The sequence below is a fragment of the Rhynchophorus ferrugineus genome, unplaced genomic scaffold (genome assembly GCF_030347505.1).
Source record: "Rhynchophorus ferrugineus isolate W39M unplaced genomic scaffold, kcgeb_rfMv2 rfM6, whole genome shotgun sequence".
NCBI lineage: Eukaryota > Metazoa > Arthropoda > Insecta > Coleoptera > Curculionidae > Rhynchophorus > Rhynchophorus ferrugineus.
This window is the reverse complement of record NW_027472585.1, coordinates 39,964,067-40,540,782: the sequence shown is the minus strand read 5'-3', so window position 1 is coordinate 40,540,782 and position 576,716 is coordinate 39,964,067. Positions and strand designations below refer to the sequence as shown.

The 576,716-nt window shown below is 33.9% G+C and overlaps 5 protein-coding genes and 1 long non-coding RNA gene across 7 annotated transcripts in view; 2 read left to right on the top strand and 4 right to left on the bottom strand.

The window, feature by feature from the left end:
- Positions 1 to 110,033: 110,033 nt before the first annotated feature.
- On the bottom strand, positions 110,034 to 349,226 carry LOC143198359 (uncharacterized). 2 transcript variants are annotated; one of them, XM_076407525.1, is made up of 8 exons: positions 348,960 to 349,226; positions 296,689 to 296,718; positions 202,164 to 202,569; positions 185,955 to 186,172; positions 168,335 to 168,470; positions 116,392 to 116,525; positions 114,772 to 115,000; positions 110,034 to 110,552 (listed from the first exon to the last, which is right to left on the bottom strand). In XM_076407525.1, exons 3-8 carry the CDS (start codon positions 202,219 to 202,221, stop codon positions 110,473 to 110,475), a joined length of 855 nt encoding a protein of 284 aa, XP_076263640.1. In that variant the 5' UTR covers positions 202,222 to 202,569; positions 296,689 to 296,718; positions 348,960 to 349,226; the 3' UTR covers positions 110,034 to 110,472. The 2 variants fall into 2 exon arrangements, with proteins under 2 accessions (XP_076263640.1, XP_076263639.1); XM_076407524.1 differs by having other exon boundaries at positions 110,336 to 110,552; positions 114,730 to 115,000.
- An 11,674-nt stretch (positions 349,227 to 360,900) lies between these two features.
- LOC143198708 (uncharacterized) lies at positions 360,901 to 474,046 on the bottom strand. Its single transcript, XM_076408069.1, has 26 exons — positions 473,947 to 474,046; positions 473,608 to 473,819; positions 472,348 to 473,481; positions 466,492 to 466,626; positions 466,041 to 466,122; positions 453,457 to 458,243; positions 451,255 to 453,330; positions 448,291 to 449,172; positions 447,223 to 448,164; positions 437,833 to 438,630; positions 425,485 to 436,446; positions 424,855 to 424,980; positions 422,446 to 424,728; positions 421,315 to 422,379; positions 417,157 to 417,348; positions 416,710 to 416,970; positions 412,717 to 416,214; positions 410,875 to 412,590; positions 404,667 to 410,187; positions 401,603 to 401,677; positions 379,366 to 397,209; positions 378,491 to 379,126; positions 367,057 to 367,110; positions 364,877 to 364,981; positions 363,029 to 363,074; positions 360,901 to 362,021 (listed from the first exon to the last, which is right to left on the bottom strand). Coding segments are annotated over exons 1-26 (55,512 nt in total). The 5' UTR covers positions 473,948 to 474,046; the 3' UTR covers positions 360,901 to 361,942.
- LOC143198707 (uncharacterized) lies at positions 474,045 to 488,337 on the bottom strand. Its single transcript, XM_076408068.1, has 7 exons — positions 484,444 to 488,337; positions 483,310 to 484,065; positions 481,672 to 483,183; positions 479,092 to 480,537; positions 474,994 to 478,773; positions 474,104 to 474,615; positions 474,045 to 474,060 (listed from the first exon to the last, which is right to left on the bottom strand). The coding sequence occupies exons 1-7, from the start codon at positions 486,856 to 486,858 to the stop codon at positions 474,045 to 474,047; spliced, it is 10,437 nt and encodes a 3,478-aa protein (XP_076264183.1). The 5' UTR covers positions 486,859 to 488,337.
- A 28,701-nt stretch (positions 488,338 to 517,038) lies between these two features.
- The window catches only part of LOC143198352 (uncharacterized), an 80,126-nt gene continuing 20,448 nt past the window's right edge, over positions 517,039 to 576,716 (bottom strand). The window contains exons 3-19 of the mRNA XM_076407514.1: positions 560,433 to 560,534; positions 560,075 to 560,371; positions 559,861 to 560,016; positions 558,175 to 558,340; positions 557,949 to 558,109; positions 557,722 to 557,891; positions 557,553 to 557,659; positions 557,334 to 557,494; positions 555,324 to 555,527; positions 554,497 to 554,740; positions 554,236 to 554,438; positions 553,884 to 554,180; positions 553,638 to 553,824; positions 520,948 to 521,218; positions 517,774 to 517,998; positions 517,555 to 517,715; positions 517,039 to 517,494 (exon numbers count right to left, since the gene is read on the bottom strand). Coding sequence (XP_076263629.1) covers positions 517,181 to 517,494; positions 517,555 to 517,715; positions 517,774 to 517,998; positions 520,948 to 521,218; positions 553,638 to 553,824; positions 553,884 to 554,180; positions 554,236 to 554,438; positions 554,497 to 554,740; positions 555,324 to 555,527; positions 557,334 to 557,494; positions 557,553 to 557,659; positions 557,722 to 557,891; positions 557,949 to 558,109; positions 558,175 to 558,340; positions 559,861 to 560,016; positions 560,075 to 560,371; positions 560,433 to 560,534 — 3,426 coding nt within the window. The 3' untranslated portion in view covers positions 517,039 to 517,180. The remainder of the gene's footprint in view (positions 517,495 to 517,554; positions 517,716 to 517,773; positions 517,999 to 520,947; positions 521,219 to 553,637; positions 553,825 to 553,883; positions 554,181 to 554,235; positions 554,439 to 554,496; positions 554,741 to 555,323; positions 555,528 to 557,333; positions 557,495 to 557,552; positions 557,660 to 557,721; positions 557,892 to 557,948; positions 558,110 to 558,174; positions 558,341 to 559,860; positions 560,017 to 560,074; positions 560,372 to 560,432; positions 560,535 to 576,716) is intronic.
- On the top strand, positions 529,281 to 529,642 carry LOC143198357 (uncharacterized). Its single transcript, XR_013006200.1, has 2 exons — positions 529,281 to 529,419; positions 529,479 to 529,642. It is a non-coding gene; the product is annotated as an uncharacterized LOC143198357 (long non-coding RNA).
- Positions 561,921 to 576,716, top strand: part of LOC143198354 (lysosomal alpha-mannosidase) — a 134,733-nt gene continuing 119,937 nt past the window's right edge. The window contains exon 1 of the mRNA XM_076407519.1: positions 561,921 to 561,931. The gene's annotated coding sequence lies outside the window, so the exon portion shown is untranslated. The remainder of the gene's footprint in view (positions 561,932 to 576,716) is intronic.

Here is a 576,716-nt window from a genome sequence, read left to right as displayed (position 1 = left end):
TTGATTATACATAAGATATAGATTAGACTTTTGTTATATTGCAGAGCCAATATGTACTAAAACTCAGAGTCGCTGCGGCAACATTGCGACGCTTTGGGAGGTCACGTGTGTCACTACTGTTTTAAATAGACTACATATACCTGTCTATCACATTTTACCGGTAAGGACCCACCTCATTATGTCATTCCTGATCGAAGTAACTGATTGGAGATCTGTCTGATTGATTTTGACTATTTATTGACTTCAGAATTTTAAATAAAATATACGGTCTGGTTTTAAAATGAATTTATAAACTGAAATACGCAATATATCCGTCGTCGTGATGTCGTTATGAAATTAATTTTGAAAGACTATATATAGAAGCAATATAATGATAGAAGAAAGAAATAAAAAATATTCTCCTTTTCCAAAAACTGCGCTTATTTATTTTATAAATAATGTCTCTTGATTATTATCACTTGAATAATGAGAACGCGTGCACGACACATTGAAAACAAAGAATGGTGTCACCGCCCCGAACATTAAAAACTCTATAATTTAATAATAAAATTTTTTTAAAACGCTTTAATTAAGTTCTGAGGCTCGTGTCGGAACACTGTCCTAATGCCACGGGCGTTCAACTGTCGCGCATACGCCACAATCACTTTTATATCACATGCAACCGCCATTATTGGCCAATTAAGGTAGGAGGAAGAAATATATTCGGCGGCCGTAAACTTACGAGCGGTCGTCGTATTTTCCTGTATATTTTTTCCTCCCATGTGAGAGTGTGTGTGTGTAGGTACTTGGTAGCGAAAAAATAAAAGTTTGACGGGCACGGAAGTTGTAACGCCAACGAGTTTAGTGCCTCTGTACGATTACTATTGTAAAATGCAAACGTAAAAAGGTAATTTTACAGCTTTATCGTGGATCTCCATAAAGCCGTGTACACATCTGAAATGGCGGGGGTTAAATAATGCCCGACGGTAATTGAGATTACAAAAAATATATGTTTTAAAGTAACGTCGTTGTTTTTTTTCTGTTCGTTGTAAAAGGAAGGTCAATATGGTCTACGTATGGGGTTTATGCCGATTTTATCGTCACTGTATACACCATACATTATATAGCGTAGAACAGCCAGCAGTTCTATTATATACAGTATAATATTTTGTACAAATTTAACGTAACACTGAGTAAGATATTAATGAGGGTGATATATTAAAAGACATCAGTCTTAAATCTAATACTGATTTTGATGGTTTGAAGCAAAAATAACTCCAGTTTATTTGGAGTTTATCAAGGCTGATTTATTTACATTAGCGATAGAAATTTGTCCACATTTTATTTAGTTAGCAAATAAAAAATAATATAATTTTTTACGTTTTCGATCCCAAACACTGGCTAGCCCCAATATTGCTTTAACTTGGTAATTACTTTACATACACATGCTTTTTAATATTATTTTTCTACAACACAGGTGTTTATTTATTTATTATGTTTAAATATTTTAAGTCTCCTTTTATTAACGAGGGTTTGTCTGGACTGGACCTAGAGTTTAACGCGGGGTCCGAACCACGATCCAGGTTTAATACCTACCGACTGGCGAGTGACCAACTTAGAAATCATCCCAGAAGACATCCGATCTTACCCAGCCTGGTTACTGGCGTGAGTGGGTTCATTTTCCTTGTCGGATTTTGCACTCTTACCTAGGACAATCACAAATAATAAACAATCATAAACATAAATATACGACCATTCCTCAGCAGGATTCCAAACCGCGACTACCGCAACAGTAGATGGACCGTCCTGTCGCCTTTACCATTGCGCCAACCAAGCCGGAGTGTTTTTTATAAAATATTATTCTTCCATTCATGGATATAAGGTTACTTATACATGAAATCCACATGGTTAACAAAATATCGATATGCTAACAAAACATAACATTAAATATTATGACATGAGTATTATAATTAAGATTAATTTTTGAAATTAATCAATAAAACTAAATCATAACTTCAGAGTACTAAATATAATAAGTAGGTATCATAAATATTTTTTTTCTTTTTTTTGGTCTACCCATTGTAAAATTAAATAAAACAAGTGCGTAATTTATTGAGTAAATATAATAAAAAGATCAATAATACTAAAAAGTTAAAAATAAAACATATTTAACAGAAAAATTGAACCAACAAATCGTTCTTTTATTTTAAGACATTTTTTCTATGTTAAAAATCAAAGTATGATTATTTCCTAATTTTTGGTGTATTCCTTATTTAGTTTTTTATTACAAATATTTTATACGAAACAAGTTACTAACAGAGTAACATGTAAGAATTTGTAAAAGCACTTTTTGTTTCATATTTACCTTTTCTACACATTCTTGTTACCTGTAGTACACAGAAAATAATCAAATCTGATATAATTAATATACCAAATTCAGTACAGAACTCCATCTATTATGAAAGTGGAATAATCGTTAACGTACTCACACTGGGTCGAAGTAGCACTTGTCCGACACAAAGTCGAAAGGTTTCTTTTTTGTACGAAATAAAAATTATAGCGTAGCGTCAAAGTTTACTGCGAGTCAGACCCTACACCCTAATCATACACACGCAACTAGTCAACTGTCGTTTATATCTTATTGCGTGTGGTCGACTACAGGCCACGAGAACACGTTTCTTGTCACCCTCCTTTAGTAATCTTTAGAAGGAAACTTTCTTAATTAAGGGCAAAATAAAAATTAAGGGAAAACGTAATATTTCCCGACAACCATTGTTTTATTCATTCAATTCGCCTCCATTGTTTTTTTCTTCTTCTTACCGCGTCCTATACAACATCCTCTCTCAGATATGGCCGATTAAAAACGATTTAGGAAAAGCAATTTCTTAGTGGAGAATTTAATTTTGAATAAAAATATAATCGCATTTTTATAGCTTATTTTTACGGCTTCGCTTGTTGTTTGTTGGTACAAAAATAACTGCAAGAAATAACGGAAATTACTTTCTTTCTTATTTAATTAATTTTTGATAAATATATTCTTAATTTACAAGTATTAATATTTATAAAGGTAATGCATAATTTGGGGGGGGTGGATATTATTATTATTACTAGTAATTGCCTGCTGTTGAAATTCGACCACAATAAATTTAATCGTGTTTCTCTCCTAGGAAAACTTAAAAATTATATATTTATATTACTAAATTTTCTTTGATAATGTTTTCAACTTAAGATCAGAATTATATTTGATATATAACATTAGTTAGAGTAACATATCAAATAGTATATCAAAATAAAGGGATTTAATTAAATATAATATCTATTAAGTTCTAATAATTTATAAAGTATTAATAGTATCACGAGTGAGATTATTTTCAGAACTTCAGAGCAAGAAATATAGGTATACCTGACCCTTCTTAACATATATTTTATGTGTATAAGTATAGAATAATAACTAAAGTAATACATATTTGTATATTACAACAAACAATAACGAACACAATTACTTTATTTTTTATAATATAGAAATTATCGAATAGATTATCTATTGCTTTTGTTTAAAGATAATTAAAGAGAAATGAGATATTTCTGTCACAATAATTAATATCTAAGTACCATATATTAATACCGTAAATATTTAAGAATGAAACTGGAAACAAAACCACGCTGCTGCTCACGTAAGGAAAAAGAAACAAGAACTGAAATGTAAATTTAAAATAATTTGTTAACAATAAGGTAGTTTGTCTATTAGAGGAGTTATACCTAGTCAATTTAAAATAAAGTGTTGTTGTATAATAAAACCCGTAAGCTCATATGGATATATATCGCTCAGACGTACAACAATAATATTAAGTAGCCAACGATCCTCCTACTGTTACGATAGCCGTGGGTTCAAATCCTGCTGGGGCATGGTCCTAAATTTATGTTTGTGATTGTTTAAAATTTGTTATTGTGCTAGGCCAGAGTGTAAAATCCGACAAGGAAAATGAGATCCCAGTCACGCCACTAACCAGGCTGGGTAAAACCGGATGTCTTGAGGACCGTGGTTTGGAGCCCACGTTAAACTGTAGATTCAGTCCAGATAAACCCATAGTTGGTAAAAGGAGACTTTACCTCCTAAAATATATTTAAAAAAAATATTATGTGCAATAATGCATTTACTAAATTGGCCTTAGTAAGAATATTGTAGATTGGCGAGTGCAGTGTCACTGCTGTGGAAACGCTAAGCATATCCATCAAATACGAATGAAAAGATTGATGAGATTAAGTTGCCAAGCCGGGTAATTATTTAATTAATTTGGTACAAAATTATTTTGGAGGCGTGAATTTGAATAAACATTAACAGGAGCCGAAACAGAATTGTGTCGCTCGAATGAAGAGAGCCGGGCTAAAGCCCCGTCATTACGTCCCGCTGATTCATAAAAAGCGCCATTTCTGTTATCTGTCACCGGTACAAAAAAGCTTATAATTAAGAACGCCCCACTTTTACAGACCGAAACGTAATTCGTCACAAAACAATAACCAAATGGCTGCGAGGAATTAAATTTTCCTTTTCGCTAAAGTCCGGCAAAGTCAACGTTACCCTTTAATCTATTTTAATAATAATAATTCCCTCTATGCCAGATTAGCTTTGAACCAAAAGCAATTTCGACTAAGTGACTGAGTGTATTGTAAGCGAAGCCTACCTGAAATTTAATTAATATCTTGCGCTTCTTGCAAATTCTGCCGGGCATGCTTCCCTGTAATGAGAATATTAATATTTTCTTTCTCCGATTCCCCGCCGAGTTATAAATAGAGACCGGAATTGTTTTATTGCACTTTCGTGCAGGCCCTCTTTTTGTTCTGCTGCTGCTGCGGGATGAAGGAGAAATGGTAAAAATTTTATTTACGATGCGATGCAAATTATTAATGGTTTCGACTCAAGAATCAAAATACGATTCTTAATTAATTGTTTCTTGTTATATTTGAACCATGACACCTCTATTAATATCCGGTTTCTGAACAGCGATTATAGACAATCTAAATATCTCAACCTTTTAAATCATAATAATAATATTATTATTTGTTATATTTTAGACATTCCTTTATACCCACAAGGGTTTATCTGGACTGGACCCATTGTTTAACGTGGGCTCCGAACTACAGTCCTCGGCATGAAGCCTACCGATTGGTCAGTGATCAATCTTAGGGACCATCCCAGAAAATTTCCGGTCTCACCCAGCCTAGTTACTGGTGTGACTGAGATGGTTGTTTCTTGTCGTATTTTTCACTCTTGCCGATAAATACAATTATAATTATGGACATAAACATAAAGTACACCGGTGCCCCAACTGGACCGGATCCCGCCACTATCGCAAGAGTAGGTATTAATATTTTTAATACTTGTGTATAGACAGAAGACTTTGTACTGCCTCATAAAGGGAACATTAACTTATGCCAGACATTTAGAAGTATCAAATTGTAAACTAAGATTATATCAAGCAGGTCAACAGCAGGTTATCAACAGACTGGACCTTCTATTTTTCTAGGTTTCTTTATGTAATATTGTTACGTGTTCGTTCGTTGCGATATAGAGTAGTCAAATCAGTATAAAAGCGACCTACCGGAGAAGAGATGTGCCTTAAGGAAAGACAATTGATGGGAGGATAGGAATAGGGCAGTGCTGCCATATTACCTACGTATTACAGTAGTAGTGAAGACCCTGTGATATACAGTTTTTACTCACTGGTCAGATATTTTCTTCTTACCATTATTATATATAATGATATTATTCCAACTTAGTTTACATTAGTTAACCTAAAGTTAATGTAATTTAATTTTTTTTAATTCGAAATAAGATGTATAAACAAACACACCTGTTGATTGTTTCTTAGTTTTCCGTTGTTTGCTTTTTATTAAAAACAAGTGTATGAATGATACCTATTAGTTGAATTTAAACTTACTATAATAACTGTGAACCCTCAAAATTACCACTCAAAAGGTAAACTATTGATTTTCATTGTTTTGTCGCTTAATGAAGTTATTACTTCTACTAGTATTTACCTAAAATTCTGAAGCCGGTAATAGAATACAATTAAATATTTTCAGCGCAAAAATTTGGATTCAAAGATAAATATATGACTAAACCAAATTAATACAATTACAAGGGAATGAGCAAAAATTATGAGCCTATTCGGAAATAAAATAAATGAAAGTGTTTAATCTGCAAGAGTCAGTAAACAATTTTTACAATTAGATCAATAAATAGAGAGTAAATATGTGCAAGGATGAGACTAAACATGTCCAAGACAATTTTACAAATAAGAGAAACCAAAGCATCCCTGTTAGAATAATTAATATCCTGGTGTTAGATGATAATGCAGCACAACATTTGCGACTGGCACTGAGCACGATGCAATACGAAAACGTTCATGTAAAGAAGAAGTAAGAGCAATATATTAAAATTTAAAGAAATAAAATACTGCTGTGCAAATAAATTCATAAACTTATATAGAGATATAGCACCCAAATAAGATTATGTGCGAGGAAGACCAATCTGGAAATAATTGACAGTTTGAGTAAAGTGGTACTGAGTTTTGTTAATGCTCCTTTGTATTTCAGAAATAGCGATCTCCCCAAACCATCATTAGCAGGGCATTATTAGCAAAGTCAACTAAAATCTTGCCATGAGGACAAGCAGTTCTTTACCATCTCAATGTCTATTCATTTATGAATAAAATATATCAAAACTATGTCAAACTCAATTCAACTTAAATGGAGTAAAATATAAATAAAGAGATATCTTCAAGAAACAGGAAATAAAATTAAACTTCTGATACTAAATTATTTAATGTCATTTATATAACAAATCAATTGAAAAGTCCCCGGCCTGACACATAGATGGTGCCGGTAGAATTAAATCCATATGTTTTTTAGTTAGGCCTAACCTTCAAAAGATGCATGTTAAAATTATTGATAGCTGTCGGATCATTAGTTTGTGAGTTATAGCATTTTGAGTAAAGCAACTTTTGTTATTGTGAAAAAAGTGGATAAAAGGAATTTCGCGTGTTGATAAAATATTGCTTTTTGAAGGGAAACAATACAGTTGAAGCAAAAACTTGGCTTGATGCCGAGTTTCAACCATCAAGGATTGGTATGCTAAGTTTAGACGTGGTGAAATGAGCACCGAAATCGGTGAACGCAGTGGACGCCCAAAAGAGGTTATTACCGACGGAAGCATTTAAAAAACAGCAATCAAAAAATGATTTTGAATGACCGTAAATTGAAATTGAATGAAATATCAAACACTACAAAGATATCTACTGAACATGTACATCATTCACGAATATTTGGGTATCAGAACGCTCTATGCAAAGTGGGTGCCGGGCAAGCTCACTTTTGATCAAAATCAACGACGAGTTGATGATTCGGAGCAGTGTTTTAAGATGATCAACGTAATAAAACCGAGTTTTTGCGTCGATATGTGACGATGGATCAAACATGGCTCCATTGTATTACTCTGAAGTCCAATCGACAGTCATCCGAGTAGAATGCACACGATGAACCAACTCCAAAGCGTGGAAAAACACAACAGTCGGCTGGCAAGTTTATGACGCTTGTATTTTGAAATGCGCATGGAATAATTTTAAAGCATTGATAATTATTAAGGTGTTTAATGATTAATGCAACGGCATGAGACTATACGAGTTTTTATTTCTTGAACCATGTAACAATTATTAGGATTTTTGGATGATGCTCTGAAGTTCTTCAGCTCTGAAAATAATTTTACTTATAATATTTTGTTATAATGTTCAGTGGTGTAATAATTTACATTTATTTATACTTTGTTGATATTTGATAGCTAATGGAAATTAGATGTAACTAAATGCAATTTAAAAAATGTTCATTTGGTTCAGTTCCTGAGATAGTGTGTATATATTTTAATATGTTTTAATATAAAGATTAATTTAAGTTGTGTCAAATACATATCTGATCATATCTTGAAAATACTGTGAAAACAAATTTTAGTAACATATCATTTTTACATTAGTCATTCTCTTTTATTATTGGTGGAACATTATTAAATTAATATATTGTGGCCGAAGTTCGACCACACAGCGATCACTTTGTAATACTACACTATTGCTTAAGTAAGATTAATTATGTACGAACCAAGGAACCAATTAAAGAAATCAATTTTGATAAGCGCAAGTTACACACAAGACAAACGACTTAATCCCGATACAAATCGTCCGGCCGAAAATATCCAATCCTTTTTCTTTATTTTAATCAAATCCGGACAAATCTAATCCAAACACGCGGTTCTCCCGGCACTTCCTCTCCTTTTTTTTTCTCGTTTCTGGAATAGGAAAACACCTTATCAGGTAATCTCGGGAATGGCCGATTAGGCAATTTGTCAAGCGGGACGCAATCTGGTGACAATTAATGGAATAAGCCGGAGGGGAAAACATTGCAGAAGAACAGGGTGTCACGTAGCAGATCAAGGCGCGTCGCGTTATTCGATCTGACGAAAGAGTTACGCATTTAATTTTGTGTAAAATTACAGCGCCTCGGCCGGTATCCGATGGCCTTTTTTTGATGGAAACGGTATTGGGATTATAACGGACATCCGTGATGTTATTTTCGGAACAAGAACCGTAAATTTTTTATAGTATTTTCGTTGAATTAATCGCCAGGTCTCTCTTCGTTTTGCTCATTCTTAAGTACTTTCATAAATGTAGTATAAAACATATCAAATGTATTTGTGTGTTATATATGCAAATATAATATATATAATATGTCACACAAATGATCTATATTTTTGTCATAGAGTAGTAAAGAGTGTTAATTTAATACATATAATTTTAGAATTGTTCATATAGTTTTAGCAGGCTGGCGCTAACAATTGTGCTGCGTTGCGAGGACTTCATACGCAGCATGTGACTAATGCCTGACTTCATATTCTACCGACCAATAAAGAAATAAAACCCAAATGTATATACATAAAATATATAAAATATTATTAAAATATAAATAAAATAATGCATTTAAATATAAATTAAATTTAAGTTATTCGCACCTTTTCCTTTTCTCATATTTCTTTAGTGTTATCAATTTAAATACTGGTAAAATGTGTGAAATTTCCTTTAAAATCTTATTGTTCTCTCATACTGAAAGCAGACTAAGTCTGTATCTGTTAACATTTATTATTAACATTTATATATTTATAAGTGAATATTACGAAACATATAGTACAAAACATATCTAAAAGTAATACTTTAGAAAACAAAAAAATAAAATGTATGATATATATCAAAATTGTGTGTTCTTATTATGGTAAAATCGAGGAGATAGAGAGACAGCTTAAAGATCTATTAACGATATAATAAAACAATCATGATAAATCAGTTTCAATTTGTTGGTCTACGAATTGTATCATTTTGTTTTGTATTAATGTATTTTTAACATACTTGAAGTATTCATTTTTGTGACTCAATGAGTAGTTCCAAAAAAAGCCTGTCTTGGTTAAGTGGACTTAAGTCAAAATATTAACTATAAATATCTTAATATACCTAATATATTTATACATTTGTTTGAGTAAATGAACTCCTTTAAAACAATCAAGTTTTTTTTAGGTCAACAAGATTTGGTTCTATATATATGAATGGCTTTGCATTAACATTTTTATCGTCCCATTTGGACACATATTTGGTTTAAACAGTGGATGCAATTTTGATGACTTCTTCTGTTGTACATATCTAAAAAAATTATATAAATATACAATACAATATAGAAGTATTTCTCAAATTCTGAAAAAGTTGAAAAACCTGTTTTCTTTCTTATAATAACCAAAGCTTTCGGTCAGGTGGTATGACCTTTAAATTTCTGCAATCAGTATTTCCTCCAGACCTAAGTAATCTAATTAAATTAAAGAAACCAATTAATATAAAACGGGCAATAATGAAAGTCAAAAACTACAGAATAAAGACTACTAGATGGTGTCCTATTGTCCTAGTTCTATTAAATATTTTCTTCATTTTGACATTTGATGCTGACTTCTGGCGTGAGAAAGACAATCAATGAATTATAATGGTTTTTGCTATACTCTTTAGTTTATAATTAATTATGGATAGATATTCAAATTGTCTTCAGATATTGAAGTCAGGACCTATTACTTAACATGGACTCTGAACCATGGTCCTCGGTAATAAGCTTACCAGCTAAATTATTTTGTCTTTAACAGTGCAGTCATTTTATATAACCACAAATACAATTTTAATAAATATGAACGAATTAAGAACGATGTACCTCTAGTGATATCATAACTGTTAGCAATTTTAATTTTAATATTATCATGCAATAGAATTAGTCCTAAAATATTAAGGAGAAAACAAAGTTTTAATAATACTTTAACTACCCCATAATATTTAGGATATTATGTACAACGTTTTCATCCGCGAAAACTCCGTGAAAGTGACATTTAAATAACGGCGATAACCTTAGAATTTCCAAGGGAGACTCGTTAAAGTCCGATCCTGCCCACCAAGGAGCTAGATAAGAATAGAAAGCCTGGTAACCTCAAATGGTGTGATAGCGTGGAAACTAAAACTAATTCGCAATTAAATGTTAATCAGGGCATAAATTGACACGATAAGTGTTAGGTGATAGCAATACCGACGGGGCTTGCCATCGAGCTCTTGCATTTACAAGTTAATTACAACAGAAAAACTTAATTACTTGCTAAAGTTGGATTACAGAGCGACCGTTATGTATTCTATATTTTTATTGTACTCTACAAAAAGAATATGATTTGTTATGTTTGTTGTATATTTGAATATGTCTTGTTAACCTAATGAATCATTCTAATTATTTTTATATATTTACTCTAGCGATATATGTGTAATCATAACAAATTTTTATATTAAGATTTTTTTACTGGCCTAATTTCAAGTTGATTCATATGATATTGATAACTAATAATTGTCTATGAGGTATGTGAGAAAGTCAACCTATTTATTGCTGATCTCAAAAATTAACAAGGCTGGGTATGAACAGATGTTTTCTGGGATGATCTTTAAGTTGGCCACTCGCCAGTCGGCAGGCTTAATGTTGAGGATCGTGGTTCGGAGCCCACCTAAAACTGTAGATCCTGTCCAGATAATGTATGTCCAGAATGTATTTCATTCAAAGTATTGTGCATCGATAGTCGCTACTTTTGCCATCTTTCAGGCCATTTGCGAATACTATCTCAAAGGAACTTTGTATCTTTTAATCCATGAATCGTCCCATTTTTAGGTATCTTTATAAGTGAAGCTCTACTCAGACAAGTCACGACTCATATAATGGAACAAGTAATAAGCAAAAAGAGCAAGGTCTGGAGAATATGACACTACCCATTGCAGGGTTTCCAAGTATGTCTTCACTGACCTTGGAACAGGTGGTCATTGTAAGTCTGAAGAATAGCATTGTTATGTCTTTGCTCATATTCCGGCCATTTTTCTTGTTGTGTTTGGGCTAAGAGCATCAACTGCAGTCGATCAATATAGCCAATAACAGATTTATCGAACAATGCCTTCAAATCCTTGTTCTCAATTTTCTTTGAGTGCCTAGAATGCTCTTGGTATTGAAGACTGAAATAATTAAAACTTCCCACAATGTTCCTTACTAATTGAGGCATTTTCAATGCACTTTTTCTACACATCACGAAATGACACGTACTAAAGAGTCTTAGTGAGGCTTCAATCTTGCAAAGTGGGATGCAAATGTACCCGGTGAAATTTAATACATTTTAAAAATTAATTTATAGCTGATTTATTATACTAAAATTGTAGTTTGCTTTTGTTCAAAAATAATTAAAATATCTCAAAATATATATTAAGAAAATAGTTTCAAAATGCATACACTGAAGTAAACTAAGGTAACAAACAACGGATCCGAATAAATCAAACCGAGACAAAATAATAGCCTTCAGAAATACCTTAACAATATATATTGCAAAAATAAATCTCAAACTTTGCCGAAGAAATCTCCAGCTTCATTGTGGAAATAAAAGTGGAGGACTTTAACTAAAGCTCGAACTAATGCGAAAGTTTCGCGGGTGCAAATAAATTTCCCGATACAAATAAATTCACTTGTTCCGTTCGGTGATAATCACAGGTAGGATCGTCCGGAAAACAAATTTCGAACTTATCACCGATAGGACAAACAAGGAAAACAACTGGCGTTAGAGATTCGTGCTCGAACTGGAAAGTTTCCGATAAACCACGCCAGAAGAAATAAATTTGATACTGCACGCGAAATAACAATATAATATTATTATAACACTATAGAGACGTCTGGTTGTCAGAGGGCTGTTTTACATAAATTAACTTTAGAGATATTCAATCCGCCACGAGTTTTTCCACGTTTATGTGACGCGACAGAAACTTTCGGGCGAATGACGGATCGGTTGAACAGGTGCGAAAACAATATTCACCACTAAACTTTTCGACTTAACCATGTTTGATAATACGCGATTATGTTATTAGTTAGGATAAGTTTTTTTCTTGCGGAATTTCTTTCCTGGAATTATTTTTAGTGCTTAAAAAAGTTTTCTTATATCATTAATAACTTTTAGCTGGGCGGCAATGCTATTCTGAATAAAGTCTTTAAATGAGTTAAGTATTTAGCTTTAAGTATAGTTGAATCATTTCCAAAGAGAATTACTTTGTAGGCAAAGCAACATATTTGTAAAAATATAGCATAAATATTTTCCAATTTGTCGATTTTACAATTTTTGGTAACAGTAATATAAAGAAGGTAATATTGCATTTTATACTTGTCACTATAACATCTTGTGTCGTCTATCACCTTTCAAAAGTCAATCACAAAAGCAAGTATCTTCAATTCGCACTGCATGTGTATTGATAACACATGGAAAAGTGATGGCAACGTTTCCTTGTATTTATTATTTTTCTCTTCTCACATCTCTTCCCATTCCAACGTAATATATTTTGCTGATCGAACGTGTTTTAACTTATAACTCTCAAGCAAGCATAACTTCTTAGCATCGAATTTTTTACATAATACTAGTATTATTTTTCAGTAAGTCCTCTCTATTGGCATGTAATTATTCAAGCAGAAGGAATTTAAAATAAACAAAAAAATTAATGCTTTTACTTTAAAATACATTCACTTTGAAGGTAAAGTAAGCTTTTTGTTGTTGTCTTTTCTAAACCTCTTGACAAAATTTTTTATCAATTATATACTGCGAAGGCCGGTTTGGATATTGCTGAATATTTCCACAGATACTGATTTGCAACAGCAAGGCATATAAAAAGAAAACCCTAACTAATTAGTTAACATTTTAAAAAGATCATAAGCCTTTCTTTTTTTCGTAGGTCGATACCAATTTATTTTGAACAGGCATAATTAATCAATATTTACCATATTTTAATATACCTAAACTGCAAGTAATAGAATAAGTTTAGAAAATGTGACAATGAGAGAATTAGAAGAAAATCATCGATATAACAAAAACTTTACCTTCTTTATTGAGGAAGACGATATACAGATAAATACACTGTAGGCTTAAAAGGTTTATGTAACTACAAATATACAAATTCCAATAAAACATCCAAACTTATACGTTAAAAGTCGCTGTGATGTAAAATATTCTTCTAAAAACGATATTAAAACTGAAAGTAAATGAGTTGAAATATTATTGGACGACTTTATTTAATTTTAAGTAGTGATTTCATAGATTTTGTTTCATCTTTGGTTATACCCGTATTATTAGAACCAGCGAAGAATCACGGTAAGTTCCGATAAAAAATCATTAGGAATAATTTGATAATATAAAGTTACATTTTTAATTTTTTGTTGGGAATATACATTAATATGTCCGCTGTATCGGAATACATGAAAGAAAAAGCTGCTTCAGCTGTAAAAGAAAAACTCGACATATGCGAACATTTAATCCTAATATAAAGGGAATAATTGTCTTTCTGCTTTGTTTACAAGATAACTAGATTTTCGCAAGCAGCTTTTTCAAATACATAACATATACATTAATAAACCAATTTTGAATTTTAATAATTTCAACCAATTCGATGTCTGATAAACACAAAAGGCTTTATGGTAATTGATATTGTTCTAGATACTTAATATATCATTGTACTAGACGTTGTTGTAAAATTATTAAGAGTTGTCCGTAAATTTTATAACTTTACAACAAAGGCATCGACCGAGTATTGCAGGTAATAAATACACTAATTTGTGCATCTAACTGTTGATGATTCTTCAATGATTTAAGTGAATGTTGTAAATCACATTTTAGATAATGTTAAAGAGAATATATCAACCACCTGAGAAACTCAAGTGAAAAAACACCTAAGAACTTGGTACTAAAATATGAAAAAGTTCAGAACGAACATACAACGTAGCTAGTTTGAGCCAACGTCGGTAAGGTGGTAAGGATTTAAGACTTTTCTCCCCATCAGCAGTGGTTTCCCTAATCCCCAACTAATCTCCGAAAAACTCCACGTTCATATAAATGATACAAGAGGTATATTTTTTAAAAGCAGAGTCTATTTTTAACAATACCAGCCTCGCTCCCGAGAAGAAAAACACACACAACGTGCCCGTACATCTCGCCGGTCGCTGCAATATTTATCTTAAAATTGTGCCGGGCTTCAGGAAACGGACAAAAACGGCCGCGATATATTTCTAGAACGTTCAGAAGTCTATGTGCATAATGAATTATGGATGGGACACCCACCTGTTGAGAATACGTTCTCGCAGAATCGGTCACAATAGAAAACCCCGGCGCATTTAGCATGTAAAGAACGCAAACAGTTTCTTTACATGCGAGGACGTGACTAACATCCAGACATACATCAAAAATATTTATCAAATTGCCACATGAACTATACATGGGACCTAAGATTTAAATGTTCCTCTTTTTAAAATTTTTTCCGCTTTAGTTTTCAGAAAGCTCGATGGAATGTAAGTAAACACATATTTCTCCATATTTATGGGTTTGGTGTTTAATGTTAAATATTATTTCCAGTATAAATAAAGCTTATATAGGCCTATTAATTAGTTTTGAAGGATTTTTTTTCAATATGAAGTTTTTTGTGAAATATCGACTATATATATATATATATATATATATATATATATATATATATTATTCATATATATTATTCTGAGTATTATCTATCATCTGAGGCTATCCACGAATGGATAGATCTTTAGGTATCTTCATAAGAAGTGAAGCCCTACTGAGACATGTCGCGATTGACATGTCGGAAGAAATAGAAATCAGAAGAAGCGAAATTGGGAAAATACATGGGTAGTACCTCCTATTTTAATGTTTACAAGTATATTTTCACCGGTTTTGCATCATGTAGTCTAGCGTTGTCATGCTGAGGAATAAAATTGTTGTCTATTTGCTCATATTCAAACCATTTTGAGCGCAGTACTTTGTTTAAACACATCAATTGTAGGTGATAGTGATTCCGATCGACGGTTTCATCGAGTAGTGCCTTTAAATCCTCATCTGCAATAATTTATGGCTTCCCAGATTTTGTCATACACATGTTCCGATGTTGAAAAGAATTGAGTATGATTGCCTTAAGCTCCACACATCATTCTGCCGCCTTTTTCTTCAACAAACCAATTAAGACATCTTCAAAGTATTGAAAAATGGTTTTCTTTACACTTTGACGAAATGGCACGTGTGTGAAGTAATATGAGAAGCCTCTCAGAGAATCTTCAGCATGAGGTTAGTTACATACTATTACATACACAGTAACATCATGTATTCCAAATCCTTAAAAATTAATTTATGCATCTAATTTGAATTTGAGTTGTAATAATATAATTTGTTGAAACCGCTGTTCAGACTTAAATGGCATCAACTGATAAACTAGCTTTAAATAAAGCGACTGACGTATATGAACTAATACATGTTAGAAAAAGATAATAGTGAATTTGAAAGGCCACAAAAGAACTAAAAGCCCAGTTCTACACAACCTTCCAATTGGTAACACGAATCGATGGTGAATCGGTTATCTGGCTCCCAAATAATTCACAAAAGGCACATAGGTCTGCAGAAAGCCTAGGAAATATTTTTAAGACTACTAAATCTAGAGTGAAAAACAAACAAGCATATATTTTCAACAAACCTTATTTCAATAAGTAACAATCCGAAAAAACCCTTCTTACCTGTTATTTCGGAATAAAAACGAAAATACTTCACAAGGGATTAAAACTATTAGTAGAAGAAAAAATATGAATCCCCTACCGTCAGTTTTATTTAGAGAACAACTCTCCACCATCGATCAAGTCCATAGGATTTCAAATGTTATTAAAAGATCTCAAGGAGAAATAAAGGTCTACTCCACTGTGTTGCTAGATCTTGCTCAGGCTGTCAATAAATTGTCGGGCGAAGGTTTATTAACTGAATATGATTATTTTATGATCTCATATCATTTTAGAATTAAGCAAGAATGGTAATGCCGAAAGAGAGGCATCCTTAGGGATTCTCAAATAGAAAGTGTTGACCAAATCATCGCCAACTCTGCCGCTAACCGCGGGTTTTGCTACATGTTAAAGTTGGTGTGATTAAGTTACTGGAATACAGGGACAACTAATAAGTAAAGATCTTAGTTTAAGTATAACGTATTTAATAAAGCTGAAACAAAATTGCCCATTAATAAATAACAATGAATAAAAAAATATCTCACTACAATCTCCATGCCTGTTTTGAGTAGCATGTCTATGATGACAATAAAAATTGAGATCCATTCTTTGATACATTTTTCGTCTTCCTTATGAGATAGAGACTACTGTCTACGTCATAATAATAGGTATATTATATACGTTCAAACAATTTTATTTAAATAAACGAATGAAGAAAGCAGCATGCATCAGATCATAATTAATAAAAAGCTTTCTTATATTACTTAGCAAACATTAGTACGAGAAAATATAACACATGTGTAAAATACTCATCTAGGGTTGAGAATCACGGAATCATAATACTATATAACCGGACTAATTACCATAACTTTATTATTAACAATCTGCATATCTTACATGTGTGTTTTGTGTTAAATATTTATCCAGTCATTCGTATCGAAAAGGGACAACCTAATAATTAAGAACTATTATGTAAATGAGGGATATTCCAATTAACAGATATCGATAATAAATTAAACTGTTATCTGACAAATCCGATCTCGATTCAAAAAACTCATTTAGTAATAACCGATTTCAAACACGTTTACGAACAAGTTTGTTATCGAAAGATAAGGGCAAACTTGAAACCTAAACTGTGTGCCAAAAGTGCCGGCACCAGATAAGGCCGTTCCTGCGCCAGAAATCATACATTCCGGCAGATTGCCAAACGATTTTTAATCGGTGAGCTGTATTTCCTGCGTAGTACACAACACTATATAGTTTTAATTAAAAATTATTTTAAAAAATGCAACGAAAAAATATTATTTTCTGACAGTGGTATGTTTTAGATGCTATAGTTGTTTCAGTAGTGTAGTTGTTAGTGTAATAACTAATTGCAAGTTTTTATGTAATGATGTGACGTTGCGTCATTAAATAGATTAGTTAAAGTTTGATATATCATGAAATATGTTTTATTAAGGAAAATGTGAATCAAGATATATAATTTATAATTCTACGTTGAAGAGTTGGTTCAGTCTAAATAATGGAAATGCGTAGTAGCAACCTTAAATAAACAAATATTGGCTTGGTAGTTCAGAGGAGGGCTAGTTTTCACCTTTATTTTAGATTCCCTTTGTTCTTTATGATTTTATTCAATCTCTCTTTATCTAGTTCCTCCAGATTTTATTCTTTTAGATGTTGTTTTCATATATATCATATTTATTTTGTTCATTGTTATTTTTTCACTCCTCTTTGTTTGTTTTACTAATTATATGTGTACAGTATACCAATAAAGTTTAATTTTTTTAATGCATTCGCGTTAGTGTATTGATGTCTATATCATCTAAAGATAATTATTAAAATAAAAATATCTCCTTACATTTCTATAGAATTTATTTCCTGTGGCTTCAAATCATCTAACATATATTAAAAGTAAAATTCATAATTTGACTGCATTTACTCATTAGTTTCTATATACCCAATATTAACAAATATATAAATAAAAATTATCTTATAAAAGCAATTATCGTGGTAGTTCCATATTCTATCCAATAATTCAATTTCCTCTTATTCCTACGTGCTAGTTGTAACTATTTTTGGCAATATCATCTGTTACACTTTTTTTTATTACACTACATGTTGGTTCATAAATATTCTAATGGTGTATACTATGCTTTTTTTATTTTTCTTCGAACTGTCTTCTTGGTTCTTTATAGCATTTATTTCCTGTCATCTAGACAACTCAACTTCTAGACAACAAAATCAACACATCAACTTCTAGACATCCATAATTTATTAAAATGATACTCTTTATATGACCATTTATGATACACTTTTTCTCGTTATTATTTCAATATCTTGAATATTATTAACCCTATAAGAAATTAATAATAAGTCAATTATACTACGTCATCAGGACGACGAATATATTGCCAGTTCCAGTTTGTAAATGCCTTTTAGAATCAGCATTTTTCCTTGTGATTTCATTCTAGTTAACCTTATTGTGGCGATTTGCGTGGTTGTTTAAAATAAAATTAATATTGTCTTTTCTTTGCATAAATTGATGCAAAAAGAAGAGAGCTTATTTAAATGAATAATGAAAGAATATAAATTGATACGTAATGGTGACAATAATTATGAATTGAATGGGATTGAACTTCTGTCTGTTCTTGTTCTCAATCCTCATTCTGGTTAAATCATGTAGTTTACTGTGGATGCATCGTATTTTATTGCGGAAGCTCCTTCCTCAGGTTCTTGGTGGTGGCTGATATGGTTCTTTCAAGAAACCCTCTCCTGCATCCCGAATCCTTTAAATTATCGGGGCGGGGAAACTGTTTCAGCTAAATCTTCTCACGTAGATGGAACTTGTGCGCTAGGGACACTTAAGAAGTGCTCGGGTGATCACGAACACGGACCTCTTGCAATTTTATGATTATATGTATAGTAAGCGACTATAATTATTTTACCATGTCACAAATATTACGAAAAATAGTTAAATGGTCTAAAAATTACATTATATTTTTTTAAATTAAACATTACAAAATTTTCTTAAATATAGATAAATGTAATTACGTCACAACAATAACTTTTAGGAATTTGGGAGTATTCAGCTGCATGAAAGCATTTGTGATGTCGTCATAAATTTGTATACTTTTCTTTACGACTGTTGACACGAATATACAAACTTTATTAATGAGTAGTAATTATTATTTCCAAGGTAAGTTGAATTCTGTTAGAGCTACCTTTTTATATAACTGTCGATGATAAACTCTCCGTTTTATTAAAAAAGAAAACGAATATTTATCAAATAGAACTGTGAAGTACCCGCGATACAAACTTTATCCATTGAAGTCCCGTTTAAATTATAAATTATATGAGTGAGAATTAGCCCGAATAAGTTAGATATCTAAAGTTCCGTCTCTAACTTCTTTATCCTCGAGGGACGTCAGGAGCAAAAACTTTCCGAACCTTGGAACTGAAATTATATTAATTAAATACGTTTGCACGACACTTAGGCGTACTTGGGCTTAATGGTTAGTTTTAAATGTCTGATTTAGTTTTAGGGTTAGGCGATAGTCCGCGGCCAAAGGAAGATTCATTTAGTAAATATACCATAACCTGAAAAAATATAGTGTTCGTGATTCAAGATTGACTTTTGAAGTATCGAGGACACATTCCGCGATAGTACTCTCCTGTTATTTAATATTCCTCTTAATGTTTAAGCATTTATTGTAGCACCATTAATATTCATTATTGTAGTTAATATTTTGTTCATATTCATTTTGTTACAATTATTTTAATATAAGTTTTCCAAATATCAATTTCAAAATTATTTTATTCATATATTCATTGCTTTAGTATACCAACATGTATTACTTCACTGCTCTATACTTATGTGTTTATCGTAAAAGTAAATAAACATGATGTATACTCATATTTGAACCCCGAGGTTGTTACATTTCTAAAAATAATCTCATACGACACCTTTTTATAATGTTCAGTAGCGTAAAAATGTTCATTTATTAATACATTGTTGCAATTAGCAGCAACTAACTGCTACAAATGTAGTTTAAACAATGTTAGTGTTATTTCTGGAAATAGTTTGAATATATTTTAATATTTTTTACATTTATAATTTAAATTAATGTTATATATCCAACAAATTTCTGATCTTATATGAAAATATTGTGAGAAAAAGTTTCAGTATAGTAACATTTTGAAATTAGTCCTTTCATCCTATGATGAGAGCAGCATGATTAATTTAATACATTGTGGTCGAATTTCGATTACAGGGTGATTACTACTACATATTAATTGCCAAAATGTATGTAGGTGCATAACATCAGAATTACAAATTAGATATGCAACAAATTAGATATTTTCTGTTGCCTTTTTTATTGTCAGGTCAAGCTATGTACGAGAAAAATATGAAAAGTTTATGAAAAAGTGTTTACATTTACATGTCATGACATGAAGAGGGTGCCATAAGAATGAAGAGAGTTGAGAAAACGTTGATAAATGGTTTTTAATTAGTTTATCAATAGTAACAATTAGTCCATTGTTTCAAAGTAAAGTGTCACTTTGAAATGGACAGCAAAAAAGTAGCTTCGAACTAACAAAAACATTAATTGAAAACTATATTATACCCAGCAGAACTGGTAAAATATTCGTAGTTCCTCCTTATTTTGTCTACGAGCATAAAATCTAATAGCCCTGACATTAGCATCACCTGGTTTAGCTGCTACATTGTTAAAAGGCGTGCGTAGTACTCATTCTGTAAGCAAACTGCCACTCTATTTTCAAAAAATAGATGAACCAACATGTAATCCAATATTTATTTTCTCTCTAGATGGAAAAACTAAAAATATTCTACACTGTAAGGTATTACCACTTCATATGATGAACCTTTCGTATTTTATCTTTAACATTCTATTAAATAATATCTCTTTCTTTTACTTAGTATGCCAAAATCTACATGAAAAAGTTAATTTTCTTATGTCTTTTGCATAGGCAACTCCGGCTCTGACGTGCGTATGAAATAATATAAACCAAAGTAAATAAGTCAGCTTGGCTACAATTAACGCTTCATAATAAAAATAATAAAGCTAATAAGGTACAACACCATAAATATTTTCTAAGGCAGTACGAAGCTTCCGTTTTTAGCTGTTACGTATACAAAAAAACCAATTTGAATATTAAAATATTGAAAAATATATAAAAACTACATCAATGTCTCTCTATAAATAATATTTTAATTCTAACGCATAAATCAACAAATAGCAACAAAAAGCTTTTTCTTCGGCTGGACATATTAAAATTTAATTTCGTATTAAATGGAAACCTTACTGATTCTCATTATTAATTAAAACTAAACCTGTACAAACTGCGATTGAAAAACTTTTTATTCTACGTATATATGTCATATACGTTTTTAGAGGGGACTATTTTCAAACTGATATTAAAGCACAAAATTAAAATATTCTTATATTTTAAAACGGGATATTTAGCAATTATAGTAACTAAAATGTAATATACTTTATTGAAACATATTGAAACTTTTCCCATTAATATTTTTTTTACGTACATATTAAATAATTTTCACCAAGAGAAACAATAAAAGGTAGTTCCATATTTAATAGGCCTTTACGCCGGCTTGGTGACGCAGTGGTAAAGGCGATGGGACGGTTCTCCTACTGTTGCAATAGACGAGGGTCCTAATATTGCTGGGATATGGTCGTCAATTTATGTTTTTGATGGTTTAAAATTTGTGAATATTCTAGGCAAGAGCGTAAAATCTGAAAAGGAAAATGATCCCAGTTGCGCCAGTAACTAGGCTGGCTAAAACCGGATGTCTTCTGGAATGATTTATCTAAAGTTGGTTACTCGTCAGTTGGTAGGCTTTATGCTAAGGACCGTGGTTAGGAGCCCACGTTAAATTTTAGGCCCAGTCCAGGTAAACCCATAGTTGGTAAAAGGAGACATATATAAATAGACATATATATATAAATATATATATATATATATATATATATATATATATATATATATCTATATATATATATATGTCTATTTATATATATATATATATATATATATATATATATATATATATATATATATATATATATATATGTCGACTACTTTGTCCTACTGTAGAGATATGATGAAAACAAAAGTGTGAAAATGCAAAACTGTGCATATATCAAGGAACAATTAACTTAGGCAAAAATAATAATGAAAGCGAAGGTTATCATTTATATGTGTTAGAATTAAAAGCACAGATGTAACTAAAATTCTTATACTATTACTAATTATAAATCTTCAAATCTAGATATTATTTTAACAGTAAAAAACTGCTGAAACTATAAAAAGGGATGTTTTTTTTTTGGGAAAAGGGATTTTGATGAGAAAGCATTAAACTCTTCTCGCTGAATTGGAATTGAAATTTTGTTTTAGACAAATTCATATATGAACGACCAATAAATAAATGTGAATTTTTTTTAGGAGGCTTCGAGCGATTATGGGAACAATAAAACATAAAACGTCAATAAAGGTCGCCGGTTTTGAAATATATATTTTATTTATTATTTTTAAAATAATTTATTTAGCGCCATAAAATATGTAATTGAACAAAATAGAATTGATTAAATATATGTCGCGTTTCAATATATTTCAGTGTACGTTTTAGATTTCTCTAATTGCTTTTATTCCATGCATATTTTATTATCAAATAAATCGATATAATACTAGACTTAACTACTCCTAGAGGGTAATAGTCAGGAGGATTTATTTTAGACTGTGGTTTGAAGTCAATAAATTTAAAGGTGGTAATACATAAAATTACTTATCACACGTAAAACATTTCCATGTAAATATCAAATTAAGCTTTAGATCTATATCAAAAATCATCAATAAATTATGGGTAATGTCATTGGATTTTTTTTCCTTTTGTAAATCGCATATTCATCCTTATCTTTCATTATATTTGTCCAAGACATTATAATATTAAATCTGAATTTGAAATTTTAGAAAAAGATTTTAAAAAAATTAAAATAATTCTTGAATGATGGTTTGGTGGTTGTCAGCTTTTGTCTTGCTGAGGAAACCATTTGTACATTGGTATATATTTGTAAACGCCACCCAAGTTCTTTTTTCTGCCCCGTTTGGCTTAAAAATAACATGTGTCATGAGTTCTCGGATTTGCAGAGCAACAAAAATTAATTCTTTTCATGTCGTGTCACTAATAAAAGGAAATTTTATTTTATAGTATTGAAAGCCTGTACCCTCCTTGTTTATAGCTTACACAAAGTTTTTCCATGCTTTATATAAAGTGGCGACAGAAAAATGTTGACAGATGGCTTTAAAGCTTTTTGGGATAAATTTTGTATTCCAGGTGTTAAGCTTGCTTTTTTTTTGACCAATTTCTTATTACATAGTTCTTGTAATTCAGTAAGTATAGCTAGGACTTTCAGATCAGAGGAAGATATTGAGAATATTTTATTTTTTCAAGTAATATTTCCATAATCCCATTAGAGTCAGTCCACCAAAAAAGCAGCAAAAACAGACTGCATAACCTTTACAAATGTGTGGCGTTATATAACCTATAATAAAATAAGATTTGTTATAAATCAATTTTGAAATTTCAATTATTAATATTTTAGATCTATTTAAAAATGTATGATCTCCTAACGAAATACTTAAAATAACACATGCACACAAATAACACAAAAATATGCGTAAAACTCAAACTATACAGTTTGAAGTTTCTTTTAAGTGACTTCTGATCGTTATATTTATGATAATTTTGTCCATATGAGTTAAAATTTCTTTATATCCTAGTATCCAATAACGGTCAATAAATAACAAAAATCATTAATATTTTGTGGACTATACCACTACATCTCTCTAGTGTATGATATCACATTAGTGATAAATACATATTATAGATAATAAAGGAAAGTCTTAACGGAAATCCAATGATGTACAAAAATTGTGAGGGTGAAATTTCGGAAATAATTAAAAATTATAGACTGCTTATCGTAACCATAAGAATTATGAAACATAAATTATTTACCTGTATATTTTAGGTATTTTTATATCGTGTATCCCCTATATCATATTTTGTGTAAAACTCAATATGTGTGGATGAATTAATATTTTTCTTCGATGCATCGTTAACCGGACAACAGTTTTTCATTAAAAACATGACCGAATCCCACCGATTGTATTATTCAATGCCTTCAAATTATCAGGCTAATGCTTTTTCTCCCTGGGCCCGATTCAACGAATCAATTTATTTTCATTTGTTATTAGATTTATGATCAGTTGGTCATTTCTTAACATTAAATAATTATCAGTGTCTTACTAGGGCCATCGATCTTCGTGCGAAAATAGGCGGATAAAAAATGAACCGACGAAAGAATTTTGATTGTCGGCCTAATGAGATTTGATGCCCCGATTTGTATCAGATCGTTCCGGATTATATAATTGATTCATTTTGAAGTTATGGATAAAAACGTTATGTAATATAATTAAAATTTATAACGTTATATAACTTTAATATTTACGTTATAATTATATGTTTCCTTTTTTACTTACATTTGATACTTACATTAAAAGGGCCAATGCTCGTTACCAAAATTTATAACTTTTGGTTTATTTTTCTTTGGCGCATAACAACATATTAAAGTAAATAAGATAATGAAACAAAATTATGTTGTCAAATATAATTTAGTTGAACTAGGGTTAATTATATGGCAATGGTAGTTTCTAGTGTATGGTTGTTTTATTATTAGAATTATATTAATTTACTTTAAAATTTTATTTTATTTAACGGAAAGAAGAGGCTACTAGATGAACGGCGATACGAAGCGATATTGAGTGTAAAAACAGACCAACACGCCCGAACCGATTACACTTCAGGTAGCCAAAAAGAGATGGCTGGATAGTCTGGGCCTATTGTATATTACCACCTATTAAATAAACTTATAGGTTTGTTTTTTTCATGCAGTTGTATTTTATTTTCATTAGAGACCATCCGCCTTGCTTGTATATTAATGCAAATACAACAGAACAGTAGTAATACATTAATTTGTGAGATTGTACTAAATATATCGAATATAAGATGTAATTAATAAAAAAATTAGAGACCATATTAATTTTTTACGATTAGTTCTTGTTTCCTGTTCTTTGATTGTGCGTTTCTTCATCTTCTATATGAATTGATATTATATTGAAAATTGATATTGAAAAATATGAAAATTAATATATTTTTTTGGGAGTGTGAAGGTCAAGTACGACTTTTTACAATCTTTTTTAATTTGCATGCAAAAAATTTGTAAAAATAAAAAAATTTCTTAGGTTCTAGTTTACAGAGAAAATATGGAAATAAAGAAGATACGTTTAAAATTTCGTAACGATTACACTCTAAGAGCTAGAATTACAACATATTTTCGAGGAAAACGCGTTTGAAAGAGTAGCAGTAGAGGTAAGTTTATGGCAGTAATTATACTAATTAATGAGCTATCCCAGCATCATACTGCAGTCTTTCGTCACATACATACGTGTCATTTTCGGCTTGTTTGTTAAAGATTCTGTTACAAAGGGAACATTAAGCTTATTCAGGCTTTAAGATACTAGAAGGCTCTTCATTGAATAAGCACGTAGTGAAATGTGCCGATACCTCAAGGATTTTTAAGTCAGAATGGAAATGTTTTTGTGCCGATCCCCAAACTATTTAATTGAAGGGTTCATTTACATTTTGAGGATGGCCACCTAAGCATCTCTCCAGTAAATCATCTCTCGATCAATCTACATTTTCTTCATTTTATCTTTCTTGACTTTCATTTTTTCTTCTACTTCTTTCACTTTCTCTTAATGTTTTTCATTTTCACTAGTTATATGACATTTTACGAGGTCTACCACTACGGCTTGAACCACCATGCTCGCTTCTTGCATGCGAAGACATTTTTTGTATAAATGAAACTCACGCTATGAAACTTGACTTAGAATTGACTTTAAAATATAAGTATCCTTGCTGAGTCAATAATACTTCCGTGCATCTATGAGAGAAGGTGAGGAGAGAGAGAAAGAGAGAGAGAGAGAGAGAGAGAGAGAGAAAGAGAGAGAGTGAGTGTGTAAGAGAGAGAGAGAGAGAGAGAGAGAGAGAGAAAAAGAGAGAGGGTGTGTGAGGAAGAGAGAGAGAGGGGGAGAAAGAGAGAAAGAGAGAGAGAGTAGGGGGGAGGGAGACAGAGAGAGAGAAAGAAAGAAAGAGAGAAAGAGAGGGAGGGTGTGTGAGTAAGAGAATGAGAGAGGGGGCGGGGAGAAAGAGAGAGAGAGAGAGAGTAAGTAACACTAAATAATTTGAAAAGAGCTAAATTATATCCATGATACCCAAGAAAAACTAATTTAAAGCGTCAAGTTAATTAAAGCACTGCAGAGTATAAAATAATTGAATACATTTTTTGCAATGAATCAGTCAGGTACAAAAGCGACACCCGCCAAAATGACCCCGAAAGGCAACAAATAATAAACCGACCGCAATCAGGTCGGCGGCGGCGGCAGCGGACCATTTCAAATTTTGATGTTTTAAATTTCCGGATTTAAAATGCGATGAAATTTATGCAATTTATTTCGAACAGCTTGAAATAGGGGACGGGACAGGATGATCGAGGTCAGGTGGAATTGAGAAAGGTTTATGTTTTTGTCGCGGTTAATATTCTATTATATTTACGGTTTTGAACATATATGTATATATTTCGACTATTCTAAATTTATTAAAACAGGGTTAATCATTTTTCATTTAATAACTTAGATATACTTGAATTTCAATTATGTTTGTAATAATTATATGTTTATTGATTGATTTGGCTGACTTGACTGATGAATAAATTAACGAGCTGATTCAAAACATAATTAAATATATATTAATATGCTTTATATGTTGTTATTTTGTAACTAAATCAATAGAATTATTAATTATTAAATTTATACTAATGTAGGAATGTTCGTCTGGTCGGTCGGTCAAAATGTGTGGCTGTCGATGAGATTGTTTATCCGAACCTTACTACTATCTGTGGAAGGAATTTGCACGAGAACTAAGAACACTGGTTGAAGAAATACTTGTTTATATCGTTATTGAATGATACATGTGGTCGACGGGAGAATTGTCAGGATATTAGTTTAGGTAAGTAAGGTAGCGCTGTGGAAATGGTATTGTTACAAGGGGGTGGAGAAAAGAAAAGAGAAGGGAGCGAGACATCGTCGTGATGGACTTTTATAACCTGGAACTGCATGGTACCAATCCACCGGAGTTGCCAACCTTTGAACCTGTTATAGGTGAATGCGTGGTGGCCTAAAGGATCGTGGCGGTAGCCATACTAATACATGATTGGTTATTTCTATTCTTTTATCTTTTATATAAAAGATTTGTGGAAACAAATGGACACATATTTATCTTATAGAGTTTAGCTATGCAGGAAGTCTACATAGTTTGAAAGAGAACACTTAATAGTTAATGAGCTTCTAATTTCGGTCAGTTGTGTCTTGTCCAGAGGGAAACATAGTCTAATAACAATCATCAGTTAACTCACATCGTCAAAATGCATGACGTCAAATGTCGCAATGTTGCCGCATCAACTTTGACTTTTAGTTCAATTTGGTTTTAATATATAACAAAATCCTAATGTCCGTAGAATAATGAAACACAAATATTATTATCAAATGTAATTTATTTTAAATTTATGCTCAATATGGATAATTTTGAGATATGCATTATGGATTTAGACTACAGTTAATTATACAGCCACTATAGCTTTTAGGTTGGAGTTGCTTTACTATATTTACATTAAAGTCTTTTTAACGCCACCTATTAGTTTAGTAGAGTTCTAGGCGAGTTTTCTATGTGGTGGTTTTACGTAAAGGTCTTGTTCATGTTTGCTGCGTATTTCCCTGTAATGTTTCTTGTTCATCAATTTAATATTTGTTTTAATTTTAATTCTTAGTTTCTCCTGTCCTCAGATAAAAATTAGATTTAATCACTACCCTAATTCATTTACCATATCTGCAACAGTTAGTACTCATTATCTCCCCTTTCTATCCAAATACTCATGTATATTGGAATAGTTATCTAATATTAACTATATATTCGCCTTCAGTTGCTTCCACTCTTATTATCTTGTCTTGATAATTGTTAGGATTAGCTTCAATTAAATAACTAAACTGTTAATTTTCACGCTAAAGATGTTAGTGCAGATCATATTATCCTCCGTATATCCAAACAGTTTTTGCTTGTATATTCTTCTCGACCTGCATATCCATTGTAGTCGTTTTTGCCACACCCCATATCAACTTTATTGGGTTAAATATGTAATGATAAGAGCGAACACGTAATATTCTGTTGTCATGTTGTTCAGCCATCTGATTTAAATTGTATATCTTTTCGTAAGTAATAGTTTAAATGCTTAACATTCTAACATAAAAGCCTCAAAATTAATTTATGTTTTGCAGGCCATTCCTTAATTACAGCTTTTGTCGATTCGCTTGTTGGGATCTTTTCTACCGGTATGCTATGGCACGGTAGATTTTCTATAACAATAACGATCGTTTGTGCGATTTTCAATTTATAAAGATTAGCTAAACTAAAAAATAAACTTTTCCGGTTTATAATCTCTAGATATTAGTACTAATATTTTAAGGAATTTCGCAGGTAATTAGGCTATCAGCCCAATACTCAGACTTAGAGAACATATTAATAAATGGTGATACTATTACTTCATAAAATTACATTCCATTACTTCATAGCAGTCAGCAGGGGGTTTAAATTATTTATATTACGTTGTTACAAGAAGTAACAGTAATATTCGAAGATTGATATAATACTTAAGAGAGGGCGCCATTCTGTAAACTGAAGAAGAAAAAAGAAACAATATAACAAAGAATAATAGAAACATGAAATATGGCATTATTCATCTCGAAAATACTCCGAGAGCTGGAGCACTCTCACCAACGACAAATAGCATAGATATAATATATTATCCATGAACAGAGGAGAGAGAGAGTATCAGTTTGTAGGCATATAAGATCGCGACATGTCGAAAACGTTCTGTCACCGACAGGCGGTGCTTTTTACCAGTTCCGGCTTCAATACGTGACAAATGAGTTGATGTAACATTTCGTGTAAACACCGTTTGTGGAAAAAGAAATGCGCAAAGAAGTCAATGGATGACAGAAGACAAAAAGGTAGAAAGCGGGGTGAAAGAGAAAAGATGTTTTATAATATATGTCTGTGCCGTCACTTTTTCATAAAATAAAATTTTATTTACGCCTACATTTTTGGAATGTATAAGGGCTTTTATTTATACAGGACGGGCTTTAAGTTATTTCTTTATTACATAAAGTCAAACTATACTTGTGTCTGTCCATAAAACCTTCATTGGTTCCCGAAATCGTCGATCCATCCAGAAATATTGTTCTAAATTTTTAGCAATGTAAAAATTAGAAGATTTAAATTTATAATTTTAGCATGTTAAAAATAATAGAGCAGAATATCATATGAAACTCAAAGTAATGTGGTGGACGATAGTGAAATTACGGTTTTCAACTGTAGAGTTGCACAAATAATATTCAATATCAATATGATCAGATTTATCAGTATCAAAATCAAATGTTCTCTTATGTAAAAATTCTTTCTATTCCTTTGCTGAAGACCCAATTTTGATAAACTTCCTCATATTGAAGATAAAATCTTATACTTGTTGGAAACCTAACATCTTTTATATCTAATGATCCACACTTATCTGTGCTATATTAGTTTAGACGTTAAAGTGGGAAAGCACATTTAATCTTATTAAATTAAATAACTGTTGCATTATAAACCTGCATGCTTGCATTTACCGCACAGGTATCTTTCGATTATTTAATCCAGATATATGAAAGGAATCTATCAGGTTACAATGTTAAATACGGACAACAAACTTGGACCACAGATCGAGAAAATTACTTGACCAAAGAGCTTCAATTTGGTGAAAAGAAACATTGGTACCTCCACATAAAATTCTTTTAACATCGCCGCACATAAAGTTGGGATTGATGAAATAATTTGTAAAATTACTTTTCAAAAATGGAGACTGTTTGAATCACATAATTTCAAAGTTTTCAGTCCCCTCAGAAGAAAATGTGAAGAACTAGAATATATATTAGAGGGCAAGTGACTGACCAACATTTCGTTATGACCATGACTCAAAAGGAAGGGTGAGTTGTTTTTAATCAGAAATCATATAAACTACACACCATATCATCAAAATAATGGTAAAAGAATTTCAGGCTTTAGGTCGGAAGCCTACCTACCGAAAGCTTTGGGAGATGTAAGTGAAGAGCAGGGAGGACGATTTCACTAGTTCATTAAATGCACTGAAGAGAGGTGCCAAGAAAAATGGATAGTCTCAATCATATCAGACTACTATTGAACATTTCACAGATATTTCAGCCATAAACAGCAATGTTCAGAGAGCAATCTCACTGGGGAAAGTGAAGTAATAAGTATGTGCTAGTGAACATATATCACGTAAAAAATATGCATTGTAAAGTTTTAAAGTCTACTGCCTTTAATTTTAATGCATTAACTGGCTTGACATAGTTATCTAGATTGTCAAGAAACGTGCCATCTTGTGACAGGAATAAAGTGATTTCAAGGCTCAGCTCACCCAAAAACATAAAGATTACATCAAAAATCCTAAAGAGCTCAGTTGATAGTTTTGATTTAAATATTTTTGCATAATAAAGTTTTGAAAGCTGAAAATCAAGGATACTTAGCACTCCTAATAATAAAACAAGTTATATAATGAAGTTAGGAACGAAACTATGAGCTAACTCATTAGTCATCTAGTTAAAAACCATTCTCAGTTTATTTCCAATTTAGAACGTTATATATTTCCGATGCTCTAACAGTCTATACCGACAAGAACAACTAGTACAACCTCTTAGTTTCGAGTAGCAAAGTTAAAAATAGTTTTAAGTTATTTAAAGCAAACTGCGAATCGACAAACGAGCGACTACTTCCAGGAAGGAACTTACATTGGCTCTGTCCATTAATTTATTACAGAGTACAAAGCGCGGCTCCAAAACTCTGTTATTGCAGTTAAATTACTTCTCGCTAAGAAATTGTCTACATCAGAAAATTTATTTTAAACGGTATTCCGTTCCTGTCGTGTCTCACTACTTACATTGTGATTTTATCTTTTCGTTTGAGAACATCTCATCTTGATGGGTGTTAAAGTATGAATGAGAAAACGCCGCCAAATGTCTCCATCAAAATTTTGAATCTTAAGAGTTAGGAAAGCTACATATAAGTTATTTATTTATATTAATATTATTTAATATAGGATAAATACATCGTTGTTTCAATCAGTTTTTTCTGTCTGTTTTACACTGGATCAAACATAAATTCCTATAATTCCTTCAAAATAAATCATAATGTATATCATAGTTAATAACAACACTACTAAATACAAAAGTCCTTTGCAGCTAGTTGAAATGACTTTGTAGAATTGCGATTCACTACATAGTATAAAACAAAGTCGCCTTTTCTGTCCCTATATCCCTATGTGCGCTTAAATCTTTAAAACTATGCAACGGATTTTGATGCGGTTTTTTCAATAGATAGAGTGATTCAAAAGGAAGGTTCATATGTATAATACATGCATAATATACTAAGGCAACATTGCTAATTTTAGAGGTTTCTAACGTGATGTCGTAAATTAACCTATTTTTTTAGGCTTATTTAGTAATTAGCAAAAACGCTGACTAACCCTACGAGTTAGATCAAATTAATGTACTACAGTATTGTACACCATAAAAAGGTCTACAAAAAAGTCCGCGATGGTATATGTTTAACATTTAGAGATAACCCACATTAACCATTTTTATTGTTTACTTTTTGCGTGAGAAAATGGCTTTTTTACGAAGCTATATTAAGCAATACGGCATTAATCCTTATCGAATTAAGTACCTTAAATACAGTGTGCAATTAATATAGATCAATATGGTTCCTTACAGCATGTAAATTAAACAAATATTTTCGGAGATATTACAAATTTAAAATTTGCGTTTAAAAATGTGTAATGTAATAAAAATTGTATGAATTTAGATATTCCAAAGATAGCAGGAAATCTTCATAGTATGTATAGGGGAAGAGGAATTGTTTTACTCCAAATTTAATGCGTGCAGGCCAAGGCCAGTAATGAATGAACCAAAAATACTGGATCGATTTTAATCATGTTTTCATTGAGTGACATAGGCATATATATTTTATGCACGTGCAAAGTCGGAGCGGGCCGCTATGTTTTTATATACAACGTTCATATTTTTTCTGTAGTGTATTTAATTTAGTATCAGCATTGCACCCGTGCGAAGCCGGGGCGGGTCGCTAGTATATTATATTCCAATGTTTAAGTTTCTCTGTGAATGCATATATCGTGAACAGTCGCATAACATTTAGAATTGGCTATTCTACATTACTATGATATGAAAGAAGCGCATTCTTCTAGTTAACGTGTTCTAGTTAACGCATTTAATCACTTCAAAGAAGGACAAATTTTTATTTGAACTACACGTAGAATTAGTGAGTTCTAGAGTTTTATAGATTTTATTCTCTTACGATAATGTAATATTTTTTTCTTTTAGCAGGTCCTTTAAGCCTGTCAAAATTTTAGAGGATTTTAGAGTTTGATAAGTTACAAAATGTTGTATAGAAATCGGTTCCAAGGTGTGTATATATAGAATTTGTGTTGTTGACAATTTAAGCCAATTCTTTATGCTATCCATCTATATTGCTATCTTTCTGCTAGCTCGTTTCTTTATTTAAGTTTCTCCTTCTAAGGTGATTCGTAAGAACTCACAATGTCTCTAGTTTCTGGGTATCTGGTACAAACACTTTTTCACTAATTGCTTTCAGTAGCTCTTAATTATGAGAATGTCCTTGAAGACTTTGTTATTGATGATATATGATATGATATGATATGATATGATTATTGATACTTTGTCAAAAGCTATGATAGCAGATATTTACTTATATAGTATTTGTCTATTCAATAGTTATAAGTAAATGATTGGAATTGATTTATGCATTTGATTTGGAAGGGACTCGTCAAGTGCACGTTAATTGTTCCTATAAGAGAGATCACCAGATCCCTATAATAAAACAGAATAATCAAGTATTATGTCCTTATACATCAAAATATTTACGCTAAAAGTATCATGTAAAGAAATAGAAAAAAAACCTTTTTCATGTTATTACTCATTGTTCAGATTGACATTTGTAGTAATATCACTGAGATAAATAAAAAATATTAAACAGACTAAAGGAAACACAAATCAACTAGAGCACAAGAAGAAATAATTTTAATATTAACAACAAAAATAAATTAGATAGTTAATCACAAAGATAAGTTCGAAAAATCTATTATATTTCATATGTACATTATTTAATAAATGTTAAATGCCGCAATTATTGAATTTGTTCCTTAAAGAAAATGACAAAAATGATTAAAAGGGTTCGCGTTCGCCATCATTGATGTGTGTGCAATGTTTCATTTAGAAATGTTTAGTACCGAAAAAATATAATTGCGTTAAAAGTTGAGTCAAACGTAAATAAACATGTTTGACGAAAATCAAGATTTATAATTCCAATTAGAAATATAAAAGCTAAATAGAAGTTTTGTCAAAAGCAAAAACAATAAATATGAATCATAATATCACTCAGTAAGTTTCCGGTCTGTCTATACACGTACTGTACTATAGGTTTACTATTTATCGTGACAACATATATTGGCCTATATAGTATTTGTTATTCAATAGAAATATCTAAGTGATTTGGAGTGTTGTATTTTGAACGACACTAAATCTGTCGATATTACTTTTTTATATAAAGAAATAATCAACACATTCCTATCATAAATCATAATATCTAAATATCATATTCTAATACAGTATAGTATTTAGGAGTTATATTGGACCCGCAGCTGCACTAGAAGGAACATATAAAGAAAAATAAGAACAAATTGATGTTGAGTTGTTTGTGTATGTAATATAGTATGAACTGGACGTAAGCTTTGAAGAATATATTGTCTATTTAGCTGAAACTCTACGCTGTGAACTTACAGTAAATTACTGATAGGTTAGCAAACCCTCAAGCCGATATGAACGTATGTCATCCAGATATGGGCAAAGAAAGAAGAGCTGAGCACAGATGAGTACGACAGTAGGAATGTTCAGCGGTTATTGGTAATTTTTGAGTGTATATTATTACTGAGTGTTCATATTCTAATTATTAGTAATATTGCTCATATAAAAAAGTCTTAAGGAAAGACAAGTCAATTTATGCACGAAGAAAAATCATTTTAATTTGAACATCGAATATAAATTTTAACTAATCACAAAGATAAGTTCAGAAAATCTATTACATTTCGAATGTACATTTCTGAGTTCCTTCGCAGTTATTGAATTTATTCCAGCAACGAGACGGAATCGTTTTCAATAATCTGATAAACCCAACCGGAGAACGTCCCTAAAAGAAACGATAAAAAAAATAATTAAAACGATTCCCGCTCGCCACCACTGATCCCGCGGCAACTTTTCATTTAAAAATGTTGGAATCTGTTAAGTACCCTCTTAACAAACCCCGTGCTAAATTTCGTGGAAGGAATAAGATTAATGCTGCCACTGCAAACTTATAAAAAGCGCTCCTGCCACGCGGATTCGGTTTTTTAGTGGTAAACGTAAAACGTAACTGTTGAATATATTTCTTATGAGGCGACATTAAGAGATGGTCTAAGAGGATGCCGGCTCGAAATTGAATTATTTGCAATCTGCGAGTTTGATCTTGAATTATAGTTTCCAACAGGGGCGGGTCGCCCTTCCTCGGCGACTCTTTAAAATTTTCAATATCGGATACCGGAAGGCGGGACGTGCCTTGAGCTTATCAATCGAGTTCGTGTACCGCTCGATTAAGCTTTTATTAGGAATCTATTTCTTTTTCTCGGGTTTTCGTCCAGTGAGATACGACATTTTCATTTCATAGCGTTGATTGATTAGGTGTCAGTATTACGATCACAGTTAATAATTCCTTTATCAAAATGTTAGGCCTATAAGTATATATATATCGCCTATATATGTTAGGCCTATAGTATATATCGATAGCTTGTACTTTTTCCCAACTTTCAATTCCATCTTGAATCGTTGTTTGTAGGTAATGAACTACCTACAAATCGACCTATGTTTTAGTATCTACATAAGAAGCGAAGTGAACTCATATACTCGTAAGACTCATACGATGCAACAAGTAGTAATAAGAAGGAGCAGTATTTGGAGAATACAGCGAATAGGGTAACCCTTCCCATGTTAAAATATTTAGTGGTGCCTTCAACATGAAGTTGGTTACAAATGCACTCGATGCGATTTAATATACAGTAACACTATCTGTTGTAAATCCTTTAAAATTAATGTATTGGCCTGATAGTAAAAGCAAATAAAAATATAATTAAAAAGTAGCAAGGTGCAATAATGGTGATACTGTTCCTTATGTGGTCCATCAATGGGCAAAATTGTCAACAAATAACTTTTCTAAGATTGGGTAGGTGCTTGGACGTGGTGAATTATTTATTCACCTTAAAAAGAATATCTTAAGGCAAAGGGGCACTATATTGATTAATAGAAATATTTGGCATAACTTCTTACAACCATTTCCCATATATCTGACGACATGGAGATAAACCGTCAAAAGAACGATATTTTTGTTGACAGCGAACCAATCGTTAATCCGTTTTCGCACTTCTTTAACATCTCGAAGCCGTATGCCACTCAAGCTATGCTGCATCGGTTTGCACAAATAGTAACTCAAAGTTACTATATCTGGTAAATACGCGGAATTATACGCAGTTTTTCCATTCGAGCTGCAACAATGTATCCTTCACACCTCTTGCAACGCGTGGCCAAACATTTTCATATATTCGTTTCTCACTATTGATCGCTTTCGCACACTATATGGTTTTTTTAAATTGACAAGAGTCATCACATGCACAGTTAGACTTCATACAGCCGTAAATTTTGCTTCAGTACCATTATAGAAAGCTATTCTCCTCTAACGCATGTTCCTGTGCACTTGGCATTGTCGCGGTAGGTCACAATACTCAAAAACTAGTCTCCGGCATCACCAATATTCAAAAGCACTGACTTTTTGTTTGTATACCGTTATGATGAAAGGGTTCGAAATTAAATTTTCAGCTAATTCGCGTGGTAGCTATTTTCCGTTCCTTGTGGGTACTTTCAATCTCATATGCATACCTAGAAATAATTGGTTTATGAACTAAAAACCCGCAAAGTTTTTTTGAAAGCTCAATCTTTGGATTCATCCAGTAACACTTGCAGTTCATTGTCTCTGAATTTTTTGGAATTTCAGGTAGTACTCTGCCATTTACATTAATATCCCAAAAACTTAAATATATCGAAAGGAAAACTAACAACTGTGACATGACAGAACAACATCACCATAAATTTATGAAAGGGGTAAGGAGGGTTTCAGCAGCTATCTTCAAATCAAATACCTAATAAATAAATTGTGATATAAAAAACCAAATATTTTGCATCCCAAATGAATGCCTTGACACAAATGCCAATGATTAATATATATAACAACCTAACCTAACTTTTAATAGCATGAGTTGCAATCACTACCGATCTCTCAAGATTATTTTCTGGAGCATAGATCTATATTCCATCATCTTCGAATTTTTCTGTTTACTAGAGAATTCGTAAATTTTATTTTGAATTACCACTTCTAAAACATTTAAAAAGAGAGGGTTTTCACGCTGAATTTAAAGTTTTTTTTTAATTAAATTGAAAAAGTAAATTGACTAATAATTCATTAAAATCATGGCTTAAAAAATTTTGGTATTCTGACAGAATATCAAAAAAATTAGAAATAAAGATTTATCTTTATTTCTGATGATGAAGCTGTAGCTTTAGCATAAATGCATTTACAATAGTATGGCCACGTGACATGGGTTAAGCAATACACCATTAAAATTAATTCGCAGAACTATTACATTAAACACTTAAAAAAATCGATCTCTAGGATGATTTTATGTACGATAGTAATATGTAGGTTACACACTGGTGTTTCCTATTATATTTTCACTTCTTCACATGAGAATGTTTCCATGTGTATTTCTTTTTTATTGGTGAAAGTAACTAGGCTATAAAGATGCTAGAATTTACTCTAATTGTCTAATGAATTTGGAATATTTCAAGCTATATAAATAATTATTTCTAAAAACAGTTATATGGCAACTTTTCTTATTGAATTCATATCATTATTACCAAATACAGATCTATGTCCTTCAGTTCAATAGACTTAAAATTTAAATAACAGCTGGAAACCTTATCCCTGTTAAGCAATACTATATTTAGGTTTGTAGTCAGCGCGTGTAAAATGTACACTACAAACTTTTGCTCTTATTGAAGACCTAACAAGAAATTCCCATCAGTTTTGCATTATTTATTGCTGGAAGCCATTTCTGATATAGAGTAGGAGCCCTAGGAAAGCTGTGCATTCTATTTGAAATGGTACTAAATCCTCGCAACACCTGAGATGTCTTCAGATTTAAACAAATAATTTCATGTAACAAAGTACTATGAAAACACAGTTAAGGAAGTTTATAGGTTTTTTAAGTTTGCTTTGTCAGCCATGTTGAAAAATTCATCCAGTTCACTTTCATCCAGAGGCGCTTTCAACAAAAGGTAAAAAAATTAAAGTAAAATAATTTTTATATAAATCAAATTGTTTCTATAAGAAATATATAATTATCAAAAAAGTTCAAAATATAAACACACGTACTCTACTATTTCTAATCTTCTAGAATAGTCTTCTGAAAGCTGATATGTCAAATTTAGCTTATCTGTCATGTTTAAACTTCAAGCCACCTAGTCGCAAATGAACAAATTAAAATACTGTTTCGCATGCACTCATATAAGAAACCCTTGTTTTTTATATTTTATGATTAAACCCTACCTACCAAAGTTAAATTGTTTTTTACACCAATTGTTTAAATTCTCATTTCATCGAAGAAACTTTCTCTATTTACCAAGAACAATTGCTATTGAAGATAATTCTCAAACTTATAGGTATCCGAATGATATGTTATTGTATATGTCACAGCTAATGCAGTAAAAATAGTTTAATTTAAACTTTATATGAAACCTGTTTGAATTTCGAAAAAAAAACCTTCTTTTAATCATACAGTGCTTATGTTGTTTAATAAATAATATACTTTTTACCTGTACCTTCATAATGGGCTCCATGTAATATAATAGAAAATGGATAGAACATAATAGATAGTAAAAAGCTTTCAATACCCTATTATTTTTAATGGAAAAGGCGGAATATCAAGCCACAAAGAATGAACGACATTACCTACACTCTATTGAATAATTTATTTTAAACTTAAATAAATCAATAGTTCATAGAAATTATTCATCGGCATAGGATCAATATTATTTAAAAACAGATAGTTGAGCTTCTTAATTCGTAAAAAAACTTATTCTGCCACTAAAGTAAATACATTTTCTAACGGTAGCATTGGTTATTATTTCAAATGATTTAATTAATAATAAGTGAAAGTTTGAAGTTATGCAAAAAAACTAGAACAATAGCATAAAGAGTAAGAATGTTATAGTCACTATCACATTAAAAACATCATCTGTTATTACCACATAATGTCTATTTTTGTTAATATATGTAAAGGCTAGTTATACTGCTGTAGCTGTCGTGTGAAGAAGGAAATAATACGGTGAAAGACTTACAGGCCCTCGAGTGTAATATTAAACACTTCACAATTTATAAACACGTAATTCGTATACTTTTATTGCACATGTACATGGTATCTTTCGCTATATTACAATATTTTTGTTTTCGTAAATTTCATTTTATGTGCATATAACTAAATTAATAGATTTCCAATTTTTAAAAACTAATCTACCAAAATAAAAACCCACATTATGTAAAAATATATTTATATTTTTCAAGTAAATCAGTTTTAGCTGTACGCTACTGATGCGGACAAATTTACATTAGTTATCGAACGGAATGAATCTTCTAGCTTATAACGTTGTGCATTTTTACGAAGGTAAGTTTTACTGCAAGTTAAAGGGAGAAAAGAAACGTTTTTTCAGCAATCTATAATGATAAGAACCCAACAATTTATGCTCAGGACATTTTTGATGGTAAAATAATATCAGCATACCCTCGGGCTTTCACAGAAATCGAAATATACTGAACTAGCGACCTGCCCCGGCTTCGCACGGGTGCAATGCTGATACTAAATTAAATACACTACAGAAAAAATATGAACGTTGTATATAAAAACATAGCGGCCCGCTCCGACTTTGCACGTGCATAAAATATATATGCCTATGTCACTCAATGAAAACATGATTAAAATCGATCCAGTATTTTTGGTTCATTCATTACTGGCCTTGGCCTGCACGCATTAAATTTGGAGTAAAACAATTCCTCTTCCCCTATACATACTATGAAGATTTCCTGCTATCTTTGGAATATCTAAATTCATACAATTTTTATTACATTACACATTTTTAAACGCAAATTTTAAATTTGTAATATCTCCGAAAATATTTGTTTAATTTACATGCTGTAAGGAACCATATTGATCTATATTAATTGCACACTGTATTTAAGGTACTTAATTCGATAAGGATTAATGCCGTATTGCTTAAAATAGCTTCGTAAATAAGCCATTTTCTCACGTAAAAAGTAAACAATAAAAATGGTTAATGTGGGTTATCCCTAAAAGATAAACATATACCATCGCAGACTTTTTTGTAGACCTTTTTATGGTGTACAATACTGTAGTACATTAATTTGATCTTACTCGTAGGGTTAGGCAGCGTTTTTGCTAATTGCTAAATAAGCCTAAAAAATAGGTTAATTTACGACATCACGTTAGAAACCTCTAAAATTAGCAATGTTGCCTTAGTATGTTATGCATGTATTATACATATAAACCTTCCTCTTGAATCACTCTATCTATTGAAAGAAACCGCATCAAAATCCGTTACGTAGTTTTAAAGATTTAAGCGCACATAGGGACATAGGGACAGAAAAGGCGACTTTGTTTTATACTATATAGTGATTAAGGTTTGGTGCATTTACGTACTTAAAGATAATAAATTGGGTATTAATATTTTTATGTCTGTTGGAATGATTAATTTGGGAAATGAATATAGTTTGAAATAATTATAATATAATTAAACTAAACGCTATTGAAATATTAGACTCTATGGGTGAGTGAATAATAAAACAAAACACACTAAAATCTATTGGAATTTTTAACGATTTTAGTGTCGAAAGCTCGCATTGATTACTATTTTATTTTCCGGTAAAAACCGGTATTTTTGGTAGGGTTTTTCACGCTAATTGCTTTAGTTATTTCGCCGATTTAATACACCACGCTACTAGTTTTATTATTGGGTCATATTAGATTTAATGCTATTTTCGTATGTCAGCGTTAAAAAATATCTATTGGTTTTCAATTTGCGTCGAAATGCCATGGAAAATAACAATGTTTTTAATTTTCTTTATAGACAATTCAATTGAAAATTGGATGTTTTGGAAGCAAGGCGGCTTTATATCAGCGCGACTAGGTTATTAGAAAAACCGGTAAATGAAATAAAATTAGAATTTACCCATCAAAAAATCAAAGTTTACGTTTCTCATTGTTTTCGAATATATTGATGTTTTGACTAATTAGATGAGTGTTTTTTATATGACACATGGTATATATGCTTAGTACAGTGTAAATTAGAAATTAATTGACTTATATGAAGAAACTTTAGCTCACCATATATTTTCCATTAGAACATTTAATAAAAATATATTTGCGGCTTTTAGATTCTACGATTGAGAATGGTTGTGATTTAGTTATACCTTCCGCGTGAGACCACCAGAACGATATGGCAATACTAAAGCACATATATAGTGTACTCTTTTCTAATACACGATTAATAGGTATTGTGTTTTGTTTTGTAAATGGAATACGTATTTCAAGACATAGTATGAAAGATATTAATGATCAATATCTAAAAAATAATATTTCAATAAATCTGGGAGGTTGGCCAAAGGTCATCAGTGACAAAGATATACAAGAATTTCTGCGAGTTTGTTATATATATATATATATATATATATATATATATATATATATGAATAATATATAATATATATAAATATATTCCCTTTAATAGTACAATTTGAAAGCAAAAATTATTTTTTCAGGATAATGAAACATGTTAAATGTGATGAAGTACTGTCCTTGGGGTATTACTACCTTTTTAGGAATTCGAGGTTTGGTAAAAGTCATCTGGATTTTTCTAAATATATGGCATTAACGTCAGTCCAGATATTAGTAGTACTTAGTGTATCTTCTCCATGTAATCTTTAAATCTGTCAGTCGAAAAACATAATAATATAAATTGAAATCTTAAATTGGCGCATCCATAAGCATGCGTTACTTGAGGCGTCTGCGTTAGTAGAGAGCACTAGAAAAGCTGGGGTATAAAAGCAAGAGCAAGTAATAGATTTCTTATATTTCAATTTTTATGACATGTTAGGTTTTTTTGTGTATTATTTTAGGGAAATTTGTTAAATATAAAAATAATTTTTTTAAATACATAAAACAGAACAAAACTCTTATTTTCGAGCTCTTGTATAAGTGTAGGTAAAATTCTTCTTTTCATGTCATGTTAGATGTGAAAAATTGCTAAAACGTAAACGAAATTCCAAATATAATATTAATTTAAATAGTATAACTTTCATTAAAATCTGCATTGATGCTAGATTCTTAAAAAATAATATGAAATATGTTCAAAGATAATATTTGTTCAAAGAAAATGAATTGTTAGGTTTGAGAACTGAAGATTATAACGATAGTGCGTTTCTCCGCAGATAATTTCAATATAGATGAATATATGCCTTTAACTATATTCTGATGGAAACTAATGGAGATAAAACATTAAAAATAATAAGAACTAAGTGTATATGTGGTAATATGAGTTTGTGTTATGTTATATTAAAGTTATTTAACGGGACAAGGAATCAATTTTAATTCGTTTGCGTATGAAGCCATGTTTAGATTTGTTTATTGCTTAATGTATCTAAAAATCCAAACACCATATCGAAGTATCCAAAATGATTTATCAAAAATTAGATCATCAGATGGCAATATTTGATAAAACGATTATTTTCATACATGTATTTACCCTCAGGTAACCCAGAAGCACAAGAATTTATTACAACTTTATACGTGGGAAACCGCATTCTATTTCTCTTTATTTTGTGTTGCCAATTAATACAATACTTATATGACCACAAATAGACCAAAATAACTTTGAATCTCAATAGACAAATATAATATTACTACATTTAATGTAAACATGTATATTACAGTTAGTTGTAGATTCAATCCCGTTCTTTATTTCTCCATTACGACAAAAAGGTCTAAAATCAAATGAAAAGCACTCAAGTCTCAGGTAATGTAACCCATTGAACTCAATAAATGTTATACAGTATGACACTATAACCAATTAATAAATTCCACGAAAATGTTGATGAAACAAATTATGTCACAGCTCAACACTAAAACGTGCGTCACATTGAACAGTGTCTAACAACAAATTCAAAACTTACAAATTGGCTACGAGGTTAATTGTTAAGAAATATGAATTATTTATATTTTATTCTGTGACCAATAGCCAAGTATACGGCTGGTAAAATACATATATAACAAACAAATAATTTTGATTATATATCGATAAATTCTGCACCACATGTTTTTGTTGCAATTAATTTTATAAAACAATGTTACAGCAATAGTCAATAAAATGAGCATTTCCCTAGACCAGTCGAACGCAATTCCGTTTATATGCGTTTTTTACCGATAAATAAATCACCGAAATTTAATTTAAATTTAATTGTCTATTATTAATTAGTATTTTGTATTTACGATTTAAATAGGATTACAAAAGTTTTATAAATTCAATTAATTTGTTTAAATAAACTTTTGGGATGCCCACATAAAATAATAATTATTGCTATTAATAAAGGCGAATGGAGTTAATGAAAATTAATCAGTATGAATCAAGCATTGTACATTTAGTTATTTTATGAAATATATATATATATATATATATATATATATATATATATATATATATTAAATTTGCCAAATTTTCCTTATTCAACATAATTCCCTTCAAGGGTGATTCACTGATTATAACCACCTTCCAACATTTCAATACCATTTTTGTAGTACGATTTTTCCTTTTCTTCAAAATAGGCCTGAGTTTCGGTGACCACCTGTTCATTCTACGAAAATTTCTTCCCAACGAGAATTTTTTGAAATCTGAGAACAGCTATATAGCAACAGCTAAATAGTCGCAAATCTAGAGAATACGATGGATAAAGAAGCAATTCGAAGCCCAATTCATGGATTTTTGACATCGCTTTTACTGATTTGTGACACGGTGTATTATCTTGGCGAAGCAGCACTTTCTCTTTCTTCAAATGCGGCCATTCTTCGGAAATTTCGTCCTTCAAACAGCCCAATAACGCTACGTAATAGTCGCTGTTGGTGGTCCTTCCGTTTTCAAGGTAGTCAAGTAGGATGACTATCGATTGGACTTCGGAGTGAAACGATGGAGACAATTGTTACATATCGATGCAAAAACTCGGGTTTATTACGCTTGATCATCTTCAAATACTACTCCGAATCATCAACTCGTCGTTGCTTTTGGTCAAAAGTGCGCTCACGTGGCACTCACTTTGCACGGACTTTTCTCATACCCAAATATTCGTGAACGATATGACGTACACGTTTAGTTGACATCTTTAGAGTGTCTGCTATTTCATTCAATTTCAATTTACGGTCATTCAATATCATTTTGTGGATTTTTTAAATATTTTCGTCGGTAACAACCTCATTTGGGCGTCCACTGCCTTCACCGCCTTCGGTGCTCCTTTTACCACGTCTAAACTTAGCATACAAATTCTTGATGGTTGATTTTCCTTGGGCAGTGTCTGGAAACTCGGCATCAAGCTAAGTTTTTGCTTCAACAATATTTTTTCCCTTCAAAAGCGATATTTTATAAACGCGCGTAATTCCTTTCTGTCCATTTTCTTTTATTATAACAAAAGTTGCAGTCAAGATGCTATAGTTCGCAAACTGATGATCCGACAGCTGTCAAATTTATACACGCATCTTTTGAGGCTTAGGGCTAACATATGGATTTAATTCTAGTAGCGCCATCTCTATGTCAGGCGGTGAACTTTTCAATTGATCTGTTATTATAATACTACTGACTAGAATATTTAAATAGCATTATAAATGAAAGTATCGTTTTTTTAAAGAATATTTTAATCAGAAATAAATCGTGTTTCACAATTGTCATGCTTTAATTTTTTCTGTTAACATGTAAGAAAAATCAGGCCATCAGAACTATCTACTTGCCAATCAAGACAATATTATTATTTATACCTGGTTAATTTAACCCTTTATCTTGATATCCTTGATTGGATTCTTATTTTACCTGCGAAATCATCGAAAAGCCACACCACAAACAACCTATTAATAGTTTCAGGATTGTCCGGTTTTAACTGCGGACAACTAGAGATTAAATTGAGCTGCAAGCAATTGAGAGAACGCCTTCGCTGAACTATTAAATGCATTATCTCTTTTGTGGCATTATATCTGAGGATCGTGCTAATGTTAGCTGAGTTTCCCCATTAACTATCACATGTGAAACATGGATAGAAAGTTATGTTACAGTTTTTGGTGAAAAACGATTAGTTCTTACTTTTGAAATATAATTTAAGTTAAAATTCCTAATTTATAAACGTTACAATACCTGTGAAAATATAATATTTTTTATAGGCTGGTATGTAATTTAGCTCCTGTAATAGCAGGTTAATGATTATTTTTTATCTACCCATTTTTACCATTTACCAGCTGACCCGACAGACGTTATCCTCTCTGAGCTATGGAGGTTTAATTCGAACTGGAACAAATTATTTTTAAAAAATATTATAATAAATATTATATATTCGTGAATTTTTTTTTATTACTCTTCGTGATTCCACAATCTGCCCTATTGCCAATAAGTATTTCTTATGTCTATATATATATATATATATATATATATATATATATATATATATATATATATACATGGCATGAAGAAAATCACTTCATTAAGCAATCTTGTGTATAAAATATTATCTTAATTAATTAGTCTTATTCTAAAGCTTATTGTAAAGTCTACATATGTCCAGTAATCAGATCAGGTGGTGTTAAACGTTTTAGTCTACGCACTTCACTATCACGTCGCATATTTAGATGAGTAGCGAGTACATTGGGATGCACCGACACTCTTTCGAAGTACTTCACACAAACATGTTGAATTACATTCGTTACATCTAGAGGAATATCGCGTTGCGTCACTTTATTTGAAATATAGTACGGAGCATCAACAATGGCACGCAACACCTTATTTTGGAACCGTTGAATGATGGATATATTAGATTTGCTAGCGGTACTTCATAGTTGGACTCCATATGAACAAATGGGCTTGAGTATAGACTACAGCAATATCTTGTTATCTAATGATAATTTGGATTTGCGCCCGATGAGCCAATACATTTGATATAATTTAAGTCCAAGTTGATTTCGTTTAGAGAGTATGTGCTACTTCCAGGTTAGGCGTCGATCTAAGTGCATACCAAGATATTTAACATGCTCTGCTTGGGGGAGTTGATGATGATTAATATTCACCGGTGAATTTATTTACTAAATTTATTGAACGATAATTCACAGCCTGGCACCTGAACAAATTAAAATCACATATTAAACAATGCCTTCTTTCGTTTATTAACATACATTATCATCAAAAATATTCCAAATTTGGTTATTATATATTTACAATATTTACAAACTGATAACATGAGAGATATAAATGTATCCTTTCCATAGAACAAAACTAAACAATAATAAAGTCATTCCGGTAACAATGTCGAGGCGACAGTTCGAGTGTTATCTTGACGAAATAAATTTCCTTCTCGGAAGTGATCGATAAGCAGAAAATTCTCGTCGCTGAAATTGCTTCGTTGTCAATCTCGGCAAGCAAATTTAATAGCCCCTTAAGCCGTAGATTTCCTTAACGTACCTGGTTTACCTTAATCACTTACCGTAGAATGTGGAGCCACGCTAAATAAAGCTAATTGGAATTTACTCTTTGGTTTTTCACAATAAAAATCAAAATCAAGTTATAAATGGGTACAAATATTGATTATAATTCTTCATTGTTAACGTTGTATGTAATATTTTATTCTTATCTCAACAGTGTTTCAAGAGTGTTCGAATAAATGTTCTTGGCGACACAAAACTGCATTATTTTCCGTGTCTTGCGGACACAAATATACGGAAACTGGATTTTTATATGTAAAAATGATGCAGACGGATGTCATATAATTTTTTTAACCGACTTCAAAAAAGGAGGAGGTTCTATATTTAACTGTATACTTTTTATGTATGTTCAGCGATTCCTCGGTCAATTAAAGACCGATATTCAAAATTATTTTTTTATTCGGAAACTGAACTTCCGAGGTGGTCCCTCTGGAACCAAGTCAAGATATGATGGTGAAATACGGGGAAATCGAGCGAAACCTCAAATTTCAAAGGCATAGAAAGTTTTCACATATTTTTTTTGTCTAGAATAATCAGATAATTGGGTATAATGTTATTGTTGCATTGACGTGACGGAAGACCGGAAGTCGTCCAGTGCAAATGTCGTTCAGTTTGCTGTTTAAGTACTACTCATATCATATGACAAGTCGTAGAAGTGTTGCATGCAATTACCTCTATGGTGTATTTGTTAGAGCGTTCAGCTCACACGCGAAGATCCCGGGTTCGATTCTAGGCAGAGGCTACGACTTTTTGTTATTTTTCTAGTTGGGTTAGACCATTTGTCAAATCACCTAGGCTAGGTAGCAGACCCCGGTGCCTGAACCGTTCCTTATTTTCAATCATTAGTTCTTTTTTTCGTATTTTCCCGCATATCAAGTAAGGGTGCAGACCACCCTTACTTGATATGTAATAAAATAACTACGTAATTTATTATTGTAAATATCTGTCTGTTGTAAAAATTTAACTTAATTCAAAATATAAATAAGGAAATAACTAAAAAGTAAAAAATAATTAAAGTTAGATTTTTAACACAAAAGAACACGTTTTAAAATAATGTGTACATAATAATCGTTGTAATAACTAAGTAATAAGAAACAAAAATCTTACTTAACCTATCTACTACATGTGTTTTATATTCTACTATATACGCCTAAAACTACCTAAACCTATTTATCTATTTACAATATTTATTTTATTTACTACCAACTAATCAATTTGAAGTCGGTGTCGAGCCCAGACAATACAAAAATAATAATATCATTTTGTGGCATATACACAAAATTGAATTGAGAAGAAAACAAATCTAATTTGTTGCTCGTAATAATAAATTAATATTGTAAATAGATCAATAGATTTAGGTAGGTATTAAGCTAAATTCTGTGTATATAGTAGAATATAAAATACGTATAGTAAATGGGTCAAATAATGTTTTTGTTTTGTTTTATTTAATTGTTACAACGATTATTATGTACAATTTTTTACACTTTTTTTTGAGTTTAAAATCTAAATTTGATTATCTTTTACTCTTTAATGAGTTCCTTATTTATTTTTTGAAGTTGGTTCAATTTAAAAATGACTAAAAGAAATAAACGAGAAATAAATGTACACTGTTCGGTAAATTTATAACCGCGTCAACGATCCGAAAACAAGCTAATCCACCAATTTATAAAAATTAAACCGTTCTTGATCGTTTAATCTTCTGGTAGTCAGTCGAACGAGTCCTCGCGTTCGGTTTCGGACGGTCATTAGTTCAATCATTTATTCTTCGGCGTGCCACCGTCCCCATCGTGGCCGACTGTAAATAATGAGATTTATGTATATTCCAATAAACACAATTATCTGTACGGGAGAAAGGGACCGGATTGACAATATCGTTCTAATGGAAGCGCCGCTCTAAACGCCATATGTTTTAATAACTGTCCGAAATTTGCGATGATCCAAACTAAGGGATGCTGTAAATCAAATTCAATATCCGTAACATCGCCTAATGGTAATCAAGTTGCCTCATGTTCTGCTGCTATTAGTACATAAATTAGTCCAATGACGTTATAAACAAAGATACCGCGTCGGTCTTTCCCCGCGGAGCTTCACGTGAATTTATTCGCTCCCAGATGGGCGATGACAGCCAGCCAAATTGATTTATCAGCAATTGATTGGTTGCACTCCATAATCAAATACATCATTGAATATATATATCGTCTATTTTAACAACACTCGGTCCAGATATGTTTATTCTTGTTATAGAAATACATAAATAAATATTCAATCTGAAAATGTTTCTTCAATGAGTTATATTATTAATATTCTTGCAATAAAATCTCCAAACTTTTTTTTATTCTGCTCTAGAACTACGCGGTGGAATGCATGACGCATACCTGGTCGTGAAGACTTACCCTGGAGCGACAAGTTGGGCCGGGTTATGAGGGACTGCCTCTGGGCTTACCAATACACTAAACCCAAACCGCCTCACAGTTTACCGGGCAGTCATTATTGGGCTCGAGGAACCGGCAGAAAAACATATAGTGAAACTAGCTGTAGATTCGGGAACTTGAGTTAACACATGACCGGATGCTATCGCATGCGGGCAAAAGTTATGACTGCAGGGACGGATGAGGCCCCTTCAGTATGGAAAAGGAGGAGGTTAGCGGTGATGCGGTTATAAGCTCCCAGCATTTCCACCAGCTCCCGAACAAGCGCGTTTTCAGAAAGCTGAGTTGGTGTTTGTGGAAGGATTGCGATATGAAGTGCTTAATTTCTGGAGTGTTAGTTTCTCTATGAATTTGATTATTTCTGACAAACCATGGAGCGTTTAAGATTCGCTTGAGGAGCTTATTGTGGGGAAATTGAAGCCGTTTCACCTGGTTGGGTGTATTTCCTAAATTTCGTTTACACTAATATTATCATGTGCACTAACGAGTATAAGTGCCACGAGGCATTAACAGCACTTCTTCATATTATGTTTTGAAACCATCGAATTATGCTCAGATTGCTTATTTTGGCACAACCACATATCTGGATGTCATATGTCCATATAGGTTTATTATTGTATTGGAACAGGGCAGAATATCCTCCAAATGTCGTATAAATTTCGTCTCAGTTCTTTGTCGTTTTCATTGCCATTCCTATATATTTTTATGTGTTCATATGGCACTTGGATATTATTTATTCTCATACCGATGTGTTTATTTCTCTTACATATAAAATTGACGTAGATATATTTAAACTCATTATATAGGTTACTGATGTTTACAATTTATTTACTGCTTTTTTGTCGTTTTTAACTACAGCAATTACGAGATGGATAAGGCTCAACAGACTACACTGCACTTGTACGTTTGTTTTTTTTGCATTTCCCAAGAGACATCCTCATGCCTAACCTTGACTTTATCCGACAATATAAGTTTTCAGCAATTCTACAAAATTGTTCGTGCACTACATCTACAAAAACGATATAAGAACCTTTTCCTTCTTTATATGGTCTATCAATTATATCCGTAATGTTCTTTATGTTTTGTGTATGACTAAGTTGTTACTTTTATTAGTATAATTAGAGGTTTTCGAATAATTTTGAAATTAGCTACAATAACGACGTTTTCCTTTTAAATCAGACTTCATTGCCCTACTGAATTGACTAAAGGAAAACAAATAATTCTGTAGAAAAAAAATTAAAACCTGCAACAGTAAATATAGTCGACCAAGAGGTTATGACTGGGCGTGTGTTGACTGAAATGTTTGAGAAAAGACTTTATGCTGCTTATAAATGATGGTTACTAACGAGAATCTAGCGCTCTGATATAGATTAATTTTTCCAGTTTATTTCAAATGGTATACTTATTCATAAAAACAAATAATCCCAGCTTGGTTGGCGCAGTGGTAAAGGTGACAGGACGGTCCACCTACTGTTGAGATAGCCGCGGGTTCGGATCCTACTGCGGCATGTTCGTAAATTTATGTTTGTGATTGTTCTAGGTAAGAGTGTAAAATCCCACAAGTCACATCAACATCTTGGATTTTTTAGTGACTGGATCTACAATTTAACGTGGACTCCGAACCACGGTCCTCGGCATTAAACGTACAGACTTGTGAGTGACCAACTTTAGAAATCATAATAGAAAACATCCGGTCTTACACAGCCTGGTTGCTGACGTGACTGGGATCATTTCCCTTGCCAGATTTTACACTTTTGCCTAGAACAATCACAAATATTAAACAATCACAAATATAAATATACGACCATGTCCCAGCAGGATTCGAACTTGCGGTTTCTGGACAAACTAATATAATTTTATGAATCCAGTAATGCAATTGCGTTAAATAAATATATTACTGTCATGTATATCTTAGTTGGTTCAAAATGTTCTTCGATAACCCGTGTTTGAGAAAACTGACATTAACTATTTCGTGAGCGATTTATAAAAACGAATTCGCTTCTTAGCTGAAGAGCTGGTGTTGCACCAATTGTCATATTAATTCAATATAATAGTGATGAGTCCGGATCTCATCTACAGCGATAAAACGAATTCCGAAATTATTTTATGTTTTTTTAGAAATAAAATGAGAATTAAATCACGGTACTTTATTGCTCTATAAGTATTTTTATGATATTATTATTAGGGTGATTATGAGCCATTTAGAAGCCGAATAACAAATTTATTAACTCGACGTTCACCCTTATAAATCACGTCCTTATTTTTGTTATTGCTTCGTATTAAACTTAATGGTATTCTTCGGCTACGTAGTAGAGAGAAAAAACCGGGCGTTTATTGCTTTTAAATTTGTTTCCGAACGGTACAAAACAAAACATCATTTTTCATGTTGTCGGCCGGCGAATCGAACTGAACAAACACACGACTCCGAAACAATATCATTCGGGGAAGTCTATAGAAGGAACCGGTGGCGCCCCCGTTCGATACGCGGTTCGAAAAATAGATTTATGGTCTGCGGATGGTCGATTATGACGGCCACAGTTTTTACTCTACCCCATTTCAATCTCTTTCCATCTCTTTATTGTCAATTAGGAGGTTTAAAAGCCCGGTACTTTTTTCGATTCGGTAGAATCTCGTTCATTGTTTTTTTTTTGAATTTTATTAATCGATTAAATATTTAGTTTTAATCCTTTATGTATCTACTACTTAAAATAATAAACGTGATTTTTGTGTAGAACTTTACTATTCTGTATGATTCTTAAACCAGATTGCAGTTTTTTCTTTATTTTACGTTTAAATATATTACTACAAAATAATGACCAAAACATACACATTGTATTTAAGAAATTGCAAAATACCATATCAATTGGCGTAGAAAATTAATTATACATCACAAAAGTGTGGACAAAAGCTGAGTCTTGTTAAACTCTAGGTTAACATACGTTAATTGCTGTAAAATATATACATATTTTGGATTCATTTTACTCTTACTAATATATTCTTAGTAAGAACCAAAAACTAAATGGGACAGTATTTTAGAAATAGGAAAACACTTGAATCTACTATACACTCTTGTGGTCTACTCTAGAGCATAGTGTTGAATATATAAAAAGGATAAGACCTCCTCTAATGCTAATTGATTGAAACCATAGATCAGATGTCGACATAATTAGACCGAATTATAAAAATACTGAGAAATTAATAAATAATTCATTATGAATGCAATTTTGTATTGTTAGAAAGTGGTTTCACAAAAAGTTAACTGAAAATTATGAAATATATAAGAAATTATACAATTTGGAAGGAGGATGGAAATAAAGAGTGTAGGAATGTTCGTCGGGTCGGTCAGTCGGTCGAAATGTGTGGCTGCCGCTACGATTATTTGTCAGAACACTCACTACTATTTTTGGAAGGAATTTGCACGGGAACTAAAAAACACTGGTTGAATCAAAGTTGTATATTTTCACTTACGATTGATACATGTGGTCGATGGGAGAATTGACAGGATATTAGGTTAAGTAGAGGAAGTACGGTAGCGCTGTGGAAGTGGTACTGTTACAAGGGGACGGTGAAAAGAAAAGAGAGCGAGACGTCGTCGTGATGGTCTTTTATACCCTGGAACTGCATGGTACCAATCCACCGGCGTTGCCAACCTTTGTAGTTGTTGATGGTGAATTAGTGGTGGCCTAAAGGGTCGTGACGGTCGCCACAAGAGTGAAGAAAACTAGAAGCATTTTAGAAAATGTTAAAATCTTGCATAAAAAAATGAATTTTAGATCTATAAAATATAATAAAACAGACAATAATAATAATAATCGACATACGATAAAATACAAGGAGCATTATAAACGGAAAGCAAAGGAGATAAAAATTGAGAAAACACGAGACAATACTTGTAGACAATGTAAGAACAATGTAAAATCAGTAATGAATAAGATACTAATAGAATCATAGAGCGGATCCCAAAATGGAAGGAATATGTAGAACCACAGTTCAGTCTAAGGCTTAAAAAGTCTCCCTAAAAAAATATACCTAGCATTCATACAATTGGCAAATATCTTTGGTTGCAAATAGTGAGAAAAGTAGCACAAATGTCTGAGAAGGAGGATAGAAAATAACAGTATGCCAACAATCGGCTGGAAAGGTTATAGCCTCGGTATTTTGGGATATGTGTGATGTAGTATTCATCGACTGTCTTGAGAGGGGAAATTCCATCAACAGTGAATATTATATAGCGTTACTGAAGCGTTTGAATGCCGAAATTGTAAAGAAATGACCGCATATGGCAAAGAGAGATATTTTGTTTCATCAAGACAACGCACCATGTCACAAGTCTATCAAAACAATGGCGAAACTACATCAATTATACTTAGAATTGCTTCCACATCCACCGTCTTCGCCAGATTTGGCTCCCCAAGACTACTAGCTATTTGCAGACCTAAAAAAATACTCAACGTTAAGATATTTCGCTCGAATGAAGAGGTTATCGCTGATACTAAGCCTATTTTGAGGTAAATCATACAAAAATTTGTATTGGAATGTTAGATCATCGTTGAAATAAAGGAATAAAGTAAATTATGAAGAAAAAAAACACGTTTTCTTTGTTACGCCCGGAACTTTTCAGTCCATGTGTTATAATGGTATATTCACACATTCATTTCACAGACCGATTACTGCAAAATCGATATCATTTTAGATTCGGTAATTGGTAGAAGTACAACTGACAGTGAATATGGTGATATATTAATATATCCGATTATAGAAGGAAATTTGTCCATCAGTTTCCATTCGAAATTCGTTACAATCAATCCGACCCATCTTTCAGCTATTTTAAATCGATTCCTGACACTTTACGTGCAACCGTATAACGTTTGTTTACGTAACAATATACGGGATATCGATTAAAACGAATTAAAATTAAAAACTTTTCAAAAACGACACCCGCAAAATGAATATTAATGATATATTCCTGGGCCGGGCGCATCGTACATTACTTTTACGCTGCGAGGAGCGACCGAACAAAAAGCTCTTATTAAATTTAAATCCGTTTTCGAACGCCGCAGAATAAAACATCATATTTCATGTACGTTGACCGTGAACCCCACCGACCAAACACACGATTCAGAAACAATAACATCATTCGGAAGTCTATAGAGCAACCACGCCGTTCTATACAACACCCGAAAAAATAGATTTATGGTTTTCGGATGGTTGATTTTGATCGACACGATTTTTTTCTGTCCCTTTCTACTCGCTCTCTGTCTCTGTCCATCACTCTCTCTCTCTCTCTCGCTCTCGCACTTTTCGCCAACGAATCGTTCAATTATAAATCAGAAAATTTATATGGCGCGTTCTATTTACACGCTATGCTCCATAATTAATTAGATACGGGATATGCGAAAAGAAAAATGATATCTGATTGAATGAAAAATCGATTTGTTTTTACTAAATGGATGGCAGGATTGATATATGTTCAGGGTGAGTAAGTAGGGTATTATTTACGAAGTACATGTTATATAGGGCTGAGAAAAACTAAATTTGGTTATCTTATTTCTGTCACATATCTTATTCATAAAATAATAAGTAATAAATGTTGTAGAGCCTAGAATATGGAGATTCCGGAGGGTTAGAGGGTCTTTTAATAACGTACTTTCAAAAAAAGGAGAAATACTGCGCAGACCAATTCAAAATTGGGTGATATTTATGATGCATTGTCAGGTTTGGTTTAACTTCGATGTATCTGGCTTTGACAAGTCAATCGCTGAACTGGAGCTGCCATAAAATTGTCATGTAGTACCATTTACATAAGACTGAATAGAATACAAACTCGATATTGGAGTTACATTTAAACAAACAGTGAAAAATGGAAAGGACTAAGTTCATATTGGTGAGTTACTAGTGAAGCTAAACTAAATCGGTCCATTTTTGAATCGAATTATTACGATAGATACCAAATTATTAATTCCACTTTCCACTGTCTATAACTATTGCAAATGAAGCAAGTGCTTAAAATAGCAAGAATTAATATCAGGATAGTGATAGATCACATATATCTTTGGTGACTTGGTAAAGTGACAAAATGTTAAAACTGTGCATGTATTATTGAAACATAAATTCATTTTGGTAAATTTCCATCTCCATTTTTTTAACTTTCTACAGTCTATAACTATTGCAAATGAAGCAGGTGCTTAAAATGACAAGAATTAATATCAGGATAGTGCTAGATCACATATAACTTTGGTGACTTGGTAAAGTGACAAAATGTTAAAACTGTACATGTAATATTGATACATACATTCATTTTGGGAACATAAAAAAAACAAAATTACTTTTTCTCAATAAATTATATAACAAAAAATTTATAAAGACGTCAGGAACTTTTAACAAGGATCTATAACACTAATTGTAATGCCATATCTTAACAGTAAAACGCGAAAAGATAACTATATACAAGTACTGAGAAGAAATGACGATGATGATGAAATAATATGACACGAAGAAAAATGCCTACTCAATAGAGAAACGTCCTGATATGCTATCTTTCGCTCAAAAGAGATGGAAAAACTACGGATATTGCATGAGAGATTTTATTACTTAACCTACGACTGAAAATGCTAACAAGAATCATCAGAAAATGATTGAAATACTCTCATAATATGAAAATTGAAAGAGAGAGAAGAAACCAGAAGAAGAAAGAAAGGAAAGAAAGAAAGGTCGCAATTATGGACAAGATTTAGATCTCCATATCTGGTTTTTAACTTTTTGAAAACTTATGATTCAATAAAAAAACAGACTGCGTTGACCCAAGGAAAAGATAATAATTCGGGGAAAGTCGACCAAAATAATAAAAATAAATTACAAACATACAGAGGAAATATATACATATATATATATATATATATATATATATATATATATATATATATATATATATATATATATATATATATATATATATATATATATAGGAAAGGCACCGCATATAGAAAACACATGGCTAGCAAAAATCATATGGCATCCACTCGTTGTCAAGTGTTCGGTATAACATAAGCGTGTAAAAAGTTAGACCTGGTAGAGGAACCCCTATCGTGGCTATAGTCATAAATCTCAAAAAAAGCGCGAAGCCGTTGATTATCCGACAATTTTTTTTCAGAATCCGTAACGCACGTGTCCCATCTGCGTGAGAAATTTCTAGCTGCAAGACTATTTTCCTCCCCGAAATTTTGAAGGAATAGGGATGCAGAAAAGGGTTTCTTGAACCAACCTTCCTAGCCACTACCCAGAACCCGAGGGAGGAAGCTTCATCGATAAAACACGATATATCCACAGTGTAAATCAGTGTGAAAAACAGAATAAGAATGAACTAACATCAGAACAGTCAGAATATAAACAGCAGAAAAGAACATAAGCAGCGGTACTGGGAAATAAAAAAAAGTTAAGAAGGAAGAAAATATTAGCAACAATAATCAAAAACAGAAACAGAGTAGGTAATTGTCAAGAAATACTTCAATCAGGAGTTTACATGAAAAAGAACACTAGAGTCATAATTCTCTTCAACATACGTTCATCAATTTAATACAATTTTAATTCTCCATTTCGGTTCTTTGTTATATGTATCAGTTATGTTCTTTTAAATAAATTAACTCGCCTTTGATCATTAATTTAAAAAATGGGTTGAAATTTATTTACAACATTGTTCTTTCTTCTTAAGACTCAACACTATACTAATTAGGAAATAAAAACAGCAAGAATCTGTCAAAATAGAAAAATCAAAAGGCCTCAAATTTATATTTCTGTGGTCGTTTGAATCACACGGGGCTGTCCTACAGACAAGCCGCGTTCAATTGTTTCGGAATCGTACGTTTGTTCGGTAGTGCTCGCGAAACGGCGACATGAAATATGATGTTTTGTTCTGTACCGTTCGGAAACAAATTTAAAAGCAATAAATGACGCGTTTTTTCGCTCTCTCTCTCTCTCGTCCTGACTCCCTATGGCGCCGCCAACGGTTTATACCATTAACTGTAATACGGGCCAATAATAAAAGCGCGCCTCGTGATTTATAGAGTTCAGCGTGATGTTAATAAATCTGTTGAATATCTGGAGCGATTAACGAGAACAAAAATAACGATCCCGAAAATATATTTTCAATGGAGAATGGGAGATGGAATGCTTTATCGGAAAAATGCCATTGAACGCCAGATTTTTAAATTCAGGATGAGAAACATTCCGGAGGCTTCAAATATTGAATTCTAGGTCTGAAAATATGCCCTTTGATGATTTTTATTAAACAATTAATCGGCTAAAGCAAAATTTTATTTTTTTCCTTTTTGAAGATAACGGGCTCACCTGGAGGCGTGAAATTTCGCACGGCTAAAGCTCATATCGAGGAAGAAGAAGAAAAATGCCCAAAGAGTTTAGGTCGTCGACAATAATGTTCTATGATCGAATCTCGCTGGCGATAAGGTTCTTTTAAAAAGTTTATAAAATAAAATAAACTATGGTGTTCGTTAGAATTAAGTGAATATTTGTTTTTTACATTTAAAACGATATTAAAATGCAAAATGTGTGATTAAAACATTATTAAAAGAAGTTATTTAATTTCCAGTAGTGTTTAGTGTTACTCCCGTATTGTTGGAATTATTAAAGAGTTATAGAAAGTTCAGATAAAAACGTTTAAGAATAATATGGACGCACAAAGTTATACACCACCTTTCTTGCAGATAAGACAAAATAATATAGGCGCTTTATCGGAAGGTATATACAGCTGTAAAAGAAAAACCCGACATATGTGAATGTCACCAACATAGATTAACAAAATTCGAAATTAAAAAGAATCGTCATTTTTCTTTACATACAAGATATTCTATACCTGGTGAAGAGATAGAATTAAAGAAAATGTTTTCTTGTTTAAGGTCTGATGTTAACTGATATGGTTCTGTAGACATAGTATATTATTTTACTAAAGATAATCCTAAAGAATATCAAGATTTGTCTCTAAATTTTAGTATAGACTTCTGATTAATGTCACGTTTCATTAGTAAATACATTTATTAACAAAACTCTAACCGAATATTTCAGGTAATAAATACGTTAATTGGTGCATCAAGAGTTAAAATCAATATTGCATAGAATATTAACAGTTATAAAATAGTTTTGTAGAATTTAAATTGGGACATATGCGATAAAAGACGATAGATAAATGAAAGCCATAGATGATAAACTAAAGATGAGCTATCTGCAAGGGTGAGACCAAAGAGTGAAATAAATAACAAGGAACAATGCAATTTTATTCAAAGATTTAGTTAGAGAAATTATTATTTTAATAAGCCTGGTGTATTTATTGTTTTGTAATATATATTTTAGGTGAAAAAAATGGATAAAAGATAAGGACTATATGAATACATAAATAAAGTAATGAGAATATGCAGGATTTAAAATGAACCTAACTACATAATTTGAAAAGATGGAACAGATAGGACAAATAGAAGAAATTACGAATTATTAACAGTGTATTTGTAAACATTTTAAAGCTTTGATAAATATTAAGTTGCTTAATGATTAATACAAAAAATATAAATATATGACTATATGACCTTTTATTATTCGAATCTTGTATCAATTGTTTTGATTGCTTATTTTATAGATGTAAGTTTTGAAAAATCATTAGGTAATTTGATGATTGTAAATACGTGCCTTTAATATATATTTCAATAAAAAGTCAAAATCAACTTCAAAATGTTTAGTGGCATAGTAATTTACACTTCATTATTATATTATTGATTACTGAAAAATAATGAAAATTTAAGGCTGTTAAATGGGACGAGGTTTCGTATAGGGTCTTGTTAGAATGACAGAAAAAAGACAGAACTTAATGACATTAATAGAAACTGATCTATCTGATTGTTTCGACAACTATGTTTATCTCAGTGATTTGCTCAAACCATTTAACTGTAATTAAGATGAATGAATGATGATATTACAGAAATTCCCGACGCGATGTAACGTAAGTTATTAATGTAACTAGCAGTTACTCAGACGCTAGATGCAAATCAATATGATAAAAAACATATTTTCAGCACTTTACAAGACGAAGATAATACTTACATAATCATAAGGACAATCAACACATTAAGTTCTAAAATGTGCATTCACAGAGACAACATCGCACAAAACTAACTCACAATATTAAGGGAATGACGCATCCCTTAAGGAGAATGTCTAATAAATAACCAGAGGTCACCGCAATCGCCATAATACTTACAACCAACCATATAGTAAACGTAATATATGGCGGAGATAAATTACACAGTCTCGATGAAATCTCGGTGGCGCAATAATTATTATTAGTGCATGCAGAGGCGAATAATGGCATCTAGAGTAAACCCCAGACTTCGTAATTAACGCTACAGGGTTCGGCAGCTGTTGAAGAGATGCGAGGGGTGGGGGGGTGTTAAGAGGCACCCAGAGTGGGTGTAACGCAGGCCAGCGTGGGGTAGAACCGAGGAAGTTATTAATTTTAAATGGGGATCTTGCAACCGAAATCTGTCGTGTGTAAGTTTTACTCGAGTTTATGTAATTAGTCTTAATATTTCTGCGGAGAGGGTGAGGAGGTAAAATCTCCAAAGCTGCTTATTTATCGGGATCTTCAGCAGGTAGGCGTAGCGCTTGTATGGAAGAATTTTAGCCGCAAGATACCCTATAATGTTATAAGTCATTAATAATTTCATGTCAATAATTTGGTGATAATTTTTTATTTAATATGTTTGTTTGTATGGGCCTTTATAGTAATATAAGGCAGTTTAAGATTATTGTTGATTTGTTAAGAAGAAAAACAATGTTGGAAATGAAATACAATTTCTATTCTCTCTTCTTTGCATAAATTAATGCACAAGGACGAGATTGATTATTTAAATTAATAATATACAAATATTATGAAGCTGAAGATGTTAAATCGATACGTAATAGTGAAAGAATTATAAACTGGATGGAAATAACTTACTAAATCGTCTATCTGGTTTAGGATAATTTTTAATTTTAATAACTGATTTCGCCATCGGACCCAACTGATGATTATATACATTACAAATAATTCTACTGTTCTTGACCCTTGACACTCTTTCTTTCTTCTTAATTTTGATTAAATCTTGAATCTCTTGACTGTTTCTTTTGTTCTTAATTCTGTCTAACTCTGATGACAGATTCTCGTGTTATTCTTGGTTCTGATTCTGGTAATTTTTTGGCTAATTCAATTCTAATTCTCGTTGCCGATGCATCGTGTTTTAGAGCTCCGTTGGGTTCTTGGTGATGGTTGAGAAGGCTGGTTCAAGAAATCCTTTCCTATATTCGGATTTGTTCAGAATTTTGAAATAGGAAAGACTCTACATCTAGAAACTTCTCAAGTCGATAGAACATGTGCGCTATAGGAGACATTCCAAAAATCTACGATCTCGAGCCTTCTTCAAATTTATGATTATAGCTACCAAACGGAGTTCTCTATCTGGTTTAACTTCTAACACTATTTGTCTAGCCGTGGTACCTGAACCCATATTATCCGAAACACTCGACAACGAGCCGATGAGACGTTCTTAAAATAAAAACGCTTCAGGTGACATTTGTTTATTGAGAGTTTTACTAAAACTATATTTAGGCGAGTCTTTCCCTCTTCAGAAGTGTTACCAAATCTGTTAGTACAGAAAGCTGTTAGATCCTACTTTTTGAACCACCGCCAAGAACTTGGCATGGTATGGTCATGAATATTCTACATCAGTGGCGATGTGTATGTCTCTCTAGCAATAACCCATAATTTTGTGCACTTGGGAATGCATTACCAAACTGTCGGAAAGTTCTTTAAGAGTTTGATCCAGATTTTGGTCCAATATATCAATATACAATTCATATCTTGGAACTTTTTTGGTTCTTCAGGCTCTTCTTTGCCATTGATATCAAAATCATCACTTAAAACTAAAACCGTCAATTAGAATGTAACAAAGCAGCACCACAGTCCTATCCTATTAAATAAATGATAAGCTTAGACTTTGTTATAAATAAATAAATAATTAATACAACTCTATAATCTCCTGAAATAATGTAAAATAATGTATAAATCTTTTGCAGAAAAACCACAATATATAATTACTAAATACACAAATAACCAGAATTATTTAAAATTATTTCCTAATTACATCAAATACACGTAATAAAAATTAAAAATTGTTTGTAAACCTATCAGACCAGAATAAATCAACTACATTAATGCTGTAATATTATTTATCTCCCTGAAAATATATCCAGCCAGTGGCAAATTTTATGCTCCAATAACTCTGTCAGTACCCGATATTATATATTAACTGTTTGTGCTTTATATACATTATTTATTTGTTTAAGTATACAAATTGTCGGAGAAACCTTAATGTGTAATAAGCTAGGCAATTTATTAGCGAAACTTATCTCTCTAAGTTCTCTAACTAATAATACTCGTACAACAAATTCTCAAGATTTTGTAAACTGACAATCCTGCTCAACATTGTTTAGACTGGTAAATTAATACGGCAAGATACATGGGTTAATATTGATAACCAAAATTAGTCGTAAATGTATAATTAAAGCATATTTTCGCTTAGTATATATCTGTATACAATAGTTAAATATTGTTATATTTTGTTATATATAGATATATTAAGTAATTTTGAAAATACTAGAAATCACTATCTATCAAATATATATATATATATATATATATACATATATATATATATATATATATATATATATATATATATATATATTTATATATTTGCGATTAGGTACTCGTAGTTTATATTTTTGGATGTTTGTGTTTTTGATATATACAAACTGCGAAATGTTTCTCAATGCCATTCCAATACACTATGTTGTTCGTGGAAATGTAAAAAAAATTGGTCAGCTTTGGAATACTTACTTCATAAATAGTATAATATTTTATGATAAACAAATTGTTCTACCTGCGTAGTGGTTTTGTGAAAGGCCTGCAAGATACTACTGCGAGATCTATTACACAGGGAGATAAATCTGGAGAATAAACTGGAGCTGTAGAATTACAAATTGAATTAGTAGTTTAATTAAATTATTTTAGACATAGTTTTTTATCCTGTATACGCAGGTATATTTTAAGTTTAGTTTTTAAATATATTTTTATAAACAATATTTTTGCTTGTTCAACTTTTATTAATTAATTACATCTTACATTGCATATGCTTAGTATAATCTTAACTTACAAATTAATTTACTACTATCTGTCTGTTGTACTTTCATTAATATACGAGCAAGGCATGTATGGGATTAATACATCAGTATATATTTCACAAATTAAAATAAAATTAAACTACTTGAGATAAACTTACGAATACACTTGTACACTAATACAATCTACAATCTACAAGATTTCTTGCGTGTTTTCCTGTAGCTGTTTCTTTTTTTTTTTCACTTGACTGTTTGATTTTAAGTCAGCCTTTTCAAAATTGATATTTTCCTCTAAAATTAGTTAAATAATTATTAGTTAATAACCTTATACTTTTTGAATGACGATTTTACTTAATTTATTTTTTCAAATATTTCCAAAAAATTAAAGATTGTTTAAGTTATATAATTTTGATTGATAATTATTAGATATTAATAATATTTTTTATATAATATTCATGACATAAATTTTATTTTTTTTTGAAAAGTCCTTATATAATAATAGATTTACGGCTTAACAGTTTTTTTGTTATTCTAGTCAACACATCTTGACATGAAGAAGGAGAAACAGTTTTAGAGATAAACTTCTCGTTTTTATGAGACGCAGCAGAAAGTAATCAAGTAGATTAAGATCTTTTTGAGCAGTATGAGATATAAAGGGCCCTCGTCGTTCACTTTTACATTTACTTAGCACACCTCCTCTGAAATGGTTTCATAATAACTTGCATGTCATGGGATGCAACAAAAACTAAGGGACATGTTAAATACAAAATGTTCCAAATTAATTTTAAATAATTATATGTTCTGAATGTATAAACTTTAAAATTTAGAGAGGTTTCGTAATTTGAATAATATCATTACAAGATTTATGTAGTTACGTGATTAATAAATAGTAAGTTTTATGAAATAAAGCGTAGCTTTCTGGCCATTATATCAAAATTTATGGGAACGTTTTATTTTCAGTTTGATTAGTAGCTGAATTTGATCTCCGAAATTCTTGTGAATGCTGTTTTTCGAAGATTCTACTTTCTAGCGCTTAAATTAACTTAATAATGGTTAGGTAGCTAACAGTCAGACATCCTAGACAGCTAAATCAATCGAAGAAAATGATGGTGAACAATTATATAGTTTATTTGTAATACACTAAATATGGTGAGAGATTAAAACTGAGAGATTATTTATATTCAAGGCTAGAATAGGTTAATAATTGTATTATCAGTGACATGGTCACAACAGCATGACGGTATCTCTCGCTAATTTAACCTCATAATAGACGCAGTGGGGCAAATATTTCCCAGTGTGATTTCAAAAAGCGCGCATTGCGTGACTACTCCAGATCTTAGACCCATATCCTCCCAGTAGTTTTGATGATGATTTCAATAGTGATCTAAAATCAAATTAAAACAACACATTCATCAAGAAATGCCAGTGACATTCATAGTGAGTAGCTAAATTTGTTCGTTGATTAGTCATAGAGGTACTATTGCTAAAATAAATATGATTGCTGTTAATAGTTGATGTTTACTTATTTCTTTACTTTAGGCACTCCAGGGTTATCATATGGAGATCACCTTGAGAGCTCATATTCGTATTTATTTAGTAGAATTATTATTGTACTATTTAGTTACTGATAAAATTAAGTAGACGAAGGTATGTATATCATTCTGAGCGATTAGTTTTATTGAGATTAAAGATTAATGATTTCTAAACATGTGCTTGTTTTAAATTAATAAACAGTCTAAATTTCAGATTTCATATTGTCATTTCTAAGCCAAATATGTACGACATCCAGCGAGCCTACATTGCAAAAGCATCAAACATTTCGTTTTCCAGTATATCACCCCCGCATATTTCTGGGAGCAGTAAAACCGAAATCTTTCATCTGAATATTCCGCCATACTCCGAAGGCTAAAATACGATATTGCGCCAATTTTTTGCGATACGAGGCCGGAAAATTGAGTCGTATTATAAGGAAATTGAACAGGAGTTATTATTGTGCGCCCCCCAATACGCAAAACTTGAAAATTAGGGAGCTTATTCAGAATCACTCGATACTGAAAAATGTTTTTCCAACTTCGTGTGTGACAGCGGTGAAATATCTGAATTTTTTACTTATAGATTCGTATATGAAAAAACGAATTTGTGAAATCTGCTGTTTTTCCGCATTTTTTACCGACATTTTTAACAGGAATATATACTGAAACTTATAAATCAGGGAGTCATGTTATATATGGAGTTATTAGCTTCGTAGAATTTTACGATATATACATTCCACAAACGTCTTATATAAATAGAAAAATATTTTATATAAATAATGATATGAGTTATACAATAACCATATGATTTTAAAAAAATGAGATATTTTTTACCCCTATTATGTAAGTTGCTTCTTCAATTTTATCATTGAGTCGTAATTTATATTACAAATGGGTATATTTTTTTATCTACTTGAAGGAGTAGAGGCAAAATGGTTAGTTTCATCACATAGGTCTGTGAATAGTATAGCTCAATAGATACCACTTTGCTTAACAGTAGATGCCACTATCTTCTGATATATGTGATTCCATGTACTTGAATTTCTTTGATATTTACAATACTAGGCCTTAGAGCAGTTGTCAGTACATTAAATTATAATGTAAGATTGATCTGAGAGGTATGGATAAGTTATATACGGTAGTGGTAAATGAGATCATTGTTTCAATCATCAATTCATCAATGAGATTTTTGTTTCTATTTAATGAAAAAAATAATAGCCTTATAAATGTTTTAATGTAAATTAAATGATATATAGTTTAATGTATATTTCTATTTATGTGGAAAGGTTTTGATAATCCAAAAAATTGTTTTATAGCCGACCGTCTAAGTTTCGTTCAAATATACGGCTGCTTTACCATTGAATAATATACAAACAAAAATAATTAAATTATACTAACTATAGTTTGCATTTTATATATGCTATATAACTGGAGCTTTTGCTGATGATGTACATCATGGGGCAAAAGTCCCGGTACCATCTTGATCTCCTACAACTTTGCTCAAAAAAAAGATAAGCATGTTTGGTTTTCACGAAAAGGTTACTTGTTTGGGATTTATTCAGATAAACTTTTGATTTCAAAAACCCCGTGAAAAAAATGTCTGATACTGTTAAATCTGGAGATCTGGTTAGCCATGTAAAATCGCCACATTGCGAAATTAATCTTCGTAGAATAACGTCATGTAATATTTGAATTGTTGAACAAGCTATATGTGCTGTTAAGCTATATACCACATCTTCTAGTCCTTGTTCTTCCATTTCAGGCACAAGAGAATTTCGAATCATGTCTTGGTAGTAGGAACCAATGATGTTTCCAGCATGAATACTACACCATACAGTTGCTTTTAGTGGATGCAATGATGTTTCATGAATGAATTGTGGATTATGTGTTTCCAAAACCGACTGTTCTTTTTATTGAGGTGGCCACTAAGAAGAAAATGGGCTTCATCGCTCATTTCATTTATTAATTTAGACGAAAAATCTTCAATTTCACCAGACAGCCTTAGGATTGCATTAATGTACTTAACTCGTCGATCAGGATCTCTCGGTAGCAATTTTTGGACTAATTGAATTTTTTACAGGAATATTTTCAAATCAATTTTCAAAATACGCCCTAAACTTCGTGCAGAAATATGTAACTAGGAACCACGCCTGCGAATTGATGTTTCTGGAGACTATCGCACACCAGAGCCATATTTTCAGCGTCACTAGACGTCCATTGTCTTCCAGAATGAAGTCTGTCTGCTGTCGTACCATACTACCGAAAATTCTCATGTAAACGATAAATTGTGGTCTTGTGAGGCCCTGGACGATTAGGATATTTTTGACGCAATTTTCGCTGAATGCCAACAATGTAATGATTATTTTCAATAAATGTTGTCATTATTTCTGCTCGTTCTTGATACGTATATTTATCCACAATATAAATTGGACGTCTACACAACACAATGGTTAAAGCCAATCTGAGCTAAACGTCACATAACCAAGAAGCAAGCAAAAGGGTAGCGGGAAGTTTGCCCCGCCTATTCCTTATAGCAAGTGGAATCAGAACGAAGTAAAGAACATCTGGGATGCACTAAATTATCATGGAATGATACAGGAAAAAAAAAGCAAAATTGATGTTATGGTGATGAGAGAACTATGGATATATACGATGGTATGGGAATGATTTAAAACAATAAAACTGCTTATTTTACTTCGAAAACTATTTACATTTCATAAAAAATGACGATTTATTGAGAGCCGATGCAAAACCAGACAGAGTGTTTAAATCTAAAAATTAATTTAAATTAGCCATTGTTTAATTTGTACCAGTGGTGTGTTTTAAATTTTAGGATTTGGACGGAAGTATTAATACATCATTCCAAATATTAAGGAATAAATTGTTGAAATATCCAATTGAGATACCCAAAATCTGAAGTTGTGGTGGTGAGAGAACTATAGATATACATGATGGTATGGGAGTGGTTTAAAACAACAAAAATATTTATTTTACTTCAAAAACTATTTCAAATCCAGAAAAAATGGCGACTTGTTGAAAGCTGATACAAAACGATACAGAGGCTTTAAATCTGTTCTAATATGATCCAAACCCCTATCTCATGTTAACAGTACATGTTATGAATGTTATACATACACCCCTATTTTGTGAAATACATCTTGATTGCTTTTGCAGACCTTCTGAATACCTCTGGTCCGACCCAAATTTCTATGGTGTACCGTTTGTGGAAAGGTTTCCGAAGTTTTGTAGACTCTGAGACTCTACACTCTGAACTGTGATACTTCTGCCGGGAATTCACGGACTGATTTTGGCTAAGTCTTTGAGCACCTTCAATTTGTCTTATGTGACGATACAGCACCTAACTACAACAAGAAGTGCTTCGCACAACTGCGGAATGATTTCTAGTCCAAAGCCAACCAATTTTCCTTTTTTTGTACTTAATTTTATTTCGGATAATTAAATGAATTCTAAAGAGAACATTTTTATCTCCAGATTGTATATACATATATATATATATATATATATATATATATATATCATATATAAATTTTAAACTATAGTTAGTATAACTTCATTATTTTTGTTTGTATATTATTCATAATATATTCATAATATATTCCACATAAATAGATAGAGAATAGAAAGCTACATATTATTTAATTTACATTAAAACATTTATAAGGCTATTATTTTTTTCATTAAATAGAAACAAAAATTCCATCTCATTTACCACATAGCGTATATAACTTATCCATACCTTTCAGATCAATCTTACATTATAATTTAATGTATTAACAACTGCCCTAAGGCCTAGTATTGTAAATATTAAAGAAATTCAAGTACATGGAATCACATATAGCAGAAGATAGTGGCATCTACTGTTAAGCAGAGTGGTATTTACTGAGCTATAATATTTACAGACCTCTGTGATGAAATTAACCTTTTTTTGTCTACTCCTTCAAGTAGATAAAATAATATAACCATTTGTAACATAAATTACGACTCAATCATAAAAGTGAAGAAGCAACTTACATAATAGGGGTAAAAAATATCTCATTTTATTAAAATCATACGGTTATTATATAACTCATGTCATTATTTATATAAAACATTTTTCTATTTATATAAGAGGTTTGAGGAATGTATATATCGTAAAATTCTACGAAGCTGATAACTCCATATATAACATGACTCCCTGATTTATAAGTTTCAGTATATATTCCAGTTAAAAATGTCGGTAAAAAATGCGGAAAAACAGCAGATTTCACAAATTCGTTTTTTCCTATACATATCTATAAGTAAAAAATTATATATATAGTATATATAGTATATATATATATATATATATATATATATATATATATATATATATATATATATATATATATAATCCTAACGTACATTAAAAAACCGCTAAAAACATTAATTGCGAGTATTGTTCGAAGTGTAAATTTTATTAGGAATACGAAATGTGTACATTTAATATATCTTTTAATTTATATGATATTATTTCCAAATATTATTAATTACCGAAGAGCAATCGCACTATTATCATAGCAAATCCGACGTGCAAACAAACGTGCTGTAAAAAGCGTATGCATTGCTTCCGAACTGAAGGCAGTTTTATTTGCTAATACCGAAAGCAAGGATCGAAATGGAAACGGTGTGTTCGCAGAGAAGGGTGCATGTGCAATTCGCCGATGATGAAATTGTCCCGGAAGCGACCGGTATATGCCCCAGGGAAACCGAAATAGATTAATTATGATATTGGACCATTATACATTCAATAGCTGTAAAACAGGTCGGCTTATTTACCTTGATGCGGTTCTGTATACAGCGCTAACTTGCTGCAGGATTACTGATATTGATACTAGACGGGGTCCAGGTAGAAATACCGTCAACTTTGATCCTGTATGGTTTATAGAGCAAATTTTAACGTCCACTGAACATATTCAGCTACGGGCAGGTTAGTTCCGCAAACATTTAATTTTAGAAGTTAGTTTTATCATGATTTAAATAGTGAATTTAAATTTAATATAGATGGATGTATCAATTTGACACAGTGATCCATGATCTATGTTATCATACTTTTAAACCATTTCTTAATTTGCACCAGTGGTGTTTTTTAAATTTCGGGATTTGGAAGGAAGTATTAACACATCATTTCAAATATAAGGAAATTAACCGTTGGAATATACAATACCCAAATACCCAAATTATGAGGGAGTATATGTTTTTTGTATATGGTATAAAGTAGTTCTTATTATTAAAATCAAAAGTTTCAATATTTCAACAAAAAACAAATGTTTATCTCCACTAATTTTAAATGGTCCCAATAAAACTAAATAGACATGTTTTTTAAATCTTTTACCACGAAGATTAGCACACTTTTAAACATAATATTTAACCTTGATGACCAGGGTCGTGAGATTTGCCACTATTATTTTTTTTAAACACTATTTTTTTCTACGACAATAACGAGGTATTTTGTCACATTTTTATTTTTTTTGTAGAAAATCTCGAGAAGTTAGTTAAAAGAAAAGAAAAATTATCGTCTAATATGTATTTTTGGTATTTACAAGTTTTTGCTGTCTGTCTTGAAATGTTTCTAGCTTCATGTATAGACTTGAGCTGCATTGAAAAAAATGTTTGTAAACACTTTGACTAAGTGTTATATATTGAAAAGTAAAGTATGTGAGTAACGTTTCAACATTTAGTGGATTTCAAATGTACCCGATGCGATTTAATACACAGTAATACATCTGTTTTACAATTATTATGAAATGTTAACCGCCTATAAATAACCATCAATCGATATTGTATTTAAAGAAAGTTATTAAAGCCATTCAGAAAAAGTTAATCGTCATGAAAAATTAATATATTCTTGATTCCTTCGGAAATTTCCTGCATAAAGCGGCAGAAATAAAACAAAGCCATAAATAAACAAACTAATAAAATTAATTCGAAAGCCGTGCCGACATCCAAACTTTGATGAAGAATAAATCTCATTTCCTTTTTTAAAAGATATTAATGACATCGGAATACTTTCGGAGATTGTCTTCCAATTTACAAAGTGAAAGGGCTTTGTTTTTGCACAAAAGATTTCTGCCTTTCGAGTCAATTCTTTCGGTTTCGCAACTTTGTAAAGGAAATAAAATACAAACATTTTTTATGTCAGTTTTTTGATGGATGGTAGGAAGTTGCGAGCCATTGACAAAAGAAATAAATTTATTTTAAATTTCGGTATCATATTTTTTGTCTTTGGTAATTAATGTTTAGCAAAATATATAAAATTCTATAAAACCATTTGTAATATAACCACTCATGAAGTAATTTTTCATTTTAAGATGGTATTTATTGATTGTAATTGATATAATATATATTCATAAAAATATTTTCATCTTTTTCTAAAAACTTCTTCCTCTTAGCTCAGTAACAACACCATTTTCGCATTTCAGTATTTGCTTTAGTTTGGTTTGGAGTTAAAATATTAATCCATATCCTTATTATCCATTCAAAATTAATATATATATATATATATATATATATATATATATATATATATATATATATATACATATATATGCATATACATATATAAACACGAGTGCTCTATATAAATAATTGTATACACATCAGATAAAAACAATGCTAAGCTAGTGCAAAGTGACAGCTAGACCTCTATATAATAGTGTATGGCGTCAACATGAAATTGGTTATAAATGAACCCGATACGATTTATTTGACATCAACGCCATCTGTTAAAAAATTTTTAAAATTACTTTATAAGCCTGATAAAATTTTCTCAATTTATTATATAAAGCAATTGATTTAATATCGTCTCCACTAAAACACATGCCACTCAATCTTAAATATAAGCAGCCAATTTATTATAAGAAAAAATTTCTAACAGTACATTAACAATAGCATTGCAGAATTCTCACTAATAATTCTATTATAGATACACCTCTAGTTAAAACTCTATGTCGTTAACATGAAGTTAGTTACAAATGCATCCCATGCGATTTAATACAAAGTAATACCATCTATTGAAAATCCTTTAAATTTAATTTGTTAGCCTGATACTATTTGCTGAATTTATTATATAAAGCTGTAGACTCAATGTTGTCTCCAGTAGTAAAAGAGATGAAGCTCGACCTCAGAAATAAGCAGCCAATTTATTTTAGTAACATATTTCGAGCACAACTAGAACATTCATCATGACGATCATTATATGTTCTTCTACGTAATGAGACAAAAAAATCTTTAAAACCATCAATAGAGTGTAACGATAAAGTGGTTGCCATTAAAATTGAATTAGGGCAAAACTCATGGAAACATTTACGCAATTCGCAGCAAACATCAAAGAAATAAAAACACCGGAACGTTCAAATTAATGAGGTATCCGAAAAAAAACCCGCTCTATTCGCACTGATAAGAATTTTCAGGCCGAAATAAATTGACAAGCGGCAAAGCAATATTTTACTAAAAGAAGGGCGACAGTACAAACGGAAAATGTAAATCATTTAGAATAATCATGCGAGCTGGCACGCCACAAAAGGAAATGAAAATAACCTCAATATATCAGGGAACTGAAATTAAGGAATTTTTGGACCTATAATAAATATTATCCCGGTGATGAGTGTATGCTTCAGACGTATAAAAAGGGAATGTTTGGTGATTTAGGAGGAATAATATTTTGAGCTTGTTTTATGCGACAGTAATTCTCTGTTTTTCGAATGTTTCCAAAAGCGAAAATGACAATTTTTATGAGAGCTGATATTAATCAAAATACTTGTTATGTTGTTGAAGTTGGGGTATGTATAGAATTTAAATTCCTGAATTCCTTGGTTTTTAGAGTCTCACATCCGAACAATGTTTCTCAAAGAACGATTTTAATCACCTTAGATTGGTAAAAATGGTTGGTACAGCTTGAGATATTTAAATAAAAAGATCCTCCAAATGAACACTAGGAGCAAATTCTTACCTATTAGAAAAAGGAAAACAGTAGAGAGGACCAAAAATGTATACATAATAGCACTCACATATGATTAAGCAACATCCGACTGCATTGGAAATAACAAACTATGGAGATATTCCTAAAAAAACCTGCCTTATTTTATGTTTTCATCTGGATCAAAATGACACATCAAAGTCCAAAACTTCTCGAGACACGCCCTCATTTCTATACCTAGGTTTAAACTATTGTAAATGTAAACTGTAGGTTAGTCAGTAATGACTAGTAACACTGACTAGAAGTCTCACTCTTATCATTCGCTAACATCCCCAATAGTGAGTCATTCCAATTTATATTCATAATTTTACTAAAAATGATTGTGTCTGTACGGTAAAGTAATAATCCAGAAGCCAAATTGTATGTTCAAAAGAAGGGGCTCTAGATACTTATTTTACTATAGATAGAAAAGAATATGGAGCAGGACAGACTAGAAAAAGCTCTATAAAAAGTTAAAAAAACTACTCATAACAAGCAATTAACGGTCCTATGATTGAAGTAGTGGGTTTAAATAGTCACTTCAGTGTTGATATATTTATCTGTTTAGTTTGGGTGCATATATATAGTGCAAATATAGATTATTTTGAACAAATATTGTCATCATATCTACAATACAAATATGTTGGTTTCAAACATCTGTATATTAAATGATTTTGCTATATTTTACGGTGCGTAATTTGAAAATAATTTGATTGTTCAAAATATGGATTTCACTTTTTATTTACACATACTTTTTTTACCTCAATATCTTCTGGATGATACCATCTAGAGTCCTCTACATCTAATTAAAAACAAACAATAAAGTATCCCAAAGGATATATTTCAATACAGCAATAAGATACCTAGTTTTTAAGTTAATATAAAAATAAACTGAAAATAGCCGGCAACAATAATAGTTTTTTATTAATATTATATCAATAATATAATATTAATAAAAAAGAATCAATGGTATAAACACAATTCATATCATTCATCATATTATGTTCAATAATTATGTTTTTTTAAATAGGTTTAGTAAATAGTTTGTAATTAGTTAATAAACAACAAAATTATACGTGAAAACGTATGAAAGGTGATTGGAGAATCTGTATTTAACATCATTATCGATTAGTACAAATCGTCATTTATTATTTACTCTATTTTGTTTTTGTTCCTAATGTCTATAAATATAAATTGATATACATATAACAGGATGGTAAATTCATTGGAATATAGTATCCAATTTGCCAATGTCTACGTTATATCTTTTTATGACCCATTGTCGTTAATCTATTTAAATATGAACTTAAATTCATTAATATTGTGGTTAAAGAAGATATACTCACATACGGAGGAAGAAGAAATATTTAATAATTTAATTTTTTTTTAATTGAAATGATTTCTGGATAGTAATTTATTATATGAATAATAATTAGAATCTTTGAACCAATAGAAACAAATTATGGAACCAATTAAATTTTCAGATTATAACACAGCAGTACACATGAAGAATTTTATAAAATTCATGAATTAATTCCCTACTAAGCGTATATTTTAAACATAATTTGCAACATTCAAAACAAATTAGAAGAAGTTTACTAAATTGTAGTAGAACTGCTACTGATGTGAAGTAAACACAATCTTAGAAAACGATGTACTCTAATAATCGATATTACACTCATCAAGAACTTTCAACTTTCTTTTTCCCATTTTAAATTACGATACCAAATACAAGGGAACCGATTTCCTATATTAACAATTTTTTCATTGAAATGATCAATAACTTTTCTGCCGGCTTGGTTGGTGCAGTGGTAAAGGCGACAGCCCTCCTACTGTTGTAATAGTTGTGGGTTCAAATCCTGCTGGGGAGTGGTTGTAGATTTATGTTTGCTATTGTTTAGCATTTCTAATATCTATATCTATCAATTTTTATTTTCTAATATTTTGCCTACATACTTCCATATAGGGTATGTCTTCCATTAGCTTCTCCATGTTCTTTATTCAGTATGACTTAGATAATCACCTAAACTGGCAAAAAGATACGGAACAAAAAGATAGAAACTTTAATACATCTTATTTGAATTGATAGCAATAAAGAAATATGAGTTAGCTTTTCTATGTTCACATTACTTATAGCTAATTATTATTTATTTATAAATATACATTATATATATTTTATATTATATTATTTATTATATTCATATTTATGAATATTGTTCATAAGAATCTTGTTTAATAAATTTTTTGGAGAAATCACATTTGGATTTTATTTCACATTTATTTGTCCAGTAGAATGTAGCATCAGGAGTTAATCACGTGATATATACGAAATCTTAAACTAATAAAATGCCTTCCCAATAAAATATATTCCTTTAGGGTGCCTGTAATGGCAACTTAAACTAGCAAATGAAACGCAACGAAATGACGTTCTTATCGTCTTAACACTCTGTATAATACTCTGCGGCGTGAACCAATCTAAAAATGACAATGTATCAATGTCTTGTCTAACTATATTTTCCTTTTTTTGATACAAACCTTGTCCAGGCCATAACAAGCAAAAGAAATAAATATTTTATTTAGCTCAAGAGCTGTTGGTAGGAAAGCACGGGAAGCAAAGATGTACATCAATTGTTTTATGTTTAAAACAACAGTTACCGCAATTGTAATAAACCACGAAGTTACGTTAAGTTATCCGTTCAATATCCACGAACTACCAACCCGAAACAAAAACAACGCAAAGCTATATATCCCGTTCTTACTTATCGAAGGGATTATTTCCGGTCGCCGACCAAGCTATAGTTAGATCGCACCTTGGCGCCTTCAAAACGGTGATAAATGGCTTAATTTGCGGCCGCTCGAAATGCAATCGAATGAATAAATTGTTAAAATGGGACGTAAATGAACCTGCGTCAAGTTAATGAGTGTCTCGGAAGCACGCAAACCATCTTGTTATCTCAATCGAGCCGGCTGGGGTTTCGTTTCAGGTCTCGGCTTGTCGGTTTCGTGGCCGCAACGACAGAAAAACCGACACAGACGGAACGCTCGGCTTACGGTAGCGTCCCAGGAAATGCATTAGTTGAACGGTTCCAGGCGGCTGGGGATGTCCGATCAGACATACGCTAATTGTCCGAATGAGATTGGAGTATCGGTATCGACGACCGTGTAAAATGGTCATCAGTTAATATATTTTTCACCGTTCATTTTGTTTCAGTATGCAATTCCTTTACCTTGTTTTGTTTTGTGTAAAATGCATTTCTTACCTTGTTACAAATTGTAATGTTTACATAATTGAAGTTCGGTTTAAATATTCAGAGAGTCAAGATGTGTTTTGCCCTTCTCTTTAACAACTTTCTACAAATATTACAAAAAATACAAATGTATTTTATTTTAGTCAACACTTAATTATAGCACAATTATAGCAGCAACACTAATAGAGCAGAGATAAAAGGGGTAGCCACTAACTAATTACAGTTCAAAGCGCTGTCAAATAATGTTATCTCATTCGGATGAGACAAAATAAAGAAATTACGGATAATACATTCAGTAAACTTGAATTTCAAACATATAAATTAAAAGTTATAAGTGGTGCAGAGTCATAAATAGAGTATTACTGTCAACATCAATTATATTAAAAGCACACTAGAATCTCAGCTTAAAGTTTTGCGTTGAATCGAAATGACAAGAACCCAATTATATCAATTCACGGATTCCTCAAGCAGAATCAGCTAAATACGTCGGCGTATATCTAAGACTAAATATCATAGGCTAAATTATAAAGATATTATTGGACAAAAGCAGAGCAGATTAGACTCAAATTCAAGCAACTGTACTGGTTAGTCGGAAGATACTCAACTGACCTTCGATCAAAGAGATTGGTTTATCAATTTATCATACATTAAACATCAAACCAACTAGTAATCGCACACACACCAAAGTTCTATATATTAATTACTGTGTATATCTAAGTGATCCAAGGTTTTGCCTTAAAACGTAAAATAACTAACTACCTTAGAACGTAAAAAAGGTTGCAAAACCACAGAGACTTGTAAGTAATATAGATACTGAACAAGATGCAGTGATATTGGGGAAATTTGATTTAATAAAAAAAATATATACTTCAAAATTACAAATAATATGGAATAAAGTAATATCGTCAAAATAGCTGGTACAAGCTGAAAAAATTATGTGATAATTCATACATTATTTATACCTCTCCTATAAATGCTTTATGAAAAATGAAATCAACAAACACAACGACACAAGATATAGTTACAATATTTTCATTTCGCAATTGTATCTTCTTCTTCTTTTCTTAGACTGTGAAAGCTTAATAAGGTTACGAGGAGCTAAATCTATAGAACAGGATGGATATTCGTGATATAATCTCGATGTTGATGATTTGTTCTCTTCTGAAACATTTATTTTGTGCTATTAATCAACAATCTCAACAATATTATAATTACCTAATTAAACTCTATTAATGGATTTATAAAAGAGCACTTATTTTCATATTTACGTCGATATTAATGGTTTATTTATTAAAATATAAGCTGAAAGTTGAACACTACTCAGAAAAAAATTCTTATGTTATTATTTGTAATGTACATATGTTCTAAAAATCAAATTGTTGAAAACTTCGTTTTTGATACCTACATTCAGAAGTTGATATAGGTATAATTTTATTATTTCTATATATATGTCCATATTTTAGTAAACCTAGGATGAAAACAAAAAAAATATCATATGTTTCGACAATTTAGACAATTTATGACTTATTTGAGGATTTGGTTATTTCATCTGCATATATAAAGAACTAAGCAGCTCCTATATATACTTTTAAATTATTAATTAATGCTCATTTTTCATGGCTTCTCCTGAAGGTCTTTATTTCTTGTAGAAATGATATATTTTTAAGGAATAGTAAGTAAATTAGAATATTTTATAATAATTTCTCAAAAATACTTTTTACCAATCACAAATCTAAGAAGATAAAAAAAGTCCAGCTATATTCTCAGTTGTAGCACAAGTCTTCGATAAGATATGGAATGGCTGCCTTGTTAACCTACCGAAAATGTTACCGAAATAACACATTGAGCTTACAATACGGCCAGAATGAACAGTGTAGTATATTGACGTGCATTCAATAGATAAGTGAAGTGTAAGTAAAGCAAAATAAATGTGTTATTATGGTACGACAGCAGCCAGGCCTTGTTCTGCAAGACAACGGACATCTGGTAACACTAAAAATATGGCTTTGGTTCGCAATAGTGTTGCAGAGTCTCCAGAAACATCTATTCGGAGATGTTGTTCCCAGTTGCACATTTTTGCACGCAATTTATGACGAATTTTGAAAACTGATTTGAAAATGTTCCCGTACAAAATTCAGTTGGACCAGAAATTGCTACCGACCGAGAGAATCTAATCAACCAGTTGAGTACAGTTATGAAATCCTAAGGCTGTTTGGTGAAATCGAAAATTTTTCGTCTAAATTGATAATGAGCGATGAAGCCCATTTTCTTCTCAGAGGCCACGTCAATAAACAGAACAGTCGGTTTTGAGGAACACAGAAACTTCTATTAATTCACCTTTCCTTGCGTTCTTCCATCCTTGCATCCACTAAAAACAACTGTATGGTGTGGTATTTATGCGGTTTGTTTATTAATTCTATATATGTCGTTATTTTTTCAATAAACCTAGGAAGAAAACAAAAAAATGTCATATGTTTCGACAATTTAGACAATTTATGACTTTTATGATGGTTTGGTTATTTCATCTGCAAATATACAGGACTTCGCAGCTCTTATAAATACTTTTAAATTATTGATTAATGCTCAATATAAAATATGTTGATGGATTTAGATCCAATTTCATGGTTTCTCTCTTGAATGCCTTTATTTCTTGTATAAATTATGTATTTTTAAGGAATAGTAAGTAAATTAGAACATTTTATAATAATTTCTCAAAGCTAATCATCTTTCTGAACTCTCTATTTTGTATGTTATCAACTTTCCGTTCGATATATGTGCAAATTATACTCAAACAGTGCAAAATACTTTATAAATATTGAGTCGGCCAGTAAAGGGGCCATCGTCTTGTATCCAGGAAAGAGATATCATATCAATTCTCATAATAGCTCATAAATTATTGGTTTTATTTTTATATTACGATATTAATAAAAACGGTTATATTAAAAACAAATTAAAATAAATCCATTCGGGATTTAATATATAATATATTTATATCTATAGTACGAAAAATGTTAGTTTGTGGTAGTTCCATATCGTGCCGAATCTATGATTTCAATTAAAACGAACCGACGAGAATTTAACAGAAGTGATTAAAACCGGTTTATTGTTTGCAGCATCGATTATATTTTCATTAAAATGCAGTCAGGACCGGGGTCCAAATAACGGCACGGTAACGATTTGAACTGTCACATTGGCAGAATTAACAATGCTAAAATTCAATGGGAACCAACACGTGCGCTTTAAAATAGATACGCGTTTTCAGTAGTTTGTTTTCACATCGAAATACGTAAATAACGGCTTTCGTCGGAGCGATAGCGTATCGACGCTCAAAGGTATTAAACAAGTGCTTGAGGGGCTTACTTTTTCCAAACATAAAAGAACAGAAAATCGTGGACCATTCTTTTCATTCTTGAGTATTATTACGACTGTAGATATAATTTATTTTTACTTAGTTTGGCTCTATTCTGTATATATTTATATCAGAGCATACCATATAACATATATATATACCATAATAATGTTTAGGGTATGTTTATATGGCTCGCTGAGTGGAGGTACAGCGAAGTAAAACAGGGGTTGTTTTCATGGTGTGACAGTTATTTTATTGAAGTTATAAAAATATGGAAATAACAATAGATGAAACAGATGGCAGCGGTGTTACCCGGAGACGAGGCTAGGGGAGCCGATAATGGCACGTCTGCACTGAACGATAGTCAGACACTGAATGAATCAAACTACCCTTCAATAACCTTCCAGATAAACGTCTCGGAATTGCCACCTATTCGTTCTCGTGTCATAGTCGTCATTGCTGGTACCCCACCAATGTTCAGCATGTGGGATTATATTTCTGGGTAATTTGTAGACTGTTATTCCACTATGTAAAAATCAACATGCCCCAAGATTGCTACAAGTACACTCACGTTATTTGAACTGATGATGTCAAAAAGTCGCAATATTGCCCCGTCAACTCTGAGTATTAGTTCATTTCGGCTTTTACCTATAACAAAATGCTAATCTAAGTAAAATAACTAGTCAAAAATACTTTTAATAAAATTAAGTTGTTTTGACATTATCGTATATCTAATGTATATATTATAGAAGGTCTCAAAACTACAGTTATAATAGTTTGTAGGATCGTGTTCTGTTTCATTATATTTACATTGAACTCTTTTTCACGCCACCTATGAGTTATAGTTATAGGCGCGTTTTTTATGTAGAGGTGTCCCTTGGAGGCCTAATCCACGTACTATATTTTACTTTCATTAGTGACCATATTAACATTTTACGCTTATTTTTTGTGTCCTTTGGTACAGTGTTTCCTTGTAAAGTCATTATGGTATTACTATATTTCTATTTAGTTTGTTCTGTTACTATTTGTATACATCTTTCTTAATAAAACTACATTTAATCACTGAAACACATTTAATCACCCCTCGTACATTTTCAGCAAATGGTAATGTGTATTCTGAACAAGTACATGCATATCTGCGCTCATAAGTCTTTCACACTCTACAATAGAATTTCCTACATTTATATTAATTATATAATCATTTTTAATTTTTCGAATCATAATTCCATATTCGGAAAGTTTCATTCAAGTCAATAACTAAGCTGTTGATTTCCTATTTATCTAACAAGTGTTCACAATTCCATTTGTCAGTTAGTTTTTTGGACAAAAGCTATATCCTGTTCTATTTTTTCCACTCAATAATTCTCTTAATTACAAAAGCTAATATATATAATAAAATATGTAGCATTAAGTTTACTAAATTAACGATAAAAATATGTAAATGAATATTTTGTTAAATAAAGAAATGCCAATTGATTTAATCGATATTGGACAAAATATTTAAAAAAAAACTATAATAACAATACTCTAGTTATAAGCTTGCAACCAGGTTGGAACCATTTGTCAGATAAAGATATGTAACTTTTGCTTGGCATATGCAAATGATTTTGAATTTGATTAGGTTTTGGAGGCAAGATTTCTTCTGATATATGATTTTGTCAGGTCTTTTCGAAGTTTTCCATCTGTTCTCGAACCAATGTATAATTTGAAATAGAAATATAGGAGAAGACCAAAAGAAGCCTACAGTCTAACATGAGAGAAGTTCTGTTATCATTTGTGTAGTATTCAGATAATCCTCTCATATATGTCACTGACTAAAATACTGCGAAATACAACATATTTAATAATAAAATTGTCTATGACTAATACATTGCTCCCAAATACTGCCATATTCTAAGATCATAACGCGCCTATACACATAGCCAAAAAGGTTCATTTTTTGTTTGAGGAATATAAGAATATCATGAAACTTCTTCCCTGGTCAGCATTATCATCAGAATATAATTAAATCGTTATGGTAAGTTTAAAGTGTGAGCAATCTCGGGTCTTACAAGAATGGGATGGGGACCATTTCGTTGGTAATTATTCAGTCACTTTACTTTTAAATATTTTAAGAGAAAATTGCTGCTCCAACATTACTAAAACATAGATAATGTGTATATGTCAGGTGTTTATATTATCTGTTTAACCCTTGTAATGGTAGCGCAGTAAAATGTACAACTCTTGAGCTTATTTTAGCTCAAAAATCGAACGACAAAAATCCTCGATTAATTCGGTCTAATTAATTTGATTTTAACTATTTAAAAATGCTCTATATTTCAACTAATCCATTTAGAAATCCCATCTAATGTAAAACCAGTAAACCGTTCGCTCTATTCAAAAGGCTTTATATAATTTACCAGTAATATAATAGAAAAGAACATAAGGTAGTCATAAAAATCTACTTGCTGAGAAAATTATAGCACTAAGGAGATTCAGTTAACCAGGTGTATAATTCCAACGAACGGCAAACTCTAATTTACAATGGTGCTTAGTTAAATAGGCTTAAAGGAGCGTTAACACAAATTATATTAGTGTTTTATAAGTGCTTCGCTTAGCTACAATTTTCCACCGAACGAAGTTAATAACATTCGAAAATGGTGGAGATTCTTAGTGGTAGTTAAGGTTTAGAAGAATGTCGCTAAATTAATAAGTTCTTTTGAGGAATTTAATTGAAATAATCCAATATTGTTCGACATCTTTATGGAGTCGCAACTATTTACAATAATTAAAAGAGTGCTTTCTTTACACTTATTAGTTTCAATGGAGTGACAATATTATATTATAGGATGATAATTAAGTATATATTTGAATTAGATTTTAATGCTTCGCGATCTCTTAATTAGCGATACCTATTCATAAAAAGGTGAAGTATCTATGTAAACACCTATGAAAAATTGCTTTCCATTAAGTATTATTGAGTATATCTTTTTGACGTTCACTACTTCTTTGTTTGCTTTGAAGAAATCTGCCACTGAAACCCATCAAATTCTTTTATAAAATGTAAATGAGGTGAATGATGAATTTTGATAGCAGTGGCTAAGAGCTGACTTTAGATCAAACAAAGTCCGAAGACAAGAGTTATTGAACGGCAACAATGCTGAAAAGAGCTTTCAGACAATTTGTTGTTCATGCACTCTCCTTTTTCAGCAAACGCCTAACATGTTGATTTATTGTTTAAAGGCAAGAAAAGTTTTTTTTGACGTATTTACAGATAATAAGAACTTGATCCCAACTGCAAAATGTTTTGGGCTAGTACGGAAGAGCCATTGACATACGATGGAATCAGCAAAAATGTCAGATGGCATCGATTGAATGACGTACTGTTACAAAAAAGTTGCCAATAGCGACAACAGACGCAACATGATTCCCATGCATGAAAACACTTGGTGTGCTCACAAACCCAATGTTGTCAATAAGTACACCTTTAAATGTAATAATGATTAGGAGACATGAAAATATATAAAATTTTAACAACGACACATTTAACATTCCAGAACCAAGCATATAATGAAAGAAAGCTTTCAGATAATTAGACCATCGAAGTTATTCACAAAAACTGATCAATTTATAAAAATGTCTATATCTTCTCTACAACAATGAGCTTATTTGACGTTGAGCAACCATTATTTTCATGCGTTTTTTCTGTCACTTTTCTATTAATCTTTGAATTGTGACGGAAACAGAGAGCATTTACCTACGTTAGATGCTTTTAAAATAGTTAAAGTAAATACTCATATAAATAATTTAAGAATATAGTTTTACCAGTGCCTTGTTAGACCAATTTATAAGGCTCTTTAGGGTCTGCATAACTTGCTCAGGAACTTAAATATGTTGGGTCATTATCTGACCCAAGACAGAATTCGAGTTCTCGATAAGAAATTGGCAGAAATGTTACAGGTTTTAAAGAATACTGAAATATACATCATTAACTTGATGCACTATACGATTGGTCAAAAATACAACTGGTAACCTAGTATTTCTGTTATCCTTAACAAATACTGTGGAAATCGATTTTCCTTTATTTATTCTATACGTTCCGTCTACGCATATAATTTCTGGGTGTTTTATTAAGTTTTTTTCCATGAGACCCACAACAAAATACGTTTTACCAATCACAAATTGGCTATGAAGATATAAAAAAAGTTCAGCTATATTCTCAGTTGTAACACAAGTCTTCAATAAGATATTGAATGGCTGCCTTGTTAACCTATCGAAAATGTTACCGAAATAACACATTGAGCTCTTCAAATCTTACAAACGAGAGGAAGCCTATTCCACCATAAAAGAATCTGGAGCCAGTATAACACAAGGACGTGTATTAGGGCCAATTCTTCACGTACTCTATACATGTGAACCAAAAATGAAAAAATCCGGATGGCAACATTTGCTGCGATTCTTACTGTCGAGGGCAATAGCTGCAAAGCCACACAAACATTACAACAGGAAAGTGACAATATAAATAATTAGACCCAAACTTGGAAAATCAGGAGTGTTAATCTGTGCATGACCAAGAATACTAATAAATAGTAATATTATTCTTGAATGAATCTTGATGCAAATTTTGGCTGCAAAGAATTAAAAAAAAGAAATAACTGGAGTTCAAATGTTGGAAAATATATTGGTTAATTTAAAAAAATCACAATTATTAGTACATAATAAATTGCTGTTACTTAATCAAGTATTGCAACCTACATGGATATTTTCCAGAACAACTCCTGTTTCCAGACTGATTATTTACTTCGAGACCTAGATAAACCGACTATCTCTCATGTAATCAATAGAATCACGAGGAGATATGAGGGGAGACTATACTCTCATGTCTCTTGGTTAACACAAGAACAGGACACTATTTTTTTCAAAAATGACCAAGGAGTTGTAGTGACAGTTACTTCTGAACGCTACCAAGACATGATTCGAAGTTTTCTTGTGCCTGAAATTGAAGAGCAAGGACTAAAAGACATGTGGTTTCATCAAGATGTTGTAACGTGTTTACATGAAGACCAATTTCGCGAAGTGACGATTTAGCATTACCAGCCAGATCTTCGGATTTAACAGCACCAGACTTTTTCTTATGCGGTTTTTTTTAAATCAAAAGTTTATGTGAATAAGAATGAAACGATTCAACGTATCAAAAATGTCAGGATGTCACGAGAAATGCCTTAAAAGGAGCCGAGAGTTGCATAGCAAATCTCGATCGCGATTTAGCCGATATAATTCTTCAATTATTAAGGAAGGAAATAGTAGGGACTAAATAAACTTTTTACGAAAAAAAAATTACTTATATTTTCCTTGAGCAACGCTATAGGCAATCAAAATGGTAGCGGGACTTCTGCACCACGTTGTATTGCGATATTACCTGCTATTACCATACAAATACTGAAATATTAAAATAAATTATTCTTTGTTATCTGCCTTCCAAACATTCTAAAATGCAAAAAATTAAATATATGATTCGTTACAGTCACTATATTAACATAACCATAACGACAGTCATAACTGTTAATTGTTGAGGCATATTAAATAAAATTCATATTCTACAATATGAAATCTGATTACTGGAAAACGATCGGATAAATTCAATGATGCCATCCGTCACGTCCGTTTTATAAATTACAAATTGACACCCAATATTTACACCCGAAATTTACCGAAAAAGCGCCGATAAACCCCCCGCAACCGTATAATGAGATTCCGCATTACTTAATTAATTAACTAATTAATATAAAGCCGATCGGTTTTTCGGGCCGCTCACGGCGCGAGGGCGCCAGATCGATTTGATTTCCCGCAGATGATGGTCCGCGTAATTGATTTTAAGCAGATGTCAAATTCCCATGTGTACGGCGCGACGCTTTTGAATGGTTCTGGTTTCGCGAAACGTACCTCCTAATTATTACCAGGCGGTGAATTATAGAGCGAACGGCATAAAATGAACGGAAAGGTCTGCTCGCGAGAATGGCATTATTGTTCCTCCTACCGAGTCAAAAGGGAATAAATTTAATATGGAGTGAGTGCGACGGGTACTAAGATATGAAATTAATATTAGTGCTGGATGTTATTTGTTCTTAAACCTTCTTGTTGAAATTATTAATGATGGCGCGTCGTACGATCCTGGGGGTGAATCGTAAGATATTAGGCAAAAATAAACACGAAACTAGAGACGAGACGGATCTAACTCTTGCTCTTTGTGTTTTCAACGTTTCAACAATAAACACTGAAGGGCAACGGTTTTAATATATAATAGTATAATTTTGACGCATTGTTTTTAATTCAGAATAATTCTCTTTAAAATATGCGTGAAGACGTGTTTATTTAATATGGTTAATATAAAATAAATAAGGTTCGCTGAACAACTGTTCCATAGTAGAATAAATACTTAAATGTTGCTAAATGCACCTGGCCTATACACAATATTAATTTTGAATAAGGCTTTAAGCGACTGTTTACTTTTAAAGCCGTTGCAACTCTTCGCGGAATGGATACGTAATAATAGCCATTCGAAATAGTTTCCAACTGAATGCAGTCCCATTATTCTATCAAAACATCCGCCAACTGGTTCTATAATATTGCAGATGGAAATTTACTCATCACCCAAAATTGAGCAATTAGTTTAAGATCTGGCGATTATGCTGAACGGGTAATATATTCTGAAATATGAAAGTCATAGTAAGAACATATTATTGAGGAAGTCGAAGATAAGCATATGAATGATAGTACCAACAGAATATCTAGATGTGGACGCCCAAATCATAACAGAAACTCCGTCATTATTTTTTAAGATTTCTTCATACATTCTCCCAACCATCTACAGTCAATGATATATATTTGCACCACTTCGTTCGCAGTTTAGAATTAGTTGACATTGGTAGCTTCAATCGTTGAAAATAATTCGAAATCAAATGATCAACACTTGTTGTACGAAAACTTTTATTTAGCAATAGTTGGCTCATCGATTACAATATCGAGGGTGAATCGTAAGATATTAGGCAAAAATAAACACGAAACTAGTGAGGAGACGGATCTAACTCTTGCTCTTTGTGTTTTCAACGTTTCAACAATAAACACTGAAGGGCAACGGTTTTAATATATAATAGTATAATTTTGACGCATTGTTTTTATTTCAGAATAATTCCTTTTAAAATATGCGTGAAGATGTGTTTATTTAATATGGTTAATATAAAATAAATAAGGTTCGCTGAACAACTGTTCCATCGTAGAATAAATACTTAAATGTTGCTAAATGCACCTGGCCTATACACAATGTTAATTTATGAATAAGGCTTTAAGCGACTGTTTACTTTTAAAGCCGTTGCAACTCTTCGCGGAATGGATTCGTAATAATAACCATTCGAAATAGTTTCCAACTGAATGCAGTCCCATTATTTTATCAAAACATCAGCTAACTGGTTCTATATTACTGCAGATGCAAATCTACTCATCACCCAAAATTGAGCAATTAGTTTAAGATCTGGCGATTATGCTGAACGGGTAATATATTCTGAAGTATGAAAGTCATAGTAAGAACATATTATTGAGGATGTCGAAGATAAGCATATGAATGATAGTACCGACAGAATATCTAGATGTTGACGCCCAAATCATAACAGAACCTCCGTCATTATTCTTTAAGTGTTCTTCATACATTCTCCCAACCACCTACAGTCAATGATATATATTTGCACCACTTCATTTGCAGTTTAGAATTAGTTGATATTGGTGATTTCAATCGTTGAAAACAATTAGAAAGCCAATGATCAACACTTGTTGTACGAAAACTGTAATTTCGCAATAGTTGGCTTATCGATTACAATCTCGAGGGTGAACTGTAAGATATTAGGCAAAAATAAACACGAAACTAGAGACGAAACGGATCTAACTCTTGCTCTTTGTGTTTTCAACGTTTCAACAATAAACACTTAAGGGCAATGGGTTTAAAATATAATAGTATAATTTTGACGCATTGCTTTTACTTGGAAATAATTCTGTTTAAAATATGCGTGAAGATAGTTTTATTTAATCACGTTTCATATAGCACTATAAATATATAATTGGTTATCTACAATATATTAAATAAAATATTAAACTTACTACAATATATTTTTACCAATTCGTATATTACTATTAGTCTTTAGGTATTTTGTTCCTATCCTTTCTCTTTATATAGAAGCGGTAAATTCCTCTAAGGTTTGAAATAAAAATAAATAAAAATATGCTTAATAAGATGCAATGGCTGAGCGAAAGGCCAGATGGCAAGCGAAATTAATATTATCAAAATACCATTCGTTTCAAGACAGTAACAAGACACAGTAACCTATTGTAAGTTCCTCCGACATATCTGAAGGAATCTAATAAAGAAACATTACAGACTATAGTACTCAGTAATACTATAGTATTACTATTACCATGGTAATACTATACCATAGTAAAACAAATTTTTTGTTAAAAAAATTTTTTTATTCATCATAGTTCCCTCTAAGGGTGATACACTGATTACAGTGACCCTCCATCTTTTCGATACCATTTTTGTAGTACTATTTGTCCTTTGCTTCAAAATAGGCCTCAGTTTCATCGATCACGTCCTCATTCGACAAATATTTCTTCCCAGCGAGCATTCTTTTGAGATCTGAGAACAGAAAATAGTCGCTGGGGGCCAGATTTGGAGTATACGGTGGATGGGGAAGCAATTTGAAGCCCAATTCATGGCTTTTTGCCATCGTTTTCACTGATTGCACATGGTGCATAGTTTTGGTGAAGCAGCACCTTGTTTTTCTTCAAATCCGGCCGTTTCTCGACGATTTCATCCTTCAAAAGGTCCAATAACGCTATGTAATAATCATTGTTGATGGTCCTTCCATTTTCAAGGTAGTTAATGAATATTATTCCATGCACATCCCAAATTACAGACGCCATAACCTTGCCAATCGACTATTGCGCTTCCCACGCTTTGGAACGGTTTCATCGTGTGCAGTTCACTCGGATGACTGTGGATTAGACTTCGGAGTGAAATGATGGAGCCATGTTTCATGCATTGTCATATATCGATGCAAAAACTCGGATTTACTACGCTTGATCATTTTCAAATACTGCTCCGAATTATCAACTTGTCGTTGTTTTTGATCAAAAGTGAGCTCGCGGGGCACCTACGTTGCACAGACTTTTCTCATACCCAAATATTCGAGAATAATATGATGTACACGTTCAGTTAATATCTTTATAGTGTCTGCTATTTTATTCAATTTCAATTTACGGTCATTCAAAATCATTTTGTGGATTTTTTAAATGTTTTCTTCGGTAACAAACTTTTGGGCGTACACTGCGTTCACCGTCTTCGGTGCTCATTTCACCACATTTAAACTTAGCATACCGATCCCTGATGGTTGATTTTCCTGGGGCAGTGTCCGGAAACTCGGCATCAAGCCAATTTTTTGCCTTCAAAAAGAAATATTTTATCAACACGAAATTCCCTTTTATCAATTTTTTCACAATAACAGAAGTTGCTTCAGTCAAAATGTTATAATTCACAGCTAATGCTAATGACCCGACCGCTGTCAAATTTATAAAGCATGGGTTAGGGCTAACTAAAAAACATATGAATTTATTTCTAGTAGCGCCATCTATGTGTTAGCTGTTAACGTTAAGAATACTTATCGTCTGCTTGACACCAAAATTAGACCCGAATTTGTAAACTTGTTTAATTATAATATTAATATAAAATAATATAAAACCCAGTAAAAAGTTTTCTTCTAATTCAAATCCTTTTTCTACATGTATGTCACTTCGTCACTCCACATTGCACACTCCCTCAACGTTTCCCTTGTCATATCCTCACACCGTAATTAATTTTTCCGTGGCTGACCAATCTTTAACGATAAGATTAGCATGTCTACGCGCGCCGAATAAATCATTTTAAGGCCACTCCGTCGCGATATTCATTAGCTCAAAACGAAATTAAAAGCCTGTGACATTGTAATAGAATGAGTGAAGAACTTCATTATTTGCGTCGGATATTCCCGGGCGGGAGGGCCCTTTGTCGTCCGCACAATACGTACCAAAAAATGCCAAGCTCCATTAGCCGGATACGAAGAATGGTAAAACAAAGAGAGGAATCGGCATTGAATCGGTTTTATTAATAAGGTAACACTATTGTCTGTGTTTGGTGAGGATTCCCATAATAAAAGCCTAATAGTTTCTATTATGTTTGGTTGATAATAAATGATGACGAACAATGGATATATATTAGGATCGTTATGTACCTTTTCAAGAATACGAATCGTAATTATATCTCTTTATGTCGGTTAATTAATATATAATCGATGTTATGGAAGCAGTTTTGTTTGGAATATTTAGTATAAAATTATCCAAATTTATATAGTGGGTTAAGTAGTTAAGTTAGTAGGTTACCAACTAAAAACAATAAAAAACATCTTTTGAAATGTTATATTTAGAAAGGGGAACAGACCTAGAAAAATGATCCGAATTCTATTAAGGGAGCATTCTAGTCTAGACATTAGAGAAATCGTTTTCTTTTCATATTTTCAGAGCTTTTAAATTCTTCAAGAGAATACCCGTATGAGCATATTTTATATTTAATAATATACAGAGTTATAGCATTTTAAGTGACGCGGAATCTAAAAATCAAACTTTAAATTTTTTTTCTAGGAAATATATTTTCGATATGATTAAGCTGCGTACAGACTTGACCAACGAACGGCGTTGGATCCCGAACATTCGTTGGCCTTCGATGAAACGTACATATTGCATTTTTGTTAACAGCAAGCGTTCGTTGGGCGTAAATCCGTATTTTTCGACGCCGACGGCGATTATAGTATATATACCTACCATCCACGCCGCATCTGTCGATTCCATTCATTCCTTTTGATGTTGCCGACAGTCTACAAACTTGTCTTGGTCATCGTCAAACCACCCAAACAGAATTAGAAATATCTCAACAAACCCATTCGGTGGCTTTAATTGGCCCGGTCTGTAAGCAGCATAACATGATACCCGAAGTTCTACTGAAGCGATTTACATGAAATTTTATGTAAACTTTCTCTATTTACTGTTCTGTTGCATAAAATTGAATTTACATTTTTTTTTAAATTTATTTAATAACAAAAATGCAATTTTTATATTTTTATAATTCTACGGTATAGCTAGTATGAGAGAATAATATACAGAGAAGGACAACGCCAAATTTCAACTAACTTGATTCAGTAGAACTGAAGCTACCTTGTCAAATTGCACTTTTAGATTCGACGTCAGAAAAACATGTCCCATCATCCGCGAAAATAAAATGAATTTTGATATATAGCCATAATAGTTTATAGATGAGTGTTATAACTTTTATTACTATTGCTTTCAAGAATTTTGCATAGATCTTAGCAGCTTATGGTGATTCTGTTATATCATATCCCATTATTAGTTTTGATTTCGATGACTTAAAGGTGGCGATATTGATTTCAGTGGCAAAGAACGGATATGATTACCAAAATATTTCGAAGATAATGAACAGCAAGATTAACACGGCAAAAACCTACCTAAAGCTATTAATACGTTCGCTGCTGATCTGGGATCAAATACTTACCCTAGAAGCCGACTACGTTTTTTCCGATTACAACAAGAAAATATTTCTAATAACGTTTTTTCACGTGTGTCCAGTTTAGATTTTAATATTTTTTTGACAAAAATGTATTTTCTTTTCTGTCACGCGCCGGAGTGTGATCGGCACTGAGGTCAAATATTATTGCCGGTTGTCGGATAACGCCCGAGCGCTTGGCGATTTAAAATAGATAGAATAGGGAAATAGATTGTTGACTGGAAGATAGAATTCAATATATCATAACAAAATTATATGTATTACTGTTGATGAATCAACTACTAAAATAAGATAAAAAAATATTCAGCAGAAAAATGAGAAAAAAAAACTAAGTAAATGTTACAACAAACAAACAAAATATTCATTGAAGTAAACTGAGAAGTCAATGAACGACCTTTAGTTAATACAATTTTTTACTAAAACTAACAAAATAAACAAAAAAGGCCTATTTAGATAAATCATAAGAGCTCACTCATGACTCTTTGCGCAGTCTATACAGTAACCAGGATATCCAAGACATATAGTGTATATATAAATAGTGTCTTTTCTTTTTTTGTAAATAGCAATTTTTACATTGCTTTCTCATTGCGTTTCCAGCTTTCTTCTCCTCTCGTATTTGTAAAACATGTTCGCTGATAACCCCTCTGGAAGTAGGTTTGGACGGATACTTTAGTTACCTTTTTATGACAGATAAACGAATTTCGTAAATTGGAATAAGATTGCGTAAATCTTTATTGTAAAGTTGGGACACGTTTCCTATCTATTTTTCCACTTGTAGGACGAGAGGGCGTTGACATATATATTTATTTCCCGATATTTTTCCCGTCATAATTCTGTAGTACATATGAATCAAAAAGGAAAACTCGAAACCAAGCACGTAGATGATTCAACAATAGTCTTCAGATAATGCCGATATAACTCTACTGGCACACTTCTAGTGCCCAGCTAAATATAAGGGCCAGAAGGACCATTGCACATGTAAAGCGCTGGAGCGTTATTGGCAGCGAATGTGTTAGAGAAATTTCAATCAACTTTGGAGTTGATGAATAAATTATTTCCAGACTTCTACATGCGAGGAAGGAGATTAAAATGTGGGAAAATATCTGTCACACAAATTGATTGAAAGTCCTATTTTGAAACGTTTATTATCGTGGTTTCCAATACAAACAAAGATTAGTTTTCTGTGGTGTTTAAGATCAGTAAGATTGTATTACGAGCTACTACTACTGAATGAATATGTTACTGCCGATATATACCAATGTCAGTCGAACAATTTGACATATTGTTGTAAAACTGTACTGTTTTGAAAAGTTGTGGAGAATGGAAAATGTTTTAATGAAATTATCTTTAAATTGAAAATAACCATCGAGGTACATTCTTTTTTCATAAATTACCTGCATTCTTACAATATAATATTTTATAGATACATATTTATATAATCAGAATCTTAAACGGTTAACTATATTACAACATACTTTAAGAATAACTTAGGAAATTTTAACATATATGAATCAAATATATTGTCCTTACAAAATAACAATGAACGCACATCATTGCGGCTTCGAATTCATCGCCAATCGCAGTTTATAATTACCAACAACAATTCCAAATTTTTCTTATAATCACACCGAATTTTTTGTTCTCATTTCATTCTTGGTAATGAGAGGTAAAATGTTGTCTGATACGTCCGACCATTGAATCCAATTCCAAATTTTCAAATTGCTGCTTAGTATTTGCTATTAATATGATAGAAAATACCAAAGCCATAGTTTGAAATATAAATTAAGACAAATTTTTTAGTGTCTCGAGTTCACTGTAATTTTGAACGGGCTGTAGCTGGTAGCACATTATAGCGTACATAGTTTAGTTTGTGTTATATAACTTTATGGTAATGAAAAATGAACGAGGAAAGTTGATGATGTATAACGGAAAATTTCTCCATCTACATTTTCCATATTTAACAAGGCAGTTAGAAACATAATAATAGATATGTTTATCAAAAGTTCACGGAAGATGGAAACTCGAGACGCTCGAAGGCTATTTTCCGCATTATCAACGGAATTTCGAACTTTTCGGCGATAATTAAAAGGAAAAAACGGAAGTGCAGATAGTAGGTAGCGGCGCATTTCTTAAAAGGACGCCTAAAAATTTAATATAAAGATAAGATGCTTTATGGTTCTCTTTGCCACTGCTTTTAAAGATTTATGGGGCTTTAGCAAAAATTGTCTTTTGCTCTCGGATATTATTATAAAAAGTTAAAAGGACGCATTTATATGGCTTAAGGAATGACTTAAAACGAAGAGAGTGAGGTGGGTTCCCACTGACGTTACCCGTAATGGCTGGAAATAATAAAATGTTTCATGCATTTGTTGGGTAAGTCTCCATAATTGTGGGAGTATAACGCTTTTCTTGTAAATGTAACCTGACAACTTGCATGCAAATTTACTTTCTATTAAGTCCCTCTTCGGGATTTATATTTTGTCGTATATATAACCAAACGTATTATAAAACTAAAAATACTGCTACGAATTACTCTTATTTGCATTCTTTTAATATATTTTATGCTCCAATATAAAGTGCGGCAAAATTGATCAATTCCAGAATGGTTTTTCTTAAAATAATTTTTCTAAATTAATTGTATCTTACCTTAGACATGCTTAGTACAATCTTAATTTACATATTAATTTATTGCCACTGTTCTGTTATACGGGTACGGGATTAATACATGTTTATATATTTCTTAAATTAAAATAAAGCTAAACTACTTTAGTTAAAGTTACGAATACCCTTAAACACGAATACCCTATATTAGTTCGTGTGTATTGGTTCTCTTCAATCTTTTAATTTCTTGCGTTTAGTTTAGTAGCTGTATTACTTCCACGTTAATGCGATTTTGTAACTTTATTTCTTCTTTTAAAATCGAAATCTTGGATCCCTTCGGATATCCATTTAATTTAAAGGTCAACGTGTAGCTTTTCTCTCGTTACGCAGCTATAATCATTGGTAATTAATCTTAAAACTATCGAAACTTAGAATTTTTAGATCTAGGTATTTAGTTGATTCTGCTTGAGGAATCGGGCATCCCTCAACTAATATAAAGAAGATTTACGTCATTTTACCGCAACTCGAGATTGAGTGAACATAGGCAGATCCGATTCTATTAAGTTGCATTTTCTAGTCCGTAGTTCGGTTGTAGATCGTGTAGTAGTCATACTTACACTTTTTCATTCTTAGGCGAAGATAGATGTTTCGTCATGATAAATGTGTCGTCGGAAATTGTCCAACGTGCTTTTTATTTTGTTTATTTTTGTTGGGATATAAACAATATAGAGCAGATACAGGAGTGATCTAAAGACACAGGATTTGTATCTATTGTAGATTCTATAGCATTCGGTTGGAATACGTTAGCTAAATATTTTGCGAATATTTCAACTTTTTGTTGTTGAGCCGAACCCATTCATTTCTACCCTTTTTAATAGAATTGCCTATAATCTGATAATTGGTCTTTTAAATTCAGGGATGGCTTTATATAATGTCTAATCTTTGTCTGCCTCAGGGCTTAATATATAATAGGCACTTACATATTATTCGAAGCAATAATTTTATATCCCTTAATTTTTTGGTTTTTCAGATTACTAAATCTATTAAATATTGTTTTGTCTGCAACATTTCTGGTTCTGTGCCGTACTTTTCTACTTATTCGTCTTTCTTTCATCAATTTTATAATTTTAAGGGTGTAATTTTCCTTATATTCTGATTTGCCTCTTGTAGTTGGGATGGCTTCTTTTGCAGCAAATCATATTTTCAACTATATTTAGGATTTGCCGCTTAAGATTTTCTGTGCTTTTGAGTCTTAGGTTTAAACTAATTTGTTCCTGCATTCTAAGCCAAAACGTGTCCCAGTGAGTTAATTTGTTGGTTAGGTCAGGCTTCTTTCTAAAACAGCGGAAATGCCTTAATAAGTTTTCTGCGTTTTAAATGAATCTTCTTATTCACTATAGACGGTAATCCTCTAATAGAGACTTTGTACCATTTGTCACTTCTTAATTGATATGTGCGGAATTCAAGTTGAATAAAAGGACTATCCGTGATCACTTTATTTGGTTTCATCTGAATGAGATTTTTCTAGATATATCTATAATCTTTTTCGTTTATAACAGTAACTTTAATGTGATTAGTTGACAGGGCTTTGAACTGTACTTGGTTAGTGGCAATAATTTTTATTTGTGTTCTGAATAGAGTGACATTAGCAATATTATGTACCCTAATCCTGGATGGCAGAGAAAATCTGTTTTCTAGCTTCTTTTTTTATGATGTTCCGTCCATAAAATGATTCGTTAATGATTACTTACTAAGAGATAATGTGGCATCACGGAGTCCTTCCTCTATTTAGCCTTCTTATTCTTTGCTGGTAACAATTCGGGCTGTTCACCTACCTTTAGTTCTACTTCGTCCTAGTCTATAAAGTACTTTAGTATTAAGTTTTCTCATTTTGTTGGCGTCTCCTCGATGATTTATAACTCACCCCGGAAATGCAATCGTATAGCAAATTCATCAGTTAGTTCCAACATTATTTGGTTAGTTATTATACACTCATTGTTTTGTTGACATTGCTTTGTATGACATGTCTATGGTATTTTTGCAAGAACTCTTGTTTTTACTGTTCGGTAATAATTTGGGCAAAAGTTGGTTTAGCGGCACATATTCACTTCGGTTTAGGTTAACCATGTCACCGTACCTGCGAACTCTTGGAAACATTTAACTAAATGTTTAGCGTAAGAAAATACAGATGTATTTATGCAACATTTGTAGAGTTGTTTTCGAGAAGGAAACAACAAGTCTTGGCTCTATCTAGCTTGAGATCGAAAGGTTTTCTTAAATTATATGAGTATAAAAAGTAATTTAAAAAAATTTTATATCGATTTTTTTTTCTGTAGCAGTGGTCAAGACGACAGGAAGATTCTATTACTATTACAATAATCACTGATTCGTGATTCGAATCCTGCTGGGGAATTATCGTAAATGTATGTTTGAGACTGTCCCAGTCACGCCAGTAACCAGGCTGGTCAAAACTGAGTATATTCTAGGATAATTTCCAAGTTGGTCACTCGCCATTTTATTTGCTTAATTTCAAGTGTCATGATTCGAATATTGTATTCAAATATACTTTCATAGAAATACACCGATTTTCATAATTGACATCTTCAAACTGCTATTCTTTGAGATTCAACACCCTCGTTGCGAAATAAAAACGAATCAAAAGAAAGGTGCTTGTTAGTAGTGATAAATATCGGGCGCCATCCAGTTTTAGGTCAATCAATCTCATCGCCGGCGTCCTATTTGCATTTTAGTGCAGTTATTTTCCACTTTGTTGGAAAGCGCAAAAATAATGAGAATCCGGGCACTATACCGTTATATTGGATTCTAAATTTAGTTTCCACTTTTCATCTGTATATCTCACTTCAAATTGGTATGTTGTTTATGGCAATTTGAAAAATGTTTGATCGGATTTTATATCAGGATGTTTATTTCATGTTTTTAATATTTTAACAAAAATAGATTGAAGTACATTGAGTAATTTGGTAAATAAATTAATTAGTGTCAGGTACCTAGACTGTCGTTTTATTAATAGGTAGCCGAAAAAACAATTGACATAATGATTTCAAAAATAAACTGTTCCTTGACTCAGAATGGTTTGGTATTAAAGTGATTATTTATTATAAATAAAAAGTGCTTAGAATGAGACTCAAATTTCTACATTCATCACTTATTGAGCTTTCAAATAAAATAGGTTTTGTCTAGATTTACGTTTTTTTGACGTGGTATTTACATGCTGAATTCGAAAATCACTTCTTTTTGTCACTATTTGAAATATTAGATGAGTTATGGCATTAAAATAAAAGAGAATATATTTAAAAAACATAATTTTACTAACAAACCATTAACGATACATATTTTTATTCACTAACACACATAAAAACCTGATTTTCCCTAGTGACGCTCTTCTTTATACATTTTCGCTGTAGAAAGAATCTGGAAGATACTTCAGAAGCGTTTAATAATAGTTTGATATCATTGAAAATGATTGACATCTTTTCCCCATTTCTTTAAGGCTTTGGTGAAATCGTCCCAGTTACTCTCCACTCATATCTCTCTCATTTTCCGGAAAGTAGTCACGGTGGGAATGAAGAAAATGTTTGACACATTATTATGAAAAGACAATTTAGGGTCTCGCATGGAGGGGTATTCCTAACACTTAAACCTAATTCTGCTAGAGTGCCACAAGGTAGTGTCTGGGACTATTTTTAAATCTGCTCTATACTGCTGATATCCCAACAACATTTGCTGACGACACAGTTATAATGGCAAAAGATGTTGTCAACAAAATCTACAAATCGATTAAAGGCTGAAAAATACAGCTTAACAGCTCCAAGTATTTCCATGTTAAATTAGCGTTGCCTCCGAATAGGTTAAACTCGATGGTAGGTTAAAGTGGAAACATCATAACAGCAGCAGAGCCGGAAAATAATCTCAGCTTGACCTAAAATAAAAGAACTTGCTTTATCAGTCAATCATAAAGTCTATTTGGACCTATGGGGTGCAAATATGGGGTTACACTAAAACATCAAAACTTATAGTGATTCAATGTATCCAAAACAGAGTTCTACAATTAATTACCAATGGTTATCACTACTTAACCAACGAAGAGCTGCACCGTGACCTCGAAATCAAATGGATATACGAATAAATCCGAACTAAAATATGAAATAAGGTGGCTAAATAGCAGCAACGTGGAAGCAATATAGATACTGGACAACAGGCAGGAAATTAAAAGATTGAAGCGAACGAAACGCTTGAACTAGTTTAGTATATATAAGTGTATTTCTAAGTTTAGCTTAAGTAGATTAAATTACTTTAATTTGGGAACTACATATTGATGTATTGATCCCGTAAAAGTTTTGCTTGTATATTATTGAGTAAGTGTAGACAACAGAATAATAGTAACAGATTAATTTATAAATTAAGATTGTAAATTGTAGATATCGAATGTAAAATGTAATTAATAAAAAAAATGTTATGGTCTAGTAACTAGTAATTTTAGGTATTTGGTAATTAAGTTTAATGAGATAATATTCTTCCTCTATTTATAATTTTCTAAGCATAAACTAAAATCAACATTGGTACTCAGGTAATTTATTAGGCTGTTCTATTGCTATTCGTATAATTAATAATGACAGTTAAAAGCAAATGGTAAAGTAAATCTCCCTTAAATAATGTAAGCACGGAATAGTTGGAATCTATTTGTAAAAAACTATGCTAAATTATCATTAAAATAACATATATGCTAAAAGGGCAACGCTTAAATAATTAATCCAATATTAAAACTATTCTCCTAGCCGAACAATCAATTTTTAAATTAGTTGGAATGCAATTGATTGAAGTAAAAGGAAATTTCAGTTCCCTCAAAGATAAGCTATAGTTCTGTAGTTCCTTTTGAGCTCTTTTCACTGGCATACTATGCCACAAGTTCGCTTTCATTTAGGTCCCTCTTTTGATTGTAGGAAATCCTAAGCATCAATTGATAACTTCATTGCTGGATTCGATATACTAAGCAGGATTCATAACATTACGTAGCACCTTGTTCTGAGATATTTTAAAAGCTAAACATATTTATAAACGCATATTAGTATGATATTTAGTTAAATCTGTAAACACGAATCAAACAATGGACAATTTTTGGAATAAGATGCAATGAATATTTTAAATGCAACATTGTAAAACCTTGACAAAAGGTACCTGAACAGGCAATTTTAATATTAATTTTATTGCATCATTTATTTAATATTCAGTTAATTCTAAGACAAAAATACTTTTAAATCAATTGATTATTAAGTACAAAGACCGAGTAATGTCACTTAGTGGATATTAGTCTCTGAAACTACTTTACCTACTTATGAGATCGAATTATATTGAAATTAGGTCGACTACTTTTCAGCTAGTTTAATTTATGGATAAAGAATTGTTTTATATTATGGAATAAAACTGATCGAAATACTATTAACCGCGTTTAAATGCATGGCTTTACAACGCGTGTTATATGCCGGATAAAGGTTCTTAAATCTTTAATTAGTTCGCAGCAAATTTTGTTGACAAATTACCACTATCACGATGTTTAATTTATATTTTTGACCACGGCCCGCTCTGAATTTCAAGTGCGTAGCGACACCTACGCTGCAATTACGCTCTTGTTTAATTATTGTATTTTGCAAACTCAATTTTCCAGGTATAAACACAAACGTATTGTCACCGCTAGTCATATGGCCTATCTGAAATTTAATGACGGTAATATTACATCGCGGCCGGAACCTGCCGCCTGTTCGGCTGCTGTTTTCGAATAATTGCCTCTGCTGGTTCTGATTCCGGTATTTTTAATTAATTTTAGTTGCGGCTCTGTGCAATAGAATAATTAGAATTCTTAAATCTTTTGTTGGAACTGTAAATTGTTCATTGTAACTAGTTCCATCAAAAATCTCATCTATTGAGTTTTAATTTTATGTATGCTGTTATAATATCACTAATTATAAATTCATACTCACTCACCTTGACTAAACAGTATACATTAGTATTTATATAGTCTATTCAAGTATTTTTAGTAATGCATCATGGATATTTGTGACGTCGATATATTGTAATGTTGCCGAATTAACTCTGAGTTTTAGTTCAGTTTCGCTTTGACATAAAAAAAACTCTATTCTAAATAAAATAATTGAACAAAAATATTTATTAGCTAAAATTTATTCGCTGTGTACAGACGCTAATCAGGTACCACCCAAAATAGCATTTTCGACATTCATTTGGGAGTAGCATCCACATCTAAGCTTAAGTTCGGTCACATGTCACTAAAAAAATGTAGGAGTGACAAAGTTGTAGAAAATTGGGGGAGACATTGAGGAGTGAACTTCTTAATTATTTTTTGAAGTCGGTTCAATTTTTTTGCTAGAAATATTTTATATTTCTCTTTTTAGTGTTCTATATGTGTTCAATAATTTACGTAGTTATTTTATTTAATATTGCAATGGGTAGGCCAAGTAATGATCCAGCCCGTATGAGAAGAAATCGGAGTAAAGAAACACTGATTGATAATGAGGAACGCTTCAGGTCTCAGGGTCCTTTATCTGGCCTAGGTGATTTGACGAATGTTCTACATGTACGAATGTTCGAATATTCTATTCAGTACAATATTTCTACGAGGTGTTATATTCTAAAGTTAGTGCTTAAAAAGCAAACTGAATGGATTTTTCACTAAACGACTTCAGATTTTCGACAGCATCAACTTAACATTATACCCAAATATCCGATTATTTTAGATAAAAAATTTATGAAAACTTTATACCTACCTTTGAAATTTGAGTATTTCTCTCGATTTTTCCCCTTCCCCCCAAGAACTCCTTAATTGGTTACAATGGGACCACCTCGAAAGACTACTATTTCCCATATAAGAAGAATATTAAATATCGTCCCACAATTTACGGAGAAATGGGCGAACATACATACACAAAACTATATACAGTCATATATAGAACCTCCTCCTTTTTCGAAGTCGGTTAACAAATAAAGGAAACCTTTCCAAATTAACTTTATAGCATTTTAATTATATTATCTACACCAGTATATAGCGTAGTTTAATATAGTTAATAGGTAACCAGTTAGTAGTTCATTGGTAATGTAGGACCTAATAAAATAAAACAATATCGATATAGTGATAATCTTAGCAAGAATCTCCCTATTATAATATAAACAATTAATATTATCTTAGGCCTCGATAAGGACTATTAGGCAAATTGAATTTGTCAGATAATAATCAGCTAATATCAGGAATATACAGTACGGCGGCTCTAATAAGAAGATGGCGGTTCGTATATATATATAATAGCTTGCCTTAATAATAATTAGTTGCATATTCACATAATGTTATGACACGTTATATATACAATTTAAATACGTATATCGCGTAGCCTTAATATTAAATATCAAGGATTCTTTGATACAATGATACCTTTAGTATAAGCAAGCCACTCTTATACTTATTAGAATTTTTAGGATCAGTCATTAGAAAAAACTGCGTTAATAAATGGATATTTGATTCAATTAGTAATCATAATAGAAGATTTAGTATTAAAGGGTCTAGATCCTGATTAACATTACTATTTTATATAATATAAATTAAGGTTTATCATCGCGGTTATCATCAAAACGGCAAGCTAACTACTGTGATCAAAACAAATTTATTCAATTTTAGACAAAAACTCTAGGCGAGCTGAATTAGGCTAATAGGGTGGTTGTGGAAAAGTATAAGTTAATCTTAAATGTAGAAATCCAAATCCAAATCAAGTAGGTGTACCGTGAATAAGGTAAAAGTGATTGAAAAGTTGAGAAAAAAGAAAAAGGAAGAGAAATACTGATAATACTCGAAGAAAGGAAATAAGGGATGGAAATTACAGAGAAATGATATTAAACAAGTTTATAGACATTGTTTTGTTTCACACTACAATTAATGGTAGATATGGTAAAGAACGAAACAGATATATTAAAAAGAATGCTAAACGCCAACAGAAACGAAAGATAAAATATTGTCTAGAAATAGAATGGATGTGCAAGAAGAATTTTAAGGGAGCTCAAATTCTATCCCAACGAAAAAAGGACTCAAACAAAAATAGGAATATCAAAATTAACTAAAACCACACTTATATCAAACAATGATTATAAATGATTCGGTACCAAGTTTAAAATCATTATTATTAAGTTATTACAACGATTATTAGGTTCCTTATTTATTTTTTGAAACCCCCTTCAATAACATCCCAGATAAATGTCTCGGGGTTGCCAGCTATTCGTTATCGGGTTCTAGTTGGCGCTGCTGGCACCCCGCCCGTGTTCAGCATCTGGGATTATATTTCTGCTTATTTTATAGACCGTTATTCCACTACCTAAAATTAGACATACCTCAAGGTCGCTACAATACTCTCGTGCCAGAATTTTACATACAATTAGTTTAAGCAAATAAAAATACAAAAATGTAGGAAAAAAAATCTAATACAAAATACCGATATACTAAATAAAATGTGCCGCATGAAAAGGGCTTTGAAACATATGATAAATCGAAACAGTCGTGGTTGGTACGGTTGCGATCTAGTACGGCTGTTGATATCTTCCGGCCCTACAGATACCGTTGCTTCATCGTTGCTTTGGCACTTGAATGTGGTCCATCGACGACGTTGAGAACAAGCTATTTTTCGGACAGGGCTCCCGTAATCGACGCTGTGGGAGGATCGATTGTTCGACGATGTGGTAGCTTATTTTCCTCGACGACGAGACGTTGGCAATTCTGGTACCTCGGTGAAGACATGACGAGTCTACGGTGAATGCAATCGGTACCTAGCTTCTGGAGCTGCTCTATGGCTAATCCATAGTCGCATACGTTACGGCAATTCAGAAAAAAACAAATCACGACGGTATCGGATCGAAGCTGCCCAAAGCCTTTCAAATCAAAATGTCTGCCATTATGACGGAGACGGCGAGCGAAGGAAGACATTATGACTTAAACATAGCGCCGCAATAAATGTTTAGCCGAGACGCTGATGATTAAACAGTGATGTAAAAATCTCTAATTGTGAAAGAAATAAAATTTGGAGACAAAATTTTTAAAAAAATGATATGGAAATAACGAAATGAAATTTAAGGTTCATTGTTCCACTATTAAAATAAAATTTAATGAGGAACATATGTTTGAGTGAATGTAATGCCGAACGAATAAAAGTAAAATTGAAGAAGAATAGTTTCAAAAATATCGAAAATGTTAAAATATAACGGCCACACAAAATACACTATGTTCCGAGTCCAAACATTCACGAGTCCAAACCCAATTTTACACAAGATCACGTCGGGGTCACCACTTAAGGGTAAATTAAATTGCTCGTTGAATGGAGATTAAACGAAATAAAACAGTGGTGTTTACATTATGTGACCGCTGTTGACGAGGCTTGGGCAGTCGATGGTGGCACGTCTAAACCAAACGATGGTTGGTAACTGAATGAATGGAAATCCCCTTCAATAACATCCCAGATAAACGTCTCCGGGTTGCCAGCTACTCGTTATCTGGTTCCAGTTGGCGCTGCTGGAACCCCGCCCGTGTTCAACATCTGGTACTATAATTCTGAGTATTTTGTAGACCGTCATTCCAGTATGTAAAATTCGACATGCCCCAAGGTCGCTACAGTATTAAATAAAATTAGTTATATATGAATGTATGGTTAAGTCAGCGCTATAAATAAACGTGTTTCTGCCATAAATCCATCCGAAAGGAAAGAACAAATAATTAGAGGGAAAACACAATTAGTACACGGATGGTCGGTACGGCAGGAAAGCACTCGAAGCGCGAGGCGTACACGGCAGAAAATATAAATTAAATATCCGGATATTAGTAATGTGTCAACGATGTTAAAGCGTACAAACTCGGTTTGTAATTCAAGAACTTTTGTCCTCGCCCGAAACCGTGTTCCTTTTAATAATATATGTCGCTTTGTGCGCGCTTTTGATGTGCCAAATTAATTAAAACTGTCCCGCTTTTTATGAATCGATTTTAATTTTGTTCCGGGAACGTCGCAGTGCCATATTAATGCGAACCGACCCGACGATGTTCCGGACACTTTTGTTTCGGTTTATTCACTACTGGACGTAAACACTGCATTAATATACACTTTTATGTCTTTACTTTTATACGGTCATCGCAAAAACTTAATTTTCTACTTGCTATTGTCACGGATAAATGGAACCTCTATGAAGTAAGTATTATTTTAATAATCACCAGAGTTATCAGAGCTTTAACATACATTTATTTTAAATCATTCAAGCAGATGGTTTTACTGCGTCTCAATCACATCGAGCTTTCTTCGTGTTCAAGCCTCATTGACATGCTTCACTTTCTAGTATATATCATTTTACTGAAGTGTGAAGCACAGAACATTATATAGTCGTTTAAATTAAATAGGCTGAAACCGAGGAAATGTTCTGCGTAGTCAGACCAATGCAACCAGTAAGACCATTGTTTTTATTGGTTCGGTTGACTTGCCTTACAAAGGCATTTGATTTTCTCATTTCTATAACGCGACTGTTTGTTTCGGTTTATTTACGAAGCCATTTTTGTAAGCTTTATATAGAGTACGTTCAGTACAAAAGGTCAATTGAAAAATCCCCGGCCTACCATAGTAAAACACATTTTTTGGCAACATTAGTTTTTCTATTCAACATAATTCCCTTCAAGGGCGTACACTGTGTATCTTCATTCGATGAAAATGTCTTCCCAGCGAGAATTCTTTTGAGATCTGAGAACAGGAATTAGTCACTGGGACCCAGATCTCACTTTGCACACAGCTTCCTGATACCCAAATATTCGTGAATGATATGATGTACACTTTTAGTTAATGTCTTTAGAGTGTCTGCTATTTCATTCAATTTCAATTTACGGTCATTCAAAATCATTTTGTGGATTTTTTAAATGTTTTCGTTGGTAACAACCTCTTTTGGTCGTCCACTGCCTTCACCGTCTTTGGTGCTCATTTCATGATCTCTAAACTTAGCATACCAATCCTTGGTTGTTGACTTTCCTGAAGTAGTGTCCGGAAACTCGACATCAAGCGTCAAGTTTTTGCTCCAACTGTATGTTTTCCCTTCAAAAAACTATATTTTATCAACACGCAAATTTCCTTTCTATCCATGTTTTTCACAATAACAAAACTTTCTTCTCTCAAAATGCTATAATTCACAAACTATTGATCCGACAACTGTCAAATTTATACACTCTTCTTTTGAGGTTTAGGGCTAACGAAAAAATATATGGACTTGATTCTAGTAGCGCCGTCTATGTGTGAGGCCGGGGACTTTTCAATTGACCTGTTATTTGTGACTCAATTATAATCACTGTTATTTGATTTTAATGTGACCTTAGTCTCATAAGTGTTGTGTATCTTAGTACAACATTTATTTTTTATTCAATTAATATTTTGGCTTAAGACTATTTAAAAAATATAGGTGCTTTTTAGGTTTAAGCATGTAGACGGACAAATTAATTTTTAAACTTGTATGCTTAAAAATACATTAATACACTTTACAATTATCACACTAATACAATTTGTAGACCAACAAGCTCAAACTAAATATACCGACAAGATAATACAGTACTTTTGATACATAATTAGTGTAACAACATTGTAGAAATAACTTATATAAATACATTTTTGTGTTGAATATTGACAGATACTGGCTTAGTCTGCTTGCAGTATGAATTAACAAAAATATAGGAAATTTTTTGATTATATTTGCCAGAAGATATATTTTGTTCTTAATTAAGATGAAATTTTTTTTTATAGTTATACATATTTAACTATTTTTATTTACATAATATCCCATTTTTTATTTGTTTGTTTATATTTCATTATTCTTTATTTATATAAATTATATATTCTTATATTTTAGCAAATCAATATTTTATAATTTTTGTATTAATGTAGAAATCTGATTTAATATATATATTTTTTAAACTAAAATATGGCTTTATTTCAAATTTAATTGGTCATTAGAATGTGATTTCAGAATTTAGTCACGGGGTCCATACGAAATCCTCACCCAAGGAAATACTTTCCTGATAAAACATTACCTTTACAGCTTTTTGTAATAACAATGTACTACAACAACTAACCATTTAAATGCGGCGAAATGGCCTTCCTGCTAAGACGATGCAAAACAATTCTGAAATTATATATGTGTTAAGTGAACACTCTGTATACTACTATATGATCTTATGATGTAATTAAAATTTTAATAGTCACCAATCAGAGTTATCAGAGGTATAAACCTATAAACACTACAATATAGACAACGAGCACAACTACAACAACTATAAACAGAGTATATGGGTATGACGAAGTAAGTACTTTAATTAATTACTCATTGTAGTGTTTAAGTTAAAGTCCATGCGGCTGCTACAGTCTGCGCACCTTAAAAGAGGACTTCAGGGAAGAGACTTGGGCCTTGGACGTGATTCCTTAAGTTGATAAATATTTGAAACAAACAGTTCTAATAAAATCGTATAACAATAATAACAGATTCTCATTTAATATTCTATATATATATATATATATATATATATATATATATATATATATATATATAAACCATATATATATATATATATATATATATATATATATATATATATATGGTTTATATTAAATGGTAGGACTGTACCTTTAATGTTCACCATTTAACGTGGACTTCGAACCACGATCCTCTCCACACAGCCTTCCGACTGGCCAGTGACTAAATTAGGAATCATTCCAGAAAGACATCCGGTCTTACCCAGCCTGGGTTTTGGCGTCACTGGGATGATCATTTTCCTTGACGGATTTTACAATCTTGTCTAAGGTCAGTCACAAATATTAAACAATCACAAACATAAATGTACGACCATGCCCCAGCAGGAATCAAACCCGCGACTATCGAAACAGTAGAAGGACCGTCCTGTCGTCTTTACCGCACCACCAACTGAACCAGCAATCATTATTATTGTTGTTCCGTTCTAAATATCTAAATTCCTTTATGTGAAATTGGTTCCGGTTTTTCACCGTTTCCAAAAATAAACATAAACTAATATTATTCCATAATGGTTTATTCACTTGATATAAGAATATGGCGCGGATTTCTGGCTATTTACTGAATTTAGTAGTTATAGCAGATTAGATAGTTCAAGGGAAAATAGATTAAATAGATTAAAGAAGAATTTAAAGACTGTCGATATAGATAGATTGTTTTATAGGGGGGATGTATTTTGAAGCCCACGACATATTTTGTTTCAAAATATTACCTTGTGATTTTAACAGATGTCGAAAATTATTACATTACCTTTAGGATCTAACTCATTTCATAGCTACTTACCATTAAAATCATCTCTGAGGAACGGCGGAAGCAAAGCTGTATAATTATCGATTAATATAACCAATATGTTCAACTTGATTTTACATTTTTTAATAGCATAATATAAGTTAAATATATCGGTAAAATTAAAACTAATCTAATCTACCACTGAACAACAAAACAAATTCTTAAACCAACCTGTAATATTTCAAAAATTCAATCATACGAGTTCTTGATAATAAAGGTTTTTTAAAAACACTAGGAAAGGGCTTATAATTTGGGAAGAAAAGTCCTATAGCCGGACACGAAAATTTATATTTTACTGCGCTTTGTATACCTTAAAAGTTTCGAAATATTTTTTGTACAATCAATTTAATTTCCGCTTGTCTCAGAATTCCATTTTCATTAAACCAGACACATTCATTATAAATTTATTGCAATAGAGATACTGCATCAAAATTAAATTTTAATATGAAAATAGTTTTACGATAAAGTTAAATTTTTAGCATTTATGTTTTATGGAAGAGATAAAATTGCACGAGCTTTCACATAGTTTACTGTTTATTGTTTGCCAGGAAATTTGCACGCGTTATTATACAGGGTGGTCATGATATATTTGAATAGGAAAGTCTTGGTTTCACGAAAAATTCTTCCAATTCATAATAATATATTAAGATGGGTCTGAAAATGCGAAGAAATTCTATATATATTAACTTGGAACTTTTTTAGACATTATAGTTCAAACGAATAGTGTTTATACATATTTATTATTTTAAAATTCCAACTAAAATGTAATAGAGTTCTTGCTTGAACCTCCAACACTCATGAAAGACAAGTATTTAAAAGTGGTCGCCTTTAACTAATAAGTCATAAAAAACACAGACATGGGATAATTAAAATAAAACAATTTATCATTACACATATCACACTTTATTTTAAAATAAACCTTAAACTAATCGATATAATAATAATGTTGAAACAATATCTAAATTTGTCTTAGCTAAAAACGTATTTTGACATTTTGACTAGAGAATTTTATTTACAAATTTTGTTAAAGCGTAGGAAGCGTCTTGATACATTAGTATCCAGTACAGATACGACGATTTTTTTTATATATATATATAATATATTTTTGGAAAATTTAAGATGATTGCCAACACATAGAAAAACATGTGGAACAATGAGGTCTGTGGGAAATGCTATACAATCTTAACATCTGCAGTATAAATTATAAGAACTTTACATGCACATGTATAGTGAGGATTTCTATAAATTACAATAACTTTAAAGAGTTGTGTTCACAATTCAATATTGATGAATTTTAAAATTAAAAGATAATTAATTATCAATTTTAACTGCTGTGTGTTCGTTGTTTCGAATTTCGTTGCTTTTATTCGCATAATAAAATAATTATATAAATATTATATGAAACAGGTTATTCGGATTTTCAGATTTTTTATTTAAAAAGTTTTTGTATAAACGCATTTTAATACATATTCATTCAGTTTCATTATCTTTCACGTAACATAATTGGCATTACTACAAATAATTTAACGTAACTTAAATAATATACGGTAACATTTGAATTTTTCGTATCAACAACGATAAAGGTTAATAATCGATGTAACTATTAAACTTTTCTAGTACCTAATATAATACAGTGAAATATATTTTTATATATGAAATAAATTTTTACTGTTTTTATGTTTCTGAATCTACATGACCAAAATACATACTTCTCTAAAAGAGCTTTTTTAATTATTTAAAAATAATCTGAAACTGTATTAACAAAGATAAAATAAATGTTTTAGTTTAGTTATGTTTTAGATTTAGGTACTCTAATAAGCAAATATTTTAATAAATATGTTGCTATTTTGTTGTCCAATGTCTGCTAAGAAAAAAAATTATTGAAGCATCTAGTAATTAGAGTTATTAATTATGTAACAATTAATTTCTTAAAATTAGCAATAAAATAAATACTGTAATATGTTCACAATAGCATCCAATGAATGATGTTTTCCACAATTTGATCAAAATCAGTTCAACCGTTTAGGAATGACACAGTTATATATAAATATACAATATATATATATATATATATATATATATATATATATATATATATATATATATATGATAGTCACTTGATTTATTGTAGAAATATAAACAATATTATAATTTTAAATAAAATTAATGAAATAATCAAATGAGATGTAACATCTAAAAATTGGAAGATATATTAAAAAAGTTTTATGGTATATTTCAGAAAATATATTTTATTTTAAAATAACCCATCTCATAAATGAATATTAATATAATGTCTCATATGGCTTTTATATATTCTGCAAAGAAATAACAATAATGTGTATTAGTTAATTAAAAACAACGCCTTATAGTCAACAAATGGTCCACTAATGACATTTTACAGTAGTCAAACAATTATAAATCGATTACATGCGCATGTAAATGTATAAAGCATTTACAATTATATTTATTGATTCTTCATAATAGCCGCATTATTGTGAAGCAGAGAATTTTCATATTAAGTGTAAAATAAATAATTCTTAATAAAAGCTATCACATATTAACACATTGGACCGTGTTAAGGATTATGTAGTTACTCCAGTGCTTATATACAATTAAAGCTAACGAAAACAAAACCTTAATTAATAATACATTTGCTAAAACTTAACGGCGCTCGAATTTTTAATTATTTACACATATTGCGTTTAATTAATTAGTAAATTTAATTATCAAAATATCTTTGACCTGTGTCCAAGTTCACCATTCACTCAGAGATCTAAAAGTACCTGTGTCTCGTTTTCATAATTTAGTATTACTATAAAAGTTCAGTTAGACTGTCAACTTGTCCTAGATTGTCGGTAATAATAATATAAATAATTACATTTTACATGCTAGAGATTTTGTCAGATTGTGTTTGATATAATTTAGAATTGATAGAATATTTTTACAATTTTTATTGAGAAAATACGATTCGACTATTTGGGAGGATGCGTTCATTATATTGTTTTAAAATATCTATTTTTATCAATATTAAAGGGATAGGTTGTATCAGTTTTATGATTTAGATATCATACATTTTTTGAATGTTAAATTGTTATATTATCAGATATTTGACTATAAACTAGTTTATCTTGAAAAATAGATCATATTTAATATAACATGCTGTTAATCATGATACAAAACATAAATAGAAGCAAATTATATAAATTGTTGGCATACGAGAAATGTATTAATCGCAGAGATGATATTCAGTATGCTAATATTAAATTTTTTGTTATTCTGCGTTGCCATAGACAATATAAACGTAGACTGCAAAACATACTCTTTGGCTTCATAATATCACTCGCATTACTATGATGAATCAACATATTTTATATTAAAATGATGCGGTAAGACAAGAACTGAAGTAAAATTCTGGATTTTGATGTCTGCAGAACCATTGATTTTTTACACTATATTAAGACAGTAATATATTCCTGCTAATATTTCTACATTCTGCAATCATTATACATAATATTGGAAATAATAAAATAAATTATGTTGATAATAATACATAAAGGTAATATGCAATCCCTCATCTCATCATAATCTAAACTGAAGGAAATGATTTTCAAGTTGCACTGCGAAACCCCGATGATTAAAACGGAAAAAAGTTTGGATATAGCTTAACGAAGTTGCGACTAACATTTTTGAATAAAAAGAAAGCCCATTCATAAGATCTTCGTTGTCTGAAAAGCCTTTAAGTCCACTTCTTACAGAAACATCTTTGCTTATATTCTGAAAATGTATGTGATGTCAGTGAATAGGGATTTCATCAGGGCATAAAAGCGATGAAGAAAACCTAGCAGAGACAATGACATACCATGGTGATGATGGATTATATCCCAGAGAAAATTGTACAAGATACTGCGCTGGGAAAATGAGAAAGAAAGGTAAACAAAACAAGTACCTAACATTCATATTTTAAAATTTTTAAATTAAAAGAAGGAACTATATATTTTTATTTCTTATATACTTTTATATTTTTTGTGATAAATAAACGAAATCATTTTGTGAGAACATTTTGTGAGTTCTTTTGTGTGGGATAAATTGTACAAATCTAGAATGGTACTTTCTATCCGGAATAATATAGTTTCAAGACAATTTTTCACAAATTTTTCTTTAATATAAGAATTGTAATATTAAAATAACGTTGAAAAGAGTTGGTAGTCATGTTTTAATAACAGGCTGAGTGACTGAGTAAGAATTCATTCCAGAAGCTATCCGGTCTTATCCAGTCAAAGTTCTGATATGAATGGTATGATATTTCTTGTCATATTTTGTACATTTTCCTTATTGACAATTACAGTTATTAAACAATCATATATATACATTTACAACCATTTCCCAGCAGGTTTATTTATTTATTCATAAAAGTCCTACAACTTGAAATCTGATACAAATATCGTATAATGAACGCATCCTTGACAATATAACTAATAACTAAAACTAAGAAAAGTTCCTTTTTATATTACACACTCTCTTATCTCATGGAACATCACCTATACTAATTACTCGCCCGAAACATATTATTTGATATATAAAAGTCTTATTTAGGGGAAGTTGATCACAAAAGAGTTACATGTTGAATAGTCGGCCATCGAACATCTCCAACTTATAATATGAAAAAAATCACTATACTCGAAAACAAATAATAGAGTCCAAAAGCGTCGAGTTGGCTCGATGAGCTCTTCACTGAAACAAAAGAAATCTCTGTCAAAAGTCCGTAAAACTGCCACGATTTCCGAGTTAAACTTCCATTAATTTTTATCCGCCGCTAACTTTTCCCCCGTTAAAGAGATATTTCTTCTAAATGCAATTATTTAGATATTTAGACTGTTTCGTACCGACGAGCCAAGTACGGCTGAAATTATCTCAAATACTTAGTGGTAAAATTAAAGTTTCCCCAACTACGTTAACTTTTCCCCGAACCCGTTACGCTTCTTTTCATTCTAACTTTAAAAGTTATCGAGTTATTTTTAGAATGACTCTGTAAATTTAGTGTGAAAGTCGCTTTTTCGTCCTCCTCAATCATTTTATCCGATCATTTCGAAACTTCTGAGCTATTCAGATGCAGATATATTCAGCGCCATCTGCCGTAATATACTTGGAGAATTACAAGCCTGCTACCTCTTTTATGTAACCTGTAATACCCTTTATAATTTAGTAAACTAATTAAATTGAATAAAACGAGGAAAACCTAAAGTTATTTTAGATAATTTTCGGTGAAAATTATGAAATTTAATTTCGAGCTGCTATGAAAAGTTTGGTATAAAAAATTAGAGGAAAAAACATTTCAACGTTTTAGTACCTTTAGAATGATCAAGCAGACATTCCTGGCCATCCAGCAATATGATTATAAATGTAGGTAACTACTTTCTGATTTCAAATATGTATGGCATTTAATTTTAAAGAACCCCTTATCATATTAGGTTATGAATGCATTTTATTTTTATTAGACATATTGGTGAAAATTCAGTATTAATGGAAATAACTATTAAACGACCTCCTAACTTTCCATATAGAATTATTGCGCTACTTAATGTATTCAGAGGCTAATGATGGAAATAGTGATGGCGAAAAAATATGGATATATCGATATATCGATATTTTCGCAAGCTCATATTTATCGATATTTTCTTCAGAAAAATTAAATACATTTCTTAAATATTATAATTTTCTCGGTGACCCACACCCCTACATGGAAGCCTCAAAATTGCATTACTGCCATCCATTACTTTTGATGTTTTATTTTAAGAAATCTACTGCTACATCCAACTAAACAGTATTAAAATCCTGTGGTGAAGCTGCTCCATCTTATTTCTGTTGTCGATTTTGATTTTAACGATTTAGCTTTTAGATTTAGATTTAACGGAAGACCAATTAAGTTCGCAGATAACGAACTTCAAGACTTCTTGATCGAAAACCCACAAAACCTTCAAGTAACTTAGCATTTGATATGTCAACTCTCTCCAGAAGTTACATGCAATAGGAAAGATCCAAAAAGAGAGAAAATTGACTGAAAAAGTGTTGAAGAACTTTTGAAGACCTATCTTCCTTCCTAATGAACTAGGTTCTGGTGCTTGCTCAGACAAGAAAAGCGACTAATGGAGATGAATCATGAATATATTTTTTTGTGTATTATCCAAATGGTATCCAATTCTCCATTCAAAGCAGTGGCATTATTTTCTAGTCATTTTTAGGAGACTATCGTTTCATTGAAAACTTCGCAAACCGTCAACTATACTTGAATATCTTTTTCTGAGAGGTGGTTTAGTATACATTTTCCTTGAAATTTCAGTTTAAGAGTTGGACATTTATATATAGCTATATAGTCAATTCAATAAGTTATAAATATGGAAGAATGCGAGTCCTTCATTATTAAGTGCCATACCAAATATTTTGGAGTTTATTTTTATTAACATCATAGTGTTTAATTGTTTTTGAAGAGAACAATAGTAAAGTAATGAACTATAGTAAATTCGAAAAATTTTGGTTCCTGGAAAGATATATAGTCTATTCAAAGTTTTTTTAGTAATGCGTGGATATTTGTGACGACGAAACATTACAATGTTGCCGCATCAAATCTCGAGTTTTAATTGTTTGGATTTGGCACACAAAAAATTTGTAATCTAAATAAAATAATTGAACAAAAATGTGGCCAAATATAATTTATTTTAACGTTATATTAGATCTAAGAACTACAGTTAATTATACAGCCACAATAATTTATAGGTAAGAGTTAAAACTTCTTATCGCTATTGCTTTCAAGAATTTTGCATAGGTCTGTCAGCTGGTCGCCGTCCGGTTGTCAGATGTATGCTAAATTATTCAAAATATTAGTTATAATTATTACAGGTTATAAACCGGGAAACATTTTAGCCCTTTATTTTGATAAATTTTAAGGCCTTCCGTAATATATCATACTACTTTATTTAAAAATTCCGAAAACAATAGATATTCAGGGTTACAAATTGATTGGGACTTTAATAGGTTATTTCAAAAAGGAACGAGATAACGAGGCCCCCCTTTGCCGGTAAATTCCGTTAGAGAGGTAATTATTGATGATATCAAATAATATAAGTCCATACAATTTTATTGAAAATGTTTTTGGCGGGTTGCTGCCATGCTAAATATTACCATGGGTACTGTGAATAACATAGTTTACTCAATTAAGAATAATACGTTAGATTCACCCAAGAAATCCCGTCTAAATACAAATGTATTAGAACAGTAAGTACACAAACTATTTTATCGATATAAGCATAATTTAATAAAACTATTTTAGAGGAAATTGTCTTCTGGAAAGTATTCATAAAAGAATTAGGGACATGCAGATTTTTGAGGGATGTAAGACATCAAATAGTGTGAAGGTAAAGACATTGCCTTAAAACGAATTCAATTAAAGATAGAAAAAAGGCTAAAAGTTACAATAGCATTAAATTGGGTTTTGTTGGTCATTATATTTACTAATAGCTAATTGCAGATATATACTAGTTGAGAAGTATATTTCATCAAAAACTGTTTGGATATATGGAAGGAAACACTGTCAACCATAACACCTTCTGTTTGGATGAACTCGATAAGACATACAAAGGAAGTAATTGATAAATGGTGGAATTGTGAACATATTTTGGATAGATTAGAAATTAACAGTTTAATGATTGAATTGGACAGTGTAAGTGTGTAGTCGTAAAGTGAAAGAGACTGAAGGACATTTTCAGGATAGGTGATAATGTTGTGCAATGCTGGAAATTCCTGAGACAGAGTGATGAGAGTGGAAACAAATAAAGGTATACACATAATTAATTGAATATAACTGTAAGACATCGTATTGAAGGGCGTGAAAGATTGATGTGCGCAGATATGATTATAATTGTTCAAAATTAAACATAAGCAGTAGGTTAGAATGTATGAGGAGAAAATGAACACTAACTATTTCGTAGATAAGGTAAATGCATTAGACAGCATTCACTGATTACTTTTATCAAGAATGGTGTACACAGGTAGTAGTAGAAGAAATAAAAATACAGTGATAGCAAGATGACTTACCAAGTAAACATACCATCGAAGGAAACAAAAACTAAATATAAAAAGTAAATATGCTCTCGAATGAAAGTAAAATACGTTTTTCAGATATACAATTGTTAATTAGGTGAACTAGGCCTCTAGGGAGATAACACTACATAAAAAACGTGCCTAGAAACTCTAACTCCTGGATGGAGTGGAAAAGAGTTCAATGTAAACAAAACAAATCTAACCTACAAACTACTATACCTGTGTTCTTAATTGTAGTTTTAGGTCCTTCGATAATATATGTATTAGATTTATTATAATATTAAAATAAACTATATCTGAAAACAATTTTGTTCAATTGTATATTCTTTAGATTAGAATTTTCTTTTATGTTAAAGCCAAACTGAACTAAAACTCAGAGTTGATGTAGCAACATTCTAATGTTTCGATGTCACAAATATCCATGACGCATTACTAAAAAAACGTTTGAATTGACTATAATATTGGAGTGCAGAAAAATTATTTAAAGTATTTTCTTGGTAATAGGATTTAAGCAACAATTCCCAATTGTCAGAGTTTAATATATTAGCTAATATAGGTATTTTATTATTTAATTAATATAGATAAAGAAAACTTAAACCTGTACTTAAGCATGTAAATTAAAGAGTCACTGAATTTACGGTATATTTCTATATATTTAGGTTTAACAGCGCCCTCTAATACAATAAATTTAAAACTAGAACATTTCAATCGGAAACTAATAATATCATTACACGAACAAAAATATCTAGTCTAATATCATTTGACAAATTTTGTTAGAAAACCAATTTAAACTGAAATTAATAACAATGCCTACCCTGAATATGTGTCACGTGTGAAGAAGCAATGGACCACTCACCCAATAAAAGGGCTTCCCTCATATCCCTCATGACCGGCAAACTCTGTACAACAGTTTCCCTGTCTTCACTGAATAGCACAGGAGCTATCGAAGCCACACACTTCACCCTCATGGAGCCTCCAAGGAAGTGTCGGTTACTCAGGATGAATCTGAGGCCCAGCGTTGTGGTAACCAAGCCTTTGGGGTGATGCTCGATGGGATATTTGATTAGGGCCTCATCTTTTTGTATCTAGAAGAGATTGTGTGATAATAAACTCATAATAAACAATCTTCATAATTTTGATATCGTTTGGTCACATATTTCACAAAAATTAGTCCGGACTTTTATTGTAAGACAATTTTCATGTTATAGGAGCGTGTGACCAAAATACTATCAAATAATCAACAAAAATCAATCAGTAGACAAGACAATCAATCAGTAGTTTTCTAATTGATTTTTAGGAGAAAATATAAAATAGTCCGTAACAGAAGTTCCCCTTGAAAATCAAAACACAAAAGATACATTTCGGTCCTCTTTACTTTAAAAGCGTATTTCTAATTTAGAATTTTAAAATTATTATATAAACTTATAAGGCAATACACAAAGCTGAAGTGTATTTTGTAATACATTCATCAATTAAACAATCTCTATTGTATTTTAAAGAGAATCCCTATCCCGAGTGGTTTAATAATATAATATATTGATTGGCTCTATATGAACTAACACTAATAAATTTACAACATAAAATTTAGTAATTTCTTCATCCACACGCTACTTCTTCAAATATGTCTTTAAATATTCCCCTGTCCCCCCAGTTATTATCCTTTTTGTCACGTTTTTACATATATCAAGAAAATTAGTATTTTGCAAAATAGTTTAATAATAAGTAAAAGAATTTTAATCGATTCTTTTTGTGCTTATATATATTTTTTATACAATTCATAGTTTTATGTCTTCATATTTCAAGAATTATGTCTAAATCTCAACATAAAAATATATTTTTTCTCACTACTAAAATATTAAAATTTGTTGTGACAGATATGGGAAGTTTTTGTTTTATTCATAATATAAGGTACGTTCGTGTATTGTGATCGTTTTTCACATTTAAAAGGAATTTACTGAGAAACATTATCAAATTCTCATAATTTTCTACATTTTTATGGTCACATGGCTATATGGTGTTGAAAGATTATTTATTGCCGTTGGATGGTTGCATTTAACTAGACAATCAGAGTTAATCAGAGGGATTTATGTATGGTGGGTACGCTGAGTGTGACCGGGTTCCCCATTTGAATTGCAACTGAGTACCCTTCACGAAATCACGTATCTTTCCGAAAATAATAAAAATTTTAAAAGACCTTCTTAAGAGTATATTCCTAAAAGGTTAGGCTTTAAAAATATGAAGGAAAAAATCGATATTTTCAAATTTCTAAACTGAAATATCCGATTAAATGCAGAAAAGACGGGAGAAAATAATAGGATTGATATACGAATCCGCAAAACCAATACGTATTACCGCTTACAAGTTCAGTGAACGCTGAAATAAAGAAAAGTCGCCATAGATAGGACGATTAAACCTTAAACGATATTAAATTGCATCCTGTCTAGAGGCGATAAATATCAATTTGCTAAAAACCTACCTGTTGTTCGTTTATGTACCAATGAAGAATTGATGCCGGTCGACTTCTGCCAGAAGTGCAATTCAGGTTTATCTCGTCTCCTATCTGATATTGTTCCTCCACGCCGGAAATTACGGGATCCTCATCCGGAAGAGCTGGAAAAAATGAGAAGGATCCCATTAGACGTGTCGTTTATGTATCGAGAGAAAATGAACAAATTTTTTTCTGCTTCAGGAAATTATTAAGAGAAAGAGAGAGAGAGAGAGACGGAGAAATAATTCGAAACGTGTATTTTTACTTTGACGATTCTTGTTGTATTTGCGTCATTATATTGGCTTTGAAGTCGATTTTGTTGTTACAAGCTTTTATTGGATACCAAATACCCTAATAAGTTGCGCGTACTTTGGCTTTGGATTATTTCGGTCCGATAACGAACATTCCATTGTGTTTTAGGTTATTTTTGTTGATATTGACTGACATTTTTAGCTCGTTATACATGATAAGAATTGACTTATTACGTAAATATGCAGGTAGTCCGAAAACTACCGCATATTTACGGTAAAATTATTCTTATGAAGTAAATTTAACCTACTTTAGTTAATTTAAAAATATCTTAGTTAATATTTCGAATGCAGGTCGTCAAAATTAATTGAAGATACGAGGGAAGTTTGGGAAGTTAGTGACTTTAAACGCATCACTGCTGCCCTTAGCTAACATCTGTTAATATATTACCGTGAAGTTTCATAGACCTGATCAATTCAAAAGAGTAATGACACACGTGACCAACATGTGTCTGTCAAAAGTTGTAAATTCATTTTACAGTCAGACAGCAAGAGAGATGAGAAGGAATATATTCCTAATAATAGTGAAATAGGTGATGAATCAAGATCAGCTTGATGCAGCAGAGACCAAATATACGAAACGTATAAGAACAGAAAATAGTTCTTTCAATCGAAACATAATTTAATACAAATATTTAAACCAAAAGATATACAGCTGTTTGAGGGATGTAGAACAACCCTTCATACACTGTTGGTTAATATAGGATTTAAGTGGCGTAAAGATAACCCACGAAGAGGTTTAATGGAACTTCCAGAGATTTCTTTTAAAATAACACAATTTTTAAAAACATATAACAAAATCAAGGAAGAATTATTATATCAATTTATATATTTAAGAGAAGTAAGAAAAAAAAACGTAAATCGTCTGTATGAAAAGTGTCGCTAAATAAAGGAAACTCTTTAATCTCTTTTACTTTTTTTTCTTTCGAGATAGGAGAGATTATAAAGAAAATGTGTAATAAAAGATAATGTTAGGCAACCAATTGTAGAAGATTGTCCCTGTTTCTTTTTCTGACCATTTAAATTAGCCCAACACAAATTGGAGGTCTCAAGGAATAGACCTTTTGGAAAGTCCTCTTATGGGTTTGTATATTTTTACGCTGTTGTAATGGGAAATTTAATAATGCTGTTACGGAATTTTTATAACAGGAAAATATGAAACAGGGCAGCTTAATAATATCTGTCGCGACATGTAATCATTGTGGTTACATAAATCTAAGCACCTGAACAGAAATAAACCTAATGTTTAGTTTATTGTGCTACATCATTTAATTGCTACAAAGTAGTACTTCATTTAATAAACACTGCAACAGAAAAAATCTGAAAAAGAAAACCGCGAACGAGCTGGCAAGAAACAAGAACAGAAGAAAACAAGGAAAAAATGCAACAAGGCAACAAAATCATTATAAAGAATAGAAAGTCCCAACAACATTAGGACGAACTCTACAATTTCGTATTATAGTCGTAATGATTTTTAGTTGATATTTACTGACAACCAGCAATATAAACCTATTTGCGACTATGAGCCGATACGGAAGCCTGGGAGAATAGGATGAAGATTAAAAGTTTTATTTTATTAATAACAGTATCACAATACACTTGTTCGAACAACCGGACGTAAAAATAGAGAGTTAAAATATTTTTATACAAATAATTTAGCGAAAAACTATAGCAGCTATCATACTAACAAATAAACACTGATTAACAATAAACTAAATTTTATTGGGTATCAAAATTAAAGAAAAACGTTGTTTATTTAACTATTCTAATTTATTCTTGTTAAGATAAGTAGACTTTAATGAACCCAATAGATTAAAATGTAATTTACCCCTGAATATAACGCCATTCAAAATCATCTTAATTTAATAAACAACCCTGTAATTTCTCAAGTTTATTTCAAGTAGAGTACAATTTAATTGGGGCATATATTATCATTAGTAAAACTAGACAATCGTTCATTAGCGAGGGTAAAACTATGGGTCCCCTAATAAGTTAGTTCCCAGACATTTTTGCATACAAATTGCTACTAAATTTCAATTGCATGAAATTATAGTTATTTCTAAAATTACTGCTTATTCTTACGTGAATAACAGTAATTTGGAGAGTGCTCATTAATTTGGCCATGCTAGAAATCATATAAAATAAATCTGCAGAATTACGTCCATAGATTTTTGCTGGCTTTAGGACGACAATCGTTGAACTAATTATATATTTTCTTCTAATTAATTAGCTGTCTCATTATTAATTTATTTAAATGTCTCGTAATTATAATTTATCGACCTATGACCAAGAAAGTATGTATAAAATTATGTTTCGTTATAACATAATATAAACAAACCATGTCACACAAACAATATCAATATGTGTTCAACATGTCTCTGGAAACGTGTGTTAAAGCTGTCCAATTTGTTTAAATTATTTTATTTTTTAGCATTTCAAAACCTTTCCAATGGGCAATAAATATTTAATGGATCCCACTGGTTATGGCGCTGAGTTTGTTACTAAGATTATATGGGGCGTCAATAAATGTCTAACATATATTAGATTTGCTAGAAGTGCACCCAATATAGTCATGTTGTTGGGACTTTTTATTTTTTATAATAATTTTGTTGCCTTGTTGCGTTTTTTCTTTCCTTCCTGTTCTTGTTTCTTGCCTGCTTGTTCGCAGTTTTATTTTTTCTGCGATTTTCTGTTGAAGTGTTTAACGTGTTTACATTGTTTATTAAATGAAGTACTACTTTGTAGCAATTAAATATTTTAGCACAATAAGATAAAAAAATAGATTTATTTATGTTCATTTAGTTAGTTTCATGTAACCACAATGATCATATGTCGCGATAGATATCGTTAAGCTGCATTGAACAAATATACAGCTATATTCTCTAATGGTTTCATGTTATAGAAATTCCGTAACAGCATTATTAAATTTCCCATTACAACAGCGTAAAAATATACAAACCCATAAAAGGACTTTCCAAAAGGTCTCTTCCTTGAGACCTCCAATTTATATTGGGCTAATTTAAATGGGCAGAAAAAGAAACAGGGACAAACTTCTAAAATTGGTTCCCTAACATTAGCTTTTATTACACATTTTCTTTATAATCTCTCCTTTCTCGAGAGAAAAAAAAGCAAAAGAGATAAAAGAGGTTCCTTTATTTAGCGACACGTTTCATACAGACGATTTACGTTTTTTTTTTCTCACTTTTCTTGCTGTGTAATCCTTACCGCCACGAGAAATATGACCGTAAATACCTGGAATTATTCCCCGTCGGTATTATACACGCACCAATCAGGATGTTTGTTCGCCAAAGAAAATATATTATGTGAGTGAAATTCGGCTTCGAATTCGAGAGGTTTTTTTACCATTTTTCGATCGAATGATTCAAGTTAAATAGATCTCCGTTAGATTGTCAAGCTATATATAGACGGGGATGGTCGATATTCGCCGCTATCTAACTGTCTCTAAATACGGAAATATTTCCACGGAATCACTGAGTACGTATGTCGAGGATAATGAAGGTTGTGGTAAGTAAACTTTATATGTTTGATTTATATTAGGTTCGATATGAACGAAAGCGTACCGTTTAATATTTGTCAAGCAGTCGATGAATTTTTCCTATATCATCGAAATTTGAGAGCCGTTTCTGATTTGACTTAATACTGGGGCTCAGATCATGATTTGAGTCTGTGGTTAGTGTTGTCATCACCTAGCTAATGTAAAGTTTGATATTCTTAATAATATACGTATTTAAATTTTTATTAGATTTAGAAATTCATTGTCATCGTTCTGCTCTTGGAAAAAAACATTTGCAAAATATATATTAATAAAAATTAATCGCTTAATTAAATTAATTAATCGTTTAATTATTACTTATTACTCTAAGTAGCTCCACAGATTACCCAGTGGGCAATAATCATTGCTTATGTTTATATTATATATATGTCATATAGGAAAGCACTTCATTAAGTGATGTCCTGTATAAAATACTATTTTAATTAATTAAATAGCTTTTATGTTTATTCTAAAGTCTATATATGTCTAATAATCAGATCGACTGGTAACAGGCTTGTGGGATGATATGAGGGTAAGAAGATTTGGATCACTTTCTAAGAGCTAGAGAAATAGTTTAAGCGTAACACAGCATTATATATAAATTCCATTAATTTGAAGCACTTTTTTGAGAGTTCTTGAAAGACTTTTCCGGTTATTAAATCAAATCCCTTTCCTTTAACATACTTTACTTCTTTATTATTAATGTTACTTCCGTGACAGTAAATTTTCATGGTACGAGATCCACTTGAAATGGAGTTCTAAATAATTTTCATACTTTGCAGATCGTTATATCGAATTAGATCGTTATTGGTTCTAGAGGAATATAGCGTTGTATCCCTTCATTTGAGTACGGAGTACGGAGCACCGATAATGGCACGAAACACTGTATTTTGGAACCATTGTATGATGGATATTTTAGATTCTTTAGCGGTTCGCCATAGTTGGATTACATGTAACCAAACATGCTTGAGTATAGATTTAGGCAATAGTATGTTGTTACCTAATGATAACTTGAATTTGCGCCCGATAAATCAAAACATTTGGTAGAGTTTGGCGAGTGTATGGTTCTTTTAATTTTGTCAATCTAAATGCATACCAATATATTTAGCATCTTCTGTTTGCGGGAGTTAATAATTATTGATAGAGCTGGTGGACATGTTGTTCTACGCAGCGAAAAAATTATATGACTGGACTTTGTTTCGTTGGTTTTATACGCCATCTTTTCAGTCATAGCTGCTATAGCTTGATCTTCATATCTTTTTTATTGAGTTCGTTGTTTCAACGCCAGGCCAAAATATGTTCAAAAATATACTTAAAAACTCACGGCTACTATATTGCATACAAAATCTCATAATGTAGAGAGTGACGCAAAATACAGTTAACAAAATCTTGATGTTGAAAGCGAGACGTGAAAACACTTGAAAAGACACAGAAGACTGTCGACAAAACATTGATACATTGAGTTTTTTGGGATCGAAATCAAGTGGATCTAGAAGTTACTCAGAATATTGCCTAAAAGCATCAAGGAAAATTATTAAATCGCAGAAATTTGCAACAACAGAAAGCCATATTAACTTGGGTCGATATTGGTCAAATATTTTTCTGCTTGTTTATGCAAATTCGAGTATGGTATAGAAAGATTCACGTTCTAACTTTGTATGTAGAGATGCCATAATATTCCAAGATTTCTTTGATCTTTTACCTATCGTTTTATAATAAGAACATATTAAAACAAATCACTAACTGATTTGAATTTTATTTGTATCAAACAAAAGCCTATGTTCGACCAGGAAGATTTGCTTGGTCTGCTAGTATTGGTAACACATTTCTTGTAACTCTTTCCCTTATTTTGGATATATTATTAATAATAATGACAATATATACTTTTCAATATGATGGTAAAATCTACTTGACCAATCCGATGTTGACGATTGCTGATTATAGCGCTATATCAGTTCATATAGAAGTTAAAGCTTCTACCATCCCTGATAAATGCATGAATGAGTGGATTTCGTACTGCAAAGCCATATTATTTGAGAATTGATGAAGAAATGACCAAAGCATTGACAACTAATGGATTTCCTGCTATTGTGAATCTCAATGGGGCCTAGTTAAAACAAGTAGAGCAATTAAAGGACTTGGGACGAAGTGGTGGGTCGAATAGACAAAACTGCAGGAGTTTTTGCTTCTCTGAAATAGTACGAGTGAAACTACGAGAGCTTTAAACCAACTATAAGGGCTTAAAGTAAAAACTGCATGTTTCTCTCCGTGAGGATTCAAGAAATTAAGTAATTCATTTAATTAGGATGACAAAATCAGTGCACAATTGAGGACCAAGCAGATTACAACCGTTGAACATCTTTATGATAAATGAATGAATTGCTTACCGATTTCTGTTGCGAAATCGATCTTTTGGATGAAAGAAGCACCTACGGCAGAATATTAGGAACTAGGCACACTATACAATAGTCAGCTACAGATTGGGGTTTGCATTAGAATAATATTGAACAATTCGCTACTTCTTTCCCAAAAAATTAAATAGTTTCAGAGTAAATTAAAAGTATTTGTTTCCTTACCTACACTTTTTGTAACTTATATTGTTCTTCAAAAATATTTTCTCTACACTTAGTCATATAGCGAATCGTAGTTACTATAATTACTATATATAAGGCATCTACATAAATTATGTAGCAAATAAAGCTAACAAACACAAACTTCTATATTTGTCTTTTATTGCTGCTATAACAGTTTCCAATAGGCAGTGAATGTATTGTTCTAATTTTAACCATAATAAAAACTGTGTTCAAACAAGAGTCCTAAAATGGTTATCTCACATAAAACATTATTTAGTCTTTGTAATTTTCGAATGACTAATTTAGTAGAATACAATTTCATAATTTATAAGAACACGATTGTTATTTCATAAATATTGGGTGGTGCAAACTGAACCTTATATTTAAACACACAATAACCTATGAAGTTTTCTTTAGATAAATCTTTAAACAAATCCAATATATAAAGTTTACATAGCCCCCCCCCCAGTATTAACTTCGCTGTAGACTTTCTGAAATATTTCTTTGTATATTTAGAGATGGTCCGGAGACATATCGAAAATTTGGTCTATATATACTCCATTCGATCTGTTTCACATGAATCAGTCGATCGAGAAATGATAAAAAGTCCCGTTTCACGGATTTTACCCCGGACATTTCTTCAGAGGACTTTCGAATTTATCTACTGGAAAACTACTCGAAAACGATCCAAATCAGTTGCCGTAGTTTATGTAGATCAAACATAAAAGAGCTAGAAAATAAACAGCTATACGATAAGACTGAAACGACTGTGTTGCAATCGTATTGCTATTTTTCATAATACAGAATTACTTTGTAAATTATTACATTCAAAATTTATAAAAAATATTTCAGGAACTATTATTATTGTATTTCAACCAAATGTCCGACAAAAAATATCTTCCTTGTTGTTTCAACACCTTTACTAACATTTCATTTCTTTCACTGTAGTTTATCTGGTTGCTTTTACAGTTTATTTATGGTGGTGTTTTCTGATTCTCCAGTATGTTGTCGGTTGTTTGTAATGTTTGATCGTATTTTGTTGCCGCTGCCTGGCCTCAGGTTTATTGGGGTTATAGAATGATCTATATAATAATCATTGGCTAGAAGATAAGGTGAATGGCAAATGCAGTAAACTTCCGTATTGCGAAGGCGTGACATACATGCTTCCTTAAGTAAGTCGAACCGAGGTGTCCTAAACCTCTTTCTTTTTTTCATTCCTTTCACTCAATCAGAATATGCAATAATTCCTGTGGTGATAGTCAAGAAGTTTAGATATAAAGACTCACATGAAAAATCGCCTTTGTTTACTTAAATTGTAATTAGTGCAAATAAATTGTATGTAAAGTGAAAGTGTTTCATTAACTCACAAGTATGTTTAGCTTAAATCGTAATCTGTGAGTAACCAGGGCGCAAAATGAATTAGCAAAAATAAACAAACAAAGGAGCTCCAACGGCAGTTTTCTACAGGAGGTATCGAAGAAGAGAGACATAGTTAATTATTTACTTTAGTTTAGTTTAGTTTTTTTAGTTAACATTGTCGGCTCATCTGATTTGATTTTATCAAGATACTAAAAATTATTTTGATATCTGACATGATAAAAGCATCTACTAATTGAAATGAAAATGAAAGTGAATATCAATGATTAAAATCGGTCGTTTTGTCATCAACAATCTTAAATGAAATTGCGATAGTTGGAATTTATTATTATAAAATATTATCAATTAAAAAAGTTTAAAAATTCGGGATGGGAACATTTCTTGACATTATTCAATAACCTGAACTCAGATATTCAATCCATGTATCAGTATTGGTTCTACTTCTCGAGTTCGTGCATGGTGGCAGCCCTGCTTTCTAATCTAACTTCTTTTTGTGCTATAATTGTGCTTCGTAACCTCTGAAAATGCAGAGAAAACGCTGTAAAGTGTTTACACATAGTGTTTAGTTACATTTGAAGATGATATATGCTGGGTAAACGTGACAAAATCATGACAAATGCACTGAAATGATGCGTATTTGTAATACTATGATTTTGCTTAGATAAACGCTGTCAAACCATAGATATCGAAATTAAATTATAACGTGTACAGAAAAAGTGGCTTTTTGGTGAAAATGTACTGGTGGAATGAACTTTTCATTTTCCATGCTAACGTTATGGAGAGAGGAACAAAATGATGTAGATGATTGCTAGTTTTCCTCGATGAATATCGTCGATATAAATGCAAAATATAGTACAGTGTAAATGTCCTGAGCTATCATCAGTTTCGAAGCCATTTCCACATACGGAGAGTGATCCATTGCCAATTTTTCCTCGTACAAGTGCAAAAAATACATTCAAATCAAAGAAAGAATATTGGTCTGGCATGATATTCGAAAACTAATGGCTGATACAAAGTTTACACAATGTTTAATTCATGATGGACCAGCAGCATGGGCATCGTTTCAAAACGTTGTTCACAACTTTCTCGATTATCACAAATCACCGAATTACAGGCATGTAATTAACAATTTGTTGTAAAATTAACACAAGATTGGATCCGGTCCTTGAATGTCCTTGAAAATACATTTTCTGCATTCATATCTTGATTTATCCCCATAAAAATTGGACGACGCGAGCGACGAGCGCAGAGAGTGGCAACACCAAGGTATAGGGAATACGAAGAATTTTGGGACGAAGACATGATGATTAACTACTATAGGACCTTGATGCGTGAAACAGATCCCAAACACAGTAAAAAACTCAATTCAATGTCTGATGATTTCTAATTTATACTGCTTAATTCAATAATTAAAAAAAAATTTATTGAATATTTCGAAAACTAAAACCAATTATAAAAATCCGGCTACTAATTTGGACTCAAAATTTATCTTATAAATAAATTTTGGAGACTCAGGTCATTTTACATACTTGTTTTGTTTTACCAACTGTCAAATAAAGATCTCAAATATAACTATGTACCAACTAAATAGTGCTTCCAGACATCGCAGATTTACCCAGTTAATTGCAGTAATTATTATCGAAGTGAACTTTCCAATTTATTAATGCTTGTTGAATAGTTGTAGACAGGAGGAAATGTATATTTGGTGTTTTATTAGTTTCACACGGAGGAGGATACATAAAGACAGAAAAATAGGTTTTACACCTGATGAGAAAACTTTGTTTGAGCTGTATTTAAAGTTGGCTTTCGGCCTCCTGATGGAAAAAGGAAAAGTTCCGAGGATATTTACGGAAATTGGTTCAATTTATTTTAGAGGAATTTGTATAACGACACCGGGTCCGCCAAACTCCGCGAGAGCTGTTCTGTTAAATTTAGTGATCTGCTGGTACGATCTTATACGCCATAATATGTATTGTTCAGTAAATTGTGTCGTTCACGGAGTTAAATTTTTATATAGTGTAAAATATATAATATTAATTATATATTTTTAAAAAGGTCAAAATATGTTTAAATATCATTCCATTACGTCTCCGTTTCATGAACATCTAGGGAAAAATGTCCGCGTATAATATTAAGCGCCTGTTTGACCTGGGAGTCGATCGACCAGCTTCACCAGGTGATTTTTTTGCGCTGGATTTTTTAAAATAGCATTTTAGAGACGCTTTTTCGATTTTTCATTTGCCCGCTATTCAGTTGACATACCCATATTCCCATCTTATGGCTTTTCCCCATTGCTCGTAATTGGTCTTTAGTCCTTTCATGGGCCACATTTAACACTTCTGCCAATTGTTTTTGAGTTTTGGTAGACAAACTTTTTAGTCTACCAGAATGTTTTTTGTCTTGCACATCGAAATCACCACTTTTGAATTTTTGAAACCACGTCTCACATGTTTTTAAGGTTAGAGTATGTACACCGTAAGTTTCTATCAACAAACAATGAGTTTCAACGGCTTTTTGCTGTTACTTTTGCAAAATATGTCATGTAGATCATAGACAAAAGGGAGATTTAAGTTCAAATGCAATTTCGGAGAAACGTTTTCTGAAATTATGTCTCCAATATCTTGGTGTCATTATTTTTAACTTATTACCTGTTTTATCGCTATGGTGCTGTTTAAGTCGTTCGTTTCCATGGTGCGATAATTGTTTATGTATTTATTTGGGACACCATTTTCAGTTTCCCTTACGTATCTTATCTTATACATTTTTCTTTGTAAAATAAGTTGTTTTAATGTAAATTTCATGGGCCACAGGAAAAAGCTTATATACAAATTTTTGTCGTATGGGCATTTGTGCTAATCTAGCTTGATAGTTTTCACGCCTTGTTGTTTATCAGACTTGTGGTTTGAAGTCATTTTTGGGTTAATTTCGTATTTATATTTTGTTGAGGTAATATAATTATTTCGTAGGGGAATTTAGCGGCAGATAATGCCAAACTTTGTATATAACGTATGAAGTATTAGTAAAATATTATCATTTATAACGTCAACTTTGTAGATTCTTATGGAACAAAGTGTATGTATGTTGAATAATAAAATAATATAGAAGCAGAATTTATTTGAAGATTATAGCAAAGATAAGAATGAAAAATGGTCATGTTTGTATACGTTTACTTTCTATTTGTTATTATACTTATATATTTGTGATATTACATATATTTTAAAAGACGAAAAAAGCTAAATGATAATGCAAAGTGTCGTAAATTTTCAGTATAATGTAAATATAAGGTGTACTTAATAGAAACTGGTTGGAATGTATTGATAACGTAGGATTTGAAGCTTTGTGATATATTATTTCTTTTGGTTTATATAACTCCTCAGAGCAGATACATAATGTAGAAATATTATATAATTTAACAAATTTTATTGCAATAAATGGAATAAGATAAAAAGAGAAAATGTAATCTAAGCAATATACCTTTAGAGACTTACACACAAACCATAAAAATAACATATTAAAATAAAGATTCGAATGAAAATACTTTATCTTACATCTTCCTTTCGAATTGCTTTTTTTGTTAAATTATCTTAACCATTTCGATTCGAAATTCTTGATTGAATGATTTTGAATCTGTTGATATATTGTCTATATGTATATATTATAAATGCCATTTTCCTTATTAGAGTTCTAGCCGGTCAACACTTTATGTTATGTATAGACTTTCCACTGTCGTCTAAATTTAATTGGTCGATGAACATTGGTCGAGGGGACATTAGAGTTACTACAATTAATTACAATAAAGTTACTTGAATGGGTGATTATAATCCCATCTAGCTGACGGATGTCGCGAAAAATTTCTCCGAAGAACCCTTTTAAATTTTCTCTCTATTATTCTGTGGTGTTACATTTGAAGCTACATGTCAGTAAAATAAAGTGGAATTTGTGTCAAATTATAATATTGCATACTTAAGTTTAGGTACATCTGTTAGAAAAATCGGTAACGACTTAAAACTTTCCTTTAAACTATATTGGAAAATACACTGGGAAATAATTCATTGTAACTTAGGGCTATAAATAGCGACGGTATTTGGGCTTCATGATATTTATCATTAGTAATGACAAATAGAACGACGTCCCCCGATAGGGCATATGCATAAAGCAGATGCAAATTTTTCGCATTATTTACAAAGCCATGTTCTCTGGACTCGTAAATTTGCCCGAGCCTAAAAATTCTAATAATAAATTCGGGTAATAATCTTGTCCGTTCGTGTGCGCGGCTAAGCACCGCTTTCCAGACTGGTAATAAAACAGCTTGCTTTATTGTGGTCATTTGATAAGTGCGATAACTATGACAGTCACGCGAACTTTTAAAATATACATCTTGGCCGTTTTCCTCCGCTTTCTCTTTCTCTCTCTATCTCTCTCTTCCTCTCTCTCTCTCCCTCCTTCTCCCTCACCGTCTCTCTCCTACTACTTTTTTACTTATTGTCGCGCGCAAAATGAATTTTCTTTGAGCCAGCCAGAGAAAATGCTTTAAGAAAGAATGTAACTAAAAGATGTTCTTTCATAAAATGCATTTTGTTTGATTTAAAAATAATAAGAGAGACAATGTAAAATTTAAAAACTTTAAAAGTGTGACGAAGCATATGTCGAATAAATATCACCTTGACAGATGAAATATATGAAATGTATAACAACAGTGAGTATTTTTGTCAATAAAATCATAAATTAATACAATATTTTAAAGGAAACTGTTAGTTTGGAATCTATAAGTGCAAAATTAACTCACGAAGAGGTCTGACCGAATTTCTAGACCCTGCGTTTGAAAGAATACTATTTCCAAAAGCATATAATAAAATCAAGGTAGGCTTATTATATCAATCTGTGTATATAAATGAGGCATGGCTGTATCACAGTGGATCAATATACACAGTCAATTAGGACACTCATGACAAGAAGATAATAAAAAATGTGTTAAGACTGCAAAAGTTTATGTAAAAAGATAAACGCTGAAATAAGAGTTAGGTAGGTTTTATTAGTCATAATATTTAATTATAATTTATTGCAGATATATTGTTCTTTATGCTGGAAACAGGAATGGTTAATAACACGTTCGTTTTAATGATAATATTTCCAAATTGTAAAAAATAAATTGTCTAAATTATATTCGTTAATCTATTAATATACAAGCTAGAGTTAAATATAAGTTTCAAAATTGATGTATTCTTATATTATCTCTTTTAATATACAAACATGTACTACTTCATTTCTTAGTCCATACTGATATCTATAACATAAAAGTAAAGGAAACCAATATTTGGTGCTCTGAAATTGTTATAGTCCTGAAAATTCTTTAACTTATAATACTATGTTATAATGTTCAGTAGATTAATAAATTATACTTGTTAATATTTTGAAAATTATTGAAAATTAATGGAAATTTTAAGTAAATGCCATTTATAAAATCATACTAGCAGTTTGCTCTTGAGACAGTTTGCATATATTTTAATATGTTTTAATATAGAGACATTTATTATTTTAAGTAATGTTATTTATCAAATATCCACAAAATGATTTTGAATAACCGTAAATTGAAATTAAATGAAATAGCAGACGCTCCAAATATATTAACTGAACGTGTACATCATATCATTCACGAATAAATGGATATGAGAACGCTCTGTGCAAAGTGAGTGCCGCGCGAGCTCACTTTTGACTAAAACAACGACGAGTTGATAATTCGGAGCAATGTTTGAAGATGACCAAGCATAATAAACCTGAATTTTTTTCCCTCCGAAGTCCAATCGACAGTCATCTGAGTGGACCGCACACAATGAACAAGCTCCAAAGCGTGAGAAAACGCAAGAGTCGACTGGCAAGTTTATGATGTCTGCAATTTGTTATGCGCATGGAATAATTTTCATTGACTACCTTGAAAAAGGAGGGACCATCAACAGCGATTATTATATAGCGTTATTGGCAAACGGTCCAAATCAAAAAACAAAAAACGAAATCGCCTAAAACGGCTGCATTTGAAGGAAAAGAAAATGATGCTTCACCAAGACAATGCACCCTGTCATAAGTCAGTGAAAATGATGGCAAAAATCCATGAATTGGGCTTCGAGTTGCTTCCTCCTTCGAGGGACTATTTCCTATTCCCAGATCTCAAAATAATGCTCGCTGGGAAGAAATTTTCTTCGAAGGAAGAGGTGATCGCCAAAACTTAGGCCTATTTTGAAGCAAAGGACAAATCGTATTACAAAGAGGTATCGAAATGTTGGAGGGTCTCTATAATCAGTGTATCACCCTTGAATTATATCGAATAAAAAAAACTAACTTTTCCATTTTAACTTTTCAATTGACCTGTTATCATTTTTAACTGATGCCCTATAATATATTACTTTTACTCTATTATGAGGGAAAAATGATTAAGTTTTTGATACCGAAAAGTTATAAATAGACACATGATAAACAATTTATTTATTGCGGTGGAATTTAGAATTTTAATTTTTTCAGTAAAATAGATTTTTAATAACAGTTATAACATAATTATCTATTTAGTTGTAACGGAATATAGGTAAGAAGGAATTAAAACCATACGCAGAATCTCCAATTTTAATTAAAACTATTGTAGATATCTCTAAAACCTCCAAAAAATTAAACAACCAGAAGAAAGTTTTACCCCATTAATATTTTTTTAATTCCCGACAACATACCGACAAACAACGAACCTATTATAGCCGCGGAGATCAACTTGTTGATATCATTTTTATAAATCGGTTGTATAAATCCCAATCCGACACTCTTAACATCAAACCGCCAAAGCTGAACGATAACGACATTTGTACTCGAGCCACCCCTATTATTAAAATTTTCCCGAAAATAATGGCGGCACATTTTCTTCCGCACCACCGTACACCGCTTATTTTGATGAGGGTCCTGACTTCCAGCGAGGCCAATTTTTTGTCGGTTAACACATTTATTTACACCGTTTGTGTTATGCCGCACTTCTGCCAAAGGAAATATTTTGATATAATCTAATATAAAATGAAGTACGGGAATGGGGCCCGCAAAAAGGTTAATTTCGTTTCAGGAACAAAAGTGGGAAATACGGTCGAAGCGTACCGGATAGGAAACCTCTCGCACCTTCTCCTCGGCCGCCCCTCCCGCCGTTAGCTCCTTGTTTTTGCTTAATATTTTCGAGGAGGAAAAGCCTAATACTGTCCCGGGTTTTTCACGTTTATTTGTTTTCGTTTTTTTTTTCTCTCTGCTCCTTCCCCTCTGGTTTCCGTGGACGTCATCGTGTATTTACGCCCTAAAACAACGGAAATATGCGGTCACTGGTTCAGACTGGGGATGGGGGAGGAACAGTTCAAGGATCTTATCCCTGATTTGGGTCCGAAAAGTATTCAAATCCTCCAGTGACTTTTAGGGGATTGAAATCCACCGAGAGGGTATCCAATACCAACTTTAAACATTTTCGTTTTTTAGGTGAAGGACAGTCGGATCGAAGGGGAAGAGGATTGTCCCTTTTTTCCGGATTATACATTTTTAAAGATTCGGTGATTTGTTATTTAAGTGCATCTAAAAATAGCATGATTCCAGGCTTTTAATTAAAATATTTTCAGCACATCCCAAATTATTTAGATTTATCTATTTAATATTTATATTGAGAAAACAAAAAATACATCAACAAAAAAAAAAGATTTTTTAGAAATAAAACTTTATCTTCTCACGAAATATTTTCTTTTAATCTCAATTTATTTCTATAATATACTATAAGTAAGAGTGCGTTTTATTGTGTTGTTTCGAAACGATGGGTAGATTTTGAGCGATAGAAAATAAAAGGTCTTTTAGCAACTTACTGAATAAAATCCACAAGAAAAATTATGTATTACACAAATTGATTGCATCTAAATAATAAGACTCTTATGTGTTTAGAATTCTATTGTTGTTTGGGTTGAGGTGTATTGAATTAAAAAATTAATGACAGGGTTAGAAGGGCTGTATTAGCATACAGTAAATCTCCTATAAAATAAAGTTACCATAAAATGGAACATGTTTCTCAATCTAATTAAATATAGTCCTTTAGCATCCATACGCACTTTCAACTACTCAAATCATACCTCAAGACAGCCATTTTATTGTGAAACAGGTTGACAAATACACTGCCGTCCATCCAATATATTCAGGTGTTCCGCAGGATAGTAATCTTGATCAACTGTTATATCTATTGTATACAGCTCACCTACCGACGTCAAAAAACACTACTGTTGAAATATATTCTGACGATACAGCGGTTTCATCATCACACGATGATCCAATATCAGCCACAAGAAACCTCCAACTTCATTTTAACAAAATCGAGTTGTGGTTGAAAACGTGATGAATCAAAGTGAATGAGACAAAATATAAGCCTGTGACATTCGTACTTTGTAGAAGAACATGTCCTTCAGTAAAATTGAATAATCATAAACTTCCACAAGAATGCAACGTTGAATATCTGGGAATGCATTTTAATCGATGCTTAACATGGTAAAAACATATAGTAACAAAACTCAAACAGCTTGGGCTTAAACTAATTTAAATATATTGGCTAATAGAGCGTAAATCCTAATTATCGTTAGATAACAAGGTTTTGCTGTATTGACGTAAGTCTAGTAAGTCTAAGTATTGACTATCCCATTGGAGTACCCATTTAGGCCTATGGTATTGAACTGTGAGGTACTACTAGCAAATGTAGCATAGATTTCCTCCAAAGGTTCGAGAATAAATTGTTGGGAGTCATCGTCGATGCCCCAAATTACGTCTCTGACAAACTGATACAGAGCAATATCCTCTTAGAACACATAACGAGTGTGAGTCGAAGATTGTTGAAGTTCTAAGAGATTAATAAAATAAAAAGTTCTTTAGATCTATTTACTTTATAACTAGATTGAAACCATGAAACATATTTTGGTTGGACATATAGCACATATTTAAGATAAAACTTTGTAGTCAGGATTTTATTGTATTTGAATTAACATTAGATTGATTTCTGTTCATAAGTTAGAATTTTGTCTAATATACAATTTTATAATAACGAATTATTAACAATAATTGTCCTTTCAATAAATATCAGCAACAACAAGTTGTATTATTACACAATTGCGGCCTATGTCCCTCCATACTTATTGCATATTCAGTGATCAAAAAAACGCTTGAAAACATGAAACTATTTTTAGATTTAATTAAATACAAAGTATAGAATTGGAAAGTTTGTGTTAATTTAAAGGTTGTAGCTATATTGTTTCGAATACAGGGATGTTTCCATGAAATATTGTTGATTTGTCTGTTTGTAGGACAACAGAGACCAAACATTACTGTGAGGTTAAGAATTGGCCAGAAATAACTGGCTTTGTTCGTAATATAACTAATATTAAATATGAACATTTTATTCTTACATACTCTTACATACAAATCTTGTTTAATGAAAAATCTTGCCAGGACCATGAATAAAAATGGTGAAAAATAGGATCGTTGTATTTAAAAACTAAACTAAAAGAAGACATTATGTTGGCCCACAAATAATAGAACTTATAGAAAACAATGAATTCAATGTAAACCTTACCGTGAAAGGATTAGTGGTTTGGTTTTATCTAAAGGAAGTAATTCATGAATTTGTAAGCAGTGTTAAAGCTGAATATGCCGAGTATTAATGAGTGACTTGTTAGAAGAATGTAAAACATTGGAGTGGAAAATTTCTTTAAAAATATATTTCTTGTATTCCTATTTCGATTTTTTCCTCTTAATCTTGAAATGGTGAGTGACGAACAAGATATACTAGGATATAAAACACATAGAAGACCGTCATCAAAGAAGAAGACATTGATAATAAGCAGATTACTGCTGGTCTGTAATGAAAGAGGATTCTACTCTTCTATTGGCTAATTTTTTCTATTGGCTACTTAAACTTGGGCTATTTTAATTCATTGTTTATTTGTAAATATATAGTGCAAGTTTTCATAAAATTAATAACAATAAATAAATATGATTTAAAACTTTCATATTGTCTCTATTTATTATTAATAGTACATTAATTTATCATAACTTTAAAATGATACGTACAATTTGACAAAAAAGCCGTCTTTTTTAATGTTGTAGATAAATAAAGTAGTCGCACAGTTTATTGTGTGATAGTTTTACTTGTATTTCATATGCGAAAAAAAAAATTTATTGTAACTTTATGAATGCAGATCAACTAAGATCAAAATATGTTCATATCTCTGTTTTGCTAAGTACCCTAAAAATATAGGTAATAATTTTATTAAAATATTGATTCTACCGACCAAAATAAAATAAATATCTTTAAGAAGATATTTTATTAAATATCTTTTGATAGATCTCCAAAAATAAGCCCATATCTCTTATAAAGTTTTTTTTTGTTGGTCCATTAATAACCATACGAACAAAAGCCAAATCGAAGCAGCAGGTTTCGTTTCACAGAGGACTAATTAAAATTTAAATTTGAAAATGTAGCCGTGAATTGTGTTTTATGCAATACGCTGTTCAATACACAATGTATATTAATCAGATTTATTCCTTGTCGAAGCGAATTTTGTGGTTTTCATTTTGTTTTATGTATGATTGTTGACATATAGACCGGAGCTTGTTTAATATAAATATTTTTTTCTTCTCCGTGAAATATATAATTTGTTAAACCAAATAATGCTAACGCAAAAATGTACCCTAAGGTTACAAAAGAGTTTTAAAATATGCAAGAAACGTTAAAATTATTGAAGGTAATCAAACCAAGCTATTATCATAAGTATTAAAATTCTTCTTGAAGATAACTAAACTTAGACAGTGGTAAGTTAAAGGCTAATAGAAAATTTCAGGAGAATGTTTCTTTGTATAGATTGTATAGATGAAGGTTAACCTTTATAGGTCGGGATTATTCTAACCATCAATATCATTGACGTTATATTGTAAAGTTATCCCTTTTTGTGATAAAACTTGAAAATACATATGAGCTGAACATATAATGAATCGAGTTATACTTCCATGAACTTTTTCTTCGGCAATGAAGTGCCATCAAGGTACTGCTACTGTAAGAGGGTATGGTGATGAATGAAACTTATCGTGTCATTTTAAATATTAATGGATATTAGTGGGAGTACTAAGGTTAATATTTTTACAATGGACTGCAATTCTTTTTTACTTATTTAAAAGACAACTTTTCAGTAATATAAATTACCAATGAAAATGAAATACGAGGGCACTTTGATAGGTTTTCTGACATCACTATTGTATTCAATTAGCATCTATTAAGAGAGATCTTGAGCAAGATACGCCATTTGGTGTGTACATGAGAGCCATTGCAATATAACTTCTTGAATGTGAACAAAAATGGAAAAGAGTGATTTCTGTGTTTTAAATAAGATTTTTTCTGAAACATGGTGAACACAGTCATCGAAATTAATTAATGTTTAAGAGTTTATCTGTGGTCGTACCAGCAACCTCCAGGTAGCCTAAATGAGTTTGTTGCACCAGAAACTAAGATATATGAGGCGGTTGATGCGGTAAGCATCTCAACTGTGCGGATACAGCACGTTTTCATGAATATTTAGATATAATGAAGCTATAAGTGCCACGATTGTACAGTCTCGATCATAAGTGCAACCGAGTGACTTCTTCAAAAGAATGGCCATGTTCAGCCGCCTTACAAATGAGCTTTTGGGTTGTTACCTAGCACTGATACATCGCAAAATACGAAGGAATAATCAAAACAGTAAAATAAACCGGATAATCGTGCACCACCTTGCAAAAGATAGCCAAATTGTATCTGTCGACTAACAAAGCCATGACCACAGTTATTTATGGTATGGACGCTGTGTCATTTATATCGAATATCTTGAAAAGGATATAACAATGATCGGCGAAAATTGCTTTGAGTTTTAGACATGTTTGATATTGAAGTGAGGCAAAAACGATCGCATTTTGGCCTAGAAAAAATGTTGTTCCATGAAATCAATACAGGGATGGACACATGTGTAGTCACCAAGGCAGACATCAATAAATTAAGCAACGAACTGCTACCTTATCTAGCATATTCTACGAGTTTAGCCCCTTTCGACTATCTCCTACAAAGTTTAAGAAGGTGGTAAGGCATTTGGGTCAAATGAAGAGGTCATCACTGAAACAAACATCAATTTTGATGATCTAGAAAAAACCTGAGTAGTAATTACAAAATTGAAAAATAATATACTAAATGTGTTGGGTTAAAAAGAGACTGTGTTGAAAATATTTCTGCTGCTGAACTGCTTTTTGCCAAAAAAAATTGTCTCCTTCAAAAATTCACTGATTTATCAAACTCTAAAAAAAACTAAAATTGAAGTTATATAATTTCAAGTAGTCCTATTAAAGATTTGATGTTTTTGTTGTCTTTTAAGTTTTGGTAGTATTTTATTTTTAAATTATTCCCTTTACTCTGTTATCAGAGACATATAATAAATAAACTGTGGTGAAATTTCGGTCATGGGGCGAACAATCATAAATAATAAAATTTGTTAAATATTTTCAACAGATACCTTAACAATAACGAATCTGGTGAATATTTAACATCAATGAATTCATATACAAAATATTCCAATACAGCTCAGAAAAAAGCACTGTAGTGCGAAAGCAATTTCGCTAAATGGTTGACCCTTTTCGCCCGAAAATTGATATTTTTCGGAAAGGTAAGAGGCCGTTTGCCGCCATTGCTAATTCAAAAATAATGTGTAATTATTCTGAGGGTGGCCATTACGCGGTCGGTCGATCGTCCAGATATCGGACATAAAATCAAATGATCGGTCATTTTCAAGGTTAATAACGGCACCCGAAGGAGAAACGCAATCCAACCGCACACGAAACTCATTTGCTTTGTTCCTCGTACACGCTTTGCATTAAAAATTAAAGAAACAACTTACGAGAGCCGGCCTGGCGAGCACTTGTTTTTCCTTTTAGGTCCTTTTTTCTTAACAACGTTTCGCAATAAATGATCGATAAATACGAACGGAAAAAAAGAAAGAACCTTTTATTCATTTTTAAAGTAGTAACTAATGTATTAACACTATGAGCGACGATAATAAATTTTAACCTTCAATGTTACTTGCGCGTATTCTACGTTATGTTATTTTTCTACTAAAAATTTCTTACTTCTTGAAGCCTATATTTCCAGTTATTTACGTTTGAACTTTGGCGCTGTAGGGCATAATTTTTATAACAAGAAAAGCTTATATTTATATTATTAACCAGTTTAATCTTGTTCATTTCCAAGTCTTTATGCACCTCATTCCTAATTTACCACGCAGTCTCAATAGTACTAAGTAATTTGCTTTGAAGCTACAAAATTTTATCTAAATTGTTCCTTCTGATCCGATGATACACTGATTGTAGGGACCCCTCAACACTTCGATTTTTGTAGTGAGATTTGTACTTTGCTTCAAAATAGATCTCAGTTTTGGCGATCACCTCTTCATTCGACGAAAATTTCTTCCCAGTAAGCATTCTTTTAAGATCTGAGAACAGAAAATAGTCGCTGGGGGGCATATTATCTGGAGAATACTGTGGATGAGGAAGGAACCAAAATTCGAAACCCAATTTATGGAATTTTCCCAGTGTTTTCACTGACTTGTGACAAGGTGCTATGTTTGGTGAAGCAGCATATTCTTTTTCTTCAAATACGACCTTTTTTTGCCGATATCCTCCTTAAAACGGTCCAGGAGCGCCATGTAATAGTCGCTGTTGATAGTCCTTCCTTCTGTCAGACGACTGTTACGTTTGCCCACGCTTTGGAGCGTGTTTATCGTATGCAGTCCACTCCGATGACTGTCGATTGGCCTTGGGATTGAAATGATGGAGCCATGTTTCATCCATTATTAAATAGCGACGCAAAATCTCGGGTTTATTACGATTGGTCATCTTCAAAAACTGCTCCGAATCATCAACTAGTCGTTGTTTTTTGGTCAAAAGTGAGCTCGCGCGCCACCTACTTATACAAAGCTTTCTCATATCCAAACATTCGTGAATGATATGATGTACACATTCAGTTGATATTCTTAGAGTGTCTGCTATACCGTTCAATTTCAATTTACGGTCATTCAAAATCATTGATTATTCAGAACAATTTTGGGATTTTTTAAATTTTTTCGTTATTAACAACCTCTGTTGAGCGTCCACTGCGTTCACCGCCTTCTTGTGCACATTTCGCCACGTCAAAACTTAGCATACCAATCCTTGATAGTTGATTTTCCTGGGGCAGAGTCCGCAAACTCAGAATCAAGTCAATTATTTGCTTTAACTACATTTGTTCCCTTCAAAAACCAACATTTTATCAACACGCGAAATCTCTTTATCTATTTTTTTCACAATAACAAAAGTTGCTTCACTCAAAATGCTGTAATTCACAAACTAATGATCCGACAGCTGTCAAATTAGGTATAACTAAAAAACACATGGCTTTAGTTCTAGTATCGCTATCTATATGTCAGGCCAGGGACTTTTAATAGACCAGATAGTCTAAAAGCGCGGCACAGTAGTTATACACAATGTTTAGTTTGTTTTTAGCTGCACCCATTTTACTGCGTAAACTGAGCAAAGTTTAAACATTGCAGTAATTTTAGAACTTGTACTACACATTTGTGTTAGTTATGGTGTGTTTAATAGCTTGTTATACTTACAATTTCAACAGCAGATATAATGCAGTGAGGAAGAAGAGACACAAGCGTTCTAAGAGGTCAATAAGTATTTTAAAAGTATGAGAGAAAAAAAACTCAAAACTGGAATAAGTTTCATATTGGCAAAAAAACTATATTAATTTGTCACGTCATTGTTTTCTCGTCGTAATTTTCATCGACCTTTTTGACATATATTGAGTGAAAGGGCACCTTTCACTATCGATAATTCGATGTCATTAACTATCGATAATTTTAGGTCACTGAAACTTATGTGTTTTAGGTAGGTTTGGACAACTTTCAGGAGCTGTTGTTTGTTATTATTTTTGGTCCGTTTTCAGAACAGTCAGTCAATAGGGCATCGCCATGTTGCTAAAAAGATTATGGAAAATTATTGAAATTGCTTTTGTTAATATATCTTGTACTAGTTTTTCACTAAATATAGAGAGAAAATAATCAGAAGACTTATGAGCACCTAATCACTTAGTCAATTCGAAAGAGCAGTGACACGGGAGAACTGTCAAGACGTCCCAATGTTGCCGCAGCGACTCTATTATATTATAAAATTTTAATATAAATAAAATAATTGAACCAATGTTCTATTATATATAATTTATTTTAACATTATAGTACATGAAATGCATTTATTATCGAATAACTAAAAAGTAGAATTAATTTTACAGCCGCAATAATTTACAGGTTAGAGTTGTTTTATTATATATACATTGAGCTGTTTTCCTCTTTGATCGCCCTTTCTTGGTAATCGTCAGCATTAAATCATAAACCAACATTCATAAGGTTTCATTTAATCACTGTCACTTTCAGAAACTAATGAAGTGAATAACTAACTATCATTTATTCATTTCTGCTTCAATGTGTCTCAGCGAGCTCACACAAATTGAAGGTGCTATTTTCAACAATGCCTCTTTCCATAAATCCAGACAGTTCTGGTTTGAATATCCCCTCAAAATGAATATCCATTGTACTAATTATTTGCAATACTTTGTATCAACTTAATTGGTTTAAAAATGCAATGATAGGGAGGAAGACGTAATACTTTGTGGCCATAACATTCAGTAATCTGATCTACTATGTATCTGTTCTCAGGCTTATTTAAAAAAAAGTAAATTACATAAAATGCAATTAAATATTTCATTTATATTCACCAAGTAACAATTTGAAATAGTTCATTCAAAATTCAATTCAAAATTTAATTTATGATGAATTTGTTGGGATTTTTTTCACCAGTGTACTATATATATATATATATATATATATATATATATATATATATATATATATATATATATATATATATATATATATATATATGGTAGATATGGTGCAGTGTACATAAAAATAACTGATGGTTCCTCCAAGTTCTTAAAAAGCTGATTTTCAAACTACTGCAAAGACAAGTTGTGGTTCATTTCTTCATGTTAATCACCCTTGGACTTAGAAAAACACTAAGTCTGCACCAGGAATAAAACCACTTCTGTTTCCAGCATGAAGAACTATATGTCTGCAATGAATAAACGTTATGACTAATAAAACCTAATCGATAGTTATTCCAATATTTACCTTTATCCATCAACTTTTGTTGTCTTTACATTATATTTATTATCATCTTGCATGAGCAACCCAATGTAACATTCTGAAATATTCATGTCTCATTTAAGTATATAAAATGATATATGTCTTCCTTGTTGTATGTTTTTAAAAATTGTATTCTTTTCAAAGCAGTCTCTGGAAGTTCCATTAAACCCCTTCGAGGGTTATCTATACACAATTTTAATCTCATATTATAAAACAATATATGAACGGATATTCTACATCTCTCAAATAGCTGTATATCTTCTGGATTTTTATGGATACTTTCCATACTAACAATTTTCTTTAAAATAATTGTATTAAATTATGTTTCGATTGAAAAACCTAGTGACTGTTTTATACATTTCGGATATTTGATCTGAAACACCAAGCTGATCTGAAACACGGTTTCTTTTTGGCGAATTTAAGGTTATATTGTTTCTTATTTTTTGAGATATTTTAGTTACCGTGTCCGTACTAATATACAGTGCAGCTGCAAGTCGCAAAAAATACTTTCAATAAAAATCATGGCGATTTAAAACTTATCAAGATAAAGAGTTAAAAAAACGTTTGCCGGTTTATAACGCGTAATTATAATATATTGAAGAATTTTTAGACGTTTAGCAAACGGACAAATTTTGCTGGCTCGTTCCGATATATGTTCGAACTTCTCTAATAGCATTCTATCTCTTTTTAAATAAAATAAAATGAGAAGGATACTATTTTCTGACTCTAAAACGAATTTACAACTTTAGACAGGCACATATTGATATTGTTTTATTCAAAAGCTTATTTATTTTTAAGTCGACTTATTTCAGTACCATTAAAAATGTATTTAAAATGGGATTTAGCATCTCGCTTCCCACCAGAACTACCGACATCAAATTTAAATCAGTAATCCGCCATAAAAAAATAAAAGCGAAACTGGCTATAGAACTAGTTGAGGTTTTATCTCGGGCGCGGAATTATTCATCGATGAACAGACGGAAAAACAACACGAAAGTCCAATATCAAGTCGAAACTGGCACTTCCATTTTAGAGGCTTTCCCCGAGATTTTGTTTCCGCGATTTTACTTGTTGTTCGGAAAACTCTTATTTTTGTTTATTGGACGCGAATTTACAAGTAGATTAGCCTCGGCGAGACGTAACGGTTTTCGCAAAAGAAAAATCGAAAAGGTACAAATAAGTTCCGAGTGAGTTGGTGAATGTAATTTCAACGTTTCGGGAAATTTCTATTGTTATGTTAGTTTATATACAATGATTTAAGCGTGTATTTTGCCGAAAACCACTTATGTTTATTTAAAACTGGAGTAACTCTACTTATATTTAGCATGTCATATCAATTCTATACCACTTTTAACTTAAACTAGATGACCTGGTGAACTTTGTATCATTTATGATACAAAGATGATTGTCACTGAATTAAACGTGGTCCACAAAAAAATAAAGATTTAACTTTATATGAAATTTTGGGGAAATGTTTCGCGTCGTCTAACTTCTAGATGAGGCTACCTTTAACTTATTACTTTCTTTACTAGCTATATTAAAAGAAATGAGACAAAGCAATATCTTATGCCCCAGAAATTTGTTTTATTATACTGTCAGTAGGTCTTTGAGCTATCTTTTTACTTTATCCCGCGACATTGCTATGTCGATAATATAGCAAATAACCAATCAGATGTCTTTACAGCAAAATGTTTTGACATTGAAAAGTTTGTACAAAAAAAAACAAAGACAAACGACACCCTAAAAATATTAGATGTTTTATCTATATTAGTAATAGTATTAGTAATATATTTATATGAAAGACCCCGTATTTCATCAAGGTATTAATTTCTGTATAAAATAGATCGGAAGAACGGCCATAATACAAAATAACTGCCGTCAAAAATTTTCCAGAACATCGTTACATTCTGATTGAAAAAAAGTTAAATATTTATAAACCACTGGAAGAATATTTCACGTAAGTTCCGACCGAACTTTCGCGCGTTAAGAACAGGCAGGCTCTTCAAAAAAAATCTTTTTTTGTTCGTTGACTCGAAGGGATACGGAAAAATATCATTAGGAAAAAAAATGATAGAAATGGCGACACGTTCCCTCTCGTAGCATTTCCATCTATTCGGAAAACGAGTGCTCTCGCTTTTTTGTTTCGTTTTTTTTTAGTAAATAAATAAGTATATTTGGCCTTTGTTCTAGGGTCCAATATTTTCGTCGCTTTATATTCAGGGGGCATCTCTCATCGAAGAAAGAGTAGTTTTGGAGAGGGCGTCGATGTTTTTGTTGGAGCGATCGATGGCCAGTCACGGTCTGGAAAGACTTATTTCAAAACCACTTAATTGAGTCCCTTGCGGTATACAGTGATCTCTATATCGACGATAATATTTTAGTCTTTCGCTATCTGTCTCTTGCCGATCCCAAATATCAATTCTTTCAGTACAGCGTCATTCAAAAGATATATAATCAGCACAGCTGTTTTCTTTAATTCTCCTTCTGCTTCTGCTTTTCATTTTAGTCTCTTGTTTCAATCGCATTAGTTGTTAACATCTGATAATGCACACCTCCTTTCCAGTAACATCAAACAGGTTACCTTGCTTGGTGTCAATGCGGGTCAATGAATTTCAATTCCTGCTGCAACTAACCTGACCGTAAATTTAATACTTTGGCTCCGCTTTTTGCAGAAACAGCAGTAATAAATAATCATAAGGCAAATACATCCCGGATATTTAATATAAGTAATAACTACAAGCACATACACATATTGTATATATATACATAATGTATATATACGAAAATTATCTGATGAAACGAGTATACTATGGTACATAACCACAATATTCTATTGTATGGTTTCATGTAAAATTATTATTGTTGACTTCCCACTCAAATCTTCTCTTGAGTCCTCGCACAAAAATTTTCTATTTTGTTTATTGATATAGGCAATGGAAATATTTAAAAAAAGAGGTTAAAATATAATTGGTGGCCAAATGATTAGAGGCAGTACTCGTATTTATATAATTTATAATTTATTATATTTGCTTGAATAAATGATGTTGATTTTAAAGGATTCTTTTATATTAAATAGTTATATATATAATTATTATTGTATTTATGAAATGGCAAGATAATATACGCGGGTCATTTGTCGATTGTATGACATTTCTACTCATTCAGTTATTGTCCTCTTGAGGCAAATCCTATTGGCAAATATGGTAAAAAAAAATAATCACCACACCTTGTATCGATCGAAAATTCGGAAACATCTATCTCGAAAAATCATAAAAAGAGCGCTGCTCATTTGATTATGATAATAAATGGCGATTCTTTAAAGACTTTGGAGATAATAATGCGGAGGCAGTTGGTTGAAGAGAATCTAATAGGATGGCGGCCTGCCAAAAAACCATATCTAATCGACAACATAAGAAAGAAACGACTCCAATAGTCTAGGAAAAATGAAAATATGATTGTTGTAGACTGCAGTGGAATAAATATATTTTTTTAGAATAATACAATTGAACAATAGTGATTTTATAGTATTAATTCCATTAAATTACAGGTGTGCTTTTCCGATGAACCAGCTTTTAAAATTTAGATTGCCAAACATTCCTTTGTAAGACGACGCTCTTGTGAACAATCTCACGCCGATTGCCGCCTTGTAGAGTGGTATAAACACCCGGTTAGTGTCATTGTATGGCCTGTTATCTTCGTCAAAGGCATAGAACGCCTATACTTAAGTTCCTTCTATAGGACAACGAAACAAGATAAATATAAGCGATTACTAAAAATCCGGTTACCGCCACATGAATGAATGACTCTGACGATGACAACTACATTTTTATGCATGATTCGACACTCTGTCACAAAGACAACAGTGTTACTGCATATTCGGCGGAAAAAAATCACTGTTTTGCCTTGGTCACGGAATTCACCAGACATGAGTCTTCTAGAAAACACGTGGGAATACACCAAATGGGCGATTGAAAAAGAACTGATAACTTGATTATTATTGCACCTATTGAAAAGTCCCCTGCTTACCATAGTGAAATACATTTTTTTGCCAAATTATTTCTTTTTATTCAACATAATTCCCTTCAAGAGTGACACACTGATTATAGTGACCCTCCAAATTTTCGATAATATTCTTGTAGTACGATTTGTCGTTTGCTTCAAAATAGGCCTCAGTATCGGCAATGGCCTCTTCATGCGACGAAATATTCTCCAGGGAGCATTCTATTGAAATATGAGAACAGGAAATATTCGCTGGGGGCCAGATCTGGAGAATACAGTGGATGAGGAAGCAATTCGAAGATCAATTCATTGATTTTTGACACGGTGCTTTGTTTTGGTGAAGCAGCACTTTATTTCAAATGCGGCCGTTTCTCGGCGGATTTATGCTTCAAACGATCCAGTAACGTTATGTAATAGTCGCTGTTGATGGCCCTTCCTTTTTAAAGGTAGTCAATAAAAATTATTCCATACGCATACCAAAATACAGACGCTATAACCTTGGCAACCCAGTATTTGCGTTTTCCCATACATTGGAGCGGGTTCATCGTGTACAGTCCACTCGGATGACTGTCGATTGGACTACGGAGTGAAATGATGGAACCATGTTTCATCCATTGTCATATATCTCATAAAACTCTTGATTTGATCATCTTCAAACGCTGCACCGAATCATCAGCTCGTCGTTGTTTTTGGTCAAAAGTGAGCTTGCGCGGCAAACACTTTGCACAGAGCTTCTTCATACTGAAATATTCGTGAATGATATAATATACACGTATAGTTGATATCTTTAGAGTGTCTTCTATTTCATTTAGTTTCAATTTACGGTCACTGAAAATTTTTTTGCGGATTTTTTTGATGTTTTCGTCGGTAACAACTTCTTTTGGGCGTCCACTGCGTTCAGTGTCTTCGGTGCTCATTTCACCTCGTATAAACTTAGCATACCAATCTTTGATGGTTGATTTTCCAGGGGCAGTGTCCGGAAATTAGCAAGTCAAGGGATCAAGCCAAGTTTTTGCTTCAACTATATATTTGCGTTCACAAAGCAATATTTTATCGACACGCAAAATTCCTTTTTATCCATTTTTTCCACAATAACAAAAGTTGCTTCCCTCAAAATGCTCCAATTCACAAACTAATGATCTGACAGCTATCAAATTTACACACCCAACTTTTGAGTGTTAGGGCTAATTAAATTCTGTCCCTTCTTTGAATTGTATATACTTGATCCATTGCCCATTGCTTCAATCCAATACTACATAAATCAGATATACAATTCATCAAAAATTAATTTTACCGAGAAGTTGTATTTGCTGACTCTGATTCGAGTTATCTGATTGAGCGTTGTAGCTAAATGTTTTTATATCTAATTTCATTAGTTTTTATGAATTAGTTCAATGAGTTCATATTTTTCTCCATTTTTTTCACAATAACAAAAGTTGCTTCACTCAAAATGATGTAATTCACAAACTAATGATCTGACAGCTATCAAATTCATACAGGCAAGTTTTGAGGGTTAGGGCTAATTAAAAAGTATGGATTTAATTCTAGTAGCGCCAGTTATGTGTTAGGCCGGGGACTTTTCAATTGATGTGTTAAATATTAATATTAGCTATATTATTTTTTAGTTATATTAAAATTAGTAAAGCGAAGATTGTTTTACATATTTCTCTGTTTTACATATCAATATCATACATTACAATCTGTTTTACATATTTTGTCGTAGCCGGTATGGTCCATATAATTTACAGATACAAATATAAGATATATAAAAGACCCGCCACTAATGATTTGTTATAGGAATACAATTATACCAGAAAATTAAATAATCTCAATATTGTCCGTAATAATCCGGTCACCTACTGTAACTATTGCAAATAACCTTTGTGATGTTTACTTCTACTTAAATGAATGAGTATGCCCAAATATTCAAAATAAAATTTCCTCTACTCCAGCTAACTGTTTCCCATGATTAGATCAAATAACTATTCTGCTTCCAACAGAATGTGCCAATACCATAAATTATTACATATTAAAATATTTAACAACCTATAAAATGCCAATCACTTGTGATAGTGTGACGAGATAGAATATTGGTGATAGTGACAGCAGCTTTTTCTATCTCTGGTGGCAAACTTAGCATATTGTATAGACATACAGCATAAGTGTGTGTATAAATATATCTATTCCAAGAATATCTTTGATTCCATAATAGTATCACTTAAAATTTACTAATTGGCAGTTTCCAGTTGATGTCTGTGTCAGAATAATAATTAATAAACTTTAAATGCAGAATCTGAAAGTGAGTGGTGTTATTTGTCAAAGTGACTATATCTGAATAATCAATGTCCACAATACTCCCAAAGACATGATAAGATAATTTTGTAGCATGAAAATACGTCATATCATACAGTGTTGAAATCATTTTGGTTGTAAATCTTATCGCTCCCGCCATATTACCCAGACCTGGGTCCATCCGACTTCTCAGATTTTCATATTTATGGGCCATTTTCGTCAATATCGAAGAAACTAATGGTTTAGATCAATGAAGAAAATGTTCTTCTGGAATGCCACCCATAAATTGTCCTTAAGTGGGGCAAAATGCATAGATTTAAAAGGAATATAGTTTGAATAAATAAAATGAATTACCGAGATACCTGGTATATAATGCCATATAATTGATTTATACTAAGATTTCAGTAAAAATTCGTGAAAATCATAATTAAATCCGATACGAACTATTTTTTAATGGCGCCCCGAAATAACATTAGGGCTTTCGGAACTGATGAATCTTTTAATTTTCGCTGAATCCGCGCCAATTTTTATTTCCCGGTCGGCGAAATTGTCCCCGCCGATAAAAGCGGGTTTACAGTTTTAAAATTCTTTTTCGAGTATCACAAATTTTAATACATCAAAATGTTTAATTAACTGGAAACGCTTTAAAGCGTTCCACTTTAATTGGACACAGCCTTATTAAGGATTTTCAAAGGATTTCAGATATGCGGGAGGCATTCCACAAAGAAAACGTTCCCAGATGTTCGGCTCTCGAAAGTTGGCAGGTAATTTTCCTGACAGAAACTTCCTAATGACGTAATAAAAATAAGGAGCATATGCAGAACGTCTAATATGGATATAGGATCATGTTCCCTTTTTTTATTTCAGTATATATGATCTAATATATTGCTTAAACCATATATACTATTATAGTATCGGATGGTGGAAAGGAAATTCATTTCTGAAAATTAATGAAACTAGATATAAGAATATTTAGCTACAACGCTCAACCAGATAACTCGAATCAGAGTCAGCAAATATAACTTCTCGGTAAAATTAAATTTTGATGAACTGAATATCTGATTTGTGTAGTATTGGGTTGAAGCATAACTTCGATATAGAAATAGGCAGTGGGCAATGGATCAAGTCCATCTAATTCACAGAATATACAGTCTTTAATTAACCCTCAAAAGATGCGTGCATAAATTTGACAGCTGTCGGATCATTGGTTTGCGAATTATAGCATTTTGAGTGAAGCAACTTTTGTTATAGTGAAAAAATGGATAAAAAGGAATTTCGCGTGTTGATGAAATATTGCTTTTTAAAGGAAAAAATTACAGTTGAAGCAAAAACTTGGCTTGATGCCATGTTTCCGGACACTGCCCCAGGAAAACCAACCATCAAGGATTTGTATGCTAAGTTTAGACGTGGTGAAATGAGCACCGAAACCGGCGAACGCAGTAGATGCCCAAGAGAGGTTCTAACTGACGAAAACATTTAAAAATTCACAAAATGGTTTTAAATGACCGTAAATTGAAATTGAATGAAATAGCAGACAATCTAAAGATATCAACTGTGTAAAATGGGTGCTGGGTGAGCTCACTTTTGACGAAAAACAACGACGAGTTGATGACTCGGAGCAGTGCCTGAAGATGATCAAGCGTAATAAACCCGACTTTTTGCGTCGATATATGACAATGGATGAAACAAAACACATGTAACATGGAACTGAATATTTGAGTTGTGTAGAAGTTGGATTGAAGCAAAACTTGGATATAGAAATAGGCAGTGGGCAATGAATCAAGTACATCCAACCCACGGAATAGTCAGACTTAGGATGCGACCTCCAATATATAAAGTGGTAACTATAAAAATAACTGTTAAAATTAAATATTAATATTTTAACAAAAGAAGTTACTTAAATATTAGCTAAAATTTGTATAAATCATATTAAAAATACACAAAACACAATATCTAATCTGACAACTAATGCTTATTTTGTAATTGTACATTATTGTTTTTTAAAATATTAGAAAATAAAAACTATAAATTGAGGAATTATCTGTCTTAAACTTTAGTTAAAGATACAATATTTGACTTTACTGAATATACTAATTACATGTTACAATTTTAATTACGAAACTTCCTTTTCTGCTCTATAGACATTTACAGGTACATAATTGGACGATATAGTATGGATCTATATAGCCATGCAAAATTTTATCCTTCGAGTCTTGTTTACTTTTTCATCGTCCACATCAAGCAGCACCTAATTACATTGCTCAGTATGTTGTCCTCAATTAAGTGTTTAAAAGAAGGTTCATATCTAAATGACAGTTCAGTAAAATTTGTTCATTAAATTTGATTTTTTACATCCTTTCCCCAATCGAATTTAAATAGGTTCTCGGCTACCTTATTATATTTAGATAATATAACATAATAGGTACTGATGCTGTTTGGTGTTATACTGATAAGAACAGCATAGGAGCAAAGTTGAAGGCACACATTCGGTTGTTACAAAAGGGTCTGCGGAGGAACATGTCCTATAATTTCCGGCTTTCAAACTTGTCAATTTGTTTCCTTGAAAAAAACATGATATTTGTACTATTACTTAATTATTTTTGAATATTCTAATGCTAGCTGACAAACTGCTGATTCTAAGCTTTGATTTTACGTATTTACCTTTCCAAGAGGTCAAAGGAAATGATCACCCACTATATACACATATTATTCAGGTAAATTCAGTTTCACGAAAAGCTTACTATTAATTGTACAATCAGGAATTTCGTTTTGGTTAAACTTGGAAAACTTTATGTAGGACATCACAAGAATCTTCCTGAATATTGTTAATTTACAATCAATCAATTTACTCTTAAAAACCATTTTTCACAAGAGCAGAATCCTATAGAACAGAATTAATTTTATTAGAACATTCATATCCTGCAAAATAACTTCAATAATATGAGTTTGCATTTAAACAAGTAATATTTATATTACAATCACAACGTCGCACCAACAAATTTTCTTACGATAATACAAAGGAATATAAAATATAAAAATAACCTGTCACAAATATGTTACAAAATTTCAAATCTGTCTTGAGGAATTCTGTCTTTTCTTTCTTCTTCCATTTTTCCTCCACCCGTCTAGTGATTACAGGGGTGCGGCCACTTTATATGTTTATTAATTTATTTATATATTTCTATTTTTTTGTGATCGAATTACAGATATAATTGAATAAACTCCAAAGAAAAGGAAATATTTTTCATTTATATATCTGAACGTGTCCTATACTTCTGATAATATATAGTAAAAGGCTCTCGAATACTAATTAGTACATAATAGAAAAATTTTAATCAGCTATCATTAATATTATTGGCTAGACTATGAAATGGCGTATAAACTTGGGCTCTACAGATGTTAATCTCAACTGCAGGAAGTAGATTATCTACCAGTGATAATGACCTCTAGAATAATTCTGTATGCGAAATGCGACAAACTCAAGACGAACGAACAAGTAGAGAAGAAACGAGCTAAAGTTTGTATAAACTTTAAAAAGGGCAACGGTTGCTTGGTCGACAAATATGAAATTATCCGGAAGATCAAGAAGCAAAACCCACCCTCTACTGTAGCTGTCATACATGAAATGTATAGGGAGTGGGCCAATGGAAACGCTATTTAAACTTGAATCTGAAATCTTAGATCTAAGCTAGAAGAATATGATTATTATAAATAGGTTTTGCTCGCTCTTACTTTAAAATGTATAGAACAGGATAGTTTCTCTGTATTTCTTCAATAGTGAAATAAGCGCTTCCATGCACATTTTTATAACAAAAGATTATTGAGACAACTGATAGGAAGATAAGAAAAAAATGTAATATGAATAACATCTTTCAGAACAAATACACTGCCTAGAATTTTCAAAATCATTTCGAGATACTCCGTAATCTTGTTTCGGAACTTAAGTTAATAGTAGTAAACAGTGATTGTAGGGTTTTATTAATTAATACTTGATATAAATTCACATGCTCTCTAAATTGTTTATAACTTACCAAATTACAAAAACCAAATCTCTACAACGGTAAATAACTTTCTATAATAGCTTCATAAAATCTAGACACAAGCCAATAACTCCACAACCAAATAACTATTTATAGCTATTTTTATAAACGACTTTAGGCTTCATAAAAATAAAAGTATACTATCTATCATTTCACTAACAGAAGAATACTACATTTATTGACACGCTAAAAAAGACGAATTTAATACCAAGTCAAACACTGAAAAATTGCCGAGCTTACCTGCTTATGACAGGCCCTTAAATTGGTTTCGTAAAAAAATGTTTCTTTTAAAATTGATTTACAATAGCTCGCGAAATTGAATGGTGAAGTTTGCAAAATGTTGATGTTCGATACAATCTTTAAATTACTTTTTTCTACCCGTCTCCGAGGCAAAAGATACGGTCGCTACGAACACAATTACCGTTATATTTTTTATTAGTAATTGAATATTTTCGGGTTATATTTAGAACATACTAATGCTGTAATTAGTATTCGACCAGTACCATACTACTAAAATATATAGCAACATAGCATATAACAGAGGTTTATATTTGCTTATATCGGCAGCCAACAGTTTGAATTGAGATGGTCAACAATTTTAAAAAATAAATAACAGCGAAATCTTAAAAATAAATCTAATATAATACAAACAATGAAATGATTGCAAAAAAAAATAAGCAAATTCCATAAAATATTATGGCAATAAATAAATATTGCAGAAAAAATACCTTGACATGAATACATATATTTTACATATATTTTTATTTATGTTATAACAAAATTAATATACATTTTATTCTATTGAGTTTTATTTAAGAATTTTTATTTTATATGTAAACCTAATTTTGTCTTCCCATACAATTAACCTACAAAATAAATTTACTAGTTGTATATAACAATTTTACACTCTAAATGAATCTAATATAAATTTAATGTATACATAATATATATATATATATATATATATATATATATATATATATATATATGTGTGTGTGTGTGTGTGTGTAATACATTTAATGAAGCATTGTGTTTGATTATCAAAATGTTATTTAATAAGCGTCTTCTGAACAAAGTTAATACACGTATTTCGACTTTATATAAATATTGACGTCTGACGCCTGAAGTCTTTACTAAAACACTACACTTATACTCGGTTTTTGTGTTATATCAATCATAAGGTAAATTTGATAACGAACATCTACGTTCCGCGCTATTTACTCGCATAACAATTATATACATGGTTAGCTGGAGGGGAAAGACAACTGTAACAAAGAGAATTATTTTGATCCTAATATACACGTCTTTCCAAAACCAATATTTATTTTGTAGGCTCGGGTTTTGAGACTGAACCGTTCCAACAACGTACAGAGTGTTTGCCTCTATGATATCCTGTATACGATTGCAAAGTTGAGGCTGACATAAGATCCTTAAAAGTTCGGTGGAAAAAGAACGAACGAAGAAAGGGGGGGTTTTCTCCAAGCACAACTAAATTGCATCAGGGGATAACTGGGGATGCGATAGGAGTAATATAAAGTTGTTAGGCTGATGTTTTATATTTGAACCGGTAAGGTAGGATCCTGGATTTTAGAGACCATATAGATGGGGACCAGTAGGTAAAAGCAAATCGTGTGGAAAACTGGAAGAAAATCCTTTTTTCTGTGCTTTACTGTTTCGCAAAAAGAAAATAAATTAGTTTAGGCTCCACATAAATTAATACCGACTTAGCAATATATATTGGTATTTAGATTTTATCTCGTTTTAAATTCCTTTGTAGAATACAATTAAATGAAAGGCAGGTTAAAACAAAAAAATTACATACTTACTTATTTTTAAATTAGACCAAATATATACTTACCTTATATTGCCGCATATACGTTAGATTCTATATTATATAAACAAATTGTAAAATATTATTAGAATAAATTAATTTGAATTTAAACGTTTTTAGTTTAATACTAACTATTTTAACAAAAAAAATTGATATGTAACAGAATGTTTTACTAAGCATTAGTAACAGGACGTTTTAAACATTATTTATAAATATTTACTACATTCTTTGCAAAAGATCAAGAAATAGTACATATAATATTACACCATATTGTTTGTTATATATAATTATTTATTTATTTAACGAATGTGAAGAATTAATATGAATTTATAATATGAAAGGCATTAGAATCAATATTAAAATATTGCAACAGTAGAAAAAGATAGAATAATGGAAAAGGAGAAACATTGGAGATTGTCAACCTTTCACGAAATTGCTACAACTTTATTCGGCATATGTACTCAATTTAGAAACAGGAACAAAAAGAAAAGGGGAAAATAAATGAGACAGGAATATATTTGAACAGGTTTCTTAAAAATTCTTGTTTAAAATAAAACCTTTTAAGACATATGGTGAAAAATTATCAGTTTGTTGATGTTGGATAATTGTATGCCCTAATGAGATAAATTACTAAACCTTGTAGAAACAAATATATGTATATCGAACCATTAATATGTAACATATTATGTGTGATGGTTTGTGATGTAATATTTCTGAAAAGACTTGAAAAATATTTATTTCTTATATCTATTATATTTAGAAACTATCAACGATACATTATTTTGTTTAATATACGTCCACTGCCACATATTTTTGTAAATTTTCGTTTAGTGGAAGAACCTGAAATATCTCTAGAAGTGTCCAACAGTATTTTGATATCATTGAGATGCTCCAAGGCTTCTTTTTGAGGAATGCCTGACGTCTTGGAGTTTACTCCTTAGTTTTTCACTTTCAGCATACAAAAACGTATCTAAATTAGCCAAACCAACTAGCTTTTTTGCTGCAGACTTATATCTGTATTATTATTATTATTATTGTGTTATTGTCAGACCTGATTTTTTATTATTATTCTGAATTTACATAATTGCCAATAAGAGATAATATTATCAGAATTAAATGCTTAAATAATGACAGGAAATTATAGATCCGATTATTGTACAAAACCAGTACCAATCAATGCCTTAGTATATGTGGGTCGCTAATACGCCATTAGAAATAAGCAATAATTTTAAAGCGGCAGACTTGAACAAAGCGTGTACGGAAGAAATTACCGGTAATGTCCAATAGGAAGCTCAAACATAAATTTAAACACAATCAATAACAGTTAGAGTGCAGCTTATATAGTTAAGCGCTTGCTGGGAAAGTTACGTTTTCTGGAACAGTCTAATGTGGTATTTCCTTCTTTAATTTTTTATTCGACCAAGTTTGAATAAACTAATGTGATTTTTGAATTATTTTTGATAGATTGGTTTTATTTAGCAATCTTCTAATGGTATATCAAGAAGTATATATAATTCTTTAAATATTAAAGATTATATTCAAGTTGCTAATCATATATATAATAATATATACATAATAACATATATATATATAATAATAATCATATATATATATATATATATATATATATATATATATATATATATATATATATATACATATATATATGTAACGACCTCGAGGCATGTCGAATTTTACATCGTGGAATAACGGTCTACAAAATACCCAGAAATATAATCTCAGATAATCTCATCGCCAACTAGAACCCGATAACGAATAGCTGGCAACTCCGAGACGTCTATCTGGGATGCTATTAAAGGGTACTTCGATTCATTCACTGCTCAACCATCGTTTGGTTTAGACGTGGCACCACTGACTGCCCAAGCCTCGTCTCCAGATAACACCGCTGCCTTCCGTTTTATCTAATTGTATTTTTCACATTTTTTTATATAGCCAATAAATAACGGACACATAATGTAAACACCACTGTTTTACTTCGTTTTACCTCCATTCACCGAGCACCATCATTTACCCTAAATATATATATGAGAAATTTTAATATACTGCTTAACTTGAATGTAATATTTAATCTATTATGTTTTCTGTTTGTCTACTTTCTTGTTACAATTTAGTCTCCATTCGTCATTTAGTCGGGATCATTCTTCTTGTCGGATGCACTATTGCTTTAAGTACAAGCTCAAATATAAATTGATGACTAGGTCTGAGAAAGAATCGAACCAGCGACTAGCAAACAGGCAGGAGGACCGTTCTTTAGCTTTGTTAACTACAAGAAATAAGCCGGCTATTTATGTGTTGTTTTAATAAATGCGAAAACAAAAATGGAAATTGAAAACAATGCTGATACATTTTTATTTAAATGCATACCCAATTTACCACAATTTGTCAAAAATAACAATATGTCGAGTTGTGTCAACTAAAACAATTTCAAATGTTTGACGTATGATACATGAGAGTGATTTTAAAGAAAGGGTTATACTAAACTTCTATTTTATGATGCGTATACAATTTACTATTATTATTATTATACTAATACATCTGTTCTATTGATGGGCTGCTTATTTGTTTCAATTCAGAATAAACTTGAACGCAACATACCTTCTAACTAAGGTTAATTTAGCAAAATATAAAATAGGTTATCAAATTTGGAAAGCACTAAGAACAATATGACTTCTAGTTATTCTGTAATTGGTTACATTTTTGTAATGGCAAAATATTTTTGGAATTGTGTACAATGTATATAATAATAAAATATTAATGCTTATCAATTCGGCTCGTTGCTGAACATAAAAATAACACTTAAGAAAGCGTGTAAAAGTTTCAATAGTTGGCTATAAATAGTAAGGTATATATATGTCGTCTGATCACCAGACAAACCTGCAGAACAATTTGTATTTCACAGGCTTATTTCGCTGCTGACATCTAAATTATTTAAGAAATTGTTGTTAAAACGTAACAAACTATTTATTAAAATACCAGATCTCCAGATTGAATTTTTAAATCACCGCGAATAAAATAAACCATTGACCAATTGTACAAAAATATATACGGCCCTAAAATATTCCTCGACGTCTCACCAGCTTTCGATCGGGTTCGACATTTGAGACTAATGTACAAAATGCGTAAATTATATCTATTTGAAAGAAAACTTTAGAGCCTCGCACGAGGAGTACTCAATATTTAAACCACCACACAACCAAAACATTTCCTCCAGACAATAAAAGAAAAAGTACTTGAAATAATTGACGAAGACACAGTTATTATGGCAAAAGATGCAATTATGGCATTCAACAAGATTTACAAACGGATTGGAGACTAAAAGACACAGTTTAATAGCTCCAAATCTGTCCATGCTAATTATTTTGCGTTACGATGAAATGACAAAAACTTAATTATATCACTTTACGGATGCCCTATTCCTCACGCAGGATCAGTATCAGCATGGCATCCATCGTGATATTAGAAAAATGTTAGAGAAAAAGCAGACAAGCAAGAAGAAAAAGAGATCGGAGTCAAAGTCAAGCAACTGCACTGGTTAGTCGGAAGTTACTCTCATCTTGACCTAGAATCAAAGAGATAAATTTGTCAGCCAATTTGGATCTATGGGGTTGCACTAAAACATCAAACAAACTAGTAATCCAACGCTGCCAAATCGATTTTCTACAATAATTTATTAATGTTGATCGCTACGTAACCTAGGATGAAATGCACGAATATCTGGAAGTCAAATAGAATTCTGCTACTGTACAATAGACAGGAAATAAAAAGATTAAAGCGAACCAAGCCACGCGATATTGTAAGTATAACAGAACAGTGATATCGAAACTATATAGTAATTAATTAATTTGTAAATTTAGATTGTACTAAGCATATCTAATGTAAGATGAAATTAATAAAAAAATGGATGTCATCTGGCATCTCCTGGCAGAAATATCATGTCTCCTACATCACCAACAATCCTTTGTGGTTTGGTTGCATATTTCTTGACAATCGCAAGTAGATTCTCTCATCTTTATGTAGAGGAAATTAACCGGTACTTGTGTTAATGGAACTTGTAGCTAAGAAAATATTATAAATCTTGTCTAGGTCACTTAACTGCTGTTATATAACATTCAAATCACTTTTACCCTTCGCTTGTAATAATTATGTGACTATTGATTGATAATCTACAGGGCTTAACATCACCACTTGATGATGTAGGCCTCTTGAATGTATCAATTATTCGTTTCTTAGTTGACGACTAGTATTTCAATCATATATGTCCGAGACTTGCTTTACAAACTTTGAACAATTTTTGAGCCATTTTTCAACAACAAAATTACTTTTTATATGGTATAGTTTTTTAATATTGTTGAATTTAAATGGTCCGTTTTCAAAGTGTATTTCTATTTAAACTTTAACCACTGACACCCTGTATTTGTTTTGTGTTAAAATTATCTATAACTAAACGATGTAATCTAGAAATAACTAAGAAGTCAAAACATAACCAATTTCCAGATTATTGTCTATAAAAAAGGTAATAAAAACTTTTTGAAAACGTTTGACTTTAAGGGCGTAATAAAATGTAATTGGCCTTTAATATAACAAGTATTTACAACCATAATTTAGACGGTAAAAAGTTTTCGCATTTGTCGTATTGAAAAATGGCGGCGATCGCCCGCGGAAAAAGCAATTTTTTTCCCGAGAAATTTCTTCTATATTTGCTTAATGCTCGGGGAGTTTAACCCAATGCAACCTAATCAAAATTTATGTACATTCCGGGACCCAGTTTTCTGGATTTCGAGGGCTTATCCGCGCTAGGAAGTCCTAAAAATTTAGCGGCAACACGAAAACGAAAAAAAAAAAAGATCTGAAAATATGGAGATTTGTTTCGGGCTCCGTGGGAGTCGAAGTCAAAATGTGTTGCTGATTATAACAAATGTGCAAAGAACAGTCACATTTTAGTTTGCTGGCGGAGAAAATATTCCCTCGAGAAGTATACCCGCTTCGGTATACCAACACAGAAAACCAACTTAAAGGCAAGTTTTAAAAAATGGAATGTAACGGACGTGAATTCCCTATTTTCTTTCTAACAATCCCAAAATACAAGAGTGATATATACCACTTATTATTTACAAGATATCATGTTTCTTCAGTGGTGCTGAAATCCATTTTAAAAAACATTCTCTCAAGCGGTAAAAACCTTTAAAAATAAGTTTTTTTATATTTAATTTCATCACGTAAGGAGTAGTATTATAACAAAGAGTTTCTAAAATCTATCCTTGCTTTGTTACTTAATGAAATTCGTATTCCTTATTCCATATCATTGATAAATTAATTATATTCTGGTAGAAATATTCTCGTTTCTAACTTATATTAAAGGAGTTGCAACAAATACTGTAAGGGGTATTAAATCGCATCAGGTACGTTTGCAACCAACTCCATATTGAAGCGTGACTTTTCAATATATATCATTTCGAGGTAGAGTGAACTAAATATTTTTTCAGTGCGTTGAAAATGACCTAATTTTTAAAAGAAGGCTTAAATCCATCGAATGCTTTGTGAAGCTTATAGCAATTGTTCTCCATTAATTTCAGTATAAACTGAAACTTTCATTTCTAAAGTTTTAAAGGTGGTGATTTCTACGCTAAAATAAAAGAGCGTTCTGTACCGTAAACTAAAATTGAAGACTAGGATTTGAAGGCTTTATTTGATTATGTTCCTTTTAAAGCGTAAGTGCAATATTCACATTCCTTTCTTATCGCTTGACGAACATGGAAATTACCCAAGAGCTTAGATATTTTGTGCTGTATGAAAGGAATTTCGCCATGTGTAAAATGTTGCTTCAATGGAACAATAGGAAATTTTTTTACATCTTTTCGTTAATGGTGAAAAGTGGATCCATTACGATAATCAAAGAACAAAATAATACGGACCAACAACAACAGCAAAGCCGAATATCCATGGCCCCAAGTTAACGATATTTATTTAATGGACACAATAATATTATATTTCAGCATGACAATGCTCGGCTACATATTAACAAATCAATGAAAACATACTTGAAAACATTGAAATGGGAAGTGTTGCCCCAACCGCCATATTCACCAGATTCAGCATCTATCTGAGAGGCGCGTAAACTTTGATGAAGATACCAAAAAGGGGGTTAATTAGTGAAGAGCTTCAAAAGATTTGGAGGTGGATTCCGTAAATTGCCTGCAAGATAGAAAAGATTAACGGCTATCGATGGACAATACTCTGAACAAAATACATTATTTTGATTATTAACAATAAATATTTAAATTGAATATATCCGTCAAAATTAATTTGTAAGCCTAATATATTCTAAAAGTTTTTGCCTCAACATGATTGTTCCTAATAAGACTTTGAAATTCTAATGCAGGGAATAATCATCTAAATCACGCTAGGAAAGTTTTTTGAAATTACCTTTGTGTTAGCTAGTAGAAGCGTTAAATGGTGTAGAAATCTAAAGTAATTGGTGGCCGAAAAATATCCCACGCTAAAAGAAGTGATTAACCCAAATAGAAAACAAACAACTTCGATTTGTCAGGTTTTAATTTTATTTATTATAAACTATTACACTGCTATATAATAAAGAGATAATAAGGTGAAATTATATATTAAATAGAAACAGCCATCTCTGGCCAACACTAGATAATTTTGATTAAAGAATATTCGAAAAGGTAAATCAAATCAAATAATAAACATAGGAAGTGTTATATCATATTCTTATTGCTTATTACATATTACATTCCAGTTCGATCACTAATTTGAGTTCCGTATCCTTTAGAACAATTCTAGAAATTTCATAATATTTCTGGTTATGATTGATAATTTGAAAACAATTATTGACGTTATTCTTGGACCAATAACCAATTATCTTTAACTGCTTATCATTTATTTGCCTTAAGTTTCAACAGCACCAATGATATATTAACTGTTGTCGTGTTAACTTTCCATAAATAATTAATTAAAAACAAATAAATCCGATAAAATAAAATCATAATGTCTATGATAGCATATATATTTTAGATAACTATATTAAAAGCATTTTGTAATATTTCCTATTCTCACTTCGATGACATATTATATGTTAGTTCATAAGATTTTAGAAATTATCTTAAAATGACGGTGAAAAGACATTAAACAATTATTGTTAATTTCATAGTTCTGTATACTATGATTGCCAGTTTATAAATCGCCATTGATATTATACTAGGGCCAATACAATTTCGCGTAGTGCCATCTATTGGGAGTAATTTAAACGCTATGGAGATTGATCCAATGACATATTCACTAATCTAAAATTGACATTTTGTTATGTCTCATAACAAAATTTAAAAATGTGCAGTATCTAATATAACACCAATTATAATTCCCATAGTACAGTTTAAATGTTTTTAAAAAATATTTTTGAAAACTGTACTATTCCTTTCTCGATAACACATCAGATTACTAATTTTAAAAATTATCGTAAAATGACCGTATTAATCAAAAATAGTTATTTTCATAATTTCACAGATTCTGATTGACATTTTATAAACTCAATGATATTCTACTACAAATAGAAATGAATTCGGCTTGGCACTACCTGTTGATCAGAATTAGTAGAATATTCACTTTTTTCATTTCACATGTTGTTCCTAAATTTTATTATATGAATTATTTTAAAATTACTAAAATATATTATTTCATATTCTACAAATTAATTTATGAACAAAAGTAGCAATAAATATTTTGTAAGTCGATAAAATATTGAATTAGATAATAAATCGTATTCTGAAATAGAGTAGAATTCTATACCACTATCGACTATCTACGGAACACGAAAATAAGAATAATGGTAATAGGAGGGGCTACAGATAGTCAACTCTTGGCAAGATCGCTACAGCTTTATTCAGCATATGTACTCGATTTGGAGATCGGAACAAAAAAGAAAAAAGAGAAAGAAATGATACAGCGATTTCCCTGATCAATTCTCTCGGTATTTTATATTCAAAATGAAACATTTAATGTTCTTTATTTAAGTTATTATAGTTTATGTAGAGAAATACTCTTAGTATGTTAATCGATTAGTTTCTAAATACAAATTATTTTCTTGATTAACATTTTCCGATTTTCTTTTGAATCTGCCTGTTTCATATCGATTGCAGCCTTGTAAAAGGATCTTTTTTAGATGTCAGATGGGCTTTTCTTATTTATTTTTAAATCAAATAAAAGGAAACAGTATTCAATAGACAGTTTTATACTCCAGTATTTTTAAGAAAATTTCCATGGATTTCTGTGCCTGACATGCTACTTCCTGTTCCTGACGCGCTTACTTGATATTGAGAAAATATAAACGTTGCAGTTTTAAAAATGTAAAAAGCATTTTGTACTAATTTTAAACAAAAAACAATAGCAGTAAATACATTAGTATTCGCGTTGCATACTAGTTAAGATCAGATGCTATGTTTTTAAATAAAAGAAAAATAATACAACCAAACTTAATCGAATTTCCAACCGATAAATATCAAAGTTTGTCAGTTGCAGGAAAAAAGGGTGTATTTATTTTCGCTGTTCTCTTTGTAAACATCACCAACATTTAGGGACGCAAGCAATCATAACAAAAACCTTTTTAACAAAAAAATACACATCAGTTTTAAACTCTGCGGCAAAACAAACTTTATTTAATCGAAATATAACAACATATATATTTACCTTTAACAGAAAAAAATCGATGTGACGGAGTTTGAAATAAAAGAATGTGAACTATGGAGAGTTTGTATAATTTTTCCTCTCGGTAGGCTGATATGCACTCAATTGATGTTCAGCCTTGCTGTCATAACATATTTTTACTTACGGTAATTTGATTACAAAGTGATCATATACATATAAAAACCATAATACAATTTTGAGTTATTAATGTATTTATTTATTTAAATTTTATTTGAGAACTATACACTAATTAATGAAGAATATATATATATATATATATATATATATATATATATATATATATATATATATTTAGAAACTAATTAATAAAGAATATGTATATATATATATATATATATATTTAGAAATATTTTTATTAACACAATGAACACAGCTATTTTATGTATGACTATTTACTCTTATAACCCTTTTTCTATATAGTATTTAATCTAATAAAGTATTTAATGGTTATATATACATTCCCTTCCTTTGATATTTGTATACAAATTGTGAAATAAGTGAGTATATTTGCGTTATTTTAATATGTTAATATATTCTAACATCCAAGCATCTATTATTTTAATTAAAATTATATATCATATATATTTTTCATCTTATATGGAAAGTGTTATCCATAACATCATATTATTTTTACAACTATATACTTTTTGCTCTATTATGAGAGAAATATTATTAACCAATATATAATCTATTATAAATGATATTTTGAAATACTTAGAGAAAAGGCTATCTTATTAAGATCCAAATCAAGTTCAGAAATATGTAACATAATTAAATATTCTTAGTTTTTTCGCCTTAAAAGCACATAATATTTATGAATACTTTAAATTTTACTTAAGCCTCTTTTTATTTTTATCCCTATCTTAAAAACTATAAGAAGATCTAAAGGGTTGATGGAGAGAAGCCCGTCCAAAAAAAAGGGACACAACATCTGCATTATAAATACTTGAAAGTAGAGGGGAAAGAGCTATCATCGGCTTTATAGCATAACGATACCTTCGCAGTTTTATGGCACTATACTTTTATTATATTTGAGCGCACTAACATAAAAATATAAAAAAAATTGTATGTTTACGGCCTTGCACATCGCCAGATGAGAAGTATGTTCAAGAATTACGCCGGTTAAAGGCCATAAAATGTCGTAAAATGCTTATTTTATTGAACTGCTGATCGACTTTATTGGCGCTGTAATTTGTAATAACGCAAATATTTTACGATACATGTGTTGTGATGGCAACAATGAAATTTTGATTAATGGACAGCTTGTGTTTCAGTCGCAATTAGTTTCCTATATTTTATACATTCTCAACATGCACCATATTTTATAGCCGCCGTTTTAACAATATTTTTTAATATTTTTATAGCACCCATATTATTTTAAAGCTTTGTCAGAATTATTTAGTTTTTTTTTCAGCTAGGAAACATTTTCATTAAATTCAATAAAATATTATTTCCATCACAAATTTTGTATTTCTGTATCAATAATTAATACATGATAATGAAGACAAAATTATAACCTCGTAATGTAACATACAACCTCGCAAGGCATAAGCTTCAAATATATTTTCTAATTAAAAATAGCTATCTATCATACAATAAATACATTCATTGCTGTTTATGAAGGACCAAGAAATCAAAATAATCTCGAAGAATCATTATTCATTGTCGTTGATGATTATTTAAATAAATATGTTGCACAATTGAATATGTTGTTATTTCCTTGTCAACCATTTCTCATTTTAGTACTTTTATAAGAGCAAAAGAACATTTAATTAGTTTAAATTAACCACGTTTGAGATACATCAAGTTGTCGACAATAGGACTATTGTCATTTTACGCAAAAGAACCAATATACATTCTAAACAAGATTTTGTGCGTTCTTCCCTGCCTCCAGGGAATGTGAACCTACCACAATGATTATGAAAAAGGAGGTTAAACAGCGGTGTGAACCTGTCTCTTTGATTGCAAGACGATTTTGCGGTCTGATATCGGCTAGGAAAGCATCAGAGACAATTTATATAATGGTTTTTATATTTTCCCCAGTAAAACAAGGTTCCAAAACTATAATGAAATTATTTATAGAACTTTTGCTGAAAATATTTTTGAAAATAGAAGACAAAATGTTGTCGTAGACATATGAATCGTGAGTTAAATTTCCGGCAACTTATTGAACACTTGAATAAACTCCGTTATTAGAATGATAAAATCAATAGCAATTATGCCAGGAATGTTTAAAACCATTAAACGTATTGTAGATGAAAAGGAAATAGAAATTGAAGAACCGAAACTTGGCATTTTGTACTACAATTAAAGTTTTATAGTCGGAAAGCAGGCTATGCAGGAAACTTTATCATGGAAATATGTAATACAGTCTCATAAATTACTTTCTTTTCCATATAGAACAAACCACGGAACGATTATATAGTTAAAACGTAATTATTGTGTTTTTAATTGATCGATGGAACATAATATTAATTTGTTTTAACTTTTTAGTTTTCAAATGTTCAAATAATCATGTTATTCTATACACCATATATATATATTTATTCATTATTATTATATAACTATGCGCTGTTGTGCATTAACAATTAACAATATAATTTGCATAAAAAATTTTGTACTTGTGCATCAACAATCAATAAATTGTAAACTAATATTAAAACACATTGTTATTCATATGCCCGAATAAACATGTCCCTTAAAATCTTGTGGTATAACATAATCTATTAATCCACTACTAAATACAAAAATATAAGATTCAGGTAAAAATATGCATTAGAATCGTTCATATTAATTTTTTCATACTACCATATATATACCATCATATATATATATATATATATATATATATATATATATATATATATATATATATATATATATATATATATATATATATTAAATACTATAAAATCTAATAGTATAAGATATATTAACCACCAAAAGGAATATATAAGTTTTTTTTAATGTAGACCTATTACATTATATCTAACCACTGTTGATAATAAAATGTGATAAATCTCGACTTGTCTGTGTTTTGATAAATTTAATTTATACATAAAAAGAAAGTATTCCCCAAAGAGGCTTACAAATAAATAAATTTAAAGTGTCATAAAAACTGTTGACAATATTTTAATATATAAGGATTAGTCAGACATTTTTATGATTCAATAGAAATTTCATAAAAATGTGGTTAAAATAAAATTAGACGTCTCCTTTAATTTTCCTTTTAAGGGATAAGGGGTCATAAAAACATAATAAAAACGCAAGTAATAAAGTGTAAAACGTGTTAGGGTCCGACAAAGCTTATTTTGTCTTTAATATTAAAGAAGAAAGTGAAAAGTATGAATAATATTTTCCCATAAAAAAAAATCAGAAATTCATTTTACTTTATATATCCCCAGAAAAAAAAAACAGTTTGCTCAATCCGCTTTTAAACAACCATTAAAATAATTTCGACGTTACACGAAAGTCTGATACGTGATCATTGAGAAGCGTGATACCAAAACCAAATTCAATATTTGATGTGGTCTATTTACCAAATACTACACAGTTTTTCAAACTTGTTCGAACATCTAATGTAAACTAAACCAAGCCTGAAGTTCCAGCTAACATAAATATTTATCTTTAATCGATACCAACAAACATTAATTATTTTTTCCAAACTTTATTGTTTGCTAAAACATCTAGAAAGTTCTAGATTATTGTGTTAAAGTACAAGGAAAATGTGTTATTTTATTTGTTTAATATTATTTATATATCAAATAACGTTTAAGGGTAGATTATATTTATAATTCGTATTTACCAAGAAATATATTTTACATATGTTTCTTACTTTAAAAGATATTACTATGATCAAACAATAGCCAGATTAAACGAGCCGAAGGTGATTATGAAGTGATGTCTGTCTAACACTTTTAATAAAATTACTTTAAAATGATAAGCAAGAGCTATTAGCTGAAGTCTTTAGCCAAATATTCTTCCCCGTAATTACTCAATTACCTAAGGTATATTCTCTTTAATAAAGCAGAAATAATGTAATAATATTAATTATTATACTTGCAACAAACCATCTAATAAAACCGTATGAAGTGCTGATTATAGTGCTGCTGTATTGAGCTGACAAATAGACAATTTATTAAATGTAATATTCTATACATTAAGAGACAACAATGTTGACTGAAATAAAGCTGAAAAATGTGTTCATGAAAGGCATTAAATTAGATAGCAGTTAAAAACACATGCTAATCATACATTGATAAATTGTGACAACATAAACAAACTATAAAAATAGTTAAAATCACAATATCATTAATATTATTTATTAAGTGTTGTTATAATTCTTTCGAATATGGTCTTAATATACTGGACATTCCCTTACAACCATTATTTGTAGAAATAAGGATATTATTAATGATCTGTTTTCCTTTATTTCTTTTTCTGCATGTTTGTAACTACTGCGATGATTATCAGTCCAGTAAAACATTATAGAAATGTTAGGTTTTATATTTAAATATTTACTCCTCTAGCAAAACTCACTGATTAGATAAAGCTTTATTAATGACTTTATGTTATAGTTGGAGCAAATGCTTTTAATCAGACAAACGCATGGTGTTTTTGTACTATTAAATTGTAAATTGCCAGTGTATCAGCCGTAACTAAATCACATATATACTAATAATAATATGAGAAAAGAAATATGTTAATTTTGAGTAATATATGAATAATACAAAAGGAATGGGCATAGTAATCTGAACACCTGACGAATGTTCGGAACAGTCGCCGCCAACTGGTTCAATGATGATGGAAGATGTTTGATAATAGTGTAATACTTCTCAACCCAAAAACAAAACCTTTTTGGCTTATGTCACTCGCATAGTATTGTCATCTTTGCATATTACAATGTTCCCTAGCAATATACTACTCAATAGTAAGAACTTCATCATTGAGGATGCCGACATATTAATTCACAGTAATCAGTAAACATCAGTGATTAGGAAATATTTCACTAATCTACCTTTCACTGATTTAAAGACCGATGAAGATTAGTTACATTTGGTCAAATTCTATTTACACTATTTATTAAAAAAAGAAATATCTTATATAGTAAACAGGTTTTTAATTTTTATAAAAATGTATCCCTCTAAGCTTGAATGACCCCTTCATTTTTGATAGAAAATGAAAGAACCGAACTAGTTTTCACTCCCCTCCCCAAGATTTCACTGAAATATGATCAAGTTGTCTGATTTAGGAATATATATTCTCCCTGAGCGCCGGTTATGGATTGACGATTTGGTTTACGTTTATGAACTATGTACATTTATTCTTAGAAAATCAAGCACTGGTTAATACACAGTTAACTGAACAACAAACAGAGGCAATTTGTATGCAAAGAGAACGAACTAATAGGGTCTGTTAATTCGAATCATTAAAATAAAACATATTGATTTCGGATTATATCAGTGGGTTTGCTCGATAACGCTCCATTATTTATCCGGTATTATTTACTAATACCTATTCAACATTTTCATTCCATATACTATACATACCCTGATAAATCGGTAATAGCGTAGTTAGTACATTCAAATAGGTATGTTTTTCTCAAATTGTTCAGTAGTATTTTAAAGAGGACCAAACTATTCCAATATGATAATTTATTTTATACAACTCCTATACCATCACCTATCTAGTGTTCGATATATTTTAAATTTTAATATACGAGGGCAGTTTGATAAGTTACCCTGTCATGCATATTCTCCAGATTTAGCCTTCATAGATAATTTCTTGTGTCCATACTTGAATAAATCGCTGGATAGTAATAGTAGTCTAAGCTAGCTTTGTAACTGGGGTACTTTACTGCTATAATTACTATGTAACTGTCGAAGATATTAGTTTGAAAGAATTTCCTAAATGGTTTTAATGTAATATATATTTAGTAATAATTGGTTATTGAACTCCAAACTTTCATTTGAGATACGGGCCATAAAAAATTCCAAGTAGAGATGCAGAGCCTTTGGTTTGCCCTATTAAACGTTATTGTATAAAAACCAAAATTTATCAGTAGGAAAATCCATGACTTCGATCTCCAAAATGCTAGAGGACACATATCTTTATTGTCAAGACCAAAGCCGAGTGAAATTTGCCGGAAAGTTCCAACGTATAGCCCAGATTTTACCCCGTCTGATTACTATTTATGCATATTTCACAAATGTTTATCAATATATGAAAACAGTGTATTGTAATTTAATTATTCCCACTATTTTTTCGTCTAGGCGTAATTTAAAGAACGAATAATTTTCTATTATCTTTTAGTCAATTACTAACAAATAAAATAGGTTAATAGGCTAATAAAAAAAATACAAAACAATTACGTGATAAACAAACAAGCCAGGATCGGTTGATAGACGGTTATTTAATTAATTCGCAATAAAAAAACAGGGAATTTCTTAAATTAGTCCATGTAAATATTCGATAAACCATTATTTCGTGAAAATAATAGTTCGATGCCGGAATATATTTTTCGTAAATTAGGAAGTGAACCATTATATTTTATTGAAAAATGATGTTTTTATGTCGGTAATAAATCTTGCTGACACTAGGAAAGAAAGTTGTCGCAAATAAGACGATATATTTTATTAATGATGCCTGTATAAAACGGCCGATAATGTTTGACATTAATTTCCTGAATTTTTGATGAAAATCCGATGCAAAGTTGCAACAAATCATTAATATTATTTGGCTTCATTTTTAGTTTAATGTCTAACATGTTTTCATTGATTTTAAACCAACAAAACTACCTGAAAACCTGTTTAAAATGCCAATTTTACACTCGCATTAATTAAAACCTGCACCAAACAGAGAATAGGGTTGATAAAAATAAACCAGTGGGCTCGTAGAAAGCGTAAAACGGATCAAACCCTTTTTTGTACTTACACACAACCTCCATTCTAGCCTCGCTCTGTGCAGACGCGAAAGATGGCGCTTCAGCTGACACTTCACATCTGAACAGTCCGCTAGTCTTCCAGTTGACAGAATGGAGCACCACTTTCCTGCTGTCGGACTTGCTCATCTACAATTAGAAACGGTATCGTTCAAGACAAGTGGATATTTTTTAATTGCTAAACATATTTATATTAATATTTGATGTATATACAATATTATAAATTACATCAATATATATATATATATATATATATATATATATATATATATATAACAAGGACACAAATACAATATACAAATAAAATAACGATATTTATTATTTTGGTTGTTTCAAATTAAGGCCATGAAGAATAATATTTATTTATTAATAAGTTGGAGGCATTTTCTGTAGTTCATAGAGGAATACATTTGTATAGTGTTTGAATAATAATATATGTTCTAAGGGATGATTCTGATGATTCATCGGACCATACTAAGTTCTTCCTATCATCCAGTGACCAGGTATTATAATCGTTGTATCATCATCATTTTTTTCAGCTTAACCTTGGCTAGTGGCAGTTCTGTTGTCACTTTTGCGGTGGTAGATTTATATTGCCTAGCCCCTTGGGTTTCACGCTTTATTCTTCTTCGATTGCACATATGCAAATATTATTGCACGAAACGTTACGAATGATTTAGTTGAAGAGATTTAAAATATTCATCACTAAAATCACGCGAATGAAGTGAGGAAGCTAATCTATTCTTCTCCAGAAATAATATAGTTGTCGAGAACCGTTTGAATGCAATTGTCAGCTGTGGACATAAAAAAATGTACAAATGAACAACAGTTTTGGTCTTTAATTTTTTTTAATTATCTATTTCAAAGATAAACAAAAATGCTTGGTTAAATCAAACAACGGAGCCCAATTACATGTAATAATGCAGGTACGAAACCCAATTAACGTAAAAATTAAAAAAACTTATTTTGTTTGCATATTTGAGCATGGAAGTCAGAAGATGGAAATATTTTTATACAAGAAATAATTTCTGGGTTGTAATGGCAAGCACAACTAACAAAATATTGTATTAACTGAATCTAGATAGAACTGATAATACAAATTTATCTTGTCTGATGTTTTCTACATTTTTGACAGGTATTGTGGCTTTGAAAAAAATGTTCATTTCCAAAAGTTCTTAATATATACAAAAAGAATACAGTAAAATTGTTGGCTCCACATAAAATTGGCTCCACCAAATGGAACTGATATAATATAGCGATTATGTTAAAATTTAGATGAATTAACATTGATAATCCGAAACACAATTTAAAGCGTGATAGCCTTAGTTGTGACAACAGGATCATCTTAGTGTTTCGATAGTCGCAAGTGTAAATCCCGTTAGAGCATGATTATATTTTAAATTATACTTAATAACAAGACACTGAAATATCGAAAAAGTTGACGTGGTCAAAATCCAAATAAATACTTAAAATAAATGTTCTGTGTACACATCAAATATTTTAAAAAGTGAACATATGTTCCTCTTTCCTAATGGTAAAGGATATCTCTTTAATGTTAAAATTTTAACTAGTTTTGATAACTGGAATTAACCCAGGTATGGGTACTGTTCGTTTAAACAAACATCGTACATATTTCTACATTCCACAATATTTCATATAGAGAAGTACCGACTACTAGATAGTGTCACTTGATGTTAGTGCTAAGAACAGCTGTTTAGTATTTACATTCTTTGCAAACTAGTTTTGAAGTTAACAGTTTCGAAGAAATTCAATCACATATCCAATTTACATAAAAATTCTAGGATAAGTTATTTCATTCTATTATTTAATAATGTATTGTAAGGTATTAGGTCGTATTAAAAGGTATTGAAGATAAGGTTTTATAATTATAGCACTCATATTTATTTTCTGGCATTATCTATCGGGTGCCAATATTTACTGTACGTTTAAACATAGAGTAGGCTTAGTCTATACATAGTATAAAACAAAGTCGCCTTTACTGTCCCTATATCCCTATGTGCGCTTAAATCTTTAAAACTACGCAACGGATTTTGATGCGGTTTTTTTCAATAGATAGAGTGATTCAAGAGGAAGATTTATATGTATAATACATGCATAATATACTAAGGCAACATTGCTAATTTTAGAGGTTTCTAATGTGATGTCGTAAATTAACCTATTTTTTTAGGCTTATTTAGCAATTAGCAAAAACGCTGCCTAACCCTACGAGTTAGATCAAATTAATGTACTACAGTATTGTACACCATAAAAAGGTCTACAAAAAAGTCCGGGATGGTATATGTTTATCTTTTAGGGATAACCCACATTAACCATTTTTATTGTTTACATTTTACGTGAGAAAATGGCTTATTTACGAAGCTATTTTAAGCAATACGGCATTAATCCTTATCGAATTAAGTACCTTAAATACAGTGTGCAATTAATATAGATCAATATGGTTCCTTACAGCATGTAAATTAAACAAATATTTTCGGAGATATTACAAATTTAAAATTTGCGTTTAAAAATGTGTAATGTAATAAAAATTGTATGAATTTAGATATTCCAAAGATAGCAGGAAATCTTCATAGTAAGTATAGGGGAAGAGGAATTGTTTTACTCCAAATTTAATGCGTGCAGGCCAAGGGCAGTAATGAATGAACCAAAAATACTGGATCGATTTTAATCAGGTTTTCATTGAGTGACATAGGCATATATATTTTATGCCCGTGCAAAGTCGGAGCAACAATAGCTAATATTAGCAACAATAGCTAATAAAAATTTATAATAAATACAAGGGCGGAGTCGACCAAAGTGAACAAAAGTGTCAACTATCATGTTATCGGACTTCGGTCAGAAATAGAAATTAGTATTTTCCAATTTTTGTTTACAGTCTTAACCATACAGTACAAAATGCGGGATTGCTCCACAAATAAATCGAAAATAGAACACTCGACAATCTAATTTTGCCTTGAAGAGTGGCTTTGTCCCTTCTTGTAACGAATTCATCTGAAAATATCCGTAAAAATCAAGGTCTTTTTCTCTTCAAAATGTAGATTCGAGATATGACAAAATCGATTACCTTGTAAGCACACAACAAATACCTACGCCTTGCTGAATGTGGCATAAATCCGTGACATCATTAGGTGGCATTAAAATCACTACATAGTATAAAACAAAGTCGCCTTTTCTGTCCCTATATCCCTATGTGCGCTTAAATCTTTAAAACTACGCAATGGATTTTGATGCGGTTTTTTTTCAATTGATAGAGTGATTCAAGAGGAAGGTTTATATGTATAATACATGCATAATATACTAAGGCAACATTGCTAATTTTAGAGGTTTCTAACGTGAAGTCGTAAATTTTACGTGAGAAAATGGCTTATTTACGAAACTATTTTAAGCAATACGGCATTAATCCTTATCGAATTAAGTACCTTAAATACAGTGTGCAATTAATATAGATCAATATGGTTCCTTACAGCATGTAAATTAAACAAATATTTTCGGAGATATTACAAATTTAAAATTTGCGTTTAAAAATGTGTAATATAATAAAAATTGTATGAATTTAGATATTCCAAAGATAGCAGGAAATATTCATAGTAAGTATAGGGGAAGAGGAAATGTTTTACTCCAAATTTAATGCGTGCAGGCCAAGGGCAGTAATGAATGAACCAAAAATACTGGATCGATTTTAATCATGTTTTCATTGAGTGACATAGGCATATATATTTTATGCCCGTGCAAAGTCGGAGCGGGCCGCTATGTTTTTATATACAACGTTCATATTTTTTCTGTAGTGTATTTAATTTAGTATCAGCATTGCACCCGTGCGAAGCCGGGGCGGGTCGCTAGTTACTTATAAAACACAAAATTATTGTAGGTACTGTATTTTAAACTCTTCGTACTCTTCGAGAAAAAAGAAGAGCACAGTGTCCCTTCACTTTTAATAAAATTTTGAATCCAAAAGTGGCGGTTGAGGTATTCGATCGACAAATAAGCGTTCCATAATAATAACCACTTGGAACGACAACAGTATTGTGAACGTGATTCCCAATTCTGTTGCACTACAGCCGCTTCACTCTGTATTCAGATACTCAGGTGCAAAACAACGAATAAATGTTTAGCAACAATAGCTAATAAAAATTTATAATAAATACATGGGCGGAGTCGACCAAAGTGAACAAAAGTGTCAGCTATCATGTTATCGGACTTCGGTCAGAAATAGAAATTAGTATTTTCCAATTTTTGTTTACAGTCTTAACCATACAGTACAAAATGCGGGATTGCTCCACAAAGAAATCGAAAATAGAACACTCGACAATCTAATTTTGCCTTGAAGAGTGGCTATGTCTCTTCTTGTAACGAATTCATCTGAAAATATCCGTAAAAAATCAAGGTCTTTTTCTCTTCAAAATGTAGATTCGAGATATGACAAAATCGATTACCTTGTAAGCACACAACAAATACCTACGCCTTGCTGAATGTGCCATAAATCCGTGACATCATTAGGTGGCATTAAAATCACTACATAGTATAAAACAAAGTCGCCTTTTCTGTCCCTATATCCCTATGTGCGCTTAAATCTTTAAAACTACGCAACGGATTTTTTATAAGGAGGAAGGTTTATATGTATAATACATGCATAATATACTAAGGCAACATTGCTAATTTTAGAGGTTTCTAACGTGATGTCGTAAATTAACCTATTTTTTTAGGCTTATTTAGCAATTAGCAAAAACGCTGCCTAACCCTACGAGTTAGATCAAATTAATGTACTACAGTATTGTACACCATAAAAAGGTCTACAAAAAAGTCCGCGATGGTATATGATTATCTTTTAGGGATAACCCACATTAACCATTTTTATTGTTTACTTTTTACGTGAGAAAATGGCTTATTTACGAAGCTATTTTAAGCAATACGGCAATAATCCTTATCGAATTAAGTACCTTAAATACAGTGTGCAATTAATATAGATCAATATGGTTCCTTACAGCATGTAAATTAAACAAATATTTTCGGAGATATTACAAATTTAAAATTTGCGTTTAAAAATGTGTAATGTAATAAAAATTGTATGAATTTAGATATTCCAAAGATAGCAGGAAATCTTCATAGTAAGTATAGGGGAAGAGGAATTGTTTTACTCCAAATTTAATGCGTGCAGACCAAGGGCAGTAATGAATGAACCAAAAATACTGGATCGATTTTAATCATGTTTTCATTGAGTAACATAGGCATATATATTTTATGCCCGTGCAAAGTCGGAGCGGGCCGCTATGTTTCTATATACAACGTTCATATTTTTTCTGTAGTGTATTTAATTTAGTATCAGCATTGCACCCGTGCGAAGCCGGGGCGGGTCGCTAGTTTTTTTATAAAAATAAATACATATGTGTGTTTCATATGTGCTTTTTAAAATTATTCAGTATGCTCAGGTGTCTACTGTATGTTTAAAAGAGCACCCACTTTTTTGCTTTTTTTTGCTAGAAAAATCTTTTTTTTTCTTTTGTAATAATTATGTAAAAGCTCTGCGATTTGCTCCATTTTCTCAAAAATTAAATAAAAAACTTGGGAAATATATTGTCAGCAATATCTGAGTTAAAAACGAGTATTTCTCAAGTAAATAACAGATATTCCAGTCATTTTAGTAACGATTAATTGAAAAAAAAAATAATTGGAGAATAAAACTCGATGACAAAGTTATAAATAAAACTTATATAAATAAAAGGCCGATAAACAAAAAAATGATCCTTCGGTAATCTTGAAATAATTGGATTCCAGCCGAATTACGTAGAGCTATATATAAAAACTAGCTGACCCGGCAAACGTTGTTTTGCCATGTAGCTAATTTCCAGAGAATTTCTAATGTAAAAAAAACTAACTTATTGGAAATGTGTATGGATGTGGTATATGAGTGAAAAATATATGGAGCTCTGTGAACGATGAGGGAATATAAAAATAACAAAACACCAAACATTATTTTTTTCATTAATTATAATTTATTTTAAGTAGTAATTATTTATATCATTAATTCATTACATTATCATCAAACTCTTAATTCTATAGCGTGAACAATATTTACTGTTTGCTCGTTTTTGTATTGTTATTTTCTTCCTGAACCCAGAACTTGTTCTTCGGTTCTTTGGGCTCTTCTATTTCGAATGCTTCTAGATTTATTTGTATCACGGCTCAAATTGGCCCCTTTGCATTTTCTTGGCATTATTCATCGTACTATACAAAACATGCATAAAAAGAACTGAATTATAGAAAAATAGAATTATTTAATGATGGAAATTATTATACTAGTAATTTATTTTATCTTTTCTTGCAATAATTCACGAAAGCGAAAAATTTTATTTTTCTTAATTATATCGAAAATACAAATTTTTATATATAGTGCAAAAAAATTAGTTAGTAAAAAGTTAGAGCTCTTAGTAAACACAAAAGAAACTTTTCCAAATCTAACTTTCACCGAATTCGTTTTTCACCATTTCCAACAATATTTTCGGTATAAATAAGAAACAATAATTTTTGATATTATAATAAATGTATAAAAATAATTTATATTTTCAACTCAACAGCCATTGTTTACGGAAACTTGTGACACGTGTTGAGTATTTTAGAGGTTATGTAAAGCACTTTATTAACTGATCGTGCGAATTACACTGAAAATTAATAATTTTATTAGTTATTTATAATAAATTATATTCAATATTATTATCAATTTAATTAAATAAATAATAAAGTTACTTGAGAATATATTTGATATGAGGTAGCAAAAATGTTTAACTACTGCGCTTGACGCATAAGCACTAATAATAACCGAAAACTGTAAAGGGAGTGAGAGAAGGCTTATTGTTTGAGAGAAATAGGAGACCATCTTCGTTGTCATCTCTAGTCCGTGCTTTTTACTGGGTGAGAAGTGACACCGGTAGACACATGGAGGGGATAACTTACCAAGTGATAATATTTGATGTTATCGAGCGCGATAAAAATGATTATATAATTAAAATGACTTTTAAAAAGCAGGGTTGGTGATAGAAAAGTCAAAATTTAGGGTTGTATGTATTATTTAATGCCACATAATAAAAAAAATATCCAATTTTTTTTTGGGACAGGCACCCTTTATCCTCTAAGGGTTTGAAAAATATATAGTAGCCGATTCTCAGACCTACTGAATATGTATAAAAAGTTTCATAAGAATCGATCTTGATTGTGACATGAGAAGTTTATATATAAAATGACTTACAATATGTTAAAAAAGCTTCACTTCACACCATAAAATCAATATTACTTTTTAGCCAATCCAATATATAATCCATTTACTTTTAGCCGAGTGGATAGAACAATATAGGACAATGATTACCTCATCAATTACAATACCAACCGCACTATTAGAGCCTAAACAAAAATTCTTAAATCGCATGAGTCAGCCTGATTGATTACGCAACGAAATACAAATTCTATATCATTAGACTTTAATTAATTAGTTTCCATACCTGACACAAATAGCGGATTATACATGGCGCCATAATCGTGAGAACTTACAGCGTTGTATTAAAAGGTTACGTGTAACTCAGCGGGTTCACTTTACGTTTAACACTTGTTCGGTCGATGATATTTTCCATGGAGTTTTCGCCATAAAATGAGGTGAAAAATCTCTTCATGTAAAATTAGTATTATTCAAAATACAGAAAAATCAAAAAATTTATTTAAATTTTCAAATTCATTGATTAATTATTAATTAATGATCTTTCTTTACAGTTAACAACTAACCATATTTATTCTAACGATTCGGCAATTTATGGATCGCCATCACTGTAGTGCCCTTCTGAAATATACTCCTCCGCTATGCCATATTTTTTGTTAATAAATATTGAGAATTTACTTGTGGGGTGAGAAGTATCGGAAGGAGATAAATATGATGAACAAGTGATTCTGATATTTCCGTGTGAAATAATCCAATACAGTACTTTTCCTATTGATCAATTCTGGTCGATCAATTTAATGTCGAGTTTGTTTTGGTATCCAGTCCTCTGTAACTAAAGGTTTAAAAACTGTTTTGCTCGAATTTTATAATCGATATTTTAAATGATTTCATTCGCTTTTTCAATTATAGCCAGCCTATCCAAACGGACATCTCTTCTGATACAGACGTTCGCTTAAGTGCTCATCTTTCGAATTTCCTTTAAACCCGCATTACCTTTTCCCAAGCATGATATATTGATATAGAGCAGCAGCATCTCTATATATACTCTTATACAACCTATAAACTAAAACAGACTTGCCGATATTTATACAACTGCATATATTTTATAACATACTGTTTTTAATTTTAACTTGCTGGATATTTTTCTCGATGCATCAAATTTAAATCAGTGGTAATTTGTTCATCAGGCTGAAATAAAGTTTGTTTAAATAATGGCCTATAAAACTATGTTTACGATTATGTTGCTCATTTCAATTCCTACTATTTTTTTCATCATATAACGAGATATTTTTGACTAGACAACATATTTTATCAATCAATAACTATAGTGACTCTGTTAGTGACTCTGTAGTGATTTCTGTTAGCATCATTCAGAAATAACAAGAACTTGTTCATAGAGATCAATCTTATGACCTGACCATAAGTTGCTGGACCTGTTAACTATTTTTCATTCCTTGAATCATCTTTTAGCGTTTTAGATATTTATTTACTATGACTTACTCCACACTCATGTTTTTACTTAGAGACCTTTTATGGTTTTCAATATATAAAAACCGACATCAGGTCTCTCAAAAGGATTTCAATTTGTTGATATAAAGTTTCTCTAAGCAACTGTGTTGCATGTATCAGGAATCCACAGTCTAGGGATATTTTTCAAGACTTGAATGTTTCTTACTTTGAATAGTCTGGCTAGGCTGGAATAGAATAGCTAGGGGTCGTTGAATACGTTCAATCCACCTTTTGTGACCTTACAGCAACAGCTGCGATACTTTTGCTCGAATTCCACATAACTACGCCAAGAAACGCTTCCAGTAACAGCAGAACGATTGCTAACCTAACGTCAACCTGTCTTTTCTCCTTAACAATTATTTGTGGATTATCGATTTTGGTTAATTGAATGAATTCTAACGGGAACAGCCTTATGATCTCCCTGGAGTGCTACCGACTTCGTCAGTTGTAAAATGTGAAAGGGCTTGTAAAACAAAAACTATTAATTTACTTAATAAACTATTTTATTTCACGGAAAGAAGAGACGACTGATTGAACGGTGGTAGAGTGAGACGCCGAGGGCTTTTATCTATTAGAAAACAGAGCAATCCTTCTCACTTGTTCACCATTCAGCAAGTTATAAAACAGATGACTGACATATTCAGCATAATCTACTTAATATTTGTATAATCTACTTAAGTTTTTGTACAGAAAATATTCACTTTAGTTTTAGCTTACAATAAATGATATGGACCTGTAATAAACAATTTTAAAGATAACCGAGACGGTACTTAAACAATTAACAATCCCCAATTGGCAAAATCATTTTCGGAATTCCCGAAGCTCCGACATCAATTCTCCGACGAAATTATATCGAGATCTGTGCGAGATAACAATTTTCGTAGTATTGTTTCCCATTGCCAAAGCCGGCACGGCAAAGAAGAATGAAGCATCTTAGAAATTATTAAAATGTTAGGCACGAACTCGGAATTGCAGTCTGTATTTTGCCGTTCGACTCATAATAATTTGTTCTGATCGACTAAATGTGACTTGAAAGAAGAACGCCATCGATTGGCACGAAGTCTGCACGATTGCAATTTGAAAGAAAATATTTCACTCGCCCCGACAGTTACTGCAATAGATAAAATTATGCCGACCCTTTTTCTCTTACCTAACCCCCACGGCGATCGACTGTTGAATAATTGATTTTCTACCTGTTTCGAAATCAGTTTCCGACGTATAATTTTCTAGTTATTTTTTTCCTCCTCCTCCTCCTCCGACGCCGGGAATTTCCCCGACTCGCTCTAAATGATTCTTACTCGAGAGTAGAGAACGTCCGCGTCCCAATGAATAAAAACCTTTGTGTTTTTCGTTTCGAAACGGATCGGTTGTTTAATATTTCGCTGCGTGTCTTTGTTAATTAAAAACTGAAAACAAAAGGAATTTATCTATTAATTAGTTTTATTACGTAAATAGAATGGTTCAATTCGTGAGAGCGGGTTTATATTTAGAATGGAAGAATTATTGGGAAAAAATAATTGAGCCGCCTACATTGTTAGTTTAATTATGCCAGTTCTAAATATTTCTACCCAAAATGTAAATCATTCCTACCTTTAGTTTGAAGTTATTTATGAACTAACAAATATAATATAAACTACAAACGTACACGGTTGGGATCTGACCAACCAAAAGCTGTTTATAAGATAAAATGGTGGAGTGAATGATAAAATATGGAAATCTAGAATAGGAACATAAATGGGCACATCCGTAAACATATTTTGTCCGTCTGAATCACTTGAAGACAAGAGATGAAGAAGTTTACTGATTTCTTTTTTTTCTTGTGATTTGAAATTTTGAGGCACCTTTGTGACCGGCTATGTATGTATTTTTTTGTATAATTATAATGAAATATGTTGTTATGACGTAACTTTTCAAGCATTTAAAGTAAATATTATTTGTTTAAATTCAAAATCATAATAAAAGTGTTATTTTCCAAGATGTGAAGGTTGGGATAAAATTAAAAATCTTCCAAAGGATTCTGCTCTAGCGCAGGAGAGGTTATTAAAAGTGAATAATAAGAACATTCAGGACTATCGAACAAGGTTTATTCTGTGCATATCAGGTACACTGGATAATTATGGACCCAAATATGAGATATCATTGCTTAACCAATATGCAATTCCTAAATGTAACTTTAATAGCAAGTCTTTCATTAAAATCTACATCGATAATTGAATGGAATATAATATGAATATGCACAGATCATTTTCCTTAACCTATCGAAAAGGAAAATTCAAACGTTGCTCAGCTTACATCAGAACCTTCAAGAGGAATTAGAAGTAAGTATAAAAATCCATTTTTTTCAAAGGAAGAGTTGACAGATCAGACCTCAGACAAATATGTGCATTCAATTTCATGCTGGTGAGATAGTATATATGTGATAATATTACAAGAATGATTTATTATATATGCTTTAACGAGTGTGATATTAACATATGTCATATTATCTAAATGTTATTTAACGGTTCTGGCCCTAAGATATAAGGTTCCTGGGACCAGTAAATAACTTAAAACTTTTTATTTATTGGTAGAAATATGTACATAACTAAATATAACGACAATTTGCATTCAGATATTGCTAGCAAAAGGCTTTTTTTTGAATAAGTAATTGTACACAACATATTCAGCAAAGACAAAATACGAAAAATAATAATTAAGTGTTGCTTGTTGTGACGGATGAAAAATATAACTAAGATTGGAAAGGGCAAATATGGAAAATTATATTTCCAATTCTAACCATTAGTGTCGAATTAGTCCAACCTAAAAAAAAAATTGAAAAGAAGAAAAGTAGTTTTCATAACTAAAAACATTTATTTACTATATTCTGTAAATTTAGATATTGTATTTTCAAGTAAATTTTGAACAAATGAGTTTTTATTATATTTTTTTTTATTTTATAATTTTTAAGGCAATAACAATACACATTTAGAAAATAAATTATCAGTTGTCCGATTAGATATTGATTTTTGATATTTTGAAAATATTTTATACAAATGCAAACTAACATTTAACTAGTTTCAATTAACTAGTTTTTTAAATTGGTTTTAGTTTTCAAAATATTCAATAAATTCTTATTTTACCTTTTTACTCCATTTCTCCATTATTTCTATAATGAAAGAAAAAGTCAAGGACAAACAAGAAAAAGGTCTTCGCCAAATGCGGCTGTTTTTGCTCCTAGTCTTTATCAACTCTGTACAGAAGCGCTGAATAATAGCGGGTGCTTGTTTTGCCATACGTTTTAAGACAATAGATATAAAATGCATCGACTGCATCCCAGAAAGCTGTGATCAATCGATAGACTAAACTCGGCCTTCACTGATGCTCCCGAAGAATTTTTTTTTAAACTACCTAAAATTAGTTTATCTTTTAGTATGTGATGCTCAGCCACCTCACATACTTTCAATCACCGATCGAATATCATTACATAGATTTTATTAACGATTTTTGGCCACTTCTGGTGATACGTCTACAGTGGAATACTATATACCACATCCTAACTTTTGAAATTCATGGTGTAGTGCTCCTCATGGTTATCGAGAATTTTCTTAGTTTCGGTAATATATTACGCATGGAATAATGTTTAATCAGCACACATATATCACCACTTTCTTCCGTCTTTACTAAACATCAATAGGTTGTCAATGATTGTCAAACATAATTTAAATGATGCATCATGCTTAAAATCGCACAATCTCAAGTTTGTTAATAGATGGTAGCAGTAGTGACTCTTTGGATACACGAACCGATTCAATTTTTGCTATCTTCATTTATTATCATATTCATGATATGAGGTGTTGATTAGATGTTTAGATAGAAGCTCATATGAAATACATCAACTAAAGTCTATAGGAATCTCGTGAAGATTTCACTTAGCTTCACTTAATTTCAGTTATCTTCCATTTGGCAATTTCTTTTGAATTTAAAGTTCACTGATCTTTAACTTTTGAAACCTCTTATTATATAAATTGACTAATTTACTACTTTATACACCTTATAGTAATAGAAGCTAACATTAGCTAATCAGACACTTGGGCTTATTATGGTCAGACCAAAATTAAAATTTACAAATAACACCCTAGCTAATACAATTTCAAACCATAAATAAAAAGAATATGGCTTGGTAAAGCTATGGCTTCTCGTCGACATAGATATCCAGTACAATGACCGAGAGTATTTCCTTCATGCTACAGGTCTGAATTTCTCATGGAACCCCTTTCAGCAAATGAGGAGAAAAAACGTATCCTTATATTACCACCGTTTAAAATAATAAATGAGACTCTACTTAGTGAGATCTGTAGCAGAAATACAAAGTGAAAGAAGTTAAATAATATATTACGAAGCCCTATTCAGTTCAGTTACCGCAATAAACAAACCGCTCCTGTCCACCTACGATTAGGTCAATGCAATCTCATGGGGCAAGTTTATTTTAAATACTTAATTCAGGATACCTATGATTCCTTCCGCTTGTAGATGGAGAATACGTCCTAGAGAACGTAGCATGTCTGAGAATATTAGGACTATGTTCCAACTTTTATTTTAAATTATTATTGTAACTAATATACCCATAAATAATTTGACGTGTCTTAACGGAATATATTAAGTTGCTTATACGTCAAACGGTCAGAATAAGTACATATATTCACTATAGAAAGTCTGGAAAAATATGACCATATTATGATCATATGGGAAGAATAACGAAAGAAGGAGTGTATGGATAGAAATCACTGTTTAGTGGACTGTATCTGCAATAGAAATGGAACTAAAAAGCAATGTTGTCCTTAAACAGTCCTTTACTACCAGTGTACGTAACTTGTAGCATAGAATTAATATATAGTATTCGTAAATAATAAATCTTTGTTGGATAACAATAAAACGTAGATAATTCCCAGAAAGTTGAGGCCATATCGTCGTTAACATCTCTAATGAACGTAAATGTATTTAATTGTATAGCCTAACCTTTACGGGCTATGAGCTGGTGCCTAATTTAGCTTGATATTTACGGCAGATATAAATTACCACGGTCAATTTGACGTCACCGAACTTTGAAAAAGTATGATCATTAAGAGAGTGTTTCGACGTAACAAGCTTTTATCGTGATTTTTTCTTCTTTGTTTGTTTCTGCCAATAGAACACGTAAGGTCGGTGGGTATTTCTTCTTTTGTGTGTATTATTTAAATGACTTGATTATTGAAACTTTTCAATCAACAACAAAACGTAATCAGGTTACGTGTCAAGCATTTTTAATCCTATTATTGTTTATTTGTATAAATTAGTTTTAAAGTATTTGAGACAATAGGAGAATTAGATTGATATTAGTGGAAATGTAAGTTGTTTCTTGGATAAATCCATTTAGAGAGGAGACAAATCTGGAGACGTTTAAAACGGTGGATAAGGAAGCAATTTGAAGTCCAATTCATGGATTTTTGTCATCGTTTTCACTGTCTGGTGACACGATGCATTGCCTTGGTGAAGCAGCACATTCTTTAACTCTAAATGCGACCGTTTTCGTCCTTCAAACCGTCCAATAACACTATGTACGTATGCGACTATCGCTGTTGACGGTCCTTCCTTTTTCAAGGTAGTCAATGAAAATTCTTCCATGCGCATCCCAAAATAAAGATGCCATAACCTTGCCAACCGACTGTTGCGTTTTCCCACGTTTCAGAGCAGATTCGTCGTATGCAGTCCACTCAGATGACTTTCGATTGAACTTTGAAGTAAAATGATGTAGCCATGTTTCATCCATTGCTACATACTCGTCGTTGTTTTCGGTCAAAAGTGAGCTCGCGCGGCACCCACTTTGCACAGAGATTTGTCATACCCAAATATCCGTGAATGATATGATGAACACGTGCAGTTAATATCTTATTATATTGCAATTTGGCAACAGTAACAACCACTTTTGGGCCTCCACTGCGTTCACCTTCTTCGGTGCTGATTTCACTACGTTTAAACTTAGCATACCAATCTTCTTGATGGTTGATCTTCCTGGGAGGTTTTTCTTTCAACTGTATTATTTCCCTTCAAAATGTAAAATTTTATCAACATGCGAAATTCCTTTTCATTCATTTTTTTACAATAACAAAAGTTGCTTCACTCAAAATGCTATAAGTCACAAACTAATGATCCGACAGCTATCAAATTTATACAGGCATCTTTTGACAACTGTGCTTTTTATTTTTGTATTTTTGTGTTTTATATTTTAGAGATGTGTTTTATATTTTTTATCAAACCCCTTTTTACCGACTAGGGTTTATCTGGAGAATACATACTGCTTCACATTGACTTTAAATCTACCTGCTGGCGAGGGAACAACTTAGTGATCATCTCAGGAGATATCCGGTCTCACTCAGCGTGGTTAGTTGCATAACAGGGATGATTTTCCTAGTAGGACCCTGAACCTGTTGCGTTCATTCAGGAAAATACTGCATCAACCAAGCTGGCAGAATCTATATTAAAACAGATTTGGTTAAAATATCTTACTAATATTCTAAACGTCATTAGTTTTTTTGGAATAAAAATTCATAAAAAACTATGGATAATTTGTTAAATATGAATTGGTTTCCATCATAAGAAATATTACAGAAATATTTGTTTATTATGTTATACGTTGCTTTTTTTTAATTTGTGAAATTATTGAATAATTATCAACAAAATAACAAAACAGTTCACAAGCGAGTTTTGTTTTCGATTTTGTTTCGAAACAGACCGATTTATTGGCAGTGCCCGGGCCATAAAGGGATGGTTAAAATGGGGTATTAGATAAAATAATAAACAACAGAAAAAAGCGTTGTAGCTTGTTTATGCCGTTACCGAAAAAACAGAGAATTTATATTTCCAGTGTTCGTTTTTATTAGTAAGCGGAAAATACGCATGCTATCCAATTTGATTGCAGCAAAGCACGTAGCCCGATACATAAATATAAAATATTCAATATCAAGCACAATTAGGCCGCTGCTGTTTGCATAGTGAGGCTGACGATCATTTTTATTTCATATTTATTTTATTATTTATGATTATTTTATTAGAGGAACGTTTTCAGCGCCGATATCAAATGTTTTATTTGCAGTTTAATTTTATTTATGGGGGATCAGTTTTGGTGGCGTTTTTAGAATTAAGCCAAAACAAAAATCATAGAGTGTGTAAGGGTTTTATATATTTATGCCTTCCTTCCATGTTTCAAGTCGCCCAAATAGATATTTTTAAAACTCAAAAAAAGTTTAAATTTTGGAAGCTGCAAATTAATCCAGGAAAAAAAACCAAACGATAATTTTCCACTGTAAAGGTTTCCTCACTGAACCCAAATTGCTGATTCAAAAGCCCCCATGCCGTGTCTACAAGAGATTTCGTTTCGTCCACCGTCTAAGATCAAAACAAGAAATCTACTAGGAATAATTAGAATGTATCGAAAACACTGTCTCTCCCCCTATGTTGCCAAAAAGCAAATTACAAGTCTCGATTAAAAGCCTTGTGAATCAGAAAATAGAACGCATTTAGTATAAACAATAACACTAAATAAGTCTGCAAAATCAGATCAACTATTATACCCAAATAGATGAGAGCTATTTTTAATGTTATTTGATGTCTTGAATTCAGATCTTCAATCCGTGTGTCAATATTGATTTTAGTTTCTGACAACGTGGTATTGTAACTTGTTTATGTACTATGATTGGGCTTCAAAACGTATGAAAATTTAGAGATAATGTTGCAAAGTCCATTAAAAGGGTCTTTGTTACATGTGTCTATGTTATATGATCACTAAATGCGGAAAATTCATGAAAAATTCACTCAAAGATAAGTACGCATCTTGAGAGTAACTTGGTTTTACTGTAATGAACAATGATAAACCCTGGGTACCGAAACTGAGTTATAACGTGTATAAAGCAAATTTGTACAAATGATTATTTGATCAAAATGTACACTTTTAATTTTATGCGCCAACATTATAAAAAAAAACAAAAATCTATGTAGATGATTACTAATGTCGTCGGTATAAATAAAAATAATAGCAATGCTAAAGATACCCCAGATAAAAATCATGAATAAAATTGTATTATGGTCTCTCCGGCATATTAGAAATCAGTATTTGATCATACTTTGTGACCGCTACCTGGCCTCTGGCTTATACGGGATATAGAAAACCTTGTATAGTTGACCATTGGCTAAAGAGAAGTTGATCTAGAGAAGTCTAATTTAATTAGTGTATTCAATGATAAGAAGGGTATAACGTATAATCAGTGTCAAAATGAGTTCCACGTACGTATGGTGATCTATTGCCAAATTGTTCAGGTATAAGTGCAGAAAATGCCTTAAGAACATCGTTTTCATAATCGGTGAGCAATGAAGTAAACAATTTTGTTTTGTACCTAATATTGGAATACTAATGGCTAACCGAATGTTTACAAAATGTACGTAATCGCAATTTTATTTCAAAAGTACAGTACTATTGAAGCTCGAATATATCTGGCAATACATGTCTTGTATTCACATATCAATATTTTCCTTCGATACTTGAGCAATACAAGCGAGGAGCAAGGAGAGGGACTAAACCACGATATAAAGAAAATCGAAAGTCGATACCAAAGCTTTTTTGTAGCTTCTGCTTTACATTTTTTAATTCAATAAATGACCCTTAATGGTCGAAAATAGTAACATAATAAATTTATTGATTATTTCGAAAACTAGAACTAGTTTTATGATGATTTGGGTTCAATCCGCCAATGTAACTTATAAAGAGATGTTGGTTTCCCAACCTATAAATAAACCAACCACCCTATAAATAATTTTTATTTACTATAGGCTTTATCTACGTATAGAAGTTTACTATTTTATATGAAATTACTTACGTCAACATGTATACCATCCATATCGTATGAGGTAGCAGGTGGTGAAGCCTTCGGCAAGAACCTGTAGAATTCATCGTGTTCTTTATACCATTTGACTGAATATAACGTGTCATTTCCTAGATCGTAATCGCACTGTAGTTGAGCTACTTCACCAGGTACTCGGTATTGAGGTACGTTAATACGTACCCACTTTAAACCACCACCAGCTGACGTAGCGGCTGAAAATAAGAATATAAAATTAGTTGCGTAACTTACAAACTATTAATATAAACCTGACACATCATTCAATATGTGGAACTAAAATAATTAAAATCAATAAATTCTCGAAGTGTCTGGAGCTATTATTTGATTAAAAAGGTTCATCATCTGAGTAGTTAGTAGCCAGTGAAAATCCTTGTCCAGAATAACTCAAAATAGTTGTTTTAATAAAAAATACTTCAAATAATTAACTATGATATAGTTATTATAAAATCTGTTTAGATTTTTTATTGTGGGTTTTCATAATTAGTCAAGAATAATTATATTCAAGTTAATATAATTGCTAAAACTCAACAGTCTTATTTGAGACGAAAATCTATCTGATTCTTCTAAGTAATGATTTAATAAAATTTAAGAGAATAACTATTAATTCAATTAGATTATCTTAAAAAGACTCGATTTTATATAAAATAAGAAAATACATATTCGAAATACTTAAAAATGAAAAAAATCTGCTGTATCTAAAAAAGGGCGAAATGCCGATTTAGCATAGGTAATAAAACTTTCTAAGATATGTTTACAAGCGCATTCGTCCCATCGAAGCAAAAAGATCAGAGTTTGTGCCTCCCTAGAAAATGCTTACGAATCAGTCTGCAAAAATGAATGTTTATGTCAATATTCTGTACCTTAACGAGGAACCCGAGAAAGAAGCATCAGGTATAAAATTTGATATAACCGTCTAATTATTCAAATCCAATAGGGAACAACATAATCAATCTTAGCGGTAGAGTCCCCTCAGCTAATTTTCAGTCGTACCAAACACATATTTTACTTTTCATAGAATAGAGTCGTTAAAACAAGAAACTCAGTACATAATAAACACATAAGATCACTAAGATATCTACATTCTACAATGCTTCTAACAATCATATTCAAACACATATACAAAGGAACGTCCAGGCCATTTTGGGCTGTTTTATAATATTCCATCCATCCAGTCAGTATTGATGGTAATTAATTTTGCTTGTAAATAAATATCTTTTGAAGCTAGTGTCAGTCTTCTTTATCCCACACTTTCATAAATACTGATACAATACATATATGATGAATTAGAAATTACTTTTTATTACTCCAGATTTTAACAAATTAAATCAAATGAAATTAAATCATTATACATTAATTTTGTTTTTAATCTATTTGTTAGAATTTATTTTTATAATATGTAACTCTTTTCACTTTCGAACAATATTCGAACGAAGGCAGGACCGATTTACGAGCTTTGATCACAAAAATAATAAAACAATAATAAACGATTAAAACGAGAGAGGGGGTTAAAAGATCATCACTCGAAAGCCACGATCGCGCAGAATACTTCTCGAACAACAACACCGTCAAAATAAACAAATACCCTCATCGGAATAAATGAAATTATCGAAATTTGCATACAGTTTGTTTAATTTAATTTTCCTCTAATTAATCTAAAGCACTTTAACAGCTGAGTCCGTACAAAAACTTTTCAATGCCCGCCCGTTTTATTTGCATATTTATTTTCCGAATTACATGCCGTTTTAAAATAATAAAAGTTTAATTCGCATTCGACGCATTTTGAGTGCAGTTCAATCATTTGTTCGAAAATGTGTTCCGATGTTCTCCTAAAGTAAGCGACATTCACCACATTCTATTATAATGTATTCTTATTGTTTACATATCTATTATAAACAATAAAAATGTTAATAATTTTAATAATTATGACATTTTAATAAAACCAAACATTTTAATTAATGTAAATATATCAAGATTCATAAAGTATTATAATACAATAAGAAAAAAACAGTAATTAATTAGTAGTGCTTGCAAAAGGGCATAGAAAAAGTATACTTAGAAGGGGTATACTTAGAAATGGTGACCTTGCCGCCGTGTTTGTATATGTTTCAGGAATACCAGAGGGCCAGAGGTGTTAAAGCTTTTAATACTACTAACTTAAAATACTATGCTTTTGCTCTGAAATTTAACCGAGGATTTTTGATGATAATATTTCTTTGCATTTTTTTATAATACAATAATAAGGTAAGTATTTTTTTAAGAACTAGGTTCTGTTAGAAACTAACAGCTTATTCATATCTTATGTTCAGATATCATCTTTCTTATATCACCAGAAATTATTTCAACATTATTTATTTATTTAAACCCGTCAGCCTCTTGGGCTATTAACATTAACAGCTTAAAATACTACACAGTAGATTAACAGTAGAATACATACAATAACATTTTTCAATTAAACAATAATAAATGTATGTTACAGGTGTTGAAGTAGGTCTATGGTCTTTAGATAATCAATCAGCAGATTCAGTTGCTCAGGTTGGATCAATTGTTCCAGTGTTGTCGGCATCTCAAGTTGTCTCCTCAAATCATCCTGTTTTTGGCAGTCCCGTAGGATGTGTCGGACGCTAAGTTGAATCTGGCACATATTACATAAGGGCGGGCTCTGTCCCTTCAACAAATATTCATGTGTCAGTTTACAGTGTCCCATTCGCAGTCGTGCGAGGACGCTTGACTTGTGTCTATTGTTGTTATTATGGTTTATAGATTGATAAAAAAACCTCTTGACTTCCCATAATTTATTGTTTTTTATGAGAAGGTCCCATTCTAGTTGGGTCAAATTTTCACATCAAAATATTCAAATAGAATTAGAGGTAAGTACGAAGTTGAAATTGAAAATTTGACATACGTCTCTATATAGATTATATTGAAACAGATCAAGCTGCACCTTGAACATCTGACAGAGAAGGAATATATAGTACAACATCAAAAAAAATCAAGATATAAGTTGGATTATTTTTCTAGTGATGTAAATTGCCAGATATTAATTGAAATGAAATATTTATTGTTATTTGTTATCATCAAATGTTGAAATTTGAAATACAGTTGTGTAAACTATGCTGAATAGGACACATCAAAAAAATAATAATGGGGTGTTGCTTGTTTTAGTGGACGAAAATAATGAATAAAATTTCAAAAGGCATAAACAAAAAAAATTATATCGCAATACCTAATTATATGAATAGTGTTCGACTTATACCTTTTAAAAATGTATAAGAAACCAAAAAAGGTTCAAAAAGGACAGTTCAGTTGCATAATATGTAATTCAGTTAACTGTGGTCCAGTTTACGTATTTTTTTTATTGTAGCCATGCAGAGTTTTTCATATTTGTTGAAAATGAAAATTCTAGAATAAAGACAAGCAGCAGTTGTTATTTATTAATATATTTTGCAGATATCACATTGAAGTGTTAGTACTTTAGAAAATAAAAATAAAAGTATTAAATTTAAGATAACAACAGTGGGCAATTATATATGAAATATTATAAAAATTGTCAATTTTTATTAAGGTTGGTTAAAAGTATATGATCATACATAATATTTAATGTCTTCAATTATTCCAGTGTAATAGAAAAATTCTAATATATTCCCATTTAAAATTATATAATTGGCATAATAACAAAATTTCCATATTTCTTAAACACCAATTGTCAGATTATATATATTTTTAATTGGTTTTGTAAGTGTTAAATATAGTCAATTCAATAGAACTCACGTCATCTAAATTTATGACGTCAAAATGTCGCAATGTTGTCGCATCAACTTTGAGTTTTAATTTATTTTGGCTTTGATATATAACAAAATTCTCACCTAAATCACAGAACATTCTTGTAAAATGTAATTGTTTATTTATAAATTTAAAATGAATTTACAAATTGCAATAGGCAATTCATATTTATATCGTGTTTACGTTGGTTCACTGTTATTTTGAATAGACTACAATTTATATTGTTATTATTATGTAGATATTTCAATAAATAAACGTTTTAATTAAGATGTATTTTTTTAATTTCCCATTAAAATATTTCCGCGTGAGTCTGTGTGGTTCTGAAGCGAATAATTTAATCGCAACATTTTGTATGATAGGTCGCCTTCTATGAATGGCTGTTCTATAACTGGGAGTAAAATTATTAATGGAAGTGTTATCAGAGCGAGGGTTACCATGATGAAGTCACTCTGACACGTCAGTTGTATTTTTATAATTAAAAATTATTCTGATTCTGATTATCCATTCTGATTGATTATTTAAAGATTATTTTTATTCGTATTCAAAGTGACCAAAAATAAATAAATTATAAAAATTATCTTAATAAAAATTTAATCTTCTGCGCATATGATGGGTATATAGAATTAACGACTGCATATATGATCGACCCAGTATGATTACGTGTAATTCGTATAATGTACATGCACGTAATATCGGTAGAATAGAATATATAATGAGAGATAAAATTATTTATTCGGTTCTACCTTTTCATACATGATAATTTCACGTGGAAAAGATAACCTCTCGAAGTATTTTTAATCCGCAATACCTAATGAAAAGCTCTAGCAGCGCTTACACTATTATAGCGAGTAATTTAATATAGATCCAAGCGTCTATTTGAAATAAAATAGCTTACAGCTTTAACATGCACCGATACAATGGAGTAAGTAAATTAATGTTGTATTCAGCGGCATTCCCAACACGGAATACTTTTACAAAAGCGGAATTAGCTATGCATTTGATCATTTCCTTTCGAGCTTTGTTAAAGAAGCGATTGGGAAGCTTTTACAAGGGAAACTTTTCAACTAGTTCCAATAGAATTATAGGCAATTTTTCATTCTGAACTTTCCAACTTCGCGCTCTACGCGCTAATTTAAAAATAATTGGATTTTGATAGAAAAGCCTCTTTATGATGTATGAAATCTATTAAATGTTTGAAATGCATTTTAAATTGCATATTTTATAAACGATATATGTCGTAGTTATAACAGATCATTTGAAAAGTTCCCGGTATCATAGTGAAAAACATTTTTTGGCAAAATTAGTTTTTTTTGTTCAACATAATTCCCTTCAAGGGTCATATACTGATTATAGCGATACCCCAACTTTTGCGATACCATTTTTGTAATACGATTTATCCTTTACTTCAAAATAGGCCTCAGTTTCGGGGATCACCTGTTCGTTTGACGAAAATTTCTTCCCAGCGAGTATTCAGAGGGGCTAGATCTGGAGAATACGGTGGATGAGGAAGCTATTCGAAGCACAATTCATGGATTTCTGACACGGTGCTTTATTTTGGTGAAGCAGCACTTGCGGCCGTTTTTCGGCGATTTCGTCCTTCAAACGGTCCAATAACGCTATGTAATAATCGTTGTTGATGGTCCTTCCTTTTTCAAGGTAGTCAATAAAAATTATTCCATGCGCATCCCAAAATACAGTCGCCATAAATTTGCCAACCGACTGTTGCGTTTTCCCACGCTTTGGGGCGGGTTCATCCTGTGCAGTACACTCCGATGACCGTCGATTGGACTTCACATATCGATGCAAAAACTCCTACATAACCTACATAATCCAGTTATAACAATGTTCTTCTATTATGAGGGAGGTAGCGCATAATAAATTTAATGCAACTATTTCAGAATAAAGTTCTACGAAGTAGCTTAGACCGACCCACAAATAATTAAATGCACCTGGGCTATCGATATTCTTGCACCCTTGAATAACATTTCTCAAACACTTGAATAAACCTGAATCAACTTCATGAAAAGGTGGGTAAACGCGCAAAAGCTATAGGTATATTGTAATACTAAGTCTTAAGTTATTATAAAGATAGTTTGTGGGTTAGTTGTTAACAAATAGTAGCAACATATTAACAGCAACAACTAAAATATAAAGTCAAATCTTAATATCAACATTATGAATATAAAAACCACAAAACATTTTTACATTTTAAGCACATCTTTTCCAGATCAAACAAAGCATATTTTACATAAAATAACATAATATTAAATAAAATATTTCAGCAGTTTAGTATAATTCCACGTCACACATTACGTTATTACATTACTACACTAACTCAATTTGTGTCCTTTTCTCTTATTAGATGCATTACCTCCTCAAAGGAGAGATACTTGGTGGTAAAGCATAGTAAAACAAAGCGCAGCGGCAAATATTCGTGCAAATGGATTCTACTCAAATACAGTAATTTTGTCATTATTGCGGAGGCAGAACAGAACCTACCGTAATTAGTGTGACACTACATTGAGCTAATTAAAGCTTTGTTCATTTATGATTAATAATAATACCCGATATTGCTTATTTACCTCGAAATATATGTACAATTTCGAATATCACGTTGTTTCAATTATTATAAAATCAATATTATGTACAACAATTCCTAATATTTATCTTTATAAATATTTTTTTATTATATTGGCCACTAGTACTTAATGACGACAATTTTGGATTAAATAGGTTCGTTATAAAATAGATCATAGTTTTACAGAAAGCAAATATCTATTGTTAGAAATAAAATGTATTGAAAAATAAATAATATCTGTGTTGTATAGGCTTTATTTAATGAAAAATTAAACCACTTAGTCTCGCTAGGCCTAATCCTTAAATAACTAAATAATTGTTCATAAATTTTAACAGTTTGTCACAACAGCAAATGCTAAACTCTAAATAAAAACAAGAAGATTCAGCTTTCTATAAATAAGATATCGAAAATGTTGAGATAGCTTCACACTAATTGTATATACCTTGCAATTGTTTCTATTTCTTTACTAAGAGGGCAATGACCTATAATCAATAGCTTATGATAAGTTTTCTTTCAGAATGCATTACCGAAAAACAAGTCAAAATCAATAGCATAAAGATGGTGGTGTCAATTCAAATCTCGAGATATTAATTTGGAACATATATCAGTATTCGTCGACCAATTATAAACTCTATATTAGCTTTTATGACATCGTTATTATCAAGAGATATTTTGATTTTAATAGCTTACGGTATTTTGTGAAGTATGAATTGGTGTTAAAGTGAGATAGTTTGATATTTAAAATAATCCTTAAAAATAAATATAATATTAGAAAGAAATCTTTAACAGGTCAACTGGAAAGTCTCCGGTCTGACTCATAGATGGCGCTACTAGAATTAATTCCATATGTTTTTAGTTAGCCCTAACCCTCAAAAGATGCGTGTATAAATTTGACAGCTGTCGGATCATTAAAAATTGATAAAAATGGATTTTACCTGTTGATAAAATATTGCTTTTTGAGGAGAAAAAATACAGTTGAAGCAAAAACTTGGCTTAATGCCGAGTTTCCGGACACTGTCCCAGGAAAATCAACCATCAAAAATTGGTATGCTAAGTTTAGACGTGGTGAAATGACCACCGAAGACGGTGAACGCTGTGAACGCCCAAAAGAGGTTGTTACCAACCAAATCATCAAAAAAATCCACAAAATGATTTTGAATAACCGTAATTTGAAATTCATTGAAATAACAGACACTCTAAAGATATCAACTGAACGTGTACATCATATCATTCACGAATATTAGGATATCAGAAAGCGAGCAGTATTTGAACACGATCAAGCGTAATAAACCCGAGTTTTTTCGTCGATACAATGTCATGGATACAATTTTGGATTGTCCTATATAACGTACTACGTACAACGTACAGCGTACGAGCACTTGATTTCAATAATACTATCCTTGCAGTTCCCAGGTCGCGATTGTGTCAGTATTGCTTACTCCTTAGAGTTATTATCTGCATTTATTAATATTCTTCCCAGGTGTTATACAGATAGTATTTTACCTTAATGTTATATCCTTCAATATCCTACTACATCACATGTTTAGTGTGTCTTGAATTCTTTATTTCAGCTTTGGTCACAGGGTACTGCCGTTATCGACGAGTCGATTGTGGACAAATTTAGATTATTTGCGTTTATAAATCCCAGTTTAATTTCTTCATTTATTGTTTCTTTTCTTTGCATAAAATCTCTTTTTAACTCTGTGAAAGTGACGTGAATATTTAGTGACACTTGTGATTGGTATTTGACTTCATACAGTTAAAAATTCACCGTTTCTGTTCTTATTTTAGACTAAATCCTTTTTTAGAATATGTCTAATTAGCCTAATATCCTTGTTAAAGTTACTACTTATTATATTTATAACATATATATTTGTACAGTTATATAATTGAAACTTGCTAAATAAATAAAATATTATAAAATATATGATTGGTAATTTCCATGATAATTGGATAGCTGCTGAATATATTTGAACGTAACATATTATAGGAAGATTACAACAATACTTTAAAAAACATTTACCATCCTATATGATCAAAATTTATTTAAGGACCTTAAAATAAAAACTACAGTAATCATAGTAAATTACGTATTAAATAAATTGTTTTTTATCAAATAAATGCCACAATTCCAACACCTGTATTATCGCAAAAAACAATATGTATTATTTCACTATAAAAAAAACAATTAAACGGTATTTAACCGAAGCCGTCCTTTGAAAACCGTCACATTTAATAATTACCGCCAAACGATCTATAATTAGAGAATCCCACTTCACTAATTACTGTGGGATTGCCCGTTTCAATTTGTCGGAGAATTTAAATTATGTAATAATATCGCACATCTAATTATCGCGCACCTTTAATTAATACAGGTTTAGAATTCGGAATCAATTTCGTTAAGATAAAGCCATTAATATTGCCTCGTTGCGAGTAAAATTTTATGAGTAGTTGAAAGGAAAAGCCGATAAGACTTGCGGTAGTTGCGAAAACCACTCTTTGTGAATTTGTAACTGCTTATTCCTTGTTATCTGATTAATTTTAATGAACTTCCTCCGAATCGAGGAGGGTTGCTTCGGTTTACAGACTGACGGTTTACACTTTTGAAAAAATATCGGTTCGATACGGCTAGTTTTTATAAGAATTAATATTTGATCTAATCTAAAAGTTTTCATTGTATAATATAAATGTAATGATTATCTAATAACTGTAAATAAGATCTAACAAGGACCTTTTTTATACAATGTTGGCTTCTTAACTATTCATGGTAAAAAGTGAAAATATGTGTTATAGTAAGACTATTAATTGTATATAGAAATATGATAGATAGAAATATAGTAGAAATACTGAATTTTTAATTGGCTTAAATATTTATATGCGATATTTCGAATAGTATATGTGGAACTATTGTTTGAGTCAGTTTTCTCTCGTGAAAACTAAAGATTAATTAAAGATTTTTTAGTTAATGTATTATTGCTAGTCGTTGCTCACTAACGTATAATTTATCTGTATAGTGTTTTGAAACTAAGTACTTATCCAGAAAGACCCATTGCTTCATACTCTAATAAAATAAAATATAAAGTTACTAACAAGCTTCAGCAATATTAGTATATAGTACACGTCTCTATATAACATAGCGGATGGCCAAATTATTAGTGACAATGTTGAGATTATATATTTTTTTAGTTTAATTGGATTTCTACAATAAATGATTAGTTAGGGGTCTATTATATGTTTTTTGTTTGTATCTGTAATGAATTGGGATCATAAAAACTATAAAAACAAATACAAAATATTTTTATAATCTTCGATAATAATTCTTGTAATTTTAATATTATTAAAAATAACACAATTAATTTTAATAATTAGAGCCTTAACAATTAGTTTTAACAATCTTAAACCTTTCTGCACTAGGAGCTTATATGCATCGAGGCGTGCTCTCAATACATGTTGATATAGGATGATGCGAAATCTTAGCGTTTGGAGCTCTGATAAGAGTTTCAATTAACTTCTGCTTGGTAGTAATCACTTCTTTCGCAATCGTCCGTTTGATGAGTCCTTATATGTTTTCTATAGGATTCATGACTGGTAAATTCGCTGGTCAAGACAAAACGATGATTTTTTTCCACCTAACATGCAGTAACACTTCTGGCTTTGTGACACGGTACCAAATCATGCTTAAAAATAGAGTTGCCGTCGTCAGGGACCATTAATTCATCTGCGGTAGTAAACGGTTTCCAAGTACTTATTTGTATTGGTCTTGTTTCATTATCCCTTCCACAATGTATAGGCGTCTCATGACTTTAGTTGAGAAAATAGACCATATCATAGACCATACCCAGCTGTTCAACCCTCTCTACACGGCAACCGGCCGGAATTGTTAATCAACGTGTTGTCTTACAAACTTACTTGCCTTTTAATTATTTTATACGCAAAAGTCGGTTAAAGCTAATGAAATAATAATATTTAGACAATATTACAACAATACTGCAGAGCACGCGTTTAAACGGACTATGACTGAATGAGAAGAAACGTCACACAATTGACAAATTAGGCGCTTATACTATGTTACCACTTCACAAAAACAACCCTAATAATACCATTTCTTATTTAAGATATAATAACCCATTAAAAAGAGCATAATTATCAAACAAATATAACAAACTATAAATTACATAAATTTGAATATTGTGCTTAATAATTTGGCCACATACTGTAATTGCACAAGATCATACGTTCTGTTTCTCTTCCATGTATCCACGAGTATAAATTTTGGCGTTAACATGGGAGTAGAGTCTTTCCTCACGTCTTCTTGCGAGTATCTTCATTTGCTCTATGACAATTGGAACCTAAAAGTTTACAGTATCCGGGTGCTTCCACAATATTTCACAGGAATTTATACTGAAATACTTTTATCATGTTAACATTACTCCTTGCAGATCATCTCCAGAGCTGAATTGCATAGTTCCATATAAAATAAATTTTCAATAAATTTTCTTGTATTTTTGTTACATATACTTTTACTTTTGATATGCTCATTCCTATAAAGTTTCAAGGTTCATCCCAATGTACTTAGCGTTTTGACTGTATGGGGTAACAGTATTATTCAGTATTGTTTTGTGAATCGACTTCTTGTGGATTTCTGGTGTCTTCCTCTGTATTGTCTCCAACAGCAAGTATCGCTGTGCCATTATCACATGTAGCTATAGAAATATTTTCTATTTGTGTTATGTCACATGTATTGAGAAGGTAAAGAACAGAACACAAGACACCGTTAGGTTGTTCTTGTTTAGCTCTAAATATGCTGGCTACATTAATGATCAATCGATCACTGGTATCCAGAGAGTATATTTCAACCAATGTTCTGCTGTTGGTATTACAGGACCGTAGAAACAAATGGCTGCATTTCTATTATGATCTCAGGGCGAAAAATGTAGAAGTTCTATCGCATCGCATTTGAAAAACATCAAGTTTTCATATCTTTGACTGTGAAGATCTTACCGCTCAAAATAGCTTTGGCCACAGGCCCATTGATTTTTCGTATATGAGGATAATCAAATTGATTAAACTGATAAGAGGATATGTAGTTGACTGGAAGATTTTAAGCCTACTTATCCATGTTTCGCAAGATTCTAACCTGCCAGTTTCAGGTTTTCATGCTTCTATTTCATATTAAACTGCCTAATGATATGAATAGTATGAATACATAAATATTTTTTGAAAAATATCTTTTAACGGAAATTGTTATTTTATCCCATCACATATTACCGCAATCGAGATATTCTGTTTTACTATACAAATTTTCCTTAATACAACAAATGATAAAGAATTTACTAAAATAAATTACGAAACACTGGTGGCCATATGCGGAAAAGTTTCCCTCCGAGACTCATTTATTCGCATCCCTTAAAATACGAGGGTTGAAAGCACAACCACTGCCACGAAAAAGTCTACATAAATACTAAACGTCGTGATTTAATAAACGTATCATTTAATCGAAACGCTGCTTCTCACACATAGGAAATTAGAATACCAGTTGTTAAGTTAAACTAGATGACATTTACATAGATTTAAAAATATATAACATATTGCAGTATTCATAAAATAACTTTATTTCGTATTGATGATACCCTCTGAGAGTATACGAAACAACACGAAACATTCTTTAAAAGATTTCCTGAAATGTTCAGTTTTAATTTCGTCAATCGATTCAAAATGACATATTCGAAGATATTTTTGAGTTTATGGATTGGCCAGATGGAAAGACTAGCAACAGAGCTAAATCATGTGATAAGAGGGTGACGATATTGTATAAGTTGAATTTTTGATGAAAGATGAAGAGTAACAAATCAAGCGAAGCTAATATTAAAAAAATATATGTTATTACTAGCCTGATTCAGTCGAAATAATTCACAATTAATAGAGCTATGATACGAACGTCTTATTATTTTCAATAACAGTTAAAATTGGCTTTATATTGACCATTGCGTATAAGTTTTAACGATTTATATATTAACATATAATTTTCTGATATCTTTTTGACATTATTATAGATATGTTAGTTAAAATAGTGATTAAATACATATTGTAGTGATATCTTCCTTTTCCATTTCTATAAAAGAGTTATTTATAACCAACGATATATTTTTTACATATTGGTATTTCTGTCATTTTAAAAATATCAGATCAGGCAATGATTTGTTCAAGAATATTTTTGTTGTAATATTGATAACTGTTCTTATCAATATTTTTAATGTTGCAAACTTGATTTTATAATGATTTGATATAATAGTTTAATAGGTTTTAATGCGGTTTTTCCTCCTCAAGTTTACGCCCTGGCAATCCTGAAACATTTTGTCACTGTTTTGTCCAACTACAAAAGTGAAGGAAAGAGCTTCAATCTGTAGACTCCTCTGATATTTTGTACAATGCTGACATATTCTCTACTTTGAGGGATATTGACTATGCCCCTTAAAGCAAAAAAATCTTTCTAATATTTCTATATTCCTGTTGCTTACTGTACCCTATACTTGAATTCTGTATGTCTAGCTAGGCTCGATGATAGTTTTGTATACCATCATTTTACTGTTTAGGCTAGGTGAAAATGTGCTTCTGCTAAAGATAATCTACGATCAAAGTAAAGGCTCAAGTACAGAATGTTGTGCTGGAAGGAAGGATGTGTGGAATGCTTTTGTTATATATTTTTTCCGGCGCCCTAGGTAAACTTGATTTGGTTTGCCTTTATTCTAGACTGGTTAAAGCATTTCTATATTTTATTCTGATGCAGGGAAAATAAATTCGCATAAACATCAGAGAGCACATGAGAAAGACAAAAAAGGTACATTTAATTAAATTATTTATTATATAAGTATATGTGGGTGTGCCGGATGAGAGGGGAAATGTATTTGAAATTACAAACCAAATCAAAAAAAAAAATGCTGGAAAACAAAAATACCACTTTTTTATTCTTTCGGTTCATACAAAGAGGCCTTTTATGTTGTTTAATTTAATTATTGGGTAATAAAACGCAACAATGAATACCACGGCGCTCATAAAACCGGTTTTCTACTTAATTTGATTTGATGTTTTTATGTGGGCTGTTTTTATGACTACGGCGTTTGAGGGTTTGTTAATTCAAGTAAATTTAGTTGGAATAGGAAAAAACAACTATTATGAGCCGAATTCATCAGCATATTCGGTTAAAAATAGTATAATAATTACTGCCAGACCCCGAATGTCTTAAAAATTTAATGCTGTTTTTATTGGTTAATAGATTAGAAACTCTACTAATCAATTTAAATTTAATCACAAAATCGTTTTGAAATAGAAATAGTCGACAAAATATTTCAATTTTTTGTTACTCGGTGCCTATATATAAAATTTGTTAAATCATAATTAATTTTTTTATATAAATTTAAGGTTTTGTTGTGTAAGTTACATCTATTATTCTATCCATTAATATTTACACCGTTTTGCATGTTTCTATCTGAGCTTATAGTCTGCAGTTAGCAAATAAAACATGTTAATTCTACATTACCAATAGCAAAGTTTTAATCTGAAAGGACAATTTTAGGTGAATTTCTTTTGAAATATATGAAGCTGTGATCAAACACTGCTGATTTATATATAATCTTTGCCATATTTCCGCTTAAAAGAGAACCGTTTCCGTCTACAATAACATCCTTCATTTTGGATGGACTCCATCAGACACATGGAAGAAAAAAACGATAGATGGAATTGTGAACTAGTGTTATATTGAAAATCAATAGCTTAGTTATTGACTTGAAAACTGACCCAGAATATGACAATGAGTTAATGAAACTTTCTGGATATGAGAATATGATTTTATACTGTCAATACCAACACAGGATGTTGAGAGTGGATACAACTAAAGGTAAGTATATAATTAATATGAAATAAATGTAGAAAATCATATGGAGTATGAAAGAAGCCTGTAACCGTTCAGAATATATATTAAGTAAAATATACGAGTATTAAGTAAAATATACGAGGAAAGAATAACTACTAATAGTTTTGCAGGTGCCTTAGGGAAAATGCAGTTAACGCAATGAAGGAAACTATAACTAAAGGTAAATATGGTCTCTAATGAAATTGAAATACATTACTTCGACGTACAGTTATTAATTAGATGGACTAAGCCTCCATAGTTGATTTAGAGAAGAGTACAGTGAACACAAGTTTACTAATTGGAAATAGAATGCAGATTAAAATAGTTCAATTTATAGAATAAAATAACATTAACCAATAAACTATTCTGGCTGTTTAATTAGCTACACTTTAAGAACTTCGATAATAACAGATCAATTAAACTGACACACAGATAGCGCTACTATAATTAAATGCATATGTTTAGTTAGCCCTAACTCTCAAAAGAATAAATCGTTGCAGAAATTTGACAGCTGTCCGATCATTGGTTTGTGAATTATAGCATTTTGAGTGAAACAACTTGTGTTATGTGAAAAAAATAGATAAAAAGCGTGATAAAATGTTGTTTTTGAAGGGAAAAAATACAGTTGTACCAAAAAATTGGCTTGATGCCGAGTTTCCAGACACTGCTCCAGGAAAATCAACCACCAAGAATTGGTATGCTAAGTTTAGGCGTGCTGAAAGGAGCACCGAAGACGGTGAAAGCAGTGGACGCCCAAAAGAGGTTGATACCGACGAAAATATTTAAAAAATCCACAAAATGATTTTGAATAACCGTAATTTGAAATTGACTGAAATAGCAGACACTCTAAGGATATCAACTGAATATGTATTAATATCAATACATAATATCATTTACGAATATTTGGGTATGAGAAAGCTCTGTGTAAGGTGGGTGCCGCGCGAGCTCACTTTTGACCAAAAACAACGACTAGTTAATGATTTGGAGCAGTGTTTGCAGTTGAGCAAGAGTAATAAACCTGAGTTTTTGCGTCCATATGTGACAATGGATGGAACATGGCTCCATCATTTCACTCCGAAGTCTAATCGACAGTCATCCGAGTGGACTGCATTGGATGAACCCGCTGCAAAGCTACGTCGGCTGGCAAAGTTATGGCGTCTGTATTTTGGGATGCGCATGAAATAATTTTCATTGACTACCTTGAAAAGAAAAGACCAGCAACGGAGACTATTACATAGCGTAATTGGACTGATTGCACTATGCACCGTGTCAGAAGTCAGTGAAAACGATGGCAAAAATCCATTAATTGGGCTTCTATTTGTTTTCTCATCCGCCGTATTCTCCAGATCTCTCCCCCAGCGACTATTTCCTGTTCTCAGATCTCAAAAGAATGCTAAGAAATTTTCGGCGAATGAGGAGGTGCTCGTTGAAACTGAAGCTTATTTTGGGCAAATTGTACTACAAGAATGGTATCGAAAAGTTGGAGGGTCGCTATAATCGGTATATCACCCTTGAAGGGAATTACGTTGGATAATTTCTTTTGCTATCGTAGGCCTGGGACTTTTCAATTGACCTGTTATATCGATTTGATGTACTATAGTACTTAAATAAATGATATTTTATAATATGTGTGTTTCTTTATCTTATTTATATTAGAATCTTGCTATATATCGAAGTAAAAATAAAGTAAAATAGGTAAAATATCAACGCTAAATGTGATAAAGTGCACCGTTTTGGCGTCACAAATTGAGTCTACTTTAAATATACTATATATTATAATTGTAATGTTGTTACAAATATTAAGTTGTCCAACATCATAATCATAATATAAAAACATAGAATGGACATTAACTTGTTAACACCACGCCTTCCATCCTACTCTATCCAAATTAACCCTCAGCCTTCCTAATTCACTCACCTTTTAAGAATCCAACCAGCAGAAGATAATGTAACGGCTTCATTATAAAATACACCATATTTGCGTTGTTCTGAGGCCGTCGTAAGCCACATTAACACATAAAAATGTTCCCAGCGGCACAGCAACACCGATTCACTATTGTTGCAGTTTCCTCTTCATGTAAATACCGCTTTTGTGTTCTGTAATTAAATTTTCCGACTGAAATGGACCAGTCGCCGCTGCGCTCCTACGCCGGCAACAACTTTCTTTTCGCGTTCGTCGCGCTCTTTCCTTTCTTCTCGGCGGCTTTTTTCCGACAAGGAGAAATTCAAGTGCGATCCTTTAACTGGCGAGCGATTCAAACGGCTGGATGGGAACGTTCCGCAGACGACATCGGTTTCGTAGCGGAGCCAGTTCCGACTGCGATCTGAAAACGAAAAAGAAAGAGCTCAGTGACGATATCTTTGGAATTAGGACAGGATTAAAAGCAACGCCTGGTTTTAATTTCGACAGAAAAAATGTTTTCAGCTTCGGTACAAAGGAAAAATAGCTCGAATTATTGTTTTTAAACGTTGTTGATTTATTTTTAACAGTTTATATATGATTTTTTTTAAGAATATAACAGGTCAATTGAAAAGTCCATGGCCTACCATGGAAAAACAAATTTTTTTTTGGCAAAATTCTTTTTTTGTTCAACATAATTCCCTTCAAGGGTGATACACTGATTATAGCGAACCTTCAACATTTGGATAGCATTTTTGTAGTACGATTTGTCCTTTGCTTCAAAATAGGCCTCAATTTCGGCGATCACCTTTTATTCGACGAAAATTTCTTCCCAGCGAGCTTTCTAATGAGATCTGGGAACAGGAAATAGTCGCTGGGGGCCAGATCTGGAGAATACGATAGATGAGGAAGCAATTCGAAGCCCAAGTCATGAATTTTTGCCATCGTTTGTACTGACTTGTAACACGGTGCATTGCCCTGGTGAAGCAGCATTTTCTTTTTCTTCAAATGTGGCCATTTTCGCCGATTTCGTCCTTCAAACGGTCCAATATCGCTATGTAATAATCCCTGTTGATGGTCCGTTCATTTTCAAGGTAGTAAATGAAAATTTTTCCAATCGCACCCAAAATTACAGACGCCATAAACTTGCCAGCCGACCGTTGCCTTTTCCCACGCTTTAAAGCGGCTTGATCGAATGCAGTCCACTCGAATGACTGCAGTTGGACTTTGGAATGAAATGATGGAGCCATCTTTCATCCGTTGTCACATATCGATGCAAAAACTCGGGTTTATTACGCTTGATCATCTTCAAATATTGCTCCGAATAATCAACTCGTCGTTGTTTTTGATTAAAAGTGAGCTCGCGCGGCACCCACTTTGCACAGAGGTTTCTCATACCCAAATATTCGTGAATGATATGATGTACAGTTTATATCTTTAGAGCGTCTCCTATTTTATTCAATTTCAATTTACGGTCATTCAAAATCATTTTGTGGATTTTTTTAATGTTTTCCTCGGTAACAACCTCCTTTGGGCGTCCACTGCATTCACCTTCTTCGGTGCTCATTTCGCCAGGTCTAAACGTAGCATACCAATCCGTGATGGTTGATTATCCTGAGGCAGTGTCCGGAAACTCGGCATCAAGTCAAGTTTTTGCTTCAACTGTATTTTTTCCCTTCAAATATCAATATTAAATCAACACGCGAAATTCCATTTTTTGCATTTTGTACAGTTACTCCAGCGAAAATTTGCTGTTCTCAGACCTTAAAAAAATGTTCGTTGGGAAGAAATTGTCGTCGGTGATCGCCGAAACTGAGGCCTATTTTGAGGTAAAGGACAAATCGTACTATAAAAATGGTATCGAAAAGTTGGAGGGGCGCTATAATAATAATCTCGTATATCACCATTGAAGGGAATTATGTTGAATAAAAAACAACTAATTTTGGCAAAAACATTTTTTTTACTATGGCAGGCCAGGGACTTTTCATTGACTTGTTATAACTACGATGCATGGTGATTATAAAACTCCTATAAATATATCCAATTTAAAATGCAATTTTAAAAGACTTTTCAATTGACCTGTTAATTCTATCCAGTCAGACTTAAATTATGACAAGATTTTTACTATATTTTACTGATTACTATCTTAAATCGAACCAAAAAAACTAATTAGACATGTCTTGATTTACAGCCGTGATAGAAGGCAGCGCCTCGTCTATTAATCGGTTCTGGTTATTTATTTTTGCTTGCTTCAGTCTTATTAGTTGTTGACAGTTGAGAACATAGTCTTCCTTAGCATAAATGCCTAATATACAATTATTCGTGAGGTTGCTTTAGGCTTCGACTACAGGATTTCTCGATTTTCTAGATTGAAAAATAAACAAGTGAACCTGTATTCATCCTGAATAGCCGAAAAGAGGACAAAAGCAAATTGCCCCAATCACTTTTGGCTCAAACAATTAAAGAATATACATATTAAAAGGGTAGAGAAAACTTTTGTGCATAATTATATAAAACATATAAATAAAATTTGGTACATCTTAGTGGTTAAAAAAAAACAAATTGCAAGTAGTTTGCTTTATATTGCAAAATAACTAATTTTGCATATTATTGGGTATTAACTGTATACCAAAAATATAAACTATTATTCGAAAATAAATCAAACATTAATTAATATAATAGTTTTAGAGAAATACTGTGTCAGAATCGATAAAAACAATTAATTATAACCTGGAATTTTTGCCTCTCCACCATTTTATATTTAGCATGGGCCATGAGGATCAGGTACAGACGAACAGCTATCAGGATTACGTCAAGAGCTCAACAAAAAGTTCCCTGTTAAAATGTTCCCACTCTATTTTGGAAATGTGCCAGAAATCCAGACAGAAGGAAACTTGGTATGAAAGATTAAAATCATTAGTTAAAAGGTATTTTTCAGTTTTATTGGAAAGCAGGATTATCTAAAATGAACGCCAAATTATTTTTAATAAATTTATTATTTTTACATGTACAGGAACAACAATATTTATAAATATTTTACAATATGATATCATGTTATGTATAATTAACAGCATTAACTAATCAGCTTTTGTATCTGAAATTTAAAATATAGATTACACCATGTTTCATCGATTTTATATATATAGATATATATATATATATATATATATATATATATATATATTGATTATATATTAAACTTAAATAACTATGACTATAAAATCATGTCATCTTAAATGACCCAAAGGTATTTATCGTTACTCAATTAAGCAATGAAGCGTCTTCATAATGTCATTTAAATACGAACAGCTATCAAATATAATTTCAGGAAGCATGACAACTTTTTATGTGGATCTCACTGTTCATATGGTAGTGTGGAGTGATCTAAAATAGGTTGAAAATGCTAATTAAAACACCAGCATGATTTCAGAATTATGTATCAAATACATACAATACAGCCTGTATTGTTCCTGTTTTTTAGTATGCTGGTTCCGAATAAAATGCTCTCAACAGCCAATTCCTTAGGCGAAACTATTTCAATATCAAAAACAACTTCATAATATATAGTCTTAAAAAAAGGAAATACTTATACTTCACAGTCTGTTGCTTATTCAGTTCCTATGAAGGAAAATCTTAATATATGTTATATAATATTAGATATATAGCTTATGATTGGGTACTATATGATGATAAACTTTTCAGGTATTTAGCAGAGCCAGGGATTAATATTAATCCAAGAGACAATAAGACACTTAATTTAAACTTTGTCATACAACAAAAGGAATATATTGATTGAAAATTTAGAACAAAATAATCTTTAAAAGCTTTAGCTAAAGTGGGTTATTAATTTAAACATGTTTATATTTGATGTTCATCTCCAACTCCCCAATGAAATAAAATAAATAAAAACCACTACACACAACATTAAACCGATAGTAACTAATACAATAGACAAGTTAGAAAATGTTAATTGTCTGCTAAGCCTTAGAATTCAGTTGTTGCATAACTATTTTGACTTTTTTTCTAAAGACTTGGGCGATATGAGTAAAGAGCCAATGGAACAGTTTTAGCAGGATATAAAAAATATGTAGAAACTTTACCGGTAATGATGGATGATTACTGGTGATCACCTCACAGAGGAAAATATATATTATATTGAAGAAAAATAAATGCAAAACACTTTACAAAGAAAAAGAAAAGACCAAAATAAAGGAAGCAAAAATTGTAACTTAATAAAAAGTGTTAATATATATAAGTTATAAAAATAAAAAGTATAAAAATAAAAGTTATAAAAATAAAAAGACTATGAAAAATGCACATGCAAAATTTATTACAACATTCTCTATATGTTGACTTTTAAGTCCACAGATCAGATTTTAATTGGGGATCCACATAAAGCAACGTTGTTATTTCCTAAGTAATTTTTGGTAATATTTTGCCTATGAGTTAGTACTATCGAATGAAAGCAATAATCGAAAAATGTGTAAATGTTTCGGAATTCAATTTTGGTTATGCTTTTTTGGTTTAAGGGTTTTATTAATCCGTCATGGCCGTTGCCGCATCAAAGGGGTGTCAAACGACGTATAGGACTTTTTGACGTTGACTATTTCGGACGCGAGCGTTCTGCGACAGAAAAGGCTTTGACATACAAACTGGAAAAAATAAAGCGTCAAGCGATCAGTGAGCTAAACTAAACCAATAAATTGTTGGCGAGTCAATATCTGTTCAGGATATATGAATAATTATGTCGATATCTGGCGAGGGAAATATATCACAATTAACCGTTAGGATATTTTTTGTTCATTGGTGGGGTCCAGCGCGCAATTTTTTTATACAGGATATAAAATGCAGAGAAAATTTTGTTAATATATAACAATAATATGGAAATAACAGGTCAATTGAAAAGTAAACCAGTAAAACACATTTCTTGGACAAAATTAGTCTGTTTTATTCAACATAATTCCCTTCAAGGGTGAAAGGGTGATACACTGGTTATAGTTATCCTCCAACTTTTCGATACCATTTTTGTAGCACGATTGGTCCTTTGTCAAATTACGCCTCAGTTTCGGCGATTATCTATGCACTCGACAGAAATTTCTCCCCAGCTAGCATTCTTTTCAGATCCAAGAACAGGAAGTAGTCGCTGGGAGCCAGATCTGGAGAATAGGGTGGATGAGGAAGTAATTCGATACCCAATTCATGGACTTTTACCATCGTTTCCACTGACTTGCGGCACGCTGCATTGTCTAGGTGAAACAGCGCTTTTTTCCATCAAATACGGCCGTTCTTCGGCGATTTCGTCCTTCAAACGATCCAATAACGCTATATAACAGTAGGTATTGATGGTCCATCCTTTCTCAAGGTAGCCAATAAAAATTATTCCATGCGCATCCCAAAATACAAACGCCATAACCTTGCCATCCGACCGTTGCGTTTTCTCACGTTTTGGAGCGGATTAATCGTGTGCAGTCCACTCAGATAACTGTCTATTGGACATCGGAGTGAATTGATGGAGCCATGTTTCATCCATTGTCACATATTGACTCAAAAACTCGGCTTTATTACGCTTGATTATCTCCAAACACTACTCCGAATCATCAACTCGTCGTTGTTTTTGGTCAAAAGTGAGCTCGCGCGGCACCTACTTTACACAAAGGTCTCTCATACCCAAGTATTCGTAAAAGAGATGATGTACACGTTCAGTTGATATTTTCAAAGTATCTGCTATTTTATTCAGTTAAATTTACGGTCATTCGAAATCATTTTGTGGATTTTTAAAATGTTTTCGTCAATAACAACATCTTTTGGGCATCACCTGCGTTCACCGTCTTCGGTGCTCAACAAAAGTTGTTTCTCTCCAAAAACTATAGTTCACAAACTAATGATCTGACAGCTGTCAAATTTATACACGTATCTTTTGAAGGTTAGGTTTAACTAAAACATATGTATGTAATTCTAGTAGCGCCATCTATGTGTTAGGTAGGGGACTTTTCAATTGACATGTTATAACACCTGGTTATTACTTTAGATGTTATAAATATTGTAAAAATTGCAAATATTTAAAAACAAATATGTCTCTATTCTGATAGTTTGTTAAATATAAAAAAATTTCTTGAGTAAAATTATGATGGATACAATATGGTTATTATCAGTTTATATGGTTTTCGCACTTCCTCAGATCGGTGCCTACCAGACCACAATAAAAAAGTTATGATGCATCACAGAAATGTTTGGTGAGTACGGTGCATGAAACAGAACGATCCATTCCAACTGAAACAGTGTATAACTCTACAAATATTGTAGCGCAAAACCCAGGGGATCATGTAAGAAGAAGACTGATATCAATATTTATCTATATATTTGAAAGGAAGTATCAATATCTTGCATTCTCTCATTTATTATCTAAGATTTTTTAAGTATCGAACCCATCATATCGATATATTTCAAAATATAGATGTACCAATTCATTCCCTACATGCCCAGTTTTTGACCTAATATTATAAAAAGAAGTACTGATGTTGAATTTTCGTAGTACATTTTTTACTCATATTAGATGAGATAGCTCTAAAGCTCTTGAACCTGTAACTTCCTCATTAGAATGCTGTACAAACTGCTTTCATTGCCTTTATGAATTCGCCTCCTAAATCGTTTTATACCAGTTTTTTTGAAGACTTTTAGCACAACAACTTTTTTATTTAACAGATGGTCGTATACTGTTGAGAATTTACCAACATACGATGACACAATATTCACTATCCTACAACGATATATGATCGGAAATATATATAGCATGGAGGTAATTATATAAAGAACAAAAGGTAACACAGTTTCGTTCACTTCATATGAACGAATGTGGAATATATTTCAGTGTCTTGTTGTGAATATCCGAATCTCCTCTATGGTAGTGGAGATCTGAAGGTCTCGGTGTAAGTAATTGGTCCTATAGAATATTAGTTGATCCTCAAAACTTCTTCACACCTTATTTTGAATTACTGGTATTATGTTGACATTATCTCCCGCAAAAAATCCCCATAACTGAATTCCACATGTACTAAGTACCTAAAATTTAGAGTTTCTTCCGAATAACCAATATATTTTTAAGTCCACAGTTATGGCTAAAATAATTAATTTTAAAAACTATTTATTGGATATATTTTAAAGTCTCCTTTTTACGAACGACGGTTTATCTGGACTGGACCTACACTTTAACGTGGGCTCCGAACCGCGGTCCTCGGCATTACGCCTACCGACTTTTGAGTGACCAACCTAGAAATTATCCTAGAAGACATCCGGTCTTACCCAACTTGGTTACTCGCGTGACTGGGAAATTGAAAATCCGACAGGGAAAATTGTCTCCTTGTCGGATTTTACACTCTTGCGTAGAACAATCACAAATATAAAAAATTCACAAACATACATTTAGGACCATGTCCCGGCGGTATTCGCACCCGCGACTCTAGAAACAGTAGGTGAACTGTCTTGTCGTCTTTACCACTGCGCTAACCAAGCTGGATAAAAACTATTTTATTAATGGAAAGAAGGGGGAAACCCATATCTCTCCATGGCCATTCTGGCAGTCTTAAAAAAAATGGCCCTTAGCGTGAGTAAAAAAGCAGCCCCAGGGATGTGCATAGTCGTTGTCCCGTACGGACAGCTTATAGGTCCAGCATTTTTCATTTGTAATCTCTGAAATAACGCTAGTTTTATTTAAATGTTCACTCCCTTTCCATGATGTCCCTATACTGCATGGTTTTCCAAGTGTTGGTGACTCGAGATTCCAAAAATATAAGGCTAAGGAAGTAAGCTACTACAATCCGCCTTTGGTGGCCGCTGACCCTGAACTGTAAGCTTATATTCAAATTCCTAAATTGAGTTAAATCACAGCAATCTCAGTCCGCATATGGTGGTTTTAAGTCTTGAACTGTGATACATATGATGGAAATCCATGGACTAAGGTTCTTATTCTAAACTTGATTGTTTCTTATTGGGAATACTTTATTGTTAGCGGTCTTTGAGCTACCTTTAGTGACTTTAGAGCTTCAGCTAGGATTTTTTTTCATAAATTCCACTTAACTGCACCAAGAAATGCTCAGTTAGTTAATTTGACTACGATTAATTGAACGAATCAAAAAAGAACAGATTTCTTAATGTTTTTTTAAACACAAAAAATATCAATTTATTTTAAAATCTGTTTTATTGTAGAAAATAAGAGGAGACTTATTGAACGGAACGTATACAAAATATAAATAATAAAATAATTTTATATAAATACGCGATCATTTCACGTATTGTAACTTCTCTTAACAAGTATCCCGGAAGTACAAAGAACCGAAACAAACGTTTGTTAAAACTAATCTCGAACCGTCGATTTACATAAAACCTCGCGTAACGCGCAACAATTCCCTAACCGTTTCGTTGAGCTAATAATTTCCGTAATTAACAGCTTTAGCAAAACAGGCAAGCATATTTAATTTTCTCGGCATTTATATGCATAAAATTTAATCAAAATTTCCGAAAGCTTTTAACCATTTAACGGGAACGAAGGAGGACCGGGAGGTGTGCCAAACTGAAACCGAATAATTTCCATCGGCCAACGTTACATACCATCAAAAATAAGGTTAAATAAAACTGTTCGGGACGGCGGTTACGTTCCGGGACCTCGACCGATTCCAGGAAATTAACTTTTTACATCTACCGAAGAAAAACAAATAGTTTCCCTCCAGGAGAGTAGTCTCTTCTACTAATTTAGTTCTCCTCGTCGTGGCGGCGGCACGATCTCGGCCATGTTGGAATAACATTTTAAATATTTGATCGTGCTTTTCGAAGTGATTAACAGTTGATTACATTGGAAATTGCTCAGGATATAGTCGTTTTTGAGCTGTTTTGTTTGTAAAAAGTAATTATTTAGATAGGAGATGATGAAACCGGATGTAGTCTCTCCGATGACACGGTAATTTCTGCTCTAGAAACTATTCTGACGGACTGTACATTATTTATATTTATCGATCTATGAATCATCATATTGGAAGGAGCCAATACGATCTATCATATTGGAAGACCCTCACAATGTATATTGGTCAGGAGGGAAGGCTATTGGCAGGTACAGAATCAGTAGAGAAGGGTATGACACAGACCATCAAGAGAATCAAGAGGTTCCAGATCAGGCTTTCCCAGTGCAAAGTTGTCAAACACAGTCTTTCGCAGTCGATGACATAGCCTTCATCAAGCGTCTACAATATATACCATGCAAAGATACAATAGAGTTACAATACCAAATCAAAAAGCGCACGATAGTACGCAAGATGGTGCCACTTGATAGTGTGAAGTTTGTCGTCACTAACCATTTATTGTGCCCATCTATTTTTATTTGAATTAATTTTATTAAAACAATGCAGTATTTCTTTGTATATTGGAGGTTAAAAAATGCGCAACAGGTGTTTACAATAACTTATATCTAAGTATCTATCTAGGAGGACCAATCGGTCCTTTCTTGGTCTCTAGTGTACTTGTGTAATTAATACTGCTATTTTTCTATCAAATGCATCCCTCTGCACTACACAAGATCAAATGGTTTCATTCCGTTGAGTTCTGGTGTTATTCAAGTTTTGTCATAGTGTTGATATTGACATGAGAATGGAATCTTTTCTCATATCTTCTCGCGATTCTCTTAATATTTTGAGCGACAGTATCGATGTAATATCGAAGTCTCGGTGTAATTAATTAATCGTGCAGTATCTGGGCCTACTACAATACTTCTCAGGACTTTGTTCTGGAAAACTTGTATTGTTTTTATATTTTCGCGGAACATCTGCCTAATTGAATGCCGTAGTTCCATATGGGTCCAATTCTTCTTTGTTTAACAGATATTTGTTATTTATATATTTGAAGTCCATTTTTTTTATTTCTTTTTACATCTTTTTTTCAGCGAAGTTTTGCATCAATATTAATTCCGAGATACATAGCATTGCTGCTATGTAGAATGTGTTATATTTATTGTTATTGGAGCTGGTGCAGTAATTATACGTAAACTGCACATACACAGATTTACATTCGCTAATTTTTATTATCTAGGTTTCTTTCTTTTTTATCACATGGTTTCCATTTGTGGTATATCACATGTGTAGATTAGGTAGATAATTTGCTCCAATACACTTCCTTGTAGTACTTCAACCTATTTGATTCTAAACATTCTAGCTGTAATGTTAACATTAAGATTTTAACATTTCAGCATATTGTTTATACATTTTCAATTCGACAATATTTTTGGTAGCTTATAAACAAGGCTCTCATGGCATACCTTATCAAAGGTTTCAGCTGAACATGCCAGTTTACCTTCATAGGATTTTTAAATTCCAACTGTTATTCTATGCACCTGGTAAATTTTTCAATTCTTGTTTATAAATTCAAACCGGTGTGTAATTATTAGGGTTTTTCTATCTATAAGGACCGGTGAACTAATGATAGTTACAATCATTATCGTTATTTGTACAGCTTTTACGTGTAGCACAAGGCCATGGCTTTCCCAGAAGCAATAATCATAAGAAATAATAAACAATATTCAATAAGTTCATTCATTAATAAGCAATAAGAAATTACAGCTAACTTTCTCATCAAAATAGAATTATGCAAAACCAACATAGTTACTTTTGAATGAGTTATCACTTGGTCCTACTTTTATCAAGAATTATATTTATATTTGAAGAGCTTTGTTTTAAACACAATATAGTATGACTTTATTGAATAAGTATTGCAGATATATGCAACTTTAATACACTTATAATAAAAATGCGAAATCACTCATTATGTAAAATTAAAAAAAAAAACAATAGATATACAGGTTTAACAAATTCATATTAATTTTAAACTCTAATCAGTGATATATGTGCCGTTTTTATACATAGCCTTTGGTACCTTCCTGGTAAAACCATAATTGTATCACAGTAGAAATAATTAGAATAGGTTAGAAACTTGAATTAATAGTTTGAGTAGGTTTGTATGGTTTATGATGAACTATTTAGCAATTTCACCAACTATTTCAGCTGTCTTTATTGCTTCTCCTGGAGCCAAGAGAATTTTTTAAAATTGTAATCATTAATATAAAATATATCTCTGTTTTCTCTATTTTTACCAGTAATACGAAAATAGCATTAAATTGTATGTGTGAATTCATATAAAATCAAAGCTTTCTGGACAATTTTTAACCTCGTAACGTATTTGAGAGACTTGGAACAACTTAGAATCCAAATGTATGAAACGAAATGTGTATACCAATTCCAAGAACGGTATTTACATTATTCATCATCACAAAGAAATAATAATCGATTCGGTAAATTGTATCTACAAATTTCCCAAGAAAAATATAATTTTTACACATACAAAGCATAACCACTAACTGTAATCTTGAATATGTAAACGAATGGTACTACTTATATCAAGAATGTTACAAGGATTGTTACCTTTCAAACGCGCTACTGTTTGATATATAAATAAATAATAAATTTACAGAAATATCTGTAAAGATTAATTTATACATCCAATACAATTGTCAAATATACTGGTAATTCCAAAATACATTCCTAACAAAATATGACAGTCTTTCGATTTTTCTAGCCTGTCTTAATACTTAATATTCTAACGAACTATTAAGTTCTAATGAAAATAATTATATTACATGTAATCGATATCCTCCGAATACTCTCTTTGACCCCATATAGAATGACCGACATTCTGGGGAAATATTTCCACTTTACACCTGAAACTAGTACCTTTGAAACCATTTACCTGTTTAATAGAAAATCGGTGTCTTCAATCTATTTCCGGGCAAATATCGGCCTTTCCAGTTAACTTGCAAACGAGAAAGTTTCAGACCGAGTTCAATTAAGCGACTAAATTCAAAATACCAAAACGGAATGTTCGAGTGTTGGGTTTAGTTATTCGGGCCAAGGAAAACTTGGGCACGTTTCTTTGTAGACGATTTGGGGCGAAAGACGAACTGAATGGCTATCAGTAAATATTTAGTGAATTCTTAGATTAAGCAGCTGTTAAATTAACATTTGGTAAAAACATGATTAACTGATAACACTTGATATTCAAAATGCTTAATTAGGATATTAAAAAGTATCTTTCATATGAATATTTCTTCTTCCTCTCCATTCTGTGACACGGTAATATGCCTAAGAACAATCAGCCACTGTGTTGTTTAATTTCTAAACTGTTTGATTTGAGGAATATTGAGCTTGTTCCTTAATGGCTTGCTCTAGAATATAACAGTCTCTAGAAAGGTTATAGATATTTACGAGGCCATATCCCGTGGTGGTTCGCCTAGTTTGGGCACCATTACGATATAGGCAAAACTATTTGCTCTTTGATGTGTGTTGAGCCTAAAGCAGGCATTGAAAATGCTGATTACGCTCATGATTTCCTTGTGTGGTAGATTTTTTAAGAGAGTTGCGTCGAAAAGTTCATAACCTGGTGCTTTTCCTTCCTTGAAAATACTTATATTTCTCAGAACATAAGCTTCAGGATGTTCCTCAGCTTTAGGCCGATATGAACATTGTTATTTTTATTTAGAAAATTATTATTTTTATTTGCAATGAGATATTAAAATTTCGAAGATATCCTGTGCATTTAGCGTCAAGCAATTCAAGTACCATGGATGTATTTCAAAGCTTCCGTGATAATATACCTCTACTTTAATGGATTCCCTCTATCAACAAAGACTGAAAAATAAATATTGTGCTACGGAAGTGATGTAATTAATACTAATACCACGTAACCCGTACATAAATAAATGTAATTATACTATGAAAAATAAATAAACAATATCCTAAACGCGAAATTATAACTGAAAAACAGTTAAAATTAAACATGACTGAAAAATACAAAAACAGAAATGCTGAGAATAAAATTTTGTTCACTGAAAAATATTTGCTCGATTTCGTCCAATTATAGACCCACTGTTCTAATTATAAATACCAGTTCCGTTCGTTAATTAGTTAACAGAAGCTTGTTATTTAGCATGAAATATAATACCAAGTGCGTAAACACGGTTTTAGCATTTTACGTCTTTACATAAATACTTTTTATTTTATCTTATATCATAGTCAATATTAATCTAAACGATCGACAAAATTATTGCTGAAGTGCAAAAATTATTGTATACAGGTTTGATTAAAAAATACGAGTGTATTTTTCATTTCTTTGCGCAAATTAATCCATAAAGAGGAATATGGTTTTAAGACGTTTATTTATGAACAGTCTAAATTACAATTAAAAATAATAAGCTCAAAAGATAAGAGATTTATTAATGTTACAAAATTGTACAAAATGGGCGGCAGTAATGCACAGAGATTAAAACTATACAGTCATACGATATATGAACCCAGTGATACAATTATGTGGTCTGTCAAAATGTTTTCGGATAACGCAACTGACAAAATGGAAATTTATACGATAATCACAGAAACAAGAAAGAAATCTTCGTAAACATATAAATCTGTCGGGACCCGGGAAAGCGCGGATGACAAATTCCCTTCCAGTATTACAAGTCCGCGCTCGAAACTTTAATAAAACCAAGATGGATGTCGAAATCTCTCTTATATTGGCAATTGAGTTTTACAACTTTCTGGCTCATTACTTATGGAAACGCCAAACTTTATTTTTTTCCTTTAGTACGAATTTAGTCAGATTCGGGCCGGGCCGCCTCCATTCTAAATTATTTTTTTCGGTTCTTCGCCGAATCTTTCTTAATGGACCATAAGAAGTTCGATGTTTGTCGATGAGGATTCTCGTAAAAATTATTAATAACTTTCCCGCGCGAAGGAGTAACGGGAAAAGTTGGCGTCATTGTCATTTCAATCTAAAATATTTATTTGTTGGAATTTTATTCAAATACTGATTCAAAATAATCAATATATAGAGGATGTATAACTTAAACAGTCAGTATAACTTAAACATCGGGCATTTGCGACCACTTTTTTGAATGGTTCATTTAAACTGGCCTACAAAGGGATTTGATTGACCCGTTTCTACCACTTCATTGTTTGTTGCAGTTTGTTTACGTTGTCATTTTTGTGTGTCTGACATAAAATATAATTAGCGTTCTTGTGTCTTAAATATTATCACTATTATTTGATTATCTTACGTATCTTCATTCTCAAAAGTATTTTGTATCCCGTATGTACGCGGAAATAAAAAACCAGACGTATTTTTCCTTGGAAGAAACAACCCAAGTTAGCTAGATTAAGGATGTATGAGTTAGCATTGCTTTTATCTGGTACGTATACAATTATATATATATATATATATATATATATATATATATATAAAGCATATGTGTTCATATATTATTACTTACAGAAATACAACAGAAGAAACCATGAAAATATTACAGTTTAACCACAAAATGTGCCCAAATGGAGTGATGGCAAAATGACATTGAAGGTAAATGTGATTATACTACATGAAAAGATTTTGTTGCCCTGTAAAAAGTTGTTTGTTAATTGACATCAATTAAAAACCTAGTTATTTCGAAGGGGTTCATTTATTTGGCACAAATGTATATTGGTTAAGATATTTATAATTAATATTTTGCCTTAGGGCTTCTTAACCGATCAACAAGGATGTTAAAAAATACATTAATACAAAATAATATAATACAATTTGTAGATCAACAAGATGATATTGATTTTATAGACAAGAGATTATCATGCCTGTTTAATTATATTGCTAATAATAGATGCTTAAACTGTCTCTTTTACTCCTCGATTTTACCATAATAAGAGCATAAGCAATACTTTTGATATTTATCATACATTTTAATTTTTTGTTGCTAAGTATTGCTTTTTGGTATGTCTTCTCCATTCTGACATATATTGATTGAACTGTTTTAATTAACCGTTCCATAATTTTCACAATAACAATGTAGTAATAATCATATCTTGTCTCAATACATTTTTGTGTTAAATCAGTAAGTAAAATATTAAGAGACACAGATTTTCATCTGTGCTGCTCTGATTTCAGTACAAGGGAACTAAAAGATAGAAGCTTTAATACATCTTATTTGAATTGATAACACTAAAAAAATGAAATAGGGGAAAAAGAGCTATAAACAATTTTGATTATATTTTCCACTAGATATGTTATGTTTACAATTAGTTTGCAGTCATTTTTATGTCTACATTTAATTATTATTTATTTATATATTTATATTTCATTATTTTTTATTCATATACATAGTATATATTCATTATATACTTATACTTTAGATCTTTGATATTGTAAAATATTTGTATATTTATGATTTATTAAATTAAAACCTTTAACAAGTCTCAATCACTTCCAATTATGGTTAGATCACCAGTTACCAATATTAATTATCCTATTTCTTGTATATCATATAGTTTGATGGGGTACTATTCACTAGGTTGAGGGTAAGTGAAACAGATTTTTTTGAATAATATGATTTTGTCAAGTTTTTAGAGCTTGGTATATGTATTATCGCAATCAGAATGTTTAAAAAAAAATTGAATTACGTGTTATCGCTAAAGAAAAGAAAAGTAAAAGAAACTAAGCGGAGATCTAATTTAAAAATCCATTGGAGAATTTAATATGTTATGCATGATAAAGCATATATTAAAACAAAGATTTTATAAAGTACTTCATGAATTATTCTAATATCATATGCTTATGAGATATCAAGAATATTATAAAGATAAGCCTGTGAATTATAATTTTTGTATTTTATTTATCCAAATATCACAAGGTAATTTTCTACCATACAGAGCTACTAAAATACTTTTTGGAAACACATTTTCCTTAGTATCCAATTAGTATCCAGCATCAAATATAACTAACTTTAACCTTTTTGTCTTGTAGCTACTATGAACAATTTAAAATACATATTTTGATAGTTATGTGAAATAAATCGCATCCATATTTCCAAATTATCACAATAACATTTTTAGTAGATTTGTAGTCCATACAATTTTCATTTGTTATTGCAAATATAAGGTACTTGATTTCAATATTATTATTTTCAGAGTTCCCAAATAGCGATTGTAATATTTTTAGGTACTCTTTAGAGTTATTATCTGCATTTACTAATTTTATTTTGAAGTATTATAATGATGGTATTCTTACTTAATATTCTTCGGTATTCTACCACATTTCATGGTTAATGCGTCTGGAATACGCACTTGCGTATGTAATGTTTCTGTTGAAATTTAGGTAAGAGCATTTTATAATTTTAAAGTAAGTGTATTTCAAATAATCTCAATGTAGTCAATTATTATTAAAAATCAATATTTTTATCATCCTCTTTTACATTCATTTAGCCCATTACTATCAATTTTTGCTTAGTATATTATAGTGATTTTAGTTACAACGAACATATTAAAAAGTAGTTATAAAACTTTGAATATTGATGTAGTCCTCGTATTGAAACATCTAGATACACGAACGATCAATATCACTCTACTAGAACACGAATATTCAATTTCATATCCAAATTGGACACTTGGCAACAATTCACCATGCAAAACAAATAGTGTTAAACAAGCGTACTGGTAACATTGCGTACAGACCGTAAATTTTCATAACAGTCACTTATCTCTACGTGACGCACTGCCGTTAAATCGCTTTAGTTTTGAGCTAAACAAATTAACTCAAAATTATACCTCGATATTTTCGGAATATATCCGCGTTTGCCGCAGTTTCGGGGCGATACATAAAAATGCACCGGTTCTGTTGCGAGAGTTATCCGGCAGAGCGGAAGCTGAAAATATCTCCGACAAAAAAATTGAGTTAACTAACTGGATAGCAAACTCTGCAATCGGAAGTTCTAATTGATTGACTTTTGTTTAGTGTAGAGATAGAGGCAACGTAGATATTTTATATTTAATACTTAGTTTTTATAAGTGTATTCAAGGATATATAATATAATTTTCAATTATCATAATTTGCTAAGATTTGATTACCATGTATTTGAATACATTTTCAGTTCAGCTAATAGTTTAAAAGTAGATTTTTATTAATAAATAAGGATGACCTATAGAACATAAGGCTTATACCTATATATATATTTATTATTAAATTTGAAAATATACTAATGAATATACAATACATAATTTGCTAGGCCATGAGACCCATGTATCTTATATATGTAAAATTGGATAAAATAAGACTATTCAGTTATATCTTAGATACTTAAATGATCAATTATTTTATTTATTTATACTTATATAACATTTCCATCGGTGCATGTCACTCTCCTAAACAGTTAGATCGATTTAGATAAAGTTGTATGTGTGTGTATGTGTGTACGATTATATGGATTCGAGAATGGCTTAAGTAACGGGCCGGTAGGTGGCGATGCGGTAGGATTACAGGTTTGTAAATTTATTTCTCAATTATTTTTGTTCTATACGTATCTTATACCACAACACAATCACTAATTAGAAGTTACTATATTTATATTATAATATTTATTATCGACGAATTTAACTAATAATGAAAAATATCACTTTATATTCACCGAAAAGAAATCGTCTTCATATGACGAATCGAGATCAGTTTGATGTTAGCTTTATCAGATATCAAATATAGCAAATATATAAAGATAGTCAGTAGTATTTTTACTATATACATAATTTAATACAATTATTTCAGAGGAAACTGTAGAACTGTGATGTAGAACACCATTTCATACACTGTTGGATAATATAGCATTTATATATTATAAATATAACCCATGAAGAGGTATAATGGAACATCCGAGCATTTATTTTAAAAGAAAATTACTTTTAAATGAATATAATAAAATCAAAGAAGACTTATTATTTCAGTTTGTGTACTTAGATTATACACTAATATTTCAAAATGGGACCGATATACTAAAATGGTCACTCAGGGCAATATAGTAATAAAAATTAGGCTAAAATAAAAAATTTATGGAAAAAGGTAATCGTTATGATAACATTAATGCAAATATATAATTCTTCGTGATGGAAATTGAAATGGTTGATAACGTTTGTATGAAATAGATAAGAAAAACTAAAGGAGAAAATGACAAATGATGGAATTGTCAACAAGTATTAAATATATTAAAAATTAACGGCTTTGTATTACATGCTTCAGTTATACACTTGAATAAAACCTTCTGAATATGGGATTATGATTCAATGCTGACAATTTCCGAGACAAGCTGATGAGAGAGGAAGTAATTAAAGGTGAGTATATAATTAATATACTATAAATTTAGGATATCTTATTGTAGAGTGTGAAAGATTTATGGGCACAGATATGTATTTAATTGCTGAGAATAAACATGGACATTTGGTTAAAATGTATGAAGAGAGAAAAATATTAAATATTTTGCTGATATGGCAAATATAGCAGAAATAATTCAGTAATTAAATCTAGTTTTATCAAGAAATATGTACACGGTTAGTAACAGAGTAAGCTAAGAGGAAACCCGGTAATATCAAAATAACTACAAGAAACTACTATACCGAAGGAAACAAGAACTATGCGTAAAACATAAATAGGTTCTCTAATGAAAGAAAGAAAAGTTTAACGTAAATATAATAAAACACAACCATAACTTACAAACTGTTATAACTGTATAATTAAATGTAGTTTTTAGACCTTCGATAATATATACATTTGATCAACTATAATGTTGAAATAAATTATATTTAATAACGGTATTTTTGTTTAATTATTTTATTAAGATAAGAATTGTTTTTAGAACTTCAAGGACATTTCACACCTCTATAAAAAATCAATTTCATAATTATAAAGAACGAACCAAACCTTAAAATGATACGCTTACTTAAGAAATAAGCGAGTAATAATTTTAAATTAAAAAGTAATCTTATAATGCTTTTAATTTCACGGTTAAAGAGGCCCATAACGATACAATATACATGAATGATTAATAGTCTGTCTAATGATGCATGAAAATATGGCTGCAATTTTGAATTGAGCTCCTAGTAGAACAATCCCATGCTAAATAAATACTGCCGAACCACCGAAATGATAATATTAGGCTCAGACTATAAATTTTCATAACTCCCACTTATCTCTACGTGACGTACTGCCGATAAATCGTTTCAGTTTTGAGCTAAACAAATTAACCGAAAATTATGTTCCAGAATTTAACCGCTTTTGAGGTACAGTGAGAAAATTATTTATAAAATAATTATATTTTCTATCTTTCCAAGTAAATATAATTATTATAAAATTGATATTTTAACTTTATTGGTGGTAGTTTGGTTTAAGAAAGAATAAACTTGAAAAAATAGTACTTCTCAAGTTCAAATTATAATTTCCAAATATTCGATGTTACAGTTCAAATATGCTGTAGATGCTCTTCATATATGATAAAAGTTCCGAAATTGGAAAAGCAACAGGCATGAAACTGGTAAATATGCAAAAATTAATTTACTAAAGATAATATCAAATTCAATAACATGTCATAAAATCATCTAATATACAGAAAACGCGATTATTGAGACTAATGAAGTTTATCTAGTCATTTTCCTTTACAAATTATTTCTTTACATTATTACTATATAAATGAAAACACCGGAATCCAATAACGATATTAATAGAGCACTTGAATTTAAATACAAATTACCATTACATATTTGATACAACCTTTCATATTAAACAGATATAAATTACAAAGCTAACAGCATACACATAATAAATTTTCATATATCTCACTTATCTATATGTGAAGCGCTATCGATAAATCACTTTGATTTTAAACGAAACAAATTTCATAATTTACCATGCGCCCGCTACAAGTACTAATAACCCATTTAAAATCATAATTATTATAACTAATTAATGGAGGTTACTGTATGCAAAATAGATAGAGTAGCATATGAACGAAAGGCTTGTTATTTAGGATTTTCATATTGTTCATAAACAATAGATTTAGTATTTAGATTTATGATATGCTATGTTCGCTGAAGTTCATTACAATGTTTATGTTAAATGTTAATAGTTCTATTTTCAGTTAATAAATCAGTTTCTACCCTAGCAGATATGTTATAAATATTAAATGTTATATATTTAAAAAAAATTGTGCTTATCAGTAAATTATACACAGTATTTTTTAATAATCATAATTTACTAAGGAATGATAAACATTTGTTTATTGCTTTCTATCTAATAAAGCAGCTATTGCACGCCATCAAATGTTATGAATACAGCGCATCGCAATTTTGATGGTGTACAATATTATCTATTATTACTAATGTTTTAAAGAAGTTTGTAGACATTTGATAACAGGGTCGACTATGTCGACCGAATTGGTTCACATGCTCCAACGTAACAGAGAGCTTTGTGTATGCTAGTAAAATTAAAAGAAAATAATTGCTCCGAGTTTAAAAGTAATTTTACATTTTTGACAAACAACATTTGACAATATATTCGGCAACATGTATGACGCGCATTGACTGTTTTATTTGGAGCATTTTATATACACGTTAATAATTATATTTTTTGCTAATAATTAGTTTTTCCGCTAATGGATATTTTGTAAGTATTTTATATTAAAAACTTCCTTTAAAAATTAGGTTTGTTTTTCAAATACTTAGACATAATATTTTCCAAACTTCATAATGTCATATGATACCAATATATTTCACTAATACCCTTAAAAAACAACCATTCAGATATTTCTATTATTTATATTTATATAAAATGCGTCTCACTACAATACATTACACTACACCACACAAGATCAAATTGTTTAATTCTTTTGTGTCCTGGTGTCAACTAAGTTATCTCTCCTCATCTCTTTTTGCGATTCTCTTGATTTTCTGAGTGGGACAGTTCTGACATTGGCTATTTGAGTATCTTTCATAGGACTTTTCTGTATTCTCTAGCAACTCTAATGAGCAATTCTTGTGTATATCGACCTTAATGGTTTTTCTGTTAATAAATCAGTTTGTCATATGTTAAATATTTTATAAACAATTTATGTTAGATATTTCATTTAAAAACATGGTTATTTTTAACAGTAAATTTAATAAATAAATAAGTCAAACATGAGCCTTAAACAGAATAAGCTTATTCTGATATTTCTATTTCATAAGTGAGTATTCTTTTAAACATACAAGTTAATAGTTTTATTTTCAGTTATAATATATTTTGATTACCACTAAATTATAAAAATATTTTGCAATATTCATAATTTAGTAAGATATGATTACCATATATTATAATAATAAGTACACATCCTTTAATAAAATATAACTCTAAAGATATTTCTGATTCTACTATATGCGCCGTTCTGATTTTCGAAAATGGCTTATTCAAAGTTTTTTAGCGTACCATTTTTTAATATATTAAATACCATATTTAAATATATTTTATAGCAATTTTCTGTACTCTCGAGCAACTCTAATGAGCAATTCTTGTGTATATTGACCTGAATTGTAAATAAATCAGTTTGACATATGTTAGATATTTTATAAACAATTTATGTTAGATATTTCGTTTCAAAAGATGGTTATTTTTACCAGTAAATTTAATTAATAAGTCAAACATGAACAGAATAAGCATATTCTGATATTTCTATTTCATAAGTGAGTATTCCTTTATACATACTAGTTAAAGTTTCAGTTATAAATAAGTTTTTTCCTAATACATGTTTCATAAAAAAATACATGTTAAATAAATAAATATTAAAATTTTTATTTACCACTAAATTATAAAAATATTTTGCAATATTCATAATTTACTAAGATATGATAACCACATATTTTATTAATAATTACACATCCTTAAATAAAATATAACTCTAATGATATTTCTGATTCTACTATATGCGCCGTTCTGATTTCGCAATTAGCTTATTCAAGGTTTTTTAGCGTACCATTTTTCATCAACGTTCTACTTTTTGTATACTTCTGACAAATTTACTACAGACGCTCGTGACCTATATATTCTTTAAGTTTGAGGTTCCAGCGAGTTAGAAGGTGAGACAGACGAGTATCATCAAGTGAAGGTGTTTGGAGTGTTGGGAAAAAGTAATTTCGGATTTATTAATAAATTTTAAGTACTAATATTATAAGTATCGTTCTGCCATTTTCTGGGTAAAACCATAAAACTATCACTCTAGAAATTTTTGGGAGAAAAAAATAACCAGATACAGTATCCCAATTTTTGAAGCAGGAAAACAAAACGTGTCAAGAATGTAATTTAATTTTTCGAGAGGGAAATTACTTCTCTAACTGGACTAAATAAATAACTCAACCTAAGAATCTAAAATATTCTACGGGCCCTTACATTCCAAAAACGCTATGCAAGACTGTACGCAAGATGTGCGACTTCAAAGCCATCTATTACGAAAATCCCAAAATTAGCTTCCCCCAACCTTATATTTTATTTTATAGGAGAGTTCAACTCAACCCTAGACGAGATAAAAATTTCGTTGCAATTTATTATTTATTGATGTCAAAAGAAATCATCTTTAAATCATTTATGGCGGGTCATAGCAAATATCAAGTTCATAAATATCGACCATAAAGATGAAACATTTCTTGATTCATACTGTTTGATATCCAAGCGTCCAATTTTATATCCCCGTCGTTTGACCGGAACAGACACGTTTTTATAGTAGTTTAGAACCTTTTAGATCGTTTTATGGCTTATCCTCGATCACGTTAAGTTCAAATTGGTTTATATGCTCAGCATATATATGTATGAATTGCCTCAATATAACTATTTCGGTTTTTTTACTATATTTAATCATAGCTAAAGCCTCCGCCATTTTATTTTAATTCGGCTTGTATATGTTTGAAATGTATTGTATGTTTGAAAAATAGTTTAAAGTTGTTATGATTAAGAAACTAGCAAAACCTCTAAATGAAATCAAATTTTATCGACCAATTTCACCGATGCCATTAATATCCGAAGAATTTGAGAAAATCATGTTAAAAACTTTAAAATCATACATACATAGAAGGAAAATCTAATACCTGCGCATTGGTTTTTTTTATTTTGAACAGGTGACATTAATAGAGAAAGCCTAGGATGAGAAAGAGTTTTTTCAACCATATTCTACCAGCAAGTAGCTCAAATCTTCGACAAAGTATGGCATAAGGCATTCCTCTATTAACTCCATAAATATACTGCTGTATCTCAGCCAGGATGTTTATAATTAAGTAAGGTAGAATCAAAAAGGAAAGTAGTGGCGATTTCTTGAACGACGACATAAAACACTGAGGGTTTTTATCTACTCGAGCATAAACTAAGATGCCTATATCTAGAAGTCTCACTCACCATCATCATTCAATCCCATAAGGCTACTCTTATAGTACAGAGTTTTAGTAGTCAAGCGTATTAATAGTCATGTGACATAACATATGGACTTCTGGAATTTAATTATGAGTACGTTGTGCGAGAAGCAATGTCAACATAATATATAATAAAGTCCTGAATACACCGAAATCATCGGATTCCAAATATCATAGAGGAAATTAAGGTACTGGTAAAAAAATATGGGAATAAACTACAATCCCATATTAACACAGAAGTTCTACAATCCTTGGCTAACACTGAGCTAGGACGCACACAAAAAGTGATATTGTATAGTTGTGTAGCAAGGCGTAATAAATCATAAAACTATAAAAAAGTTCTTCTAGTAACAACGGGTCATTCAAGATAAGTCATAAGTCATAAGTCATTGTAAAGACAAGTTTTAAGCTATTCGGTAACAATCAATATTTTTTATTAAATACTGAGTGTGGTAAGAGTAAATTTTTGTGAACATGCTACCACCTGATACGCCTTGTATGCATAGTAAATATTTTTCCAGCCAATATTATATAACATGAATAGTAATACACAAAATAAATTAAATTTCCTTTCGGAATCAGGAACACCGTACTTGCTTATATCATATAAAAGCAAAACCTATATGCAGTCTCTCTCGATATCTTGGCTTAATATTGTCTGTAAAACGATCTATATTGTTAAATAACCCCAAAGGAATATGTGCATTACATTATCTAAACGTAGGAGGTTTTCCTGTTTTCTCATTATAGCTGCAGACGCAATATCTCCGTAATACAACTCCCAAGCTGAATATTAAGAATTCTACTTATATCACATCCCAGGAAGATGCCAACGGTATTCGTTCTATAAACGGCAAATAGAATGCAGTTGTTTCTTGTTGAAAATTGACAATAAAAGCAGTCGTATATTCCAAAAAAATCCAGTGTTAATATCTCCATTTTCTCGTAACCGTTGCATATTTAATTAGACTCACTGAATACGTATCTTGTCTTATTATTATCATGATCTTGCAAATTTAGACAAAAGCATCAATGAGTTCCAGCAAACCAGTGGTCCGTAATAAAAATGTTTGAATTGTACCAGGTAGATATGAATATTCTATAGTCATTGAGAACAGAAATATTTATACGAGTTTTTCAATCAGAATTTTTAACTTACTGATGTTGCATGATAAAAAGCGTGTACCAATATCACCAATCATGAAATTGTTCTATCAAATATATTTAAAAATTACCTTTTAAACTACATATGAAGCAATGCAAATATCAATGCTATACTATTTTTTTATATTTTACATTTGATATGATTAGTAACTAGTGTATTTCAAAAACTAAAATAATCCTCAATCTTCTGACTTCCTGTGCGTTGTCCAGTAGGTGTCGTCATTCCACCTTGCTGTGATTTAGTAACCCTATTTCACGTTTTAAGGCGAAATCTTGAATCACTTTGTAAATCAATTAGATTTCTTGTTGAAAATTGACAATAAAAGCTGTCCGTATATTCCAAAAAAGTCCAGTGTTAATATTTCCATATTTCGTAACCGATGCATATTTAATTAAACTCACTGAATACGTATCTTGTCTTATTATTATCATGATCTTGCAAATATGGACAAAAGCATCAGTGAGTTCCAGCAAACCAGTGGTCCGTAATAAAAATGTTTGAATTGTACCAGGTAGATATGAATATTCTATAGTCATTGAGAACAGAAATATTTATACGAGTTTTTTAATCAGAATTTTTAACTTACTGATGTTGCATGATAAAAAGCGTGTAACAATATCACCAATCATGAAATTGCTCTAACAAATATATTTAAAAATTACTTTTTAAATTACATATGAAGCAATGCAAATATCAATACTATACTAATTTTTTTATATTTTACATTTGATATGATTAGTAACTAGTGTATTTCAAAAATTAAAATAATCCTCAATCTTCTGACTTCCTGTGCGTTGTACAGTAGGTGTCGTCATTCCACCTTGCTGTGATTTAGTAACCCTATTTCACGTTTTAAGGCGAAATCTTGAATCACTTTGTAAATCAATTAGATTTCTTGTTGAAAATTGACAATAAAAGCTGTCCGTATATTCCAAAAAAGTCCAGTGTTAATATTTCCATATTTCGTAACCGATGCATATTTAATTAAACTCACTGAATACGTATCTTGTTTTATTATTATCACGATCTTGCAAAAATGGACAAAAGCATCAGTGAATTCCAGCAAACCAGTGGTCCGTAATAAAAATGTTTGAATTGTACCAGGTAGATATGAATATTCTATAGTCATTGAGAAGAGAAATATTTATATGAGTTTTTCAATCAGAATTTTTAACTTACTGATGTTGCGTGATAAAAAGCGTGTACCAATATCACCAATCATGAAATTGCTCTAACAAATATATTTAAAAATTACTTTTTAAATTACATATGAAGCAATGCAAATATCAATGCTATACTAATTTTTTTATATTTTACATTTGATATGATTAATAACTAGTGTATTTCAAAAATTAAAATAATCCTCAATCTTCTGACTTCCTGTGCGTTGTACAGTAGGTGTCGTCATTCCACCTTGCTGTGATTTAGTAACCCTATTTCACGTTTTAAGGCGAAATCTTGAATCACTTTGTAAATCAATTAGATTTCGAAGTAATTGTGTAATTCCTCGCTGATTACGTAACAATTTGTGTTGGTAATTAATCGAAGAACAACTTGAGGTTGACTTGATCTGTTCCACCTTTTGTCTCTCGTGATGTTTACAATTTAACCTACCATCGAGATAGATGCCGAGGCAAGGAAGGAATAGAACACCAAAAATGTTATAAGTAGGTTTTAGTTATTTCACCGCAATGCAAAACTGACATGGGAAAATTTCGTGCTATAAGCCGCATTTTATCTTCTTAACTGTACATTTTCTATAGCTTCAGACAAAGATATGTATTGTACTACAATGACTGTATCGTAAAAAAATGTTAAAAGTACTGTTTCCTTTATTGTTGGGATAGCAACAGTGTAGAGCATATACAGTAGTGTTTTGAAAACACCATCGTGCAAAACTAGAGAAATTTGAGAATATTTTTATCGAAAAGACAGGACTCTAATTAACTATAATTCTGCCTTAAGAATTCGTTCACCTTTTCAGATGCCTAGGAATAACGCAGAGCAATTTTCCTTTCTTTCAAATATATTTTTCAATGACCGGTATTACTTAATATGCTTCGTCGAATGTTGAGTGGTGAATTGGAAAACTCAATACATATTATAGGCATTAATGGCAGTGTTTCAAATAACTTGGATATCATAAGTAGCAGCGAGATATGCCTGTACCAATAGACTTGTTCTACCGATTTGTCAAGATTGTCAAGTAAAACCATTTGTGCCCCCTTAATCGCATAATATCACTTTCTACAGACTGTATTTTTTTTAGATTAACATCCTGTAATCTTTAAAAGCAAGGACATTATTATTAAATTTAGTAACTGAAAATGACTTTAAATAATTCATATATATATATATATATATATATATATATATATATATATATATATATATATATATATATATATATATATATATGTGAGAGAACATAATACCAACACGCCAGTTTGGGTTTATTAACAAGCATTCAACAATTGACCACGTCCACAGAATAATAGATGCTACTGAAAAAACATACTAAAGCGAAAAACTACGCTTAGCTCTATTCTTAGATGTAGCACAAGCCGTCGATAAGGTTTGGCATGAAGGCCTTGTTCATAAACTACAGAAAATGTTACCAAAACAACAAACCGAACTATTAAAAACGTACATTACAACCAGAATTTTTAGGGTCAAACAAGAAGAAGCTCTACTCTACAATAAAAGAAGCTAAAGCAGGGGTACCACAAAGAAGTATACTGGGGCCAATACTTTATCTACTCTACACTTGTGGTGTACCATAAATGAAGAATATTATGATGGCTACATTTGCTGATGATACTGCGATTCCAGCTGTTGGAGACAATAGTGAAGAAGTCACACGAAAATTTAAACCCGCAAGTGATACTATAAATTATTGGACACAAGCTTGGACAATAAAAATTAATTAAAGAAAATCTCTGCAGGTGCAGTTCACCTACAATGAGACCGTGCAGGCACAAATAAAATTAAGTAATACTATAATTCTTTATGGCAACAACGCTAAATATCTGGGAATGAATTTTGATCCAAAACTTCGTCGGAAGGAACATATAAACAAGAAAAGAAAAGAACTGGAATTGAAATATAGGAATATGTATTGGCTAATTGGAAAAAATCACAATTATCAGTATATAATAAATTGATATTATATAAGCACATACTAAAACCTACATGGACATGCGGAGTTCAATTATGGGGATGTTCTGCAAAGAGTGGCATAAACAAAATAGAAATTTTTCAGAACAAAGTCCTGAGAAGTATCGTGGTCGTACCCAATATTACTGGGACTGACCGCCTACATAGAGACATTCAGATACACACAGTCAGTCAAGAAATCAAGAGAATTGCCAGGGGGCATGAGGAAAGACTCCATTCTCACGAGAATATTGAAGTATTGCAATTTTTGGATACCACCAGAGCAGAACACAGACTCAAAAGATACAAACCCACTGATCTTTTGTAGTGTTGTGTAGTGAGGTGCTTTTATTAAAAAATACAGCAGTGATATGTATAAACATTATTTCATCAGAGACTGAGATAGGGTCCTCCCAGTTATATACCTAGATTTAGCTTATCATAAAGACACATTCTAAGTTAGTCGGAAACGATTAGTGGCAATGTAATAATGAAATAAAAAAAACCAATTCAATTTTTTTTTCAATATCATCTTTCGTGACTCTCTTGGTATTTTCAATAGATCCAGCCTAAATAAAGCTTAGTTGGAGAAAAGGCGACTATACCGTAATCTCGCCATTATTTCATTAATCTAAATGAATTATTTATTTTTTAACAAATTATTTTATTGTACTGTATTGCAAAATTGGTAGAAGTTACGTTCTTCGATATGCCCCAGAGATTAAATGCTATTTCAAAATATAATTCAAAAATAAATTCCCTTTATAATGCTATATTGTACTAATATTACTAATTAATAACTTAATATACATACTGAGATATTGTAAACCATATTATAAAAATATAATTTATGTAGTGTCTTCGCTATGTAGCTTCGATATAAGAGTTCCAAAATGTCAGCTAGAAAACAATTTTTGATTATCAAAAAACGTAAAATCCTCTCGGCTGTAGATGAAGGCAATAAAATATGATACTGCGCCAATGTAAGATGGGATGTATTTTTAAAATTAAAAAAAGGTCGAAGCTAACTTTAATAGAGAGAAAAAACCGTTTTTAATCTCACAGCAAATTAAACCGTACTAATTTTTTGTAAGTGGCTGAAAAACGTGAAATATGATGACTAATTTTTTTTACTTTATAATTTCTTATATATTTTTTCTCTCGTACAACTAAATTAAATTTCGTCTGGATAAAGATTAAATTTCCATAGACTTCGAGAAAGGGACTGATTTTAATGACTTTATTATATATAAAATATTTATAACAGAAAATGTACACAATAGTACTTAAGTGTATATTTAATTATAATATTTTATAATTTTTAAATATCATATTTGATTTAAAAGCTGAAATAAATGAAAAAGTATAATTTGAGTTAGAATATGCTGAGATAGTGAAAAACTTATTTCGGTCTCTCCTAATACATGGTATAGCGCTTTTAAAATGATAATACCAGAAGTTGACTTGTTTTGAAGCACAGTTATTGGTTTGGTCGCCTGTTTATTTTATTTTCTTTCTATGTGTAGTTACTAAGTCACTCTATTCAGCGACTTTTTCACAAATTTTCACGAACTACTTAAAATATTATTTGATTCCAGGAAAAAAATAAAAACTAATTCATGATAACATAATCAGTTACCTACATAACAAAGGAATTTTCCTATTACTCTTAGTGGTTCCACAATCTGCCCAATAGCATGTAGAAAATCAGTTCATTAAGAGATCTCCTGTATGAAACACTATCTTAATTAATTAATCTTATTCTAAAGCTTATTCTAAAGTTTATATAGGTCCAATAATCAGATCAGATGATGTTCAACGTTTTAGTCTACGCACTTCACTATCACGTCGCATATTTAGCTGATTGCATATAGCACATTGGATATAATTAGGTATGTTCATCGCCTGTTTTACAGAAAATATTTATCAGTGAGATACGATTTTAGTAAATGATAGTCCAGATGAGGGAGAAGTTTCTTTAATTTAACGTACAAGTGACGTTTTAAACCGTTAATTTTTCATGCGGTAAGTCCATTTGAAACGGCGAATTTAGAAAGCTAGTAATTTTATTTCATGTTTATGTAACTCAGATTGGAAATATTTAAAACATATTTTAAATGTTCTGAGAAGATATCGGCCATCATAACAGAGGAAATAATAACACTAATAAATTCATAAATGTCGCTGAGGTTTAATAAATAAAGAATTAGCCGCTGCTTACTATTGCTGTTTGAAGATTTTTTATATTTTTTTAAAGAATATGTATATGTTTTAACTAAAAGGAAATGGCAATCATACAAAGCTTTGAAAACACGGATTTCGTATAGAGACATATGATTAAAAAGAATTTTTAAATATGAAATAATGGATTGGAGAACGAAAAGGATGAACGCTAACATAAAACCGTGGACATGGTCTAATGGAGAGCCTAAAACGTAATCTTGAACGAAAAAAAAAATCGATTAAGCAGGCTTTAACATGTAATACAGTAGGCACAATTATACCAGGTTACAAGTAATTATTTTCCGTTTCTCTCGTTAAAGAAAATGTACAACTTATAATAGATAATTAAAACATATTTATTGGTCATTTGATTCTATATATTTTAAATTAGCAGTTTCTCTTTTGAACTGAATCATTTGTTGGGCCATTTTTAAAAATTTTCGAAAGCAACAAAGTGCTTCGCTATAAACGCATGTCCAATCGATACGAGAATTATCTTATAATGATCCTGAGCGCTTTTTTACGTATAATAAGTGCCACAATTCCACATCTTCAAACATTTTCGGTCTATATTGATATTCTGTATCTTGAACTGAACATCTTTAAAAAGATACGTAACTCCTGTGGTTGTGAGTTTAATCTCAGTAGAACAAAATGACATTTATATTAAGTAATAATATTATGTATTTATGGTTAGTCAGATTTTTACATAACCTAAGAATTAATTATTAACAATTAATTTTAATTAATTATTTACATTAAAACGTGTTTTAAACTAAGCGAATGCAAAATTTATTTCGGCTATGATGATAAAAAATAAAATAACGAACTCTTTATTAATGATCGACGAGTTTAATCTTGTTAAACGAATTTATAATTAAACTAATATATAACTAAAAGTATAAAAAATAAATAGTATATTTAATAATAAACAAAACAGATAACAAAACAACATTATATCAAATAAATGAGAATTTAAAAAAAAAACAAGAAACGGTCGTTGATTTTTTTCTTTATATGTCATCGTATCTATATTTTATTATCGTTAATCAATTAGAATTCGAATAAAATTACGAAATAAAATTAATATATAGGATCATTTTAAATTAAGGTGCATTATTAATAAAGGAGAACGATTTATTAATTAAAAACAAGGAACTCTTTATAATTACTCGTCGACTCTGTTTTCCTAAAATAAAGATTCAACTATGCCGCCATAAACTATATTTTAATATCTTTAATTAATTAAAATTTATCCCCGGCCGATTTAAAACAAAGCCAACGTAAATTGCCGTCTTAATCTAATGAAAGATCCCCCACCACCAGCACGGCGCCTAATTTTGTTTGGAAATATCCATGAAAACCATTAACTGTTTAATAGGGCGTTTGAGCGTTATGGAAAATTATTTTTATCCGGGAAAAGGAAAAAGCCCAATCGAATTAAGAAACACTCCCCGTATTTTGGCTCCGGATCGAACCTTCATAGCGGTGTAAAAGTTGCTAATTAGTTCCTGAAGAAGAGCTCGCGGCAACCGAGAAATTAGAAGGAAATAAAATAATTCCCGACAATTGACCAGAAGTCGAGCCCCGTGTTCTTTCAAGGGCGGCAGTAAATTAACTGATTTTTTTTCTTCGTTATTAGTTCTTCTCTCTTCTTTTACTTTTAAATTTAAGTGAAATATCAGAATTAAATTAAATAAGGAAACTTGTAAGTTTTCCTTTGTCCGCAAAGGGACTTGGAGAAAATATAAAAACCCATTACCAGTAAACTATAAGCGGAAAAAGGGGAATTAATCTGCCGGGAAGTCTACTGCAGATAAACCATAGGATGCCTTCAGGTCAATTGTAGGGATTATCCTCTTTCTTTTATTCCTTTGTTGGGATGGAACTGAGAACCAAAAAAACTAAATAAACGTTCAACTGTAAATACTCCGACTAATTATTTTCTATATTAATTATTAGGAATTTCTAATAGGATTATCTCAAATGAGATGCTGTCTTGTGATGTACTTTTTCAGCTCTTAAAAGTATGTATTTTCTTCTGTTATTTATTCTTTTTAAATGAATATACAGCCTTAGAACAATATTCAAAAATATAGACTACTAATATCAATAAACTATATCAATAAATAAAACAAATAATAAAGATTTTTTGTATTCATTTTTAGAAATTTGTAGTAATACTTTTTCATTAGGATACCATATATAAATAAAATACTATCATCTTTATATGAGCTGAACGAGAGATAAAAAAGGAAACACCAAGATCTGAAGATAGTAGACAAAATTACTTCGAAACATAGTCATAATACTATAGGATTTGCTAAGTATTAAACGAATAAGAAAGATTTCCTCGACATATCGCATCTGCGAAAGCGTTAGAAATAATCTTCAGACCCTTTGACCCAAACTAACACCATAATTATTATCTATTTTATCACCATTTCCCTCTTAACAGTATCTGGATGTACTTACAATATTTCCCAAGACTTTTCCACGGACCATACCCATAATTATACTCATAGGTCCATAAAGATTTCAATACTTACTTGTATAATAGCAATTTATTAGGTACTGGTAATTGTAACTTTCTTCAATCAAGATACATTCCATATTTTAACACAACGAAGCACAATTATTTTCTTTTCTTTTTTACTTGTTCCTTCTAGCGAAGTTTTGCATCAAGATTAATTCCGAGATAATTAATTTTATTGGTGTTTGTGTGGTTTGATTATACCTGAATTGCACATGTCCAGATGTCCTTTCGTTAATTCTTTTTTCATTTATTTATTTTCCAGATTTGGCTCCAATTATTTATACTGTCACTTGCCTGTTTTAATGTTCGTTTCCGTTATTTTCTCTGATACCAAGAACAGCAATGTCATCAGCAAATATAGCCATCGTGATATATTCAATTTGTGTCGTATGCAATGAATAGGTCAATAATTGACCACAATACACTTCCTTGTGATGGATTTTTACCTTCATAGGCTTTTTCAATTACACCTGTTATTCTATGCACCAAGTGTCGAAGACTTATTATCGAACAAAAACTGGTATGTAGGTATTAAGATTTTTCTCTCTGTAATTCAATTATGTTTATCCACGGTAATTATGCTGTGCAAGAAGGGTGTTCGGAGTTCTAATACTCCCCAAATTATCTTGGAATATTACAGTTTTTGCCATCAATACGCTAGTCATTGTAGCAACTTCATCATTGTGGATGTCGTGATATTAATTTGCGGTAATCTGGTCGGTGATATAAATGAAATAACTAGCTGAATAACATGAAATTGACGCCCAGACCACAACGGAACATCCCCCATTCTTGACTGTAGACAGCAATAGAAACAAACAGGCCAGAACGTACGCTTATTTTGCGGTTTTCCATATATAAACCTAGCCGTTTGTAAGAATTAATAAGTAAGATTTGTAATTCATGTAACCGATGATTCGTGTATTTTTATATAGGTATAAATTAAAATTAAATATATACAAATTCACCATAGCTATTTACTCTATCCCCTGTTTTCGAAAACTGTTTCCTATTTTTGTTTATTTTTTATACTTATTTATTTTCTTATTGTTTTTTTTTATATTTACGTATATATTTTTCGATTTGTATACTTCGAAAGCTGATTTTATTTTTATATTGTTTATTATTACGTTACATTTTTTTACTTAAATTTTATTGGCCAATAAAAATATTAAGAATCCGAAACGGGATACCATAATATATGTTTTAACAAGAAAATATTTTCATTACATATGTCTATAATGACAATTTAAAGGAATCAATCATATTTCTCTGGTGTACGTATGATGAAATATCTAGAAAAAATTTTGATGCATGAACTTTAGTTGATTATAAATTTGATTCCTTTAAGAATAACAATAATAGCTAATAGTTAGGAAATAAATAGGAAACATTAAGTAATCCATTCATCATATCAATTTAGGGACGTAGCATAAAAAAATGGAAAACACAATAAAACAGAAAGAAACCGTTCACGAAAAGGATTTTTACCAGCAGCGGCTCTTGGGAAAGCCCATCAATTTTTGATTTATTTTGCCCATTCTAATGTTAATACCTAGATTTGTATTCAAATATTATTTTTCTCCGCATGATATTCGTAAAAATCACGTTTTATGTTGAATTGTTTTGCATAAATCTCCATAAAGTAATCTAAATTTTTCCCTAGTGACGCATAAATTATGGACAAAGAGTTCTGTAAAAATGCAATTAATTTTTTAGTGCCTCTATCCGACGAATTTTAGTGGCTTTTATGGAATATTTTTTATATATATGTTGAAATGAATAAATGTGGCGCAAAACAAATATGTATTATGTATTTGACGAGTTTCATTTTAATAGATTATGGATGGAACTAAACAAAATTGAAATGGCATTGTTATATAGACAGATCCATATGTATTTTTGATACACACTAAAATACAAATAAAATATTTATAAACATTTAATTTACTTTAAAACACTGTTATAAATTATGAGAATAAGAGGCCACCTGTTGTACTACAATTGAAATAGGAGCCTGAGCGTTTTTATTTGATAGAAAACCAACCATCTTACTCGTTACACCATTAAGCCTTAAACACACAAGAGTCTAGCACATAGATGGGATCCTAAATTGCAGTTTGTGATATTCGTAACAGTTGCATGATCTTAATATAGTCTATTGAAACTTTTTTTAGTAATACGTAATGAATATGTGTGACGTCGAAATAATACAATGTTGCCGCATTAACCCTGAGTTTTAGATCACTTTGGCTTTGACATACAAAAAATTCTAAATTATGGAATATAATTTATTTTAACATCATGGTATATCTAAAAATTAAAGTTAATTATACAGCCACAATAATTTATAGGTAAGAGTTAAAACCATTGCTTTTAAGAATTTTTCATACATCTGACAACCAGCCGCCGTCTGGTCAATCATTGATGATATTAAATAATATAAGTCCCTACAATTTTTTTTGAAAAGGTTTTTTAGCGGGTTGCTGTAGAGCTAAATATTATTATGGGTACAGCGAATAAGATCGCTTACAAAATGAAGAATAATACGTTATATTCATCTAAGAAAACCCGTCTATATACAAAGTGGGTGACGAACCTTGACCATCTTGATATTGGCTCTATTCGAGACCAAATATACGAAATGTATAAGAACGGTAAGTACACAAACTATTTTATTGATATAAACGTAATTTAAATAAAATTATTTTAGAGGAAATTATCTCTCTGAAAAGCATACATAAAAGAATTAGGGACATGCAGCTTTTTGAGAGATGTAAGACATCCTTTCACACACTTTTACAGGGCATAGGGTTTAAATGGTGTAAAGATAAACCTCGAAAAGGTTTAATAGATCTTCCAGACATTACCTTAAAAAGAATTAAATTTTTGAAGGCATAAAATAAGACCAAGGAAGATAAAATATTTGAATTTGTATATCCTGATGAAACTTGGATATTTCAAAACGGTTCATTGTGGCACTCTTAGCAAGACAGTAACCAAAAAGTGTAAAGACAACAAAAATTGATGCAAAAGTTACAATAGCATTTGATTAGGTTTTGTTGGTCTTTAGATTTATTAATAATTAGTTGTAGATATATTGCTGGTCGAGAACGATACTCCAACAAAAACTATTTGGATATGTGGAAGGAAGCATTGTCAAACTTAACACCTTCGGTTTGGATGGACTCGCTAAGACATACAGAGGAAGTAAATGATAAATGGTGGAATTGTGAACTTGTTTTAGACAGATTAGAAATTAACAGTTTATTGGACAATGAGTGGGAAAGTGAAAGTGACTGAAGGAAACTTTCAGGATATGTGATAATGCTGTATGGATATGGAAATTCCTGAGACAGAGTGATGAGAGTGGAAACAACTAAATATATGTACATAATTAATTAAATATAACTGTAGAAAATGGTATTGTATGGCGTGAAAGATTTGTGTGCCCAGATATGATTGTAAGTATTCAAAATTAAACATGAGCATTAGGTTAGAACGTATGAGGAGAGAATGAAAATTAACTGTTATGTGTAGATATGGTAGATATGCATTAGACAGAATTCAGTGATTAATTTTATGAAGAATGATGTACACAGATAGTAGGAGAATAAATAAAATATAAAGTGATACCACGATGACTTGACAAGTAAACACACCATTGAAGAAAACAAGAACTAAACATAAAAAGGTGAACATGCTCTCGAATGAAAATAAAATACGGTTCTCAGATACATAATTGTTAATTATGTGGATTATGCCTCCAGGGGGATAGCACTACATAAAAAAAACACGCCTAGAAACTCTACCTCATGGGTGATGTGGAAAAGAGTTAAATGTAAACAAAGAAATCTAACCTAGAAACTATTATACTTGTGTTCTTAATTGTAGTTTTAAATCCTTCGATAATATATGTATTAGTAGTACTACAATGTTAAAATAAATTATATTTCCTAATATTTTTGTTCAATTCACTTATTTAGATTAGAATTTTTTGTGTGTCAAAGCCAAACTGAACTAAAATTCAGAGTTGATCATTGTAACATTGTAATATTTCGACGTCACACGTATCCATTACGCATTACTAAAAAAACTTTGAATAGACTATATATATAATTTTTGTCCACGTGTATGTATGAGACGGTTGGACCAATTTTGATGAAACTTTTTGCCTGTATTTATGCGGATACGAGAATGGCTTATAGTTAGTGGGTGTGATTTTTCATTTAAATTGGCTTATAGCTCTCAGAGGGACATTGTTATGGTAAGCTCTGCAATAATGACCGCTACTATATGTAGACTATATTAAATACTATATTATATTGAAATATTATTTGTAACATCAAAAGTAACACGTACTGTCTTCGACAGATCAAGCATCGTCTAGCAGATATTTGCTGATTTTACACATTTTGTCTTCTTTTTTTAATTGTAACTTAAAAGGATACTTATCTTTATTTGCTAAATCTGTGTATATCCTTAAAAAATCCACGTCTTCGGTGACATAATGCAAAAATAATTCGTAATGGTCGCTCAAATATAACTATAGAAAAACTCTTGATGAATGATGTATATTTAAGAGACCAGATTGCAAACATACGTGTAAATGAAAAAAAAACATTTGGGACGCCATATACGAATAAGACTCTCCAAATTGACCATTCGTCTTATGCACAAATTGCCGATGTGGAAAAATATAAACAATGTCATGCATTTAAGTACAAAGAAGATTCGGTCGGTCTATGCTGTTCATCAGAGAATATTTCACTTCCATTGTTAAATTTGCCAACAGAATCTTTGTAAAAAAATATTGATTGAAGCCACATCTCAACCCAAATGGTTTTTGCAAATTCGGGAGCCGTTTTGCAATATCATAACCAATTGGTTCAGATTTTCAACACCGTTTTCAATAGATTACAAAACGACGCCTATATTATTATCATCTAAATATACAAAGTATCATTGCACTTAGAAAGATACAATCTACCAACTGTTAATGCAGTTGCAATTTTTGATGCTGCTGTCGCAGTCATAAAATTTGTTGTTCATGATATAAATGCATATGTGTTCAACCAAAACTTAAAATTGTTGATAGATCTAATTAAACATCACTCGGTATGAAAAATGACGTTTAATCAGGATAGTGTATGTTCAGTCTGCTAGTACATTTTTTAGTTTACCTATACATCAGGCTACTCAATATTCATTACATCGACTAATACAAATTATTACTTAGTTAGGTTTAAAAGGGAGAAAACACTAAACATGAAATGTACGAAATTCCAACAAATTAATCAAATACCTTCACAACTTTTAGTATAATGATTTAAAATACACATCTAGGTAATAATATAGCAACAGTTCTCTATGGGAATAGCACTCTACTATTTCTAACTAGGAGTAACTGTTAAACTACCCTAAACACTTCATTACAATATATAAAATATATGTTAAATGTGAGTAATCTATACCAAAAATAAAAAATTAACACATAACAATATGAACGCATCCACCAAGCAAATATACAGTTAGGCTCTAAAAAATGTCTGTCACGTGATCAATCACTTAAGCAATTTCAATAATCAGTATACGATACAATGTTTGTCAAGTAAGGAACGACATGGAATCAGCAGCTCTAGTGATTTTATCGTTATGTTGAGGACGCTACTCCTTCAAAAGTATGTGTAATTCTATATAGACCTAAAAGAGTTCCCTTGGGGTTATCAAAGTATATCTCCATTATATAAACACCCCATAGATTGCCTTATGGAGAAATTAGTGAGGATTAGTGAAAGAGTAAAGTTCGAGTCACCAGCAAGTAAATAGGATGAAGCTCAGTTGGATGTCTCCAAGACACTCCCTAAGTTATTAACTATCCAGTCGGTAAGCTTAATGGTATTCAACGTTGCTCGGGATGTAAGCATTTGATCACAAGTTAATTCAGTCAAAATAAACTATAGTTAGTAAACAAGTGTTTTAGATTCTAATAACAAAAAGTATTATACAAGAAATACAAGTTTTCGTTTCGTTTTTTTTATTTAAATTATAGAAATAATAGTATGATTTTGTTGATACTAAAAATAAAGAATGATATTATCTTCGTTATGGTGTTAAACTTTCGAAATAACTAGACTTTCTTTTAACAACTTTTCTGATAAACATTTTTAAAGAGCTTCTATTGGAAAGGTTGTTTTAAGTTCGAGACTGAAAATGTTTTAGAAATATTTTGCTGTTTATGTGAGTAATTGGCTTTGGAAGAAGTAAAAATAGATCATTAAAGAGAAGTAAACAACTTTATATTTTATTTGCGACTAGCGATTCTATTTCTTTACTTATAAATGAAAAACAACTTGCAATAATTCTGTTTGATTAGATACAGTAACAAAAGGGTTATTTTATTTCACTTATCATTTTTATAGCTGCAACCGTAACTATAATATGGTATTTGAAATTGTTGGTGATGAATTTAATACGTTGATTTTAGCTGAAATAATACCTTTTAATTTGTTACCCGCATTTACATAAGTATCTTTGTACATCGACTAAACTACGTCATAATTTAAGGAAGATGTAAACATGACATGTACAAACTTACTATAATTAATATGTACTAAAACACTGACAACGGACTGCCGTGGCGAACTTAAAGATGACGTGTAACGAATCTTGAAAGGGATACACGCCATCAGAAAGACAATATCTCTTCTCGTATTCACGACCTACATCAACAAGCCATTTTGCTAATTTAAATAATAAAAAGTAAATTGTGTCCATAATTTTAACATGAAAAAAGTTTTTCTATTCATGTATTAAAAAAATTATCGTTATAGGTTTATATATATATATATATATATATATATATATATATATATATATATATATATATATATGTTTATTTTTATTTTAGTTTTTTTTAGTTTTTATTTTAGTTAACTGATTTTGGTAATGATTTTTGATCTGCTTAATTACTATTTTATTATTATATTTATTACTTATTTTATTAACTTAATTGATAACAATAGATCTTCTATGTAAACAGAGCTTTTTGTCGTGAATTTGTTTTGCATTCCATTGGTTCAGAAGGTTCAGAAGGAAGTTAATTCATGAACTAATTTCATTTTAACATCCAAAAACACATCTTTGTCGGTTTTTTAACTCGATCTTGTTTCAGATCTATAGAGGATCTTCATACCACTCATTCACTAATTCAGTAACATGTTGAGAAAACCAAGCGTCATCTACGATAGCACAATAAAACATAAAATTATTTTAATACCTCTTAAAGCTCACTCGAATATTACATTCTAATGTGAACCAATACTGTTTTAAATAAATTGATCTGTTTTTTTTATCAAACAAAATTAATGATGAGAATGTGGTTTTCCGGAAAGGTGGAATATTAAAATAATGAAACGAGTGGTTTTGTTTTGTCAGTGTGTGGAATCAAACAGCGCTTGGACTTTTATTTGGAATTCATTTTAAGCTAGTAAATGTACAATATGTTAATCAAAAGCTCGAGGTAGTCAATTTGTTAATGGGGTTTATGGATCAATAATAGTAGCGATCACAGTTGATCATATTTGAATATAAGGAGATAATTTCACTGCTTTCATATATAGTGGTGGCTTTTTCGTTTGGTTTTAACTATATTGGCTGGGTTTGATCTAAGCAATTTTAGTCTTTCTTAGGATAATGTTTATTTATATGGTCCTTGGAGTTCTTGATAATTGTTCAAATATGTAAATTAATTTAAATATGGCGTTTTTCTAAAAATAGGAAGGCATATAGAAATTATTTTTATTATTACATTTTATTCAATACTTTTTTAAATAAATGCTTTATTTCCAAAATTTTACCAGTTTTATATACTACCTGAACCTATTTATTTCCTTATATATCTTCGATATTAAATCTAATAATCACGATAAGAAAATGATTGATGAGAACTCGGATTATTCTGTTTTAAAATCTACTTCATTTAATAGCAAATGTTTAATAAATTATTAGGACATATCAAGCTTTGTAATGCTGCGGTTAATGTCCATCGGAGGCTTCATAAACTCATCGTGATACGCCGTAAAACTTAGTGAAATATGGGCCTCATAAAAACACCGACCAAAACGAAGAAAAGTAAAATGAAGAATAATGAAACTATTTAAATGTCAAGAGACCAAATCCGCAGATTCATAACGTTTTGTTCGTTCTATTTTTGGGAAATTTTTAACGACGCGAAAGACCGAGAGGTTAATAAACGGTAGGTCCTGTATTTTTATTGAATCCGATAAAACGCAACTGTTTTCTTTTATAAATCAACCGCCATCCTAATTAAGTTTAATTAAAATTTCAATTCTGATTACACTTGGACTTCACAGGGAATTTATTTTTACTGTAAGAGGAACAATTACTATAGTCTATCCCAAGTAGTAGTGATCTGACCTCATCAAGATGCAATGTATTGCATATTTCAGATTTTTTAATTAACACACATTTTAACAAAGACAATATTTTTCTTGTTATTTTGTTAAAAAGAGAGATAAAGAGAGTTAACAGGAGATAGAGTACATACAGTCCGATACATCGAATATGTAACCGAATCGGCTTGCAAATGGCATTCGGCAAGTTTCATATCCCTGATTAATATTTATGATTACTCTGGTTAAACATTCTGACGCCGAATAAGTAGTGAACCAGAAAAATATTATGTCTCTAATCATTAAATTCGAACACGGAATGGAAGTCCGTGCTTACTAGTAAAATGCTTTAGAAACGTAAGTGTTGATATCATTAAATATTAAGCTGCTGTGGTTATAATTGCAAATATTTTTATAGAGTTGCATCTGAAGTGAATATTAGAATAGAAAATATGACTCAAATCTCTAAAGAAAAGCAATATCATTTTGGATCCACTCAAAAGAAACTGTCTACATACATAACCTGTCAGGGTTCGTCTGAAATATGTCACGAACATAATTTACAACGCTACTTGACAACGTCCTAGTGTCTGATGTCATTTTGTTCTTATTTTAGTACTAAATTTTTGAAATAAAGATATAGTATATATTAATAACAATAATAATAGCTACTTTCAACATTTCTAATAGCAATAATCCTGCAGGAACATTAATGATTAGTGATCAATTACGGAATCCAACAGAAAAACATTTCCAAATATATCAAACAGTTCTGTAGATGTTTTGTCTCTTTGTGATCTTGAAACTCCTTCAGTTTATTTCATTATCAACCTATTAGTGGACAATATTATTCATTTCGAACTATAGATTAAACCATTTTTAATGATTTTAATATACTAACGTATGTAATATCTCTTAAAAAATGAGATTATTAAGGAAAATAAAGTGCTTTTTTAATTTTATGATTTCCATTTTTATCAAAATACTTGCCTGTATTATATTGGTAAACATTGAATTTGGATGACAACATATCAAAATTACTTACTATGTGTTATAGTTATGAATTTCTAACTGAATGAGATATTGATAAAATTATAAAATGATCAAAAAATGTATAATCTACCAGTCTGCATAGAAGAATGATTGCATACTAGACTAATTCAAAAAATATCGATATTTTTACAAAATCGATAAACATATATCAAGAATTAGGTTTATGAAATAGAAAATAAGGTGCGTGGTGTAATACTTCTCGTCCAAATGTTTCCAAGCTTGTTTACACTGGTTTTGCGATATGTGGTCGAGGGTTGTCATACTGAAGAATAACATTTTTGTGCCTTTGATCGCATCTCGTGTGCTTTTCGTACAGTATTGGGCTCAAACGCATCAACTGAGGTAGATACCGTTCTGAATCATGAATGGTTTCATCGAGTAATAACTTCAAATTAACGTCTTCTTTTTTTGAATGTCTAAAATGCTCTTTGCTCGTTGCCTCGGTAATAAAATCGCCATTTTTAAAATTCTGAGTATTTACATGTTGAAGTCAATAGATTATAGGCCATAAGCTTAACGTAGTATTTGATTACCTAAAGTAAAAAACTAATATTTCATAGAATTGTGATATATTCGGCACAAACTCAGATAAATTAAGTGTGCGGAAAAAAATGTATTCAAGCTTCGACGAAATGATACATTCTGAAACATGAGGTTGATTGCAAATGTACTTGACGCGATATAATAGATTAGTAATTATTTAGTTGGTTTCTTTTATAGATTATCTTGATTTATCTGTTTTCTTTTTTTAAAAGTCTCCTCTTTATCAACGAGCATCTATATCAGGACTGGACCTACTGTTTAACGTAGACTTCGAACTATAAGCCCAACTTATAAATCATCTCAGAAGACATCAGGTCTTACCCAGCCCGGTAACTGGCATTACTGGGATCATTTTCCTTGTCGGATTTTACACTCTTGCCATGGACAATCACTAATATTAAACAACCACAAAGATAAAAATTCGACGATGCCCCAACAGGATTCCAACCCGCGACTTTCGGAACATTAGGTGGACCGACCTGTCGCCTTTATCACCGCGCCAACAAAGCCGGCTTTAATGTTTTGAAAATCGGAGATATATAGTTTAGCATTCATATAATTCTTACAATATCTTTGATGGTCTTAAAATTTCTGTAATTCAATATTTTCTGGTGAGAGAATCATTAAAATAAAAGTATTACAGTAGGGTTTTGCAGGAAACATCTAGTTTTTCACTCTATCAACTCAAATACCGAAATATCCATTACAATCTGAAGACAATTTGCGATGCCGGAGTCAACACTAGGCGCCGTAACACAAAGAAATAATCGCATTTAAGACCGATAACATCGCAATGCTTTCTGGACAGTCTTAAATCCACGGCAGACAATAAACCGGGCGATTAAAAGGATGCCGAGGTGTGACAAATTGCGACACTATCGAGATTTCCAAAAACAACTTTCATAAATCTACCCTTATCTGAATCTAAATTGTAGCAAAAGAAAAATAAAAGCGCCTACTGCGAGCTCAAGCATCGCGGCCCGACACAAAGTAAAATTCGGATCCGGAAAAAAATATTGTCCCGTTCTTTGTTCGTCATTAGCATATTGTATTCCCGGGGACTAGATGTCGTGCGGAGGGGCGCTTAAAAACTGCCGTTTGATACTACGAAATGCCGTTGTCAAGTAGCGTTATAAATTATGTTCGCGACATAATTCAGACGAACCCTCACAGATTAGAATATTCATTTCTCATTCCGTTCAACGCAAAGCAACAACGAACGAACGACGAGGATTTTGATTAAAATGACGTTGTAATTTACAAGTCGTTTTTTTCTCTCTCTCGACTGGATGGCGTCGCGCCCGTAAGGAAGCGTGATAAAGTTTATGAAGATGAAATGCTAATTATTCCGGTCAGGATTCGAGATTACTAGCAAAGTCTAACTTTAAACAGAATTGAGATTTTAATTAAATTAAACTTAAAAGTTTTCCTAATTCTTTGTTTTAATGGGTCACAATTCTACTGTGTCTATGATCGAGCTCTTGTACTGAGGTAAATATTGACAACTCAAAGTCAGAGCTAGTACTTGAAATCAGTAATGCAGGAGAAGAAAATGATATATAGTCTATTCAAAGTTTTTAGTAGTGCGTCATGGATATTTATGACGTCCAAACATTACAATATTGCCGCATCAACTATGAGTTTCAGTTTAGTTTAGCTTTGCCATACAAAAGGTTTCTAATATAAAAAAAAACAATTGAACAAAAATGTTATGGAATATAATTTATTTTAACATTATAGTATATCTAAAAACTATAGTCAATTATACATCACTACATAGTATAAAACAAAGTCGCCTTTTCTGTCCCTATATCCCTATGTGCGCTTAAATCTTTAAAACTACGCAACGGATTTTGATGCGGTTTTTTTCAATAGATAGAGTGATTCAAGAGGAAGGTTTATATGTATAATACATGCATAATATACTAAGGCAACATTGCTAATTTTAGAGGTTTCTAACGTGATGTCGTAAATTAACCTAAATTTTAGGCTTATTTAGCAATTAGCAAAAACGCTGCCTAACCCTACGAGTTATATCAAATTAATGTACTACAGTATTGTACACCATAAAAAGGTCTACAAAAAAGTCCGCGATGGTATATGTTTATCTTTTAGGGATAACCCACATTAACCATTTTTATTGTTTACTTTTTACGTGAGAAAATGGCTTATTTACGAAGCTATTTTAAGCAATACGGCATTAATCCTTATCGAATTAAGTACCTTAAATACAGTGTGCAATTAATATAGATCAATATGGTTCCTTACAGCATGTAAATTTAACAAATATTTTCGGAGATATTACAAATTTAAAATTGGCGTTTAAAAATGTGTAATGTAATAAAAATTGTATGAATTTAGATGTTCCAAAGATAGCAGGAAATCTTCATAGTAAGTATAGGGGAAGAGGAATTGTTTTACTCCAAATTTAATGCGTGCAGGCCAAGGGCAGTAATGAATGAACCAAAAATAATGGATCGATTTTAATCATGTTTTCATTGAGTGACATAGGCATATATATTTTATGCCCGTGCAAAGTCGGAGCGGGCCGCTATGTTTTTATATACAACGTTCATATTTTTTCTGTAGTGTATTTAATTTAGTATCAGCATTGCACCCGTGCGAAGCCGGGACGGGTCGCTAGTCCACAATAATTTATAGATAAGAAATAAAACCTCTTATCACTGTTGCTTTCAAGAATTTTCCATACATCTGACATCTGGTCGCCGCCCGTTTGTCAGATGTACGCTAAATTATTCAAAATATAAGCTATAATTACTACAAGTTATAAACCGGCAAACATTATTTTAGCCCTTCGCTATATATAACTTTGCTTGCAAAATGAAGAATAATACGTTAGATTCACCCGAGAAAACACGTCTACATACAAAGTGGACGACGAATCTTGACCATTTTGATATTGGCTCTATTCCAGACAAATATACGACATGTATGTATAAGAACAGTAAGTACACAAACTATTTTACAGATTTAAACATAATTTAATAAAATTATTTTAGAGAATAATTAGGGACATTCAGCTTTTTGAGGGATATAAATGGAACTTCCAGACATTGCCTTAAAAAGAATTTAATTTTTAAACGCATAAAATAAGACATTAACGCCAGTTACCAGCCTGGGTAAGACCGGGAGTCTTCCAGGATGTTTCCTAAGTTGGTCACTCGCCAGTCGGTAGGCTTAATGCCGTGGTTCGGAACCCACGTTAAACTGTAGGTCCAGTCCAGATAAACCCTCGTTGGTAAAAAAGAGACCCTAAAATATCTAAAAAAAGAATAAAATAATATATAATAAATGGTATTTTTATTTTCAGTAAGCTCCAATACTATTTAAAGTGACTTATTTGAACTATTGAGAAATAAAATTTAGAAAACTCCCTATTGCCATTGTCAGAATTTTTCCCTTTACATTATATGCTAATTTCAACCATATAAGGTGACAAATGTGTTGCATGTTTTCTGCCTTGTAATTTATTGATCTAAAAAAACATCGAATTCCCGAGTTATATTTATGTTTTTACTCATGTCTCGCCATAAATATAAGTTCATATTGATCTGAAGCATGTAATTATAAAATAATTTTAAATTGACAGCTGTAATTTTATTGCGTGTTTTCCATGTAATTTCGTGTTCGTTTCTCATCAGTTTTAAAAAAATTAGTGGCACGCGAACATTAGTCTAGAGTGCTGTGCGATTTTCTTTGTCATAAATATTTGCGGTTAACTAATAATGCTAATTATATTTTTGTGATAGTTGTACAGATTTGAAATTGAAATAACTTCATGGGGTTGAAAATATGGTGTATAAAAGCCAACGTAACAGAATCTAATTATATAACTTTTTCGCTGAGATTGTCCACTTCGTTTTGTTCGTTGAGAACATGTCCCATGTATATATATATATATATATATATATATATATATATATATATATATATATATATATATAAATGGCTTATCGAACGCAAAATAAATCTATACTCAATCATATTTGGTGATATGGAATCCAACTGTAAGAAACCGCTAGCAAGTCTAATATATCTATCATAGAACGGTTTCGAAATAAAGTGTTGCGTGCCATTGTCGTTACTCCGTACTATATCTTAAATGAAGTGATACAACGCGATATTCTTTTAGAACCAATTACGAGACTAATTCAACATGTTTGTGTGAAGTACTTCGAAAGAGTACTCAGTGTGAGTGCATCAGTGCATCCCAATGTACTCGCTAATCAACTAAATATATGAAGTGACAATGAAGTGCGTAGACTAAAACATCCAACACCATTCGATCTGATTAGTGGATATTTATAGGCTTTAGAATAACACTAATTAATTAACATAGTATTTTATACAAGAGATCATTTAATTAATGGACTCTGAGCAGACTGTGGAACTTCTAAGAATAATAAAAAAATGCAATTGTTTTATAGACTTTAGAATAAGCTTTAGAATAAGACTAATTCATTAAAATAGTATTCTATACAAGAAATCACTTAATGAATGGGCTCTCAACAGACTGTCGAACTACTAAGATTAATAAAAAAATGCAATGGGAGCGATGCATATGAAGGTAAAAATGGCCACCATACTATTCCTTTTTGAACCCTTTCAGCACTTTCATTGCAAGCATGGAAAGAATACACCATACATAGCGCCTTCTTATCACCATTCATTTAGATCGATGCAGCATATTTTCCATGGCACAGAGTATTGAAATGATGAAAAGGAAGTGCTAAATGCATCGATAATTGCATGGCTGCTAAACCTGCATTTATTGACAAATTTTCCAGAAAGGAAGAAGATGAAGATCATTAAAAATTGCCTTCAGCAAATATCAAATTACAGTGACTTAAGATACTATCATCTACTACATTAGATAGTTATCTGTGATTTATTACCTTCTAAACAAACTTTCTGTCTCATCAAGTCAAAATATTAAATACAATCGCTTAATCAAATGTGGAAAACCCCCATTATTTTACATAGTAAATCGCTGTATAAATCCCACATTTTATTTCAACCAGACTAATAACTTCCGATGTTCATTTGCCAAATTGGAATAAAATCTACATTGTAAAACCGTTTGGAACGGATATAGCTCCTGAAACTATATTAAATGTGCTAAATTGGATTTTTTAAATGCGCGTACCGTCGAATTTGCTGCCGCTTAATTGACAGCTTCAACTTTATTAACTGCCCTACGTGTAAATCTGAATGTTTTTCAAAATAAAAATTCTCCTGCGTTGCTCAGCCAATTTTTAATACTATTTCGAATCCTGTTTTCTATTAGAGTAATGTATTTATGTTTGATTAAGTCAATTTAGGTTGGAAAAAATATATTCGACATACGGATTTTTTTCACATAACACCTACCATCACTAGAGGGCTTCACGTCTTCATTCGTGGAAATCACTCTGAATCAAATAACATTTTCTAACTAACTACCTAACCTAGATTTTTGTATTATCATTTATTTATTGCATTGTTATTACTTGTTGCTGAGCAACCTAACAATTGTCTTTACAATGACTTAAATTTAGGTATATATCGGGCACATATAAGACCCATCGGCCCTCTCTTAATTTCTGGTGTAATATTCATATATGTATTAACGCTGCTGTTTTTTTTATTAAATATAGCTCACTGCACCATACTACAAAAGGTCTAATGGGCGAATTGTTTTGAGTCTGTGTCCTTTTGTGGTGTTATCCCAGTGTTGTAATACTTGATCTTGAAGCTGCATCATCAGCAAATATAGCCATCGAAGTATTTTCCATTTGTGCCACACAACATGTATAGAGTAGGTTAAGAACTCTCCCTACTACTTTTCCTTGTGGTACAAGTACTTTAGCTTCTTCTATTCTAGAATAGGCTTCCCCTCAATTGACTCCAAATATTCTATATGTAATGTAAGATTTTAACAGTTCAGTGTGTTATTTTGGTTTCATTCAACATTTTCTGTAGCAGATGAACAAGATATTCCACAGTTTAACGAAGGCTTTTACTACATCTAAGAATATATCTAAACATATATGTTTACCTTCATAGGCCTTTTCATAGTTTTATAGTTCTTCATAGCTTTTATATTTTATAGACGTTTATAGACTCATATTTCATTTGGTGATTTTCAATATTCGGTATATGTTTTAGTCTAAATGCTGCATTGATAAATCTTGTGAATTTTAAATTTTCCTTTCTTGATAATTTTGGCAGAAATTGATCTTTAATTATGTTATAACTTGATTACTTCTTTCGATTAATGTTAACTTTGGTTACTTCTTTCGACCTGACTAATTGAATCGTCACATTCTATGTCGGACAAATGAAACTCAGTTTCATTAGGTTTGAAGGTTTAAACCTAGGTTTTTGTCTTCAAACTTTATCCTACATTACCTACAGTTCATTATATATTACTGCAGGTTTTTAAATTTTTTCAATGAATTCAGTTATTACAGTGTTAAACTTATCTATAACTCCCTCCCCTGAAGTCAGCGGTTACAGGAAATTTTGCAGTCACTGACCAAGAAAAAGTCGAGCTCCTTGCAGAGACCTACGAAGCTCAAATGAAATGCCTCCCACCCGCACAGAACACTAAAACTAAAGACATTGACACTGTCATCAACGAATCCAACTCCGTCAAAAGACCAGTAACCCCCGCCTTTCTTCTCAACCATTTTGTATCTCCAAAGTCTCTACAGACTATGATCGGCAAACTTCCAACCAAAAAATCTCCAGGTTTCGATGGAATATCGATTACCCAGTTAAAAAAGCTCCCGCATAAGCAACTCGCAGAACTGGCAAACATTATTAACTCCATCATGAGACTGCAACACTTCCCGGCGTCTTGGAAACACGCACATATAGCGGTTATACCCAAGAAAGGAGCAAAATCATCTCCATCTGATTACAGGCCTATCTTCTCTAAGGCTACTCTAACTCTTTCACAAAGGAAAACAACATCATTCCAGATGAACAATTCGGCTTTCGCGCTCACCACTCATCCGTCCATCAAGCTTCCCGTCTGGCTGCACACATCCATCATGCTCTTGACCAACGTAAAAAGCTTGGAGCAGTTCTTCTGGACCTAACCAAAGCCTTCGACAAGGTCTGGCACGACGGATTGTTCGCAAAGTGCGTGCGGTTAGGCCTCCCAGAAGACCTAACCGCTCTCATCAAGTCCTATCTCTCGGACAGATCTTTCCAGGTCAAGATCAGGGCGTCACTTTCCAGTCGTAAACAAATCGATGCTGGCGTACCTCAAGGTTCCCCGCTGGCCCCAGCCTTATTTAATCTCTTTATTTCAGATATGCCGAGAAAAGAGCATATTGACGTCGCCTTTTACGCTGACGACACTGCTTTCTTCACGGCCGCCAGGTTCGAAGTTACAATTCATGAGCGTTTACAGAAGCAGCTCGATCATGCGGTCAAGTGGTTCAAATTCTGGAGGTTGCAAATCAACCCCCTGAAAACCCAGGCCATCATTTTCCACAAGAAGCGTTACGCACTGCGCGTCTCGCAACTTAAGATCGGCACCGCAATAATTCCATGGCTGGATAACGTCACGTACCTAGGTCTTCACTTCGACCGGCGGTTCGGTTGGCATTCCCAAATCCAGAAAGCAATCCAAAAAGGTTCGGGGATAGCAAACCTGCTATCTCCTCTGATCTGCCCTTCTAGCAGGCTTCCCATCTCCATCAAATGCTTATTTTACAAAATGTTAATTCGGTCCGTACTCCTCTACGGATCTAATGTCTACTTCAAGTTTGTTACACCCAACCAGGTCAAACGGCTTCAAGTTTTCCAAAATAAGCTCCTCAGGAGAATATTAAACGCTCCATGGTTTGTCAGAAATAATCAAATCCATAGGGAAACTGACACTCCAGAAATCAAGCACTTCATATCTCAATCATTCCACAAACAACAACTCAGCTCAAGTTCTTCTGAAAACGCGCTTGTTCGCGAGCTGGTCGACATGCTGGGAGCTTAGCACCGCGTCACCGCTAAGCTCTCCCCCTTTTCCAGGCTGAAACGACCTCATCCGTCGCTACAGTCATAACTTTTGCCCCCATACAACAGTACCCAGTTGTGTGTTAACTCAGGTTCGCGAATCAATAGAATCGCCGGGCTCTCGTGCCCAATAACGGCTGCCCGATCAGCGGGTGCCATATCCCCAAATTTAATGCAGTAGCAGTAGTGATCCACAGGGGTCAACTGTGAGGCGGTTTCGGTTTAGTGTATTGGTAAGCCCAGAGGCAGTCCCACATAACCCGGTCCAACTTGTCACTCCAGGGCAAGTCTCTGCGACCAGGTATGCGTCATGCATTCCACCGCCTGGTTTTTAGGCCAGAACAAAAAAAAAAAAAAAAACTTATCTATAACATTAGTTCACCTTCACTTTCGAAAATTATATTGATTTAAAGGGATTAATTTACTTTAACATTCTTGTTACGAAATACTGTTGTTTTATGCTGTATAGCTAACACTTATTATTTATTAATTAGGCAATATTAATTATTCATATAGAAATTTCGATTATTAATATAACTAATTATTAATTATTTTGAAACTATATCTCGTAATAGAATAATATATTATGCAGTATTGTCATTGTATTGTCCTGGTGTTGTTTATTCTATGAGTTGCAATTTATTTTTTGTCACTATTGATTTTAACAACGTCAAGTGCTAACAATGTTTTGCCACTAATCTAAATTGAAATGGTATCCATCTCATAAACTATTACTAATAACTTCAAAAGTTTTATAGGATGGTACCACAGGGCTCTAAATCTTGAACTCTTTTCTTGAATCTGATAATCTCAATTATTCCAGGACTCACACTTACGAACGATAATTATAACTAAAATCGAGCCATTTTCTGGCCATTACTACCACAACATGATATATGAAGAAATTATAAGAAGATCGGGAAGCGGTAGAACGAAATCATCACGGGAAATCGGATAAAACAGATTGCCATAGAATATTTAACAATATTCGATAATAAAGATGCAATGGAAATCTTAAATCCTCTAAAATCTTAAAAACTAAATCTGAAATGTAAAGTTTTATTCCACTTGCAAATTCACCAAGCATGTCGTCTTTTTTTATTATTTATTTCATTCGACAGGGAAGTCCTTCTAAATTACATCGCTGCCAAGAATTCAGTTGATCCATCGATAACTTCATCTAAAATTGATTCAAATGCATTAATTGCTCTAGTGATTGTTATTAGAACCCAAGACTTAACTACACATAATATAACAATAAATACAATAAATTGTAAACTGGCATTACCATACGTTAGTTACAGAAGTAGTGGGTGTGTAAGTTATGGTAAAAATCTCAAGAACCTCGAAATTAAGTTATATTCTCACTAATATTATGATAATTTTAATTATACCAAAGGAACAGATAAGCAATCATTATGTATAATCATTAATAACACTGTTATTTATTAATACAATAAAAAAGAGGAGCAAATATTTAGGTAAACGATCGAAAAATAAGATACCTAATGTAAATTGAATTAGAAATCGTTATCATCAATGAGCTATAATAAATATTAGTTTGCGTGTGTTTCGGAAGGATATAAAAAGTGAAAATATTGGTGAGTAACATTAATATTTAAACAGGCACGTCATATTGACGGAAATTATATCATTTCATTACTCTTTAGCAGAATAAAAATAATATTACTGCGTATAGAATCGCAAAGTTTTTAGTCACCGTGCGGATTATGATTGATTGATGCGTCTGTATGAGAGATATCCATTAGTTTATCAATTTAATATCAACACTATGGAAAGATGTTTAATATTTTAAGCTATCATATATTAAAAATATCTATTTAACAAAATGGCGGAGGCATATACAATAACGTAGTTTTTGTGTAGCATATATTATAAAATTAGTCCTAAAATTTGTGCTATATTACAGTAATTAAATAAAGTACGTAAGTAATTATTAAATATTGTACTATTGATGTGATATAAAGTGTTGTGTGCTTGCATGTATTTTAATCAGCAACTTTTATCGGTTCACATTCGAAGTAATAGTGTAAAAAACTTTTAAATTCTATAAATATAATATCAATAATCTATAAAAAAAATAATCTCAAGGGTTAAAAGTCATGTCTTGGACCAAAAAAACCATAACGATCAAGTTATCTGTACATATACAAACTATTTCACAAGATGTAGCCTTATCCTGCATTAAGAATTATAGTCGAGTGTCTGGTGTTATAATCAGGGTGCTTATTTCGAGAGTTTTGATATTACTGCATTTAATTTCTTCATGATTTTCAATTAAAATGGAGACCTAATTTTAATGATAATCCGATCTGAAACATGCTTCCTTTTACAAAATATATGTCCACTCTTTCTAATTCATTACCATGTTGATTCTCCTATAATGTCCTTTACTTTAGACTTCAGAACCATTAGTTTTAAATAATTATTCACAATTATTTTAAAATATATATTTATAATTACAAAAATTTTAATATTAAGAAAATTATTTACAAAAATAAAAACAAAAAGTTCTGTCCCCAGTTAAAAAAGTCCTCAATTGATATATATGGTGGGTGTAAGAGGTGGTATTTCCCAATATAGAAATAAAATTCAAGATACTTCTCCCTCTAGTTTTTAAAAACGTCGCAGGAAGTAGCACGAGCGTCTTGTGACCTATTTAAATAACGATGCCAGCGGGAGCTCGTATCCAAAGAAAGTTATAAATTAATTAATATGATGTATTCACGTAGGAATGAAGTCATTGCTATAATGCACGAACTGCATAACATTAGGCATTCCTGCAGGTATCCGCCCTGAATTCGAAAACGAAACGATATTTCCATATGACAGAATTGTCCATCTTTTTAGTTATATAGAACGAAATTCTGCAGAAAGTATTTGAGCGATAATTCTGAATATAAAACCGGCAACAATTAGATAAAAATATGTTTAGAGTAATTGTATTTTTTCACCCTCAATTATTTTTACGTATCTTCAATATATGAAGGTATATTTACACATTTGTGGCAAAACATATTGTCATATTTTATCATGTCATATATTATAAATATATTCCTGTATTAAATTTTTTTTGTAATGGAAATTTTTTATTTTCTAGCCATTTATATAACCTTTTGATTTGTTAATCTCTTAGAAAATTAACAATCTGCTTGTGGGCAATAAGTACTATAATATGATTTCCGTTTTACAATATAAATATACTGAAATGTAGAAGATCACTTCAGTATGTGATCTGCTGTATACATTTATAATCTAAAATGATACTATTCTCATGTATTCTAGAGATTATTATATCTCACTTTATGTGTCTATTAATTAGTTCGTATGGGAGTATGCCTTTAAGACTACGCACGTCACTGTCATCGCGCACATTTAACTGTTTGGCAAGTGCATCGGGATGCACTAAGAGTCTTTCTGAGTACTTTGTACTAACACTTCGAATCGCAGTTGTTATGAGTTCTAAAATGACACCGCGCTGAATTAGTTTCTTGGAGACGTAATATGTAAATACATTTTATGGATAGAAATGATTTACAGACTTCGAAAAACTAGTTGTGTCACAAGAAACATCCAGTTGATAAAGCACATGGAGGAACATCCATAATTATCCGTGAACGCATGTAATATTATGAAATAGAAAAATTCAGCGACGAATATTTAAAACCCACTAGTGTAACCATTGAAGAAGTACACCGGCCATTGAAAGTGAGTCCATTGTCCACCTAAACAAAACAATAATAGATTCACTGTCGGAAAAACTAGAATGCAAAAGATATAATGTGGGGTTCTAGATAAATAATACCGAAGGCAGAGAATTGGTCAAAGTAATGAAGGCACATCATTTTCAGAATATCTCTACTGGTGAGCCAACACATTGGCCGTCAGATAAAAATTAAATTCCCGATACCATAGACTTTTGTGTTACAAAAATTATTGACACCAAGTGTAAACCAAAAGTGTAAAGCTGAGTCATACTTTGATCTATCCATATGATCACTCACTAGTTATTATGACAGTCATCCCAAGTATTTTTATTTTTACCTCTCAAAATCGATTCAGAAACACTATCAAAAAGTGTTGCTCTCTCGTGCGTTAAGTTTCACATACAGTGAGCTTTTTTCCAGAGAATTCTGATCTAACACACAGTTGTTGTTGAAGTTGTGAAAGTTAAGAATGATAAACGCTCGAAAATCTCTTGTGATCTACCATAACAAGCTTCCCGAGGGAAAGGTTTGATGTTTAGATTACAGTACTGGCGACTGCAAATCCATATGTGGAAGATAATTGCTTAACCAGGATGCAATCCCTTAGAGTAAGTCCTTGATCTGCTCGTTGTTAATTGTCTGTAGCATACGCAATAGAATATTGCAGCAAGAAAATCAATAATTTAGTATAAAAACAATAATTGTTTCTTGTGGTGAAATTCATAGCACCCTTTTATATATTTTTTAAGTTTTAAAATATTTCATTCAACCAATACTGAAATAAAAATGTCTATTAAAACCTTCTGTTTTAATTTCCTGCTAAAAACAATCCCACCCGGCGCTTCCTCTGGTGACTAAGACGCGCAATAATTGATTACAACTTTACATATGTCATTACTTCATGATTCCTACAATAAACTAATAAATATTAAAATTTAGAATTTAAATTAAAATTTAAAATACACACACAAACAGATCGGTTTTATTCTATTACTGTTATATACCGTAGTGAAAAAAAAACTTACAAATGTTGATCCAAAAATACTTAAATAACTTAAATAAAATTGTTTATTAAAAGCTTTTGTTTTAATTTCCCGCTAATAACAATCCCAACTGGCGCGCCCTCTGGTGGCTAAGACGCGCAAAACTCGATCACAACTACAATCAGCTAGGAAATATTAAAAAACTTAAACTTTAGATCGAATATTTAAAATACACTAACGGATCGGTTTTATTCGATTAGTATTATATGCTGTAGTGAAAAAACTTACAAATGTTGATCCAAAAATACAATAATAATATTTTAATTGCTAATGAACCTGCGAACTCGAACTAACTTTCTTTCTTCGCCGCTTTAAAAGTCGGTAAGCAGAAAGTTGGGCGTCTTACATTCGATTTGCATGAAACGCTTTCTAGGGGATTGGTTAGAAACTTTCCAAGTAAGTATATTCGCACAATGAAATAAATCGCTAACTTCAAATAAACAAGAAGATCACTGATACGACGGATAAAGTATACAAATATCTCGGGCTATATCAGCAAAAAAAAACTGATCCCTTGAAAGCGAGGAATTAGTATTCAGAGGAGAACCTATGAATCATAATATCATGAATATTTATGGAATATGTATATGAACTATTTCTTTTTTTACAAGATTTCGTACTCTCTCTCTCGATCTCTTTTACGAACATATATTTCGACCGATAATTTCGCTGAATAGAAATGTAGTAACTAGAAATAGTAGAAAATGACAGATGTAAACATTTGCCAACTAGGTTAGTTTAGTGTTCAAGGCGGCAGAGTAGCCATCCTGCTGTTGCTATAGGGTTCGAATCCTGCTAGGGCATAGTTGTAACTTTATGTTTATGACTATTTATAATTATCATTGCCCATAAGACAACAGTGTCAAATCCGACAAGAAAAATGATCTCAATCGCTCCGGTAACCATGCTGGGTGATACCTGGCGACTTCTGGGATGATCACTAAGTTGGTCACTAGGTTGGTCTGTAGGTTTAATGACAAGAATAATGATTTAGAGTTCATGTTAAACCTAGTTAATAGAAATTGAAATAAAAACAAAATAATTGAAGTATTATTAATATTATTTATATACCTCACAATATTCTTCAAGTTCCTAATAATATGAAGCTCTAATATTGAAAAATGTACTACTATTTAGGTCAAATAATATGCCAATTTATTTGTCAGCATGGTAATAACGCTTTTTATATCTCTTTTCATAGGTAACATTTACCAATATATTATCCACTCTCTAATCAACTTTCACCTGATTTAGATGCACTGAATTTCTGGTTATGGCATAAACTCACCATCTTAGAACTACATCAAGGACAGCGTGCTGTCTCTAGTGTGAAACTAAACTCTTTTAAAGCAAAACCCTGTTTTGAAAATTGGAGAAATAAGCAAATGCATTGTAAGAAATTGGAATTATTTTGAAAGAAACATAATTTAGAGAAATAAGTAATATGATGGAACCGATGAGAATTAGTTGAGTTGCAAAAAACTTTATATAGTACAAGGGGTCTTAAAAGAAAACTTATAATTAGTAGATTGATTAGGAAAAATAAAACAAGAAAATGGCCAGGGCAATGTAAGTTAATGAATAGGTTTCTGATACTAACATTTTGCATCTTTGTTCCACAGTAGCAACAGCTTCTTCATAACTTGCCTGACAGCAAACACTGCCTACTAAAAACAATAGTGCTAATACAGACATTATTGCGATATGGCTATTGAGTTCTTCTAACAGGCCAATTGAAAATTCCAGGGCCTACTATGGTAAAATACATTTTTTGACCAAATTAGTTTTTTTAATTCAACATAATTCACCTCAAGGGTAATAAACTGATTATGGCGACCCTCCAACTTTTCGACGCCATTTTTGCAGTACGATTTGCCCTTTGCTTGAAAATAGACCTCTATTTCGGCGATCACCTCTTCAACAGCAAATAGTCGCTGGGGGCCAGATCTGGGGAATGCGATGGATGAGGTAGCAATTCGAAGCTCAATTCATGGATTTTTGCCATCGTTTTCACTGACTTGTGACACGGTGAATTGTCTTGCAGCACTTCTTTTTTCTTGAAATGCGGCCATTTTCGGCGATTTCGTCCTCCAAACAGCCCAATAACTCTATGCAATTGTCGCTGTTGATGATCCTTCTTTTCCAAGGTAGTCAATGAAAATTTTACCATGAGCATCCCAAAATACAGACTTTGGAGCGTGTTTATCGTGTGAAGTTCACTTGGATGACTGTCGATTGGACTTGAGAGTAAAATGATTGATTTATATTTCATGCATTGTCACATATCGATGCAAAAACTCGGGTTTATTACATTTGATCATCTTCAAACACTGCTCCGAATCATCAACTCGTCGTTGTTTTTGGTCAAAAGTGAGAGTTTTGGTCAACACAGATCTTTTTCATATCCAAATATTCGTAAATGATAGGATGTACACGTTCAGTTGATATATTTCGAGTGTCTGCTATTTCATGCAGTTTCAATTTACGGTCGATCAAAATTACTTTGTCGATTTTTTAAATATTTTCGTCGGTAACAATCTTTTTTGGGTGTCCACTGCGTTCACAGTCTTCGGTACTCATTTCAGCACGTCTAAACTTAGCATACCAATCTTTGATGAGTGATTTTCCTGGGGAAGTGTCCGAAAACTCTGCATCAAGCCAAGTTTTTGCTTTAACTGTGTTTTTTCTTCAGGAAGCAATATTTTATTAATATGCGGAATTCCTTCCAATAAAAGTTGCTTCACTCAAAACATTATAATTCAAAAACTAATGATCCGACATCTATCAAATTTATACACGCATCTTTTGAGGGTTAGAGCTAACTAAAAAATATATGGATTTAATTCTAGTAGTGCCATCTATGTGTCAGATCGCGGACCTTTCAATTGACCTGTTAGTTATATCGCTAGATTTAGGTTAATATAAAGACAAATTGTAGATTAGTCGGCAACGACTAGTAACAATGTAATAAGTAAATATTAAAACAAGAGATATGAAGACATCAAACAAGCTATTCATTGAAATAACAAAGAATCGGTAATAAGCGTTATCTGAACACAAACATGTGCGCATTCCCTTCGGATATCGGAGTGGCAGCGCAATATCATACCTCAATAAAAACAAATCGGCCCCCTTCAAACCGCAGGTTTAATATTCCGCGCGTCAGCCGAATGGAACATAATCTTATGAATATTTATTCGGATATTTGTCCATGTCCCCTGCAGGACATCCATATTTTTTCCTGTTATTTTACACCGACAAGTCGGCACAATTTGTATTCTGATAACAGGACGCAAACAATTATGAGCCGGACTTATCTATAATTTACATATCAATTAGTACCGTGCGGATCGGCCTTACTTCTGTGGCAGTCGAATTTAACGCTACAGGGGTGGCATTTTCAAATTGTACGTTAAATATGAATGGCGTCGCCATGAAGTTGGGTATCAGTTGTAACCGGGCGCATTATTAAGTAAGTTCGTAACTAAACAATCGAGAGAACGAATTAAAGATGCAGAATGTAGTTGAGGAAGTCGTCGCCAAGTTTCGTATGAAAACTAAGATATTTGCCAGCTTTCTCATTAATATGTGTCTATAATTTTAACATGCTATATAACATATTTCATAATGACATAGAACTGGAAAGAACCCAGTACTTACACACAGTTTGGGTTTATCAACAAACATATAACAGATATAATTGAAAAAAAAGGTAAACATGTTCAGCTCTGTATATTTAGATGTAGCACAAGATCTCAATAAGCTTACATTAATATTAATTAAGATTTTTCATAAGAGCAAAAATGTTTAGAGTCAAACAAGAGTAAACCTACTCTACAACTATAGCAGGCCTACCACAAGGAATTGTAATGGAGCCAATTATTTATTTTATCTACGGATGTGATATATCACAAATGGAAAATATCAAACGCTGATGATACTGCAATTCTTGCTGTGGGATACAGTGACAAAAAGCCACATGAAAATTAGAATAAGCAAGTGGCAATAATTGGACACAACCCTGGTAAGTTTCATAAGAGCCAAAATGTTTAGAGTCAAACAAGAGTAAACCTACTCTACAACTATAGCAGGCCTACCACAAGGAATTGTAATGGAGCCAATTATTTATTTTATCTGCGGATGTGATATATCACAAATGGAAAATATCAAACGCTGATGATACTGCAATTCTTGCTGTGGGATACAGTGACAAAAAGCCACATGAAAATTAGAATAAGCAAGTGGCAATAATTGGACACAACCCTGGTAAGTTTCATAAGAGCCAAAATGTTTAGAGTCAAACAAGAGTAAACCTACTCTACAACTATAGCAGGCCTACCACAAGGAATTGTAATGGAGCCAATTATTTATTTTATCTACGGATGTGATATATCACAAATGGAAAATATCAAACGCTGATGATACTGCAATTCTTGCTGTGGGATACAGTGACAAAAAGCCACATGAAAATTAGAATAAGCAAGTGGCAATAATTGGACACAACCCTGGTAAGTTTCATAAGAGCCAAAATGTTTAGAGTCAAACAAGAGTAAACCTACTCTACAACTATAGCAGGCCTACCACAAGGAATTGTAATGGAGCCAATTATTTATTTTATCTAGGGATGTGATATATCACAAATGGAAAATATCAAACGCTGATGATACTGCAATTCTTGCTGTGGGATACAGTGACAAAAAGCCACATGAAAATTAGAATAAGCAAGTGGCAATAATTGGACACAACCCTGGTAAGTTAATGTTAGGAAAATTAAATCTGTACATGTGTATCTCACGTAAAATCAGATCATACAAGCACCAATAACAATAACGCCAAGTATCTCGGAATGAGGCTCGATGTAAAACTTCGTTGGAAGTAACATGGTGGACCCAGATACTGATAACTTAAACTGGTACCTTCAGATGCCAACTATCACTCAGGAAAATGAGAGAATACCAAGCAAACAATAGTAACAAATTAACAAATGGATATAAAAATTATATTATTACTAGTCATTGCGGACTAACCTACACTTCTTTTTCAATAATATACATACTTGGCGAGTGATCAACCTAGAAGACAACCGGTCTTACGCAGCCTGGTTACTGGCGCGACTTGGATTAATTTCTTTGTCGGATATTGCACTCTTGCCTAAGGATAATCATATATTTTAAACAGTCATAAATATAAATTTACGACCTATTGCAACAATAGGAAGAACGCTGCCCTGTCGCCTTTACCACAGCGCCAACCAATACGGCAATATAAATAATAACTATGTCATTATATGATTAAGAACTATCTCATTACATTGTAAAAGGCTTTTGAAAAGTTTCCATGTTTTATGTGTGCGTGATAAACAGCCAAACCAAAAATCAACATTGGTTCAAAAAACAACGACGCGTAAGAATATTTTGCAACAACTATTGGAAAATATCATTTTACATAAAATTTTAGTAGACCCAAAAATGTTCTTCTGCTGCAAATACCCATTAAGCTGGACTTAATGAAACAGTTTGTGAAAACTTCACCTAGAGATAATATTTAATCACATCATTTTTCAGACCCACAACTGAACAAAGGGATTTTCATTGAGCCTGATATTTGAAAATTGATGAAATTTTCTTTAGTATAACTTTAAAACAAAGAATCGTTTAACGGAATGGGATGTTTCGATCAGTTAAAGACATTGTTATTAAGTTTTTGTGCTCTGTAAAAGCCTCTAACATTAAATTTGTTATAGTTATTATAATAGACAAGTTTAGGGCCGTTGGTTGCGGAAAGTCTACAAATTGCACAATGAATTTTTATCTTCATCAAGCTTAAATCATACAACGGAAAAACAGGGTAAACAGTTTAATCAAGATATAAAAGAGATGGAAAAACGATACCGACAATTGAATAATATGAGGTAATATTACCACATCACAGAGAACTATAAAATGCAACAAATCGAAGAAAAAGCTATGCAAGAAGCTTTTTAAAGTAACGGGAAAGGAAAAATAAAAAAAGCACGTAATATTCACATAAAAATATATTTTATTTTTTATTTTATTATATTTCAATGACTACTTGCAACCAACCAGCGTTTATCTGTACTATACTTACCCAGCTTGATGCTGCCGTCCTAACTAACACTAATATTGGGTGTAAAAGTCATGAATTAGTAACAAAAACTCACTACTGCTTCAATTTTTGTGTACCAAAATTTCCATATTTTTTAAGATATAAGCTAATAAAAACATGATATACAATACAAATTAGTTTAAAATTTTTAAAAACTTATTTTTTGTTGGAAATGTTTATTTTAGATGCCTTTGTTTATTTCGATCGTTTCTTAAACCAATAATCAACATTTTTAATGTGGCCTCTCTTTTCACTCTTTCACAACAAAAACAACTTAACACTTCATCACTAACTTTGACCAAGTTAAAATTAAATAATTATTCAATAATAAAACACGCAGTATATCTGAAAATAGTAATCATTTTGTCCGAAAAAACACAGAGGTACAGATTGGGTACGAAAATATTTAATGGATTCAACAATTCATGTCCGGTTTCGCGCGTAAAGCCTGTCAACATTGAACAGAACGTTATTGGAACGGCTTTGGGCTTTAATTACCAAACAGTTTCCTGCCAAATTGAATATTTCAGCTCATTTCTTCTGACAAAACAAAATTATCGGTTGGATTAACTGCAATCGCAAAATAACTTACGGTATCCATTGTTACACTTCAGCAAAGGGAAAGACGATAGCGATCAAGAAATAGTATGAACTTCAATATTATGATCTAACTTATTGAAATCGATAGGGATTTTTTCACCATAAGTTAAATTAAACAAACGCTGTGTTTCTGTTGACACATAATTTCGAAATTGATGCGTTGGTGAATTCTAATTGGCTATTTTGAATTAATAAATTATAACAAATACATTAATAGTATTTTGATTCGAAAGATGTTATTACGATGTTTTAGTTCAGGAAATAAGTTATGTTACGATGGATTCAGTAGAATAGACTTGAATGAAGTGAGTTTTTAAATAAATAGGAAGCTATTATGGGTCAAGCAGTAAACTTTATACAGTAAATTTTGAGAATGCAGTTGTGAATCGCAACCAATGTGTATTTCTTTGTAACCAATCATAAATATTGGCCTACAAAGTTTGTAAACCTTGTAAAAAATATTGCAAATCTATTAAAATATTTCTTACTCTTATAATCTCTTAATAATTTTACAAAAAAAATCATTGTTTTTATAATTGGGACGAGTTTTTCATAGTTTCTGAATATATCTATATAATCTAGATTTTGTGTTCCTAAGAAGAAATATACACAGCTTTACAACAGATACATATTTATGGGCGAAAAGCTGTAAGCTACGTTCTGCCTTTAAAGATAATGAAATGATATCCAACATGTAGGTATGAATGAACTTTAATAGATGATTAAGTAAGTGAAACAGATAAACCAATGTAATGCCATAACCGTGTTTCTTCAAAAGGAGGCTGCAATAATGCTGTAACATTTGTTTGTGTGGGACGTAAACAAATAAATTGCGTAGTTGATATTGACGTACTGCCAAGCAAAGCAAATTATATTGATTTTTCGGGTCTTAATATAAAGGAATTTAAAATAGATAAACGTTTTTTTTTTGGACTGAATAGCATAAATAATATATTTTAAACAAATTGTAAATGTAATAGATTAATATAATATATTTTTCCGGATTATATCATTTAGTATTTATTATATAAAACAAAAAAGGTTTACAAAATTTTTATCTCCTTTTTGTCCATACACCCGAAAAGCATTTTAAGATCTGCTCTCGGTACACCATGTTTTCAATTATTAAAATAATAACACGGTCGTATATAATGACCGAACAACGTTACCACTCAACAACATCCACATTAAATAAACCGTTTGAACTTGAGACCCAAATAAAACAGGATTCCTTTACCGTAAGAATGAACATTGTTCCAATTGTCATATTAAATATGGATAAATTTAACGCGTAGGCGATACAAAACACAAAAAATATAAAGTACCTACGACTATAGCAACAGTAGGAGGACCGTCCTGTCGCCTTTACCACTGCGCCACCAAGCCGGCTTCTCGGGAAAAGTGTTAATAATGTTTCGGACGTCCATAGAGTTATTTGAATTTATTTAACAGTTCAATAAAAAGTAAATAAATGAAACTGATCGTTTCTATTCAACCGGTTCTTTGGTATTCATTGGAATGTAAATTTCTCAAAACGTCTCGTTTTTTTACGGCGCGAGGTCCACTGTGGAGAAATATTTTTTGGCGTAAATAAAAAAAGACGCTTATCATCGATCGCATGCCCTCTCGGCCGGGAGGAAAACATTCCAGTCGTCTTATCACCGAATGAATACGAAAATATGTTAATAGCGTCGGAAAAGGGTCGAATTTTCTTACGGAAAAAATATTATCCTACCTATTTCCTTATTTTTACTTTGTCGAGTCATCTCGGAATTACAAAGAGGAAACTAAACAACGGAAAGAAATTCATAAAGTCGACGAAATACGTCGTACGATTTTTCTTGGGGAAAGGAGGAAATTGTATATTTTAAAATTACGAAGTTGGGAGCGTAGTTTCTTTTTTCTTTTATCCGGCTGGGTATAAGTTTTTCGGGGCTTAAGGGCGTAGTTCTTCGATCCTACAAAGGACGTCCGTAATCAGTCCTCGGTATTTATTCCTATCGTATCTTTTTAAAATGTTTCGATTTAAATTCGTTTTATTTTTAATGGGGCTTATTTATTCCATTTGTATAGTATTCTGTTTACGGACAGCCTGATTTTAAAGACTGCTTCTATTCTCATTGTTTGTCATAAAGATGTTCATTTTAACAAAACGCAAAATCTAGCAACCCACTTCATAAGACTCTATTTTATTTGTCTCTTAACTCGCAACAGAATCTTGTTCAAAATAATATTATATAGCGCCCTATTATACAAACAATTTGTTATGTGAGATCTCGTCTGCAATAAAGGTCGGTGCATAGATCAGTTTCAATCTGCTACTCAACTTCCAGAATTATTGGTAGGATCATTTCTGCTTATTATTTTGTGGAACATTATTTTTTGGGAGGAATATATTACTTGATTCAGATTTCTTCTCAACCAGAGATAATTTGCGTATCAATAGTATCTTTCCCTGAGGAGATAATGGATATTCCATTTTATAATGGATTTGCTTTTAATCATGTATTTGTATCTTAATTCGCAATAGAATCTTGTTCATAATAATACTAATTTGCGCCCTATTCTATTATGCAAATAATGTATTATGTGAGATCTCGTCTGCAATAAAGGCCGGTGCTTAGATCAGATTCAATGTGCTACTCAACTTCGTAGGATTTTACATCATTTGGTCACTTGACTAATTTTGTAATCTTAATAATCTGTCATCTCCCAAAGATATGGGACAGTTTGCAAAATGAAGTTCTTTAGCTTTATAGTAGACTTGTCCATTAAGTTAAAGCCGAGTGTTTTCTTTAATTGTATATCAGTGTTTAAAGATTTGGTGACATTTTGGAGCGACTAGTTCATTTTTCGTATTTATTGAACAACAAATTATGTTAAATTCGCTTTTGTTTACTTTAAGTGATGTTTCTAAATGGTCAGCGAATGTTTCTTGTTCAGTTTTTGTTAATTGTTGCGTGTCCTAGTTTCACCTGAAAAACTACCACGCTCTAATGTTGCGGTTGAGAATCTATATTTAAGAAATGTATACTATGTACAGGTTATTTCTATATTCAAAGTAGAAACTCTTTATTTTCTTTAAATAATTTATTTTTATACAAATGTAAAATACTACTCTCTGGAATATATCACATTATTTGTCAATTATTTTTTTTTCTCCATTACAAGAGCCTCTTAAAATTCGCCAGCAATAACAGTTGTACACATAGAAATGAGAAAAAAGGAGCTGACTAAGAGAAAAGAACGTGCCGTTCTCCTGTCTCGAAATTGCTCACGTTTCACTCCATTAATCAAAGGGGAGATTGTAGTTTAAAAATCTCTTAGGCTCATCAGTCGGCTGTTGAATTTAATTTGTTTTTAATTTTCCTTTGAAAGCGACGATCTTTTAAACCGGATATCCGCTAAATTAACTGCTTGGTTTTTCCTTTCGACGCTAACGCAATCTTTGCTTTTCTCTTATGGCGAATTGAATTTGTACTGGGGCCGAAAATAGTTCAAGGTATCAGCAATTGATAAGCGGAATTCGATTAACATAAACACATATAAATATTCCTTTTACACTTATGGTGGATTCTTTCTTCTAGTTTTACGTTAAAAAGGGACAGAATGCTATCTGATTTTTCTTTATATATTAAAGTCTTCTTTAACCAACTAGGGTTTTATCTGAACTGAACCTACGGCTTAACATCGGCTCCGAACCATGATCCTCGACATTAAGCCTACCGACTGGCGAGTGACCAAGTTTAGAAATCATCCCAGAAGACATCCAGTCTTGGCCAACCTGGTTACTGGCGTGACTGGTATCATTTTCCTTGTCGGATTTTACACTCTTGCCTAGGACAATTACACATATTAAACTATCACAGACATAAATTTACGACCATGCCCCAGCATGATTCGTACCCGCGGCTATCGCAACAGTAGGAGGACTGTCCTGTCACCTTTACCACTGCGCCACCAAGCCCGCTAATACCATCTGATTTAATTGGACCATTTAACGGAATCATTTTATAAAATTTAATTTCTGTTGGTACTGGTCGACTATTGTCTAGAAAACTCTTCAAACTTGTAAACCGAAAGTCCTATTTGATGCGGCCATTGCAACGTGCTGATGTTATGAACTTTGTGCATTGACTTTTTATTGGATGGACTCTAAAAACAATTATACAGAAATTATAAACATACCGAAAGAAGAAAGAAACTGAGAATTAAAAAGTGTACCGAGAAATCTGAAGACTGGAAAAGTATCGAGTCAAAATAAGAGAAGAAAAACAGTCATTATTCATTAAAAATGGTCGGAGAGCTACTGAATTATTAGTAGAAATTTGCGAAAGAGTATGTAGATAAGGTAAAAATCCCACACAATTGGCAAATAGCATTTATTGTTCCGAAACAACAAGAGGGAGCTAAAGGGACTGTAATAATTCCTCAAACATGAAAATATACGAGAACGTTATAGAAAATCGTTTAAAATTACGAGTAGTTAGACCATATACTCGTATTTAGTATATGACAGTGTAAAAAGCTCAAAGTTAAACAGTAGATATACTTAGCATTTATTAATTTAGAAAAGGCATTGACCGAGTAAGACAGAAACACTGTAGGTTATGTTAAAGAGGTGTAAGTAATAAAATTGAATCAATGGTTCAAGGAAATTGCAGGATAAGTAACAACTGTAAACAACATGAAATAAAAAAAATTCAAAATCCAAGCAGAACTAAAATAAGACAGAAGTTTAAGCTCAAACCTGTTTATAATATTAATAGGTGCAATAATAAAGAAATTTCAAATAAACTACAATCAGGACTACATATATATAGTATAAAAATATGGAAAATGGAAATGTCAGTAAGGTCTTTTGAAGATGAGGTACAACTGCTTGTTATAAAGACAGTCTTAAAAAGATGGAATACCATACTAGGAGAATATAGAATGATGATAAATGAAAGTAATAGGAAAGTTATGCTGATGGAAAAACGAAAAGTTTTGTTTAGTCGTGTTTTAGTGCTGAAGACAATTCATTTCATATTTGCTCTAAACATAGCCTTACTATTTGTATCATAGATTTCTTGATCTATTCTTATCATTTCTATCCCTTACTTGTCTTTGTTTTATTTTAACCCACAGTATTTCTCTTTTTACCCTGTCAAATTTCCATATATTTAAATTCTAGATATATCTGTAGATATGTTTTTAATTGTACTTTCTCTACTGTATGTGTGAATATGTTGTCTCATGTTGTTGTATCGGCTTGGAAGCGCAGTGGTAAAGGCGACAGGACGGTCCTCCTACTGTTGCGATAGTCGCGGGTTCCAATCCTGCTGGGGCATGACCGTAAATTTTATGTTTATAATTGTTCAATATTAGCGATTGTTGTAGACAACAATCTGCCAGTAACCAGCCTGGGTAAGACCGGATGTCTTCTCGGATGATATCTAAACTTGGCCACTCGCCAGTCAATAGTCTTTCTAAAGTCCAAGGCTAACTAAAAATCCAAGAATTTGATGTGACTTGAAATCAATAGAACTTTAATTTTTATCTTGTTGTATTGCCTCGTATTGTGTTATCTATTAGTGATTTAACACATTTTTCTCTTATTTGCAAAAACTGACTTTCATACTTGTGCACAGTCCCTTTTGTTTCCCTTTTTATGGACCAATGTATATGTAAAATCAATTAAATTCGACATTGAAAATCCGGGCTTAGAAAAACAATAAAAACATTACCGATAAAAACAAAAACAAATTTATATCATCAACAAGAAAAGAAATAAACATGAAATCGATTTTCTAATTAATTTCGAGTTTCTTTTCTACTACCCCACAATCAATAATAGATTAATCACCGATACTTGAACTAATTAAACACAATGCCGACCGGGGAAACCATAAATATTTATAGGATTATTTCAGATTGTCAAAGAAAAATATTTCATATTCACGAAAAGCCGATCTGGAAAGTTTTCCGAATTAATTTCCGTCGGTTAATAAAACGCGGTGTTTTGCTTCGAAAAGGAAAATTTAGAGCTCACAAGAAAATATTAGAGCATGAATAGATTGGCTGCCGGTGGACGGCGAGTTCTGATGAATAAATACGGTGACGGAAATGAATACAATGAGAAAATTGACAATCTCTAACGTTTTGGCTGGGTTTTAAAAGTATCACTTTCTTAAGAATTTGAATTACTAAAGTAAGTTAAAGTTGACTAGCTATAAAGTATACAATAAAATGTCAATAGAAAATTCAATTTAATTATTTAATGCTGATTTTGCAACCTTTAGGCTAAGCCACAACTTTTTTTAGGTCTAAAAATATCTTCTAAGCTTTAAAATACGCAGAGAGTTTGTTCTTTTGGTTTTGGTTTTGGTATGGTTTTTTGTTTTGTTATTTTAGGTCAAAAGAGTGTAGATCCCAATCTGGAGAGTACTGCTTTACAGAGATGTAGTTCCTAATTACAACCCAAATATTAAGTCTTTCATTATGGATGCTGTTCCTTTTATCGCCGAAATGAATAGATTGGCTGCCGGTGGATGGCGAGTTCTGATGAATAAATACGGTGACGGAAATGAATACAATGAGAAAATTGACAATCTCTAACATTTTGGATGTGTTTTAAAATACTAGATTCTTAAGAAGTTGAATTACCATGGTAAGTTAAATTTGTCTAGATATAAAGAATATAAAAAAGGTCAATAGTAAATTCAATTTAATTATTTAAGGTTGATTTTGCAACCTCTAGGCTTAGCCATAACTTTTTTACATCTAAAAATATCTTCTAAGCTTTAAAATACGCATAGAATTTGTTTTTTTGTTTGGTTTTGTTTTTAATATAGTTTTTTGTTTTGTTATTAGGCCAGAAGACCGTAGACCCAAATCTGGAAGATCACTGCTTTACAGAGATACAATTCCTAATTGCAACTAAAATATTAAATCTTTCATTATGGGCGTTGTACATAACTGGAATTGAAATACACAGATCCTATACCTATAGAAATCGGTGAAGAAAGTATACACTCAAATAAACAGACAATGAATCAAGGAGTTGCCAGAAGTTGTTTTTTCGACTTAGAATCACACGAAAACAAATAGAAGTACAAATGCAACATTTTGTTGAAGTTTTGGAAACTTGAATATATATAATATTAAGTGGTTCTTATTATAGGATTTTAAAGACTAAGAATATCTCCAAAAAAGAGAAAAGAGAGTTTAGAAAGACTGGAAAGGTATCGAGTCAAAATAAGAGAAGAGAAACAGTCATTATTCATTAAAAATGGTCGGAGAGCTACTGAATTATTAACGAAAACAAATAGAAGTACAAATGCAACATTTTGTTGAAGTTTTGAAAACTTGAATATATATAATATTAAGTGATTCTTATTATAGGATTTTAAAGAGTAAGTATATCTCCAAAAAAAGAAAAGATAGTTTAGAAATAAAATTTAACTTCAGTATATTTAAAACTTGTATTTAAAATATATTTTGTAAATATTTTTTTTTAACGTGAGTACTTAGAGAAGTAAAATTTATTGTATTGTATAATACTATTAAACAACAGTTTAATATATATTTTATACCATTTTGTGATATATTTTAAAAATGTTTTATACAAATGTTAGCTATAATTTAAACAAAAATTTCTCACATTCAGGTGATTCAGACGAGCAAAACTTAGTTCAAATTTTATATATGGGAGATCGTATTCTATGTCTCTTTATTTTATGATACCATGTTATGAATGTTGAGCGTATATTGTCATTGCCTAAAATAATTAAAAAAAAACACGTGAGACTAATTTTGATAGACATATATTTTGGCTGACTTGGTGACGCAGTGGTAAAGGTGACAAGACGGTCCTCCTACCATTGCGATAGCCGCGGGTTCGAATCATGCTGGGACATGGTTATAAATTTATGTTTGTGGTTGTTTAATATTTGTGATTGTACTAGGAGAAACTGTAAAATTCGACAAGGAAAATAATCCCAGTCCCACATTAATCAGGCTGGGTAAGACCGGATTTCTTCTGGGATGATTTCAAAAGTTTGTCACTCGCCAGTCGGTACTTAACTGTAGGTCCAGTCCAGATAAACCGCTAGTTAGTAAGAGGAGACTAAAATATATATAAAAAAAATTAAAGGAGGAAATATTTTATGGGACATAATTCAAATTAAACACTTTGTACTTTTCATATGAACACTATGTACTTATGATTATGTGATAAATAATACGAAGACGAAATAATAAAGGTTTCTATTATAAAAATGACTTCTCCTTTTGTCTAATGGATGAATAAAATATATGAAATGGATAAAAAGAATATTTTTTAAACCATATATCACCAATAGTTTTCCGAAACAATCTAGCTTATATTAAAAATATTTCAACCAAAGAATACACTAGTTGAAAATACTAAAATTATTTTATATTATTTATTTATGTTTATAGACTATACTAGAGCTATAACGCTTAGAGCTGTAATATATGGCGCGAAAACAGTGTGTATAACAACTTTGTTCCACCCATTGGACTCATTTCACATATACGACGAGCTGATTTTTAAAATAAGCATTAACCCAGTTCAAGCAAACAGCTGGTAGTTGTAGTGCAGCTACATTCAGATAACCAAAAGGGGAAGTAGCATAAAATGGTTGTATTATCGTAATATGCAAAGCAGATGGCTGACTAGATAAAGTTTTGTGCTTCTTAAAACATTTTCGAGAGACGTAGTTGTTTTATTGCTCTTAAGCTTCTTGCCAACAATAAAGAGACAAGTTAACGATATAGGCCATCCCCTGGCGACTAAGTTATGTTTCATATCGCAATCTGCTGTAACCAACAATATTTATTTTCGTTGTATATGTTTTTTGTCTTAAAATAAGGCTTGGCTTTTGTTTAATTGGTTTATATAATTTGGTTTAGATAATATTTTAATTTAAATTGGTAACGGTGATTTTGTTAGCAACAGCATATTTTTTTATTATTAAATAAATAGAACTTGGTATCATCTGTTACCTGTATTACCAACAGTTAATGAATGACCTGTTATCTTTTTGGAAAACTTACTAGGATTTTGTAAAAGTAAGAAAATTTATACAAAAATAATATATATAAAAAAATTAATATTAATGAAAGTACAAAAATCAAGTATTTCAATGATGTGTCAGCCAAACGTTACTATACTTATTTTTTTTTAATTTACTATACTATTTATATTTAAATTCAAATTTACTCATTTATTCTGGGTTGCAAATTTTGTAAAGTAACCAAATACTATATAAGTGACTGACTGATATGTCTGATTGACCAAATGATCTGAAATTCTTGAAACCAATAGATTCGACAACTGTTGTTATTTGCTCTCTATATTGCTATTATCTATTCTTTTATTACGGTCACCTTTATTAATACTGACTATATTTATTTACTGTGAAAAATCGACACAATGTGCTTTATTTAAGATGTTACCAATCGACATCCGCTACTATTTTTCATCTTACAGGCTATTTACAGAATCTCTCTTGGTGTGTTTTTGAGGCTATCTACTTGAATCAATCGGTTTTTTTATATATTCAGAGGAAATGCCCGAGACTCAACGAAGCAATGCCTGTAGAATATTGTGGATGGAGTAGAACTAACCATTTGAATATTTCCTACTATATTTTAGCCGATTTTGCAAAATGTGGTCAAGCGTTTTCACAAAAAGTAACATAGCTGCGTCATTACTCATATTCCGTTCATAGTGACGGTTCAAACGCATCAGTTATGGATGATATCGATCACTGTTGATGGTCATTGATGATCACCGAGTAATGCCTTGAAATTCTCGTCTCTTATTTTGTTAGGTTGTGAATGCTCTTTGTCGTCGTTGTCAAAATAACCAGTTCAGAAGAAGCTCAAAAGGTGTAATGACATGCTAGAATCGATGGAGGTTGGTTGACAGAAGCTTCGCAAAGCAAAAGATGACCTTCAGGTGCTTTCTTCATCAAATTTAAGTAAATAAGTAGAACTGATCCCGGAAATGTGATGTCTTCATATCAAATAGGTACAAATTCAGACATTTTCAGTGCAACGAAAGAATATTTTCTTCACACATAGACAAAATAACACATACTGAGAAGTGAAGTCCGTCAGTGAGGCTTCAACATGAAATTAGTTATAAATATACCCGATGCCATATAATACACAGCCTGATAGTATGTTGTAAGCAAAAAATCTAAAATATTAAACGAAAATGTGTCTTTCTTTTTTTACAGAATGTTTACACTGACATTTTAAATAAAACACCATAGTGAAAAATACACTTTCCTACATACTTAACGTACAATACATACAAATTACCATGAGGGCTGAATACAAATAACCCGACGCTCACTCAAAAAACGCAAAAACACCCTCCTCTGCGAGCGAAAAACCCCTTTTCTAATAAACACGCATCCATTATATCTACGTAGCTCTCTCCCGTCGTTCCTTATGCAGAATTTATTTCTCCTCGCCCGCTTTTTCCTTTTACCGTTTGCCCCCTGACATCAAGCAGAAAGAGCTTGACTAACTTGACTAATGATATGTAATACTACTCACTAAATCCATTTAAATATTTATTCACCTAAAAGCAGATCCATTAGAGCATCCAGGGAAAAAAATAATCCCCAAAAAATGTCTTCAGAGAGCTAGGTCATTTCATGGTAATGTTTCTTTTTTTTCCTGTTTGCTCTTTGACACGTATTTATGGCCGCACCTTTTAAAAAGGTACTCACAATTCCTGCCTGAGTTTTCGCCTTTCGGACATGTTTTTCTACTCGGGAGGTTAATTTAAGTTTCGTATCAGTCAAGTTAATTATTTCAACGAACCGAATATCTCCAAAAACCAATTGCCGGGTTAAAGAACCGGTCCATTACGGTACAATAGCTACTTTAGTTGTAGTAATAGCTTTAGTACCACGAGAGAGCAGCAAGAAAGCTAGAAAGATCAGTAAACAAAATTAGTGATGCTAGTTTTGTGCCCGTTGATCTAAATTCTATTAGTGAAGAAGGGCTGGAGCGATTTTAATGATCTTTAGTTTGGAGGACTTCAATAAAATATTTTCTGCTTTTTCCATTAAAACATCGGAAAAATTAACGGAAAAACAGAAAATAAATTTTTCAATAACATAAGTATCTATGAAACCATTAATGCGGATCTACATTCGATATTTTAGAGCTAAGCACTGTGTGAAAAACGGCATTATACGAGCAACGACAAAACAATATCCTGCAGAGGTTGATCACATTTTGCGAAATGGCTAAGACAAAAAGGATACAAAGTGGAATCGGTGTAGATACAAAGTTCTACCTTCACCTGACGTATTCTCGAGACCTTGCTTCTTCTGATTACTACTTGTTCATAGCTTCAAGAGATACATTGTTCTTTCGAAATTGAAATGTAGTTGTCTGTAAATAGTACGAAAGATGGGAAAAAGTAGCGGCTATCAATGGGTAATACTACGAATAAAGTACGTTTTACCAATTTTTCACAATAGTACTTCAAATTCGTTTTAAATCAATTTAAATGGGCATATTAATGCAAAACCACAAAATTTATTATTATAGTATAACATATCTAGAATATATAGTTTTGATATAAATGAAGGATCCTTTAAACTAAGCACTACAATTTTATTTCTGCACTAGACTTTCAATTTTCTATTATTATTTAGGCTTAGTACAATTTTAATTACTTAGTACTCTAGCAAATCGATTGAGAGGCAAACACGTCAGTAACAATTTGTCATATTAAATTCAAATTATATTAACTTACTACACATTAATGTGATTGAGTAATTTTCTTACATGTTTTAAGACAGCGAACCCCTGAAAAACTTTGTGGAAGTATTTGATCATCGCGGAGTTCTCCGTCGGTTCTGAATATTTTATACCATTTAATTCTTACATTATTACTAGTCGCTTCCGACTAACCTCTAATTTGTCTTTATGATAGCTTAAATCTAGATATATAACTAGAAGGACCCGTCGGCCCTATCTCGGTCTTTGGTGAAATAATGTTTATACATGTCACTACTGTATTTTTTATTATATGCACCTCACTGCGGAACACTACACCAGATCAGATGGTTTGATTCTTTTGAGTCTGTGTCCTGATCTGGTGGTATCCAAAAACTGCAATACTTCAATATTCTCATGAGAATGGAGTCTTTCCTCATGCCCCCTTGCAAATCTCTTGATTTCTTGGCTTACTGTGGGTGATATCTGAAGGTCTCTATGCAGGTAGTCAGTCCTGTAGTATTTGGATGCGCCCACAATACTTCTCATGACTTTGTTCTGAAAAATTTGTATTTTGTTTATGTTACTCTGTACAGAACATCCCCATAATTGAACTCCGTATATCAAACAAATTATTATGTACTGATAGTTGTGAGTTTCTTCCAATTAACCAATACTTTCCTCTATTTCAAATCCATTTCTGTTCTTTTCTTCTTTATGTGTTCCTACCAGCAAAGTTTTGCATCAAGATTCATTCCGAGATATTTCGCGTTGTTGCTATACGGAATGATATTATTATTTAACGTTATTGTTGCTTGTACAGTCTGATTGTAGGTTAACTATAAATGCACAGATTTATTTTCATTAATTTTTGTTTTCCAAGCTTGTGGCCAATTATTTATTTAGTCACTTGCTTGCAGTAATTTTCGTGTGGCTTCTTCAATATTGTCTCCGACAGCTATAATCGCAGTATCATCAGTAAATGTGGCCATTGTAATATTCCTCATATGTGGTATATCACAAGTGTAACTTGTCACTGCTTTAGCTTCTTTTATTGTAAAGTAAGTTACTTCTTGTTTAACTCTAAACATTCTTGCTGTAACGTATGATTTTAGTGGTTCGATTTTGGTAACATTTTCTGTAAGTTATAAACAAGGCCTTCATGTTAAACCTTATCGGTTCTGTAGTAATAAGCATTGATATATAATAAAAAAAAGTTGGATGATTTAGTTCAACCCCATATTTGTCCCATAAGATCAAATGTATTTTATTACCGACTTTCAATTACTTTGGTATTATATAAGGTTGGAGGTATTTTCTGACTAGCCAGTACTGCTATTCAATTTTTGGGTACGATATGTTCAAGGTTTTATCAAATACGAAATTTTACATTTTATCTACACCTAGAAATCCCAGCCATTGCTCTAATTGTACTAAGTAATAGAGCATCCTTCAAGTAACACAATTAGGATTTTGTCTTATTTCGACACAGTACAAAATCGACATAGACAGTTCTCTAACCTCTAGTACATTTCTGTATCGTTTTTTATGGATTATCGTAAATTATATGCCTCTGTAGGCAGACATGTATCTGTAGGAAATTGTTCCAAATAGGTTTTATTTATTGTTGGGATATCAGCAACATAGAGTAGATGGACACAGGAATAACATCAAGACCTGCGGATCTGCACTGGAAACAGATATGAATGTTGATAGTGTCCCTTCAACCCTTACTATAAATGTTCATAGTAAATTAACTGGTATATCCAGTCTGTTTCTTTTAGCTCATCAGATAATTTAAATAAAAAACAGTGATTGACAGGATGTATAGAAATGAAAGGCTGATGCTTTGATTGAAAATTTGTTAGATTTGTTTTTGGTAACAGAGTGACAGTACAGTCTTATTTATAGTGTATTGTCTATTATTTTATTTTCCAGCTTAGTTGGCTTAGTGGTAAAGGTGACAGGATGGTGTCTCTATTCTTCCTGCTGGGGCATGGTCATAAAATTAGGTTTCTGATTGTTAATGTCATAATTTTCCTGCAAGAGATTGACGCAAGTGTGCAAATCCGATAAGTAAAATGATATCAGTCGCGCCGGCAATGAGGCTGGGAAAGACCGGATGTCTTCTAGTTGACTGGTCTGTATTTTCCACGTTAAGCTGTAGGTCCAGTCACTACCCAAGAGGTTAACAAGACTAAATTCCAGATAGATAAGTACATATTATTTGAAATATTAAGAAATTTAATAATTTCCATCATAGTATAAAAAATCAAATACTTAAAACAAATGAAATCTACTGTTCATGCGTTATTTTTATTATAATTATAGGAACAGTATTTTTGCTATGTCATTAATTTTAAGTCAAACACTGAATAAATATATATTGTTTTATCAAATTTAATTACAAAACATATATTATTTAATATCAATGAACACATCGACAAAAAATTGGAATATTTTTAATATTGTTTTATGAAATTTACAATGATTTATATTTTATATAAAACGCAACGTAAAATATATTTTTGATACAACCGAATATTATAAATTGTTTTAGTATATTTTGTAATAATGGAAAATGTATTAAGAAGTTCCACTTTTATACTGGTTTATTTTATCCTAACTATCTATACCATCATAATTTGGATATAGAATATACATTTTTAATAAGCTAACCTTTTTTTTTGTGATATATTGTTCAAGATTGAAAATATGTTGTTCTTTTTCCAATTTTACTAAACCTAAATTGTGAAACTGATACACAAATGTTAACAAATTCAAATATTAAACATTTTTAGACCTGTAATTTTATCAATTATTAGAGTTTAATGATTAAAAATTAATTAATTAATTAATATTTATGTTATTTTTGCCCTTTAACAAGCTCTTGTCGACTATTGCCTATTGTATTACAATTTTCAGTCTCTATACAGACTTAAAATTAGATATTTATTAGAGAAGGCCCATTGGTCCTTACTCAATTTCTAATAAAATAAAATAAATGTTAGTAGCACTCAGTGTTTTTACCATTTAGTACACTTCACTACACAATTACTCAATATCACGGAATTTGGTACACTCATTTGAGTCACCGTCCTAGTTCAGTATAATCCAGCAGCACTTCAGTATTAACTTGGAAGTGAAATGTTTCCCCAGATCTTGTTGCAATCTCTTAATTTCCTCTTTGGCAGTTGCAATCCGAAAGTCTCGGTGTAAGCAATGGTTTCCATAAGATCTGGGTGCCTCCAAAATATTTCTCAAGACTTTGTTCTGCTATAATTTTATTATATTGGTTTTGCTACACGCAAAACATCCCCATAACTGAATTATATATATATATATATATATATATATATATATATATATATATATATATATATATACAAATAGGTTTTAGTTTGGGTTCTTTCTTCTTAACGTGATTATACAGAGTTAATGTCATTTAAAAAAAATATAATTGTTTGGATATAATCTAACAAAAATCACCTTCAGTCATAATCAACTAAGATTCTTTACAAAAAAAAACAAAAGATATTTTTTATGCCGGATAATAAATTACTTTCTTACTCTGACGTTAATTACATAATCCTACAAGGGCAATATCAATTATGTACATAAACCCACCGCTATTATCCCATTGGAAATAATTTCGGTGACCACAATTTCTTCCGTTACTTTGACACAAGAAAACATACATTTCGGAAAATACATTTCTTTAATAGAACACACGCAATACGAATCGCCGGCTCAGTCAAATAAATTGAAATTTATTCGAAAATAATTACTCCTGTATATTCCGAAAAATGTCGTTTCATGTTATTCATATAATAATTTTATTAATATCCACAATCTCTACGACTTCATCAAAACTATGGTTTTTAAGTATTGATTGACGGTCATTGACACTGAAATTCTAGAGGTCATTTTAATTTTAGGTTATGGACAAAGAAATTGGTTGCAATGTGGAATATCTTACTATATATGTATCCCCTGAAGCTACACTATAGTGTTCAGAAGTATAATTCAGTAGTACCTCTTATTTATTTAGATATAGCTATGCTCAGCTATATTCTTAGATGTAGCACAAGCCTTCGATAAGGTTTGGCCCTTATTCATAAACTACAGAAAATGCTACCAAAACAACACACCGAACTATTAAAATTATACATGATAACCAGAATGTTTAGAGTCAAACCAGAAGCTTTCACTAAAATAAAAGAAGCTAAAGCAGATGTACCACCAGGAAGTGCACTGGGACCAATGCTTTATTCACTATACACTTGTGATATATCACAAATAGAAAATATTACGATGGCTATATTTGCTGATGGTACTGCGATTATACCTGTCGAAAACCATAGTGAAGAAAGAACATAGACAACAAGAAAAATAAGAATAAATAAAAGTAAATCTGTACATATGCAATTCACCTATAAACAGACCGTACAAGCACAAATAACATTAAATAATAGTATCATTCCATATAGCAACAACGCTAAATATCTAGGAATGAATCTCGATGCAAAACTTCGCTGGAAGGAATATATAAAGAAGAAAAAAAAAGGGATTGAAATATAGAAAAATGTGTATCTCCACGATATCATCAAAATTATGGATTTTTATTATTGATTGACGGTCATTAACACTGAAATACTTGATACTGTTTTAACTTAAGGTTATGGAGAAAGAAATTGCTTGTAAAGTGGAATGTCTCTAGTATATACATATATCCTCTGAAGCTACACTATAGCGTTTAGAAATATAGTTCAATAGCACCTTTCATTTACTTAGCCAAAAGTTATTCTAATTTGAATATAAAAATGTCAAGATAATTTTCATCATATTTTACTATTTTAATTCATTTTAACTCATAAAAAGCCAGCTTGGTGGCGCAGTGGTAAAAGCGGCATGACGATCCTCCTACTGTTGCGATAGTCGCGGGTTCGAATCTTCCTGGGGCATGGTCGTAAAATCTATGTAGGCAAAAGTGTAAAATCCGGCAAGGAAAATGATTCCAGTCACGTCAGTAACCAGGCTGGATAAAACCCGATATCTTCTGGGATGATTTCAAAAGTTGGTCACTCACCAGTCGGTAGGCTTAATGCCGAGGACCGTGTTTCGGAGCCCTCGTTAAGCTATAGGTACAGTCACTAAAAGTGGAAGAAGGCACTTTCAAAACATATACATAAAGTTGGATAAGAGACATAAGAGCATATAAGACAATATTGCCTGCTAAAAACATAGTCCAAATCTGAAGAAGCAACCCAAAAATAGTTTGAGGCTATTTAAAATCAATTATTTATAATGAAGTCCTTTTGAATCTGCATACAAATAATATTCCAATTCCAAATAAATAAATAAAACATAACGCGAATATCATTAAACCAAATCATCATTTGGTGCTTAAAAAAAAAAGCGTTCTAAACCAACAATAACAAATATACGAAAATAATTTCAAATAATATATAAATCATACCTATATTTTTTAAGTTTATGTTATAAATAAAATATTTTATAAATTATTGTTACATGTTTAAATTAAATTCGTTATTTTTAAACTATTTGAAAACAGAACATTTCGATATTTCGAACACATTTTTCCTTTTTTATTCCCATTTATCAATATTGTTACGATTTCCAATACTAGACCATTTCATAAATGTTATTATTGGATCCATTAAAGGCACTTATTCGATAATAGATTTTCAATAAAACCAAATAAGATTTTTCCTTAATTCATTGTTGGTTTTCTATATTTAACCTTAATAGAAAGTAACCTAAGTAGTCACTGTTGTTTAAAACATACAAATATAGTAGGTTTGTAGCGATGTTTTGTACAAAATTAATGTTAATGTTTAACAAGAAAGCTTATTTTAAAGAAGATTCCTAGATTCTTTAGAATGGATAAGTCTCTATCCAGTTTCTATTCCATTTTTTTTGTGCTTTTATACTTTATTAATATCTTATCATTTATTGTATTATTGTGGTTCATCGGTACATTATTCTCTTGTTACATATATTTCTATAATTCATTCTTAATATTGTCCTTGTTTCTTTTATTAACACTTTTACTACTAATGCCCTCTTGGCCCTTTGTTTTGTGTACTCTGTGTTCTATATTTATACTAATTCACTATGTTTCTTGAAAGGCAAGGTATTCAGTAAACACCTTTTGTCGTCACTGTTTTTTTAACTAATTTTTTTCTTGACATTATTTCTTCCTCCTTATTCATTTTCCCTTTATAACTCTTTATCTGTCTCTCTGTCTCTCGCTATCTTTCTCTCTAATTGTATGTATATTCCTCTCCATTTATAGCTTGTGTTTTAGGTATGGTTTTTAGCGAATTTCTCTTGTTTCTTCTTTATCTAGATATTCTTGAATTATTATTTTCGCTTAATTATTTTTTTACTGCTAAATGTTCTGAGTTTTATCCTACATAAACTACTTGAAGAGATTATATCGACGTTTAGAAATTTATAAGAACTCGAAAGACAAAACTCATTAAAGTTTTCGAAAGTTTTGAAAGGTGTTAAGATCTCTTTTCACATGTAAAAGACTAGATATATAGTGAAATTTGTGCATTAGTTTAAACAGAGTAAAGGTGGAGAAAGAATTCTTAGCGACTTGTATTTCAAAATCATAAAAAACAAAAATATTCAAACTAATATCCACCTGGATGGGTTTTATTTTTATTCTCATAAACATAAAGAAATCGATATTCAAACAATCCAAAAGATAATCGAATATGGATAAAAATATGGAGTAATATATATAAAATCTCTACAGGTAAACTTTCTTTTATTTTCGAAGATGTTTGTTTAATTTCAACAATTTCGGTCGGTTAATATCAAACAAACTTGATTTCGTTAAACTATCGAGCTAGAATAACAATTGTTCTGTTGTTATAATTTGGCACAGTTTACTTGGATCCTATCATAATAACTAATATCAAATTCCTTTCCCCCGACATCCTATTATTTCGTCTTGAACTACGGTTAGCAATTATGTACTAAACTCATTGAAATTTGTAATTCCGTAGGCAAATATATCCTTTATATAAGATGGTGATTATAACGACTCAGTCATGCTCGTATAATAGATAAACATCGACTATTTGAGCTTAAGACATAAATATAATAATCAGTTGTACATATGTTCTTTGAACTGGCTTAATGTGATAAACATACCGAAACGTTCATAAGGTAAGATAAGAAATTTGGCTATTTTAATTCAAAGTATAAAACTTTGACAAAAATGTTGAAACGACAATAAACTTATTATATTCTCAAAATTGATTTTGGGCTATTTTACAAATAAAAAATTATTATAAGAGGCTGTTCAGAAATTTTTTGAAAATTTTTTTATATATTTTGAGATTTTAATATAAGTTTTACAGAACATAGAAAAGATCTCTAGACTATATATACCTAAAGTTCTACACATTTTGGGAAAGGTCAATTATGGCTTCAAAGAAATGTAACTACGGGAATACTACAAGATTTCTTCTGAAAAAATATAGCTTGTGGTGTCTGTAGAATTTTTATTGTGCTGATGCGTAGTTTTGCTTAAAATGAAGCTTAACAAGAAGTTTTTAGGGGAGAAGGACAAATAGCAGAAAGATTCACATTTATTTAGGAAGATTCGAAAAATGCGTAGTACTTATTTTGAAATTGAAAAAGGAGCTCCAGATTTGGTATTTACCATAACAATGTATTACTTATATTTTGACTTACATATTTTAGGTAAAAGTTTAGATCATCAAGAATGTGTTCCCAAGAGGGCTTCCAATAATTCGAAACATGTTGGGAGTTATAACAACTTTCTAGAATCTTCTTCTAGCGCATCAAATAAACCTGCAAACCAGAGAGAATTAAACAATAAAAAAGAAGTCGTTCCTTGAAGAGAACCTTGTTTACGATTCATATATATATGAATTCACCATATGCACTCAGAAACTCAAAACAATAATGCTGGAATAATAAAAACGCAATGAAGTGGCATCATCAAAAAACAGAACAAAGTTGTAAATGTTAATTTAGTTCTAGAGTATTTTGCGACCGTGACAATGACTTACGTGTAAAAGTAAAAAACGAAACAAAAATATTATTTCCATCCATCAAAAATATAAAAAATAATATATAATACAATCATTACGAACATTCAGAAAATCCGTTCCACAATAAATCTAAAATAAATTTCCAAAAACACTTATTAAATGTCGGCATTATTATTATCAAAAACATCTACGGAAAATGTTTTAATACAAAGCAAAATATATTGTTATCTTCATGATGAATCGGTTGAAATGTTTCGAAAACTAAAAGCGTCTTTCTAACAATAACTAACTCGGCGCTCATCAACCTAAATTTACAAAACTACAAAGTTTCGTGTTTGCTGCCACAGAAATTGTATGTTTTCCACATCAAATATGACAGGAAAATTGGGCGCACGAAATTAGTCGATTTTCTACGCTCGGTGTTATGCCGTAATGGACGAAACGTAAAGAAATAATTGATATTTATCTATATGGTTCAGATGTAGGAATAAAAACCACAAAAATAATTGTATCAGCATATTATTTTGTTATGAAAGTTATTAAATGTTTAATAGAATGTAAAATACATGTTTTTCAGAATTGTTGTATCTACATATATATAAATCAAGGTACGCAAACATTCTCTTTAATAGAGGTGTCTGTAAACGGAACGGAAATAGAAACTACAATATCAAGTAACATCAGACTATCTTATAGACATATTCATATTAAAACGTCATACTTTCTGTTTGAAAACTCTTAGGTATGTTTGGTTGTGGTTTCCCAGTTAAAGATGTTACTGGAACAACATTGACCGACTTGAGCCTCACGATTAACTCAACAAGCGATTTCAAATGATTGTCATTCTTAAACCTAAATCACCCATAATAAACTTTTTAAACTATTCTTCTAGCAATATCGCTGAAAAACAAAAAGAACAAAAACAAGAAGGCTTCAAAAATATTGACCTACTGTTATAACAAAAGCTTATTATATTGGAAAGATATCAAAATAATTTCGATGATTCAGTTCACAGTTCAACATAATTTCTTACACAATAACAGAGCTATAACATTGTGACAACATTTTATTCAGCAGTATCCAAAATAGTTTCATACGCCATTACATAAAGAGAAGGCCAACATTTTCTCAAAACACTTAAAAAATGTTTTTAAACCTTTCCAGTCTCAGCTACATAAAGATGACGAAAATAAAATTACTAGCTTTCTAGATTCGCCATTTCAAATGGATTTACCGCACGAGAAATTAACGGTCAAAAAAGTTAAACATACAATAATGAGAGAGATTAATATTAAAAAAGCTCCTGGTTATGACTTAATTACTGGCAAAATTTTAAAAGAACTATCAGAAAAGGCTATAAAACTATTAACATATATATTTAATGCCATGCTATGAATTAATTACTTCCCTAGTATCTGGAAAGTAGCTAAAATATTAATGATACTTAAACCAGGAAAAATACCAGAAGATGTGACCTCCTACCGACCTATAAGTTTATTACCAATAATCTCGAAAGTTTTCGAGAAATAATACGTAAAAAAACTAAACTATATAATAGAAAAAAGAAAAATTATTCCAGAACATCAGTTTGGCTTTCGCAATAAGCATGGGACTATAGAACAAGTGCATAGACTTGTAAACCAAATAAACGCTGACCTAAATGCCAAAAGATATTGTTCGGCTGCTTTCCTAGACATGTCTCAGGCTTTTGACAAAGTATGGCATACGGGCTTGCAGGTTAAACTAAAGAAACTTCTCCCTCATTCGGACTATCAGCTACTAAAATCGTATCTCACTGACAGACATTTTATTGTAAATCAAGGCGATGAACATACCGAATTAAATCCCATATATTCAGGAGTTCCGCAAGGTAGTGTACTGGGTCCAGTACTGTATCTTCTGTATACGGCTGATCTGCCCACCACAAAAATAACTACTGTGGCAACATATGCAGACGATACAGCAATCTTAGCATCCCATGAAGATCCAGTCACAGCATCAATAAACCTACAAACCCACCTGGAGCAAGTACAATTATGGTTGAAGACATGACGCATTAAAGCCAATGAATCAAAATCCACGCATATAACGTTTACCCTGCGTAGAAGAACATGTCCACCAGTAAATATCAATCATCGTCAACTTCCCCAAGCAGAGCATGTTAAATATCTTGGTATGCATTTAGATCAACGCCTAACCTGGAAAAAGCACATACTCTCTAAACGGAAAGAACTAGGACTAAAATTATATCAAATATATTGGCTCATTGGGCGCAAATCCAAGTTATCATTAGATAACAAGGTATTGCTGTATGAGTCTATACTCAAGCCCATTTGGACATATGGAATTCAACTATGGGGTACCGCTAGCAAATCTAATATATCCATCATTCAACGGTTCCAAAATAAGGTGTTGCGTGCCATTGTGGATGCTCCATACTATATTTCAAATAAAGTGATACAACGCGATATTCCTCTAGAACCTATAACGAGTGTAATCCAACGTGTTTGTGTGAAGTACTTCGAAAGAGTGTCAGTGCATCCCAATGTACTCGCTAATCAGCTAAATATGCGACGTGATATTGAAGTGCGTAGACTAAAACGTTTAACACCACCTGATCTGATTACTGGACATATGTAGAGTTTAGAATAAGCATTAGAATAAGTCTAATTAATTAAGATAATATTTTATACAGAAGATTGCTTAATGAAGTGATTTTCTACATGCCCTGTATATATAATATAAACAGAAGAAATACTTATTGCCAATAGGGCAGATTGTGGACTCACGAAGAGTAATAAAAAAAATATGCCATTACATTTTGATTATCTTATGCAATATATTAATACATAATTTATTAAATTTCGTAGAATTATATGTATATATAGAACAAAGGCCAAATATACAACAATAAAAAAACTTTAAAAACTATTGAGCCAGTTATTATTGAAAATGACAACATTCAATGACAATCATTGAAAAAGATCGTATAGTATGAGATATGACAAGACAAATTTGATTATACAGTCTATTAATATATATGCTAGATCAATATAATGCTGTTTTTATGACAAACTCAAGAGAAGCTCGTCAGAACTTAGAAAAAAGACTCAATAATCGGTTTCAAACCATATCAACGCCAGGGTTATGGTAAAAAAAGATATATTATTGATATTCAATTTTTTCCAACCCAAGGTCGATGTTGAGAACGGATATGGGAACTACATCTCTTTAAAAATGATATCTTCGTCTTATTTCAATAAATATATAGAAAAAAAGCAACGTAAGGAAACCTACTTGTAACGCAGTAGTTACCACTTAAATATATTAATTGACATTCCAAGAAGATTACAAGAAGAGAACAGAAAATTGTTGTAACAAAATGAAGCTTGACCCAGCCTTCTATATATAACGATAATATTTGGAACTTTGACTAACCTCGGAAAGCAACATTACAAACCAATAACAATCAATAAAAGCAACTTTACATATATTTAACATGTACATTTAATCGGAATTATAATATATATGTATTAATAAATAAATATTAGTAAGGCCCTGTTATATTTAAATTAATAAAACAATATTTCACAAATTAATTTTGTCAAATAAAATGAAATTATTACATCTTCAACTAATATATCATACTATATTAACTGATATGGTTGCCGTAATATTGTTGGTATTTGCTTAATCCCAACAGTAATAATTGAAGCCAAACGCTCATATATACATTGTTTCCTAAATTCTAATAATTTGTATGTATAAATGTGTGTATGTTTATGTATAAATTACTCAAATTTTGAGAGAACTTTGAACTTGAGCTCGATAAAAAGAAATGCCATTAGACCTAAAACCGAGCTAATGTAATTCCGCCGAAATGGAAATCAATTCAATTAAATTTAACAGCATTTTAAAATAGTAAAAAGAATGGAATGAAAACGTGGTTAGAACAGAGAATAGTGAGTTCTGTAATTTGTCTCATCGTAAAAGCAAAGACACGGCATATAGCAATTACTACGTCGTTACAATGAAATCGGTTGCCCATAGGTTGTTTAAAAATTAAAACAAATTGGATTTGTTGGTGTGTTTTATTCGATGCAAAGCGAAAAAACATTAGATATTAGACATAGATAAAAAAGTATATTAACATAAATTTATTAGGTTTACTTAGCGATCATTTAATATCTAACGCTGCATATTTTAATACATTTTATGCTGCCTTATTTTATTTAATACCCATCTTTTATTAAATATTCTACAACTGATCAAAACTGTAAAATCAAACACAATAATAAAGATACATCTAAAGTTTTTTTTAAGTCTTCTTTTTACCAACGAGAGTATCTGAACTGGAGCTACTGGTTAACGTGGGTTCCGTATCACGTTACTCAGCATTAAGCCTACCAATTGGCGAGTGACTTAGAAATCATCCCAGAAGATATCCGGTCTTACCCAGCCTGGTTACTGGCGTAACTGGATGGTGGGGAATTATTTTCCTTGTTGAATTTTGCAAGCTTGCCTAGAACAATTTTACACAATCACAAAAATAAATTTACGACCATGCCCCAGCAGGATTCGAAGCCGCGACTATCGCAACAGCAGTTGGTACCGCCCTGTCGCCTTTACCACCGCGCCAATAATGCCGGACGTCTAATGTTTTAATGTACTGATTGTCTGTAACATAGCTGATGCCTGTTTGGCAAAAAAAATGCATTTAAATGGATCGTTGTGTGAATTGTATGCAGAATTGTTGATAAGATATTCCTTGACAATTTTAGCAAAATATTTCTTACTTGTTTTCTACTCTTTTTAATATCTAGTAACTTTTACGAGCTAATACTAGCTAACAATAGCAACACATGTTTTATATAAAGTTTATCTGAAAATAGAAAACTTTGTGAATTGGCATCATTAAACGAGCTGGTTTGGAAATTTAAAATTTGCCTCATTATGTATCATACAACTTTAAAGTAGTGTATTTGCTGTCCATGTAGTAGTTGTTATAGCCTTCAATCTTGTTAAACACTTTTCAGATTGTCCTCTATTTTAATTATTGGCGTGTTCTTATATTAATTGTTATATTTTTCCTTTAAAAGATTGATATCACCAACGAAGTTTATGTAGAGTTCATTCCGTTTATATTCGGCTTTGTTAAAAGTTTTTCTTCAGAGGAAAGGATTGCAATACATAACAAAATGCCAAAATAATATTTCGAAAGATAGTGATTTTAATTAGAATTCTAATATTTTTTTCTTGTCTTCTAAAAGTACCATCTTACAGAAGTGATGACTACTGCGACTTAGTTGATTCGGCTTGTTATTTCGGCCATACCACTTCCTCAGTATTACCAATTCTAAGCTCTTGAACTTGTGCTGCCATTGAGATATACAATCGCTTTGCAGTACGAATTATATCATGAAGATCTGTATCAATAACGCTATGAACTCTCAACAAGCCCATCGACATTCTTTGAACCAAACCCATTATACCGTCCTCCAATGAACTTTTATAGCTCGCCAAATGCTATATAAACACATTATAAACAGCTACTGATCTTAATTTTATCATATTTTTGTTATTTATAGCTAATTTTCCCTCCGATAATAAAATTAGTCATCATTCACTCAGAGCAGAAGAGCGTAGAATATTACGCATATCATTGGCAGTGGGTTTCCAAAACGTGGTTCAAAAATTGCTTTCAATTGAAGATGAAGTAAAACAGAGAACCCTTTACATCTTCAAATAAAAAGTCTTTAATGTGATTCTTGAAACTGTTAAAGTTAACAGAGTCTGCTATATATTATGATATTAGGCAGTTACTGATAAAAGTCCGGGAAATTCTTAATAAAAATAGACCTATACTGATATGCATATTGATGAATGTGGGAAAAATATTCATCAATTTCAGATATTGTACTGAAAATTAAGTTAAGAAAATTGGATTTCTATAAACCATCACAAGTTGAAAAAGTTTAGTGAAAAAAAAATTGAGGTTACTCAAAATAAGATCTTAAAAAATAACCCATCTTCTGAATCATAAGTAATTTTAAACACTATTATAACTATAACTGGTAAATAAAACGAGGTGAAATAATAAAAATCTATAATGGATCCAAACCGGGGTAAAATTCCACAATTCCTCGAATAACCTTTCGCCCGAATAAAGATAAAACTAATAAGTAAATAAAATTGTTCAGGCATAAATCCCAGAGCGTGACAATTACTTAAAATTCCAGCTGGAACGGTCGCTTTTACTTATTTTGGGTCTTGATTAAAGAGGGAAACATTTAAAAGGATTATCACCGAAAATAATGCCGAAGCTTTCCGCGATAAGATAAGGTGTGATGTGCAATTATCCGTAATTCTTTTGTTTTCTTTTCCGCTTATTTCGTTTTGTAAAGGCGTGAAAAGAGGGGGGCATCAAATGGGCCGTGGCATTACTTCGAGGTACGTGAAGACGAGCTTTGTCCCTGGGCATTACGGATACCGTTTCCGTGGTGGGACCGACGATAGAGGTGGAGTCAAGCGCAATAAAACAATTATTAAAGGAAATGCCGGAGAATGGGGCACGATTTGTTATTGGGAATTAAAAGCTTTCTATACCATAAGGACTCGGTGTTGAAATGTTGCCAGAAATTCGCATGCCTGCCAGTGTTTAGACAACATAATTGTTTCTTAAAACTAATTCAACGTAAATAATTTTCTGTCACTCTGTAATAATTACAATTGAATTACAACTCTTCCTAAATGGTTGTTCCGATTTTTATGGCATATTTTGTGTGCATATATGTGAATTGTAGAATGGTTTATAGTCACGATTCAACCTGGTAGATGGCTGCGATATGGTTCCAGGAATTGTTTGAAATCTTCCTGATTTCAATTCGCTTAAATTTGTCCGAGGGACATTTTAATAGTGTTCGTCGCAATATAGGCAATTGTTATATATAGAATATATTATATATTATATAGTCTATTCAATATAACAGTCAACTCACGTCATCTGTTTCTCAAAGGCATATTAACTGTTACATTTTAGTGGAATAAATTATTTCTTATTAGAATAGTATTACTGAAAAATTGATTGAATTGTCCAACTTGTAGTGGGCACGTTACTTTAAATATACTGAGTTTACAAAATATGAAATTACGAGGATTCAAAAAAGACTCTCTCTAATATTTTATCTTTTTCCCTACTGACTATTTAAAGATGCAAAAGTAGCTGCAAATTAATAGATTCATTGCCTTTTTCTCCTACACCATTGCTACCAATTAAATAAATATATCCTTACTTTAACCAAATAATATTATGATTGCAAGTTACTGGTTAGTAGCTCGTTGGCAATACTATCCAAGCATATATTGAAGAGCACTCGTTAATTCAATATATGTATCAATGAATTTCAGATTGATTGATAAGGTTATATTTATAATCCTAAACAATTAACTTTTTAAGATACCAGCGGATCCGATTAAAAACTCCGATTTGATTTAAAAGAAAAGCTGGTGGGAGAGAAGGTACGAGTGAAATTTTGGGTTTTATATTCGAGAAATAAAAAACATATTCCTGGAGCCGTATTGCTGTTCCATCTACCGGGTGAATCTAAACTATCTCGAGATCCATTCAGAAATTTATCAAAATAGTTCAATAACATAGGTTTTCATGTCTGGACGTCACTACCTGCATATATTCTGATCATTTTGTCACTTTAAAAAAGCATTTATTGACAAAAATTGGTACAATATAATATTAATCAAAATAATTCATAGTGATCATTTTTAATTATTATTTAATGTTTATTTAATATTTGATATAATACTAATCATTTTCTACATCTATTTCTGTCATCTATTCATCTTTATGACAACATAGCGATACCGTATGGAGAGAAATATATTGGTTTAGCAGCTATCCAGTTACTGACCCATTTTCGTACTTGCCATCAAGTCATGCTGTATCAATGTAAATAAGGAGCTGTTAATAGGTACTATGGTGTGGTGAGTACGTTGAGTGCGGCAGAACTTCCCACTAGAGCTGCATTAAAGTGCATTTTTTCCTGAAATCTTCCCATCTCATATAAACATCCGGAAGCAGTTACCTCATCAATTTCTAAGCTGTCTACAAGTTTTTTGAAAGTTAGAGCTATGTTTTCTCAAACAACGTCTTGCAGCTAACTCTCTCTGAACTTTTTTAGACCTGCACTTTCAAATAATTGAGACCAAAACCGATAATAGAGGTATATGGAACAACATCATTGCTACTTTTCTAAAAGTGTTTCAAAGGCTTCAGTATAAGATTTTTTCTTATCAAGCGACACAAGTAATGAAAATCAAAAAGGTAATTTTTAGCGTCTGTATACGCTGAATAACTCAATCATATAAAATGGGAAACTATTTTTTCTTCTCTAAATAACAGCCCATAATCGCCGTCAGACTAAATCCGCTTGTCAGACACACCCCCAGGCTTGAGGGGGAATATTCGCAGGTAATCCCGGGGTAAGAACAACCACACGAGGAAAAAGTTTAAAGCTCAAATTCGAGTTTTCGCGGCAGCTCCCACGGGATATATTAAATTTCTTCGGCGTACGTATGTAAAGCAGATATCACATCTCCGGAATAGTTAAACAGAGATTTCGGAGAGAATAATTAGGTGCGTTAAATTATATATTACTTCTAATTATCAATACCTGCTTCAGAATTCGACTTTCGTTCTCGTATATTAATAAAACCCGTCAGATGGTAGAAAAGTTTCGCTATTAACTTATAACGTATTCGTTCTGAATTTGATGTATCCTTCGCATCTTCTTAACTTGTCTTATCTTTAAGAATATCACTAATGACTATTAAATGAAATATTGTTTCAAGAACCTTCTATTATTCCAAGATATAACTACCGTATAAAAAGTGGCACGAGCTGAAGGCAGAAAGTCTGAAGCGGCAGTTTGAAGTGTCCTCCAAACGCCCCCACCAACTGAGATGTCTGATTTTTTGTTTTCCTGTTAGTTTTTAAACATACACAAGGAATTAGCTATATAGCCATCCTATCAAACAAATAATTAAGTTCGTAAAAACCTAAAATTAGTTTTAAACTCGGACTAGATTTTCCTTCTCATTTTACTAAATAGCATTACTCTAGTTAAGAAGATAAAGTATGGTGCGTCCGAACATGTAACCAAATCAGTCTATAAAATTCTATTTGTTTTGGCACTGGACAATACCGTTGATATATGTACGAAGTTATTCTAAACATAAATTATCTTTTAAATATTTTTGACTCTTGTTTTGATAAAATTCTATATGTGGTTCAAAATTTGTTATAATTCTGAATACAAATACCAAAGACATTACATAGTTAGAGTCAGACACTGATTGCATTTCTAATCAGTTACTTTGAACAGGAACGAGATAATGCCATTAAAATACATTAAATAAGCAAATATTTTCACTATTCAGTTTTAACTTGATGCAGTTTTATAGGAAATATTGTTTAGAATGCTTCAGATCCACTTAATATTAATATAAGCATTCAGAGTGGATGAATACAAAGAGGCACAAAACAAAGTAGATCACATTGATTTCAAGGTTAGTGAGTAGCTTTTTAATATAAATATTATCTTATACTATTATTTAAAAGAAAACTGTTAGTTTGTGAAGTATACATTAAAGATTTAGGGATTAGAAACTCAAAGAAAACAAAACTCAAAATGTTTTCTTTGAGGAATGTAAATCATACTTTCTTACACTGATAGGAGACATAAGATTTAAGTGGCGTAAGAAATACATTGTTTAAAGAATAATAACCATTTCCCAAGGCTTATAATAAAATTAATGAACGTTTATTATATTAATTTATGTACCTAGACGAGACTTAGATATTTCAAAATGAAATATTGGACCTCTCTTGGCGAAACGCTAATAAAAAGTATAAAAGAATATATATATATTATTCTGATATATATATTATATCAGAATACTGAACAGATGAAAGAAGTAGAAACTCAGTAAAAGCTCAGAGATATTAAAATGACTAAAGAAAGAATACCACTACATAAAAAAATGCCTAAAACTTCTCGTATTGTGGCTGTTTAATTAACTGTACTTTAAGTCCTCAGAAATAAATGCATTATGCTACAAAGATAAAACAATTACACTTTATAACATTCATTTTGTTTTATTGGAAAGAACTGGTGAAAAGACTATATACTAGAAATATTAGTAAAAAACTGTAGAGCAGAGAAAACAACAAATTGTTGCCTAATTGACGATATAATAATGGCGTAAAAATGAGATCCAAGGAAGAAAGGATAACTAGGAAAAAGAGAATATTTTTATATTTTACTTGTAACGATTTAATTCAATAAATAGTTTTATATTTGAACTGCAAACCGGCATATAATGAAAAGGCGGAATCATATTTGTATAGTTAATATTTACTACACAATATTTCCTTATTCACCTCTGCTCCAGCCAAGCCCACGCTGTTAAACCAAAGCGCGGTGATTATCTTAATCCACATGTTTTATTCACATATTGAATATACAGTACAGGAAGAAATTTATTCCGCACACAAACTTATGACAAACAAAATGTAAATAAAATATGTTCCGCGGCAGACACTCCCTTAAGCTTATGGGGGAATTATTAAGCTTTCTCGCTTAATCGAGTAGTAGAGGGCCTGTAATATACCAAAAGCTTAAGGGTAAACCTTTAAGCCAGGATTCTTACGACGCTTCCTATTCGATAAATCGGAAGTAAATAAAGTTATAAATCGTCCGGGCTTTTTTCTATTTTCTTAATAATGATGAGCAGCATTTTTGCTTTACTTATTCAGCGATGTCTCCAATGAATGGTGCTAAAATACTTTAATATGCAATGTTTGGTTTCTCAAAATACATTGTTGCTAGTTTTGTAAAGTTACTGTTGGAATAATAATTAGCTAAATAAGTAATATGACATTAAAAATGACATAATGACATTAAAATAATGGAATAATGGAATGATCATGAATACAAGTATCATAAAAGTCGTGGTGGTAGGAGAGAGCAAGAAGAAATAAATATCCAGAATGAAGATGTTTTGCATATCTGCTTTTATATATTGCTTTATATTTTGCATATATATATATATATATATATATATATATATAAATTAATTATATTCTATATATATATATATATATATATATATATATATATATATATATATATATATATTAATTTTTATCAATATATATATATATATTAATTAACTAACCTAGAACTGCCAGTTCTGTTTGTGTCTGAAACTGCGAAACGCCTTGAGGAAACGCTGGGTCTGATTTCATAGTTTTGCATTAGGCGGAATTCATTTATAATATTATATTTATTTATATATTATATTTATTTCGACATGTTCATTTGAACATAGATGGTAATTAGCAGGAAGAGCTATAAGGTAAATTAAAGTACTCATATAAAGATTAATTCTGCTCACTAACAAAATTGGAAACAATATTGATACTTATAATAATATAATGTACTTTATAATATTTAGAATCAATGATGACAGTTTAAGGCGAGAACTTCGGTTATTACAATGTTATGACAGAACTGCTGAGTGTCAAAAAACATGAGATTATTATTGGACATAGAAAGTAGATTTCTTATTTTCTAAATAGCATTTATATGACGCAGACAGATCTGTAATTTGCTAATGATAATATTATGTTCACTAATATGATAAGGCTTCAAGTCTTCATGACGTTGAAGAGCCATGACTTGGTTATTACTGAAAAAAATACCTTTGATTCTTTGAAAAAACCGACCTATTGGATATAAAATACAGCAAGCGTCTCTAAGAACGACATGATAATATGAGAACCAGGAGACTAACATTATCTATAAATTTGGCCCCACAGCACCCAAAGAAGCATATTCGTCAAGATGTAGACATTATCTCCGATCACCTAATTTGGATTGATCATGTAGATATATTTTTATATTTTATGAAACATAGATGTATATAACAAATCCATCTGAAATAGAAATTGGTAATAAATTGTTTTATAACATATGAGAATAATTGAAACTAACTATATAATTTTATCAATATAGTAATAAATAACTAAATAAATAATAAATCAGTTTAGAAATAAATCCGAACCACAGTCCTCGGCATTAAGCCTACCAACTGTCGCGTGCATGTAAATGTAACATCAGTTTACATTTCTCAAGTGACTAAACGCTTATAGATATAATACATTTTTTCCAATTAATTCCTCAAGAAAAATTAATGAAATACCTCGTTATCCATCTCCATGGTTGATTCTCAATACCCAACTTGCTCTAACACTGAAAGGATTAATTTATCCGTCATTCAAAAAGCATATTTGAAAATATGGGGTGCAAATATGAGGTTCGGGATTAACTAGCTTCGCTTAACGCTACGTAACCAATAGAAGAGCTACACTGCTAGCATGGAGTTATGTGGATTGACGAAGTTTTTCAAGATTTCAGCGTAACAGCCAAAAGGAGACTACATCATAGCAACTCAGGTAAATACTATATATAATCAATTAAACTATTGACAATGCATAGAAAATCATAAGATTGAAGTGAACCTCTAATAACCTCAACTTAGCAGGAGAAATACTGATGTATATGATTAAATTATATTTAATTAAAAAAATATGGAATTTCGGTGTGATATTTAATAACTTTATTATCGTATTTTAATTATTCTTTTAGTATCTGCAACAGCTGTAATATATATATTTAATAACTCGTAGTAATATCTAGACATAAAAAATAATTTTACTGACCTATTCCTGGTGAGAACACTTCGCTGTCGCCTGAAAAATAAAAAGAAATACCATTAAGTTATCACTTACTTCACGAGACTTATTTTACGTTACTTTATTACTAATATCCCGGAATATAAAGCTAATCTCGGATAATAAATTCTTATAAGACCTATCAAGAAAACCACGTCAAAATAATTACTAAAATGAGAATGAAGGAGCCAACCGCCATTATCTTCTCCTCTCTTACTTCTTCCGCTTTGTTGGCTCTATGAGAAAAATCTGTTCGCATGAAGTACGAAGCATATAAAACGATATCTACGACAATGTTTTAATTACGTGCCATCTTTCCTGTCTCAGCTTATTACTGTTAACAGAATTTTTATAGTGTTTATTGATACAACATAACAATAATAACACAGTTATAGTATTTTAGCTAAAATAACGAATAGTTTGGATATAAAAAAGTTACCGAGAGTAACAAAAGGAATTGTTATTCAACAAAAGTTGTTTTATTTTTGTATTAATTATATCCTACATTAAATATGGTTAGTACAATCTTAATTTACAAATTAATTTATTACGCCTGTTCTGTTGTACTTGCGTCAAGCAAGGCGAGTACAGAATAAATACATCAGTATATATTTCCCAAATTAAAATAAAACTATTCTAGTTGTACTAAAGTTAAGAATACTTATACAGTAAACAAGTTCGTGTGGCTTGGTTCGCTTCAATCATCTCATTTCCTGAAAACTTTGTTTTATATTTAAATTACAATAGGATTAGGACAATAGGAAACATTGATTCTGATTTTTATGTTATCAGAAAGGTGTTCTATTTGTTTCATAATAAATACACGATCTGAGATGAAAAAAAAAAAAGAACGAATCTATTTAATTTGTAGTTCTACATTACAACAATAAATTTTGACTCAGACTTTCAAGACAAATTTGTATTAAAATAACAACAAAACAACTACATCTAAACCATGTAATTTTTTAATAGGTCTGTAGATTATAAAATAATGCTTCTATATTTACACACTGTATACTCGTGCGCAGTTTAAATGTGTTGCTTTCATTCAGTATATTTTAAGTAACAGGAATATGGGACTGCTTTTTATTTTTAGGAACATTCAATCCATAAGGAATAAGTACCATTTCCGACGTTTCAGAACTAGTGATTTTAACACAGTTGGCAAAGAATACCTTGATAAGCTTTTAAAAAAAGTCATGGTCAAATAAAATTGAAAGTTCATGCCAAATCGCAAAATTTTGTTATGTCCTACATGCAAAGAGGTTGTCAATTGATTTTAGAACAAGAAGTACTGAACCATAAAATGTAAATACCATAACTTTGAAAAGTTGATACAAAACATATGGGCATTGGTTAGAAGAGGTTAGCAATTTACAAGGATTATTTTGCAATGCATATGCAGATGCGCATATGATAGAAAAGTCTTATTATCTCCCATAGTTTTCTTTCCTCTGATATTACTATTTTAGTTGGTCGAGCTGCCTATACAGCGTGTTAAATGTTTTTTTTCTTTTTTCTTTTTTTTTTCTTTTGGGTCTTTTCTGCAAGCTGTCTTTTCCGAAAACCACATGTAGGAGACAGATTTGCCTTTTAACGAATTAAACTTATCAATAATGGTAGATGGTCCAGGGGAGATACTCTTCTGAAGCATATGGAAGCGGTGGCAATTACTTAACTTTGTTGAATGTAATCAAATTACTAAATAGTATAAAACAAAGTCGCCTTTTCTGTCCCTATATCCCTATGTGCGCTTAAATCTTTAAAACTACACAACGGATTTTGATGCGGTTTCTTTCAATAGATAGAGTGATTCAAGAGGAAGGTTTATATGTATAATACATGCGTAATATACTAAGGCAACATTGCTAATTTTAGAGGTTTCTAACGTGATGTCGTAAATTAACCTATTTTTTTAGGCTTATTTAGCAATTAGCAAAAACGCTGCCTAACCCTACGAGTTAGATCAAATTATTGTACTACAGTATTATACACCATAAAAAGGTCTACAAAAAAGTCCGCGATGGTATATGTTTATCTTTTAGGGTTAACCCACATTAACCATTTTTATTGTTTACTTTTTACGTGAGAAAATGGCTTATTTACGAAGCTATTTTAAGCAATACGGCATTAATCCTTATCGAATTAAGTACCTTAAATACAGTGTGCAATTAATATAGATCACTATGGTTCCTTACAGCATGTAAATTAAACAAATATTTTCGGAGATATTACAAATTTAAAATTTGCGTTTAAAAATGTGTAATGTAATAAAAATTGTATGAATTTAGATATTCCTAAGATAGCAGGAAATCTTCATAGTAAGTATAGGGGAAGAGGAATTGTTTTACTCCAAATTTAATGCGTGCAAGCCAAGGGCAGTAATGAATGAACCAAAAATACTGGATCGATTTTAATCATGTTTTCATTGAGTGACATAGGCATATATATTTTATGCCCGTGCAAAGTCGGAGCGGGCCGCTATGTTTTTATATACAACGTTCTTATTTTTTCTGTAGTGTATTTAATTTAGTATCAGCATTGCACCCGTGCGAAGCCGGGGCGGGTCGCTAGTACCTTATAAAATTAAAATAGTTGTGCCTTCAAAATTTATGATAATGTTCCACTTTTTAGTACGTATAATTTTTTAGTATGAACAATTTTTTTCAGTGCGTCGAAAATGTCGAGTAAATTGGATTTGCGGGAAGTTTTATTTTTAATGTCAATCTGAATAAAAAGTCGTCTGAACATCATAGAATGATGTGTGCAGCTTATAGCAGTCATTGCGGTCATCGACTTTAACTTGTGAATGCTGGTATTTACATTCTAAAAGTGTAAATGATTGAAGTGTGAATTTGAAGGAATCACTTGATGATAATCCATGTAAAACACACGAATAATATGTAGAATTATTGATAGTAACACAAGAAACCATTTTTACTCGCTTGAGAAATATGAGAATGATCCAAAAGTGTAGATATTATATTACGTACGAGCTAAAGCCAAAAGATATTGAATGGCGTTTTGGCCATGTGTGAAATGTTGCTTCAACGGCAAGATCGGAAGGTTTTTTGCACCATATTTCTACCAATAATGAAAAGTGGATCCATTGCGATAATTCAACGTGAAACAACTCACGAGGGCCACCTGATCATGCATCAATCAGCATTAACTCCCTATCACCTATATTTAATGCGTTTGAGCCTAACACTGCGCGAAAAACGGCCAAATACGAGCAAATACGCAACAATGCTGTTCTTTCGCATGACAACGCTCGACCACATGTTGCAAAACCGATGAAAACATGCTTGGAAACATTTAAATGAGCAGTGTTACCACACTCGTCGTATTTTCCGGACTTTGCTCCTTCTGATTATCACTTGTTCCTACATATTAATCGTGAGCTGTTTGAGCAGCGCTTCACTTACTTTATATAAAATACGACTTTTCACAATTAAGCTTCAGGCTAATTCAAAAATAATTTTTTAGTAATTTATGGGACTAATGCATATATTTTAATCAGGAATAAATGCATGGTAAAGCTGTCGCCGATACAAACATGTAACCGAAACTAATCAAATTTAATTTCCTTTTAACTTAACAGTATTCTGCACTGAGAGTGGGGAACTTTCCCGCTTTGTTAACCCGCTTCAGGAAATAGAAATTGGTAATTTTCGACTACCAAACGATAAACTCGACGTCAAAACTGATCAGTGACCGAAACAAATGTTTATCTAAAACCGATATCGATCATGCGTCGAGTCGTGAATCGTTCCGTTGCCGTAATTCAGTTAGCTAGTTGAATATTCGGACGCGTCGCAAATAAAACTAAAACTAAAATGCAATCCCGAACCATTTAAATATTTAAAACGAATGCAAATAAGGGTCCGACCGACAATAACAAGACTCCAGATCTAAATATACGCCGGGAAATTGGTTAATATGTAAATTTTAGTGTAAAACCTTTACGCTGTATAATGTTTTGGGAACGAGGAGCAATTATTGATGAGGGTCAGATAAAAGGAGACAATCGAATCGATCCGGGTACTTCGATTTTGCAACTTTTGAAGTGGTTTCGAACGTATTCCTACATTTTCTTTGTGAGAACCTATTAAAATTTCGGTAATTAATGTTTGTGTATGATCAATATCGGTTTCAGACAAACACTTGTGTCACTGCCATAGAGTGTTAACTTAATCTATATAATTCCGAAATTGTTTTCTGTGGTCTCATCAAGAAATCACTGAAAACACAATTGCACTGCATTTGATTGGTTACTTTAAATTACTATTACAGACACCGGAAAAAATATTTTATCATAAAAATATTTATAATATAATATATTATTATTTTACATTTAAAATATATTATATTATAATATTTTTTATATATTAAATATAGAGATCTCATTGCTTGAGGATTTCATATTCATTACGTGACTCACCACTGATGTCGTATTCTATTGGCCAATTAAATTTTAAATAAAACATAAATATAATTTCAAAAAAATATTTATTAAAATAAAATTCTAAATAAATATAAATATTGTAAAATAAGTGCCATGATATATGTATTTTTCAAGGTTATCCACGAATGGGCCCATGTTTTGGTATCTTCATAAGAAGTGAAGCACTGCTCAAACAGCTCACGATTAATACCTAGGAACAAGTGATAATCAGAAGGAGCAAAGTCCGGAAAATACGACGAGTGTGGTAACAATGTTCATTTAAATGGTTCCAAGTATGTTTTCATCGGTTTTGCAACATGTGGTCGAGCGTTGTCATGCTCGACCATCATAGTCATCAGATAATGACTATGAATTTGTAAATAAAAAATAATTAAATTTATTTTTTTAAAAAGCTGCAACCTAGATTAATTTGAGAAACCCAACATATCTCCTGCTAAATATAATCAAATTTGTCTATAGCCTGTTTACCTTTTTTAACATTTCTTTAGTGCTCTCAATTTACGTTTATTCTATACTGAATACAGTCCAAATATGTGTATGTCATTGTGTTATTTACTTGTTAGACACAAAAATGTATTGAGGCAAGTTATAATTATTTTTACAGTGTTATTAGAAATATTTATGGTGATGGCTGCTGCTTCATCATAATTGTTGATTTTGCTTTCAATGATTTAAAAGTCGCTATTGTTGTGTCAATGACAACGAATGGAAGGCCAAGAGAGTTTGAAAACAAATAATTACAAGAATAGAACGAATGGAAAGCCAAGAGAGTTTGAAAACAACTAATTACAAGAATGGAACGAATGGAAGGCCAAGAGAGTTTGAAAACAAATAATTACAAGATTAATTGGAAATGACCAGAATAAGGAGTGCGAATAGGTCAACTTACGAGTTTAAAAGTTATGGCAGGCGAGAGGCTATCATTCTGACAGTGATAATAATTAATAACTGGCGAGAATTCACCGCTACAATTACATTTATTGCGTAGTTTGACTCACTATCGCTTCTTCATGATACAGACTACACAGTTCCTCATAAGCGGAAATTATCTCATATGTTGCTATATGCGTGATTCAGTTATACGACTTTGTTTTTTGGTAACAAGAATGTGTACTTGGTATTATTCTTGCTTTTGCATTTACGGTTAGGAATAAGATTTTATCAATCATAAACAAATCACAGTTCATCTCTAAAGATTCTCTCTCAGGTTCCTCGCGGTTATACCAAAGGTTGAATCAAACACTTACTTCTGCGGCCAGCTTTGTTGATATTCGGCTCTAATTTTCTTGTCTTGATAAGAAACAATGGCCATAGATTCAGGTTCCCTGGCTTTTCAAGGTCTTTTTGTTCTATTTATTGTCACAATCGAAGCTCTTCCATGGGGTTAAAATATTGATGTGATTTGCTCTATACTTTGATATCTTCGCTCCCATTAATTTGAGTGTCTGTCCTAAATGCATACGATGAACTCGTACTCCAGATAAGTTTTCCATTCATACCTAATTTTCACACTGCATATATGCAATACAAATAGATATAAAATCAGAGTGAAATAAATTCTAAAAATAAATAGATAATTAAATTTACCATGGAACTAAAATATTGTTACGTCATTACAACAGTAATACTCATGACTGGGAATTACATCAGTTTTTCAAATTTTCTAGCAATTAAAAAAAAGATATTTGCAACTTAAAACAGTCTTAGTCAATATTTATGACCAATTGATTTGCTTCGATATAGCAAATCGAAATAAGAATAATGAACATTGGCAATGACACTAGTACAGCAGGCGAGGTACAGTTTCAAATATGTCGATCAAATAAAAACAGAAATCAGTGCGACCATTTAATTGGTTGGGTAAAGGCCAATCAAATTCAAATTGCAAATGAAATCTTAAGATAAATTCTTGAGAGTTATATAGTTAATATGTTGAGAGCGCTTATTATCCTGTTCAGCACTAGCAATTCGATATTAACTAAATTATTCATAATAAAGCCCCTGTAATTATATATACATATTATATGCTAATCTATGACGCTAATCATGGAACACTCAAAATTGCACTTTTGACATCGAAATTGTTGTTTCATTTAAATTTGGTGACGAAATCTATGAATTTTTTTAAATAACTTATGGTGATACTGCTTTTTCATATCGTTGATATTGGTTTCAATGATTTATAAGTGGTAATTTTGTTGTCAGTGACAAGAAATGGCTTGGAAAACTAAATAATTGATATACAATCAATTGCAAAATATATTGAACGAATATCCAACTCCTAGTTTCATAGAAGCTTCAATCAACTTAGCAACTTCAACAAGAGGAAAAATGACCACCACATGAATTAGTTGGAAATTTGATTTCGATAGTCATCTGAGGGTTTCGTTTGCTCATTATAGCTGGCCATGAAATGAGTATCTACTAGAATAATCCTACTGCAACTAATCATGGGTTAGTCCAAGAGAACTTTCCACACTGACACCGATGCGGAATATTCATGGCCATAAAGTCTTGCTCTAAATATGATATCAGGAAGATATAGTGTATTCTGGGATGCTAAAACCGAATAAAACTGTTACCGCAGATACACATTGAATTGAACAAGCTGAATAACGTGTTGTTGTAAAAAAGCCAACAAGTCACTCTCTTAAATAACAACGCTAGGCTACACATTACTAGAGTTGTGTAAAGTACACTGTTGCAGTTCAGATAAAAAATTCTGCCGAATTCAGAATACTCACTAGACATGACGCCTTCTGATAATTACTTGAATCAGTGAAGAAGTGCGATAATTGATCTATGAAATGGACAGATGCCAAACCAACATTCTTTATTTATATGTTAAATGAAACTATATTGGACCGATTTTTATCCGTTAATGCTTTTTTAAAGGGAAAAAAATCACTACATTACGTACAAACACCCAATGTATTTCTAGTTTTAATTAATATGTTAATAATAATCAAACCAAATCTACGACGTAATTTATCATGCAAACCGAGCGGCTAAAACAGAATAAAAAAAAACGAACGAAAATAAAAGAAACTCCAAAGCAAACATAAAAGAAACTGGGAGTTTAACTGAATTAAGGCAGAGAAGAAACAGTATAACGAAGCTAATGCAGTAACAATATTAGCTTTAAATTCGCTTGAGAAAAATCCCCGCCATTCTTTAAATAAGCTGGCAACACAATTAGATTTTCTAAGTACAGTCTATTTACGACTCATTTTTAAAAAGGATAGGGCTCCGAAACTGAGTAAATAATACCCCCTATATCATATAATACCCTTTATATTACTCAGCCTTTTGTGCTTTGCTTTTTGGGCTAATTTTGTACGGTAATATATAATAGATAATTAATTTAGTAATAGTTATTAGAAACCCTGTACAAAGAACAAGTTCATAAAAGATCTATTTAAATTTAAAAAGTACTTTCCAGTTTGTCTTGAAGATATTTCTTAACAAGTAATATGTTAACTGTAAATTAAAATTTGCAAATTAAAATAGAAATAAAAGTGTATTGCCAAAGCATATAATGGAAAATTGGATAAAAACTACCTGAATATATTGTTGATCAATACGTGCTACTTCTATCCGGCACGAAGGATCATGTTGAATTACTTGTTGGATTTAGCAAATAATTTCCGCAACGCTGGTTCAACAGGATCAAAAATAAGTTGTTCCTAAAGATGTCAGTCATTCATGAAACTGATATCAATTAGTTCCAGGGTATCTTTCTTTAAATAAAAGTAAACTGTTTCTTAATTCTTTATATTAAACTTATGTTTACAGTTACAATACAATGCAACACTATAAAATATCCCTAATTATCTTCGATCATACGGATCGATCTAATTTTACAAACTTGACTAATCACTAGTCGCTAATATTTTCACGACTTCTTTATTGTGAATTGGTCGTGAATGCTTGTCGTGAATCTATCGCGAATGCTTGCGAACCTATTTTTTCTTATTCCAGAATGACCAACCAGAACAAAATGGTCTTTTGCTGATGTCGTTTCGGGTTAGGGATAGAGCTAAGTGTTTTGAACAGAAGTGAAGTTTGAAGTGAATGCGACAGAAAATCTGGGTTACGACTGGAATTGACGTAGTTAGTACCGGGGTTAGTAGATGGTTAGGGATTTTATTAAGTTGTTATCGTGTTTTAAGGCGCCTAGGGATAACCTTACACTTAGTATGTTCGTAAAACACTTCACGAACGGGATCACGCTCCTCACAAACCATGGGGCATTGAGCAACGCGTGGACTTTTTTGGATTGAAAGACTAGGTAGCTCAAGTTCAAGTTGTCTCTCAGAGACATATCAGTATCACACCTGTGCTCCGTAGAGGCAGACTGGACAGACTAGCATGTTATACAGATTCGCATTATGATGGATTGGGAGCTTCCTAGAATGGGCTGACCATTGGAACCTGCGGTCGTACTGGAGACCGAGGTATGATACTTTCTGGAGCCAGAAGATAGAGAATTTATCGATTTGAAGGTGATAAACGCGGAACTACTTCTTGCGGTAACAGAATAGCCTGAGTTTTGCTAGGGTTGATCTGCAGCCGCCCGAATTTGTACCGCCCAATCGCTTGCTTCAGTTGGGCTTGAAGACTGTGTGTTCTGTTGGGCTGTAACCGGTGGTAAAGAAAGCTGAGTCATTTGCATAAAATGCTGTATGGGAATGTTTGTGGAATGGGAAATCAGCCCTATAAAGGTTGAACAAGGCTGGAGTGAGTGGAACAACGCTTGAGAATCTTGCTTCGCCCTATTTAAAGTGGTGTGTATATCACACCCACTCTAAACGTTTTTACTTTCGAGATTAGACTAGAGGCCAGGCAATAGCAATAAAATGTCTTGCCAGAGGAACCCAAAATACCGCCATAAAGCTATAATAATGCAGATATACGGTATTTTCGGAAATAAATATAAGAATTATATAAACATATTTAGCAAAGTTTATAATTTACCTCTATTACTTCCTGAACATATATTATGTAGAAATAGTTGTTGAAATATAATAATAAAGTAACACCTATTTATAACGAAATAATATTATATTCTTTAAATTAGTTAACACTGTAAACAGTTCTTAATTTTAAAGTAAGTTATTAGTTATTTGAATATTTTGTTTCTTAGTTCCACTAATTCTACATGATAATATGTAATAGATAAATAATTTAGTACTAGTTATTGAACAGCCATGAAAAAAGAACAATTATTTTTGAAATTTAGGATATGCCTTCCTGTTCCTTGAGACACGTTTCAATAACAAAATAATTCAGAAAATGATCACGAAGATGATGAAATGAATGATATGGAAAAAATCTCGTTGGAATTCTCAGCAGCTCCAACAACTGATTAGATTTGTCATAGCTTATTCAAAACTGACACTGTTAAGTTGTGAGTGAAACTATAACATACATCAAAATGCTTTTCAAAGGCCTTTTTCATACTCTAACTATATACTAATTTTTAAGATTTTAAGGAAATAATATATAAATTTAAAACATATAGTAGCATTTCCACCTACAACGAAACTTATTATTTGAATTTTGAAGCATATTCTTTAAATCCACTTCCAAAATCCTGATACTAAAATAACAATCTTTCTAGACAAAAAATTAACTAACATATTTTGTATAGCAATTTCCAGATATTCAATAAGAAGTATTATTTTGTACAAACTTATTTATGCTTCTTTATATAATATTCTAATATACATATTCAACATAATACCATTAAGGCATAATCACCTGTAATAAATATTATAAATTATTAATACCTATATTGTTTTTAAGAATATATAAAAAAATTCTATATATAAGATCATAAAAATAATACATGAAAAGAATGAAGCTAAATATTTTTACTGCAGTAATAAAATATATATTTTCTATTAAATAGTTGTTTATAAAACATTATATAAATATAGATGCAGTTTCTTCAAATATATTAAAATGTTGCTGCTGTTGTAAGGCTATCAATTCAAATAAGGTAATATATTTCTATGTAACATATGTTCGAATGTCGTAATACAATACATGATATCGATTACTTATCCAGGATCAAAGGTAATTTATCATAAATCCATATGTAAATATAACAGAATAGCTAACGACAAATACATATATGCTAATTGCTTTATATATATTTGTGTGCTTTATCTATATTTTAATCTTTGAAAATACTTAAATGTGATATAAAATTAGTCGGAATAGACATACTGTGACAGTTATTTTTTTATTAATCTCCTAGAATCTACGACAACAATCTGTCCGTGGATAATAAGTATTACTATATGATTTCCGTTATATAGTATAACAATCTTGACATGTAGAAGATCACTTTAGTGAACGATATGCTGTAAAACTTATAATCTAAATCTTATTCTAGATACTATTCTAACTTATTTTAAATTCTAGAGATTGTTAAATCTTACTCTATGTGTCTATTATTCAGTTCGTATGGTAGTTTGCATTTGAGCATATGCACTACACTGTCATCGCGCACATTTAACTATTTGGCGAGTGCATTGGGATGCACTAATAGTCTTTCAAAGTACTTCGAACTAACACTTTGAATGACACTCGTTATGGGTTCTATGGGGGTATCGCGCTGAATCAGTTTGTTGGACATGTAACATGGAGCATCGACGATGACTTCCAACACTTTATTCTGGAACCTCTGGAAAATAGCTATGTTAGATTTAGTAGTAGTACCCTACAGTACAATACCATAGGTCTAGATGGGCCTAAGTATTGACTTATACAACAAAACCTTGTTATCTATTGATAATTTAAATTTACGCCCTATCCGCCAGTACATTTGCTTTAGTTTAAGCCTAAGCTCTTTGCGTTTTATCACCATATGTTTTTTCCACGTCAAACGTCGATCAAAATCCATTCTCAAATATTTTACGTTGTCTGCTTACGGAAGTTCATGATTAATCAATTTTACTGAATGTCACATGTGAAGATTTAGTCTCATTTACGTTGATACGCCACGTTTTCAACCACAATTCGACTTTGTTAAGATGTATTTGTAGGTTTCTTGTGGCTGATATTGGATCCTTGGTTGATGACAAAACCGCTGTATCGTCTACATATTTGATCTGAGATCGGTAGGTCAACTCTATACAATGGTGCAAGAAGACTGCCCTGCGGAACACCAGAATAAATTGGGCGTAGGTCAGTGTATTCGTCACCCTGTTTGACAATAAAATATGTATCTGTGAGGTACGATTTCAGCAGTTGAAAGTGCGTATGGGGCAAAAGTTTTTTCAATTTAACGTGCAGTCCAGTGTGCCACACCTTATCGAAAGCCTGAAAAATATCGAGAAATGCTGCGGAGCAATATTTTTATCGTTTAAGTTTTTGTTAATTTGATTGACTAATCTATGTATTTGTTCTGTTGTTCCGTGTTTATTACGGAAGCCAAATTTATGGTCTAGAATAATATTTCTCTTTTCTGCGATTATTTTGAGGCTTATGGACGATAAGAGGAGACGTCTTCTGTTTTTCTCACAGGTTTAAGAATCATAATGATTTGAGCCACTTTCCAAGTGCTAGGAACTAGCTGCAGTTAAGTCGTTAAGAGTTGTTAAAGTAAATATTTGCCATTTTGTCAAAATTATTACTGTTGCTGTTGGAATAAGATATAAAATGGGTTAGACAATAAATATTATTGGATATTAATATATCACAGAAAATGAGAATATGATTACAAATTCTACCAAAATACAGCTATTTACGTGATTTAGTTTCCCTTGATTTCAAGTTAATATTACACCTTAGTTAATATTACTATTTCTTAAAAGATGTAACATTTCACAACTAATTAACTCTTGGTTTAGCCCCTGTAAAAGTTGCAAAATAACAAACAAGAAAAGGAATGAAAACATGAATAAAAACATATTAATAATAATAAAATTATTATATTAATAACATTATTAATTATTAATCATCATTAATATTTATTAATATTAATAATTATTAATTATTATTTTAATGATAATAAAGTACTACTACAATTAAATAATATTCTAACAATTAGTTAATATTGCTAATAGCTGTTAATTTTAGGAAAAGATTAGTTAATTGACAATTGCATTAAGCCTCAAAATGTTAATTGTAATTAAAACCCTAAAATTTATAGTCGAAATAGATAATACAAATTTAAAGGAATATGCATATAGCATCTCCAAATTGTTCTTCAGGCTATTTCATCGAATGTAATAATAAATATGATAATATCATAAATGAATAGGATTACTGACTAAATCTTAACATCAGCAATAAGAAGTAGAAAATAGAAAAATTGGCAACCATTTAATTAATGATATTTAATAATATTTTGATATAAAACGAATACTCCACTCTATATATTCGAAAGGTTATATAAAAATATAACTAGATTTTTAATTGTGTATACAGTCTTTTATTATATCATATATTTCAAGGAAGCTTGGCATTAAACAAATATTTCGACCTATTTTTACGTTCTATCCAAATAAAAGCCGTACTTTTATTCCACACCTAATAAAGGAGTTTATTTTCTTAAGACCAGTATATGATTTGACACAAATTGAAAGGCTCTTTTTTACCTTTTAGGTAAAAGCAGTACGTCCAATATATAAAGTGTCAACATGATTTAATTGAAAACAAACATGTATTATAGTGAATTTTTGTCACTTCCATTTGCTTGGTTTGGTTACTGGATCGATCGGTTTGTTTGATGATCAATTATTAATGAATGACGGTATTAAAAATGCACTATGTTTGTTTATGTGGAGCCAAAAACATTTTAGTGAAATGTTTTGTTCTCTTTGTTAAATATACAATTGTATACAAGTAAATATAAAACTAAACAAAAAATAAAACACAAAACGCAAAAACTGTAATCATGTCAATTTAAAAGTAAAAATATAATTATAAACGTATAATCAGACATAAATAAGAAAAGTATGATTTTTTATATATACTTGATCTTCAATAGCGAATTTTTAATTTTATTTTGTGCAAAATATTAATGTTGGAAACTATCGACTGAAATTGAGTATCGACTGTTCAGTAATTGACTCTTTTTTAGTATCGACTGTTTCACTCGCTATTTTGGGTTTGACTGATTTTACTACTATTTACTATCGACAGTTTCAGTCAAACCTTTAGTTACTATTTTTGAATATTAAAGTAATTCTACTTAGCTTAAAATTAAATTATAAATTGCATGTTATGTATAATTATTATAATAGTATTCAGTAATTTTTTTTCCTTCTGCTTTTTAAGGTTAGTTCGTGAATGCATTAATACATCTGCCTCTCGCTTAGACTACTATACGAATTGAAAAAAACAGTCGAACCGTGCATTTGACTGAAATTAGTTATTACTATTTAGTATTAGTAATTACTATTTTCGCCACTTTCTTGATTATCGACTGTTTCGACTGTTTTCAGTCCATACTTCCCAACGATAAAAAAAAATAAAATAAAAACTATTTTTTGTTCTTACTCATGCATACTTACATTATGTATTACTTACTGTATTAATATATTTTATATCATATCTAAAACGTCCTAAATGATAAACCGAAAGTAGCATACCAATTTGAAGGTGCTTTTAGTACGAATTTTAATATTTATGCCGTTTTTTACATATTTTTTCTTTATTGCAGAAATAACTTTTAAAATATACAATAGAGTACTGTATATTAATATATACAACGACAAAAAAGTACTGAATCAGATATTGTTATTTAGATAATTAGCTTATTAAAATTCAAACGTGAAATACAAAGACATTAAATAAGACATTAAATATAGTTGGCGGTTTAGTGAAGGTATACTAAAGTTCATTAATTTCCAGTACAACTTTCAACTACTTTACAAGTTCCCCTCAGTTTATGTCCTAATTACTTAGTGTAGAAGGCTGTAAAGTTCATGTTAGTTTACCTTATACATTGATGTTCTTTTGAAGATCATTTCACATGTCTGATATGACATACAAGGTATCCTGTTCAACATTTTTAAAAAAACGTTTCACAGATATAACTATGGAATTTTATCAATAAAAAAATAGTGATAAAAAAACGGTACGCAAATAAATTTGATAGGCTTTCGTTTGGTCAAAAAGCTTGTAGAATAAAATGATAGGACAGTTTTAAAGATAGACTTTAGAACTATTATAGTTGAACTACTTGTGGTCGATTTATTGGTCCTAGATCTTCTTCCATGAACTTCTACGATGAAAATTAATCAGCTGTAACTAATTATAAATAAACAAACATATTAATAACAATAAAATCATAAACATGTGAAATGATGAAGTTGTATGATGAATAGACAAGTTTTGTAGATGTATATATATATACGAGATCTCGAGAAAGAAGAATGTCTATTTCAAATAATTATATGTTTGCAACAAACCGATTCAAAACTTTATTTTCAGTGGTACAGATGTGATAAAATGTCTAGAAAGTAATTTCTATACTTCAATGGTTTTTATCACACTACTCATTTTTATATTAATAAAATTATTAACTCAGTATTTCACTTAACGCTCCAAATATGGGGCCTTAATAATTCGAATATCCTTGACTTTCTTTGTATCATAAATGTTTCGTACATCAATCAACTATGTTTTCAATAGTTAATTGTCTTAAATTAACTTCAATATATCATTTCCTTACCGCATATATATTTTATAAAAACATTTAAATGATGCATCAGACAGTAAAATACCAGTTTTGGTGTTTCTCAATATTAATGGACGTTACGACTGTCTCCTATATTATTATGTAGGACAGTATGATAATTTCCACAGCCGGGGTATTATTTACTAGTTTGAATTCCATTTGAATAATTATATTGGATATAGCTTAGATACTGGTGTCAATTGTGATTCTTTATAAAGAATAATAGAGTATATATAACAAGTAATTACCCAGTGATATACAGAGAAATCATAAAGATTTAACAAGGTTATATTTAATAAAACTTATTAATATTTATGTTTGGAGGTGTAGCTGAAATGGTAGTGCTGAAAGATTTTTTTTATATTCAACCTTGCTAAAATTAGGATGGAAATGCTCATATTCGTTTTCTTCTTTATTATTATTTTCAAAATAATAGTTTCACTTTGAATGATGTAAAATTGTTTTTATATATTATATATTAGACTTGATTGTAGAAAGGAATGGAATAAAGACCACCAAATATTTGTAACGTATTTTCTCAATCAATCTTTATCAACTATTTAACCATCACACCGTTTTTATTTACGATTATAATTGTATTTATCAGCAATGAACGAACATCGAGAGTTATAAAATCGAAAAAGTAAACCAATAGTTGCCAAGATAATATAAATTCAGGAAATATTAGATCTCTATTCACGCACTAAAATGTTTGCTTTTTATCTTATTACTTTAAAAAATAATCATGAAGAATAGGGTATTAAAATGCTTCTATATTAGTGTACAATATATTGTTATTTACCCTACTACACACAAAATATAAAACCATATATATATTACATATAAAACTATATAAGCATAAATTCGCCATATTATTTTTAAGGTAACGACTAGGACGGCAAGGCGAGGACTTTAAAAATCAGTCTAATGAAACTAGTAAGTTCGAAAATAGTAACTAAAAGTACATAACGGTCGATAGTAAAAGGTAGTGGATTGTTAAAGTGTCGGTAGGTGTTTTCAGCCGATACTTCTCAATGCCAGTTTATATACTTTTTACGATATATTTATATCATTAGCCGTTAAGTCTGAATATTCTTCGATATTTTAATGCTATATAACGACTGAATATATTGTAGCAGCATTCACATATTTGTATCTTGTATTTGAATGCAGATTCTAATATATTTGCCAATATTCACAAAAAAAGTGAAATCTGAACTATATCATTGGGTATGGTATCGGGTATGGGACTAGTGCATTAATTGAGCATATTTGGAAGTCAGATCTGTTCAAATTATAATATCGAGTTTCGCATGAAGAATCATTTTCAATATTTAAACCTATTTAGACTGGAGTTCCTCAAAGTAGTATCTTGGGACCATGCCTGTGTCTGCTCTACATTGCTGATATCCCAGCAACCAAAGAAACAGTATTTGGAACAATTACCGATGACACAGTTATTATGGTTGTAATATATATTTTCCTAAGGCTGTAGAAAAGTATCAGTGTTAGTCAGCAAAATCTACAATGGACAAAATATTGGGAAATATAGCTTTATAGCTCCAAATCTGATAAGTTAATTTTGTTTTAACAAATGCTTGTCAACAAGATCTGCCGGTACTATCCCCCATAGTTCCAACTGGACCTGGGTTTATCAGTCAATTTTAAAGCCTATTTGGACTTTTTCTTTTGTGGTGGAGGGTGGTTGAAAATAAGGTATCAGAAACTAAAACATAAAAAGTAGTGGTAATCCAACGTTGCTAAAACAGATCCCTTCAGTAATTCACAAAAACGACTCGTAAGTATAATATTATAAAGAAAAAGTGGAAATTACTGATATGGATTTTTATTATTTACATTTCCTTCGACCTTTCCAAGGTTCAAGGTTATCGGATAGGCCAGACATTTAGACCGAATCAGCTTTAACACGTAAAGGATCTTTCGAAATGTGAACGATCGTCTCGAATGGCAACAATGACGGGCACGATTTACTTTAAAAATTACTTTGGTGCGGTTCGTTTTGTGTAAAGTGGTTAGCGAGGCTCCAGAGAACGACGTTTATGCAATATACATTTTGTTAAGGATCAACTAATGGCTTAGTATTCCGTGCGACCCACTCGGCTTTGTAATCATGCAATCAAGAGCTTTTTAATATTTCTCGGGCCATGCGAGCCCTTTTTACAGGTGGCTTTGTTACTCGGTGTTTGACTCGCGGAATTAAAATTATTCCAAGAACATATTGTGACGTTTCGTTTTTCACGTAATATGGAAGGTTTTATATAAATGCTCGTTATTATACAAAGTTCTTTGTTCCATCGAAAAAATGTTTAAATGATTAAAGGTAGATAAGAAATATGTTTTTTTTTCTAGGAATATATAGTTAAAAGGTATCCATTATGTCAGTTGCCAAGTTTATGGAATAAGTTTTTTAGATAGCCCTAACCCTGAAAAGATGCATGTATAAATTTGATAGCAACTTTTGCTAATGTGAAAAAATGGATAAAAAAGAATTTCGCGTGTTGAAAAAATATTGCTTTTTGAAGGAAAAAATACAGTTGAAGCAAAAACTTGGCTTGATGCCAAGTTTCCGGATACTGCCCCAGGAAAATCAACCATCAAGGATTGGTATGCTAGGTTTAGACGTAGTGAAATGCGCAGTAAAGATGGTGAATGCAGTCGCAATGCCCAAAAGTAGTTGTTACCGACGAAAACATTAAATAAATCCACAAAATGATTTTCAACGACCATAAATTGAAATTGAATGAAGTAGCATACACTCTAAAGATATTAACTGAACGTGTACATTATATAATTCACGAATATTTGGGTATGAGAAAGCTCTGCTAAAGTGGATGGCACGCGAGCTCACTTTTGACCAAAAACAAGGACGAGTTGATAATTCGGTGCAGTGTTTGAAGATGATCAAGCATAATAAACCCGAGTTTTTGCATCGATATGTGATAATGGATGACACATGACTCCAACATTTCACTCCGAAGTCCAATTGACAGTCATACGAGTAGACTGCATACGATGAACCAGCTCCAAAGCGTGGGAAAACGCAACAGTCGGCTGGCAAGTTTATGGCGTCTATATTTTGGGATGTTCATAGAATAATTTTCATTGACTACCTTGAAAAAGGAAGGACTATCAACAGCGAATATAACATAGCGTTATTGGACCGTTTGAATTGAAGGGAATAATGTTGAATAAAAAAAAATAATTTTGCAAAAAATGTGTTTCACTATTGTAGGCCGGGGACTTTTCAATTGACCTGTTGTATGATGGATATGTAAGACTTTACAGCAATATCTTGTTATCTAATCATGATTTGAATTTGCACCCAATAATCCAGTAAATTTAGTGCAATTTAAGTCCAAGTTGTTTTCGTTCAGCAAATATGTGCTTTTGTGGGTTATACGTCGGTCCAGATGCATACCAAGATAAAAATTACTAACTGTTTTTATACATTTCGTATATTGAAACTCTTATACAGGTAACAACAAGCTGATATTGATTCATCATCCCTTTCGCACAAAGACGGTATCTTTTTGGTGAATTTAAGGTTATATTAATTTTTTTTTATTTTGAGATATTTTAGAGATCGTGCCCATACTAATATTCAGTGCAGGTAATAATAATAAAAACCGCTGCGATTTTAGATCTATTAAAACGAAACCTTAAAACAACATTTGTCAGTTTATAACGTAATTATAATCTTTTGAATAATGTTGCGTACGTTTGACAACCGGACGACGTTCACAGGCTTGTAGATTGGAAATTGCGGCAGGCAATACATTAAACATCTTGATGACGTATAGATAAAAAAACTTTGAATACAGTATATATGGCATTATCGCTAGGAGATATCCGGACCATTATTGATATTCACTCTTCGACATGTTCTTCTACGCATAGTGAACGTTAACGGGTAAATTTTGTTTCATTTGCTTTAATACACCATGTCTTCGGCCACAATTGCATTTTATCGAGGTATGTTTGGAAATGTATTGATGATGATGAACTATTGCAAGAATATAAAATGTGGGGCCACCCGGCCACACCAGAGAATAAAGTTTAAACTAACCACCCTTCTAAATATGTTGACAAACCTTAAAAGAGACTGCATAAACCGTTCATAATTATTTATGACACCACTTAATAAAATCAGTATATTAGTATTCCAGATATTTACCTGTATATACCCAAAAAGTTCACTGAAGCCCACCATAAAGCCTAAATTAATATCGGTGTATAATTTACATACATTTTTGAGAGGGGCGGTAACAAGTAATTTGCAAAAGATAATGCCTCTAAGCCCCATTAATGAAAAAGCTCTCAAGAAAACATAATAAAGGGGGTAAGAACGACTTAATCATAATTGCCTTAAGGTTGAGAGAGACGGTAGCTTTAATTTAATATCCGAAGTGAAATTTCCCGAGCCGCAATAACCGTCCATAGAGTTTCGAAACAATATTTACCTGTCAACGTTCAAGATAAAATTTGTGGCATCATTATTCTTAACTTGTCTTCAAAAATACGTACAATAGGACGCATAAAATCGGAAATACACCACATTGGACTCGTAAAGAAAAACTTTCGAACGAATATTCACAATAACATTTGATTTACAATGATGTTTCGAACATCTGCTACGTACCGGACGCGATACCCGAAATACGCGATAACAGATGGCAGCACGAGTTTTCAAACTTGGTTGGCAACCGAACAAACCCCAAAGTTCAGAAAGACAACAAAGTTGGCCGTGAAACTGGAACCGACAAAAAATTTATGCTTTACATTGCAAATTTTGGTGTCACGTTGTGTTCGGGCAGTCGTTTATTATCTAGAAGTATTTGTGTTTACGCAAATTTACGGTGTATATATATTTTTAGAGATATTTTAGCATTTATATCACATCGAAAATAGTAATACACACTCGTCATCAAGATGTATATTGTATTGCCTAATCCACTTTGTAAATACGTTTTAATTTTAGACTATATATTACTCGTCACTTCACTATATAGTCTGTTATTTTGTACATACGTCATTTAAATTTGTAGCATCAAAACGTCACAATGTTGCCTCACCAACTCTGAGTTTTAGTTCAGTTTGGCTTTGAGATAACGCAAAATTCCAATCTAAATAAAATAATTGAACAAAAATGTTATCAAATATAATTTATTTTAACATTATAGTACATCTGAAAAACACACTTAATGATACAGCCACAACAGTTTATAGGATAGAGTTATAACCTCCTATCATTATTGCTTTCAATAATTTTGCATACGTCTGACAACCGGACGAATTTGATAGGCATTTGTATACGTGTTCGAACTAATAAGACAGCATTGTGTCTCTTTTCAACTGGAATAAAATGAGAAGACAAATATTGTCTGATTATGAAAAGAGTTTACAAATTCCGCAGGCGATATATTAAACATATTGATGACGTATGTAAAAAGAAACTTTGAAGAGACTATAGTTGTCAAATATGTCTAAAATTCTTCAAAAAATTAGTGATAATTATATGTTATAAATCGGTAAATCTTTTTTAGGGGGGTTGCTTGTTTTTACGTATTTCAAATCGTTACTTATTATTACTCTGAAAATACCGAAGACAATAAATAGCCAGAAAAAATTACGTCTCTAGTAAATTACTTGAAACAGTAATGAGATGACGCCAGCCCATTTCTTCTTATTAGTAATATTCGTTAGAGAGGCAAGAATTGATACTAATTAATAAGTTCCGGAAGTTTTTATAAAAATGACAAATGGTGGAATTGTGAACTAGGTTTGGATTTGAAATTAACAGTGCAGCTATTGACTTAAATAGCAGCTCAGGACTGAATGAGACTATCTGGATGTGGGATTATAATTCAATAATAACAATTCCAAAACAGTGACGATGATAGTGAAAACAACTAAGTGACTGCAGTCCACTTTTGGTGGCCTTACACCTTGAACTGTGAGGCATATGCTGGAAATCCACGGACGAGGGGTGTTTCTCAAAGTTTGAATTTTTCTTACTTGGAGTGATCTTACATATGGCTAGGGTTCGTTGAGCACAATCAATCCACTTTTTTAACCCTACATCTTTAACTGCGAATCTTTTGCCCAAACTAAACTTATTTACACCAAGAAACTCTTCAAGTAACTGCGGAACGATTTCCAATCCAACGTTAACCAGTCTTCTCTTCTCGATAATTAATTAAATATTTTATTGAATAAATTCAAAGTAGAGTACTATTATCCTAGTCCTTACCTCATCGAAATCTTACTGACTGTTCCAGTTATAGCAAATACCATTAACAAATGACCCAACTCCAAAGAAATATATAAAGACTAAAAGAAATTATTAAGGGATGATGTAATAGATACATTAAATACGAAACCGGTCAATTTGATATGAGATATTTTATAAAAAGTATCACGTGATTAGTTTTGAATATGACGAATAATAATACCAAAGGAAAAGATGATACCACTCATCATACGAAGTCACTAATAGTACCTTACCTAATTTATCTTTAATTGTAACTATTTCAAGCAGTATTTTAAATAAATAAATATTTTTAATTTCAAAAGATCTTCAACGGAATTTTTTCAATTCAATGGCATCCTTCAAAATAAGTCTGATTTCGATTTTCCGAAAAAACACTAAATTATTACGATTCCCATTCTGACAAGTAACTATTTTAAATAAATAAACTAATTTCGGTGAAGTATTAAATGATTTCCGGAACCTTCCGTGGTATTGATTACGACTGTTAGAGATAAATGTCCTCCATTGTTATTCGAATTTGAAATTTGGAAAGGGTAAAATAATCGTCATAATCGGGTAATGCGGACGTGATTTTGGGCTTAAGAATTAGCCAGTCAAGCGATTTAGGTTATGTTAAATTACCTGAATAATTGCGAAGAAGGAAATTCCCCCGGCTAAGCAGAAGGGCAGAAATATCTAAGTATATTAAAGGGCTCAGGAATAGTAGAATGAGGGATATTACTTGCTTTATTGCTCGCTTAATTTTATTATCAAATTATCATGGAGGACCGTGAAACATTTTAAACATTAATGTTTACTCTGTCGAATTTTATAATTCGCGGATTTGCGGACCCCCTTCCCCGTAGCCAACAAACTGAACATACTTCTGGTTTACAGTTCTTTATTGAAAGTTTCTTAACTTCCTTCATTGGAATAATTTAAATAAATATACTGGATTATTATAGTGACAAAATGAGAGTATGTTTATTAAAATGCCATCAGAATCATCAAAATATAAAAGGTAAAACAAAATATTAGTTTGTTGTAGGTATTTTTACGGCGATAAAAACACGAAGTATCAATATAAACAACTGTTGAATAAGCTAACATTGCTGTTAAATTCAATAGTTTTGACATTTATCTATACAACCGTTTCATCATTTCGTATTATTAGTTATTCAGCGTATGCAGCCGCCAATAATGAGACAGGCAAAGTTGCTTTCGTTATTTTGTTGTTTGATATGAAGAAATGTTATGCTGAAACCCTCGACACACTTTTAGAAACTTATGATGCATACATACCATAGTCAACATCGCTTGACTGATACACAGTTTTGAAAATGTTGAAGAAATGTGAAAATGCATCAATGATTAGATGAGTGCCAAATCAACATCATTGTTGCGACCTACAGAAGACGATACATGATATAAATATGTTGATTAGTACATATTTCACCAATTTTTCTCAATAAATTACATTTTAATTTGAATAAAGGGTATGCAAGTGTCAGATAACATGATTATCCTTTAGTTAAAAATATACTTTAAAGATACTTCAGCATCTTAGATATGAACTAGTATTTTAAAGATTGTTTGTTATATATATATATAATTTTAGAGATCACAGGTAAGAAGTTTATAGGATTTTTTTCTCTGATATAAGAATCATATTGATTTGAGCTACTTTCCAAGAGCTAGGAAAGTAATTAATTCCTAACATGGTGTTAAATATAAACGTTATTGATAAAAAATATGTTCATAGTTAAAATATGTTCATAGACGAGAATATATATATATATATATATATATATATATATATATATATATATATATTTATATTTAACACCATGTTAGGAATTAATTACTTTCCTAGCTCTTGGAAAGTAGCTCAAATCAACATGATTCTTATATCAGAGAAAAAATCCTATAAACTTCTTACCTGTGATCTCTAAAATTTTTGAAAACCTATTCATTTAAAGACTCAAAATAAGAAGATCTCTCACAGAAGAAAGAAGTGTCATTCCAGGCCTTAACATGTAATAAATACGGAACAATCAAAAAACACTGCTGTGGCAACATATGCTGACGATACAGCATATGTTGATACAAAGTCAAATTGTGGTTGAAAACATGAGGTATCAGAGCAAATGAGACAAAATCTACCCATGTGACATCAATACTTTGTAGAAGAACTTGTCCCTCAGTAAAAATAATTATTTATAAACTCCTGCAAGCAGACAACGTTAAATATTAGAGAATGTATTTCGATCGACTTTTGACATGGAAAAATATATAGTTATTAAACTCAAACAGCTGTGGCTTGAACTAAATCAAATATATTGGCTGATTGGGCGTAAATCTAAATTATCATTAGATAACAAGATTTTGCTGTATAAATCACTACTTAAGTCCATTTGGACCTATGGCATTGAAGTGTGGGGTAGTACTAGCAAATCTAACATAGATATCCTCCAGAGGTTCCAGAATAATGTGTTGCGAGTCATCGTCGATTCCTCATATTACGTGTCCAACAAACTGATTCAGCGCGATATCCCCGTAGAACCCACAACCAGTGTGATTCGGAGTGTTAGTGCGAAGTACTATCAAAGACATTAATGCATCCCAAGCCAAGCAGTTAAACGTGCACGATGACAGTGAAGTGTGTAGACTCAAACGCAAACTGCCATACGAACTGATTAATAAATAGAGTGAGATTTAATAATCTCTAGAATAACTATAATAAAAAACAACAAGGTAGACCAAAATGTTAGAACACATTGAATTCACAGAGTTATTGGACGAGAAATCAGCCCGAACTCTTAAACAACTTTTAAATAACGTGTATTATTTCTTTTTATCCCTGTTAACGAGTTCAGACTTCCAAACAATCCTCTTGATCCAAGTTGAATTATCTGACAACGTGCATTTCTACGACGATATACCCCCATATATTTTGTCTTAAAAAAAGTATAAAGAATTTTCTTGAAACCAGTTCAGAGCTCAATAGTTTTAACTAGGGAAACAGTACATCAAGTTCTTAAACTTCAGTCGTCTATTCACTTAATTATTAAAAAAAAACGATTCTATAGTGTTATATTTAACAATTATTTAAATAATTCGATAACACACATGCATCAAAATGAACGGAAACCGTGAATAAATGGAGAGTATTTCAAAATCAAATGTGTTCTTACGAATTTTTTAATTGTTTTGAACCGCGCCATAACTGAGAGGGAAATGTAGAAAAAGAAAACTTCAACACCCAAAATGTATTAAATTATTTGAATTATACTTATAAAATCTAAAAAGTCAATCAGAAACAACTTTTCCTAATAGTATTCAAGGTAATATAAATACAGTCAAAAACATTTTACTATTTATCAATAAAAATTTTGTTCTTTTTACTCTCACACATTAACAAATAATCTTAAAAAATATAGTTTCAAGTAAAACAAAAACATGTATTTAGATCTATATAAGAATAAATTTGGCACATCTTTTTTAAGGTCATAGCTAGGATGACAAAGCCAGAACGGTAAAGACTAGTCAATATAAAACTGGTAATGAATGTTTCATTCGACAGTCGATGGTAAAAAGTCAAATACTAACTGAATAGTATATTTCAACCGACAGTTCCCTGTCCTTTTGAAACCCTTTAAAACCGTCTTAAATGTATAATATACATAACTTGTTGTTATTAACTAATATTTCAAATTGAATCAACAGGAACCATTCTAAATTATGCTGAATTATTAACGCAATAAATCTGCTTAGAGACAAAATTAATTACGAACGGAATGTTTAAGGGTAAATTTAATTTACCCTTTTTTCTAAACAAAGCAAAGTGATTTCAGAAACGAAAATAAACAGGTTGAATTACGGAAGGGAAAAGATCGTGCGGTAATTAAAAACTGTGAAAATATTCAATTAAAGTCGTCTGTTTATTGATGAGTGGCTAATTTATGGCTCAGCATGAAGTGCGATCATATTTTTAAATATTAAAAACACGAAGTAATAGTGAACGAAAGTCATCACTGAACATCCATCGTTCTTTATTTGGTATTATCATTCAGTATATATTTTACTCACTCTATCATTCTATCTATTTATGAAAATGCTGAGAGCTGCAACCAGCTTCACATATTATAATCGAACCTTCAAACCATTCTTTATGATTTCTATCTATAGTTTTTGTGGCTGTGGTTTTTGGTATCATCAATTTGAAAACCAATGCATTATGTATCGCATGTTTATTTAACTGAACCCTTATCGACGAATATTGGCATCTTCCATTATACAATTTTGTTATACTTGGCAAATAACAACAGCTTGTGGTTTTACTGAAGCTTATGTGATATAACTGACTATTATAATAGTGTTATATTGAGTTAATTGGTTGATGATTGCAGTTGATGGATAAACTGATTTCAGATATATACATGTTTACAATCTTTAGCGATAAGAAACAGCTAAAAGGAGAGAAAATGGGTGCTATACGAGTTCACTGAAATTGCTATTTCGAAATAGCTGTATTGTTGTCTACCAGTCAAAAAATTCCGTACTGTATTGTGAAGGGCGATGCAAACTAGATCTATTACAACAATTTGCAACGGGTTATATTAGAATAAATAAGTGTAAGTAAAAATAATTGAAGAAATATACAGGACAATAAAGTAATAATGCAGATATTATTAGATCGAAAACCTTCAAAAACCAAAGAAAGTAAAGAGAATATGGGGTGCCAGAACAGAGAGGAAAAAAATCACACGGCGACTTCTGGGATGAAGTTATCGAAGAAATTGTTCAAAAAAGAGAAAAACCCACCGAATTATAGACCAAAAAATATGGAAAGGATTTGTAAATGGGGAGAGAGAATAGACAATAAACGCAACGAACCTACAACACAAACTGGTACAAATATGTTATAAGGTGTGTACAAAATATAATAAAGATCTTCATCATATATGTGGCGTTATATTTACTAATTTAGTTTCAAACTGTATTTTTTGAGTTACCAATATATAATAAGGAGCACATTGCAAACAAAAGAGAATAACATGAATTAAACTTTTTAAAAAATTATTGATTGTTTGGAAGAAAATCTAAACAATCCCTACATAACAAGTTGCTGCTATACAAGCAAGTATTGAAACCTATGCAACACCAAGGCTGATTGATATTTTACATTTGTGAAACGTACTTTCTTGTGGTGCATCAGCTTTGGCTTCTTTTATTGTAGAGTATACATTTTCTTAAATCTAAACATTTTGGCTATAATGTAACATATTAATAGTAGAGTGTGTTGTTTCGGTAAGATTTTCTGTAGCTTATAAACAAAGTTGTCGAATACATCTAAGAATATAGTTGAGCAGACCTTTAAACCTTCATAAGTTTCTTCAATTAAAACTGTTTACAATTCACCTGGTCCCTTTATAATCCTTAAATAACTTATATATTACTGGTAGCACTCAGATCGTTCTGTTGGCTTTTGGGCTCATTGAACTTCAGCCAAGTTGGTGAGTTTTATAATTGGATTTCTCGGTATTTTTTGCAGCAATTGTCCTGTTATTAAGTCATAGCCTGGTGAATTCTTTGAAATAACGTTATATTTGATACCTTTGGCTACATTTTTAGGCGTGATTAATTGTGTTGTCGAATTTCCATTTTCTATGGTCATTTGGATTGAAAATTTTCTTTGGATGATATAATATATTAGTAAATTAATTAGTATAATCAATTCAAAACAGTAGTGATAAGTATGTCAATATGTGTTGTCTATAGTTGTAAATTAAGTTTTAGTTTTACAATCAGACAATATTACCCTTCTCATTTTATTATATTTAAAAAAAGATAGAAGAATGTTGTTACAGAAGTTCGATCATGTAACCGAAACAGCCTGCAAAAGTTGTTCGTTTGTCAAACGTCTGCAAAATTCTTCAAAATATTACAATAAAGGGTTATAAACGACTAAATCAAGGAAGAATTATTATATAAATTTTTATATTTAATTGAAAAGGTAAAGGTAAACGTTGGAATAACTATCGATTAGGTTTTTGTTAGTCATAACATTCAATAATTATTCAGACATATAGTTTTTCATGCTGGAATGCTTTTATTTCTGATGCAGAATTAGTGTTTTCCTCTAAGTCCAATGGTGACTACCATAGAGAAATATGTCATAACCTGTTATTACAGTAGTTTTAAAATCAGCTTCTAAAGAACTTGGAAGAACCATCTGTGCTTGCTATGTACAATGCACCATGTCTATCTTATATATAGTACAGTGGTGGGGAAAATCCCAACAAGTGCATCAAGAAAGGCTGCAATTAAGGAATTTCTTAAAAGTACGAAAAATAAATTTCGAAAAATCATGTTAAAGAATGAACTATTTCAAACTGTTACTCGGTAAATATATATAAAATATTTAATTGCATTTTATGTAATTTACTTTCTTAAAATAACTGTGATAAAGATAAAGATAAGAAAAAGATACATGGTAGATCAGATTACTGAACGTTATGGCCACAGAGTATTATGTCTTCCTCCCCATCACTGCATATTTAATCCAGTTTAGTTGATATGGGGCATTGCAATAGGCATTCTGGTAGAGAAGGATATTCAAACCAGAACTGACTGGAATTATGGAGAGATTGTCGAAAATAACACCTTCGGTTTGTGTGAGCCGGATCAGACACATCGAAGAAGAAATTGACAAATGGTAGAAGTTTGAGCAAGAATTTTTGATCGTTTGGAAAGAAATAGCTTAGTTATTGACTTGAGTAGTGTTTCTTAAGGTGACAGTGATTGAATGAAACTTAATGAATGTTGGTTTATGATTCAATGCTGATAACTACCAGGGCAGGGTGATGAAAGAGAAATCAACTAAAGGTCAGTATACAAATAATATACTTTAATTGTTGCACTGATTAAATGTAGTTTTATCAAGAAGTAAGTAAGGTAGTAATAGGACAAACTAGAAAGAAACACCACAACTCTAACCTATAAATTATTGTGGCTGTATAGTTAATTGTAGTTTTAAGTCCTTCGATAATATATGAATTAGATGTACTATAATGTTAAAATAAATTATATTTGATAACATGTTTGTTCAGAGCCAAAATATACTGCGGCCACATTGCGACGTTTTGAGAGGTCTCCCGTGTCACTACGGTTTTAAATAGACTATATGTACATGATAGACATGTTTTTAACATACTTAAGGATAAATCTGGGGCATTCCCTGACGGGGCCAAGTAAAACAACATTCCAAACGATCTAATATAACCGGGCGAAGTTTTTAACGACACCAATATAACGGGAAATTTAATTAGATCCGAAACCACGGAACGATCCACTTGTTACGCGGAATCGGAGCGTCGCGTCCGCCAACGTTCCGGCCAATTTAAGGGCCGACGCTCCGAAGGCGCCCAAATATTTTCCTCAAATATACATAAAATTAAGGGCGGGCGTCCTCCCGGGACACCTCAAATATAATTCCCCGGCTTGACCCGAAAGTTTAAACGATCCGACGATGCCTAATCTCAGATTCTACACCTCCTCGATTCCGAATTCCAACGGAGATCCGGCGGCCATATTGTTATTCCAATATCATTGACGATACAGGCGCCGAGAGTAGTCACTGCGGTGCCGGGGTATGCTAATTGCTCTCGTTAACCGACGTTCGTTGTCTCGAATCGTACGGCCGATTCCGCACCGCACATAATTAAAAGGACCCTTCGGGATACCGTTTCCCGCGACTTCGATTAATGTTCCGAGAACGGATGATTCGTTCGAGACGCGCAGGTTGTCAAGGACGGATTACTACTTTCCGCGGACGAAATATGACATCAACCTTTTCCCCCCGAACCTTATTTAAACAATATCCATTTCAACTCGCACAACACACATTATATTTTCAACTTTTAGATTATATGATTGGTTTAAACGTTACATAGATACAGCTATTATTTAGTTGTAGGTTCTTTGGGACCATAACTAAACAATAGACTTGCTGCCCAAGCATCGCGTCAAAACTGTGGCACATTTGTATAAAAAAAAAACATGGAAAAACTGATCAATATTTCGTCAATAACTGGTTTCTTCAACAACCTTTCGTATAGGTCATTAACATAATTTGGAAATAACTATTTCCACTCATCCTAGTAAAATTGTTTAACATTTGACAGCAACATGCTAGCTTATCCTGATGCTGCGTACAGACCGGGCCAACGTGGGACAACGAATGAATTCAGCGTTGGATATCGAACATTCGTTGAATTTGTTATTAGGATCAAATCTTCGTTGCGGTACGCGAATGGATGACGACGTTCTTATTGATAATGCTGCATTGATAATTATCAATGGAAAAGAAACAAGAAAGAAACCAAAACGCAAACTCTGGTAGTGGACGATGATGTCATTTAAAAATAGAAATACCTGCAGTGGAAGCCAACTGATTACATGGCCGATTTACAAGTGGAAACGGAATATGACTTGTTCAGTAACTTTTTTAGAATGCCTGCAAAATAATTTAATGGTTATTAAGTGTAATTGGACCTGAAATAGCTAAACAAAATACGAATTATCCTGAAGTTATTCCAGCGAAGGAACCAATAGGCACCATCCTGCGATTTTTAGCATCTGAAGACTCATACAGCAGCCTTTCATATCTTTTTAAAATTTCAAAACAAGCGATTTCTTCCATAGTTCCCAACGTACGTACATCAAAGTAAGTATAAAAAATAATTTATATCTATCTCATTACAGAATTTGAGATAATTAATCGATGTTAAAACTAAATTATGTAATCTAAATTAAACAAAAAGCCAGACAAAATGCTACCGATATTAAACCAACGATGGGAAAAACAAACTTTAAAACTATTGTTATATATATTTATGTAAATATTTATAGTAATTGAATTAATAACAAAACATAATTTACGAAGATTAAAGTACATAAAATAAGTTTTGAGGAAATCATGTTAAACAATGAACTATTTCAAATTGTTACTTGGTAATTATATATGAAATATTTAATTGTATTTTATGCAATTTACTTTTTTAAAAATAAGCCTGAGAAAAGATACATGGTAGATCAGATTACTGAACGTTATGGCCACATATTAGTAAGTCTTTCTCCCTATCATTGCATATTTAATCCAATTTACTTGATATGGGATATTGCAATAGACATAAGGGTCGAGAAGGATATTAAAATCAGAACCATCTGGTTTTATGGAAATATTGTCGAAAATAACACCTTCGGTTTGTGTGAGCTCGATCAGACACATTGAAGAAGAAACTAACAATTGGTAGAATTTTGAGCAAGTTTTTGATAGATTGGATTGAACTTGATTAGTGTTTCTGAAAGTGACAATGATTGAATAAAACTTAATGAATGTTGGTTTATGATTCAATGCTGACAATTACCAAGACAAGGTGATGAGAGAGGAATCAACTAAAGGTCAGTATACTTTAATTCAGTATAATTAATATACTTTAATTGTCGGAAGCTATATTATAGAGTGTGAACACTTTATGAGCATGTGTGTTATTGTTCAGAATATACATGAACATTTGGTTAACATGTATGAGGAGAGAAATAATACTAGCTGTTTTGCAGATATGGCAAATGCATTAAGGAGAATGCAGTGACTGAAACTATTGTTGTATTTATTTATGTAAATATTTATAGTAAATAAATTAATAACAAAACATAGTTTACGAAGATTCGTGCATGATGCGAATATTATTCGTCTTTATTTAAGTTCTTTACTCTACGCCACAAGCCTATAATGGCTCAAGAATAATGGCTTTATCCAAAAAATGACATAGTCATCGATCAAAATAGAACTATAGAATCTGGTTTAGCAAGCGATTGGGTAAACCGCAACTACCCTAAATTCAATACAGGCTTTTATATAATCCAAAATAAATAAGAGAGCGAGTTATGTGGTTATAATACGTACTATGTATATAATGAACAATTATATATATTTAATATTCTAATAAAATAATATTAGTAATTTTAATATATTAGTTTAATATATAAAAATTAAATAAAAAAAATTAGATTTTATTTGCAAACATGATAAAATTAAATTTGATTCATAAAAATAAATAATAATTAATTGAAATTATTATGTATTTTATATTAATTACTTAGCTTATAGTTAGGTAATAAGTGTTTTATGAGTATTATTCTAAATATAATGTTCCTTTTCAAGGACATCTAGCTTAAACCTATACTGAGCCACATAATTTTCACCACAACGTTATTTCCCAGATCGAACGTCTAAGGGCAAAGTCATTCTCGTTTCCCGAGAATTGCTTGGGACTTATATTGCTCCTTTATAGCATTCGACCAATTAAGAGTCGAATGACCTGAGGATTCGGTTGTTTTCTAAGACTTTATTCAGTTGTTTTGTATTGTCCAACAGTTGCCTATATAAGGCATGTTATGGTCCGTTAATTATTTTGCAGCTGCTTAAACATAACATTAAAAATAACCTGCTGCAGACGCATAGGTCTAGTGATTGATGTGATCTTTAACTTTCAAATTTTATTAAAAGAATATTTTAGACTCTTTGATTTTTTTTTATTATTATTTAACTATTACATTGTTGCTAATCGTTTCCGACTAACCTATATTTTGTCTTTGTGATAACTTAAATCTAGGTATATAACTAGTAGGACCCATCGACCCAATCTCAGCCTCTGATGAAATAATGTTTATACATGTCACTGCTGTATTTTTTATTACATGCACCTCACTACACAACACTACACAAGATCAGATGGTATGATTCTTTTGAGTCAGTGTCCTGCTCTGGTGATATCCAAAATTTCCATACTTCAATATTCATGAGAATGGAGTCTTTGCTCATGCCCTTGCAATTCTCTAAATTTGTTGACTGACTGTGGGTATTTGAATGTCTCTATGTAGTGAGTCAGTCCTGTAGTATTTGGATGCGTCCACAATACTTCTCAGGACTTTATTCTAACAAATATAGAAGTTTTGCGTCAAGATTCATTCTGAGTTATTTAGCGTTGTTGCTATATAGAATGATAGTATTATTTAATGTTATTAGTGCTTGTACGGTCTTATTATAAGTGAACTGCACATGTACAGATTTACTTTCGTTAATTTTAATTTTCCACGGTTTTATCCAATTATTTATATTGTCACTTGCCTGTTGTAATCGCAGTATTAACAGCAAATATAGCCACTGTAATATTCTCCATTTGTGGTATATCACAAATGTAGATTAGGCTTTTTCTTGTTTAACTCTAAACACTTTGGCTGTAATGTACGATTTTAGTAGTTCAGTGTGTTGTTTTGGTAACATTTTCTGTAGTTTATGAACAAGGCCTTCATGTCAAACGGTGGCGAAGACTTGTGCTACATCTAAGAATATAGCTGAACATACATTTTAATTTCGTATGCCTTTTTAATAACATCTGTTATTTTGAGGACCTGGTCAATTGTTGAAGGCTTGTTAATAAATCCAAACTTGTGTGTTGGCATTAGGTTTTCTTCTTTCTATGATCGGTATTATTCTTTTCAACAGGAGTTTTTCAAAAACCTTACCATTTGAAATAACTTAACAATAGACTCAGTTTTTAGCTTCTTATAAAATACTGTAATTGCTTGGTCAGGCTTAATATCATCCCGAACAAAAAGCTGAGTCAGAATTTTCACTAATTTCTATAACCAGTTGACAAACAAGACTAAAATCCTCCTCTTTATAAAGTCTGACAGTCTGACATATGTAAGCTTGAAGTGCTTCAAATATAATACTCAAGGCAAATGGAATCCTCAACATCCTCAATGAAGAAGTTCTTACTATGACTACCATGTTATTGCCAAACACTAACATATTCCAATATGATCATACGCGCATAAACACAGCCAGAAATGGTCGGTATTGGTTTGGGAAGCACCAGAATATTATAAAATACATTCCCTAGTCAGCAAAATCGTCAGACCTCAACATAATTGAACTGTAATGAGAATTTTTATAGCAGAAAATAAGGAGTAGATTTCCATTTCAGTCATGATTGATGTTATTTCTGGTTCAATTATGGGGTAAAATTTTACCTCAGATACTCTACAAATTGATTCCGTGAAGAACTCCAACTGTTTTAAAAGGAAATGGTAGCACAACACATTATTAATTGATAAATATTGTGTATCTGTCAGGTGTTATTCTTTCCATCCACTGTATTTAAATAGTGGTTTGAAAAATAGATAAAAAACTTTATATATATTATACTTTATTCACTAACTTATAATATAGAAAAAATATCATTTAAATTTAATTTGAAATTAAATACACACATTAAAATTAGTATAATTTTAGTGTTATTTTCGTACTAATAACCATAATTGTTCTCTAATTAAAATACCTTGTTTCAATTTAAATGGCGAATATATTCGATCTGATCGATACATGTTATACGATAACTATTCATCATGATATAGAATAAAAACAACAATTTTTATGGCACAGAACACCAATCCGTTTAAATAAATTCACAATGGCAAGTTTCGCGTGTGAAAACTGTATATGTTTTCGGCGCATTTTTCATTTTAATTGGCCCTTTGACTGCTGGATATATTTGCTAAAATGTAATATCACGGTCGTGGGGTTTTGTATTCTTTTTTATTCGGTATTATCGCGTTGATGAATGACTCAAATGAACCTTTCAGATATAATGGGTCGTGTCGAAAATATTATAAAAACCTATTTCGAAATTCGACGCCAGAAAAGTGTGGGCTCGCACCATATATTTTTTAATTTCAGGGATTTTTGGTCGATATCATAGTTCATTACTTCCATTATTAATTATCGAGTTATTGCTTAGAGTCATTTTTAAACTTGTTTTTAGTCAAATATTAATTTAAAACTAAATTTTGGACATTTAGCCTATTCAGAAATAACATGTCATAGTGCTTGTTGTATTATAGTGAAATCCGATTCAAATAAATGGATGAATAATATTAAAAATAAACATATACGTCACTCAAAGTCATACAATGATATAAAAATTGTTGTTATTGTTAAATGCATTCAATCATAGCTCCATCTCATTTTAAAGACGAATTATCAAGATGATGCTGTTTTTACTAAGCTGTTATTAACTTCACTTATTAATTAGGATGATATATATAAAGAAAATGAATATCAACAAGTTCAAAAATCGAGTATGTTCAATAGCGTCAGCAAGCCTTTAGCTTTAACCCCCTAAGAAAAATAATAATATTCCTCAAAGCAAAAAAACGCTAACAGCTTGGGCATACTAATATTGTCTGCAGTAGGGAACCTAAATGTGTGAAATGTGCTGGTAAACATCACAAAAAACAATACAGAAAACAAAGGAATTGTAACGAAAAAGGATATTCTGCCAATTATAAAAGTAGTACCAGAAGAAAATCAAAGAACTTCAGCCAAATAAACTGAGAGCTGTAGAACGACTAAGATAACTTAACAAGAAGCAGCACTTCCTAGAGCAAAAAATGTATGCGACAAAAAATTTAGCAATAAACAAATTAAAATAAATATACAGGAAAGTGTAACCACCGAGACAACCATCTTCAGTGTGACTAAATTGCTTAGTGAATTTCAGACTGAAATGCGACAAAATTTATGTCAGCAAACAGGGTAGAAAAATTCCAAAACAAGATAAAGGAAAACAAAAATCAGTAATTTGTTTTGAAACTTTGGGCTAAATCAGCGAGTCCAACAACTAGAATCATATCTGGGAACAAATAACGTAGATATGCTCATATCTCATATCGCAGCTACGATAGTTTGTATTGAAAAACGGTGCTGAAATAAACATTGGAGCTATACACTATCGATCAAGAGACAAAATGACGCAACAGCAATACAGAGATTTATTTACCCAAGATTTATTATTAGAATGGACTTAAAAAGCTACCCCGACATCAAGAAATAAATTAGAATACGAGGTAAATTACCCCCTTGACGTTAGGGAATTGATAAAAAAGACGAAAGGCTAGAAGAATATGGAATGGAACATGATCAAAAGATTAAACAATATAGAGTTGCTTAGAAAAATACGGAAGTGAACTAAACTCTGGAGCAAAGACTGGAAAGCAACTCGAAAATTTAAAAGACCAATTAGAATACCGATTATTAAAAAAGATCGAAATGAATGAACAATCTCAATCCTAAAAGGGCTCCTGAAATTGATGATATTTCACTATTAAAAAAGGGCTATTAAAAAAGCTTCCACGAAGTGCAATAATCAGTGAGTGCAACAACCAGAAACGTTTCTGGGAACAAATAACATAGATATAGCTGTCATATCGGAGCTACGATAGTTGGATTGGAAAGAAGAGCGCTGAAATAAACATATGAGCTATACACTGTCCACTAAGATACAAAATGACGCAACAATAATACAGAGATTTATTTTTAAAATTAGGCCCAAAATTTATTATTGGAGTATGGAATGGAATATAGAAAATGTATGAGTAGACAAAATAATATTTAATAGAATTAGTAATCACTCAAAACAAAACGTTAAAGAAAGATCGACAAACTGACATAATATAAACAGAGTTGGATCGAAAAATATGTAAGTGAACTAAACTCTAAAGCAAAAACTACTGGCTGTGGAAAGCAACTCGAAGATTTAAAAGACCAATTATTAAAAATGTATAAAATACCGATTATTAAAAACGCAAGAGTGAAAAAGCTAAATTATTCGCAGTATATTTAGCTAATGTTCTCTAACCGAATGATATATAATCTACGACAGGTATAAATCCTGTTTATCAGCCCGATATATATGTAAACCTAATTTATTCAATGAAAGTTGCCAAAGAGATTGACAACAACCTCAATCCTAAAAAGGCTCCTGAAATTGGTGATATTTCACCAGAGTTCTTAAAAGAGCTACCACGAAGCGCAATAATCATATTAATATATATATATATATATATATATATTCAATGCCTGTTTGAAACTGAAGCACAATTCAGAATATCTTAAAAGTGCTCAAATTATGCTTAAGAAACCTGACAAACCATCAGAAAGCTGGATTTTACAGGCCTATTTCACTGTTACCTACGATATCAAAATTATTTGAGAAACTTCCAGTGTATTTTTAACTTTAGCTTAAGTAGTTTACTTTTATTTTTATTTGGGAAATACTGACGTATTAATCCCGTACTCGCCTTGCTTGTGTATTAATTCAAGTACATTCATTATTAGGTTGGATATAAATAACATCATATTTCTACGAGAAGATGCATAAAAAACTTAAATCATTAATTAACCATTTTTTCCGTCCAGATTTCATTTAACTTCAAGGAAGTTAGTTATCTATCGACTTATCAATGAGAATTACACTCAGTTGTGCTAACATTGATATTTTTATAGTTTATGAAGACTGCCATAGAACCTGGTGAATAGCTAAAGTGAGAATCGTCGCTCTGAAGTATCCCAATTTCTGTTCATTTTTACATTATATTCATTTCCATAATAATATCGATATATTATCAAACAAATTTTCAAACAGAAACAAATAATGGTCTTTACACGTACAATATCGATATCCACCATCAGTCGCGCTATATTTTTTTTATATTTTGATTTTTAATCGATTTTTATAATATCCAAACACGCCTTGTTGTACGCGAACGCTCTAAGTCATTTATCATGCTGATACACGTCAAAAAAATAAAATAAAACGCTTCATGGTTTATGCTATATAAAAATAAAGCAAAGTGATAAAGACCAATTAGAATGAAAAATGTGCAATACATATAGAAATTTCCCATACGGAACACGCCATTGTGAAGTTATTAATATGAATGAATGCTTAAACGACTCGTTTCGAACCAAATGAAAGAATATATTTGTATTTAAATAACAGAGACATATATATAAAACAGATTTTTTGTAAAAGTAAATCTGAAATTTGTTTGAAATTAAACAGCAATATTTTTAAATGTGCAAAATAGATCTAACGTAACGACGATTTAATTTATACATTTTTCTTAAAAAACGCGAATGGAAATCGAGAAAATCAAAAATAGTATGGAATATTGACCTTAATGGAGAGTCAATGAGGTCGTTTTGCCAATTTCATATTTTAGTTTACTATTTTTCTAATCTGGTGCATGTATACTTCCTAAGAATAATAACAATCGGTTTGAATAAACTTCACCAGATAGAGAAAAAAAGATATTTATTAATGGCGGAACAATGAGTAAGAGTTCCGTAATTAACAATGGTAATTGACTTGAATAATTATTCTGATAATGAAAGCCACAGTGAACGAATTAAATATTTGATGGGGACTGATGATTCAATGCTGTAAATTATCAAAGTCAAATGATATGAGTGGAAAGAACATAACATGACAACTAATATTAATATAAGATAACTGAGAAAATCGTATTTTAGGTCATGAAAGATATGTATGTAATTGTTCAGAACATACATAAGAACTAGGATAGAATTTATGAAGAGGAAAGAAGTAACACTAACTGTTTTGCAGATATACCGAATTTTCTATTAAAATAGAAGGAATTAAGAAGAAATATAGTTATATAAAAATGACATGACAAGGAACACAGTATCGAAGGTAATAAGAACTAAAAAGTTAAGTATGTTCTTTAATGAAAACACAATACACTAGTATACAATTGTTAATTAGGTCGATTAGGCCTCCAAGGAATACCACTAACTCAAAAGAGCCTAGAAGGGCACCTCATAGGTGGCGTAGAAAGGAGTTCAATATAAATTTATTAAAACAATTCTAACCTAGAAACTATTGAGGATGTTTGATTAGCTGCTAAGCCCTTCAATAATATACGCGTTAAATATACTATAATGTTAAAATAATATTTCATTATTTTACTTACATTAGTATTTTGTTGTCACAATCAAAATAAAATAAAATTTAAATTTGATGCAGCAGCTCTGCACGTGTATTGGCTGTTTTATTGGAAGGACTATTTTGACTGTGTACCAAATGAACACGAAACCCATCAACTATCCAACTAAATTGTTAAATTCTTTTGGGTTGCCACCATACTATTTACAACTTAAAGTAGGCTCAGTAATCATCACGTCTCAAAATTTAAAATAACCAAAACTACGAGTACATTTGGTGACAAAAAAAGTGATGGTCAATATGATTCTTGCGACGATACTCAACAAAAATCCAAAGCAGATTCAACAGTTCTTCCGGAAAAGTGTTAGGTTATGTAGAGAAATATTAATATCATGAAATCTAACAATTAGGTTATATGTTTTTCTTTAAATATATTTTAAAGTCTCCTTTTACCAACTATGGGTTTATTTGGACTGGACCTACAATTTAACGTGGGCTCCGAACCACGGTCCTCAGCATTAAGCCTACCGACTAGCGAGTGACCAATTTTAACAATCATCCCAGAAGACATCCGGTCTTACACAGCCTGGTCACTGGCCTGACTGCGATCATTTTCCTTATAGGATTTTATACTCTTGCCTAGGACAATCACAAATTTTAAACAATCACAAACATAAAATTACGACCATGCCCTAGCAGGATCCGAACCCGCGGTTATCGCAACAGTAGGAGGACCGTCCTATCGTCTTTACTACTGCGCCACCAAGCAGTCTGGTTATATGGTTTAACATTTATTAACAGACTTCGCATGTTCACCATTAAATATCGCTGATTGTGATACGTGCAAGTACAGTATTAAATATTAAACTATAATACTATTTTACTTAAAACGTATTCATCTATTGCGCATATATTTTATTGTGTTGCAAGTCTGCATATTATGCTTTTAAATCCCTGTAAAAACTAAAAACATCAGATTATTGTTTCTATATATAGAATTACCGAACATTTGCTGCTCTTGCAGATTAAAAGATAAAAGCGTTTGTTTAATCCGGTACGGTTTTATCGAGTCATGATGAAAATAAATGAGCAATCTCTGCTCAGCATTAATTTATATTAAGTAGTGTAATACATCGTTTTAATTGACCTACAGCAGCTACATATATTGCACGAAAAAAAGAGCGTGTATTCGTTGTAAATAGCCATTTTTAACGTTGAATATGTATTTATTAAAATAACATATCTGACTTCCTATGTTCTGTGTTTTTTTGTGTGTCAAATAAACAAAAACAGTCGAATAGAATATGCTATGTTTTAGGAATAAATTAGTTTTTGCTTTTGAAACAGTTAATACTTTGTTTATGTATATTGTTCTTTTAAAATTTTCATGGTACTTATAATATTCAAGATAGAATTAATTTACTAATACTGTGTCTTTTTTAATTTTATTTTTTCATATTTCAATTTTTTTAAATATAAGGTCTTCTTTTACCAACGAGGGTTTATCTGGACTGGACTGTTTAATGTGGTCTCCGAACCACGGTCGTCGGCATTAAGCCTACCGACAGCCTGGTTACTGGTATGACTGGGATCATTTTCCTTTATATATATATATATATTGAGCCGATAAAATAGTTTTGGTATATTTTGCATTAAGAAAACAGTTACCAATGAATCAGTTAATAAATCATACTGCAACAGATTGTCTATCTACAATATATATATATGAGGAAAGATCTTTGTAATACAATTGGTAATTTGTAACACATGTTTAAAAACATCTTTGGGAAGACTACAAATCAGTCTATTTCTCAGTATACTCGTTTGGCTGGAGATGAAAATTGAAATGACGATGAAGCAGTTGTGTCTTGATGTAGCCATTACATGGGTATGACAAAATAAGCAATTTCAATGATCTGCAGAAAGTTTTGAAAATCAAATTCCATAAAGATAATTTGAGAATAGTTATGGAGGGAAAATGTAAGCTTTAAGGTCTCGGTTATTGTGTATATCTCAACAGAGAGAAACCTAGAAGCAGAGGGCAATTTGTTTATCTTACACAATATTGAATATTATTGCTAATTGTGGTTTCTCATTTTGGAAATGATTTGAAACATGTTGAATCCTATATAATAGCAAGAATAGCAATATTCTTTGTTGGTTTAATAATAAAATAGTTTTGTACTCCGCCCTCAGAGATTATAGGAGTCCCCAGACCATAGTCCAGAGTCTGACAGATGTGGTGTGTAGCTACTGAACAAGAGTTAAAGGTTCCTAGAACCATTCACAAGACTTAATTTTATAATATAAATTATTTATATAATATTAATTATGTTTACAATTTTCTGTCTCATATGCGTAAATCAACCCACGGATATTTTATACGAATTTTTCAAATCCAAAAGACAGATCCTAATAGATATAAATACAGCTATATAATATACCACACTGTATAACGTACAGGTAGTAAAATATATTTATTTCTATTTATTTTTATTTTTTCTCTCTAAAAATATGATATATCAATTTGATGGACATTAAAATATATAGTTTAGCAAGTTAAAAAACACGGATCCCTCACAAAGGCAGCGTGTGTTAAAAATCATCTACCGATTTGAATAAAAGCACAATGATATGCATTGCGTGTAAAAAAATGGATATAGTTTCAACATATTTTTCATTATAATTGTTCTCTGACTGTGCAAATATATTCACTGCAATAGAGGCTTTATGCCGCTATATTGTATATTTTTTCACATAGATAACTTTTATTAATGATTCCAAACCAAAATTTTGTCGCCTGTAACAAAATATTTAATACCCGTGATTTTTCAATAAATATACGCAGAATATTTCATTTGATTTCAAGTCATTAAAATACTCTATCTCTATATATCTATTGTATAAATCAGCAAGTGATCTCGTATGGAAATACAGCCAAATATTTTGGCATAACCTTTCATGTTAAACTTGGGTAAAAGCCCGTCAAGAAAAAATTTAAAGAACTAAATCTGAATAAAAAAAATACTGATTATTGGGTAGATGGCATAGATGGGAAACAATTATTGAAAATTTTTAATAAGTACCGTTTTAAAGCACTACAAATTATTAAAATACTTCATGTATTTAATGTTTTAAGTTAAAAGAAACTAATAAAATTATTTTGTTGTTTAAATCGACTTATCTTGATAAAATACATGTTATGCCTGATATATCTAGGACACCACGTTGATGCGTCCGTGTTGACAATATTAAAAATCAGCATTAGAAATGTTGTATGTTTGTTTGTTCGGGAAATTTCGCGTTAGACGTCACTGCTGCGAGCATGATTGAAAATATTTGACATTCTTCTATATAGAACGTAGACTCTATTCGGTTGTTTCCATTTTCCGGAATTTCATTACCAGAGTTATAGCCGAAGCCAAGTTGATTTATTTTTATAAAACACCCTAGTCAGTATTTTCCCTATATTTTGTGTGTATGAAAGATAGTTATATTAAAATAGAATTATATTATGACCATCAAAAATGTCAAGTAGTTCTGTGATTTCAATCACATGAATAGTGCGCTGATATCAAACATGATTTTTATAAAATAACTATACTCATTTTTTGGACTTAAATACTTTTTGGGTATAAATATTAAAAAATGTGGAAAGATAGTAGTAGTATTGATATTTTTTTAAAATATTCACTGAATAACTATTAAGGAATATAAATGCTCCTCCAGAGCTGATACTATAAGACCACTATATGATATCATTTTTTTAAAATATTCTTTAAAGTCTCCTTTTACCGACTATGGATTTATCTGGATTGGACCTAAAGTTTAACGTGGGCTCCGAACCGCGGTTCTCTGCACTAAGCCTACCAACTGACGAGTGACCAACTTTAGAAATCATCCCAGAACACCTCCGGTCTTACCCAGTCTGGTTACTGGCGTGACTGGGATCATTTTCCTTGTCGGATTTTACACTCTTGCATAGAACATTCACAAATTTTAAACAATCACAAACCATATCCCAGCAGGATTCGAACCCGCGGCTATCGCAACAGTAGGAGGACCCTTCATTATAATTCCATAAACACATATTCAACACTACATGAACTTTTTGCTAGAAAAAAATTAATAAAAAATTTATTTAAACTAATTTTATAAAAAGTATGAAACAAAGTGTTGCAGGTTAAATTAAAGAAACTCCTCCCTCATCCATATTTTCAGTTACAAAAATCTTACGTCACTCATAGACATTTCACTATAAAACAAGACGATGAATTAACTGAATTACATCCAACATATTTAGATCTTTTGCAAAGCAGTGTATTGGGCCTGATACTGCATTCCTATATGCGGCCTATCTACCGACCAGCTGCTGAAGACATGGTGTATTAAAGCGAATGAAAGAAAATCTGCTGACATAACATTCACTCTGCGTAGAAGAACATACCTCTTACTAAATGTCAATAATTGTCAATTATTAATAAATAAATATCTTGGTATGCATCTATACCAACTCTTAAACTAGAAGAAGCACATAAATGCTAAACGAAAACGACTTGGGCTTGACTATATCAAATGTATTGGCTTATCAGGCGCAAATCAAAGTTACTGTTAGATAACAAGGTATTGTTGTACGAATCAATACTTAAGATTATTTGGTCATCTAGGATCCAGCGTACCATTGTCGAGGTTTCGTACTATGTCTCTAATGAAATCATTTAACGGGATATCTTCCTAGAACCCATAACCAGTGTAATTCAAAAAATATTTATGTTAAGCACTTTAAAATAGTGTTATTACAGCCTAATGTGCTCGCTAATTACCTAAATGAGTGATGCGATAGTGAATTGTGCAGAGTAAAATGTTTAATACCATGCGATCTGGTTATAGCACATATATAGACTTTAGAATAACATTTAGATGTTAAGATAATATAATCTCGTCACAAAATCTTATTATAGATTAAATAATGTAAAATTTTACACTGGAGACCGCTTAATGAAGTGATTTTTTCATGTTTTAATTATATTATGAATAATATTAATAAAAATAAAATTTAATATCACAGTCGATATGTAATAAAATTACAGGATTAGAGGATACAACTTGAGTGTTGTTCGAATAAGTGCATATAAGTTCATTTGCAGAAGTTTCTGTTTAATTTCAAAATTTGCCTTGCAAAAAAAATACATAATATTGCCTTAAAATCTTACTACTTCTATAAAATTTCCAAGGCCCGTAAAGTTTATGTCATCGTTTAATAAAACGACAGATATTTATTTAATGTTTATAAAATTTCATAGCATCGCGGAATATTACGCTTCTGTTATTTGATTGTGACCTATAAAGCTTCCTATAAAACGTAGAATATTCATCTGTTAGTTTACGGGTTGTTATTAACTTTCAGCTATTGTTGTATATATTTCATGTACCGAATTTAAATATAGTTCACACATATTAAGTCATATTGACATTCATGTCTATTTATATTTATATTTTTTATTTATATATTATATTTATATTTTATTTATATTTTATTTATATTTTATTTATATTTTATATTTATATATTTATATTATATATTATTTATATAAATTATAGGGCTAGTAATCGATGAAAATATTATTAATTTGATTTAAACCGTTATATATTTACTTGTTTTGGACATTACCAGCATGCAATCACAACAAAATACAATATATTATATTCTGTCTTGAGATTTTCAAGGATGCAAAAGATAAAAGACACAATACTATACCCTTCACAATTCCCGTAAGTTACAGTGAATCCCAAAACTATATATCACAATTTTTATATTTAGATGATTGACCATAAATTTTCTTAGCCAATAGGATTTAAAAAATCGTGATCGGGATTCAAGGGTATGAAGATCGAAGGCTTATAGCATAAGGCCAAAATTTAAACAATTGAATTTAGTAGCAAGACAGGTAAACCTAAGATTCACTGTTTCATAATAATATTCACAAATAAACCATATATCAAGACAAATATAAGACCATAAGATACTAAGTTTTACTACATTTTCTGGGAATAAAATTATTTCTGAAAATATAGTATTTGGTAAAAATTATGCTCAATCTCTCAATTTAATAAAACGGTGCCTGAAGAATATTTAGAACAAAGTGGAAAAAATTTTGAAAAAAGTTCATGTAAAGCACCTCGTCGTCAAACTTTGTCGAAGCTATTATTAAAAATGATGAAGGTGTTCAATACCTTCAAACAAAAATTCGCCGAATCAGCGATTCGAAACTTAAAAAGCGAATGCGATCTTATCAGGGCCTCAATTTTAAATTCGAATTCAATAAAACGTAAAACCGATTATATATTGCTTTAATAGAAAAGCATTTTTTGAGAATCAAAGAAACTACGAGGGAATCCTTCAAAAGCGTATTTTTTTGGTTATAATGCTCTTAAGTGCGACGAAAATCTTGGCGAGTATCAACTAGACATAGTAATAATAATAATATAATCAAAATAGTAATATGAAAATAAAAAACATACGATATATTAGTACCAATAAAAGATTTTAACAGACCTAACCTTGAAATTCTTAGATACTTTCAAATCAGCATATCAGCATCAGCATCAGTTTTCTCATGTAAAAATTTAAAAAATATACATCGCGTAAATTGAACAGCATATTGGTGGTAGAATAGTATAGTATAGCATCAACATTTTCTTTGCAGCCTAATATAAAAATTGTTAGGAACCAATGTCAGAAATCACATTGATTATGTCAATTACGTACTTTGGTTTTTATTTACATTATAATTTGAGATATATACATATAAGTATTACTCCTAATTTGCCATAATGTACTCCATAAGATATATACATTCAACATTAAAATACAAATAAAATACCTAATAAATTATTTCTTAATTTTCTCGACACTACTATATTTCTATTATATTCATAATGTATGGTGTTAGGACATTTTTTGTAAAATACGTTTAAGTCTTATAATTGTTTCTAAATATTAACATGATAATTATTTTTCAATCAACTTTCTATTTTATATACCAGATCCGTATTAACAAATCATGTATTAATTTTATACAAAATACTATTAAAGCAATATTGTTTCATAATTTATCGTATTATGATATGTTTTTTTCTAACATATTTTTAATGTGATTACATTTTTAAGCAAACTTCCATTTTCTACATCAGATCTGTATATCGTATTAATAATTAAATAAACAGTGAATTTTATCTTCAATACTATTACATTATTATTATGTTTCATACTTTATTCTCGTATGATACGTAACTTCATTAAACATATTATATCGCAATAGGTATTTCTTAAACAGCTCTCTATCTTATACCAAATTTAGTATCAACAAAACCTTTGTAAATTTTCTCCACATATGTATTAATTTAGTATCATGTTTATACTTTATTACCTTAAAACAGATATTTCTTCTAATATACTTCTTTCTTCAAATATATTTTATTGTAATAATTATTTTTCAATCAGCTTTCTATTTTATCCACAAGATTATTTTTCATAATTTATCATCTTTCGGTACACATACATTATTTAACTACTTTTAAGCCCTTTTGCGCTAAACATAATTCCTTATTTGTAATACGATGCTTCTTGTTTTGCATGATTTGTATAAACAAGGTTTATAGTTCACAGTATTGTATTTTTAATTACAAAGTCATTCAAAATAACTAAAAAGCTATGTCTGTAACTAACAACTTGCCTTGGTCTCCAAAATTTATTATAAATAAAAAAGAACTTGTAGATAATACTATTTCTAACAGCACACTCCCGTAACAAAAAAAAAAACAATAATCCCCTGAAAAACTTTGAAAAAAACTACACAAAAAAGGCTATGGGATTTACTCCATAGCCAGGGTAAACTCATCCATTAAAAAACGATTTTGCGGTTGGGGATCTCCGTATTCATCCGGTTTGTGTCCTTTAAACTGGATAGTCGAGTCGTTTTGCGGGCCATTACCAAGATTCCGTCAGGTCGTCCAATCAGATCAGACTTATTGTCGTTTTATACAATGCGAGAATAAGTACAAAATGTCGATCGGATCATGAATTGCTGCACAGGCGAAAAACACGAATTTAATGGAAAATGGAATGGAATAAATCGGAGCCGAATTTTATTTCGGTCGGTATTCGGAAATGTGCTGACCATTAAGCTAAATCCGAACGGCGAGGAACTAGATAAGAACTGCTAAGTTGGTTTATATTTATCTTTTTTCCTCGTCGTTGATATATCTGTTTTGGCGATACTCTCCGAATGCTCTCGGAATTATTTATCGATATATTTACTGCTAATAAACTCGTTTCTTAATTAAAAATATTTTGAAATTATTAATAGATTTTATATATAGTTTATTTTGTTTTTATGTACATACGTTATCAAGATGTTTAATGTATTGCCTGCCGCAATTTGTAAATTCGTGTTAGAATCAGACAATACTTTCCTTCCCAATTTATTCTAGTTAAAAAGAGACACAATGCTGTCTGATGAGATCGAACACGTAAACGCATGAGCCTGTCAAAGTCATCTGAAAAGAGATTGTAACTATAATCTGTAAACTATTATGACTCTATAATAAACAGTAATTTGTAGATGTGCTATAATGTTAAAATAAATTATATTTGATAACATTTTTGTTAAATTTTTTTATTTATATTGGAATTTTGTTGTATGTCAAAGTCGACCTGAACAAAAACTCATAGTTGATAAAACATTGAGACGTTTTGACATCATAAATGTACAAAATATATTTGAATAGACTATATGTATTTTTATCATCCTATATATTAATGGTTTAGTTTAATGAATTTAGAACAGATGTTGTTACTGTATTTTGAATAACCTCGCGAACATTTGACCAATTCACGTTTTAGTTTCTACAATTTAAGAAGTGTTAAAAACCTTGTTCTATGCCTTGAAAATATCTGAATTTGTACCGAGTAAATGGTATTTTTGGTAACATTTATTATTTTACTTCAATATGAAGAAAAAGAACACTGAAGGTCATCGACTGCTGTGTGAAACTTTTGGAAACCATCTTCCATTGATTCTAACATGTGAATACTGTTTTGACAGTTTCAAAAATCCTTATATCCTTATTCTTCAGACACTGATCTTTCTGATTATTACTTGTTCCGACATATGACCTGTCTGATCATATTAAGAAATGGGTTGATTCATGGTACTTCATACTTTCATGATGAAATCTCTAAATTTCCTCAAAGATGGCAAAGAAAGTAACGGCTATCGAGGAAAAATACTTTGCTTTCAAATTGAAAATATATTTTAACTAATTTATAGCAATATGTATCTGATCTCTGAGAATAGCTCTACCTGGCAATTATGACATTTTATGGATAAAATGCATAACATATTTTCATCAGATCTAACAAAGAATTATTTTATAACAATAACAAGTGTTTAGTATAGAACAGTGCGGAATATGTATTTAAAAAATTCCAATTTACTCCTTGTTCCGTTAAGGCCGAGGCCTTCGCAGCTCAAAAATAATATTTAAAGATTTAAAGATATTAAAACATACTGATTGGTATTTGCTTATAACTGCCAATAAAGCATCATATTACAACTCAAAGAACAGTTGAGGTAGTAAATTTTTCGAAACGAAACTAACTTTAAAATATCACTTTTTGTTGATAATTAAAATAATCACTAAAGTGGTTTCTTTGATTTCAACATAATGTGATCGCGTAAATTCTATGATTACTTTAAAAAATAAATATTCATTTTCATATAATAAAATTATTCTGAGCAAGGTCGTACGACAACATCAAGGTCCACACCAGTATTATGTTATGGTCATTCTTCATAATTTATTGTGTTAACTATTGTATTATTTCTTCCAAGATATTTTTACTGTAATTACTATTTTCGAAGCACCTCTCTATTTTCTATTCCAGATTCGTTTTAATAAATAAATTGTTAACGTTCTTCACACTACTATTACATTACAACTGTTATGTTTCATAATGTAATGATATGTAATTTCTTCTAAGATATTTTTACTGTAATAACTATTTTAACAGCTCTCTATTTTCTAATAAATGAACCGTTAATTTTATGCACTTTAATGTATTATTATGGTTCATAATTTATCATCTTACGATAGCCATTTGTTCTGAAGGCTCAGAATTGTTTCTAAACATTAACATTTTTAATTTAACATTTCATAATTTATTATGATAAACATTTTTTATAATATATTTTCAGGTCTCCGAATAACTTTTAATATACAACATATATTTTAAAATGAAAATATGGCGTAGTAAAATATAGACATATGATTCTCACAATTCATAAATAATAATGTAGATTTTATCCTTTTAATATGAGTAATATTTTTATAAAAAATTGTTCAGTAGCTCTTCACCTTTCAGCATTGCAAATTAATTTTTGTAATACAGTTTATATTCTTTGTGTGTTACAAATTTATTCATATTTCTTTTGTCCCTGATTTTAAGTATTCTATATCATTGTTCATTATGCATTTTAATAAACAACGAAGCTTCTGCTTAATGTATTAATGTATTAATATTCGTATTAATTATATATCTAGGAATTCTCCAGAGATATAGAGTACTAATCGCAACGCTAATATGAATCTTACAATTTATAAAAATTCAAGTTCAAACCAAAAGTTTCAGGTGGCATGATATCTTTTATATTTAGCATAAAAATAAAATTATAATTTTTAATAATAACCTGATTAATTAATTGACGAGTAGCTTTGCAACATTTCATTTACGTAAAATTCAATCGATTTTGTTTCTTCAAGTTTCAACAAAGTCAAACCTAAAACTTTAACCAAAGGAAGTTTAGACTGTTGTGCTTTAAAACGAAATTATATTATTGTACAAAAACTCAAAATTTCTTGAGTAAAGTTCAAAAATATTTTAAAATATTCAGGGTCCGTTGGAAAAGCATACCTAATTAGAGAAAAGGTTTATTCCTTAAATTAATTAGGTTCATATTTCATATTTTCTCCAAAGCAGTTTTGATATATTACTACATTATTCAATCAAACTTATAATTATTAATGGTATAAATCTATTGGGTCATGTTAAGTTTATTACTATTAAATCATGCATATTTTCGTTCAGTTCTAATATTGATTTTAGTACTAAACAATATTTGCCATGTAATATAATAAGTACATTGAAGTAAAAATAATTATTAGAATACATTTGACTTTGCTTTCTAATGTTAAATTGCCCTAATAAATGTAATAATATGTTTTTTCCACTTTTTATTATGACAAAATGTAATTAAAAACGTGGAAAAGATAATTATGAATTATTGAAGATGCTTTCTCCACTTACCTCCCAGCTATTATGGCAATTTCAATCTTCATTCAATCTGCTAAAATAAATTCTAAGATTTGGCTTGAATACTGGGGACTATAGTTCTTTAAAAATCGATATTCTTGTATTATTTATTACAAAACATAAGATTTCATAATATACTTTATCTTGCAAATGTTACAGAAACTATATTATCGTTAAAACTATCTCTATAATTGTTTAATAGACTAAACAAGAAATAAAATATACTGTTGGAAATAGCAGAGCCACATCGCTAAACTTTTGAAAGTTTCATTTGGGTCACAGCTAAAAACTTGCAAAGTTCAGGCTGTTGCACTTAAACTAGAATTAAATCTATAGAAACTAAAACTTCTAAACATATTCTAAACTCTCCATTTAACAATTTAAATATTATTCTTGGAAATTTAGAGCAATAAATAAATAAAGCAATGAAATTATCTAGGTGTTTAAACAAGTTAAAATAATTGTAGTCTTAGGAAGAACACAATATTGATAAAAATATTTCAATTTAATTATAAATTGAAGTCAGACGTTATAAAAAACAATATTATTATTAACTATTACGCAAAAAAAACCAATAACACTTAAATCTATAATATTTAGAATTTCAAATTAATTTTAATCCACAGCTTCTTTCAAAATTACGACTTAATTAATGATCTTTAGAGAAACCTTATTTACTTAAAATTTAATTTTATTACTTTCGACGATTTACTTTTATTACTCTGAATAATTTAACTTGATTATTTTACTCAATAAAATTTATTACGCTTAAGGCAAATACATTTTTCTTTAAATAATATTATATTTACAAAATTAATTATAGTGTGTCAGTTCCATTTAAAAATCATAGTGATTATATAGGAAGTAGAAAATTATTAATTATGTTATTTAAAAAGGTAATATCTAAAACTTTTCGTTGCTTTTGGATATGTTGCAGCTAGCTGTAATTTCTTCATTTCATTTGTAATTTATACATGTCAATAATTGCTATTTATTTATTTTAAATTAGAATACTTTTCTGAATATGGTATAATATATATAAACTGTCTATTATTAGTGTAATTAATACTACAACAGCTTACATCTGCCACTATATTTGATTATGAGTTCTGACAATTTTAAACCTATTATTATAGATTGTGAGTTATTGAGAATCAAACCAATCAATATTTAAAGAACTATAAGGGATAATAAGGGATATAAGGGAAGAATTAGGATTTAAATAATTAGAATCATAAAAATGCAGACAAAAGTTGCGGCTTGTTGAGGGTGGGTACTTTTTTAAGATGATGATAAAATACCTGTTAGAATCTCAATAGTTTTCATATCTTAAGATTAATTCTATGAAAACAAAATTTAAGAGAAACAAATACTAAATAAAACCATTATTAAAATTGTACCATCAGAAAAAGGAAATCCTGGTAAATGTAAACAGAAATTGTTTAAATAATTTTCTTATTTATTAATTATCAAATAAAACAGAAACGCATATTATATTTGTGGTGGTGTTATATTAAATAATGAATAAGTTTAAAAAATTTAAGTAATAAGCTTTTTTAATTTAACGCAGTTTATAAAAATCTATAGAATTATATATTTGTTTTAAAGTTGCAAAGCTTTTTATTTTTTTAGAATTAAGGCAAAATAAAATACCTGTAATAACCTTAAACCATAAAATAGAACATCAATACAAATTAATATATAAGAATTGACACTCTGAAAATAAACATTTCGATTATTGTTGGAGAGACAATAGAAAAGGAACAAATATTTAACAAGAAAATTAAAATTGTACAAGCAGGAGTACTATAGGAGATGATAAAGGTAATTAGAATTTTAAAATGGTAAAATGGTTAAATTTTTATGCTAATTAATTATCAAATAAAAGAGAAAAGTGACGGAGTTATATTGAATAATAAATAAGTTATAAGCATTTAATTAATGAACCCTTTTTTATTTAATGTAGTTTATTTAATCAATAGTATGTTAAAGCTAATTTAAAATTTATATGCTCTTTATTTTTTCTAAAAAAATTATTAAGAATATATAAAAATTGCACCAACTGTAAAAGGAGATCCTAATAAACGTAAAAAACAATTTTTTTAAATATTATTTATCTAAATTAACTACAAATAAAACAGAAACGTAATCGTATTATACTGAATAATGAATACGTTAAAAGCACTTAATTAGTCAACTGATTATATTTCATGCAATTTATTTAAATCAATAGTATTTTATTGTTAATTTAAAGTGTTCGTCCTTTTTATTTTTTCTCAAAAATTTAATAGAGACTCATAAAATTGTATAAACAACAAAAGGAGACCCTGATAAATATAAACAACATTATTTTTATAATTTCCACATTTATTAATTTAACAAATTACATAGAAGAACATATTAAACTTGATATCACATGAAATAAGTTTAAAATATTTAATTAATGAACATTCTTTAATGTGATGCTGATTGTACAAATCAATAGAATTTTATAGTTATTATAATGTTTTTATGCTGCTTATTTTTTCTCAGGCAGTTAGGATAAGATCAAAACAACTAAAGCAACTTACAAATGTCGAAACGCTGACTAGTTCTCGCCAACTTCCATTAGCGCCAGAACCGAAACTTCCCCACTTCAAACTATCGAACTCACAGACCAATTAGGGCACATTCGAACAATCAATGATCCGCCGTCTACGCTGATAACCTCCGCAATTACAACTGTCACCGATTCCGAAACCGATTCGGAAAATTTCTTGTGCAGCGGTACGTAAAAACCGCGATATTTTCGCCGTGAGTGTCGCGTCGCTCGCTCGGAAAACTTCACGCGCTAAACTGCGGAACTGGCAGCCGGATTTTACGTGGTTTCGGGAAAGTTGGTGGCGGTGCGCGTGCGTAGCTCGATTGTTTTGTGCGTTCTGGTGTTTTAATGTTAATCTGGCCGGGGATCGGTCTTTTTTATGATTTTTGCGTTAATTTACTGCCGACTGTTTTCGCATTATTTATTCGATCATTCTTAAGTTGCTCTAATTAATTTGTAAGACAATATTACTAGTTATTCTAATGGATATTATTTGTGTTTACTTACTCTAACATTGTAATATATAACTAAACTTGCCACATTTGACGTGATTGTAACATATTTCCTTTTCATTATCGACAATTCACCAAAAAGCAAAAGCATTTGCTGAATATCTAGAAAAAACTTTCAGACGAAACAAAATTAATATTGAATATAATTTGCCAGACATAGAAGCTCAAAATACAATGTTTGAATTAGTCACGCCTAAAGAAATAACCAGAGTTATTAAAACTGAGACATTAATCCCAGGAAATCACCTGTTTTTGAAAACGTTCTTTTGAAAAGATTAAAACCGATCATAGAGAGAAAAAATCTAGTACTGACACAGCAATTTGGATTTCTTAACAAGGTTTCAACAATTGACTAGGTCCTCAGAATAATAGATGTTATTGAAAAAGCCTACGAAAGTAAAAATGTGTGCTCAGCCATATTCTTAAATGTAGCTTTCGATAAGGTCTGGCATGAAGGCCATGTTTATAAACTACATAAAATGTTACCAAAGCAACCATGTTTAGAGTTAAACAAGAAGCAAGCTTAACAAAGCTTACTCTACAATAGAAGAAGCTAAAGCAGGTGTACTACAAGCAAATGTATTGGGCAAATACTTTATCTACCCTACACTTGTGATATACCACAAATGGAGAACATTACGATGGCTACATTTGCTGGTATTACGGCGATTATAGCTGTCGGAAACAATAGCGAAGAAGCCACACGAAAATTACAACAGCCAACTGATAATATATATATTGGATACAAACTTGATAAATAAAAATTAACGAAAGTAAATCTGTGCATGGGCAGTTCACCTACAATCAGACCGTGCAAGCACCAATAACATTAAATAATACTATCATTCCATATAGCAACAACGCTAAATATCTCGGAATGAATCTTGATGCAAAACTTCGCTGAAAGAGACATATAAAGAAGAAAATAAAAGAACTGGAATTGAAACATAAGAAAATGTATTGACTAATTGGAAGAAAATCACAATTATCAGTACATAATAAATTGCTGTTATATAAGCAAATACTAAAATCTATATGGACATACAGAGTTCAATTATGGGGATGTTCTACAAAGAGTAACATAAACAAAATACAAATTTTTCAGAGCAAAGTCCTGAAAAGTGTTGTGGTCGCACATAAATACTACAGAACTGGCTACATACATCGAGGCCTTCAGATACCCATAGTCAGTCAAGAAATCGAGAGAATTGCATGAAGAAGGACTCCGTTATTTTCCTAACTTTTCCTCCATTTCTAACCGCTACCATAATATTTGACATTTGAAAACCAACTAATATATCGATCCATTTTCTATGTCGATCGACACCTCAGACAAAGAGTGCATCCTTCTATTTTTTTGAATGACGATCTTTTTGTTTACAGCTACGTGCACGAGAGCTTTCTTAACTTCGGTGATCCTTTGTGATAGTGACATTTCAAATTATGTGATCTTTTTTCTTGGTGATTTTTTGTAATAGTGACAGTTTACTGCTAAGTACACGAGAACTTCTCTCACTTTGATTAATTACAATTTACGATGCCAATGAGAAGACGACCTGACTTAGGTCGCCGCGGTCAATTAAATATGCGAAAAGCTACTTCACGTGCTAACCGCACTGATGACCAGAGAGAGACAGATTGAGAATAGTCGTATTGCTATGTTAGAAGTGCGTTCTTTAGAGAGTGACAATAAAGTAACTAGGCTTAGAATGCAACGAGTTCGTGCACATCAAGCACAACAACAGCGAGCACGACATAATGAAATTGAGCGATTCCGCAGATACAATGATCCTGTGATCCTGGAACGAGCAATTGGGGAAATAATTCGATGACAATTGGGGAAATGACAATAATTTGTAAATATTGCAAGGCCTTAAAATACAGTGGTGAATCTACTGGATTATGTTATGCTGGAGGAAAAGTAAAATTGCCACAATTGTTTCTATCACCAGATCCTTTACGCTCTTTAGTATCTGGGATTGAAAATGATTCTAAGCACTTCTTGGCCAACATTCACAAATATAACAGCTGTTTCCAGATCATATCATTTGACGCTTCACATATTGAACAGGACAATTTTATGCCCACGTTTCATATCTTTCTTACTTATTGATATACAATAAAGTATTACAACCATTTTTTTATAATATTAAAGTTTGTATTAAAATATATATCAGAAATATTTATTGGACAAATTTTGAAAAATTGCAAGGACAAATTTATCACTTAATAGGGGCGCTGTTACCACTACCAGATGCAGAATTTCGTCCATTTTTACAAATTTATTTTATGGGCAATTCAGATGCGGAAGTTGATAAGCGTTGTGCTCATAATCCAACCGTGAAGAGAACTATTGTCCAAATATTACAAATGTTTCTTCATCAGAACAACAATTTAGTAAACATGTTCAAAATAGCATTGCATTGCAAATAGTATCGAGCACCTGTCGATGAACACCCAAGGAGGTTTAATTCACCAACCATTGACGAAGTGTCTGTTGTCATTGTAGGAGAAAATTTACAATCTAGAGGTATTGTGCTTCATCTTCGGAGTAATGATTTAAAACGTGTATCTGAAACACACAAGACTTATGATGCGCTACAATATCTTTTGATCTTCTGGCAGGAGAAAGATGGACACCATTTTAATAGAAAAATGGTAAATCAAGTAACAGGTCTAGAGTTTCCCTGTCTCGCGCGTTTATAATTATAAGTCGCGCGTTCGCGCGTCGGAGAACCGTCATCTTTGTTTATTTACGCACCACAAAACAAAACAGAAAACATAGTTTATCATAAATCATAAATAAATCAGTATCATAAATGTGTGTGTCTGCAAATATCTAATTGAAACCTTATAAATAGCCGGTATTTCAGGAAAAATCTGTTTTTTTAAGTATGAAACATGATGTGTAATTAATCGAAAATAATAATAAAAATTAATTAATACCGAGCATTTTTTTAGTAATTATGGATTATTCGGTCTTTTATTTATCGACTGAGGCAGTACGAAGTCTGCCGGGTCAGCTAATCAACTATATTTCTGAGTTTATATTGAAAATATTGCCAAAACAAGTTTTAGTAATATTAACAAATAATGTTTAAATTATCCTCTTTACTCTACTATGAGGAAACATATCACTAGTTTTTGTTAATATACAATGAATAACAATAATGTCAAATATACTCTCCATGTTTGTACATTAAAATACTTGGCATACATAATGAATGAAATATATCTATATCACAGTTCAGTCATAAATAAATCATTTGTTTATAGACTATACGTTTTAAAATTTCAGTAACCCATTAGTACAAAATAAGCCTAATAATTTAACGTTTGAGACAAAATAGTCGAATCAAAGATTAACGACGTCAACTGACGCACGAAACAAACTAAAACTACAGCTATTTTATTTGCTGAGGCCGTAAATTGTTGGTCTTTCTATACTACGTGAGTTCTCCGCGACGAAACTTTAATTTCATAACATTTACTTAGGGGCGGAAATTAAATATTAAACGCGGCCACATTTCATCTAAATTACCGTATATCCTGCAGGAAACTGCATTAAAAATTATGCATAATTAAAAAACTAATCTCTTTCCCGCGGCACTAAAATCGAGGTCTATGGTTCTATTATAAAATTGCGTTTCTAGAATCAAAACATTGTCCGTCATTGTAGTTTTTACGGCCTTTAAAAACGAACTAACTTTTTATTGCTACCCCTGTTTCCGGTCTCAAGATATCCTTAAGCTTTTATGACACGTTTTATAACGGTTTTTAATACAATAAATGTAATAATAATTTGAATTATTTCTATGCCAAATGGTAAAAGGATGATTGATGACTATTTGTATTAAAATTTTTCGACAATGGAGATATTTTATTGATACCTCAGTTTTCTTATTCTTAATATACTGGGCTTTGTTTAAACTTATTAACAGTTATTGCCATTAGTTCAAAATATCATATACAGGTCATAGATCTTATCGAATGTGGAACCAGTTAGAATTTGTGAAATTGTAGAGTTCGTTTTAAAACACACTATAAAATTTTGTTAGGGTTGCTACTGGTGGACCACGTTGCCAAATGTCTACAAAATTCTTCAAAAGCACTAAACTATTAACCTTAACCTCGAAAACAAACAGTTATATATATTGATATTATCGATAACTTTTGTATTGTTAAATTTTTATAGATATCGTCATATTGAAAGCAGTATTGTATTATATTGTTGATTGGATTTATTAGTACTATGAGACATTGGTTAAAATAAATGAACTAGCGAGGAACATCATCTAAATATTGTGGCAAATAGGTGGCAAGTTTTATTTCAGTGCTAGAAATGCTTAAGATGAAAATACCAGTAAAATACAAGAAGGTCTTCCAGAATAATTACAAGTTATGCCAAAAAGAGATATTTAAAGCCACCACCGTATTCTCCTGTATAGCAATCAATCAATTGGTTGAAAATTTAGAGCACATTAAAAGACGATGTTTTATATTAAATAATTCATTTTCCATCTACCTTTTGTGACGTTACAGCTTCATCTGCGATACTTTTGCCCGAACTCCACTTAATTGCACCAAGAAATGCTTCAAGTAACTGCGAAACGATTAACAATCCACCGTCAAACTTTTCTTGATAATTAATATTATTCTGGTTAATTGAGTGAATTCATAAGATAACAGCATCATCATCTCTTTAGTTATAACATGTGAAAGCGTTTAGAAAACAAAAACTATTTATTTTCTTGAAAATATTATTTCATGGCAACATAAAACAGATACCCATATAATCTGAAGAAAGGGTGAGGTAGTGGATAGGAAATAGGAAAAAAGAGTCGAAATTATTAATAGTAGAGTTATGATGACGCATAAGGGGGATAGCGGAGCAAGCGATCTCACAGTGAACTTCGAAAGAAAGCCGGGAATGACTGACTATTTTTAGAGGAGTATTCTGAATAACATTAAAGGATTTGGGGTAGGTTACAGCAGCAGTGGCAAATAGGAGGGAGCCATAATCTAGCTTTGGAAGAATTATAGAGTAATAGATTAGAAGTATGGATCTCGGGTCGGTTTCTTTGCACCTGCGACTACCATTCAGGTTCAGTTTTTCATCCAGAAATATCATCCAGTTTTACACCAACGAAATTTTGTTTCGTCAAAAAAGTAGCAAAAGGTCATCAATGAAGACAACATTTTCAATTTTAATAAATTATATGTGAAAACAGAAATCTAAAACTTTTTTTTATATTAATCTCTTAGAACTTCAACAATCTGCACGTGGGCAATAAGTATTATCATATGATGTCAGTTATATATAATATAACTTCCTGACATGTAGAAGATCACTCCAGTAAGTGATCTGCTGTACAACTTATAATCTAAATCTTATTCTAGATACTATTCTAACGTATTTTAAAGACAATTCTAACTTATTCCAGAGATTAAATCTCACTCTATGTGTCTATTAATCAGTTGGTGTTGTAGTTTGCGTTTGATCCTATGCACTACATTATCATCGCGCACATTTAACTGTTTCGCGAGTGCATTGGGTTGCACAATAGTTTTTCACAATACTTCGCACTAACACTCCGAATCACACTCGTTATGGATTCGAAGGAAATATCGCGTTGAATCAGAACATCTGGAGGGAGGCTATGTTAGATTTGCTACTTGTACCCCACAATTCAATACCATAGGTTCAAATGGGCCTAAGTATTGACTTATACAGCAAAATCTTGTTATCTAATGATAATTTATATTTACGTCCTATCAGTCAATACGTTTCGTTTAAGCCTAAGCTGTCTGTGTTTTGCCATTATATATTTTTTCACGTCAAACATCGATCAAAATGCATTCCCAGATATTTGAAATTGTCTGCTTGCGAAAGTTCATGATTATTCAATTTTACTGAGGGACAAATTCTTCTACAAAGGGTGAATGTCACATGGGTAGATTTTGTCTCATTTGCTTTGATACGCCACGTTTTCAACCACGATTTGACTTTGTTAAGATGATGTTGGAGGTTTCTTGTGGCTGATATTGGATCCTCGTGTGATGATAAAACCGCTGTGTCGTTAGCGTATGTTGCAACGGTAGTGTTTCTTAAAGTCGGTAGGTCAGCTGTATACAATATATAAAACAATGGGCCAAGAACATTGTCCTGCCAACACCCGAATATGTTGTATAGGTTTTCAATTTAAAAGCCTGAAAAATATCGAGTAATGCAACAGAGGTATATTTTTATCGTTTAAGTTTTTGTTAGTTTGAAATCTAAAAATTAGAGTAGAAAATATTTAGTAAGTTATTAGTATTTTAATGTTAAAAATATATTCGCGGTATAGTCAATAGCACGCTATTATCTCGCACATTATATACACCTGACGACACTCCATGTTATGTCGATTAAAATTCATTATATCCAGCAAGAAAATTAGGCTAATGTAAAGCTCAACGCGCCGAGACCCGTAACGGAGCCAAATAACAACCGACAAACACTCAAATGAACTCCGCCTAATAGAATGTCACGCCGAAATAAACAAGAACAGGTTTGTATCCGCCTATAATAAAGTTAATTCCAAAGTTATTATAAGCCATTATCCAGGTTCTAGAATTTATTATACGTCGACGGAGTTTATTTCGTTTTACAGCGGCTCCACATTACGGAGCACATTATTCAGCTGGCAACTGGTTGCAGAGAAACGGGCGCCAACATATATGCCCCGTTAAAACTTAATCTACGTTAATATTTATATTAATTGTTCTACGCTGCTGCATTTATAGAGAAAAATTACAATGCTGGAACTTGCCGCTGACCGCTGAAAATATCACAGTTTGGTTTTTATTGCATTACCTCATGAAGAATGTTTTATGCTGTCTCATTTTTATCCTTCATTAGTACTATTTTACTTGCATTATTATTTAATTTAATTGACAAAATACATTTACCATAAACTGTAAATAAAACATAAAACATATTATTAGCTGTATGACATACTACAAAGTAATTTATTTCAAAACAATATCCATTTGCCAGAATATAGGTTCAAATATTGTTGTAACTTTAGAGTTTTTTGGACTTTACAGTTAGGATCTTTTCATCCCTGCTCTGAAGAAGTGAAGTAGTGACCTGGGAAAATTTACTGTATTCGTCCAACTAACTAGTAGTTATATCAATAGAGCATTTCCTAATAATTCAACGTTTCCATTTATTAGAAATGTAATTTCCTTGCTAATAAATACTTTCAATGGACTTCATCAAGGGTTTCAGCTACATTTTGTTCCAGTTAAGACAGGACACTAAAACATCTTGTAATGTTAACACAATATAAAATGGTAAGTTAGGTTGCTAATATAATTTTGCGCATTTTGACTTTTATTATTCAATAATAATTATATTTAGATAATGTTACAAATAGGTAATGAATAATTTTTGTTTTACAACTTTCACCCTTAAGTTTACCATTAACATATATGCAACAAAGAACCAATAATTTCGGATATATTTAACAAGTAAGAGGTAGTCTAAATGTAAGACTTCTGTACTTATAGAAGACCAAGTTTATTATGTCAAAGCTAATTTTAAATATATTAAGGACATGAATAGGAAATATATTAATTAAAATATATTATATTTTATATATATTATAATATTATATATTAAAAAGTCAATTTAATATTTGTAACTATGAAAATTGGCTGAGGTCTTAAACAAAATCTAATAAACTCAACAAATCCAAACACAAAGGTTGGATACTCCTTATAATAGTGTGTATAAACTTTAAAATATCGATATCAGTATTTATTTATTTTTTTAAATATATTTTAAAGTCTCCTTTTACCAAATATGGGTTTATCTGGACTGGGCCTAAAGTTTAACGTGGGCTTCGAGCCACGGTCCTCAGCATTAAGCCTACCGACTGGCGAATGGCCAACTTTAGAAAACACTCTTGTCTAGAACATTCACATATTTTAAACAATCACAAACATAAATTTACGACAATACCCCAGCAGGATTCGAACCCGCGGCTATCGCAACAGTAAGAGGACCATCCCATTGACTTTACCACTGCGCCGCCAAGCCGGCATCAGTACTTATTATAAATATAAATATATTTTGGTGATTTTACATTGAATAACGGAGTTGAATTGCATTATTATATTATATTATATTATAATTATATTAAAATTAATTGGAATTTATAAATAGATGACTTATTCGATATAGTATCGAACAGTACTCTATATTTATATAAAGGACTATACAACAATCTTATCTAATATATAAAAATGAATATTCATTTGTCTTTTACACTTCCTAAACAATTATGTGTTCCAATTGAATAAAAATATGTTTTACTTTTTTTGTCAATTGGAAAATAAAAACAACTAGTGAGTCTGACAGCACTGTCTTGTTCTAACATTGGTTTTTCGTTTGAGCGGAATAATTTATTTTGGCATTCGTTCACCAATAAATTACTGGAGCCTTATTATAGCCCCACCTGTCGGGGCCACTTGCAACTTAAATTCATCCCACGATACAAAATATAAACCTCCACAAGAAGAATCAGAACTATCAGTCCAGTTGTTTAGGCATTAGGTTGAGTGACACACCTAAAAAAAAATTTATAGAAATTACTAGAAATTTATTAATTTAGGAAAGACAGAGAGAAAGAGTATAATATATGGGATATCAAAATTTTTATCACTATTCCATATATATTTTACGCATAAGTAACACAAATAGATATAAATATCTATTAAATACTAACCTAAGTAGAATATAAAATATTAGTTCTCTTAATTGAGTGTTGAATTTACTCGAAGAACCAATCTCAAATAACTTACAAAATGTAGGTGAAAATCTCTAAATCGTTAGTTATATGACGACACATAGACAAGTTGACTTAACGTACTTACTTACCAGTGGCTCACTCAACATATTAGCTTAAAACTTAAAAATCCAGATCAAAATCCAACTAATTATTCAATTCCCTTGATTTGTTTAAAAGTTTTTGTTAGAGTTTTTCATGTTAAAAATCGGCATTCAATATCATTTCAAAATGATTTAAATAAAAATATTATGAACCCAAATTCTTACAAAAAAATATATATTAACGAATAATCAGTGAATAGCACATTTTCAAGCGTTAATTTAGACGATATTTGCTCAACACAAACGGGACCGACCTTCAAAGTTCCTGAATTTGCTTCCTTTGGTGCCCACATTTTGGAAGTAGCTTGTGAGGTGACTTGTTAGATGATCATATAGTTAGTCATATTATTTTAGATTCACTATGAATAAAGATGTCCGGCATTAAAGACCAGAATGGGCTCATTCCTCTTGCAGAATAAGTATGTTACGTGAGATCAGTTAAGTATCATCTATTAAGAGATAACTGAATGAATGTGTACTTAATTAATTGAAATAATACTTTATTTCAATACAACATAATAATATCATATATATTCATGTGGAACTGTATTTTAATATGTCCGAATTCCCTCTTAGAAAATTGAAGTAAAAGCACTGTAGCATCAACAATCAATTGTAAGGGAAAAGGTCCCAGTGTCGTTTAGGCTTGACCTCTCATTACAGATACTTTGTCTCCATCGTTTTCAATTCCCAGCGGAAGGACCTTTTACTGATCCGTTGGTCAGCGACCCTTCATTTTGGTCTTTTATCTATAACAATCAATAATGATATATTTTATAATAGAAAATATATTTCCTGCATAACAGATTTGATATTAATATCTGTATAATAATTTGTACATAAAAGTTACACATGTAAGAGCAATTAAGATTTTATTAGCAATTTATCGCATTTATTGAAGAACTCAAAATCGTAAATCCAATATTGTTTTTTTGGACTTGTAAGCTATTAAGTACTTCCATTACTTCGTACATTATCTGCTAGAACTTCCTCGGGCTTCGAACCTAAATAGGAGACATGGCAATCGACGAGTAATGTGTCTAATTAATAGAAAATATAGGATAGGGCTTTTTTAGAGACTGTACATAGATATAACATTTAAGGTTCCAATTTGTCGATTTTATATTTTTCCACATTCCATCCACGATCTTCGATAATCTGTGTAAAATTAGTTTTTTTGGATTATACAATTAGAGAAAAAGTTACTTAAATATTATCCTTATGTAATTTAACTTATTTGAAATAAAATTTTCCAAGGGATGAAAGAGCCTATGTGAACCATTAAAGTCAATTAAAAGCACTTATTTCTACACTTCTATACGTCCATAATGTTTAGAAAATATTATGGTATTGTAGGCCAATTTCATTTTATTAAAATTAATTTTTCAATAAAATAGATAATAACAGTAGATGGATAGTTAAATAATTCTGACATGTATATCAAATCACGTGCAGGTCAAGCATTAATGAAAAAATTCTGTACAAATTTTGGAAAAGATAGTGTAAAATATACGATTGAAATATTATGCAAATATTTCTTGGTGATACTATTAAAAACATTGTTACATTCATAATCATCACATTTGTTAAATATCAGTTCTTATATTCTGAAATAATTACATACCCTTTGTGAGCTCAATTTGGCTACTATTAACATACTATTGTGCAAAAATTAATGGTCCTGAAAGTAGTATAATATTAGGAATGATTGGTAATAATGACCATTAATTAGGCTCCAAATGAATGTATATAAGAGAATGTATATAATATTATTAACAATAGATTTTAGTTAATACTTATTTATTTTTATATTTTTTCTGGTGATTCAAAATTATTTTTGTTATATTTTAATTTCCTATAGTTTTGACGCTATCCTACAGTCATATTCATATCTTCACGTATCATAAAATGTAACTGATGGTTAATATGAGTGTTAAATCCCTAGTCCTCTATCTTGTTTGTTTATTTTTACAATCTCCCCACCACAGTTGTGTTATTTAACAACACTCACTTAAATTTCAACGAATACAACCCTTTATTTTGTGTTATAAACTTTTTTTAACCACCTTTAGCGCCAGCGAGATTCGACCCTGGTACTTTATTGTCGGCGAGCTAATCTCTTAGTCCACGGTTTTTCACTGGGTAGTTCTTTATTTGTAACTTGTCTGTAAACTAATTATTATGTATACTAATATCTTCAAATTGTAATTTATTGACAGCATGTGATCTAGGTACTTCTGTCTAAGAATACTACGTACTTTACTATTTACTGTGATTCACATTATTATCAAATTAATGTAGTTTAAACTTTTGGAAAATAATATGCACTGAATTTAAAGTTTATTTTTGTCTCTTCCTTTTAGCTTTACTATCATAAATTAACCCTCATAGTGTTTGTAAGGCTAAATTTTGGGGACAAAGACTAAATTACGAAACAGACTCAAATAATGGGGAAATAATGGGAGAAAATAAAACACAACTTTAATATATTGAAAGCTTTATGATTAGACGTCGAAATTTCCTTGATACATAGATTAAATAGTTTATATGTCACATTAATTTAAATAAATAAAATCTGATCGATTTCATCGTCTCAGTCTGATACAAATCCCTTCTTTGAAAGGGATGATTGGGGAAAACCACTAACCCAACCGTAAGCTGAGACGATGAAACCAATCGGAAAGAAAACATATAGTTATTTAATACCATAAAGCTATTACGACTAAATAAAATGGTACATAGAGATTTATAGATCATTTTATACAAATAATCAGGTAACCTTAACTTACAATAAAATCGTCTTATAAAAAATAACAGCTATAACAAAAACATTGAAGCAATAAAAATATAATTGTAAGTTACCGTTTCTTACAACATCAAATTTCATTATTAAAATAAGTACTCTCTTCTATTGGGTCCGATTAAATTTTGCCATCTTTACTTAATTACCTAAAATCCTAATAAATTTATTACTTAAATATCCACACGCTTTTTCGTGTGTAAAAATGGCAGAATTTAAGGTCGCCTATGTAATTGCTTCTATACAAACAATGTATGTTTCAAAGTAAAAAGATTGCACATTTCTCTTAAAAAATATCTGCCACCAAAGGTGATAATTTTGTCGAAAAAATGGAAAGGTTTCTCAACGGACAATTTTGGGTGGACTTTTTTTTGGTTGTTTTTTAACCTAACCGAGGAAAAGCTATATGGTAATCATAAAATCGTGAAAATAATCTTAGTTTTGATAAGATTACGGCAAGCTTTTTGTACCTATATTGCGTATTAAGCTAAAACTTTTAACTCTCTCGTAAATAGTGGGTACGGGATTCGTCTCACCGAAAAAGAAGGCGAAACTAAAACCCCTTGATATAATTGTTTCGAATATTTTTGTCACTTATTTTAGGATAGATGTCGAATAGATGAACATGTTCGTAATATATAGATCGGTAATATAGACATCGAAAAATGTCGATAAATATATGTGTATGTCGCTAATATGGAATCAACTGTTACTTAATTAAGTTATTCTTTGCTCTCTTTTTCCATTTCCTGCAACAGTTCCTTCATTTCGTCTGATAGTTGGTGTTGATCTGCTATTTTTCTGAAACCAAAAAAAAATCGTATTAAATTTTCTTATATTGACTACAAAAGCTTTTATAATTCATTGTTTGCAGGGAGAAAGAAAACTCTGTAAATTCTAAATCACGGGAAAGCTCAACGATAAGTCGTTAGGTGACATAAAATTAAGAAAAACTCTAACGATACAGAGAATAAAAGTTTAATTCAAATATAAAATAGGATACGAGGTTACCCTGATCACTGTTCAAAAATTGCGGAAGAGGGAATATATTAGCCAATGTAATTTTGAAGTTTTAACAAAAGTATTTCAGGTAACCAAGACAAAACCAAAGTGGCAACAGCAGAAGTAAATAACTAACAACCTATATCACAAGCAAAAAGCTAGTAAAAAATATGCAATGATAATGAGTACATTTTATAACAAAAATGACAGTGTAAAAAATAACAAAATCTATGAAAACATTCATACTTTCCCACATCATTGTTACTATAAGAAAAACAGATACATAATATTTTGAAGATAATTCTGAAGTGTCATCACGTGTATTTCAATATAATCTCGAATAATAGAGATAATTAGATAGTGAGGCGATTTGTTAAAACGATGAAAAAGTTCACACCATAACAATAGCCAATTTTATTCAACAAAACATATTTAATGTATTTGGATATTGTTGACAAGAACCAATGAAATCAATCAGCTATTATCTCTTACAACGACAATGAATCAAACATCAAATTATACATTTCTAAACCTAGGAGATAGGAGAAGATAAACTATTGCCTTTCTCGATTGAACTATATAACTGTAACTATCAAATTTAAACTCATTTGTAATTTAATCGAAATAAAATAAGGTATCGTAAGTAGGTGAAATATTACTTCATCAGCAACAATTAAACCTCTAGATTTACAAGAAGTCTACTCAAATACTACTGATTATTAGTTTTATTAATTATCATGAGTTTACGTATTATTTATCAGTCTATAGTTTAACACTAAATTATTGATGATTAATTAAAATATTACCTTGATTTGTCTTTATCTGGTAATTCTGGTATAGAATCTGGCTCTGCTGAAAAAGATACAAGAACAAAATTAATACAATACCATCCTCCGTGGTGATAAATATATAACATATAGAAGGGAATAGGATAAATAAAATCGACGACATGCTGCACATCCAAAATTATCTTGAATAAGGGGCTGTAATAAAATATGTGTACGCCACTGCATATCTAGGTGTCCATAATCAGTAAAAAAGTGAACATTTATCAATAAAATATCCGGTATTTACGAAATTAACACAAAAAAGGGGTGTAATTAAATTGAATACTTGGGTAAATGACAGTCCTCTGGAACAAACATGCTAGCTTGGATATATATGAAAAAAAATATATGGGATTAGGTAGAAGGGTGAATATATCATTCCGGATTTCAAACAGCTCATATGTTGTTTTTTAACGACAAAATATTAGCAGATATACTAAGCAACATTATGTAGAAAAATGGCTTATTTTTATGTTTTAATGTTGAAATATATTCAATTGTCACTTAGTATATGAAAAAATGTAAAGGGTGTTACACGCAAAAGGGAAAATATACACATAACATTTAGAAGTGTCGAAAATTGGCATTGCCTTATTGGTTTTGTTGAAAAATAGCAATAATTTTTATATATGGTACTTTGTTTTAAATTCTGGTTCAAAATATACTCAATAAAACCGACTAAAAGTTTTCCAAAAATATAATAATTTTATAATAAAATAATAATAATAATAATATAATTATTATTGAGATTTATTAATAATTATTATGTATCGTATTTTATTTCAGAGTATTTTTTTCAATCAATGTATCCATTATTATATTAAAATTTTGTTGTATTTCTTTTTGAAAATAAATTATATAAAATTAAGCCTCTAAAATAATTTTTGTTTATAAATATTTGACAACTTTTTCGATCAGAACCAATACAAATCGAGTTTTTTTTACCAACTACAATTGGCAACACTGTCGACGTTATGACGTACATTGGCTGTTTTATTGAATGGCCTATATGTGTCAGCTTCATATAGAAAATTGCTTTGCTACAATCCAAGTGAAAATATTTCACAATGAACTTTGTATATTTTTATCAGAATGTTTAACAACAAAAAAGGATGTCTTTGATATTGATAAATTTAGTCTTAATAACGTTGAAAAACAACAAGAAATTTGTAAAATGTGTATATATCTTATACAGACAAAAGGTTTGGTCGTTCAGAAAATAAACATATTTAGTCTGACTGTAAGATCTTATGAATGATGTTTTAGGGTTTAAAATTAGGGTTTTTATGTATATTGAGACATTATTTAAAAAAAAGCAGATTGACGTTGGATTGGCAACACTTTCACACATCTGCAAGCATTATTTGCTTTAATTTACTGATTAAAAATTCTACTACTATGTGGATTTCTGGCATAAGTATCAGTTCAGGATAAATAGTTTTTAAGAAAATCGTTCAAAGTTACTTTAAATACTCTACATTTCATAACTGTTTAAAATGGTATTTTGCAATTAAATATCCCTATAAAACGAGATATTTCGCAATTAGTAAAGACAGCGCATTGAAGTTTATACAACCTAACTCTAAATATATTTAAATAAAACATTCAATAGTTTGTATGGATCCGAAACCGTTTCGTAATTAATTAAAGATAAGCCTATCTAAAGATGACCGAGTAAATTCGGTCCAAAGCGACGGCCCGTATTGAATTCTCCCATGAATAAGCCCCGGAGGTCAAAGCAAATGCGAGTTAATTAAGGCAATACCAATTCCGAAAAACGTGTCAAAACGGGACTCTGTGTGTATATTGTAAAGACGATCTATCTACCATGTCGGGGCAATTTAAAGCGCCAGTCGTGTTCCCTGAGGTTCACTTCAGTCTGATCTTCCATGCTGATTTCGTAATGAAGCGGCCTTCTACGGGATATTGCGGCTACAGCATTGGAACAAAATTGTTTACTGTACTAATGTACCTAAACCACGTGCTGTTGAGAGGGTTAACGTTATTATCCCGAGGCGCACGATCTCAGTTTGCTTTATTTCTCGCTGTTTACGCGCGATTCCGTTTTTAGCCGGAGATGGATTACGGTTGATGGAATAAAAGTATCAGATTATGACAACCCTTCTCACAGAAAACGATCAATTGCTTAAGTGTAAAGTATTAAAATAAAGTAACTTATATAAGGATCATCCAAAAGTACCTGACTTAACAACATAATTACTAAAAAATTGGCGAAAAATCAAAATAGTATTAAATTCCAAGTTTTTTCATAATTAATGTAACTATGATGACCATTTTATAGTAAAAACATTTAAATTAAGATGGATATCAGTGGCAATCTACCTCTTTTTTATTACCAATTTTAGCCAACATTTTTTTCAAAAAAAACAACATGTAATAAAATTTGAAATATCCCAGCTTTACGTATTTTGATCACAAATTTTGTTTCATTTAAACCTGACTCTTCGACATAGGTTATTCGTATTTTTTGATTATTCGATAATACTTTTTTCAAAATTTTATTGCCATCCATAATTTTTTAAAATATTATTTGTATACCAATTAAATTTATTGTTCATATTATAGACTACAACTAATCAAGAAGAAAAATATGAACATAAAATAAACATTGAAATTAGCGGAAGTTATTTGCATAAAAAGAATAAGCAGTAAAAATTGAACTAAAATATATAAAATATGTTTCTTTACAGATTTTTTTTTTGAAATAATCGAATCTACTGCTTCAGCTAAACAGGAATCAGGTTATCAATGTATTTTAATTTAATTTATTACCAAACCAAAATATAGACTTTTTTAAGTATATCAAAATTATATATATAACAAAATATCACAGCTCTATTTTACAGCAGAAATTGTTTGTTTTGCTCAACAGGACAATCCAAAAATAAAATAGGCCGACTTGTTAGTGTGGTTATGGGCGACAGGATGGTCCCCTTACTGTTGCTATAGTCACAAGTTCGAATCCTTATGGAGAGTGGATGTATTTTATATCTGTGACTGTGATTATAAATGTCTTTATAGGCAACAGTCGAAAATCTGACAAGGAATAACCATCCCAGTTACGCCAGAAACCGGATGTCTTCTGGGATTGTCTCAAAGTTGGTCGCTGGCCAGTCCATAGGCTTAATGTCGAGGACTGTGGTTCGGAGCCCATGTAGGTAGGCCCAGTCCAGATAAACACTCGTTGGTAAAAAGAGACTTTAAAATATATCAAGAAAAAGTAAAATATTTATTGTATTTTGTCATATTTAAGGCCATAATACTTATAAATAAGAAATACGTTTTCGTTTAAAATTTCTATGTGTATTTTCAACAAAATGTATTTTGTAAAAATGGAAACATTTTCATTGATATTCAATAAAAGGGTTCTTATATACAGCTATAGCTTATGTACCAATAAATAATATTAGCAGAGTAATGAAGCATTTTTCATTTTAGTTAAATATAAAAACTGGATAATGTAAAAGTATGGTTAGATTAATTCAACATAAACTATATTAAGGTATTTTAAAAATATTTCATTCAAATGTTTGTTAGTGATATATAAATAAAAAAAAATATTTAAAATTTCCCTTTTTGATTCCCCGCAAACACATTTCAGATCGAGATTTCCTTCGAAGTACTCTTTTTCACCAAAATATGTCAATCATATATTCATAGTAAATAAAAGAGTAGACTTATATGAAACTATTGGATCACAAAACGTTAGCCACTATTTTTCAATTCTACAAACACGTTGGAAGGATTCAGTGCTTCAGGACTTAAACAAATACTAAAGGCTCATAACTGACCTTCCTACGTCATGTGAAGTACTTTTGGAATAACCCTCATCAATTATTCTTAGTACTATGTACGATAAAGTTTAGAGTAAATTTTACCCATTCGAAATTAAGGAGTGAAAAAATATATTTGTTAGTCTTGTCAAACCTAATAATTAATTAGTCCAACATTACATTGAAATTCTCGTAATTTCGATAAATACTAACCTTGGGGCTTTGAAGTGTCCTTTTGCGAGCTAGAAGGTTGGGAATGTTCCTCACCTATAACATAGAAAAGAATGAAAATGTGCTCAGCGTGTCAAGGGTTTGAACATATCACCAAAACCATCATGCCCACTCTACAGTGTTGTGTGTTCTTAACATACATTATTCGTACCATTTCTTATAAAGTTATTGTTAGATGAACATCACAAATCAGTAGAATGTTGTTGTTATCTTGTAGTAGTAAGTTTAATAACCAATAAGAGACATGCGTCCGAAGAACCGTGCAAACTCAAAATGAAAAACTTACCAAAAAAGTGACAGGTGTCGTGGAGAAAGTAATCGAACCAAAATCAACTTAAATTAAAATAAAGTCGCTACAATTTTAAGGCAGAAAGGGCGATAAGGGGCAGATGTTAACGTTATAGACCAACCTGTCAGGGATTGGGGAAGATCAAATTTCTTCACGATAATCGTTTGAGTAGTTCCTTGGTCATCGGTAATTGTTTTCGTAATAACTGCTTCTTTCGTACTCCTTGTGATAACACCACGGTCTTGAACTACTTCCGGTTGATTCAGTTCCTTAAAATACTCCTCAATGTGATCGGTGGTCATCGGATGTTCCGTGTCTCCTTTAATGATGAACCGTTTCTGTACCACTCTCTTGGTGTGAATATTACCGTGTTCATCGACCGACTGAGTCTCTTGTACGTCTTCGCCTTCGTTGAACTCCTCCATAAACTTACGGAGTTGTTCTTCGGCATCTGGTCCTGTGAATGTCACCTTGCGCACTTCCGGAGGAAGTTCTACTTTCCTGTGAATGGTATGGGAGAAGTGTTCCTCCTCTAGAGGTTCGATTACTTCGGAAACATACGGACGTGATGATTCCTCTACGTATTCCGTAACGCGTCTCCCCGTTAGGTCTTCATCGAACCAAACTTTTCTTACAGCTGCACTAACATCAACGGTTTCACGAGCGTACGTGGAGTCGATAGTGTCTGTCGACGAGACCATTGTGTTTGAGCCACCACTGGTGAAGCTACCGGAGAATACCGAATCTGTCTCGCAATGCATAGTGGCGTGTGTTGCGGTTGAGCTGGTGGGGTCTACACTGGCAATACTCGTTGCTAATTCCTCTTTATCATCTTTACCTAAATCAGTATCATGCTCTAATAGTTCTTCTCTAGTAGATGAGCTAAAGTCTTTTCCTGTACTTGAAATACTGTGATCACCTAAACCTACTTTGGATACATCCTCCTCGATCGAGTCACTTTGGATTATATTAAATCCGGAGCTGGTACCGGGACCCAGTTCTAGAGAATCGCTCGACACCATGTAGCTCTTTTCATCACGGAACTCTATGCTATCGGTCATGATAGTGTCTTTCGCTTTTTGTGCTTGGAATTCGATGGAATCAGTACTAGCCGTCATTATATCACCAACAGTAACTTGGGCATCGAGACTATCAGCGCTGTCACGACGGTCTTCTTCTTCTTGCTCCTCTTTGAAGTCCAAAGAATCCGTAGACGTGATCATAACATCCTCGCTTTCTTTCCATTGAACTTTAATAGTAGATCGAATAATGGGACTATCTAATTCAAGATCGGGTACCTTCGAAACCTCCTCAACGGAGTCACCTCGTCCTAGAGATTCAGTCTTTTCAATTTCTCTCAAGTCTACAAACCTCTCAACGTTGGTCTGAGCTTGCTTAATAATCTCATCGATTTCAAACATGCGTTTCTCGTAGTCTTCGTCTTCTTCAGTATCGGTTATCTTTCTCTCGGTTCCGGCCGTCTCACAACTCTCAGACTCAGAAGCGATACTCTCTTGACCCTCCTCAATCTGAGCTAACATCGCCTCTTCTTCTTTGGCTTTTACCTCAATCTTATGCGCTTGTATGCATGCTTTTTCTAATCCCTCGAACTCCTTCAGTGAACTAACGGAGATATCGTCTCCCGTGTTGTTTTTACTGTGGTGGAATTTAATTTTGTAACTGCCACTGCTTGAGGAGTCGGAACCTTGTCCTTGGTGGAAGCGTCTCATCTCAAGCGACATGGCTTGTTCCAGGTTTTCGAATTCCTGTAGGCTGGACATTGATATATCGTCAGGTTCTCCAGATCGGGTAAAGTATTTGCGACCGGCCAAAACATCATAATCCGGAGTGCTGGAATATGAATCCTTGGCGCTTCCTAAACTACCTGCTGATTCTTTTTGGGAACCGTAACTGGACGCGGCGAAATCATTTATATCTTCCTCTTTGATGTCTTCGAGTGGTCCGCGTTCGAATTCCATTTCATAACCGTATCCTGCCGCCATCATTGCGGCTTGGTTTCCTTGAAATTGTTGTTCGATCCATCTTTTGTTCGCTTCCAATTCTCGGTCATACTCATAACCATAATCTCTCGTAGAAGCCACACCTTGTTTGCCTTCATCGGGTTTCGGCGGACTGTCTTCGAACTCAAAGCCCAGCTCATCGCTGGATGAGCCATCAGGATAGTATTTGATGCCTGTCAGTGGTGTTGGTGCAGACCTCACCAAATACTGCTCCAGTTCTTCATCATGTTTCTTAACTTTTCGAGCAGGTTTTTCAATGTATACACTTTTACCTTCGGAATCAAACTCTTTGGCCTCTTTCGCCACTTCTTCAATTACAACAAAGTCGTCAATAATATCGGGCTTTTCCAGCATTTCGAACGAGTCAGAGCTTTGCGAGTCAACATCCCTTTCCGCTTTCGCGGCGTCAATGATGGTAATAGCTTCTGATTCAGTTGTTATAGAGTCTATTAAACTACTCTTCATCATTGACGTTGTCATTATTTCATCAGCAATATCTCTCTCGTCTTGTTTTTGATCGTGCTCTGACTCTGATGACGTTACCATGACTTCTTCGGCTCTTTCCACGCTTTCAGCTAACGGACTTTCATCGGAAATATGTTGCTGCTTATCTTCTTTGTCGCTATCGAGCTCTAATTCTGGCGTCATATGTTCGGTTACTGTAATATCAGGAATAAAACCAGGACTGATGTCCTTCATTTGAGCTCGTCGTTCTTCCAGCTCCTTCTTTGCTTTCTCTCTCATTTCTAGTTCATGTTTTTCGGCGTCCTCATCTTCTAATATCGGAATGATTTGTTTTACTTTATGGGCTGGGGAAATATGAGCTACCATATTGAAGACGGCATCAGCTTCTGCTTCTTCAAAACTGGACTTTTCGCTCGATGTCGTGCTGGACTTGCCATGTGAGTCGCGTTTTTCTAAAATTTCTTTCGACGCATCAGAGACGCTGGATGTCGACCTCTTTCTTTGTAGCTCCATGGCGACTTCTTTGGTTTTTGAAGAGAATTCTTGCTCTAGACTAAATTCGACCGAATCGTCTTTGAACATTTCTTGCGGTTCTGGTTTCGATGGTCGTTCTATTGGATCAGTGATGTCAGTAAGATCAGTGGATTTGGCTAAATCGGCGAGTTCAAACTCTGACGCTATAGAAACGGGACGTTCTTTCTCGGAATCAGATCGACTTATACCTGAGAGAGGTCTAGAAGTACTTATAACATCTTCGTTATCAAATACATCGTCCAATACGTCTTTCTCTCCTTTCTGTTCTTTCTCATCAATATCCTTCTCGGATTCGTACATTTCCTTTTCCTTTTTCTCGGTAGTGATGGTGTCTTTATATTCAGGAGCAAGGGTGGATAATGAAATTCCAATCATGGTACTTTCTGTACGTCTGTGTCCCTTTCGTTTTGGTTCCTCCAGAGGAAATTTGCTGGGATGAGCTGCAACGCTACTAATGTCCTTTGTTTCTGAAGTGATTTGTGTGCTGGCGCTATGGATACCGTCTTCCTTGACCGATGTGGTGGTCATGGTGACGTTATCTATGAAAACGTCGGTTTGGGTATGAGGTGTGGATGTTGCAATATCGTAACTCTTTTGTAAAGTCGGTGTAAGTGGCAGACTCTCTTGACTGCCGCGCATAGTAATCTCGGTTTCATCAAGACTATGATGCTCGGATGTTCCCTCGTGCTTGTCCAACAACTCAATAACGGTGCGTTGAGCTCCAGTACTTGACGTACTAGACATGCTTATGCTTAAAATACTTCCCTCGTCCAGACTGTGTGCGTATTTCTCTTCGGCTTCGAGATGTTCGCCCTGAGGAGATTCCGTCGTGGTAAGGACTTTCGGTTCTGGTTGGAAGGTCATCTCAGCTGACCGTTTCATCTTCGAAGGAACATCACCCAGTTTCGAATCGATATCGTTTATGTCATCTTCAGATATATCAACCGAATCACCAATCATTTCCGAATCGGTGAAGTCGGATATCTGGCGACTTCGACGTCCATGACCTGTCCAACCTGACGATGGTTCCGCATCTTCCAGAAATTGTTGGTCGATCGAATCCAGCATATCCCCATCTATGTCGCTGGTGGAAGGAACCAGTGTTTCGGAGTGTTCTGATACTTCAATGCTAGCTAGGTTTCCGGAACTTTCGCTGTCCAAACTCTTCATACTTTCCTTTGAACTGATGCTGCTGATAGCTGTATGGTAATCGGTAGACGTTACGTGCGATTTGGCCGAGAATTCTTGAGTTGAGGTCAGGGCAGTCTCATATTCCGATGAAGCAGCAGCTATTATTCCTTCCACGTCTGATGAGCACGGTCTGCTTCTAGCACTGTCCATCTCAAAACTCTGATAATGACTCTCTCCAGAGCTTGAGTATGCTTCAAACTCAATACCGGATATACGATCAGGTTTCAAGTTCGAACTCGTACTGCTACTGTCTACCTCAGATTTAGCTTTTCTCAAAACAACATGTTCCCTTGTCGAAGTCTCGTATTTCCTGTCTGGTGATTTGGCAGAGTCGAAACTAGACTTTGAGTCCGAACTGGATGTACGATGTATTGTCTGTGTTTTAGTTATCACCGCGTCCACACCAGCTTTGCTTATATCGTCTAATAATTTAGTAAATTCGTCTTCTTCAATAGATTTAGTAGACGTCATTAACGTTTCTTCTTTGGTTTTTTCTTTGGTCACTATTTCACTGCTGGTTACCAATATTTTTCTGTCCACAGCTATGCTGGTAGAAATTTCAACATCATCGCTGATTTTTTCAGTCTTACTAATTTCCTTTCTGTGATCCTCTTCGGTTTTTTGAACTGACTCTGTATAATCTTTTTCGGAAGTTTCTTTAATCTCTTTTAGCAAGTCTCCTGTTATTTCTGTGACTGTACGATCGGCAATAAAATGTCCTTCAACTTTGGAAATATCCTGATCTTCTAAATGTTCGGTTTTGATTGTTTCATCCAACTTGTCGCTGGTCGTTTGTATGTGGTCGATTTCGGCGTAGAACGTTCTTGAGTCATCCCAATCTACAGCACCAGTTTTAAGTTCCTTCAAAATAGAATCCTCTGATTCAACTTCGACCGCTTCGGACACTACAGACTCAATATGAGCATCTACTTTGCCCTGTTCCTTAACGCTGGATTCAGAAATAGTTTCGTCTTCTTCCAGGATCACGTTTCTTTCCTCGCTGTAAATCTTTTCGGCTTTCAGAGAATCGCTGATAGATAAGGTGACATCTTTCTTGGATTTCTTTGCTTTAAAACTGTCGTAACTTTCGGTATCTTCAGAATGGTGTTCTTCCGTCTTGTGTTTTTCGTCAACCCTATCGAAGGTTTCTGATTTTTCCTCAAAATATTTCTCTCGGTCTAGGGTATCGTATTCCATTTCAATATCGTGTTTGCGTTCAGCTTCTAACTGGCCGATTTGTTGTTGAAGTATGTGAGTATAATCGGTAAATTCACCACCGCTGTGACGTAAATCTTCGTCAGTTATTTCCATACTGGAAGCTTGAGTATCACCTCTGGCTAGTTTGGACAGTTCCCGTTGCCTTCTAGCCAAAACGGATTCAACTAATTCAACTTCCCTCTCGTCGAGCCCATTAGTTTCTGCTAGCTGTTTGATATAATTCGAAACGTCTGAATTAAAAACCACGGAGTCTTGAGTACTGTCTGAGGCAGTCAGTTCACTCCTGTTCTGAATCTCATTCTCGATATCTTCTATTAACTGAGACGCGATCCTTTTGGCTTCTTCGGGATCAACCTTCATATGATGGAAGGTATCGAGAATGATTTTTTCTATTTCGCTGTGACTCTCTGACTTGAGCCTATCCGAAATTGCGGAATCTGAATGGTCCATTTGTAGTTCGGAGCCCAAATCTGATTCTTCCCGCAAACCACTGCTAAGGTCATCTTTTTCTTCAGATTTGGTTTCAGACAAATATTTGTCTTTCAGTGTCTTCTCAACAACTTCGTCTTTAAATATTTCCTCCTTGGTCTCTTTCAGGTGTTTTCCTGAGACATCTTCCTTTATTTGTGGATGTTCTGGAATATCTTCATCAATTATAATATGTTTTTCTACATAATCTTCTTTATCGGGTAATTCTGCTGTAGTTGGTTTAGTTTCATCAATGGACGAAACAGAAATATCTTCCTGTATATCATCAACTTTTTCCACAGGTTTACTATGAACTTCCTCAAGCTTTATTTTATCTGGTTTAATATCATCAGACATCATCATCTCCTTCAGTTCCTCAGCAACTTCCACAGGGGACGTTTTCTGTAAAATTTCGTGACTCTTTTCAGCAACTACTCTTTCTGGTGTATGTTGAGCTAAATCGGGTTTTTCTTTAAATTCTTCAACGAATGTTTCTGACGATTTTTCAACGTGAGTCTTTAAAGGTGAAGAATCTTTGAAATCAGGTGTGGTATACGTTGTTATATCATGAGTTTTAATTATGGTGGTTTCTTTTGTAATTACTTTTTCTGGCAGTACTGTGTCAAAGTCTGATATTTGTTTAAAATCTTTTACTATTGTTTCAGAGGTATGTTCTTCAGTTTTTTGATAACCAGAATCTGATATGATGGTTTTCGTTGTTTCGAAGTAATCAGGCTTCATATCTTTGATGTATTTATCGGTAATTGGAGTTTGGGTAATAACAGTTGGGTCTTTGACCGATTCCTCAGTTCTATGTTCCTTAGTTTCATCAAATCTTGTAACGTCATCGTCAACTTTGACAGTGTGAACTTCTTCATGCACAGTCACTACTTTTTCCGTTAAGGTATCATGAGGTTTCATTGCAAATTCTGATTCCTTGATGATTTTGTCTCCGGCAATTAGTTCTGCACTAGGTACTATACCTTCTCTAGTGGGTACTGTGCTATGGTCATCAATAGTTCTGTCAGTGGCAAGTTGGTCAGAGTGAACCCGCTCTATATGTGTCCTTTCTTCATTGATAAACATTTCAGAAATATGTTTGTCAACTTTCACATCCTGCTGTAGTTCTTTATCAATTAATTTCACAACAGATTTTTCGTCCAAGTCAGGTTTAACTTCATGAACTATTTTCTCTTCATCAACTTTTTCGGTATGGATTTTTTCTATCTGTACCTGCTGAAGATCTGGTATTAGTTTAGATTTTATATCTGGTAAATCAGATGCTTTTTGATATTCCTCATGGAACGGTTGGTCGATTTTTTCAACTACCTCTTCACTCACATGCTTGATAACTTCTTCAACTTTCATCTTATAACCGAGTTGTTTTTCGGTCTTGTCAGTATCTGATTTTTCTTTAATTTCCTTTAGGCTTGGTGTTACTTCTTCTGATGTATCACAAATTTTTACATGCTCTTCGGACAAGGATTCACTAATATCACGTACTTTTTCTTGAACTATTTTCTCCGTTACATGTGTGGCAACTTCATCAGTTGTCATCTCATCAACATGATCAACGTGTTTAATTGCTGTTTCTGCTTTTTCTTTGTCCTCTTTTTCTAATTTTGTAGGCATATGTTCCTTAAAACTGACATCTTCTGGAATCTCTTCCTCTAGGAGACTTTCGCTAAGATCCTGCTGTAATTCTTCGACTGCCTCATCCGTTATCTGCTTTTTAATTTCGCTAACAGCTGCTTCGCTTATGAGCTTTTCAGATGGAAAATCCTCAAAATCAGTTTTTTCTTCCACATCTCTATCTAATAATTCGGAAGTAAACTCATTAGCACTATCCTGTTGATATTCTTCGCTGGGATAATAACCAAATCCTTGAAGTTTATAATGTTGTTCGAGGATATCATGATCTCCGTAGGATTGTTTCTTTACTATATGTTCCACTTGAGAAAATTCATCTTCTTCTTCGGATGGAATACGATCAGTGTCGCTGGTGTCGGTTTTTGTTTCTGAAGCCACCGATTGGATCTCTTTATCGGACACTTCAGAGCTTAATTCCTTTTGACCTAGGACTTTTTCGGTAGCGATGAATTCCTCAGTCAGCTTCATTTGAGCTTTTATATCGAACATTTCGTCGACTTTTTCTTCGAAACGGGGTTCTACTTGAGTTTCAACGGCAGTCTCCCAAATGATCTCTGGGACATATTCTTCCGGTTGTTTGATTGGAGATTTCTCAGCGACTTCTTCAATTGGTGAAACATGTACTGTGGTATCAACTTTTTCTGATGTTTCGTCACTTTCTTCGCTGATTCTCCTCTGTTTTCCGGATAAAGTTACGGTGATCTCGGGAATTTCTTCAGACATCATCTTCGGAGACTGTTCGGCATTCAGTGAATCGAAACTCTTTGATTCATAGTCAGTTTCCTGTTCGAATTCACCCAGTTTTTCGGAATCTTCGATTTCGCTTTTATCGACGTGCACTTCCATGCTGTCTTTGGATATATAACTCTCGTCTTTGTAGTTAGGATCGTCAAATACATCACCGCTCTTCTCAGAGGACTGACTAGGTTGGGATTCAAAAATGTTACGTTGAACATCCCTTTCAGTCTCTTTGTGCGTTTGATACTGGGTAGTTGAAACTGTAAGGTCATCTTCAACCTTGTGCGTATGTAATTCCTCCTGATCAAGTCCTTTGGGCTGTGGGGATGGTTCTTTAGATAGTGTTTCAGGTTTTTCATCATGGATGTCTTGAACATCTTCTTCTTTTTGTGTTTTGGTTGTTTCTAGACTTACCTGTTTTTCGTACGTTTTTGCCAAATCTTTGACTGAGACCTTTTCAGGAACTTCTGATTTTTCTTGAACAACTTCGTGTCCTATGAACTGTTTGGTTATTTGTTCTATTGGCTCTAGTTTAGTTACGATTTTAGTAGTTTCTTTGGGAACTATCTTAAATATTTTCTCTTCCGTTTTAACTGAAAATTGGTCATACATATGAGTTTTTTGTTCGAATGATTTCCGCAGCTCCTTAACAGAAAACGGTTTTTCATCCTGTTCTTCGACTGACTTGTCATCATGGTCCTCTGATGGTTTCTCGTCAGAAGACTCATCAGAAGCCTCCTCGGTAATTCTCGACATGCCATCTTCGGCTTTTAGTTTAGCAATCGTTTCTTCTTGTAGTGTACCGAGGGTTTTTCTTTCAGGAGAGTTATCTTCCTCATTCTCAGTCGATATATGTTCTTCGATCATACCCTGTTTGATTTGTTCTTCATATTTTTCTTTCAGATGTTTGAGGTTACGAGATACCTCGTATAGGTCTTCGGTAGGTAATGAAGCCGAACGTTCGTATATAGTTTTTCTTTGGGTTACTGGAGCAGCGAATACACTCATTTGTCGTTCTCGTATTTGTGGTACCCTGTCCTCAATTTCCGAATCCGATATAACGTTCTCTACATCCTCACTGTCCGATATATATCCAGTGGTTTCAAATAATTGACTACTACCCTTTTGGGCTTTATCGGAATCTAAACTGTCATCTTTGTCTCCATGACTTTCGGAACTTGCTTTATCACCAATGGTAGCCTTATCCTTTCGATCTGACGGCAAAGTATAAGCTGCTTGATACTCTGATACAAATTTGGTCTGTTTACCGGTACTTTCAATATCTTCGATTATAGAAGTTAATTCTTCTTGCGCGTGTATATTCTCCGCTTCGATGGCTTTTGCTATTTTCATTTCAACGGCAGATTTGTCCTTTTCCACCACGGTTTCGTCTTTTTTAATGTCTTTCTCCGGCGGTTCCGACTCCACGAGGCTCTGATATGTTTGGACGCGAGGTTTTTCCTCGATACCTCCCGATTCGATCAAACTTTTCGAACTCTGTAAAGTAGATCGCGGTTTCGGAATTGGTACCTGACCGATTTCGTGAACCGATACACGTTTCTTCGTCGTTTTATCCGCGATATCTTTATCTGTTGTGGCGGATACATCGTGCAAGCTCATTCGTTTGTGAGCCGTCTCTTTGGTGACATTCTCCCAGAACTTTTTCTTGTCAGAATACGTGCCGAATTCGTCCTCGTCATCGTCTAAGAGGTCGTCGCGAACGGGGGAAATGATTTTGTCGGGTTTGGGTGGCGTTTTCGAGAAATCGAGCGGCATGTCCGGGATTTTAGCGGTTCTCGGTTTTGGTTGCGGTATTAGTGAGTCAGTGGATGTTAGTGAAGGTTCAGCATGGGTTAGTCCGCAGCTAGTTTCTAAAAAGATTCAGTTAAATGTTAGAGCTACCTAGCAGGTACCGGTAAGGTTAATTGTGTTATCAATTACAAAATATAAAGCAGGTTACTGTTCCCAGGCATAATACTGTTCATTGTTTTTTACAGTCGGTCTAATATTCAACTAAAACTTACCAGAAAATGATTCTGACATAAACAACATCGAAAATAATATGACCAAAAAAATTCAAACAAAAGAAGCCAAAGATTGCTTGTGCTAAATTGGTAAAAATCCTCTTTTATATCTCATAAAAACATGCATATACAGTATATCCCATTTCTTTTGTGAACAACGTCCAAAAGTTATATAAGAAACGACAAGGATGCCGTTGTGTTGAAATGGTTTCCTCAAAACAAACTGCAATACAAATACCTTCTAACAATCGAGCACTAACTACATTTTATGGAATCATTTTTAATTTTTTTAAATTTCTTCGATGAGTTTACCACCTAGATAAAAAAAACAATTTAAAGCCAATGTTTTAGCAAAAAAAATGATAACATTTCACAACTTTGTCTGGAATAAAATTGTTGAACCGTTGTGATTCTATATTAAAACAAGTTCTGCTAATAGAAACGATATGAAAAAATACATGCAATAGCACTTTGTTCATACAGCCAGGAAGCTGTAAATAAAATAACTCTTAATTACTAGCGAAGCTTAATAATAAACAAATAATAATTTGTTTATTCTGTGACAAAGTTGTTATTAGATTCATATAGTCGTGTTATATTAAAATCCTGCTTTTTGTGTGGGTAGTTAGTGCTGAATTTAGCACATAATCTAGAGCGAGTGGATACCTGAAATTTTATGAATCATTTTATTAGCATAACTTTTAGTTGACTTCACCTAAGAAGAGGGACACATAAAATAGAGTCAAACATAACAAAAAAACAAAGAAACCGGGCCCCATCAACGCACGGGTCTATGATCTAATTAGTGCTTTTGTTACCTAGACGACTATCCTCAGTCATAAAAGCGTCTGATTCCAGGTTATTATTTTCTTCTGATATTACGATATCTGGTATAAAAATTCTAGTAGCTGATTTTTCGTCCGAAAATGAAAAGCCCGAACACTCCTCATCGTCGAGAATAAGACTATCGATTGTGTCATGCAAACTAGTCGTAAAGCTCTGAACATCAAAAGTTTCCGTGGAACTAAATGGACTTGACCTTTCCAACCATTCAGTCACCGCGCCCATTAAGCGACCTTGCGGGAAGTAATCCGAGCTTCCCAGACTCCTGGACATTATTTCAGAGCTTTTGTTGCTACTACTAGCAATGGATTCGTTGCTGGTGTGAAGGCTTCTGCCCAAGAACCGTTCGGGAGTCATCTGTATGACGGTCTGGTACAGAGACTTCTTCTTCGGCGAAGATTGCAGTTCCGGCAAGCTTCCCCTGTCATCTTCCAGCATCAGTTTCCTGGTCTTATAGAAACCCATCTCCGACTGAGCTCTTTTGTTTCTCTTCCTCGATTTCGGTGAGCAGAGGGGACTTTTCATAATGGGTATCACGTCAATCTCGACACCACCCGGATTAATTAACTTATCTTTATTAAAATTGACAGGGCCCATGTAAATAATTTCACCTACGGTTAAGGAAGGTCAATAAATTGAGGTAATGAGTGCCTCTTCTGATGATTGATTTGGAAAGAGTTTGCGATAGACAAAAAAATATTAGTAATAAGGGCATGCGTTTCGTTCAAGATTCTGATTAAGAAATGTTAAGATCGTGATAGTATTCATATATATATCTACTTATGCGTGTGACTGATGAGTTTTTGTGAAACAAAAATCGTTGAGAAAAAAAGCAACATCTAAAATCTACCTTTGGGGAGATCTTGAGCATCTGCCTGACTGTCTGGTGTTTTCGATTCCCAATCATCGCTCTTTGAGAACGTGTTTTCGTCCCACAGATGACTGTACTCTCTCTGAAAGTCCGACACGTCCTCGGTGCTGATTTGCGAAACTAATTTTTGAAATTCCGACTCGCGACTCTGTTCTCGGTCGGGCGTCGCGATCTTCTGCGTTTTGGCCTCGTCGGCCTCTTGCTCGAGAAGCTTCGACGCCATCCGATCGAACTTTCGCTCGACGCGTTTCAATTTCCGCTCGGTTTTCGAATCGCCGTCGCTAGTTTCGACTTTCTCTAACGAGTCTAACGCTTTGTCTAAGTCACGCAATTTTTTCTCGATCAACTCGACGTCTGCTTCTGATTCCGACACGTGTTGTTTCAGTTCTTTACCCTTCACCGTAACCGTTTCTGATTTAACGGTCACAGTTGGCCTGATCGCCTCCCCCAGGTCCTTGGTTAAGTTGGAAATCAGAGTATCGACAGCGTCTTCCGTTAAAGTCTCCAGAACGTTGGATTTAGCGCTGTCGCTCCTCATTGTTCCCCTGAAGGAGTCATCGTCCTCCGACTCTATTCGAAAGAAAGCCTTTTTCTTGATAGTCTCCTTCACGTCGGATTCGTCGGGTTCCGTGACGATATACTTATCGACGTCTCCCATATCATACTCGGTGATGGTGGTTTTGATTTCAATAACGTCGGGTCTATCTCCCTTCTCGTATTTTTGCGAAACCACTCTCCGAACTAGAACAGGAGATGTCACATAACTCGTGGTTGTTGTTGTTGTTTGTTCCATGCCTGCTGGCAAGTTTGACAAATCGATATTAGCCTCCGAGATACTCCCTCGACCTTGTTCGGGTTCTTTTATCTGACCGCCATAATCACTTACGGCTCTGGTAATTTGTCCGAAAGGAGCATCACTGATCTGACTTTCCAGGAATTCTGCCGTTCTTTGTTTAATTTCTCCAAGATGTACTCTTCCATCTCCTAAATATTTATCTTGCGAACCAACTGTCATTTGTAAACTACTACTCGGCAGACTTTCAACGGATTTCACGGAAATATCAGCAATTTTCTTTTTTGAACCCCCTAGAGCCTTATCACTTTCTCTTGTTACATCGGAATCTATACCCTGAAACTGCATCTTGAGGTCCTGAATAGCTTGATCTACTTGCTTTGAAGCATCTTGTGATGTATGAGTTACTTCTTTATGTGTGGTATCAAGCGACTCCTCAATTGATTTTGTTTTCCCGCTGATTTTACCACCAATTTTACCTAAAAAACCTGTTGTTTTCTTCTTAATATCCTTACTTTTTTTATCAGCATCGTCTTTTACCTTCTGGGATTCCTGTTTTAAACTTTCGACACTCTTTGCTGCAGAATCCTGAGCTTCAGTCACCTGCCCTTTCACCTCCTCGATTGCTTTTTTCATTTTATCATCGAGTTTGTCCTGAACAGAGTCGGACTTTTGTTTTAGTTTTTGAGTCGTTGTTTGAATACCCTCCTGGAGTTGGGTTCTGCTTTCGTCCAAGAATTCTCCAATTTTTTCCCCCGTATGTCTTGCATCGGATTTAGCTTTTTCTTTAGTGCTTTCAAAGGATTTTTCTGCATCTTTTGCCTTGCCTGATATTTTATGACCAAGTTTGCTGAAGAATCCTCCTGTTTTTTCTTTGGTCTCTTTGGCTGTGTCAATAGCAGATACTTCCAAAGATTTAGCTTCTGTCTTAAGATGCTCCACCGTATGGCCGATGTCTGTTGTGGTAGTAGATATTATATCTTGACTTGTACTACCTACAGCTTCTACCGATTGTTTTATATCAGCTTTAACTTTTTCTGTGTAATCATCGGCAAAGATTTCGGTTTTTTCTTTTGCAGTTTCTACAGTATCTTTGAAGGATTGTTGAAAAGGCTCTGCTTTTTGTTTAGCCAGTTGTGGCAAATCGCTAATATCTTTTGCAACACCAGCAATCGTGCTTTTAGTTTTATCACTTGCTATATCTATCGTCTGCTTAGTGTCCTTTCTCATCTTATTTAAATCATCTTCAAAGCCTGTGATACTTTCAGCTGCCGATTTCTCTAATTCCACAATTTTGTCCTTAACATGTTTTCCCTGACCTTGAATCTCATCACCAGCTTGGTCTTTAACCTTCTCAATAGTTTTTATGTCTTCTTTTATTTCTTGTGCTGCAATTTGAAACCCAGTTTTTATAGATCGCTCAATTTTAGCTAAATCTTTCTTTACATCCTCGGTAGATTTCTCCAGTGCTTTTGAAGCTTCTTCAGTTTTTCCTTCTACTGAATCCAGAACTTTTTCAGAAGTTTCCTTGGCTGTCTCAGCTGTGTGTTTAACGTCATCTTTGAGTTTGTCTTTAGTGTCAAGTACTGATTTTTCAACACCTTTGGCCTTTCCCGATATTTTATGGCCTATTTTAGTGAAAAAGCCTCCAGTTTTTTCCTTTGTGTCCTTTACTGAATCCTTGGTAAATTGTTGAAGAGTCTCTGCTTCTTGTTTAGTTACTTGTGCCAAATCGCTGACTTCTTTTGCAGCAGCAATTGCTGCATCTTTACTTTTATCACTTATAACACCCACAGACTGTTTTATATCCTCTTGAGTGGTATCCACATAATCTCTAAAACCCCTGAGGCTTTCATCTGCAGATTTCTCGAAATCCGCGACTTTGTCATTGACATGTTTCACCTGACTTTGAACTTCATCGCCAGCTTGGCTTTTAACTTTCTGGATAGTTTTTATGTCCTCCTTTATTTCTTGAGTGGCACTTTCAAACCCAGTCTTTACCGATTGTTCAAGATTATATAAATCTTTCTTAGCACCTTCGGAAGATTTTTCCAAGGCCTTTGAGACTTCTTGAGGTTTTCCTTCTAGAGAATCTAAAGTTCTTTTAGAAGTTTCTTTAACTACATCCCCTGTATGTTTAATGTCATCTTTGATTTGTTCTTTAGCCTCAAGGATTGATTTTTCCGTATCTTTGGCTTTCCCTGTTAGTTTTTGACCAAATTTTGTGAAGAAACCTCCAGTTTTGTCCTTCGAGTCCTTTACTGCATCTTTAGCAGATTGTTGAAGACTCTCAGCTTCCTGTTTAGTTAGTTGTGCTAAATCACTGACTTGTTTTGCAGCACCAGTAGCTGCATCCTTACTTTTATCGCTGATAACATCTACCGTCTGTTTAATATCTTTTTTAGTGGTGTCAACATAATGCTCTAAACCCCTGATGTTTTCATCTGCTGATTTCTCTAATTCCACAATTTTGTCCTTAAATGTTTCGCCAGTATCTTTGATATCACTCTCCAGTTGTTTTTTAGTATCACCGAGTGATTTTTCTACATCCTTAGCCTTTCCTGACAATTTATCTCCAAGCTTGGTAAAGAAACCTCCAGTTTTTTCCTTTGAGTCTTTTACTGTATCTTTAGCAGATTGTTGAAGAATATCTGCTTCTTGTTTAGTTAATTGTGCTAAATCGCTGACTTCTTTTGCAGCACCAGCAGCTGCATCTTTACTTTTATCAGTTATAACATCCACCGTCTGTTTAATGTCCTTTATAACAGCATCTGCATGCTCTTCAATGCCCTTAACGCCATCAACCGCTGATTCTTGTAAATTAACAGCTTCGGCTTTAATATGTTTCATTTTACCTTGGACATCTTCGGCAAGTTGTTCCTTAACTTTTTCCGCATCTTTTTTGTCACCTTTAGCTTTTTGAACTACTGTGTCGATTCCACCTCCAATAGATCTTTTAATTTCAGACAAATCCTTTTCAGTATCAGCGGCGGATGACTTTAGGTCCTCTTGAACTCTTTTACCTTTTTCTTCTGCAGAATCAATAATTTTTTCTGAAACTTCCTTAAGTGTTTCGCTAGTATCTTTGATATCACTCTCCAGTTGTTTTTTAGTATCACCGAGTGACTTTTCTACCTCCTTAGCCTTTCCTGACAATTTATCTCCAAGTTTGGTGAAGAAACCTCCAGTTTTTTCTTTCGATTCTTTAACTCTATCCTTCACAGATCGTTCAAGAATCTCTGCTTCTTCCTTACTGAGTTGTAAAAATTCGGTGACATCTTTTGTTGCGTCAGCCAATGCATCTTTGCTTTTGTCACTGATGGCAGTAGCTATCTGTTTAGTGTCTTCTTTTATTACCTGGGAATAGTCCGCAACATCTCCAATTCTTGCATCTGTTTCTCTCCCTATATCGCTGGTATTATCTTTAATATATGCAGCTTGACTTTGCAAATTGTCACTAAGTTGTTCCTTAGTGCTTTCTATTGCTTTCAAGTCATCTTTCACTTCTTGAATTGCTATATCATATCCAGCTTTAGTAGATTCTTCAAGTTTGGTTAATTCCTTTTTAGCATCATCTTCAGATGTTTTTAAAGCTTGTGAAATTTCTTGAACTTTTCCTTCTACAAAATCCCCAGCATTTTCAGAACTTTCCTTAACTTTTTCACCGGTATACTTAATGTCAGTTTTAAGTTGTTCTTTAGTGTCATCAACCGACTTCTCTACATCTTTCACCTTTGCTGTTAATTTGTGACCAATTTTGGTAAAGAAACCTCCAGTTTTCTCTTTCGAATCTTTGACTGCTGCTTTAACAGACTGATCAAAACTCTCCAGATCTCGTTTCGCCAAATCACTGATATCCTTCCTAACGTCGGATTGCGCTGAAACACCTTCTATTGCTGCAGTTTTATCGTCTACAATTGCACTGACTCCAGCTGCTGCATGAACAGTTTTGTCCTTAATATCACCTATTACTTGTGATGTTGTTACTGCAGGTTCCAACTTTTCTGATTGTATTTCTGGTTTAATAGATTTTTCAACGCTCTTGGCTCTACCAGTTATTTTATCACCAAGCTTGCCAAGAAAACCACTTTTCTTTTTGGCCTCTTTAACTGCAAACTGTTCTGTCTGTTTCGCTTGTTCTATAGCCTCATCAGCAATTCTTTCAACTTGTTCAGCAGCGTCTTGTCGAGCGAGTTCAATTTCTTTTTCGATTGATCTACGTTCATTTTCTAAGAAGGAAGCAGAAAACTTATGCTTAGATTTTTCAGCCAGCTCATGACTGAGTTGCATTGTCTCTTTATATTTTTCATCCACTTTTTCCAGGAAAGCCTCCTTTTGCTGGTTAGCTGCTTCGGGTATTTCATCAGCTTTATCTTTAGCAGATTCTAATTTATTGTCAAGTGTTTTAAGTATATCGTTAACAAAACTGCTGTCTTTAGTTAGAGCGTATGCACCTGACCCAGTAATATTAACTGTCTCCTGTTCTACTTCGACAATAGCATCTCCTACCATTTCCCTTGATCTCTCTGTTGTAACTTTTATTTGTGTTGGTTGTTCGGACTCTCTCACATCCTTACCAATCTGTTGTAGTTTACTTAACAGCTCGTTTTCTTTCTTCGAAATTTCAGTTGACGCTCTTTCTATTTTCTGAATAAGTTCCTCTGATAGATCGCGAGTTTCAGGAACTGATACGTCAGTAGATTGAAGTATAGTTACGGTAGTTCTTTCGACAGATGGGTCGTCCGGGGTAAATTTTTCAAAAATGGCGGGTCCTTCTTCACTGAAAACTACCTTCTTGTGTTTCACCTCTCGTGGGATTTCATATTCAGTTTTAATAGCTTTATCAATGGAATCATCTAGATCCTCCAAGTGTTGATACGTTTTACCCTCAACTTCATCTAAGACGTGTTCTTTTTTATGTTTCTTAAATAGTTTTTTCGGTATTTTGGGACTCTCGCGTTTCTTACTGAACAGGCCGAATAATCCGGACTTTGAATGTTCTGCTTCCAAATCCTCATCGAGGTCTGTTACAAGTACAGGTTTAGCATCTTCGTAATTTACCAGTTCGGTATTTAGAAAATCATTGGTGTCTTCCAGCATTCTTACCGCCTCTTGACTGTAGGCTATTGGTTTGATAATTGACGGTTTGTCAGAGCTATCGTCGGATGACTTCGAAAAGATCGAGAAGAATCCCTTCTTCTTCTCTGGTTTTGCTGCTTTTTCGGTGTCATCTTCTTCTGTCTTCCTGCTATGTTGTTCTTGGTGATCTACTTTTTCAGGTATCTTCTCTGATTTTTTGTCGGTTTTTTCAATGATTGGTTTTGAATCTTCATATCGTTTGAGTTCCTCGCTTATAAAGGCGTTAGTTCGTCCGAGGATATCCCCATCTGAGGGCGTATGCGCTTCTTCTGATGTTGCTGGTGTTGTTGCTTTCGAGGATGGAACATTTTCGTATATAACCTCACTTTCAGTGTATGTTTCCTTCTCTGAAGATATCGGTATGATTCTGTCAATTATTTTCGTTTCGACAGAAAATGTTTCCCTCACAAACGGTTTCGAGCGATCTCGATCTAAGCTGCTGGCTTCCGCTTTGGCTAGTTCGATCTTGCGCTTGATGTCATCGTCTAAATCGGCCAGATCCTTCATAACCTTCGGATCAATTATGTACATTTCCTTCGTCACCGATATAACCTTCTTCCCTCCGTCGACTGCCTCTTGCGTAACGGTCGTAATTTTCTTCCCTTGAAGGTTCTCGTCCAGAATCGTTTCGCGTACCTCACCCACATCGATGATTTCAGGTTCGGGACTGCGAGGTTTCTCGGTTCCAGAACCCGAAGTTGGCGATTTTTGATCTTCCTGGTCGCTTGGTTTAGTCTTCTTTGAGGGTTCCTCAAAGAGACCACCAGGTTTGCCTTCGTCTTTAACCCGTACATGTTCGGTAGTTTTCACATCGTGATAACGGTCAATTTCTCCCTGTAAGAAATCTTTGCTATCATCCATTCCATTAACTGGAGGTTCTGAAACCGATATCACCGATTTTTCCGGAGCCATCTCGATCGATTTACTGTCCTGCTTCTTGATCGATTTGTCCTCTTTGCTCTTCTTCTTTTTCTTGTCTTTCTTCGGCTTCTCCGTGTCTTGTTCAACGGAACTTTCTCTCTCTTGCGATTTTCTCTTGCTAAACAAACCGAAAAATTTACCTTTCGATTGTTTCTCCTTTGGCTCTTCTTTTGTAGTGGTTGGTTTCGTTTCAGGTTGTGTTTGTGGTCGGACATCGTGGTATATATCAACTTCTTTCCTTAAAAAGTTGTTGGAAGTAATCATATCGAGTAGAACTTCTTCCGATAATTTCACTGGTACCTCCGCTGTTTCACTAGTTTTAGTCGACAGTTCCGCATCTTCGTATTTATCTAATTCATTATTCAAGAAATTCGTAGTTTCAGGTATTCTATCGCTCCTGTCAGTAGATCCCAGTGGCAGAGTTGCAGTTTTAGATGAAGCTTCATCAAAATCGCCGTCAAGCTCGGGTTTAATCACGGGACGGACATCATGGAACTTAGTGATCTCTTGTTTCAGGAAGCTATCAGAGTCCTTCATGAACTGGATGCCTTCGTCGCTGATTTTAATTTCTTTCGTTTCCTTATGCGGCTTCTTTTTCTTGAATAAACCAAAGAAGCCTTTGCCTTCCTTCTTATCCTGCTGTTCTTTCTCGGCTTTGTATTGGGTTCCGTCCACAGGAGATATTATGGATTCCTCGACTGACTCGACAACTTCAGCTTCTTTTTTGCCTTTTCTTTCCATAGTATCGGAACTTGGTTTGGTCGATGATGTAGTGATTGGTTTAACGTCATGATATATTTCAATTTCCGTTTTCAGGAAATTACCAGAATTTAACATATCGGCTATAGCTTCCTCGGATAGTTTCGGGCTTTCTTTTTCTACGCTGGAGGCCCGTTTTTCGGGTGACTTTTTAAATATACCCAAGATACCTTTGGATTCCTTTTTAGTTGTTTGTGGTTCGGTTTCTTGAGCCGTAGCTTTATCCAGAACCGGTCGGCAATCATTGTATTTATCAACTTCGTCCTTCAGGAAAGTATCAGTGTATTGAACGGTTTCTATGAACTCCTGTGATAACTTCAGTGGTGTTTCCATAACCGCTACTTGTATTTCGTCAGTGTGAGTTGTTTCTGCTACTGCTTCCTTCTCAATGCTTCGCTCTTTCTTCTTTCTTTCCTTCTCAGGCGATTTAAATAGCTTCATTATTCCTTTTGATTCTTTTGTGTCAGTTGTGGGTGGTAATTTTTGAGTTATAACGCGAACATCATGATAATTATCCACTTCTTGTTTAATAAATATGTTGCTGTTCGTCATATTCTTAAGCGCATCCTCGGATAAGGTGATAGTGGTACTTTTAGTGATTTCTTTTGGTGGTGAGGATTTCTCCTTTGGAAGACGCTTCTGCTTTTCGTCCGAAACTGGAGATAAAGAGCGTCTCTCATGGTCTTTTACCTGTTTATAATCATCAGCGTCGACGCTCTTCTGTCGTTTTTTCTTGTCGCCGGTTTTAAAGAGTCCCAGAATACCTTTGGATTCCTTTTTAGTTTTTTCTTCTGGTGGTACTGTCTCGGCAATATCTTGTTTTGAGATTAATGGGTAAACATCATGGAAATGATCGACTTCCTGTTTCAAAAAGTCATCACTGTTTTTCATATTAATTAAGGTTTGTTCCGAAACATCTGGTTTAGTTGTTTTTACTTCCACCGACGTTACATGCGTTAACGTAGCTTTTTGTGTCGATTCTGGAAGGACAATTGCCTCTTTACTTTGTTCTAAGGTTAGTTTAGCCTCCCTAACTACATCTTTTTCTACGCTACCCGATTTCTTCTTCTTTTTCTTTTCTTTGTCAGACGATTTAAAGATACTGAAAAGACCTTTTGATTCGCGATCCTTTTGTTCTACCACATGTGTTTCTTTAACAGCCACTGCACTTACAATTGGTCGAACATCATGGAAAACATCCACCTCTCTTTTAAGAAAATTGTCAGTATCCTTTATAGCGATGATAATTTCTTGAGATAATTCAGGCTTAACTGTAGGAGTTGCTTGAATTAACTCGGGCTTCAGGACAACTTCCTTTGTTTGCTCGATGATCGTTTTATCTTCCTTTACTATAGGCCTTTCCACGCTTCCCTCTTTCTTCTTCTTCATCTTCTTTTCCTTTTCAGGGGATTTAAAGAATCCAAAGAGACCTTTTGATTCGGCAACTTCTTTTTGCTCAAGTTGGTCATACTTTACAGGTGTTTTTATGATAGGTCGAACATCATGGTAAACATCAATCTCCTGTTTAAGAAAACCGTCAGTATTTTTCATGGCCAACTGGATTTCTTGTGATAACTCAGGTGTTTCAAGTTTGGGTTGTGTTATAATAGTATCTTTAGTTTTGTCTACAACTGATTTATCCTTTTTTATTATATCTTTCTCCACACTGCCTTCTTTCCTCTTCTTCCTTTCCTTTTCAGGTGACTTAAAGAAGCCAAAAAGTCCTTTAGACTCTGCAGTTTCTTTGCGCTCTTCTTGTGGCTCTGCTGCAGATTCTTTGATGATTGTGTGATGATGTCGGACATCGTGGTAAATATCAACTTCCTGCTTGAGAAAACCGTCGGTATCTTTCATGGCCAATATAATTTCTTGAGATAACTCAGATTTACCTGGCTGTGCTGTTTGAGTTACAGCAACTTCCCTCACTTGTTCCACAGTTGTTTTATCTTTTTTCTTTATATCTTTTTCCACACTGCCCTCCTTCTTCTTCTTCGTTTCTTTTTCGGGCGATTTAAAGAATCCAAAAAGCCCTTTAGCATCTCCACTTTCTCTATGCTCTTCTTGTGGCTCTTTTACAGCTTCTTTGGTGATTGGTCGTACGTCATGGTAAATATCAACTTCCTGTTTGAGAAAGCCGTCAGTATCTTTCATGGCCAATACAATTTCTTGAGGTAATTGAGATTTGCTAAGCTGTACTGTTTGACCTACAGGAATATCCTTCACCTGTTCTACAGTAGTTTTGTCTTTTTTCTTTACATCTTTCTCCACGCTTCCTTCCTTCTTCTTCTTTGTCTCTTTTTGAGGTGATTTAAAGAAGCCAAAAAGTCCTTTAGACTCTACAGTTTCCTTTGGCTCGGCTTGTGCTTCTTTTATGGGTTCTTTGATGATGGGTCGTACATCATGGTAAATGTCTACTTCCTGTTTGAGAAAACCGTCGGTATCTTTCATGGCTAATAGAACTTCCTGGGATAGTTCAGGTTTACTTGGCTTTGCTGTTTGAGTTACTGCAACCTCTTTCACATGTTCTACAGTCACTTTATCTTTCTTCCATATATCTTTCTCTACACTACCTTCCTTTTTCTTTTTCTGCGCTTTTTCAGGCGATTTAAAGAAACCAAAAAGTCCTTTAGACTCTCCAGTTTCTATGTGCTCTTCTTGTGATTCTTGTACGGAGTTTTTGATGATCGGTCGTACATCATGATAAATGTCAACCTCCTGTTTGAGAAAACCGTCGGTATCTTTCATAGCCAATACGATTTCTTGGGATAATTCAGGTTCGCTAGGCTGTGCTGCTTGTACTGCAGCAACTTCTTTCACGTGTTCTGCAGTCGTTTTATCTTTTTTCGATATATATTTCTCCACACTACCTTCCTTCTTCTTTTTCCGCTCTTTTTCAGGTGATTTGAAGAAACCAAAAAGTCCTTTAGATGCTTCAGTTTCCATGTGCTCTTCTTGAGGTTCTTTTACGGATTCTTTGATGATAGGTCGTACATCGTGGTAAATATCAACTTCCTGTTGGAGAAAACCGTCGGTATCTTTCATGACCAATACGATTTCTTGGGATAATTCAAGTTTGCTAGGCTGTGCTGTTTGTACTGTAGCAACTTCTTCCACTTGTTCTACAGTTACTTTATCTTTTTTTGATATATCTTTCTCCACACTACCTTCCTTCTTCTTTTTCCGCTCTTTTTCAGGTGATTTGAAGAAACCAAAAAGTCCTTTAGATGCTCCAGTTTTCATGTGCTCTTCTTGACGTTCTTTTACGGATTCTTTGATGATGGGTCGTACATCGTGGTAAATATCAACTTCCTGTTGGAGAAAACCGTCGGTATCTTTCATGACCAATACGATTTCTTGGGATAATTCAGGTTTGCTAGGCTGTACTGTTTGTACTGTAGCAACTTCTTTCACTTGTTCTACAGTTACTTTATCTTTTTTCGATATATCTTTCTCCACACTACCTTCCTTCTTCTTTTTCCGCTCTTTTTCAGGTGATTTAAAGAAACCAAAAAGTCCTTTAGATGCTCCAGTTTTCATGTGCTCTTCTTGAGGTTCTTTTACGGATTCTTTGATGATAGGTCGTACATCGTGGTAAATATCAACTTCCTGTTGGAGAAAACCGTCGGTATCTTTCATGACCAATACGATTTCTTGGGATAATTCAGGTTTGCTAGGCTGTGCTGTTTGTACTGTAGCAACTTCTTTCACTTGTTCTACCGTTACTTTATCTTTTTTCGATATATCTTTCTCTATACTACCTTCCTTCTTGTTTTTCCGCTCCTTTTCAGGTGATTTAAGGACACCAAAGAGACCTTCGGATGCACCAGTATCTTTCTGTTCTTGCTGTTCTTTTAGCGGTGCTTTTACAATAGGTCGAACGTCATGGAAACAACAAACCTCTTGCTGGAGGAAATCATCACTATTTTTTATGGCTACAATTATTTGTGGAGATAATTCAGGTTTCTTAGTTTCGGATGATGTTTTTTGTATCTCCTTCACTAACTCTGGCTGCATAATCGCTTCTTTAACTTGACGAGTAATTGTTACCTCCTTCACAATATCCTTCTCTATACTATCTGCTTTCTTTTGCTTCTTATCTTTTTCTCCCTTTTTAAATAATCCAAAAAGACTTTTTGAATCACTTTCTTTTTCGTCTGTTGGTATTTCCTTAACATCTGTTTTAATAATTGGACGAACATCATGGAAAACCTCAACTTCTTGTTGAAGGAAGTCGTCAGTGTCCTTCCTAATAAGTATAGTTTCGTCTAAAAGATCAGGTGTTTCTGGTTTCACCTCTGATTGACTTATTTTAGAGTCTTGGACGTGTGGTTCAAAAATCTCTTTGTTTTTGTCTATAATTACTTTTTCCTTTACGATATCTTTTTCCGCACTATATCTCTTCTTTTTCTTCTTTTCTGGCGATTTAAATAGCCCTAGGAAACCTTTAGACTCACCCCCTTCTTTTTTCTCTACTTGTGGCTCTCTTATCGGTACCGTGATAACAGGTCGAACATCATGGAATACATCCACTTCTTGTTTAAGAAAATCATCACTCTTTTTCATATCGATCAGAGCTTCTGGAGATAGCTCAGGTTTTCCCGATTTCAATTGTGATGTTATTTTAATTGACTGCTGTTGAGTAGTGATTTTTCTTGGTTGCTCCAGAGTTACAACTTTTTCTACGCTATCCGCGTTCTTTTTCTCGTCTGATTTGAGGAATCCAAATCCGCCTTTTGATTCTTCCACCTTTTGGACTGCTGGTTCTTCTTTTAAATGGGTTGCTATAACAGGCCAGACATCGTGATAGATATCAACTTCCTGCTTGAGAAAGTCGTTAGTGTATTTCATGTTAATCATAGTGTCTTCAGGCTTTCCAGGTAAAGTTTCTGAATTGGACACTTTAATTCTGTCAGTTAATTCTGGCTCAACAGCTTGTTTCTGGTGATCTAAAATCTCTACTTCTTTCACGGTATTTTTCTCGGCGCTACCAGCCTTCTTTTTCTTCTTCTTGTCTTTTTCCGGCGATTTTAAGAATCCGAAAAGGCCTTTAGCCTCTCTGCCATCTTTTTGAACTTCTTTCGTTTCCTTTGTAGATGTTGTCACAATGGGCCGTACGTCATGATAAATATCAACTTCTTTTTTGAGGAAATCATCTGTATTTTCCATTGTAAGTATAGTTTCTTGAGATAACTCATATTTTTCCAATTTAACTGTGGGTTGTTCTACAATGTGATCTCTTGTTTGCTCTACAATTTTTTTGTCTGTTTTTACAATATCTTTTTCCACGCTATCTTCCTTCTTCTTTCTTCCTTTTTCTGGTGATTTGAAGATTCCAAAAAGGCCTTTGGATTCTCTTGTTTCCTTTTGATCTCCTGTCGCTGAATCTGTTACAGTTTTAACGCCTAAAGGTCTTACATCGTGGTAAATATCAACTTCTTGTTTAAGAAAACCATCAGTATTTTTCATAATGGCACCAATTTCTTGAGGTAATTCGATTTTTTCTGTTTTAAGTTTAGGCTGTGCCACTTGGGTTACAACAGTTTCTTTAGTTTGCTCTACAGTTGTTGTATCCGTCTTTATGGCATCTTTTTCAATACTGCTCTCTTTCTTTTTCTTCTTGTTTTCTTTCTCTGGTGATTTAGGACCTTCCAAAACGCCTTCACCTTTTTTAACTAGTTGATCTTTCACAGAACTCACAATAACTGGTCGAACATCATGGAATAACTCAACTTCACCTTGCAAGAAATTGTCGGTGTGTTTCAACAATTCTGTATGAGGAATTTCTACATTTATTTCCATTTCTTTTTCGGATGGTCTTTCGGTAGGAGTAGCTACAGACGTTGTAGTGTACTGTTGAAGTTGTGGACGTATGTCATGATATTTTTCAACCTCAGTCTTTAAGAATTCATTAGTGTTTTCTTTAAATTGCTGAGGTTCATCTACTTCTTTTTCTATGCTTTTCTCCTTTTTCTGTTTATCTTTTGACGTTTTGAATATTCCAAAGATACCTTTTGTTTGCTTGGTGTCTTTTTCCGGTGAAGCTTCTACAGTGCTAATCTTTTCTATTTTAACTGCATCTACACTATCTTTTATTTTAACGGGTTGCTCTTGTGATGTAGATTCTTCTTTCAGTGGGTATACGTCATGGAATTTATCAATTTCAGTTTGCAAAAAGTCATGTGTATTATTCATGTTTAATAATACCTCGTTAGAAACAGGCACCTTTTCAGTGGGTAATACATCTTGTTCTGAACCTTTTTTCTTCTTTCTCTGCTTTTCTGGAGATTTAAATAGACCAAACATGCCTTTGGACTGTTTCGGTTCGTTCTTTGGAGATTGTTGAACCTTTTCTATCTTAGTAGCATCTGTTTTAGTTTCTTTTGTAACCACTGGGCGTACGTCGTGATAAATACCAACCTCCTGAGTTAGGAAAGCATCCGCATCTTTCCGATCCTCAAGATTGGAAACAGTTGACTCTATTGGTTTATTTTCTTCCAGTTCTGTTAACGTCAAAGTCTTTGATTGCTGATCTACCGTCTGTTTACTGGTTATAGTATCAGGTTTTTCTACTATAAGCTTAACATCATGATATTTTTCTATTTCTTGCTGAAGAAAAACGTCAGTTTCTTTTTTGCTCTTAACGACTTCTTCATATAACGGAGGTTTGACATCTTTTTCGGTGCTCTTTCCTCGTTTCTTCTTTTTATCTGACGATCTAAACATTCCCAGAAATCCTTTGGAATCCTTGTGTTCTTTTTCTTCTTGCTTTCTTGGTTGGTCCACTAACTTTTCTGGTTTGATAAGCTTTACGTCCTGATATTTGACTACATCCTCCTTAAGGAACTCGCCATTATCTTTAATAGTCTTAACTGTTTCTTCGATTTTCAGAACATCTTTTGGTAATTCAGTTTTAGATAAGATCACCGTAGATTCTTTTGATATCTCTTCAGCTATTTGTGGCCTTTCTAATTTAATGGGCTTAACATCATGATATCTATCAACTTCTTCTTTAAGAAAATTGTCACTATCTTTCATAACAATGAGGAATTCATCTGACAGTGTGGGTTGAACAGTTGGTGTTACCTCTTTCTCGATGCTCTTACCATGTTTCTTTTTTTCGGGCGATTTAATTTTTTTCAAAAATCCTTTAGATTCTTTTTGCTCTTTATCGTCTTTTTCCAGTTTTTGTTCAGGGGATTTTTCAACTTCTTTGGAAGGTTTGTCAGCCTTTCTAATGGACTCTTTTTTCTTATCTGGAGATTCTTCTGTGCTTTTTGCTACATATACTTCGGATACTTCATGTTGAACTTGTTTGAGATCTTTTATTTGTGGCAGTTCAGGTTTATTGTATTTAACGTCATGGTACATTTCCACTTCTTGCTTAAGGAAGTTGTCGCTGTCTTTCATACCATTGATTGCCCCTTCAGATAAAACAAGTTGATCTGCTGGAGGAGTGCTTTCAACACTCTTAGTTCGTTTTTGTCTTTCAGGTGACTTGAAAATTCCCAAAAATCCTTTGGATTCTTTCTGTTCCTTTTCTTTTAGTTTTTTAGGTTCTTCTGCTGCTTTTTCCAATTTTAGTGGCTTAACATCGTGATACCGTTCGACTTCTTCCTTAAGGAAACTATCACTGAATTTCATATCCTTAATAGTATCCGCTGGAATGTCCAACTTACCAGCTGGAATGGCATCTTCTATCTTATCTAGTGATTTAATGGATATAGAAGTTTGTTTTATATCCTTTTGAATCAATACTTTTGGTTCTGGTATCACTTGTTGCTGTTTTTCGATTAATATATCTTGTTTTGGTGACTTCAAGTCAGTCTCTTGAATTACTTCAACACCTTTTGCTTTTTCTAATATGATCGGTTTAACGTCATGATATTTCTCAACTTCTTCTGCAAGGAAGTTATTAGTATCTTTGATGTAGGTATCTTCTTCTTGCGGTAAGGATTTAATTTCTTGAATAATATCCTTCTCTGGCTTCTCTTCTTTCTTCTTTTCTGGTGACTTGAATAACCCCAGGAATCCTTTATGTGTTTTTTCTTTTGTCGGCTTCTCGACTTCTTGTGTCGGTTTAACCTTTTCTGTTACTGAGCTCTCCAAGCTTGATTCAAGAACTTTTGCGTCCAAACTTGGGGTTGTTTCTTTTGTAGTAATGGAAATGGGAACATCTTGAATATAACGAACGTCGTGATATTGTTCGATTTCGTCTCTTATAAAGCTGTCTGTAGTCTCAAGGTCCTGCACCATCGCTGCTAGTGGCTCAATATTAACCTCTTGCGTGGATATCGGTTGACCAGTCACAACCTTCATAGAGTTGACTTTACTTTCTTCTTGTTGAGATTTGGAAGGAGCTTTCTTCCTCTGCTTTATTTCTGGTTTGGCTGGAATAAGTTTTACATCGTGGTATTTATCAATTTCCGTATTTAGAAAATCACCCGAATTGCCAACATCAATCATATTTTCTGCTAGCTCAGGAGCTGTTTTTTGAGTGACAGTTATTGGTTTTGTTTCCAATTTTGCAATGTCCTCTTGTAGTAGATCTGTGGTAATTTGTCTGTTAATAATAACATCTGCGTTATCTTCAACGGTTGGCTCTTCCTTCTTGTGTCTTTTAAACAATCCAAAGAAACCATCGCGTTCCCTACTCTTTGATCTCTCTCTGCTTTTGGATCTATCCCTGCTTTTAGAACGATCCCTGCTCTTCGATCTATCACGACTTTTGGATCTTCTCTCTTTAGTTTTTGAAATTTTCTGATCTGCTTCCTTCTCCTTGACAACGTCAGCCGCTGTTACGATAGGTTTAACATCCTCAAATCTGTCAACTTCGGTTTTCAGAAAATCTGAAGATTCCTTCATAACTTGAATTGCCTCGTCCGAAAGCAATACAGGACTGGTAAGAGAATCTTCTTCTTTTTTGGGCTTCTTACTGAATAGCCCCAGAAATCCTTTTTTCTGTTCATCGGATTCAGCTTCTTTGGAGTCTTCACGGTCTTGTTTTTCAACAACGTCTCTCCGAGATGATTCTTCATCCGACTCAGTGTCTTTAGACGATTTTGAAAAGACCGCAAATATTTTACGTTTGTGTTTCCTTTTGGTTTTCTCACTATCGGGTGCTTTTGATTCTATTTTCTCTTCTGGCTTCTTGATTGCTGTACCATTGGAATCATCAGTAAGGATAGCAAAGTTTTGTTCATTTGAAATTAATTCCACTGTGGCACTTTTAACGGAATCCAAAGGTTTGGAGGTGACTGAGTCGACAACCATAACGTCTTCATAGTAATTTTCTTTGGTTCGAGGTGGACGCTTTGGTGTACCTTCAATTTGAGCTAAAGGCTTTACTATATTTTCATCAGGCAATATTGGAGATTTCTTCTCATCCTTTTTAGTGACTGTTTCGTCAATATTCATGGTAAAGGTCTCTTTAGATTCTTTTGGCGAGGCTTTTGTTGTTGGATCAATAATAATAGTAAAGTCATCTTCCACAACCCTAGATGGACTTATTATGTTGGTTATCTGTTCATCGACAACAACAGTTTTAATTTTCTTCAATTTTGGCGTTTTAGGTTTTTCTTCTTTTGGTGGTTTTTCCCTGGGAAGGGTTGCGGCCTTTTGTTCAGGAGATGATGTAGTTACGATTTTGGTTTCCTGTACATACATGCTTTGAGTAAGTTGATCCACAGGTATAGCAGGAGGGGCATATTGAGGTGGTTCATCCAAACCTACTTCGACAAAGGGTATATCGTCATATTCTCTTCTGGTCTCTGGCGGTGTTGGCATTTTTGGTTTTCGAGGAGGTCGTACCGGAACTTGTGGCGGTAAGCTGCTGTCGTCCAGAGACTTGGCTTTCTTACGTTTATCCTTTTTCTTCTTGTCTTTTTTTGGAGATTTCTCAGAATCAGAATCAGATATGTCGGAGGATTTGCTCACAAATCCTTTAAGGGTTCCGAAGAATCCTTTTCTCGATTTTTTCGGTTCCTTACTGGGTTCGGCGGTTATTGTCGGTACCGGTTTAACGACGTACGAGTTTTCGGTATGCGGATGATAAGGTTCCGCGCGTGACTCAGACAATATAAAAGCGTTAGTTTGGTCAAATATCGGTTTTAAATTCGAGCGAGTATAGGTGTAACCGTTTATTCCCTGGCCTACGTCTATTAGCGACATATCTTCGTTACTAGCTAAATACTGTGCTCTCGAAGTCGGTATTCCTGTAAGAACATGCAATTTCGAACAAGCCATTCTAACTACCAAAAAACGTAAACCTTAAAAGTAACCTTTGAAATCAACCAAAAATATTCTTACTGCAGAAAACTTGGGTTAATGCACGATTAGTTAGTTAAAGGAAAAACTAACTACAACTTTAAAAAACTGAAAATAACACAGCATGCAACTGGCGATTAGACACGGCAAAAGTAGTTACCTTTACCATCTTCTAACTGTGGTAGCCAATCGCAATAGGCGGGAGATGGATATATTGTATCCAGTAAGGGAGCGCGGACGTGAGAGGTAGGATTCGACGGGAATGATATCTGTTCGTAATCAGTGTACATGGGATAGAAAGGAGGATTTGCGAAGAGATCGATCTTTCCCCTAGGTTTATTATGATCGAATTCGAGCGGAAATTTCTCGTTATTAACAGCAACCAGTTCAGATTTTCTTCGGCTTGGATGCTCGTTTGTTATTACCACATCACTGTGTATGTTATCATCCGCATCATTATTAGTTTTAACGAACAGCCTGGGTAGAGTGAAAGTTGGTTTATTTGAAGACTTATATTGCTCGTTTAACTTTGTCGATTTTTTATCAGCCAGCAAGGTGTCATAAGATGTTGACTTCTTCGACGAGTCTAAAAATGTAGACAATTTGTTACCGATATTGAAGAAAGTTTCGGTCAAGCGCGACGGCAACGTCATGCTCTTATTCTTCAATTTCTTTTCGTCTCTATTTTTCGAGGGAACCTTGCGACTATCATCCATGAACTCTCGCACTGAACGTATTTCGATAGCTTCTTTGCCTTTATCAACAGTTTTTACTAACAACTTCACCTCCGCCTTCACTGTCTTATCGGGTAACTCGTAAGAACCCTCATCGGTACTTATCGAGGAACTAGAAGTACTCCTATCTAATGATGACTGTTGGGAATCCACCAAAGGTACTCGTTCCTCATTCTCGTCACTTATTATCAATGGCGGATATGGTCGGGATATCTCCCGTTTGTTTGCATTTGAATAGATGCTACTTAACATACTGAGATTCTCTTCGTCTTCTTCCGGCACGATGCTGAGGTTCCTATACGTACCTTCCCACCAAATATCACTGGCTTCAGCTGCATTATCATGCAACTGATAATTAAAATCATTGATATTTTGTGTCTCTATTGGCTCGTAATCCAACTCGACGGGATCAGCGTGTTCCTTGGGATTCTCTGTTATCTCGGAACCACTATTATCCCCGTCTAGTGTTTCACTGGAGGCTGTAGGGACTTTATTAAACTTTATGGTATAATGACTGGTATAAGGTTTGTCGAAATAATGTTCGTCCAAATATCCGAGAAGCAAGCAGGCTTCGTCGCCCTCCACCGGGACAGATATTATTTCGTGGCCCGGCGTCTCAACATCTTTAATAACATCTGCAGGATCTTCGAATCGGATTAAATCATACTCGTGCTCGTCAGTGGGTATTTCCTTGTTAACGTCACCGAAAGCCATCATTTCGTACGGATTCTCATCCCGTTGATTTAAGACAATACTCTGAGTGGCTTCATAAACTTTCGGTTGTTTTTTCGGAACTTTTATCGATTTTTTAATCGGTACCTCAATGAGAGCGTCGGAACTAGGAACAAGCTCCAAAGTGTTCACGCACTGATCATGCGGTTCCAGCACGTCCAAATCCAAACCGAACAACTTCTTTTCCTGTTCCTCGGCGTCCTCCAACATCTTGTCTAATATAGCGTCAATCTGCGTATAAGAGGTGGTTTTATATAGGGGCTTGGAAGTGGATGGAGGGCCGGGGGATATTTGTCGATTGGTTTCTAATACCACACTTTCATACGAAATATATTGGGAATCACTTGATCCGGGATCTGGTGAAACAACATGTGAGTACGATTAGATAGAGAACGCATTAACCAAGCTGTAGTAAGAATATTTGTTTAAATTGTCCAAAAGGGATTTCATTTTTGGCGTCGAGTTATGTAAATAGTTGATGAGTAATGAATGATAAAATTGAAAATATTTAATTTAGATCTACATTGATAGCGGTGCTAATGCCAATTTAATACGACGTGTTATAGTATGGGAGCTAGCAACCCAAAGAAAACAAGAATTTGAAGTAAGGCAATCTTTTGACATATCGTGTCTTTCACTTTCTTGGTCAGCACCCAAGACACCTGGCTGACGGCAGGGGTTACGTTTGCCAGTACGCATCGTACCTGTACACGTAAAAATACTCAATTTTTAATATAACTAAGAATAGATAATTTTTTTAATTATTTTTGATAGGCTTGTTAAAAATATTTAATTGATCGCTCAATTTTATGATTATTTATAATGTATCAGACGCTACTTTTAATTTATTAAAAAAATCAAATTATTTCGGTATGGCTGTAATTTTTATATGACATTACTTAAGTATCAAAATACGTACAATTTTCCAGACAATAATTCTCTTGTACACTGACTAAGTCCGGAAATTAAAACAGGTATGTTAAAAGAGCGCTGTCAGTAGAAATCGAGAAAAATATCGATACCTTAAAAATATCGATATGTCGATTTCGATATTTAAAAAAATATATTTTAGAGAGATGTTTATCACATATCGGAGAAAAAAAATATTGATATTTTCTTGCAGTAACTTTTGATATTTTAATAAACACTTTTTACACTTTTAAAGATAACTTCAATCATATAGTGTTATTAATAGATGTTATAAAAAATAAATGCTGCTTGTTGTTGTCTATTCGTTGCGACGTATCAATAATGATCTAGAAAAAGAAATAAAATGCCAACCTCAGTCAGATACATGTCGAAAAAAAATTCAAACATTTCAGAAAGAGAATTTAAGTATCAAAACAAAAAAGTTGGCATTCATAAATACTACACCTTAATAGACGACAATTTTAGAAAGCTTGAAGGGAGCAACCTTATAGATGATGATCAAGATGCATCCGTTTTTGTGACACTATTATAGAATGAGAAAAGTATATTTTTATAAACCCTGCCCAAGGATTAAAGCTTCTGAAATAAAAAAATTTAATTTTCAAACTTTCAATCATATATTTTTTTAATATTATTTCTAATATTATTTCTTCTTTTTAGTATTTATATTTAATTATTATAAGGTTATATTATTACGAAACTTAATTTAAGGATTTTTAAACGGTTTCTTAGTAATTTACTTTGTAACTACCTCTCTTACCACCCTTGTACTGCTGTACTTTTCCGGGCTGAATCGGTGTGTCTTATTAATATTATTGTCTGGCAAATTAATTTTAGATATTTTGATACTTAAATAATATCATATAGAAATTACAGAACAATCATAAAGATGTCTGATAATGAATTAAACGTTTTCGTTAAGTCCATTAAAAGTAATTTTTAGAAAAATCATCCATTCTTAATTAATTTAAAAAGTAAATTTAATCATTTTACCTGTACAGGTACGATGAACACTGGTAAACGCAACCCCTGCCGCTGGCCAGATTTGTCGAGGGCTGACAGAGAGACAGAAAGAGATGATATGTCAAAAGATCAGCTTACACGAAATTCTCTCTCAAAAACGTTGCTAGCTCTTAAACTATTATAACGATGATCGACAACAATAATGTATTGTATTTGTTTTCTAGCTAAAACTGTTCTCGAGTTTTGTAAACTAAAAGAGACAACTTAAAGAAAACGAACAAAAAAACAAAATACTCTGAGTGCAATTCAAAATTCCTCTTACATGCTCATGCTCTGAGTTATATTAGCCACGTGTAATAATGAATCGCAAAATAGTACGATAGAAACTAAAAAATATATATAAGTATATACTAATAAAAGAATCAGGAACAATTTTGAAAATATCAAGCGCTAGCATATGTTCACATTATAAACAGAAGCTATAGATTTGAAAACAAATGTTGCACCCACAGCACTCTCTGGCTTTGACTTCTCAGTTATCTCTGTTTAATTAAAATAAAAATCGAAACAAAATATCGAAAATAAAAGATGATTGATGAGGATGATCCTATCCAATTTTTTTACCTGTTTTATACTCTTAATTTTATTGTGTAACTTAATAGTTTCTTAGCTGCCAATTGTTTAGAACACTTATAATAGCCCCAAAACCATTTGAGTATGATTTTCATTTTTTTAAGCGACTTTTGAACATTAATTGTATCAAAACGTTGATGATTTTAGGGCTATTTTTCAACATAAACTATTTTGCACCTCTTTATCACATGATATTTTCATGAAAACTAATCAATATAAAGTACGGTAATAGTGTATGTTGTGTTATGTACTAAAATATAGAACAACTAGGTTTACCCCCATCATCGACAGTTGTTCTATGACAGCTTCAAGACTGTCTAAAAGAGTTACGAAAATGATTCAATCCTACCTGACTGTGCTGCGTCTGTTGCAATTACTGCTTTAGATTCGGTGGTGTCTGTTGACTCTTTTGAGGCTTCCCATTCTGTAGAAACAATTAATACATTAAATACCAAGGTACTGTACAGATAATTGTGACATTGTTGTGTGTTAATTTGAACGAAGCACTCGCACACACATTAAGTGTTACATCTACATGCTTAAAAAAAAATTAGTTTTACTTACGTCGTAGCATAATCAAGTGAGCCTAAATTACAATTAACTTAAACTAGTTGCTAATTAATCAACTCTTATAACTATACTTGAGCGTAACTTTAATTTGTAAAGTTAATAAATCGATACTAAAATAACTAAGTAATAAATTTGGGGGTTACCTCCAAGTGCACAAGCCACCAAATAGTGGTTAAAATCAAATATGACATTCCCTTTAAGATCCGTATTTAAGAATGTCAATCTTCGCGTATATTCTTCGCGATATGTCACATCCACATGTGCGTCGATATAGCCACCACCCTTTAAATACATTACATCTTCAGAGGAGGTGAGTTTAATTTTGTCCAACTCCACACAAACGTTAGGTTCTAATGAAGATTCCTTGGTGTCATTATGAACATAGTTTTGAGTGAAATCAGTGGACAAATCATCACTCTCATCAGTTGTTACGGGGCTATTGATAGTATTAATTGGTTTCAAGTAAAGAGAAGAATCATCAAAAGGCATAGCTACATAATTATGACCAACAGGAGAAGATTGCACAGTATCAGCAACACCAGATTGGTCTAGGATATTTGCTGATAATTTCAGCCCAAATATCGCTTCCCTCTCGTGCAAATCTTTGAACTTCGGAGCTCGCTTACGTCTCTGCTTTCGATCGAGGATAACCTCCTCGGTGTCCGTGTAACAATCTTTTATATTGTTGTGTGATGGATTGTTGTATCTATTGTTTGCTGCTTCGCTCATTGTCACCATGCCTCCCTCTAAAATAGGTAAATCTGGTGTAGGAGCTCTGTTAGCTTCATCTACCGGATACAAGTAAGATGTTTCCTCATATTCGGATATATTTTCCTCGTCTGTCAGGTTTTCCAGTTCCGGTTCTTGCTCATCATCGAGAGTATCACCGGAATCTAATGGAAATATACTAACAGTGGGGATTAAAGAATTATTTTCCTGTATGAGCATTAAATTTCTCACTGTATTAGGTAAACTAATATCTGGAAAATCCCTCACCTCCAAGTCATCACCAGAAATATCTTCCTCGTCGGTGGGAACATGTTGCAATATAGCCAGAGGTAATTTTCTGTTATGGCTGTCGGTTTCCTCCTCGATACTTTCATAGTCAGTTAAGGGATCATCTATGCTATCCGTTGGAACTTTAAGATTACTATCACCTGACTTAAAGTTTGAATTTGAAGGGCTAAATTTTATTTTATATGAAGCTAACTCAGGATTCTCGTCATTTTCTTCAACACTATCAGTTTGAAACTTATCTTCGTCAGTAGATTCGCTGTGTGAATCGGCTTTCGGTTCAGTACTGACAGTATAACGACGAGTTCTTGCTTTAAATCTGTTTACCGCGTCTCTCACTTCGCTATAACAAGAAGCAATCTCTCTTAATCTATCCTCGAGAGCACGTTCATCAATTACATCCACGTCCGTTTGTTCTTGCTCTATATCACTCTGAAATTCTTCTTCATCTGTTAGAGTGTTTATGTCAATCGTTGGGATCTCTAGAGCAACGTTATGTTTCTTAGTAACTTGTTTACAAAGCGGAAACGGAAATATCTCTGGCTCATCATCATCCGATTCCAAAAATCCCGATTGAGCCCTGTTTAAAGCAATCCTGTTATTACGTCTCATTTTTTCAGTTCTTTTATTAGACCGTGTAATATTATCAGAAATATATAGGTCTTCTACATCTGTCAATATAGTGTCAATCATGGAATTTTTATATTTCCTGGTTTTTTTGTTCTTCCGCTTTGTTATATTTTCATCACTATCGGAATCAATCTCTTCAATGTCTGTATATGCTTCCTGTTCATTAAATGGTACATCTAACGTAGATGATCCCCTGATTTTAGCATCATTTCGAAATTGAAATGAATCTGTTGAGAAAGGAACAACAGGCACTGTGGTGTCAGAAATAAAGTCTTGTATACCGCAAGCTCCTAAATCCATTTCAACATCTGGAATATGTTCAGCATCATATACGTCATCGTCAGTTTCATATGCTTCTATATCTGTATTTGCATCAACTGTATTATGCATACAGCTCAACTGATAGAAATTTTTTTGTCTTGTCTGCGTCTGTGTTCTCACTTTTTTCCTACCTCTTATGCCCTTTGTCTGTTTCTGGTAGCTTTCCTCAGTAATCGGCACTTCAAAGTCAAGTTCTTTCAGTGTCAAAGGCTTTTCGTGTTCCACAAGATCAACCTCTTGTTCATCTGAAGATGCATCAAAATCCTCTACGTCCGTAAAAGCAGAAGAATCTTCAGGCAATTTTATTTTTAATTTATTTTTCTTCTTATTTATTGAAACTATCGAATTGTTAACATCATCAGCAATATCCTCCACATCCGTTAATTGTTCCGAAAAATTCACCGGAAGATGGCCATCATCTTCTTCTTCAGCTTCAGATGTTATATTTATCTCAGGGATATTTACTGTGAGCGACATATCGACGATCAGCCCTTTGTTCAATCTATAACAATTCAATATATTTTAAATGAGTTATATTTAGCGCTTCATCATGTATCCCATTTTCTGTGATATTTAATATTGATGTACAAAATATTTATATGTATATTATTTGTGTTATTTGAAATATAATCAGAAGTGTGAGGGTGTTCATTAAGAACAGTACATCAATATCTTAAATAATTCTAACTTACCTTTATTAAATAAATGATAAAACGAAATAAGAACATTAATCATGCAACTAGATGTGGGCATAGCAGATATTTATACAGAAGCAAAAACTACATTGTTGAACAGTTATACCTCTTCAGATAGGTCTATTCGAGAAGCCATGCTGTGGGATGTCATCGGTATATCAGGTAGCACTGAAGGTGTGTTACCTGGTGTAGTATCCCCTTCCAACTTCACATCTTCGTAAGAAGTCTTGTATTCTTTTCTTGGAGGAGATACTGCTTCGACACTTAAAATTGGCGAAAGTCCTTCGGTTCTTTGGCCTTGTTCGTCCATAGGTTTTCGATCGTACTGTGCCAGCACCATCTGTCTTGCGAGAATCAAACTGGGATCTTCGCCGTGGTGGAAGGCTTCCCCAAGTGATAGGGCGCAAGTGATCAAGTCGGAAACCCTATGGGCGTTTTCTAGAGATTTTCGGTGCCATGGTGAAGTTGGTGATACAGATTTGAATTTGCCATTGGCATCGGAACTGACCTCGTGGTCAGATGGACTGCTTGGTAACGCTACAGATTCGGATAAGCTCGAATCTGTGGTGTCGATGAGCGACATTTCGGTTTCGTTCTTTAAAAGAGAAGCAACTCGTCTGATGTTTTCGTATGGCTGCCGATAAACAACCTCGATAGAGCCGGAATTGTTTTGGGTTCGGGTAAATACTTCGGAAGTGATCATTTTGGTACCTCCATTGGCAGACCGCACCCTAATTGGACTACCAGGAAGTGAGGAGGGAGACGTGCTTTTCTTGTCTTCCTCTTGAACGTCTTGGTAAGGCGTCGAAATGACCGACTGGCTCCGAACACGGTCGGAAAATTGGACGGTTTTATCGGTTTCGTATTTTTGGGACGGTTGTTTGGATAGGGAAGGATATTTTTTGATATGTTCACTTAAGATTGTGCGTTTTAATTTAGTTGGAGACGGACTGGCTTTACGCATTTCCGCTATGGCGCTATAATCGGTTTTATATACCTTTATTTCCGTATCGCTATGATCTAGACTAGACACCGTATCGATTGTTGCTATTTTATTTTGATCTTCCGCGATTTTAATTGATTTACTGTACGCGTGACTTATCTTTTTTTCTTCCGAGGTGGGAGTACTATGCACACGAGATTCGGAGCGACTGGTGCTCTTAGTTTCACTTACTTTTCGTTCTTTGCTTCGGATAGTTTTAACCGGAGTTCCCTCTCTGGAATGGACTTTCTTCGATTCGGATGAGGCCGTTTCCCGCTCATAGGAATGCCTATATCTAGGCTTGTCATCATGGGGCGACTTTTCCCTCGACCGAGGCTTGTGACTTTTCTGTTGTTGTCTCTGCTGAGTCAATTTCGTTGTGCTCCTTAATTTTTGGTTAATATTATCCATTTCTCTTTTTTCTCTTACATGAGCCTTGTCAATTTTCATGTCTCTCGAAACCGTCGACATCATATACCCGTAAACTCGAGTGTCATACTTCTTCGGTGATGACTGAATCCGTTTAATGTCAACGGGTTCGCTCGTTCTTTTCAGATACGCGTGTTTTTTGATTGGAGACGTTGTGGCCGATACACCAGATATACTGTCACCGCTCGACGCCTTGTATGAGTGTTTGGAGGTATCCAAGTGCCTCGAGCTAGTCGTAATTGGTGACTTGGCTGAACGAGATTTCGAAGTTCTTCGCGAAACTTTCTCTCTATCCATGAATATTTTATTCTCATCGTCAGAGCTAATGTCAGCATCACTTCCCGCTTTCAATGCTTTAGGCCTACTTGTTCTTTTCGGACTGTAGGATTTCGGCGAACGTCCGGGCTCCCTTCTCGGTTTCGCTTTGACCTGTTGGAGCGTGACCTCCAGCAAATCTCCCGACATGTTGATGTTGGTAGGCGAATATTTGTATCTTGAGAACTTCGATGTCGAAAACATGTCGAGGTCGGATTCTGAAGAGAGTAAGTCGATATCGTGTGACGTTCTCGAGGCCATACTTCTTCTTTTAGGACTGAGTTTGGTGGGACTCTGCGAATCGGTTAGTTTATATTTGTACGATTTAACGTCTGTAATTCTCGATTCGCTTTCCTTTGAATATTTCGACTTCGTTGTTGAAATCTCACGTTTTTTATAAACGTTTGTAGCCTGTTTACTTTCTTTCACAACGCCACGACTCGTATACACTGATTTGCTATCTACTCTTTCAGAACTCAATTTATTATCGGCTTGTTGAAGGGATCTGCCCTTTAACTTTGTTATTTTCTTTGATGGCTCTATTTCCTCACCTACAAGAGACCTACCGGTCTCTGGCGCTTTCGTCCGGACTCTTGTCTGTAAAACAGGTAATCTTCTACTTTGTCTTGAATGTTTTGATACTGATACCTCTTCCGTTTCAACAACCATTTGTTTAATATCTTCGTACTCGCACACAGAAACAGACTCTGTTGATGTAATTAAACGATCGGTTTTCTCTTGCGTCTTATAATCCTCCAAGACTATTTCAGATGATTCTGGTTCGTGCCTTTCGATTAATACGGATACGGGGGATTCACTCTTTTCCGTATCCTGATCGGTGGCAGAAGGAGATTGCTCCAGAATCGGGCACTTGACTACATCAAAAGATTGTGATACTACAGTGGGTTTCTCAAAGACCGGGGACTTCTCAATTGTAATTGGTTCGTCGACTATACCACCATAAGTTATAGGAACTTTCTCCTCAGTCAAAAGTTCAATATTTTCAATTGCTGGAGGTTTCTCAATTTCAAATATTGCAGGTTTGAATGCTTCATCAACGGGTATATCTGTAAGTGGAGATTTTAGAGGAACTAGCTTGGGTATTTTAGAAAACCCCTTTTCGGATTTTGACAATTTCGCAAGAGTATCGGACTTATCAACAAATTCTGAAGTTCTGACAATAATGGGCAACTTCTCGGACAGGTCTTTTGTCGTAACAGTAGCCTCTGTCTTTTCAAATACCACAGACCTAAACTGGTCAGATATCGCAGATTTTGTTAATTCCAAAGAAGTGGATATTTCACTAGACGTCTCCGCAAATTTCTCAATGATAGAAGATTCAGCCACGCTTAATTGTGATTCCAAAGACATAGCCGACTCGGGTATTTCAGCTATTCGTGATATTACATCATCTATTAACAGGGTCGATTCAGGAACCACCAATGGGGATTGAACCACACTCTTTTGAGTTTTGGGAGCTTTCATATATTCGACAGTACCAAGGGGATCAGCTATGCTTTCGGATATTTTCTCAGTAAGCATTGATTCTCTTATCAATATACGTTCAAGAATCCTTGAACTGGACGAATAAGAATCAGTTGCAAGAGATTCAGGTATTTCAATCACTGGTGATTCGGCTTTCTGCGATACTGGAGATTTCACGATATCGACCAGTTCGGCAGATTTAGCAATGAGTTCAGATGGTTTTTCAACAGCAGGTGATTTTAGTATATCGACTGGTTTGGGCTTTTTAGATACCCGTGATTCGACTTTCTCGGAAATTGCAGATTTTGCGACCTCGACAACTTCAGGAGACTTGGGAATAAGTTCAGAAGGTTTCTCAATAGCAGGTGATTTCAGTACATGGACTAGTTCTGGCTTTTTAGATATTGGCGATTCAACATTCCCGGATATTGCAGACTTCGCGACCTCGGCAACTTCAGGAGATTTAGGAATGAGTTCAGAGGGTTTCTCTACAATGGGTAATTTTACGACCGGTTCTGGCTTTTCAGACACTGGTGATTCGGCTTTCTCGGATATTGGAGACTTCGCGACCTCGGCAACTTCAGGAGATATAGGAATGAGTTCAGAGGGTTTCTCTACAATGGGTAATTTTACGACCGGTTCTGGCTTTTCAGACACTGGTGATTCGGCTTTTTCGGATATTGGAGACTTCGCGGCCTCGGCAACTTCAGGAGATTTAGGAATGATTTCAGAGGGTTTCTCTACAATGGGTAATTTTACGACAGGTTCTGGCTTTACAGACACTGGTGATTCGGCTTTCTCGAATATTGGAGACTTCGGGACCTCGACAACTTCAGGAGATTTAGGAATGAGTTCAGAGGGTTTCTCTACAATTGGTAATTTTACAACCGGTTCTGGCTTTTCAGACACTGTTGTTTCGGCTTTCTCGGATATTGGAGACTTCGCGACCTCGGCAACTTCAGGAGATTTAGGAATGTGTTCAGAGGGTTTCTCTTCAACGGGTATTTTTACGACCGGTTCTGGCTTTTCAGACACTGGTGATTCGGCTTTCTCGGATATTGGAGACTTCGCGACTTCGACAACTTCAGGAGGTATAGGAATAAGTTCAGCCGGTTTCTCAACAATGGGTAATTTTACGACCGGTTCTAGCTTTTCAGATACTGGTGATTCGGCTTTCTCGGATATTGGAGACTTCGAGACCTTGGCAACTTCAGGAGATTTAGGAATGAGTTCAGAGGGTGTCTCTACAATGGGTAATTTTACGACCTGTTCTGGTTTAGCAGACACTGGTGATTCGGATTTCTCCGATATAGGAGACTTTGCGACCTCGGCAACTTCAGGAGATTTAGGAATGAGTTCAGAGGGTTTGTCTAGAATGGGTAATTTTACGACAGGTTCTGGCTTTTCAGACACTGGTGATTCGGCTTTTTCGGATATTGGAGACTTCGCGGACTCGGCAACTTCAGAAGATTTAGGAATGAGTTCAGAGGGTTTGTCTAGAATGGGTAATTTTACGACAGGTTCTGGCTTTCCAGACACTGGTGATTCGGCTTTTTCGGATATTGGAGACTTCGCGGCCTCGGCAACTTCAGGAGATATAGGAATGAGTTCAGAGGGTTTGTCTAGAATGGGTAATTTTACGACAGGTTCTGGCTTTTCAGACACTGGTGATTCGGCTTTTTCGGATATTGGAGACTTCGCGGCCTCGGCAACTTCAGGAGATATAGGAATGAGTTCAGAGGGTTTGTCTAGAATGGGTAATTTTACGACAGGTTCTGGCTTTTCAGACACTGGTGATTCGGCTTTTTCGGATATTGGAGACTTCGCGGCCTCGGCAACTTCAGGAGATATAGGAATGAGTTCAGAGGGTTTGTCTAGAATGGGTAATTTTACGACCGATTCTGGCTTTTCAGACACAGATTCTGGCTTTTCAGACACTGGTGACTCGGCTTTCCCGGATAATGGAGACTTCGCGACCTCGACAACTTCAGAAGGTTTAGGAATGAGTTCTGAGGGTTTCTCCACAATGGGTAATTTTACGACCGATTCTGGCTTTTCAGACACAGATTCTGGCTTTTCAGACACTGGTGATTCGGCTTTCTCGGATAATGGAGACTTCGCGACCTCGACAACTTCAGAAGATTTAGGAATGAGTTCTGAGGGTTTCTCCACAATGGGTAATTTTACAACCGATTCTGGCTTTTCAGACACTGGTGATTCGGCTTTCTCGGATATTGGAGCCTTCGCGACCTCGGCAACTTCAGGAGATTTAGGAATGAGTTCAGAGGGTTTCTCCACAATGGGTAATTTTACGACCGGTTCTGGCTTTTCAGACACTGGTGTTTCGGCTTTCTCGGATATTGGAGACTTCGCTACCTCGGCAACTTCAAGAGATTTAGGAATGAGTTCAGAGGGTTTCTCTACAATGGGTAATTTTACGACCGGTTCTGGCTTTTCAGACACTGGTGTTTCGGCTTTCTCGGATATTGGAGCCTTCGCGACCTCGGCAACTTCAGGAGATTTAGGAATGAGTTCAGAGGGTTTCTCCACAATGGGTAATTTTACGACCGGTTCTGGCTTTTCAGACACTGGTGTTTCGGCTTTCTCGGATATTGGAGACTTCGCTACCTCGGCAACTTCAAGAGATTTAGGAATGAGTTCAGAAGGTTTCTCTACAATGGGTAATTTTACGACCGGTTCTGGCTTTTCAGACACTGGTGATTCGGCTTTCTCGGATATCGGAGACTTCGCGACCTCGGCAACTTCAGGAGATTTAGGAATGAGTTCAGAGGGTTTCTCTACAATGGGTAATTTTACGACCGGTTCTGGCTTTTCAGACACTGGTGATTCGGCTTTCTCGGATATCGGAGACTTCGCGACCTCGGCAACTTCAGGAGATTTAGGAATGAGTTCAAAGGGTTTCTCTACAATGGATAATTTTACGACCGGTTCTGGCTTATCAGACATTGGTGATTCGACTTTCTCGGATATTGGAGCCTTCGCGACCTCGGCAACTTCAGGAGATTTAGGAATGAGTTCAGAGGGTTTCTCCACAATGGGTAATTTTACGACCGGTTCTGGCTTTTCAGACACTGGTGTTTCGGCTTTCTCGGATATTGGAGACTTCGCTACCTCGGCAACTTCAAGAGATTTAGGAATGAGTTCAGAGGGTTTCTCTACAATGGGTAATTTTTCGACCGGTTCTGGCTTTTCAGACACTGGTGATTCGGCTTTCTCGGATATCGGAGACTTCGCGACCTCGGCAACTTCAGGAGATTTAGGAATGAGTTCAGAGGGTTTCTCTACAATGGGTAATTTTTCGACCGGTTCTGGCTTTTCAGACGCTGGTGATTCGGCTTTCTCGGATATCGGAGACTTCGCGACCTCGGCAACTTCAGGAGATTTAGGAATGAGTTCAAAGGGTTTCTCTACAATGGATAATTTTACGACCGGTTCTGGCTTTTCAGGCACTGGCGATTCAGCTTTCTCGGATATCGGAGACTTCGCGACCTCGGCAACTTCAGGAGATTTAGGAATGAGTTCAGAGGGTTTCTCTACAATGGATAATTTTACGATCTGTTCAGGCTTTTCAGACACTTGTGATTCGGCTTTCTCGGATATCGGAGACTTCGCGACCTCGGCAACTTCAGGAGATTTAGGAATGAGTTCAGAGGGTTTCTCTACAATGGGTAATTTTACGGCCTGTTCTGGCTTATCAGACACTGGTGATTCGGCTTTCTCCGATATAGGAGACTTTGCGACCTCGTCAACTTCAGGATATTTAGGAATGAGTTCAGAGGATTTCTCTACAATGGATAATTTTACGACCTGTTCAGGCTTTTCAGACACTTGTGATTCGGCTTTCTCGGATATTGGAGACTTCGCGACCTCGGCAGCTTTAGGAGATTTAGGAATGACTTTAGAGGGTTTCTCTACAAAAGGCAGTTTTACGATCGGTTCGGGCTTTTCAGACACTGGTGATTCGGCTTTCTCGGATATCGGAGACTTCGCGACCTCGGCAACTTCAGGAGATTTAGGAATGACTTCAGAGGGTTTCTCAACAAAAGGCAGTTTTACAACCGGTTCTGGCTTATCAGACATTGGTGATTCGACTTTCTCGGATATTGGAGACTCCGCGACCTCGGCAACTTTAGGAGATTTAGCAATGATTTCAGAGTGTTTCCCTACAATTTGTAATTTTACGACCGGTTCTGCCTTTTCAGACACTGGTGATTCAGCTTTCTCGGATATTGGAGACTTCGCGGCCTCGGCAACTTCAGGAGATTTAGGAATGATTTCAGAGGGTTTCTCTACAATGGGTAATTTTACGACAGGTTCTGGCTTTACAGACACTGGTGATTCGGCTTTCTCGGATATCGGAGACTTCGCGACCTCGGCAATTTCAGTAGATTTAGGAATGAGTTCAGAGGTTTTCTCTACAATGGGTAATTTTACGACAGATTCTGGCTTTTCAGACACTGGTGATTCGGCTTTCTCGGATATCGGAGACTTCGAGACCTTGGCAACTTCAGGAGATTTAGGAATGAGTTCAGAAGGTTTCTCTACAATGGGTAATTTTACGACCGGTTCTAGCTTTTCAGACACTGGTGATTCGGCTTTCTCGGATATTGGAGACTTCGCGACCTCGGCAACTTCAGGAGATTTAGGAATGAGTTCAGAGGGTTTCTCTACAATGGGTAATTTTATGACAGATTCTGGCTTTTCACACACGGGTGATTTGGCTTTCTCGGATATTGGAAACTTCGCGACCTCGGCAACTTCAGGAGATTTAGGAATATGTTCAGAGGGTTTCTCTTCAACGGGTATTTTTACGACCGGTTCTGGCTTTTCAGACACAGGTGATTGGGCTTTCTCGGATATCGGAGACTTCGCGACCTCGGCAACTTCAGGAGATTTAGGAATGAGTTCAGAGGGTTTCACTTCAACGGGTAGTTTTCCGACCGGTTCTGTCTTTTCAGACACTTTTGATTCGGCTATCTCGGATATTGGAGACTTCGCGACCTCGGCAACTTCAGGAGATTTAGGAATGAGTTCAGAGGGTTTCTCTACAATGGGTAATTTTACGACCGGTTCTGGCTTTTCAGACACTGGTGATTCGGCTTTCTCGGATATCGGAGACTTCGCGACCTCGGCAACTTCAGGAGATTTAGGAATGAGTTCAGAGGGTTTCTCTTCAACGGGTAGTTTTCCGACCGGTTCTGTCTTTTCAGACACTTTTGATTCGGCTATCTCGGATATTGGAGACTTCGCGACCTCGGCAACTTCAGGAGATTTAGGAATGAGTTCAGAGGGTTTCTCTACAATTGGTAATTTTACGACCGGTTCTGGCATTTCAGACAATGGTGACTCGGCTTTCTCGGATATTGGAGACTTCGCAACCTCGGCAACTTCAGGAGATTTAGGAATGAGTTCAGAGGGTTTCTCTACAATTGGTAATTTTACGACCGGTTCTGGCATTTCAGACAATGGTGACTCGGCTTTCTCGGATATTGGAGACTTCGCGACCTCGACAACTTCAGGAGATTTAGGAATAAGTTCAGACGGTTTCTCTACAATGGGTAATTTTACGACCTGTTCTGGCTTACCAGACACTGGTGATTCGGCTTTCTCGGATATTGGAGACTTCGCAACCTCGGCAACTTCAGGAGATTTAGGAATGAGTTCAGAGGGTTTCTCTACAATTGGTAATTTTACGACCGGTTCTGGCATTTCAGACAATGGTGACTCGGCTTTCTCGGATATTGGAGACTTCGCAACCTCGGCAACTTCAGGAGATTTAGGAATGAGTTCAGAGGGTTTCTCTACAATTGGTAATTTTACGACCGGTTCTGGCATTTCAGACAATGGTGACTCGGCTTTCTCGGATATTGGAGACTTCGCGACCTCGACAACTTCAGGAGATTTAGGAATAAGTTCAGACGGTTTCTCTACAATGGGTAATTTTACGACCTGTTCTGGCTTATCAGACACTGGTGATTCGGCTTTCTCGGATATTGGAGACTTCGCGACCTCGGCAACTTCAGGAGATTTAGGAATATGTTCAGAGGGTTTCTCTTCAACGGGTATTTTTACGACCGGTTCTGGCTTATCAGACACTGGTGATTCGACTTTCTCGGATATTGGAGACTCCGCGACCTCGGCAACTTCAGGAGATTTAGGAATGAGTTCAGAGGGTTTCTCTACAATTGGTAATTTTACGACCGGTTCTGGCATTTCAGACAATGGTGACTCGGCTTTCTCGGATATTGGAGACTTCGCGACCTCGACAACTTCAGGAGATTTAGGAATAAGTTCAGACGGTTTCTCTACAATGGGTAATTTTACGACATCTTCTGGCTTATCAGACACTGGTGATTCGACTTTCTCGGATATTGGAGACTTCGCAACCTCGGCAACTTCAGGAGATTTAGGAATGAGTTCAGAGGGTTTCTCTACAATTGGTAATTTTACGACCGGTTCTGGCATTTCAGACAATGGTGACTCGGCTTTCTCGGATATTGGAGACTTCGCGACCTCGACAACTTCAGGAGATTTAGGAATAAGTTCAGACGGTTTCTCTACAATGGGTAATTTTACGACATGTTCTGGCTTATCAGACACTGGTGATTCGACTTTCTCGGATATTGGAGACTTCGCAACCTCGGCAACTTCAGGAGATTTAGGAATGAGTTCAGAGGGTTTCTCTACAATTGGTAATTTTACGACCGGTTCTGGCATTTCAGACAATGGTGACTCGGCTTTCTCGGATATTGGAGACTTCGCGACCTCGACAACTTCAGGAGATTTAGGAATAAGTTCAGACGGTTTCTCTACAATGGGTAATTTTACGACCTGTTCTGGCTTATCAGACACTGGTGATTCGGCTTTCTCGGATATTGGAGACTTCGCGACCTCGGCAACTTCAGGAGATTTAGGAATATGTTCAGAGGGTTTCTCTTCAACGGGTATTTTTACGACCGGTTCTGGCTTATCAGACACTGGTGATTCGACTTTCTCGGATATTGGAGACTCCGCGACCTCGGCAACTTCAGGAGATTTAGGAATGAGTTCAGAGGGTTTCTCTACAATTGGTAATTTTACGACCGGTTCTGGCATTTCAGACAATGGTGACTCGGCTTTCTCGGATATTGGAGACTTCGCGACCTCGACAACTTCAGGAGATTTAGGAATAAGTTCAGACGGTTTCTCTACAATGGGTAATTTTACGACCTGTTCTGGCTTATCAGACACTGGTGATTCGGCTTTCTCGGATATTGGAGACTTCGCGACCTCGGCAACTTCAGGAGATTTCGGAATGAGTTCAGAGGGTTTCTCTACAATTGGTAATTTTACCACCGGTTCTGGCATTTCAGACACTGGTGATTCGACTTTCTCGGATATTGGAGACTCCGCGACCTCGGCAACTTCAGGAGATTTAGGAATGAGTTCAGAGGGTTTCTCTACAATTGGTAATTTTACGACCGGTTCTGGCATTTCAGACAATGGTGACTCGGCTTTCTCGGATATTGGAGACTTCGCGACCTCGACAACTTCAGGAGATTTAGGAATAAGTTCAGACGGTTTCTCTACAATGGGTAATTTTACGACCTGTTCTGGCTTATCAGACACTGGTGATTCGGCTTTCTCGGATATTGGAGACTTCGCGACCTCGACAACTTCAGGAGATTTAGGAATAAGTTCAGACGGTTTCTCTACAATGGGTAATTTTACGACCTGTTCTGGCTTATCAGACACTGGTGATTCGGCTTTCTCGGATATTGGAGACTTCGCGACCTCGACAACTTCAGAAGATTTAGGAATGAGTTCTGAGGGTTTCTCCACAATGGGTAATTTTACGACCGATTCTGGCTTTTCAGACACAGATTCTGGCTTTTCAGACCCTGGTGATTCGGCTTTCTCGGATATTGGAGACTTCGAGACCTTGGCAACTTCAGGAGATTTAGGAATGAGTTCAGAGGGTTTCTCTACAATGGGTAATTTTACGACAGATTCCGGCTTTTCAGACACGGGTGATTCGGCTTTCTCGGATATTGGAGACTTCGCGACCTCGACAACTTCAGGAGATTTAGGAATAAGTTCAGCCGGTTTCTCTACAATGGGTAATTTTACGACAGGTTCTAGCTTTTCAGACACATGTGATTCGGCTTTCTCGGAAATTGGAGACTTCGCGACCTCGGCAACTTCAGGAGATTTAGGAATAAGTTCAGACGGTTTATCTACAATGGGTAATTTTACGGCCTGTTCTGTCTTATCAGACACTGGTGATTCGGCTTTCTCGGATATTGGAGACTTCGCGACCTCGACAACTTCAGGAGATTTAGGAATAAGTTCAGCCGGTTTCTCTACAATGGGTAATTTTACGACAGGTTCTAGCTTTTCAGACACTGGTGATTCGGCTCTCTCGGATATTGGAGACTTCGCGACCTCGACAACTTCAGGAGATTTAGTAATAAGTTCAGACGGTTTCTCTACAATGGGTAATTTTACGGTCAGTTCTGGCTTATCAGACACTGGTGATTCAGATTTCTCGGATATTGGAGACTTCGCGACCTCGACAACTTCAGGAGATTTAGTAATAAGTTCAGACGGTTTCTCTACAATGGGTAATTTTACGACAGGTTCTAGCTTTTCAGACACTGGTGATTCGGCTCTCTCGGATATTGGAGACTTCGCGACCTCGACAACTTCAGGAGATTTAGTAATAAGTTCAGACGGTTTCTCTACAATGGGTAATTTTACGGTCAGTTCTGGCTTATCAGACACTGGTGATTCAGATTTCTCGGATATTGGAGACTTCGCGACCTCGGCAACTTCAGGAGATTTAGGAATGACTTCAGAGGGTTTCTCTACAAAAGGCAGTTTTAAAACCGGTTCTAGCTTATCAGACATTGGTGATTCGACTTTCTCGGATATTGGAGACTTCGCGACCTCGGCAACTTCAGGAGATTTAGGAATGACTTCAGAGGGTTTCTCTACAAAAGGCAGTTTTACAACCGGTTCTGGCTTATCAGACATTGGTGATTCGACTTTCTCGGATATTGGAGACTTCGCTACCTCTGCAACTTCAGGAGATTTAGGAATGAGTTCAAACGGTTTCTCTATAATGGGTAATTTTACGACCTGTTCTGGCTTATCAGATATTGGTGATTCGGCTTTCTCGGATATTGGAGACTTCGCTACCTCTGCAACTTCAGGAGATTTAGGAATAAGTTCAAACGGTTTCTCTATAATGGGTAATTTTACAACCTGTTCTGGCTTATCAGACACTGGTGATTCGACTTTCTCGGATATCGGAGACTTCGCGACCTCGGCAACTTCAGGAGATTTAGGAATGACTTCAGAGTGTTTCTCTACAAAAGGCAGTTTTACAACCGGTTCTGGCTTATCAGACATTGGTGATTCGGCTTTCTCGGATATTGGAGACTTCGCGACCTCGGCAACTTCAGGAGATTTAGGAATAAGTTCAAACGGTTTCTCTACAATGGGTAATTTTACGACCTGTTCTGGCTTATCAGACATTGGTGATTCGGCTTTCTCGGATATTGGAGACTTCGCTACCTCTGCAACTTCAGGAGATTTAGGAATAAGTTCAAACGGTTTCTCTATAATGGGTAATTTTACGACCTGTTCTGGCTTATCAGACACTGGTGATTCGACTTTCTCGGATATCGGAGACTTCGCGACCTCGGCAACTTCAGGAGATTTAGGAATGGGTTCAGAGGGTTTCTCTTTAATGGGTATTTTTACGACCGGTTCTGGCTTTTCAGACACTGGTGATTCGGCTTTCTCGGATATCGGAGACTTCGCGACCTCGGCAACTTCAGGAGATTTAGGAATGGGTTCAGAGGGTTTCTCTTTAATGGGTATTTTTACGACCGGTTCTGGCTTTTCAGACACTGGTGATTCGGCTTTCTCGGATATTGGAGACTTCGCGACTTCGGCAACTTCAGGAGATTTAGGAATGGGTTCAGAGGGTTTCTCTTTAATGGATATTTTTACGACCGGTTCTGGCTTTTCAGACACTGGTGATTCGGCTTTCTCGGATATTGGAGACTTCGCGACTTCGGCAACTTCAGGAGATTTAGGAATGGGTTCAGAGGGTTTCTCTTTAATGGGTATTTTTACGACCGGTTCTAGCTTTTCAGACACTGGTGATTCGGCTTTCTCGGATATCGGAGATTTCGCGACCTCGGCAACTTCAGGAGATTTAGGAATAGGTTCAGAGGGTTTCTCTTCAACGGGTATTTTTACGACCGGTTCTGGCTTTTCAGACACTGGTGATTCGGCTTTCTCGGATATCGGAGACTTCGCGACCTCGGCAACTTCAGGAGATTTAGGAATGGGTTCAGAGGGTTTCTCTTTAATGGGTATTTTTACGACCGGTTCTGGCTTTTCAGACACTGGTGATTGGGCTTTCTCGGATATTGGAGACTTCACGACTTCGGCAACTTCAGGAGATTTAGGAATGGGTTCAGAGGGTTTCTCTTTAATGGGTATTTTTACGACCGGTTCTGGCTTTTCAGACACTGGTGATTCGGCTTTCTCGGATATTGGAGACTTCGCGACTTCGGCAACTTCAGGAGATTTAGGAATGGGTTCAGAGGGTTTCTCTTTAATGGGTATTTTTACGACCGGTTCTGGCTTTTCAGACACTGGTGATTCGGCTTTCTCGGATATTGGAGACTTCGCGACTTCGGCAACTTCAGGAGATTTAGGAATGGGTTCAGAGGGTTTCTCTTTAATGGGTATTTTTACGACCGGTTCTGGCTTTTCAGACACTGGTGATTCGGCTTTCTCGGATATTGGAGACTTCGCGACTTCGGCAACTTCAGGAGATTTAGGAATGGGTTCAGAGGGTTTCTCTTTAATGGGTATTTTTACGACCGGTTCTGGCTTTTCAGACACTGGTGATTCGGCTTTCTCGGATATTGGAGACTTCGCGACTTCGGCAACTTCAGGAGATTTAGGAATGGGTTCAGAGGATTTCTCTTTAATTGGTATTTTTACGACCGGTTCTGGCTTTTCAGACACTGGTGATTCGGCTTTCTCGGATATTGGAGACTTCGCGACTTCGGCAACTTCAGGAGATTTAGGAATGGGTTCAGAGGGTTTCTCTTTAATGGGTATTTTTACGACCGGTTCTGGCTTTTCAGACACTGGTGATTCGGCTTTCTCGGATATCGGAGACTTCGCGACTTCGGCAACTTCAGGAGATTTAGGAATGGGTTCAGAGGGTTTCTCTTTAATGGGTATTTTTACGACCGGTTCTGGCTTTTCAGACACTGGTGATTCGGCTTTCTCGGATATCGGAGACTTCGCGACCTCGGCAACTTCAGGAGATTTAGGAATGGGTTCAGAGGGTTTCTCCACAATGGGTATTTTTACGACCGGTTCTGGCTTTTCAGACACTGGTGATTGGGCTTTCTCGGATATTGGAGACTTCACGACTTCGGCAACTTCAGGAGATTTAGGAATGGGTTCAGAGGGTTTCTCTTTAATGGGTATTTTTACGACCGGTTCTGGCTTTTCAGACACTGGTGATTCGGCTTTCTCGGATATTGGAGACTTCGCGACTTCGGCAACTTCAGGAGATTTAGGAATGGGTTCAGAGGGTTTCTCTTTAATGGGTATTTTTACGACCGGTTCTGGCTTTTCAGACACTGGTGATTCGGCTTTCTCGGATATTGGAGACTTCGCGACTTCGGCAACTTCAGGAGATTTAGGAATGGGTTCAGAGGGTTTCTCTTTAATGGGTATTTTTACGACCGGTTCTGGCTTTTCAGACACTGGTGATTCGGCTTTCTCGGATATTGGAGACTTCGCGACTTCGGCAACTTCAGGAGATTTAGGAATGGGTTCAGAGGATTTCTCTTTAATTGGTATTTTTACGACCGGTTCTGGCTTTTCAGACACTGGTGATTCGGCTTTCTCGGATATTGGAGACTTCGAGACTTCGGCAACTTCAGGAGATTTAGGAATGGGTTCAGAGGGTTTCTCTTTAATGGGTATTTTTACGACCGGTTCTGGCTTTTCAGACACTGGTGATTCGGCTTTCTCGGATATTGGAGACTTCGCGACTTCGGCAACTTCAGGAGATTTAGGAATGGGTTCAGAGGGTTTCTCTTTAATGGGTATTTTTACGACCGGTTCTGGCTTTTCAGACACTGGTGATTCGGCTTTCTCGGATATTGGAGACTTCGCGACTTCGGCAACTTCAGGAGATTTAGGAATGGGTTCAGAGGGTTTCTCTTTAATGGGTATTTTTACGACCGGTTCTGTCTTTTCAGACACTTTTGATTCGGCTATCTCGGATATTGGAGACTTCGCGACCTCGGCAACTTCAGGAAATTTAGGAATGAGTTCAGAGGGTTTCTCTACAATGAATAATTTTACGACCGGTTCTGGCTTTTCAGACACTGGTGATTCAGCTTTCTCGGATATCGGAGATTTCGCGACCTCTGCAACTTCAGGAGATTTAGGAATGAGTTCAGAAGGTTTCTCTACAATGGGTAATTTTACGATCGGTTCTGGCTTTTCAAAAACTGTTGTTTCGGCTTTCTCGGATATTGGAGACTTCGTGAGCTCGGCAACTTCAGGAGATTTAGGAATGGGTTCAGAGGGTTTCTCTTTAATGGGTATTTTTACGACCGGTTCTAGCTTTTCAGACACTGGTGATTCGGCTTTCTCGGATATTGGAGACTTCGCGACTTCGGCAACTTCAGGAGATTTAGGAATGGGTTCAGAGGGTTTCTCTTTAATGGGTATTTTTACGACCGGTTCTAGCTTTTCAGACACTGGTGATTCGGCTTTCTCGGATATCGGAGACTTCGCGACCTCGGCAACTTCAGGAGATTTAGGAATGGGTTCAGAGGGTTTCTCTTTAATGGGTATTTTTACGACCGGTTCTAGCTTTTCAGACACTGGTGATTCGGCTTTCTCGGATATTGGAGACTTCGCGACTTCGGCAACTTCAGGAGATTTAGGAATGGGTTCAGAGGGTTTCTCTTTAATGGGTATTTTTACGACCGGTTCTAGCTTTTCAGACACTGGTGATTCGGCTTTCTCGGATATTGGAGACTTCGCGACTTCGGCAACTTCAGGAGATTTAGGAATGGGTTCAGAGGGTTTCTCTTTAATGGGTATTTTTACGACCGGTTCTAGCTTTTCAGACACTGGTGATTCGGCTTTCTCGGATATCGGAGACTTCGCGACCTCGGCAACTTCAGGAGATTTAGGAATGGGTTCAGAGGGTTTCTCTTTAATGGGTATTTTTACGACCGGTTCTAGCTTTTCAGACACTGGTGATTCGGCTTTCTCGGATATTGGAGACTTCGCGACTTCGGCAACTTCAGGAGATTTAGGAATGGGTTCAGAGGGTTTCTCTTCAATGGGTATTTTTACGACCGGTTCTGGCTTTTCAGACACTGGTGATTCGGCTTTCTCGGATATCGGAGACTTCGCGACCTCGGCAAATTCAGGAGATTTAGGAATGGGTTCAGAGGGTTTCTCTTTAATGGGTATTTTTACGACCGGTTCTAGCTTTTCAGACACTGGTGATTCGGCTTTCTCGGATATTGGAGACTTCGCGACTTCGGCAACTTCAGGAGATTTAGGAATGGGTTCAGAGGGTTTCTCTTTAATGGGTATTTTTACGACCGGTTCTGTCTTTTCAGACACTTTTGATTCGGCTATCTCGGATATTGGAGACTTCGCGACCTCGGCAACTTCAGGAAATTTAGGAATGAGTTCAGAGGGTTTCTCTTCAACGGGTAGTTTTCCGACCGGTTCTGTCTTTTCAGACACTTTTGATTCGGCTATCTCGGATATTGGAGACTTCGCGACCTCGGCAACTTCAGGAGATTTAGGAATGAGTTCAAAGGGTTTCTCTACAATGAATAATTTTACGACCGGTTCTGGCTTTTCAGACACTGGTGATTCAGCTTTCTCGGATATCGGAGATTTCGCGACCTCGGCAACTTCAGGAGATTTAGGAATGAGTTCAGAAGGTTTCTCTACAATGGGTAATTTTACGATCGGTTCTGGCTTTTCAGAAACTGTTGTTTCGGCTTTCTCGGATATTGGAGACTTCGTGAGCTCGGCAACTTCAGGAGATTTAGGAATATGTTCAGAGGGTTTCTCTTCAACGGGTATTTTTACGACCGGTTCTGGCTTATCAGACACTGGTGATTCGGCTTTCTCGGGTATCGGAGACTTCGCGACCTCGGCAACTTCAGGAGATTTAGGAATGAGTTCAGAGGGTTTCTCTTCAACGGGTAGTTTTCCGACCGGTTCTGTCTTTTCAGACACTTTTGATTCGGCTATCTCGGATATTGGAGACTTCGCGACCTCGGCAACTTCAGGAAATTTAGGAATATGTTCAGAGGGTTTCTCTTCAACGGGTATTTTTACGACCGGTTCTGGCTTATCAGACACTGGTGATTCGGCTTTCTCGGGTATCGGAGACTTCGCGACCTCGGCAACTTCAGGAAATTTAGGAATGAGTTCAAAGGGTTTCTCTACAATGAATAATTTTACGACCGGTTCTGGCTTTTCAGACACTGGTGATTCAGCTTTCTCGGATATCGGAGATTTGGCGACCTCGGCAACTTCAGGAGATTTAGGAATGGGTTCAGAAGGTTTCTCTACAATGGGTAATTTTACGATCGGTTCTGGCTTTTCAGAAACTCTTGTTTCGGCTTTCTCGGATATTGGAGACTTCGTGAGCTCGGCAACTTCAGGAGATTTAGGAATATGTTCAGAGGGTTTCTCTACAATGGGCAATTTTACGACCGGTTCTGGCTTTTCAGACACTGGTGATTCGGCTTTCTCGGATATCGGAGACTTCGCGACCTCGGCAAATTCAGGAGATTTAGGAATGAGTTCAGAGGGTTTCTCTTCAACGGGTAGTTTTCCGACCGGTTCTGTCTTTTCAGACACTTTTGATTCGGCTATCTCGGATATTGGAGACTTCGCGACCTCGGCAACTTCAGGAGATTTAGGAATGAGTTCAAAGGGTTTCTCTACAATGAATAATTTTACGACCGGTTCTGGCTTTTCAGACACTGGTGATTCAGCTTTCTCGGATATCGGAGATTTCGCGACCTCGGCAACTTCAGGAGATTTAGGAATGAGTTCAGAAGGTTTCTCTACAATGGGTAATTTTACGATCGGTTCTGGCTTTTCAGACACTGTTGTTTCGGCTTTCTCGGATATTGGAGACTTCGTGACCTCGGCAACTTCAGGAGATTTAGGAATATGTTCAGAGGGTTTCTCTTCAACGGGTATTTTTACGACCGGTTCTGGCTTATCAGACACTGGTGATTCGACTTTCTCGGATATTGGAGACTTCGCGACCTCGGCAACTTCAGGAGATTTAGGAATGAGTTCAGAGGGTTTCTCTACAATTGGTAATTTTACGACCGGTTCTGGCATTTCAGACAATGGTGACTCGGCTTTCTCGGATATTGGAGACTTCGCGACCTCGACAACTTCAGGAGATTTAGGAATAAGTTCAGCCGGTTTCTCTACAATGGGTAATTTTACGACCGGTTCTGGCTTTTCAGACACTGGTGATTCGGCTTTCTCGGATATCGGAGACTTCGCGACCTCGGCAACTTCAGGAGATTTAGGAATAAGTTCAGAGGGTTTCTCTACAATTGGTAATTTTACGACCGGTTCTGGCATTTCAGACAATGGTGACTCGGCTTTCTCGGATATTGGAGACTTCGCAACCTCGGCAACTTCAGGAGATTTAGGAATGAGTTCAGAGGGTTTCTCTACAATTGGTAATTTTACGACCGGTTCTGGCATTTCAGACAATGGTGACTCGGCTTTCTCGGATATTGGAGACTTCGCAACCTCGGCAACTTCAGGAGATTTAGGAATGAGTTCTGAGGGTTTCTCCACAATGGGTAATTTTACGACCGATTCTGGCTTTTCAGACACAGATTCTGGCTTTTCAGACACTGGTGATTCGGCTTTCTCGGGTATCGGAGACTTCGAGACCTTGGCAACTTCAGGTGATTTAGGAATGAGTTCAGAAGGTTTCTCTACAATGGGTAATTTCACGACCGGTTCTAGCTTTTCAGACACTGGTGATTCGGCTTTCTCGGATATTGGAGACTTCGCGACTTCGGCAACTTCAGGAGATTTAGGAATAAGTTCAGCCGGTTTCTCTACAATGGGTAATTTTACCACCGGTTCTGGCTTTTCAGACACTGGTGATTCGGCTTTCTCGGGTATCGGAGACTTCGCGACCTCGGCAACTTCAGGAGATTTAGGAATGAGTTCAGAGGGTTTCTCTACAATTGGTAATTTTACGACCGGTTCTGGCATTTCAGACAATGGTGACTCGGCTTTCTCGGATATTGGAGACTTCGCAACCTCGGCAACTTCAGGAGATTTAGGAATGAGTTCAGAGGGTTTCTCTACAATTGGTAATTTTACGACCGGTTCTGGCATTTCAGACAATGGTGACTCGGCTTTCTCGGATATTGGAGACTTCGCGACCTCGACAACTTCAGGAGATTTAGGAATAAGTTCAGCCGGTTTCTCTACAATGGGTAATTTTACGACAGATTCCGGCTTTTCAGACACGGGTGATTCGGCTTTCTCGGATATTGGAGACTTCGCGACCTCGACAACTTCAGGAGATTTAGGAATAAGTTCAGCCGGTTTCTCTACAATGGGTAATTTTACGACAGATTCCGGCTTTTCAGACACTGGTGATTCGGCTTTCTCGGAAATTGGAGACTTCGCGACCTCGACAACTTCAGGAGATTTAGGAATAAGTTCAGCAAGTTTCTCTACAATGGGTAATTTTACCACCGGTTCTGACTTTTCAGACACTGGTGATTCGGCTCTCTCGGATATTGGAGACTTCGCGACCTCGACGACTTCAGGAGATTTAGTAATAAGTTCAGACGGTTTCTCTACAATGGGTAATTTTACGGCCAGTTCTGGCTTATCAGACACTGGTGATTCGACTTTCTCGGATATTGGAGACTTCGCGACCTCGGCAACTTCAGGAGAATTAGGAATAAGTTCAGCCGGTTTCTCTACAATGGGTAATTTCACGGCCAGTTCTGGCTTTTCAGACACGGGTGATTCGGCTTTCTCGGAAATTGGAGACTTCGCGACCTCGGCAACTTCAGGAGATTTAGGAATGTGTTCAGAGGGTTTCCCTACAATTGGTAATTTTACGACCGGTTCTGGCTTTTCAGACACTGGTGACTCGGCTTTCTCGGATATTGGAGACTTCGCGACCTCGGCAACTTCAGGAGATTTAGGAATAAGTTCAGCCGGTTTCTCTACAATGGGTAATTTCACGACAGATTCCGGCTTTTCAGACACTGGTGATTCGGCTTTCTCGGAAATTGGAGACTTCGCGACCTCGACAACTTCAGGAGATTTAGGAATAAGTTCAGCCGGTTTCTCTACAATGGGTAATTTTACGACAGATTCCGGCTTTTCAGACACTGGTGATTCGGCTTTCTCGGAAATTGGAGACTTCGCGACCTCGACAACTTCAGGAGATTTAGGAATAAGTTCAGCCGGTTTCTCTACAATGGGTAATTTTACCACCGGTTCTGGCTTTTCAGACACTGGTGATTCGGCTCTCTCGGATATTGGAGACTTCGCGACCTCGACGACTTCAGGAGATTTAGTAATAAGTTCAGACGGTTTCTCTACAATGGGTAATTTTACGGCCAATTCTGGCTTATCAGACACTGGTGATTCGACTTTCTCGGATATTGAAGACTTCGCCACCTCGGCAACTTCAGGAGATTTAGGAATGAGTTCAGAGGGTTTCCCTACAATTGGTAATTTTACGACCGGTTCTGGCTTTTCAGACACTGGTGATTCGGCTTTCTCGTATATCGGAGACTTCGCGACCTCGACAACTTCAGGAGATTTAGGAATAAGTTCAGCCGGTTTCTCTACAATGGGTAATTTTACGACCTGTTCTGGCTTATCAGACACTGGTGATTCGGCTTTCTCGGATATTGGAGACTTCGCGACCTCGGCAACTTCAGGAGATTTAGGAATGACTTCAGAGGGTTTCTCTATAAAAGGCAGTTTTACAACCGGTTCTGACTTATCAGACATTGGTGATTCGACTTTCTCGGATATTGGAGACTTCGCGACCTCGGCAACTTCAGGAGATTTAGGAATGACTTCAGAGGGTTTCTCTACAAAAGGCAGTTTTACAACCGGTTCTGGCTTTTCAGACACTGGTGATTCGGCTTTCTCGGATATCGGAGACTTCGCGACCTCGACAACTTCTGGAGATTTAGGAATGAGTTCAGAGGGTTTCTCTACAATGGGTAATTTTTCGACCGGTTCTGGCTTTTCAGACACTGGTGATTCGGCTTTCTCGGATATCGGAGACTTCGCGACCTCGGCAACTTCAGGAGATTTAGGAATGAGTTCAGAGGGTTTCTCCACAATGTGTAATTTTACGACCGGTTCCGGCTTTTCAGACACTGGTGATGCGACTTTCTCGGATATTGGAGACTTCGAGACCTCGGCAACTTCAGGAGATTTAGGAATGTGTTCAGAGGGTTTCTCTACAACGGGCAATTTTACGACCGGTTCTGGCTTTTCAGACACTGGTGATGCGACTTTCTCGGATATTGGAGATTTCGCGACCTCGGCAGCTTCAGGAGATTTAGGAATGAGCTCAGAGGGTTTCTCCACAATGGGTAATTTTACGACCGGTTCCGGCTTTTCAGACACTGGTGTTTCGGCTTTCTCGTATATTGGAGACTTCGCGACCTCGGCAACTTCAGGAGGTTTAGGAATGAGTTCAGAGGGTTTCTCTACAATGGGCAATTTTACGACCGGTTCTGGCTTTTCAGACACTTGTGTTTCGGCTTTCTCGGATATTGGAGACTTCGCGACCTCGGCAACTTCAGGAGATTTAGGAATGAGTTCAGAGGGTTTCTCTACAATGGGCAATTTTACGACCGGTTCCGGCTTTTCAGACACTGGTGTTTCGGCTTTCTCGGATATTGGAGACTTCGCGACCTCGGCAACTTCAGGAGATTTAGGAATGAGTTCGGAGGGTCTCTCTACAATGGGCAATTTTACGACCGGTTCTGGCTTTTCAGACACTGGTGTTTCGGCTTTCTCGAATATTGGAGACTTCGCGTCCTCGGTAACTTCAGGAGATTTAGGAATGAGTTCAGAGGGTTTCTCTACAATGGACAATTTTACGACCGGTTCTAGCTTTTCAGACAATGGTGTTTCGGCTTTCTCGGATATTGGAGACTTCGCGAAATCGGCAACTTCAGGAGATTTAGGAATGAGTTCGGAGGGTTTCTCTACAATGGGCAATTTTACGACCGGTTCTGGCTTTTCAGACACTGGTGTTTCGGCTTTCTCGGATATTGGAGACTTCGCGTCCTCGGTAACTTCAGGAGATTTAGGAATGAGTTCAGAGGGTTTCTCTACAATGGACAATTTTACGACCGGTTCTAGCTTTTCAGACAATGGTGTTTCGGCTTTCTCGGATATTGGAGACTTCGCGACCTCGGCAGCTTCAGGAGATTTAGGAATGAGTTCAGAGGGTTTCTCTACAATGGGCAATTTTACGAACGGTTCTGGCTTTTCAGACACTGGTGTTTCGGCTTTCTTGGATATTGGAGACTTCGCGACCTCGGCAACTTCAGGAGATTTAGGAATGAGTTCAGAGGGTTTCTCTACAATGGGCAATTTTACGACCGGTTCTGGCTTTTCAGACACTGATGCTTCGGCTTTCTCGGATATTGGAGACTTCGCGACCTCGGCAGCTTCAGGAGATTTAGGAATGAGTTCAGAGGGTTTCTCTACAATGGGCAATTTTACGACCGGTTCTGGCTTTTCAGACACTGGTGTATCGGCTTTCTCGGATATTGGAGATTTCGCGACCTCGGCAGCTTCAGGAGATTTAGGAATGAGCTCAGAGGGTTTCTCTACAATGGGCAATTTTACAACCGGTTCTGGCTTTTCAGACACTGGTGTTTCGGCTTTCTCGGATATTGGAGACTTCGCAACCTCGGCAGCTTCAGGAGATTTAGGTATGAGTTCAGAGGGTTTCTCTACAATGGGCAGTTTTACGACCGGTTCTGACTTTTCAGACACTGGTGTTTCGGCTTTCTCGGATATTGGAGACTTCGCGACCTCGGCAGCTTCAGGAGATTTAGGTATGAGTTCAGAGGGTTTCTCCACAATGGGCAATTTTACGACCGGTTCTGGCTTTTCAGACACTGGTGATGCGACTTTCTCGGATATTGGAGACTTTGCGACCTCGGCAACTTCAGGAGATTTAGGAATGAGTTCAGAGGGTTTCTCTACAATGGGCAATTTTACGACCGGTTCTGGCTTTTCCGACACTGGTGTTTCGGCTTTCTCGGATATTGGAGACTTCGCGACCTCGGCAACTTCAGGAGATTTAGGAATGAGTTCAGAGGGTTTCTCTACAATGGGCAATTTTACGACCGGTTCCGGCTTTTCAGACACTGGTGTTTCGGCTTTCTCGGATATTGGAGACTTCGCGACCTCGGCAACTTCAGGAGATTTAGGAATGTGTTCGGAGGGTTTCTCTACAATGGGCAATTTTACGACCGGTTCTGGCTTTTCAGACACTGGTGTTTCGGCTTTCTCGGATATTGGAGACTTCGCGTCCTCGGTAACTTCAGGAGATTTAGGAATGAGTTCAGAGGGTTTCTCTACAATGGACAATTTTACGACCGGTTCTAGCTTTTCAGACAATGGTGTTTCGGCTTTCTCGGATATTGGAGACTTCGCGAAATCGGCAACTTCAGGAGATTTAGGAATGAGTTCGGAGGGTTTCTCTACAATGGGCAATTTTACGACCGGTTCTGGCTTTTCAGACACTGGTGTTTCGGCTTTCTCGGATATTGGAGACTTCGCGTCCTCGGTAACTTCAGGAGATTTAGGAATGAGTTCAGAGGGTTTCTCTACAATGGACAATTTTACGACCGGTTCTAGCTTTTCAGACAATGGTGTTTCGGCTTTCTCGGATATTGGAGACTTCGCGAAATCGGCAACTTCAGGAGATTTAGGAATGAGTTCGGAGGATTTCTCTACAATGGGCAATTTTACGACCGGTTCTGGCTTTTCAGACACTGGTGTTTCGGCTTTCTCGGATATTGGAGACTTCGCGTCCTCGGTAACTTCAGGAGATTTAGGAATGAGTTCAGAGGGTTTCTCTACAATGGACAATTTTACGACCGGTTCTAGCTTTTCAGACAATGGTGTTTCGGCTTTCTCGGATATTGGAGACTTCGCGAAATCGGCAACTTCAGGAGATTTAGGAATGAGTTCGGAGGGTTTCTCTACAATGGGCAATTTTGCGACCGGTTCTGGCTTTTCAGACACTGGTGTTTCGGCTTTCTTGGATATTGGAGACTTCGCGACCTCGGCAACTTCAGGAGATTTAGGAATGAGTTCAGAGGGTTTCTCTACAATGGGCAATTTTACGACCGGTTCTGGCTTTTCAGACACTGGTGCTTCGGCTTTCTCGGATATTGGAGACTTCGCGACCTCGGCAGCTTCAGGAGATTTAGGAATGAGTTCAGAGGGTTTCTCTACAATGGGCAATTTTACGACCGGTTCTGGCTTTTCAGACACTGGTGTATCGGCTTTCTCGGATATTGGAGACTTCGCGACCTCGGCAGCTTCAGGAGATTTAGGAATGAGCTCAGAGGGTTTCTCTACAATGGGCAATTTTACGACCGGTTCTGGCTTTTCAGACACTGGTGTTTCGGCTTTCTCGGATATTGGAGACTTCGCGACCTCGGCAACTTCAGTAGATTTAGGTATGAGTTCAGAGGGTTTCTCCACAATGGGCAATTTTACGACCGGTTCTGGCTTTTCAGACACTGGTGTTTCGGCTTTCTCGGATATTGGAGACTTCGCGACCTCGGCAGCTTCAGGAGATTTATGTATGAGTTCAGAGGGTTTCTCCACAATGGGCAATTTTACGACCGGTTCTGGCTTTTCAGACACTGGTGATGCGACTTTCTCGGATATTGGAGATTTCGCGACCTCGGCAGCTTCAGGAGATTTAGGAATGAGCTCAGAGGGTTTCTCCACAATGGGCAATTTTACGACCAGTTCTGGCTTTTCAGACACTGGTGATGCGACTTTCTCGGATATTGGAGACTTCGCGACCTCGGCAACTTCAGGAGATTTAGGAATGAGTTCAGAGGGTTTCTCTACAATGGGCAATTTTACGACCAGTTCTGGCTTTTCAGACACTGGTGATGCGACTTTCTCCGATATTGGAGATTTCGCGACCTCGGCAGCTTCAGGAGATTTAGGAATGAGCTCAGAGGGTTTCTCCACAATGGGTAATTTTACGACCGGTTCCGGCTTTTCAGACACTGGTGTTTTGGCTTTCTCGGATATTGGAGACTTCGCGACCTCGGCAACTTCAGGAGATTTAGGAATGAGTTCAGGGGGTTTCTCTACAATGGGCAATTTTACGACTGGTTCTGGCTTTTCAGACACTGGTGTTTCGGCTTTCTCGGATATTGGAGACTTCGCGACCTCGGCAACTTCAGGAGATTTAGGAGTGAGTTCAGAGGGTTTCTCTACAATGGGTAATATTACGACTTGTTCTGGCTTTTCAGACACTGGTGATTCGGCTTTCTCGGATATTGGAGACTTCGCGACCTCGGCAACTTCAGGAGATTTAGGAATGAGTTCAGGGGGTTTCTCTACAATGGGCAATTTTACGACCGGTTCTGGCTTTTCAGACACTGGTGATGCGACTTTCTCGGATATTGGAGATTTCGCGACCTCGGCAACTTCAGGAGATTTAGGAATGAGCTCAGGGGGTTTCTCTACAATGGGCAATTTTACGACCGGTTCTGGCTTTTCAGACACTGGTGATTCGGCTTTCTCGTATATCGGAGACTTCGCGACCTCGACAACTTTAGGAGATTTAGGAATAAGTTCAGACGGTTTCTCTACAATGGGTAATTTTACGACCTGTTCTGGCTTATCAGACACTGGTGATTCGGCTTTCTCGGAGATTGGAGACTTCGCGACCTCGGCAACTTCAGGAGATTTAGGAATGACTTCAGAGGGTTTCTCTATAAAAGGCAGTTTTACAACCGGTTCTGGCTTATCAGACATTGGTGATTCGACTTTCTCGGATATTGGAGACTTCGCGACCTCGGCAACTTCAGGAGATTTAGGAATGACTTCAGAGGGTTTCTCTACAAAAGGCAGTTTTACAACCGGTTCTGGCTTTTCAGACACTGGTGATTCGGCTTTCTCGGATATCGGAGACTTCGCGACCTCGACAACTTCTGGAGATTTAGGAATGAGTTCAGAGGGTTTCTCTACAATGGGTAATTTTTCGACCGGTTCTGGCTTTTCAGACACTGGTGATTCGGCTTTCTCGGATATCGGAGACTTCGCGACCTCGGCAACTTCAGGAGATTTAGGAATGAGTTCAGAGGGTTTCTCCACAATGTGTAATTTTACGACCGGTTCCGGCTTTTCAGACACTGGTGATGCGACTTTCTCGGATATTGGAGACTTCGAGACCTCGGCAACTTCAGGAGATTTAGGAATGTGTTCAGAGGGTTTCTCTACAACGGGCAATTTTACGACCGGTTCTGGCTTTTCAGACACTGGTGATGCGACTTTCTCGGATATTGGAGATTTCGCGACCTCGGCAGCTTCAGGAGATTTAGGAATGAGCTCAGAGGGTTTCTCCACAATGGGTAATTTTACGACCGGTTCCGGCTTTTCAGACACTGGTGTTTCGGCTTTCTCGTATATTGGAGACTTCGCGACCTCGGCAACTTCAGGAGGTTTAGGAATGAGTTCAGAGGGTTTCTCTACAATGGGCAATTTTACGACCGGTTCTGGCTTTTCAGACACTTGTGTTTCGGCTTTCTCGGATATTGGAGACTTCGCGACCTCGGCAACTTCAGGAGATTTAGGAATGAGTTCAGAGGGTTTCTCTACAATGGGCAATTTTACGACCGGTTCCGGCTTTTCAGACACTGGTGTTTCGGCTTTCTCGGATATTGGAGACTTCGCGACCTCGGCAACTTCAGGAGATTTAGGAATGAGTTCGGAGGGTCTCTCTACAATGGGCAATTTTACGACCGGTTCTGGCTTTTCAGACACTGGTGTTTCGGCTTTCTCGAATATTGGAGACTTCGCGTCCTCGGTAACTTCAGGAGATTTAGGAATGAGTTCAGAGGGTTTCTCTACAATGGACAATTTTACGACCGGTTCTAGCTTTTCAGACAATGGTGTTTCGGCTTTCTCGGATATTGGAGACTTCGCGAAATCGGCAACTTCAGGAGATTTAGGAATGAGTTCGGAGGGTTTCTCTACAATGGGCAATTTTACGACCGGTTCTGGCTTTTCAGACACTGGTGTTTCGGCTTTCTCGGATATTGGAGACTTCGCGTCCTCGGTAACTTCAGGAGATTTAGGAATGAGTTCAGAGGGTTTCTCTACAATGGACAATTTTACGACCGGTTCTAGCTTTTCAGACAATGGTGTTTCGGCTTTCTCGGATATTGGAGACTTCGCGACCTCGGCAGCTTCAGGAGATTTAGGAATGAGTTCAGAGGGTTTCTCTACAATGGGCAATTTTACGAACGGTTCTGGCTTTTCAGACACTGGTGTTTCGGCTTTCTTGGATATTGGAGACTTCGCGACCTCGGCAACTTCAGGAGATTTAGGAATGAGTTCAGAGGGTTTCTCTACAATGGGCAATTTTACGACCGGTTCTGGCTTTTCAGACACTGATGCTTCGGCTTTCTCGGATATTGGAGACTTCGCGACCTCGGCAGCTTCAGGAGATTTAGGAATGAGTTCAGAGGGTTTCTCTACAATGGGCAATTTTACGACCGGTTCTGGCTTTTCAGACACTGGTGTATCGGCTTTCTCGGATATTGGAGATTTCGCGACCTCGGCAGCTTCAGGAGATTTAGGAATGAGCTCAGAGGGTTTCTCTACAATGGGCAATTTTACAACCGGTTCTGGCTTTTCAGACACTGGTGTTTCGGCTTTCTCGGATATTGGAGACTTCGCAACCTCGGCAGCTTCAGGAGATTTAGGTATGAGTTCAGAGGGTTTCTCTACAATGGGCAGTTTTACGACCGGTTCTGACTTTTCAGACACTGGTGTTTCGGCTTTCTCGGATATTGGAGACTTCGCGACCTCGGCAGCTTCAGGAGATTTAGGTATGAGTTCAGAGGGTTTCTCCACAATGGGCAATTTTACGACCGGTTCTGGCTTTTCAGACACTGGTGATGCGACTTTCTCGGATATTGGAGACTTTGCGACCTCGGCAACTTCAGGAGATTTAGGAATGAGTTCAGAGGGTTTCTCTACAATGGGCAATTTTACGACCGGTTCTGGCTTTTCCGACACTGGTGTTTCGGCTTTCTCGGATATTGGAGACTTCGCGACCTCGGCAACTTCAGGAGATTTAGGAATGAGTTCAGAGGGTTTCTCTACAATGGGCAATTTTACGACCGGTTCCGGCTTTTCAGACACTGGTGTTTCGGCTTTCTCGGATATTGGAGACTTCGCGACCTCGGCAACTTCAGGAGATTTAGGAATGTGTTCGGAGGGTTTCTCTACAATGGGCAATTTTACGACCGGTTCTGGCTTTTCAGACACTGGTGTTTCGGCTTTCTCGGATATTGGAGACTTCGCGTCCTCGGTAACTTCAGGAGATTTAGGAATGAGTTCAGAGGGTTTCTCTACAATGGACAATTTTACGACCGGTTCTAGCTTTTCAGACAATGGTGTTTCGGCTTTCTCGGATATTGGAGACTTCGCGAAATCGGCAACTTCAGGAGATTTAGGAATGAGTTCGGAGGGTTTCTCTACAATGGGCAATTTTACGACCGGTTCTGGCTTTTCAGACACTGGTGTTTCGGCTTTCTCGGATATTGGAGACTTCGCGTCCTCGGTAACTTCAGGAGATTTAGGAATGAGTTCAGAGGGTTTCTCTACAATGGACAATTTTACGACCGGTTCTAGCTTTTCAGACAATGGTGTTTCGGCTTTCTCGGATATTGGAGACTTCGCGAAATCGGCAACTTCAGGAGATTTAGGAATGAGTTCGGAGGATTTCTCTACAATGGGCAATTTTACGACCGGTTCTGGCTTTTCAGACACTGGTGTTTCGGCTTTCTCGGATATTGGAGACTTCGCGTCCTCGGTAACTTCAGGAGATTTAGGAATGAGTTCAGAGGGTTTCTCTACAATGGACAATTTTACGACCGGTTCTAGCTTTTCAGACAATGGTGTTTCGGCTTTCTCGGATATTGGAGACTTCGCGAAATCGGCAACTTCAGGAGATTTAGGAATGAGTTCGGAGGGTTTCTCTACAATGGGCAATTTTGCGACCGGTTCTGGCTTTTCAGACACTGGTGTTTCGGCTTTCTTGGATATTGGAGACTTCGCGACCTCGGCAACTTCAGGAGATTTAGGAATGAGTTCAGAGGGTTTCTCTACAATGGGCAATTTTACGACCGGTTCTGGCTTTTCAGACACTGATGCTTCGGCTTTCTCGGATATTGGAGACTTCGCGACCTCGGCAGCTTCAGGAGATTTAGGAATGAGTTCAGAGGGTTTCTCTACAATGGGCAATTTTACGACCGGTTCTGGCTTTTCAGACACTGGTGTATCGGCTTTCTCGGATATTGGAGACTTCGCGACCTCGGCAGCTTCAGGAGATTTAGGAATGAGCTCAGAGGGTTTCTCTACAATGGGCAATTTTACGACCGGTTCTGGCTTTTCAGACACTGGTGTTTCGGCTTTCTCGGATATTGGAGACTTCGCGACCTCGGCAACTTCAGTAGATTTAGGTATGAGTTCAGAGGGTTTCTCCACAATGGGCAATTTTACGACCGGTTCTGGCTTTTCAGACACTGGTGTTTCGGCTTTCTCGGATATTGGAGACTTCGCGACCTCGGCAGCTTCAGGAGATTTATGTATGAGTTCAGAGGGTTTCTCCACAATGGGCAATTTTACGACCGGTTCTGGCTTTTCAGACACTGGTGATGCGACTTTCTCGGATATTGGAGATTTCGCGACCTCGGCAGCTTCAGGAGATTTAGGAATGAGCTCAGAGGGTTTCTCCACAATGGGTAATTTTACGACCGGTTCCGGCTTTTCAGACACTGGTGTTTCGGCTTTCTCGGATTTTGGAGACTTCCCGACCTCGGCAACTTCAGGAGATTTAGGAGTTTGTTCAGAGCGCTTCTCTACAATGGGCAATTTTACGACCGGTTCTGGCTTTTCAAACACTGGTGATGCGACTTTCTCGGATATTGGAGACTTCGCGACCTCGGCAACTTCAGGAGATTTAGGAATGAGTTCAGAGGGTTTCTCTACAATGGGCAATTTTACGACCAGTTCTGGCTTTTCAGACACTGGTGATGCGACTTTCTCGGATATTGGAGATTTCGCGACCTCGGCAGCTTCAGGAGATTTAGGAATGAGCTCAGAGGGTTTCTCCACAATGGGTAATTTTACGACCGGTTCCGGCTTTTCAGACACTGGTGTTTTGGCTTTCTCGGATATTGGAAACTTCGCGACCTCGGCAACTTCAGGAGATTTAGGAATGAGTTCAGGGGGTTTCTCTACAATGGGCAATTTTACGACTGGTTCTGGCTTTTCAGACACTGGTGTTTCGGCTTTCTCGGATATTGGAGACTTCGCGACCTCGGCAACTTCAGGAGATTTAGGAGTGAGTTCAGAGGGTTTCTCTACAATGGGTAATATTACGACTTGTTCTGGCTTTTCAGACACTGGTGATTCGGCTTTCTCGGATATTGGAGACTTCGCGACCTCGGCAACTTCAGGAGATTTACAAATGAGTTCAGGGGGTTTCTCTACAATGGGCAATTTTACGACCGGTTCTGGCTTTTCAGACACTGGTGATGCGACTTTCTCGGATATTGGAGATTTCGCGACCTCGGCAACTTCAGGAGATTTAGGAATGAGCTCAGGGGGTTTCTCTACAATGGGCAATTTTACGACCGGTTCTGGCTTTTCAGACACTGGTGATGCGACTTCCTCGGATATTGGAGACTTCGCGACCTCGACAACTTCAGGAGATTTAGGAATAAGTTCAGCCGGTTTCTCTACAATGGGTAATTTTACGACAGATTCCGGCTTTTCAGACACTGGTGATTCGGCTTTCTCGGAAATTGGAGACTTCGCGACCTCGACAACTTCAGGAGATTTAGGAATAAGTTCAGCCGGTTTCTCTACAATGGGTAATTTTACCACCGGTTCTGGCTTTTCAGACACTGGTGATTCGGCTCTCTCGGATATTGGAGACTTCGCGACCTCGACGACTACAGGAGATTTAGTAATAAGTTCAGCCGGTTTCTCTACAATGGGTAATTTTACCACCGGTTCTGGCTTTTCAGACACTGGTGATTCGGCTTTCTCGGATATTGGAGACTTCGCGACCTCGGCAACTTCAGGAGATTTAGGAATGAGTTCAGGGGGTTTCTCTACAATGGGCAATTTTACGACCGGTTCTGGCTTTTCAGACACTGGTGATTCGACTTTCTCGGATATTGGAGACTTCGCCACCTCGGCAACTTCAGGAGATTTAGGAATGAGTTCAGAGGGTTTCCCTACAATTGGTAATTTTACGACCGGTTCTGGCTTTTCAGACACTGGTGACTCGGCTTTCTCGGATATTGGAGACTTCGCGACCTCGGCAACTTCAGGAGATTTAGGAATGTGTTCAGAGGGTTTCTCTTCAACGGGTAGTTTTACGACCGGTTCTGGCTTTTCAGACACTGGTGATTCGGCTTTCTCGTATATCGGAGACTTCGCGACCTCGACAACTTTAGGAGATTTAGGAATAAGTTCAGACGGTTTCTCTACAATGGGTAATTTTACGACCTGTTCTGGCTTATCAGACACTGGTGATTCGGCTTTCTCGGAGATTGGAGACTTCGCGACCTCGGCAACTTCAGGAGATTTAGGAATGACTTCAGAGGGTTTCTCTATAAAAGGCAGTTTTACAACCGGTTCTGGCTTATCAGACATTGGTGATTCGACTTTCTCGGATATTGGAGACTTCGCGACCTCGGCAACTTCAGGAGATTTAGGAATGACTTCAGAGGGTTTCTCTACAAAAGGCAGTTTTACAACCGGTTCTGGCTTATCAGACATTGGTGATTCGACTTTCTCGGATATTGGAGACTTCGCGATCTCGGCAACTTCAGGAGATTTAGGAATGAGTTCAGAGGGTTTCTCTACAATGGGTAATTTTTCGACCGGTTCTGGCTTTTCAGACACTGGTGATTCGGCTTTCTCGGATATCGGAGACTTCGCGACCTCGGCAACTTCTGGAGATTTAGGAATGAGTTCAGAGGGTTTCTCTACAATGGGTAATTTTTCGACCGGTTCTGGCTTTTCAGACACTGGTGATTCGGCTTTCTCGGATATCGGAGACTTCGCGACCTCGGCAACTTCAGGAGATTTAGGAATGAGTTCAGAGGGTTTCTCTACAATGGGTAATTTTACGACCGGTTCCGGCTTTTCAGACACTGGTGATGCGACTTTCTCGGATATTGGAGACTTCGCGACCTCGGCAACTTCAGGAGATTTAGGAATGTGTTCAGAGGGTTTCTCTACAACGGGCAATTTTACGACCGGTTCTGGCTTTTCAGACACTGGTGATGCGACTTTCTCGGATATTGGAGATTTCGCGACCTCGGCAGCTTCAGGAGATTTAGGAATAAGCTCAGAGGGTTTCTCCACAATGGGTAATTTTACGACCGGTTCCGGCTTTTCAGACACTGGTGTTTCGGCTTTCTCGGATATTGGAGACTTCGCGACCTCGGCAACTTCAGGAGATTTAGGAATGAGTTCAGAGGGTTTCTCTACAATGGGCAATTTTACGACCGGTTCTGGCTTTTCAGACACTTGTGTTTCGGCTTTCTCGGATATTGGAGACTTCGCGACCTCGACGACTTCAGGAGATTTAGTAATAAGTTCAGACGGTTTCTCTACAATGGGTAATTTTACGGCCAATTCTGGCTTATCAGACACTGGTGATTCGACTTTCTCGGATATTGGAGACTTCGCCACCTCGGCAACTTCAGGAGATTTAGGAATGAGTTCAGAGGGTTTCCCTACAATTGGTAATTTTACGACCGGTTCTGGCTTTTCAGACACTGGTGACTCGGCTTTCTCGGATATTGGAGACTTCGCGACCTCGGCAACTTCAGGAGATTTAGGAATGTGTTCAGAGGGTTTCTCTTCAACGGGTAGTTTTACGACCGGTTCTGGCTTTTCAGACACTGGTGATTCGGCTTTCTCGTATATCGGAGACTTCGCGACCTCGACAACTTTAGGAGATTTAGGAATAAGTTCAGACGGTTTCTCTACAATGGGTAATTTTACGACCTGTTCTGGCTTATCAGACACTGGTGATTCGGCTTTCTCGGAGATTGGAGACTTCGCGACCTCGGCAACTTCAGGAGATTTAGGAATGACTTCAGAGGGTTTCTCTATAAAAGGCAGTTTTACAACCGGTTCTGGCTTATCAGACATTGGTGATTCGACTTTCTCGGATATTGGAGACTTCGCGACCTCGGCAACTTCAGGAGATTTAGGAATGACTTCAGAGGGTTTCTCTACAAAAGGCAGTTTTACAACCGGTTCTGGCTTATCAGACATTGGTGATTCGACTTTCTCGGATATTGGAGACTTCGCGATCTCGGCAACTTCAGGAGATTTAGGAATGAGTTCAGAGGGTTTCTCTACAATGGGTAATTTTTCGACCGGTTCTGGCTTTTCAGACACTGGTGATTCGGCTTTCTCGGATATCGGAGACTTCGCGACCTCGGCAACTTCTGGAGATTTAGGAATGAGTTCAGAGGGTTTCTCTACAATGGGTAATTTTTCGACCGGTTCTGGCTTTTCAGACACTGGTGATTCGGCTTTCTCGGATATCGGAGACTTCGCGACCTCGGCAACTTCAGGAGATTTAGGAATGAGTTCAGAGGGTTTCTCCACAATGTGTAATTTTACGACCGGTTCCGGCTTTTCAGACACTGGTGATGCGACTTTCTCGGATATTGGAGACTTAGCGACCTCGGCAACTTCAGGAGATTTAGGAATGTGTTCAGAGGGTTTCTCTACAACGGGCAATTTTACGACCGGTTCTGGCTTTTCAGACACTGGTGATGCGACTTTCTCGGATATTGGAGATTTCGCGACCTCGGCAGCTTCAGGAGATTTAGGAATGAGCTCAGAGGGTTTCTCCACAATGGGTAATTTTACGACCGGTTCCGGCTTTTCAGACACTGGTGTTTCGGCTTTCTCGGATATTGGAGACTTCGCGACCTCGGCAACTTCAGGAGATTTAGGAATGAGTTCAGAGGGTTTCTCTACAATGGGCAATTTTACGACCGGTTCTGGCTTTTCAGACACTTGTGTTTCGGCTTTCTCGGATATTGGAGACTTCGCGACCTCGGCAACTTCAGGAGATTTAGGAATGAGTTCAGAGGGTTTCTCTACAATGGGCAATTTTACGACCGGTTCCGGCTTTTCAGACACTGGTGTTTCGGCTTTCTCGGATATTGGAGACTTCGCGACCTCGGCAACTTCAGGAGATTTAGGAATGAGTTCGGAGGGTCTCTCTACAATGGGCAATTTTACGACCGGTTCTGGCTTTTCAGACACTGGTGTTTCGGCTTTCTCGGATATTGGAGACTTCGCGTCCTCGGTAACTTCAGGAGATTTAGGAATGAGTTCAGAGGGTTTCTCTACAATGGACAATTTTACGACCGGTTCTAGCTTTTCAGACAATGGTGTTTCGGCTTTCTCGGATATTGGAGTCTTCGCGAAATCGGAAACTTCAGGAGATTTAGGAATGAGTTCAGAGGGTTTCTCTACAATGGGCAATTTTACGACCGGTTCTGGCTTTTCAGACACTGGTGTTTCGGCTTTCTCGGATATTGGAGACTTCGCGACCTCGGCAGCTTCAGGAGATTTAGGAATGAGTTCAGAGGGTTTCTCTACAATGGGCAATTTTACGACCGGTTCTGGCTTTTCAGACACTGGTGTTTCGGCTTTCTTGGATATTGGAGACTTCGCGACCTCGGCAACTTCAGGAGATTTAGGAATGAGTTCAGAGGGTTTCTCTACAATGGGCAATTTTACGACCGGTTCTGGCTTTTCAGACACTGATGCTTCGGCTTTCTCGGATATTGGAGACTTCGCGACCTCGGCAGCTCCAGGAGATTTAGGAATGAGTTCAGAGGGTTTCTCTACAATGGGCAATTTTACGACCGGTTCTGGCTTTTCAGACACTGGTGTATCGGCTTTCTCGGATATTGGAGACTTCGCGACCTCGGCAGCTTCAGGAGATTTAGGAATGAGCTCAGAGGGTTTCTCTACAATGGGCAATTTTACAACCGGTTCTGGCTTTTCAGACACTGGTGTTTCGGCTTTCTCGGATATTGGAGACTTCGCGACCTCGGCAGCTTCAGGAGATTTAGGTATGAGTTCAGAGGGTTTCTCTACAATGGGCAATTTTACGACCGGTTCTGGCTTTTCAGACACTGGTGTTTCGGCTTTCTCGGATATTGGAGACTTCGCGACCTCGGCAGCTTCAGGAGATTTAGGTATGAGTTCAGAGGGTTTCTCCACAATGGGCAATTTTACGACCGGTTCTGGCTTTTCAGACACTGGTGATGCGACTTTCTCGGATATTGGAGACTTCGGGACCTCGGCAACTTCAGGAGATTTAGGAATGAGTTCAGAATGTTTCTCTACAATGGGCAATTTTACGACCGGTTCTGGCTTTTCAGACACTGGTGTTTTGGCTTTCTCGGATATTGGAGACTTCGCGACCTCGGCAACTTCAGGAAATTTAGGAATGAGTTCAGAGGGTTTCTCTACAATGGGAAATTTTACGACCGGTTCCGGCTTTTCAGACACTGGTGTTTCGGCTTTCTCGGATATTGGAGACTTCGCGACCTCGGCAACTTCAGGAGATTTAGGAATGTGTTCGGAGGGTTTCTCTACAATGGGCAATTTTACGACCGGTTCTGGCTTTTCAGACACTGGTGTTTCGGCTTTCTCGGATATTGGAGACTTCGCGTCCTCGGTAACTTCAGGAGATTTAGGAATGAGTTCAGAGGGTTTCTCTACAATGGGCAATTTTACGACCGGTTCTAGCTTTTCAGACAATGGTGTTTCGGCTTTCTCGGATATTGGAGACTTCGCGAAATCGGCAACTTCAGGAGATTTAGGAATGAGTTCGGAGGGTTTCTCTACAATGGGCAATTTTACGACCGGTTCTGGCTTTTCAGACACTGGTGTTTCGGCTTTCTCGGATATTGGAGACTTCGCGTCCTCGGTAACTTCAGGAGATTTAGGAATGAGTTCAGAGGGTTTCTCTACAATGGACAATTTTACGACCGGTTCTAGCTTTTCAGACAATGGTGTTTCGGCTTTCTCGGATATTGGAGACTTCGCGAAATCGGCAACTTCAGGAGATTTAGGAATGAGTTCGGAGGGTTTCTCTACAATGGGCAATTTTATGACCGGTTCTGGCTTTTCAGACACTGGTGTTTCGGCTTTCTCGGATATTGGAGACTTCGCGTCCTCGGTAACTTCAGGAGATTTAGGAATGAGTTCAGAGGGTTTCTCTACAATGGACAATTTTACGACCGGTTCTAGCTTTTCAGACAATGGTGTTTCGGCTTTCTTGGATATTGGAGACTTCGCGACCTCGGCAGCTTCAGGAGATTTAGGAATGAGTTCAGAGGGTTTCTCTACAATGGGCAATTTTACGACCGGTTCTGGCTTTTCAGACACTGGTGTTTCGGCTTTCTTGGATATTGGAGACTTCGCGACCTCGGCAACTTCAGGAGATTTAGGAATGAGTTCAGAGGGTTTCTCTACAATGGGCAATTTTACAACCGGTTCTGGCTTTTCAGACACTGGTGTTTCGGCTTTCTCGGATATTGGAGACTTCGCGACCTCGGCAGCTTCAGGAGATTTAGGTATGAGTTCAGAGGGTTTCTCTACAATGGGCAATTTTACGACCGGTTCTGGCTTTTCAGACACTGGTGTTTCGGCTTTCTCGGATAATGGAGACTTCGCGACATCGGCAACTTCAGGAGATTTAGGAATGAGTTCAGAGGGTTTCTCTACAATGGGCAATTTTACGACCGGTTCCGGCTTTTCAGACACTGGTGTTTCGGCTTTCTCGGATATTGGAGACTTCGCGACCTCGGCAACTTCAGGAGATTTAGGAATGTGTTCGGAGGGTTTCTCTACAATGGGCAATTTTACGACCGGTTCTGGCTTTTCAGACACTGGTGTTTCGGCTTTCTCGGATATTGGAGACTTCGCGTCCTCGGTAACTTCAGGAGATTTAGGAATGAGTTCAGAGGGTTTCTCTACAATGGACAATTTTACGACCGGTTCTAGCTTTTCAGACAATGGTGTTTCGGCTTTCTCGGATATTGGAGACTTCGCGACCTCGGCAACTTCAGGAGATTTAGGAATGAGTTCAGAGGGTTTCTCCACAATGGGCAATTTTATGACAGGTTCTGTCTTTTCAGACACTGGTGTTTCGGCTTTCTCGGATATTGGAGACTTCGCGACCTCGGCAACTTCAGGAGATTTAGGAATGAGTTCAGAGGGTTTCTCCACAATGGGCAATTTTACGACCGGTTCTGTCTTTTCAGACACTGGTGTTTCGGCTTTCTCGGATATTGGAGACTTCGCGAAATCGGCAATTTCAGGAGATTTAGGAATGAGTTCAGAGGGTTTCTCTACAATGGGCAATTTTACGACCGGTTCTGGCTTTTCAGACACTGGTGTTTCGGCTTTCTCGGATATTGGAGACTTCGCGACCTCGGTAACTTCAGGAGATTTAGGAATGAGTTCAGAGGGTTTCTCTACAATGGGCAATTTTACGACCGGTTCTAGCTTTTCAGACACTGGTGTTTCGGCTTTCTCGGATATTGGAGACTTCGCGACCTCGCCAGCTTCAGGAGATTTAGGAATGAGTTCAGAGGGTTTCTCTACAATGGGCAATTTTACGACCGGTTCTGGCTTTCCAGAGACTGGTGTTTCGGCTTTCTTGGATATTGGAGACTTCGCGACCTCGGCAACTTCAGGAGATTTAGGAATGAGTTCAGAGGGTTTCTCTACAATGGGCAATATTACGACCGGTTCTGGCTTTTCAGACACTGATGTTTCGGCTTTCTCGGATACTGGAGACTTCGCGACCTCGGCAGCTTCAGGAGATTTAGGAATGAGTTCAGAGGGTTTCTCTATAATGGGCAATTTTACGACCGGTTCAGGCTTTTCAGACACTGGTGTATCGGCTTTCTCGGATATTGGAGACTTCGCGACCTCGGCAGCTTCAGGAGATTTAGGAATGAGCTCAGAGGGTTTCTCTACAATGGACAATTTTACGACCGGTTCTGGCTTTTCAGACACTGGTGTTTCGGCTTTCTCGGATATTGGAGACTTCGCGACCTCGGCAGCTTCAGGAGATTTAGGAATGAGCTCAGAGGGTTTCTCTACAATGGGCAATTTTATGACAGGTTCTGTCTTTTCAGACACTGGTGTTTCGGCTTTCTCGGATATTGGAGACTTCGCGACCTCGGCAACTTCAGGAGATTTAGAAATGAGTTCAGAGGGTTTCTCCACAATGGGCAATTTTACGACCGGTTCTGGCTTCTCAGGCACTGGTGTTTCGGCTTTCTCGGATATTGGAGACTTCGCGACCTCGGCAACTTCAGGAGATTTAGGAATGAGTTCAGAGGGTTTCTCTACAATGGGCAATTTTACGACCGGTTCTGGCTTTACAGACACCGGTGTTTCGGCTTTCTCGGATATTGGAGACTTCGCTACCTCGGCAACTTCAGGAGATTTAGGAATGAGTTCAGAGGGTTTCTCTACAATGGGCAATTTTACGACCGGTTCTGGCTTTTCAGACACTGGTGTTTCGGCTTTCTCGGATATTGGAGACTTCGCGACCTCGGCAACTTCAGGAGATTTAGGAATGAGTTCAGAGGGTTTCTCTACAATGGGTAATATTACGACCTGTTCTGGCTTTTCAAACACTGGTGATTCGGCTTTCTCGGATATTGGAGACTTCGCGACCTCGGCAACTTCAGGAGATTTAGGAATGAGTTCAGAGGGTTTCTCTACAATGGGTAATATTACGACCTGTTCTAGCTTTTCAAACACTGGTGATTCGGCTTTCTCGGATATTGGAGACTTCGCGACCTCGGCAACTTCAGGAGATTTAGGAATGAGTTCAGAGGGTTTCTCTACAATGGGCAATTTTACGACCGGTTCTGGCTTTTCAGACACTGGTGATGCGACTTTCTCGGATATTGGAGATTTCGCGACCTCGGCAGCTTCAGGAGATTTAGGGATGAGCTCAGAGGTTTTCTCTACAATGGGCAATTTTACGACCGGTTCTGGCTTTTCAGACACTTGTGATGCGACTTCCTCGGATATTGGAGACTTCGCGACCTCGGCAACTTCAGGAGATTTAGGAATGAGTTCAGAGGGTTTCTCTACAATGGGCAATTTTACGACCGGTTCTGGCTTTTCAGACTCTGGTGATGCGACTTTCTCGGATATTGGAGATTTCGCGACCTCGGCAGCTTCAGGAGATTTAGGAATGAATTCAGAGGGTTTCTCTACAATGGGCAATTTTACGACCGGTTCTGGCTTTTCAGACACTGGTGATGCGACTTTCTCGGATATTGGAGATTTCGCGACCTCGGCAACTTCAGGAGATTTAGGAATGAGTTCAGAGGGTTTCTCTACAATGGGCAATTTTACGACCGGTTCTGGCTTTTCAGACACTGGTGATGCGACTTTCTCGGATATTGGAGACTTCGCGACCTCGGCAACTTCAGGAGATTTAGGAATGAGTTCAGAGGGTTTCTCTACAATGGGCAATTTTACGACCGGTTCTGGCTTTTCAGACACTGGTGATGCGACTTTCTCGGATATTGGAGACTTCGCGACCTCGGCAACTTCAGGAGATTTAGGAATGAGTTCAGAGGGTTTCTCTACAATGGGCAATTTTACGACCGGTTCTGGCTTTTCAGACACTGGTGTTTCGGCTTTCTCGGATATTGGAGACTTCGCGACCTCGGCAACTTCAGGAGATTTAGGAATGAGTTCAGAGGGTTTCTCTACAATGGGCAATTTTACGACCGGTTCTGGCTTTTCAGACACTGGTGTTTCGGCTTTCTCGGATATTGGAGACTTCGCGACCTCGGCAACTTCAGGAGATTTAGGAATGAGTTCAGAGGGTTTCTCTACAATGGGCAATTTTACGACCGGTTCTGGCTTTTCAGACACTGGTGTTTCGGATTTCTCGGATATTGGAGACTTCGCGACCTCGGCAACTTCAGGAGATTTAGGAATGAGTTCAGAGGGTTTCTCTACAATGGGCAATTTTACGACCGGTTCTGGCTTTTCAGACACTGGTGATGCGACTTTCTCGGATATTGGAGACTTCGCGACCTCGGCAACTTCAGGAGATTTAGGAATGAGTTCAGAGGGTTTCTCTACAATGGGCAATTTTACGACCGGTTCTGGCTTTTCAGACACTGGTGTTTCGGCTTTCTCGGATATTGGAGACTTCGCGACCTCGGCAACTTCAGGAGATTTAGGAATGAGTTCAGAGGGTTTCTCTACAATGGGCAATTTTACGACCGGTTCTGGCTTTTCAGACACTGGTGATGCGACTTTCTCGGATATTGGAGACTTCGCGACCTCGGCAACTTCAGGAGATTTAGGAATGAGTTCAGAGGGTTTCTCTACAATGGGCAATTTTACGACCGGTTCTGGCTTTTCAGACACTGGTGTTTCGGCTTTCTCGGATATTGGAGACTTCGCGACCTCGGCAACTTCAGGAGATTTAGGAATGAGTTCAGAGGGTTTCTCTACAATGGGCAATTTTACGACCGGTTCTGGCTTTTCAGACACTGGTGTTTCGGCTTTCTCGGATATTGGAGACTTCGCGACCTCGGCAGCTTCAGGAGATATAGGAATGAATTCAGAGGGTTTCTCTACAAAGGGCAATTTTACGACCGGTTCTGGCTTTTCAGGCACTGGTGTTTCGGCTTTCTCGGATGTTGGAGACTTCGCGACCTCGGCAGCTTCAGGAGATTTAGGAATGAGTTCAGAGGGTTTCTCCACAATGGGCAATTTTACGACCGGTTCTGGCTTTTCAGACACTGATGATGCGACTTTCTCGGATATTGGAGACTTCGCGACCTCGGCAACTTCAGGAGATTTAGGAATGAGTTCAGAGGGTTTCTCTACAATGGGTAATTTTACGACCGGTTCTGGCTTTTCAGACACTGGTGTTTCGGCTTTCTCGGATATTGGAGACTTCGCGACCTCGGCAACTTCAGGAGATTTAGGAATGAGTTCAAAGGGTTTCTCTACAATGGGTAATATTACGACCTGTTCTGGCTTTTCAAACACTGGTGATTCGGCTTTCTCGGATATTGGAGACTTCGCGACCTCGGCAACTTCAGGAGATTTAGGAATGAGTTCAGAGGGTTTCTCTACAATGGGCAATTTTACGACCGGTTCTGTCTTTTCAGACACTGGTGATGCGACTTTCTCGGATATTGGAGATTTCGCGACCTCGACAGTTTCAGGAGATTTAGGAATGAGCTCAGAAGGTTTCTCTACAATGGGCAATTTTACGACCGGTTCTGGCTTTTCAGATATTGGTGATGCGACTTTCTCGGATATTGGAGACTTCGCGACCTCGGCAACTTCAAGAGATTTAGGAATGAGCTCAGAGGGTTTCTCTACAATGGGCAATTTTACGACCGGTTCTGGCTTTTCAGACACTGGTGATGCGACTTTCTCGGATATTGGAGACTTCGCGACCTCGGCAACTTCAGGAGATTTAGGAATGAGTTCAGAGGGTTTCTCTACAATGGGCAATTTTACGACCGGTTCTGGCTTTTCAGACACTGGTGTTTCGGCTTTCTCGGATATTGGAGATTTCGCGACCTCGGCAACTTCAGGAGATTTAGGAGTGAGTTCAGAGGGTTTCTCTACAATGGGCAATTTTACGACCGGTTCTGGCCTTTCAGACACTGGTGATGCGACTTTCTCGGATATTGGAGACTTCGCGACCTCGGCAACTTCAGGAGATTTAGGAGTGAGTTCAGAGGGTTTCTCTACAATGGGCAATTTTACGACCGGCTCTGGCTTTTCAGACACTGGGGATGCGACTTTCTCGGATATTGGAGATTTCGCGACCTCGGCAGCTTCAGGAGATTTAGAAATGAGCTCAGAGGGTTTCTCCACAATGGGTAATTTTACGACCGGTTCCGGCTTTTCAGACACTGGTGTTTCGGCTTTCTCGGATATTGGAGACTTCGCGACCTCGGCAACTTCAGGAGATTTAGGAATGAGTTCAGAGGGTTTCTCTACAATGGGCAATTTTAAGACCGGTTCTGGCTTTTTAGACACTGGTGATGCGACTTTCTCGGATATTGGAGATTTCGCGACCTCGGCAGCTTCAGGAGACTTAGGGATGAGCTCAGAGGTTTTCTCTACAATGGGTAATTTTACGACCCGTTCTGGCTTTTCAGACACTTGTGATGCGACTTCCTCGGATATTGGAGACTTCGCGACCTCGGCAACTTCAGGAGATTTAGGAATGAGTTCAGAGGGTTTCTCTACAATGGGCAATTTTACGACCGGTTCTGGCTTTTCAGACATTGGTGATGCGACTTTCTCGGATATTGGAGACTTCGTGACCTCGGCAACTTCAGGAGATTTAGGAATGAGTTCAGAGGGTTTCTCTACAATGGGCAATTTTACGACCGGTTCTGGCTTTTCAGACACTAGTGATGAGACTTTCTCGGATATTGGAGATTTCGCGACCTCGGCAACTTCAGGAGATTTAGGAATGAGTTCAGAGGGTTTCTCTACAATGGGCAATTTTACGACCGGTTCTGGCTTTTCAGACACTGGTGATGCGACTTTCTCGGATATTGGAGACTTCGCGACCTCGGCAACTTCAGGAGATTTAGGAATGAGTTCAGAGGGTTTCTCTACAATGGGTAATATTACGACCTGTTCTGGCTTTTCAAACACTGGTGATTCGGCTTTCTCGGATATTGGAGACTTCGCGACCTCGGCAACTTCAGGAGATTTAGGAATGAGTTCAGAGGGTTTCTCTACAATGGGTAATATTACGACCTGTTCTGGCTTTTCAAACACTGGTGATTCGGCTTTCTCGGATATTGGAGACTTCGCGACCTCGGCAACTTCAGGAGATTTAGGAATGAGTTCAGAGGGTTTCTCTACAATGGGCAATTTTACGACCGGTTCTGGCTTTTCAGACACTGGTGTTTCGGCTTTCTCGGATATTGGAGACTTCGCGACCTCGGCAGTTTCAGGAGATTTAAGAATGAGTTCAGAGGGTTTCTCCACAATGGGCAATTTTACGACCGGTTCTGGCTTTTCAGACACTGGTGATGCGACTTTCTCGGATATTGGAGATTTCGCGACCTCGGCAGCTTCAGGAGATTTAGGAATGAGCTCAGAGGGTTTCTCTACAATGGGTAATATTACGACCTGTTCTGGCTTTTCAAACACTGGTGATTCGGCTTTCTCGGATATTGGAGACTTCGCGACCTCGGCAACTTCAGGAGATTTAGGAATGAGTTCAGAGGGTTTCTCTACAATGGGCAATTTTACGACCGGTTCTGGCTTTTCAGACACTGGTGTTTCGGCTTTCTCGGATATTGGAGACTTCGCGACCTCGGCAGTTTCAGGAGATTTAAGAATGAGTTCAGAGGGTTTCTCCACAATGGGCAATTTTACGACCGGTTCTGGCTTTTCAGACACTGGTGATGCGACTTTCTCGGATATTGGAGATTTCGCGACCTCGGCAGCTTCAGGAGATTTAGGAATGAGCTCAGAGGGTTTCTCTACAATGGGCAATTTTACGACCGGTTCTGGCTTTTCAGACACTGGTGATGCGACTTTCTCGGATATTGGAGACTTCGCGACCTCGGCAACTTCAGGAGATTTAGGAATGAGTTCAGAGGGTTTCTCTACAATGGGTAATATTACGACCTGTTCTGGCTTTTCAAACACTGGTGATTCGGCTTTCTCGGATATTGGAGACTTCGCGACCTCGGCAACTTCAGGAGATTTAGGAATGAGTTCAGAGGGTTTCTCTACAATGGGTAATATTACGACCTGTTCTGGCTTTTCAAACACTGGTGATTCGGCTTTCTCGGATATTGGAGACTTCGCGACCTCGGCAACTTCAGGAGATTTAGGAATGAGTTCAGAGGGTTTCTCTACAATGGGCAACTTTACGACCGGTTCTGGCTTTTCAGACACTGGTGATGCGACTTTCTCGGATATTGGAGATTTCGCGACCTCGGCAGCTTCAGGAGATTTAGGAATGAGTTCAGAGGGTTTCTCTACAATGGGCAATTTTACGACCGGTTCTGGCTTTTCAGACACTGGTGATGCGACTTTCTCGGATATTGGAGATTTCGCGACCTCGGCAGCTTCAGGAGATTTAGGAATGAGTTCAGAGGGTTTCTCTACAATGGGTAATATTACGACCTGTTCTGGCTTTTCAAACACTGGTGATTGGGCTTTCTCGGATATTGGAGACTTCGCGACCTCGGCAACTTCAGGAGATTTAGGAATGAGTTCAGAGGGTTTCTCTACAATGGGTAATATTACGACCTGTTCTGGCTTTTCAAACACTGGTGATTCGGCTTTCTCGGATATTGGAGACTTCGCGACCTCGGCAACTTCAGGAGATTTAGGAATGAGTTCAGAGGGTTTCTCTACAATGGGCAATTTTACGACCGGTTCTGGCTTTTCAGACACTGGTGATGCGACTTTCTCGGATATTGGAGATTTCGCGACCTCGGCAGCTTCAGGAGATTTAGGAATGAGTTCAGAGGGTTTCTCTACAATGGGCAATTTTACGACCGGTTCTGTCTTTTCAGGCACTGGTGTTTCGGCTTTCTCGGATATTGGAGACTTCGCGAAATCGGCAACTTCAGGAGATTTAGGAATGTGTTCAGAAGGTTTCTCTACAATGGGCAATTTTACGACCGGTTCTGTCTTTTCAGACACTGGTGTTTCGGCTTTCTCGGATATTGGAGACTTCGCGACCTCGGTAACTTCAGGAGATTTAGGAATGAGTTCAGCGGGTTTCTCTACAATGGGCAATTTTACGACCGGTTCTAGCTTTTCAGACACTGGTGTTTCGGCTTTCTCGGATAATGGAGATTTCGCGACCTCGGCAGCTTCAGGAGATTTAGGAATGAGCTCAGAGGGTTTCTCTACAATGGGCAATTTTACGACCGGTTCTGGCTTTTCAGACACTGGTGATGCGACTTTCTCGGATATTGGAGACTTCGCGACCTCGGCAACTTCAGGATATTTAGGAATGTGTTCAGAGGGTTTCTCTACAATGGGTAATATTACGACCTGTTCTGGCTTTTCAAACACTGGTGATTCGGCTTTCTCGGATATTGGAGACTTCGCGACCTCGGCAACTTCAGGAGATTTAGGAATGAGTTCAGAGGGTTTCTCTACAATGGGCAATTTTACGACCGGTTCTGGCTTTTCAGACACTGGTGATGCGACTTTCTCGGATATTGGAGACTTCGCGACCTCGGCAACTTCAGGAGGTTTAGGAATGAGTTCAGAGGGTTTCTCTACAATGGGCAATTTTACGACCGGTTCTGGCTTTTCAGACACTGGTGATGCGACTTTCTCGGATATTGGAGACTTCGCGACCTCGGCAACTTCAGGAGATTTAGGAATGAGTTCAGAGGGTTTCTCTACAATGGGCAATTTTACGACCGGTTCTGTCTTTTCAGACACTGGTGTTTCGGCTTTCTCGGATATTGGAGACTTCGCGAAATCGGCAACTTCAGGAGATTTAGGAATGTGTTCAGAGGGTTTCTCTACAATGGGTAATATTACGACCTGTTCTAGCTTTTCAAACACTGGTGATTCGGCTTTCTCGGATATTGGAGACTTCGCGAAATCGGCAATTTCAGGAGATTTAGGAATGAGTTCAGAGGGTTTCTCTACAATGGGCAATTTTACGACCGGTTCTGGCTTTTCAGACACTGGTGTTTCGGCTTTCTCGGATATTGGAGACTTCGCGACCTCGGTAACTTCAGGAGATTTAGGAATGAGTTCAGAGGGTTTCTCTACAATGGGCAATTTTACGACCGGTTCTAGCTTTTCAGACACTGGTGTTTCGGCTTTCTCGGATATTGGAGATTTCGCGACCTCGGCAACTTCAGGAGATTTAGGAATGAGCTCAGAGGGTTTCTCTACAATGGGCAATTTTACGACCGGTTCTGGCTTTTCAGACACTGGTGATGCGACTTTCTCGGATATTGGAGACTTCGCGACCTCGGCAACTTCAGGAGATTTAGGAATGTGTTCAGAGGGTTTCTCTACAATGGGTAATATTACGACCTGTTCTGGCTTTTCAAACACTGGTGATTCGGCTTTCTCGGATATTGGAGACTTCGCGACCTCGGCAACATCAGGAGATTTAGGAATGAGTTCAGAGGGTTTCTCTACAATGGGTAATATTACGACCTGTTCTGGCTTTTCAAACACTGGTGATTCGGCTTTCTCGGATATTGGAGACTTCGCGACCTCGGCAACTTCAGGAGATTTAGGAATGAGTTCAGAGGGTTTCTCTACAATGGGTAATATTACGACCTGTTCTAGCTTTTCAAACACTGGTGATTCGGCTTTCTCGGATATTGGAGACTTCGCGACCTCGGCAACTTCAGGAGATTTAGGAATGATTTCAGAGGGTTTCTCTACAATGGGCAATTTTACGACCGGTTCTGGCTTTTCAGACACTGGTGATGCGACTTTCTCGGATATTGGAGATTTCGCGACCTCGGCAGCTTCAGGAGATTTAGGGATGAGCTCAGAGGTTTTCTCTACAATGGGCAATTTTACGACCGGTTCTGGCTTTTCAGACACTGGTGATGCGACTTCCTCGGATATTGGAGACTTCGCGACCTCGGCAACTTCAGGAGATTTAGGAATGAGTTCAGAGGGTTTCTCTACAATGGGCAATTTTACGACCGGTTCTGGCTTTTCAGACACTGGTGATGCGACTTTCTCGGATATTGGAGATTTCGCGACCTCGGCAGCTTCAGGAGATTTAGGAATGAATTCAGAGGGTTTCTCTACAATGGGCAATTTTACGACCGGTTCTGGCTTTTCAGACACTGGTGATGCGACTTTCTCGGATATTGGAGATTTCGCGACCTCGGCAGCTTCAGGAGATTTAGGAATGAGTTCAGAGGGTTTCTCTACAATGGGCAATTTTACGACCGGTTCTGGCTTTTCAGACACTGGTGATGCGACTTTCTCGGATATTGGAGACTTCGCGACCTCGGCAACTTCAGGAGATTTAGGAATGAGTTCAGAGGGTTTCTCTACAATGGGCAATTTTACGACCGGTTCTGGCTTTTCAGACACTGGTGATGCGACTTTCTCGGATATTGGAGACTTCGCGACCTCGGCAACTTCAGGAGATTTAGGAATGAGTTCAGAGGGTTTCTCTACAATGGGCAATTTTACGACCGGTTCTGGCTTTTCAGACACTGGTGTTTCGGCTTTCTCGGATATTGGAGACTTCGCGACCTCGGCAACTTCAGGAGATTTAGGAATGAGTTCAGAGGGTTTCTCTACAATGGGCAATTTTACGACCGGTTCTGGCTTTTCAGACACTGGTGTTTCGGCTTTCTCGGATATTGGAGACTTCGCGACCTCGGCAACTTCAGGAGATTTAGGAATGAGTTCAGAGGGTTTCTCTACAATGGGCAATTTTACGACCGGTTCTGGCTTTTCAGACACTGGTGTTTCGGATTTCTCGGATATTGGAGACTTCGCGACCTCGGCAACTTCAGGAGATTTAGGAATGAGTTCAGAGGGTTTCTCTACAATGGGCAATTTTACGACCGGTTCTGGCTTTTCAGACACTGGTGATGCGACTTTCTCGGATATTGGAGACTTCGCGACCTCGGCAACTTCAGGAGATTTAGGAATGAGTTCAGAGGGTTTCTCTACAATGGGCAATTTTACGACCGGTTCTGGCTTTTCAGACACTGGTGTTTCGGCTTTCTCGGATATTGGAGACTTCGCGACCTCGGCAACTTCAGGAGATTTAGGAATGAGTTCAGAGGGTTTCTCTACAATGGGCAATTTTACGACCGGTTCTGGCTTTTCAGACACTGGTGATGCGACTTTCTCGGATATTGGAGACTTCGCGACCTCGGCAACTTCAGGAGATTTAGGAATGAGTTCAGAGGGTTTCTCTACAATGGGCAATTTTACGACCGGTTCTGGCTTTTCAGACACTGGTGTTTCGGCTTTCTCGGATATTGGAGACTTCGCGACCTCGGCAACTTCAGGAGATTTAGGAATGAGTTCAGAGGGTTTCTCTACAATGGGCAATTTTACGACCGGTTCTGGCTTTTCAGACACTGGTGTTTCGGCTTTCTCGGATATTGGAGACTTCGCGACCTCGGCAGCTTCAGGAGATTTAGGAATGAATTCAGAGGGTTTCTCTACAAAGGGCAATTTTACGACCGGTTCTGGCTTTTCAGGCACTGGTGTTTCGGCTTTCTCGGATGTTGGAGACTTCGCGACCTCGGCAGCTTCAGGAGATTTAGGAATGAGTTCAGAGGGTTTCTCCACAATGGGCAATTTTACGACCGGTTCTGGCTTTTCAGACACTGATGATGCGACTTTCTCGGATATTGGAGACTTCGCGACCTCGGCAACTTCAGGAGATTTAGGAATGAGTTCAGAGGGTTTCTCTACAATGGGTAATTTTACGACCGGTTCTGGCTTTTCAGACACTGGTGTTTCGGCTTTCTCGGATATTGGAGACTTCTCGACCTCGGCAACTTCAGGAGATTTAGGAATGAGTTCAAAGGGTTTCTCTACAATGGGTAATATTACGACCTGTTCTGGCTTTTCAAACACTGGTGATTCGGCTTTCTCGGATATTGGAGACTTCGCGACCTCGGCAACTTCAGGAGATTTAGGAATGAGTTCAGAGGGTTTCTCTACATTGGGCAATTTTACGACCGGTTCTGTCTTTTCAGACACTGGTGATGCGACTTTCTCGGATATTGGAGATTTCGCGACCTCGGCAGTTTCAGGAGATTTAGGAATGAGCTCAGAGGGTTTCTCCACAATGGGCAATTTTACGACCGGTTCTGGCTTTTCAGACATTGGTGATGCGACTTTCTCGGATATTGGAGACTTCGCGACCTCGGCAACTTCAAGAGATTTAGGAATGAGCTCAGAGGGTTTCTCTACAATGGGCAATTTTACGACCGGTTCTGGCTTTTCAGACACTGGTGATGCGACTTTCTCGGATATTGGAGACTTCGCGACCTCGGCAACTTCAGGAGATTTAGGAATGAGTTCAGAGGGTTTCTCTACAATGGGCAATTTTACGACCGGTTCTGGCTTTTCAGACACTGGTGTTTCGGCTTTCTCGGATATTGGAGATTTCGCGACCTCGGCAACTTCAGGAGATTTAGGAGTGAGTTCAGAGGGTTTCTCTACAATGGGCAATTTTACGACCGGTTCTGGCCTTTCAGACACTGGTGATGCGACTTTCTCGGATATTGGAGACTTCGCGACCTCGGCAACTTCAGGAGATTTAGGAGTGAGTTCAGAGGGTTTCTCTACAATGGGCAATTTTACGACCGGCTCTGGCTTTTCAGACACTGGTGATGCGACTTTCTCGGATATTGGAGATTTCGCGACCTCGGCAGCTTCAGGAGATTTAGAAATGAGCTCAGAGGGTTTCTCCACAATGGGTAATTTTACGACCGGTTCCGGCTTTTCAGACACTGGTGTTTCGGCTTTCTCGGATATTGGAGACTTCGCGACCTCGGCAACTTCAGGAGATTTAGGAATGAGTTCAGAGGGTTTCTCTACAATGGGCAATTTTAAGACCGGTTCTGGCTTTTCAGACACTGGTGATGCGACTTTCTCGGATATTGGAGATTTCGCGACCTCGGCAGCTTCAGGAGATTTAGGGATGAGCTCAGAGGTTTTCTCTACAATGGGTAATTTTACGACCCGTTCTGGCTTTTCAGACACTTGTGATGCGACTTCCTCGGATATTGGAGACTTCGCGACCTCGGCAACTTCAGGAGATTTAGGAATGAGTTCAGAGGGTTTCTCTACAATGGGCAATTTTACGACCGGTTCTGGGTTTTCAGACATTGGTGATGCGACTTTCTCGGATATTGGAGACTTCGCGACTTCGGCAACTTCAGGAGATTTAGGAATGAGTTCAGAGGGTTTCTCTACAATGGGCAATTTTACGACCGGTTCTGGCTTTTCAGACACTGGTGATGAGACTTTCTCGGATATTGGAGATTTCGCGACCTCGGCAACTTCAGGAGATTTAGGAATGAGTTCAGAGGGTTTCTCTACAATGGGCAATTTTACGACCGGTTCTGGCTTTTCAGACACTGGTGATGAGACTTTCTCGGATATTGGAGATTTCGCGACCTCGGCAGCTTCAAGAGATTTAGGAATGAGTTCAGAGGGCTTCTCTACAATGGGCAATTTTACGACCGGTTCTGGCTTTTCAGACACTGGTGTTTCGGCTTTCTCGGATATTGGAGACTTCGCGATCTCGGCAACTTCAGGAGATTGAGGAATGAGTTCAGAGGGTTTCTCTACGATGGGCAATTTTACGACCGTTTCGGGCTTTTCAGACACTGGTGATGCGACTTTCTCGGATATTGGAGATTTCGCGACCTCGGCAGCTTCAGGAGATTTAGGAATGAGCTCAGAGGGTTTCTCTACAATGGGCAATTTTACGACCCGTTCTGGCTTTTCAGACACTGGTGTTTCGGCTTTCTCGGATATTGGAGATTTCGCGACCTCGGCAACTTCAGGAGATTTAGGAATGAGTTCAGAGGGTTTCTCTACAATGGGCAATTTTACGACCGGTTCTGGCTTTTCAGACACTGGTGTTTCGGCTTTCTCGGATATTGGAGATTTCGCGACCTCGGCAGCTTCAGGAGATTTAGGAATGAGCTCAGAGGGTTTCTCCACAATGGGTAATTTTACGACCGGTTCCGGCTTTTCAGACACTGGTGATGCGACTTCCTCGGATATTGGAGACTTCGCGACCTCGGCAACTTCAGGAGATTTAGGAATGACCTCAGAGGGTTTCTCTACAATGGGCAATTTTACGACCGGTTCTGGCTTTTCAGACACTGGTGATGCGACTTCCTCGGATATTGAAGACTTCGCGACCTCGGCAACTTCAGGAGATTTAGGAATGAGTTCAGAGGGTTTCTCTACAATGGGAAATTTTACGACCGGTTCTGGCTTTTCAGACACTGGTGATGCGAATTTCTCGGATATTGGAGATTTCGCGACCTCGGCAGCTTCAGGAGATTTAGGAATAAGCTCAGAGGGTTTCTCTACAATGGGCAATTTTACGACCGGTTCTGTCTTTTCAGACACTGGTGTTTCGGCTTTCTCGGATATTGGAGACTTCGCGACTTCGGCAACTTCAGGAGATTTAGGAATGAGTTCAGAGGGTTTCCCTAAAATGGGCAATTTTACGACCGGTTCTGTCTTTTCAGACACTGGTGTTTCGGCTTTCTCGGATATTGGAGACTTCGCGACTTCGGTAACTTCAGGAGATTTAGGAATGAGTTCAGAGGGTTTCCCTAAAATGGGCAATTTGACGACCGGTTCTGGCTTTTCAGACACTGGTGTTTCGGCTTTCTCGGATATTGGAGACTTCGCGACCTCGGCAGCTTCAGGAGATTTAGGAATGAGTTCAGAGGGTTTCTCTACAATGGGCAATTTTACGACCGGTTCTGGCTTTTCAGACACTGGTGTTTCGGCTTTCTCGGATATTGGAGACTTCGCGACCTCGGCAGCTTCAGGAGATTTAGGAATGAGCCCAGAGGGTTTCTCTACAATGGGCAATTTTACGACCGGTTCTGGCTTTTCAGACACTGGTGTTTCGGCTTTCTCGGATATTGGAGACTTCGCGACCTCGGTAACTTCAGGAGATTTAGGAATGAGCTCAGAGGGTTTCTCTACAATGGGCAATTTTACGACCGGTTCTGGCTTTTCAGACACTGGTGATGCGACTTTCTCGGATATCGGAGACTTCGCGACCTCGCCAGCTTCAGATTTAGGAATGAGCTCAGAGGGTTTCTCTACAATGGGCAATTTTACGACCGGTTCTGGCTTTTCAGACACTGGTGATGCAACTTTCTCGGATATTGGAGACTTCGCGACCTCGGCAACTTCAGGAGATTTAGGAATGAGTTCAGAGGGTTTCTCTACATTGGGCAATTTTACGACCGGTTCTGGCTTTTCAGACACTGGTGATGCGACTTTCTCCGATATTGAAGATTTCGCGACCTCGCCAGCTTCAGATTTAGGAATGAGCTCAGAGGGTTTCTCTACAATGGGCAATTTTACGACCGGTTCTGGCTTTTCAGACACTGGTGATGCGACTTTCTCGGATATTGGAGATTTCGCGACCTCGCCAGCTTCATATTTAGGAATGAGCTCAGAGGGTTTCTCTACAATGGGCAATTTTACGACCGGTTCTGGCTTTTCAGACGCTGGTGATGCAACTTTCTCGGATATTGGAGACTTCGCGACCTCGGCAACTTCAGGAGATTTAGGAATGAGTTCAAAGGGTTTCTCTACAATGGGCAATTTTACGACCGGTTCTGGCTTTTCAGACACTGGTGATGCGACTTTCTCGGAAATCGGAGACTTCGCGACCTCGGCAACTTCAGGAGATTTAGGAATGAGTTCAGAGGGTTTCTCTACAATGGGCAATTTTACGACCGGTTCTGGCTTTTCAGACACTGGTGATGCGACTTTCTCGGATATCGGAGACTTCGCGACCTCGGCAACTTCAGGAGATTTAGGAATGAGTTCAGAGGGTTTCTCTACAATGGGCAATTTTACGACCGGTTCTGGCTTTTCAGACACTGGTGATGCGACTTTCTCGGATATTGGAGGCTTCGCGACCTCAGCAACTTCAGGAGATTTAGGAATGAGTTCAGAGGGTTTCTCTACAATGGGCAATTTTACGACCGATTCTGGCTTTTCAGACACTGGTGATGCGACTTTCTCGGATATTGGAGACTTCGCGACCTCGGCAACTTCAGGAGATTTAGGAATGAGTTCAGAGGGTTTCTCTACAATGGGCAATTTTACGACCGGTTCTGGCTTTTCATACACTGGTGATGCGAATTTGTCGGATATTGGAGATTTCGCGACCTCGGCAGCTTCAGGAGATTTAGGAATGAGCTCAGAGGGTTTCTCCACAATGGGTAATTTTACGACCGGTTCCGGCTTTTCAGACACTGGTGATGCGACTTTCTCGGATATTGGAGGCTTCGCGACCTCAGCAACTTCAGGAGATTTAGGAATGAGTTCAGAGGGTTTCTCTACAATGGGCAATTTTACGACCGGTTCTGGCTTTTCAGACACTGGTGATTCGGCTTTCTCGGATATCGGAGACTTCGCGACCTCGGCAACTTCAGGAGATTTAGGAATGAGTTCAGAGGGTTTCTCTACAATGGGCAATTTTACGACCGGTTCTGGCTTTTCAGACACTGGTGATGCGACTTTCTCGGATATTGGAGGCTTCGCGACCTCAGCAACTTCAGGAGATTTAGGAATGAGTTCAGAGGGTTTCTCTACAATGGGCAATTTTACGACCGGTTCTGGCTTTTCAGACACTGGTGATGCGACTTTCTCGGATATTGGAGACTTCGCGACCTCGGCAACTTCAGGAGATTTAGGAATGAGTTCAGAGGGTTTCTCTACAATGGGCAATTTTACGACCGGTTCTGGCTTTTCAGACACTGGTGATGCGAATTTCTCGGATATTGGAGATTTCGCGACCTCGGCAGCTTCAGAAGATTTAGGAATGAGCTCAGAGGGTTTCTCTACAATGGACAATTTTACGACCGGTTCTGGCTTTTCAGACACTGGTGATGCGACTTTCTCGGATATTGGAGACTTCGCGACCTCAGCAACTTCAGGAGATTTAGGAATGAGTTCAGAGGGTTTCTCTACAATGGGCAATTTTACAACCGGTTCTGGCTTTTCAGACACTGGTGTTTCGGCTTTCTCGGATATTGGAGACTTCGCGACCTCGGCAACTTCAGGAGATTTAGGAATGAGCTCAGAGGGTTTCTCCACAATGGGTAATTTTACGACCGGTTCCGGCTTTTCAGACACTGGTGTTTCGGCTTTCTCGGATGGTGGAGACTTCGCGACCTCGGCAACTTCAGGAGATTTAGGAATGAGTTCAGAGGGTTTCTCTACAACGGGTAGTTTTACGACCGGCTCTGGCTTTTCAGACACTGGTGATTCGGCTTTCTCGGATATTGGAGATTTCGCGACCTCAGCAACTTCAGGAGATTTAGGAATGAGTTCAGAGGGTTTCTCCACAATGGGTAATTTTACGACCGGTTCCGGCTTTTCAGACACTGGTGATTCGGCTACCTTGGATATCGGAGACTTCGCGACCTCGACAACTTCAGGAGATTTAGGAATGATTTCAGAGGGTTTCTCCACAATGGGTAATTTTACGACCGGTTCCGGCTTTTCAGACACTGGTGATTCGGCTTTCTCGGATATTGGAGACATCGCGACCTCGGCAACTTCAGGAGATTTAGGAATGAGTTCAGAGGGTTTCTCTGCAATGGGTAGTTTTACGACCGGCTCTGGCTTTTCAGACACTGGTGATTCGGCTTTCTCGGATATTGGAGACTTCGCGACCTCGGCAACTTCAGGAGATTTAGGAAGGAGTTCAGAGGGTTTCTCTACAACGGGTAGTTTTACGACCGGCTCTGGCTTTTCAGACACTGGTGTTTCGGCTTTCTCGAATATTGGAGACTTCGCGACCTCGGCAACTTCAGGAGATTTAGGAATGAGTTCAGAGGGTTTCTCTACAACGGGTAGTTTTACGACCGGCTCTGGCTTTTCAGACACTGGTGATTCGGCTTTCACGGATATTGGAAACTTCGCGACCTCGGCAACTTCAGGAGATTTAGGAATGAGTTCTGAGGGTTTCTCCACAATGGGTAATTTTACGACCGGTTCCGGCTTTTCAGACACTGGTGATTCGGCTTTCTCGGATATTGGAGACTTCGCGACCTCGGCAACTTCAGGAGATTTAGGAATGAGTTCAGAGGGTTTCTCTACAATGGGTAATTTTACGACCGTTTCTGGCTTTTCAGACACTGGTGATTCGGCTTTCTCGGATATTGGAGACTTCGCGACCTCGGCAACTTCAGGAGATTTAGGAATGAGTTCAGAGGGTTTCTCCACAATGGGTAATTTTACGACCGTTTCTGGCTTTTCAGACACTGGTGATTCGGCTTTCTCGGATATTGGAGACTTCGCGACCTCGGCAACTTCAGGAGATTTAGGAATGAGTTCAGAGGGTTTCTCCACAATGGGTAATTTTACGACCGTTTCTGGCTTTTCAGACACTGGTGATTCGGCTTTCTCGGATATTGGAGACTTCGCGACCTCGGCAACTTCAGGAGATTTAGGAATGAGTTCAGAGGGTTTCTCTACAATGTGTAGTTTTACGACCGGCTCCGGCTTTTCAGATACTGGTGTTTCGGCTTTCTCGGATATTGGAGACTTCGCGACCTCGGCAACTTCAGGAGATTTAGGAATGAGTTCAGAGGGTTTCTCCACAATGGGCAATTTTACGACCGGTTCTGGCTTTTCAGACACTGGTGATGCGACTTTCTCGGATATTGGAGACTTCGCGACCTCGGCAAATTCAGGAGATTTAGGAATGAGTTCAGAGGGTTTCTCCACAATGGGTAATTTTACGACCGGTTCCGGCTTTTCAGATACTGGTGTTTCGGCTTTCTCGGATATTGGAGACTTCGCGACCTCGGCAACTTCAGGAGATTTAGGAATGAGTTCAGAGGGTTTCTCTACAACGGGTAGTTTTACGACCGGCTCTGGCTTTTCAGACACTGGTGATTCGGCTTTCTCGGATATTGGAGAACTCGCGACCTCAGCAACTTCAGGAGATTTAGGAATGAGTTCAGAGGGTTTCTCTACAACGGGTAGTTTTACGACCGGCTCTGGCTTTTCAGACACTGGTGATTCGGCTTTCTCGGATATTGGAGAACTCGCGACCTCAGCAACTTCAGGAGATTTAGGAATGAGTTCAGAGGGTTTCTCTACATTGGGTAATTTTACGACCGTTTCTGGCTTTTCAGACACTGGTGATTCGGCTTTCTCGGATATTGGAGACTTCGCGACCTCGGCAACTTCAGGAGATTTAGGACTGAGTTCAGAGGGTTTCTCTACAATGGGTAATTTTACGACCGTTTCTGGCTTTTCAGACACTGGTGATTCGGCTTTCTCGGATATTGGAGACTTCGCGACCTCAGCAACTTCAGGAGATTTAGGAATGAGTTCAGAGGGTTTCTCTACAATGGGTAATTTTACGACCGGTTCTGGCTTTTCAGACACTGGTGATTCGGCTATCTCGGATATTGGAGACTTCGCGACCTCGGCAACTTCAGGAGATTTAGGAATGAGTTCAGAGGGTTTCTCTAAAACGGGTAATTTTACGACCGTTTCTGGCTTTTCAGACACTGGTGATTCGGCTTTCTCGGATATTGGAGACTTCGCGACCTCAGCAATTTCAGGAGATTTAGGAATGAGTTCAGAGGGTTTCTCTACAATGGGTAATTTTACGACCGGTTCTGGCTTTTCAGACACTGGTGATTCGGCTATCTCGGATATTGGAGACTTCGCGACCTCGGCAACTTCAGGAGATTTAGGAATGAGTTCAGAGGGTTTCTCTACAATGGGTAATTTTACGACCGGTTCTGGCTTTTCAGACACTGGTGATTCGGCTTTCTCGGATATCGGAGACTTCGCGACCTCGGCAACTTCAGGAGATTTAGGAATGAGTTCAGAGGGTTTCTCTACAATGGGTAATTTTACGACCGGTTCTGGCTTTTCAGACACTGGTGATTCGGCTTTCTCGGATATTGGAGACTTCGCGACCTCGGCAACTTCAGGAGATTTAGGAATGAGTTCAGAGGGTTTCTCTACAATGGGTAATTTTACGACCGGTTCTGGCTTTTCAGACACTGGTGATTCGGCTTTCTCGGATATTGGAGACTTCGCGACCTCAGCAATTTCAGGAGATTTAGGAATGAGTTCAGAGGGTTTCTCTAAAACGGGTAATTTTACGACCGGTTCTGGCTTTTCAGACACTTGTGGTTCGGCTATCTCGGATATTGGAGACTTCGCGACCTCGGCAACTTCAGGAGATTTAGGAATGAGTTCAGAGGGTTTCTCTAAAACGGGTAATTTTACGACCGGTTCTGGCTTTTCAGACACTGGTGATTCGGCTTTCTCGGATATTGGAGACTTCGCGACCTCGGCAACTTCAGGAGATTTAGGAATGAGTTCAGAGGGTTTCTCTAAAACGGGTAATTTTACGACCGGTTCTGTCTTTTCAGACACTGGTGTTTCGGCTTTCTCGGATATTGGAGACTTCGCGACCTCGGCAACTTCAGGAGATTTAGGAATGAGTTCAGAGGGTTTCTCTAAAACGGGTAATTTTACGACCGGTTCTGTCTTTTCAGACACTGGTGTTTCGGCTTTCTCGGATATTGGAGACTTCGCGACCTCGGCAACTTCAGGAGATTTAGGAATGAGTTCAGAGGGTTTCTCTAAAACGGGTAATTTTACGACCGGTTCTGTCTTTTCAGACACTGGTGTTTCGGCTTTCTCGGATATTGGAGACTTCGCGACCTCGGCAACTTCAGGAGATTTAGGAATGAGTTCAGAGGGTTTCTCTACAACGGGTAGTTTTACGACCGTCTCTGGCTTTTCAGACACTGGTGATTCGGCTTTCTCGGATATTGGAGACTTCGCGACCTCGGCAACTTCAGGAGATTTAGGAATGAGTTCAGAGGGTTTCTCTACAACGGGTAGTTTTACGACCGTCTCTGGCTTTTCAGACACTGGTGATTCGGCTTTCTCGGATATTGGAGACTTCGCGACCTCGGCAACTTCAGGAGATTTAGGAATGAGTTCAGAGGGTTTCTCTACAACGGGTAGTTTTACGACCGTCTCTGGCTTTTCAGACACTGGTGATTCGGCTTTCTCGGATATTGGAGACTTCGCGACCTCAGCAACTTCAGGAGATTTAGGAATGAGTTCAGAGGGTTTCTCTACAATGGGTAATTTTACGACCGGTTCTGGCTTTTCAGACACTGGTGATTCGGCTTTCTCGGATATTGGAGACTTCGCGACCTCGGCAACTTCAGGAGATTTAGGAATGAGTTCAGAGGGTTTCTCTACAATGGGTAATTTTACGACCGGTTCTGGCTTTTCAGACACTGGTGATTCGGCTTTCTCGGATATTGGAGACTTCGCGACCTCGGCAACTTCAGGAGATTTAGGAATGAGTTCAGAGGGTTTCTCTACAATGGGTAATTTTACGACCGGTTCTGGCTTTTCAGACACTGGTGATTCGGCTATCTCGGATATTGGAGACTTCGCGACCTCGGCAACTTCAGGAGATTTAGGAATGAGTTCAGAGGGTTTCTCTACAATGGGTAGTTTTACGACCGTCTCTGGCTTTTCAGACACTGGTGATTCGGCTTTCTCGGATATTGGAGACTTCGCGACCTCAGCAACTTCAGGAGATTTAGGAATGAGTTCAGAGGGTTTCTCTACAATGGGTAATTTTACGACCGGTTCTGGCTTTTCAGACACTGGTGATTCGGCTATCTCGGATATTGGAGACTTCGCGACCTCGGCAACTTCAGGAGATTTAGGAATGAGTTCAGAGGGTTTCTCTAAAACGGGTAATTTTACGACCGTTTCTGGCTTTTCAGACACTGGTGATTCGGCTTTCTCGGATATTGGAGACTTCGCGACCTCGGCAACTTCAGGAGATTTAGGAATGAGTTCAGAGGGTTTCTCTACAATGGGTAATTTTACGACCGGTTCTGGCTTTTCAGACACTGGTGATTCGGCTTTCTCGGATATTGGAGACTTCGCGACCTCGGCAACTTCAGGAGATTTAGGAATGAGTTCAGAGGGTTTCTCTAAAACGGGTAATTTTACGACCGGTTCTGGCTTTTCAGACACTGGTGATTCGGCTTTCTCGGATATTGGAGACTTCGCGACCTCGGCAACTTCAGGAGATTTAGGAATGAGTTCAGAGGGTTTCTCTAAAACGGGTAATTTTACGACCGTTTCTGGCTTTTCAGACACTTGTGGTTCGGCTATCTCGGATATTGGAGACTTCGCGACCTCGGCAACTTCAGGAGATTTAGGAATGAGTTCAGAGGGTTTCTCTACAATGGGCAATTTTACGACCGGTTCTGGCTTTTCAGACACTTGTGGTTCGGCTATCTCGGATATTGGAGACTTCGCGACCTCGGCAACTTCAGGAGATTTAGGAATGAGTTCAGAGGGTTTCTCTAAAACGGGTAATTTTACGACCGGTTCTGGCTTTTCAGACACTGGTGATTCGGCTTTCTCGGATATTGGAGACTTCGCGACCTCGGCAACTTCAGGAGATTTAGGAATGAGTTCAGAGGGTTTCTCTAAAACGGGTAATTTTACGACCGTTTCTGGCTTTTCAGACACTGGTGATTCGGCTTTCTCGGATATTGGAGACTTCGCGACCTCGGCAACTTCAGGAGATTTAGGAATGAGTTCAGAGGGTTTCTCTACAACGGGTAGTTTTACGACCGTCTCTGGCTTTTCAGACACTGGTGATTCGGCTTTCTCGGATATTGGAGACTTCGCGACCTCGGCAACTTCAGGAGATTTAGGAATGAGTTCAGAGGGTTTCTCTACAACGGGTAGTTTTACGACCGTCTCTGGCTTTTCAGACACTGGTGATTCGGCTTTCTCGGATATTGGAGACTTCGCGACCTCGGCAACTTCAGGAGATTTAGGAATGAGTTCAGAGGGTTTCTCTACAACGGGTAGTTTTACGACCGTCTCTGGCTTTTCAGACACTGGTGATTCGGCTTTCTCGGATATTGGAGACTTCGCGACCTCGGCAACTTCAGGAGATTTAGGAATGAGTTCAGAGGGTTTCTCTAAAACGGGTAATTTTACGACCGGTTCTGGCTTTTCAGACACTGGTGATTCGGCTTTCTCGGATATTGGAGACTTCGCGACCTCGGCAACTTCAGGAGATTTAGGAATGAGTTCAGAGGGTTTCTCTACAATGGGTAATTTTACGACCGTCTTTGGCTTTTCAGACACTGGTGATTCGGCTTTCTCGGATATTGGAGACTTCGCGACCTCGGCAACTTCAGGAGATTTAGGAATGAGTTCAGAGGGTTTCTTTACAACGGGTAGTTTTACGACCGTCTCTGGCTTTTCAGACACTGGTGATTCGGCTTTCTCGGATATTGGAGGCTTCGCGACCTCGGCAACTTCAGGAGATTTAGGAATGAGTTCAGAGGGTTTCTCTACAACGGGTAATTTTACGACCGGTTCTGGCTTTTCAGACACTGGTGATTCGGCTTTCTCGGATATTGGAGACTTCGCGACCTCGGCAACTTCAGGAGATTTAGGAATGAGTTCAGAGGGTTTCTCTACAACGGGTAGTTTTACGACCGTCTCTGGCTTTTCAGACACTGGTGATTCGGCTTTCTCGGATATTGGAGACTTCGCGACCTCGGCAACTTCAGGAGATTTAGGAATGAGTTCAGAGGGTTTCTCTACAATGGGTAGTTTTACGACCGGCTCTGGCTTTTCAGACACTGGTGATTCGGCTTTCTCGGATATTGGAGACTTCGCGACCTCGGCAACTTCAGGAGATTTAGGAATGAGTTCAGAGGGTTTCTCTACAACGGGTAGTTTTACGACCGTCTCTGGCTTTTCAGACACTGGTGATTCGGCTTTCTCGGATATTGGAGACTTCGCGACCTCGGCAACTTCAGGAGGTTTAGGAATGAGTTCAGAGGGTTTCTCTACAACGGGTAGTTTTACGACCGTCTCTGGCTTTTCAGACACTGGTGATTCGGCTTTCTCGGATATTGGAGACTTCGCGACCTCGGCAACTTCAGGAGGTTTAGGAATGAGTTCAGAGGGTTTCTCTACAACGGGTAGTTTTACGACCGTCTCTGGCTTTTCAGACACTGGTGATTCGGCTTTCTCGGATATTGGAGAACTTGCGACCTCAGCAACTTCAGAAGATTTAGGAATGAGTTCAGAGGGTTTCTCTACAACGGGTAGTTTTACGACCGTCTCTGGCTTTTCAGACACTGGTGATTCGGCTTTCTCGGATATTGGAGACTTCGCGACCTCGGCAACTTCAGGAGATTTAGGAATGAGTTCAGAGGGTTTCTCTACAACGGGTAATTTTACGACCGGTTCTGGCTTTTCAGACACTGGTGTTTCGGCTTTCTCGGATATTGGAGACTTCGCGACCTCGGCAACTTCAGGAGATTTAGGAATGAGTTCAGAGGGTTTCTCTAAAACGGGTAATTTTACGACCGGTTCTGGCTTTTCAGACACTGGTGATTCGGCTTTCTCGGATATTGGAGAACTCGCGACCTCAGCAACTTCAGGAGATTTAGGAATGAGTTCAGAGGGTTTCTCTACAACGGGTAGTTTTACGACCGTCTCTGGTTTTTCAGACACTGGTGATTCGGCTTTCTCGGATATTGGAGAACTTGCGACCTCAGCAACTTCAGAAGATTTAGGAATGAGTTCAGAGGGTTTCTCTACAACGGGTAGTTTTACGACCGTCTCTGGCTTTTCAGACACTGGTGATTCGGCTTTCTCGGATATTGGAGAACTCGCGACCTCAGCAACTTCAAGAGATTTAGGAATGAGTTCAGAGGGTTTCTCCACAATGGGTAATTTTACGACCGGTTCTGTCTTTTCAGACACTGGTGTTTCGGCTTTCTCGGATATTGGAGACTTCGCGACCTCGGCAACTTCAGGAGATTTAGGAATGAGTTCAGAGGGTTTCTCTACAACGGGTAGTTTTACGACCGTCTCTGGCTTTTCAAACACTGGTGATTCGGCTTTCTCGGATATTGGAGACTTCGCGACCTCGGCAACTTCAGGAGATTTAGGAATGAGTTCAGAGGGTTTCTTTACAACGGGTAGTTTTACGACCGTCTCTGGCTTTTCACACACTGGTGATTCGGCTTTCTCGGATATTGGAGGCTTCGCGACCTCAGCAACTTCAGGAGATTTAGGAATGAGTTCAGAGGGTTTCTCTACAATGGGCAATTTTACGACCGGTTCTGGCATTTCAGACACTGGTGATTCGGCTATCTCGGATATTGGAGACTTCGCGACCTCGGCAACTTCAGGAGATTTAGGAATGAGTTCAGAGGGTTTCTCCACAACGGGCAATTTTACGACCGGTTCTGGCTTTTCAGACACTGGTGATTCGGCTATCTCGGATATTGGAGACTTCGCGACCTCAGCAACTTCAGAAGATTTAGGAATGAGTTCAGAGGGTTTCTCTACAACGGGTAGCTTTACGACCGTCTCTGGCTTTTCAGACACTGGTGATTCGGCTTTCTCGGATATTGGAGACTTCGCGACCTCAGCAACTTCAGGATATTTAGGAATGAGTTCAGAGGGTTTCTCTACAATGGGCAATTTTACGACCGGTTCTGGCTTTTCAGACACTGGTGATTCGGCTATCTCGGATATTGGAGACTTCGCGACCTCGGCAACTTCAGGAGATTTAGGAATGAGTTCAGAGGGTTTCTCTACAATGGGCAATTTTACGACCGGTTCTGGCTTTTCAGACACTGGTGATTCGGCTATCTCGGATATTGGAGACTTCGCGACCTCAGCAACTTCAGGATATTTAGGAATGAGTTCAGAGGGTTTCTCTACAATGGGCAATTTTACGACCGTCTCTGGCTTTTCAAACACTGGTGATTCGGCTTTCTCGGATATTGGAGACTTCGCGACCTCGGCAACTTCAGGAGATTTAGGAATGAGTTCAGAGGGTTTCTCTACAACGGGTAGTTTTACGACCGTCTCTGGCTTTTCAGACACTGGTGATTCGGCTTTCTCGGATATTGGAGAACTCGCGACCTCAGCAACTTCAGGAGATTTAGGAATGAGTTCAGAGGGTTTCTCCACAATGGGTAATTTTACGACCGGTTCTGGCTTTTCAGACACTGGTGATTCGGCTTTCTCGGATATTGGAGAACTCGCGACCTCAGCAACTTCAGGAGATTTAGGAATGAGTTCAGAGGGTTTCTCTACAACGGGTAGTTTTACGACCGTCTCTGGCTTTTCAGACACTGGTGATTCGGCTTTCTCGGATATTGGAGAACTCGCGACCTCAGCAACTTCAGGAGATTTAGGAATGAGTTCAGAGGGTTTCTCTACAACGGGTAGTTTTACGACCGTCTCTGGCTTTTCAGACACTGGTGATTCGGCTTTCTCGGATATTGGAGACTTCGCGACCTCGGCAACTTCAGGAGATTTAGGAATGAGTTCAGAGGGTTTCTCTACAACGGGTAGTTTTACGACCGTCTCTGGCTTTTCAGACACTGGTGATTCGGCTTTCTCGGATATTGGAGACTTCGCGACCTCAGCAACTTCAGGAGATTTAGGAATGAGTTCAGAGGGTTTCTCCACAACGGGTAGTTTTACGACCGTCTCTGGCTTTTCAGACACCGGTGATTCGGCTTTCTCGGATATTGGAGACTTCGCGACCTCGGCAACTTCAGGAGATTTAGGAATGAGTTCAGAGGGTTTCTCTACAACGGGTAGTTTTACGACCGTCTCTGGCTTTTCAGACACTGGTGATTCGGCTTTCTCGGATATTGGAGACTTCGCGACCTCGGCAACTTCAGGAGATTTAGGAATGAGTTCAGAGGGTTTCTCCACAATGGGCAATTTTACGACCGTTTTTGGCTTTTCAGACACTGGTGATTCGGCTATCTCGGATATTGGAGACTTCGCGACCTCGGCAACTTCAGGAGATTTAGGAATGAGTTCAGAGGGTTTCTCCACAATGGGTAATTTTACGACCGGTTCCGGCTTTTCAGATACTGGTGTTTCGGCTTTCTCGGATATTGGAGACTTCGCGACCTCGGCAACTTCAGGAGATTTAGGAATGAGTTCAGAGGGTTTCTCCACAATGGGCAATTTTACGACCGGTTCTGTCTTTTCAGACACTGGTGTTTCGGCTATCTCGGATATTGGAGACTTCGCGACCTCTGCAACTTCAGGAGATTTAGGAATGAGTTCAGAGGGTTTCTCTACAATGGGCAATTTTACGACCGGTTCTGGCTTTTCAGACACTGGTGATTCGGCTATCTCGGATATTGGAGACTTCGCGACCTCGGCAACTTCAGGAGATTTAGGAATGAGTTCAGAGGGTTTCTCCACAATGGGCAATTTTACGACCGGTTCTGTCTTTTCAGACACTGGTGATTCGGCTATCTCGGATATTGGAGACTTCGCGACCTCTGCAACTTCAGGAGATTTAGGAATGAGTTCAGAGGGTTTCTCCACAATGGGCAATTTTACGACCGGTTCTGTCTTTTCAGACACTGGTGATTCGGCTTTCTCGGATATTGGAGACTTCGCGACCTCGGCAACTTCAGGAGATTTAGGAATGAGTTCAGAGGGTTTCTCCACAATGGGCAATTTTACGACCGGTTCTGGCTTTTCAGACACTGGTGATTCGGCTATCTCGGATATTGGAGACTTCGCGACCTCTGCAACTTCAGGAGATTTAGGAATGAGTTCAGAGGGTTTCTCCACAATGGGCAATTTTACGACCGGTTCTGTCTTTTCAGATACTGGTGTTTCGGCTTTCTCGGATATTGGAGACTTCGCGACCTCGGCAACTTCAGGAGATTTAGGAATGAGTTCAGAGGGTTTCTCCACAATGGGCAATTTTACGACCGGTTCTGTCTTTTCAGACACTGGTGATTCGGCTATCTCGGATATTGGAGACTTCGCGACCTCTGCAACTTCAGGAGATTTAGGAATGAGTTCAGAGGGTTTCTCTACAATGGGCAATTTTACGACCGGTTCTGTCTTTTCAGACACTGGTGTTTCGGCTTTGTCGGATATTGGAGACTTCGCGACCTCGGCAACGTCAGGAGATTTAGGAATGAGTTCAGAGGTTTTCTCTACAATGGGCAATTTTGCGACCGGTTCTGGCTTTTCAGACACTGGTGATTCGGCTTTCTCGGATATTGGAGAACTCGCGACCTCAGCAACTTCAGGAGTTTTAGGAATGAGTTCAGAGGGTTTCTCTACAATGGGCAATTTTACGACCGGTTCTGGCTTTTCAGACACTGGTGTTTCGGCTTTGTCGGATATTGGAGACTTCGCGACTTCGGCAACTTCAGGAGATTTAGGAATGAGTTCAGAGGGTTTCTCTACAATGGGCAATTTTACGACCGGTTCTGGCTTTTCAGACACTGGTGATTCGGCTTTCTCGGATATTGGAGAACTCGCGACCTCAGCAACTTCAGGAGATTTAGGAATGAGTTCAGAGGGTTTCTCTACAATGGGCAATTTTACGACCGGTTCTGGCTTTTCAGACACTGGTGTTTCGGCTTTGTCGGATATTGGAGACTTCGCGACCTCGGCAACGTCAGGAGATTTAGGAATGAGTTCAGAGGGTTTCTCTACAACGGGTAGTTTTACGACCGGCTCTGGCTTTTCAGACACTGGTGATTCGGCTTTCTCGGATATTGGAGAACTCGCGACCTCAGCAACTTCAGGAGATTTAAGATTGAGTTCAGAGGGTTTCTCTACAATGGGCAATTTTACGACCGGTTCTGGCTTTTCAGACACTGGTGTTTCGGCTTTGTCGGATATTGGAGACTTCGCGACCTCGACAACTTCAGGAGATTTAGGAATGAGTTCAGAGGGTTTCTCTACAATGGGCAATTTTACGACCGGTTCTGGCTTTTCAGACACTGGTGTTTCGGCTTTCTCGGATATTGGAGACTTCGCGACCTCGGCAACTTCAGGATATTTAGAAATGAGTTCAGAGGGTTTCTCCACAATGGGTAATTTTACGACCGGTTCCGGCTTTTCAGATACTGGTGTTTCGGCTTTCTCGGATATTGGAGACTTCGCGACCTCGGCAACTTCAGGAGATTTAGGAATGAGTTCAGAGGGTTTCTCTACAATGGGCAATTTTACGACCGGTTCTGGCTTTTCAGACACTGGTGATTCGGCTATCTCGGATATTGGAGACTTCGCGACCTCGGCAACTTCAGGAGATTTAGGAATGAGTTCAGAGGGTTTCTCCACAATGGGTAATTTTACGACCGTTTCTGGCTTTTCAGACACTGGTGTTTCGGCTTTCTCGGATATTGGAGACTTCGCGACCTCGGCAACTTCAGGAGATTTAGGAATGAGTTCAGAGGGTTTCTCCACAATGGGTAATTTTACGACCGTTTCTGGCTTTTCAGACACTGGTGTTTCGGCTTTCTCGGATATTGGAGACTTCGCGACGTCGGCAACTTCAGGAGATTTAGGAATGAGTTCAGAGGGTTTCTCTACAATGGGCAATTTTACGACCGGTTCTGGCTTTTCAGACACTGGTGATTCGGCTATCTCGGATATCGGAGACTTCGCGACCTCGGCAACTTCAGGAGATTTAGGAATGAGTTCAGAGGGTTTCTCTACAATGGGCAATTTTACGACCGGTTCTGGCATTTCAGACACTGGTGATTCGGCTACCTCGGATATCGGAGACTTCGCGACCTCGGCAACTTCAGGAGATTTAGGAATGAGTTCAGAGGGTTTCTCTACAATGGGCAATTTTACGACCGGTTCTGGCTTTTCAGACACTGGTGATGCGACTTTCTCGGATATTGGAGATTCCGCGACCTCGGCAACTTCAGGAGATTTAGGAATGAGTTCAGAGGGTTTCTCCACAATGGGTAATTTTACGACGGGTTCCGGCTTTTCAGACACTGGTGTTTCGGCTTTCTCGGATATTGGAGACATCGCGACCTCGGCAACTTCAGGAGATTTAGGAATGAGTTCAGAGGGTTTCTCCACAATGGGTAATTTTACGACCGGTTCCGGCTTTTCAGACACTGGTGTTTCGGCTTTCCCGGATATTGGAGACTTCGCGACCTCGGCAACTTCAGGAGATTTAGGAATGAGTTCAGAGGGTTTCTCCACAATGGGTAATTTTACGACCGGTTCCGGCTTTTCAGACACTGGTGTTTCGGCTTTCTCGGATATTGGAGACTTCGCGACCTCGGCAACTTCAGGAGATTTAGGAATGAGTTCAGAGGGTTTCTCTACAATGGGCAATTTTACGACCGGTTCTGGCTTTTCAGACACTGGTGATTCGGCTTTCTCGGATATTGGAGAACTCGCGACCTCAGCAACTTCAGGAGATTTAGGAATGGGTTCAGAGGGTTTCTCTACAATGGGCAATTTTAAGACCGGTTCTGTCTTTTCAGACACTGGTGATTCGGCTTTCTCGGATATTGGAGACTTCGCGACCTCGGCAACTTCAGGAGATTTAGGAATGAGTCCAGAGGGTTTCTCTACAACGGGTAGCTTTACGACCGGCTCTGGCTTTTCAGACACTGGTGTTTCGGCTTTCTCGGATATTGGAGACTTCGCGACCTCGGCAACTTCAGGAGATTTAGGAATGAGTTCAGAGGGTTTCTCCACAATGGGTAGTTTTACGACCGTCTCTGGCTTTTCAGACACTGGTGATTCGGCTTTCTCGGATATTGGAGACTTCGCGACCTCGGCAACTTCAGGAGATTTAGGAATGAGTTCAGAGGGTTGCTCCACAATGGGTAATTTTATGACCGTTTCTGGCTTTTCAGACACTGGTGTTTCGGCTTTCTCGGATATTGGAGACTTCGCGACCTCGGCAACTTCAGGAGATTTGGGAATGAGTTCAGAGGGTTTCTCTACAACGGGTAGTTTTACGACCGGCTCTGGCTTTTCAGACACTGGTGATTCGGCTTTCTCGGATATTGGAGAACTCGCGACCTCAGCAACTTCAGGAGATTTAGGAATGAGTTCAGAGGGTTTCTCTACAACGGGTAGTTTTACGACCGGCTCTGGCTTTTCAGACACTGGTGATTCGGCTTTCTCGGATATTGGAGACTTCGCGACCTCGGCAACTTCAGGAGATTTAGGAATGAGTTCAGAGGGTTTCTCTACAACGGGTAGTTTTACGACCGGCTCTGGCTTTTCAGACACTGGTGTTTCGGCTTTCTCGGATATTGGAGACTTCGCGACCTCGGCAACTTCAGGAGATTTAGGAATGAGTTCAGAGGGTTTCTCTACAACGGGTAGTTTTACGACCGGCTCTGGCTTTTCAGACACTGGTGATTCGGCTTTCTCGGATATTGGAGACTTCGCGACCTCGGCAACTTCAGGAGATTTAGGAATGAGTTCAGAGGGTTTCTCTACAACGGGTAGTTTTACGACCGGCTCTGGCTTTTCAGACACTGGTGTTTCGGCTTTCTCGGATATTGGAGACTTCGCGACCTCGGCAACTTCAGGAGATTTAGGAATGAGTTCAGAGGTTTTCTCCACAATGGGTAACTTTACGACCGGTTCCGGCTTTTCAGACACTGGTGTTTCGGCTTTCTCGGATATTGGAGACTTCGCGACCTCGGCAACTTCAGGAGATTTAGGAATGAGTTCAGAGGGTTTCTCCACAATGGGTAATTTTACGACCGTTTCTGGCTTTTCAGACACTGGTGTTTCGGCTTTTTCGGATATTGGAGACTTCGCGACCTCGGCAACTTCAGGAGATTTAGGAATGAGTTCAGAGGGTTTCTCTACAACGGGTAGTTTTACGACCGGCTCTGGCTTTTCAGACACTGGTGATTCGGCTTTCTCGGATATTGGAGAACTCGCGACCTCAGCAACTTCAGGAGATTTAGGAATGAGTTCAGAGGGTTTCTCTACAATGGGTAATTTTACGACCGTTTCTGGCTTTTCAGACACTGGTGATTCGGCTTTCTCGGATATTGGAGAACTCGCGACATCGGCAACTTCAGGAGATTTAGGAATGAGTTCAGAGGGTTTCTCTACAATGGATAATTTTACGACCGTTTCTGGCTTTTCAGAGACTGGTGTTTCGGCTTTCTCGGATATTGGAGATTTCGCGACCTCGGCAACTTCAGGAGATTTAGGAATGAGTTCAGAGGGTTTCTCCACAATGGGTAATTTTACAACCGGTTCCGGCTTTTCAGACACTGGTGTTTCGGCTTTCCCGGATATTGGAGACTTCGCGACCTCGGCAACGTCAGGAGATTTAGGAATGAGTTCAGAGGGTTTCTCCACAATGGGTAATTTTACGACCGGTTCTGGCTTTTCAGACACTGGTGATTCGGCTATCTCGGATATCGGAGACTTCGCGACCTCGGCAACTTCAGGAGATTTAGGAATGAGTTCAGAGGGTTTCTCTACAACGGGTAGTTTTACGACCGGCTCTGGCTTTTCAGACACTGGTGTTTCGGCTTTCTCGGATATTGGAGACTTCGCGACCTCGGCAACTTCAGGAGATTTAGGAATGAGTTCAGAGGTTTTCTCCACAATGGGTAACTTTACGACCGGTTCCGGCTTTTCAGACACTGGTGTTTCGGCTTTCTCGGATATTGGAGACTTCGCGACCTCGGCAACTTCAGGAGATTTAGGAATGAGTTCAGAGGGTTTCTCCACAATGGGTAATTTTACGACCGTTTCTGGCTTTTCAGACACTGGTGTTTCGGCTTTCTCGGATATTGGAGACTTCGCGACCTCGGCAACTTCAGGAGATTTAGGAATGAGTTCAGAGGGTTTCTCTACAACGGGTAGTTTTACGACCGGCTCTGGCTTTTCAGACACTGGTGATTCGGCTTTCTTGGATATTGGAGAACTCGCGACCTCAGCAACTTCAGGAGATTTAGGAATGAGTTCAGAGGGTTTCTCTACAATGGGTAATTTTACGACCGTTTCTGGCTTTTCAGACACTGGTGATTCGGCTTTCTCGGATATTGGAGAACTCGCGACATCGGCAACTTCAGGAGATTTAGGAATGAGTTCAGAGGGTTTCTCTACAATGGATAATTTTACGACCGTTTCTGGCTTTTCAGAGACTGGTGTTTCGGCTTTCTCGGATATTGGAGATTTCGCGACCTCGGCAACTTCAGGAGATTTAGGAATGAGTTCAGAGGGTTTCTCCACAATGGGTAATTTTACGACCGGTTCTGGCTTTTCAGACACTGGTGATGCGACTTTCTCCGATATTGGAGATTTCGCGACCTCGGCAGCTTCAGGAGATTTAGGAATGAGTTCAGAGGGTTTCTCCACAATGGGTAATTTTACGACCGGTTCTGGCTTTTCAGACACTGGTGATTCGGCTTTCTCGGATATTGGAGACTTCGCGACCTCGGCAACTTCAGGAGATTTAGGAATGAGTTCAGAGGGTTTCTCCACAATGGGTAATTTTACGACCGGTTCTGGCTTTTCAGACACTGGTGATTCGGCTATCTCGGATATCGGAGACTTCGCGACCTCGGCAACTTCAGGAGATTTAGGAATGAGTTCAGAGGGTTTCTCTACAATGGGCAATTTTACGACCGGTTCTGGCATTTCAGACACTGGTGATTCGGCTATCTCGGATATCGGAGACTTCGCGACCTCGGCAACTTCAGGAGATTTAGGAATGAGTTCAGAGGGTTTCTCCACAATGGGTAATTTTACGACCGGTTCTGGCTTTTCAGACACTGGTGATGCGACTTTCTCGGATATTGGAGATTCCGCGACCTCGGCAACTTCAGGAGATTTAGGAATGAGTCCAGAGGGTTTCTCTACAACGGGTAGTTTTACGACCGGCTCTGGCTTTTCAGACACTGGTGTTTTGGCTTTCTCGGATATTGGAGACTTCGCGACCTCGGCAACTTCAGGAGATTTAGGAATGATTTCAGAGGGTTTCTCTACAATGGATAATTTTACGACCGGTTCCGGCTTTTCAGACACTGGTGATTCGGCTTTCTCGGATATTGGAGAACTCGCGACCTCAGCAACTTCAGGAGATTTAGGAATGAGTTCAGAGGGTTTCTCTACAACGGGTAGTTTTACGACCGGTTCCGGCTTTTCAGACACTGGTGTTTCGGCTTTCCCGGATATTGGAGACTTCGCGACCTCGGCAACTTCAGGAGATTTAGGAATGAGTTCAGAGGGTTTCTCTACAACGGGTAGTTTTACGACCGGCTCTGGCTTTTCAGACACTGGTGTTTCGGTTTTCTTGGATATTGGAGATTTCGCGACCTCGGAAAATTCAGGAGATTTAGGAATGAGTTCAGAGGGTTTCTCCACAATGGGTAATTTTACGACCGGTTCCGGCTTTTCAGACACTGGTGTTTCGGCTTTCTCGGATATTGGAGACTTCGCGACCTCGGCAACTTCAGGAGATTTAGGAATGAGTTCAGAGGGTTTCTCTACAATGGGTAATTTTACGACCGGTTCTGGCTTTTCAGACACTGGTAATGCGACTTTCTCGGATATTGGAGACTTCGCGACCTCGGCAACTTCAGGAGATTTAGGAATGAGTTCAGAGGGTTTCTCTACAATGGGTAATTTTACGACCGGTTCTGGCTTTTCAGACACTGGTGATGCGACTTTCTCGGATATTGGAGATTTCGCGACCTCGGCAACTTCAGGAGATTTAGGAATGAGTTCAGAGGGTTTCTCCACAATGGGTAATTTTACGACCGGTTCTGGCTTTTCAGACACTGGTGATGCGACTTTCTCGGATATTGGAGATTTCGCGACCTCGGCAACTTCAGGAGATTTAGGAATGAGTTCAGAGGGTTTCTCTACAATGGGTAATTTTACGACCGGTTCTGGCTTTTCAGACACTGGTGATGCGACTTTCTCGGATATTGGAGACTTCGCGACCTCGGCAACTTCAGGAGATTTAGGAATGAGTTCAGAGGGTTTCTCTACAATGGGTAATTTTACGACCGGTTCTGGCTTTTCAGACACTGGTGATGCGACTTTCTCGGATATTGGAGATTTCGCGACCTCGGCAACTTCAGAAGATTTAGGAATGAGTTCAGAGGGTTTCTCTACAATGGGTAATTTTACGACCGGTTCTGGCTTTTCAGACACTGGTGATGCGACTTTCTCGGATATTGGAGATTTCGCGACCTCGGCAACTTCAGGAGATTTAGGAATGAGTTCAGAGGGTTTCTCTACAATGGGTAATTTTACGACCGGTTCTGGCTTTTCAGACACTGGTGATGCGACTTTCTCGGATATTGGAGATTTCGCGACCTCGGCAACTTCAGGAGATTTAGGAATGAGTTCAGAGGGTTTCTCCACAATGGGTAATTTTACGACCGGTTCTGGCTTTTCAGACACTGGTGATGCGACTTTCTCGGATATTGGAGATTTCGCGACCTCGGCAACTTCAGGAGATTTAGGAATGAGTTCAGAGGGTTTCTCCGCAATGGGTAATTTTACGACCGGTTCCAGCTTTTCAGATACTGGTGTTTCGGCTTTCTCGGATATTGGAGACTTCGCGACCTCGGCAACTTCAGGAGATTTAAGAATGAGTTCAGAGGGTTTCTCCACAATCGGTAATTTTACGACCGGTTCTGGCTTTTCAGACACTGGTGTTTCGGCTTTCTCGGATATTGGAGACTTCGCGACCTCGGCAACTTCAGGAGATTTAGGAATGAGTTTAGAGGGTTTCTCCACAATGGGTAATTTTACGACCGGTTCTGGCTTTTCAGACACTGGTGTTTCGGCTTTCTCGGATATTGGAGACTTCGCGACCTCGGCAACTTCAGGAGATTTAAGAATGAGTTCAGAGGGTTTCTCCACAATCGGTAATTTTACGACCGGTTCCAGCTTTTCAGATACTGGTGTTTCGGCTTTCTCGGATATTGGAGACTTCGCGACCTCGGCAACTTCAGGAGATTTAAGAATGAGTTCAGAGGGTTTCTCCACAATCGGTAATTTTACGACCGGTTCTGGCTTTTCAGACACTGGTGTTTCGGCTTTCTCGGATATTGGAGACTTCGCGACCTCGGCAACTTCAGGAGATTTAGGAATGAGTTTAGAGGGTTTCTCCACAATGGGTAATTTTACGACCGGTTCTGGCTTTTCAGACACTGGTGTTTCGGCTTTCTCGGATATTGGAGACTTCGCGACCTCGGCAACTTCAGGAGATTTAAGAATGAGTTCAGAGAGTTTCTCCACAATGGGTAATATTACGACCGGTTCCGGCTTTTCAGACACTGGTGTTTCGGCTTTCTCGGATATTGGAGACTTCGCGACCTCGGCAACTTCAGGAGATTTAAGAATGAGTTCAGAGGGTTTCTCCACAATGGGTAATTTTACGACCGGTTCTGGCTTTTCAGACACTGGTGTTTCGGCTTTCTCGGATATTGGAGACTTCGCGACCTCGGCAACTTCAGGAGATTTAAGAATGAGTTCAGAGGGTTTCTCCACAATGGGTAATTTTACGACCGGTTCTGGCTTTTCAGATACTGGTGTTTCGGCTTTCTCGGATATTGGAGACTTCGCGACCTCGGCAACTTCAGGAGATTTAAGAATGAGTTCAGAGGGTTTCTCCACAATGGGTAATTTTACGACCGGTTCCGGCTTTTCAGACACTGGTGTTTCGGCTTTCTCGGATATTGGAGACTTCGCGACCTCGGCAACTTCAGGAGATTTAGGAATGAGTTCAGAGGGTTTCTCCACAATGGGTAATTTTACGACCGGTTCCGGCTTTTCAGATACTGGTGTTTCGGCTTTCTCAGATATTGGAGACTTCGCGACCTCGGCAACTTCAGGAGATTTAGGAATGAGTTCAGAGGGTTTCTCCACAATGGGTAATTTTACAACCGGTTCCGGCTTTTCAGATACTGGTGTTCCGGCTTTCTCTGATATTGGAGACTTCGCGACCTCGGCAACTTCAGGAGATTTAGGAATGAGTTCAGAGGGTTTCTCCACAATGGGTAATTTTACGACCGGTTCCGGCTTTTCAGACACTGGTGTTTCGGCTTTCTCGGATATTGGAGACTTCGCGACCTCGGCAACTTCAGGAGATTTAGGAATGAGTTCAGAGGGTTTCTCTACAACGGGTAGTTTTACGACCGTCTCTGGCTTTTCAGACACTGGTGATTCGGCTTTCTTGGATATTGGAGAACTCGCGACCTCAGCAACTTCAGGAGATTTAGGAATGAGTTCAGAGGGTTTCTCTACAACGGGTAGTTTTACGACCGGCTCTGGCTTTTCAGACACTGGAGATTCGGCTTTCTCGGATATTGGAGAACTCGCGACCTCATCAACTTCAGGAGATTTAGAAATGAGTTCAGAGGGTTTCTCCACAATGGGTAATTTTACGACCGGTTCCGGCTTTTCAGATACTGGTGTTTCGGCTTTCTCGGATATTGGAGACTTCGCGACCTCGGCAACTTCATGAGATTTAGGAATGAGTTCAGAGGGTTTCTCCACAATGGGTAATTTTACGACCGCTTCTGGCTTTTCAGACACTGGTGTTTCGGCTTTCTCGGATATTGGAGACTTCTTGACCTCGGCAACTTCAGGAGATTTAGGAATGAGTTCAGAGGGTTTCTCTACAATGGGCAATTTTACGACCGGTTCTGGCTTTTCAGACACTGGTGTTTCGGCTTTGTCGGATATTGGAGACTTCGCGACCTCGGCAACTTCAGGAGATTTAGGAATGAATTCAGAGGGTTTCTCTACAATGGGCAATTTTACGACCAGTTCTGGCTTTTCAGATACTGGTGATTCGGCTTTCTCGGATATTGGAGAACTTGCGACCTCAGCAACTTCAGGAGATTTAGGAATGAGTTCAGAGGGTTTCTCTACAATAGGCAATTTTACGACCGGTTCTGGCTTTTCAGACACTGGTGTTTCGGCTTTGTCGGATATTGGAGACTTCGCGACCTCGGCAACTTCAGGAGATTTAGGAATGAGTTCAGAGGGTTTCTCTACAATGGGCAATTTTACGACCGGTTCTGGCTTTTCAGACACTGGTGATTCGGCTTTCTCGGATATTGGAGAACTCGCGACCTCAGCAACTTCAGGAGATTTAGGAATGAGTTCAGAGGGTTTCTCTACAATGGGCAATTTTACGACCGGTTCTGGCTTTTCAGACACTGGTGTTTCGGCTTTGTCGGATATTGGAGACTTCGCGACCTCGGCAACGTCAGGAGATTTAGGAATGAGTTCAGAGGGTTTCTCTACAACGGGTAGTTTTACGACCGGCTCTGGCTTTTCAGACACTGGTGATTCGGCTTTCTCGGATATTGGAGAACTCGCGACCTCAGCAACTTCAGGAGATTTAGGAATGAGTTCAGAGGGTTTCTCTACAATGGGTAATTTTACGACCGGTTCTGGCTTTTCAGACACTGGTGTTTCGGCTTTGTCGGATATTGGAGACTTCGCGACCTCGGCAACGTCAGGAGATTTAGGAATGAGTTCAGAGGGTTTCTCTACAACGGGTAGTTTTACGACCGGCTCTGGCTTTTCAGACACTGGTGATTCGGCTTTCTCGGATATTGGAGAACTCGCGACCTCAGCAACTTCAGGAGATTTAGGAATGAGTTCAGAGGGTTTCTCTACAATGGGCAATTTTACGACCGGTTCTGGCTTTTCAGACACTGGTGTTTCGGCTTTGTCGGATATTGGAGACTTCGCGACCTCGGCAACGTCAGGAGATTTAGGAATGAGTTCAGAGGGTTTCTCTACAATGGGCAATTTTACGACCGGTTCTAGCTTTTCAGACACTGGTGTTTCGGCTTTCTCGGATATTGGAGTCTTCGCGACCTCGGCAACTTCAGGAGATTTAGGAATGAGTTCAGAGGGTTTCTCCACAATGGGTAATTTTACGACCGGTTCCGGCTTTTCAGATACTGGTGTTTCGGCTTTCTCGGATATTGGAGACTTCGCGACCTCGGCAACTTCAGGAGATTTAGGAATGAGTTCAGAGGGTTTCTCTACAATGGGCAATTTTACGACCGGTTCTGGCTTTTCAGACACTGGTGATTCGGCTATCTCGGATATTGGAGACTTCGCGACCTCGGCAACTTCAAGAGATTTAGGAATGAGTTCAGAGGGTTTCTCTACAATGGGCAATTTTACGACCGGTTCTGGCTTTTCAGACACTGGTGTTTCGGCTTTCTCGGATATTGGAGACTTCGCGACCTCGGCAACTTCAGGAGATTTAGGAATGAGTTCAGAGGGTTTCTCCACAATGGGTAATTTTACGACCGGTTCCGGCTTTTCAGATACTGGTGTTTCGGCTTTCTCGGATATTGGAGACTTCGCGACCTCGGCAACTTCAGGAGATTTAGGAATGAGTTCAGAGGGTTTCTCCACAATGGGTAATTTTACGACCGGTTCCGGCTTTTCAGATACTGGTGTTTCGGCTTTCTCGGATATTGGAGACTTCGCGACCTCGGCAACTTCAGGAGATTTAGGAATGAGTTCAGAGGGTTTCTCCACAATGGGTAATTTTACGACCGGTTCCGGCTTTTCAGACACTGGTGTTTCGGCTTTCTCGGATATTGGAGACTTCGCGACCTCGGCAACTTCAGGAGATTTAGGAATGAGTTCAGAGTGTTTCTCTACAACGGGTAGTTTTACGACCGGCTCTGGCTTTTCAGACACTGGTGATTCGGCTTTCTCGGATATTGGAGAACTCGCGACCTCGGCAACTTCAGGAGATTTAGGAATGAGTTCAGAGGGTTTCTCTACAATGGGCAATTTTACGACCGGTTCTGGCTTTTCAGACACTGGTGATTCGGCTATCTCGGATATCGGAGACTTCGCGACCTCGGCAACTTCAGGAGATTTAGGAATGAGTTCAGAGGGTTTCTCTACAACGGGTAGTTTTACGACCGGCCCTGGCTTTTCAGACACTGGTGATTCGGCTTTCTCGGATATTGGAGAACTCGCGACCTCAGCAACTTCAGGAGATTTAGGAATGAGTTCAGAAGGTTTCTCTACAATGGGTAATTTTACGACCGGTTCTGGCTTTTCAGACACTGGTGATTCGGCTTTCTCGGTTATCGGAGACTTCGCGACCTCGGTAACTTCAGGAGATTTAGGAATGAGTTCAGAGGGTTTCTCCACAATGGGTAATTTTACGACCGGTTCCGGCTTTTCAGATACTGGTGTTTCGGCTTTCTCGGATATTGGAGACTTCGCGACCTCGGTAACTTCAGGAGATTTAGGAATGAGTTCAGAGGGTTTCTCCACAATGGGTAATTTTACGACCGGTTCCGGCTTTTCAGATACTGGTGTTTCGGCTTTCTCGGATATTGGAGACTTTGCGACCTCGGCAACTTCAGGAGATTTAGGAATGTGTTCAGAGGGTTTCTCTACAACGGGTAGTTTTACGACCGGCTCTGGCTTTTCAGACACTGGTGATTCGGCTTTCTCGGATATTGGAGAACTCGCGACCTCGGCAACTTCAGGAGATTTAGGAATGAGTTCAGAGGGTTTCTCTACAATGGGCAATTTTACGACCGGTTCTGGCTTTTCAGACACTGGTGTTTCGGCTATCTCGGATATCGGAGACTTCGCGACCTCGGCAACTTCAGGAGATTTAGGAATGAGTTCAGAGGGTTTCTCTACAATGGGTAATTTTACGACCGGCCCTGGCTTTTCAGACACTGGTGATTCGGCTTTCTCGGATATTGGAGAACTCGCGACCTCGGCAACTTCAGGAGATTTAGGAATGAGTTCAGAGGGTTTCTCTACAATGGGCAATTTTACGACCGGTTCTGGCTTTTCAGACACTGGTGATTCGGCTATCTCGGATATCGGGGACTTCGCGACCTCGGCAACTTCAGGAGATTTAGGAATGAGTTCAGAGGGTTTCTCTACAACGGGTAGTTTTACGACCGGCCCTGGCTTTTCAGACACTGGTGATTCGGCTTTCTCGGATATTGGAGAACTCGCGACCTCAGCAACTTCAGGAGATTTAGGAATGAGTTCAGAAGGTTTCTCTACAATGGGTAATTTTACGACCGGTTCTGGCTTTTCAGACACTGGTGATTCGGCTTTCTCGGTTATCGGAGACTTCGCGACCTCGGTAACTTCAGGAGATTTAGGAATGAGTTCAGAGGGTTTCTCCACAATGGGTAATTTTACGACCGGTTCCGGCTTTTCAGATACTGGTGTTTCGGCTTTCTCGGATATTGGAGACTTCGCGACCTCGGCAACTTCAGGAGATTTAGGAATGAGTTCAGAGGGTTTCTCCACAATGGGTAATTTTACGACCGGTTCCGGCTTTTCAGATACTGGTGTTTCGGCTTTCTCGGATATTGGAGACTTCGCGACCTCGGCAAGTTCAGGAGATTTAGGAATGAGTTCAGAGGGTTTCTCTACAACGGGTAGTTTTACGACCGGCTCTGGCTTTTCAGACACTGGTGATTCGGCTTTCTCGGATATTGGAGAACTCGCGACCTCGGCAACTTCAGGAGATTTAGGAATGAGTTCAGAGGGTTTCTCTACAATGGGCAATTTTACGACCGGTTCTGGCTTTTCAGACACTGGTGATTCGGCTTTCTCGAATATCGGAGACTTCGCGACCTCGGCAACTTCAGGAGATTTAGGAATGAGTTCAGAGGGTTTCTCTACAACGGGTAATTTTACGACCGGCCCTGGCTTTTCAGACACTGGTGATTCGGCTTTCTCGGTTATCGGAGACTTCGCGACCTCGGCAACTTCAGGAGATTTAGGAATGAGTTCAGAAGGTTTCTCTACAATGGGTAATTTTACGACCGTTTCTGTCTTTTCAGACACTGGTGATTCGACTTTCTCGAATATCGGAGACTTCGCGACCTCGGCAACTTCAGGAGATTTAGGAATGAGTTCAGAAGGTTTCTCTACAATGGGTAATTTTACGACCGGTTCTGGCTTTTCAGACACTGGTGATTCGGCTTTCTCGGTTATCGGAGACTTCGCGACCTCGGTAACTTCAGGAGATTTAGGAATGAGTTCAGAGGGTTTCTCTACAATGGGCAATTTTACGACCGGTTCTGGCTTTTCAGACACTGGTGTTTCGGCTATCTCGGATATCGGAGACTTCGCGACCTCGGCAACTTCAGGAGATTTAGGAATGAGTTCAGAAGGTTTCTCTACAACGGGTAATTTTACGACCGGCCCTGGCTTTTCAGACACTGGTGATTCGGCTTTCTCGGATATCGGAGACTTCGCGACCTCGGCAACTTCAGGAGATTTAGGAATGAGTTCAGAGGGTTTCTCTACAATGGGTAATTTTACGACCGTTTCTGGCTTTTCAGACACTGGTGATTCGACTTTCTCGAATATCGGAGACTTCGCGACCTCGGCAACTTCAGGAGATTTAGGAATGAGTTCAGAGGGTTTCTCTACAAAAGGTAGTTTTACGACCGGCTCTAACTTTTCAGACACTGGTGATTCGGCTTTCTCGGATATCGGAGACTTCGCGACCTCGGCAACTTCAGGAGATTTAGGAATGAGTTCAGAGGGTTTCTCTACAATGGGTAATTTTACGACCGTTTCTGGCTTTTCAGACACTGGTGATTCGACTTTCTCGAATATCGGAGACTTCGCGACCTCGGCAACTTCAGGAGATTTAGGAATGAGTTCAGAAGATTTCTCTACAATGGGTAATTTTACGACCGGTTCTGGCTTTTCAGACACTGGTGATTCGGCTTTCTCGGATATCGGAGACTTCGCGACCTCGGCAACTTCAGGAGATTTAGGAATGAGTTCAGAAGGTTTCTCTACAATGGGTAATTTTACGACCGGTTCTGGCTTTTCAGACACTGGTGATTCGGCTTTCTCGGTTATCGGAGACTTCGCGACCTCGGCAACTTCAGGAGATTTAGGAATGATTTCAGAGGGTTTCTCTACAATGGGTAATTTTACGACCGGTTCTGGCTTTTCAGACACGAGTAATTCGACTTTCTCGGATATTGGAGGCTTCGCGACCTCGACAACTTCAGGAGTTGTTCGAATGAGTTCAGAAGGTTTCTCTACAATGGCTACTTTTACGACCGGCTTTAGTTTTTCAGACAGCGGTAATTCGCCTTTCTCGTATATTGGAGATTTCCCAACCTCGACAACTTCAGGAGATTTAGAAACGAGTTGTGAGGGCTTCTCTACAACAAGTACTTTTACGACCGGTTCAAACCTTTCAGTCACTGGGGACTCATCTTTCTCGGATATTGTAGATTTTTTAATCTCGTCAGCTTCGGGAGTTTTTGGAACGATTTCAGACTTTTTCCCAACAGTAAACACTATTGAAACCTGTTCAGGTATTTCAGTCACTATTTTTTCGTCTGTTGCATCTATTGAGCGAACAAGCTCTATCTCAACAATTTTGCTGGATTTAGTTGCCATGTCTTTTAGTTCTTCATATTCGTATGCCTTTCCATCTGTTAGATATTTTTTTGACTCTAGTGTTTTTGACACACTTGTTTCTTCAGTTCTTTCCTGAATATCAGACGTTATTTTTCCTTTGGTTGTTACTCTTTTCTGTTCCGTACTTATATCTTCCTTTTTATATTCTCCATCGCTATCTTTTTCTGGTATTGTTGATGGTATCACTTGAACCAACAACCCTTCTGGCGTAGGTGTTAAATCTGGCTTTAATTCTTTCACATCTTCCCGTATTTGTTTTGATGCTTGTAATACTTCGAACATTAATTTCTGCACATCGGTCTGGGTAATTGGTATATTGGTTTCTCTCTTATCCCATTCTAATGTTTGTGGTGATATTCTCTTTACTACCTCTTTTTCATCAATTTTTTCTATATGTGTATCTCGCTCTAAACTAGTGCTTATTTTTTCAGATTCGATTATTTCTGAGGGTAATGCTATGGTGGATATTAATTTGGCATGTGCAGCAATAGCTTTTTTAACAACCTGCGGTGTTCCACCCGTTTCGCCTTCTTCATCGCCTTCTAACTTTTCAGGTAAGGGCTCTTTTAGTTCACCCGAGGAGATGGTTTCCTCTTCAATTACTTGTACAGGATATTTTGGTTTGACATGGAGCTTGATACACGGTGGTTCTACACAAGGTTCAGTTTTATCTAAACTATCCTGAATTATAATATCTTGCCGGCTCTGTTTAAGTTCGTCTTGCAATTTCTGTTGATCGATTATGTCTTTTTCGATGGAAGCTAGGCATGTTTTCAGTTCTTCTTCAGTGTATTGTTTCTCGGTAAATGGTTCTTTTTTGTATTTGTAGGCAATTTTTTTTACGGGAGTGCCTTCTTGCGATTTGGAAATTAATTCTTCGAACATATTGCGTTTGTCTTTAACCGATTTATATATTTCTTCCGGTTCGTCATCAATATATTGAACTTTCTGGAATAGGGTATCCTCTAAGTATGTTTCCTGTTTAAAGGAGGATTCCGCAATGCTCGATGGGATTTTAGGTATATCGGCGGATGTAGGTCTGTCTTTGGGTAACACTTTTACCTGCATTTGTTCGTCCAAACCTTCTGCGCTAAATATTTTTTGTAGTTCGGCGATTTTTCTACCAATATGTTTCGTTGGAGTTGACGTAGCAGTCTTGCTGATGCTCGACGATTTCTCACTGAAATCCTCCACTTGCTCTTTGACGATCTGTTCACTGATCGATTCCATTTTGTACTCGTCATCATCGACTTGGGCTAGAGTTTCCGTGGACGCTCTTAAGACCTCCTCTTCTTTCATACTTGAGAGTTCATCTTCCGAGTCTACGATGTCCCTTCTTTTCCTTTTGAGTTCGGTTTTAAATGTGTGCCGACCTGTCTGTTCCTCGATCATTCGAATCTTCGCCTTAACATCCCCGGAACCTCTCCTTCGAGTTAAAATTTCCTCGTCTTTCAGCATGTCCGCCGTTGACAACGGTGGGCTCTCTTCGACTTTAATAGGACTATTCGAAGCGTCCTTAGTATCTATTTGATCAGTGATGGTGGCGGCCTCGGAGGTATCGACTTGGGATACCGGAAAATCGATTGGACTTGTGGCGGTCTCCATCAAATGTATCAAATCATCGGTCTCCTGATGAATAGTCTCGTCTGCCTGAATGGGACTCAATCCTGCGTCAGTGCACTCACCTTCTTCGATCTCATTCGTGTCGGAAATGAAGCCGGTTGTTTGAACACCTAGAGCACCAAGAGCCTGTTTACCTAAACTTAGGGTTTCCGTGGTGGTACCGCGAGTTAAGGATATGCCGGTATCGGTGATGGGATGGGAGGCGCTGTCGTCGCTGATCGACGTAGCAAAGTCGGAGATATTGTTCGCGTTATCGTAAGTGTAAATATGTTTAGTACCGCTGAAATTTACCGTTTCTTCGCGCTTTTTCGTATCGATTACCCGCTCGCCCGTGGGAATAATGTACTGTTTTTCGCCCTCCAGCTCGGTATCTTCGAAATATTTGAATTTCTCCGTATCCGCGCTAGACGTTATACCCACGTCGAATTTCTGAGAGGTCTCGGTGCCGGTATTGTCGCGTCTGAACGTAGTTACCGATATATGCGATTGAGATTTTATCGAGATTTCGACGTCCTTCCGACCGTAAAGAGTCAAGCGACTCTCGGCGGTCGCGGAGGCGTCTTTGGTTCGAACTTCCTTTCGACCGATTATCAATTCCAAACTAGGTTTGTCCGAGGACGAGGCGGGGGATATATCGGGACTGGGATCTAGGTCTTTCTTAGAGGGCGGGGAGGTACCTTTATGGACGTGTCTTACGTGACCTCGATAAGATATATCGTCCACGGGCAGACCAGTTACTTCTCTTTCATTGACGTCGGTCGAGATACGTATGGTGGAGTAGCTCGCCTCCTTATCCGACGATTTCGTCGTGATACTGGTGGTTTCGCCCTTATAGGCTAGCCTGACTTTTTCAGGGGTCGTTTTCAGAGCGACCTTTTCCTCGGTCGGTACGCCGGTCTTGCCGGCACCGCCGTGCAATCTTTCTACAGTCTTTCTCTCCTTTCTCTCCCAGTCTTCCGGCTTCTTCGAGTCCTTCGCTCCTTTCTCCTCGGGAGAGGAGGAGAAACTCCTCAGGCAAAGTTCGCCGGGGCGGGTCGGCTCCTTCTCGCCCGCCTTAACATTAACTAAACCTACTTTCGCAATTCCTGTTAAGTTTCTATGTCTAGTGGAAGGCAGTAGATCTGAGGTAGCGTCAAAACTATCTATCACATCTGCGTTATCTAAGTCTTCGGTTGAGGCTAAACGCTTTCGTGGACCGACGAAGTATCTCGCCTGGTGCTGGTAATATCTGGCGACGTCCTCGTAGGGCGTCACCTCCTGGATATCGATATCGCCGAGGTCTTCGCGCGGAGAGTCGAACACGTCAGGGAAGTCGGACTGAGTGCGTGGCGAGGCCTCGCCGGGAGTAGGCGTTTCTAACAGACACTGACCCTCGCGGAACCCGTCAGTATCCAGAGAGTCGTCGTCATCTTGCGGTGACGCACTCGACACTGTCGCAAGGAGAAAAACTTCGGTTGGAATTCAAACGCTACTAGGGGTGAATATGACTTATATGTTTCGGGTATTGTTTATGTATACTTATTTAGTATTTTACTTATTTTTAAGGCCGTTCATGTGCAACTGACATAAATGTACGCTGATCAGAAAATAAATCATAGGCTCAACACCTCTCGCACATACATGATACATGAAACAGGGATAGTGTACAAGTCTGAGATGGAACAGAGATATAGTGGAGTGGATACGACAGCGATTCGGATAAAATATAAAGCTGCTATGACATTCCGCAGTAAAAATCTGAAAAGCGTCTACGATTGATAAACAGCATTTTCCCCGATAGCATCGCGGAAAACGGAACTGTTTTTGTAATCTCTATCGCTATGCCCAATACTAGCAGCAAGGTTCAAAGCAGAGAGGAATCGATCGCTAAAACCTTCCGGCTTTACGGCGATCGGTCCGGATTCCTCGCCTCTAATTTAATTACTGACCTTTTTGTAGCCTTTGCTACTAGAAGTCCGAGGCTGGTCATTGGCTCATTTCGTTTTTACATACTTTGTTCACACGATTCATCGCATTTCTCTTAGTGACACACGGACAAAAACATAGTCAACGAAGTGGATGAACAAAATATGTAATCATGCAGACACAAAAACACGAAATTCAAAATCATAATTTACCAGTAAGTTAAATGTCCCTGGAGTTTGCAAAAACGGTCTTTTGATAAAATCGGATATGAATGAATTGTGAGGCTTTTCGTTTCAACTAATGTTAGTGTTTACATTATTGGGGAGGGAGGGTTAAGTGTTGATGGGATGGAGACTGTGCATGTTGATATTGAAAAGATTCTTTTCATGATTAGAACAAATAATTTAAGACCTGATAACGTTCCTCAGATGTGTGGTGCTTCATCAATAAACAGTCTTAAATTATTTGCGCTGTATTCTCTTTGTTCATTAATTTTCATAATAAGCGGGGTGTTTTCACGCATCAGATCACGAATCACACAGCAAAACAAAAAAAGGGACGCACACAAGAACAAATACAAACTACAAGACATGCTCTCGACAGAAATGTACAATTTATTTTCAGATATTGAGTTTTAACATAAAGCACAAGACACTCCATAACAATATTTGTGAACGCGCCATAAAATTTAGTCATGCCATAACAGAACTGAGTTGTAACATACCATCAAATATCCCTTAGCTTCAAGGTACAAACATAAGCTTCAGCCAGTGGCCCGAAACTTAAGTTATTATTAAATAAAATTGTATTATTTATATGAAAATATATGAAATAGTAAATTTAGTTAAACTTTTCAATTTATTCAATAAAATTTGTCCTAGTTTCACATCACTATCAGATACAATCTGAGTTCTGAATAATGCTGCTTTTAAAATACAGATTCCACAAGCCAACGATAAAAAAACATTTTTCTGTAATTTGAGCTATCTCATATATGTTTTGATTTGCTGATTACAAAAGTATTAAATATCAACCTCTCACATTTTATTACTTAACATTAAAAAAATGTGTATTATTACAAAACAGAAATATTTATATCATAAATAATTTTGCTTCATTGTCTGTTTCTCACTCCACACTAGAAAAAGTTTACGAGAATATAATATAATTTGATGAAAAATTTACTATAGAACTCATCATTGAATATCGTGAGGATATTTAAAAAATGTTCTCATACTAATTGCGCAATCAAAAGCATTTGCAAAGATATCAGTTCATATGTAAGTAGGACAAAAAAACAATGGCCTATTAGAAACTAATTTAAAAGAAAGGATTTCCACTGGGCCTGATATTAGTATATTGATTCGCGTTTAGAAAAACGATGAAAACAACGGAAAATGAAGCTTGAATATCATTTAAAAACTTTTGGGCAATGACCCATGCAACCATCATGACCTTTTTTCCTGAAAACTCAAGTTATATAAGTAAAGAAAAAGAGAAGTGGTTCCATCAGAACATAGAAGAGATGGCAAAACGAATTCAGAGATGATGGGTCACTTCACAGTAACCAACAAAATATATTACATCGAAAAACATGTTATGCAAGAATTACATCTATTTTTCAATGAATAAAAACTCATGAAAATAATATACAAAAAATAAATCCTTAATAATCGCATATTAGTAATTTATTATTGCGAGTAAAACCTATGATATATCAATATTTTTCATTTATATAACATATGATCGATGTCATATTGTGTGGGACATATGAATGACAAGAAAAACTGATATCAATTACGGTCTCAGCCTCACCCAAAAATACACAAGATTTATATAAATTGTTTAAAAAAGTTTTTACAACATTTTTGTGTATATGTGTCATACTGATTACTCTAAGACAAATAATTGTTTTATTTAATAATAAGTACTCGACCATAACCATAAATATATAAGAGTAAAAAAAATTATTAGTATCTATATATTCTCCCTTGTAAGCCCTTTGAAAACGAATGTTAATTTCAACAATCTTTCTTTTCATCTTAATAAATATGGATTTCACTTTTGAAATTTAAAGGAATTTTTTAAATATTGAAAATGATATCTTTTCTCAAATACAAGTATATTTTTAGAGAAGCATTTACGAAAATTATTCACTCATTCAGTTTAGGTACTTATCACAACGCCCTCATAGTTAACAGAAAGTAATCAGGCATACGAATGATCATGGATATATCAGTTCTGTTCTACATTGTGGCTCTTACCTGACTTTTACATAGATCTTTAACCATCTATAACCATCACCATAGTAGTAGTAGTATATAAGCAGATATTCTACTTGTATAATTAATTTTAAGTGAATACCATACTATACTAGCGATATATTTCTTAACCACTAATGGAAAGTGATGTACGTATAAAATTCTAAAAAATAGCTCTTTATCATTCAAGCAATGTGATATACAATATCGTTATGGAGCATCCGAAATAATACAACTAAGTATATATGTGTTAATATCATTACATACATGAATCGTATTCAAAAAACTTAGTATAATGAAGAATCAACAAAATATATCAAAAAAAAAGCGAACAGAAAAATGTCTCAAAGGGCAAAAGCAGAAATCTCATTCTTCTCCATTAGGCATGATTTATTTTCTGTTAGTATAAGTTAGTTATTTTTTAATATAATCTTTTTATCAGTTAGTATTATAAATTGCACAAGCTGTTGCAATGAAGCATTTGTTGCACATTTAGTGTCAGGTAGGATCGGTATTGTCAGCTCATTGTGTAATAGAAAATTCCATCCAAAACGAGAACGCTTTCTGAACCACTGCACATTGAAATTAAATCATTTTGGGTCGTCGTTTTGCATGAACCGTTATTAGTGTTGTAATATGGACAACAAGGTTATAAAGGTTTATCAGAAGTAAGCGACATACAATCTACAGCGTATTATATAAAAATCGTCATTAGCTGTAGATCTGATTTAATTCAGATATAAAATAACTAAACAAAAATCGTTATAACCGCCTGCAAACTCCATGGAATGTGGCATATCAATAATAATGGGATACATGGTACAGAAATGTTAGTTAAAATACATAAAATACATACTTACCTAACCAGCTAGCTAGAAAGAAATAATTTTTACAAGACTCGATCGTTTACAATACAAGTTTTCGTTTCTAGCGCGGACGCTATACTGAAACCAAGAAGTTACTTCGTGTATATTAATCCTATTGTTCGGCTTAAAGAAGCCTTAGTGCGTCTCAACGGAAACTAGATTTAAACTCAATATATAAATATAGACATAAGAATATGCCGTCACCTTGAATATAATCGAATTTTTCTAAAGTCCAAAATATTGATATGCCACATTTTATATTTGAATTACTCATACTTCGTGTAAAATCGCTGCAAAATTATGTTAAAATAGCACTGTCATCAATGGGATTCATGAGTAGTTCAAATATACATCCACTACTCAAGCTCATTGCTGGGATATTCTATGCAATGGTGAAAAAAAAACAACTAAACTCACCTTGGATTGACGTTCCTCCTTTTTGTAATAAAAAGTCAGCAGGACTGGGCGGTGGTGTTTTGGATAATTTTGGTGATTTCACATCTGCAATGAGATATCATTTAACATATAAATACTCCCTTTTAGTTATATAGATATAGATCGCAGCATAAACATTTATTGTCGTTTGATGTATATTATCAACGATTTTAAGAATAATTTAGGAAGAAATATATATATACTGATTGACCTTAGATAATATCACGACATGTTTTTACTAAGGTTTCATACCAATCAGACTGTATTAATTGGCTTGCAAGATGTTACACATATTAAATAACCAATATCAACATATTTCTTAAATAAATCCACTTATAATATTCATAAAAGAGATAGGAAGAGATATTGCTACTTATAAAATTACACAATGTATTTAGAGGCCGATTTAACATTGCAATCAAGTCAAAAATAATATGTCATTGAAGATAAATAAGAGGCAATGCTTTAATAAGAAGAAAAATATACTATATAAAAAAAACACAAAACATCTGTACTAAAAATATGACCGAACTAATTCTTAATTCTTAATAACCAATATGCAATATAAAATAACATCAAAATGCATATTGAAACAGACTTAAGAGAACATTATAAGACCTACAGATAGTACCTCAATAAATAATCATAAAATATTCTGATTAATAACTAAATGAATCATAGATTTGGTTTTAATTTAATTTGAATTATATATGATTTCCATTATGAATCGAACTTTTATCCCCCAAAATCAACCGTCAATGGCTTGTAGTTAAAATAGTATTAAAAGAAATTCTGAAATCCTAAACATATCACTGAAAAGTGTTTTACACATAATCACTGAACTGAATAAAAACTGGCGGAGCGTAGATAATTACACGCAAAAATGCATCACTTATGAAAACGTGTTACAATATTATAGAAACATGGATTTTTCAGCCTATATAATCGTACTTCTTATATTTAATATATAGAACGGAATTAGTCAATTTCAAATGCTTTGGCTTATAGGTGATAGTAAATAATTGTTACATTAAGTAATATATTAATTTTAAAATTAGGCCAGTAATCCCTAAAAATGTGAATTAATTTTAAGGGTCTACAATAGTATGACGCTATATGACGTTATTATTTCTCTAAGACATACATATATACTGAAATGTATACAGAATATTATCTCTCACATAAGACACAGTTCGTAGAATACTTTATTTATTTGTACAGAATATTATCTGCAATGCATTTGAATATCAATTTATCTTTCGATAAAAATATAGGGATAATATTGGGTGAGTATTTTGAAGGAACTGATTTCAATACGGCTGGTATACAAAGAACATTTCATCCAACTGAATAAGTCTGAACATGAAGATTTGGAAGCTCAAATCAAACCGAAAAATCATGCGAGTTTGATATCTGTTGCATTTGAAGCATTTGTACTTAACACTGAAAGAAAAAGCCCATTAGACTAGTGGTACAATAAATTAATATTGGAAAATAGTATTATTTCTCACATAGTTCATAGAATATTTTATTTATTTGTACAGAATATTATTTGCAATGCATTTGAATGTTAATTTATCTTTCGATAAAAATATATGGATTATATTATATAATTTAAAGGAACTGACTTATAAAGAACATTTCGACCAACTAAATAAGTCAGAACATGACGGTAATGCGAGTTTTAACAATAAATTAAAATTCAACATGGCAATGCTTAGAAACATTGGGCAGGAGTTATAGACATTTTCTTGCCACTTTATTAAATATTACCAGTTACCCTGGCTTATACCAATTAACAAGTACACTGAAAATGAGTCTTGATTCTTTAACAGACAAGTTCGGTCACAGAACACAAATATCCACAATGAAGCCTGCATCTCCATAACATAGCAGTTTATTAAATATTATTGACTCATTTAGTGTATACAGATACTAATTGAATAGTACTCAATGGTGTATTCTCAACGCCTTTGGGAATTGTGTAGATAATCCCACTCTGTCACATACCAATTAGCAGATTTGGACGACCAAAAAGTTCTAAGGCAATGAAGGATTTATTTGACAAAAACTGGTCGAGAACTTTGGGACAGTTTAGCTCTTGTTAAATCAACTGTGTCTATGACGACAGATCGAAAACGAAAGGAAATGCCAACCACACAAATTAACTGAAAAAAATGGAATTTTGAACTGTTTCAAGATCATTGAGTTTTCTCTGAAGTATCGCGGCTGGCGATGAGAATTGGACCAACTACAGCCATCACAAGCGAATTGCAAGTCAGGGAGAAGAAAGCAATCCACATCACCGTCGAAGCAGAATATTCATAGCCATAAAGTCTTGCTGTTAAAACCCAATGAAACCCTAACTACAATGTCTATCTATGACCAAAAAAAGGAAAAATGATTGTTTGAAATATTTTACTAATATTTCTCAATAGATGCCTTTTTGAACATGAAAAAAAAATTACCGTAGAATAATAAATGAATGATATACAATAGATTTGATCGCATTATATTCTCCTATAAAATTATAAATAGTAATGATATATACCTTCTCGTGATAAAATCTGCTCGGATGTTTCCTCAAGCTTCGAGGTGATACCTTTCATCAGCTGAGGCTCTTCTCCAGGAATGTTTTTAACGGTTTCTTCAATAATCGTGTGCGTTTCAACCAATTTCTTTGTAATAATATCCGGTTGTTCCATCGACACTATTCCGGAATCCACAGTTTCTGATGTTGGTGTGGTTTTTAATACTGTAGTTTCCGAAACCGTCGTCAATACATCCGGTTTTACGCTCAAGTCCTTTACGTCTGTTTCGACCTGTACCATAAAAACAAAGACGTTAGAGGAGACCTCTCTCCTCCTTTCCGAATCCTACCTTTTGATTAGCTTCGGCTATTTTATCTTCAACGATACTCTGTCGTTTGATGGTACTTATTTCCTGAACGATTTCACGTCGCTGTGAAGACGCTGGAATGACTCTTTCGGCGGACAGGCGTTTCTCGATCTGTACCCGCCTCTCCGTGACGGACTTATCAAAATTGTCTTCCTCCTCCGACTCCGACTTCTCCACGACTTTTTCCTCGGCCGAATATTTATCGTAATGTTCGATCATTTTCTTTTTATCTGAGAAATGTAAACGGTTGCTGTTTTAGTATCCGTATCCGGATCAGATACTGGTGACGGACTGGTCAATACAACAGACTGAAGCAATCCTTACAGAAGCAAACGAAACAAAAGGAAACACGCAACATGCCACTATAAATGTTATATCCAAATAAAAGAACGAACAAAAATGGTTCACAAAAATAACTTTAACAAATTTCCAATGTCATATATACAAATTAATTTTAAAAAAACTCATATTATACATTAAACTAAAAAAAAAGATAATTTAATTCACCTTTGCCATGAAAATAGTATCTAAATTCACAAAAGGATAAATGTGAATTACCCCATCAATGGTGTAATATGAATTAAAAAACTTCTGAGGTAATTAAAAATTAGGCCATTTGGATCATAATTGTGCTAGATGTGATGTCAAATTTGGAAGCATTATTGGTGTAATAATAATAATTAAATACTAAATTAACTTGCAAATTATATTTAATGGGTTATACTACCTTTGAATTTGTTTTCTTCATTTTATTGTTGAGCGAAATAGTGCCTGAATTATTGGATAATATAGAAAAGCTAATTTCAATAAAAATATGTACCGGAAAATCATTACTGGTTTTTCTAGCAGATGTCGCTAGGCTTAAGTATGCAATATTATGATTTGACACATAAATAGATAACCTTAGTAACATATAAGGAATGGTTTCGAAAATACAAAAGTGACGATGACAAGACAAAGGTGGCAATACAAAGAACGTTTTAGTAGACCGAAAAAGTTTGAACATGCGAAATTGAATTATTGGATGAGGATCCAAACCAAACTCAAAAAAAATTGCCAGAAGAGTTAAATGTGGCCCAAGAAAACATTAGCGAATGATGACGAGCAATGAGGAAAATCCAAAAATCGCTGTGAAAATGAAAGATATAATCGGAAGTCATTTCTGCATTGTTTTTAATGGAACCAGAGTAGCGTGGTGTATTACGAACTATTGAAACCTGGTGAAATCACCACCGACAACAAATGATCAATTTGAACCATACATTGATCAAAAAAATCCAGAATGGGTCCGAAGACAAGGTAACGTGATTTTACAGCACCATAACGCGCCACCTCGTAAAGCAAAACAAGTCAAGCAAGCGTTGAAAGCACTTGAATGGGACGTATTATTGCCGTTCTCTCCAGGCCTTGCCCCGTCCTACTATAAAATTTTCTCATCAATGGGACACGCATTTGCTTAATAATGAAACCTTAACTATAATTAGTATATTGCTGCCAAACGTTAACATATTCCAAGATGATAATGCGCCAATACACACAGCCAAAAATAGTCAGTCTTGATATCAGGAGCATTAGGATATCATCAAACATCGTCCATGGTCAGCACAATCGCCATACTTTTAGAGAATTTCAGAACAGAGCAGAGAATGGGACAACATTATATTGGAAACTATTCATACAGTCTACAAATCTATTCTGCGATGAATTACGGCTGTTTTCAAAGCAAATGGCCGCTAAACAACACCATGTATATGTACAATCCTGAAAACTTATTTGAAAATATTCGGCAGCAGTGTTACAGCAGCGCGACATTACAGGTCATCGCATAACAAGAGATTTTCAGAAACTGTGAATTTGGCAATTCTTTTAGGTACCAAGATAGTATAACCTCATGATATTAGCTTCATTAGCAGTATTTTGACTCTAATTTATGTAGAGATACAAATATATAAAAAAAAGCATTTTATAAATCATAATAATAATAATAATACATTTTAATAGTATAAGCTATTATACCCATATCATATTGCATATAATTAAGCTAAATACCAATGTTCTTACTATATTTCGTGAAATACTTACAGGCAATAATTTAATTCATATATAATACTATTATTATAAAACAAAAAGCTGTTATAATATGTATTATATGTGGTACTTAACCATAAAGGATATCGAATGGATAGGCGTCACTAATGCTTAATGTTATTTCAATTACGTGCATTAAGTTACAATACAATGGAGTGAACTGAAGAAGAACGATATATCCTGATATATTTAAGGCATTTCAAAATATTTAAAGAAAAAAAACAGTTCTTACATAGAATTATTATTGATGATGAGTGTTGAAACTATTAATGAATAAATTATACTGATCACTATTAAAAGCACGAAATTGAGCATTTAAACAAAGAAGCCTTGAATGTTACCAAAAAAAATATAACAAAATATTTTTACAAGACAATAATAACTAAATCACTTCACTGAGATATCATATCTTGTTCACCAGGCATCCGTCTTTTTGAGTCAACTACTTGTGCCAGTCAATAGCGAATAATAATATAAAATAACGGGCCTTTTTTACCTTTGAGTTTTATAAAAACGTGAAAAGTGTCTCTAATAATATGAATAGATAATATTTAAAATCCTTCAAAATTAAATACCACACCTAATATTGATAAGCATTAATTATATCACAACTGTAATTTTAAATTAGATAAGTTCAAAAAAATTAATTAAATACTGAATTATTATATTGTTTTGAAACATGTTCGTTAAATTATATAAAATGTTTTATTCAGAAATTATATTACATGAAAAGTAATTATTTTTTACAGATTTATTTAATATTTAGAAAACAAATTTGAATTTGTGGTACAAAAAATATTGTACGAGAAAAGAATTCCACGTGTTTAATTAAAATTATACTACAATTTGATTATTTTAAATATTGTAGGAATACGTAAGACAAAAAAATTAACCTCATAATATTTTCATTCCATATATTTTAATATTAAAAAAAAAGAGGCTAAATATATTAATAAACCAAGTATTGTCGATTAATAGTCATTATTTATATAAAATAAAGTAGTAAAGTGACCCTTATGCAAATACTAAAATATATCTTAAAAACTTTTATCACTTTAAAGGTCATTAATATGGCACATTTGGTAATAATTGATTAATTGAGCCCAAAACGACCTGAAATGACAGTTGCGTTAAAATTAATGTGTGACTTAAAGTTATTATTTACTATTTTATAATAGTTCCGCTAACCTTGAAGCAAAATATTTAATTATTTACAAAGCTATCTATTTTAACTAAATAAAGGCGATCTAAAGGCAATTTAATATACTAGGTGTCAAGGTTTCGGTCACCAAAGCTAATATATATCCGAAAATAAACATAATATATATATATATATATGTATATATATATATATATATATATATATATATATATATATATATATATATGTATATAAACTACAGAGCATAAAGCGATCTGAGGACAAATACATCAAACGATATTACAGCAAAAAAAGGTACGAAGTCAAGCCGATAAAGATTCAGTGACGTACCTGCTTCGTCTATGTCACCTTTCTTCTTCAGTCGATAGCCAATTTCTTCTTCTTTAATCCTAGTTATGGTATGAGTATGTTCAACATTGAGGCACTGCGGTATAATATCTTCCCTGCCTATCCTTTTCAAGGCATTTTCTAAAGTGTTGGTCTGAGCTTTGTTACTGGACTGGGATAGCCACATGCGTAACATTGACTGGGCTTGTTTGGCGATACTTTCGGGATATTCGGATTTAATTACATTAATCTCCGAAGATGTTAGTCCTAAGAGAAATGATTCGTTAAGAGAATAATGTACGAATTGTTTGTTAACTGATTTACCGAGTTGGTGGGCAAGTTCAACCCAATCTTCTCCAAGAAGATTGCTCATATCGGCTAATCGAGGATCCGGCCGATAGTAGTCCTGGAAATCTGATAGGTACATGTGCCGCTTGCCGGTCTCGATATCCGTGAGGGATATGGTGTCGGTAACGATGTCGTCAGGAAGGACTATATTGAGTATACAGATTGGTTGCTGGGGTGGCTCACCCTTTGGTACCTATAATAGAAACAAACCCAATTTAATTATACTTCTAGAACATAAAGAATGTAGATTAAAACGGTCATGCTATAAATCGAATAAATTGCGTTCATCATCAGGACGTTCCCAATGAACTTAACAATGTGGAGAGTCACACGCAAACTATACAAGTTTTTACCCAAGATTTAGATTGGGCTGAAAGCAAAGTATCTTATAACATGTAAACAGTTAAGTTAGCCGTATATTACGGACGCAGGTACTGCAAAAATAAATGTAAACGCCAATTAAGCCCCAATAATTGCAGATTGTTTTCCTTCTAACGAAAATATCTCGTTGGAAACCTTTGTTTAGTTATATATTAATCTTTTCTTTTTATAAAACCTTATAAGTTCCTGAATGTTCCTACACTTGGTTTCAATTAGTTTACATTAACGGGCGCTTGCTGTATCCTTCATTTTAATTTGATTTGCTTTATAATATTTTTATGTATTTGTATTCTCCATTGCGGCTAAATTATATACTATTTTTAGCACGTTTACATCATCTAGAGACCAACACTTATTAAATTCTCTTATAAATAAATAAAATATCGCAAATATTAAATCGCAGGCTTTAAAAAAATGACTTGAGCTGCCCAACTCCTGCTATTGAGCATCCACTTTATTTATTTCATAGGAAATTTATATGTTTAGAGCCTAAGTGACAATATTGCATTCTTAATCAAATATTTGAAACTTTTTGAGGGGAGTTATTCCTCACAATTTTGATGTGAAAGACAGTACTAACCAATTTTATTGTATTTTAGAAGCTGATCAACTTTACGATAAGAGTTTAGCACAATGCTAGGTAAAAATTCATGTTAAACGCTTTAGGCAAAATAGTATAACAGCAAACTGGAAATACTCAACAGTATTGGAATGATTACATAAAGCAAATAATAAACAAAACTCCCTTGCGAACCGAAACCCTTCTTAACAGGTGCTTTTTGACATATGAAACATCAGCACCACTTGTAAAGCCAAATATAAACGTATTCAAGCAATTTATTTGGCGGTATTATATGCTAAAACTGTTAAAGCTAATTGAAATCAAAAACGCAATTCTTTAGATACTGTTGATTCAATACAATAGATCCAAGGGATAAACAAAAATGACCGTAATGATCTGATAGCGTAATCAGGTTAAACGACGTCAGTGAAAATGCTGATTCAAATATCTTAAAACCAGCCAAACAATATTTCACAGCGCCCAAATTGGAAGTTTGTTCCAATTGCAGAAGTTTCAATATCATTTTAAAATTGTTATCATCAAAAAAAATTAAATACATTACTTCCACATCTAATAAAACATAGATATGAAAAGATATAAATAAAAGATCCAACGAACCAAAGAACTTCCAAGTTGACAAAATATCTGGATATCTATATAATAATGTATAATATCAAGAAAGTTGATTATTAATAGTTACCCAAAACATTCTAGACAAATTTACAAAAATATTTCTCCCTCTACATTTTAAACAAAGTCTGACATCGCTGAGATACTGCTAATAATTCGACAGAGATTATTCTTAGTAAAATTATACACAAATAGGCGCCACGTCAGGTATATTAACAAATATATAAAAAACATAGTAAATGTTTGTGAATAGAAAGAAAAAAATATTTGTTTAAATAATCAACAAAATGTTCTAAAACCAAAAATCATCAGTTCAGCGCAATTTCGAGAAATAAAACACGACTCTCATACTTAAAATGAAGAGAAAATCCACCAAAAAATTACCTTTGCTTCTCTCATGAATAAGCATCGTCCCACCGCTTCGGCATGTTGATCCTTCACCCTAACGGAAAACGGCAACCTGTTCTCTCTGAATGCCCTGAACGAGAACTGCAACTGCTCTCCACTTTTCGTGATGGGCACCAGATTGCCCGCAAACTCGATGTACTGAGACTTGCCCTCGAGTACTTCCACGTCTCGACTCTTGGCCACTTCCGTGAAATGTTCCTGATGCTCTAAAGTCTTGTCCTCTTTATCGTCGGTCATGCAGAACACTCTCAATCTCGCTTCCAGGGGATCTACCCGTTTGGCAAACACGACAAACTTAGCCATAAATGGTACGTGAATAGCTTCCCTAGAATTATAAATATTTTAGTGATATGTTCGATAAAATTTTTATTTGGTGCTTGCATGTATTCTCATTATTTTTCACCTTAAAAAGCATTTGTTGGGGAAAACTAGTATATTAATTAAGTGTATGTATATTAATCATCATTTTCTACAATATTTTCCATCGGTTTTAACAGCTTTTAATACACAACACCTTGCTGATCCTCCCATATACACAGGAAGACTTTATGGATATGAATATTCCGGTTCGACGTCGATGTAAGTGGCCCTACTAGGTTTGTAATTGTTAATAGAACCACTTTTCATCACCAGACACTATAATTCACAAAAAAAAACTATTTTTTGATTAAAAACCACGATGTTTGAAATGACATTTTCAGTCAATTCACGTGGTAACCATTTAACCCTCCTATAGATATTCCTTATCGCATGTAAACATCTAGAAACAGTTAACTGATCAACTGCTGAGCTTTCTGATAGTTCCTGGAGAGTTTGAGCTCGATTTTCATGCAATAAATCTAGCAATTCATTGTTTTCATATTGGAACAGCACCACCATTTGTATTTGATGGGCTTCAGCAAAGTCAAACAACAAAAATAATAAGCATTGAATAACTCAATAATATTAAATGAAAAACTGTAATTTTATATAAATAAATACTCAGCCGGCTTGGTTGGAGCGGAATCCTGCAGGGGCATGGTCGTAAATTTATGTTTATCTTTGTTTAACATTTGTGGTTGTCCTTAGACGAGAGTGCAAAATCCGACAAGGATAATGATCCCAGTCACGCCAGTAACCAGGCCGGATAAGACCGGATGTCTTCTGGAATGATTTCTAAGTTGGTCACTCGCCAGTAGGTAGGCTTAATGCCGAGGACCGTGGTTCGGAGGCCACGTTAGACTGTACGACCCGTTCAGATAAGCCCTTGTTGGTAAAAGGAGAGTTTAAAATTCATATAAAATACAATATCAAAACCATAGAATTTAACAGTTAGCTCAGGTTGTTTACATTAATACTTTGCATTTTCTCCAACAGATCTCGCTGATCAAAATACGTACAAGCACCTAATAGTTCGCATGAGGAAATGAAGAAAATCCCCATTACCATAACTCATACTTACTTATACAGTTCTGTAGCCATTTTGGTTGCATCGCCAATATTTCTGCAATCGATGAGCCAAAATCTAGCCGAGACCGTAGTTGTGAATGACACCACATCGTTAACAAACGTCAGTGGCGTGGACCCAGTAACGTCCTCCCACTGGGCTCTTGTCGTCCCACCTTGATTTCAATCATAAATCAGACATGAATAAGTGAAACACTCGATATAACGTACACGTTAAGTTCAAGGTATAAAAAGGGAAACAATTTCGTATGTTCGTCTAAACAAACTAACTTGTATGTAGTCGTTTATGTAAATAATCCCAAAAATTCACGTGTCCATACGGTGGTATATATATAACATATAGTTTCATGCAGTAGTGGTGTTGTGTGTGTGTCTGTGTATGTGTTGATAACAAAAGACATGACAGTGGCGAATTATTTATATTGGAATGGAACATGCTAGTATTGTTGTTAACTTACATCGAGATTATTTAAAATTTTGTGATTCTAGTTTGAATATATAGATGATTTAACATCAAATCCTCAAAAGAAAGGAGATAATCTACCTGTCAAAAATGTATATAAATATTCCCTACTAATTTAACAGTACAATTGATGAAAATTGATAACTAACACTAACTCTGCACTTAGTTCTGATACAGTAATGATAAAATAACTAATATCTAAGGCACTTTCAACCATTCAAAATTTACTTATTCTTCTAAATTAGTTAAAATTTTAAAGTAATTTTCAATCATCTCTTAATAATTAAAAAAGTCTTCAACAAATCAGCATAAGGAAATTTAAAAGATCGATTGAGAAAAAATAGCTAATTCTAACTGCTGATAAACATATTCAGCTTTATATTAACAGAAATGTTGGTTTGGATAAAAAAGAACTGCATATTAGATATATATATATATATATATATATATATATATATATATATATATATATATAGATATATATATATATATATATATATATATATATATATATATATATTATATATATATATAATATGATATGATGTAGCACTCCCGAAATAGTAAAACAATGATATTCTTCTTCTACATATAAATTATATTTTAAAACAAATGTTATTCCACTGATATAAATCATATGAATTAATGCAGTAGATAATGTCATACAAAAAATATATTTGAGCATCCACCATAATATCAAGAATGAAAATTGATTAAATACATATCAAGTTAAGCGTATAGTCGATTATAACATTATCGATGTCATTATTATCGTAATATACTAGGAAATGTGTATTATAGAATAAGCTATCGCTATTTCTGTGAGAGGTGATGCTATATTAATGAACAAAAATCAAAATATATGAAAATATTGATCATCGCCATTACTTTATCCAACTATCATTGCCATATGTTTTCGGCCTTTATCTGTTCCATTAATAACTTGTACTACTTCTCTTTCCATACTCAGTATCATCACTGGATCTTCATTATTGTGCTTTCTAACAAACCAAACTATGTCCTTTTAATCCACGAAATTTGGATCAGAAACTTCGAATCATTGAATAAAGTTACATTATTGTGGGTTATTAATCATAATAATATGATGATTAATATATTTTGTCGTCGACAGAGTAACTATTTATAGTGAAATAAGCAGTTGTTCACGTAATAATTATTTGTACATCAAATCTAATGCTTTCAAATATTACGAAATTTAAAAATATTATATAATCATAACCAGTGTTAGGGGAGGGGGTCTACTTCCCAATTAAAAAGTTGTAATTACTACAGCTTCTATGTCTTCGGACAACGTTAATCTCCTGTTTTTCGATATTAGATCGTTTTCTGATCGTCTTAATCAATGACATTTTGAGAGCTGTTCGCTGCATCTTCTACCTAAAAGGTCGATGTCTGCACAGAGCTCTGTCAGGAATTAGTTCACTATCCTCGTCACACATGTCCACATCTCTGAGTTTATTCCTCAACTGTGCACTGATTATCGGGTCTTCATTTCTAACATGACCTCGGAAAGAAACATGAGAGCATTTGCATTTGAAAGACCTCAGATATCAGTCTTGTTGTAACATTTCCTCTCTTCCACAATCGCGTGACATTTTCTTCTCCTGTGTTTCTGATATCAATTACTTGAACTTTTGCACTTACAATAGCAGGTTGTCAATACTTTTATCTTTTCTTAATTAATTTACAAGCCATATGGCAATTCAGTGCCAACTATATCATGAAGAATGCTAGAAGCCTCATAATGTGTATCAGCGAACATAATATTATCATCAGCAAACATCAGATGTGTTAAGGAGTTCGTAGCATCATCTTGATACAGACAACTTATGTTTCGTTCCGATTTTAATTAAGAATATCTTCTTAAAAAATGCAAACCTAACCAAAATTCTGATATTACTTGCTGTTTTAGGTGTATTAATTAGAATAGGATGTAAATTTTATTATTAGCAATACAGAAATGTATTATTACATAATATAATATAATTTGAAATACTTTCCTCAATAGTTTTAATGATATTCTAGAGGAATAATTATATCACTGTGATTTTTGACAGGCAATTCGGTGAACACTTTAAACAATTCGTGAAAAGCTAAATCATCTAATGAATCAAAATGAAGCAAATGCAGGTGTGAAGCATCAACAAGAAGCCAAGCAGTTACATTCGAACGGTTTCAGAAAAGACCAGTCGAGTGGCAACTAACTTCCGATAGATCGTTCTTTTATATACGTTTGGTAATTTAAACGAAACAAAACAAAAAAACTTTACGACTGATCTGACGGACACAAAGGGACCAAAATTAAAAACCAACAAAAAAAAAGAAGAAGAAGAAGGAGATAAAGACGAAATCAACGTAACGGAATAAAACTAAAATCAATTTAAAAAGAAAACGTATGCAGCAAATCTATTTTAAGGTGAAAAATTGCAAATATTCGTGTTTGGTGATTTTTTCCAAAATATATATATATATAGATAAAAAAATTTAAAATCGAAAATAAAAGGGTACGACTAAAAAGGCCAAAACAAAATCGTATTCAACGAGTAGACGAGTAAACTTAAGTAAATATACACAGCTAGTTGCTTTCATACACTATTATTTAAGACCTTGTCATGTACAACAATTTTATTCCAAAGGTATGCGATAATTTAACCAACTAAAAAACTTGAAGCCAAATCGTTTCGTGTGAACGAAAGTCAAATTATAAGAACGGTAGTAATAATAATAAAACATAACTGCGCACGTCCATCCCTCACATTCCTAATCAAAATCCAGTAAGAATATGACAAATAATAAGTAAATTGTAACACAAATAAATCAGATATAAAGATGTACATTCTAAAAGGGGCAGCCCAAAATATTCTTAGTTAGTTACCTTTGAGAGATCTTTTCCGAAACACCCCTGATGGGACCCCGCGTGGAAATTTTAAATAATAGCGCATTAGTTTTCGTCTAGTATAGTGATGGACTTTCGTACAGGGCCTTTTGTAAATTGTTCACTAGATAACTTTGTCTCAACTAACGCTACAGTACAAACATTCTCGGTCCGCATGTAAAACGGCATCGAAATTCTGTCTCATTATTAATAAAACATGATCCATCGCGTCTACTTCATCTCTGATGTGGTTAACAAGAAAATATTTTCATTTGTGTTTCATTTGCATATATTTCGTTAACTTAACCCTTAACCGAAATCATATCTAAGTCATATCGAAATATCTAAGTGATTTTCAACCTTGGGTTGAAGGAAACATAAGCGACCTATATGAAGAAATATAACAAAAATTTGCAAAATAAAATTTTGTCTGACAATAATTTAGTACAAGATGACTTGGACGATATTCAACAATCAAGTACTACATATTATGTCATGTATGTCATGTATACGATTGACAGAAATAACAGTCTTCTATACCGCAAGTTCATACATAGTACAGTGACTAAAACTGACAATAATGTTATACTTTTAAAGGTCTCATTTTCGTTGTTTTTAATTAATCTCTTAAAAAATATTTAATTTTGTTGAGGGAACATAGAAAAACACTCCTTTTTGACTTTTTTTATTTTATTTTGAGAAGATGAAGAGACCTAATAATTAAAAGTAAAAAATACTATGGTTCATTCATATTTTCGTTAATAAAAGTTGATATATATTGTATGGAGTTTGATTTCATCTCCTATTTATATAGAACGAAAAAGTTGACAATATCAACATCCCACTTTGTGATGAACTCGACTAAATTGTATGTTAATAAGAATTGTATGACTTTCTTTTACTAAAATTTCCTGGTAAATAATTGTTTCATTTCGTCTCCTATTTATATAGAACGAAAAAGTTGACAATATCAACATCAAACTTTGTGATGAACTCGACTAAATTGTATGTTAATAAGAATTGTATGACTTTCATTTACTGAAATTTCCTGGTAAATAATTGTTTCATTTCGTCTCCTATTTATATAGAACGAAAAAGTTGACAATATCAACATCAAACTTTGTGATGAACTCGACTAAATTGTATGTTAATAAGAACTGTATGACTTTCTTTTACTGAAATTTCCTGGTAAATAATTGTTTCATTTCGTCTCCTATTTATATAGAACGAAAAAGTTGACAATATCAACATCCCACTTTATGATGAACTCGACTAAATTGTATGTTAATAAGAATTGTATGACTTTCTTTTACTGAAATTTCCTGATAAATAATTGTTTCATTTCGTCTCCTATTTATACAGAACGAAAAAGTTGACAATATCAACATCAAACTTTGTGATGAACTCGACTAAATTGTATGTTAATAAGAATTGTATGACTTCCTTTTACTGAAATTTCCTGGTAAATAATTGTTTCATTTCATCTCATATTTATATAGAACGAAAAGGTTGACAATATCAACATCAAACTTTGTGATGAACTCGACTAAATTGTATGTTAATTAGAATTGTATGGCATTCTTTTACTGAAAACTCCTGCCAAATAATTTTTTCATTTCATCTCCTATTTATATCGAATGAAAAAGTTCACAATATCAACATCAAACTTTGTGATGAACTTGAGTAAATTGTATATTAATAAGAATTGTATAATTTTGTAATACCGAAAATTCCTGGCAAATAATTTTTTAGGGTAACAATTATAGAAAATTGGCAAAAAAATGTGATTTAATTTGTTATTCCCTATGTTGTGTACTACTCCACTATTGTTATTTCATTTTTAATTTATTTTCGATTTACTCTTATATTACACTTAACGTTACCAATCGTTGATGATGACGATTTGAATAAAATCACAACTTTAGCTAATTCTGCACTAATATGAACTTGACGAAATTTTTAGTAGTTATTTTTAGAATGTGAAAAATTTAGTTTTTTTTTAATTTTCAATAGTTTGTTTTTTGTCGACATATTAACCTTATATCCATCTTTCAGGAATGTAGGTTTTCCTAACTTTATTCATACTAAATTATAATATATATATGCATATATATATACGAAGTTTTGTGCCTTATGGTCTTACGGAAAATTGCTCCTTATGCTAATGCTGTGGGAGCAACAATTTGCTATATATATTATTCATTATCTATATATTCCTTTAATTATGAAGTGCTTTAGGACTACACAAATTAGTTTATTCCCAAAACTACATTTTCCTCCACAGTGTTTATTATATATTTAATAATTTAGAATAATGTTTAAACTGTTACCTCTGAAAAAATTGTTTATTGATAAAGACTGACACTTCACCCAAAAGTACTTCACTGAAATTACTTTCTTGTCAACTTGATAAATTAAAACTATATAAATAATAGTAGAAAACCCCTAAAAATTACCAATATTTAAAAAAACTTTCAGATAATATGTTATAATTTATTACATTATTTATATTTTGGAATCACAAAAATATATCAGTTACTATTTTAACAAAACATATTTAAATGTATATATTTACTATTCCTTTTGTTTTGAGGATGTACCTTACGGTACTTGCATAAAGGCTGTATTATATTCCGACTGGATCATCGTTTTTACCATAAATATCGAAAAATTAATATGAACAAAGCCATGGTTAGAATGCTTGTCATAATTCACAATAATTATTTTGGAAAGAACAAAACGATTATTGAAATAAATAAAAAGTTCAGATTTGACAAAGAAAAAAATATTGTTTCATCAGGAGTAATTTTCCCGTTTTGTGACAAAGTATGTCAATTTAAAAGGTAATTAAAATTAAAATAGAAACAAATATTTACATATTTTTCTTGCCCATGCTTTAGAAAATTTAGGGCGTAGCGACCACACTAATTATATAATCAATATTACCTAAGCAATTGAATCATGAGTCATTTCCAATCGAACTGTTGCTTTTACATTTGTATCAGTTCACCTATGCTCAATGAATTCATAATGAAACGCGATTCTTTGATCAGATAATTCAACAATTTAGTTAATTTAGACTAAACTAAATATAATAAAATTATAAAAACAAATTATCACGAAGTTATGTCAACTACCTAAAGATGAGCAACGAGAAAATAAAAAGATTAAGTATTAAATACTAAAAATCAATGAGTGTGATATTCTTCAAGGCCCGAACTAATCTAAGAGAAAGCTCTATCTGGAAATAGTTCTTAGCTAAAACAAGTTAATGAATCCGGAAGGAGCATTTTTGTATTAGCTACATCAAAATGGCGTTTTGCTTAAATCTCCGTTTTTTTTAAGAAACAAAATATAAATTAATAAAATTACAAGAGACCCTGAAGGAATGTATTATGTTTCTATTAGTGTTTCTCTGAAACCGAACAAATCATTGACAGTTTTTTTTTACAAAAGACCCCGTGATACGCCATTATGAAAAAGAAAAACCTTACTAGTAGTGAGGATTAGCACAGTAACGGTCCTTACAAAAAGCGTGAGGCTGGCAAACTTTCTATCTAAATCTCGATTCAACGATTCAGCAATGAAGATTCACCAGATGGTACTATAAGTCAACGTTAAATATACGAGAATAAAAATGAAACAACTCTTTATTAATACCTCGTAGCATATGTACATGCTTTCTAAACCTAATTTCATAAAGTACCATTGATCTAACTAGTCTGTCTCATAACTACTGATCTATGACTACATTCTAGGGCCTTCTAAGATATAAGGGGCCGGATATATGAACGTTATCAATCAAACTTTAGTCGGAATGAGAACTCTAATGCGTATGAGAAAAAACAATTAATACTACCAAGAAAAATACGTTTTCCAAAGCTTGCCAACCCCTTAACAACAGAAAAACAATATACAAAAAATACAAGGACACAACACAACATCAAGACAAATGGTTTCGTTGAACGTTATATTAATTTAAAAGATAACGGAAAATAAAAGTATTAAAACAGTACTAAAATATCCGCCTGTGACATTATTACCAATCTGTAATAAATATAAATTCATAGCATTTAAATGAAATGTGTTTATACTTATTTATATTTATCACAAAAGCTTTATATAAATGTAATAATAGATAATAACCCCTGAAAAGCCTTAATTACTTTGTCCTTTTTTTATCAAGATACTAACTATTCAATAGCTTCTTCCCTATTTTGCTTATTGTTTTCCTACTTTCGTAACTTTATTCATACTAAATTATTGGAACCTGACTGGCAATTGATATTCTTAATCTAGTAAAATTATTCCTTATTCTGAAACTTTGAAAACAGCATTTACTAAAATACTTTTCTAGATTTGTATTATTTCTGGCTAATAATCCTTTAATTATATTTATAAATTGCCTTAGGAATACACAAACAGTTTGAAATTCAATTAGTGTATTACCAGTCCACTAAAATATTATTGAATTGTCTTTCCATCATATATTTAAAAATTTAAAATACTGTCTAAACTTTGGCCTCTGAAGAAATGGAAATGGTAATGAAAAACAACATTAATTACTTTATTCTTTAATATAAATCAAGATAATTAAGCTGCTGATAAACAAAGTACTTTATTAACATTATGAACTTTTTATAAATTAACTTTAATTAACTAGATTTTTAGGTACGCCAAGTGACAGTGAAGAAGTATGACCCTATGGTATTTATCATATTTTAAAATATATTTAAAAGTTTTGAAAAATATATACTGGTCCCACTAATGCCATTAGCATAACACCATCTCTAACATCATGATATAGTCGTGTCTACTTGATGTGTCTTTGATGGGAACTTTTCACATTTCATCTATAATTCTGTTCCGAACATTCGTACCTATTTTTAGCTCTATGCACATTTTGGTAACCTTGCATATCTATATTGACCACTAATCACATAATCATGCAATAATAGCTCCTGTAGTGTTTATATAATCAATCAATATAATTATATAATCTGTAGTTTTTGTATAATATCAAAATAATCTGAGTGCCTAATATATTATGATATGAACGTTAATTATCAAATGGTTCTCTATTTATTTGTTGAAAGTCACAATCCCAAAATATTAAAGGCTTCCTTGATTTTTTAAAAAGTGATCATTAAAAACATTATTTTTTTTAATAAATAAGAATATATTTTGATTTCCCAATCTATTATTACATTTATATGTCTCAAAAGGTGAATTTAAACCAAATAAAAAGGACGAGGAGGTACTATCTTACCTGTTATCGAACACAATAATCGCAAAGTCGGTGCGGATCCACTGTATTGGTTGATCATTCCCTGTGAATGTGCAGTTGGTACTGGCATATTCAATCGTATAGCTTTGTGGAATTTTCTTCTACGGGGCTCAACAGTCACGACTGGAGACACGGCCACTCCATGGCCCAATAATTTCGCTGTTAGTTCGGGGTCAATAGGTTGTGCCTAAGAGGATGAGCTGTGTTATATATACTATCCATCACTAATACTATATCTATCAATATAGTCAGAAAAATAAAAAATCAAAATTTAAAATTCACAATATCTAAACTAACCAATAATAGTCAATATAACAAATCAAAGACTCTATATATAATTAGTAATATTTAAATTTAAGTAAACTAAAGTACATTATCTTTTTTTATTTCTTCATTCTTGTTTGTCCCACATTAATTCAAATAAATATAAATATATAATATATATTTCACATCCTGTATATATAAATATTACTTAAATTATCTAGTGATAATATCATATTCAAAAAAAAACTACATTGAATAAACCAAGATGAAAGGAGAAATCTAGACTGCAAGCACTAATCCTATTCTGAGACTTTCTAAAAAAAGTTTACCTAATATTCGACAGTACATTTATCATCTGTAAATTGTTGTATATAACATTCGAGATGTATAATTATATATTTAGTTAAAAATGATTTCAAAACCACACTTTTATCGATAGAATACAGGAAACATGATTACTTAACAGTATTCGAGATATTTGTAGATAATATTGAGATATTTTGAAATTGAAAAGGTAGTTAGTATTTAAATAGCAAGTCAGCTAAAATAACCGTATTCTACTAATAAAATATTATAGTTTAAAGTAAAATTGAAATTATTAGTTGATATGGCTTTGTTTAAGAAAATATGTACACCACTGTGGGATTCTTACTTTTTATTTGAATCAAATATATTTTGAAATCTCGGATCAAATTATAACTGTTGAAAACCGAATAGATCATGCGTCCTAAAAAACCTAATACCAACACACCAGTTTGGGTTTATTAACAAACATTCAACAATTGTCCAGGTCCACAGCGAAGCCTACGAAAGTAAAAAAGTATGCTCAGCTATATTCTTAGATGTAGTACAACCCTACGATAAGGTTTGGCATGAAGGCCTTGTTCATAAACTACAGAAAGTGTTGCCAAAGGAACCCACCGAACTAATCAAATCTTACATTACAGACCGAATGTTAAACAAGAATAAGCTTACTCTACAATAAAAGAAGTTAAAGCAGGTGTACCATAAGGAATTGTACTAGGGTCTATTGTACTCTACACTTGAGATATACTACAAATAGAGGATATTACGATGACATTTGGTGATGATACTGCGATTATAGCTGTCGGTGACAGGCAAGTGACAATGTACACAAGCTTGGAAAAAAAATTAACGAAAGTAAATCTGTGCATGTGCAGTTCACCTACCATCAGTTCATACAATCACCAATAACATTAAATAATTCTATCACTCCATATACCAACGACGCTAAACATCTTGGAATGAATCTGGATGCAAAACTTCGCTGCAAGGAACATATAAAGAAGAAAAGAAAAGAACTGGAATTGAAATATAGACTAATTGAAAGAAAATTATAATTATCAGTACATAATAAATTGCTATTATATAAGCAAATACTGAAACCGATATGGACACACAGGGTTTAATTATGGGGATGTCCTGCAAAGAGTAACATAAATAAAATACAAATATTTTCAGAACAAAGTCCTGAGATGTATTGTGGGTGCACCGTACTGACTACCTACATATAGACCTTCAAATACCCACAGTCAGTCAAGGAATCAAGAAAATTGCAAGGGCGCATGATGAAAGACTCCATTCTCATGAGAATATTGAAGTATTGCAACTTTTGGATGCCAACAGAGCAGGACACAGACTCAAGTGAATGAAACCATCTGATCTTGTGTAGTGACGTGCATATAATAAAAAATACATTATTTCACCAGAGGCTGAGATAGGGCCGATGGGTCTTCCTAGTTATATACCTAGATTTAAGTTATCAAAGACAAATTGTAGGTTAGTCGGAATCGACTAGTAACAACGTAATAATTAAATAGTAAAAAAATCCTTTAATATTTTGTAAAGATATAGGGATCGCTTTATCTGACAAATCAATGATGATTGATTCTTGAAACCATTATATATTTCGAACTTTTTGAAAGTTCATGCTACTTTTCGAACAAAATAAGTAGTGGTCGGTAGTCAATGTAATAGTATTAAAATTTCGTTCAGTTAATCAAACGTTCTAATTTTAAATTACTTCATTGCAATTTATGCTTCTATAGCAACCATTTTTCTTTAATAATAAACCCAAATGTGTCACATCTACATCAAACTTCCAAGATGGTTCCGCTAGGTTTGAACTTTGAATTCATCATTAATGTCAGCCATTCTCCACATTCTCCATCCTTGGCATCAAGTTTAACCTTCCTAAAAAAAACTGTCGCATATTTTTTCTCATTTAAGTCAAATTTATGATATGCTCCTACAAGCACTGTGGATTAGCTGTAAATTTGTTTAGGGAAGAAAATTAAATTTTCTTGCAAATAACGCTTATAAAAACTGCAAAATACTTCTTATATGCTATTACAGATATCTACTTTTACGACATAACGTTTTAGGTTCTGACTAATTACATCTTCTTTCAGTTCAAAGAAAAAACCTTTTTAACACTTTTAACTAATTTCTGTATTATTTGACGTGCTGATCCTGAAACCAATCATAAAAAATCGCCCATCATTTTCTTGCCTTTTAATATTTATTAAAAATACCTCATGATTAATTGCCTAAAATGTATAAAAAATATTTTCAATCATTTAAATATTTTTACCAAAAGGTAAGGTAGGTTGATCCGATAAATTACACAGATATTTGTTATCTTCCAATTAAAATAACCTCGCATTGAACAATTTAACCTATAACCTTTTTTTCACACTTTAAAACAATTAATACTGTAATAAACATTATTTTAAAAACTCTCCTAATGTTCTTGTTATTTATGAACATCACTGACTTTAAAAATAGTATGCTTATAATATTTGGTTGTAAGAATTGACAATAAAGGACCATTTTCTGTGATAATATATTACGTGTGCGTCAAAAATCTTAGAAAATGCCGTGGAATAAAGAACGCAGAGAACTATTTTATAACGAACGCTAATTTAATATTATAATATATATATATATATATATATATATATATATATATATATATATATATATATTAATAAGGACAAAATTTGTGACAGCAGAATATTTTCAATTAATTTTTCGTCAAAAATATATTGAAACAAAGTCATATTGTTGAAGAACTGTGGGCCATAAAGAAAACTAATATCAAATACTGTTTCAGTACCCAAAAATAGATCAAATTAATTTTATATTGCCATGTATTATTAGAGATATCAGCTCTAAGTCGAAATAAAAATTAATGAAGAGATTGATGTTAGTTGAATTTTTTTTTTGTTATTGAGCAAGAAAAAAAATGCACTTACCTTAATAATAAAAGCAGAAATGGTGGGAATACAAGGAAAGGAATGGATAATGCGGGTGAACAACAACACAAAGCAAGGTTCAAGGTAAAAGAAACACAAGATATAAACTAAGAGCGTTATGAGTGCAACCAATAAGAGTTAAGCGGCAACGCAATTTACAGTTTGAGCTGTGAGAGCCCAATAAAACTCAAACCAAAGACCAAACCGAGCAAATGTATAAATGAATATGAACCGTGCTTTGTGACGTGGCCGATGGCAAAGGTAAATTTCGACGACTCTAACGAGACAACTGCGCTCGAAATTCATATTGCCATCGCCACGCTATTGGTTTCCTCTCCAGCAAGAAAAAAATGTTAGTTTTATTAGTGAACGACGTTTTATTGGGCACTCAATAGGGTTACATGAAAATTAGTGCGTGAAAACCAGTGTAGTAACGATGAACATGTCACACCTACTAGATGAACGGTGCTTAACTAATACAAGAAGACAATTAAGTACATTAAAGTTTCGTTGTGTTTAAAGTTGATGTTTAACCGAAAGCTGCATGGTTTAATATCCACCCTGTCTCTTACTATATCATGCGATAACAGATACTGAAAGCAGAAGAAAGAAAAATCGCTAAAAATAACTTTAAGGGATTACCTGAAGCAATTTTTCACTAAAATTTTTCTTTGACTTTTCTAGATGCAGCTCTGGTTAATACATTGATTTATTATCAGGATGATTATACAGTATCTAATTATATTTCAGTAATGATACAAACTCTAATAAACTATGCAAAAATTACCAACAAATCACCCTAATATCAGTAAATAAATGATGTTACACAATGATTTTAAAAATATCACTGCCCAACATTGCAAATGGTTTGGACATATTATATTATATTTAGCTTCATTATATTTTCATCTAAATTAAAAAATTACCCTAAAGTACCAATTAGCTCTAGTTTTAAAAACTTTAAGATATATATTTTTAGTTACTGGGAAAATAATTTTTCGATAATAACACGAGTGTTAGCTGTCAAAATACAAATAATCTAGATGGCTCAAAGTTTACAAACAATATTACTAACACTGTAAAGGTGAAGTTCAATATATTTTTGTTGCTATTAGTCTAGAATATCTTTCTTGGAGTATTTTAAAGTGTGTAGTTGGATCAACATCAACATGGCAAGAAAATGCAAAAATTTGAAAGGTAATATAATGCCTGTTGAAAGTTTTTGTTCTTTAATTCTACTTCACCCCAAATGTATCATATGTTAAGGGTAGAAAAGAAAAGAGGTGATAACCACATTCAGGTGGTCACAGAACTCGTACCATCATGTCCAATACATGTCACCAAGTCTAATTTCATCACATTGAGCGATTGGCGTGAACAAAAATAATTTTGTGATGGAACGAAAATCCCAGCTGTGGTTGGTTTACTGTTAGATTAAATGTAGAGCTGTTTCAGGGATTCCAAGCAACTGGTTGGTGTTTTTTCAACAATTTAGAATTAATATACCATTAAAAAAGAGCAATTACACTTCCAATACTGCAAGCATATGCAATTCATATTTTCTTTAAAACTAAAAAGTTTCATCCATTGTATATCATAAAAACTGGAGCTAATTTTTCTTAACTTACAATTAGTGTCAGAAAAATTAGAATTAGAAAAGACATTGAACGACAATACATTTTTTGTTGGGCAGGGTATTATACGCATATCAAATAAAATGTTCTCAAACTACTGGTACTGAAAATGGATACCCTAGTTTTCTGTTATGTATGTGTATGTATGTATATCTGTCTGAATTCAACAAGAGTACAATTATTTCTGAACACTTTCTTTTTAATATCTACTTTAGAAAAAATATTGTCTAATATGAAGTAAAAATTTACCAAAAATAGCCTTTAAGGTTACACCATATTATAGATAATGATATTTCTACAAATTTCATCAATATAAACAATCTTAATTAGGCCTGGCATTACTAAGTTGAATCAACTAACGTGTATAACACCTGGTCTATATTTTATATACTATTATATATGATACAATCTTATTCTCAACACGTTTATATTCAATTTATATAATATAGAACACTATAAGGGTATTTATGCAACTGAGTGTGTGATCTACAAACGAAACAAAAGTGTCTATACTCTAATAGATTATGTTCACCATTACGTATATGCTACATTCCAACAAACAAATAAATACAATAACGATAACGGTTACTTTGTACTTTATTAATACTAAAGAATGACTTGATTAAGATTGAGATGATATAATTTTGACACTGTTTTATTTAGTGGATTGGCAGTCAAGCATGGCGCAACGAATGGTTCTCATCAGTTACGCTTAAGCATCGTTTCACATCAACCTCAAGCAACGAATCGATCGCCGTGACCCATCTACCAAATCAACGACCACCGTTTCTTTTTTGGTATATGATTCACGGTGATCTTCCTCAGCTTCTCAAACGGCACTCCTTTCCTCGGTTTAAACAGATTTACCTGCAGGCCAACTTTGATTTTCTTCGTTAGGGCTCCCTCGGGGAAGATCGCTTGTACTTGCGGTACCACGGTACTGGAAACCATCCCGCCTTCGGGTCCGATGGCGTGCACCTCCTGTCGTATTCTGGATACCACGGCGAAGTACTGTGGAAAGTCCTGAGTCACTATTCGAGTTATCCTGCCGGATGATATATCCTCCATCTGGTTTAAGTCTGTGCGAAAAAAAGGCGGTTTCTAAATGTTAACAGAGACGAGCGCGTACTAATAAATACCTTCAGCTTCAAAACTATCGTGGAGTACCTCGTTGAGTACTTCTTCTGTGGCATCGACGGTGTGTTCTTTCCATGATTCACCGTTATCGGATCTGAGAATGACGATTTCTCGTTCTTTTCCTCTAAGAGCAGCAAAATGTGGTACTTCAATGATCACTGGCCTGAAATAACGTTTGTTATTTATGCCTGGTTACCGACATAACGACGACGTCAGCTCACCCTAAGAATTTAGCGCCAACAGGTCCCAGTTCCAACACTCGACTGGCCAAGGCTTCACCCTCCATCAAGGGAGGAGGATGCGGGGTTCTCTGAGGTCTGACATAGCGACAAGTGATTCTGGTAGGACTGGCAGCACATCTGGGTGGTACTATCACGCGCACACCTGAGTGCCTGCAACCGCGCATAGCACCGCCTCTGGCGTCAACCAAGAAGGACACCAAAAAGCTAAAAACAAGCAACTATTAGTTTTATTTATACTTAAATGCTATTCATAATTACAGATTAAGAGCTTTTAAAGAATGTTCATGATTATACAGGGTGTTCTAAAAATTACGCATGATAATTAAATCATAAAGTACCAGATATGCTCAAATATATCACAAATAAAAAATCATAAAGTATTGCGTCATTAAACTCCAGAGAAGTTGTAGTATAACCCACTACTGTCGAGAAGTTGTAGTACTTCGACGTTTTTGTGATCACGCAATCTTTCTTGATGTTTCTTCGCAAATCCTTGACCATTATATCTTACATCTTTGTGGTCTCCTCATTTCTAATGTGCTATAGGGCTTCAACAATGCTACAAAGAAGTTTACACCATGTTAACATTATATTTCCTTGCACAACCCCATAAATGATCAACCGGCTTATATTGCCTCATTCTGGCTTCACGATATGTTTATATAATATGTTTATTGCTGTATGTTAAATCAGATTATTGTCCAAGCAACAAGCACATGTTTTAGCCTGACACAAAGTTCTGCTCATTTCTTTTAACTCGTTCTTTCCACTTAAGCTTGGCGTCCAGTGTCATGCCATAAAGTATAATAATAGCACTAGTACACAAGCACTATTTTATCAAAAAATGCTATATGGTCCCAAACCCTTGACATCAAATAACCAAAAAAAAAAACAGGAACCAAAAATATATGAAACAGGAACCAAAAGGAACGAAAAGTATATGAAGAAATGTGTCATATATTAATTTATTTGGGCTATATGGTATTTGTCACTGTTTTGTTGTCAGATATTATCCAGATCAATATTATGCAATCTAAGAAGAAATAACCACTTCAAGTAGCAGTAATAATTAATCATTCCTTCTCGTTTTCGAACAAGTAAGACCCAATGATGCATCCGACCGAAAAAGTAACACGATGTAGATATATGTATGTTTGTACATTCGCATATAAATTTTCTGAATCCCCAATATGTCAATTTCAGAGAATAACAAAAGCGTTAAGATGAAAATAAGTTTCTTAGATCAGGAGGATTTTTCTCAAAAAGTCAACATCCATTTGATGATGTCCAATACTCCATTCAACGACCTCTTTTTGTAATTTAGCCATAAATAAGCTAAATAAATAAATTTCTAACATCAATTAAATATTATTATCCAATTATGGCATGTAGGACCTTTTCCAAGACGCCGAATTGATCACACATGAGTTTTCACCATCATCATCATCGCGATCTGCTTCAATAAATTAAAACAAATTTTTCATTTGCCATCTTCACAGTTGACGAAGTTAAATCAATATTTCGACTATATTTTGTACGAGTTTTGCGAATGGTGGTGGGATCCAGACTTTTTATTTTCAAAATTTCAAATAAACCCGATTTCAGAGTGAATATGGTGACAAAGTCAAATTTTGCAGACATTTTGGAACACCCTTTATATCTTCAACATTTATCGAGACTATATGCACGAAACCGTAACAATGAAATGATCAAAACCGTCAGATCTTTCCAGCCACTTAAGTTATTTAAACCAAGGCTATCGAATACAATCAGCACGAAATCCTAAACTAAAATTAGACAATTTAATGTTGTGTTAAGAGGTAACGCCCTACCATTGTGTAGTTAGGTCAAAAAAATGTAATATAAGATTTTATTCGGTAAATTAGGGAAGTAAATTAAACCAAGGTGAAGGAATTTAAAATCGTATATATCCGCCTACATTACATAAAATCAGTCGTCCTAATTGGACAAGATAATTAAAAGTTAACTTTTTTTTTGGTTTTTGTCGAACAAGTGACTGATATTGTTACGGTTCCGTTTGCACTGTTTGTGTATACCATTTTGTCGAGTATATCAAAAAATAGTAAATATACAAAGAACTATGTCTTTAAAAATATATTAAGGGGATATTCTGGTCTAGAAGCACCAATTGTAGGTAATAAGTGCAGTAAAAAAAAACAAATAACAACTTTAGGATCTATTTTTTCATCATATAATTTCTTGTTATGTTTTAGACTTTTTACCAATTCGGTTTTAACTTGACTGAAGCTACTGCTTAACATGAAGTCCGAACCACAATATTCGGCATTTAGCATCCCAACTGGCGAGTAATCAATTTGGAGATCATCTCAGTAGACATCCAGTCTTACCCAGCCTGGTTACAGTCGTAACTGGGATAATTTTCCTTCTCATATTTCGCACTCCTACCTCTTATACAATTACAATTATCAAGTGCATCAATCAAGCTGGCCCGTCATATTCTAGAATATATTTAAGTTCTTCGATACTTCCTTATATATCTAGTAGTACAAAGTGATTCATCGGCAACTAAAGCGCCTGAAAGTACTTTAAGTGTCTGAGCTTGATAGGTCTTGTAGTTTCTCGGTCCTCCTGTGTTATCGACATCAAAATCACCACTTTTGAATAATTGAAACCAACCTATGATTGCGATATGAGGATCAGCATCGTCATACGTCGTTTCACAGACTTCGACAGCAGATTTCTCGAAAATCGAACACCAAAGGTAATGTTATTTTGAAAAAAAATCAACAAGACCAAATGGAAAACTATTATTTCAAATAGAGAAATGTTAAAACCATCGAGCCTTAAACCATCCTTTTTAAGACATATTCTTAAGATATCAGAGTTGAAAATATGTAAACAAAAAAAATTCCTAGACCAGAATATCCTTTTAACATTAATGTTATCAACTTACTTCTTCCAGTGTAATTTCCTTTTGAATAGCGAGAAAATAAAAAATATTCTGTGTTAAATATATGTTGTTTGATGTGTGCGAAGATCTTAATCAAAATAATGGTTTACATCGATATGTGAATAACCAAAGTTAACAGCATTTACTAATATATATGCACTTCTTAATGGTTATTATCAACATATCAATATTTTGCAATATAAATCAATCTGTAAACTTACCCAATATTTATTGGATGCCGATTAATATCGACATTATCCGGAGTGTATTTCTTGATGTATTCGACGTAATTCCTAGTTACATGTTCTGGACTGATGGAGTCTTCGATATGTTGTGGCGGTAACATATTACTGTCCATACTGGTGGTCATCTTATTCGAATCGATTCTTTCATCTCTGGTCACGTCGATGGGTAGAGAGTCGTCCCCTAGAGACTTCATCTCATCAGCTGTCAAATATCTGTAGGTTTGGTCGCCGATGACGGCATCTTCGCCTGCAAAACATACAAAAACCAATGTAGACGGTCCGAATATGAAACAATAATCGCCGAACACCGTGCTCGGATGGGTATTTCGATTCTAAACAGAATATTGGAGCGAGGACGATGTATTATTGGCGGCGATAGCTAAAGCACCAGTTTTATAGCTAAAATAACGTGTTCGTTGAAACAGTTTTATGGCGTGCGCATATTTATATACATTGAAGATCGGGATGTTTTGATATCATTTTTAACTACATATGTATATGTTTATTTACAACCGTGTGATATAGAATGTTAGAATTTTCGTCATAATTATTTCAAATATGCAAGTTTACAATGGACTTTGATCAAATCTGCTTGTAGAGAAAGAGCTGTGGTTAATTTGGTGGAATGGGTTTCATTATACTGAACAATATATTATGTTTAAGGAAATCGAGTATAGATAAAAATATTGTAAAACAGACCTGGAAAGATTAAAACATATCTGAGTATAATTAATGGGTTTTATGTGATTACGTCATAATAAGGAACGTATAGTCTATTCAAAATAGCAGTGAACTCAGGTCATCAATATGTTTAATGTATTGCCTGTCGCAATATTTTTCTTCTCATTTTATTTTAATTAAAAAGCGAGGGTTTAAAAATAAAAAAGGTAATTAAAAAGAGATATGTAACCAAAACAACCTGCAAAAGACGTCCGGTTGACAAACCTCTGTAAAATTCTTCAAAATATACTGATTATAAAACGGCATACGTTGTTTTAACGCTTTGCTTATTTTAATAAATTTTAAATTGCTGCTTAAATTCGATACGAGAGGTAAGCATGTAAAAGCGAATTATTTTTTAATATATTTTTTTTTAATTCATCTCTAAAAACCGAACCGATTTTATTGGTGTATTTTATGTTTCTGGGAAAATTGAGATACCGGTAAAGAAACTAAAAGAGCGAGGTTGTCACCTCTGCTCGATTGGGATCTGCCACCCTTGCAGACACCCAGCACCAAAAACAATTGCCATAATTGGCAACATGTTTAGCCCTCTCCTCGAACTGCATTTGCCAAATGTGATAACTTAACATGCCCAAGGGCTTGTCGAGCTCTATGAAAGTTCATTTATGGAGCCGCGACTTCAGAGTAACTACGTTTCTAAATCGTGTCGATTATACAGTGTTTAATGTACTTAAACGCCACCGAAAGTGGTTTCTACTGGCTCTTGATGGCAGTGTATCTAGCGTGTGGCTTTTAGCTTTCTCCCTTGTACGCATTGCACCCATCATAGCTGGAGCTGGAGAAGTGAGTGCACTAGTAACAGTACTATTCATTTGTTAATTACTTTACTTATTTTAAAAATACAGCTTAATCCTAGCGAGGCCTACAAATCTTAGTGACAGTAGATCTCGCGCGTTATCCCTTGATCACATTGCACGTCATTATGGTTAGTGTTAGGACATAAGCTGATACGTCGCGTGCTATCCCTTCGTACCGTGCGCACATGTCATACTTCATTCAAGCATAATTTATCATTGCTATCAGACATCGCTATTGTCTTTCATCATTATTCTCTAATGACACGTTTAGGCATTGTTATCACTATCGGCATTGAAAACTCAACAGACCGACGTACACATTCAATTACCAGTCAATTGGTCTTAATTATCAGTATCATCACCGTTGTTAATCAACCTGGCCGATAATTCCTTTAATAATTATATCGCTGATTTAAAGTTCTTTATATCTTAGTCTTATTCTCGAAAATTGGTTGCTCAGGTACTTTTTTATCTATTTCAGAACTGTCGCCCGACTATTTCCTCAATAGACGTTTACCACCTGTTTACTTTTAGTTTAATTGATTTATTGTTGTTTGTAAGTACTTTATATGATATTTGTATTAATTGTGTATATATTTTCTTATAACTAAAATAAACAAATGTCCTCTAATAATAATTTTATATTTTTTATTTACGCCCACATAGTACAATTCGTTCTACAAGCATTTTTACTGTTAAATTAAATTGCTGCGGTTTTTATTTAAAATATTTTTAGCGTCTTGCAGCTACACTGAATATTAATATGTATGCAGTCACTGAAATATAAACAGGAAAAAATGAAAAATATAATCTTGGATTCATCTAAAAGAAACCGTCTTCACTCGAAGCGGGTGACGAATCAAAATCAACTTGATATTAGCTCTATCAGGAATGAAATATATGAAATGTATAGTGACTAGTTTTTTTCAACATAAACATATGTTAATACAATTATTTCAGAGGAAACTGTTTCAAAAGTATCCATAAAATGCTTATAGATAGGCAGCTACTTGAGAGATGCAGAAAAGAGACAAAATAAAGGACATCATTAATATGATAAAAAGACATAAACTTTCAATTGAATATATCTCTCTAAAACACTATCTACTAATTATTATATATATTCATACCTATACACCTGTGAAAACTCAATATATCCAAGCAAATAAGATAGTACTATAAATTGTTTAAGATTCCAACCTATGCTTATATATTCATATTAATTCATTCAGTATTCTAGACATCAGAAAATATTTTGCAATTCATTAACAACCTCTCAATAACACATGCAAAATATGTTTGAGATAAACAAATAATATGTGTTTTTCTACAACGAAAATATTTTTCTTACTCAGCAATAAAATAGGTCTAAAAATAGCTTTTAATATGTTTATGTTTTGTCATGATTAACAAACTGAAAAAGAAGATTTCCATTTCATAGTTATCCAGAATATATACACGTTGTAAGGCTCTAAAATAATTGCAGAATGATACGAGTCTAATAATATTTTGTATTTTATATGTTTTACTATTTTTTCACCACAGTTGTATACCACTTTAACCTATAGTTTTCTGACAAGCCATACCAAAAATAAAAACAGAAATTCCATATCACCTTACATCGTAATTAATCAATCTAATGAAACTAATATATAAACGTTCAGTGAGTTATATGTATACTAGTCACTCTTTTGATCACGATGGTTATATTCAGTTAACTTTAAATTATTAATAAAAAAATTACGAACATTCTTCATGTTTTCGAAGATAACCTTTGAAACAAGGCTACATATAGTTGCTTAAGAATATATCTTTGATGGGAACAAGTTTAGAACTAGTTTGGTACTAAGAATTTAGTTACTAGTTCTTTCGCTCCAAAATAATGGTTTTATTTTATTATAATTTAACGAATGTTTTTATAAATAGTTATTGTATGGTAATAGGTAGTAGAGTTTGATGTTTTTAGTTTGACGACCTGTCGTATTTAGTATCGCGTAATAAATCTTAAAGGATGCAAATGTATATTTAAGGTTTTAAAAGGTTAAAAGATTTTAAAAGGTGTTTAAAAATAGAAAAAAATAAGATTAAATGAAATGGACAATTTCTTATTATTGTAAATTATGTAATATATCAGGCCTATAATTTTTAAAGATTTACAACAGACATTTCAGATAAAAAAATAATATGATTTAATTTAGTTTCATTTAATATTTATGATTTAAATTAGAATAAGCCAGCTTAGCTTGCAAGATATTCATTTTATCTCTTTAACTCTTACTCTAAACAGAACTATTAAGGTTATATATTTTATTATACAACATTTGAAATATAACAAAATTTTAGCAAACGTTTTTCTTATTCATCATGATTAATTTATTAATATCTCAACATAACATGGTTAAAATATAATACAGTTGAATTTTTTGGTAATAAACGATATTTTTATTTTACTATACCGGATGTTTCTACTAACCACTATTGTATGATAATATATCGAGTAATGTGTTGTTTTTTTTTACTTAAATAACCTGTATAAATGATAAAATAAATATTGACAGATATCCTGTTAATTGTTATGTATTTTTTTTAAACAACATTGGTTTAGAGACACACAAAAAGTAAATATTTCTTCTTTGCCAGCAACGATGGAAATGTTTATGTCTCAACAGAAAATCCAGAATACTACATGGCATGACCAAGTTATTTTTATAATTAAGACGCGGCCAGAGAAAAAAGCGAACATTCTAATTATATTACCCGCCGGTTACAGATTATTAGAATTTATTGGAACATGTTTATTTTTAAAGTTAGAAACGCCGTCATGTCGATACAGAGTTTTCGACACGCGCAATTTAACTCGTAGAAAAAAATGTTCCTTTACAACCAAGTGACATAGAAAAACACCCAGTGAAAATATCCCGAAACGCATGAAAGATTTTATTTGTACGACTTGTTTATAATAAATAATAATGTGCCGTTTTATGTGTTTACTGAACTACAACGCCGAACAGTAGTTAAATATGGATAGCTGAGTGAAGAATTATATGCTATAAACTGGGATATTGTTAATACGAATATTAACTTATATTCCGATTATCATTATATCTGATATATCATATATACAGATATATAGTGTTCATGTTGGATGTATGCATATTTGATTCTGTTTAGGAACGAATGATTTCATTTGTATATGGTTCACAGTTATTTTTATTTATTTAAAACACAGGTCAATTGAAAAGTCCCCGGTCTGACACATAGATGGCGATACTAGAATTAAATCCATATGTTTTTTAGTTCGCCCTAACCCTCAAAAGATCATTAGTTTGTGGATTATAGCATTTTGAGTGAAGGAACTTCTGTTATTGTGAAAAAAATGGATAAAAAAAATTCGCATGTTGATAAAATATTGCTTTTTGAAGGAAAAAATACAGATTAAGCAAAAAATTGGCTTGTTGCAAATGAAAATTAAATATAGAATGCAATGAAAAAAACGGCATCAAGACAATGCACCGTGTCACAAGTCAATGAAAACGATGGCAAAAATCCATGAATCGAGCTTCGAATTGCTTCCTCATCCACCGTATTCTCCAGATCTGGCCCCCAGCGACTATTTCCTGTTCTCAGATCTCAACAGAAAGCTCGCTGGGAAGAAATTTTCGTCGAATGAAGAGGTGACCACTGAAACTAAGGCCTATTTTGAAGCACAGGACAAATTGTACTACAAAAATAGTATGGAAAAGTTGGAGGGTCGCTATAATCAGTGTATCACCCTTGAAGTGAATTATGTTGGATAAAAAAACCTACTTTTGCCAAAAAAATGTGTTTTACTATGGTAGGGCGGGGACTTTTCAATTGACCTGTTAGTACATGCTACAGACATATTACAACTAGGTATCTTCAACCTCCAAGTCCACTATTTTCAAGTAGTGGTAGTACTCAGATGTTTTTATATCCACACAACTGGATCTAATTACAATCTACAATGACTTCAAAATTTGTTTATATAATAATAATTTATTGTGAACTCGTTCAAGCCACCACCATATTTTTAGCCTCATACAAAGTTATGCTCGTATATTTCTAAAAAAAATATTTCCAGTCGTTTAGCAAACCAAGCCTCCATTTGTAATATATTGTTCACAATAACAGCTTTTCAGAGTTGGAGTCCATTATTATTTCATGAATAAAATTGTTGGAGAAATTACTATTGTTAACAAAGTACTGAGTGAGGTGGGTTTGCTCCGTTTTCTGATAAATAAAAACCCTCAGTTATATGTTGTATCGCGACTCAACATATTTCTTTTTAGATTCAAAAAGTAAAATAGTTTTTGTTATTTTAAACCTTCCAATTTTATAAACTCTATTCAGTCATATTGTTATTGAAATAAGGCCATACATCAGAAAAAAAATGACCAGCGATATATTCGACTTTCAACTGCAAACATTTCCAGCCAAATAAATTTTTACTTCTTGGATAAAATACGAATATATTTAGGAATTATTGTTGTACAACTTCTTTTAAATTGAATCCTATTTAATAATCCTATTTAATATATCCTATAAATATTTAACAATATTTTAAACTTAATTTACAAAAATGGGCCTTCAGTGAAAAATAATATTACAAAATTATGTGCTATTTGTACATTTTCACCTGATATTATTACGAATCTCAAGAAACTAATTTAATAAACACAATTCGCTACAGCATACTACTATTTTTGTACGTCAAAGTGTTACTGAATGTTCAAAAAATATATATCTGTAACGACATGAACCCATTTAATCTAAAATTTATTTTATTGTATCACCAGGCATCTATGAAGACATGTAAGTTCGCAGAACACAGGAACTGAAACCAGCAAATCACATAGGCGATTGCGTATTTCCTAGATAAAATATTATTTAAAATCATATCCAGCTACCAGAACCGTATTAAATTTATTTAATTATTAATAGGCGAAAAGTTAAGTAAATGAGAAAAATCGAGAGAAATTATCGACAATAAAGTTGAAATATTACCATTATATATTATATTACCATTATGTTATTTAATAAGACTAATAATTATTACCATAGTATAACCAATTTACACGCTTTTATCCGATATCATCGTTTCATTGCTACGCGAGTTTTCGCGTAAAATCTCCGACCTAGAACATTTGAAAACACTAAAAATACAAGGCCAACTGTCGACCTTAATTATCGCTAACAAGGCCAGATTTATAATTACACATTAAAAAAAAACAATACGAGATTAGCATTTTCAACGAGGAAAATCTAATTTTCCATTAAACCTCGAATGATTTATTGTCTGAGAATTTTGTTCAGAATAAAAACATTTTTAAATATTTAGAAATGAAATGAGTAAAATTAATAAGAAGTTATAAAATATAAAGTAATAGTTAATTATTATCAAAATAATAATAATAGCAATTTTTAGTTTAGTACTCATATGAAGAAAATATTTTTAATATAACATAAGTAATTGTAAAAATAAATAATGGATTTGAATAATTTTTTAAATATGCTTAAATATTAATACAAATATTTAAATTTCCTTACTCATTTTTTTGCTTGCTATCTCTAAACTATTTCATAATAGTACATGTTTCAGCTTTATATTCTGTCTACTTCATCAAAACTAAAATTGAATTTAGTATTATTTCTGTATTTATTAGCAATAAAATGTCATATAAATCAGAAGAATACTTCATACTGAAGAACTCCAATTACGCACATTATAATCGATGAAACATATGTTCAGCATTAATAGTTGATATATAAACAGCTGAAAAACTTCATGATATGATCTTTTATTTGTACAGATTGATCAATAGTGAACGATTTGCTATTGCGTATTAAAAAGTGAATTTAAAGAGTATTTCTAAAAGGCAACCAAATCCTATTTTACAATAATACGAATAACTAATAAACTGTGAATAAATGTGAGGGTATTCTTTGGAAATTCAAGACTATTTTATAACGAGAGTCTGTACGTTTAGTTTGCAAACATTTTAGGACAAACGTAACCACGATCACTTCAACGCTCAGCTTAAACATTCTTAATTGACCAGAGACAACTAGATAAAAGTTTCTAACAGCATTCTATCACTATTTTTCTTTAGTTTTTCTTAAGTATCATATCAATAACCCTCAAAATTAATTCACAGTCCTAATTCACCTAATCTCCTACCGGAGACTATTGATTATGTACAGGTTGGTGCACTATAAACGGAACGATACAGAATGAATACGATAAAGTTTACCAAAACAATGCAAAAGAAAGAAAATGATGAGAAAAACTGAGATAGTCATAGGTGAAATATTATAAAAATATTCTTGAATTCCAAACCATATATAACACAGTTTTAAACAACATAATAAAAATGTTATATAGCAATAAATATTTCTCTTCACATAAAAAATCTTTTATAATGTACCATCCTGAACAGGAAATAAAATTTAATAAAGATAAAGGAAGAGAGATAGGGAGAAAGAAATGAGATATTTTGAAATATTCGAAAAAAACTTACGCGTTTGCAACGTAGTGCCATTGAAATATGGAAGGTAAACGTGACGCTCATGGGGAGCAGTGCCAAATCCATCCAAAATATCTTCCCCTGTTTTGAGGATATTTTATTAGCGTGTTCATTCATTACAGTGATAGAGGCGTACATTAAAGCAAAAGCACGTCCAGAGGGTATTGCCCAGTTTGTTATGTACTTGTGTAATGTGACAAACAGTTGCAGAGGAGTGTTGGTTTTTTTGTGCAAACAGTACTTTTATAGCGCTTACAATAATACAAGGACAGCATTAGCAACACAGATTACATTTGTGTACATTTCCTCGGAAAAAAAATATACAAGCAGTGTTAAATATGAAAATCACTTTCGGTTTGAAGGTAAATTTTTATCCATAAGTCATCAATAAAATAATAAAAATAGATAATTCATCCCCTAGATCATGAAGTCAACATTACAGAATGGCTGGAAAATCATAAGATCTCAATATTGACAATATAACATTACGAGCTATATATGAAAATATTGCTGTATACCACTGTACTTGATGACAAAGTAGGCATTGTATTATAACAATTTGAAATATATTTTTCTTTACCGAAACATACGCATATTTTGATTTTTGATTAAGAATTGTATTTACGTAAATAATACTACATAAATATTAAATCATGGTGACGTAAGCTCTGATAAGAATCAAAAATAAAATATGATGTTATTGAAATGAGACTAATCAGAATGCAATTTGCGGAAACGCCATTTTAACAGATCCATTGAGAGCCTTCGGCGATAAAAAGATTGTATGTAGTAGGCGTTGAAAAAATTATTCGTATTATTCAATCGTCTCTAAAAATAGATATGCTTCTTAGTAGGCGTCGGATGATAAATCCAATTGACGATAGCCTACCTTTGACACAAAGACACACTTACTTTGTTGCAATTTCATGTTTCAATTAATTTGAAACGGTTATTCTGCAGTGAGTTATAAAGGTTAGACACGAGCTGTTTTGTTGCGGATAAGGTGGTTTAATGAAACACACTACACTTTTCTGACGTCAACTGTATGGTGTATTGCAAGGAATAAACTAACAGAAAGTCGATCAAGTAATGAAACAGGATAATACGTTAAGGAAAACTTACAATGACGAACTTCTTGTATTCCCGGATTGGGGGTGCTAGAAGCAACCATTGTCATGTCATATATGTTTCAATTTGTATAAAATACTACCCAGGATAAGCTATATGAATATTAAACTTTGAGAATATTAATTGTAATTTTTTAAATATTGTATTTACTCATAAAAAATGTCTAATAAATGTATTCCCAACATTTGCACAAAACTGCAGTAACTTACAATAATTATTGTAAATCATGTTGATAATGACTAGTTATAAGAAAGTTATATCAATAACGTGCACATTCAAGAGCTATTAAAATACCTTAATAGCCAATATGTGTATAAGAACCATTAATAGACTTTAACAGAATTTTGTCATCACTGATTTCTAGAAAGATAGCAAGAAATAATGGCAGAAAATAGAATATATATTATTTATTACAATTTTTCTGTAAAAATTTAAAAAAATGATATTAATATATTATTATATCAAGTATTTTCTTTTGCAAATAATAATTATATAAACACATACAAGGTTAATGAAGAGTATAGATCAAGGATGTTCTAAAGGAAATGATTTTAGTTAATCGAAACCTTAACATTTTTACTAACGAGAATCTTCCGCAGAAATGCATCCTTTGAATGTATAATCCATCACAATATTAGTCATGGAAATACGAAGGCTATACTTTAAGTAAACTCTACCAGTTTTCGAAACATTACAAAATTATTAAAAGATTGTTATAAATTTTTACTCAGAACTTTGGCTCCATAATTCTAGAATAGCATCAATTAAAAAATAAGATCAGAATATTTATAAATACTTTGCATTTGGTTAGCAACAAAAATATTTAGGATAAACTAATTTAAATGTGGTAATACAAACAGTTTTGTGCAAATCGTTAGAAACATATGAGGTGTTTCAGAAATTGCTTAAAAAATTCGGATATCCTAACATTTTAATGGAATTATGAGCATTTCAACTAAAAGGCTACAGAGCTCATTTAAAAATGAGAATACTGTCCATAATATGGATGCTGCAATTGGAGACAATCAGCAGAGCATATGAAATACCAAAAAACAGTCCCAAAAAGATTTCTCAAAAAATTCTTCGCCCAGCGTGCTAACACAATATTATCATCATCATTATTCCATCGCAGAAAAAAAAAATTGGCATGAAGTGTGACTTAAGTAGAAGACGTATTAACTACACATTATGTTCATCAAATTTAGCACGTAATCAGTTCCATTTGCACGTGACCATTACTAAAATAGGCATTTATTTTGGAATATTTGTTTTTCAGTAAACAAAATACATCAAATTAGAATTAGATAGAAATAATCGATAAAATAATTAGGATTCATTCATATATAAAATTGTTTTTTCAAAGATCTATATAAAATACCTTTTCTACTAAATATATCCATCAAAATTATTAACCACCCTTTATAGTGTATTGTAAGCGCTACAATTTCATGTCTAATAATTTTTTTTAGTAACTGGGTCTAGATCTGGACTTAATTTTAAAATAATCATTTTAAAGTACCTATTTGCCATTAAAAGGATATGCTATATCTAAGACTAGTATATCAAATGCTAGTCGCTACAGTTTGTTAGTCTAGCACTATCTATTAAATATATCTATTATCACTATGAATATGAAAACAACGATTTACCGAGTCTGCATTCGTTGAACATAGCTAATATGAAGACTATTTCTAAGCCTTTGAAGGACCCACATTCAAAAATATCAACTTTACTTGTTAAGTTGAGCCAAAATAACAATTGGATCAAATTAACTGCCACTGTAATAATACATTATTATAGACAAATAATTAATGAGTATATATTGATATATAGTGATAAAAATGTGAAGTATCAATGTAAGCTGCATTTTTGATATTCATTGCTTTAGTTAATTAATTTGAGAAAAGGCGAGGCACCTCAAATACCTTATAAACTTATGGCGAGATCGCTCCGTTATATCCTAATTATCATTTTTGGTTTGGAATAAGACAATGAATTTGAAGATTGGACAACAATTCACCTCAAACTCACCAAAAGAAAAGAAAATGGCTAAAACACGAATTAACTGAAAAGGTTACAAAAGTTGGGAAAAGGTACATTGTTGCAGCTCGAATGGGATGTTCTGCCCCACCAAGCATACTCACCAGACATAGCGCCTTTTGATTATCACTTGTTCCGATGAATGTAACAAGTCTTGGTATAATATACAATTACAAAATACCAAAAAGATACCAAAATGAATCGATGACTCAATTTCTGCACACCAGCATCGATATTTCGGCACAATATCGCCATGTAACCAGAAAGATTGGAATAAGCCGAAGAAAATGGTAGAAAATATTTTTATTAATATATTGTACTATTTTTTCTCAATAACCGCCTTTTTAAAGTAAAAAAAATGATCAGAATATGAGAATATATGCAAACACCTAACATAAACAGCCTGCATCTTTTAAAATCATCTCGCTCATTATTACAGACTGAGGGAGGAATATCTGCATACCAAATAATATTAAATAAACAATGTGAACTATACGAATTCATCTCCTATGTTGTCGAACATACACTAAACATTTGCGCATTTGCTATTCTAACTAAGTAATTTCAAGGTAACAACCTATTCTAGGCGAAGAATTACACAAAACTATGTATGTCGCAGTATTTATGTACCAATATATCTAGATTTTATTATTGCTTAAGCTTGGAAGTCTAAATTTAAATCTGACTTAGTCATTACAGCAATTTGTTATTTTCTGCTCGGATTGGTGCAAATTTCAACAACACTTCTTAAATAATTAATATAGATTTTAAAAGTATTAGATCTAACAAGGTAATAACCTAAATGTTGCCGAAAAATTACGCCGAAACATTTTACTAGTGAATTAGGAATCTAATTAGTCATAAATATATCACAAAAGCGTGATAATGGAATAGAATTTATTTTTAGGCAATGACGCGGGCAGGAAGATTTGAATAAATTACCTAATCTAAGAAATATTCAGGAAAATAATTGGAAAATAAAGAATGCCAAGCGTAGGGTGATAATAACTACCTTATTAGTCAATTGTTTGGTTATAAAATTATGGTTCTAAATAACAAAAATGCAGGATATTTACATATAGTATAACCATGGTAAAATTAGATAATTACAATTTTACGCGTGTCAAACTGTGAAGATATTTTAAATAGAGTTCTATTCAGCGTGAAAATGACATCATATCATTTGGAGACCAGTAGGGTTTTCGCGCTTTGTTTTCTTTTTTTTAATAAAATTTCCTTTAATAAAAAGTATTTAGTGCTGAAACTGACTGAGTACTATACCCAACGTGGACTACTAAGTCCACATAACTCATAACTCAGCAACTTAAATAATTTCAAAACTTCAGTAATAATAATAGAGTAAACTACAAAATATTAAAATTTATAGGTAAGTAATTATTCGTAGTATGTTATCTTAAGTGAAGTCCAGATGATTAAGGAATATCTGTTATGTAATACGACCCAGACTATGACGGAAAGGAGAATGCGACGGAAAGGTCTGTTTTCTAATAGATAATGACCCTCAGTGTCGCTGTGTATCTCCATTCAACAAGTCGCCTCTTCTTTCCGTTAAATAAAATAAGATTTTCAAGTAAATTAATAGTTCTTGTTTTCTTAACACTTTCACACATTATAACAGGTGGGGCAATAAGTCCTGCTACCACTTTGATTGTGCGCCATCTTCTTTATGTGACGTTTAGCTCAGTTTCGTTTTAACAATTGTATTGTGTAAACGCCCAAATTTTATTATGGAGACGAGCTGAGCACAGTAATGCGATCCTAAGGCTGTCTGGTGAAATAGAGAGAAAATGAGTGAAATTAATAATGAGCGATGAAAACTATTTTCTTCTCAGTGGCTAGTTGGTTTTAGGGAACACAGAGTCCTCAATTAATTCATGAAACATCATTGCATCCACTCAAAACAACTATATATTATGGTATTCATGCTGAAAACATAATTGGTCCCTGTTTTTTTTTATGAAAATGATCAAGGTGTTGCAGTTACTATTACTGCTGAATGGTACGAAGACATGATTCGAAATTTTCTTGTGTCTGAAATGGAAGAGCAAGGACTAGAGGACATGTAATTTCAGCAAGAGGGCGCCACAGCACACACTGCTCGTTCAACAATTCGATTATTGAATGACGTTTTTCGAAGTCACCATTTAGTCGAATATGTAAAGACCAAACTTACTTATCTTTTCTTTGAGCAAAGTTGTAGGCAATCAAAATGGTAGTGGGATTTTTGCCCCACCTATTATCTTATATACGATGAGGAATGATCACAAATTATCTGCAATAACTATAAATAGTTTAACAACATTGTACGAATGACGTCATTACCAGAAGAATGCATAAAAAGCAATAAACCATAATGTTCCCACAAATATATGTTCGAGTTAGATTAGAGTAAACATTGAGGCTATCACAATATTTGTTACAGTATAAATAATTATAATTAGAGTCCGGATTTCAATTCCTAACTTTATTATAAATATAACCAAAAAAATAAAATAAAAAAAATTGTGATAAACAGGTGTTATATAAAGTTTGTTGGTTTAAATTAATAAATTTAAATAAATCCAAAATTATATTATATTATTTTACTTTTACTTATTTTCATACTATTTATCATGTCATTAATTAAAAGAGCAAAGAGCATCCATTTTAGGAAGAAAAATATTGGTGAAATTTTATGAAATAAAAATATGATTAGTTTATGGCATATCAAGGCGTGAATTAATTGTAAAGGATTTAGAAAAGATTGCTGTAAACATATTTATGTTGATCCTTTATCACTTGTACTTTTTTTTCAAGTTCTGAATGACATAGATACAGAATTACTGGTGCTAAAATCTTTGAAGTATATTTAAAACTTAAATTATGAATATATGTTGAATATAGAAAAAAAATTAATAGGAAATCCTACTCCATTATTCTCCATGGTCGTTATCTCTCTTTCCAATAGATGTCAGATGTCAGGTTTAAATTTAAAATGGCTCAAATATTGAATAACGCCAAGAAACTGTATTTTTTAAAGGCACAATAATGCAATACAAAATAACGTAAAATGATGTAAAAATAATGAGTAAATATTATTCAGTTTATGCTTACACAATATCGAATTTTAAGAGAAAGAATGTAGAAACTTAAATTTTCCAAAAATCTTTCATAAACCTCATTGTTACATTACCAAGTGTTCACAAGTGCATAAGAATTTAACTAACTAATCAAGAACAGCACTCTCTTTCTATTTTTATAATTAGCGCGATCTAGTTTCGATAATATTAATACGCTTCAAGATGTAGACCTTGACATAAAGATATAGATATAATTAATGCATTCGTTATTATTACTGTAAGTACCGAACCACTGACCCATTTAGAGGTGAACAGTATATAAACCGAAAATCCCAATAACACTGTAACATATAAATAGATTTTTGGTACAGTAGTTGTGTAATATTAATGATACAAAAATTTGCGTGCATATAACAGCTTCGGTATTATGTAGTAAACAGTATTAACATTACCTAATTATATCAAAATTAGTAACAATATCTAAGGTCAAGTGATTAATGTCAATCAAAACACTGAACTACCGGCTTTTCTTACACCAATCACATTCAAACTTAATGTCCACTTTATTAAATTACGCATACGAAGAGTTTGAAAACTGAATAAGTTTTACTGGCGTTTTTAGTTTCATATTGTACGGTGACATGTTGAAAGCCCTCTCCCTAGCAGAAACGCTGCTATTGTTCAGAGTCAATGAAATTCTGTGTAAACACAACTGTTCCGTAGTTCCTAAATTATTACCTAATAATTTGTCGCTGCGTATTAAATTCAACAAAATATACGGTAGAATATATATAAATACATTAAATTAAATAATGTTGCATGATAAGTCACAGTTTAAGTTAATAAAAAATATTATTTCAATGTATGTAGATTATTTTACGAGAGACATCATTTATTTCAGTGCTTCGTCAAGATTCTTGTAAGAGTACAAATTAGTCTTATTAATTTGGTTTTCAAAAGAAAGTGTTACGGCCATTGCTGATTTTGGTACTTTTGAAGTGGTTAGGTAATGTCGATACCATTCCATTTATTAAGCGACTTCGAAAAGGTTCTAACCGATCAGTTGGTAGTAGTTAAAATAATATTGTAAATAGATAAATAGGTTTGAGTAGGTATTAAGCTAAATTGTGTGTATATCGTAGAATATAAAATACGTGTAGTAGATACGTTAAATAAGTTTTTTGTTTTACTTTTATTTAGATATTACAACGATTATTATTATGATGTACGTAATGTGTTTTAAAACGTTTTTTTCGCCTTAAAAATCTAAGTTTAATTATTATTTACTTTTTAGTGAACTCCTTATTTATTCTTTGAAGTGGGCTCAATTTTTTGTAGATTTGAGATTCGTATAGAAAGCCTACCGAAGTGAACATTATCTTAAAAGGCATCAGCATTTACAAAGCTTGATTACTGGTGTGGATTCAGTTACCGAGGAATTATTAATCTCTATCAAATTTTACGCTCTCCAGAAGTGAACAGTAATATTTTACTATCAAGGTGAATTACCTGTGTTATTTGGCAAATTAAATTAATTGGGATGTTTAATTAGATTAATGAATCAATGAATTTTCTGACAATTAATTTCAAAGCTCATAATTTCAAGCAAAACTATAAAATATGTTTCAAAACCTCTTTAAAAAAAGATATGGATTACTTACTTAAAAATGACGGACTTAAAATTTGTGACGTGCCAAAGGGTTCGATTGGAATACAGTAAGAACAATAGATGAAGTACATATTCTTCAGTATATGGTGAAATCAAATCGGTAGTCAGTTAACTACGCGTAAAATAGTAAAACGAGTGAAAAACATAAGAAAAATGTAGATTCTTCCAAGGGAGGAATTATATATTTCAGTGCTTCGTCAAGATATTTATTTATGTAAAGATGCATAAATTAGTGTCTTTAGTTTGGTTTCCCAAAAGATGGCTGTGACTGAAGATGGCTAAAAGTATTATAGCAAAGGGGTTAGACATCTATCAATATCATTTCATTTATGTAGCTTTGGAGCATCATGGTAAATTACAATATAGTTGGAATAAACTTGCCCCAAAAACTAAATATGCTTTCAAGAACTCTAAATTCATTCATTCATTCTTCATTCGACGAAAATTTCTTCCCAGCGATCATTCTTTTGAGGTCTGAGAACAGGAAATAGTCACTGGGGGCCAGATCTGAAGAATACGGTGGATGAGGAAGTAATTCGAAGCCCAATTCATGGATTTTTGCCATCGTTTTCATTGACTTGTGACACGGTACATTGTCTTGGTGAAGCAGCACTTTCTTTTTCTTCAAATGCGACCGTTTTTCGGCGATTTCGTCCTTGAAACTGTCCAATAACGCTATGCAATAGTCGTTGTTAATGGTCCTTGGTTTTTCAAGATGGTCAATGAAAATTGTTCCATGCGCATCCCAAAATATAGACGCCATAACCTTATCAGCAGACTGTTGCGTTTTCCCACGCTTTGGAGCGGGTTCATCGGGTGCAGTCCACTGGTATAACTGTCGATTGGACTTCGGAGTGAAATAATAGAGAGATAGAGCCATGTTTCATCCATTGTCACATACCGACACAAAAACTCGGGTTTATTACGCTTGATCATCTTCAAACACTGCTCCGAAACATCAACTCGCAGTTTTTGGTCAAAAGTGATTTTACACTTTGTACAAAGCTTTCCCATACCCAAATATTCATGAATGATGTGATGTACACGTTCAGTTGATATTTTTAGAGTGTCTGTTATTTCATTCAGTTTCAATTCGCGGCCATTCAAATTTTGTGGATTTTTTAAATGCTTTCTTCGGTAACAACTACTTTTTGAGCGTCCACTGCGTTCACAGTCTTCGGTGCTCATTTTACCATGTCTAAACTTAGTATACCAATCCTTGGTAGTTGATTTTCCTGGGACAGTGCCCGAAAACTCGGCATCAAGTCAAGTTTTTGCTTCAACTGTATCTTCCCCTCAAAAAGCAATATTTTATCAACAAGCGAAACTCGTATTTATCCATTTTTTTTTTGACAATAACAAAAGTTGCTTCACTCAAAATGCTATAATTTACAAACTAATGATACGACAGCTGTCAAATTAATACACGCATCTTTTGAGGGATAAAGCTAACTAAAAAACATATAGATTTAATTCTAGTAGCGCCATCTATGTGTCAGGCTGACGACTTTTCGATTGACCTGTTATAGTTTATTTGATTGCAGCGTTATAACATCGAAAATTAGTCACTTTTGGCTCAGTTCTATATTCTTCAATTATTATTCGTAACAGGTCTTGTTAAGAAAAATAAGTTAGTTTTATCCTAAAATAAAATGTCTAGTCGACTAGAAACAAATAAAATAATAAAGAATTCAGAATTAACTCAATCTTTATTAAGTCCACAGCGTAATAGGTCTGACGCATTATCAGCCGCTAGCCATAGTTTTTAATGTATATTCTTTCATTAGTCTATACAGGAAGAAATAATTAAGCACACACCAAGCGCTATAAATAACCCTAGTTAGAACTCGAATTCGTTTGATTTATTTTCTCTGTAATTATCACACTTCGTGATACTTAAAAATTTTAAGTGTGTAATTATGACTAAAACTGATACAGAGAATTATGTAAGAACTGGTACTTGAGAAATAATTTTCTCTTGCTGTATTTAATGATGGGAACCTTCTTGTTTATTGTCTTTTTTTAAATAATGTCGCAATTACTTCTTAGAACTTTAGTAAACTTTTAATGATCTCAGTAAAAAATCTAACAGTTTAAGCTCAATTGAAGCATAACCAGTCAACAGTATATGATATATTTTTAAATAAAATTAAAACAGAATACGTACAATAACAGGTATACATCTGGGATAATTTTTCATCAGGTTGTCAATATGAAAATTACCTTAGGAGTGATCAATTTGGTTACTGGTGTGGCTTCAGTTACTAAGGAAAGATTAATCTTTATCAAATTGTACGCTCTTGCCATTGTTTGAAAATTCAAACCACTACCAATTTAACAACAAGGCAAATGACCTATATTAGTTAACAATAAAACTCATATAAATGAAATACCCTAAAAGTATTTTTTTAAAAAGATATGTGTTATATTTTACGCCAAAACGTTAGATACAAGAACAATTAATTTAAAATTGATGATGCCCTCATTCATGTCATTATAGCATATATTGCAATATATGAAATACATATTATATTCATCATTATATGAATCAAAAAGATAACAGAAAAGAGTCCACTATAAATATCCATTATGTCACTACAGTACTGGGATCCCCAAATACTAAAATTACGAAAAAATAACTTTCTGTAACGATAAGACACAATAGCACTGATAACTGATATATCATAAGGGATACGTGAAGAGAAAAAAACTTAGTACAAATAAAAAAATGTTATGTTATGAATAAATGTTTGTTAAACAAACTCATACTACATAATTTCTAGAAGATTGTCGTATAATATGCTTCAACTCCAATATTAAATAAAATCATTGCCTCCAGAGAAGCTTTTCAGATCCTTTGATGTGGATCAATTACTGTGTATTTTATTTTATTCCCTAAAAATTTTTTATTTCATATTTCAGACACTCCTATTTATATTACCAACAAATAATAATTTACTTGGTTTAGAAATCTGAACATTTTTCGGTTTTTCTGCTGGTAATCATTATGTTTATCGCTAGGCTGTCATATTATACACTGGATACTCTTCTGTACTCATACATCTGTTGTTTAGTTTGTATAAAATGCTCAAATCTGTCAATTCATATCAAGTTTTGTTCGTTCTCTGTATGACCAGCTGTGAACATATTCAAATGAAAAAACATCACTAAAAGGCAGGAAATTGGGAGTGAAAACCGAATATGTCGACAAAACCAGATTTGTGCTAAAACCTCTTGGGATATCAATTACTATAACATCATTATCTCGTAGATTATCATTATGAATGAATTTTTTTCTCAACTCAACAAATACTATTAAACAACCACTATATTCACCTAACCACCTAACATTACAAATAAACCACAAAAGGCAAATAAAAATTCTTTGTACGTTTTTAACACAATATATCTGCAATTTCACCTTCTGTCTCATTTCTCATCACAAGCCATACCACTATTTAATAGCTCTTTATTTATTGTTTTAATGCTGATTTATTTTTGTTGGTACTAATATGGTTCTCGATATATTTCTTAGTTTTTCTTCGACTTACCTTGTTGTTATCATCACCTTATTAGTCATTCCGAATTTTAGTTAAACCTATATAACAGGTCAATTGAAAAGTCCCCGGCCTACCACAGTAAAATAATTTTTTTTTTTTGGAAAAATTAGTTTTTTATAAATATGATGGAGCCATGTTTCATCCATTGTCACATATCGACGCAAAAACTCGATTTTATGACGCTTGATCATCTTCAAATACTGCTCCGAATCATCAGCTCGTCTTTGTTTCTGGTCAAAAGTGAGCTCGTGCGGTAACCCCTTTATACAGAGCTTCCTCATACTCAAATATTCGTGAATGATATGATGCACACGTTCAGTTGATATATTTAGAGTGTCTTCTATTACATTCAATTGTATTCAATTTCGTAAATTGATTACGGTCATTCAAAATCATTTTGTGGATTTTTTAAATGTTTTAGTCGGTAACAACCTCTTTTGGGCGTCCACCGCGTTCACGGTCTTCGGTGCTCATTTCACCACGTCTAAACTTAGCATACCCATCCTTGATGGTTGATTTTCCTGTATTCAAGTTTTTGTTTCAACAGTATTTTTCCCTTCAAAAAGCAATATTTTATCAACACGCGAAATTCCATTTTATCAATTTTCTTCACAATAACAGAAGTTGCTTCACTGAAAATGATATAATTCACAAACCAATGATCCGACAGCTGTCAAATTTATACACGCATCTTTTGAGGGTTAGGGCTAGCTAAAGAACATATTGATTTAATTATAGTAGCGTCATCTATGTGCCAGGCCTGGGAATTTTCATTTGACCTGTTAATAATGTCATTCCACGTTATGCAATTTTAACGCCAAAAATATAACCAATTTTATTTTGTATGCCATCTGTTCCAATCGCATCGATAAATGTATAAACGATCCGCATGACATCATTTACAGAAAAAGAAACTATCACGTTCACTGAAGCGCCTTTCACCGATATACTTGAGGCTACAGAAACAGAACTATATGAGAAAAAAGCCTTTTAAACGTATCCGTCATAATCTCAAACAGTCCGGTTATGTTAACTAACGAAGTAGGCGTACGTTATCACAAAGCGAAGGAAAAAAAACCACAAAAACACGGGCATTGTTGAGACATTGTTTATTTATAGAGGTTTCGTACCGCTGCATTACGGTTTGTATATTCGCCACTGGCTCACCATGATGCTAACATAGTCACCTCAATGTCAAACCGGTGACCGGCGAGCCGATTCGTGTCATAACAAAATGATGTCACAACGTTTCGGTATGCGAGTTATGTCGTAATTTATTTAATTCGAACTTGTGTTTGCGCAGTTGCTTCGGTCTGGATGTTACGGGTCTTGGCATACTTGGTATATCGATAAAAAATGTATACCAGTTCTTTTTAAGAAAATAACAATAAATAATAATATTTGCAAAAGGGACTTATCATCAGGAACTCATTACTGTTTCCATATCTAACTGTTTTAGTTCAAAATTAATCAGGATTAATAACAATTATTGGTAATGGGGATTCTAGGAATTATATTGAATATTGATTTTTATTTTTAACATATTTATTAAATACTTATTGAAGAAATATTAATGTTATAATTATTATTGTTTTATTTTGATATTCCACTTCAAAACTATATATCTATTTTATCATCCTCTATTTTACTATTTCCTCCTATCGTGGCATGTTCCCCAAAATTCTTAAATAATGGTAAGTCAAAGACAATAGTTTAATGGTTGTAAATATAAATTGTAACTATTTTATAAACCAGAAACTAACGCCAACGGCCAAACTTACTGATGTGTAGTTATGATCTACAACTTGAAGCATGCCTAAACGCCACCAAGAGTGGTTTCTGCTGGCTGTTGGTGGCAGCCTGTCTAGCGTGTGGCCCTTGCATTGCACAGCTTGAGAAGTGAGTGCATAATAGCAAGAGAGTATTGCTTATTTATTTGTTTGTGTTTTTATCTTAAACCTAGCGAGCCCTGCTTGCTATCGTAGGTTGGCTCCCTTGATCTCATTGCACGCCCATTACTGTTAGTGTTAGACACTGCTATCAGTTATCGCTATTATCCATTATATGTTATTTTTGGTTGTTGTAATTATGTTTATTGACAATCTGAAGTATACATAAACGCCACCAAATATAGTTAATGCTGGCTTTTGGTGGCAGCGGATTTAGTGTGTTTGCCTCTGGCTTTTCCCTTGTACACATTGCACGTTCATCATAGTAGGAATTCCAACAAAGTTGCTTATTTATTTATTTATTTACGTTACCCTAGAGAGTACTACTAGCCCTAATTGCAGAATAAAGGTGCATCTGCTTCCCTTGATCTCACCGCACGTCCATTATTGTTAGTAGTTGGTACGCCGTGCGTTACCTTCCCTTCGTACCGTGTACACATGTCATGCTTCATCCTAGCATAATTTATCATTGCTATCAATTGCTAGTATTGTCTGTTTTATAATGACTGTCCGTCAATATTATTGACTACTATGGACTAAGACTGTGGTTTACCATCCTGTCTATACTATACAGTATCAGTATTTGTCAATACCTTTATTTATCAGTATATTGATCCACCAGCAAAATTAATTACCAGTACATTTAGCTGCCAGTATTTTAACTATCAGAGCTGTTATATTACAATATTACCTGGCATTATAAGTATATATCGTAACAATTACTAATTCCTGCTATATTTCAAAAATATCTTTAATTTCTTCTTTATCTATTTCCAATAAAACAACAACACACTGATTTAGTAAAATCATACATTACAGCCAGAATGTTTAGAGTGAAACAAGAAGAAGCTTACTCTACAATAAAAGAAGCTAACGTAGGTGTACCACAAGGAAGTGTCCTGGGGCCAATGCTTTATCTACTCTCCACTTGCGATATACCACAAATGGAGAATATTATGATGCCTACATTTGCTGATGATTGCGATTATAGCTGTCGGAGACAATAGTGAAAAAGCCACACGAAAATTTCAACAGGCAATTGAAATATAAATAATTGGACACAATCTTGGAAAATAAAAATTAACGAAAGTAAATCTGTGCATGTGTAGTTCACGTGCAATCAGACTGTACAAGCACCAATAACATAAAATAATACTATCATTATATATAGCACCAACACTAAATATTTCGGAATTAATCTTGATGCAAAACTTCGCTGGAAGGAACAAATAAAGAAGAAAAGAAAAGAACTGGAATTGAAATATGTGAAAATGAAATGGCTAATTGGAAGAAAATCACAATTATCAGTATATAATAAATTGCTATTATATAAGCAAATACTGAAACCTATATGGACATATGGAGTTCAATTATGGGAATGTTTTGCAGAGAGTAACATAAACAAAATACAAATTTTTCAGAGCAAAGTCCTGAGAAGTATTGTGGGCGAACCAAAAGACTACAGGACTGATTATCGAGACATTCAGATCCAAGGAGCATGAGGAAAGACTCCATTCTCATGAGAATATTGAAGTATTGCAATTTTTGGATACCACCAAAGCAGGACACAGACACAAACGAATCAAACCATCTGATCTTGCGTAGTGTTGTGCAGTGAGGTGAATATAATAAAAAATACAGCAGTGGCATGTATAAACATTATTTCACCAGACACTGAGATAGGGCCGCTGGGCCTTCCTAGTTATACACCTAGATGTAAGTTATCATAAAGACAAATTGTAGGTTGGTCGGAAATGACTAGTAACAAAGTAATAATTAAATAGTTAAAAAAATGATTTCGATCTATGTTTTGATTTATTTAAGATGTTATATTATTTTATATTGTCTTCTTAAATAAAATTTTTCTTTTACACCCTGGGTTTTAAAATAACCCTACATATTGGAATGGCGTCAAATTTTCAATTAAGCTAACTCTAGACGACATGATACGAAAACTTTTTGAACAAACTAGTATTATTTAAAAATACCCGATCAAATAATCAATTAGCGTGTTATTCTAATTATAAATCGTTATTTATTAAGAAAAAAATCAATGGAAATGGATTAGTAATATCAAAACAAAACGTTCCTTAATAAAAACCGAATTCTAATTCTCGCAATATGTGCCAGAAACGTGTAACAAACACCAGCATTCTTGAGAAACCGATCGAAATGATGAAATGCGCCACCGATGACATTCGCATAATATCAACACGAAGTAATTTAACATTACTTCCGAATAACACATTTAGTGAACCACTTAAATGTCTTGAAATTATTAACAACGCTTTATATTCAATGTAAACATCTCACAGTCGATAAACAATGACGTGTTCTGCGGTCATATTTCCAAATCTGATCTCATTTAAAACACAAATAATGAAGAACCTTATAGAGAAAATACTTTACATCATATCTCTATATAAATAAATACTAATTATTTTAGCCGGAAATTTAGAAGTAGTTTATAATAAAATCGATCTTCTCTTCATTGTAACGTAACCATTTTTTTCTCTCATCAATGTAGAATACACAATGAATTGTGCAAAAAAAATTATCTTCAATTCAATGTATACACACACTAATAATGGAACTTATTATTTCAAAAAATCTGCTACCGAACTCCATGAAACACTTTTAGAAACTTATGTTGGCCCTGCCATGCCGTCATATCCCAATTATCGGTTTTGGTGATGCCATTCTTTGTGAAAACAATAAATTGGTAGAAATTGGATTGAAAAATCTATTAGATGAAAACCTGCAAAGGAGTTTCAGACAAGTTACCAAGTAAAGAATCAAATAAAATACTATTTAGAATGATAAACAATAACATAAAAAAGCGTCAATGTTTACTTTAACACGTAACATGATGTTTAGGATATATTTGTAATGTTTACTAATAAAGCGAAATTATTTTTAATTAATTTATATGATTGGCATCAATTTCTGAGAAACAATTAACTTGTACTGTGCAGAATAGTTTGTTTCCGGCTAAAAAGAATGTGTACGTAATAAATTAAGACTAGTTTTTATACTATTAAGAATGACTCCAGCAATATTTTTAGAATTTCATAATCAGTTGGTGTTTAATAGCTGGATTGGGCTGTAATAAAAAAATCTGTAACATCCTCTCTGTTATCAAAGACGCCCGGTTACATCAAACATATTTTGGCAATGAGTTAATTAAGAATTTTTAAATTAGCAGGGTCCATGTGTATTTGATTTATTTTCGGATATAAGGATATTAATAACATCCAAATTCCTGTTGTTCATTTCGTTAAACCCCGTATTCCATAACAAATTATTTATATATATAATCGTATTACATATATTAACAGCATGACATATATAATAATAAGATAAGCAAACGAGTAAACATTCATAATTATGTTCAAGTAATGAGAAATGCACTGTATCAATGAGGACTTTTATGTCTTAATCACTCTTATTGTATTTATAATAAAAGAAATATAAATTCCTGGTGACCTCCTTGAATTGGGTCATATTGTTTTTAATGTGTTGCATTTATTAATATTAATCATCAAAAATTAATTACTCAAAATAATGTACGATACATAGGGACATTGAACATTACATAGTTTTCAATAAAATAAAGAAATAATTCAATTAAAGGAAATTAGAAAAAGTAAAACAAATTCTGACTTACGAATGACTTTAAAAATATAGTAAAATCTTAAAAGCCTTGACGACACTTGCAATTGTTTTATTATTTTCTTGTAAAAATATAAAACATGTGATATGAAAACCAAATATATGATATCATTAACTAATAAGTGGGTAATAATAGCAATGAACCCATCATAGCTCAAATAATAATATGAGTAACTTTTAACCATAGTGCATTCATAATACCAACATTCATCTAATTTAATTAACTAGTATTAGATCATAGTATTTTCAGAAAAGGAAAATCTTCATTCAATACCTTTCGAAAACAAAAACTATATATAATTCTCTTTCGAGATATTTAAAGTCACCCCCCAGATTAGCAAATAAATTAAAAATAAATACATTGCGATCATCTTACTTAAATACACTCATTGAATAAAATGATATTTTCTGCACGAGAGTTATTTTTGGTCAGAATCTGACCCATTTATAGCTCCCTCCTGTCTCCCGTGTTCTTAATATTTCACTAAACGTTAAATTTTTATTATTTTGGGGCACTATAAGGTTTATTCGATAGCTGTGTTAACAGTATACATACTATAAAAATATCCAATTATATTATATCAAGAAAAAAATCATCAAACAACATCAAGGTCAGTTTGGGCTGAAAAATCGACAAAAAAACATACGACAAAATGGTGACAACAACACAACAACTTTACTACTTTCCCAGATATTGCACAAACTAAGGCACATCTTATATATCATACAGGTATTTCACAATTAAACAGGAGAAATGAATATTTTAAATTAAAAGATATTCGAACAGGATGACTCAATACAGGATTCTAGACTATATATTTTATCAAACGTCTACCAATAATACTTAAATTAGGATAGATAATAGTAGTTACGATCACAGATGATACGGTGCTTCCGAATAAGTAACCAAAAACGATCCATCAGAAGAATAAAACTCAACGATGTCAAATCTATTCCCATCAATTTCAACAATAAAATACTAAAAGAAACCTATCAATTTTTAGTTGAAATAGAAACGAAATAAGATGCCATACTAAGAGGGACAAAACAGGTTCTAAGAAGGATATATCCTAGCTGAATATAAAATAAACAACTTCACTCTCCATCTACCATCAAGTGATGCACTAATAAAGATCCTTTTCCTATAGAGAAATACCGAGATTATTCAAAGTGAAGTACTCAGAGAAAGAAAAGTGATTATATAATCTACCACAACAAACAAAACATATAATTATAATAATACTAAATTTGAATTAAAGATATGGAAAGGAGAACAAGAAGATGACGTTTTTTTAATGAGTTCATTGAATTGTAATTCGTATAGTAAAACGCAATGTTTTATAATTGGTTTAATTCCTTTTAACAAGAATCTTCACTATTTTCAAGCCAATAACGCAGAAATAAAAAAACAAATGAACGATGCGGTATAAATAAAAAGCAACCGTTGCAATCTCAAATTAATATAGAAGTGACTTAAGATGCCAAAATTGAATGGACAGAATATGTTAAAAAGAAATTAAATTATAGCTAAAAATAGAATACACAGCTTCAGTCTTTATCAGGGCTTCAGTCAAGTTCTGAAAACATTATAGCCATATGATTGGATAGAGCTTTGTATTTATACTGATATAGAATCCTACAGTAAAGACTGAAAAAGAAATGAGAAGATTCATTGAATAAAATGAAGGAAGACTATCCAGGAGGACATCGAGACTATTCAGACTGAAGAACCCCTAGACTGTAAGATGTAACAATTCACATAACAGACAAAGATTCATTATCAGATGGACAGTAATAACTGAAAACTAGTTTTAAAGTTGTGTCGGAAGTAATTTCAAGAAACCAGTTTTAATACATTAGAGAGTTAAAAAAAAAGAAAAATCATAGCGAATGGATTAGAAATAATGAAGCTACCACACAAATAAACCATATAATTATAATAACAATAAACTCTTTTAATAAACTCTCAATAGGTTCCTTAATGAGCTAATTGAATGGTAAATGCGATAGTAAAACACAGTGTTCTATAATTGGTTTAATTTCTTTTTACAAGAATGTTTTGTAAAATATAAAACAACAGTTGCAATCTATATGTTAGAAGAAAAACATTGTAACTTAAAATAAATTAGACAGCTTAAATATCCATCTACATCTGTTACTGAAATCATTGAGGATATATGCTTCGATATACCTTTATATTGGTACTAATATAGATCTTTACAGTGAGGAACAAATATGAATTGAAAATATTTGTCGCGAAATACAAAGAAAGGTTACACTTCTAGGAAAATACTGAAGCTATTCAGACAGTAGAAACCTTAAAGAAGACTGTGTAAAATGTAACAATGTAACAGACAAAGGTTAATCATCACATGAACTACGACAACTGAATATTAGTTTGAAGATGGTGTCAGAGGTAATTTCAAGAAACCAGTTTTAAGAGGTAAAAGAAAGAAAAATCATAGCGACTGACTATCAAATGAATGATACCGGTATAAATAAACCACAAGACAACTGTTGCATACTCAAATTAATATAGATTTAAGATGCCAAACTTAAATGAAAGGAACGTTAAAAAAACGAAAAATCATAGCCACTGACTTAAAAATATTGAAGCTACAGCAACGAATAAACCGTATAATTATAATGACAATAAAATATTTTACTAAACTCTCAATAAGTTCTTTAAAAAGTTCATTGAATTGTAAATGGGACAGTAAGAAGCATTGTTATATAATTATTTCAATTAGTTATCACTAGAATCTTCAGTATTTTCGACCCATTGGAACAGAAATAAAAAAGAAATAAACGATGCGGCGTAAATAAAAAACAAAACAACCTGGCATCAGCATCGTTTAATAATCACGGCGTTGTTTACTCGGTGAAAAATACATCTGGTGTTGACCTTTAGAAACTGGGTCATATTCTCTCGATTTTCTGTGTGATTTTTTTCTTGGATCGCTAACAAATAGCAACACGACAACGCGGTTAATTCTAATGAAAAACATTGGTACGCACCTTTCTTAACGACCGTAACCACCTTATACTTTTTCTGTTTCACCATTGTTATCGTCTTACGTTACATCAAAACTCAAAACACGCGAAAATAAAAACAACGGGTCCCGATTGTTTTCGTCTCGTCTCTTCGTCAGACGGTACCCGTTCGAGATTCGTCAACGCGGAAAATCGTCGAAATTCGTCGGCAGAACGAGGACGCGCACATCGCAGAAAAAAATCGCGTCGCGTACCGTCCTGAGCGCGGTTCGATCGCGGTACGAGTGCCCCCGAAAACCGCGAAATATCCACCGCCTGCCGCCGAGGAGGAGGCCGCACGTCCTTTCGTCTTTTTCTCTCTCGCCGCGGACCATTAAGTATTAGCGAATAAATATTTATAAAACTGGTAATAAAAATTGGACGGTGAATCATGCGGATGGTGGATCGTGTTAAGTCTGACCTAAGAAGCGAGCTAATGAAGGTCTATATTGTACACGGTGTGCTAGATCGAAAGCATAGAAAGATTATACTTAGAAGGGGATCTTAAATCGGCAACTCTTGGACTTATTTCTTGCCTTATTCCTTTGTTATTTGTGCTTCAGAAACACTAGAGGGCGAAAGGTATAAAACAGACTACAGGGGAGTGAATAACATGTAGTATAAGATTAGCTGGTAGAGCGCATGAGCTAGTGTTGGGAACTTTCGACTGAAATTGACTATCGACTGTTTAGGAATTGACTACTTTTTACTATAGACTGTTTCAGTCGCTATTTTGCGGTCCGACTGATTTTACTACTTTTTACTATCGACTGTTTCAATCATGTACTTTTAGTTACTATTTTCGATTCTACTAATTTCATTCGACTGACATTTAACATTCTGGCTCTGTCATCCTAGCCACGACCTTGTCAAAAATGTGCCGAATTTGTACTTACATCGATTTATATGTATGTTAATTACTTAGCCCTAACCCTCAAAAGATGCGTGTATAAATTTGGCAGCTGTCGGATCATTATTTTGTGAATTATAGATTTTGAAATTAAAAGGAATTTCGCATGTTGATAATATATTGGTTTTTGAAGGAAAAAATACAGCTAAAGCAACAACTTGGCTTGGTGCAGAGTTTCCGGACAGTGCCCTAGGAAAATCAACTCTCAAGGATTAGTATGCTAAGTTTAGACGTGTTGAAATGAGCACCGAAGACGGTGAACGGAGTGGATGTCCAAAAGAGGTTGTTACCTACGAAAACATTTTAAAAATCCACAAAATGATTTTCGATGACCGTAATTTGAAATTGAATAAAATAGTAGACACTCTAAAGCTATCAACTGAACGTGTACATCATATCGTTCACGAATATTTGGGTATGAGAAAGCTCATATATACGGTAACATATGATGATGAACACCTTCATCTTGGGACTGACAAGGAACACATAGTGCATAACACCAAATAGATCAATGGACTAGTTGAATATATTTTGTAGATGTTACACTGAAGTGTTACTACTTTAATAAATAAAAATCATTATAGCAAATTTAAGGCAATCACAATGTACAATAAGGAAATAACTTTTCACATACCAATTACATATATAAGCATATGAAATATTGCGAAAATGATTTTTTGAAATTAATGTTGACTAAAGGGAATATGATTTACATGCATAGTATTCAATATCTTCAACTATTCCAGTTAATAACAAAAAATTTCCAATATAACTCTTATAGATATTCAGATTATATAAATGTTAAATTGTATTTATAATGTTATTATTATGTATATTTATAAATAATTTTTTATTAAAATATATTTTTTTATTTTTCACTAAAAATATTCCTCTCAGTGTTTCTGAAGTGATTAATTTAGTCACAGCTTTTTGTATGAGGGATCGCCTTCTATGTCTGACTATTCTATGATCGAAAGTGGCCGAAATAAACTACTAATAACGTCGGTTTGATTAGGTGGGGCGAATATAGGATATAAAAGCGTGCTTTCTGTACACTACGTTCAGCTATGTGGGTGATTTATTAATTAGGACGGGCATTTATCGCCATAGCGTCGACCTTAACTGCATATAAAAATGTATGTTCCATCATAAAGCAATAAATAAATTTATTTATTGGAATATTATGAACAATGCAAGTTTAAAATTGTAGTATGTTTTCTCGTTAATATGAGATAATTTAGACAATGTGTAATTCACGTTATCGAAATATTTAAAATAACGAACGTCATTTAACTAATTTAAGTAATAATTAATAACATATTACGTTTTATTAATATATTTGTACCAAGATGAACAATTATTTTAACAACAATAATTCCTTTTTAGTTAAAAGAAGAGTAATCTGTAATTTTACATTTAAAAAAAAGGATTTTCTCTTTCATATTTTAAAATTTTAACAAAATGATCTATCTGTTGTCAAACTCCAAAAATATTGGCAAGCTTTCGTTTAATAAAAATTTTAATTCTAATGATTTCTTGAAATTATTTTTCATTTCTAATATGTTAGAAATTATTTTTTGTTTGGTTTCAGAATATTAGAAAAAGTGCAACAAATGCGCCGATATTGGATAACCATGGCCAGGAAAAATATATATTCTACACAATCAGCATAACAGATCAATTTAAAAGTCCTCGGCCTACCATAGTAATACACATTTTTTGGCAAAACTAGTTTTTTTTATACAACACAATTCGCTTCAAGGGTGATACACTGATTATAGCGATCCTCCAACTTTTCGATAACATTTTTATAGTACGATTTGTCCTTTGTCCCAAATAGGCCTCAGTTTCGGCGATCACCTCTTCATTCGACGAAAATTTCTTCCCAGCGAGATCTCAGAACAAGAAATAGTCGCTCTGGGCCAGATCTGGAGAATACGGTGGATGAGGAAGCAATTCCAAGCCCAATTCATGGATTCTTGCCACCTTTTTCACTGACTTGTAACACAGTGCACTGTCTTGGTGAAGCAGCACTTTTCTTTTCTTAAAATGCGGCCGCTTTTTAGCGATTTCGTCCTTCAGACGGTCCAATAACCCTATGTAATAATCGCTGTTGATGGTCCTTTTTCAAAGAGCTCTTCAAATTGCTCTGAATCATCAACTCGTCATTTTTGGTCAAAAGTAAGCTCGCGCGGCACCCACTTTGGACAGAGCTTTCTCATACCCAAATATTCGTGAATGATATGATGTACACGTTCAGTTGATTTAGAGTGTCTGCTATTTCATTCAATTTCAATTTATGGTCATTCAAAATGATTTTGTGGATTTTGTGGATGTTTAACCTCTTTTGAGCGCCTACTGCGTTCACAGTCTTCGGTGCTCATTTAACCACGTCTAAACTTAGCATACCAATCCTTGATGATTGATTTTCCTGGAGCAGTATCCGGAAACTCGGCATCAAGCCAAGTTTTAGCTTCAACTGTATTTTTTTCGCCTCATAAAGCAATATTTTATCAACACGCGAATTCCTTTTTATCCATTTTTTTCACAATAACATAAGTTGCTTTACTCAAAATGTGATTCAATAATTCACAAAGTAATAATCCAACAACTATCAAATTTATACACGCACCTGTTGAGGGTTAGGGCTAACTAAAAAACATATGGATTTATTTCTAGTAGCGCCATCTATGTGTCAGGCCGGGGACCTTTCAATTGACCTGTTATTATATGCATTATTTTATCATCTATGGTCAAGCAATATTTCGATAATAAGAAATCAAAAATCGAAAATTATTAACAAACATCATTATTAATGCTTTTGAACGAAATATTCGATGAAAAACTGATTATATGTAATCATCAAATTATATTATATGAATGTTAAAACGTAACAAAATGATTCTACAATAATTTCACAATTCCAATAGAATCTAAATGCTTTATAGATATTTGTCCCTTCATATTATTTCGACAAATTCCGTATGGACAATGGATAATATGAATACGAATTAAATAAATCAAACTGTAACCTTACAAAGCAAAATATATCCAATATCTACATTTTTTATAAAGCAAAAGTTGAATACATTTGGAATAGATTGTCAAAAAGCCAAATAGCTTTGAAAATCCAGCTGGCAATTTTCAGTGTTATTGTAACAATGTCATTTATTCCGTTACTAGTTTTAATTCAACAAATCATAAGAATTAAATTATGCGGTAACTAATAAAAATAAATCAATTTCTTCATTCTCCTAGTACACATTATTTGTTACTATGAAATGACACAATCAATGACAAACATAGTAATTCAATGAAATAATTTGTAATACGTTTATGTTATATGCAAACTCATTAATCAGCAAGAAAATAAAACAAAAATTACTAGTATCGCTTATCTGATCAAGTAATATTTATCTTCTAAGAAAAATATTTATTAGAACAACAAAATCATCTTTTATATATTGTTGGTCATGAACGCTATGACGATATAGTATCCAGTACTAGTACTATGAACGATCAAGCAACCATTTACTTACCACCCTCTTCTTCTGAGTCTGATATAAAGGTTTCCTGCATCGCTTCTGGAGCTTGAACTTTATATTTTTCCTCTTGGCTGACAGGAGTGGTGGTACCAATATTCGAAACTGTTGTGACGATCTTCAGGGTTTCTATTACGGAGATATAACCCAATTTTTGGGCAATATTTAGTGGAGTTTGTCCATTCTGTCAAAAAATTAGTTGCATTAATATACTGGGCGAAATATTCGTCGTTGTTATATTACCGATGTAACTGAATTAGGATCGGCTTTGTTTTCCAGTAGTACGTTGACGATATTGGCATGACCTTGTTGAGCGGCTTGATGAAGAGGCGTGTAACCCAGAGACGTGGAACTCTGAACATCAGCGCCATTCTTCAACAGGAACCTGACCATATTGATTTGACCGTAATGACAGGCTGTGTGGAGTGGAGTATAACCTGCTTTGGTGGCAGAATCGATATGAGCACCATTCTTGACTAGTATTTCTGCCACTGGGACTCGATCTTCTTGAGCACATAGATGTAGAGGTGCCAATCCATTCTGGATAAATTAAATCATCGTCATCTATGAATCAATCAAATTTTACCGTGCTTACCTTGGCTTCGTGGTTAGGATCAGCCTTATGCTCTAATAATAGAGATGACATTTCTGTGTGACCTTCTTGGGAACTGAGATGTAGAGGTGTAAAACCAGCTTTAGATTCTGCATTGGGTTGAGCACCGTATTCCAACAAGGTGTTGGCAATGTCCATCTGATTTTTACGGGCAGCAATATGGAGAGGAGTGTGACCATTCTTGGCTAGAACATTCAATGATTGTTAAACATTGTTTTACCAACATATTTGCAGTCAATATACCTGTTGCGTGTGGAGAAGCTCCTTTATCCAAAAGGAGCAACGCCACGTTCTGATGATCGTAATGCGACGCCACATGTAACGGCGTAACTCCATTTTTACCCTGAGCATCAACTGGTGCTTCCTTTTGTAACAGGAGTTTGGCTACTTTGAGGTTTCCGTATTTCGAAGCCAGGTGAAGAGGTGTGAATCCCTTCTTTGTCGTAGAATTGATGGATGCTCCGTGGTCAATTAACACCCCAGCAACCTTAAATCAGTAAACAGTGTTGCCACAACCATTCGGATCTCTCACAATTAACAAAGCAAGCCTCGCATCGGTTGTTATTTTTTTACAGACCGCACGAAATTTACTCGATAAATGGAATTCCTTCCGAATGAGTGGATTTACGACTTTACGAAACGAATTAAGCGTTTAATTAGTGAGGTCATCAAGCGAACGTGTAGTGTTCCCATTTTCTACGTTCGTCGATTTTTATAAAAGAGAGAGACAGAGATAACAAGAGAGGTGCACGTTAGAACAAAGGTGTGAAATAAAAGAGTGCAGAATTTGGAAAATAGAATGGTTTATTGAGAAACAGAAACAAGAAATCGCTATAACAATATAACAGTAAACATCAATGAACAACAAACAATCACAACCATGTAATGAGTCACTTAACATCCGAAAAAGGGAATGTACTTAAAATGCACTTAATACGTTTCAACATTAACAAACGGTCCGAAGAGACGGACCCCCTAAATGATTATATTAAATACTCTCGTGATTTTGAGCAAAATATTTCAACGAAACTCATAAAGCTGATGACGTTCTTAAGCAAAAAGTATTTTACCTCGTCTTGTCCTTCCTTGGAGGCAATATGCAGCGCTGTGTACATGTCCTTGGTGGTATTGTCCACTTTAGCACCATGTTGAAGTAGTAACATCACGATGTCGACGTTGCCCAGTCTGGAGGCAATATGTAGAGGGGTTTGTTGTTCTCTGGCTCTTGCATCAACTTGAGCTCCGTTTCGTAAAAGAATTCGTATAATATCAGTCTGGAATAAAGGGAACGTGTCAACATCAACGTTGTATTTTTAAATAAATTACTACTTTTTTTAATGATAATGGAAATTCAAAAATAGTATTCCGAAATATCACCACCAATTCCACATGAATCTAGCAGCATCATAATTAGTATTAAGAATTAATTAGGATGCCGATCATTCGAAGTATTAAATAACTTGTTTTCAGATATATTTAGTTATTTATAAGAATAGAACCTCCCCAAGTAAGTAATGTTCAGAGAGCTATGAGAAATTAATACAAGAAGAAAACAGTTTTCCCAAGATTTTGATCATTAAATCATCATTTCATCAGATTTTGGAAAATAATATAAATCATTTATTGCAAAGCAAGTTATTCTGCAACTTTGCCATACATCTGCTGATATAACAACATTTCTTAAGGTATTTGAACACTTTCTTTGTGTTAGTAGCAATCAGTTGAGCTTTTATATGTAAGCTCTGTATAATGTATTTTATTCAGGGTACTGTCCATCGATAACCATTTCTTCCATCTTTCAGGTAATTTACGGATTCCGTTTCGCAAGAACGATGTATCTTTTGAGGCAATCCACGAATCGATTCATTTTCCTTGGGATCTTCATAAGAAGTGAAACGCTGCTAGACAGGTCAGGACTTATATGTCGAAACAAGTAGTATTCAGAAACAGCAAGGTCTGGAAAATAAAGCGGGTAAGGTAACGCTTGAAGGTTTTGCAACTCGTGCTCGAGTATTGTCATGCTGAAGAATAACATTGCTATGTCTTTGTCCGTGTTTCGGTCGTTTTTCGCGCAATGCTGGGCTCAAACGCGTCAATTGTAGTTCATAGCGATCCCCATTGATATGTTTGAGTATTAACAGAGTATTATCCTCGCGCCATGAATACTCTATGTGTTCCCCAAGATTGTTTTCGCTTTAATTTATCGTAATAGGTCCATTTTTCGTCACCAGTAACAATACGATGCAAAAAATCGAAGGAGCATTTCAAACATGACCAACTTCAATCATACAGCACAACATCCACGCTCTTGGATGCATCCCTATGTTCTTCAAGTGACTGAAAATCATTTCCTGTGTCATTCCCAACAATTTTGCATATCCTTCTTGCGTTTTACGTGGATCATCAAGTAATGCTTTCAGATATTATCTTCAATTTATATAGACTGTCCAGAACTCACTTTGACTTCAATGTCAAAGTTACTACTTTCAAAACGTGTCAATTAGCATTCATGTGTTGGGATCGATCGTTCGGTTCACACAACATTAAACGGTTATCCTTTAAAATTAATTTACCGGTCTAATAGTAAAATTCCAGATAAATATCATTTTTGTATACAAAACTCCAAACACATAGGTGATATACCATTTCTGGAATCAGTTTAAAAGCAGCGACAATGTATTAATAATCCTAAATATATCAGTAAACTTTACTTCACTTAATTGAAGTCAAACAAACAGGTTTATTTTGTCATTAAGACGGTTTATTTGCTTTAACCACTGACTTTCAACATAAGCCTTTAAAATCCAATTTTCTTTATAATCTAATAAACCAAAAGTATAATTGGTCAAGAGATTTACTCTAGAATTTTAGTCGTAATCAATACAACTAATTTTATATTCAGTTTTGCAACTTTTTATATCAACTTGATGACGTCACATTCGTACCGATATATTAAAAGATAATAATTCCCCAAGAAAAACGTTTTGAATGTCTACTATAGATTATAGGAAAAGTTACAGGAATTTTTTAAGTATGACTCATATAAAAACTAAAGAAAATAGGTTTATTAATATATTCACCTGGTTAGCTCTTGCTGCAAGATGCAAGGGAGTTTCACCTCGAATCGTTGGAGCATCAGGATTAGCATCGTGTTGAAGTAGATAAATCACAATGTTCATGCAGCCCATAAAGCTGGCTACGTGAAGTGGTGTAAGACCTGATTCTGTGGTGGCACCAATACCTGCAAATGGTGTTATTGGATGACTTGCAGTACTCTATAACGAATTATTAATACTTACTGGCTCCATGTTTAAGCAGCAGCTCAACAACTTTTATTCTATTTTTCTTACAAGCTATATGAAGTGGTGTAAAACCATTTAAGGCTCTCGCGTTGGCATCAGCTTGTCTGTAAAGTAATGAGCCAGGAGTTAAACATGATATAATGAGGTGTGTTAAAACAAGTTGTACCTATCAAGAAGCAATTTAGCTACTCTCACGTGACCACAATGAGCGGCCACATGAAGAGCTGTAAGATAATCAACAGTAACTTCATCAACTGGTGCACGATGGTATAACAATATTCTGGCAGCGTCGACATGATCTCCTTGAGCTGCCATGTGAAGAGGTGCTAGACCGTTCTGGAAAAATAAAATAGTTTTCAATGGGATCAAGCATCAACTCAAAAATAATCTTACTTTGGTCTTTGAACTAATGGGAGCGCCTTTCTCCAAAAGCATATCAACAACTTGCTCATGACCACTCCTTGCTGCACAATGTAAAGGAGTTAAACCGTCTCTGGTTTTCGCTTCGATGGAAGCACCATTCTCCAAAAGCAAGGCAACCATGTTGGTTTTTCCTGCAACAAATCATCGAGTGTTTTAAAGAAACAATTCCAAAAATCTACATTGAAGTGTTCCATACCCCATTTGGCTGCCACGTGAAGAGGCGTGATGTTGTGTTTTGCTGCATAATTAACGTCGGCTCCTTTTTGTATTAATAAGTTTGCGATTTGTTGATTTCCATAATGGGAAGCGATATGAAGAGGTGTGAAGCCCGACTTCGATGTAACATCAGGATTATGTTCATTCTAAAATAGAAACGTTAAGTTTTTAGTGTAATAATATGCTTTTTTGATTTTAAATGCATCTATAATAATTGAGCATTTGTTGTACACTTTGGAACTTCAGCAATATATTCTTAAACATTTGAAACTACTGACGATAATGTCTCCCACATAAATCAACACTATTATATTTAATATTTCTCGAAGTAAACAAAACTTTTGATCTGGAATAATACTCACTAGATTCAAAACGTGAAAACCACTTAAAAATTATAATATTTAAGGTTATGTTGTTAACAGATGTCGGATCTTTCATTGTCTTCTTATATAAAACAATTTTAACATAGTTAACTAGTGATATTAATTTGCTCTGAGATAGTAAGTTATTCCATCATTAAAATTACAATAATAATGATTATTTTAAGATCAATTATTTTCTAATGACTATTTTAAAAATCTTGAAAATTTGGTATAAAATTAATAACGCTTCAGTGATTAGTACGCTATAATAAATCTCATACATTGAACAAAAAAGGCGCCAGATAAATTATAAGATTGAATAATCGTTAACAACATAACCTCTTTCTTCTTTTCGAGTTTTGATCGGAGTAAGCGTTATACGCAATAGAACTTACTTTTAAAATTGAAGCGATGTTGCCAGTTTTTTATACAGCTATATATACTATATTTTATGTACAGCTACGTATAAATACATTTAAATAATTAAATTAAATATTTCTATTCTTAATTCTTAACTATATAATAGGTAAATAAATATATTTAATATATGTCTAGCTTGATTGAATAAAATGATAATACTATGAAATATTAATATAATCAATTAATTAGTTTAAACTATTTTAATTGACTTTCGATCAATTTTGTCGACCATAGTATATCCTACATTAGAGAATATAAACTTTTGCAATATTTACGTGATTATGGCAGAAAAATACAAAAACGATTCATACAACTTGACAATATTGCTAGCTAAATTTTTTTTTAAATTTTTAGATAACTGAGCCACAACGTTCAATTATAAGAACAACTGATTTGGTTTTAGTTCTTCAATTTGATGAAAAATTCGGGTAAGATAGCTCACTTGTTTTGAAAATGCATTGTAATATTAATTTATGTGAAACATGTTGTCGCGAGTTGTAAAAATGCTTAAAGACTGTGGGTTTACCATCGAAAGCAAACCGAACTAAATCATCATGGAAGATCACCTTAAACTGAAATTGAACTTGATAGGTTTGAGTCAAGCGTTGAATACACGCGATCGTTATAGAAGTAGAAGTATTCAAGCCGCTGTATTCGCCAGACAATGCTCCTTGCAACGACTACGCAAAAAATGCTTTTTTTAACGAAATCGATAAACTACCTAAAGGATGGAGAAATTACTTTAAATAACTTGAATGTAACATAACTGGGGATTCTTATTGCCAATACTGGACCCAATTTTACCAATAAATCTGAACCTTTGCAATAAATAGAGTAAAATCAATTTAAATTTAATGTTAACTATTACAGGGTCTTAAAGTTACCTCTAATAATAATTTGGCCGCTTTAACATCGTCTTTTTTCGCAGCAATATGTAACGCGGGCAGTCTGACCTTCCCTCTGGTGTCGTTCTCCAACAACACTGTCACCACTTTGTCATGACCCTGTTGCATAGCAACCGCCAACGGTGTAAATCCATCCTGCAATGAAATAAACTCGTTAAAACCAAATCGATGTCTCGTCTTATCCGTCACCTACTTCTGTGGAGAGACTCTGATTCGCACCATTGGCTAGTAGATATTTGACGACGTTATCGTGGTTTTCTTGAGCGGCCATATAAAGCGGCGTGAAGCCATTCTGACTTTGTACATTAACGGTGGCACCATGCTGGACCAGGAGCTTGACAACCTCCTCCTGTCCAGCGAGGGAAGCTATGTGTAGTGCAGTGTTGCCTTTTTTAGTCGCGGCATCGACGACAGCGCCTCTTTTCAGAAGCTCCTTAACTATTTCTACGTGGCCATCTTTGGAAGCGAGATGGAGAGCGTTCAAACCATTCTGAAAAAATGTTATCGTGTTAAGTAAGGTTTTGATGATCGCCGGCAGGTAAAAAACTTACAGCATTGCTAGTGTTGATATCGATATTTGATTTTAAATGTTCGAGGACTTTGTCGAGTTGGCCATTTCGCGCAGCGCGCAAAAAGGACGTATTTCCGTCAGACTGAAACAAAAGAAACTCATATTAGCACTTATTTTATCATCAATTGAAATGAATTGAAAAAAAAATACATACAACAAAAATTTAGACGAAAATATAACATGTCACAAAATGGTGAAGGAAAATGTAATAATTGACCAGTTATATCTCTGTTTCTTGAACAGTTCTTGTTTCATATACAAAATAGAGTATTTCTTTAAATTGTTAAAGGATTAGACATTAATTTGAAGTAAGACTAAGACATTTTAATAAATGTTAAAACAAATAATATATTAGTAATTTAAAATAGTCCAATTACTTTATACTAAACCATATTTGTAAGAAGGAAGTGATGGCATATTTATTCAAATAAAAAGAAAGTAAACTTCGTATAACCTGCAAAACCAAAGATATAGTAAACGATAAAGAGGACATCAAGTTAGTTATATTCAAGTCATATTCTTGTTATATTTTAGATTATCTTTTTTACCAACTAGGGTTCTAAGCTGCTTAAATTGGGTTTCGAATCACGGTCCTCGGCTTAAGCTTGCCAACTGACGATTGACCAACTTAAGAGATTATCCAAGAAAATATTCGTTTTTAGCCAGCCTGTTTAGTGGCATCATGAGCATTATTTCCTTTGTCAGATTTTACACTCTTGTCTTTTTATAACAATTACAAAATCGCAAACATAAAAGTACGACCATGCCCCAGCAAGATTCACATCCGCCACTATCGCAATAGTAGGAGCATCTTCTTATCGTCTTGACCATTGTGACAACCGATCCGGCCATAGCAAAATTTTAGACGAAGATACACAGGCTACAAAACGAAGTGACAAATAACTATGAGACTGACTTTCAATACTACTACAGACGATCACTATTATATTTAAAAAAAGATTGGGTGCTTCTAAACTGGCAAAAGCTCCAACGGGATATTTTTACCAGAATTTATATTAGTTCCCAAAAAAATAATAAACGAAAAAAGACCTTGGATTTATTTTAAAATCTTCAAAGGATATGATTTGATTCTATATAAGACATAGATACATTATATATTAGAAGTGTTTTCCTAATCTACCCTATTTACCTAACTATATTCCTTTTAATCATTCGTACCTTTGAACAATTCTTCTACACTGTGACAAAGACTAGAAATGGTTTATAATTGATACGTATCGACAGAAATTAGATGAGAATATGTTTATGGCCCGAATAAAGAAGGAAAATAATACATCATTCCAACGATTTCTCTTAATTACATTTCCATATTAATGTTCCAAAATGTATTCAAAATTTGAATTAAACAAAAGACATGTTGTTATTTTACAAAAAGCACATAGGAAAAGGCGAAAAGCGTCCATGAGTTTATTAGCACATAAATTTTTTGGCTGAACTTCTATGGTGCCACGAATATATTCATTGCTTCGAAAAAACTTAAATAAGATAAAAATAACTTGTTTCAAGGCAAAAAAGGTAACAAATTCAAATCTGCTCCAAAATTAAGAGTACCAGTTAGTTAAATAAATTTATTACTTAATGATAAATTTATACAAATATATAAAATACAAATAACAAAACAATATAAGACATCTTCGGTTTTAATTTAATCGACTTTAGCCGTCGAAGAAAGATAATTGGATTGACTGTTATATAAGTATTTCTACGTCGAAAATTCCACGTATCAAACGCCGCATTATATCAAAGCAAATATAAAAGATATAAAATCAATACCGCTGAAAAGCTCTCGATAAAAAGCGCCTGTATGCGAAAATATCCAATTATATTAATTAAAAGCCGAATTGGTCACGAACGAGAACTAAGTAGACATCGATACGTCGGGAAAATAAAGAAAAACGACCAAAGTGTAAAAGTCAAATAGCTATCCGAGCGATTAAACTTTATCTTTGCTCCAGATTTAGCAATGGTGAAATGTCAGAGGTTCACACGGGGCGGTTCTTGTCTTCGAATATCGATTCGGATGATTCGAAAGGTAAAAATATGCTGTAACTATTGGCTCAAGACTCTAGAGTTATATTTAGCCAGATATAAAACGAATGAAGAAAGCTATTACTAAGGAGGAAATGAACACCGTTCAATAAATATAAAAATATAGCTAAAAATATACCAGTTAACCAGTAAATATACCTTTTGGCTAAAAATCTATTTAACTGTCAGTATAATTTCTATATTCGGTATTTAAAAGTTGACTCAGTGAACAATCCATAACTGGTGGTAGGATGAGAATCAATCCTACTGTCAACATTTCTGTCCTTTTTAAATGTTATTGGCGAAAAATTCCCCTCAAAATTATTTTAACAAATAAAAAAGACCGAAGGGTTTAAATAATAAGAATTTTTTATCTTTCCATAATATGGAAAATATACAAAATCATAATCTATATAAAGCCATGAATTATAATGTCTCACTATTTTTCCACACTATTCTTACAAGTATTTTGCTCGATATGATGCTTTAACTTCACTCTATGTCCCAATTTCTTAATCCGTTCCCTTGTTGTCATTAAAGACATTACAGTATCTATATTTAGTCGATTGCGGTTCTTTGTTTTGAAATATCTAAGGTCAGTAAGGACAAATCAGTAAGGATATCACAATTTTTATGTTAGAGAACAATTATTTTCTCACACAGTTTTAAGCCGAAATGCACTTTAAAGCAATAGCTTTTACTATCAAGGTTTTCTGCATGAAATTAAAAGCCCTTGATGATGGAAGTCCAGCAAAGTATGCAAAGTGGCAACTCATCACAAAATTACTAATCGCTAAAATCAAGTAGCTTCCCAATTGTTGCCATATTCTATAGAAATCAGCACGAGGTACATTTTCATATTCTTGTAAATTTCCTATACTTTTAATTCAATATATTATTGCTGAACGACTTCATTTTTAACACAATAATGGCGAGATACATGAAGAATTTATATTAAGCATTGCATTTTAAAATCCTAATGCCTGCAAATGCCAGACTGTAACAGTAATAGTAACAAAAGTATTGTTAAGATTAGGGTTCAAAAGTGGTAGATTTTATGCTTAATTATAATATTTACTCTCTTTCGTACACACCATCTTAAAGATGCAAAATCTCTTGTAGCTTGTAGGACGGTAGTTATATTTGAATTTTTTTTATTATTTAATTATTACATTGATACTAGTCGTTTCCGACTAACCTACAGCAAGCAGGGTCTTCCGTCATGCCCCCTTGCAATTTTCTTGATTTCTTGACTGACTGTGGGTATCTGAAGATCGTGATGTCCTAACCTATATAACAGCAATTTATTATGTACTGATAATTGTGGTTTTCTTCCAATTAGCCAGTACATTTTCCTATATTTCAATTCCAGTTATTTTCTTTTCATTACGTTCCTTCCAGCGAACTTTTGCATCAAGATTAATTCCGAGATATTTAGCGTTGTTGCTATATGGTATTATAGTATTATTTAATGTTCGTTAATTTTTATTTTCCAAGCTTGTGTCCAATTATTTATATTGTCACATGCCATTTGTAATTTTCGTGATGCTTCTTCACTATTGTCTCCGACAGCTATAATCGCAGTATCATCAGCAAATATAGTCATAGTAATATTCTCCATTTGTGGTATATCACAAATGTAGAGTAGATAAAGCATTGACCCCAGTACACTTCTTTGTAGTATACCAGCTTTAGCTTTTTTTATTGTAGAGTAAGCTTCTTCTTGTTTGACTCTAAACATTCTCGTTGTAATGTATGATTTTAATAGTTCGTTGTGTTGTTTTCAAAGCCTTCATGTCAAACCTTATCGAAGGCTTGTGCTACATCTAAGAATATAGCTGAGCATACTTTTCTACTTTCGTAGGCTTTTTCAATAACATCTATTATTCTGTGGATCTGGTTAATTGTTGAATGCTTGTTAATAAACCCAAACTGTTCTTAGGTTTTTTCTCTCTATGATCTCTATGAAAATTAATCAGGATCTTTGAAAGCAAACCAAATAAATCTAAACTAGTGTTTATATCATTATATCATCAAATTAAACGAAATAATATGAAGCAAATTATTAGAAATATTTTTCATAGCAATTAATATTAATGAAGACACAAGTCTGCGAAAGCATTGGAAGATAAATATCAAAACTGAACATGTTGTTTACATAAAAATGACATAATAATAAGTAATTATAACATATTAATTACCGACCAAGCCCCATTTTATGATGATTAATTCCCTTCAGAATTATACTATTACAGAACCGCAAATAACACAATAATGAAATTATTTTCCTATAATTATACAGCATTACACTCACTACTCATATTTATTATCAAAATAAGTATTAATTGTTATGTTACTTGATGTAATAAATGTTGAAAAAATTAATTGAAGGCAAACAATTTTATAGAAAAAAAATTCCCTTGCATTGTTTATTTTAATTACGAAAACCATCAATAATTTATCATCCGAAAATATATCAGAAGCGAGTCGAGATAATCTTAATCCAAAGCGAAAACATATCAAGTTTGATGGAGTAATGTCAAAGCAATGACGCGAAAGAAAGGAAAGCGTTGAAAAAGGGTCAGAAAGGGAATTACAAAGCCAGGGGTCCACTTGCGTTGGAGCACTTGTCGTGGGACTGCACCCCCAGTGTATTGCACCCGCCAAGGGGTGAACATTTACAAACACAGTGGCGTAACATGACCATTTTAATCTTTTTTTTAATATATAGATTATTTTAAACAAATCGTTTTTTTATATACTTTAGATTAGGGTCTCCATTTTACCAACGAGTGTTTCTCTGGTTATTCCTGATGGTTATACCTTGATGGATTTTCCACTGTTGCCTATAAAGACATTTAAAATGACAATCACAAACATAAAGTACATCCTTGACCCAGCAGGATTCGACAGCGGCTATCGCAAATATCAGAGGACCGACCTGTCGCCTTAACCACTGCGCCACCTAACCGGCTGAAAAGCTAAATTAACTTGAACTGTACTTTTTATAATCACGGAGGAAGAAGAGAGACTTCTACGACTTATGTGTGGTTTAGGATTACATACCATTTTAACTCTTAAACTGAAACATATTAGGACAATTTTGCGAGATTTTGAAGACATATTCTTCAGTACTACCTTACATAGGACATACATAGTGAAAATATATCAAATATTTTACTTTTTTATAATCACTGACGAGGAAGAGCTTCTAAGACTTATATGTGGTTTAGGCTAATGAAATAAACTTCAAAATAATCATATCTAGAGTATGTACAAAATTGAAAATAATTATATTGTTATTGGGTACATATCATTTTAACTCTTAAACTGAAATATATAAGGATACTTTCGCAAGATTTTGAGGACTTATTCTTCAGTACTACCTTATACCGTTTACAAATTTCTCGTTTACCTTTCAAGTTTACATATTTATTGTATCATATGTCCAATAGTCCCATTTACTTTGTACTAATTATTAACGAAATATTTAAAATTTACATAAATATGTGTTAAACTCGATCAAGTATATTCTTAAATTAAAATTTCTAATAATACAAATATTGAGACTTCAAATTAGTACTTTCAATATATAACAACTGATGAACTGAATCAACAGAGAAGTCTGAGCATTGACAGGTCTCAAATAATATTCCATCAATCGATCTACCACATATTAAGACCTCGCATATCTTACACAGCTCCTGGAACATTACTGGACGATCGTTAGGAAAGTAGTTCCACTAACTAATCTGTTTTGAAACCACTATTTTCATTTTGCAAATCATTTTAGTTGAAAAATAAAATAATATGAAACTAAAATAATTTGCATTTTATCTAAAAAAAAGTCTACTAGGTATATCTACGCCATTGACCCCATTTCCGCATTGTGGGGTTATTACATATTCTATATGTATCTCGCATGGGGAACATATTAATAAGACACGCGTTCAGAACCAGCGTGAAAAGAATTTTCTGAATAAGGCTGTATATTGATTAAAACGGCTCCATATACCGAAAAGAGTGGTTATTGGTAATATTAATAATATTCTTTATATTAATTAATTAGCATATTTACGTCATATACTATAAATAAATTGCTATAAACAAAATAATTAATTGAAAATACTACTAATATAATACATAAAACACTCAATTTCCACAAATAAAGTGTCTACTGTGAACAAAAAAACTACTCAGTAGAACTGTAGCGGTGGACTCGTATGCTGTTTGCATATATTCATAATTAAGTCATTATATATTAAATTTTCTATTTATATACTTCTTACAGTTATCGCGATGGTTGCACAACACTTTAACAGTAATAGCAAGTATACCAGAGCTTAAAGGTAAACAGAATTTGTAAATGTTTTCTAATACTGTTCAAAAGTTTTCAGAAATAATCATATAAGTACATTTATATATTTTTGGTAACAGTCAGACTACAGTAAGACAGTAACAACAGTAAGACCTTTTGATAAGACTGAATATAACTATGGAATATGTTTATGAGACTCTCCCAATCTGTTTAATTCGCCATTATAATGGCTAGCTGTCACAAGTTTATCAAGTTTTATTTCTTTTCATCGCTGAATCAGTATTTCATAAGTATGTAAATTATCATAAAAAAATGCGTTACTGCAAAAAAGACATTTCAAACCTTAAGCAAGAAAACAAAAGTTTAATAATATTCCTATATAAGAATATGTAAACTAAAATAAATTTATTATGGTATACTTGAAATAATAATATTGTAATGATTGATTGAACAAAAAAAAACGAAAATAAATTATTTCTTTGCATGTTGATGACATGCAGTATCATATAATCGATATATGTTATTGATATTAAAATATCATTGAGTATGTTTAGGATACAACGTATTTAATGATTTCTGAGAAAAAATTAATTAAAATAATAGATGTATCAGTATTTACTCATTATTTCTTAACATCCATACTGGAAGAAAGTTTAACAGAAAACATTTTCTTGATATATTAATTACCATTTAAAATATTATGAATATTTTAGATTTGATTAATACAATAATTATTATAAATATATACAATATGTATGTAAAAAAAACATTGTAACTTTTAAATTATATAATAATATATAGAATGTACAAACTAAAATAAATTAATTATAATATACGTGAAATAATAACATAATAATGATTGATTGATGAAAAGAAATAAATCATTTCTTTGCATGCTGATGAAATATAGTATCATAAAATCCATATATAATATAAATATTATTGGTATTAAGATATTGAATATATTTAGAATACTTAGAAACTTTTTTAGAAGATAATTAATTTTAAAAAAAGTGTGTCACCATTCCTTAATATCCAGACTGGATTAAAATTCAACAGGGAAATAATTTTTCGGCTAATTAATATCTGATAAAAATGTTATTAACACTTTTGTTTAAATTAATACAATAATTATTACAAATATATGCAATGATAATTATCATATATTATGCAGTCGATTAATTACAATTAATTTTTTTTTATTTTAAACTAATATCTCCAACATAGCACGTCTGTTAATGAAGTTATTAACAAAACATTTCTCTGGCATAACAAATAAAACAAATGATTAATCAATAATGCGATTTAACCGCCCACAGATGTCCTCATGAATCAAAATTAACACCCCCGAATCTATTATTTTTATTTATTATAACTCTGGAACGACCTGTAGCAGGGACTTACCATTCGAAACAGTTTGAAACACATAGACATTCTCATCAAGCCATCACCGCGCGCTAATTCTCACTACACTACCCTATCCACAGCGTACCTATCAAAAATATGGCAACCTGGCCTATAAATTTGTATAAATAAGATAATAAGGTGTCCTACAGGAAGTTATTCAAAACGGTACCGCGCAAAATTGGTCACGGAATCACAGAAATTTCGCGATAATTTCCAGAAAACGACGGAAAATTATAGCCGGAGGAGGAGAAAAGTACGTTTCGCCCCTGCCAAACGACCAGATGGGGTAAGAGAGCCCTGGCGATGGGGCACAAGCGCGCCCGACGACGCCTCGTGACGTCATCAGTCAATAAGAGCGTCGCGACGGCGCGTCTACCACCGACCGGCAGAGCGCGGTTCTTCCGGATCTTACGAAACTCCGGCTATTGACCATTGTCGTCGTCTTATATTACACGCAAATTAAAGAGGCTTAATCCAGATTTTTGACCTTGACATAATTACGTAAAAAATCAGTCACATTTATTTTACAAGAAATATTTATAAGCTGATAATATATGAAGGTTATAAGGATAATATATGAAGGTTATAAACATATGAATAACTAGTGATCGCCCTGTGAGAGTAACAGAGCCCAACAGAGTAAAGAGAAAAATTTCAAAATGACATGTTACTAAAATTTGTTTTCAAAGTATTTTCAATGTAAGATCATAAATGTATATTATAGAACAACAAAGTATCATAGGTAAAATTATTTTCAGAACTGTAATAACTTCAAAGTATGAAATATAAGTATACATAACCTTTCTTTACTTTCATGTTATAAACGTAAGATTGGAATAATAAATAAAGTAATGCATGTTTGTATATTGAATCAGAGAATATATTAATTGAATTTGAAATTGATATTTAACTTTAGCATATACATCAAAATAATCAACACAATTAGGTAATTAATTTATTACAGTTTAGAAATGTGTATTAAAAGAATGTATTTACAAGCATTAAATAAATTTTGGTGTTCTCAAAAGTTAGATCTATGAAGTAAATAATCAAAATAATTGATACAAAGGAATAAATGTCATATAGTCACATACATTATTACATTGTTCGTTAAACACCTTCATATTTATCAATACCTTAAAATGTTTAAAAATGTACTGTTAATAATTCATAATTTCTTCTATTTTTCTATGTGGTCCATTTGTGCAAATTATGTAGTTAGTTTCATTTTAACTGTGGTATATTTTCATGACTTCACTTATGTATTCATATACTCTTGATCTGTTTTACATATTTCTCAACTAAAATATATATTGCAATAAATGAAATGCGCTTAAATGAAGTAACCAGGAATACGTTCAGATCGGTAACAATATATAAAAACAAATACTCTAAGCTCTGGCTGATGCATCTGTTCCAACACTTATACGGCAGATTATTTTGGCGTTTCTGTTGTACGTAAACTCACCACGGATTTATAATGTGGATATTCTACATTCCGTATTTAAAATGAAAGATTAGTGAGTTAAAACATTAGTAGATGGAGTTATTTAAATTTCAAGACATATTGTTTAAGATTTTGTATTAGTTTTGGTTATTCCAATATTGTTGGAGCTATTAAAATGATAAGTTAGGATACAGATCTATTAAGAATAATATGATAATATATAGTTATAGAGATAGTAGATCGTATGTATCTGCTTTACCGAAAGGTATATTCAGCTGCGAAAGAAAGTTAAAGAAAGATGACGTACAAAAATAGCAAGTAACAAAATTCGAGAATAACAAGAATCGTTTGGCCTTTATTCGCAAGGTGTTTAGGTTTTCGCAAACAAGCTATAATAAATTAACGAAAATATACAGAAAAATTAAATGATTTAAGCAAATAATTTACATTGATAGTCAACAATTGATACTACAATAAGAAGAAATAACGCATTTTTTATATTAAGTGTTTTAATATTCCAATACATTTCAAGGTATTTATTACAAATTACTAACGTATGTCTTCATCAATTATTATTTTAGTTGTTTACTTTGTGAACATAGTTGTTTAAAAGCCATTTAATGTCATATATATAATAAAGTAAAGAATATTTATAATATATAATCATATTATTGTATTTGGTGCTTTGCAGTCATTACAGTTTGCAAAATAGTCTTACGTTTTAATACTTTTTTCATAATTCTTAGTGTTATAATAATTTAAACTTACTAATACTTATATAGATAGATATAATTTGATATAAAATTAACCTTATATGTTTATTAAAATGTAATACACGCATGTTGTACCTTCATGACCAGTTGTTTATTTTTGGTACTGTCCATTTCATTTAGAGAGATCTTATCTCCCAATTTTCTAGTGTTTTTGTACTAATACTTCTATACACAGACTGCACTGCATAAAAGTCTGCACGTCATTCTTCAACTCGTTCTCATTTTCCGTTTTCACAATCAATCCTTGAATAACTATATTGAATATATTTTTCTCTCCATCCATATAATCAAGTATATTCCCAATTTGCTTCATTCCCATCTTAATTATCCCATTCTCACCATTCAGTCTCCCTGATCTTGTCCAGTTCCCCTTTATTGTTACCTGTCCTTAAGCCCTGTTATATATCCGGCTTGATTGTATAGTTACAACATTTTAAATATTTATCTAACCACAAAATCAAGACCAAAAATTAAGGCATTTACTTGACCCCTAAGTGCCATTTATATTGCCATAATTGCAAAATATTCGATGACTAAATCGTAGAATTTTAAGCTTAAAATTATAGACGTAATTTGACATGCGAATTATATAGGTCAAAACTTGTCTAAAGGTTAAATAGTTTAGTGACGAAGGCTATAAATACCTTGCATACTTTAGATAATTAAAACAGATATCGTATTAATTAAAGATGAACTAAATATTATTTTTAACCGTTGGAATAAGGAAGGGATATTTTAATAAAATAAGTTCAGTCTAGACATTACTGAATGTTACACGCATGACCTGAAATTGTTCCAGCTGTTCCTGGTGATAAATTACCTAAGGAAGTATTTCTGAAGGTGTATACTGCTGTTGGAACATAATCTAGTATTAACAGAATAACACAAACGTTCAATAACAAACGAATATAGAGTCATTATATAATATCAAACAAAATTTTAAACTATCTATTACCACTTCTCAATATGCGTTCCAATGTTTTAAATTTAACTATAAATTGTTAATTTAAGGCATATAAACATATTTTTAACTAAAAATATTATTTTCAGAGCAATAATTTCTTAATAAACTCAAAATTATGAGAATTGCGTAATAATTATCAGACTTAGAATAAAGATAACGCTGCTTATTTCCAGAAAGTGATATTTCTCGTATATAAAGCGTTCAGAACAATATTGTCAAGCTATTATGCCGTATACTTAGTTTGTTAATAACAGAAAGTTCCATGGGATACTTTGATGGAAAAATTAATTCCATTTCCTGCTACAAAAAAAATTGAAATAATATTGCCTTTATATACCTACTGAATCAATAGCAATTTCTCAGTTCCATTTTGATATGATTTCAAAATAGTCTGAACCAAAGATATATTCACAAAAATATATACATGTTATAAAAATAGTCCTTTTGGATCCATAACTTCTGGATCAATATGATACAAATCTTACAAAAAAATATATTTTTGAGACTATAGCGTGGCGAATAGTGTAAAATTATATTAAATTCATAATATGACAGTAGATGTGATTAGAATTAACAACGTCATTATGATATATAACATCCAACTATGATATATGATCAAATAGATACATTTTTATCTAACAGACTTGGGTTAGGCTGATTAAATTACAAAAAATCTGAGATCTGAGTACAGGAATAATTAATCTTAAAAAAACAAATATAAATATTTTTGTCTAATTATTTTCTTTGTTTTCTGGTTTTATAAAAACACAATAACTTCAAAATTATGGTGTGACCGTGTGTACCTAAATAAGAGTAAAATACTCTGATACAATTAGATCAAACTTTATATGTTATGTAATTAAATTTTAGCCTAATAGAGTAAGAAAAAGAAATGTTAAAAAGTACAGACCACTCCCAAACCTCATACAACCAAACAGGTTCTGTTCACCCTTATATCTATTGATAAAGACAAGCCTTAACATGTTTTAACTTCATTTAAAGAACATACTCGCTGCATAAAAAGTTATAAAATATACTGAAAGCTTCTGCATAAAATAAATAATAAATTGACGCGATAAAATCAAACTATAACTATTAAACTTATCAATCGATCTTAACAAAATTACAGTATAACACACTTGGCAAAAGTCAACTTAAAGAAAATAGAGCCTTTACAAACAGACATTGTCTTTATTTTAATATCACCTAGATCAATAATATTGTAACAGTCGTATAACAAGCGATAATATCTTTCAATATTTTATGGAAATTATAATCCTGTGTTTATATAATGTTATATAATGTTTTTCAAGCATCTAGATAAAAATTTTAAATTTCCAGACATACCAAAAACAAAAGTGTCAATGTTATTGTAGTTGGATAATCGATATCAACTACTTTGTGAGTTTTATGGACAATTGGTCATTGTAAACTGGATGACAAACTATTGAAAAGTCTCAAGTTCTTATAAAACAAGATCGTCCCAAACTTTTCGATCAATAAGTCTGGAACATTATAAAAATATCGTAGAAATATTTATATAAAAATTGAAAAACCATTTACACATTATAATCATTAGCGATTTTGATTTTTTTTTTAATTTATTAATATTATTTAGCGGTCTTGTAAAGGTTTATTAATTAAATAATTAAGGAATGTTTGCGGAACAACATTGTGTAATAAAAATATATCAATGTATGAAATGTAATTATTTTTTCACCACCAAATTGCGACCATATAAGTTATTTAAATAAATATTTTTGTTATTTCAGGTAACCAATTGATATTCGATTACTCAAGACCAAAATTCCGCATAGCAACCCCGCAGACTGACCCAACACTAAATCAAACAAGACAACCCAGCACACCCCCTCAGAAAGAAAAAAAAAAGAAACCACAGGCAGGATTTTAAGAGGTTCGTCTTACCTGCCCATTTTCCGTCACCATATTTCCACCCTTTCCAACAACCACCGGACTATAGGACAAGAACTTTTAACCAGCTATCTCTTGAGCAACTTCAGGACCTTCGATAGTGGCAGGAACGCTACATACTTATTGGGTAGCGAACGGCTTACGACTGGAAAGCTACCCCCGATATTGAGCGGAAAATGATTTCGGCAATCGAAAAAGAGGGCGCCACGGCGCGGGGGACTCAGACGCTACACCCCGACCAGCGAGACTGGACAGAGTCGGCCTTGAATTCGATATTGTTTTATTTTTGGCCTAGGGATCGAATATAAATGAGTATCGTAAAATATGAAATTATGACATAGGAAACAAAAAACTATTTTCCCAAATATTTGAGGTGATTTATGCCCTCTTTAACATTATTTTTGTATAAAATAAAATTTTAAATAAACGGGGATACATTATTCAGAATAAAGTTTGCAGGCTTGCCTATCGTGCACGAATGAAGTTTGGGATAGTCAGAATGATGGACACACACCATTAGAACTTTGTTAAACCACATAAAGTGATATTAAACTTTTAAAAAATATAATACTATTTTTAAACATGGTGAAATATATATTTTTAGTTAAAAACATATACTTTATATATAATAAAACTATGATTGTCAAAAAGATTGTTTAGTTAATTGTTCTTAGAAATAATTATTATTTCATGGCAGGAAAACTACTGATTATTTACATATGAATATTTTTCAATATTTGTTCCAAACGATGTGTTGAATTTGGTAAAAAATAATTCATTTAAGGCATATAAACATATTTTTAACTAAGGATATTATATTGAAAATTATAATTTATAAATAAACTCACAATTATGAGAATTATGTAACAATTATAGAGAACAAAAATAACCCTGTTTATAACACTTCAGAACAATATTGTTAAGTTATCAAACCATACCCTACAGTTTGTGAGTAACATCAAGTTCCATGAAGGACTTTAATGGATAAACTAATTCAATCTCGACAAACAAATATATTTAGTCAAGATCGTCGTTATCTCTACTGACACCATTACTTCAAAAACTACCTATAACATTGGGATTTTTTGAATCGGGAACAATTTTTTGGGATCTGGGAATAATTTTTGATTCTTGGCAAGACCATTACTGATTTTCTTACATAAAAAATTAGCAAACGTTTCAGTGACTAAATGCAAAAATAATATTACATACATTCAGTTAAAACTAAATGTAAAATAAATTAAAGAAGTTCCAGACCTATTCTAGGCCTTGCCTAGTAAAATATTGTTTGTTTTTTTATTTCACTTGAATAAATACCTAAAATGCATGCCTCCAGTATAGAATTTCCACTTCTGTAGCCACTGAATTTCATTTAAATTTCAGTACTGAAATCACAGTTTAATTACAGGTAGAAGACAATTTAAAGCTATTCTTCAAGGTTACACAAAGTTATACTGTCATTATGTCATTATCATGTGGATAAATAACCTAAGAATAGCTACATTTAATAATAAAATTATTTATCTTTATATAAAAGTAATATTATATTATGTTATTTTGCAAAATTGTAATTATTAGGATTATTTGTTAATTTTTGCTCATATTATTACACGTTTATTTATTTACAATTACTGCATTAGCTGGAACACGTAAGTTGAAGTTAAAACTGGCAAAGCAAAGCAAAATACACTTATAACATCAAAAAATATTGAGACTAATAAAACTTGCAGAATATAAAAATGATCATTAAGTTATCAGTTGGTAATCGAAAACAAAACTCGAATAAAAACACACACACATACACACAAACTGTGTGCATCAGAGACGCTCCAGTATAGGTTTTGGACAGGGTCCAAAATGGCTTGGTACATCAAAACAAAGTACAGTCATATCTTTTTTAAGATGCCTCAACACATCACGTGATCATAAACATTTCTAAATCCAAAATATAATAATAAAAGATTGATATTTTTATAATAACGAACGCGTTATAGTTATATTATATATTCAATGATTACGTAATCACTTTCTTATGTAATTAATTTTTGTCTTTTTCTTATATAAATGTTAATTTATGCTTAATAACTGTTAAACATCATTAATCTTTCATACTTTTTAACTTTTCTTTGAGATTTAATGAGGTATACATGTAATGGCTTTTGTAATTTAATACCGAACTGATTTATTGCTAATAAATATTTTCAAAATATTGGGAGTATGAGATACGTCTAAAAGTTTTGAAATATATGACGTAATTTATGTTATATGTATATGATATCGGATACTTCTGTAACTAATATATACTCATATCAAGGCACACCGCATATATAACATATATATTTATCATCATTTATATATAAGTATAAGCAACATATATTTTCTCAGCTTCAAGGATATCTTATTACGAGACAACGCAAGAGTTTTTCTTTTTCTGCTTGATTCTAAAACAGTGCCTTGAAAGTAATAGAGCGCTGTTAGAATACTTTTACGTATATTATAGTTAACAAAGATCAATGGAGAAAGTGCAAGGACAAGAAACTGAAAGCATTACTTGACCATTGATTGATTTTGTTGGCTTAACTTGATTTGTAAAAGTAAAAAATTTCCACATAAATGTCCTGAATATGGTTTAAAAGTAAAAAAATGCTTTGAGTGTAAAAATCAAGGTTTCTTCTCATCTGAAGCAAGTTTAATTAAGTTTCCAACATGACAAAGCTTGTTCAAAATTGGGTGGATACTACTACTGGTGGGAATACTATATAATATCTATAAAAATAGATATAAAAAGATGTGAAAATATGTTTGTGGCGCATATAAAATGTCGAATTAAAAAAACGTTTAAAATAATTTAGTTGTAGTCCTAGTAACTAATAATATTTGGTTTCCTTTCAACGTAAATTGTTTATGATCAGAAATAGATTTATTTCAGAATAAAATAATTAAGTTACATAATTTTCTACTTTTCTGTGGTAACAATGTAGAAAGGTGGAAAAAACGTTTGAACTTCAAAATTTTATTCACCAGATGTGCTGATACTAAGAAAATATTATTTGAGTGTCAAAATATCTCGGGATTTGATTACAAGTTAGTTTTACTATTCCTAAAAAAATTCAGATTTATATCAAACCGACCACAAACGTTCCTTGAATTATAAAAATGTTATGATAAGGGCTTTAACAGCAATTTATCTATTTTTTTTATTAATTGATTTTATATGACTCGAGTATACAAGTAATTCTAGAGAAACTATATACACTTGAATTTTTCTATCTAACTAATAGTCACTATAATGAAATGTACGAAACAGTATCAAACTCAAGGTAATATTAACTGAATACTATTAACCACAGACAGGCCGCTCAGAGACTACCGAA

Coding starts and splice junctions, on each gene's coding strand:
- LOC143198359 (XM_076407524.1), bottom strand. CDS start 202,221: ATGGTGTATTTTATAATGAAGCCGTTACATTATCTTCTGCTGGTTGGA. Junction 186,173..202,163: donor GCTGGTTGGATTCTTAAAAG/GTGAGTGAATTA, acceptor TCTTATTTTCAG/CCGCTACGTCAGCTGGTGGT. Junction 168,471..185,954: donor TGGATGGTATACATGTTGAC/GTAAGTAATTTC, acceptor TTCTAATTGTAG/ATGAGCAAGTCCGACAGCAG.
- LOC143198708 (XM_076408069.1), bottom strand. Junction 401,678..404,666: donor GGAAGGGGATACTACACCAG/GTAACACACCTT, acceptor TTGTTTCTACAG/AATGGGAAGCCTCAAAAGAG. Junction 379,127..379,365: donor TGCTCAAGATCTCCCCAAAG/GTAGATTTTAGA, acceptor CCTTAACCGTAG/GTGAAATTATTTACATGGGC.
- LOC143198707 (XM_076408068.1), bottom strand. CDS start 486,858: ATGGAGACCGCCACAAGTCCAATCGATTTTCCGGTATCCCAAGTCGAT. Junction 484,066..484,443: donor AATCTCCTGAAGTTGCCGAG/GTCGCGAAGTCT, acceptor GAAGTTGCCGAG/GTCGCGAAGTCTCCGATATC. Junction 478,774..479,091: donor TGTCTGAAAAGCCAGAGCCG/GTCGTAAAACTA, acceptor GAAGTTGCCGAG/GTCGCGAAGTCTCCAATATC.